The sequence below is a fragment of the Rhinolophus hipposideros genome, assembly GCF_964194185.1.
Source record: "Rhinolophus hipposideros genome assembly, chromosome: X".
NCBI classification, from domain to species: domain Eukaryota; kingdom Metazoa; phylum Chordata; class Mammalia; order Chiroptera; family Rhinolophidae; genus Rhinolophus; species Rhinolophus hipposideros.
In genome coordinates, this window is record NC_138046.1 from 121,631,149 (window position 1) to 122,200,517 (window position 569,369).

The 569,369-nt window shown below is 40.3% G+C and overlaps 3 protein-coding genes and 2 pseudogenes across 13 annotated transcripts; 3 read left to right on the forward strand and 2 right to left on the reverse strand.

The window, feature by feature from the left end:
• Positions 1-847: 847 nt before the first annotated feature.
• On the forward strand, positions 848-332,887 carry MID1 (midline 1). Of its 6 annotated transcripts, none has more exons than XM_081041913.1 (10): positions 848-1,038; positions 227,270-227,985; positions 266,489-266,584; positions 289,654-289,761; positions 299,300-299,448; positions 306,956-307,083; positions 312,090-312,233; positions 322,177-322,338; positions 323,443-323,650; positions 328,874-332,887. In XM_081041913.1, the coding sequence occupies exons 2-10, from the start codon at positions 227,326-227,328 to the stop codon at positions 329,220-329,222; spliced, it is 2,004 nt and encodes a 667-aa protein (XP_080898039.1). In that variant the 5' UTR covers positions 848-1,038; positions 227,270-227,325; the 3' UTR covers positions 329,223-332,887. The 6 variants fall into 6 exon arrangements, with proteins under 6 accessions (XP_080898039.1, XP_080898038.1, XP_080898037.1 ...); XM_081041912.1 differs by lacking the exon at positions 848-1,038 and adding an exon at positions 126,184-126,427; XM_081041911.1 differs by lacking the exon at positions 848-1,038 and adding an exon at positions 127,232-127,397.
• LOC308494270 (developmental pluripotency-associated protein 2-like) lies at positions 41,199-42,063 on the forward strand (annotated as a pseudogene). Its single transcript has one exon. The product of its transcript is annotated as a developmental pluripotency-associated protein 2-like (transcript).
• LOC308494611 (oligosaccharyltransferase complex subunit OSTC-like) lies at positions 203,046-203,545 on the forward strand. The gene has a single exon (XM_081042467.1). It carries the CDS (start codon positions 203,065-203,067, stop codon positions 203,314-203,316), a length of 252 nt encoding a protein of 83 aa, XP_080898593.1. The 5' UTR covers positions 203,046-203,064; the 3' UTR covers positions 203,317-203,545.
• A 60,223-nt stretch (positions 332,888-393,110) lies between the features above and the next one.
• LOC308494641 (activating signal cointegrator 1 complex subunit 1-like) lies at positions 393,111-394,210 on the reverse strand (annotated as a pseudogene). Its single transcript has 2 exons — positions 393,580-394,210; positions 393,111-393,380 (listed from the first exon to the last, which is right to left on the reverse strand). The product of its transcript is annotated as an activating signal cointegrator 1 complex subunit 1-like (transcript).
• A 111,123-nt stretch (positions 394,211-505,333) lies between these two features.
• On the reverse strand, positions 505,334-568,443 carry CLCN4 (chloride voltage-gated channel 4). Of its 4 annotated transcripts, none has more exons than XM_081043752.1 (13): positions 568,271-568,443; positions 566,802-567,083; positions 543,720-543,874; positions 542,400-542,499; positions 538,728-538,915; positions 535,780-535,902; positions 527,271-527,477; positions 527,084-527,164; positions 525,587-526,132; positions 523,804-523,990; positions 521,782-522,180; positions 515,419-515,635; positions 505,334-508,689 (listed from the first exon to the last, which is right to left on the reverse strand). In XM_081043752.1, exons 3-13 carry the CDS (start codon positions 543,861-543,863, stop codon positions 508,599-508,601), a joined length of 2,283 nt encoding a protein of 760 aa, XP_080899878.1. In that variant the 5' UTR covers positions 543,864-543,874; positions 566,802-567,083; positions 568,271-568,443; the 3' UTR covers positions 505,334-508,598. The 4 variants fall into 4 exon arrangements, with proteins under 4 accessions (XP_080899878.1, XP_080899877.1, XP_080899876.1 ...); XM_081043751.1 differs by having other exon boundaries at positions 543,720-543,888; positions 568,271-568,421; XM_081043750.1 differs by lacking the exons at positions 566,802-567,083; positions 568,271-568,443 and adding an exon at positions 543,960-544,102.
• Between the last annotated feature and the right edge of the window lie 926 nt (positions 568,444-569,369).

Consider the following 569,369-nt stretch of genomic DNA (forward strand, 5'->3'; position numbering starts at 1 on the left):
CTGGACAATTGATTTAAGTTACATACTTATGTTTAAAAGCTGTGTTTTGAACCTAGAGTTAGGCCTTCCTCAGAATTCTTTTCAAAATGTGTTTTCTTATCTTCGTAAGTCCAGGAAGTTGTTTTAAAATTTTTACATATAATTATGCAAATTCAGCAGTCTTAGATTTCTTTCCTGAAACCATCAAATAACACTTCACTATATGGGCTCAGGAGGGTTGTTACAGGGAATAAATAGATGCCATTATGTGTCATTTTTCCCATCAAAGAATGCAGTAGCAATTACTACATTATAAAGGGAGTAGACTCAAAATGATCACATTGCATTATCTACTAAAGGCCTGGGAAAGTTGAATAACTATCACTTACTATGCTCAAATAAAGCATTTGAGCCTTTATTGATAGAGGTTTGTTCACATTCTCTTCCTGTCACATGTTCTATTCACTTCTTTGAAAATAATTTCAAGATAAGTTAAACCCTGGTTTTAAAAACATAAAAGATAAATGATAATATCCCATACTTTGGTTTTTCTCCTTACAATGCCTCCAGATAATGTAAGGTTGGTCACAGCTCATGATATAAAATACTAGCTGTTGACTCACAGTTACACTAGAAGGGCCAATTTTACAGACTGCCAGGATAAAGATGATTTTAATTAAATCGCACAAATCCCTTTGTACTGCAACCAAACCCTACACTGGCTGACTGACTCTGAGCCAGTCTGGCTTGTGTAGAGTTAACCAGGTTACAGGATTCCTAGTTAAGTTCTTTCACCAGGAATGCAATTCATGTTTACCTATATAAGGAAACCTGTTCGGCTGACCTGAGTTTGGCGGATTTTTGCGCTGACTGGGAGGCGTGTAAGCACACAGCCTGAGAGGGGGAGTGATTCGGAGCTGGACAGAGCAAGCTTCCTGAACGCTCCAGCCATCCAGCTGATCCCAGGCAGCCTGCTTGGAGGACCTACAGGTTTGCCTCTTCCAGATCCAGATCACAGCTGAGGAACAAAACCCCGTCCTGGGAAAAATGGGGAAGCCGGTGAGTCTTACCGATCTTTTTCTGCTTGCTTCTGCTAAGTGGCAGCCTCACCGCTCACACCCAGGAGGCAGAGGGAGAGGCTTAGCTCAGCCTCTCACCCCACTGCTCCTTCCTGAGCAAACACAATGCTTTGCAGATACTTCCAGACAACTTTCCTGCCTGTTTTGTACACCCACAGTCCACAGAGGCAAGGATTTTAGCACTTTACACATTCCAGAGGGTGTTTTTATTAGCGAAGAGTTTCTAGACCATCACTATGAGCAAACTTTCTCATGTTTGTTGCACTCTAAAACCCTGGAAATGAGCCTTGGGGTGCTTTGCGAGAAGGCTGAGTCCCCCAGGAAGTAATAGTAAATCTAAGAGGGGTTCTTACAACCACAGGCAGTGTGATATTCTGCAGAAGTGCAATTTGTCACGAAAAAAGGCAGTCTGAAGGTATCATTTTTCATTCATGCAGCAGCAAAATCTTTGCATCCTGCACATGGAATAAAGGACAACTTCTGAGACACTGAGGAAAGAAAGAAGCCAAGCTGGGCTCTTTGTTCTAGACAATGTAAAGACGCTCGGGCTTGCATTTTGACAAGTCGCGCATGTCTATTTATACATAAGGCGAGAACGATGAATAAAGGCTGTATGTCAAAGGCGCTGCGGTCGATTGAGTTAAAGTTTGGCTATATCCTATATGTATACAAAGATCTCAATCTGAATGTAATTAAACATGGACATGTGCAAGGGTTTCACAGACGTGCAGGGGCGTTTTTGTTCTACTTGGGACAATTGAGAAAGAAGGCAAAACTATCCCAACTGAGTTTTGGGGCACAGGTAAAACTTTTAAAGAAAGTCGATTTTTTTCTATATATATAGCAGAGCTGTCAAAAGTGATTTGGAATCAGGTACATTTTTATTTTTTTCATTTTAATTTTTTCATGCCAAGGTGGTTTCTTCATTGAGTTAGCTTGGATAAATATTTTGAAAATTTATCTGCTCATCTGTCCCAGAAAGATTGTCATTTTCTGTCCAACACAGGGACTTTGTCCTAGGAGTTTAGGAAGCAGCATTGTGCTACTGACTGCAGCCAGTGGCATGAGCACCCGATTTTGAATTTCGCATATTAAGAAATTAATTTCTTAAGTTAATTTCAAGAAAAGTACTGAGTGCAAACAAGCAGATTTGAGAGAATGGCCCCTTTTTTAAAAAAAATTGCAAGTCATAGTCCAATCCCTAGTGAGGCTACTGATTGAATAGAGGGAACGGCAAGTGCTTATTCATAAAAACAAAAGCTACGGCCAGTTTTATTCAGGGCCCTTGACTTGAAAAACCTTAACTCTTCATAGTGACACAGTTTAAATGAAACCTGCTCACCTCTATGAGATTGAAACCTAGAAAAACAGTGTGTGTGATACAGTAGATGTTTTAGGAAATAAAATTCTTCATAGCACAAGCAGCAGAACTGCAGAGACTATTGCAAATGTTTTAAAGCTTGTTAGCTCCTAGGTGCTGCTCAGAAAAACAGGAGTCTTGATATTGTGTTGCTTTCAGTGGGAATCAGTAACCCAGGAGACACAAAACACTATTTTAAAATATACGGTTAATAACAGATGTTTCTACCGGGTTGTCTCACCCTGCCGATGAGATGGCCTCAAGCCAAATCAACCAGCACGTCCGCCGTTTTTCCTGTGAGTTGATATGTACACAGTTATTATATACTAATTACATCAACAGCCAAGGGACTATATAACCAGAAAGATAGATAAGTCTCCTGGGGTGAGGAAGGCTGGGGCTAAGCAGAGGGTTTTTGAATCTCATGTTTAGAGTTCTCCTTGCCAGGGGCATATGAATTATTGTACATGACTGGGAGTCCCAGCTCCAGAATCCACTTATCCTCGGTTCCTCATCGGCTCATTTGGGGGCAATAATGGTGATTATTGTATTTAACACTATGGCGTTCATAGCATTCCAGGAGGATTTCTTCTTGATGATTAAAGTTATTTCAGGGTCCGAGCTAATCTGCAATGAAAGATACTTAGGACATGGTGGTGTTGCATTAAAGCCTTTTGAGTCATTGGTGCTGTGTGCTCCAGTGGAGGGTTAACCATTCTGCAGCTGCTTAGACCTGTGAGATGGTGAAAGAGTGTCCTGGTTAAAGGAGATTGGAAAGTACGGGGGTCGGGGGGGGAGGCAGGGGAGAACAACAAAGAAACACCAGTCTTCTCGGAGCCTTAATATGTTCATCTGCTAATATGTGTTGTGAGTCCCCGCCAAAGTGTAGCATGTGAAGAATGGTTTGCTGCAAACTCACCTGACAAGCCAGTCATCCTGAGGAAAATTCTTTAAGACAAAGCCTCCCAATGGGTGGGCCACAGAGCACTGGTAGATGATAAGTGGGTTACAGACATACCCAGAGGGTGAGTCCTCTTGGCATCTGGGCCATCAGACTCTGCTTGGGCTGGGGATATCCCCCAGAAGGTGATCTCTGGACCACACAGCTCCCTCAGTTTGCCCCACTATACCGTATAGATAGGATCAAGTTCTCTATCTGTCAGGATGTGTGAAAGGTAACACTGTGACCATTCAGGCCCAGAGTGTAGAGCGTGCAAGTCAAAATTCTGCTATGCTGGGTTCACTGTGAAGAAAAATATACTAATATCTATTGTCTTCCATGCTATGGTGGGATGTCAAGGCCCTCTATATGTCATCCAGTTTTCCCTTTTTATTTAAAGAGGGGTGTGTGTTGTCCTGTTCTTAAAGATCTGAAAAGCTAATAGTGAAGGGTTTTTTTTATGAGATCCTTTCTAATATTTAGTTATTGTTTATACTTCCCTTTCTCAAACTACTGTCAGGGTGTGTTTGTGTGGGATCCTCCCAGCACCAGTGTGGCCTCGTCCAGAGGCAATGACATAAAAAGAACCTGCTTTCCCAAGTTATTTATTAAGTGTAAATTCTTTCCTTGGACACTGTACCAAATTTGTATACAGCATTCCTGTTCCTGGTGAACTTTCTCTGGCTTTCTCTGCCTACCATTTGACATCAATTACCTTTTCAAAAACATTTTGTATTATTAATTCCTGTTACGTTCATTCAGCAAATATTTATTGAGTGCCTTTTGAAGTCCTATGCTAAGTACTCTGGAGGAAAAGCGGGTATATAGGAGACAGATGAATTTAAACCAAATAGTCGTGCAACCGATAGCATTTCTGCAAAAAGAAATCTCATTACCTGAATGTGTGCAGCATATGAAGCACAATGTCATACAAACTTTTTCGACTACTCACTTTTTGGCTGGTCATTCTGAGGGACATTCTTTAAATCAGAGCTTCCCCACTGATGGGCGCAAAACAGGTAACACACAGGTAATGATGTTCGTGCTTTCAGTGACCAGAGGGTTTCCATGTCAGAACATGTCAGGTAGAGGCCAATGAACTCGATATGCTTAGAGAAGAAAGACTCCACCTTGCTCCCTGCAGATTATCTATAATGACAGAGGTCTGGATGATGCCTCTTTATATTTCGTTAATGCAATTTTCAAGTCCACACTTTCTTGGGTTGTCAGGAGTTCGTAGGGCACCACATGAAGAAGAGATATTTCCAGAGTAGCGGGTAACTCGAGAGCTTTTATACTCACTTTTAATCACTGGAAATTATTAAGGTACAAGTTTCAGTGACAATTCTTATGAAGCAGACAAGCAAAGCTGCTGTCACTTCTAAGGTTATATATGTAAGGCTTAGAATTAGGGACGGTGAATTAGTAACTGGTGTGCACCAGTAGGATTTTCCAAGTGTCTAGGGCATTGGCAAAACCAATTTAAACTATATTTATATTTGAAGAAAGGTTAGCTGGCGAGGTCACAGGACTAGAACTTCTAGTTAAATGTAAAAGTACATTTCCATTTTTTAATTAATTGCTTGCAATCACATATGAGGGAATCGTCTGCGGGTGAATCTTTCAAAGAAATTGAGTTACTTTATACAATATTAGCAAAGGTTGAGCCAACTTTATTTTTTATTTAAAAGGAAAATATAAATGGATAGCAGTGCTTTATGGGATATGGTATTTTCAGATATGCTTGGTACTTAATAGCTGTATCTGAATAAAGAATGGCTCTAAACTATAGGTACTCATATGCTCACACTCACTCGTGAGTTGCTCTTCACTTGTCTAAACTTGAGACAGAAATGAAATTAAGCAGAACCTCCTCAATTTGACAGTTTGAGTTTTAACACGTGACAGAATTGGAATTTTGGCCAAAGAGCTTGGGCCAGGAAATGCTGCATTATTTATAGGTATTGTTCTGCAAAAGAGGCCTTGGTTAGTTAAACCCAAATTATTTTCCCCCCTGAGTATCTAATTGTGCAGTTATTTAGATCTGTACTGACACACTCATCATGTATTGCCTTGGGGAACAAAACAGTATATAAACTACTAGAGAACGGATAACAAGTTTACTCGAACTGATATACTTGGCTTAAAGTTAAGAAACAAAAGAATAGCAGTATTTCCCAAGTTTCTTCCAAAGCAGTGGACAGCGGGTTTAGCTGAGTCATCTTAAACTTCTCTGGTATTCAATTTCCTCATCTATCAATAGAGACATAATTACACAATTCATGGAACAGTTATGAGTACAGAAGATGATGATGTCTGTGAAACCACCTAGCACAATGCTGGGCATGAAGTCAATTAATAAGTATTAGCTGGATCTGAAATGGGTATGAACGGATTAGACATCTTGAACAAACAAGGGATGAAGGAGTAATAAACACACACTGGTGGCCCGTATGAAATTTTGCCCACTCGGTGACTTAAAATGTGCTTTTCAATGAAGTATGATATACTTTCTGATGTCTTTTATCAGGTCCTCTTTGCTTATTTTTGTTACCTGTTTGTCCCCTATGGGGCTTTGTGTTTGAGACCCTTGTTCTAAATGTTCCTTCCTTCTGTAACAATCTATGTTATCTCAAAATTCCATTTCCCCCTTTTAAGGTATTTTCCCAAAACAAATATATTTTGTAAACAAAACAAGAAATACTCACTTTGTACTTATTAATTTAACAACTTGAAAGCTTTCCCAACAGCAACAGTGGGAGGGACTGGGCTGGTTACCGCATTTATTGATAAAAGCCACTTGTTTTATTCACAAGTGGAACATCTTTCTGGCTTCAGTTCACAGCAGTTGTTTTCCAGGATTCTTAAGGATAGACCTCTCTAAGGACGTTATGCCCCCAAGGTTACCCTCAAATCTCACTCTCTTTCTCCCACTCCCCACCTACCACATTGTACCCCAGTGGAATGTAACATTTAATCTGATGTGGTTTCTATGATGCGGAGAGAATATGTGCCACGGGCTGATGTGCCCTGATAAGAAAGAATTCTCTCCTGGCAAAGGAAAGTGGGAAGCATGTGGTGTTGGTGTGATGAAGGAGCAGGGCACCTGTCTTAGCTTGGGCTGCTGTAACGAAATGCCATAGACTGAGTGGCTTAAATACAAGACACTCATTTCTCACAGTTCTGGAAGCCAGGAAGTCCAAGATCAAGGTATGGACAGATTCAGTATCTGATGAGGGCTCTCTGCCCACCTTACAGTTAGCCACCTTCTCACTGTGTCCTCACATGGTAGAGAGAGAGCAATCTTTCTCTTCCTCTTTTTATAAAGGCACTAATCCCATCATGGTGGCCACACCCTCATGACCTCATCTAACCCTAATCACCTCCCAAAGGCCCCACCTCCAAATACCTTCACACTGAGGGTTACGGCTTTAACATATGAAATCGGGGGATGGGGAACACAGTTCAGTCCATAGCAAAGACTTTATTGAAATGTAGATAATAGATAAAGTGACTATTTCTGACTCCCTCTCATTGAACTTGATATATTCATTGTTAGGTACAACACTAAGGAAGAAAAACAATACTTCCAGTTAGACTATGATGCAATGTTTTCTTAGCATTTATGTATTTTATACAACATTTATTGAAAGAATTCTTTTAGGCTTCTTGAGGCCAATTTTTAAAAAATCATTTATTCCTCCTGTGCATACATCAAATGGAAAATAGAGGTAAGATAAACTTTTTGAGATTAGAGTTGCCGTGTGTGTGTGTGTGTGTGTGTGTGTGTGTGTGTGTGTGCTTTCCCACACCATGCCATCATGGTTTGTGCCAAATTACAGCATTTCTTTTAAAAGAGCTTCTATCCTGTCTCTGAGTTTCTACCAAAAGGTAATAACCAGAACGATATTCCGTTTTGAAATGGCCCTATCTGGGAATGCAATTGTCCATTTGTACCCCCAGGAATATCCGCCAACTTATGGCACTTTTCAGTGAGGTAATTCTTGAACCCTTCTAACATGTGTCCGCAAATGCTTTAAGAACCACACACGTGGTTGGGTTCCATAGATCTCCTGGGTATCTCTCCAGACAACTTTCTCCCTGTGCTGCCTGAGCCCTGAGAGGATCTCTCCCTAGCCTGAGGGAAACCCTCATTCCTTTCCATTTCTTTGACAGGCTTTGCCAGTGCTTGTGACTTTTTCCTAGTGGGTAGGGCTTGTTTCAAATAATGCCTAGAACTGAACAGAAGTGAATATATACTTCTATGACTGAAAAGGGTGGGTGGGAAATGACAGTTATATCATGACTGCAGCCTGAGATGTCCCGTGAGAACTCAGGAAATAAGAGTGTATCGCCCCCATACCACAGGATGCCTAAAATCTCAGCACTAGAGAATGATTTCATTGTCTTTGAAAGCATGAAGAGTATCCTAGTAGAAGCTATGGCTCTAGAGAGAGCAACATCTGCAGTAGCCATATTGACTGCTTTGGCATGGATTTCTTTCCAATTAAGACTATGTGAGGGAGCAAGATCCGTGAAGATGGGACAAGCAATTGGATGGGGATGAGGATACGGGAATGGAAAGATGGCAGAAAGAGAGAAAACCAAAAAGGAGAAGCTCATCATTCATTCAACAATATTTATCAAATTCCTGCTCTGAACCAGACATCACCCTACATGCCAAAGCTGAAGTGGAGCCTGCACTCAAGTACTTAATCGTCTAGTTTAGGAGGCAAACATTGATGAAATATCCTGCAAACAAGGTTGAAGGTGAGCCTAGCATGAAAACTATACAGTATAGCTCGATGTTGCCATGAGGTTGTACTGGGAGGATTTAGCTAATAGGGAGGGAAGTCGGAGAAAGCTTCTCTAAGAAAGGGATGCTTAAACTGAAAGCTAGTAGGAAAGAGTGTGTTTGGAGTGGTAGGAAATGGCCAGACTGTATCAGGGAGTTGTCAGCAAGGGGTGACATTGTCTTTTGGAAAGGCCACACTGAGAGAGCAACCTGGAGAATAGATCAGAGGGGCGTTGGAGTGAATGTGAGTGAACCAGACAGGAGCCTGGGAGAGGGTTCCAGGGAAAGATGGTGTCTCCTTGTACTGATATCATGGTGGTAGAGATGAAGAGACGTGGGTGAATTTCAGTTATATTTCAGAGGTGAAATAGACAAGAGTGGGACATAAGCAGTGGTGAGGGACCAGGAAGTGTCAAAGCAATCTCCCAGGAATTTGGTTCACCTAACTGGAGGGATAATGATGCCGTTAATGATGTAGGGAACAATGAAACTTGACCTGGTTTGGGGGCAGGGAGAGGAATTCTTTGTAGCCTGATGGAGTGGAGAATGCACGAGCTTTGTGGCTGAAAGACTTGGTGTGAGTTCAAGTCTTAGCTCATTCATTTACTAGCTGTGTGATGCTAAGTTTCTGAGTCTCAGTTTTCCCATCTTTAAACAGGAGACCATAAACATCCACCTCACAGGGTTTTTTGGACAATCAAAATAACACAAGTTACTATTATCACTCCACAAATTCACCAGTAGTGAAGCCTAGGAAAAGAATAGCTATTTTCAATAACTTCCTGGGGGGTGGGGTGGTACGTAGGAGTCTTGACAGCTGCTATCTCAACACTCTGTAAGTTTACCTAAGTGGAGTTTTCTCCTTGTTGATGATGTGCAGGGCAGCTATTAACTTCAGTTGTCTGGTGAATTCCTTCTATTTCATTCCAACCACCTCTCCTCCTCTTCCCCAACCTGGATTAAGGAATCCCAATAATGAATAAGCTACATTGCTTTCCTCAGCTGAGATCCCTTATCACTTGTAAGAGGACTATAGGATTTAGGAAAATGTAACCTGAGAGTTTGCACTAACAGATGAGTACACTTGATTAACTTCACACTCCCTGTAGGCTTTGGGTGAAGGTTTTACCATTCTGTTTTTCTAGCATTGATTTAGCAAGAGCATTTTATATGATGCATGATTCCACTGCCCTTGAGTGACCTCAGCAAATTCCTTTCTGGCTTCCAAATATTCTCTCACTAAAGGGAGACATTTGGCAGTGAAAGCTGCAGCCACAGGGTTAGGAAAACCTTGGAATAAGCAGGTGAAGAAAAGGAGGGACTTAAACCCTATGGAATCCCGGTATTAGCTTCCCTCTCTGCAGGTGTTCTGGCATGGTAGGATCCAGGTCACTACCAAAATTCTCCTGTTGCCTTGTTCCATTTCTTTCCCTTTGTTCTTGACACACACTATTAAGTCTATTTTAGAGCCGTATTTATCTCTCACTGAATTATCAAGAAGATTAAGTTTCCCATCAAAACCCCATTCAGTTATTTTTCCACACAAGAAACACTTCTCATATAGGAAAACATGTGGGAGAGAGTGGGAGGCATTCCATTTTGTCATGTCACTTGTGTAATGTTTGGGTGAACTTTCAGATAACTAGACTGTACTTGGTTCTCCATCTGGATATTTGAGATTTTACTGTATACACCCAGACTGAGATTTGGGTATATGGGAGGAGTGGAGAAGGAAGCAGGAATGGAAGCTGTTATCTGAAAAAGAAGTCTAGGCAGTTTTTTAAGAGCTTCCGCTTTCCACTACCTTCCCCGATCTTCATAATCTTTTTCTCTACATGGACTATTTTGGTGTAAATGCATTTCAAGACATAAGGGCATTTTAAAAAAGCAATTCTAAATCTGAATTGTATCTCCCAGGGAAGCTGCGACTTCACTTCATAAAGACCCATTTGGCTTTAGTTTTGCTAAGTTCAAAGTAGGAGCATTCCATAGAAACTTGCAGTTAGCATGTACAATACCGAGTTTCCCCGAAAATAAGACCTAGCCAGACCATCAGCTCTAAAGCGTCTTTTGGAGCAAAAATTAATATAAGACCCGGTCTTATTTTACTATAAGACCTGGTATAATATATAATATAATATAACATAAAATATAATGTAATATGATGTAATACCTGGTCTTATTTTGTTATAATATAAGACCAGATATAATATAATATAATATAATATAATATAATATAATATAATATAATATAATATAATATAATATAAAATACCTGGTCTTATTTTACTATAAGACTGGGTCTTTATAACATAATATAATACCCGGTCTTATATTAATTTTTGCTCCAAAAGACGCATTAGAGCTGATGGTCTGGCTAGGTCTTATTTTCAGGGAAACTCGGTGGTAGTTGCCCCAAGTCTGGATGTTTTAGGACTCACAGTGCAAGAGAAGGAAGCCAAAGCTAGACAGTGTCATACTAGAGAAAGAGGTCACTTTGCCCATGAATGTGGTTACCTGCCAATAAATCATTTGTCGATAGTTCACAGATAATGAAGGAACCTGGTAGAATGATCCAGAGTGAAGGTCGCAGCAAAGAGAAAATACATCAAACATTACAATGAATGAAAAATGATGCGAACTTCTCTTTCCAGGCTGCCAAATAAAGCTCTTGCAAAGATAAAGATGTGAGCTTCACACACCATCAGGCATTCTGGTTTGTTTATCCTGCTCGGAAAGACTGAAATTAGGAAGGCCTCTGCCAACAGATTGTAGGTCATAAATTAGTTAGCAAAATATGTCCTGTGTTATCTCTGATACAGCCTATTTTATATATACTTGTCCATTTGATTTACTTGTTTCTATGCTTACTCAAGGCTGTATTTTGGTAGCATAAGTCAGTATATGAGTTTTAGATTATACAAAAGTTTATTTATAAATGACCTGCCTTCTGTGGGGAAAATAACCATGGTGTGTATGTGTGTGTGTGTCTTATATATAATTTATTGCTGTTGATCAGGAATTTCAAAGTTAACTTTATCTCAATATATAATACTAGTGATTCCAGTGAAACATGTATATTGTCATATGACAAAACATATTTATTTTTATCATAAAATTAATTTTCATTGCTGCTTCCTAGACCTTTTCAGGGCTTATAGATCTGGTAAAATATTTCCATGTATAAGTATTAGTACACCCAGTTCTTGTTTCTCTACTAGCGTCACTATCGATGAGAAAGCAACACAGTATGTATCTATGTACATGTCTATGTATATTACATATATACAAATGTATGTGTCCATTTGAAATTTTCTCTGTATTTCAGAGGGTAAGCTATTACTGATGTTTTTTCAAGTTCAAATGAAAGATATAAGAAAAGATAATGTCACAATATCTTAAGACCAAGTATAGTGATTCAGAAGAAAAGTGGAAGTCCAAATAGGTCAGGGAGAAAGCAGAAGAAAAAAGGAGAAAAGGGGGGAAAGAGAGAAGTAGGAAATGTTAGAGGAGGGGAGATCCCAAAGCAACAAAAATCTGCTCTCCCATCCCCAGCCAAGCCCACATTCCACATATAAACAAAAGCCCATCAGACAAACAGGTGGAGAAATAAGGGATCAAGAAAAGAAGGGGCAAGCCACATATTGCTAGAAAATACTATATACATATATATATATATATATATATATATATATATATATATATATATATATATATATATGGATATATATATGGAGAGTGAGAGAGAGAGAGAGAGAGAGAGAGAGAGAGAGAGAGAAGAAAGGGTGAGAACGAAACCGGGGAAATACTTGCAAAGTTAAAGCAAACGAGCAAAAATGGAAATACAGAAGAAAGAACTGAGGAGGTAACATTAAAAAATTAAAAAGTATGAAATGAGACCAAAATCGTCACTGTGACTGAGTTGGTGGATGGCTGAGAAGACATTGCTCTCTACGTGTCTTGACCAAAGGAGGATTAGACAGCACAGAAATGAAGGTGGGCAAGTGGAAGACCGCAATAAGGGAGTAAGAGTAAGGCGAAGGAGCCACTGTTAGCCCACCTGAGAAGACAGCCAACCAAGTAGTAGGTCCCAGAGAATGACTGTGTAATAATGTCCTGGTGGGCTTCGTCCCAACAAAACTGACCCCTGCAGGTGGCAGAGCCTGTCTAATCTGTAATTAGTTCTCTTCTGCGATACTAGTGTGAATGCTATTTGCTTTGTAAATGTCCCTACTCCAAAAGGCTTGTGTAGCAGGAATGGTGGGCTTCTACACTGTGAGGCGCCCCAGAGGAGGTTGGCTATTTCTGATTTAATAAATGATTATTCTAGGGCAGTGACCGATAGCTCGGTGGCCTAAAGAGTTAATCCTCCAAATGCCTTCCATACTCCCAGGAGTGATTTATTTGGCCAGCAGTACCTGCCTTAATATTTACTAAACGCTTAGACTTTCTGAAGAGGAGAAGGGCAGGAAGAGGTGGTCGTATATGGATCCATTTCCACTGTCAAGCTTTACTCAAGTACGCAGTGCTTGACTCTGTAATTGCCAGGCTTGGAGCCTCCCTGCAAAATTCCAAATCCAGTTTCTTGTGGGTTTGGACTTGCTCATTTATTTTTACTGTGATTTTGCTCATAATAACTTATGTTTGTAATTCAGCAACCCGAGGAATTGTTTTTATGGCAAGTTAGAATCTTACAGTCAATCACACGTTTCAAGGCCCATTTCAGGAAACAAGTTTGACACAGCATGTTAACAGTGAATTATTAATTCTTACTGCAGCAGGCATTGAGGCTGAGAGTGGTCGGGGAATGCTCACCACTTGTTGACGCAAAGTTACGCAGCTGCATTTAAAACTCCAGTGAGCAGTTCTGAAGATGGCAAACTTTACTTTGATACAGTGCCATAGCACCTCCATTAGTGCCTTGGTTAGAATGCAAACATCTGCTTGCTTTTATTGCCCATGTGTTATTTAAAATGGTCTGTTTCTTTATGACGTAAATCACTGGAATCAACTGACTATATTTAAAGACTCTTTTAGTGTTTCCCTGAAATGATCACTCTTCCCCAATGTTTAATAGATAATTGGCCCATTAGGTACACAAAAATTATAAAGATCATATCTTTTTTGTGACCTTTTTCAAGGGTGACATTATGACTAAAGTACCCTGGCCTCCCGCAGAATTTGTTGTCTTTCGTGGCTCAACGTTAGCACATTAAGTCAAAAGAGACCTCATATTTCCAGTTCCTAAATATGGGACAGTTGACCTGCTGGTTTTTGCTCACTGACCATAGCTTTGTGGATTTGCCTAGTTTGCCCTGCAAGGGTTCGCTATGCCCTTCCCAGCATATTTATATAACCCTGGCAAGTGCAATCTATTTCTCCTCCATGCAGATAAGCTCAGAGCAGCAAGGATCATCACTTTAATTCCAATGCGTTGGCTGTATTCCAGAGCCCCTCAGTGGGCAATTTTATCTTACTTTTATGGCTGTAAAGTGTTTGAGGCCAATGGGACTGCTCAAGAAAATGAGAGCCATGAAACAAAGGCTCTACCTATGGGAAAAACAAAAACCATCAGTTATGATCCCAGATATGAGAAAAGATTGGCAAAAGGTATAATGAATAGTAAAATGGTTTGTCTTAACCCACTGATTAGAAAGGCTTGGGAAGACATACCTATACGTACTGCATCCTTTGACTTGTAGAATGTTATAAAATAGACCATCTGGAAGAGTACTCTCATGGTATTCCATAAAATATGGCTCTTACTCAGATCCTAGGATTGCATGGAGGCAGGAAGCTTCCATGGAATTGCCAAGGGAAGAATATTGGAAGATGATAATTTGAGGATTATGAGAGTTCCTGAAATTTGCCAAAGAATTGAGACAAAGATTAATTGGGAACTCATAGAGACGAGACAGAACAAATGTGGAAATGTTAGGTTATAATAATTTCTTTCCACATAACATCTATTTGTTTCTTACTCTCTCTGGGTTCCAAATATTGAATTTATGAAGATGGAAGGAAGGAAATGAGTGTGTACCAAAAGAAAGCAATTAGGGATGGGGAAAAGCACACCGACTACCTCATGACTGGGAAGAGAAAAAGAATGGGATGGAGAAATTTGAGGCCGTTGCATGGAGTAAATGTAACAACCGCAATGTAATGTTTAAGAAAAAGAATATAACATTCTATAAGTCACAAATGGAGGGATGTGAGTAAAGGAGATAATTACAGTTCAAATTAACTTCATTTAGTTAGTTCAGAAGACTAGATGAGTGGTCTTGGAACTAACTTTTGCAGTATTTCTAAGTCTCTCTCTCTGTCTCTCTGTCTCTCTCTCTCTCTCTCTGTCTGTCTCTCTCTCTCTCTCTCTCTCTCTCTCTCTCTCTCACACACACACACACACACACACACACGCACATACACACACCCACAAACACACAGATGCTTACGTGATGCAAATTATTTCCCCATAAATAAACCAAAATAAAACTAATATATATGTGTTGCTTCCCATCCCACCTAAGGAAAGAAAGATGTAGAAAAGAACTCAACTTTGTTTTCGCAACCCTCAGTTTTCCACAGCCATCACGAGCTATTTAATGCCCTGTGAGAAGGTGCAGAATGGCATAGACGTTAGGAGAACAAACTTTCGAGCCATGCAGACCTGAATTATCATTCCTGCCATGCTACTTGCTATCTGCACTTCCTGCTCTTAACTCTTAACTCCCTGACCTTGTTTCTTTTACCACCTGCCTGCCTGGGTCATTGGCTAAAAGTAGATTAGAAGATGTATGTGCAGTATTCTGTAAAGAGTAAGTGCTCAATAAGTGCTGGCTGCTATCATCCCTACTAAGTTCCTTGAGAGTGATGGCCCAATATTTGATAACTACGTGAGCTATGGAACTGTTCCTCTGAAGGACAAATAATACAAAACACACTGCCTCTGGGGAGAGGATACCCACTAAAAAGCTTTTGAATGTGTTGGTTAATATTGCTTTTACTCCAAATCACTCAGAATTGTTTAGACTTCCTTCAGAGGTCTGTGGACTTAGACAAGACTTAGGATCTCTTTGTTAATATAGCTAATGAAAAGGATTGATAGCATGTCGAGACAGTGACCTGCCAGAGTTGAAGGTGGACATTCATTCTCTATCACCCTGTCCATTCAGTTCACAATGGACTGCTTTATACCTTTAAAGAATCTTTCTGAGACTCGATCGGCCTAAAGCTTCGCATGTAAAACATTACTCAAATAAATTTGAACTAATGGTACTAAAATACTCAGTGATTGCAAGCAACCGTTGTAACGTATGTTGGCTCAAAACTAGCTTTTAAGAATTTTGCCTGGAGACAAATTCTCTGTGAAATGCTTGAACAAATTAAATACAAAGTTGAAATTTGTTTGGAAGATGATGTTTTACCCAGACTGGTTTTGTATTTCCTTTTGGATCAGAAACACATTAGTCCTTTTAAAAATATACATGTCCTGAAGACACATTTCAAGAGGGCAGAAACCCTAATCAACAACAAAATTCTATTTTTATAAATATGCAAAAATGGCAGTGATATTGAATGAAAGAAATTAATATCCATCACCATTTCCTTTTCCTGTCACTATCAAGGAAATTGTTCTTTTGATGGAAAAGAAAACCACGTTGAAGCCATCCTGAGATTAGTAATAATTGTTAGAGTTTTCCAAAGTTCTTCATTGCTGAAGTCTACTTACGATAAACATTTAATTTTACTTTTCCTCTTAGATTCTGAGGCACAGATGAAGGATGTATTTGCTTGTTTTCCTGAAAGGTAGATGACAAAATTGTATCCCTCTGCAGTGTTTTATAACAAAGACCTCTGAGGAAAACATTTAGGGTTTCCTGGCCTTTCAAATGAGCTGTATGAAAATTCAAGTGCACAGATTTTCCTTGCTAAGTTACCTTAGAGCCTTAAGTAAAGACATTGTGTTTTTCCTTCACACACATCGGATCCTTCAAAAGGGCTTATGTTATAACACCTTTCTATGGAAGGGTCGATTACTCTCAGTCTTACAGAATAACCAAGGCAGAAACTCCCAAAAGCTCAACATCAAAGGGCTTGAGACAGCCCTACCTTAATGCCAGAATTTGGATCATCTGGTAAGACTGTAATTTGGTTTCTTAACTAGAAAAATCATGGTAGAAACAGAAGCTGGGCCTGCCAGCTCACCTGGCTAGGTATTCATTGCCTCCTTTCTCCTTTATTGCTCCATGAGGGCCCCTTTTGAAAGATGGTACCTCTGTCACAGTTACCTTTGTTTACCCACAGCCTCCCCAAACATGCTCTCAAGTTTCATTCTGTAGGTAATATTTGTTAAACACCATTCAGAATAGCACATATTAAATTAGTTTTTCCCACATGCACACAGAAATAATGTCCATAGTGAAATTATTTGGAGTCTATGCAGTAGCACCAAAGATGTAGTTTTGTTGGTTGTTATTGTCCAGTTAACAATTTTTACAAACCTATTGTGTTCTGGGAAATCTGCTGGATACTTAAGGATAGTCAGAATATTTTCGAGAATTCAGCATCTTGTACAACCTTTAAGTGCACGGTTTAGTAGAAGACGAAGCAACTGTAATATAAAATACAAGCCATTCATTTGTTCAAGCACCATTTATTAGGCACCTATTTATTAGCCTATGGAGACACATGTCTCCTGCCCTCAAGGAAATTACAGTTTGATAAAGAATTTTAAATAGGTGCTAAGTAGAAGCACAAACTCACCATTTTCATTAGAAACATAACTTAAATATAGCAAGTGTGAAGAAAGCTATGATCTGTTGAATGTCAGAAATAACAACTCTGGCTTATGCTTATATCAATATTGACCTCATAAAGACTGTGTAATTGACAGAAAAGAACTGAAACTGTTTTGTTGGATTTTTTTAAACTTATTTGCAAGCTATGACTTACACTTCCATTGTCTACCTGAAATAGTTCTGAAGTGGTTGAAGACATTGCTTAAGATTTAGTGAGCTTCAGAGTCTCCAGACAAGAGCTAGTAAAGAAACAGATTGCTGGGCCCACCTGCAAAAACTCTGATTCTCCCGGTCTTGGGGTAGGGCCTGAGAGTCTGCGTTTCTAACAAGTTTGCAGGTGATGCTGAGGCAGTTTGCTGATCCTATGACCCTATTTTGAGTGGAACCGGTTGAAGATATGGACACACTGTTGCAATGCCTCTGAGATTCTGAGGAGTGAAAGATGGTAGGAACCCCGAACTTCTGGTCTTTGCCAGTAGAGTGGGAAAAAAATTGTCCATTCTAACATAGACATGAAATAGATTCTTCTTTGGACTATTCAGGACCTCAGAACTTGTCTGGTAAGTCTTTAGATTTGAGGAATTGTAACTTATCAAAACTAGTTCAACTCTCTGGTCGGTATAGTCAACTTGTTAACCATGTGGCTGCATCAGCCCCAGGGGCCTGATGAAAAGGATTTGTTCGCTGTAGTCACAGAGCTTTAGAGTTTCTTGTTCCCATATATACCCGAGAGAATTATTAGACATGGTTTGCATGTTCACACTTTGCTGTCCCTGATCAGTTGCCTGTACCATAAGGCAGTTTCCAGTTTTGAGTGGAGACACCGTACAAGACCCCATGGAGGGAGGCTGTGGCAAGGACAGATAGTTGGATGTGAGCTCACAACGTCCCTAAGAGTCAAGTCAATCATATCCTCTCTTCTGTGATGAGAAACACCCTGCCTTTGCCTGCTTCCAGCTGTAATTTTACTAGTGCAGTGTGATAGGATAAGAGCATTAAATGGCGAGGCAGACGAAGTGATTTCTTGTCCTGGCACAGCCCACACTGACCCCTCTGTAACTTGTGATCCTTCGGAGTCAGTTTAGGTCTTTAGTTTGGAGTTCTTGGGTCTATAAAATGAGAATGCGTGATATTTTACTTTTACTTTTACCAGTACAAGTAAAACTAGGAAATCTCTATAAGCTCTGTAGATTATATCAGTGTCTATATTCTGCTTGTGATATTCTACTACAGTTTTATAAACTGTAACCATAAAGGGAAATTAGGCAAGGGTATAAGGGGTTTCTGCGTGTTATTTCTTATAACTGCATGTGAATCTACAATTATCACCACAGACATTTCGATTAAAAAGGTTTTTTAAGTAATACAGAACTTGGTGTTTTATGAGCCACCCCAGTAACCAAAAATTGGTGTTTATATGATTTCAAATGTCATTATGCTCAGTAGTTTTCCCTCATTGTTTATTAGTGCATCTTCTCTTCTACTTTTATAAACTTTCTATAAGTAAATTATCAAACATATATGAAAAAATAAAATAAAGTAATATCCTCTACAGCAGCGATTGGCAAACTGGCCCACGGGCCAAATCCAGGTCACCACCTGATTTTGCACAGCCCGGGAGCTAAGGATGACGTTTACATTTTTTAATTTGAAAAAAAATCAAAAGAGTAATAGTTTGTGACAAGTGAAAACGATATGAAATTCAAACTTGTCTCCATAAATAGTTTTATTGGCACATAGCCACACTCATTCATTTATGTATTGTCCATGGCAGCTTTCGGGCTACAACAGTATGGTTGAGAAGTAGTGACAGACTGCCTGACTCATAAAGCCCAAAACATTCACTATCAGACCGTCTACAGAGAAAGTTTGTCCACCTCTGCACTAGAGGGATAATTGCCCAGGATTTACTAATCTGTGAAGGCTTCCCATTATCACTTGGGTTTCCTAAGGTAACTCTGACAAGAGACATGTGGTTTCCAGGCATTCTCTGAGAAAAAATAAAGAAAACAATGCTAACAGTTCACAACATAAACTCCATAGGAAAATGTCCTAAATGTCCTGCCTGAGTCAATAATGTGTAGTCTTGGGTTAATTTGTTTGTATGCTCTGCCCTTCTGGAAAAAACATCACAACTTGAGAAATTCAGCCCATAGGATAACAGACATCTGTTTAGGGAGAGAGAGCGCTCAGGGTTTCTTGTGGAGAACAGCAAAGAATGTTGTCTCAGAGCAAGACAGACATAGGTTCAAATTCAAATCACCATTCAGTCATTTACCAGCCATGTTACCCATCTTTCTGGACTCTCTTTACTCTTCTTTAAAACAGAGATAATGACACCCAGTCTCAGGGGTTTTAAGGAGATTCAGTGAACTCATGTTAAATGCCTGGCATGTAGTGGGACTCAGCAAATGCTAGTCCAGGATGGGAGGCCACTAGTTGCTCTGTTTTGTGTCTGGGCTCTCCATGCCTCACATCCCTCAGTCTAACCCCAGAATCTACAAAGAAGCATCAGAATCCTTTTTAAAAGATCACTCTGGCTCCATTTTTGCATTGTTCTCCATAGGTGTCTATGGAGTACCTTTTTTCAAAACTAGACCATCTCCCTGTTGCCCAGACCTCTCCACTGAGAGGCCCAAGTGTAGGCTCTGACACAATGGAATATGAATCAAATCTATTTTTCAATTATAGTATGAAATATGTCCTCAGTGCTGGGGGAAACCTGCAGATTGATGTTATCCCAGTAGGCTCAGCACTAGTCTCCAAGAATAGGCCAATTCAAGTTTTAAAATATTTCTAGGCCTTCAGGTTATAAAGACAACCTTCTCACTGAAATTGTATGCTCTGAAGGGAAACATGCATGGGAACGGGCTTGTCAGGTCATCATAAGCGATCGTTCAGTTCACAGTGCCCTGGCTTGCAATCAGTTGTCCGCATTGCTTCACAGCGGGCCGTGGCTGTGCTTTCCACAGAACTTCTAGGGGAAGTTGGGCTAGTGACTAGGCAACTACTGTTCCGTACCACACACACTCTGGAAAGGACATAAAATCCAGTCTCACTCTGGGCCAGGCAGAGCAGGACTGGGCTGACCCTAATGCTGATGGAAACATGCATCTCTGATCATTACTTTGATCCTTCATAGAGATGCTCAGAGAGGAGTTTCTAAGAGTGCTGATGTTTACCCAGCTTCCATTCTGGGGGAATATTGGCATGACTGAACGAGAGGGCAAAGGGTTAAAAAAGCTGATAAATTGTGTTTTTTTTTTATTAAGTCAAATGAGTATTTTTGGAGTTTGTCAACTTTTTTGCTTCAGAGCTATGGCTTAAATTACTTAGTTTCTGTATGTCATCTCCCTTCCCTATGTGTCTTAAGATATGGCAACCTAACAGCCAGCACAATGCAACTACATGTATGCAGTGAGCCGATATACACTTCTTCTGTGTGGCCACTCAAGTTTAGTTGCTTAGAGATAAATGTGAATTGTCTATCCCAACTGTAGCCTGCCTCCCAGTCTCATTACTCTCTAAAAACTGTCCCCAAATAATGTCACCGATGACCTCCTCTTGGCTGAATGCACTCAGTACTTTAGCCCTCACTGTACTTCAGTTCTCTGTGGTATTTTATATTGCTTTGTGCTGGAGTTTCTTATGCATTGCCTCCCAGATCTTTAAATTTCAGAGACCAATATGATTTTTTAATGGCAGGAGACTGATATGAGTGGCCAACTTTAAATTTTGCCATGAATGATATAAAAAAAAACTTTCTTACACGCAAAATATGAAAAATGTACATTTACTATAAAAAACATAAGTAGGATATACACTTAGAAGAGCAGTCGTTTACATTAAATAAATTTAGCTTTATGGAAAAAAATTATTAAATTGTCCACATTTTCTTCATTTTACTACTCATTTGAATCTTCATTAATTCCCAATTTGATTACTTAAAAAATAATATTTTCAGAATTAACTGCAATAACATTTTTATTTAACAAAAAGGAGCAGTTATTTGACTATTTCTGATTTATTTCATATAATAAGATCTATTATGGTTGATAACGTGAGGAGCTTGAATGCCATGACAGAAACACATTTGGACAATTCGAGTTCTAGATATCAAGATTTATGATCTCTGTAGTTGAGAAGAGTAACTTGTTCACGAATTTAAAGTATGTTAACGGCAGAAACATCTGGTATCCACTCCACCATGTAAAGAGCTTAGAAACCATCACTTCTGCCCTCTCAACAAGAAAAAGGCTGAACAAACTAAAAATCAATGACTTTTCTTAGCTCCATCAGAGAATTTGAGTTCATAGGACAAACTTCCATCCCCAAAACTGGAAAGACAGGCAAACACGGAGAATACAGATGAGTTTACCTGAAGCAGAAGGCACTGGACCCAGTAACTGGTAGTAACACTTAAACCATAACTTCAGTAAATTGCTGGTGGCTGTGTATGGACTAGCTTGAGAGTTGAAAACTACTGGGGACTCAATCTAAGTGGGGACGCCACACTTTTGTGAGTTTCATCTCTAGGATCCTCACCAAATTCTCATGGTGAAAATCAGAAAAAAATCCCCTGGTGCTTGGGCAAAGGAAGGAGGACAGGTAACCATTCTAAAACACAAAAGTAGCCATTTTGAAATAAGCCCATTGAGAAAAGTAACTATTTTGAAACAAACCCAGAGCATTCCTTTTTTTTTCTTTAATCTGTAGGTCTTTACAGCAAGGGAAAAGAATTTACCACAGCCTTATCTGGCTTGAGAGGAGGGGAATTACCTAATTCTGGCCCCTTCTAGCCTTCCTATCTTACCTAAGGGGAAAAATAAAAGCTGAGATACACTTGTGAAGGTTACAGTCCAGGGACAGAAGCACAGTAAAAAATTAGGAATTAATCATAGGATTATAGAACGTTTCCCTTCACCCCCACACACTCCACATTAATAGGGCTCCTGCATAGTGACAGTAGATTCTAGTAAAATAACTGCAATTCTCAGACTCTATTTAAGAAGGAGTTTCTAGGGAAACACAAAGACAACAGCAGGGGAAACAAAACAAAACAAGGATACTTGAGGAAATTGAAGCTTCTAACACCTACAGCTACAACAAACAAAGCCTAAATCCTAGGTAGATCAACATAAAACCTATCTCATTTCCTATTTCTCAATACATCATGTCCAACTATTGACAAAAAAAAAAAATTGCCAAGCATTCTAAAGAGCAAGAAAAACCACAATCTGAAGAGACAAAGCAAGAATCAGAACCAGACTCAGATATAACAGAAATTTTGGAATTATCAGACCAAGAATTTAAAATAACTGATTCATATGCTAATAGTTCTAATGGAAAAAAATGGACAACGTGAAAGAACAAATGGGTAACATAAGCAGAAAAATAGAAACTCAGAAAGAATCAAAGGAAATGCAGGAAATCAAAAATACCATAACAGAAATGAAGAATGCCTTTGATGGGTTCATTAGTAGACTATACATGGCCAAGGAAAGAATCAGTGAACTGAAAAATATGCCAATAGATACTTCCCCAAGTTGAAATGCAAACTGAACAAAAAGAATGAAAAAAAAAAAAGGAAACATAATATCCAAGGACTGTGAGACAATTACAGAAGGTATAACATACACATAATGGGAATACCTGAAGAAGAAAAAAGAGAAAGGAGCAGAAAAAATAATTGAGGTAATAATGGCTGAAATTTTCCCAAATTAATTACAGAAACCACAAATCCAGGAAATTCATAGAACACAAAGCAGGATGAATACCAAAATTCTATACCTAGCCATATCATACTCAAACTGCAGAAAACCAAAAACAAGGAGAAAATCTTTAAAACATAGTAACAGCTACTTATTATGTGCCAAGCATAACATAAACATCTTAATTACATCATGGCATTTAATTTACATGGAAACCTCCATCTCAAGGACTTCATACTTATCCCCATTTACAGATTATAAAACTGAGGGTCAGGGAGATATAGGCCACTTGGTTAGTGAGTGAATTGGCCAGAATTCAAACTCAGGGCTACTTAACCCCTAAGGCTGTGTTCTAAGTACTAAGAAATAGTGCTGATAGGGCATAATTTAGTATAATGAGTAAGTGTCAACCTCAGAACAGAAAGTTATAAATTTCTGCATTTTGTTAATAAAGTTAAGAGCTGTGGTTTCCCATTAGTATAGAAATCATCAAACATAAATTGTCACTTCTAATATTTATACAAAGGAACTGATACTGAACATAAAGGCCAATCTGTAAAATTCCAAAGCAGCTTCAATTAATTTTTAAAGCCAAGGGAAATAACATAATTTCTCATATTCTAGAAGTAATTGGGCCAAAAATTTGAATTTGAGTTTTGACTAACCATTTATTAAAAAACAAAAACCCTGTAAAAGATGGAAACTTTTTAATCCAAAGGACTGTTCCCTGACAATGAAGCTAAGTCCAACAGAGCTAGCCTAAGCAGCCAGGATACCAAAATGATTCCCAGGGGGATAACTCAGCCATCCCTTCATTTTAAACCTCAATTGAGGTTGGAATCCTCTCCGACTCCAGCCTGGTTAAATCAAGTGATTTCTAAAACTCCTGTTACTTACTATGTATTTGTTCTTTGTTCACTTATATTAATTTATTATATCTATGCAGTATTAGTTCACTGTTTTTCTGCCTAGTGGTTTTTATTTTTTCTGTTTTTGTATTTTTTGACACAGAAGTTAAGCAAAGGGATTAGGCCCAAGGGGCAGGCAGTATGTTCACTGTATTGTTTTTGGCCCATTTTCTGGGTATGATATAGTGGAGGAGTTGAGCTGTCTTTCTGGGTGTGATATAGTGGAGGAGTTGAGCTGGCTTTCACTTTGAAACTAGCATTGTTGTCTTTTGTGGGTTGCCAACTGGTGGCTACATGTGGCAAGTCACTTGGTTTTATTTGGCCTTTCTGTGAGGCCCTTGTATTAGAGATCTGTCGCTGCCTAACAAATTATCCCAGACTTAGATGCTTAAAACAACACACAGTTGTTATGTCACACGTTTGGTGGGTCAGGAATCCAGGCACAGCTGAGCCGGGTCCTCTGCTCAGGGCCTCACGAGTCTGTGATCAAGGTGTCCTCTGAAGCTGGGGTCTCATGTGGAGGCTCGACTGGGGAAGAAGATGATTCCAAGCTCACTTGTGTGGTCGTTGGCAGGATCCAGTTCATTGAGGACTATTGGACTGAGGCGTCCATTTCCTTTTGGCTGTTGGCCAGAGGCCACCCTCAGTTCCTTGCCATGGAGGCCTTTCCAACACACCAGCCTGCTTCATTAAAGCCAACTAGGAAGGGAGTCTGCTGGCAAGATGGAGATCACAATCTTTTTGACCAATCAGAAAGGTCCTTCCTCTCAACATTGCCATATTCTCTTAGTTAGAAGCAAGTTACTTAAGGGGAAGTAAAAGATGAAATCATAAATACAAGAAGGTAGAGACCATCAGAGACCACCATAGAGGTGCCTGCCACAACGTTTATGGTATTTTAAAGGACAGCATGATTAGGTCTACGATTTTGACTGGTTGAACAAAGATTTCTAGAGCCAGAAATGAGTTTAAATCCCAGCTCAGCCACTTCCAATAAGTCTGGACTTTGGTAGAGGTTCTTGACTTCTTTAGGTCTCAATTTCTCCTTTGGGAAATATAGGGATAAAGGCACTGGCTTTGCCTATCAATTGTGAGGATGTAGGAAAAGTGCCTGCTGGTCTCCCACATGGTGGGTGTAGGTGTCCACTGCATTGCAATATCCTTCACCACCTTCATGGCTGTAATTGAGACTTCAATCAGTCTGTTTGTTATCGCAACCCCACCCTGAAGCTTCTGAAAGTTCCAGAAGGATATTGAGTTGTAATGATTTTTGGAATACTCACTAGAACCACATATTAATTAACTCAGTCGTGAATGCTTTTTGGTAATGATGGTTTCCAGTCATAATATTTTTATAAAATAGCCCAAGACATTCAATTCTGACCTTACACTATCCTAAGATTTTTTGTTCTGCTACCGTCATGCCATGACCTATATGCACAGTTAGAAATCTAAGCTTCCTACAAACTCTACAGTATTTATTTTCCCTCACTGAATGCTAGTCACTAACGGATCATCTTGCCCAAATTCAATACAATTCTCTTTTTAAAAGAACTTGAAGGCCCGTGATGTGATTAGAAAGTGTTTATGTCTGCTTGTCAATTATTCCTCACTAATATTTGCTTGAGGGAAGAAAAGGAGAACAGGGAAAAATAAAATTCACATTAAAGAGTTATCTGCAGAAACCAAGGTAGAGATGGCTACATCACAGTAATGTTAGTAATGGTGGCCTGGCAGGTGACAGAAGTTTGCAGAGGGTTGTCCCGGAATTGAATGTTGATCTGATGACCTAAACTCAGTGCTGCTTGCTAATATTAGACATCTAAGAACGTTGTTCCTAGTACTGGTAAGAACTAAATGTAACATGAATTCACTTTATGAAGAAAAATTCCAATGAGATTCAACAAGAAGAAAAAAATTGACCCACAAATATCATCATGTGACAAAAAACAAAAGACAATCAAGGACACATCTTTTTTTATTTCAATATGTGGTGTATCTTCTCTTTGGTCCCATGGTATTCACACTTAGACCCAGAAACACAAAAACAGATGGCTGCTAGCTAATAAATGGCAATTAAATGCCAGGTGCTTACAAAATACAGTCTCTAAAATTCCCACAATGACCATAAGTGCTTTTTTTTATTCTTTCCTTCCTCCCTTTTTCTTCTTTTCCTTCCTTCTGTTTCTTCCCTTCCCTCTGTTCTCCCCAGCTGGACTCTCCTTAGAAATACGAATGAGGATCCTTATAAGCTTATAGTGATTAAAGACGCCCCTCACCACTTAGCTGACTAGTGACTTCAAAGTCTAATGTTTCTTCTTCACCTTTCTGACTTGCCCTGGAAATCTAAGGGAACATAAATCATAAGTAGAAACAAAGTGGAGTGAGGAATCAAAGTGGTAAATTGCTGTGGTAAAGCTGGGTGGATGCTTAAATCAATGATATTTAAAGAATTCTGATGAGAACTTTCAGAGGATATAAACCAAAATAGGAGGGAAGACAGGAAGGGAACATCAGCATGTGCCAGGCACAGTTGCCAGACCCCTGGGCGATCCAAAATAATGAGCAATGTATCTGCTTTTTTCGAGTCCTGTGGACAAGACAGACGAGTCTGGACGTGTTTTAATGCAAGGTGAGGGAACACATTGTGGGGAGGGAGCTGCAGAGAAGAATCGCTCTAAACAGAGAGGACCAGGAGTTGTACAGATCACAACCACAGCTTGTAAGGCCCCATCAGCAAAGCCCACTGCTAATGCAACACCCTGCCATGCCGGCTGGAGTCTTCTAAACATCGCTAACAATAGAACAAGTACTGTTTCAGGACACAGTACTCCTGTTTGCAGCTCGGTTATGATACTTGAAGGCACTTTCAAAGGTTAGCCCCATGCTCAAGGCCTGCTCTCTGTCCACATAAAGAGCTGGCAGCATAAGGAACAAGTAATTGGCAGAGGCTGGAGAAGAAAGCAGGACTGACTGGACGGCACTGGTGAGATTTTTAAGGAGTAGCAAAGCATCAAGCATGGATTTTTGTGTATTGTTTGTGTCATCGAGGGAGTAACATACAGGAATGATACTTAGTAACAAGTACTAATATTGTCTGGTAAGGCCCTTAATGCTTTAGTGTCCTATCAGCCATACATCTGATTTGGCATCAGGGTGTAGAAAAACCTCTCCAACAATTCCTGGGTCTCGTTTCAGTGGTTGCATTCAGCATGTCCTTCAATGGGAACTGACAGCTCTCTGCCTCAGGGCAATGACGTAGTCTTCTAGGTCGAGTGGGAAAAACATTCACTATGTGCTCGGACTGAGCTGACTTCAAGGCCTGCCTCGGTCCTTGCTGGCTATGTGACTTCAGCAAATTACTTCACCTCTCAGTAAAAAGACAGAAATTGCACCTACTTCATAAGGTGAATAGAGGACTGAATAAAATAATGCAAATAGTAGTGGTCATTGCTGAGTTTCTATTCTGGTGGGGATGGTCAATTTGGCCCTTTCCATAAAGGGGGCCGATGTGACCATTGGAGCCTGTGAATAGGTCGCTCGACTCCCACAGCTTGCTCTGTGAGCACTTAGATTAGCTGAAGAGTGCTCTGATTCATCAGGCCTACTCTAAACAGGACTCCGATTGTCCTCATACTTTTTAAATAGTTAGCCTTGAAATAGTATTTCACACCTGAAAATAAGAGAGAACATGGTGAATGCCTGACCTGCCAAGACATTCACTGTATAGGTGTTTAAAATGATTAACTTACATTAGGTCACCTTAAAATTAGCGACCAAATTTTTGCAAAGAGGTTATACTGATACAAGTATCTTCATTGAACAGGGCCATGAGAGGAAAAACATCATGCTTTATTCAAATAGTATTCAAATCATTAATTTCTTTGACTTATAACTACAAGATGCTCATTTTTCATGATCAGTTATTGTAGAAATTACGTAAAGGGTATTTGGAAGCATTTAGACTCTTTCTCCTAAACTGAATCCATCATTGTCAGTATATCCTCCCCCCCCCACCCTGCCACCACCAAACAGCTGTTGAATTAGTTGATGGGAGACCTCCAGAAAGAAAGGGTGTTTAAATCATCGTTAATAAAAGCTCAAAAGTTTTCTAATCAAGAGTTAGACTGGGGGCTCAGCCTTTCTACATACCTCACCCTCCACATTTGTGGTGAGCCACGCTGTTCTTAGAGAAGAATGCTGGGTACACGCCCGCCCTCTCCGACGAGCCACATTCTTTCTAGCTGATCACCCTAGATATGGCCTAGTTTTGGTTTTGTTAGTAAGGAAGGCAAGGTATTAAATAGATCACGAGATGCGAGGTACTCACAGAGGGCTTAAAGCAAAACCACAAGGTAGATTGACATGCACTATGTCAAATATTTTTCTCTTCAGCCCAAAGATAAATGTGGGGCTTACACAAGGCAAGTCATTAACTCATCAGAAAGGAAAAATACAATTTAAAAAAATGATACTAATTGACTTATCATCCTTCTGTAAGCAGAAATAATACCATTTTAAAAAATTATACCATTCATCCCAAATATGCATCTGGTGCTAAATCAATAAGCATAGAACATTATAAAAGAAAATCATAAAAGTGACAAAATCACACGGTACTGTGGCTATGCTGTAGGACTGTTGCACTGATCAGCTTCCTGTATAATGTGAAGTACCCATGTCTGATTGTAGCCAGCTTTTCAAATGTACTTTTCAGTTAGAACAAATTATTCCTGGGCAAAGAATAAAATTTGCGAAAACCCTGAAGAAAAGCTCTTTCAAAATCTGTGTCAGCTTTACACTAGACGGCTGATGAAGGTTTATGTTAGATTTCTTGCTTATTCTTCCTTCCCACCTTGTGCCTCTTGGTGAACAAACTCACAGCCTCATTCCTCCATGGGAAAACCAGTGTGTAGAGATTTGTTTGATAGTCTTTACCGAGTAAAGGCAGATAAGAAGTTTTATGGGTAGCGAGATTTAGAGTTGGAGGATTTACTCTTGGATTATAACCAAGAGAAGGGAATGAGGCAGTTGGAACACATTTTCTTTAGGTTGTCTTTATAGATTGTTTGTGATTAATGGCCTTTTCAGAATTGTAAAATCTTGTAAGGCCGATACCAGGGCTCGTTCTGCTTTTTCTGTTGTTAATCTAAATACATCGTCATTAAGAGAGGTTAGTTATTTTAGCAAACGGCAGAGACAAACGACTTGTTTTTTCATTGGTTTCAAACTAAACCCAGCTCTCTTCTTTCCCTTTAAAGAGCTCTTCGTACAAATATTATGATCTTTAAATGTCTCGTTTGAAATCATTTTTAAGATCCTTCCAGCAACTGCACATATTGCTGAGTCTCAGAGGCATTTACAGGTCCTGGTTGTTTTTAAAAAGTGTAATCTTGGCATCCCATTCTTGATGAAGGCATCAAACCCTGCATTGAATTTCAGGGAGTCTTCCTCCAAAAGCAGTCCTGGCCTTGTGGCATTTCAGAAAGATGCTGATGAACACCAACTTGAATAGAGCAACTCCTGATACCGGGGTAGCATGTGCACATTCTGGATGGACATGTTCAGAGCATCCAAGAAATAAAATGTGTCAGCATATGTTAAACGAGGAAAACAATTAGAGAGTATTAGCTGATCTTTCTTCTTCTAGTTTTTTTTTTGTTTGTTTGTTTGTTTTTTTTTATGTAGTGTCTTGAACAGTGGTTTTCAACCTTTGGATGATTTTGCCTTCCAGGAAACACTTGGTGATGTCTGCAGGGATTTTTGGTTATCATAGCTGAGGGGTGGGTCCTACTGTCATCTCGTGGGTGGAGGCCAGGGATGCTGCTCAACATCCTACAGTGCATGGGATGGCCCCCCACAAAAAAATGATCTGATCTAAGATGTCATTAGTGCCGAGGCCAAGAAGCCTTGCTTTACAATCGTCACTGAGTCCATGGAAAGTACTAATTGTGAGGAGATGGATGGGTGGGCATGTTTTCATTGGCTCAGTATGTGTGTGAATTAAGAAAAGGTCAAAGGCTTGACATTTTTCACCTTCCAGTCTCTTAATGGATCAACTGTTATTTCAAAGATTAAGAAAGAAAGAAAAAAAAACCCGAGGTAAGTGCTGGATTTATAATGAAGTCATGTTCCTTCTTGTTTCTTGATCTGCTTCCAAAGTAAAAAGAAAGGAAATCACCCACAGACTGAAGTTTATACTTATTTTATGCTTGGCTTAATTAAACAGAAAAGAAATGGCAGTCACCATTTGGGGAAAAGTGGTATCCATGTCTTAATTGTAGAGTTCCCCAAAATGTGTTGCGCTCTGGGTAGTGAGTTGGTTACTTGGAGGTGCTGGTGCAAAGTGTCGTTTTAGTCTGTGATTTATAGGGTGTGTCACCTGCAGTCACTCAGTTCAAGTTCCTTAGCTGTGTGCCTGCTGACCGGTTTCTATGCGACGGTTGATCTTGTGTTGGGAGCAGCTGGTTTCTCTTAAATACCTGTGTCTATGTTTGCTGCCTATCTATGACAATGTGTTCACACCAATATAATTATGACTGCATTAGCACTTGCCCTGTAAACCACATGATTCAGGGCTTTATGAGTAGGTAATAAAAACTCTCTCCAGGCAGAAACTTGTCTCAGACATGGAACTTAGGGGGTGGGGGCAGCTGTGAATGGTCAGTGTGTGTTAGGACCTTCTGAATTCTGTGGTCATTAGAGCCCCCATGTACTGGTTAGCCCTTTGCAAAGCCAAGACTATGTGCTGTGGGATTTAGACCTTTAATCATTTAGCTAAACTTAGGACCTTTGCCAAGTTTCATCTACATTCATTAATTCTTTCAACAAATATTTGAGTGCCTATAATGGGCGGGGGCAGTTGATCCTTCAGTGAACAGCACAGAGTTCATCTTCTCATATTCCCATAGAGAAGAAGGAGGGAGGAAGAAAGGAGGGAAGGAAGGAGGGAGGGACAAAAGGAAGGAGGGAGGGAGGGAGAGAGGGAAGGAAGGAGGGAGGGAAGGACGGATGAAGAAAGGAGGAAAGAAAGATGGAAGGAAGGAGGACGGAAGACAGAAAGGAGAGAAGGAAGGAGGGAAGAGAAAATATCAGATGGTAAGAGCTTTGCAGAAGATTAAAATAGAGTGAATTATTGCTACCTTAAATCAGTAGCCAAGGACAGTCTCTGTGGGAGGTGACTTGAATAGGGACTCAGCCATGTGAAGGGCATTCCAGGCAGGGGGACCGGCTAGGATAAGCCTCCAAGGTTTGATGTGAAGGCAGGCCCACCGGCTGCTGCAAGATGGGCAAAGGCAAGATGCAGCATGGTGACAGCCAACAGCCCGGGTATCTAGGCCCTTCTAAATCCGCGTGAGGGACTTGGCTTTTGTTAAGGGCAGAGGGTGTGTGAGCTGATTGAAGTTCCCAATAGATCCCTCTGGCAGTTGTAGGCAGACATTGCAGGGAGACCAGTTGAGAGATTGTGGCTGAAATCTAGCTGGTGACATTGTGAACTTGAGGGCAGAGCCTGATGTGCACACCCTTCAGGGAAGGAGTACATCTGAGGAACGTTCAGGCAGGGGGTGCACGGACAACCACCTCCTGCTAGAGACACCATCCACATGAGATCTGTGAGCTCAGGAGGGATGGGGGAAAGAGCATGGCTTCTGATAATCAACTTTTGCTCATCTGTGAGATGGGATTTATCACGCATAATCTGCAGAACTGTGAGAAGGGTCAGCAAAGCATAAAAAACTCCCAGGCTAGGGCCGGCCCGGTGGCTAAGGCGTTTGGAGCTCCATGCTCCTAACTCCGAAGGCAGCCGGTTCGATTCCCACATGGGCCAGTGGGCTCTCAACCACAAGGTTGCCAGTTCAATTCCTCCAGGGATGGTGGGCTCCGCCTCCTGCAACTAAGATTGAACACAGCACCTTGAGCTGAGCTGCTGAGCTCCCGAATGGCTCAGTTGGTTGGAGCGCGTCCTCTCAACCACAAGGTTGCCAGTTCGACTCCCCACTCAAGGGATGGTGGGCTGCGCCCCCTACAACTAGCAACGGCAATTGGACCTGGAGCTGAGCTGCGCCCTCCACAACTAAGACTGAAAGGACAACAACTTGAAGCTGAACAGCACCCTCCACAACTAAGAGTGAAAGGACAACTTGACTTGGAAAAAAGGCCTGGAAGTGCACACTGTTCCCCAATAAAGTCCTGTTCCCCTTCCCCAATAAAATCTTTAAAAAAAAGAAAAACTCCCAGCCTAGTACCCAGCGATAATCATCTTATGTCTGGGCAAATCTGTTGTTAACTCATATAAACAGATCAAGTATCCATGGCCATTTTCCAGGAATGTGTAAAGGGAAAGTGTTACCTTTTAATTGTTCTCAAGACATGATAGAGCCCCTTTTGTGTTCGAATTGATGTACATTAAACTATCCCAGTTGCTTAAATTACTTTTTCAGATTTTTAATTTTTTTTTTTTGCTACTCTTCAGTTTCCACATCTTAGTTCCTGTTTTTCTTTTGCTTTCTTACCTTTGTAGGACTTTTAATATATATTGCCTCCAAGTGCCTTCCAGAAAGATGGAAGCATTATATGAGAATGTCCTAGTCCCTTTTTAAAAGTTGAGATATAATTCGTATACCATAAACTTCACCCTTTTAAAGTATACAATTCAGTGGCTTTTAGTACATTCGCAGTTGTACAACCATCACCACTATCTAATTCAGAACTTTTCATCACCCCCAAAAGAAACCGTGTACCCATTAGCAGTCACTCCCCATTTCCTCCTCCCCAGCCCCTGGCAACCACTAATCTGCTTTCTGTCTCTATGGATTTGCCTATTCTGGACATTTCATATAAGTGGAATGATACAATATGTGGCCTTTTGTGTCTGGTTTCCTTCACTCAGCCTAATGTTTTCAAGGCTCATCCATGTTATAGTTAGCGCCTATTTCTGAGCTATATATTTATATTTTTCAAAATCAGATTTTCTTTTTTGCATAATAGTTGGTAGGAAATTCTACCAATAAGTTTTATTTTGTCACTAGGTAGAGTATGTGTTCAATTAGTCAGAGTTCATTGATTTATCATCATTACCTTAGTATTATCTTACAATGAGAATATTCTTCCCTTGGACTGCAGTGTTTCCATCAATTATTTTATTTTTCCCACTTGTCTTAGAGCTCTTTTCTTTGATCTCAGTTCATTTTTTTTTTCCTTCTCTATATCTGGTACAGGGCTGGCAAACTATATAGCCCACCTGGCTTGCCATCTATTTTTGTAAACAAAGTTTGATTGGAACATGGCTGTGCCCATCATTTACATATTGTCTATGGCTGCTTTCATGTTATGACGACAATGTTGAGTTGTTGCAAGAGAGTCCATATGGCTCACAAAGTCTGAAATATTTACTAGCTGCCCTTTATAGCAAAAGCTTGCTGACCTCAGTCTAACGTCTGACTGAGGACAGGACCTCAGTGTTTATTTGGTTCTAATCAGAATGATTTGTAACTCATCGTGACCTCTTTGGGCTGGGGCAACTCATCGACAAAATCATGAAGGTGATAAAAGCATTTGTTGAAATTACTGTTTTCCTCTACACAGGAAGGTAAAAAAAAATATTATTTCAATGAAAAAAAGATGTTAGAATATTTCTTAATATTTCAAGACAGAAAGAATGTTGTTGGACATAACTGTTACCTTGAGGGTTATAAATGTCATATTATAATCACACACACTCATACATACCACCCAGTGGCATACACATGTGTATCAGGCTTGACAGCAGGTGAATTACTTAAACCTTCCCGAACTCTGAAAATGCACTTTTCCTAGGAACTCTAGCTGGAAGCTTCCACTATTGCATTATGATCAGGACCCACATGTCTGCATTCTTAAAGTAAAACCCAGGCAATTTTCATGTCCCTGCTTCTTTGCCTGCCAATGCCAACTGGACCCTTTTATCTTGGCTGAGACATTCCCCCCAAAGCAACCTATTTGGCTTGGATGTTGCTTCTTTCCTTTCCTCTCTGAATTTGAGAGACAACAAAGAATTTACAGTCATATTAGCCCTTGTGTTTTCCGAACAAAATTGAAACACACTCTTAATTTTTTTTTTAAACTTTCAGATGCCTTCTTTGTAAACCTTCCCCCTTTGGTAGCAATCTTTCTCTTGTCCCCGTTGTGCACCTGAATTAAGTCTCTCAGACGCCCCATTATCTTTACATATCTGTCTTCCCCACTGGCCTATGAGCCTTTGAGAAAAGCAACTGTTTCCTTTTCTCCTCTCAATGCCTAATGAAGAATGTGGCATTGCCAGGTGCTGAACAAATGTCAGCTGAATGCATGCAGGCATGCACTTAAAGCTTCAAGCATTTTCTTTCACATGTGTCATTTTGGTAATCCATAAATTCTTTATATTAATATTGTCTTTTAAGAATTATCTACTTCGTTAAAATTCAGATATCTATCTTCAACAATGACATTGTCTGCTCTTTTAATCTATCCATTCAACTGTCATTGACAAAACAGCCATGATCCCTGTGGAACATACATAATTGTGCTGGGTCGGGTGACAGATATTACACAAAGAATTCAAATATAAACACACATATGTACATCTATAAAATATGATAAGAGCTCAAGAGAAAAATGCTTGAGGGCTGTGGGGGAATCTATATGAGGAATAACACAAAGAATCTATACTGATTTAGATTGAGGAGCATGAATGTCAAGGTGCTGGCCAGAAACAAAATTCATTTTACATGATTCAAATGGAAATTTGTTAATGAAGGGGTTACTTCCAGAGGTGGGGGAGGGTTAAGGGAACGCAGGAGAAATGCCAACTTCACTGGGAAGTAGCATCAGCTGGATGGACAAGGCAACAGAATGTGATACCAGGACTTAATGAGACTTGGAGTTCTGGTGCTGGTAGGAGGAAGTCTCTCCCAGAATGGCACCCAAATAGGAGAGGGAGTAGAAATACCTGGACATCCACCTCCTCTAGCCCTTAGATCTCTTACTGATACTTTAATTTGGCCAAATCCAGCTGGGAGCCAACTTTAGTCACACAGACACACAGGGGTTAGAGGCACAAGGCAGGGTGGAGAAGGGTAGAAAATGGATAAGGAAGTGGGAGACAAAAGGAAATAAGAAGTTAGGGAAAACCTTTTCTAAGACACGATATTTAAGTCATGATATGAAACATAAGGATTTAGTGGTGAAGATAGATTTCTAATTGGAGGAAACAGAATGTGTGAAGCCTCTGAGTTGGGGAAAGAACTTACGGATCATTGTGGCTAAAGCAGAGTGAAACAAGGTGAGGTATGAGGTGGGCACCTTATAGGTGTTGAAGCAATGTTGAATGTTATCCCCAGTGGGGATTTGTTAAGAGGGCTGAAAAGGGAACCACCTGATCCTGGTTTGCAGTAGTCTGAGAGAGAGAGGTAACGGGAGCTTGGCCAAGGGTAGGGTGGAAGAATGGGAATTCATTTCCCTAAAAATGAAGAATCCTCCACCCTTCCTAATTATGTATTATTAGCCCACTTTTAGAAAAATTATATTGTCTTAAACTCACAGAAGATGAAAGTAGGATTAGACCATTTTTTAAGAGTAGATTACTTAAATTTTTAATCCATTCATTATGACGGAATTGTAAATTCCTCTAGTGTAGTCACTATAAATTTTGTCATTTAAAATCTGGAAAGAGTGATATGCCTTAGCAAAGGATTTCTAAACCTTGGTACTATTAGCATTGTGGGCCAGACAGTTCTTTGCTGTGGAGGCTGTCCTGTGCATTGTAGGATGTTTGGCAGCATCTCAGACCTCTAATCACTACATGCTATCCCCCGTACGTTGTGATAACCAACATGTCTCTAGATATCATTGAACATCCCCTGGGTGGCACAATCACTCCTGCTTGAGAACCACTTCAGCTCAACATATACTCTGGTTTGCTCTTGTCTTCTACACAGGGTTATTATTTTGCACCTATTTCTTCAGGGACTTGGGGTTCCCTGAAAACAAGGATGATGCTGCATTCTCCTCCCTGACTCCATTTTCTATTCACACAATCAGCAACATATTTAGAGATCAATACATGTTTGTGAAACAAGTGAATGAACAATGAATTGGACCTTATTTGTGACACAAATGTGAGCATGGGATTGAGATTCAAAGAGAACAAGACAAACAAATGAGAAACAAAAACTCATAGACACAGACAATAATTTAGTGGTTACCAGAGGGTAAAGGGGGTAGGGGGAGGGAGACGACGGTGAGGGGGATCAAATATATGGTGATGGAAGGAGAACTGACTCTGGGTGGTGAACACACAATGGGATTTATAGATGATGTAATACAGAATTGTACACCTTAAATCTATGTAATTTCACTAACAATTGTCACCTCAATAAATTTAAAAAAAAATTTTCTCTGAGCTACACCTTCTTGATTTGAGGGAATGTGGTGGCTGACACCTGAGCTTTGGAATCAGAATTTGTGTCAAATTCTGGCCCTGTCACTTACTACCTGGATGATATCAGCCAAATTGTTTAGCACACCAGAGTTTCAGTTTCCTCATCTGTAAAGTGATGATGGTGAAATCTGGCTGACTATTAAATTCATAAATGTGATAATGAATGTATAGTGTAATTTTTGAATTATAAAGCACTATATTCTAATTAATGAGAATTAATCAGAGGTCCTTAGGGAGCCCTGTTTAATGTTTTATTATATCTTCCTTAAAAAAATGTTTTAACTAGCTTTCATTTGCACTACATTTTAGGAAAAAATCCTGTAGGGAAAAAAAAATATTCCTTTTGCTTTTCTTTAAATAAAATGCTTTTTTGTTTTCCTAAAATAATTCTTTCTTTTGGTTACACAAGTAAAACATGGAAACATTCTATTATAAAAAATTCAAACTAGAAAAATCCATAAGGTAGATTTCTGAAAAATATATTTACCCCCACCACTATTACTTATTCACTCAAAGAAAACCAGTTTTAACAGTTTGGTGTACACATTCATTTTCTATGTTTTCATATTTATTTACTTCATTTTTTACATAACTAGGATTACATATTTTGTACTGTGACATCTTTTTTTTCAGTTATTCATATGTCTTAAAAATATTTTTTGCGATTATGTTCTAATAAATGGTGGACTCTTGAGGTAAATATATTGTGTTGTCTTGGACTACCAGCCTATTGTTCATCTAAATTAAGTACCCACAGTAAATTAGAAAGTATTGCCTAGAAACCTGCATCTTACCAAGCTTCTCAGAACAGATTGAGAAGAACATCAAATGTATCATGTGTGGACACTTGGAGCTTGTTGAATTGTGTGCTTTTCCGTCATAGCACAATCAGACAACCTAAAATTTTTGAAAATACAACTTGTAAGGGGAATTGGCATTGATGGCAGTGGGTAAGTTCCCATAATGAAAGGCACACAGAAAACTGTCGATTGTATTTGACATTCAGGTTTTCAAATCTAATATGAATGCTGCCATTGCCCATTGTTGGAAAGTAACATACGTTTCCCATTCATTTTGTATGAAGTATAAGTTCTTTGGAGGGCTGTATTTGTGAGTCAGTGTGGGTATGTAATCCCTATAAAAGTCGAACGAGCTTTATTACATTGATGGCAGAATATACTTAATTATTAACCACCTTAATGTTTGCTTTGGTGTGGTTAATTTCATGTATTTTAATTTTATAGCTTTGAAAAAATAAGATCAAATATAGGACTCTGAAAGCAGAATGAATTGTGTTTTCTTCTCACCTCTTCTGTAAAAATAAGCATTATTTTTCTCATTTGTAACAAAATATTGATCCATTTGGAAATCTAATATCTTTTTTGAAATTGATGGGAAACTGCTTTTATATCATCAAGAATGTATTTGTCCAATAGGAGTGCCATTATTTTAAAAAGCTACAAGTCTGTTTTTAATCTCAAATTTAGTTAAGGAACACTTCTGATGGAGGTAGAGGATTGCCAAAGGAAAATGCTTTCCTGCTGCTAAAGAAATGATGAGGCAGGCACTCTGTTTATTTTTATAACAATGTATTTTGATCCTGTGACAAATGTTTCACCGCGGCTTTAACATTTTTCCTATTCTAAACTAAATTGTGTATGTTAACATTTTGATCTGTCCTGACTTCTAAGAACACTAGGATGCATTGTTGGTGTTGAAGACTTTTCTTTCTGGTTTCACGTAGGTTTAATTTAATTACATGGTTGATGAATGTATCCCATTTGCAAAGTATCGGGTAGGTACTGTCGTGGGATAAAAGATGATTAAACCAACAGCTCTCCATCTGAGAGAGGGTGAACCCATCCCTAAATGACTTGGGCACAAAGCAGAGAGTAGTAAGAAAAGGCACTGTAAAGGAAAACAAAGAGGGAAGTTAATTTAAAGAAAATCCTGGAGGTCTTCTTGGAAGACGTGAAAATATTCAAAGATGGGTGAAATTTAATAGATTGCTATGAGAGTGCTCAGGTTGGGAAACAAATATTCCTTCATGGACTGAAAAGCTTAAAACACAGCACAGAGATGACACTGTGACTGTCTGTTTAAGAATATAGTATAGGGAACAGACCAGTGCGGTTGAATATGGCAGCCAGTAGCCACATACAACAATTTAGATTTAAATTAAACTAAATAAAGTTAAAAATTATCCATTATACTAGCCACATTTCAAGTGCTTAATAGCCACCAGGGGCTTCAGGGGGTTGAAAGAGGGTGGAAAAATTGTTAATCAGTGTATCTCAAACTTCAGTGAGCATTTGCAGGGCTTGCTAAAACATGCATTGTTGGGACCCACCCCCAAAGATTCTGAATCAGTAGGTCTGGGATGGGACCTGAAATTCTGCTTTTCTAACAAGCGCTGAAGTGATATGGATGCCGCCAGCCTGGGAACCACATTTCGTGTAGCACTGTTTAGTGCTCCTCAAATGATCAGTTTTAGATTTCCATATACTTTCAACAGTAGAAATGAATTGCCAGAAAGAGTATGGCCAGATGGGAGGGTTTTGGGGGGATGGGTGGAAAAGGTGAAGGGATTAAGAAATACGTAGTTACAAAATAGGCACAGGGATGTAAATTGCAGCATAAGGAATATAGTCAATATTGTATTAATAATAACTATGTATAGTGTCAGGTGGGGACTAGATTTATCAGGGTGATCACTTTGTAAGGTATATAACTGTCTGATCGCCATGTTGTACACCTGAAACTAATATAATATTGTAATTGAAAAATTTTAAAAATTAAAAAACCAAAAAAATAAATGATTGTTTTAGACTTAGCAAATTGAAAACTACATGAGTAGATTTAACAGATGTCTAATCACATTTCAGTGAAAATAATCAAAACACATATAGGAAAGAATGTCTAGAGAGGTTTCTAAATGATTACTCTCTACTTCCCTTTGTATCTCCATGGTGAAGCACACCAAGGATTCATGGACCACACTGGTCCGCGTACCTTACTATCGTAGTTTGAATATTGGCTTGAGGATTCTATACTTCGTGCTGTTTGTAATAGCGATTCCTCGTGGCTTTTGGGCAAGGAAATGCTATAATCCAAATGGTAGGAAGAGAAATATGGTGGCAATGGAAAGTAGTATTGGAGAAAGGACACTGCCAAATCTGGGGAGACCAATTCCAAGGCCGTGACTAACTCCAGGCAGAAGAAACTAAGGGCAAGGGCAGCAGACAGGAAATGTAGATGACAAACCATCGAGGTCATACCATCAACAGGATTGTGCAGCTAATTAGATGTGGGGTGGGAGGAAGAGGAGAGATGGAACGATGACTTTGAGGTTTCGATGCCAAGAAACTGGAAGGGCGGCAATGGCAGTCACCAAAATAGGAAACATAAGAGGAACCTGAGTCATTTTACGCCGAGGAGCGGATACAAACCCTTTTTATTATTCCTCAAATCAGATTTAAGCCTCAGTCATCTGTGTGGCTTTTCTTTAGGCTATTAGTGGACTATTGCTTCAGAGGTGTACTTTGAAAGTCATTATTACACACATCAGAAAAGCATCCTGTTGGGTGAGTGACTCATATGAAGATTATTTGCATGTGAAATGGACATTTAAAATGTCACAGATAGATAATATTCCAGTGATCCAAAACACCTTATAAAAAGTACTGCACACCTTGCAGAATTAGGAGTGGTCCAGAGTTCTTGAAACAACTTGAGGGCTTTATACAATAACTTAATCTCTTGATATTTAGAAAAATGTGTTGTTTTATATATACAAAAATCACACCTGCAAGAACAGTGGATTACACTGATCAAACTTATACTGGAATGTATTACTAATTAGCCAAAAGATCGGCCTGAGTACCATTGACTTACATGTGGAGGTCTAGTGATGGAAGTCATTAGACAAGTACCTATTTTAAACTCACAAAAACCTCACAAAAAATGGTGAAGTTACCTTTGAATTAAACAAGAGTTACAGACTCTTTGGGGACTTCAGTAACAACAAACTGATATCGTATACTGCACTAGAAAGGCTCTGGGAAATCTCCGGAGGTCACTAAGCGGAATTTGATGGTTTTCTTTCTTGTTCAATGTCCGTAACACATCTATCAGCTTGAAACCTACAAACAGCAGTGTGACCAGCTTGAGGGTATTATTTTCAAGGGTCCTGCACATCACAGGATATACACTAGGGGTATCACTGTCCTAGGTGTTTGGGGCAAATTTCCATGATGCCAGGCAAGGAGATTTTATTTTCAAACATAACTCTTACTCCTTATTCATTTCAAACAGTGGAAAATGCATTATTTCCTGTATCACTGAAAGCTCTTATGTTCACACACTAAAGGAGATTTGATGTTTTTAAAAAGTTGTTTTGATTAACTCAAGCCAAAACATGGGGTGTTTTTTTTTTCCTTTCTTTTTTCTCTGACTTATCTAGGCCATTTTCAATACTCTAGCCTCAGCTTTAACTGTAAACACTCAACCTGTGTAAAGGAACTCAGGAGTTCATTTTCATTTCCTTCATCCGTGTTCTTTGAGGATGGTTGAATTCATTGCTTCTCTCCTCCCAAACTGTATTTAAAAATATGCTCCTGGCTGAAATGAATGTTTCAACAATTAGTTTAGTTTAACTCCCAAAGCAAATTAAAAGATTTATCTCTATTTAGGACCAAGTGCCTGGATTAAGTTTTTTACTTCTTCCTGATGCTCCCTGCAATTTATACAAATACAATCCCTACTTCCAATTCTCTACCCCTCCATATCCCTCCCACCATCAGAGCCCTGGTGTTGTATAGTAATATAATGACATAAATTGTGAAAGCCACAGGATTGAGAAGATATCTAATTTTCTCAGGTAATGGACACTGAAAGGCTACTGGGAGCTAGGCTCATGTTATGTGTTCACACTAAACACATGAATAAAGGCGGGCTCTCTCAAAATTGTTACTCTTCAAATTGAAACTTCCAGAGAATCCAGCCTTTATCCACCATTCCCCCTTCTTTCTTACACTTGAATATCTTTACCCCTCAGCCTACAACATGCTCAGTGAACCCAACTTCAAAAATTGGTATACAGAGGTTAAAAGGAGTAAACTGCAGGTATTCTTAACTGTGCTGGCTTTGCTGTTCTCTGAGTGTTCCTGGGAATGGCAAATTCAAATTTTGATAGCAGTGAAAAGGACTACTTTAAGGTTGAATTAGAGGAAGAAAGTGTGATTCTCACATTGGTTCCAGTTAGTGAGGAACCTAATGAAGAACATCAAATGGAACCAAGCATTTCTTCAATCTCAGAAGACAACCTGATGATTCCTAGGCTAGATAATGAAGTTTATCTTCCTCAAACGAGTGAACAGTTCAAAGCTTGTCCAAAACCAATGCTCCCCTTGCCGACCATTTTGCCTTCAATTAATAAAGTGCGTTGGGACACTTTGCGGAACTGGTGCCAACAATTTGAGTACTGATGGCAAGAAAATAGACGTTTATCTGAGGCTCAAGGAACATGCGTACTCTGAAGAAAAACAAAACATTCCTGAAATACTACAGGAGTCAAGTTCAAAGAAATGCAAGATGGTGACCAAGAAAGCAAGGAGTAAGAAAAGTTGTAAGATGAGTGAGAGAGAGCAAATGACCAATAGCGTTGAAGTGATAACTTCAGCTCAGGAAGCCATGTTGGCAGCATGGGCAAGACTTGCTGCAAGAGCCGTTCAACCTAAGGCTATGAATTCATGTCCCATTCCTACTTCTGCTGAGAACTTTCTGCTGCAAACCTCTGGTGTCAGGTGGTGTGTGGTCCATGGCAGACCTCTCTTGGCAGACAGAGAGGGTTGGGTTCGCCTGCAGTTCTATGCAGGTCAGGCGTGGGTGCCTGACCCTCCTAAGAAGATGATCTCTCTCTTCCTATTACCGGCCTGCACTTTCCCATACCCAGACCTAGAAGATAATATGTTATGCCCTGATTGTGTTAAGAAGAATAAGAGGATGATGGAAAGATTAACTACAATGAAGAAGTAGAAGCAACCTGGTTTGAACACAACCACATCATTCCTTTTGGACTGGCCATGTCTTAATAAAAAATAAACGGTGGATAGATAGCTCACAGATACATTGATTTGTATCCCAATGATTGCTATGCTCTGTCCTGGCCATCCTCTGTTGCCTGATGCCTTGAGTACAGATGTGAATGTTTGGATTCTGTACTTGAGGTCTGCCAAAAAGTGACTGCCACTGTTGCTTCGGGTATTTAGCTATAACATATAGAATATAAGTTGGTTTTCTTTTAATTAATAGATTTTTTAAGCAGTTTTAGATTTTCAGAAAAAATTGAGCAGGAACTAGAGTTCCAGATTTCTGTTCCCCCCATTTTCCCTACTGTCAATATCCTGCACTGGAGAGGTACATTTATTGAACCTACATTGATACATCATTATCACCGAAAGCCCATAGTTTACATTAGGGTCCATTCTTTATGTTTTACATTCTATGGGTTTTGAGAAATGTATAATGACATATCCACCATTATAGTGTCATACAAAATAGCTTCACTGCCCTAAAAGTTATGTGCTCCACCTATTTAACCCCTGACACATTTTCTGTATTCATAGCTTTGCCTTTTCCAGAATGTCATACAGTTGGAATCATACAGTTGCCTTTTCAGATTGACTTCTTTCAGAGCAATGTAAATTTAGGATTCCTTCATATCTTTTGATGGCTCGACAGCCCACTTCTTTTTTTGTTTTTGTTTTAAATTAAAGTTTATTGGGGTGACAATGGTTAGCAACATTACATAGGTTTCAAGTGTACAATTCTGTATTACATCATCTATATATCACATTGTGTGTTCACCAGAGTCAGTTCTCTTTCCATCACCATATATTTGATCCCTTAGCCCACTTTTCTTTTTTTTTTTTTTTGTCAGTGAATACTCAATTTGTCTGGATGTACCATAATTTGTTTATCCATTCACATATTGAAGGCCATCTTGGTTGCTTCCAAGTTTTGGCAATTATGAATAAAGCTGCCATAAACAAATAAAAAAAATTGGTATACAAACAAGTACTCAAATACTTCTCCCTCAGAACCCATCCAGTTCTTTCCCTGTTGCTCACCCAACTTTCATTAGAAGCTCCTAGAAATCATGCATGATCATTGTCTCTACTTCCCCATCTCCTGTTCACTCTTCTACTTGATCTGGCTTCCCTCCCACAGCTGTACTTTTGCCAACAACACTAAAGACCTGCCATATTGTCAAGTCCGATGCCCTCTTCTCTAAGCTCTTCCCACTTGGCCTCAAAATAGACTTTAACTTTACTGACAAGTCCATTTTTAGCTGTCTCACCTAGGCTTTTATGACACAGATCTCGTTTGTTTGTCCCTTTCCCCTTGTGAAATCCTTTGAGGTTGCTCTTTTCCAGGGTGTGACCCCCAGCCACTTTCTGCTTCTTGCACCTAGTGACAACCCCTTTCACTACCTTGGCATCACCATGACCTGTATCCTGCAGACTCCCGATTCAACGTGTGTTACTCCAGCTTTGGTCTGAATTCCAAGTGGGTGCATCCCAGACGCTCAAACTCAACACACCTGACATTGAAGTCTTCATTTCCATGTTTGTCCCCTGTATTGGTTTCCTGTTGATGCAATAACACATTACCACAAATGTAGTGGCTTAAACCAATGCAGAAAATCCAAAATAGTTCAGCATTACTGTTTCTCTTCTGGGAGCTTTAGAGGACAATCTGTTTCCTTGCCTTTTCCACCTTCTCTAAAGCCAACAGTGAATCGTCTTTAAACCACCCCCCTCTCTGCCTCTGACCCTCCTACCTCTCTTAAAAGACCTTTGTGATTACACTGGGTCTTCCTGAATAATCTCCAGAATCCAGAATATTCTCCCTACCTCAAGATTCTTAACTTAATCATATCTGCAAAAACACTTTTGCCATATAAGGTAACATAGTCACAGTTTCTAGGGATTAGGCCATGGATATCTTTGGGGGCCATTATCCTGCCAACCGTATCCCCAAACCATTCCTCTCTCTGTCTTTTATCTTGGCGAATGCTTCTCCAGTCACTCACCCGGTGAAAGGGGGAGCTTCCCAGCCATCTTCCCTTCTCTCTTTCTCTCTTACATTGGAAGTTTCCCAGGTCTTCCATGTTCTGTATCTGAACCTCCTCGTAAATATGCAATCTTTTCATCTTAATCATCCCTGTCTCAATTTAGAACCTCTACTTTTCCACCCTAGACTCATAAAATACCATCTAAATTTGCTTTCCTGCCTCCTGTCCTGTTCTTTTATTTGATCGAATCTCAGATCCTGGTTGCAAATTCCAGACCTCACTATTCCCAATCCCATTACCATGCATGTTTGTGATTTTGTGGCTGCATTTATATGTTCCCATCTGCCCCAAATGGCTTTTTCCTTTTGCTATCTGATAGACTTTTGATCATGCTCCAAGAGCCAGCTCAGTCCTCAGCACTGTGATCCTTCCTCACACGCTCACACAGAGGAAGTCATTAGAGGTATGCTATCACAGCACCTCATGTTTATAAATGCAGTGGCGTGTATCACCTTTTAATGTAGTTCTCTGTTTCTATGGCTATTGTTCTGGCTATGTGGTAAGATTCATAAAGTCAAGACTAGGTGTTACATAATTTCTCGCATCAGATTCCATCTCAGTGGAACCTTCTCTCACTCCCCAAGTAGACTTTCAGCAACTTTCTCTGTAATCCCATGGCTCCTTGTATGCACATCTCTTTGCCCTAGAAATAACTTCATTGCATGGCCTTTGGCTATTACTTATGTATTTATTTCCTAGAAATTCTGGGAAAATAGACTCATGTACCTTTCCATCTATATGCCCCCACACATGGCAGCACAGTGAATAGCACTTAGTAGCTGCTTAATATGTATTTACTGAGTAAATCATTGAAAATAAGTGAATAAAAGGGAATGCCTATTGCCACCTTCTCCACCTGGGAAAACCTAACTCATTTAACTGTTTATTTCCTAGTTCTCTTGTCTCCCAGGCTGGACAATATGCTGAAAAGTAGGGACTGTGTCTAGTTTATTGTAACCTAACCACAAAAATAGGATCTAGAACATTCTAGGTGCTCAGTAATTGTGTGGGACTGAATTGGATGTTCTTTTATCATCACGGCTGCAAGAACTTAATTCAAATAATGTGAAATAAAAATTTAATTCAGGTGAGAAGCCTGAAATTGGATATTCTGGGTGTCGTGAATACTGGAATAGACATTAAGCATTGTAAGCTGTCTAGAATCTGTAACCAACTTGTTTGGTATGGCCTGAAGTTAATCACTTCAACTTTTAAAATTTTGTTTCCTCATTTTGAAAACTTGCCTTCCCCCACCTCATAATATTATCAAGACCAGACAGGATAGTAGAAAGTCATCTGGGGAAAAAAAGGCACAAACTGCTATATGAGTGCAATTTATTGTTATGATTCTGCTTTGAAAAAATAATGGTGCTTTCCTTTGTCTTGTGGGTTAAGGCTCCTGGAAATCCTTCTTCATGCTGATAGAGAAGGAATAGAGGGCAAGCCATAATGCCTTTATATAATCTGGACAGTTTCTGTAGGAATTTAATCTTTTCTCTCCATCTGGCCCTTCTAACTCATGACTAAGTATTCAAAAGAGAATAGGCTCCTTCCATTATTTACCTGTCAGGAGCTGTTTGTGTAGGAACCTGAGGTTTAAGAACTTTTGAAGCTATCATTGATTAAAGTAGCAGAAAAAATACCTTTCTCTTTGGGGAGATCACCTGGTTTTGAATCAACCTTAATGTACAGACTGGCATGTTTGGGTCTCATTACCCACAACAGGGAATTTAGGGCATTTCAGGGAGGCCAAGGCTAGCTTGCAGAGTCCCACGTAATACAATTCATTGACAGGTAGAAAGAAATTTACAAGGTCTCTGTCTGATGCAGGGACTTCATTAATGCCTGCATTATTCTATTTTGAAATAGTACTGTGCTTCCATCATGAGGCTTCTCAATGTGATATCTAAAAACAAATAATTCTTTCATGATTGCATTAATGAACATTGGACTTGACCAGTATGTAAAAATGCATGGATACTCCCTGCCTCCTTGCCTCCCTTCCCCTCTCCTCTCCCAGGCTAGAGAGCCATTAAAGCACATCTGAATTGTGTGGTCTTTGGTATCCAATGTGGAGAAATATCTAATGTGAGGTTCCTTGGCCCACAATTTCCCTTTTCCTTTTTTCTTGCCAATCTTCCTTGCTCTTCCCTTCCCATCCAAACAGCGCTTCTTGCAGCTCAGTTAATTATAGATAATCTCTTCTCATACACATGCTCTATAATCCCCATTCTCCATCCTACCTCACTCCCAACACCTGCCTGGTGACTTTGGTAAAAACTTCTTTGGTGTTTTCTCCCTCTCCCTCTCCCTCTCCCTCTCCCTCTCCCTCTCCCTCTCCCTCTCCCTCTCTTTCTCCCTCTTTGTCTCCTTTCTTCCCTCCCTCCCTTCCCTCACTCTCATTCTCCTCATCCCCATCCTCTGGCCTACTGCCCAATACCATTTAGAACCTCCAAAAAACCCATCGTGATTTGCTTCTTGCTAAAAAAGAAAGCATTCTAGAGCTAGAAGACGGTTTCAAGATCATCCATGCCAAACAGAAGAGGAGTTAAAAGTAATCATAGTTTAGCTAGGAAAATAAATGTCGTTGAGTTTTGAAGTGGACTTAGATGTAATAAAGAGCCAAAGATGCCAATCTCTAAAGCCCTTGAAAATGCTTAGACACCCCCTTTAGAATTTGACGAAAGCTTTTAACCACCTCCATACTCCCTTCTGGTCAAAGCAGCTTTTCCTGGAGTATCAGAATTCAAGTTTAATGAATTTTGAAAAGTAGTCCTAATACATTTTCTTTTGTTTTTCACAATATTGTTTTTTGTCATTTGCTCACAGAAAATCTAAAGGCTTATTTTACTGTTACTTGTAAACTTCTCTGGAGGCACTTTTAAAACAGTGATTCTGAAATTCTTGAACAAGTTTAGTTCAACTAGAATTTACATTTAAGCTTCCAAGATGGCTCTTCCCAAGGACCAATGCTCATTTCCATGTGTGAGTTCCAACATGTACGTTAATAATTACTCTCGGAGTTCTACGTCTTTATTATTATTTGTGTTTCATGGAACATGTACTCTCTCCTCCAAACAACCAACTTAAACATCACTTATGGACCCACGTGAGTTGGGCCTGCTTATATACTGCATCGACTCTCAGCTCTTCAACTAATTTTTCAACGGTTAGTAGACATTTCTTTTACTTTTATGCCTTCATGACCTCTGTGATCCCAAATGAGGCATTTTAAATCAGATGTGCAGATACCTGAAATAAACAGGACAGATGTGAAAAAGAAAGATAAAAAAGGGAATACACACAGACAAGTTTTAATGCAACGTTACTGGCTTTAGAGGAAGAGTTAAACCCCAGTGTAGCCATTTATTAGCTCTGCGTCTTAGACAATTTTACTTAACTTCCGTGGGCTTCAGTTTCCTTACCCATAAAAATGGGGTGGAAAATAAGTAATAGCTTTTTTTTAAAAAAAGTATTCTTTTTTTAAAATTTCTTAGTAATTGATATCATCACCTACTAAACCACCAAAAATAATGGTGAAAATGTGCATTATTGCCCTCCCCTCACCTGAATAAAGAAACACCCTCTATGGCTGTCCTGTACTTTATCATGGCCATTAGCCACATGTGGCTTTTTTAATTTAAATGATCAAAAATTAAATAACATAGAAAGAATTCAGTTCTCCAATTACAACAGCCACATGTCAAGTGCTCAGTAGCCACACATAGCTCATGGCTATAGGATGGGACAGTGCAGATAGAGAACATTTTGATCATCACAGAAAGTTCTACTGGACAGCAAAGTACTGGAGTGTTACTATTGGCTCCCAGTGTTAAGGTGGATCTGCAGTGACACATTAAGGGACACTATTTCTATTCTTATTGAATTCTTTAAGAAAGTGTATATTTTTACAAAATATCTTTTGTTATCGCTTAAAATAGTCATACGAACTTTCTCGTTATAGAATACTATGTTGATGGGTTTCCACTTATTGAGCTATCCTAACATTTCTGAAATAAATCCTTCTGGTTTGGGATCATTTTTCTTTCAAAGCATTGCTAGATTCTATTTATTACTTTATTTCAATGTTTCATTTTTAAGTTCACGAGTGACATTGGTCACTAAAACTTTTTCTTAAGTTTGTCAGGTTTCAGAATTGAGACCATAATTACCTCCAAGTAAGTTCTTGCTAACTTGGGGAGTACTACTCAAGAGACTTCAGAAGACTTTGCCAGCAAATCCAATAATTTCTTGGCGTCCTTTAGAATTCTGTGTTCGGGATGGGGAGGGCTGCTTAAAATTTTTGATTTCTTCTCTTATTCATTAAATAAGAGATTTTCTCCTCTTTGTTGTTGAGGTTTTCTTCTCTTTATTGTTTGTTTCCTTGTTTTGAGTTATGGTGAGTTCTCAGAATGCTGGGTACACACATCACTGAAATACAACCAAATCCCCAACAAAATATAAATAATTTTAACTTTGTTTCTGTTATTTTAGATAGCTGCCTAAAACTTGGAGTTAATTATGTGAATATCACTGTAACTAAGATATTTATGACATTCATGTTAATGAAGATATACTTTGTTTTAATTAGACACATTCAAGAAGATTAATGATTTTATCAGATTGTTTTCATCTCAACTTTTAATTAACTTGGCATGGTTTGTTGATTAATTTTTTTACAAAAATGCCATTTGTGAGTGCATTTTTCTTGCATTTCAATAATTTGACGTCAAATTAGTGAAGGCAGGAAACATGAAAATATTAATTTTAAAGGGTGAGTAAATGGAATCTTTGAAGGTCTTAGAGGTATGTGCCCTGGGACAGGAGGATTACATTCAGCAAGTATGTATCACTCCTCATCGAGGGATTTGTTATGTAGCCTGCCATGTGCCAAATGGAGCAAAGGACTATGGGGAATGTAGAAGCCACTTCCTTGATTTTTCAAGAGGTTTCCAATAAAGCTGAGCAGACTTAACTACACAGAATACAACATAAACATAATGTGTAAAACAAGGTGAAATGTAACCAGGGGGGAAAAAAATCACATTTAAGTTCAAAAAATATCATCTGCATTACAGCAGAATCAGAGATTTGGATTCACATCAGTTCTAGTGAAAAATACTTGGCAGTATCAGTTGACTAAAAGCTCTACTATGAGACAGAATATGACGTGGGGACCAAACAATGTACTCTGAGGCTGCATTAATAGAATCTTAGTGTCTAAAATGGAAAAGTCATTACAGCTGCTGTTCTCTGCACTGGTCAGATCATAGTGATTAAGTGAGGAGAGGCAGGAAATAGCCAGACTTAAAACACACACACACTAAAGTGCACGTGTGCATGTGCATACACACACACACACACACACACACACACACACACACACACACACACACTCCCTCTCAGTCATTTCACCAAAAGCTAATACGTACATTTCCTGACTTATTAAAAAATGGCATTAGAGCATTCTAAAGAGTATCAAAACAGCTTTACTGAATCTATTCCACCTTAGTATCTGATGATGGGTTACTGTACATTTTCTACATAACCAATTTAATAATTAATAAAGCATTTAAATACATTCAGAGATGTATGATTTCATTATCAGTAATCAAAATATCGGAATTGTTTTTTAGTTTAAATTAAAGAATTTTTAATGTACTTTGGTTTTGTAGTCATCTTTCAGCATGTTTAGGAGTTTTAACCAGTTTATTTTTGTAATCCTTTATGCCCAATTACATACAGAGGGTGCCAAAAAAATGTATACACATTTTGAGAAAGGAAAAAAACTGTATGAAAATTGTAGTACTCGATATATACCTATAACAAAAGATGAATACAAGTCACGTGTATACATTTTTTTGGCACCCCTGGTATTTATAATTAATGTATTTTAAAATTGAGCTACCATTCACTCAACCTGTCAGATGTCCCTTCTGGGCTTCTAGACTCCCTTTCCACTCCTTGATATGATTTTCTCTCTCATATCAAATATTTCAATGAATCTCAACTATTTGAAAAATAGTTTAATGAAGATTATGTCATCAAACCACATAATGAATTGTTTTGGTAACGTAGGATTTTTGCTTTTGATTTTAAATAATTTGAATTAAATTTAAACTTAATTATTCATTTTAGATGCTGATCTTTCTGATCTGTTTTTTAATTTGTATTTAAAATTTCACTTGTATCTATTTCAATTTGAATTTAATTTCTATTTAATTTGTTTTGAATTGCTAGATATAGTAGGAAAAGGCTGATAGTTCATTAAAAATTAGATAAATTGTTTAAAGTAGAAAAAACAGGGAGTGTCATTTGAAAGCATCCAGACTGAAATCAGAAGTAGCTGAAACGGTCCCGTTACATATAAAATGCCAATTTTTTAGATGAAAAATGGTTTTTCATGTGGCAAGTTTACATTGACTTATCTTTTGCCAGACTTTTAGCATTTTTAGGATTCTTCTGCTACCCTTAGTTTACTTAACTTTCAGAAAACATATACCAGTCACTAAAATCCAACATTCCATTTAAAACCATTAAAATCATTAAACCTACAATAGGTAAATTTGGTGTATTTGCTTCTTGGAAAATCAGCTTTTGTCGATTTGGCCTCCCTGTGCGAAAGCTATGTAGAAATCCTAATTTAAGTTTATGAAGTGTAAAAAGAATCTTAAGGGAGATAATGTTAAAACATTTTCTAAAATCTTAAGAACAGATAAAAAAGAAATGTCAATTATGATAAAATGAAGACTTTACACTAACTGTGCAGATTAATTTTCTCTCATAAGGAACACGAATATGAGGCACATAATTGATGAAAGCATTCTTTCTCCTGAGTTTTAAAACTAATTAATTGCCTACATAAACACTGGCCTTGGAAGAGTTTAGTCAGAAACTCATTCAGATTTTTGAATAAGTGGTCTTCCAATGAATAGGGAATCTTTTGCATACCTTCTTCATATGTTAAAATTAAGCCCCTGGTATATAGCACACCAGACTCACCTTCCTCATTATGTCACCTGAGATTTGCCCAGTTTGGTCCAAAGTGGAAATGATCACTATCATTTCCCAGAACAAAGGGCTCAAGGACATGAGATCCCCCTGAAAGCACAGAGTGAGCAAGCAAGTGAGAGAATCCATTGTGCAAAGCAGATCCTCAAAGGCTAATTAAACTTGGAGAGAAAAACTAAAAATAGGCTAGAATGCTTCATGAATGGGATCGGTCTTAAGACCTTTCCTCATTGCCCAAAATTCACTGTTTTTAGTGTGTTTACCCTGGTAATTCATTAGCAAGAGCAATTTGCACAGTTTCCAACCTGAGGGGAAAGATGCGGGTGGAACCTGGCTGACACGTTGCCATAGTGATGACATTTGAGCTTCTTTGCAGTGGTGAATTTGATTAGTCAGTTCAGGGTTTTCCCTCATTTCACTTTGTCGTTACACAGGAAAAGAAACTCCTAAAAAGATTGTTTCATGTGTATTTGTATTTGATTAAAATATAAATATTTTTCATGCCAGCTCATCTGTGGAAATGGTAAGACAGTCAAAAGCCCAGATGTATCATCTCAGCTAGGAGTATACACAAAAATCGGTTTGCCCTGATGCCATAATGAATCGAAACATGAAGCCAGTGGGTAGAAACAAGCAGCATGCTTCATGCTAGAATAGCTGTAACTCAATTATCTTTGCCTCCTTCTGTCCAAGCCTTGTGGAGCTTCACTGAAAGATTCAAAGTCTCCATATATTTGTGTGGATTGGTTGGCGAGCTTGTCGTTAATCTCCTTATTGAAAAGAACAGGAGTGGAAAAAGAAAATGAGGGAGTTAATCGCAATCTTTGTTTGCTTAGAAATGGATTTGTTGATGGCCAAGCCAAATCCAACGTAGTTTTGGTTCTTGTGTGCTTCTTTGAAAGAAAGAAAGAAAAAGGAAAAAAAATGGGCCCCAGTGGAAATGGGAACGCTTTCTCTTAGAAGGAAGCCTTGTCATCTCTGTTTCAGAGAGCGTGTGACAGGAGTCCCAGGGCACAGAGGAAAGAGTGGGGAGGGAGGGAGCTTCTCTGTTTTCTTCTATCAATTTAGCTTTGTTTGGTGGCTCTGATTAGAAAACACCTATTCGCAAACAGCCAGCAGATGGTGCTATTTGGTTTCGTGCTAAATGAAGAGCCTCCTGGTTTGGTTTGGTTTAAAAGAAGTAGCATAAAGAGGGTTTAGCATTTATTTTCAGCTTACTAGCCTTTCATAGCCCTTTCTAAATACCAGTTCTAGTTGTTATAAAGTGTCTTCATAGGTCATTTGGTTACATTTTCTAAATTCGGGGAATAAAGGAAAATAGAATATGCCTCTCTTAATATCTGCGTGTCATGATGTGTTGGCACAGTGTTGGTATCATTTTCACCTTTTTAAAAATGATAGAAAATTAGAGAAAAGAGTAGCTGCCAGCCTTCACTTTCACCTCCTGCACACAAACGCACACTCTCACACACATGTCACCATTGGACAGTTCTCAGAAGTGTGTCTTGTCCACATCCTTTGTTTCATAACCCCTCTTTGCTCATCTGCTCATTCATTGAGGTTTGTGGCCATTGCTATAGAAAAATTGGTACATAATGCAGAACGAACCTGAGCAGATTAACAAAGGGGGAAGAAGTTCTGAGTAACCGTGTTGGTAACGTCCCTTAAAGTTGGTATCTTGGATGGAGATTTGGCCCTGCTCCCTGCTCCCTGGCCATTTCATCCCTAGGAGGGAGTGAAGAGGAGGGTAAGGCCGGTGATGTCAAAGGGTCCTCGCAGAACTCACAGACTGTATATTCTATTTAATGGTAATTAAGCTCCCAGAAGGGACTATAGTCAGCATCATTGTCTTATCAGACCAGCGCCACAAAATCCTCTGTGGTTTCCTGGAGGCAAATGGGGCACAGAGAGCTCCCTCCAGAAATCCTACAGCTTTGGAACCTGGAAAGTGATGGTGCCTTTCTGATACATCCCCTTTGTTCAATGGGAACTTATTTCTTGATTGATAAAAGACTAGTTTGGCTGTTATTAATGATTTTCTAAAGTCTAAGGCTGCCATTTGCTTTTGCTTTTGCTTTCTTTCCTTCTTTCTCTTGATGCAGAAAGGGCTATTTACAGTTATGTGGGCTTTAAATTGATATTAAATTACTGAAGTTATAAAAAAATTCCTCAAGCTTTTCAGTTCAACTTACAAATCTTATTTTTCTGCTTATAATTCTGGTAACATTTTGTATATAATAAGAGAGTTTTGATTAATGTTGAATCAATTTCTGTTGAGCAATCTAAACTCAAACAATTGTTGTCATTTCTAAACTTAATTAGCTAAAATTCTTTATACATTTTAATCTACATTTATAAAGTTAATATATTCCATTTTCTGTTTAACTATTCAAGTATCTAACTGAGCAAACGTACAACTCTAAGCGGCAGAATATTTTTTAAAAACTTAAACAACTTTTACAAATCTAATACATGCATTCATTTATTCGAAAAAAGTATATTTAAGTTCATTACCATTTAAGCTTTAACTATTTCAACTTATTATCATTAACATTTTTTAAAATTAGGCTTTTGCCATTTAAACTTTTTAATACTTAAGTTTATTAAATATTTAAAATATCCATACTTATTTAGAGAATTGAAGGTTCACCTGTCTAATGTTATTTACCAAACAACACATTTTATTATACTTTTCAACTTACAATCACCAGTCTAAAATCAATTTCATGTTTAAAAGTGAAATCAAAAGGGTAATACATTTAATCATTTGACAAATACTAAGTGATGATGCCCTTTTCTAATATGCCAAAATCTCTTAAATATTAAAAATGTTTTCAATCTCATAACCAGATTGGCACTGCAATTACTGAATGTATTCCTACATTTAAAACAAAAGAATTAACCCCATGAAATTCACTTATTAACTCAATTGAGTTTCCACCATGGGTTGACTGAGGGTGCTAACATGGTGGCTTAAGGGTTAAAGATTTGTCCAGGACGTAGACATGAAGGCTGCTGACATCCCGGGTGCATGCCCTGAGTGTCAAGGGACATTTCGCTTTTTTTTTTTTTTTTTTTTTTAGAATCACTGTGTGAACATATGACCCTAAATCCATTTCTTTACTCAATTCTTTAATCTGATTTCAGTTCAAAGAAGTCGGTTTATTTGTATTGTCTTTCTGGCAAAATTCTTAAAATATTTAAATTCAAGTTGTTGCCGGACTGAACCAAAATAGGGTCAGCTTGCCAGGCACCCCTTTCAGCAAAGCCAATCCACTGTCACCCGATTACAGCAAAGCAAAAAAGGATTTATTGTAAAATGCTAAACAGTGAAGAACAGGCAATTTGGGCTGCAAAAAACAGAACTCCCTGTCCGCTTATTGGCTTTAAAGGATGAACTTGGGGGTAAGGGTCTTCAATGAGTGATCAGCTCCTGGGTATCTTCCGATTGGTTGGAGCTAAAGTTACAAAGCGATAGTTTAGGATTTCTGATCATCATCCCTGCCGCGCCGTACCACATAGTCTGGGGGTTTACATGACTGTGGTTGACGAGAGTCACCAGTTTTCTGTCTTGTGAGGGTGTGGTTCCTGTAAAACAACTCAAGGTAACCGTGAATATGTTATCTGTGATTCTGATTCTAGAGGGGGAATTAGTGGCCCAAAATCCTGATTTATGCCTGAGAAAGTTGACTTAGGTAAATGTAAAGAAAAGGGACTCAAGTTGGGTCTGGTTTCTTGCATGTGAAAAACTTGGGGGTGCTTTGCCGAGAAGGGATTTTGGCTCAACTTCATTCTCGTCTGGCTTTAAAGATAATTTGAAGTCATTCCATCATATCCTAAATAAATCTCAATCCTTTGGTGTTATTCCTTCATGGAAGGGTCCCACATTCCCACATCAGCTGGAACCTCGGACCTGCTGCCCCTATAGATAGGCCAGTTTGCTATAGACCACCCCCTCGCCTACCTCAAACACCCTCCAAGGCCAGACAGGGTTTCTCAGCCTAGCACTATTTTTGGAACCAGATAATTGTCTGTTGGGAGCTGCCCTCCTACACATCCTCTAGCCCCTCGATGCCAGTAATATCCTCCACCTGCCAGTTGTGACAACCAAAAATGTCTGTACCCATTAGTGGATGGATGTTCTCTGGTGAGCAAAATCCCCCTACACACACACACACACACACACTGAGAACTACTAGCTGGGATGACTAATTGTCCAACAAGCACAGAGACACAACAATAGGACCATTTGTGGCATGTTTGTGCAGTTCTTTTTCTTATATCCCACCAATGTCCTCACATCTGCTCCCTGCCTGTCTTCCCTTGGGTGTTTGAGTGTATGCTCTGTGCTCAGACCATCAAGCAAGACGTTCTGTTGCTGGGAATTGAGCACCATTTTTTGGTTTTGGATCTTTTTATTGTATTTGTCTTTCAGCCTCCATAACATTAGATAATACGCTTCCTAGATAAAAGGGTTTTGTGTCAGCCTTTAGCTTTGTATTAACAATTGTTATACAAATTCTGCTATTAAAAACATCCGTTTATTTTCATATGGCATCAGGAAGTGAGCTTTTAAAAACACTGACATTTCTCTACATGCTCATTTTCCAAACCAGTTTGGAAAAGGATTCCAGTTTCACATGAATTTCCTGACTCTATCTTTTTTTTGCATTAACAGTGATAAACTGCAATTTTTCTTTAAAGCCCAAATTGGCAACATTTTTGGTTACAGTGTTTTGGAACCAAAAATAATCAAAATTTGGGCAGTAAAAGAAAATACAAACTCTTAAAAGCTGGGGATCCAGACAGGCTCCGAGATGAAAGGGAATCCTCTGGCCTGACCTCTTACATGCTACATGATAAATCATTCCTTCTCGAAGACGAGAGGCTCCTGCATGTCACTTCACGGGAGGACTGCACTGCTCAGTCTAGCTTTATCTCTGAATGCCACCCTTTGAAATTAAGGACATACTAAATTACTGGACAAAATAAACGACATTGCGGAAACCCATCTTGGTAAATGAAACATTGTTAACGATGGAAACCTAGGGAAAATTCATCTTTAGTTGGTTCACTCTGCAGCAGGCTTGATGCTATCATGGAGGTCTTCCCGAACCATTTAGCAACATTTGCATACCAAACTTAGCTTGCACGTGAACGCTTTCTTAGCTTGTCAGGGCAGCTGCGTTAGTGTGAACTCCATAGATGTGCGTGCCTTTCCCTAACATGCTTCTGATGGGTTAAGCATGTTAGTTAGCCAGTCTTCATAAGGGTTTGTGTGAGATCCTCTTAACATAAGGAGGGGCTAAATAACAATGGTGTGTGTTAAGAGTACACATTAATAATGAGCGTTCAAAAGCCAAAGAGATTCCACATGGAAGTCTTTGGGAAGAATATGTATTTCCATTGATATTCCTGTTGGCTCCTATTTGGAAAAACAAATAGTGTACTGTCCAATAGGGTCACCATCAAAACAGGATTAAGTAGTATGCAAATAGATAGAAATACTATTATGTTGGTGCTACATAGACCCAATGTTGGTATGTGTAGAAATAACAGAACACCATCATTAGATGGAAACGGAATTAAATCATCTCGCCAGAAGGATTTGTACTAAAAATTTCTGTCCTGCAAATGTTGGGAAACTTTGGACCATGAGTAAAACCCAGCCTTATAATTGTGCTACATAGAACCTTTAAAAAGTCTAATATTTAAAAGGAAGCCCAAGAGATATTTACATATAGTATGGATGTTATATTAAAGAACATATTTGAACTTGAGTGTGGCTAATTTTGCCTTAATATAATCATGACTTCTATAGTTTAGTTTTCATAGTAGCTGTCTGCGAACTATGGCCCACCTGTATTTGTATGCAAAGATTTATTAGAACTGAGCCATAATTATTTGTTTACCCATGGTCTGTGGTTGCTTTTGTGCTACGAAGGCAGAATTGAATGGTTGCCACAGAGACCGTGTGGCCCACAAAGCTGAAAACATGTACTATCTGGCCCTTTTCAGAAAAGGTTTGCTCACTCCTGGAAAACTCATTTGACAGTCCTTCCCAAACTAAGATTACTTCTGTAGCTACCACGGAAAGGAAGGCAAGCACTTTGTTGTTGTCACTGTTTTATACACAGTGGGTTGTGGGTTTAATTAGAAAACATACCACTTATATCCAATACTTAAAATTTGAGAGAGTTTATGGAAGACAGGGGAGAGAAAAGAGCATTCACTTTGTAAGGAAGACATGTAATGATCTGCTATGCTTGATTTTCTTTCAGAAGAACTTGATGTTTGTAAATTTGTCTATAACATGAAACTTGTGTCCAGAGCAATACAAATAGCTCAGTGGGATTTAACACTTTTAGTCCCTTTTGGGCACTGGGCAAAAAAAGTGGCAGACTGTATACTTGAATTTTTCAAAAGACCTAAGGCAAGGAAAAGAGAGGAGTTATGTAAGTGAAACCAGAAGAAAATGAGCAAAAAAACATTTTTAAAGAAGAAGAAAATCAGGGAATACAAATAGTGACTCAATAGACTTTCTCTTGCACATTGTACTAAATAAAAACAATAGCTAACATTTATTGTTCCACCTTATGCTGGGTAAATTCCATACTTTATCCATTGATTTCTACTCTTCAAGGTAAGTGTGATAATGATTGTTTTACAGAGACACAAACTGAGGCTCTGAAAGATGGGGGAGCTTTCCTTCTGTTTGAACATACCACCATCTGACTCAACAGCCAATGTGTATCTTTTAAGATTATGTGAGTAATGTCATTGTATTGTTATATCAATTTAAAAATAAAATAATCAAATGAGCTACTACTAATCAGTGTTGTAAACCAAACCTGCCGGGTAGTAATTTAATGATTTGTCAGTTAGTTAATGCTGTATAACAAACCACCCCACATGTAGTGACTGAAAACAATTATCATTTATTATGTCTCCCAAGTCTGCTGATCAGCTAAGTGTCGGCTTAGCTGGTCCTGGCTTGGGGAGAGCTCTGCTGCAAGTGCCTGCCATCCTTCTCTTGGGACCAGCAGGCAAACCCAGGCATACCATTCTCATTGAAATAGAGAGCAAGTGGAAACACTCAAGACCTTTTGAATCCTGGGCTTAATACTGGCAAATGATCACTTCTGCCTCATTCCCTGGGCCAAAACAAGTCATGGCCAAGTCAAGTGGCAGTGAAGTATACTCTGCCCATAGTTTACTATGGCAAAGGGCAGGGGTACAGGGAGAGAGGAAGGGTTGGTGCCAATCCTTCATTCACATATTAATTAAAATTAAAAGTACTTTCTTACAAATGTTGTAAGTTTGGATTATCTGAATGCCAGGCCAAGAATTGTGCTTATTTTCCATTGTAATTGCCCTGTAAACAAAGAGGCTATGGTTCTCCACCAAGAGCTTAGGAGAGCAACATCTGAGGTCCACATGGAGGATCCTGGACACACAACCTCAGAGTTCCTTGGACCCTTTTCTATTTTATACTAACTCTGCCCCAAAAGTAGCCAGCATGTAAGATAGAGTACAGGCAGGCAGACTTTGTCTTATTGTGCTTTGCTTTATTGCACTTCACAGATGTTGCGTTCTTTACAAATTGAAGGCAAGACCCACCAAAAAGATTATGACCTGCTTTATTGCAGTGGTCTGGAACGGGACCTGCAGTATCTCTGAGGTCTGCCTGTACTTGGTTAGAGAACAAGACTCTGTTGGTGCCTAGTGGAATACCTTATTATTGATGAAATAAATAAGTCTGTACCCACTAAGGAAAGCAACATCTTCTCCACCTATAGAACATTCAAAAATGTTTGTGTGTGTGTGTGTGTGTGTGTGTGTGTTTGTGTGTGAAATGAAGGGACTGAACATGGGTTCCACCTAATTAGACTCATAACAATTTATTTGAAAGTATTAGTCTACATTTTGGTAAAAGGACTCATTTCTTTATTGTCAGTTGTTCTGAATAAGAAATAATGGTTGATATCAGCTGTGTGATAAGATAACTTCCTGCCATTCTCGGGTACTTATCCAGTCATTAATAGAAAATAAAAGTGATAGTGAAGCTTAGACAATTAGTTTCAAGGCAAAAGGTGTTGCTTGGTGTGAATATTCTATGGATTCTCTTCCTGCTGGAAGAGCAGGCCGGACAATTATGGGCTTTTCCCAATGATTAACAGAAGCTTAGGGCAATGCAGATTTTTAAAGATGAATGCAGCTCTCTACCTGTCTTTGAACTGGGACATTGGTCTTCTGCCTTTGGATTCAGACTGGAACTGGACTCACACCATCAGCTTTCCTGGTTCTCAAGCTTTCAGACTCAGACAAGAAGTACATCATTAGTTCTCCTGGGTTTCCAGCTTGCTGACTGCAGATCTTGGGACTTCTCAGCCTCCATAATCATGCTAGTCAATTCCTTATAATAAAATCCAGCTCTCGCTCTCTCTGTCTCTCTCTCTCCCTCTATAGATATATAGATATCTATATAGGGGATAGATATAGATATACATAAATAGGTACAGATATGGGGAAAAAAGATGAATGCAGTTTTCTTTTTTGACAAGATAAAGACAACTTCATATTAACACACCCTCAGCAAATAATACAGCCACAAAAGCACATATCATTTGTGAGATGTTTATGGGGACAATTTAAAAAGGTAATGTAATCTTTTTCATTTTCTTTGCTATGTGAAGCCTAGCCAAGAAAATAAAATTCATTTTACAGTTTGGAATGAAGAATGTAAGTGATATTACATTCTTCTCATACCTTTAGGGAGAGGGGAACTTAAGAAAGTAAGCCAGCAGAAGAATAAAAAGAGAAGGACGAGCGGTATTTAGAGTAACTCTTGTGGAAATGGTGTGATTGTGGATTTATCAAAGACAGTATGCGCTTTTATTTCCCCCAGAACGAAAGCCTGCATTCGCCCTTGACTATGCAGGCCTCACGTCATTAGCGTGCACTGAGCACTGATCTGTCAGAGGTGTGGCTGGTGGTTGACTCGGTGCAAAGCGTTCAACTCCAAAAACAGATTGGTTTAGAAAAGTATTTCCCAGAGGGTTTACGAGGACTGCACCCAAGGCTGTGTGTACTCGAAGCGAGCAGGGGCCCTAGGGAGCACATTCGGAGGGGCCCATGTCCTCGGCAGTCAACTGACAAACCCAACCCAGAATCCCGTTGGGCCTCCTCTTGTCTGATATATCTAGCAGCTGAATTCACTTGCTTAGACTAATTTTGGTATCTTCCTTAAGTTGCATGTTACCCCCACACGGACATTTCTTATGCTAGAGAACTGAGTGCCAAGTTGGCCCTGAAGAGAGGAGTTGAAAATGGAGACTTGTTCAAATGAAATAGGTACAGAGAATCGCGTGTCAAGTGGCAACACAGTGACATCAACGACAGAGGTGACGAAGGAAAAACCAAGGCAGACGGGAGGAGTGGAAAGCTCGGTTGGGGCACTCTCTCCAGAGACAGCATAGGTACTCCCAGGGGAGCAGGTAAAGCAGAGGAGAGCAGGTGGCTTAGCAGAGGGGAGAGAAAGTGGCAATTCCCTTGCCAGTGGGCACAGATCACCAGAAACCTTTCTTATCTCACATCACCTTGGAAGTCAGATCGGGTGTGTCTGTATTCGCAGCCCCTTCATGCTACAGGAGAAGGTTCTGAAAACCTTTAGCACCACTTGCTCCACATCCTAGAGGCACCACATGCAAGTTGAACCTCCCCCGTCTCCTTCCAATATTCACGGTGCAAAATGAAGCAACAGCACTTGGGAGATGTTTTGGGGGTTCCCTGTGTGGGCACATCTAGTCAGCTATCTCCAAGGTAGATCACTAGAGAAATGGCATGGTTTCAGCCACCTCATCAGTGCACAATTATGATAATGTACACATATGTTGTCAGCTTCCCTTGAAAATGGAGGATTTTCTATCTGGGAGCTTCTGACAAAGAAATGAGTGTTTTACAGGATAAAAGATGCAAAATGGGAAAGGTTACGTGTGGGGAACATCTGTGATCATTTGCCTGCCAGTACAAAATGAATTAACTGTGTACAGATTTTAAATCATTCGCTTCATCTGCTTGTTATATAGATATTTGTGATTTGCATTCTTCAAATTTTTGCAGCTTTTCTTAAAGCTTGAGAAGCAAAATGTTAAATCTATTTGAGTTACATTTGGGGAAGAGTGACATAGTAAAAAATACTGTTAAAGATTGTTTTGAAGAAGACATGGAGCCATTTGGAGACCTGACAAAACTCTGTCAATGACCTACAGAGTCAGATGAGGGCTAATAAAAGAGAGCAAATAAGCCAATTTGGGGCAAAGAAGCTTTGTATCTTGTCTTGGTAGATAAACTGGTCCTTAATGCAAAATATAAAGTAAATTATGAGAGCAGTTGATGTACATTAATATGGTTTACAACCATGACCAGGATTAATAAATACAATTTTGAGTTGCCCTCAAATCTGTATTTAAATTATTTTAATTTCTTGTACATATAAAATTAGTCCAAGTAGAAAACCTGCCTTATAAATAACTGCATTGTTATGAACAGCAAGCTTGAGCAGAGCATTTTTTCCTCATTTTGATAGAGTTCCATTTTCTGCTGAAAAGTAAAATCCAGTAATAAGAGCAGCCAGCTTAAACTATTAATACTTTTCTTTGAAAAGGAAGAGTTCGTATGTAAAGTTTCAATAATTAAAAAGTTCTCTTCTAATGAGGTAGTTTCAAAAATACTGAATTTAACCCAAAAATGCCTGATTAAAATTCCGCACACTTTTAGGAACTGCAAGCATAAATCTCAACAATTACGGTAATTACTCATTTAGTTTTTATTACCGAGACAACTTTTTTTTTAGGTTCCATCCCATTGATCTTGCATACGGAGATCATTTAAACCCCTCTTTGGAAAATCTTTCTAATGGATGCTTGTCAATATTTTCCTGATGGCAATGCTAGAAACCTCAGTCTTTGTCACCACTTTCATCTGCAAGCAATAGACGCACACACCCTGTTTTATGTGGTCCAATAAAAAAAGCATCATTTTCATCCATCAATTCAGTAATCCAATTTCAACCAACCTCAGTTGTGCTAGTGCAGTGTGGTAGACCCAAGTGTGATCTGTGCAGGCAGCTTCAGCAGCACCCAGACACTTGTTAGAAATGCAAGTTCTGGGGCCCCACACAGTCTTACTGAGTCGGAACCACTGGAAGTGGAACCCAGCAATCTGACCTAACAAGTCCTCCAGTGGATGCTGCTCCTTAACCAGTCTGAGGACCATCACGCTAGGATGTCTGGGTACATGCAGGAGGCAAAGAAAATGTCATGAGTGGGACCAAATGCTCTGCTTATTCATGACAGCGAGGTGATCTTTCAGTCTGAGGACTTCAGGGAGGAAATGGTTTTCAAACAGGGTAAAAGCAACTCCAATTCCTGAGGACAACATAGAGATAATCTGACAGTGCGATTTGAGTCAGTCACCTGGGAAGTTGCTACTGTCCTTTACAAGTGAATTGGGCCCCAGGTCATTTTTACTTGATCTGAAAATCCTTATCTGCTACCCAAGCTTTCAGCCCACAACAGGAAGGCTTACTTTTACATTTAATGAATTTCTCTTTTATGCACAGTGTGTGGGTTTTATTCCTGGACGATGATACATTGCCACAACTTCGCACTGCATTGTTTTCACATTCTTTCTTTCTCTGTCTATGTATTTGAGTGTGTGTATACCTCCCCCTTCTGATATATGCATAAATGACTGGACACATAGCCTTGACCCAAGCTTGTGTGTGTGATTTCACATGGTAGGAATGTCCGGGACCTCGGGCTCCTTGTCTGCAAAGGAAGGGAGTTGGACTGGGGAATCCCAAAGGCCCTCGCTAGGAGTCTGCAGATCCTATGTGTTTTCACTTGTCTTTCTTTGTTCACCGTATGATTTAGCATTTTAATTAGATACAATCAATCTTAATACTCTATTCAAAACGTTCCTCCTAAAATTAAAAGCTCCTTATGAAATTTCTCTACTTTTGCTCCAAACACCCAGTGTCCTGATTTTTAATTTCATTGCTTACTTGTAAATGATTCCATTACACTCATCAAATAATCTGAGAAATTTGTTTGAAAACACTTGCATAAATAAATAGTGTGGGGTTTTTTCCTTTCAAAGGAGCCTAATTGATATGGACTACAGAAACCTTCTGTGTGCTAGATGCTTTTCATTTTGCTTCTCCGTATGACTGTATGTCTGCATATGTGCATACAGAGAAACTGGGTTATCTCCTTGATATTGCGTTCATTTTTTAAGGTGGTATCATGTCTCCAAGAAAATTAGTGACAGATTCACATCATAGAGTAGAACTCCGTTTATTAGATTTTTTTTTTTTTTTTACAAAGTTCACCTTCTTTTTCTGCTTCCTCGTAGTAAGTTTTGGGTGTGTGGGTGTGCAAGCATGGGAAAGCATTTAGCAGCAGAGAATAGAAACAAGCCATTTCCCCTTTTATCAGCTGTTTCCCCACCCCAATTTTGTCCTTGAAGTTCTGTATGTCAGTGGGCCATTTCTGCTATTCTGAGATTTCTCGAATTTTGTTTCTCTGAAAACCATAATGTGCTCACAAGCACTCCTAGGTGTCCACTGGTAAATTGCTGACATTCTTTCCCCCTGAACTCGGCTCGCTCACTCCATATTTATTAGTTCATCTGAAATTCCACAGCTGCCACCTGAGCTTTCATGCTGTCGATAAGGACCCCTGGCTTGGGGGTTGGTGAGATTCTGGTTTAGCCAGGCTACAGTCTGCCTTTTACCAAGTGCCTTTGCTAAGAAACAGATAAATCTGTTCTTTTTCTCGTGCTCCCTGTGAGATGACAGGTAACTCCCCTTGCTCTATGAAAGCATCATTTGACATTTAGTTTGTTGGTTTTTAAAATTCATTTTTCCATGATCGTTGCCAGGTTAGTTACTATCTCCCATCAGCAAGTCTTGAAAAAAAATCTGTACACTGGACAATGGAAATGATTCAATATTCTTTGTTGTTCTTTTTTTTTCTTCTGCTTTTCATTACTGTTTCAGGGAGGGAAGTAGAATTTTGTTTTGTACAATTTTCTCTATGAATCACTTTTACTGCTCTGTGGCCTAATGGAGGACATATTTGAATTCATGTTGCTTTTTGCTTATTTTCCCAAAGCATCTCTGTTTAAATCATCAATCTACAAACAAACTTCAACCACAGTCTACCTTATAACCTAGCTGAATAGGATTTACATTAGCAATTCATGCTTATCCCCTTCCATAAATGTCATGTTAGGATGGCTTTTTCAAACTTTTCCTATAAATCCCCTGGCATTGCACTTTTGATATGAGAAACAGCCTGGTTAAAAAAAAAAATCATGTATCTTAGAATCAACCTTATAAAAATACAGAGGGTGCCCAAAAATGTATACACATTTTAAGAAAGGAAAACTGTATTGAAATTGTAATACTCGATATATACGTACCAATAACAAAAGATGAATACAAGTCATGTGTACACATTTTTTTGGCACCTCCGGTATATTTTTAGGATAATGTAGAACTCAACATTTTCATGTTTGGGGCCCACTTCTTTGAATTGGGATAGCTAGAAAGCAATAAAAATAAGAATTATGTTTGATGTATTCTGCAACTGAATAATTACTGGTTTTGAATAATGAGACTTTTCATTTGCGATGATGTGAACTTTCCGAGGGCAACGTGCCCTGGATGTGAGACTGATCGTGGAGATTACAGGGTCAATGGCAAGTGGCGGTCTGGTCCCTCAGGTCGGCCTAATCACATCTGCTCCATCGCACAGTGTAGCTCACTCGGGAAATGAGTACAGATAGAGCGGGAGGGAGATTTTATTCATCTCAGCCCCTCTCTGTTTGGGAATTATTTGTTTAAAAAGATAAAATTCCGTTTCAGGGGTCTTATGAGATAAAATTCAAATAGAAAATGTGTCTTTATTGCTTCAACAGTTTAGTGTTGAGGTTATTTAGAAAAGCATTTTTAAAATATTTTTTGGCTACAAAATGTCACCAAGTTCATTTTTCAGTGAGAAATGCTGAAACTTGAACTCATTACTCCTGAAGGCATTCTGTAGATTTCATCTGTAATGGTGGCTCATGTTGCAGCAGCAGGCCAGCAGATGACAACAAAATTATCTTGTCTCTTCTTCTCCAATAAGACAGTTCAGTGTAAATAGATGTCAGAAAACTTACCTGATACAAAAGTGTCTTCAGTTCAATATCTCTCCTTAGGAATTTAGCACTCAGGCAAATATTTCAATTGCCCTCAAAATATTTTTTTTTAAAAACCAAATTGCTTGTTTCTTTCAAACTTTTGACAATTTCTGAAAAAGATAGATGTATCTTTCAAACATTCTCCATCAACTTACTCATGTTAAGCTAAAACTGTACCATTTGTACAGCTTTTGGGGGAGATTTGCAACAGGTCTGAAAAGGATTTGAATTTCTTACTTGGGCTTTTGACAATTCCTATGAAGAATATATTGTCCAGGTTATGTGATTTAGTAGCCTAAAACTTCAAAGGGCTTTGCTTAGTCAAATTACTTAAATAGCCTCTTTAAGTGTTTTTATATTTGTAGTTCTCAAAAGGAGATTAAGAAAAAATTTTCAACATTGTTTTCAGCATCCAGTTTTCTAGCCATCAGTTGATACATCCATATTTTCTAAATGTGGATATCTTTTGGCCACAACATAAAAATATTTTTACTTTTTAAGAATTTCCCCCAAATTCATTTTTAAATTCCAGGCAAAGAAACATGTTTCAGACCTAAAGATTTTTAGAATTTTTTGATCAGGGTTTTGTTTTTCCAAAATTGCATTTTTATCCTCTGAGACTTTAAACACCTTTCATTTAAAAGTTTGATTTTTTTTTAAGTGTGTCCTGGATATGTCTAATGAATAGTCCTTGAAAACAGTCACCTTATTTATAAATTCAATTCTCTTTTCATTCATACGAGAAACTTTATCCTTCCTCAGGGCATGTATTTAATAACCATTAATGAAATCTGAAATTATATATGAGCACTGAGACATGAATTTGCTACTCATTTTTTTTTTTACAGTGGAAATTTCATAAGCATTTTGGCATGGGAACACAGCAGACATTTAAGGCAGATGGAATAATACAGTTGGCCACAATGGCTCCGAAGGAATCATAACAGTTTATAATCAATAATTTGCTTGCTAGGGAAGACAGTCTTTTCAGCCAAACCAGCATGTATACTATTCACCCTCCCAGTTAACCAGCTACCGCCACCATTCTGCAATCTTGTGATTCCCACAGACATTACCTGTGGAGGCTGGGGGGCTCAGCGCTCATTTGTTCTGTCTTTTAAGATTTCTGTTTCCACCCTCCCCTCCCCACCACATGTCCTTTTCCCATTTCCCCTTAAAACCGCAAAAACGATTTGAGCAAACAGGGGCAACAGAGGCCAGATTCAGCCAGCATCTGCAAGAAGGGGCAGGACTTACACAGCAGAAGGATCCCTCCCTCCCAACTGGGCTAGGTCAGAGACTGCCAGATGAAAGGGTACTTGGGGGGGGCAGGTAGAGGCAGGGCCTTTGGAAGTTCGGGTATGTTTTGATTGGACGTGTTAAAGATCTTGCAGAATTTTCTTTTGAAAACAAAACGGAGAAAACTGTAGTGGACGCTAGACTCTGAAAAGTGAGGCTAGTAAGAAAAAGGCAGAAAAGCATTTAATGAGCTATGCTACAAAACAATGTCCCCACTTGGGTGTCAGTTTCCCTGTAGAGGATGGACAAATCTGGGTGCCCATGAGGCCAAGGAGGAAGGCATCTATGCAGCTGGCCTCCGTCTCTTCTTACAGGTTTCTAGGTAAAGGGACTATTTGGGGAGCAGATTGACAGTGCTGTCTACTAGGTAGATAGCCCTGCATTTTCTCATTTGATCCTCTTAACAGCTCTGTGGCACAGTGATTATGATTATGTGATTAGGATTATTCCATTTGCAAGGTGCCAATCTGAGGCACAGGGACTCTGGATAACTTGCCCAGGGTCTCATAGTTTGTAAGGCTGTAAAGTAGGATTTAAAGTAGGCAGACTGGCCAGAGTTCACGTGCTTGGTCCCTGCACTACACTCCTTATAGTGGCATTGGGGCGGGGGTGTGGGAAGAAGACTGTTTCCAAACTTTACTGCTAGGGAAAGCAAAGCCCTTTGCAAAAGACAGAGAGGGCAAATGCTGACAGCTGATCAGCCATGGGGCCTGAAATTCCCTTTTTATGTGAGGCAATAAAGACCCTTGTCTTAAGTGAGAAAATTGTCTGAGAGAAACCGTGTCCCCTGCATTGACATTTTATACTTTTCCACTGAAGTGACAACATCACAAGCAAGCATGGCTGTGATACTGAGGGCAGGACCCTACGACCAGCCCACATTCTGCATCATTGGCATTTCCCCTCAGCAAATGTGTGTTCACAAATACCCTTCTAAATAAAGACTCACACTTCATCAGCTGTCTTGGATAACTCCAGTCAGTCCAAGAGCAAATGTAGGTCTATAATTTCAAGTCTTCGTGGTCAACAAGTCTGAAGATGGCCATGGTTGGCAGACTGTTCCTGGGTTACTCAGCAACCAGATCCTGATGTTGTTGGCAGCTAAGAACCAGTGGTAGGTAGTAGCTAGTAGGGACCCAGAGTGATCTATACTACCCAGCTCCAGGAGAATCATACAGGTGCTTGCTAAAATGGAGATTCTTGGGTCCATCCTCAGATCAGTGAAATCTGAATCTCTGGGTGTGATCTGGAAATGCGTATTTGTAAATAGTGAGTTCGATGCCCAATCTGCTTTGTGAACCAATGAGTAGAATATTGCTTCAGAAGAGACCTTGGCAAAATAAAGCCAGTTTCTCTTCAATCATCTCTTTAGTAATCTTGGTTTGGCCATCCTTGTTCCTAACAACTCTGCTCTTTTCTCTTCAAAGTCAGCGCAAACTGTAATGTGCCCACAAATCATCCTATTAAAATGCAGGCTTTGACTCAGCAGGTCTGAGGCGGGGCCCGAGATTCTACATTTCTGCCAAGCTCTCAGGAGCTGCCACTGCTGCTGGCATGGAACACACTTTAAGTAGCGAGGTCCTGGTCTACTCTGCAGGCTTATTTCTTTCTAGTGATGACATCTCTGCTCAGGCCCTCTGTGCCTTCCTCTTTCACATAATGTCTGCAATTGATGAGTGTCCTATGGAGACAAAGCTCTTTCAGGTTTAGTCAAATATTGCGGAAGGTCCCCTGTGATGGATATTTCAGAAAAGTTGAAAGAGGTTGGCAAAATAGTGGACTATTAGCAGAGGCATTTCTGGCTCTGAAGAAATACAAAATGCTCCACCTTACATAGTGCAGCTACTGTGTTTCCCTGAAAATATGACCTAGCTGGACCATCAGCTCTAATGTGTCTTTTGGAGCAAAAATTAATATAAGACCCCATATTATGTTATATTATATTATATCAGTATATTATATTATATTAGACCCAGTCTTTTATTATAGTAAAATAAGACCAGGCCTTATATTAATTTTTGCTCCAAAAGATGCTTTAGTGCTGATGGTCTGGTTAGGTCTTATTTTCGGGAAAACATGGTATGAGCAAGGATAGCCCTAGAACCTTCCAGAAATAATGAGCTCTGCAAAAATGAAACATCTGCATGATCCAAGAGCTCACTGCAGAGAAGCAGTAGAAAGAAGGGACCTTTGCAATAGTAGCAGCAAAAACTGGCTGAGCTTATGACAACACCCGACTATGTCTCTCACTACCCCCTACGGTACTGACATGCCCTGTCACAGGTTTCTCTAGAACATGTAATTAATGAGGCTGAAAGTACTGGGCGTCAGACCTCTGCTTAGCTTATAACCCACTATCTATCTACTGCACTCTTGATGAAGCCATTCTTTGGGGTGACATCACGTACATGCTGTACAACTACCAACACGTGTATAGATAACCTCGAAATTGATTTTACATCTCCCGGAACACTACTTTTTTTTCCATTCCTTCACTTTATTATAATGATTATAGTTCCCAATAGCTTTCAGGGATGGGTTAATTCATAACAATAAATTACTCAAGTGATAACTATCCAACATTATAGTCAACTCCCAAAAATTATGAGCAGAGTTGTCTCAATGTAAAGGCATCAATAACCTATAAATATACATTTATTTATAACTCAGGCATCCTTCTGGGTTGTTCAGGATAGTATATAAATCGTGAGTGCTAGAATATCAACTTACACGATCTTGACTCGCTTGTTGTTTAATTTCAGATTTCGCAAAGTGCACCTAATAAATCAAAGGTGAGTTTTCACATGTAATTGTTTTCTGTCTCGTGGGGGAGTGCTATAAATTGAACCTGGACCTGTGTCTTAGCATCAGGCAGTTATATGGGTGGAGGCCAAAGAATAGTAGGACCATTTGAAGGGAGGCCCTGTGGGCAACAAGCAGGGGAGAGGCCAGCCGGGTGGAAGAAACTGGAGCCAGTTGTCAAAGGAATTAATTAGTCCCGGGGACAGCAAGACTTCATACGTTCCTGATAACTTGGGTCACAGAATCTCGTCTCCAGCTCAGTAAATGGATCCCAGAAGCTTAAAGAACTGACATACCTAAGAAAATATTTCCTCATTCTCCCCTGTAAGATCAAGCCTAATGTTTGCAGCTTTGAGTTTTGAAGGAGCTTAGATATTATGTGAGGAATTTTTAGAAGGTATTTTCATATTTTAAAGGCATAAACATGGCTTCTCATAAAATAACTCACAGATTTAGGGTTCAAAGGAGGGACTACTTAATGGGTCATTTTCAAATACACACAACAGGAAAGTTAATGAGGTAGAAAGACTTCCATGAAGAAATGCGTTTAAGTCCTAGTGAAAAATTTTAAAAACATATGCACGAGTTCATTTTATTTTCTTATTAGCCATATCCCTTGCCTTAATGAGGAAAATTTATACATCAGTTAAATGACGTCAGGAGGTTGCGATTTTTAAATAGTTGCTCTCCCTTGAAATTCACCAATATTTGAGTTTTAAAATGGGCTGTGAATGTTTTTGAATCCTCTGACTTGCACATTTCTAAAAAAGACTCATTCCAGCTACCACTGCATTAACTGTCACTGTCCTCAACTATTACAATGGCTGTCCCTTCCTCTAGTCTCCCTCCATCACATCCTCCTTTCACCCTGTCCCCAGGTTGACCCCACTAGCACCCAGATTGAGCACCTAACTTTCAAGCTCCAAAGCCTCGAATGGCTCCCGTCCATCTACTTAGTCAGATACCAATGGCATTGACAGTGCTACCACAGCTCTCTCCCCAAGCCCTTTCTTCCCTCTTTCCATCACCTCTTGTCCTCTCCATAACAACTCCCATTATTTGTATTTAGTAATTTATGACTTGTCTGTAAAGTGATGGAAAAATTATTACCTTTGTAGCTGATACCAGAATTCTTCTTAGAGAAGTATTTTTAATAAGCCACATTAAGATGGACGGTGAAATCTAAAATGCCTGTTCAAGCAACAAAAATCAATTTCTAAACCACTGGGTATGAGCCAAGTGGAGAAATAGGTTTTGCCCCTAAATGGAGGGAAGATAATTGTTCTGCCTCTTACAAAAAGAATAATTTGGATTCTCAAAGAACTCTGTAATGGAAGAGAGAACGTGTGGCTAGAAAGATGGTAGAAGTCTGTGCAATTTGACAAACCACAACCTTCAGAAAAGATTCCTAAACTCAGGAATGTGCATCTAGGTGTGTGAGTGATTTTGTTTGGATGGAAACTGAAGGGGCAGAATTTCATGCAAAAACCAAAGAGGCAATGATCAAGTGTGCAGGATCAAGGACGCTGAACAGCCTGGAAATGTTAACCCATCAGGAATTCCCAGAAATCTTGGCTTTGGATTTGCAGAAGCTCAAAAGTGGGCTGTGCGCATGGCCATAGGGTATCAATCAATCATAGTGAGATCTCAAGGGACACAATGGTCCTCAGCTACAACTAGATCATTTCGGGGGGAGAAAAACTATTAAGGCTGCTATATACTTTGTGTTCTAGCTACCAATATATCTGGTGTCCTAGCCACAGACCTCATTGGCTCTTTGGCTCTTCCCAAGCATACCTTGCACTGTCTTGCCACCCTGATTCCGTGAGTATAATTCTCTCTGCTCAGGAGCCCCTCCTGGCTCCTCTGTGCCTAGAGAACATCAAAGTTCAGATCAAATATCATCTCTTTTGTTTCTCCTTCCCTGGCCTCCTTCCACACACAAATCATTGCTTCTCCCTATGGGAGTTCACTGCTGTTAGTCCATGTCTCTGGGTGTGTTTCAGCGGACAGACTGTGAACTCCATAAGAACATCATTTGTGTTTTATTTCTCTGACCTCAGTGTAAACACACAGAAGTACATTAATTGATGGACTAAAGCTTTGATTCAACTTTCTTCTGTAGAAATGGCCTTTGTCACACCAGATCCTCTCGTGCTCTTTAGGAAAATATGAATAAGTCTTCCATACATCTCAAGCTCTCCAGAGTGTATACTTGTCCAAAGATGGGATCTTCTCAGTAATGCTGTAAACACATAGGGTAAGCTTAATTTCCACCCCCACCCCAAAGTGATGCTTGGACTTAAACTAACAAGTGGTGGAATCAGGACCAGGACCTCGTCTTTGTAATGCTTCTGTCCAGCCCTTTTCATTTTGCCATTTATATTTCACTTAGTGAAAAACAGGAATTCTTTGCCACTAGGAATAAGTCCATATGGAGGCTAGAACAACTGGACAATTGCAGCAACTTGCTTCCATGAGTCAGGTGGTACAACGGGGGTGATCTCTGTCAGCCATGCCACTGGACAACTGATCAACACTCTGCAGTCACATCGTGTCCCCTTTCCTCCATCCTGAACAGGCCACTCACCAAAGAGGGTGAGAAGCAGCTGTTCCAATGAACTTCTTCACTCAAGCATGAGTGAGGAGGTATGATTCTTCCCCACTCGAGAGTAATAATAGAAACATTTATTAAATACTCTGCATCAGGCACTGGGCTAAAGGCGTTACATGCATTTTCTCATCTAATTGTTGCCTACATCTTTAGAAGGTGGAAACCAGGGTGGTCTCAGGGAACTCGGGAACTGGAGATAGGTATTCAGATGATCTAGGAGCTTCTTTCTCTGATCCCTGCAAGTCTCTGCTTGCCAGTGTCATTCTCCTCCTCAGTAGACCAGCTTTAGCCACGTGACAGAAATGGGATTGCCAGTACTCTTGCCAGCTTCACCACTGGAAAGAAAGGGTTTGCCAGGGACAAATGTGAACCTGTACCCTGATCTAGTGTTTAAAATCCCAATGGCAGGATTTTGGTCAGCCTGGTTTGAGTCATTGCTCATCCTTGGACCAATTACTGTAGCTGAGGTGGGGATGGTTTGGGGGGTGTTAGTATTCGTCTTTGTTACCCCCACTAGATCCTATGTTGGCTGGGAATTTCCCCAAAATAAGACAGGGGGGTCTGTTAGTAGAAGAAAAGAGGGAAGTGGTGGTGGGCTAAAAACAAGCCTACGTGGAAGTTATATTACTAATATCATGTCCCTGTTAAACGCAATGAGAACTCCGAGGCTTAAGGGGTTTATGTAACTTTCCCAAGGTCACCAGGCGGAAGGACCAGAATTTCAACCCAGGTTAGCCAGACCCCAGAGGCTACACTCTGAACTTCTGGGCTGTGTTGATCATGCCAGTTGCATAATATGTCTGTTTTATGGCTGTTTGGGGATAGTTAGCTCAGGGCTAAAGTCCCTTTCTCCTTTTGATGGGGCTGATCAAGTCAGAAGCCTGGGTTGGCTCATGGGGTCCTGATAAATGAGCTCACAGGACCCAGGTCTTTCAAAGAAGAGCTATGGGCTACCAGGTGAGCATGTAGCAGAGTGTGAATCCATCCTGACCCCACCTACCTTCATTACTAGTAGAAAATAACAGAGCATACCTTTTCCCACAAGCCACCATCTCAGTATGAGGAGGCCCTCAGGCTTTCATTTCCCTTCCCAGATCTTCTTACATTTTCCCTAAAAAGACTGCCTTCCTTTTCATTTTCCCCACAGCAATGGCCCCTGCTGGGCTGAGAGGCAGAGCTATCATGGCTGATGTTATCACAGCTCACACCCGCTCTGGCCATTATTAAGTAGCAGCCTGTGTTCAGTTGCATGTTTCTTAGCAACCACCATACATCACGTCCTCTCCTTTCATTTGCGTTTTCCTTCTCTAACCTAGGGGGCAAATTTAGTAAGAAATGAACCCCTGCCTTCTCAGATTTCTAAGCCATGGAAACCAGAAAATTGACAATGATTGCATTTTCAGTCTCACAAAATGATGACCAATTTCATGGGCTGGAGGGGTTGGGGGGAGCAGGGTCCTTTTCTTGCATATTGGCAATGGCTTTGCAAAGCATGTGTGATTTAAAGCATGTGTAAACTCATCTTTAGGGAAATTGATTTAAACTGAGATTCTTCATAAGATTAAACATGTCTACTGCGTTGTAACTCGCTGAAGTGCTGGACATGCATTTTAAGCCTAAACATTTCAAAACATGAAGACTGCTTTCTTACAAGTTTCTATCAGTAAGAGCCAGTTTCTGCAGCCTATTCCTTTTTGTATGCTATGCACTCAGTATGGTTCTGTTTGGGAGGGAGCCTCCCAGGACAGATGCTTCATTTCTTATAGCCAGCCAACTGCTTGTTCCTACTCCGTGTACATGTGAATAAAGAACTCCACAAACCCCGCCCTAAACACAGTTGTGAGGATCCTGGAGCATGGAACAAAGGCTAGAATTCTTTCTCTCACAAAGCTTGGAATCTTGGCTTTCATTGTATTAATCTGGTTTTGTTTGTTTACTTTTAGTTTGCATTTTTAATGCTCCTGTTTCATATTTATCTTTGGCTTATGTGTTCTTCACCCATCATTACCACATCTCCGTCACTTAATCTCATTTTTTGGTTGTTGTTTTCAGATGTAGCCATTCAGGTCATTCATACCTACACACATTTGGGAAGCCGTGAAATAGTTTATCAGATGGTGTTCCCCACACAGATCATAAAAACGATCACCAGCCCTAGACTCAGCCGCTGTAACGCATCATGTTCCTTCTAAGCCACAGTGGTATTCTTCTGTCTAGACACAGTCTGTTCTCTAGAACACATGACTGTAATTGAATATGTCAGTTTGCAAGGAAGACTTGCTTCTAATAAGCTTTTAATTCCAAGTAACAAAATTTAGAAAAATGCAAAGCCAGTATATTGTTTAAAGGAAGCCTTTTGGAATGGATGTTTTGGCTTGGCTCTACTAAACTGTTGTATAACCTTTCCCCTGAACATAATCTGAAAGGACCAGAAAAGTCAAGTTCACCTCATTTGTTTGAATGCCCCCAATAGGCTTATCTGTAGACCAAATATTCAAACACACTCCGTTTTAGTTCATTTGATAGGTTGGAGTTAATGCATTAGTCATAGAGATTGCCAAAATCAACCAATTGTTCCAATGACTGGAGATTTGAAATGCCACAGGGCCACTTATGTTAGGGTGGGGACATGAAAATCTCATAGACTTGTGAAGAAAATGAGTCTAATTTTTCTACTGAGAATAATTTGTAATTATTTGAAGAAATCAAGAAGTCAGGGATAAAGTATCTTGCCCTCTGGCTGTTTAAACCACGAGCAATTTGTCTTTCATCATTTAAAGTGTTTTTAAGGTACTAACAAAGAAAAGTCCTAATAAAGTATTCTAGAAAATTGTCTTTCTTTGCTATTTGAGAAAAGTAGATGTAGTTCAGTTGGTTGTTAGAAGAACTAAATTTTACCTTCCACAGTAAGTACATAGTGCCTTCGGCAGGACAAAGGTGATTTTTCTTAGTGTAGTATATTTTCACGAATACCCTTCCGTTGGTCCTTTCCTTCTCAAGCTCCCTTTATTCCATCTTCCCACTTTCTGGCCACAATCTTGAATGTCATGTAAAATCATTACTTTAGCATTAATCTTTCATTGCTATTAAAATGCAGTTCTGGAAAGCGGGAGATAAAATATGGTAATCTCGCATCAGAGTTTACAACTTTTCATGCCAGAGTTTCAGACTGTCACCTGAGATGAGGAGTTCATAACGGATACAAAAGGGAGGGAGAAAATGAAGACACTGGCCCACAGAAAGAGACTGGGTGATGGAGGATCTGTGGTAGTAACATGAATCAAAAAGAGGAAAAGGGAACTAAGTTAGAAGATTGAGGCCTCAATATCAAATTCATTTTACTTCAAGATGTTTCCTAAGTTTGCTTATTCCTATTGATTTGTGTTGCCAAGAGCTTTATAGAAACATAACATGGTTTTTATTCCCTTGAATATAGCTAGTTTTAGCCACTTGTTCCTCCAGATAGTCACTCAATAGTAACCTTGAGAATCATTTATTCACAAACTCATTTTCCTAGAAACATGAAGCATCTAAATGAAATGTCACATATTATTTTTCTTCTTAAATCCCCTTTCTTCTTGAGACATGGTTTTACATGATTCATTTCACAAGTTTTTCATTTAGTAGAATGTCTCCTCCCTACCCCTAGCAGTGGAATCAATCTTCTATTCACTTTTATGTTTTTTATTAAATTTATTGGGGTGATATCTGTTAATAAAATGATATAGGTTTCAAGTGTACAATTCTATAAGACATTATCTGTATATTACATTGTGTGTTCACCACCCAAAGTCAGTTCTCCTTTCATCACCATATATTTGACTCCCTTTACCTTTTTCTACCTCCCCCCACACCCTTTTTCTCTCTGGTAACTACTATACTGTTGTCTGTATCAAAGTTTATGTTTGTTTATCTTGTTTTTTTGTTGCTTTCAGTTTTATATCCTACATATATCCTACATATGTGAAATCATATGGTTCTTGTCTTTTTCCATCTGACTTATTTCGCTTAGCTATTCTTAGCTTATTTCGCTTAGGTATTCTCAAGATTTATGCATGTTGTTGCAAATGGCAGTATTTCATCTTTTCTTATGACTGAGTAGTATTCCGTTGTATATATGTACCACATCTTCTTTATCCAATCATCTATCAAAGGACATTTCAGTTGTTTCCATGCCTTTGCCACCGTGAATAATACTGCCATGAACATAGGCGTACATACATCTTTACAAATAATATTTTATGGTGTTCCTATGTAAGCTCAGAAAATTGTCTCTATCCCTCAGTGGATAGGCTTGGAACAACTACCTTTCTCTCGATTGTTAATAGCTGTAAAAGGAACCAAGACTGTTTTCAAAGACTGAAATCTTTCTTTCAACTTAAGAAGAAAAGAATGCCTTGGGAAAACAATAAGAAAAGAAACATGTCCTGTCCTCCCTTTTTAGCACTTACATTCATTCAGGGTTCAGCCGAGAGCCCAGCTTTGATCTACACAATCCCTAGCATGTAAGTTTCTCACCCTCTCAAAACATTTTCAGAATTCCTCTCAGTGTTGGAATTGGTAGTCTGAATTTACTTCCAAAGTCTATAGTTCCTCCCTAAATCAAATGGTGGTATCATGAAATGCTTCATCTTCTAATATCCTATCAGCAAAACCCTAGCTTTAAAAGTCCAAGGTTATCTTCTGGAGTTTAGAAATTTAGAGGCATTCAAGCAAACATGATGTTGATGAAGCCCAGATAGTCCGTCGTAGAGTCACAGTGAACATTTTGCCTTTCTCGTGTATCTCCTCCAAGCTGAGCCTCATCAGTTATTAATAACTTCCACATCTCACCCTTGATTTCGGGTCGTTTTGCCCAGATCTCAGAAATGGTTAGGAAATATTTCTATGACTTTCATTGACTAAGCTTTGAGGTAAGTCACTTTCTGGTGAAGTTCTTAATCGCTTCTTTCAAAATGCCTGATTGTCTTAGAGCAAACCCACAAAACAAGAGTCCACAAACAAAATCCTAGACTGATTGCAACACTGAAGGAAAGAGTTATAATCCACACCTTGAAACAATAATACTAAAAATAATAAGTGTAGGTAGGGGCCTTTTCTATGCTAATAACTTTACATATATGGATTTATTTAATCCTCACAACAACTCGATGAAGAAAATATTATTATTAAACCCATTCTCGAGTTAGGAAAACTAAGGCTGAGAAAGGAAAGAAACCTTCCCACGGACATATGGTTAGTAAATGATGGAACAGGAATTTGATTCCAGGAGTCAGTAATTAATCACTGTACTATATTTCTTTCCCCTTTACATTTATCTCTATAAGTTCTCTGGACACAAATAAAGGTCAGTTTACTTTGTATCGATCATATGGCATTGGGGAAGGCACATCTGGTGGAGTGAGAAAAGCATGGAACTTGAAAATTAGAAGCCCTGATACCGGTCCCTGGCCGGGCCTTCACTTCTGGAGTTACTGTTTCCTTGTCTCTAAAATGCCATCAATAATTCCTACCTCATAGCAATGAGGTTCCCATTGAACAGGTAGCCAACCCCAAGTCCTGTGTAAAGTGTGAAGTGCCATGTAAACATAAGGTAATATCTATTCATGTACTGGATTTTCTCCATTTATCTTTCCCCCATATGCCTTATAGTATCCCAGTTCTCAATAATAAGAAAGAAAAAAAAAGTGATGGTGGTGCAATTCTAAAATATCTTTAACTTATGTGCCAAAGGCACAGAAAATTTATTTTCAAGCATGTAAGCATTTGTATAAACATTTTCTAGAGCTATACATCTTAGTGGGTTGTAGTTTGGAGCCCTCTCTGACAGGAGGTCAATGCCCACACGTTGGACATGAAAGTATTCAAAACAGACACAGCCTATCCTCTAAGGCAGGGGTGTCCAAACTTTTTTCAACACTTTTTACCAAGGGCCATATGTGGTAAAATACACTAACAGCCGGGCCACTCACTGTGAGATGAAGTATGTATTGCTTCACCTGGTTTATTTTAAGTAAACTGAATACATTTTTGGAATTTGCTGCGGGCCAATTAACAATGGATTGCGGACCTCAGTTGGCCCGCAGGCCCCAGTTTGGACACCCCTGCTCTAAGGTCTCGCCTCTGACTGGTTCTTTCCTGAGGTTTGGAATCCTGTGGCTATCTGTTCACCTAAGGGAGTCTACATTTTAGGCAGAGGGGACAGCACATGCCTCATTCAATTTCAATGGGTTTTCTGTTTCTCCATGGTCAGAATACTCTGCCCCTCTTATTTTTCTACTCTTCATTTTAGATGCTCACTCTTCCGCCTCTCCGTGTCCATAACTTCATCCTTCTATGTGTAGCCTCCACGTTCCACTCACCCCACTGGCACTTCACCCAGATGTGCTTGAATCATTCCCAAGTCCATATAGTGCCCTGGTATTCTCTGAGAATATTTGATGGGAATTATAATATTTTAGCTTAATCATTTTGTGCCGTTCCCAAGTTTCCTATGCTAATTCCTAATTCCTTCTGAAGGCAGATAGGAAGGATTTCACAAAATGATGAGGCTTTATGATAGAGTTTTCATTGGATCAGAGAGAAGGCTCTTAACTCTATACTTGGGCCCATTTTTTTTAAATCAATACCAGAAAAATCATAGTTAGATGGACGCTTAGAGGCTATTTATTGTCACTTCCCATCCACCGCTACTACAGGAAGGCAATAATATAGCTCCTGTTGGACATTTTCAAGGACAGGGACTCTGTGCCACCCAAACACAGAAATAGGATGTCTAATTGTGTGATTCCATCTCCTCAACTGCCTCTCCCCAATCTTACTTCTGTTCCCTGGATCTTCACTCAATTTATCCAATCAATTGACACCCTTCCCAACACGTATCAGGTTTTCTGCTATTTGGAGAAGCATGTACACCGCTTTTTTGCCTGACAAAATATTGCTTGAATCAAAATAGATTCTAGAATTAATAGCAAAATAAAACAGGGCAAAACACACACAAAAAAAAAAAAAGAAAGAAAAAGAAAAAAAAAAACCTGATGTGTGGGATAAAAGTTTAGGAAGTTTTTTTGCATTTAGCAAAAAAAGTGCTATACTGTGAAGGTGTATCCTAATATTTGTCATTAACCAATAGATATACTTGTAAAAAGGGAGGATGGGACAGTGGAATTAGTCAGTGAAAATAAGTTAAGAAAATAACTTAGGGGAAAAAATACAGACCTGAAAGTAGAATTTCCAGATCAAATACAGGAAGCCTAATTCAATTTGTATTTCAGACAAAAAAACAAATAACTTTCTAGTGTCAGTGTGTCCCAAATATTGCATTAGTCTCTTTCTCTGACACTCTATATCTCTGCTCTTCTTTGCCACTTTACCCCCCTTTCTAGAATGTCCTGTCGTTCCCTCTCTCTGCATGGGATATACTTATCCTAAAAAGCGTATTATTTCTACTAAAGTATTACTCATGATTTACCCGAAATTAATATAAAAAAAATGTATGTTTATATCCACTGACTTCCTGGAGAAAGAAGTTTCCAGACAAATGTTCTGAGACCAGAGCCATTGTCATTTGCTTTTCGGGTCTGAGTTCTACTCCTTCCTGGGCAGGGCCTCCCTCTATTTAGCAACAGGAGATGGTATGACTGGTAAAATCTGCCCTTGACCTTGTGGAAGGCAGTAAGAACTGCTGTGGGTGTTTCTACTTAAAGGTTACAAATTTTGCTTCACACTCCAGCCCTCTCTGGCTTTACTGGAGCTTTTCCTGTTATGTGTATGCTCTTCTTCTGAGCCTAAATGGAGGAAGGAAAAGATAATGCCCCATGTAACTCACCAAGGCAGCAAGAAGGCTGCAGCAGTGAAATCGACATTTGCTCTGAGATCAGGCCTGCCTAGTGATTCCAGAGGCAACCTGAGCTCCTTGAACTTGGCCCTCTGAGATTCACATTTCAGGAGAGAAGCAGCCCCGGGGGCAAATCACAGGGCTGTCTAACCGCACAGCTGGGCTATACTGATACTGCTCCCAGCTGTTGCCCTGGCCAGTGGCTTCCATAGACTGCACAGCCTCCCTCTTGCTCCTTTTCTGTCCCTCCATTTGTCTCTGCCACTCTGCATCTCTCCTCCCCTTTTGCTTTCTATCGCCTTCTCTTTTAAGAGCGTCCTTGTCCCTCCGTCCTTCCCTCGGTTTTATTTCTGCTCTCTCTTTAGTCTCTGCCAGTCTGTCTGTCTCTGTCCCTTTCTACCTTTGCTCTCTTGCACCCCTCCGGTCCCATCTGTTTGTCAAGATTTTCCCTCCTTTTTTCTTCTCCAGCACTCACTTTCCTCCCTCCGCTCTGACCCACCCCTGCACTCCATTATTCCCTTCCTCCTCCTTTCTTCTTTCCCGTCCTGACCCTCTTCTTTGTCCCTTCCTCCCACCCTTGCCCACTTTTTTCCTTTCTCCATCTTTCCCATCTGTCTCGTGCATTCCCATCAGTGTCACAACAGAAGTGGCATTTCTGAGACTGTGGCAAGGACCTCCTATGATGTTTGTCCTTCCAGGGCCTTTGCTGAAACAAAGTACAGTCTTTTCTGGTGGCTTTTGAACATTGATAGGTTCTCATTAACAAGGGACCTTGTGTGTGTGTGTATGTATGTGTGTTGCATTTGCTCATTTCTGCAGAAACCAGTTTTGCAAGAATTATGACAAAATCCATCAAATCACTCTTATCCTTGGAGCTTATGTTTGTTCCTAAGCATATTTTTGAAAGGATCAAAATAAAGTTTTCATAAGCTCTTTTCAACTTCTTTGCTGAGAATGAAAAGCAACATTCTAAGACTCTTTATTTCCCAAATCTGGAGAGGAAATGCAGAGACTATTTTGAAATAAGAACGTGCATATGTATTTGTGTAAGAATACACACAAAAAAAAATAAAAAAAAAAGAATACACACACACATACAGTATAAATACAATAACTCTATACATGTACTTCCTCAAAAATACATACATATGTACAAACTATATCTGAGTATGAACCTATAATGTGCACATAAATGTTCAAATCCTCTAAAGCCTGTGGTTGTATATAAATGCCTGATTATATAAAGAGACTGTTATCATAAACCATGGTTAGGATGAAAGAATGAGGAATTTGGGGTTTCTGATTTTACTTAAAGACAGTATGCCACTTCTTGCTTTATATTTAAATTAGGTTTGAGCACTTTCATATAAAAAAAGATGTCATAAGTAGCTCTCACCACTATGTGTAAAAGGAAATGAACCCTAGCTCAAAGAATCCTTTGGTGGCACGGAAAGGAGGGCCACCCTGGCAAATGCAAAACTCCGAATTCATAAGTTTGACATTCTCAGTCTACATGCAACGTGTCTTCTGCTTTCTGCCACATATCCAGGGCAACACTCTGCCTCCACCGTCAAACCCCCGCACTGTGAATAGCCATATCTTTGGTTATCTTTTGATGGGGCGTGGGGGGAGGAGTTGGAGTCTTGAACAAAAAAAAAAAAACCTGTCTGGCGAACGTTATGGGCAAAATGTTTCTGTGCTCTTTTCAAAGAAAGTAATAGAGCCATTTTGAAGTGTTATTTTAAAAACAACTCCTCCCCCTGATTTCAAACTCCGTGTGAGAACAGTAATTAAAGACAACAATTTTAGATTAAGGATATCATAGCTAACCCTTGACAACTGATTTTAATTAATTTACAATATTTACTCTGTGTTAGAAGTTAGAAAAATAGTTGAAGCTCACATACCCTGGCAGCGTACCTCAAATCTCCTAGATGAGCATATAGAATTATATGCAGGCATTCCTTGTGTTTAAAGGCAGAGGGGTTTGAAGAAGGAGAAATTTAAACAGAACTTCACCTGTACATCAAATTCAACAAACATTCCCTAACCTTGTTCCTAGAGAGCAGATGATGGGTTTTCTTTTAGTGTAGGAAAAAGGTATACAGCTCAAACATCGAGAACTATGAGGCTGGAAACTCGGTTGTAACTAGCACTACTATTTTAGTGTGTAGTGCTTGTGTTTCAGAATCCCTACCATTCCTCATGGACTCTTGGTGGAGAAAAGAGAGGAACAGATACCAACCGGAAGTGGCCTTGGTTAGCAGTTGACCCCTGAGCTTGCTATGTTGGATTTCAAACAAGCAGGCAATGACTGACAAACCACTGCTACAGGAAAGATGTAGCCATAGCTGCCTCTGAGTTCAGGCGAGCAAAGGGTCTGGGAATCACCAAAACTTGTTCATTTGAGATAAAACTGACATGAGGTGAAATGCACAAATTAGAAGGGCACAACTTAATGAGTTTTCATCAACCTACTCGTATAGCCCATGTAAGCACGACTCCAACCACGAGAACGGTGTTACCAACCCACAGGCACGTTCTCATCTTCACCACCATATAAATGAAATCATGCCTTGTGTCTGGCTTCTTTCATTTGGCATAATGTTTTGAGATTCATCTATGTTGTTGCCTGCATCAATTTGTTGTTCCTTTTTATGACCAAGTAGTAGTCTGTTGCACGAACCTACTACAATTTGTTTATCTATTCAGCTTTTGATGGTCCTTTGGGTTATATACAGTTTGGAGCTGTTATGAATAAAGCTTCTCTGAACATTTATGTGTAAGTCTTTGTGAGGACATGTTTTTTCATTTCCCTTAGTTTAATACCTAACAGCAGAATTGCTGGGAACAGCATAGGTTTATGTTTAAATGTACTGGCAACTGCAAGATTATTTTCCAAAGTGCTTGTACCATTTTACACTCTCACCAGACATGTATGAAGATTCGGGTGGTTGCTTCACATCCTCACCAGCATTTGGTGCTGTCAGTCTTTTTAATCTTTACTATTCCAGTGAGTATGAAATGGTATCTCGTGGTTTTAATTTACATTTTCCTGATGACGAATGATGATGTTGAACATTTTTTTCTGGGCTCATTGGTAATTCATATATTTTTTCATTGTGAAGTTTCTCTTTATATGTGTCACCCATTTTGGGGGCTTGGTTGTCTTTTTATAATTGAATTGTAGGAATACTTTATATATTCTAAATACAGTTGCTATGTCAGATACATGTGTATATTTATATATACAGACACATACATACATATGTATAATATTTATCCTAGTCTATACCTTGCCTTTTCACTTCTTTAATGTCTCTTAATGAGCAGAACTTTTTTAATTTAGATGAGACAATTTTCACTGTTTTCTTTTATGTTTATTATTTTTGGGATCCCCTCTAAAAAATATTTTCCTACCCTACGATTTTGTGAGATGTTTGCCTCTGGTTTTTTTCTAGTAGCTTTACAGTGTTAGTTTTCAAGTATAGGTCTATGATCCATCTCAATTTAATAACTGTGTGTAACGTGAGGTAGAAGTCAAAGTTCATTTTCTCCCCATGTGATTTTTCAATTATTCCAGCGCCATTTGTTGAAAAGACTATTCCTTTCCCCCATTTAATTACATTGGCCCCTTTGTTGAAAATCAACTGACCACGTATATGTGAATATATTTCTGGACTTTATTTTATTTCACTGGTTACAGTCTGTCCTTAAGACAAAAACAAACTGTCCTAACTACTGTAGTTTTATAGTTAGTTTTTAAATAAAGTAGGGTGGGTTCTCCAACTTTGTTATTTTTTTCAAAATTGTTTAGCCATTCCAATGCCTTAGCATTTTCATATAAATGTTGGAATCAACTTGTCTGTTTCTACAAAACAGCCTTTTGTAGAAAGAGGCTTTTCATAGGAATTGTGTTGAATCTATAGATCTATTAGAGGAGAATTGACATCTTAAAAATATTGAATCTCCCAAACAGTGATTATGGTATATCTCCCAATTATTTCTATCTTTTTAAATTTCTCTCAGTAATATTTTATAGTTTCAATCTCGGTTTCATATATCCTCAAATCAATTCCCCAGTACTTTATCCTGCTTTAATTATATAAATATATAATTGATTTTTAAATTCATCTTGCACTCTATGACATTGTTCAAGTAATTATTAGTTTAAACAATTGTTTTATAGATTCCTCAGAATTTTTCATCAAAACAATCGCAATTTTTGAAAAAAAGCAGGTTTACTTCCTTTTAAATTTGTATCTCCTTTATTTACTTTTCTTGGTTTACTGCACTGGCTATAATAGCCAGTACAACACTGAATATCAGTGGTTACAGCAGATATTCTTGCCTGTTCCTGATCTTGAGAGAAAGTGTTCGTTATTTCATAATAAAGTACGATGTGAACTGTAGGTTTTCTGTAGAGGCTTTTCATTAGGTTGATAAAGTTCCCTTCGATTCCTAATTTATAGAGTTTTACATCAGTGAATGGATATTGAATTTTTAAAAATCCTTTTCTGCTTTTATTAAAAAGGAGACATACAGTTTGTCTCCTTTTTGCTACCAATGTGGTGAATTATATTGGTTGATTGATTTTGAATGTTAAACTAACCTTATGTTCCGGGTTATGATGTATTATATGCTTTTTACATGTTGTTGGGCTTGATTTGCTAATATTTAAAAACTTTCATGTTTTTATGAGGGGTATCAATTTGTGATTTTCTTTTCTTATACTATATTTTCTTTGCCATATTTTGTTATCTCATTTATGCTTGCTTCATAAAATGAGTTGGGAAATATTTCTTTCCCTTCTATTTTCTGAGTTTGTGTAAAATTAGCAGTATTTCTTCTTTAAATATATGATAGCATTCACTAGTAAAATCCTCTGGGTCTGGTGTTTTTTTGGGGGGAATAATTTTCATTTCAATTCAATTTCTTAAATAGTTATGAGACCTAATAAGATTTTCTATTTTATCCTGTATTAGTTTTGGTAACTTGTGTTTTTCTACAAATTTGTCCCTTCCAATTAAGTTGTCAAAATCATTGGCATAAATTATTTATAATATTACCTTATTTCTTTGATGCCTGCAGAATATGTTATGTTCCTGATATAGGCAATTCATGTTTTCTCTCTTTTTCCTTGATCAGTGTTGCCCAGCAGTTTGTCAATTTTATTAATAAGTTCAAAGAATCAACTTTTGGCTTTGTTAAATAGCTATTATTCATTGGCTTTCTATTTCATTGTTTACTATTTTTATCTTTATTTTTCATTCCTTCTATTACTTTGGGTTTAATTTGTTCTTTTTCTAGCTACCTAAGTTGTAAATTTAGATGATTGAGTTTAAACTTTTCTTCTTTTATAAACATTTAACTCTACAAATTTCCCTCTAAGCAGTGTTTTAGCTGTGTCTCACAGTTTTTATATATTGAGTTTTCTTTTTCATTCAGTTCAAATTATTTTTTTTAACTTCCCTTGAGATTTCTTCTTTTGCTCATGAATTGTTTAGCAGCATATTTACTTTTCAAATATTTTGGGTTATTTTAAAGACCTTATTTTTTGTCTAAATGTTTGATCTGTTACTTAAAAGGAGGTATAAAAAAATCTACAACTATGAGCATAGATTCATGTTTTCTTCTTCAGTTCTGGGAGTTTTTCTTCATTTCACTTGAAGCTCTGTTATTAAGTACATGCACATTTATTGTTGGTATGTCCTCCTGATGATTCGCCCTTTTGTCATTATGAAATGTTCCTATTTGTCTCTGGCAATATTTATTGACTATCTCATCTGACATTAATATAGCCCTGCCAGTTTTTTAATGCTGAGTATTTGCATGACATCTGTTTTTCTATCTTCTTACATTTAACCTATTTGTATTTTTATACTTTAAGTCCATCTCTTCTAGACAGCATGTAATTAGATCTTTTTTTTTCCTCAAATCCAGTCTGATATTCTCTCTGCCTTTTAATTGCCATGCTTAGTCCCTTTATATTTAATGTAATTATTGGCATTGTTTATATCAGGTCTACTACCCAGCTGTTTGTTTCCTACTTGTCCCCTCTGCTTTGCATGCTTTCTTAGGCCTTTATTAACTTCTTTTGAGACTAACAGAATACTTACTAATAACTACAAATATTCTTTTCATCTCAAATATTTTCAAGATTTAAATTTAATATTCTTACTGCACATCTGGATACTTGAGACATCACATAAGTTAAAATTATGCTAATTGTATATAGATAACATAAATTTCAACATTATAGGACAGTCATGGTAATAGAATAATTATTCAGTTTTTGGTCACACTTAAATTATCTATATTCCAGTAAGATGTGATTTATTCTCTCAGGTATCTGACCTAAAAGGTTGGCTAGTAGGAAACACTTCCAGTCTCCTTGATTTGAGTCTCATATACTTTGATTTCATGCTTTCTGAGTAATCACTGTTAAAATTATATCTCAATTTTTATTCGTATACACTTACATTTCCTCATATTCTTTCTGCCATATATAAAGCATGTAATTTAAATATTCAAAAATCAAGCAAGGGACAGGCCCGGTGGCTCAGGTGGTTAGAGCTCCATGCTCCTAACTCCAAAGGCTGCCGGTTCGATTCCCACATGGGCCAGTGGGCTCTCAACCACAAGGTTGCCAGTTCAACTCCTCGTGTCCCACAAGGGATGGTGGGCTGCGTCACCCTGCTACTAGAAAACTGCAACTGGACCTGTAGCTGAGCTGCGCCCTCCACAACTAAGACTAAAAGGACAACAACTTGAAGCTGAATGGCATCCTCCACAACTAAGATTGAAAGGACAACAACTTGACTTGGGAAAAAGGCCTGGAAGTGCACACTGTTCCCCAATAAAGTCCTATTCCCCTTCTCCAATAACATCTTAAAAAAAAAAAACATCAAGCAAGATTTGCATTCAAATATGCCCTCTACCCTCATAACAAATATATACTAAGTTAATTGTATTACATTTTGTTCAACAAAAGTATGTTTTTAAAAATCTTTAGAAACATCTAGGGTTTCTAAAGTGCCATTTCTAAAAATAAAAGAATTCCTACTATACAATCTATTTTGATTATTTTAAAGAATTCATGTCCAAGTTATACAACATTTAGAGTAAGTTGGTTTTTTTTTTTAAGATTTTATTGGGGGAAGGGGAACAGGACTTTATTGGGGAACAGTGTGTACTTCCAGGACTTTTTTCCAAGTCAAGTTGTTGTCGTTTCAATCTTAGTTGTGGAAGGTGCCATTCAGGTGCCGTGTTCAATCTTAGTTGCAGGGGGCGGAGCCCACCATCCCTTGCGGGACTCGAGGAATTGAACTGGCAACCTTGTGGTTGAGAGCCCACCAGCCCATGTGGGAATCGAACCTGCAGCCTTCGGAGTTAGGAGCACGGAGCTCTAACCGCCTGAGCCACTGGGCCCGCCCAAGAGTAAATTGCTTTTTGAAATTAACAGCTGGAAACGGACATTTGAGTGATTTAAGAAAAAGTCCATTATTTTATTAATAATCACAGGTACCTTTTCACAAGCAGGTTTGGGATAACATCTGAATGAGGCATCATTATTATAGCTCCATTTGCAAAATTAAGAAGTTAAACACTTAATTTTTTTTTTAAACACTTAATTTTTAAGTGAATATTTTTTTTCCTGTTCAGAAAGTCACATGATGACATATACTAGAATGGACACGATAATTGCTTTAAGGTTTTTTTCAGTTTGTTTTCCCTTTGTACTTATGACTTAAGGAAGGATTAGTATTCAGTAGCCAAGATTTAAGAATGTACTGTTGATCCACCCAGGTGGATGTGGTTTGGGAATTTCATTTGGTCAGCCTCTGGTTTAGCTTGACAAAGAGAGAGGAAGGTGATAGCATGACTAGCGCTTGTTATTGTTGGAAATGTGACCCTGTAGTTTTGAACGGTTCCCAGTTTGTCTGCAGAAGCAAGCCCCTATGACACAGGAGAGCAGTCAGAGGGACAGTGAGTGAACATGGATGACAGAAGTGTCTGTGCCACTCATTCATTAGGGACTCACAAAGGGGCATAGAAATTCTGGGCTTTTGTAGGGATTGAGAGCTTCATATCAAGTGTCTGTCAGGTAATTTAATTACATGGGCATGGTAGGAATGACACAGTGGTTACATTAATAAACTGAAGCATTAAAGAATAATAGCCCAGTTATTGCTGAATTATGGGAAACACGCTGCCTATTCATTCCTGGTGATGTTAGAAGGGGAAAGGAGGGGGCTTCCTACTTTGCACTCGCAATGCATAAAGAAACAGTTTCTTGCCTTTCTAGACCTGTGGAAAACCTGGTACAGTGAAGGTCCAAAGTTGCGCCCAATAGCATAAATCTTACTTTGTTTAAGATACTTAAAATATCATAAGCTAAGTCTGTTTTTATGGTGCTAAATAAAATTGACTTGACCCAGACTAGTAATGAACACGTGCTGCACAAACATCTCCAAATAGGCTTTCCAACAGATCTCAGTCCTGATAATTCCCGGTCGTTGTCCTGGGCCTCTTGTTAATAGAACCCATTTATACAATCATAGGCTACTAGGTTGGTAGCTTAAAAGAATTAGCCTATTATTTAATAGAAACTAAAGTAATACTTCATCTTCACTCATCCCTTCTGGCAGACTGGAAGAAAATGCCTTTTCCCCTCCTGTAGGAGCAAGGAAAAAGGCACACACATTTTATTTCATATCATTTTTCAAGAAGGGTTTATTGAACTGTGCCAACACTGTTGCAAGAACTGTGATGTGGAAAGGGGGAAGAGATAAATAAGATGTGACCCTTGATTTCAGATTCTAATAGAAGAAGTCATAGCTTAGCAGCTGGTCTACTCCCGTTAAACCCATGAAGATTTCTCTGCATAAACTCTCATACTCATCAACTTGTGACCTGAATTTTTTGCTGGGTTAAAAAAGTATGTTGATGATTTTTTTTAAAGATTTTATTGGGGAAGGGGAATAGGACTTTATTGGGGAACAGTGTGTACTTCCAGGACTTTTTTCCAAGTCAAGTTGTTGTCCTTTCAATCTTAGTTGTGGAGGGCACCATTCAGCTTTAAGTTGTTGTCCTTTCAGTCTTAGTTGTGGAGGGCACAGCTCAGCTCCAGGTCCAGTTGCCGTTGCTAGTTGCAGGGGGCACAGCCCACCATCCCTTGAGGGAGTCGAACCGGCAACCTTGTAGTTGAGAGGACGTGCTCCAACCAACTGAGCCATCCGGGAGCTCAGCGGCAGCTCAGCTCAAGGTGCCAGTGTTCAATCTTAGTTTCAGGGGGCACTGCCCACCATCCCTTGCGGGACTCGAGGAATCGAACTGGCAACCTTGTGGTTGAGAACCCACTGGCCCATGTGGGAATCGAACCGGCAGCCTTCGGAGTTCGGAACATGGAGCTCTAACGGCCTGAACCACCGGGCCGGCCCCATGTTGATGATTTTTAAAGATCCATTCCAACACTAAGATTTTTTGAGCCTATAAATTCTGAAAAACGTATGTCAAGGACAAAATAAACATTTCACTTGCACAAAAACCAGTTACAATATATGGAGAATGATTCAAAGAATCACTATTTAATAAGACAAATTATATTTTCTGTTTTTGGGTTTTCCAAAAATCTTTGGGAATTCAAATTGGAGAAAGTCAAATAATAGAATAGCAGATGGGTTATTTTCTTCAACTAAACTGCAGTGGTCCGATTTCATGGGCAACGTACAAAGTTTTGAAGTATCCCTAGTAACACATTAGCAAACAACCCATTTCCCAGGGGAGGCAGACACTGTTTACTCCCACAGAAGTCACCTCAGCAATGATTCCTTAGATCAGTGTTTCTCAAGTTGAACATGTGATAGACTCACATGGAAGGCTTGGCAAAACACAGATTACCGGGACCCAACCTCAGAGTTCTGATTCAGTAGGACTGAGATGGAGCCTGAGAATCTGCATTTCCATCCATCTATCCCTCCTCCATGCTGACGCTGCTGGTCAGGGAAAACAGTAGGAGAACCACTGCTTTAGATGGAATGACAGTGCTCTGAGGTCTGGAAAGAAGTTGCAAAATCCTCTCTACTTTAATAGAAGTAAGACAACTTTTCATTTAATATGGATCAACGCAAGGCTCTGATAAGCTAGTCCTTCATAATTAAAAGGCAGAGTTTAAAAATAATGATGTAATAGACAAAGCATGCATCTTCATTCTGCCACATAACAGAGACATAAGTGGAGATTTGAATGCAGACTTAGTTCTTTGCTTCGGTGCTTCTGAGCATTCCATCGGGATCAAGAGAGCAGTTTTGTAACGTTTGCTAACCGTATCCCTTCCCAGTCCCACTTGGTCATGTGCTACAGGCAGAGAAGAGGAATCCAAGCATTGCCCATCAGTTCCTGTGTAGCCACACGCTTCAGAAAGAGTTTAGTCAGCAGTTCCTGGCTCTCTGGCCCACACTAACCACAATTTGGCCACCAAAAATGTGGGTCAGCGAGTTGCCAGAATGCCGCAGTACAGTGGTTATAAAGACCAAAACGCTCAAGTGGGAAACATATGATGGTGCCACAGTTCTTAGGATGGGAAATGAGGGCAAAGGTAGCCTCTGCTGTTCTTGGACTTGGTTCTGTTCCGCTACTCCTTTCTGAAGCCAACTGCTGCTTACACAATTTTATTTTTCTCTCATAAATTCTGCCAGACGGTGGTTTCATTCAACAAGGCTTGGCTGCTGAATTTTAGTCAAATGTATCTTTATTATTCTGTTCTTTTCTCAGAGAAAGAAACGCTCAACTCAACTTTATATTACAGATTGATACCTAAAATCCCCAACCTTCGATTTTAGCCTGAGTCATAAAATCTATAGTGTTAGAAATGCCTCCTTCTGTTTTGATGTTGTCACAAAGTACAAGGGAATAATTCGATTTAAATGTTTCCTGTTTTCCCTTATGGGGAATTCGATTATTAGCTTCTTAAAATAATAAGAGATTTCTATTAATTGCATTATATATGGAGCATGCCAAAATTATCATTTTGTAAGAAATGACAAATACTACTTAGTTGATATTCAGAGAGTATCTGCTTTCTGGTTCTGGTTTAAATATCTAGTGAGCAATCAGGTTTAGATAAGGCAAGGCTAAAAGAAAAATCTCAGAACATGTAATTTATTGTATACCTTGCTTACATAGCTTTATCCCCAATCAGAGGCTTAAAAGCACATAGTGGATTTTTTTTAAAACATCTCCCTTATTCCATTAAGAATTAAGGAAGTTAAGTTCTAGAAATATAGAACATATTAAGAGTAACTGTGAGACAGTGAAGGAAAGGAGAAATATTTCCATAATCTGCCAAGGTCATTCATTGGCTGTATTACTTCCTTTTGTGCAATGTGTTCATCTTTTTCTAAGACTATTAACCCTAAGCATGGCATGTGGTTATGTCCATTAATGTACAAAGATTTTAAAGATTCACTAATATTTTAATATTGAATATCTAACATGCCAATACAAAATATTTTTTAAGAAATTGGTTACATGCAGCTTTATCCCTATTGAGTAGAATGCATTTCTAATTTTTACATCGGATCTCAGAGAATACCCTTGTGTTCTCTTCACTTTCCTCAAAACCAACTCTCTCTTAAGCAGTGTGTTTGCTGAAAAGGCAGTTGTGGAAGTTGAGAAAGATGCAATCTGGCCCTCCCGGTACAATGAATTATAACTTTGGTGCCTGATTTTATTCCTTGAGCTTCTTTAGGGCTCTGAAGTACACACAATTAGATTTCTAGATAGGGGTTTGGCACCCTCAGTGTCATAGTGACATTATGCCTGGGAGGAAAAAGAGTGCTGCTTTTGTTGTAGTGAGATGGTATGATCGACCCACCCTGCAGGGACATGTGAGCTGAATCCCTTACACAATGCTACAGACTTTGAGTTCGCAGCCATTGTCTCAGAACCATGAGGTTCTAACCTAAGGGAACAACCCCCTTAGAAAATGAAGCTCCCCACTGGTTTCATCTGACATCTCCAAAGAAGCTTGCTGAGAGGCACACAAATTGAATTCATCCTCTGATTTTTAACAATTAAAACCATTTTCTCTATGGAAGATCACACTCTAAGGAGCCCTGGAATCCTATGATTAAAACTCCAAAGTCAACTAAGGTGACTAAGAAAAGGTAAAACCACAAAGTGGACCAGATGGCAAAAAGGAAAAGTTCCTCTAATCTATTTTCTTTCTTTTTTTTTTCTATCTTCCTGCAAAAAAATAGGTACTAAAGAATCTGTTTGAAAGTCCTAGCTCAAATGACACCCCATTCCTGAGGCATTTCAGATTTTCCCAGCTGGAAATGATCTCGCCATCATCCGATGAACTATAGAGTGCCCAGACCTCTTTTATTGAATTATTATATTCGGCTACATGTCCTCATTGTCCTTTACATGTCTCATCTCCGTTCTTAGACTATAAGCTCCTTCAACATGAGCATGATATTTTAGACATGTCTATGTTCCCTAGGAAGGCCAGCATCCTACTCTGACAGCGCTCAGACCTCCACGCTAAATAAGCATGTTTACCAGACAGGCCACATAATTTACAAAGCCCAGTGCAAAATGAGAATGTGGGGCCCTTTGTTTAAAAATCATTAAGAATTTCCATTTCAGAACTGAGATAAGAAGTAAAAAAATTACACCTACAATGAAATGCCACTGTTTTCCCGAAGCTTATCAAATGACTTTTTAAAAAACAATTTTTGGCCTTACTATATATTTCTAAGAAGCCTGGTAATGCCAATGTGGTGGATGCTTTTTGTGACAAATTCCTTTTATGATTTTTAATAGCGAAATCGCAGATGGTGGCTCGGGGCAGGACCTCACAGCATCCTTCCTTCTTCAATGAGGCTTTTTAATGTAAGTGTGAGAGAGGAGATCTCTACAAAACAAAAATGGGACAGCAAAGTCTGCCCTGGAAGAATTCAGCTGCTAGAAATGTGGTCTTGTCCAGATAGTGAGAAAATAATTGTCTCCAGGTTTGATGAAGGGTTTATAGCGCTAACATTTTAGGATGAAATACAGCTGGTTTCAAATTCCACTGTCAACTCAGAATCAAGCTAATTTCATGTGGTTTGGGGTTTTGCAACTACTTTTTTGCAGTGAACGTCTCAGAACTTTTTGTTCCAAAAACACCCCCACCAAAACAAAACAGAAAAATTTTTACTTCAGCCCCGGTAAACTTACTGGGCAACATTACTGATTCTCTCCAGCAGAGGGCACCATTACACCTCCATCCATTCTTGAGGTCCCCATAACTTCAGCAAACCCCTCAAAGAGGTTCTTCAGATCCTCAACCTGGACACACAATCTCTCTGATAAGGAGGAAATTAAACTAGCAAGGAAAAACTAGTTTTACTTTCCAGAGGCAGCAGCTTCTGCAGTTCTAACAGGGGCTCTCAGTGTCAAAGGTTGCTACGGGGTTTCTCTTCAGAAAACTTAATTCTAAGACTCGATTTGGGCTGGATTTCTGACTGCCAGGCCTCCCTTTGTTCACGTACATTTTCAGAGCTAGATATCCAGTCGTCTCAGAAATTCCTTTTATGCTTGAATAAATAAATAATACAAACTGGCATGATAAGATAAATTTCAGTTTTCCTCTTGAGGGCTGATACTCATTAACGCTGCAACTTAAACGACAGGAGGTTTCTCAACCTGGGAAGGTATTTTTGTTACTTTCATGGCCGATTTGGTGGGGAGAACAATTGGATTAATTCCTGTTTGTCTTAGATTTTTGTTTTACTCCATTGGAATGGTCATTTGTGTCCTCGGGGACTATTTAAAGATTTATCATCTCCCATTGATTAGTAGTAAATAAGTGGTCAGCATCATGTAATACATAATGTAAAAGGATTGAGACTCCAAATTCACATTTGTTTATATAATTTGCCATGCATTTATAATAACAACATGTACTTCAGTGAGTTAAATCAGTGGGGTGGATCTTTTTACATGGCAAAAGAAAATATTAGGACTGAAAGGAACTTTCAAGAAATTTACGTTGTGTCTATCTCTGAACAAGGAGCATCATCTATGATGTGATTTTTATGCAGCAAGATGCTTACTTTAAAAGTTATACTTGGCATAGGATAACATCAAAATGTTTTTTCTAACCATACATTTACTCAGACATGTAAGCAGAGAGCCAAATAATTGTGTGGGTGGCGATTTGAAACATATTTCTGTGCATAATCCCCAAAATAGCCAGCCTGTGCCCTACAGAAGAAAGTATTGTTTTGAGTGCAAAACTATTGATTTGGCCTTAATTTTCAGAAAGACATATTTTTAGATTTAATCTCCTTTGCCCAAGAAAACAATTGTTGTTTTAGCTAGTACCATTTGTTAAGGAAGTTTTTTGCCCCCATAATCCTTATATTCCAAGTTAAACTTTTGATGAGGGGAATTTGATCCTGTGTTTCAGGCACAGAGTGACCATGGAAAATATTTGTTGATTGATTGATGTTGCTGAAACATTAGCAAAGAATGCTATATCTTTAGATCTAATAAGCCAGAAACTCACAAAATTATACTTTATGTGAATTTGTCTCTGAGTTTGAAACACACAAAACTTTTACATCTGTTATTACTCAGCCCTGTGGATACGGTATTGGATTAATTACTCTTTAATTCACAGTGTAGAAAGCTGTCCTTTAGTTCTCATTACAGAGAAGTCTATCTATTCACAAGCACACATATGTATGGAAAATGTCCTATTTAACACAAAAAAAAAACCCTCTTAGCACCTAACTTCATTTTTGAGAAAAGACCAACTTTCTAATGCATGCCAATTAGATTATTTCTTTAAAAATTGCAATATGTACAATATACAAAAGAGAATATTATGTCTTGATTAGAATGAAAGAACAATAAACACTTGTTTGAAATCATCATATTTTGATGATAGAATTTTATTTTATTTAAACAAAGCTTGGCATTCTACCTATTATCACTAATTGCTTTAGTAGTTATTTTTTTTTTCCCTTTTGTCTGATGATATTGTTCCCTTATGTTAACATCTTGGCAGGCTCCTTGGATGTAAAATCTTTTCAAGCTCTACCAGACATGGCTTCATTTTCATTCTCTTTGCATTATGTTTGGATTATTATAAACGAGGCTATTGGCATGTTACATGTGATTTGCTTTTATCCATGGCTATCTGGAAGCATGAGCTACGGTTAAATAAGCAATACCACTAATACAATTGAAAGACAAACCATGTTAGAACGTTCCAGATTTGATTAACAAAAACAGATAGCTGTGCTAGATCTCCACAAGATCAGCAACTATCAAAGGTGAATCTGTGGTACCTCTTTTAAAAGAGGAATTCCTGATTTGGATATGAAGGCCCTATGAGCTGTGTAGATTTGCAGGCTCCACAGCCACCTCACTTACGGCTCCCTTGGAACTGAGTGTCTTCCGTGCCCTCTCCCCTTCAATAACTCAGCTTCGCTTTAAGCTTCTTTCAGACCCAGGCATGCTTCTTCTCGGGGACTGAGCTGCTAATGCGCAGATGAATGTTTCTGGTTGTTGGAGCTGAGGACTGGCACAAAAGGAGGCTTTCCTCTCACCCTTTCATTGTATTTTCATTTTCATTTAAGAGTAGTTTTTTCAAAATGCAAGGAGAAAGCACTTTTTTTTCTCTTTTTATTTAAGTATAGTTGGTATATAATCTTATGTTGGTTAAATTAGTTTCAGGTGTATAATGTAGTGATTCGACATTTTTAACCTCACAATGTAATCACCCCACTATTTCTAGTAACCATCTGTCAACGTGCAAACTTATCACAATATTATTTACTATATTCCCCTTCCTCTTTTCACCCATACCCCCACCCCTCCCTTCTGGGATTCATCCCTTTAGTCTCTGCTTCTAAGAGTCTGTTTTTGTTTTGTTTTGTTTTTTAGATTCCACATGTAAGTGAAAACATGGTATGTGTCTTTCTCTGTGTGACCTATTTCACTTAGCATAAAACCCTCTAGGTCCATCCATGTTGTTTCAAATAGTAAGATTTCATTCTTTTTATTGCTGCATAATATTCCATCATATATTTATACACCACTTATTTATACATTCATCTATTGATGGATACCTAGGTTGCTTTCGTATCTCAGCTATAGTAAATACTGCTGCAATGAACATAGTGGTATATGTATCTTTTCAAATTAGTGTTTTCATTTTCTTTGGATAAATACCCAGAAGTGAAATTGCTGGGTTGTATGGTATAACCATTTTTAGGTTTCTGAGGAAACTAGACTGTTTTCCATAGTGGCTGCACCAATCTGCAATTCCACCAACAGTGCACAAGGGTTCCCTTTTTTCCACATCCTCGCCAACACTTGTTATTTGTTAACTTTTTGTTAATACCTATTCTGACTTTTGTGTGGTGGTATCTCATTGTGGTTTTGATTTGTATTTCCCTGATGGTTAGTGACGTTGAGCAGTTTTTCATATGTGTGTTGGCCCTTTGTATGTCTCCTTTGGGAAATGTCTTTTCATGTCCCCTGCCCATTTTTTGATCAGATCTTTTATTTTTTGTTACTGAGTTGTACGAGTTTCTTTTTTTTTTTTTAGTTTTATTTATTTATTTATTGTTTTTTTTTAATTTATTGGGGTGACAATTGTTAGTAAAATTACATAGATTCAGGTGTACAATTCTGTATTACATCATCTATAAATCCCATTGTGTGTTCACCACCCAGAGTCAGTTCTCCTTCCATCATCATATATTTGATCCCCCTTACCCTCATCTCCCTCCCCCCATCCCCCTTATCCTCTGATAACCACTAAACTATTGTCTGTGTCTATGAGTTTTTGTTTCTCATTTATTTGTCTTGTTCTTTTGTTGTTTTTGGTTTATATACCACATATCAGTGAAATCATAGGGTTCTCTGCTTTTTCTGTCTGATTTATTTCACTTAGCATTATACTCTCAAGATCCATCCATGTTGTCACAAATGTTCCTATATCGTCGTTTCTTACCACCGACTAGTATTCCATTGTGTATATATACCATAACTTCTTTATCCATTCATCTATCGAAGGACATTTTGGTTGTTTCCATGTCTTGGCCACTGTAAACAAAGCTGCAATGAACATTGGAGCAGACGTGTCTTTATGCATAAATGTTTTCAGATTCTTTGGGTAGATACCCAGGAGAGGGATTGCTGGGTCATATGGTAATTCTATTCGTAATTTTTTGAGGAATCTCCATACTATTTTCCACATTGGCTGTATCAACGTACATTCCCACCCACAGTATATGAGCCAAACCAGATTTTATATTTTTAATTTAAGTTGTTGAGGATAAGGGAATCTCTTGGTTTGTTCTTGAATAACACAGACACAGAGCTTCCTTAAGAAATTCTCTCTGTTTCTCTGTCTCTCTGCAATTTTTAGCTAAAGCGATGGTTTTGAACTTAAGAATATTGTCAGCATCACCTGGAAGACGTGTGAAGCCAGGTTCTGGTTCATTTAGCTATGGGGTGGGGCCTGAGAATGGGCATTTCTAACAAGTTCCCAGGTGATGCTGACGCTGCTGGTCCAAGGACCCCACTTTGAGAACCACTGAGCTACAGTCTCATCATAGAGGGGTCTCTTGGCTCGTTCAAGTCCTTGCAGAAGACTCTGGCTGGTTTGAATAAATTACTATCAGCAGGAATCCTCCTTAACCCCTCATCTGACGATTAGAATCAGTTTACAAAGGAAAGCAGCCAAACCTTTCATGACTTTTTCTAGAACCCAAAGATGTATCCAGTGGTGCCTTAAAGAGAAAAGGCACATTTCTCATTGATCCCCTTCGTAGTTTCTTTCCTCAGCTACTATCTTTACGAAGAACTTGAATGTAACTGAGGCACTGCCCCTCTATAGAAGTGCTCTGATATGAAAATGAAGACTTCTACCTATAACCTACGCTCGAGTTGGATCTTGTTCAAATCTCATGTCATAGCTGGTAATGCTTGAAATAAGTATTTAAATATCAACTTTGAATCTAACAATCTGAACTTGAAGTAAATTAAATCAGGGTTTCTCCACTTTGGCACTATTGACATTTAGGGCCAGTAATTCTTTGGTGTGGGACATTGTCCTGGGTATTGTCGTATGTTTAGCAGGATCCCTGTCTCTACTGACTAGATGACACTAGAACTTCACCCCAGTTGGACAACCAAAAATGTTCCAAACATTGTCAAATGTCTCCTGTAGCTCTGTAGGACAAAGTCACCACTGGTTAAGAACCACTACATTAAATCATTCACAAGGTCACTGAACTGTAGAAAGGAATTTCAAAGTACATTCATAAGAGCATACTTCCATTACTCGAACTTCACTTTCAACATTTGGCGGGTACAACCTTCATACACTGCCTATTGCATCTCTTTTTTTTGAAGATTTTATTGGGGAAGGGGAACAGGACTTTATTGGGGAACAGTGTGTACTTCCAGGACTTTTTTCCAAGTCAACTTGTTGTCCTTTCAATCTTAGTTGTGGAGGGTGCTGTTCAGCTTCAAGTTGTTGTCCTTTTAGTCTTAGGAGTGGAGGGCGCAGCTCAGCTCCAGGTCCAGTTGCCATTGCTAGTTGCAGGGGGCACATCCCACCATCCCTTGAAGGACTCGAGGAGTTGAACTGGCAACCTTGTGGTTGAGAGGACACACTCCCACCAACTAAACCATCTGGGAGCTCAGTGGCAGCTCAGCTCAAGGTGCCAGTGTTCAATCTTAGTTGTAGGGGTCGCTGCCCACCATCCCTTGCGGGACTCAAGGAATTGAACTGGCAACCTTGTGGTTGAGAGCCCACTGACCCATGTGGGAATCGAACTGGCAGCCTTCGGAGTTAGGAGCACGGAGCTCCAACCGCCTGAGCCACAGGGCCGGTCCTGCCTATTGCATCTTGACCCTTTGCCTCATCAACTTGATGATCCTAACATTTGCTCCTTCTCTTTCTGTCCAAGAGGGGAAATACATGAAAAGAGAAGAAAACCACAATTTAAATACAGTATAATTTTACTTTGGACCACTTGAAAGAGGAGACATGGCCAGAATTCCTAAACTCCTAATATTATATATGGAATCAACATGGTTGGGAGTGTTTTAATCATGTTTCACGTCATGTACACCTTGATGTGTTCTATTAATTTATAATTATTGAAGTAGTTTGTTTGACTTTAGTAGTCACTGTAAAAGCCCAAACATTACAGGGACTTGAAAGAGGTACATTAACGGTTGTCAGACTTGTCAGATTATTCTGGGGCTAGGGTAAGCTCTGAAGTTCCTCTCACTAATTTAAAAGCTACTTAGGGGCTTTCTACTTACCACAATACAGAAAACTATCACTAATTAACTGTCACTTTCCTTGACAAGAAGACTTGTTCATCCTGGCTTCTTAGAGTATCATGAAAATGGCTCATTAATAGTCTGACATAAGGGAGGAAGTGGCACTGAAGAAGGTTGCTCTGAATAACCCATGCACTCTTGTCTCTCCACGGCTTTGGACATTGGGCTTGGGGAGGGGTGGAGATGTGGGGAGGAGGTACCATAGTACCATCACTGAAGAGGAGAAAAGAGGAAGAGCTACTTAAAATGAGTTCAGCACTCAGCCTGAAGACGGGACATGGCTGGTTTCTGTCTCCCACAGTTATGATGACAGTATTTCCAAAGCGAAATCAAGGAGCACGGTCTGAGACAAGACTTTGTGTTACTTCCAGATGTGAAAAACATCTGAGAAAAGGAGATTAGAAGTCGACATGTTAGAATTTTTCATGATATTTACCTGGATTATGTAAGAGGACAAAAGAAGCGTATATACAAAATCATTACTCTCCCATTCATGCTGGCTAATGTGATCAGAGACTGTGTCCAATGCCTGAGTGTGGTAGGCGATCGATCACTGTTTGTCAGAGGGAGGAATGAGAGAAAAAAGAAAGAAGGATGTTGGGAAATATGCTCTGGTCCCCTCCGAAGTAGTGAATGGCCTGGCTGGAAACTCTTGAAACTAATAACTCTCATATGGTCGGTGGGATTGAAAATAAACACAAGTTTTAAGGAAAGCATTTCATCATCTGTATTAAAACCTCCACAAAAAAGTTATATACCAATCAATCCTACATCTAGGAATTTATCCTAAGGAAGTAATTGGACAAATCTGCTCATGTGAGTATATGATTATATTGATAATAACAATATTAGAGCCAAATCTGTATTAGTGCCTTAGATTGTTTGTAAACAATCTAAAGGACCAACAAAAATGAATTGGTTGAAATAATGGATGGTATAGACACACAGTGGAATATTACATAGGAGTTAGAATATGAAAAGGGCAGATTGTACAGTGGAATATATAGAATAATACCACATAACATATTTATAATATGGTGTAGTAAAGTATGATATATTTACATGGGAAAAACTCTGGAAGTTCACATAATAAATTGCTACCAGTGGCTGACTTCGGAAGGTGGTCTAGCTCATAACTTGTTTTGATTTCCTTCCCTGGATTTTCGAATAGTTCAACAATGGCAATGAATTATTTGAGTAATTTTAAAAGAAGAAAAAGTATGTTTAAAATAATTCAATGAGTGCCCACCTCATCCATTTATCCTGATCACTAACTGGTTAATATAGTAACAGCCTGTTCTCATGAGTTATTCTAAGGGACTCATGCAGTTGTTAGATATGTCATTTTACGATACATGGGTCTGGGTTGCAAAGACGTAATTGTTACCCATTATGTTTTGCCCATTACTTATTAACTTATGTAACTTATTAATTACATGATTATGTAATTTATGTAACTTATTAATACAATACAAATAATCTTATCACTCTAGAAAGAGGAAAAGGTTGGCTGCTTCTTATTTTAGTGTAATTTCTGGGCAAAATAATGTCAGTGGACACATAAAATTAGTTATGCACGTCTGTAAAGACACCACTAATGGATGCTTCATTCTTGCAAAGAACAGAGCAGAAAATACTACTGTAGCTCCAGTAGCTAGTACCGAAACCCTTTACTGGCATATGGTTGTGGCTGCCTCTTGACCACACCATCAGTGAACCCCACCTGAATTTCCTGCCCTAGGAATTCTCTCATTGCCAGCAATGAGCTCCCACACCTGTAATAACAATTGACCACAAACGTCGGACCGCCAGGTAGCTTCTTTCCCCAGAGGACTCCAGACACATAATCTTCCCCAATGGTTAGACCCATAAATTTAGGGCCGTTAAATTGAGCTGTCTCATTTAGAAGTGAATAATAACTTTTAGGAAAGGAAGAATCTGCTGTCTTCCTCTCTCCCCACCTCCCACACACACTCCCTCCCCCAACCTTCTCCAGACTTTCTGACTTTCTCACTTCCTTTCCTGAAGTTTGTCTTTTGAATCAAAATTGTCATTGTAGTTAAAGATGAGTATACTAAGTTAGAACAAAATAAGAAAGTTTTACCTGGCTCTTATAACCTGTCACAAGAGGATTACAGCTTCCAAAATGTTATACCATCCAAAAAAAGTACACAATTCAGAAGAAAGGACCCAGTGATAGTTAATAAATAGCATGTGAATTCTGTGCCATGTAAGCGAATCCACTTGTATAAATTTGGACTTGAGTTTAAATTTCAGTGGGTGACAACTATGATGGTGGTCAGAATTTGCTAAGTGCCTCTGGCTGCCTTCACTCAAATCATTTTCCTCCACTTTCAGAAACTTGTCAAGTCACCAAATTCTTTCTTAGATAAATGAGCCAGAAAGGGCAAAACTCGCCTAACCCGCCTGAAGCCTGCTATTCTGTCTCTCCCAGGTATTAAAAGAGTCAGAACTCTACAGTATCAAGAACACAGTTCATTGCACACATGATACTTCTAACAGTGAAAAGGGAAAGTACCATCAGCCAACAATTTCATTTTCTTGTGTGAAGCCAATGACTGAGCTACCTGTTTGGTTATTGCTATCGTTGTAAATTGGCACAATCTAGTAACTGGTGGACATTGTCAGTTTTTAGGTCAAAAACTTCTTGAGTACTCACATCTAAGAGTGTTGGAGGTCAAAACAGTTGAGGTTTCAAATTACCTCAAAATAATACCCTTTGAATTATTTTACTCCATTGTTTCCCATCTGATTTATTGTAGGATTTCTCAGCAGGACATATCATACTTTACACAAGGGATGTATTCCTAGAAAGGTACGCCTTAAGATTAACCTTAGAAAATTACCATTTTGCCAGTCAAAATTGGTCGGATATCTTCAGTTTCATAGTAGTCAACCTAAATATGTGCAAATAATTTTATGAAACCAAAATGGTTTTCACCAGCTCCAGGGGAAAGCGACTGGTTAAATATATTTTGCAGTAAATGTCGGGGTAAAGTATGGGATCCCTTGTAAATGTAATGACAAATTTATCCCTCTGGTTCCATATTCTGTTTACTTAAAGCAGGGGATATCTGTTGTCTGAGTGACAGCTAAATGGAGAAAAGGAAAACCAGTGTTGGCCTTCTGTTCAAAGTGAGGCTTGTAGATCCTCGCTCCCAAAATACGCTCAGGAACGCTTTGAAGAAGTCAATCCATTTAGTTGCACTTTCTTTCTGTTTCTTCCAGGAATTTCTGTTCTCTCTTTAATAGGAGTCAAGTGGACTAAGGAGAAATTGACTGATGTGTGATTTAGCCCAGAGACCCTAGACTTCTCTTCATTTCTCTTTTTCTTTCTGACCTGCTAACCATCCTCCTATGTTAACCAGTTAGTGATCAGGATAAATGGATGAGGTAGACACACATTGAATTATTTTAAACTTTCATCAAGCTTGGAAGGAGCTCATTTGAATCCTGAATTATGCAGGAATGCATCCTGACTACTTAAGAGTAGGAATTATTTTGTTGCCATTCAATTACTTCTTTTTTTTACCTAACTAACTGATTAAAAAAACATGAATGATTTACATATGTCTGAACCGCCAGCGCACATTTCACTCCCCTAAAATAAAATTAGTTTCAGAGAATGTACATTTTAAGTAACTACTAAATGTTAACATCACTATCTTGGCACAGAATGCCCAGATATTTATTTTTATGATTTGAAGAAAAGCTAGAAAAACAAAACCTAAGATATTCATCTATATCAGTAAAATGACCAGATAATTTCTACTCACCATTTTCCAGTTAGCTGATTTGTGATTATATCTCTTTCTTCAATAGTAAGGTCTTGACACCAAAAGATTCATTCACATAGCTCTAGCAACATGGTGCATTTATTTAAACCACACTTGACTAGTGGTATATAAATAATCTCCCCCAAACCATATTGATTTCCCACAGGGAATATTAAATGCTAAATAACTTCACAAATTGGAAGCAGTCCTGTCTCTGCCTCCATTTTTTATATAATCCAAAATGATGACATTGTAGCTAGCTTATTTTTAATAATTCACACATTGAGAGCAAAAGAAAATATTACACCATCGCTGGGGACGTGAACTTGTACTACATAGCACATTCGCCTTTTCTTAGAGAATGGTAACGGATTTACCACATCAGGATGTCTGTCAGGGATTAAGAATGTATTCGTAATGGGGCTATAAATTAGCATAGTGTATTATTCTCCAGATATCAGATACACACACAGCACAAAGTCTTTGGGAAGAATGTAACTTACACATCTTTCATTAGTCCTCACAGACTCTTTGTAAAGTATACAGTATCCTGATTTTATAAACCAGAAAATTAGACAAGGTGTGGCTCTTGGGCAGTTACAATGATTTTGACCATATTGACAAAGTATGGCTATATGTTCAAACAGATGTCCTTTCCTTCAGGGACACAGAGCTGGACGCCATTTCCCAGCCTCCCTTGTAGTTAGCAGTAGTCATGTAATTGAGTTCTTATCAATGAATATCAGAATTCTAGTCGTGGTCTATAAAAACCTCCATTGCAATCTGCACACGCTCTCTTCCCTCTGTCAGTGGTGAAGGTGAGAACTCCAAACACCTGAAAAAATGCAGAGCCATAAGGTTGTCAACACCTGAGTCCCTGAGTCCCTGAGTCCCAGTGTAGAGAGGTGTATCCCAGAAGACCCGAAAAGCCGGATCATCCATTAAAAGTGTTGTGTCATTTTTGGATTGCAACAGTTGACCTGCCTGGACTAATACCACGAGTAACCTGAAATTACTGTAATAAACTTGGCCATGTTGGACCTAGCAACCCTTGATGCTAGCCTCCCCAAATTCATTGCTTTCTTCACCAGCCCAATTATAGAACTGTAATTAGCCCCAGCTGTATTATGAGTCACTATATTTTTATATCCCTTTAATATTTTTGAAGACATAGTAATTTATGGTATACCCTCTTCCAGGTAAGTTGATATAAAATGTATTTCTATAGAGCAAATTGCATTGACTTCCTTTTCCAAACGAAAGATAGTTCCACCCAAAAAGCTTTTGGCAGAATGATGTGAAATCTTTTTATGAGATGGTAGTTACATGTCGGGTTCTACATTATGGCACATGACTGGAGCGGGGGGATGTTGTTCGTTTGTGTTTTAAGGAGAAGCTGAGCGTCTAGAAGAGTCTCAGGGTAAATAGTTCCCTTAATTCCTTAAGCATAACACTCTTATTACTGTTTCACATGAGCAACGGTTCTTATTCAGGGTGATTTCCTCCCCAGAAGATATTTGGCAAAGTCTGGAGACATTTTTTATTGTCACAGCATGTGTGTGTGTGTGTGTGTGTGTGTGTGTGTGTGTATGTGTGTGTGCTGTTGCTATGGGCATCTCACGGGTGTAGGCCAGGGGTGCTGCTCAACATCCTAAAATGCACAGGGCGGCTCCCTCGGTAACAAATGCCAACAGCACAGAAGTTGAGAAACCCTGGGCTAGGTTGTGAGCTCAGTGGGTGAGTGCCATGTGTATTTTACTCATCATTGCATCTTGAGCAATTTGTAAAGTGGCTGAAACATAATACTTAGTAATATTTGTTCAATGAGTAAGTGGACTGAGCCCCTTTCAAGTAGCAAATCAGCGGGCAGGGCCATACTTGGCCAGTGGGTAAAGAGGGATTGGGAGTGAAAGCTTAACTCTACTGCTCAGTAGGAATGTGTTATTGAGCAAGCTACTACACCTTTCTACGTTTCAGTCACCTTATCTATAAATTGGAGGTAATAATACAAGAGGAAAAAAGGAAAGAGTCCCTGCCCTGAGGGAGCTTACATTTATTGGAAATGCAGAAAAGAGAGAGCTAATTCCAATGGTGTGGTAAGAAAAATCCCCCATGCTGTGGCAGAACCTAGTACGCAACAGGCACACTCAAATTGGCCTTTGAAGAGGATAATCAGGGGAAGTTTCCTGAAGAAGCAATCTACAACGTGCAAGAGAGAGGCCTGAAGCTGTGTGGGTGTGATGCATCTAGGTCCGTCTTCCATGGAGGACACGTGCATGATGCATGTGACACAAGCACACCCTGGGATTCCACAAGCACTGGGATGACAGAGCAGTAAATCATCCAAACCAAGCTTGGCCAGGCTCTGGCAAGCGATGGGGAGATGACGGTCATTAATCTATGGTGTTCGTGGTGTTTTGGTTCATTAAAATTTTGAAATTAGTACCAACTTCTTGGAGCTATACTAAAGATTAAATGAGATGAAGAATTTGGATGCTCAGAGCAGGGGCTCAGATGCCCTCAATAAATATGAACTTTTATTATTACTAAGAAAAAAGCAACCAATGTTTCCTGGGCTTTTATCCTGGAGAAGGACTTTTTGTCACCATTTCATGGAAGAGGAAACTGGATTTTAGAAATGTCAAGCAACTTGCCCAACATCACACAGCTATTGAGAGGCACAAACAATGTGGGGATCATAAGACCCCAAAGCCCATGTTCTCTCCATCACAACACACTGGCATATTTACAAAACTGAAACTTCACTATCTTCCATAAAGTCAAAGGGGGTGAAGGTGATTCCTTTTGGCTTTACAAAGCTCCTTTTGTGTGGTATTGACAATGTTCATTGAGCTACGTAGCAATATCCCTCTTTCCAGAGCTTTCATCTAACGTAATATACTCTGATCAGCGCATTCAGAAAGTTACAAAACCATTGGTCCCATATTATTTTGTACCAAGCCTTGAAAATCAAAGTTGTAAATATCAAATATTTACTAGAAAGGAGGAATACCTGTATTTGTTGGTAACTTTATGCCTGCCTGTTTTATCTATTGGATTCTAAGCTTCTTATAACTATGGACTGTATCCTGTTTCTTTGGTGGTAATACCTGACCCAATACTTCTAGGAAGGGTAATATGGATTTCTCAGAGCAAACCCACAGCCCTATTGCCTGGGAAAAATCAAGTTTATTCACTTGGATACAGTTTTCATAGTCATCTCAATTTTTAAGATGAAAAAACTCACCCCACAGTGCTATAAAACTAACATTGACTTCATAGTGACAAAGGGATTTAATAAAGCCTTAAATTTCCTATTAAAGTTTAGCCAACATCCATCCAATGCTTAACAAGACTTAGCAAATCAAATTTTAAAATGTTTTGAGAATCAAAACAAAATAAAATCATAAAGGAAAGAAGACTGTTATAATAATCTTTCTCTTTTTCCTTCCTTTCTTTCATTATTTGAGTATGATATTTTTCAACTCATCTTCTCTTTCAGTAATATTTGCCAGGACAATGGCATTTGGGTTCTCTTGTAACTTTTTTAAAAAAATTATTTTTAAATTACTGTTGACATTCAATATTTTCTATCAGTTTCAAGTGAACAGCATAGTGATTATACATTTACTTGTATATAATTTACCAAGTGAGTACCTCGATTAATTTAGTACACACCTGGCACTATACATAATTATAATGTTGTTGACTATATTCCCTGTGCTGTACTTTACATCCCCGTGACCATTTTGTAACTACCAACTTGTACTTCTTAATCCCTCACCTTTTCCACCCTTCCCCCTAACCACCCGCCCATCTGGCAGCAATCAGTTTGTTCTCTGTATCTATGAATCCATTTCTGTTTTGTTTGTTCATTTATTGTGTTCTTTAAATTCAAGATATAGGTGAGATCATATAGCATTTGTCTTTCTCTGTCTGACTCATTTCACTTAGCATAATACCCTCTAGGTCCATCAATGTTGTCGCAAATGGTAAGATTTAATTCTATTTTATGGCAGAGTAATATTCCAGTGTATAAATGTCCCATACCTTCTTTATCCACTCGTGTATTGATGGGCACTTAGGTTGCTTCCATGTCTTGACTCCTGTAAATAGTACTGCAGTGAACATACTCGTATAAATGCATATATCTTTTTAAATTAGTGTTTTGGCTTTCGTGGGATAAACACTCAGAAGTGTAATTGCTGGTCATAAAGTAGTTCTCTTTTTAATTTTTTAAGGAAACTCCAAACCATTTTCCATAGTGGCTGCACCAATTTGCAATCCCACCAACAGTGCACGAGGGTTCCCTTTTCTCCACATCCTCACCAACATTTGTTGTTTGTTGATTAATTCACGATAGCTATCCAGACAGGTGAGAGGTGATATGTCATTATGGTTTTAACTGTCATTTCTCTGATGATAAGTGATGAGCTTCTTTTCATATGCCTATTGACCATCTGTATGTCTGTTCATGTCCTCTGCCCATTTTTTAATTGGATTGTTTGTTTTTATGGTGTTGAGGTCTATGAGTTGCTTATACATTTTGGATATTAACTCTTTATTGGATGTATCATTGGCAAATATCTTATCCCATTAAGTAGTTTTTTTTTTATTTTGCTGATGGTTTCATTTGCTGTGCAAAAACTTTTTAGTTTGATGTAGTCCCATTGTTTTTTTCCTTTGTATCTCTTGCCAGAGGAGATAGATCAGAAAAAAATATTACTAAGAGCAATGTCAGAGAGTTTGCTGCCTATGTTTTCTTCCAGGAATTTTATGGTTTGGGGTCTTATATTTAAGTCTTTAATCCATTTTGAGTTTATTCTTGTATATGGTGTAAGAAGGTGGTCTAGTTTCTTCTTCTTCTTTTCCTTCTCCTTCTACTTCTCCTTCTCCTTCTCCTTCTCCTTCTCCTTCTCCTTCTCCTTCTCCTTCTCCTTCTCCTTCTCCTTCTTCTTCTTCTTCATGTATCTGTCCAGTTTTCTCAGCACCATTTATTTATTTATTTAAAGTTTGTTGGGGTGACAATTGTTTGTAAAGTTACACAGGTTTCAGGTGTACAACTCAATACATCATCTATATATCACATTGTGTGTTCACCACCCAGAGTCAGTTCTCCTTCAATCACCATATATATGATCCCTTTACCCTCATCTACCACCACCCTCTCCCTTACCCTAAAGAAACAAAAACTCATAGACACAGACAATAGTTTAGTGGTTATCATTTATTCAATAGACTACCTTTACCCTATCGTATATTGTTGCCCCCTTTATCGTAGATTAATTGACCATATAGACGTGGGTTTATTTCTGGGTTCTCTAGTCTGTTCCATTGATCTATGTGGTTTTGTGCCAATACCAAGCTGTTTTTATTACTATAGCCTTGTAGTATACTTTGATATCAGGCAGTGTGATACCTCCATCTTCCTTCTTTCTCAAGATTGCTGTGGCTATCCAGGGTCTTTTGAGGTTCCATCTAAATTTTAGGATTATTCATTCCAGTTCTGTGAAAAAATACCATTGATATTTTGATAAAGATTGCATTGAATCTGTAGATTGCTTTGCGTAGTATGTACATTTTAATGATGTTAATTCTTCCTGTCCATGAGCACAGTATATGCTTCCATTTATTTGTATCTTCTTCCATTTCTTACTTCAATGTCATAATTTTCCAAGTCTTTTACATCCTTTGTTTAATTTATTCCTAGGTATTTTTTGGATGCAATTATAAATGGGATTGTTTTCTTAATTTCTCTTTCTGATAGTTTTGATATAAAATGCAGCTGATTTCTGAATATTAATTTTGTATCCAGCTGCTTTACTGAATTCATTTATCAGTTCTAATAGTTTTTTAGTGGAATCTTTAGGGTTCTCTCTACATAGTATCATATCACCTGCAAATAATGACAGTTTTATTTCTTCCTTTCTAATTTGGATGCCTTTTTTTTTTCTTGTCTGATTGCTATGGCTAGGACTTCTAACACTCTGTTGAATGAAACTGGTGAAAGTACAGATCTTTGTCTTGTTCCTCGTTTTAAGGAAAACACTTTTAGCTTTCAACTGTATGTTATCTGTGGATTTGTCATATATGGCCTTTGTTATGTTTTTGTTATGAGAATTTTTATCATAAATGGGTGCTGGATTTTGTCTTTGCCAAGGTATGAGCTTTTCTTACATGGGTGCTGCATAAGCTGGGAAGATTCTGAAGCATTTTCAGAGTCAGCAGCGAAGCAAAATCTTTGGGGACTTAGATTACCCCCTCTGATTTGTAGGGATTTCCAAGGTGGCACTCTCTCTGTCAGAGTCAGTAGTGTCTTCCCTTCGATGACAGGAGAAATGGTCCCAAAGTGAAGGATAGTAAGTTGTTTGGGGCTCATCTGGACCATGGTAGGAGAAAAGGCTGAGCTAGAAATGTTGCGGAATCCTGATATTTTCTTGTTTTTTTTTATTATGAGCTAAATTGTGCAAAAACAAGTAAATGCTTTAATGGAGGGTATTCTGAAGACAGCAATTACCATTGATTGTTTGCTTCCTTTCTTCCTCCTTTCCTTTCCATTTTGTTCCTTTCCCTTCCGTCTGCTCCCTTTCCCTCCCCTTCCCTTCCCCTCCCTTCCCGCCTCTCCTCTTCCCTTCCTTTCCATTTCTTTTCCTTATTTTCCCTTCCCTTCCCTTTCTTCTCCTTCCTACCCTTTTGTGACATTTATTGAACAGCTACTGTGTGTTAAGCTCTATCCTAGACCCTAAGGATACATATATAAATAAGAACCTTGTTATCCCTATGCTTTCCAGTCTAGAGACATGGACAGCTCCATATGTAATTATAGTCTAATGTGAGTAGTACAACTAGACAGAGACATCCCCAGAAGAGAGAAGCTTCGTGTACTACAAGGAAGAAAGGTAAGGTTGGTGGGAAAGAGGAGATGGAGTTCCAGAGAAGGGAATATCATACCTGAATCTGAAAGGGCAGGTTTTCCCAGAAAGAAGGAGGAAAGTGAGGTCGGGAAGGGTTGGTTATAGCTTTCAAAGAAAAGGGTCAGCCAAGGTTTGAAGGTCAAAGTTAGTGTGGGATATATCATGTGTGTGTGTGTGTTGGGGGTAGGGGACACACACACTGGGGGCAGGTGAGAGTGCACTAGAAGCAACTTGGTGTCATCTCCATATAATGAAAGCAACAGCAAGTGGCTTCGCTTTTCATGCTAGTAGTAATAGATATTTGAAAAGCCGAGTCCTTCCACAAATTATTCAGAGTATTGGATTCTGAAAATAATGTACAGTACGTTTTTCATAAAAAAATGGTACTCTACCTATATCGGTAATGTCTTCACAGAACACTGTCTTCTCGATTTTGCCATATAAAATTAAAAAGTTTACTGTAAAAAAAAAAAAAAAAAAAAAAAAAAAAAAAAGTTTACTGTAATTCGGGAGAAAGATGATGTTACATGGGCCAGAATTACCAAATGAAAACTCAAAGGCAAAGTTAGAGAAACCACCCACTGTAATTTTTTCTTTACTCAGTTTCCCGTTGAAAAGTGGAACGGTAAAGAATGTGTGTCCACAGATTAGGTCCAAATCCATCTAAAGTTTTGATGAATCTGAATGAAGATCTGAGTCCTCTGAGGTTTTGACCTCATGATGCTACTAAACCCAACCAAAGTTTGGCCTGGGTTTCATTTAAGCTAGATGGGCGACCTCGAGTGTGGTTCTCAGCATTTCAAATCCACTTTTTCTTTATTTTTTATAAAACAGCCTCATTGAGATGTAATTTGCATACCGTAAAATGTACTCATTTTAGGTGTGCAATTCCAAAAGTTTAGGAAATTTACAGAGTTGTGCAACCCTCATCACAATCCAGTTTTAGAACATTTCCATCGCCCATAAAGATCCCATTTTTCCACAGACAGTCACTCCCTGTTCCCACCCCCAAACCCTGGCAACTACTAATTTACTTGCTGCTTCTGTAGATTTGCCTTTTGTGGACATCTCCTATCAATAGAATCATACAATATGTGATTCTTTATAGCTGGCTTCTTTCACTTAGTATAATGTTTTCAACATTCATCCATGTTGTTGTATATATCAGTAATTTGTTCCTTTTTTAATTACTGAATAAGATTCTATTGCATGAATAGACCACATTTGATTTATCCACTCACAAGCTGGTAGACATTTAGGTTGTTTCCACTTTTTGGTCTTTTTCACTTTTAGAATGAGGAAACTGTATTGGAAGAGAGGATTGAAAGCACCTTTAAAATTCTTAGGCCACATCTTATTTTATTTTGTGAATTGTCCATCACCTTTATTTTGTGTTGCAAAAAAGATGTATTAAATATTGATTTCGACGGCTAAAGAAACCGACTGTAGTTTTAATACACTTATGATTATCTCCTTATGATTTGCTGTTACTTAGTGAGACCACATATGCTGGTAGCTAAATATCATATTCAATTGTGTGGATATTGCAAACTGTACCATTTTAGCAGGAAATAGTAAACATATTTAAAGGTTAAAAATGCTGACGCTGTGATTTTTGGTTACTTTTCCATCTTTAATCCCAGCGTACTTTGCGTCTGCTCCAGGAATCCTATTATAGTGACTAAGTTTCAAACTAAAATATATCTGTACTCCTAAATTGTGTTGTTCATTGTATTTATCAGCTTGGCTGTCATAATAAAATACCACAGACTAGGTGACTTAAACAACAGAAATGTATTTTCTCACAGTTCTGGAAGCTGGGAAGTCCAAGATCAAGGTGCTAGCTGATTCAGTGTCTGGGAAAGGGTCTCTTCCTGGATTGTAGATTGCTGCCTTCTCTTTGTGTCCTCACATGACCTGTCCTGAGTGCATGCACTAGAGAGAGAGAGAACAAGCTCTCTGGTGTTTCTTCATATAAGGACATTAACCTTATTGGCTCAGGCCCCACCCTTAGGACCTCATTTAACTTTAATTACGTCCACAGAGGTCCCATCTCCAAACACAGTCCCATTGGGGGGTAGGGCTTTAATATATGACTCTGAGGGAGATACAAATATTCAGTGCATAACATTCATTAAATGCAGAAAAGAGTAAATTCTCCAATAGAATTTTTGATAACTATCAATGAACTTTCCTTGTGGTTAAATGAATGTTGGGGAAAAAACACAATGGTATTTATTCAGCTTAGTCATGGATTCTGAAAACGGCGTGTGCTTAAAGGCAAATAAGTAAGATAACTAAAATAAGTCTTGATGTATATACACATATGATTTGAATTATTTAAAAGAATTTATCATATGGATCTTCTTCACTTTCAATAATTAAACTATGCATCAAACTCAATTTGAAGATGTATCCTTCTGAACAGATTCTCCACAATTTTTGGAGACATACTATAATAAACATTCTTTTTGGAAAAACAATTTCAACATAGGACTCTTGACAGCTTCATTTTCAGACCTGTCAGCTAGGATGAAAATTGAGCTTCCCAAAGAGAGTTGGCAAAATAGTTTACTTGCTGTAATTAAAAAAGGGGAAATTTCTGAACCACAGTTGTCTTCCATGTTAATGTGAACAACCAAAGGTTATTTCCAGTGGATTGTTTTTTTATTTCCTCGTTCTTGGCAAGTGAGTACAGTTTTGTGCAGTTGGAAATCAGAAACGTTTTTTCCTCAAGATAGGAATGCTCTTCGTTTTAAACACACAGAGCTGCAACATACACGTTCACTGTATACATTCAGCTCAATAATTTCAATATTGAACCCCAGTTCGATCATTTCAAATTTGAACACTTAGCTTTACACCTTTAATTTAAAAAATAGCATGGCAACCATGTAGTTCTGGCAAACTACATCATGTGGTCAATGTTATTTACTTACACAATTGGAAAATGACTTGATTGCAACCATGTTGAAAATCTTTGCCAAGCTATAAGCTTTTCTTATGTTGGATTTTTTCTTTATGAGACTAGGTAACTTGATTTTGTGATTTCATTTGGTTCTGCTCAATGACACAATCTAGCTTAAGAGACATACTTGACCTATGTTGATACAGAAAAAAAAAAGCAAGGATTTGGATTATAGATCCTTGCAGGTGAACTGCCGTGATAAACAATTGATGGGCGTTGAACTACAATATTAAAGTTAGTATATCACCTTGGTATTGGGCACACAAACAAGTCATCGATAACTTCCAGATGTTTTACTTTTGTACCTGCTTCCGCATGTCCTCTACTCTCCCCTTCTTCTTTAAATGGAACAAGTTTAAATTCTGAGCTCCCCAAAGAAACTTTTCCCAGTGCTCCATTTCTAATGGACCAATCACAGAAAAGCATGACTGTGTATTTGAGAAGAGACAATCAGGGCCACAGGAGAAGCTGGGAAACTGGGGAAGGCCAGCGCCCTATTTTGTCCACCTAAGCATGCTAAAGGAGTGTTTGGCCAGCCTTTGGCCACTGCCTATTGTGTGTATGTCAGTCTTACACGGGCTGCGAAGATGCCTTTTGAATGGCTTCACCATTTTTGCACGTCTCCATGGGTTCTATTTACCAGCCTTGAGATGCAGATGGAATTAAAATCCTAAATCTGTTCTGACTGAGATGTAAAGACTAAGAAGGGGATAACACTTTGGCACTAATGGGATTCACACTTTGTTAGAAAACAGCCTTGTTGCTCTAACCTCTGCTTGCATCCACAGTAGCAGCTGCTCTAGAGTATTTGCTTTTCTTCTTGCCTGTGAGGTTATAGGAATTTCTTCTTCCAGCTTAATGGGCTGCCTGTTCTGAATTTTATGGGTTTTTTTTAACTTATTGGGGTGACAATTGTTAGTGAAATTACATAGATTTCAGGTGTACAATTCTGTATTACATCATCTATAAATCCCATTGTGTGTTCACCACCCAGAGTCAATTCTCCTTCCATCACCATATATTTGATCCCCCTTACCCTCATCTTCCACCCCCCACCCCCTTACCCTCTGGTAACCACTAAATTACTGTCTGTGTCTATGAGTTTTTGTTTCTCATTTATTTGTCTTGTTCTTTTGTTGTTTTTGGTTTATATACCACATATCAGTGAAATCATGGGGTTCTCTGCTTTTTCTGTCTGACTTATTTCACTTAGCATTATACTCTCAAGATCTATCCATGTTGTCACAAATGTTCCTGTGTCGTCTTTTCTTACCGCCAAATAGTATTCTATTGTGTGTTTTTGTTTTATAAAAGGAGTTTCCAGGACTGCATTCTTAATGGTATGTGTTCAGGCTTGCAAGCTACTCTTTAGTTATCTAAAGAAGTGACTTTTTTGTCTTCATCATTTCAAAGAAGTTTGTAGGTGGCATTTAAAAACTAAAGCTAAAGTCTACAAAGTCATTCTTCCCACTGATGTCGGTAAAGAATATTACCACTGCACGTGTAGACTTCACATCATAAGAGTCACACTGAGGCAAATCCAATTCTTTCCCTATGCTATCTCAAAGCTGCCTCCCTCTTTCTTTGCCCTGCTGCTATGTAAGATTTCCCCCCTTAATCTATTATTTGAAATCTCACCTTCCTAAATGTAAAGAACTTAAAATTTTATTTTTATCCCTTTTCTTATACTCATGTTTTCCAGTCCATGAGATATAAAATATTTTAAATATAAGGAAAAGTATAACAGTTTTTGCTACATCATAGGATACATTTACCTTTCATCTGCATGACTGTGAAATTTTATTATAAAGTACCAAGCTAGTCACTTTAGCTAATCTACATACAAGTGTCTATCTAAAAACTGCACGATGTTAAGTGAAAAGATCTAGGCAGTTCTTCAACATATTCAAAGAGTATATTTATGATGAGCTGACTAAGTTATAGACTCTGTGATACCTGGAAACGTATTTTGCCTCCCAGAGGCTGAATGTGGCACCGCCAAGAAGTACAACACAATTCTTCAGGAGGAAGGGACAACCACAGGTAACTGCTCTGGGGAGAGCGCAGTCAAACCTATCGAAAAAACAGGGCTGCAGGAAAGAAATGATGGGTTCAATGTGAGCCTCCATGCATGCATCACAGGTACAAAGCTCCAAGTTGCAGCCTTCAGTGTGCCAGGGAGCTGCTTCTCAAAAGGGCTACTCTTTGTAGGGGGCTAGTGGAAGGGTTATGAGGGATTTGGTTACTTAGTGATGGTTAAAACTGGCAAGGCCAGCTGGTGGAATAAAAGTGTTGGTACAGTTTTTTCTAATAGGAGATAGCCGTCTCACATATTTGCACAACTACAGCAAGACATGTCAATTTGGTCTTTTGTGCATTCACATGAGAGGTCTCTTCCAGGTGCCAACATGAAGTCAGGGAGGGAGGAAAGCTTTTTCCTCCACCCTGTTAGGTTCAGTGACTGGAACCATGCAAAATAAACCAACAAAAGACAGGATTAACAGGAGGAAAGGGTTTATTTAATATGCGTGTAGGGAGCTTCACAGAAATGAAGTGAAAAGCTCAAAGAAACGATCAGACCCAGAGGTTTCTATACTATTTTAACAAAGGGCTGTAAATTGGTGAAATGAGAAGACAATGGAAAATGGTTTCAGGCTTCTAGAGGCAGTACATTGAGAAGGTAAACATCGAGGGGAAACTAATGGAAGATAAGGATTATCTCGGTTAGAGTTGTTTATGCATATTTCAGTCAGTGCCATCTCCAGTGATAAGAGCTGTCTCCTCTTCCTGATATGGGACAGTGCAGGGGGGACACATTCATAAAGGGAAATGTATGTCCTGCCTTCAGGTCATGGGGGACGGTAGAAAGCCTTTTCAGTATCTGCTGTTTCTCAGTTGCGTTCAGCTCAAAATAGTCATCATGCCACAGTGGCGTGTTTGGGGTAGCATCGTCTGATCCCCTTCAATGAGTATATATGATGTAGAAGTCAAAAGTGGGGACACTGCAGATGTGGATCCCCTCACAATAAAATTGCACCCCACGACCCTTTCGGAATCACTTTCACTACAACATTCAGAATAGCACACCCATATAAATTCAGTCTGCCTTACTATGAAATGTGTACTGTCTGCCCAGAATTGCACACTTGTCAAGATATAAGCTGTGCATTTAAATGAGATCTGTTTTCGAAAAACTAAGATGGACCATCGTTTACATTTTATTTCATTCAAGGGTGAACACAGATCGCTGTTATGAGACTATCTTCATTTCTCTGTTTCTTTTGGATGGCTGCAGAGGATGGGGGCAGGACTCACCACTTCAGAAAGTCAGTGTGTGACCAGAACCTTCCCAGTTAATGGTCCCTCCAGACCGCAGCTAAAATTAGCCTGCCTGACAGGGTCATGGCTCAGCGGAAAACGTGTTCTCTCCACCCTTGTCCAATTAGTAAGATTTTATAAACACACATATCAAGGTATGTATCATGGCACTTAGGGGTAAGAAACAACCAGGGGAAACCACAGGAATACTTTGAAGTCTATGTATCTATAAGTACTTTATTTTAAGGAATTACATCCATGGTTCTCAAGAAGAGAGGAAGGCAGTTCTGCCCTCCAGGGGCCATTTGGCAAAGTCTGGAGACATTTTTGGTTGTCACAACTGAGACCTGGGAAGTGCTACTGGCATCTGATGGGTAGACTCCCAAGATGCTGCTCAGCATCCTATGATGGGCAGGACACCCCCACAACAACCCCAAATGGCAATAGTACCAAGATGGAGAAAACCTGCTTTACCTCACAAAGCAACATGTGTCAGGGCAGCACCCCCTGCCTCCCAACCATGGCTCCAAGAACAAACCATCACCACAGGGCACTCGCAGACACCACACCAGATATTTAGGAAGAAACCAGAGCCTTCACTCAATTCATAAGAGTTTCATGTGTTTTTAAACAAACACACTGAATCATCCATCAGTAAAGATATTTGAGCTTTTCTTTCTTTTTTTTAGACTTAAAGTGGATTTTTCAGGGGGGAAAAAAGGCAGTGGTGAGTGCACATGGGCAGCCCTGTATAAATCATCTCTTTCTCCTTATTTTGAAAGCTCCTGCTAAGTGAGAGACAATTCTTACTTCCAAATTCCCCTGCTGCAACCTTTTAAATTTTCTCTCCGTGTTGCTTTTGGTTTTGTTCGGACTCGTAATTTGAGTTTAGGGAATGCCCCCTGGTGGTCTGGGATCCTGTCCTTTGAATGTTGATCCTTGGATGGCTCATTAGAAAGCCATTAAGAGCTGGCAGTGGTGTCCCTTTGTAGAATAAAATCAGAGTTCTCACCCACTGAGAGTATCCCTGTTAATCCATTGTTTCTATTTCTTGGAGGAAATAGATTTTTTTGTAACTAAAAAGCAAAACCACCTGGTAGACTTCTGAAATAAATGGAGTCTCCAATCTCCCAATTCTTTTATAAATGGAATAAGTGGTTTGGGGAAGCTACGAGTGTCCCTGTACCCTGTGCTCCTTGAAATGGAGGGAGACGATAGCAAATGTATAAAAAAGTAAAGGTAGATGAGAATTTCTAGTAATACTTCACAAAAAAGCTGTTTTCAGAAAACTACGTGGATTGATTACCACAAAGATCAGCCTCCTGTTTGTTCCAGACAATGCAATTATTAGCCAGGATGTAGTTAGGTGAAATTGTTGATAGAGACCACTTACATAGTCAGTGTTATTTTTGGATTCAGACAAATCCTAACAACTTTCCAGGCCCTCCCTGGCCAATGGAAATATGATGCAAGGTGCACATGTAATTAAATTTTTTCAGGTAGCAAAATTAAAAATAAAAGAAAAATAGATGAAATCAACTCGAATAATATTTTTATTTAATTCAGTGTATCCAAGTTATTATCATTTCAACATGTAATCAGTATTTTAAAAATTATTGAAATATTTTACATTCTTTTTTCACACTAGGTTTTTGAACTCTGGTGTGTATTCTTACATTTACAGTACATCTCAATCAGACTCACTACATTTCAAGTGGACAATAGCCACATGGTGCTGTGTTGATGAGAAAACATCCAGCGCAAGAGGAGGAAGCCTAAGAAGAGAAAGCTTATAAGAGTTAATTTAAGCCAAACTAACAATAATTGATGGGAAGCAAAGTCTCAACAGATTGAGAAAACGCTCCGCAAAATGGCGGTTTGCAGCTTATTTTATACGTAGAATCAAAGGAGGAGGGTTACATGAAATCCACTGGTGGTAGATTAAGGGGGTGGGAGAAAGCAAAGCGGGGGGGAAATCTCTGGGATTGGATGAAAGTATATTGGAGAGACAGGTACTTCTTTCACATAGGTGGGATGCAGGATTGTCAGTAGTTCACTTTTTACAGCACACAGAGATGGTAATCGGGAGACAAGCATAATAATGAGGGATTCTGTAGTTTCCTGCTCTGGTCCCGAAAAAGGGATTGCTGCCATTCCAAGGGCAGTTATCCTAGGTACAAAAAGACAATAGGCTCACTTAAGGTGAAGATTGACCTTTGTCAAGGAAGCTACAGGCTAAAGATGTGACTTCCAGCCTTGGCCCACTTGAGTTAGGAATTTTTATGTTCATGCCATCCTATGTGGTTGTTTTCAGTCTCCTGAGCTTGTCGGCTTTAACCTGTGGCCCCTTTTCTGTCCACACTGGTGACTATCACATTGGACAGCACACCCTGGCCAAATGGCAATAGTACCAAGATGGAGAAAACCTGCTTTACCTCACAAAGCAACATGTGTCAGGGCAGCACCCCCTGCCTCCCAACCATGGCTCCAAGAACAAACCATCACCACAGGGCACTCGCAGACACCACACCAGATATTTAGGAAGAAACCAGAGCCTTCACTCAATTCATAAGAGTTTCATGTGTTTTTAAACAAACACACTGAATCATACATCAGTAAAGATATTTGAGCTTTTCTTAAGGGGGTGCTTATTTCTCCATCTGCATCTATTTCTTCACTCTCCCTTGTAAAATTCACATTTCAGCCTCGATGAACTTTCAACTCCATCGCCCCAAGTGTTATTCTGTCTCATTTCTTGGTCTTTGTACAAGTCTCTCCACCATCCCTCCCACCCTACCTGGTGAATTCCTATTTATTCTTTACAAAAGTTGGTCATTCTGGGGGGAAAAAACTGTTAGGAAGGAATAATTTTTCCTCCTACACTCTTAGGTTTAATGATTGGGGGCCTACGAATTTAAGCTGACAACAGACGGATTAGTGACGGAACAAAGTTTATTGATATGCGCAATGCACAAACACGTGGGAGTGCTTGGTAATGAGTAGCTCAAAGGGTTGTTTAGAATTTGGAGCTGAAATACCTAACTCAGCAGGGAAATGGATTGAGGAGAAGAGCAGTCTTATGGGAAAAACACATAGGTTTCTTTAGGAAAGTCAGATGGGTTTTTAGGAGAACAAATGGGAGATAAAGAAAAGTTTATGATAATGTTTACTTGTGCAGGTGCGAGTAGTCTTTCTGCTTTTGTGGCCTGGAAACTCTCCCCAAGAGGGCATTTATGGTAGGTTTACTCTTGGTTTCTCTCCTAGCAGTAGAAACCACCCCGAAGAGGCAATTTATGGCAGTCCTGATTTCTCAGAAGTTTCTGCTTTTAGTCAGATAAGGGAAGCACTGGGAAGACTTCTTTCTGTACCTGTTGAATCTCGAATGTCTTCAGCCTAAAATAATCTTTATACCAACTCTGGAGACTACAACCCCAGTGAAGGCAGAAACGGCTCTTTCTTTCCTATACGCTAATGTGAGCTCATCATCCAGGACAGGGAACTAGCACATAATAGATACTTGATAATTATTTGTGGAATGAATCCACCAAATGTAAATACTCTTGGAGAAGAGGAAAACTATCTTTATCTTCTACCTTTCTAAGTTCTCAACTGGGGCCTCTGTAACAAAAAACAACAACATATTAACAAGAGAAAACATACACATGTATTTAATGTAAGTTTTACATGACACAAGAACCTTCATAAAGAAATGAAGACCCAAAGAAGTGGTTAAACCTAAATGTTTTTAATGCTAGGTTTGAGGAAGAGCTACCAATACTAGTTAGCAATAAAAACCAATGGAGTAATGATATATGTTACCACATGATTGGCACTCAAAAACAGTTTATCTAGTGAAAGAAGCCACACACAAAAGACACGTACTGTATGAGCCCATTTATATGAAATGTCCAGAAAAGATCAATCTATGGGCACAGGAAGTAGTTGCCTGGAGCTAAGCTTAGGAATGGGAATAAACTGTAAACAAATGTTCTAAAACTAAATTTTGTGATGCTTGCACACACTTGGTAAATTTACCAAATGTCATTTAAAATGGATGAATTTTATGATATATAAACTCTACCTGAATAAAGTTGTTTAAGATTAAAAAAATAATGACAGCTTTTAAAAAGATATGATGTAAAAATATATACATATCCAACTCAATTAGTTGAATGTTCTACCTTGTTTCCCCGAAAATAAGACCTAGCTGGACCATCAGCTCTAATGCATCTTTTGGAGCAAAAATGAATATAAGACCCAGTATTATCATATATAAAACCTGGTTTATCTACAGGTGTATCAAATCAAGCTGTCATAGATAGTGGTTGTCACTTCGTTTTTTAATTATGTGACTTTTTTCTTAGATTTATGAATATCCACATTTTATCATTCAGCATTGTTACTTAAAGCAATTAACTTACAAACAAACATTTTTTTAGAAAGCTGAAATGCAGCTCCTCTTCTGCAGAGAATGTGGCAGCCTTCCAGAAAGGCTGGGCCTTGGTGTTCCACACTCCTACAGCACATGTGACATCATAGAGTAGTACTTGCTTCTGAGAGATTAAGTTTATGATTGAATGATTGACTCCTTGGATGAATAAAAGTTATGTGTGTGTGCACGTGTACATGCTTCAAGTCAATAATGATCCAAGTCCAGACGAGGACCAGAGTCAAGTAGCTTCCGGAAACAGAGGAATTGTATTTATTCAGGATGTTAATGATTTTGTCATTAAGAGTTGACAGTGGAACTCTTTTTGTTTCTAGAGAATCAGGGCTGAATTTACCCGGGCATTCTTTTAGAGGAGTGACCTTTCAAGGGTCCAAGGAAAAGCTGTAGCATAAAGTATTAGAGATTTCAATTGGGGTCAAGTAAAAGGAAATGACTACTATTGAATACAAACGTGGCAAAATTTATTAAAAGCTAATTACTGTTAAACCAGTTTATGAATTCAGTTAAAACTGTATTCTCTTAGTGTCACACAAATGACTCTCATTCGATCAGGATTGTGTGTTTAATCAGCTTCATCAAATAACCCACATTTGACACTTGACTATTGTTCTCTAACCACAAGAGGAAATTCTACATTCAAATTTGTCCATGTATCGTTTCTAAAATCTTGGCTGAACAGCACTTTCAAAGTATTTGTTATATGAGAAGTTAGCAATTTTGCTTCCAAAAATAAGTTGTATTTTCACACATTTTAAAAAATATGAATGTTCGGGGAAACGTAGCCACGGTTTTTCTTTTCTGATGTCCTCGTCCCCATTTAACTATATCCTACTACTTCAGTGATAAATATGAGAATATTATTCTCACCCATGACTAATTTGAAGAGCAACTGTATTTATTTTAATGGCATATCTTCTTTTTTCTTAAAATGTATTTTATGTTGCTAGTGCTCTTTTTGTTACAAATGAAAGACAAAGTTTTTCTTTTTGTATCCCTTAACTACTTTACATCAATTAGATGCTTATAGGTAGCTAAACAATAAATTCTTCCAATAAGCAAAAAGGAAAAAGTGCTTTGCTGGGGAGCATTCTAATTAGCTCTCAATTATCTAAAAAAAAAAAAAAAATTAGGTCAACCTTTCCGACAATCAACTCAGATTATTGTCCTCTGAGGTTCATTTTGAAATACCTTTTAATTTTCTGTGAACATTCATTATAAGAATATTACAAATTCACTAAAACTGCGATCCTGTGACAGAAATATAACCAATGTTCACATTTTGATGTAGCTTTTCTTAGAATGTTTTCAGTATAGTCACAAACATAACACGTAATTCATTTTTATACAAAGATTTATTCAATAAATGTTGAGTACCTATTATATGTTAGTGTATTTCTACTGGATGGCACCATATTTGCTATTCTGTCAACTCAGCATTCACTATCATTTGAATGTCTTTCGATGTGTCAATACATTCGGATCTATTATGTCATTTTAATGGCTGCATAATTATGCCAAATTGTACTTTGCAAATGGCGACAACCTTTCCATTCACCCACCTCACTTTCTGAACCTTGTCATGCTCTGTAGAAGTGGAGTCTCTGTCCCCTCACCCTGAACCTAAGTGAAGTTTTATGACTGCCTCAATTTACCAGAGGTGATGTGGAGACATGACTTCCAAGAGAGATTGTAAAAGGTAATATGGCTTCTGCCTAGCCCTCTCTTGGGACACTCACCTTTGGAACACAGCCACCATGTTGTGAGGAAGCTGACACCACACAGGAGAGGCTGTGTGTAGGTGTTCCAGCCAACAGCCCTAGCTGAGGTCTCGGGCAACAGTAAGCATCAACTGCCAGCTGTGGGATGAGTGAGTCTTTGGATGACTCCAGCCTTCAGCCTTTAAGCCACAGCAGCTGAACCCTTCTAAAATCACAGATTTATGAGCAAAATGCATGTGGCTTAAGCCACTAAGTTTCCAGGTGGTTTGTTACAGAGCAGCAGATAACAGGAATAGCAATATTCCTTTGAATGACCATATCATAACTTTTGTAGCCTTTTTTATTTTATTTTTGGACATTCCCATTGTTACTAAAGTTTTAATGTTGTTGTTGCTTTACTAATATAAGCATATATATATATATATATATATATATATATATATATATGCAAGTGATGTTTATATTAGCAAATCAACACCATTAAAATATATCTGAACATAATGGTATGTGTAGCATTATTTCCTCAATATTATTCCCAAAAATAGAAGTGCACGTCTAAGGATATGCATATTCTAGGTGATTTTGATGCAAGTTTGGGACAGTTCACTTTAATGTAGTTTAGAGACTCACAGAGATGTATGGTTTAGAAATAGTTAAATTTAAAATACTTTGGTAAAATCAATCACTAGAAATTCATTAACTGAAAATGAAAGATCACTGACTAAGGGAAAAACCATTCCTATTTCTATCAAAAAGAAGTTCTGACAAATTCAAGATAATACATTCAAATATTTAAATTAAGAAGACAAGGTGATTATGCAAATATGAATTTTGAGGGTGAATCTCTTACTTAATCTGATTACATATTTGTCAAATATACTCCCCAGTGGGAACCCTAATACACTTCATCATTTCACATACCATACTTCATAATAAGGTAACCTTTAATTAGATGCATTTAACTGCAAGAACTTAAAGATATCTTCAAGTCTAAACATTTCTAGAGCTTTCTGATGACTAAATGATTCTAGTGCATTCTGAAGATCTCGTCCTGAGTAGGGTTTTACCTGAGTCAATATTGTCAGAGGACCAGATGCAATGGCTTAAATGGTCGTGGAGAACAGATGAGAGCGGAGAGTTACCATGTGTCCGTAGCCGATATAATTATTACCTAAAAATGTTAGGTGGAGAAAAGTTTAAAGGCAATGTTTTCATGTTAAGTGCTACAATTTTTTTTAAGTGTCATGGCTATTCTAATATCAACTATCTTCACTAATTATGTGTGAATGTATGTGTCTGTGTATTACTTGTCACCTTCCCATATAATAATAATAATATCTAAGGTTAGTACAGTAGTTTCAAGTTTACGTGGTGCTTCCATATTTGTTTTCATTGTTTTATTTAATCTTCATAGCAAAGCCAAGGGGTTCTCACTTTGCAGACGGTGAAAACAAGTCTAGAGAAGTTTAAATAATAGGACAGAGACAGCCAGCACTTGAACACAAGTATTCTGAACTTTTTTTTTTTTTTAATTTATTGGGGTGACAATTGTTAGTGAAAAAAGCATTCTGAACTTAAGTTAACATCTTTTAAAGTAGAAACCAGGGACATCTATCCCATCTTCTTAAGACTGTCTCTCGCACTATGCTAAAATTTATTGCGCAGAGTAGGGGTCACCAAACATTTTTTGTAAAGGGGCAGAGAGTAAACATTTTTGACTTTGTTGGCTACGCAGCCCACAACTGTGACTGCAACGTCTCAGCTCTGCCACTGAAGCACGGAAGTAGCCATGGTCAATATGCAATGAATGGGTGTGGCTATGTTCTAATAAAACTTTATTTACAAAATCAGTGGGCCTTTTTGGTCTCAGTCCATAGTTTGCCAGCCCCTGACATGAAAGGATGAATAAACACAGAGGAATCTCATGTCCCTTTCTACCCTTTCAGCCCCATTCATTCCCTCTCACTATAAGAAACTGTTTTTATTGGATTCTTATTTATCCTTCCAGAGTTCCCTTTTTTGCAAATACAGGCACATACATATATAGACTTTTAGTCCTTCTACTGCACTGTCCTTATCTTTCCCAGCCCCATGCCCTCTTCTATACTTTGTTTTGATTACTTGGGCATTTGTCCATATTAGTACACAGAGAACTGGCATTCTTTTCTGCAGCTACATAGTACTTTACTGTGTAGATGTCCTGTAGATTAATGAGTCTACTGCTGGGTATTTGTGTGGTTTCCATTATTTTGCTTGAAGGTGTGACATTTTATGCTTTACTGTTGATTCTGAGGAAGATGCCTAGAAGTGGTATTACTGGATGGAAGGGTAGAAGCATCTGTAAATATTATTTACTGCCAAATCTCCTCCATATTTGTGGTAGTATTTTGTACTCCCACCAGCAACTTATGAGAGTACCTGTTTCCCCAGAGCCTCAACAATGGTGTATGGGGCCAGACCTGTGAATTTAGCATACAAGAAATGGTATCTCAGTGTAGTTTTAATTTGCATTTATTTTACTGCAAGTGACAAAGAACATCTTTCCATACACTTATGGACCAATTATATGTCTTCTCTGTTTCATAACCATTGACTAATTTTGGGGGGTGGGTTTTTCTCTTTCCAAAGGTTAGGCACTCATTAAACATGAAAGAGATGGGCGCTCTGTCCTCATTCATCATTTGTTTTGACTTGGCTTAGGCAGGGTTTTGCCATGTACTTTTTTCTATTTTTATGTAGATAAAGCTATCGATTATAGATAGATAGATAGATAGATGATAGATAGATAGATAGATAGATAGATAGATAGATAGATAGATAGATAGATGATATAGATGACGATAATGGATATGGATGATAGAGATATCATTTCTGGATTTTTTATTCTCCTTGTACTGAACATCTGAGATTTAAATAGGTAAAAAAGATAAGGTGATGATGAGAGTTGTAAAGATATTAGAGTGTTTATTTGCAAGTAAGTTTGTATTTACAGTTCAAATGGATTAACCAAGTGTTATTTTAAATGTTAAGACTAGTGGTGCCTACTGGTACAGAGAATCTCTAAGACATAGAATCAAGCAAAATGACCAAGGTTGATTCAAGAGCTATGTATTACTTGGTAATGAGAAAAGGAAAGTCTTTTACAATCAAGAAAAATGTGATATTAAATGAGTTCCAGTTAAGTCCAAAAGTATACAGATACTTAAATACCTTTGCTGTTCTTACATATAATTTTATTGTAAATTGTGTGTAACAGAATTACATCAGTATCGTGCAGGTGTTTAATAGTGATATTTTAAAAAACTGAAATGTTCCTTTTGAAGGTTACGATTTTGTTGTCAGGTGATAAACTTTTAGAATATTGAGATGTGCATTTTTGTTTGGTCTTGTCTGAATTCTCTACTGAGTACATTCATATCTCGACCTACTTCCCTTACCCCAGCAAAGGAGAGTCAGAAAAATTGAAGTTAAGAAGGACAGAGAAGTTACAGCATTTGTTATGCGCCCCAGGCTCAGTTTTGCTATTGAGATGGCGTTGTCACCAAGCAGAGACAATTTTCTTCCCTGAAAGGAGAGCCTGGATGGAGGCCTGGGGTTGGGGGGTGCAGCCAGAACCATGATGTCACAGATTACATTGTCTCTTGGGCAACTCATCCATCAAACCGTCACCTCTGATTCTATTCAGGGTCACTACAGAAAAGAGGCAGCATGCCCCAGTTTGGGCATTCTGAAGTGTTAGTGTGTAGTGGAGCTGGTGGTGTGAAGCTGATTCATTCTGTTTCAAAGGCCCAGCAGCATCGCCTTAGAAATAATGACTCCAAGGCAAACAGCTCTCATTGCAAAATCTAGAACTGTGCCATCTGCTTGTCTCCTCTTTGATTTATTCATTTTGGGGTTTTAAATGACGCACTCAAAAGGTAAGTCTTCTTTTTAAACCCTCAAGGGGAAAAGGGGGAAATTCCAGATTGATTATAGTATATCTGAAATACACATAAGATATTTGTTTTAAGTTAGAAGGGGATTTCGATTTTTAAGGTGTGAATATTGTTGACATACAAGGGGGTGAACCCTGTCCTCTGAGAAGATGAGGTACACTTTAGAAAGATCATGCCTTCAACTTAGCAATTTACTTTTATTTACTATCTTAAAAACATGATCTTCTAAAAAGGCAGTTTTGTAAAACCAGGAATTTTTCAAGACCTTTGATAGAGCATGTAGATCCATGTTTTTCCGTATCTGATATTCTGCCTTGATGGTTTCGGTTTATTTTCAGTTTGGGGAATACATTCAAAACAAACAGCTGCTGGAAATTGTCAAGGGCTCTTAAAGGGCTAGGTAAAATCGGGCAGCTTCTAGCTGAATGCTCCGTAACTTGTTTGAAATTATTCCGTTCTGGGAGGGAGTATAAAGGGGTATGGAACTCGGCTGAAGTTTTAAGCTGAGCCGCCTTTCCCATCCCTGAGAAATAGACTGGCGTTTGGGAGGTGCAGAAGGAGCAGATGCGCATCTCTGTGCCCTGCCGGGACCATCCTGTCCCGGGCGTGGGACTTTGTGTCCTGACGCTGAGGAGCGCAGAGGGCCGGTTCGAAGCCTCTCTGAGGATTGGCCTCGCAGGAATTAATGCTAGCAACCCCCCCTCCCTCTCCCCTCCTGCTCCCCAGGAGAGGCGCTTCTGCAGAAGTCATTTGGTTTGTCCGCCGGTTTTCCCTGTGAGGGGATTAGAGAATAGGAGTGCTTTGTGAGAAAAAGCCTGGGAGAGGCTGCTGGCGAGAAACCAAACCAAGGGAAGGAAGACTTTAGCTTTCGTGGTCCCCCTCAGTGAAGTGACGCTAAGAAACCCAGAGCAGCTGGGGGCTTATTTTCCTTCGTCTACGGTAGGAGAAACTGGTAAGGCTCATTTTTTTCTACTACTCTGAGATGCGACTGTAATTGCTTTATTAAAGTGCCGCTGTTGGAAGGAAGGGAAATTGGTTAGCGATTCTGGGGACATCCTGCATTGTCCCTGCCTAATGTATGAGAAAGGAGCTGTTTTCTGCACAAAGGGCTGGTAGCCATAGCATAATCTTACTTTTCCTAAACTTGATTAGCATCACTTTGAGCGTCTCACTTAAACAAAACATATGTACAGGCAGAAACTGTACTCCATATAGGAATGCATTCATTTATAGGATGATCATATATTAAAGCATGTGTATCTAAATTTGATTAGTTTGGGGGTACAACTGCATGGGGGTAGGAGAAAATTGGGCCTTTCTGGAAAATTCCAAATTATTTCCTGTGAGAATGTGTTTGCCATTGCATGTTTCACCTGTTTTGTAACTAGGGCTGTGAGGACTAAAGCCACCGCTGATAAACCAAGTTGTCCCGAGATGAAGTGCCAGACAGTGTGAGATAAGGGGAAAGCAGTCCCACCGAAATGAGGGAAATGGAATTTTGCATTACTCATGAAGAACTTTGGATTCTCTATTTGTTACTCAGCGATTGTTCTAATCAGAAAAAAAAAAAACACGAAGAACCTGTCCCAGAGTCAGAAAGAATAGGTGCCACTTCTTCAGCATTTTCAAGGAATCAGCTGGCTCACACAGCCTGATTTGGCAAACGTTACTTCTTACTTCCTATTTTATTCTGTTACTTTTAGAATTGATTTGAATATTTGTATGGTGAGGTATACACACACACACACACACACGCACACACACACACACATATTTATACACACACACAGGGTGCCAAAAAATAAAAAAATGCACATTTTAAGAAAGGAAAAATGTATTCAAATTGTAATACTCAATATATACCGATAACAAAAGATGAATACAGTCATATGTATACATTTTTTGGCACCCCCGGTTCATATATATATATATATATATATATACACATATATATATATATATACATATATATATATGTGTGTGTGTGTGTGTGTATATATATATATATATATATACACACACACATATATACACATATATATACATATAGCCAAACAAATACCCTTTTTATATCCTGGGAAACTTGACCCTGAATAGTTTAGAAATATATTACTACAGTTTGAGGCAAATTATCCCTCAAGCAAATTACTACAGTCCTTGTGAGTTGGAGTCTGTGTGAAGAAGATATAAACGACAGACAACTGTTGTTTCTATGATGGACAGGTCAAGCTTGTCCTCAGAGCTGGGAAGCAAATTCCTACAAACCCTGCTCGCCTTTTCCCCACCCCACAAGAAGGGCTGGTAATCATTGTCCTGGTTGTTGTTTTTCTCTGAGGAAGTTTGAACGCTGCCTAATGTAGCTGACTATGCAGTTTTTTCTTCCTCATTAAAGTAAAACTAAAAGCTTTGCTTTATGCACAGTTCTGATGGTAGCTATTTAGTTTCTAAGCTTAACATATACCAAATAATATACTTATTATTATTCCAATTGAATCTGTGCATCATGAAAACAATGATCAAGTAAAATGATTCAATACCAACTAATTACTTAGGTCTACAACTTTCACTTCATTTGAAATTAGATCCCTAGAGTTTTTCCTACTTAACGCTGCAGTCTTAAAATGATCTGATTATTAGAATATTCAAACATTGAAAATATGTGGCATTTATTTCAGTAATACCAATCAGTTTTGTAAAAAGTACTTAACTATTTAAATTGTTTTTTTGCGTGGATATTAATATGAACACCTGAAAAAAATATATGCTCTTTCTTTAAAATGAGCTAATTGTTTGCCTGCAGTATCCTTTGCGAAAAAAATGAAACCCAATTTTTCAGTTTCCATTCTTCTTCGACTGAAATGCTAATTCAACCCAACAGTTTTATCTTTGCTTTTAGGAATTGTTTACAGAATGCAGGCAGTTAATTTGGGGGTCCTGAATGTGAGATAACAGTTAATCAATTTCTCTATGAACTCTGAGGACGCCTGGGAGGTTTTGATCAATGTTATTTACTGTTCTTTGCTGCATGCTTGTTCCAGTTCCAAAGACTGTTTACCTTCATAATATTTGAGCCCAAGAGCGTCGAGTTTATTACAATTGATTTTCTTTCCAGATTGATCTTTTAAAATACTTTTGCTGGTCATTTTTCACTACCACCTTATGAGATTTTCATTCATCTGGCATGTATTTATTGAGTGCCTGGGTGTCACTAGTGTGGCCCATGTTTGCTGTTAGACATGAAAACTATATTTGGGTGGGGCTCCCTGCAGAGGCAACCAAGGCCAGGAGGGGAAAGACCAGGTTTTACTGTTCGAACAATTGTTTGCATGTTCACAAGGTTCAGTGGAGAATGTGGTTTCAGCAGCCACAAAAAATGCTCATTCTTTTGAATTATTAATATATGAAAAAATGTTACTGACTACTTAGACCTTGGAGTGGAAGTAATCAATAATCCTCTCCCATTGCACAAGACCTGCCGGGTGTTATTCTCTTTGCTGGGCATTTAAATAATTCAAAAGTAAGATTTCTCATGAATTCATCTGGCCATTATACAAGTTGGGAATATATGGACCAAAATAGTTCAGCAAGTTTAATGTTTACAGTTTATAAATTACTATTGCTTTTCATTTTCTGCCTTGATTTATTAGTTGTTTGTTAGATGGTTTTTGTTAAACATTTTTGTCTTGTTAAATGATATATCACAATGATGTACATAATTTATAATAATAGCAATAGGAAAAGGACATCATAGGAAAGAAATGAACGTTCCTTGAATCCACCAGGCGACAGACACGGCCCTGGCCTCTTCACAAACATGGCATCATTTAATCTCCTCAACAACGCTGCAGAATAGGTATTAGAATGCCCGTTTTAAAGATGAGGACACCGAGGCCCAGAGAATTTAAGAATGCAATCATGTCATGTGACTAGGAAGGTAGAAAACCCAGATCTGTCCCCTGCTCTTTTTAGCCACTTCTGTATTGCTCTTTTAATACCCATGTCCTTCTTCCCAGATTCCTATATCAATTGATAATTCCTAACAGTTTATCTTGAGAATCTTCCTTGACAGTTTCCACCTGTTCCCTAACTTCCTTTATGAGCTGACAACCAACAGATATAAGCATGGATTGGACAGGTGCTGAACATGTTTATATGTAAAAACTGCTTTTGAATCGACAAGATAGAAATAACAGATTAAAATTAAAATATAGAATGCAGCACTGTAGTGAATACTACTGTATGATATTATTGGCGAAAAAACATCCAGCTAAGGGAAAGCTTATAAGAGTTTATTTGAGCCAAACTGACAGCAATTGCCAGGAAGCAAAATCTCAGTGAACTGAGAAAATGCTCCGAAAAATGGCGGTTTGCAGCTTATTTTATATAGAGAATCAAAGGAGGAGGGTATATGAAACCCATTGGTGGTAGATTAAGGGGGTGGGAGAAAGCGAAGCGGGGAAATCTCTGGGATTGGATAAAAGTAAATTGGAGAGACAGGTACTTCTTTCACATAGGTGGGTACAGGATAGTTAATAGTTCACTTTTTACAGCACACAGAGATGGTAATCAGGTAACAAGAATAATAATAAGGGATTCTAATTTCCTGTTCTGGTCTGGAAAAAGGGATTACCGACATTCCAAGGTCAGTTATCTTAGATGCAAAAAGATGCAAAAAGACCTCACTTAAGGTAAAGATTGACCTTTGTCAAGGAAGCTACTGGCCAAGGATGTGACTTCCCGCTATGGCCCACCTTACTTAGGAATTTTTATGTTCATGCCATCCTATGTGGTTATTTTCAGTCTCCAGAGCTTGTCAGGTTTAACCTGTGGCCCCTTTTCCATCCACAATATATAGGAAAGTTGTTAAGAGAGTAAATCCTAAGAGTTTGATCACAAGGAGAACATTTTTTTCTTCTTTTTTTAAATATTGTATCTATCTGAGATGATGGATGTTAGCTGAACCTGTTGGATAATCATTTCAAAATATATGTAAATTAAACCATCATGCTATATACCTTAAACTTCTACAGTGATATATGTCAATTATTTCTCAGTAAAACTGGGGTGGTGGTGGGGGGCGAAGAATGCAGCATATTAGATTTGCTTGGTTAGGGGAAATGAGAAGCAAATTTGGTTTGGTTTTTGGCCATGCCTGCCCTGGTTTTCACCATATATTTAGCAGGGGACCCCAGTCTGCAAGCAAGCTGGGATGAAATTTTGTCGTCTTCTATTTGTATAGAGATGTGGGTTTCCATCTCCTCTCAGCCTTACTTCCCGAGAGTAGGGGAGTAGAGAAAAGGATGGGGTACCTGGAAAATGCATGCCCATCCCCTTATAAAGCTATTAATTGAGGGAAAGGAAACAATGGCATGTCATTAATAAAACAGACTTCTAAATGTGTCAGTGCATTAGTCTGGCTCATTCATAGTATAGCCACTGATTGACCTCAACACATTTATTTATTCAGCACTATCTATCCAGTTGCCTTGTGTATTGGTTTTTCTATCACTGCTGGAACAAATTACCACAAATTTCGTGTCTTAAAACAACACAAGTTTAATTTCTTGTAGTCCTCGAGGTCTGGAGCCCGAAATGGGTCTAAAACCAAGGTGTCAGCAAGGCTGCATTCCTTCCAGAGGCTCAAGGGAAAAATCTGTTCCTTGCTTTTCCAGCTTCTAGAGGCTGCCTGCATGCCTTGGCTCATGGCCCCACATTACTTAGATCTCTGCTTTCATCTGACTCTGACACTCCCGCCTCCCTTCTTCTGTTACAAGGACCCTTGTGATGACATAGGACCCACCAGGCTAATCCAAGGAAATCTTTCCATCCCAACATCCTTAATCACACCTGCAAAGTCCCTTTTGCCATGTAACATAGCATATTAACAGGTTTGGAGGATTAGAACATGGACATTTTGCGGGGGGGGGGGGCTTTATTCTGACTACCACACCTTTTTATATATTTCTCATACGTCCATGATATTTATTTAGTCTGTGATCTTGTAGGTAATGGGAAGCCATGAAGGATTTCAAGCGGAGAGGTGAAATCGTCAAGTTTCCATGTTAGAAAGCTTACAGAGTGAACCTTATGGAAATGGAGGCCCAACTAGGACACCAACCAGAATGCAGGAGAGAGAAGTTGAGAACATGACTTGTGATAGTATGTGTAGAAGAGGGGATAGGGAAGAGTTTGAGAGATACTAAAAAGTGCATTGGCAGGACAGCTGAAAGGAAGTTTGTAACTTGTGTAACTCGGGTGGATAGTGGGGAGGTAGAAAGGATGGGGGACACTGAGAAGGTGTGTACTCTGTGCTACTGTGTTTCCCCGAAAATAAGACCTAGCCAGACAATCAGCTCTAATGCTGATTGTTATAAGACCCAGTCTTATATAATACCCGGTCTTATTTCATATTATAGTAAAATAAGACCGGGTCTTATATTAATTTTTGCTCCAAAAGACGCATTAGAGCTGATTGTCCGGCTAGGTCTTATTTTCGGGGAAACACGGTAGGAGCTGGGGATACAGTGGTAGCCAAAGATACTTCTTCGATCATGCAGCTCAAAACCCATCTGTGAAGACCTCGATAATAATAATAGCAGTGACTCATATTTATTGCGTGCTATATTTTATTCCAAGTACACTTCTTGATAATCTTCATACCAACCCTGTTAGGTAGATATTACTATCATTGTCACCCCATTTTTCAGATGAAGAAACTGAGACGAAGAAACTGAGACTTGCCCATGTTTGAGCAATTTGCAAGTATAGGGAAGGAATTTGAAGCCAAACAGTCTGGCTCCAGATCCATGGTCTTCATTCTTACACTCTACTGCCTCACTTAGCAGTTAATTATAATTTAATGGGATTTTTAGTATGAGAACAATCTGTACATTTCCAGGGGAGGGCCACAGGGATAACAATTACTGCTATCAAAATGTACTGTGAATCTTTCTGAGGCAAATTCCTACAGACTCCTGGCCATTGGGAGGATGTGATCCATGATAAAATGAAACATTTTCATGGAGCACTGGACTGGGCATAGGGGCGCAATTAGAGAAAGATCTTATTTCCCTGCTCTCTAAGAATTTATATCCACATGGAGAAAACCATATTGCAGTCATAAAAAATAGATGATCAAGGACGAAATAGTTCCAAGGCCCTCTGGATAAATCTGAAGTGATGACATAGTCCTTTTCTAAAAGGAAGTGGGAAAAAGCAAGGTAATGAGAAGGTCAAGATGATCAGATGCAGGGGTGTTACAAGCATTCCTCCAATGGCTCAATGTGCTATGCACTTTCTACACATTCTCCTATTTGATCCCTACTAAAATGGGATTGAAAGCCTTACAGATGGGGAAATTGAGGCAAAGAGGTTAAGGAACTTAACTGAGGTCACAACATGATGACTGACAGAATCAAATTTGAATCCCAAGGTCTCATTTCTCACTCTGCTACGTGTGTGTTTAAAGGGTGGGGGTTCAAAGTACCAGACAGAACCACCTTTGAATAAAATTCTTATATGCCTCAGGAATCCTAAAATGATGTTTATATTTTTTAAAGTCCTAGTATCTTGATATGGTTGTTTGTCATTATCATTATCATTGACTAGCCTGTTGGGTGGAGCTGCGCTGTGGGTGTGAAGATTTGAGTGTCAGTGTAGGTGATCTCTAAAAATAATCGTCCTTTCCAAGAAAGGTATATGTAAAAATATTTTTTACCTTGTTTAAACTATTCTATAATCTTTGTAGAAGTTATGTAAAATTATAGAACATATGCCTATGGGCTCTTAAATATATATATATATATAATATATTATATTATATACATAATATATATTATATGTATATATATCTTATATATGTTTGTTATTATATATATAATATATATTATATATATATAATAGTTGGATCACCACGAAGATATGAGACATTGCCCCTTAAAATGCTCCTTAATTTATGAAATAGAGTATTGATTTGTTTAACCTTTTCTACTGGATATTTATTTAACAATTATTTGGATCCACTGTGTGTTGGGCACACATTTGACTTCAGTTGTTCCTGGCAATTCTTGTTAGGAAGTTTCCTCTTTACTGTGGAGTAAGACACAGCTAGAGTTGAACTCCTGGCTTCTGCCTTTTAGCCTGGTAAAACTTGCGCACGTGCACCTCAACCTACTTAGCTAAAATGGGTGCTCAGAGCTGCTAGAGAAGGACTCCATGCTATTTCTCCATTTGGAACAGCAAACTAAGAGAGTTTGGTTATATCACCATGGCCAAAGTTAGGTACATTTTGGGATCAATATTCCTATTTATCAAAATAATCTGTGGCTTACTTTAATGAAAGAGGATTTCAAAGCCCATTTGTTGAAAGGATAACTCTCTGCAATTGTATAATTTGCTTCAAAGTGAGAATTCCAAAAAATAATGAAATTTACCCGATAGCTTGCTACCCAATCGCTGAGAGATTTACTTTCAAGATGACATCTGTTGAGGCTTACATGCTGCTTACATACGTGTTGGCAAAACACTTTCTGTAAACCTTACCAATGTTCTAACCCCAGGTTGACTTCTCCCAAAACTCATGACAAGAAAGGGACAGAGCTAGAATTATCATCCCAGAGTATCTGACCCTGGGTTCAATTCTTAGAGTAGGTCACGATTAGTTTTAGTAGTAAATAATACATAATTGCTGACAGGTGCCTTTGGGAATTGGGAAATAGCATTTAAAATAATGTTTTTAGTGATATATTGCCTACAGGAAGATGTCATCATGCAAGCTTAATAGCAGTGCTTAAAGGTAAGAACTCAGTATCATATCGAAAAGGAAAGTTTGTTCAGATATTTTCATCCACCATCAAGGAATCAAACATCTCCTAGTGTGTCTTATATTTATAAGACTAATGAAAAAAGAAGCTAAAATCCACAGTTGAAACCTAAATAAATACAGTTATCAGTATGCCAATAGGATCTGCAAAGGCAAATAGCCTGAGCCCTCAATTAAAAATTATTTTATTCAGTGAATTTCCATTACAAAATTAGGATATCCTTGGGTCACAGTAATACTGTATTATTCTTCCCTGTAGTTCTGCATCACAAAGATAGGTTAATGCTTTATTTTCACTAATTCCAGTTAAGGTGATCAACAAATTTAATTTCCACATACTTGTGTAACTTCAAATACAGAGAAGCTTGAAGCTACTGCAAACACAAGCTTGCTCACTGAGTTTTATTTGATAATATCCATCCTCTTGCCACATAACAGCAAGAACGAGTATTCTCAAACTTCTTATAAGGAAATCATCCATCTTTGTTAACTATGTGAACTTTTCCTCATTAGTAATGCACTATGTGGACCCAAGAAAAGTGTGGGCAATTGGCACATAATTTGAACATAATAGGCTTTTGAGCCTTATATTTTTGGAACAAAACTGTCGTAAATTAAAATAAAAATGATATGCAAATGAGATTTGTTTGGCTAAATGTGGACAGAAGGGCTGTAAAGATATCAGTATTAGAACAACATGAATAATTTATTTTATGATGTAAAACCTAATAAAGATTTAATGATCACCCATATGCCTTTAAAATTATGTGAGAAATGGCAATATGGTGGGCAAATACAGGCAGTATTATAACTCTGTTCACAACACTATTTATAACTTCCTACGTTAGTTCCTTTTCAGAAAGGGTGGGTTACAGAGTGATGCAATTAATGGTTGCAAAGAACTTTCTGTTCCAAAATACCCATGCAGTGAATGCTAGAGCTCAAGCTGCTTTTCTCTAAAACCTTGAAATAAAATCTTGCATCGGAATGGGACTAACCATTTTCTGATTTATAAATGTAATGATTTCAATATCATAAAATAATTTCGCTGAAGAAAAACAATTTTAGGGGCTTTCCTTACAAATATTGTTGGCCTATTGCTTTTATTCCATTTGAATGCGTGCTACGGAATCATTGGGTTAAATCCATTGCGTCTTGGTTATTCTTCATGGATGAGTTCCAGTTCTTTTGGTGATAGAACTAAAAGCTCACAAGATGCTGTGTATCAGCAATGAAACAATTAGTCTTTGAGAAGCTTTGGGGGAAATCGCTCAAGCAGCGAATTAATCATTGTGATTCTGGTCCCCCTTCACAAACACTAGATCTTGGAAAGGATTCCTCACCCATCCCAGTTAGTGGTGCTCTTATTAAAGGTGTAAAATTTCATAAACCTTTGATAACACATGAAGTCTCTTTCTGTGCAATACAACTGGTATTTTTTCCAGACGTGTATTTCCATAATTAAACATCCTAAAATACAAATCCCATTATTATTTGTTATGTCTAGTCAGTAATTAGACCTCAGCTGGTAGGGCAATTTCAGAACAGAGTTTACCAATTTACATACTAATCCAGCAAAGTCTGGTGGGACATGATTAGCATAGATTCAGTCAACATCTTAATTAGCCTGAATCCCAGCATGCACTCTGAGGTGCTTTATGCCACCCCCACCCTATCCTACCCCTGTGGGTCTTGTTTAGCTGACTTTTTTTCTTCAACAAATCCCCGCTCTTCAAAAGATATTTTCCAGGGCTCCTTTTCACAAATGAAATGGTTACATGTCAAAATGGTATGCCAGACAAGACGTCTTGTGTAAAGCCCTAGAAATGTGAGAAATCTGGCCAGGCAAATGATGAATACACAAATCTGAAGTAAAACCGAAGTACCGGAGTGTGTGCTTCTAGAATGTTAGCATATACCCACTCCTTCATTCTACCCTCAATGATGGATGGCAAGGTGTGTTATCCACCCGAAATATATGAGAATATTATCTGATTTCTAAGACACTAGAGCAAGATATTCCTCATTCTCATCCATGATCACGAGCCCATTTCATTACTTATAATGTCAGGAAATTCTTTATACCTAAGCAAAACTCTCCTGTGTTGCATATTTAAGCCTCTTGCCTCTCTGTCCATCCATAGTGGAAATGGAGAACTATGAAAGCTCCTCCTGTAGCTGAGGACCATAATTAAAATATCTTCTTACCCTTCTCTTCTTCAGGTTGAATTTTTCCAGCTCCCTGACTCTTTCCTCTCAGGTCCTTTTCTTCAACTCTTTGATCGTCTTTGCGGCTTTCCTCTGAACTCTTTCCAAGTTCTCCACACCCCTCTTTAATTGCGCAGCTCAGAACTAGTTGGAGTACCTTTAAAATAGTCTGAATGGCCAGATTTCCTCAGGATAGGTATTTAAAACTTTAGTGTATCTCCATATTCAACTTGCTTTTATAATCAGTGCTTGCTATTGTTTAGCCGGCTAGCTTTGTTTATTCCCCTTTCCATTTTTAAAAAATAATTTGGTTTTTCTATTTGTGTGCTGTTTTATGACCTAAAGGAGGTTTCCTCTATTTGCCTTGTAATGTTGCAGTTTATCAAGGGCATTTTGAGTTTCAGTTTCAATTTGCGAAGCTATAAACCACGGGTAACTCCTGCTGAGACTTGAAGTCATTTGCAAACTCAATTTGAGCATTACCAATGAATTATTGCACAAACCAAGGGCATAAGTCCTCAGGGGGAATGTGGATCATCCCAGGAGGATATCGGAACACCTTCAGCCCAAGGATACATCTCTCTTGGTCTCTCTCACCCTCCCTGCTTTTGACCTTCGTCTCATGATATACTCATTCCTTCTTTTACTCTCTTTTTCTGTCTTTTTTCTTTGTACTCATTCCTTCTTCCTCTTCATCTCTTCCATTTTCACTCAACAACTTCCAGCTATCCCTGCTTGATATTGTTCCCCAACCAGAAAATTTGTCTGCTTATCATGGTGGGGAGTGACATAGGAAGAGACCATGGAATAAGAGAAACATCCCACACAATTTTCCTTTGTAGCTTTCTACTGCCTTAGCTGGAATCGGGCAATGTAGAACACAGCTAAGAACGAGTCAAAAGCACCAACTGATGGATATTATAAAAACCAAGGTGAAGAAGAAAAGATGGCCACTTCAGCCCCCTGACAGTGCCAGCCCAGGAAATATTTACATCCCTTTTCTAGTGCATACCTTTCTGGCCACACAAAAAGAGCTAGTGGGAATGTTGCTAGGTTTGTGCATAAAAGAACCAATCGAATTCACGTCTAGACTGTTACTTTATTTGTCAAGGGCCAAGCATGTGTTTTAAATTCCAGAAGGTGCCCCAGCTTGCCTTAAAAGCCAGGGTCTGTATTGATCCCTGTCTGGAAACATCAGCTTCCTCAAGATTACAAAAGGTTGATTCATACATCTTTGGAGATTTGTTTTTTAAGTAGTTGTGTGTCTGTGGTCAAAAAGCAGGTGTGAGGGCTTTTGTGTGCATGTCTTTATAGCCAAAACTATCTCTTCTATTGAAAACTACAAAACTATAAAAACAGTTCAAATATCTGCAACTTCTTCAGAGCAAACACTGACATTGGGAGTTTCTGTTTGACTGGTTGGTAGATTTAGTTTTTGCTTGTGTGTTTGTATGGCCAGTTGAAATTTTGTGTATATGTATTTGCTGTAACCTGAAATTTTAAACTTCCTCGCCAAAAGGTGGTTTACACTCTAGATGTAGAAGTGATCAACACATCCTTAATTTCCTTGTTTCCCATTCTAACTCCTGATCACTTATCTGAAATTATGGTGAGGCAAACACACTCTCCCACCTTTTACCTGGCCAGACCCAAAAATGTGTGAGAGAAAGGACTTTGGAGTTTACTAATTACGATAAATGACAGAAACCATCAGAGTGACTTTGTCAGTTCAGATTAAGAAAAGGAACCATTACTTGGGATGTAAAATGGTGCAGCCACTTTGGAAACAGTGTGGTGGTTCTCAAAAAGTTAAACGTAAAGTTGCCATATGAACCAGCAATTCCACTTCTAGGTATAGACCCAAGAGAAATGAAAACATGTGTCCACACAAAAACTTGTGTATTGATGCTCATAACAGCCTCATTCATAACAGTCAAAAAATGGAAACAACTCAAATGTTCACCAACTGGTAAACGGATAAATAAAATGTAGTATATCCATATGATGGAATATAGTTCAGCAATGAAAAAGAACGAAGTACTGATACATGCTACATTATGCTAAGTAAAATAAACCAATCACACAGGATTACACATTGTATGATTCCATTTGTATAAAATATCTGGATTAAGTAAATTAGTAGAAACAGAAAGTAGATTAGTGCTTGCCAGGGGCGGAGCAGTGTAGGGGAGGGAATAGAGAGTGATTGCTAATGGATACAAGGTTTCTTTTATGGGACATTAGCCTGTTCTCAAATTAGATTGTGCTGATGGTTGCACAACTTTGTGAACATACAAATAAAACATTGACTTGTACACATTAAGTGAGTGAATTGTATGGTATGTGAATTGTATGTCCATGAAGCTATTGAAAAGAAAAGAAAAGGGGTTATGATAGAAAGCCCAGTGTTCCTAGATCATTCATAAAATGCTTGTATTCATTACAATTTAAGAAGAGATAACTAAATTCTGTTATCATTTTAATTAAACATTTTCTCCAAGTGGTACCACTGCAGATATCAATCAAACAAGACCATTTAAGCATGACTGTGGCTTTAGAGAGGATATGTCCCAGAATGCAGTACCTTGAGCAATGATATGGAATCTGGATTTTAATGCCCAACTTCACCATTAACATGCCTTACAAGAATAAGCCGAAGGCTGGACTCTTTGGACGTTAACTGCCCATTTTCTCAATAAGAATAATGGTAGAGACCTCTAGCAAACTCACAGAATTTTATTAAGATAAAATTAGCTGTGTGCTATCACGACCCCTTAAAGAATGCCATGGAAATGCAAAGCCTTATTATATAACCAGCAATATGTATTATAAATATCAACTATATGTGTGTTTAGTATGTTAAGATTTAAGTTGAATTAGGTGATGGCTGTGGTCCTCCTGATCCTGACATTGTATGATTAAACACACAAACACATCCAAATGAACTATGAATGGACATTTGCATTAGATATAATTTTGATTTGTGAAAACCTAAGGAATGTTTTTTATATTCGTTTTTTAAATCTCTGAACTTTGCTAATGAAAAGGAGGAATGCAAAACTATGGTTTTAACTACCAAGTTTTTAAAAAGAGAATGAGGAAGTTAAAGAAAGTGAGAGACCCATGACACAACCAGGTTTGCGGGAATTGTAAATACTGTTTTAATAACAACTGGAAGAGCATCTGAAGCAGTAAAAGCAAATAGACCTCTCATTCATAATTGTTTACAGAATTCTTTTATGAATGAATTGAAAATATGGGGTAAATAGGATTTTCCTTGAGAAAGTTAGCTCATTGTCCAAAACCCCTTTGGTTCCAGACACCCACACAAGTGCGGGTAATAATACATCACATGGTTCTGTAATTGTGATTCTATGAGCTCTACTGAGACAGCACATTCCTCTACAGGGACAAGTTAGAAAAAATACATTTTTATTCTGCATCAAAAATAGATCTTTGCCACAGCTTTTTTGTGTTTCGAAATAGCTTAAGAAACACAAGAGGCTGCAAAACTAGTCCAGAGAGTTCCTGCGTACCCTTCACGCAGCTTCCCCCACTGATTCACGCAGCTTCCCCCACTGATAACACCCTCCATAAGCGCACATAGTATCAAAATCTGGAAATTGACATTGACACAATACTATCCAAAATTTATTTTCATAGTTGTGAAATTTCCCTTAGAAATCAGGCTACAAATTATCACAGCATTTTAGTACTCAAGTGTCACAATTGAAACTATTTTCATTGAATCAAGCTTTTATTATTAAAGGGTGTCATTTGATTCTTCATGTAAATAAATGTTTCCTTAGTGTTATTTTTTTAATTACAAGTATTGAAATCCAGATAATAGTGCATTTTATCTTACATTTGTGTCCAAAAATACTAATAAGCTCCATTTCAAAATATATTACTATTTTTTTTAACTCTGTGTTGCTTTCAAACAACACTTAGATCATTAAATTAGATCTTCATTGTTCCCTCAGAGGTGGCAGGCGTTATTAAAATGTATTCTGCATATTTTGTTTCTGTAATTATGTCTAATCAGTGCGAATCGATGCTGTACTACAATACTTAATTAAAAACACATATTTGAGACATAAGTGGGAAACAAAAGAGAAACTCTCCTACTTTGCTTGTAAGTGACAGAAATTGATAGAAAGTTGAAATATTAGACAAGACCAGCAGCCTGGAAACAAACATATGTTAATAGGTAGAGAATGCAAAATTTCTGTAGAAATATCTTGGCCTTAAAACAAAAGCAAGGGCTTCATTATTGTGTATTCTTTTTCCCCCTGCAGAATGGATCCTGAAAGATGTGGAGATCTGTAAATGTCTCCAAAGACCAGTTCACAGCACCCAGGGAGGGAGGCTTTCTCAAAGAAATGCCTTCCCATGCTGTGTAAATGGCATGTGTCAGCGGGGAAAGACCCCAGTGCAGTCCTGATTGAGCAGGGGCTGCTGTGGGCCCTTTTCTTTGTGCCCTGATCATTTACATGACTCAAACACAACAATGTGCTCCATAGTCAATAAAACAAGACACTTTGCCATAGCAACAGTTTCAGAATGTGGCACAGCTTCGGTGCTGTCCCTGAGACATAGAAGAGTACCATAAAGAAACATTTCTTATGAATATGTTTAGAGATTTCTTTATTCCACTAGTACTTGTGTCAGATTCCACTGGGTTGAGGTTTTATTTACGCAGCCCATCAGCCCTTTGCTCTGTGAGAACAAGCTTTGTATAGAAGTTGGGGACACAACTGAGGGGTCAGAAGGTGGGAATACATACTTGGCTGTGATGGAAATGGAATTCTTGAGTACATTCGCAGAAAACTATTAATGCTATCCAGGAAACCGTGTAAAACTCAGGAATGTAATATACATCCGTAAGTTATTGTTGGTTTCTTTGAAGGTATGTAGTAAATGGCCCTTTTAGTGTTTGCACTGTTCACTTCTTTCACATATCAACATGTGCATATAATACAACGCACTTTAGAAAATCATAAGGAAATGAGCTCCACACTCAATGCTGTTGTCCAAAAGATACAGCACATGTTATCAAAGCTGTAATTAAACTCCACTATTTTCCTCTTCTTTCAAGGTCATTTCCCGGCACGATAAACTTTTCCTGTTAAGGAAGTCCTCCCTCTTTTTTTTTCCCCCTTTAGCAATAGTACTTTTTTTCTACAAGCTTGAATCTACTGCAGTTGTTCTGGTAAAAATGTCACTGAAGAAGGCAAATCAGAGAGGAAAACCAGATTAAGAATTGTAAAGATCAGTGATAACAGTTGGATACATTTTTGCTGTGCAACATACAGTGGGTTTTATCTTTAGGACATAGAGAACTTTATCGTTTGTTGGCCCAGTAAGTCATGACCGTGAGACGTTTGTGCTTCTTCTGAAAGATGTGCCTCATATGGCATATATGCCTTGTCCCTTTTCCTCTTCTCTGTTCCCCTTCGTTGATTTCTGGGAAGTAACCATCCCTTAACATAGGAGCTGCTTATGGTGATAGATGAGATGCTGAATCTGTGCACCTGACTCCACAGTAATCTATAAATTAGTTATGAGCTGCTAATAAAAAATCCTAAATGTCCCTTCTTCTCTGTGGCTTCTCTGGGAGCCACAGACCCCAGGGGTCGCCAAGCAATGAAAGACCAAACTGGACTCACCAGTGAAAACACAATGAATTATTTACACACATCAGCACTTGACATTGATATCATTTGAATCAGGGGATCCTTTGTTTGCTACATAGCTGCATTGATTTGTGCTCCAAAGACTGCAAGTTTGGGCGCACTCTTTTTCCGGCCACAGGGAGATGAACAGACAGAGAATGGGTGATAAAAGGTAAGCTTTGAGTGTCACATTTTATGCACGTGTTAATGTTATAAAGAAAGTAATGTTGGATATTACAGTGATATTTTAAGGAGTTTTGGGATCACCAAGATTGTATGTGGGTGCAGAGTTGCAAGGCATGGGGGAATGGGGAAGCAATCCTAATTCTCTTATCTCAGGCCAGTGAAGGCAAATTCATTTAAGCAGAGCTGGGGAGACATCTGCGGGGGGGTTGAGGGGGTGGAGGGGGAGGAAGGCCTTCCAAGTGAAATTCCACTGGACAAACATTAGCGACACCAGACAGGAGTGGCTCTAATTCATGTCTCTTGTTTACTCGGCCATCCTCTGAAATGATTTCTCTAGCACAGCAGGGCTGGTGATTTTCATTGCAGAAACTTCTGGCTCTATCTCATAGGCATTTGACCCATTCAGTTGTCCATTGTGAGGATAAAGCCTGTCCTCTGGAGTCAGGAAGCCTCTAACATTTAGCCTACTGCAAAGGCAGAGCAGTTTGGATTCTTTTTGTGAGCCTGGGAAGAGGAATAATAATCTTTGTTTCGTAAGTTCTCTGATTTTCAGGGCTTTTTACAGTCGAAGGGCAGCCATTTGAATGCTGTGGATTTGGTGGGCCACTGCTGAACAATGGGGAGATTTCATTAAGCTGAGCCAAGGCTAGTTTGAAGCAGTTCTAATACATTCCCCATTAAGTAGAGAGGGTTGATTCCCTCTCCTTCCTTTCATGCTTGAAGAATCTCAGAGTCCTTGACAAAGTAATGACTGCAATCCTGGCTGCAGGCAAAGAGAGCCCTCTTCAGATGGTCAGCATTGAATCCCAGATGCCGGAGTCACTTTTTTTCCTTAGAAAGTTTGTCATTCTGAACTATTAAGAATTTTTCCACTTTTTGATAGAAGAATATGTCATAGATTTATCCAGAGGTCTTTCCCCAATCAGTTCAGACACATTGATTGCTCATTGTCCCAAAAGATGTAAACATATTCAATATTTAATTCATGTGTACAAGTAAAGACTGATAATTTTCTGGACCACACAGAATCTTTGTACAAGTTTTGGCTCTAATCTCTGCTTTTGTACTAATTCCAAAAAAGTCAATGAAGTCTGAAGGCATTTGGCAATAGAACTAACCAATTTAAACTCTGTGCTTTAGCCTATGACCAAAAAGTCAATGTTCCATAAATATTTGAACATAGTTATTGGAACACCTCTGGCTAGCTTTTTAAGTTATACTTTGCTGTTAGACAAAGAACCATATCAGAGTATCCTTCGCCCATAAAAATCTGCAAAGTAAAGTGTAAAGAGCTTCACCTTAAAAGAAATTAAATTCCAAAAGTTTATTGCCCTATGGATATTGGGCAAAGTGACTGATGCCCATGTTATAGATGAATCCAGTTGTAACCCAAAATTTCCCTTATATTCATCATCTGTTCAGTTATTCTACTATCAGGCAAATCACCTGGGCAAACAGGACCCGGTAGCAACTATTAACCTCCTTACATACTCTTTCCCCCCTAAGTTGTTGCTATCACCTTCATAGCTCCAGTTCCTGTACTTTAAGGCATCCGATAGGTGGGCTGTGGTTTTTGTGTGGATTCTCCTGAATGTAGATCTTGAAACAAAATTTCAAGTGCAAGTCATTTATTTGGAGGTGAGAGACAGGGAAGTGAAAGAAACCAATAAAAACTATTTTATCAAGTAAATTATCACTATGGGCAACTAGAGCTTAATCCTACTGGGGAACTCTGGGAGCCAGTGTAAAACTGCCCCTCTAAGTATCCCATCCAAGTGAGAGGGAGTTAGGGTATTTCCATACTGCTCTGGTCTGTCACCGAAGGAGGCCTGCACAGGCCCAGAGGCGGGAGACTTTAAGTCTCCAGCACTTCTGGCCTGCCAGAGCAAGCAAAAGTGGGCTCCAGCACCACTTTTGGTAAAGCTCTCTGGCAACAAGATGTAGAGGATGCCAGTTGGACGTCAGGCTACTGGGCTCAGAAATGGAATGGCTTAAGGAAATATGAGTAGAGCATTGGCCTGTCTCTTCCATACTGTTGGGAACCAACTTCAATGTCTACCTGCCCCAAAGGCAACACACACATTCCATGTCCTTCAGATGGCCGTGTCGGTATTGTTCCACCAGGAAGAGACATCATTTCCTCATGATTTGTCTTTTTCCCAAAACCACCTTCTTCTGGTACTGTATACACTCTGTCATCTGGATGTGAGAGCTCATAGAGATTTACCTAACTTCCCAGGCCCACCTCTATGTCAGACAGAGGATTCAACCAGAAAAATAAGGGCATGGGAATCTGTGCCTAATGGAACAGAGCATCCAGGAAGGAGGCTGGCTGTCAGCATTTGGCAGGCGGACAGCTCTCGCATTTGCAGGAGGAGGTCTGCACAGACAAGTGCAGAGTGGTGGCAGTAGGTCCGAACCATCAGTAACAGATGGAGAGTCACATTGTCAAGAAGTTGGCATTGAGAAGAGCCAACAGGAAGTGGCAGGTACAGACCCTTAGCAAAGGCCATGGGAAGAGGTCCAACCTGCACGTGTTGAGCATGGAGAGAAGGGACGAGATGGTTCTTTGGCAGTTTGTGAGGACAGAGCATAGGTGGGTAATGGCCACGTAGCGGGTAAAAGGAGAAGCTTGGGATTTAGGGGCATAGTTCAAGTCCCAGAATAAACTAAATTCATAGGGCACCAAGTCAATGATGCAAGCACAGGAAGGCTACCGTTGTAGTCAGTACTTCTTTTGGTTGTAGATGGTAAAACAAAACAAAATAAAAACAAACAAACCTTTTATTTTCAGGGAAAAATCAGAAGTGTGTTTGTGTTGGGTGTGTGTGTGACAGAGGAGTGTGTCAGTTATCTGATGCTACATAACAAGCCATCCTAAAAGTTTGTGGCTTAAAACAACAATCATTAGTTCATGATTCTGTCGATCAGCAATAAGCTGGACTCAGCAGGGTGATTCTTCTGCTGGTCTCACCTGGGGTGATTCATGTGTCTGCAGTCAGCTGGCAGGTCATGTGGAGACTGGTGGGTCTAGGAAACATCAGCTAAGATGCTTCTACATGGTGTGTATGCTCTATGCGCTACATGTCTCTCATCTTCCAGATGGCCAGCCTGGACCATGTCATATGTTAGTGGGAAAGTTCCCAGCAGGAAAAGAGGGCAAGCCTCAGAGCACAAACACTTTAAGTGCCTACTGGCTTTATGTTCACTAATGTCCCATTGGCCAACAAGAGTCATATAGCTACACCGAGATTCAAGGAGTGGATAGAGTCTACTTTTTGATAGAATTTGTAGCCAAATTTTGCAATCTACTGGAAGAGGGAAGCTAAGAACACACAGAATCAGGAATACCACAGTAATAGAACACCTTCTGTGCTTCTCATCTTTTCTGTTCTCTCTCTACCCACTTCAATCTCCTAGGCCAGCTGTCTTGACAACACAGGAGCTCTGGTCACTTTCAGTTTTGGGGCTCACATCCTCACTGCGTCATAACCTGAAAGGAAAGTATCCTCTTGTTTTAGGCCCAGTTAAGACAATTCTGAGAATAAAGGTGATTGGCCTGGCCTGCATGTAGGGGGATGAAGATGGGAGCCTCCACAGATGGATTTCCACAGATGGAAACCATGCAGAACATGCTATCTCATGGTCCTTAGCTTAAGAAAGTCCAGGGTCAAAATTGATTGAATACCTACTATACATCAGGCATATGTAAGAGGGGAAAAAACTTTGGCAAATATTACTTCAATCTTCCTAACAATTTGTGATATGAAATATTATTGTCCCCATTTTGCTGAGGAGGAAGTTCTGGCTCAGAGTGTTAAATACTATGGAACAGATTTTGATCCAATCCAATGGTACTCTAAAAATTTAGGCTTTTCTATGGCATACTGGTGTCATCCCACAAATGCACGTTCCCTGAGTTGAGAGAATCATGTTACCTTAGTAAGAGGTCTTCTCCGACTTCCCATGTAATTATAAAACCCACCAATACTCCCAATGCCCCTTACCATATTCCATTTCCCCACAGGGTTTATCTTCTAAGATATTATGTAATTCACTTGCTTATTGTGTTTTTTTTTGTATATTTTCTTTCTATGCTGCTATGGAAACACATCGGAGACAGAGATTTTGTCAGTTTATTTCACTGATGTGCCCGGAGCAACTAGAACAGTGCCTGGCATATACCCTGTTTCCCCAAAAATAAGACCTAGCCCAGACTATCAGCTCTAAAACCAGACAATGCATCTTTGGGGGCAAAAATTAATATATGCCCCGGTCTTATATCATATTATGTTATCTAAGACCGGGTCTTATAGTAAAATAAGACTGGGTCTTATATTAATTTTTGTTCCAAAACATGCATTAGAGCTACTGGTCTGGCTAGGCCTTATTTTGGGGGAAAGACGGTAGCAAGCACTCAGTAAATATCTGTTGAATGAATGAATGAATGAGTGAGTGAATGAGAGTGAGTCTTCTGTAGCACATGCTTCTATTATTGCCCTTCGACTGTCCACCCCCCCCCAACTCTATTGTGGTATTTTAAGGATTTTACGCATTTTTATGTCTCCAGTGCCCTGTCTACTCTGGCACGTGTAGGAGCTCCATAAATTATTCCTAAATAAGTGACTGACTTACCAGAGAAAGGGAAAAATAGCTAATGCTATTGGAAGGGCAAGTTCTTCTCATAACACTAGTGTTTTCTCTGTTTATTATATAGGATAAGACCAAGTTCTTTTTGGTTGTTGTATTTATATCTATTAATAGATATCATTATAACTATATTAAAGTCTATCTAGATGCCCCAGTTAAAGATTCAGTTGACCCAGCAGAAATTCCATCTTTGCCAGACCTATCTCTGCTGAGAATAATCTTTTTCTCATCTCAAACCCTGTGTATAAAACATGCTCACCATAAATATTTGTTGTCTGAATGACCATAGAAATGATGCATAGATCTATGTAATGCTTCATTAAGGGGTTTAGTTCATTAAAGCTAAAGAACAGTTCTATTAAAATATTGGTAGCATTTTCTGTTATTCAAGTAGAAGGCTTGGCAGGAACAAATTACACAACATGAATTTTTTTGGCAATTTTCTTTTGCATTCCTATAAACAAAACCTTAAAAGGTATGGATGGGGGGTGGCCAGTTCGCTCAGTTGGTTAGAGTGCGGTGCTGTTAATAACAAGGTTGCCGGTTCGATCCCCACATGGGCCACTGTGAGCTGCGCCCTCCACAACTAAATTGAAACAACTACTTGACTTGGACCTGATGGGTCCTGGAAAAACACACTTAAAATAAATTTAAAACAAGTTTTTATTTAAAAAAAAAAGGTATGGCTGGAAAGTATTTTCCAAAAGTGATACTAGATTTTGGCAAAAATATATAAAACTTATCATGGTTTTTTAAGCTCCATCAACCAAATAATTAATTTTATTGTTTTCAAATTTGGAGGGAGTTTCTGATAATTTCATTTTTCATATTCCAATTCTTGGATTTTTCATGAGAAATGCAATGTTTTCCTTTTTTAAAAAAATGTAGGTTTTTATTTCTACCTTTTTGATCACTAATGTATAAGAAAGTTTATGGCAGGCATGGACCTTACCTCCAATAGTTGGGAGCAATTTTCTGAGAAATGTGCTGTGACGATTTTTGTATTGACAATACCTAGTGCCGACCTACTATTTAGAGAGAACTTCGGTTATTGCACTGGAGTTGATTTCTAAGTCAGAAGACAGGAATAAAAGACAAGACATGTGCATTACTAAATTACCTTGCCTAAGTTAATTTAGAGTCTGAACTAGGTAGTACCTGAATTAAGCTTCTATTTTATTCACTAATTTACATGTTTAATGGTAATTTATAAGGCTGGGAAAACAGAAGCCAGGGGGACCTTGTGCCTCCCTCTATAAAGCTTTACTGAGCATCAGCGACATGTCTAACTCTCTTCTGGATGCAGAGGCTACGGAAGTCAATTACACAATTCCCTGCCATCTTTCAGCTTATATACTAATGGAGGAAGACAGGAAATAAACCAATAGGTGTTCCTATCTGTCAGATAGTGAAAGGTGCTATAAAGACAAACAAGGTGGGTACGGGAGTTAGGGTGTTCCAGAAAGAGAGAAGAATGAGGTTGGCCTGTCGTAGAAAGTGTCTAGGAAGGCCTTTTGAAAAGATAATAGTTGAGCAGAGACCTGAAGGAAGTAAAGGTACAAGTCATGCTGTGATCCTGGAGGAGAACCCCAGGCAGCGAGAGCACCAAGTGCAGAGGCCCTGAGATGGAAGCATGCGGTGTCTGTCATGGACCAACAGGAGCTCAGAGCAACTAGAGCAGCGTGAATCAGGGAAGACGGGGAGGAGATGAGGTCGCAGCAGTCATGGCCTTTTAGAGCCCTGTACGTGCTGCATGGACTTTCACTTGGACTCCGTATGAGATGGGAGCCACTGAAGAGTTTTGAACAGAGGTGTTCAAAAGCATCCCACCTTTTAAATTGGCAAGGGCGGGTGTGCAGGGCGAATGCGGTAGAAGTAGGCACATTGGTTAGGAGGCTTCAGCAGGAATGCAATCAAAGGATGGTGGTGGCTTGGACCAGAACAGTAGGACATAATAAGAGGCCATCAGATTCTGGGTGTGTTTTGAAGGTGAGATTCACAGGATTTCCTGATGAATTGGATGTTGGATTTGAGAGAAAGGAAAAAACCATGGGTAACTACAAAGATTTTGGTCTGAACATCTGGCCATGTTTATGGCTGGCTCTTGCATGCCCACTTGCTTTTACGGATGGTCACATGTGTTTAAAGGACCAGAGAAGGGACAGACAGTAGCAAAAGTGTTCTCATTAAACTAATCACAGTTATTCAAATCCAACAACAGGAAATGAAAAGAGTATCAAGGCTTTCATCAATAAACTAAGTGCAAAAAAGTAGCTTGGCAGCCACGGGGAAAAGCAATTAGAAGGAGTAAGTTCAACTGGAGTTAACAGAACTTAATATACTGTTAATTCGCAGTAATACTCGTGTATTTGCCAATTGGAGCTAAGAAAAGTAAGAGTATGAGGGGACATGAAAACAGATCATATGAGAACAAGTTGGCTAATTGGATGAATAGCCCAGAAGTAAATGAACCTAGAGGCACCATGACTGTCTTCAAATATCTATAGGGCTGTTGTGTGAAAGCAGAATTAAATTGAGTCAATATGACTCAAAGTTAAGCTGGGTGTTATAGGTAAAAGTTATTGCAAGAAACACTAGCTCAGTGGATGGATAGCTTTCCATAACAGACACTGCTAGTGCTCTCCAATATCGGGGAGCTCATCTCCATCCTTTGGACGCTGATACACTACACAAGATGTTATCAAACAATCTAGTTAATGTTTAAATTTAAAAAATGTATTACAGTAAAAGACACGTTGCCATGAATCCCCCTCAAAATATGCCCCCTTGCTTTGAACACACTTAACCCATCATTCTTGCCACTTTCTGAAGCAGTTCTGGATGTCCTCTTTCGTGAGTGTCTTTAGTTGCACTGTCGTGGCTGCCTCAATGTCCTGAATTGATTCAAAACATTTACTTTTCATGGTCATTTTGACTTTGGGGAAGAGCCAGAAGTCACACGGTGCCAGATCCGGTGAATAAGCTGGATGAGGACACACTGTAATGTTTTTATTTGACAGAAATTGCCGTATACCAGAAGCGATGTGTGACATGGAGCTTTTTCATATTTACCTGATCAGTATATCTTCTAACTTCTAGAGTTGTCCAACTGTAGAAGGGATTGCAAGGAAGGGAATGAGTTTTCTATCCCTGGATGTGTTCAAGAACACACACTTAGATGTGCAACTCTTGAGGCAAAATCAAGCTAGAGATAAGTGACTTGACCAAATAACTTACAGTGTACTTGAAAATTTTCCACTAAGGTGTCCTTATCAACAGAAAAGCATGACCTTTTACCCTCAAGTGACAGGGTGTATAGTTTCCAGTAAACTTTCTTTGAAGTCTTGTTTTCATAATCTTATCTTAAACATGAATGTAGTTTCTGTATTCTTCTCTACAGCCTATCAGTTTATTTTAATATATATTTTTAAAAGTCAAAAAGTGCAACCATTACTGAAGAGGAGTATTTTTTTTAAGTCTTCCAGTGAGGTGGACCCATTAGGGTTAACTGTTCAAAAATTCATATTGTCAAAGTCAAGCCATATTAAAACCAATAAATTCATATTTAAGCTCTATTTCAAGTGAAATGCAAAATCAAAATTCAAATGAGAGTATGCGTTAGTTTTCATTGAGCAAAAGTTTTAAAATCATTTCCTATGTTAAGTCACTAGCATCCCACATAATGGAATTATAGATTATAATACCAGCTACGGTGGAAAACACTGGAGACTCATTTATCTTTTAGGTAATTTACATAGAAATTATTTTCATGGCACTTTTTGTTACTTAGATAAGTAAAAATTTTAACTTTGTTTTTGTACCTGCTTACAAAAAGAAGTTGCTCTAAACATGATACAACTCATAAAACAAGAACTATGTTGACATAAACAGGCACATTCATTTTACTTGCTCACATCTCGTTCTAATGTGATCCAACTAGAAGGAGAGATGGGTTTCTCCTTCGGCATTTTCCCATAACCCCACATCTTCTTTTAAACCAGCCCTGCAGGATGGAGTAGTAGAAATGCAGAGAGTGTGTTAAAAGCTGCAGAAGATAAGATGTCCAGGCTGTACTAGAGAAAAGGAAAAAGAAAAATGTGTGCACCTAAGGACATCATTTTCTTTACAGGCATTCTCTCTAGTAGATGTCTATGCATGAATAATACCTACTTATGGGCACCTATTTAGTGGGACCAGACTTGTTCACAAGGAGTGGCTGCTTCGCTTCCATGGGGAGAATTTGTCCATGTATTTTCAAAGCTTGATCTGATATTTTTAAAGCCATTTCCCCATATGTATTATAATATAGATTTTTGAACTAGCTTTCTTAATTATTAACTTATCTTTCATTTTTAAATAAAGGCAGGGAATATGAGTGTAGGGAGATCATTGTAAATTTAAGTAAATCTTACTAAATATTTTAATAAAATAAGGCTACTCAAGGTCCACCTAGTGGCCAATTTGAGAACTTGTTCTCATGCCTTGAAATTTAACAGTAATATGACACTAGAAGAGCTGGCTGGAGGATTACATGGGATGGTAATAAGAGCCAGGTCACAAGTGGATTGCATCACTTTTTCCCACAACTCAGAACTCAGTCACATGATCGAAACCCATTCACGTGGGAAACTGGAAAATAATGGTCTTCCTGTGTGTCCAGGAAGAAAAACAAAATATAACAGAATTTGATGGCGATATAGCATTGTCTCTGCCATGCCACCCGTCTTCTCACGTATAATAAAACCGTTAACAATAATTAGTGTGTGCTTACTACTCGTACTCATATGTACTTACCATCTCAATGAGGTAGACATACTTTGGATTCTATTTTGCAGATGAGGAAATTTAAGATTAGATTTGTTAAGGGACTTTTCTCTCCCTGAATCACTAATCTTATCCTCTTATTGGTTTGAAATGAATTGGTTTTCTCACAATATTAAATTTGGCTTGTGGATGAGTTAGTAAACATTTTAAAGTACCATAATTCAGCACTTTATATTGCGTGTTTTAATAGGCTACTTTTGGTGACTTGAACAACACAGATTTCCTTTTCCATTTTTTTAAAAAAAAATCTCATACACTGAGTTCCAGGATGGATTAATTCCTTGGCATAACAGTGTCATCAAGAATCTTCCACCCTGCCATCCTCAGTGCATCAGCTTACACTAGCAAGTGGTTGGAAGCTGGGTGTCTTAGTTGTAGGCATCACCTTCTCACTCCCCCATATCCAAAGGCAAGAAGTGGAATTATTCTTCACACATCCCTTTTTCTCCTTTCAATCAGGTATTAGAACCTTTCCTAGAGGCCTACTAGCCGACTCCCCTTATTATCTCACTGGTGAAAAGTGATTTGCATGCCCACGCCTAAACCAGTCACTGGCAAAACTCATGGGATTACCACGATTAGCTCTGACAATCTCAGTTCACCCTTTGGGGTTGAAGAGAGCACACCTCCCTGCATATATTGCTACCCTAGACCTGACAAACCTTGGGGGAAGGTGCTGTTAGCAAAGATGAAGGGGCAATGGCTGCAGGGCAGTCAACCAAGAGAGTCTGCCAGGCACAGTCTCACCTTTTAAATAAGTATTAGAAATGAGCAATAAAATGAGAAACACTGGAGCACGAGTTTGCGTCAAAGGGCTTTGGAAATTATTTAATTCAACACTCACTGTACAGATGGATAAACTGAGTCTCAGACAGGTTAATTGACTTTTCCAGGTTGTACAGCTTGATAAGGGTAGAAGTAGGACTACAAGTGAATTTTCTGATGGCCAATGTAGTATATACCTATAAATATCATTGCTTAGTAGTCAATTGACTAAGTCAATAGATCACAATATGATGATATATTGTACTTTCTTACTTGGGCTTTAGTTTTCACCCAATGAGTTATGAATGAACTCTTCAAGGGAAAAGAGCATCTTATTGAGCTTTGGGTCTCCCATACCTAGCATAGTGTCCTATATACAAGAATAGTACACTTCGGCCAGTCAGGTGGCTCAGGCGGTTAGAGCTCCGTGCTCCTAACTCCGAAAGCTGCCGGTTCGATTCCCACATGGGCCAGTGGGCTCTCAACCACAAGGTTGCCAGTTCAACTCCTTGAGTCCCGCAAGGGATGGTGGGCTGCACCCCCTGCAACTAGCAAGGGCAACTGGACCTGGAGCTGAGCTGCGCCCTCTACAACTAAGACTGAAAGGACAACAACTTGACTCGGAAAAAAGTCCTGGAGGTACACACTGTTCCCCCATAAAGTCCTGTTCCCCTTCCCCAATGAAAAAAAAGTACACTTCAAGTTTGTACAAGGCTTAATGATTGGTTGCATTTAATTCATACCATAACCATAGAGGTAGGTGAAGAAATGGAAGTAGAGGCTTTCTAGAAGTTATACACAGTCACTGAGGCATTGTAACGATAGCGTAACTACAAAAACAAACGGTAAAATATACAGAGAGAGGCAAAACCTCAGAGAAATCTTTCTTATTGTTTCTGCTTTCGTGTCCATGTATGAAATCTTTGAAAACCAAGCCTATGGCAGTGCAATCTCATATTTTTCTGCCAGCAGAGAAGATAAAAAAAAATCAGAACTAGAATAAAGTCTGTGGCTGGAGATTATTGAGGAATTTTGTTCAAGACTTTTTCATAAAGATGATAGGCACACAGTGATGTGTATAAGATGAAAGGACAATTTAATTTTGACAACTGGAGGAAATCCCTAAAATGAAGAATGAAAAATGTGGCTGAGTAATTGGTGGTAATTCCACTTCTCTTTTACATACATATTAGACCATTCTGGTGCTCAATGATCACGCAGGACCACGCTTGAATTGCAACAACTGTATTTTCTATGGTTACCCTCACAGAGGGATGCAATTGTTCTGATTGTTCACCACGTGCTTTGGACACATGGAATCAGATGCACCCTTATTCCCACAACCGCCCCCCAAATTATACTCTATCTGTTTCTTTTTGGTTCCATGAGTTGTATATGCCTTTTATTCTTCTATTTCCAAGTTATCATTTGTTACCTTTCAGGTTTTTCTTTTAAATGTTAGCACTTTTTTCCACCAACCCTTCTACAGTTTAATTCTCCATTTGACAATCCTCTTAACAGTTTTACAGAGATGATTTTGACCTTTCCCAAACTCATATATTTCATTTTGTGGGAGCAATATTGGGAAAAGACCAAATAGCAAGTAAAAATACAAAGTGATTCCTCTTTTATAGAATGGAAAGCTAAACAAACTAATAAAAATGTCAAAATATAGATGTGGCAGTGGTTAAAATCCTGGGTCAGGAAATAGAAGACCTAGATCTTATTTCCTGGCTCGGCTTCCTCCATCATTTAAATAAATGTAGGAAAATGCTGCCTGTTGTTTTCCTGAACTAAGAGTAAGGATTCCTGTTCTACCTACCTCCTGGGTTGTTGTTTAGATTAAGGCTGTGGGCGAGATGGGACAATACCTATAAACCCTAATTCACCAGGCAAAGGTTAGGTCCTATGTATATTTTATCCAATAATATTATATCAGGATCACAGTGAGAGAAGAAGCCTCAAGTACTCAAGTATTTACCCATTATTAGGTTGGTGCAAAAGGAACTGTGGTTTTTCCAATTTTAAACTTTTAAACCGCAATTACTTTTGCACCAACCTAATAATCCTCCAATTAAGACATTATTTAAATCATGCAAAAAAGACAGCTTCCCTTTCATTACTCTAAGCCTATTCCACATCTTCTTGTTCTGCATGCAAAATGGCCTGTGGGAAAGTATATTAGGGAAATGTTGCTTTCTGAGTCTCCCTCTCAAAAAACTCACAATCTATACTAATGTTTTAAAGGCTCAGAAAACTTGCCATTGATAAAAAAGAAAGTCTGTTCAATTTATTTTCCACACTTAATTGATAAAGAATACTCTCCTCCCTCCGCCCCCCCCCCCACACACACAATTGTTACTGTCTCTTGGTTCTGTTCTAAAAGAAGAGATAATACACTTCTCCCATTCTGGGCAACAATCAAAAATGTGTTTTTCAGAAATTTTTCTTCTGAACTTTAAAACCTCTCCTGTTTTGAGCAGAAATGAAGGTGAAAACGTCCTTCCCTTAACATTAGAGAGTGGAAAGAAAGAAGAGAGCCTTTTCTGGGTCTTTCTCATTAGCCTATTTCTGTTTAAATTACACCCTGTTATATTTCCTTTCCACTTGTATCAGGTCGCCTTGTGATGTAGCCAAATACACCCTGGGACTGTACCAGAACCTTATGCCCGGTGGCCTCTTGAAGTCAAGCAAAAAGCTGGAAGTAATTTTCGTTATCCTGGCCACTCAGCCTCTTCCCAGCCTGTTCTTATTACAAGGACCACTGGGCAGAACTGAACTCTGCCAGCAAGCAATTGCAGAGCCATCAAAATGTAGAGCAGGAAAAGATGGAAATGTCTGATGTAGAGTAGGCGCTTGTCTTAGTCTGGGTCCCCCAGAGCAGATTCTGAAGCACAGCCTCCTGCAGGAAGTCTGTCTGACAAGTGCTCTCAGGAGCAGCATTGTGGGAGGCGGGGTGTGTGTGTGTGTGTGTGTGTGTGTGTGTGTGTGTGTGTGACAGAGACAGTGGGAAAGCCAAGGGCATGAGCAAGTTGGCTCCTCTCACGAGTAACGGAGGTTGGTCTCAGGGAATGTTCTAAGGAGCTTATCCAGTGTGTCTCAGAAATCATCCTTGGCACAAGAGGCTTAGTCTTGGATGGTCCTGTGAGAGGCAACTCTGCACTTCTGGGTTGTGCATCCAGGAGAGCTGAGATATGAGTCCCATGTCCTGTCAGAAAAACCCCAAGGCATGAATAGGGAGGTCCTTGTTACGCCAAGATGCAAGATACCATCAATCACACCCAAGGAAAACTGGTTGAAGGCCATGTCGAAACGGTCACCATGGTGGTGGCTGGAGGAAGAGGTGGCAATGAGAGGACTTGGCATGGTGCCTAAGAGGCATCCAGTATGATGTTCAGTAAGCAGTAGTGGTATCTGAGTGAAGTACAACACCTCACTGCCTCTCTGAGATTTTCAGACCCTGAGAAGTTAAACGGGTTGATTCAGGGCACAAAGCTTGCTGGTGGCAGAAGGAATCGGAGACAGCTCTCCTGACTTCCTATTCGCTGGTGCTTTCAGCCACATTGCACTGCCTCAACTCCATGCTTGGTGTGGTCAAAAAGCATTAGAGCAAAGTGCCATGCAGTTGTACCCACAAAGTTCGGGAAGAAGTTCAAAAGAGATGTCTGGCTTCAATAAGGGTAATAACAACCGAGAAAGTAATGCAAGATAAAACAGGATCAATAATTAAATGAGTGCTACCGTGAGTGTCACTGGAATTAGAAGAAAAGCAAGAGAGGTTTAAAAGGGAATTGCACTTGGAGACCTACTATTTACGCTTGTGATCTGTGTGTCTTACGCTTTCTGAGTTTGGAAGGGAGTCACATTTTTGTGTCATGTTTGGAAATTGTGCCGGTGACTGTCATGGGAACTTCGGGCCCTGTTCTGGAGCCAAGAATAGCTGAGATACAAACTAATTAGGTTACTTGACAAATACTGGAGAGGAACGCATCAAGTCCAGAGAATCCACAGTGGGACCTCATGACCAGACCAAGGTTGGCTCTAGGGTTCTTGCCTCGTCACAGGCACATCGACCACCCCTTGCTTTCGCATTTGGAAAATAATATGATGTACTAGAAATCTCTAAATTTAAATATTTGAGTATTGGAATTTATTGATCTCTAAATTCAAACATTGTATGTTCAATTGTTCCGATACTCAAACATATGAGTAATGACAAAGAAACATGGAGGAAAGGAATAAAAATAGGGTTTGGAGTGGACCTAAGACCCTAGGGCAGGAGAAAACAGGGCGATAACTGAGAGGAAAGAGAAAGGAAATTTCTCTTACTGGAATTTAAGCACCACAAGTCTGGCATTTTTCCCCTTAAGAATTGGTTCTTTTGTTAATCACAGTAGGCAACAGTATTCCTTTGTCAATGCACTTAAAGGGTACCATTTCGATGAGTTAATGTTGTCAAGGTGTGTATTCCAGTGAGTGCCTGCTACGTAACAAACAACAATAGATGACTGCCTATGAGTAATCCTTTTTTTTCTATAGCAGAATTGTGTCCATCCTTTCCTGTTTCCCCTCTGTATTCATTCACCCATATTATTCTTTGCATTTTTTTAAAAAAATAAACTTTCGGTTTCAGAACCTGTTTAGCTGTACAGAAAAGTTGCAAGGATAGTATGGAGAGTTCCCACATACCCATCAGCTAGCTCCCCTAACAATAACATCTTATGTCACGATGGTACATTCATTGGGACTAAGAAATTGACATGGGTACATTGCTATTAATTCCTTGTACTTTTAAATAGATGGCATTAATTAGAAGCCCAGATCATTCTATTGCTGAGATTTGATTGAACTGGGATACTTTGTGAATGAGCAATAAGTGGGCTTTGTAATTTCAACATTGTACACACAGAAATTACCATGGGTCTTTGGACAGGTTGATGTGGTTCTATGAGAATCCCATGGCTTCTAGCGGCCCTGGGAAACTGGTGGTTAATTAATTATTAAACATAAGTAAAGCTGACCTCTATTGAAACCAATTATAAGATGTTCACCATCACTCTATTTGAAACCTTCAAGTGTTTTCTGAAACATAGAATATCTCTTTTTGGACAAAACATTGGAACGTGCTGTGGCAATGGGATGTACTGAGGAACATGATGCTGCAGATGCAGCACTGTTACAAAGGATGTTTGACACGGTGGCATTATAAGGCTCAGGATTTTGAAAGGGGGCCCTTGAAAACATCCCAGGTGAGATGGCTCAATGGGCAACCTACCAGATACAATGTATGGACCTCTGTCCTAAACAGATATTTTCCAGCTGAGAAAGCTATGACAAGAAAATGCCCCCAAATGCTCCTAATGGACAGATCTACACACACACACACACACACACACACACACACACACACACACACACACAGCTTTTTAAAACTTGAAACTATTTAAGTTGCTTAAAATACCCATTGCTTAAAAATTAGGATGAGAAATTCGGGTGTCAGTCACCGCTGGTCCATCATTTATTTGGGATACTTGGAAAGTTTAAGATAATTTTGTGTTTAGCAGTTTAATGAGCCAGCACAAGGAAAACTCTACCTGTTGTCAGCATAAGCCAATTTGTCAGCATCAAATCTCCACGTCATTTGTGACAGTCTTTGAGGCTAATGAAGTAATTTCAATCGCAACCAAATCAGTTCTGGCCTACTGCCTTGAAGTTGTTTAAATACTAACTTCCATTGGCACAAAATCTTAAGAACACCAGTCAAGTGGCCTCTGACTTCTTGAGCTTTTGACATTCAGCCACCAGAGGCTGCTCTGAGACCATTATCCTCCTTTCACTCTGGGTCCAAATCCCGATGGGGAAACCTATAGGACTGATTTGGCTTCCATTGCTTTGAATTGGTCTCTCTCAATGTAGTTCCCTGGTGGTCTGCTGTTGGAATAAATGATTAATTAGAGTAAAGAGGAGGTGCTGAAAAAGGACAGAAACTACACACTAATGCTTTGCCTTCCTCTCTATTTTTAAATTCTTAATCTTGTTCTATTTAAGTAAAAAGAGAATTGGACAAGGCTTTCCTACTGGCATTTGCTAATTTTTCATTGTTTTTTTCTCTGTTACTGTATTTTCAAATAATCTTTTTGAAGATTTTTTCTAAAAACCTTTGTTCCATAATACTTACTTCCACATGGTTTCTATTCTTCCACTTTTCACCAGGATTGTATAGTTGCTTTCATGCTCTTCCCTCTGTATCAGTTTTTAAAGTCGTTGTCCTTCTCCTTTAAGTCTTTCTCTTTACCTATCAAAACAAACCAAAAATGAAATGGAGGAGTATCTGTAGTTAAGTAAGGATTAAAAATGGTTTCGGTGCCTATATGGTAATTTGTATTTAATCTTGGACAACTAAGCTTCATTTAAACTGTTAACTGAAGAATGAAACTAGTAACTTCATGAGAAATTGCTTTGTCTTCTTGAGGAAAGGCATGATTGTGGTAGACAACAATCAGCCATGGAAAACAACTGGGTTTATGTTATTGTTAAATATGTCACTCTCAGTAGCATATTTTCATGAGAATACGTTACCACATAAAGATGTGAAATTTAGAGCCATAGCAAATACCAAATTAATAGTTTTGTGATAGACAAAGTCATCAATGTATAGATGATTGGGAGAATTTCAATGCTGTAACTCTTGAATGCTAGACTTTTGGGGGGGGCGGAACTTCTGTGTCTGAAAAATGTATAATTTAAGTATATGGCTTCCTAAATATGCTTCATTTTCTATAGATTACAGAAAAAAATCAACTGAACTTGAGGGAAATTAATACCTATTTTATTTATTTCTATTTATAGTAAAAGGTGAAAGTTTCAAGGTTTCTTTTGCTCTGAAAAGAAATTCTTAAGAGACCATGAAACACTCCTAAATGTTTGGTGCTATTATAGACTAGAGCAATCATTAGAAGCATTTGAAATGTTTGCTATTTCACCTCCAGTATAATCATAATGGTAGAGATCCTTACCCCAATAAGTTCACAACTAAAGTAGGATACACGGTTGCTTATATTTTCAAGTAGAATAATGGCAGCCATAATACGTAAGTTGGAGCATATTTCACTAAATGCTTTGACAAAGGTGGAGTGTCAATGAAAGTGCTAGATTTATTCTCTGTGGCAGGTTCTGCTTTTCAGCTTGCCCCCACTAACAAGAGAACCAGAAGTCATTTGCCTATGAGTGATATCTTACCAAACCATCATGATTCAATGTGGCATATTTTCTCTCTCGATTTGTATGCTTGACAATCGACTAACTAAATATCACGTTCGAGCTGACCAAAAAAAGAAAAAAGACCCACTGAAGTAACATTAGGTCAGCTTTGTGGGATGCACTAGCAGCCTGTCTGAACAAAGATGAGACTTAGGTGTAGAAAATCATCACATGACCATGGCCCTGGGAGCCCTGCAAATGCATTGCGTGACTCATTATTAAACATGCCGAGAACAGACAAATTCCAGGCAAGTGAAGCATCTACTGATCCAACTGCAGTTAGGTGGGTCGTCTGATATTTGTCTGACTTGCTTTTCCTTAAGGAACTCCTACGCCATTTCCAACCGCTCCTGAACACCACATGTCAAATGCACAGAGAAACTGTATTGAGATAAAATTGTTAGCATTAAGGACAGGCACTTAAATTAGTATAACCCTCAGGCCAGTTATACTTCGCTAAATTGCACAAGCTTTAAAATACCAGCACTCAATTATAAAAAAAAAATGTATCCATAGCAACCCCTTTGTCAAGGGAATAGTTACCTGAAAGAATACACATCTTTTCAAAGAAACAGGGAGAAATAAAACCGTATTAGTTAACTGTGGATAATATTACTTGGGTTTAAATTTAATTAGGGGCATGATTCAGGAGGAGAAGGGGCTTTTAAGAAAGCTTTACAACTTACGTGCTTATTTCCAGTCAAATGTGTTTTCATGCCTTTTTTTAATCACCAAAGGGTTCATACGTATGGGACTTTTATTAAAATACCATGAAATCACTTTGAGTTTCAGATAGTTAAGAATAAATAACAGCCCTCCTCTTCTTCCTGCCCGTAGTGTGCCTACCATTTTCTTAGAAAAATCCTTCCTTTAGCACACACAGTGGGTGATCTCCTGAGGTTTTTGCTGCATACAGATCTTTGGTGGTCATTTCATGTGTATTCGTTGAGGGAATCATGTAAAATTCCACAATCCTTCTCTTGTCAGGTGACCTGACTTAAATCATCCTGTTTCCAAGAGGTTCTCTCTGATGGAGTGGCCTTTCATTTGGTCATGTTATATGACATGGGCTGCAGGGACTCCAGCGTTTGATAACATCTAGTGACAAGTTGAGGTAAGGAAAAGGGGTCTTTAGAACTGAGGAGACTGCCAATTTCAGCTTCTCCCATCTCTTGAGTAAAGGGTGTCAGGAAGGAAAAACTTTTCCTCTACTCTCTTAGGTTTAGTCCCTGGAGTCTGTAAATTAAACTAACAAAAGCCAGATTCACAGGATAAAAGGCACACGTTTTAAAAAATATTACATGCACAAGAGTTCACAGAAAAGGAGTGAAACTTAAGCTGTTACACTCCAGGGCTTATATGCCTCCTTTCACCAGGAAAAAAGAATTTGGGCTCCAAGGGGTAATAAAAGGTGGGGAAGTGACCAGGAGATATATGGAGGAACTAAGAGAAGATAAGGGCTATTTTAGTAAGGTCTGTCTATACAACCTCGTCTTGATGCCGACAATTCATCTTCCACGAAAAGAGTCTCTCTTCTCTTCATGGTACGGGGGGTGGGGCACCTTCCTCAAAGGGAAATTTGTGCCCTGATTTTAGGCAGGTAAGGGGCGGGGCAGAGAACTCTTCCTGCATCCGTCGGTTCTCAATTGCCTTTAGGTCAAAATAATCCTGATGCCAAAGTGACATATTTTGGGGTGGCATATTCTAGTCCACTTGAGGAGGTAAACACCTCCAGCTTGAAGCCAGTAGCAGTCAGAACTGGCTTCATAGGCAAGCATGGAAACATGCAGGCTTAGTCTAATGTACAGCTCAATGGGTGTGGCTGCCTTCCCATACAATTTTACTGATAGACACTGAAATTACAATCTCATACACTTTTCACATGATTCAAAATAGAATTCTTTTGGTTGTTTTCAACCATTTGAATATGTTAAAGATCGAACACACAATAACAGGTGGTGAGCAGGATTTGGCCTGAAGGCCAGAGTTTGCAGATCCCTGGATCTGGGTTCCAAAACAGCAGCAGCAGCCCCACCTGGGAACTTGTCAGATATGCACATTTCCAGGCCCCACCCCAGACCTGCTGAATCAGAAACTCTGGGGTGGGGCCCAGTACTTGTGTTTAAACAAGCCCTCCAGGGGATTCTGATGCATGCTCCAATTTGAGAACCACTGATCTTGACTGACCTATGGTTCTCGATCTTGACTGCTCATTCTAATTCCTCAGGGAAGCTTTAAAAAAAATCTCCCTGGAGAAGAAGGTCCAAGATGGCGGATTAGGTAACGGCTATGCCTGCTGCTTCCCAGGTTCACACCAAAATTACAAATAAATAATAGAACAAGCAACCTCAAGAATCATCTGAAGACTAGCTGAACAGAACTCCTATAACTAAGTATCTAAAGAAGAGGCCACATAGAGACTGACAGTAAAAAAAAAAAAAATTAAAAAAAGAAAATCTCCCTGCCCAGGCCCAGCCCAGATCAATTAAACCAGAGTCTCTTGGGGTGGGCCCCAAACACCAGTGTCCTTAAAATCACCTCCAAGTGATTTCATGGGCAGACAAGACAACTAATGTTTTCATTGTACAAATAAGGAAACGGAAGGTCAGAGACTGTGACTTGCTCAAGATACACAACAAGAAAAAATAGGCATGTGTAGTCCAGTTACACTGTTTTAGATACATGAGTATTCGAATACTATGTTTGGTTGTGGAATGTGTTTGCCAGAAGATTCAGGGGTCCTGTTATCTTTTATTGCTAGCACTGATTAATTAAAAACACATCTGGGAACATGCCCTAAATAAAATAAAAACTACCTCTAGAAACTCATTAGGCCAGATGATGTGACTATAATTGGAAGAAATAAGGTGCAAAGTCTCAGGACAGTCCCATCTGCAAGCACTTTGGGGCTGAGGCAAGACCTCCAAGGGTGGGATGGAGGACAAACGCTGAGAGCCATTGAAAGTCATTGCCTACCCTGGAGCTACTTGCCAGTGTATCTGAGCAATTGTTTCCTGCTCCATATCTGGCACACACGCAAATAAGTCACAGTCATAAATGTCATTAATGACAGTGAGAAACCAACATTTGCGTACTTGTGATGGGTTTTATGACTCTTTAGGACTCCTGTGCCGTGGGCGTTTTTAAAGAGAACTTTAAAGGATGAATGCTTTGTTCCAATTTTCTCAGCAAAGGCTTATCGCTGCATCTGTGCATTCCACGGAAGGAAGAACACAGGCTGTGTACCCAAAGTAGTGCTGGAGAAAGTGAGACACAGATGGAAGCTGAGTCATGTGATGATTACAAGTGGAGGTGTACAAACGTACAACTGACCATTGGACACATTTATTGTTTTAGTAGTTACCTGATCCTAGTACAAGCTACATTTTTTTAGCGTTTTCTGTGTGCAGTGTTTGCATAGTTCTAGGGTAAAGAGCATGCTTTCCGAGGCCAGTCAGCCTCAGGGCATAAAGCAGGATCTGTAGCCTCCTAGCTCTGTGACCTTGGCAAATCACTTTGCCTCTCTGTGCCTCGGTTTTCTCTCCTGGAAAATGGGGATAATAGTACCTATTCTCATAGGAGTAAAGGAGATTAAACATGCGCACAGGTGTCTGGCGTCTAGTGAGCACTCAGTAAATGTTAAATCATATTATTTTGAAGCAAATTGTTGGGTTCAAATCACAACAACTTTGAGGGAGAATCAGCAGATGGGCCATGTTCTCACAGTTACTAAGTGACCGAATTGATATTTGAACTGAGGCTGTTTCTGGAATCGGTGCTCCTAGCTACAGTGCTACATACACTACATTGATCGGGAATCATGAATCAAGTGTTTATGAGCAATGTTTTGTTCCATGTACAGGATAAACGTTTGGCTTAGTCCACAAATTCCTGGACCTTCTTTTTATCTGGATGGTATTATAATGCCTCCAGACTCCTCCTCCCTCAGGAGACTGAAGCAGGGCGGTGGTCCCTCCTGCTAACAGCTCCCCCAGAAGTTGTCCCCATCTCAGTAAATGGTGACTCCATTTTTCCAGCTGTTCCAGCAAAGAACTTGGAAGTCACCCTCGTCTCCTCTCTTTACCTAGACATTCACTCTATTAGCAAATCACATTGGCTCTATCATCACAATATACCCAGAATCTACCCAAGTTTCCCAACCTCCAATGCCACCCCTGTCCCGATCTACTACCATCTCTTACATGGTTGACCTGGTTGACCAAACGCATCTTCTTAGCAACTTTCCTTCCACACAGCAGGCTGCTCTCCACCCAGCAACCACATTGAACTCTAAAAAGTCAATTGGCTGTTGTCACTCCTCGGTTCCAACACCTCTGAGTCTCCCTCATCTCACTCCAAGGAAAACCCAAAGCTCTTCCAGTGATCTACTAGACCCTACTTGATCTGCAAATACTGCCCCCCAACTCACTCACTCACTCACTCACTCACTCACTCACTCACTCACTCACACACACACTCACATTCCTGAGACCTTAGCTTCTACTGCTGTCGCTCTTACTCACAGGCTCTTTGCCCTGGCCCTAGAGCTTCTACAATTACTGTTTCCTCTGCCTGGATAAGTCTGCTCCATCTATCACCATAGCTAAAAGTCTTGCTTCTGTTACCAAACTCTGGTCCATGTGCCCAGTGCTTCAAAAGGCCAAAACTCAAAACGTCAGGGTTTGGAGTAAAGAAAGGTTTATTGATCAAGAAGGCGCCAACAGAGAAGATGGGAGACCTAATGGTGCCTCAAATCCATCTTATTCGCTGGACTAGATGAAGGATTTTTAAGGGGTTGGGGGGAATAGATACGTGTGCGGAAGTGCTAGTGGGGCACGTTTTAACTGGAGGACTTTGGAAGCTGGCCATTCCTGGTAAAGGAGCGTCAATACCAGACCTTCTGAACAACGGATACTTTGCTTCTGAAAGGGTTCCGGTGTTCAGGTTCTGGTTGTGTCCTGGTCTTTGGTTGCATGGGGTTGGGTGGGGGGGGGCGACTTTTGTTCCGGGTACAGCTGGAGATCAAAATTTTCTCTTGCACATGCTTTGGCTGAATGACTTGTGGTTTTGGTCTGTTGTCTCTGAAAAGCAACTCAGTGTCTCTAAACAGGATAGGGCCATTTTGAGCTGGTTCTGTGGTTATACTTCCTCACTTCCTTAGAACTCTGCTGAAATGTCACCCTATAAAAATATAAACTTCCCTACCCCACCCCAACACTCCCTACCCCCTTTACCAGAACCTCTTTCACCATCAAACCCACTCCGTATTTCTTTGTTGATTTGCTTGGCTATCTCCCTCCACTAGTAGACATGAGGGTAGCCCTCGGCCTGTTTGTACCTGTCTGCCTGCCTCTCCAGCAAGTAGAACAATGCCTGGCACATAGTAAGCACTCAGTGAATACTTGTTGAATGAGTGATTGGCCATTCCAGTATGGGAAAGGTATTGCATTTTTCTTAGCACAAGATTAAGGCATGAGAACTCTTTGCCCTCTTTTTCTCAGAGGAGGCACTTGGCTTTACACTGGAGATCTTTGGATGCCCTGAGAGTGATGAAAATCAATTAATAGAGATATACAGGTATCTACCGTGTTTCCTCAAAAATAAGACCTAGCCGGACCATGAGCTCTAATGCGTCTTTTGGAGCAAAAATTAATATAAGACCCGGTCTTATTTTACTACAAGACCGGGTCTTATATAACATAATATAATACCTGGTCTTATTTTACTATAAGACCTGGTCTTATATACTAAGATAAGACCAGGTCTTTATAATATAATATAATAATATAGTAATATAATAATATAATAATATAATAATATAATAATAATATAATATAATATAATATAATATAATATAATATAATATAATATAATATAATATAATATAATAAATACCAGGTCTTATATTAATTTTTGCTCCAAAAGATGCATTAGAGTTGATGGTCTGGCGAGAAACATGGTATATGTTGCTAATGAAATCAATGGCTAAATCATTGATTCACCGGTTAGCCATGAATAAGAAGAAACCTCCACAGGCTGCATTCCTAACTGTGACTCACAGACATGTATTTGATTGGGAAAGCCACTGAGAAATTCTGAATGGGGAAGGAGCATGTCATTCATAGTCCTAGAGAAATGGCCCTAAAATCCATATCCTTCCCTACGCAGCACACAGCTACATCTTTTTCCATCAGGGAGACCCCATCAGTAAGCATGTGTGTGGTTTTTTCCCCACCTACCAATAGGGTTTCCAGGCGGGAATTGCCACCCATTCTCAGGAATTGTTTTTGCTTTTCCGTTCCCGAATTCCAAGAAAAGTTGCTCAGGAAATTGGGAAAATTGGCTCCTTGAACCCTGGTGGTTGGTAGTATCGGCTGTCACTTTGTGGAAACGATTCATCGTGGAGAACAGAAAACAGTTTATATCTTGGGATTCGGGAAGGGGAAAGGGAAAAAAATTCCTGAGAACGGAAGGGAATTCCCGCCTGGAAACCCTACCTACAAATGATCAGATGAACACTGTCGTGCAGGGCGGCCTGCGGGTCGCTCGTCCCGCTCCCCACATAAGAACACAGGACATGGTGAGGCCAAAAAGGAACATCCACAGAGCCATAAGCAGGGGCGTCATATCACTATATTCTCACCGGCCGCTCCACACGCAGCCTGGATGCGGGACTTGTCCCGGGAGGAAACACTTGCTGAGTCCTCCTTGGGAGATGAGGGTGAGGTCAAGGTCGTCCCTCAACCCCAGGACAGCCCTGGCGAATGACTATGGACTATGGGGAATTACCCTCTATCCCTAATTTAATGGACAGCTTGACTGTTTGTTTGGGAACATACCACCATGTATTGGAACTGGCGGATGTTTGCTTTTGTGTCTTGACCGGCCTCCATTGAGAATATGTAAGCACCTTGACTGTGAGCCACTGTTGATCCAGCATAGTACCCCGAGAGGCCCAGAGAGAGAGTGGCAGTGCCCTGAGAAACCCTGGCTGTGCTCAGAGAGCCTGGCTATGTCCAGGATATTGCATTCACCTCCAGGCTCCTTGCACACGGCCCCTCGTGGAAGATGCTTGTCGCGTAGATTGTGAGGCGAGACCCTGTAGGGGTGGAGTGTGGGGACAGAACCCCAAAAAGCAGTTTCCAGGCTCTCGGCCTCACATAGAAAGGTGCTGGCTTGGGTAGTAAAGGGCCATCAACTGTGATCAGATGGCCAGCAGCTGTGGCTAGTTGGCCGTCAGCTGTAACCTGTAAGTCATTGGCCACTAATATAACTGCTGTGGCTACACTAGCAGAAATAATGGGGGTCTAGCAAGAAGATGGTGGCTGGCAAACACGGACTGCTGTTACGACGGCGGGTTGCAGATTATGTAGATCCTGCTTCCTGTGTCTCCAGCCCAGCCGCCAGCGAGAATACATTGGTTTGACTTCCCCTATCTATGGCTCCATGGGTGTTCCTTTTTGGCCTCACCATGTCCTGCGTTCTTATGTGGGGAGCGGGACCAGAGACCCCGCAGGCCGCCCCGCGTGACACCCCGCACGACACATGGCGTAGTCGGCAGGATATGGTGTCGGCCAAAGCCCTCCGAAGGGCAGTGGAGCAGTTTGTGCATATGAAAGCTCAGTCTGAGGAAGACCAGGAGGAGAGTGAAGGAGGAGACTGAATGAGAGTGAAGGAGAGTTGAGGAGAGTCGGTCGGTTGGCAGCAAAGTGGACAGCAGGTGATACGTCGTGTAAACCCAGCCTCCAGTGAGACCATAGTGGTATGACTTCCCTACCTATGGCTCCGTGGGTGTTCCTTTTTGGCCTTACCATGTCCTGCGTTCTTATGTGGGGAGCGGGAGATGAGACCCTGCAGGAGACCCCGCACGACAAACACAGCCCAAATTTGGAGAACTGTTAAAGGTAAATAAAAATCATTAAATTGCTTCAGTTTGTTTTCACATGTAGTGGTAAAGTCCTGACATATTAATATCTTGAAGGTGCCATATGAGATACTTTGGGAGGTAGACTGACAGTTGTTGGGGATTTCAGAACCAAATCAGAACCGAAGTGGTAAATCCCAAGCACTCCTGTATGAGGCCCAGGGGGTAAGGGAGCATTGTGGCGAGTCATGGGCATGCTGCATTTTGATAGCTCTTTCCAAAGGAGAACTTCATCCGTATGATAGTGGCAGCACCACATGCTGGAAAAAGCTTGGGTTTTGGAGTGACAGAGATGGGTTCCAGTTGCTTATATACCATACAAACCATGAATTTGCTGCATCTTCAAGAGGGCCTGAGGCATAACTAGTCCGTGGTCGATAGGGGATTCTTTTCATTTTTAACCTTTCCATTCAGCACAAATACCTCCTGGTGGGTTTTATTATAGCACGTCCCTCTAATGCAGGGATCCACTTTTTAATTCAAGGTTTAACTAAGTTCGACCTCTCAGAGCGTGGTGTATCAGCTGGTTTTGTATTTCTTTAATTGGGTTACATTACTTCACTCACTTAAAGATAAGTATCGCCAATGGGTTGCTTTCTAAAGGTGACCACAACAAAGTGGTCTTTACCCACATAGACACAGTTGAAGAGAAATATCAGTAGGGTTTTTTGATCCAACATAGATAAGGCTACAAATAAGAGTACAGTTACCTTGTTCATTGTATGATGTTATTTAAATCACTCACATTAAAATAAGTTTAAATAGCAGCACTATTTGTAAAATAAAACAGATGGGCAATATGAGCCCTTGTTTTTGTAAATTAATAAATCAAAGGAGAAATAAAATGAAGCCTCACTTGAATGCAGTTTCTCAGACATTTAGAGCTCTTTAATAAATATGGAGAAAGCGAAGGCACTGATCCTAGCACTTGACTTTTTTCCTTGCCACGACTCAATATGTTTATCTTACATCTTGCATCAGAAATGTATAGGAAAGCCTATCTTAGTGTGTGTGAATTTTCATAAGTGGTTCCAAGGAGAGAAAAAGCTCATGATGCCCCATCTAGTTTTAAGGAAATAAAGACAAATACTATTTCCTTGGCTAATAAAAGGGACTTAAAAACACTCCGACTTGTGTGTAGCAAAGGAAAGAGACATGTAAACCATGATTCTGAAGTAGTTATCTTTACCACCGCCTTCAATCCAAGTACAGATATTATGTGTGAAGTGGGAGAGGGTTTTCGCCAGTCAGAAAAGAACTACCACCATTTCAGCAGCCATTCTGTGTGTTTGAGAAGTGCCAATCTAAAGGACAAAGCACTGTCTTTTTATAAGCAGGGAGCGCAAATCCCGTTCAAAGCTTCTTTTGATTAAAATTTCTGTTCACCTTCTGTCCATGTGATTATCAGTAAACCGGCCTGATTTGCTTGTTTCTAACATATAAAAACTGAGATCTGATTCACAAAATTTGATTTTTTTAATCTCTAAGGCTTATTTAAAAATCAGCTTTGGGCATTAGAATATTAAAGGTTTGAGAGACTAATCCTTTCATATATAAGAAACATAAGAGAGATAAAAAAGGAAGGATAAGAAGTAAAATGGTAATAATATGAAGAACAGTAACCAACTATTCATTGCTATACTTAAACCCACAAAAAAAAAGAATTTAAAACAAGAATGATGCCAATTAGAAATAAGAAGAAAATGGGTATTTGGTTAGTCTAACAAATTATTAAGGCATCTGGATTGTACAGTCTTCATTCCTGGAGATCTAGAAATGTTTGTGTAAAACAACGTAGATCAGGGATGTCTATTATCTGTCTTTCTCTCTACACATGGCAAATAAGTCATAAACTCTGAGTAAATTAAATGTGTGATGGGGGAAAGAGGAAATGACAATCAGATCACATGTTCACAACGTGGCAACATTGCACTTGGGGTTCAGAATGGGCCATCAGGCATGTAACTTCTCTAATGCTCTACCCTGACTCTTTGGTCCACTATGGGCCAGATAATCATAAAATACTGCTAGTTTACAGGAAGTGGATTTGAGGAAAATAAATTGATTTAATAACCAGAGAATACCTTTTTGTTTGTTTTTAACTAATTTAAATTTTTATCAAAGTAATACTTGTTCAAAGTACAAATATATTAAAGACTTGCAATGAAAAACAACAATCCCATCCCACTCCATTCTAGGAGTAATGACTTCCAACTTATAAATGTTTCCTCTGGTATGTACTTTCATGTTTCCCATAATATGCTTTTACTGCTCTTTCTTGGCTTATAAATTTTAGGCATTATCTTTAGCATCCTACATATGATCAAAAAGAAATTATCTCACACTATCCCCCTCATCCTCACCTCACATCCTCCCAATATAATTGTGTCAGTTAGGAATTGTGTTCATCTAGTAACACCAATTCCAAAACATTGGCTCAAACAGATTAGCAATTGATTTTTCTCACAGAACATGAAATACAGAGCTCGTTCAGAGCCTCTAACGTGTCATCAAGAATCCAGGGATCCTTCTACCTTTCCTATTTTCCAGTTTTAGTATGTGTTCCATCCTTCTCAAGGTCACAGAATGGCCCCTGTCTCTCAGGCTCAGCAACCATATTAATGGTGAGGAAATCCAGGAAGGGCAAAGGGCAAACTGTGCGTCTCCTTTAAGAGCTTTCCCAAAAGACTTACAAGGCAGCTTCTATTAAAATTCCATAGGCCATAGCAGTTTCATAGGACCGCCCATGCCTGCAAGGGAGGCTGGGAAATGTTCATTAGCTGGGTACATTTCTGCCCCAAATAAATTGAAATTCTGTTGCAAAGAAACAAGGGGAAGATGGATGAATACTGGATTGTCTGCCAGTAGTCTTTGCCACAATATCTATATCAGAGATCCCTGCCGATTTAAGGCATATTCTGTGACTATGCTTCCTTTTTCGTGCATTCTTTTGTTTTTCCTGCAGTTAATACTAGACTCACCTTTTGCTTATATTTATGTGTACCTGTTCATCCTCAAATGTGATCTATCAGTATCATGTTCCCCCCTAGACCTACCTCCAGGAGTCCTCCATTTTCTGCTAGAATTTAGACCAGGGCCTTTCCAAGACTGCTGCATCTATCATCTTGGATTTTCTTTGCTTCTCTTTATGTTGGTTTCTCTGTTTTCTGAGTACAATTGGCTTTTCTGTTTTCGTTTAATTCCATCCTTTTGCTAAAACACATCTTTGAGTGGATTCCGAAGAAAGAGTACATGGGATGCAAAATTTTTGAGTCTGCGTGAAAACAATTGTATTCTACCTTGACACTTGGTGAATAGTATCACTTAGTATAGAATTGTCAGTCAGAAATCATTTTATTTCAAATTTTATAGCTCCTATCTTCCCGTGTTGTAGTTGAGAAGCACATAATAACTCTATTGGCAAAATTTTATTATTGATAAAAAACAGAACCTTCTACCAATGAAGGTTTAAAAATTATTATTATTATTTACAAAATCCAGTAAACATTTATTGATTAATTGACCGTATACACTATGCTTGCTGTTATAAGGGATATACAGTAGTCTCTTGGCTGGGCTATTGTACCCAGTTATTCAGTCAAAGAATCGAATCTAGGTTTCACTGTGAAGGAATGTTGTAGATGTGTTTAACATCTATAATCAATTGACTTTAAGTAAAGGAGATTATCTCTGATAATGTGGGTGGCCCTCATACCATCCCTTTGGGTGTGAGGATTTCAGCATGTGAATTTGGGGGGGACACAACCATTCAGTCCCTAATATGCCCAATATGCCCTGAAAAAATCATGGGCTTAGAGATGTCAGTTGCTTTATCTGAAGTCCATCAGATAGTTTCCTGGCCACATCAGCACTGAAAATGGACTCCAAATTGCATTTGTGACCCACTCTGCTATGCCACATTGATTTCATTAACCAGCTGGAAAAAAACTAACTTCATGAGCACGTGTACTCCAGGAGTAAAAACTTGTTTCTTTTTTGTGACATCCTCTAAGAATGATCGGTGGGATTTTCTCTTTTTTTCTAAGCAGGGACTTGTGTTGTTGTCAAATTAAATTACCTTTGCTAATCACCTCAAATACAGTATTCCTCAAGTTTTCCTATGCTACCATAAGTATAAAATAACTGGGTTTCTGGAATCTCTGAAGGAGAATAAATATACTCTTTGCATAGTCCGCAAAGACTGTGCACGTGCGCCAGGCACCCTCTCCACGTGGCTGAGTAGGCAACTCCAGCTTGGTTTTCATTGATTTTGATGATGTGTGTTGACACATATTTCGATAAACTATAGGGTTACTGATACCATTTTTTTACTTACACAAACACAAATTTCATATGCTTTGACCTAATAGAACACTGAAAGAGGTGTCACAGGTACTGCTAGTTGTCCTCTAAGGTGCCGTACCAGTGTCCACCCGTGTTCACTAGGGCCTGTCTAGGACCACCTGCCCTTAATCTTATGTTAGAACCAAACCTGCACATGACCACACAAGATTATCATGTAGGCTGCTTTTTTAAGGCAGATGTGTCAACACTGCACTATCCCTTCAGCTGACACTTGCAAATGCTGTTAATCACAGTCTGCGGGACAGAACATGCGTGCCTTTGGGGAGCTTGCTTACACTGTTTCCAATAAGTGCATCTAATCTCACTTAATGGACAACCCCTAAAGGGCCATTTATTTCATTCGAAATGTTTAAAAAGTTATTTGTTTATTTGGAAATGAAAGAGTTCGTTTATTTACAGTGTTCACTTTTCTTAGGAGTTTTCTGAGTCATTTCTGGAGATGGCAACAAAAAACAGAGTAATTCTAATTCCAAACACTTAGGTTTGATTCCTGGTACAGCAATTTATAACAGTAAGACCTTGGGTTATCAACTTTGCCTCAATGATCCTGTCTTTTCATTCTTAGCCTGACAACTGTGATGTCTGCTTTTTGGTATTTTGGTGGAGATCAAATGGTGCACATTTGTGAAGTGCCTGGCAAAATGCTTGGCTCATAGGAGGCTCTCATAAGTGGTGTTTGTTCATCACATCCCCATTCGCATCTCTGTCCTTATGCATCATGAGAGAATGATAGCGATAACCATCATCAGTCACTCTATCTCTTAGCGGAGGAAATGAACTTTCACATACCTACCAGAGATTATCATATACGTAAGATGTGTAATACGTACACACAAAAGTGTGTGATGCCTTCATATAAAAACATAAAAAATACACTGCATAAATTATATAAATGTCTACCCACTAGGCTGTACATCTGAAACTAATATAAAGTAATATCGAATGTCAACTGTAACTGAAAAAGAGAAATAAATAATTTTTAAAAATATGCTGTCTCACAAATACGTCCATGAAACTGAGGCTCTGTTTTCGAAGGCTGGTCTCTTCTCTTTTACTCTGACCTGGATATGGCTCAGATGTGGGAGTGTTAGGATGGAAGATAGCATTATGCTTATTGTTTTCGTGAGTACAGAATAGGTATTAAATTATGGTAAGAAGGTAACTTTAATCATTTACTTTTCCAAGAGCTTCTTGCCCTTTTGAATGTGGCAGTAGCAGCAGTCTGATTGGTCTCCATGTCTCTGGGAAGCTGTACATTGCATTTCGTTTTCTTCCCGCATGTTTGTTGCCCACCTATTGCATAGTAGGTCCAATGAGAGTAGTTGGGCTTACTAAGGTGAATAGGACACCATTCTTGCCATTGAGAATTTTGTAGGTCAGTAGGAGAGAGACTCAGGAATATGAGATTACAGTACAGCGTGGCAGGGGAACAGCAGAGGTGTAGTATGGTGTGCTCACGCTGGTACTTACCATCTCCTGATTCAGCGTGGCTCTTTCCAATTCTGTGTTCAGTGTCCTCACTGGGACAGGACAGGGAGCATTTACACTATGGAAATTGGCAGAGGCTACAACAAATCTTGGCTTTTTGTTTTTTCCGAGAACTGGTTGTTAAACATTTACCAGCACACCACTGGGTGTCTGTAAACTGCTTTATGAGCACAGAGGATTGAAGAGATTAATTTGTCCTAGGGCTATCCAGGAACCACAAAAGAGTGGTGACATTTGACCTTGTAGGATGGTGGGGGAGTGGGCCAGAGAAGAAAAATGGGGGAAACTTTGAAAGGGCACAGTAATTACAAGAGGCAATCCCAGCTCATATTTACCTTTGAGGTGATGACAGCAGAAGGCAAAAGCAGTCTTGAGAAGCTTCTATTGATAATGTGATGAATAGATGTGTTTTGGGATTTAACTCCAAGGATATTTAATGCCAGCAGCTCTAGGTAACTCTCTGTGTCCAGCGCTGGAGGCATACCTAAGGAAAGAAAGGGTGCAGTACATCTCAAAATGAACCAAAGTCCTTTGGCAGTGGGAAAAATGCTGATTCTCGGGCTCCTCCTCAAACCTACTGATCAAATTCCCTTGGAATAGGAGCAGGGACTGAGGGACTTGCATTTTTAACAATCTCCCTACAAGTTTCATGGGATGGCTCAGTTGGTTAGAGCGCGAACTCTCAACAACAAGGTTGTGGGTTCAATTCCCTCATGGGATAGTGGGCTGCACCTCCAGCAACTGAAAATTGAAAAACAGCGACTGGACTTGGAGCTGAGCTGCGCCCTTCATAACTAGATTAAAGGACAATGACTTGACTTGGAGCTGATGGGCCCTGGAGAAACACACTCTTCCCCAGTATTCCCCAATAAAAACAACAACAACAACAAAACAATCTCCCTATAAGTTTCATTGCACATTCATGTTTTGAAACCAGAGACCAAGCAAGTCTGGGGCTTGTGCTGCCTGCACCACTCAGCCAATAGACCGACATAGGAGTTGGGTCATAGAATAAGCGTTTATTATCAGAGCACCGACGGTCTGAGAAGGCGGCTGGTTAACACCTCTAAAAAGTGCCTTAACATTCTCAAACCAGCCTGGGATGTTTAAGGGAAAATCTGGGCGTTCCTCCAGAGGCTGCGTGACGGTTCTGGGGGTCCTTCTCTCTGGCCACATGATTCTCTGGTGGAGTCAACAACGCGGGAACAATGATAGGATTAGCCTGGAAAGAATGCTAGACCATCGAGATTGTGATCAACATTAATCATAAGTTTCAGGGTAATTTTCTAAAACAGGGAACTGGGCGGGACGGGGATATTCTGATCTCAAGCAACAGGGGGTTCATTTATTGTTAAGCTATCGGTCAAGGTAGGTCAAGTTAAGGTGAAGCCAGAGACTTGGAGAGGCCTCTACTCTGGGGGTGCCAACCGGGCCCTGTTTCAGTTGGAGAACCAATTTTTCAAATCTGGTACATCAGTGGGGCACGATTTTGACCCCCAGGGGACATTTGATAATTGATTATTATTGATTGTTATGACTGTGGGGGTACTACTGGCATCTAGAGGGCCGAGACCAGGGATGCTGCTAAACACCCCACAATGCACAGCACATCTCCCCGCTCCCCCCCTACAGAATGATCTGACCTCAGATGTCAATAGTGCTGAGGTGGAGAAACCCTAGTCGAGGTCCTAGTTAAGGGCTGTGAAGTAAATAACGGACGAGGACTGAAGTCAGCTTGTGTCACAAGGTGGGGTTTTTTAAAATTTATTGGGGTGACAGTTGTTAGTGAAATTACATAGATTTCAGGTGTACAATTCTGTATTACATCATCTATAAATCCCACTGTGTGCTCACCACCCAGAGTCAGTTCTCCTTCCATCACCATATATTTGATCCCCGTTAACGAGGTGGGCTCTTAGCCTACTAAGATGGGGGCTGCAAAGAGGTGATGGTCCTCCGGTCCAAAATGTGGGACTGCCAGATTTTCATAGACCTGAGCAGAGCTCACATCTATTGAGCCCACGCAGATGACACTCCTGAAGCTGCCGATTCATTATTTGCTAAGTTGCTTTTTTTCCTCTCTCTGTGATGCCAAAATTTAAAAATATTTATTGAATCATTCTCACAAAATTTTGGCCACTTCTTTGTCACGTTGGCTAAGAGTTGAATAAAGTTACTGTTTTTATGGAGTTAAGAAAACAAACTTTGGAAATTATTCTTAAATCTGGGTTTAAGTTTATATGAAACCAGTTAGCTTTCCTCCCATCCTGCTAAGACGATGTTAATAAGTTCTGCAACTCAACCCTGTAGATAAGGTGAACCATAAAGGTAGATACACTTATTTTTTTTAAGTGTCTTCTTGAACATCAGTGTTTATTTTACTAATAATTTTATAATCTAAAATTCTGTCTCAGGGTCTCACTAGACAAAGATTCTTGTTCATTTGCTGCATTTCAACAGGTTTGTGTGCACGCTCCCGTTAAGATTTCTTTTTCTTACATGCGTGGACAGTTCATCTCTATGGAAATGAGGCAGGTGACACTCTCCTCCATTGATTGCTGCTTGTTTCAGTTAAGGTGTTCTGTACAAAAATTTGGTTTCCTCCCCAGTGTCTTTGCAAAAGTAGGACCTCGGTGAAACCTTTTCAAAACAGGGCTGGGTCCTGAGAGTTGCACTTTCCTGGCTAAAATGACTCTGTACCTTCCAAATGCTTTTAGGGAGCTCTTCACCGGCAAGGCCCTAAGGTCCGAAGCTAGTTAAGCTTTGAGCCGACTCAGAGCTGTGAGATAAGAATAGAACTCATCTTTTACTTTTGGAGCTTTGGACAATGTTTCCAGCTGCTTCCAGTCATTTAAATCCTGCTACTAGCTCTCTAATTCTCGCAGAGGCAGCCTCTCTGGCTCCCAGGGTCCACCCCTCCCTCCTGATTGGCCAGGCGCCTCCGGGGGCCCTCACCACCCACCTACGACGTCTCTGAGACCCGATTTGAAATAAGAGCCAGGCGGCCCTCGCTTCCCTATTCCCGACTTTTCATAGGCTGGGGGAGAAAAGCTTGAGAAACTTGACATTGTCTTGGGCAGAGAGCGTGTAGCAACAGATCAAAGAAAAAAGCGGAAGAAAACGTGCTCTTTGCTGCCTGTGGATCTCGCTGAGTTGCTTTTGTCTTGCGGGCTTCTGCTGGGTTTGGTGTTTCCCCTCTGAAGACCGAGGCGTGGGCTTCGAGGCAGCTCACTCCCTGCCGGATGGGTCATGGAATTCTAAACATGAGGCAGGTAGGCTCCAGGGGCTGCACAGTCGGGTGGCGAGGGAGGGCGCTGCTTGAGACCCCTGGGACGTTACTCCGGAGAGCTTGCAGGATTAGCAGATAGATTCCTGGCCGAGTCGGTCCATTTGGTGTAAAGCCGGGGTTGCGTTTTCCAACAAGAACGAAAGAAGCAGATTTTCTGAGGTGCCCCCCACCCCTCCCAGCCCCCTCACCACCCCTTCCCACTTTTTCCTCTACTGGTGATTGGTGATGTCAGGCAGTCATTGTAAAGGGCTTAAAAGCGGTTTGTAGAGTATGTAAATCAACTCCAGTTTGCAGTTGATGGAATGTATTGTGCAGGATCTATCTGGAGCTTTTAGCCTCTGTCCTATGCCTTAGGTTAGAATAAAGACAATTGAATATCCTGAAAAAGAATTACACGCGGCCTCTTATTTCATTTTAGCATCCCATTCTCAGTACTTGGTGTGTTTATGGCTGAGAAGGTGGAAACAGCTCTACGTGAGCACGGACAGTCCTTCCAGGAAAATGCAGATTCGTTTTTCTGTTCTGGCAGTTTTGAAAGCATATTGCTTCTGGACGTGACAAGACAACCCTGAAAGTAGTAAGCTGAGAAAGGGCTCAGGGAGTACTGAAATGAGCCGTTGGAAAGAATTCTAAACCAGCAGCTTCTTCTGTGACTCCGGGGCATGATGATAAAATTCCTTATCAGCCCAGGCACTGGTTTACAGCTTAGCCGTTAAGAAAAGAAAAAGTGGATGTAGGGAGCTTAGAAGAGGGTATAATTTACAACGCAATTAAAGTTATGGAAGAATCTTATGTCAATATTTAAATATCAAGATCAATATTCATATAAGGGAAAGACAAGACTGGAAAAACACACCAGTAGGCTGGCGAGGGCTGAGAATTCCAAGGAGTGATTGTTTTTGCCAGTTCTGATTAAATCTGTGTAGGAAAAGTTAGTATCTTCACTTTTTCTTCTAAGTGGGTTGGGCACCAGCCACCCTGCACTCTTGGGGGAAGTGATTTGCAGATTTGCATAGGAAGCAAATTTTTCATTTAGGGGCCTGGGGCAATGGGTTTAGCAGAGCCCCCACTGAATGGTCAGGAGCACACAGCCTCTGCCTTCTTGCCCCCTCGTTTGCTTGGCAAGCTTCAGTGAGTGCAGAAAAATCAGACGAGCAAGTTCGTGTGTTTTCAATGAATTGCCCTTGTCTTGCTGGCAACTGTGGAGCCGAGGCTCAGTTTTTTTAAGTTCGGCAAACTCACAGTCTGACCCCATTCTTTTTCTGTCGAGCAATCAGATGGCATGGGGGAAAGGAGCGAGCAGCCTAAATGGAAATGATTTAAAAAGAAAACGAGGAACGCAAAACATTTTTGACAAAGGTCCTTGGCTGGAACAAAGAAGTCATTTGATCCTGCGCGGAGCCACCTGTCCTCTCCTTGATGGTGTCTGAGCTCAGTTTTCAGAATCCCTGTTCCCACACAGTTCCTCTGGAGCAGTGGCACTCCCCGTGCCTGGTGCCAAAGGCATGCTGTCCTGAACTTGGCACGATTTTTCCCATGCCTAGCTCAGTGTGGCATTCACGTGAATTGGAATTCAGCCCAGTATTGAATTGTTAAGGGCACACATGTAGTAGCTCCTTAGTTATTGAATGAATGGGCAGCTTTTGAGTCCCACAACTCCGTATGTCTAAGAAAATGTTGGTCGGTTCAGTACTTGAAAAAGAGGGTGGGATGCAGGGGAGGAGAAGGAGAGTGGGACAGCCATTGCTCATCCAAAGAGTCGGGTAGTCCAGCGTTTCAGGAATGTAACACATTGTTCTGCTATGGCAGGAGCATGCATGTAGAGGGGAGCGAGATGGTAGAGTTATTGGCGTGGATTGATCCTAACTTTATTTGAGTTTCTCTAGGGGGAAAACTTGCGTCCAGGCAGGGTGAATCACACCTACCAGCCAATTTGTCATCTCAGCCCTGCAGCCCCTCTGGGTTTTCAGGGTTAACTATCAAACAGGTCCGTGTGTCATCAGCTCAGCAATGAAATCCAATCTCTTTACTGAGGAGTGATCTGTCCCCAGGGCGGGCGGCACAAATGCTGAACAATGAATGGTGTGGCAGCCAAGAGACCCTGCCACTGACTCACCACAGCGGGTAGCCAGAAATTGCCAGCAGAATTAGAAAGCTCCCTGACTGGCTATGAGATTCAGAGGACTTTTGCCTTCTGCCAGGGTGGTGGAAAGAGTGGCACAGAGAGATAGTATTCTTTGAGGGTTCCTGAGGTCATGCTGAGTTAGGCCAAAAGAAAAGTGTAAACCCTATTTGCCTTTATCAGGAAGCAATTTAAAAATGTTGTGCCAAGCTTTCTCTTCGCTGTGATCATAAATGGGAAACTTTCCTGAAACTTCCTTGAGAAGGAATTTGCTATGTTCCCAAGCAAAAGGAAAGGCATGGCCACCTGTTGTAGAAGCCCAGCCAAAAACAACAGGTTTGCCTGTGGCATTCCCACAACTGCAAATATCCTCCCCAAATAGCACGCCACCCATTGTCCCTACATATGAAAAGAACAAATAATTCTTTCTCGAGCTGAAAAAAAAAATCAAGTTCTTCAGACAAAACTGCCTACCAGACATTTTTTTGTGTTTTTAATATCCTGATGACTTTGGAAAACACGCTGAGAGAAGGTGCACACTCTATTTCTGATGGACTAAAACAAATCATTGCAGTTGCCTTATAGAGTGAAGGGAAAAAATGAGGTAGTTAGCCAATGCTTTAAGCAGCTGCTAAATTCTTGCAAGGCTAGGATGGTGGTATTATAAGGGAGCTGTGACTCAGTTTGATCAGCCCATTTTGCATTCTTTAGATTGGAATTAAAATGCCCAAGGACATCTGCTTTAATAATGAATGTCTTTGTATGAATCTTTCCTTTGAGGATTAGAAAGTCCTTTACAAACACGGTCTATTTATTCTCTGCCACATCCCCAGAAGAGAACGAGGTGGCAATCTGATCCTCATTGAACAAATGGTGAGGTGAACGCAGAGAAAGATGAAGTACAAAGATACACAGCAAGTTCGGTGCAAGTCTGAGGATGAATTCTACCTACCTGGAGAGACAGACTACCTGTGCAGGCTCGCCACTCCCGGTGCTAGTCCAGAGATTAAAACACAACTCTCCTCCACGTCTTTTATCTCATTCTGTATCTAGCACACAGTATCCCAAGTGTGCTTTATGGTTTCCTTCATGTGAAAGTCAAGCCTGTAAGAGTTTAAAAGGCATTTCTGTTCTCATTTATCCCAACAGTTAGATCAGGCAGCTTTCAGTGACATCAAATAGAAAGATACTGTAACTAACCGGAATTTTAAATATGTAGCTGAGAATTTTAAATATCAGCAGATGTTTTAAGTTTTTGCACGTGGTTTAAAGGTTCAATATTTTCAACACACGATAGAATTTTCATTTCTTCCCTGCTATCTCTCCTTTTCAAGGAGTGTTATAACCCTAAGACTTGCTGTCAGATTGAAGATCCTCATTGGTTGTTTTGAATTGTTTTTTTCGAGTCGGCCTTTTCTTGCCATTCGTTATAACGTATGTTCGTAGTTTGCTTGGCTGTGGACCATATAGGCTGCAAGCAAATCCTTTAATTGGTAGTTGCATGTTATCCGCAGACATTCCAGCAAGTTTTAAGGCTAAACCTGTATGTAGATGTCTCCTGACTTTTATCCCTTGTGTGGTAAATAGACATCCAAGGTAGCTATGGCAACCTGGGCTGTGCACTGGTGAAAGGTGGGGGCGATTTGGTCACTGGACAAAAAGTAATTTGTTTGATTAGAAAAAGGTGGGGCCAATCATTTTTAAATCCACATGATTTGAGGATCCCAATTCATCCAAATCATTTGGATTTTTCCTCCATAGACAAAAAAATTTAATGGCTAACCATGACCAGAGTATTTTGCAAATATAATTTAAATGCTTTCTAATCAAGTGGTTGCTACTTTCAAAAAGCAACTTATAAAATGAAAGGCAAGTCCAACATGTTATATCAGTATCCCTGTTGTATTTAGTGTGAGTGTTTGTGTTTTCAGATCTTGGTGGGATTTTGAGGACCACGATCTGATTGGACAGTGTGCATTTCAGTTCTCCACCTGCAGAGGTCAGGCTGGAAGTGTTTATGGTGGAAGGCCAGGCGGTGGACTCCGCTGCTGGGAGCCGCAGCCAGGCGAGCAGAGGCATAGAGAATTGCTCTGCTTATTTGGAACAATTAGTTAGCGATCTTTAATCTTGTGACCAGAGCCACAGTGAAAACAAGTTCATTCAAGGAAGAGAATATCAAATACGCTGGGATTAAAGAAAGGGTTACAAAGCCAGGTCCAACAGGAGTCTAATCTCCATTTAGATATGGGGCAGTTTATCAACATGATTCTTTCTGGCTCATTATCAACTCCTTTAATTTCACACGAAACTCATCTCAGGGCTTTAGTTCTGCAAGGGCTTTTTTTGTTTGTTTGTTTGTTTTTGCCTGATTTCATTATTGGCATGTTCTAGAAATTTCTTTAAACGAAAGGACAAAATATTAGGGACCCTTTCAGATCCACCCTTTCAGAGGTTTTTTGTCTTTGGAAGAAAATACTTCATTAACACAGATCAGGATGGTTAATGCCTACAAGAGGTCAGGTGGTGTTAAGAGGCTCAAAAATTGAGGGGACTTTCCTAATAACAACAACAAAAAAACCCTAAGAATTTATCTACTTTGTGCTATAAAAGAGAAGTTCTGGGTAAAAAAAAGGCAAAAAAAAAAAAATGGGAGAGGTGCCAATCATTTGCAGTACAACTGGATTTGAAGGTTTTATATATACTGTTTATGATGCTATAATACAGTGGTTCTCCTTCATTTCTTCTTTGTACTGAGTACTTACAGAATTAATATATTTAGTAGTTCATTCAGAAAAACTCCTTTAAATGATTATTATCATTTAGCCAGGCCACTTTTGGGTTACAAACATGATTTTGATATGGTCCCTCGCCTCAAAGAACTTTTGGTGTGGTATACAGTTTATTGTACCCATAGCACAATGTAAGTTATTCATGGACAAAATGCTTGCTCATTAATAACTATATTTGTATGGATAAGAATCCACTTGACAAATCGATGGTAGCCAAAAATTTACTGAATTTACGAGACTTGAGAAATTATTTGTATTTGTGAAATTTAGTTAATTTTTATCCATATATCCATTTGTAGAAATTTATGAATTCCTAGTTAAGATAATTATTAAATTACTATTCATGAATCATTCCTAATAGTGAAAAATAAGTCATAGGCAGTCCCCAATCTAAGAATGCTTTATGCTCTAAGAGTTTGGTGTTTGAAACCTCAGAACATTTTCCAATGAGAAATGATGCCATGGTTGAGACAATCTCAAAACGCTATTTAAAAAAATAACCAATCTGATTAATGTCAGAGGAAGTTCTTAGTTTTGAGGCCATGCTTCCATGTTATACAGCGTGGAACATAAAAGGAGAAAGCGTTGCCATGCTTTCGGTAGCAGGCCAGTCTTGGCAATATTTGAACTAGGAAAAGTTAGCAATAGTTTTCACCTTTCTTTCTCCATCCTTCTTATATCCTTTGGGTCCCACTGAAGTGTCTCTCCCAGGTCTATCCTAATATACAGAGAATTTAGTTTTCATAATTGCCGATCTTCCCAGCCTTTCCTCCCCCACCTCCAAACCACACTTCTGTTTCCTCTAGACAAGCAGATGTTGGGAGACAAGCAATGTGGATGTGCTAAAGCTCATGACTGTTAGCCCTTTAACCTTCAGGATGAATGTTTAATTGGGGAAATATTAGCAGGCAGTAGAGCCTGGAGCTGCAAAAGTCATGATTGCCCTTTCAGGGCAAGGTTTGTAGGCAAGGTCGTGGCTTTGGCAGACAGGACTTGCTGGTGTGTCTGCCACTGGGGTCAGAGCTCTTCGCTTGCTTTTTTCTCAGCATCCTGTCTGAACTTCTGGATTCACTACGGTCTTTGTGAATGACAGCCAGGGAACCACAGGGGGTCATGTGAGGGGAGGAGTGGCATTTGTGGGTTTGGGTTGTTGTAAGCAGATTCTTTGTAAACTGAGCACTATTTGGATTAGAATATATGGAAAGGAAAGAGCTGGAGCTTCCTCTTAGCCACACAGGTAATTGAAATGGTGTATATATTGCCAGTTAATCATTGGCCTATCTTGGGACCGAGTTACTCAAGAGCAAGAATTACATCTTAATCACCTTTAAATCACCAGGTCCAAGCACAGTGCCTGACACACAATAAGAATCATTAAATATTTTACAGGCAAGTGCTAGATGAATTTTAGCAGGAAAGAGAATGGAAAGTGCTTCTTAAGATCAGAGGGGATATGAGGAAGAATGGGCATTAGAAAGGTAGGGGGAACACAAGGACTAAATAGATTGAAACTTGAGAAAAATTAAAACGTCGTGATTGCTTAGCCATCTACTTCATTTGATTGTGTTCTGGGTGAAGATACAACCCAGAACATGCAGGCAGCTTGGCTTTTACTCCTCATAATGGGGCTACAGAAATGATTAAGAAATAGAATTTGCCCTCCAATAACACAAAGCCTAAAAGCAAAGAGAGAGAGAATCTGCTGTTTACTCTTATTGGACCCAACCTGATGTTTTTTAGGCCTTTGGCGCATGTGTACTTGGTTTATTTTGCCAGGTGAGGGGCATGCCCAAGGTCACTCAGCAACTGAGAGATTGTTTCTAAGAGAAGACTGAAGTCTTCCACTCTACTCCATGCATATGGCAGCCACATTTTCTGCAGTGAAATTCAAGACACATGCTGGACAAAGCATTTTCACTGCTCTGGGTGTGACAGACCATCTGAGATTTATGGTTAAATGATGAAATAAAAATTTCTGAGATATTTAATGGTTTAGGAAGACAACAGAACTAATACATTTTCAAAGGGTCCACGAAGCAGGCTATGTTATCTGTCATATGTCAAGTTGTGTAGTGTGACTTCAGTTGTAAGTATTTTGAGGTCATCTTCCCCAAACAATGAAGAGGAAAGGAGCTGTTTGTGGACAAATCGAATTCATTGAATGCCCTGCTGAATTACCAATAACTAGATGAGTGACCAGACAAAGCATTATGTCAATGGAAGGAATCACCCAATATTAGAAATCTATTCATTTACACAGGATCAAATCTTCCATAGGAGGTGCCTTAAGAATTCAGACAAAGTGTACTAGTGAAAAGTTTAGTGTGTGGGTTGAAATTTTAGCACAGAGGAAGGCTTTACCCTCCACCAGGAGGCAAGGTATGAGCAAGTTTACATCTAGAACTTGAGTCTTCTAGACTAGCCATCTTATTCTCTTTTGACTATACCACATGCCTTCTAGTAAGATGTAATTTGAATGGTTTGGGTCACATGCTAATTTAATGTGCTAACAAATTCCAAGACAATTCTAATGGATTGGTGGTTTATAATGAGTCAAGAATCACGAAAGACTGGTCACCATTGGGAGACAATACTATCCAAAAAATTCAAGTAGTAAGATAGTCAGATATTTGGGTTTTGTGCTTCTTTGTTTATATATATCCTTTGCTCTGACTTTAGATAAGTGTGAAAATGTCAGAGAGTAAAAACTACGTTTACACAGAACAAAGTCTAAGGAGTGAGAGGAGTCCTTTTCTCTACGAATGAAGCAGTAGTGCTTTGTAGAAATAGTGCAGGAAAATGAAAGGGAAGAAATAAAAGGGAGAAAAAAGTGTGAGTGCTTTTAGTCAATATATGGTGAAAGCAGACGAGAAAAACTGGCTCTTCAGTGAGTGACTCAACAAAATTGAGTATTTTTCCATTGATCAATGTTTAATTTAAGGTGGAATTCTAAAGGGATATTGATATTGCTGCCCTTTTTATATGGCTCTGAGTGAAAGAAGGAAAGAGTCGTAATAACTGGCTTTCTGAATAGAGAAAAACTTGATAGTAGGCTACTAAACAATGAATATTTATTGCTTAATGCGTCTCAGCCTGGAGGAGACACTTTCTGAATATTTTTAACATTTCCCCTTTCTAACATTTCAGCTGTCAGAATTGAAATGGTTCACATGTAAACTACATTGTTTTGGTTTAACTAACAAAGAGAGTGATAAGACATGAATTGTTTGTGACAGCCCCACACATTGATAACAGAAGACATTAATGCCTGTAGACACAGCTACATGGTAAAATTCTGGGAGCAAAAATTCTTATTATGTTAGGCCAACATGCTTTGACCTAGTTTTGCTTTTCTGCTTGGAAATTACGTCAGTATTAGTTACATCATGCCCGAGGATGAGCAATTTCACTTTCTTGTTTATTTCAGCATCATTTTATTAAGTTTGTATGTTTAGTTCTGACCTCCAAGAAGCCAAACTCATCCTCGTTGACTTGTATTTCTCATTTCCAGTGAGTCTTCTGCATGATCCAAGAGGATTTTATCTAAGATGCAGTGTTCAGACATTCATTTCTCCTTGATAAGGAGCCTCTGCCCTCTTAAGGCTCCAAGAGGCCAGCCAGTTTTCTGCTGATCAGAATTAGTCTTCCTTTCTTTGTCTTACGGGGAGGGAATAGATTACTGAGCCCAACACTGCCATAGTTGAAAGACAAAAACAAAATGACAAAGAGGTTGATGGGACATTTCCCAGCTTATCATTCTTAACTTTGCCTATTGCATATTTCTGCTTTATTCATCCAGTAGAAACTGGCCCAACATATTTTTCCTATTTAACATTTTTATTGAATAATTTTCAAAATGAATTATTTCCTCAGTTGATTTCAAACATATTTTTTGTCCTGCCATTTAATACTTTATATCACCAGGGAAAAGAACCATTTAATTCTTTCATACATTTATGAATTCAAATCTTCAAAGAGTGTGAGTTCTTCCAGTGATCAACTTACATAAGATTTACAAGTATAATTCGCTACCAAAAGACCTTGAATGGTTTTTGGTGCACATGTTTTAGCATTCCTTATTAACAAATGTAATCAGACAAAAGCCCACAAGAATATGTATTTGTGGTTCCTCTTCAAAAATCGACCATTTGCTCTTGTTTTCTAATTCAATCCTTTTGTTGTTAGCTCTGTTGCAAATCCTCTGTCTGAATGCAGGAAACCTAAGAAGCACTGCTAAACCAACTGAATTTTAACCAGGTAAATTGCTGATGGGCTGTGTGGATCATTTAAAGAAACAGTATGAAAGTAATTGGGATAGGCGCAAGTCCTGTGATCCTAAGGGACTTCAAACGGTGCTTGATACAGTCAGCCCAGAGTGTTGTATTCCATGTCTGATCTTTATGCTAATTTGAATACTAGTATCCTGAAGGAAAACTTCTTTAGAGGATTTTTGGAATCCTTAATTGATATATAAACATTGCCACTCCTAAGCTGCCCAAAATTGTGACATATACTATACGTCTCCTATAGCGATATCCATTTCTAGGTATCAACGGCAGACTCCCAGCAGTTTTTCTGATTATTGTAAGGCAGGTACAAATATAGTTTCCTTATCTTACATAGACTGGCCTTCCATATATACTATGTACACCCTATTTTTGCCCCACTTAAATATATTCTGGAGATCTGTCCATAACAGTACACAGAGCTTCCCCCATCCTCTTTTTTTTTTTTAACAACTGCATAGCATTCCCTGTGACAACGTACCATAATTTACTTGACCCTTTTTCTACTGGTGGTCATATGAGTTGTGTGCAATTTTTGGTCATGAAAACAATGTACATAGAAAAGCCTTGTGCATTCACCTGTTTGTACGGGGCAGGTGTGTCTGTATTACAAATCCCAGAAGTGGGATTTCTGGGTCAAAGGGTGCACACAGTTTCTAATTTTGATGAATAAGTAAAATTGCCTACCCAGGGTGTGAGTGCTTCCCCAGAACCTTCCCAAGAGAGTGCATTGTCCAACTTGTACACTTTTGCCTACTTGATACATAAAAAGAGATATCACTGGAGCTTTACATTTCTCTTATAAGTGATGTTGAGCATCTTTGCATCTTTTCAAGGCCATTTGTATTTCTGGGGTGGTGTCTTTTCACATCCTCCATTTTAGATTCTTCTTTTAGATTCTTCTTGATATTCAATATTAGGCTATCTTTATAATCATTCATGCTGTATCTTGTTGACTGTCCCCAAGTATGTCACAGATAATCCTAAAGGGACTCCTGTAGTAACAGAGCTAATTCTAAAGATTTTATGTGAATGGAAGTGGAGTTGGTTCACAGTAAACATTCATGTGAGAGCCTAGATTTCTAGGCCTATTTATCACTTTCTCCTCCACTCTCTAGCCAGCGAATATCAAGGGGCTGAGTTTTATAAAGCAAAAATAACCTCCAGTGTGTTGAAAGCTTGCTCCTGAGGGTCTAATTCTGGGAGGATGCTTATATTGTCAGTACTCAGTTTGTTGGAATTGTGACCATTCTCCAAGGAAGTAAAGAGGTTCCACTTTAAATCCCCAAGACCCTGGAAAAGACTTTGGGGAAATAGTCTCTAGTTCTCCTCTCAGAAAGCAAATGTCAGGATGCATCATTTATAAGAGCAACTTTAACATTTCTGCACTTTAGGGTGGTTCTGTGTCATCCCTCTTGAAGACTGGGGTTTTATGATCAAGACCAACTAGAGGAGGACCTTTACATGGGTCTGAGGTTTCAAAGTATGTTCTTTCTTTTAACCAAGAAAATCATTTGGTGCTTATACATATACACAACAAGTGTTTATCATTTTATGCGACTGATCCAACTACTTCATCATGTGTTATTACAGATACCTCCCCTGCAAAATAGAAATAACAGTCACAGTGCCAGTATTCCAAGTTTGTTATGGAGATTCAATGAGTTAGCATTTGTCCACCACTTAGAATAGCACCTGATACAAAGTAAGTACTGTGTAAGTGTGTGTTACATAAGTTCTAGGATGGTGGTTATCAAGAATTGTGAAGAGGCTGAGACTTTATCCTATTTGCAGGCCAACAATTTAGCCTGCCACTGTATCCTAGATGTTGGCGGAAGACATGAGACTCCTGGGTCAGAGACAAAGGACCCTATTACACTCACAGCACAGCAAGTAGCATGAGCTTTATGTTCACATTGGTTCTCTTTGCCTCCCAGGTCCCATGGGATAGCATAGGTGGATGCTATGCAGGTAGTAGGTTTGCCTCATAGATGTGGGTCCTAAGCTGAGGGAGCCCAAATCTCTTATAATGGACAGCAAGCATGGCTGCCCATTGCTTTGGAGGGAGACATTATCTCTATCTTCCAAGACTATTCTCTAGACAAAAGTCCTTGAAAAGATAGTCTGGAACAAAGGCCTCTAGTGCTTCTGCTCATAAGATATGCAAAATGCCAGGGATCCACGGAGAATTTTCTCCCAGTAGTAGTCCACTGAAGTGCCTTTCGACCTTTGCTCCTCAGAGTTCCATGGAGGAGAACTGCATGTGGCAGGAGGAGAGCAATTTTGCACAGACACAAGAAGAGGGAAGAGATGAGGGAGCAAGAGCCATCCCCTAGCTCTCTGCCATTTCAACATGAAGCATTCAGATGTTTTATTCTGCTTTTCCAAAATATTAGGCTTCTGATTAAGATTTTATTTGAACAAAGGCATCTTTCTTTAAGGAAAAAAAAGTGAAAATGCCAGGTCTAGCACAATGGTGTTTGACATTATTTTGACAGCAGTAAAAACTACTGTTTAGTTAAGAGAATCACTCTAGTCAGTAGGTTTGAAAGCACAAAATGAGAGACCCTTGGGAGAGCATGCTAATGTGCTACTTCCTAGTTCTGTGACCTTGGGTTGATTCCTTAAGCCTTCCAAGTCTTCTTACCTGGAAAATGGAAATGCTATTACCAAGTCATAGGGTTTATGTAATGACTAAATGAAGAACTATGTATCAAAAACAAAATATAAAGCACTTAACAGAGTATTGGTTACATATCAGGCATTAAGAAATGTTAGGCTACCCTTATGTTTTCTGGAAAAAAACGTAAGGTTTCAGAGAAGCCGGGTTTTATGGACATTTCTACTTGTTAGGCTCTGAATGAACACACCCCTCCCACACACACAGAGGCATGCATATCTGGGTACATGGATGTAATGATATAAAGGCATCTCTTCAGGCAGATACTGTGTGTGTGCGCACACACATCTACAAATGCATGCACATTTGCATGTATATATAAAAATATCCCTGTAAAGTATGAGAAAACTGTAATTCGTTGCTAAAAGCATACCTTTGTAGGACAAATTTTCCTAATATGCTAAAACAGTACCAAATCTCATTGATGGACATGATCACTTATCATTAGTTTTCATATGTTAAGGAAAAAATTATTCTGACACTTGCTAAAACAGTAAGGAAGACTTTATTCAGGACTATTGAGATAGCAACAGGAGAGAGATCTGACTCAACTCCAAATACAGCACAGACAGCCAGGAATTTATAGAGTGATGGAAAATTACTGAAAGGAGACATCCAGGGTGGGGGAGTCTTGCTAAGCAGACTGCACAGGATTCTTACTGAAGGCAGGCCAGGGTTATCAGATATCGAGGGTGGAGGATTCTCTCTAAACTGACTTAACAGGATTACTTTTTTATAAGTATACCAATTTTTCTCTTCCAGTTTTATTGAACTATGATTGACATACTGCACTATATAAGGTTAAGGTGTACAACATAATAATCTGACTTACATATATCATGAAATGATTACCACAGTATGTTAGTTAAAATCTATCATCTACATAGATACACCCCCCCAAAAAAAAATCCTTAAAAATAAAAAAAAATTGTTTTCCCTTGTGGTGAGAACTCTTATGATTAACAACTTTCATACAGGAGGTCTGACAATTAGGTTCGCGAACTCACCCTAGAAAAAGTGCTACCTACCTCATTGCTGAATATCACTACAGTCACCTTCGAAGAACTCCCCTTGGGAAGCTGTGCACTGATGCCAGCGCCTAGTCCACCCTTCAAAGCAATTCTGGAACTCTTTTTCTGGAATGGCCATCAGAGCTGTTGTCGTATTACCCTTGATGTCCTGAATGTCATCAAAATGTCTTCCTTTCAATACTTCCTTTATCTTTGGGTAAAGAAAGAAGTCATTGGGGGCCAGATCAGGTGAGCAGGGAGAGTGTTCCAATACAGTTATTTGTTTACTGGCTAAAAACTCCCTCACAGACAGTGCCGTGTGAGCTGGTGCATTGTTGTGATGCAAGAGCCGTGAATTGTTCGCGAAAAGTTCAGGTTGTCTAACTTTTTCACGCAGCCTTTTCAGCACTTCCAAATAGTAAACTTGATTAACTGTGTGTCCAGTTGGTAAAATTCATAATGAATAATCCCTCTGATATCAGAAAAGGTTAGCAACATCGGTGCAACGTGTTCGCGAACTTAATTGTCAGACCTCGTATGACATGCAGCAGTGTTAACTATAGTCATCATGTTGTACGTTATATCCTTAGTACTCATTTATCTATTGCTAGCACTGTGTTGTGCAGGCCCAGCAAGGACAGAGGCCAAGGTCAAGGCCTAGTCAAGAGGAGGGCTCAGAGGAGCCTGACTAAAATTTGGTTAAGGAAAGAGTCTTTGTTACATAGCATCATCCAAGAAAGCATTTCTTCTTTATCTGTTTTATTCTTTACAACACTTAAGGTTATTTTACAATATTACACACCTTCTTTTTAAAACTATACTCAGAAATGAAATTACACATATGCTTGTGTACATGTATTTATGTCCTTAAAGTAAAAACAAAAATACCAAGCAGAGCAGTAAATACAAAAGATAGAATTGGAAAAGAATATATTTTAGAGGTGCATAGGGCTGCCACTACCAAGAGCTAAGAACAACACTGGCCAACTCTACTGCTGTGAAAGTGGCCATTTGGACACTCTTGTTTCCCAGGGCTGTGTTGGTATGGAAATAGGATTTTAAAAAAGTTTTTATATTTCGAAATAATTATAGATACATAGGAAGCTGCAAAATAATGTACAAAGACGTCCTGTGCACCCTTCACCTGCCCTTGTCCACCATCCTTCACCCCTGGCATCTAGTCATCTGTTCTTCATTTCTATAGCTTCGTCATTTCAAGAATGTTACATAAATGTAATCATACAGTATGTAACCCCTCGAGATTGGCATTTTTGTTTGTTTATTTTTTTGTTGAGGGATATTAGGGAACAATGTGTCTCTCCAGGGCCCGTCAGCTCCAAGTTGTCTTCAATCTAGTTGTGGAGGGTGCAGCTCACTGGCCCATGTGGGAATCGAACTGGCAACCCTGCTATTCAGAACTCGTGCCCTAACCAACTGAGCCATCCGCCGCCCTGGCATTTTTTTTTTTTAAGTCAGTACAGTTCTCTGGAGGTTCATCCAAGTTGCTGCATGTATCAGTAGTTTGATCCTTTTCATTACCAAGTAGTACTATTCGATGGTATGGATGTACCACAGGTAAACCATTCACTCTGTTGGGTTGTTTCCAGTCTGGGGCTGTTGTCATAAAATTGCTATGAACATTTGTGTACAGGATTTTATGTGATTTCCATTTCTCTGGGATAAATGCCCAGGAATTCGATTGCTGGGTCATATGGTAAGCGCATGGTTAGTTTGCAGTACACTACCCAACAGTTCTCCAGAGCGGCTGAACCATTGTACGTTATCACCAGCAATTTCATTGGTGATTCAGTTTCTCTGCATCCTCCCCAGCATTTGATGTTCTCACCATTCTTATTTTAGCCATTCTGGTAGGTGTGTAGTGGTATCTCATTTGTATTGGTTTTTAATAGATGAAGAAATACTTCGTAATTCAATGTAGGTGTGTTCAGTACCTCCCAGGTAAAATTCTCACACCCAAATGAGCCGATTTTGGTGCATGACTGAATTATCAAAATTCCCTGTGATTGCTGGATCTTCACTTGAGCCCTGGCTAAAATATTGATGAACAAAAAAACCCCAATGCTGTACAAAATACATCTTTAAACATTAGATTGGTCTTCAATTTATACTCTAAGAAACACAGAGAATTGATACTTACTGAAGACATGGCAGGCCTATACTTCATGCATCTTCAGTTTGGGGAATGGACACATTTAATATCAGGAGAATTACCAATTGCCAAGACTATTTAAAATTCCTCTCTCTCCACCCTCCTGCTCCCCCAAACGGATTCCCTTCCTTGCCTTTGCATTTCCATAAGTTAAACAGAAGCATGATCTATCTCCATTTCAATATATGTGTAGATAGGTGTATATACACACACACATACAGACATTCACAGGCTTTTTGGACTTTCATTCTAAATGTTCCCCAACACCTAATCCAGATCCTTCCAGGTCAGGGTTTCCCGTCTTTGGCCCAATTGAAATTAGTAGTTAGATAATTCTTTGTGGGGCTGTTCTGTGCGTCAAAAGATGTTCAGCAGCATCCCTCGCCTCTACCCACTAGATGCCAGTAGCTCCCCTTTGTCCCCTGCCCCAAGTTTTGACAACCGAAAATGTTTCCAGACATTGCCAAATATCTACTGGGGGCAAAATGACACCTTTGAACCCTTTGAGAATCATTGGTCTAGGTGATTCGCTAGAAGAGAAGGAAAAGCTCAAGCTTCAAGGTAGCTCACTGGGTCAGAGAAAGAAACTGGACCAGCATCTCCTTACCATGAGGCAGGTTTCGGTGCCCAGCTGGTCACTTCTGATAAATACCACAGTCTCTTTAAATTTGCTTTTGCACATTATAGCTGAAGACTAGTGGTTAATGAAGGAAGATATCAGCCCTTGTTTCTTAAAGATCTTGTACTCAATACTTTAAAGAACAAACACGTAATTAACAAAACTTCATGCAAACATGGTTCTGTTTTACTTTGTGTTGATGGTTTATCACTTATATTTGATATCATGATTATTTCAACAGTTATAAAATTGAGCAGATAATAAAATATCTTTTTTAAATGAAGTATATTTGTATCCACGTAGAGAATTTCATGGAAATATTGGCACAATACTGATCTTCTTTTTCAGTTTGTTTCACTGAATTCTCTAATGGTAGAGGTTTTAAGACATTTAAAGAACTCCGAAACAGGCAAGAGAAAATACAGTTTTTTTAATTTAAATTATACTTATATAGTAAAAATAATTTTATCATATATAATGCTCCATATTTTTTACCTTAAATTATATTTGCAAGGTAAAAATATATTTTATATTTATTTTACCTTAGTATATTACATAAATACATTTTTCTGTTTTAGAATTAAAAGAGGGTAAAAATAATTATTGTTTGAAATACTGTAAAGAGTATATTTGTATTGGTATTAGAATTAAAATATGTATCTAATATTAACATATAAATTATAAATTACCTGAGACAAAAATAAACTATAACCTCATGTATAGAAATGAAATATTCCTACATTACTTATACAATTTAAACTCCATTTTTGTTTTTCACCCTTACCTCCTTTTATTAGTAACAGAATATAAATTGTTACAGTGTGCTAGAAGATTCAGACAATAGTTATCAATAATTCACCGCTATAATGGCCCTTTCTGTAAATTACACCATTGAATTGTATTGTAATACAAATCCCCCAGGAATGCTTAGCAATCCAGAGTGAAGCCTTTCTCAGGAACAGAGATTTATAAACTAACTGCCTGGAGATATCCCTACTTCTAGGTGAGGGGGTGTTCCGAAGTGTTCTTGTTCCTTTCTGTGTGCTTGGGGTCCCAACATACTAAACTCAAGTGACTCTTAAGGACAGCAAATGACTTTTAATAAGAAAATTAACCAAGAAAAAAATTCACTGAAATACAGATTGACTCCCCAGATAATAGAATATATTTGTAAATGTATTCAAAGATACTTGAAAATGCTTGACTATTTATAAAGTATCCAAAGTATCCAAACATTGTAGATTATGTTGAGGGAAGGCTTTGGAGGGAGAAATATTACATCCATACGAGCCCCCAAAGTGATCCTCCTTTGTTTATAGGATTACATAGGGGAATTTTTACTTCTAATGTAAGAATACATGTTACTTCTTAGGTTAAAATCATCCTTGTAGAAAATGATACCAGTTTTCTTTATGTAGTATTCTTCTACAAAATCTCGTATGAAGTTACAGCATTATGACTTCATGCTTCCTTTATGTAACTTCATAAGATCTGTTACAGGAACTCGTGCACACTTCCGTTTCCTACACAGTCCTTATGAGCGGAATAAGAGGTTCATTTGTTTTTGAAGTTAGATAGCAAAGCGTTGCTAGAACCTCAAATAACACACCTCTAACTTCCAACATTGCCCAACAAGCTCTATTTTAAGGTACAGTGTCATGATATAAACCTTATAATGTCACCTTGGTCCCCAACCGTCCTCATCTTTGCCTTTTATATGCAAGGATTGTGTTGTATAAGGTGACTTTTGGGGGTACAATATCTCCTTACAAATTGTTTATTGGCTGAGGTTATAACAGCAGCTGAATATTCACTCAAATCCATAAAACGTCAGTAAAGAAAAAAAGACTCATTTTTTAGCAGTTCTTTTAAACAACGCTGAGTAAGTCCTTGACACCTGTGGGGTGGAGGGTCTGCATTTTCCTCAATGTCTAGCACGCAACTAATTTACGTATCTGCTGAATGTATGGATTACTGAATTAATTAATGAAAAGTTAATTTTTAAAATGTGACATTGGTTATTTGCGATAAAATGTCACTTCCATGTAATAGAATATCATAATTGAAGTTGTAGGGATTTTCAAATACTCTAGCTGGTACTAAACCTTATCGGAGCCTCTCAAGTTAGGACATGATAAGAAAGTAATATTCAATATAAGTCTTAAAAATATGTGTAGCAGAGGCAATTCATGCTTTTTTTTCTGGTCACAAAGCCTTTTAAAAGCATTTCAAGTTGTACATTAATTTTGAAATTTTTAACTTTGAACCAAGAGTAGAAAACGTTAACTTCAAGAAATGAAGTATACTTCTGATTAGTTCCAGCCTAAGGCAATGGAATGCTTTTAGATTTTAAATTACTGTGTTCTTGATAATTAATGTCAAGGTAGAGTCTTCCCTGTGGTTCATGATTTTCTTGTGAAAAAACACATACTGCCTGTGTTTTTAAATTTCAGGTTTTATCATGGAGCTCTTGTCTAATGATTATTTTAAGAATCTATATATAAAGAGTAAGTATTTACTATTCAAATTTATATATGTGAATACATATATTTTCTTTTTAATTCCAAAAATTACTTCTGACCTTTTGCCCAAATATCTTTTTTTTTTTTAAGGATATAATATTCAATATCTGGACAGGTTAAAAATCGCTAACATTAACCTAACTAATGCTTTTCATTTGCTAGATTATTGCATAAATACTTTAAAAATTATGTTACCATTGACATTGAAACATCTTTATCACTTTAAAAAACATACCACTCTTTGGAGTTGAACCCTCGTAGCTACTTTAAACTAAAAATCTCCCCAACTGGATTTCTTAGCACCACCTTTGCCACGGACTACATTACTGGGAGTCAAAGGTCTTTGGTTTATTTCTTTGAACCTTGTCCTCCTTGATTCCTATAATGTCACCAGCACCCCCTTTCCAATGGCCTCAGGAATGCCACTACAGGAAGGGATTTTCACGAGGCCCATTCCGATTTGGGACATCATTCATAGGTACAAAGTTTGTCCTTAGATAAAATCTCTGTATCTCTCTATTGCTTTTACCCATGTTTGGCCCCTCTACACAGCACAGAACATGTGCAGTTACTCTGTTCTCTGACAGCACTTCAAAGACAAAGCTAACAGGGCCTTCTGGGGGCGTTTTTCTAGGTTAAATATGCCCAGATGTGTTTGATTTGGACTCTATCCTTTAGGATCAAGCAATGTTAGTAAGTACAAATGTCCAACAGTTAAATGATCTGTCTGTGGGAGAGACTCACCTGATTGGAGGAAAGAAATACCATTCGGCTTCTAATACCCAGTGATCTTAAAGGCACTATTTTAAACTGTCACTGCCTGGATTGTAGAGACTTTGCCTACCTTACTTCTGGAATGGAAATTCTGAGTCTTTGCTAGTGAGTGAGCAATAACATGATGGCAGGCATCTAGATACTAAGAAAAAAATCATTAATGGACAAGGTTTGAATTTTGTTCCCTTTTCCTGTCTAATACTCCATGGATATTCGCAGGATCTTGCTGGTGTGTATTATAAGACTCAGAATAGTAATCAAATAAAGGAGTCCTAAGATGGAAGACAAGAAAAAAGGGGTCAGATAAGTAGGAAAAGGGAGGGACATGAGGAATCAAGAGCTTTCTTCAGCTATCTGGAAAGCTGAAGGCAACTTAAATTATTTTGAACATCCTAAGAAATTACATCATTTTTACATAAAAGACTGGAACTCTGGAAAATACACACAATGTGCTGGCAATAAGATGTTTAGGGATTGACAGAACAAGCCAGTATCTAATCAAAAGTCAGATTGTGAAGAGCTAGATCTGAAACTCAGACGTCTTGCTCCCCAGCTCACCCAGCTCTTGGCGTACACCAGGTGCTCTGTGAATATGTGTTGAGGAAATGATAGAAGGAGCATACGGTGGCAGAGCAATGTCCAAAATGGCATTGCTCTGACTCATAGGTGTTCCTGTGGACCGTGAGAAAAGTCTGTAGGCTATTTTTATCATTTCAAAAAATTTCAAGGAGATGGACAGTCATTACTTTTAAATGATTCTTTTCATCAGATACTTCTAAACCTGGGGGTTTTGTGAAGTTAAAATTGAGGAGGTTTTAAAAAACATGCTGAGAGAAGCCAGCCATAGAGGGACCCATATTGTATGATATATATGAAATGTCCAGAAAAAGCTAATTTTATAGAAACCAAAAGTAGATCAGTAGTTGCCAGGAACTAGGAGGAAGGGAGAATGGAGAGGGACTGCTAATTGGTGTGGCATTTCTTTTTGGGGTGTTCTAATGTAATATAATATAATACTGGGTCTTATTAATGTTCTGGAATTAGTGGTGATGGTTGCACAACACTGACTTGTACACTTTAAATGGGTGAGTTTCTGATATGTGAATTATATTTCAGTAAAGCTGTTGTTTTAAATGATAAGCAGAGCACCAGCATTTAATGAAAAGGGGGGGATCCTTAATGGTTATTGGGAACCACTTGCTAATTTTATGTAGATTTTAAAATACGCAGCTTCAAATACTCCTGTGCCATCTCTAAGGGGAACAAGCAGAGCACTCATGCAGCCATATTGGTGACGTCCCTCCTTCCTCAGCCCCAGTAATTAGGAAATAGTGTGTAAGTGTAATGAGGGCAGTGCTCAGAGACGTCCAGGCTCTATGGACAACTCTATGCTCTTGGGGGACAAAGTTTCAAGCTGTTGGCACCATCCTCATACCATATAAATCTGGGACAGGGCTCAGCAAACTTCTTCATAAAGGCCACATAGCAAATATTTTGGGCTTTGTGGGCCATCAGTCTCTGTTGAAAGTACTCAACTCAGCCATAAGCAATAGGTAAACAATTGGAGGTGAAATGCTCCAAAAAATGTCCTATTTCTGGACACTGAGATTTGAATTTCATATAATTTTCACGTTGCAAAATATGACTCTTGATTTTTTTTCTCAGCCCTTAAAAATACACAAACCATTTCTAGCTTGCAGACCACACAAAACAGGCCCAGGGCCGTAGTTTGCAGACCCTCGGCTCTAGGCTAATGGCTTAGAAAGGTGCCCAAGTCATCAACAGGTTTGTGTGAAGCATGTTAAAGTCCTTAAGCCAATGTACAACTTAAAGCAATAAATAATGCTACGTTATGTTTAAAGGCCAAACTATTGAGACACTAAATTGTAACACTCAACTTTCTAGCAAATTATGAAAAATCAGCTAATAGGATCTTTTCTAAAGAGTATTTCGAGTATAATAGTGCTACCTTGTATGGTTTTGAGATTTTATTTTTAAGTCAGGGAAGCTATGGATATCTTGAACAGAGACCATTAAGAAGTCTGCCAAGGCTGTGAATTTAAAGCCCTGGGAACTTTTCATTGCCCCTGGCTGCTGAATTTTAACAGCAAAGTTATTCATTAAGTTCACATTTTTTTTAAAAACTACCAACAATGCTTCTTTATACTTTATCTGCATTTGATACACTTGCAGAAAGATGATCTTTAATTTGACTAATGAGTGCATCCATCGTTATTTTAATGACAAGTAATTTACGGAAAGAAAACTCTTCAGCAAGTGTGTTTCTTAAATCTGGAAATAAAAGTCCTCAGTTTTCCAATCCATGAAGGAGCTGTTGGTGTTAATGGCTCCTACAGAATGCAGCCACTAAGACACTGGCAGTACTGCCTGGGTAATGAGCTAGAAATGCAAAAGAAAGAAAACAGTTGGAATATGTTGGCCGTTTATATTATACTCTTTGGGTTTATTTTCTGATTTGAGCACAAGTCAGAAGTTGAGGAACATGGAGATTTGGGGAAGGTCTGGCCTATTCCCTGTAACTCCCAAATATTCCCCTTGGTTCTATCTTAGAACTATTTATTAATAGCTATATATTAATAGCTATTAATTTGAAGAAAAATGAAGCCTATATTCACTAGGATCATAAGAGAATTCAGAGGGAAAAAATGAAACGTTGAGGGGCCGGCCCGGTGGCTCAGGCGGTTAGAGCTCCGTGCTCCTAACTCCGAAGGCTGCCGGTTCGATTCCCACATGGGCCAGTGGGCTCTCAACCACAAGGTTGCCGGTTCAACTCCTCACGTCCCACAAGGGATGGTGGGCTGTGCCCCCTGCAACTAACAACCGCAACTGGACCTGGAGCTGAGCAGTGCCCTCCACAACTAAGATTGAAAGGACAATAACTTGACTTGGAAAAAAATCCTGGAAGTACACACTGTTCCCCAATAAAGTCCTGTTCCCCTTCCCCAATAAAATCTTAAAAAAAAAAAATGAAATGTTGAGCTCACCACAGTTTTCAGCATAAATTTCACTGTTTAACTGATTTTTTGATGCATAAATAAGTCAAGTGTCCACTGAGGCCACAGTTCTCAGCAGACTTTGTAGATCTCCAAGATGAATTAAACATGTACTCTGGCCTCAGGGGGCTTACGGTTTATTCAACTTTACAGAAAAACCAACAGAAATATCCTAACAAATATGGCAACTGCAGAACTTTCTTCCTAATCCTGCAAGCTTTTCTTTATGTTTGTATGTATACATACATAAGGTATGTATAAAGTATATACATAATGTATATAAAGTATAAAAGTATATGCATAGTGTGTATAATGTATATATCGATAATGTATGTATAAAGTAACAGATACTGCATCCTAATGTCAAATGATTATTTCCATATCATACAGTACTCTCATTGTCAAGGCTGAAGTCTGCCTTAAATTTTACTGTGGCTTTGTTCTTGTGATAATGGAAGAGATAAAGAGATTATTTACAAAGCTATGTCCTGAAAAATAGAAAGCATTTTATGCAAACTATCACCTGAATTCTTCTCACAGTAATAATTAAGTGTTTTCATATTCCAGTTTCTGTTATCTAGACCTTTAACATTTTTATTCCTCCGTGCAAATCCATGAATTAAATATTACTAGTACTCTTAGAAATGAGCAAAATGAGGCCTAGAAAGACTTAAACCTTGCAGCAGGTACCAGAGTTGACAAAAGACTTGGAAAACTTCCAGTTAAGCCATATCTGATACCTAATCCCCTTCCTTCTCTTTGCACCTTAGCATATAATTTAGCAATGACTGGTTCTATTTTCCCTGCAGAAAATTGAGGGAAATAAAGGCATGGAAGAGTATTTAGACTTCCACTTACCTTCTAACATAATCCTTTGAGCAGCCCATGATAGGAAAACGAAGGCATGGGGACTTAGAGAGGCAGATGAAACGTTCGAGATGTAGAAAGAAAAGTGCTAAGCAGGTAAAGGACATTTCAAGTGAAATAAATACATCAGATGGATGCATGAGCTGGAGAAGGTGCTAAGCACTAAATAAACCAGGGCGGGAAGATGGAGAGCACCGAGAACTTGATCATGAAGTGAACGTGATGAAACTCCTCCCCAGGGACCAGCAGCGGTCAACAGCTAGGCCATGGGTAGCAGGATTGCTTATAGGTTCTCAAAGGGTTGCGAAGGCCAGTGAGAGGCCCAAGACTGGAAACTTTATTTGCATTAATTGTCACTGACCAGGGTCTAAGACCTAGAGACAAACATCTTGAGAATGCCACTCATTTCTATGACTGGTATGATTGTAGAGAAGGGAAGAGTGTATTCGTTTACTGTTGCTGTGTAACAAATTACCACAAACTTACAGGTTAAAACTATACCCATTTATTAGCACTGTAGGTCATAAGTCTGGGTGGCCTCCTGTGTTCTCTGCTCATGGTCCCAGGAAGCTGAAATCAAGGTGTTGTCTGGGCGAGGCTCTGATCTGGAGGCCCTGGGGAAGAATCTGCTGCCAAGCTCACTGGGCTGGTTGCCAGAATTTATTGTCTTGCATTTTTAGGACTGGAGTCCCCATTTTCTTCATAGCTGGGGTCCACTCTTTCTTCTTAGGGGCCACCCGCATGCCTTGTCATGTGGCTGTCTCCATCCTCAAAGCAGCAAGGGTACATTGAGTCTTTCGCACACATAGGATCTCTCTAAACTTCTCTTCTGCCATCAGGTGGAAAAAGCTCTCAGCTTTTCAGGGCCCATGTGGTAGACCAGGTCCATCTGGATTATCTTTCTCTCCTAATGTCAACTGTGCTACTGTGTTTTCCCGAAAATAAGACCTAGCTGGACCATCAGCTCTAATGTATCTTTTGGAGCAAAGATTAATATAAGACTCTGTATTATTTTACTATAATATAAGGCCCGGCTGTTATAATGTAATATATAATATAATACTGGGTCTTATATATATTAATTTTTGCTCCAAAAGACACATTAGAGCTGATGGTCCGGCGAGGTCTTATTTTCGGGGAAACACGGTGCATACATATAACACAATACAATCAGCGGAGTGATATCTGCCATTCTTAGGTTCTGGAGATTAAGGCAGACATCTTTGGGCCACCATTTTAGAAATTCTGCGTACCATAGAAAATGAGGAAGACTTTCAGCTGCTGCCTTGCTCATTTGAGCTGTATTGCCTATGATAACAACAGCTTTGTGCACAGTTGGTCCATGCCCTCCCAGGGTTAAAGGGTAGATGACAAACTCTATGGTGTTTTCTTCCTCCTGACACTTGCTTCTTCCTGCAAGGAAATCTGTATTTTGGGGCATTCTCTTCTGTCTGTGACCACCTCCTGGGTGGTGGTGGTCACAGAAACACCAACAAACATTGGAGGGCAGATGGCCCATCAGTTTAGGGCAACTTAAGGGTGTTGAGAACAGGCATACTGGAGGCCAAGACAGCACAAGAGGGCAGCACACAGCAAGAGCTGGTCCTTTCACAGGTAGTCTGTTCGCCTGTCTTCAAAGCATCTTCTCACTCAATATGTGCCTCCTAACCCCACATCCCATTGAGTCCTTAGTCAGAATATGGCAGATATAACTAACTTGTGCTGACAATGGGCATATCACTTTTAGGAGAGAAAGATAATCCAGATGGGCCTGGCCTGACCACATGGGCCCTGAACTCGCTAGACATCTGCTTCTTGGAACCTCAGTTTCTCCAACTCAGAAATGGGCTGAAATTCATTCAAGGATGAAACATTTAAAATGGAAAATTCATCTTTTGAATTCCAGCAACATAAAGGCTACTATTTACAAATCTGATGCTGTAGCACAGTATTTTACAACCTATTTGCATTTATCGTTGCCCTGAGGAGTCTTTTAAAACATTTTTTTCGAATCACTCCCTGCCATGGAATATTAATGCTAAAACTATATTATATATTTATTTATGTGTATCTGTGCTTTGTACATAAAAAGAATAAGATTTTTTTGCCACCAAAAACTAATTTTCTCCCCCTTGGGGGCAATATCACTTTCATTGACAGTGCATGTTGTAATGGGAAAATTGAAATTGCTCACATTTTAATATTTATTAAATCTTTAGATTACTTATCTATTTGATTTGGTAAGTGGCAGTAATATTTCAATTGTACTAAAATGTACTTAAGGCCGAGCACTGCCCTTGCCACCACCAACATGGAGACCTTGTACCGAGTGCCGTTTTTGGTGCTTGAATGCCCCAACCTGAAGCTGAAGAAGCCGCCCTGGGTGCACATGCCGTCGGCCATGACGGTGTACGCTCTGGTGGTGGTGTCTTACTTCCTCATCACCGGAGGAATAATTTATGATGTCATTGTTGAACCTCCAAGTGTTGGCTCTATGACGGATGAACATGGGCATCAGAGACCAGTAGCTTTCTTGGCCTACAGGGGTTATCTGATGGGTTAGAGTACCTTTTTGAGAAGAAATTCGTGGATACTGGATATGCTCCTGTTCAGGAAGTTTTAAAGGCTGTACCAATCCTCTGATGTGAAATATAGAAAAGGATGAAAAGCCGCAGAAAAGAAGCATCTAGTGGAAAACATGGGAAGCATATTAAAGCTCGGACTACAATATCTTCTTGGTATTGAAGAGATAAGCTTATCATAGTACTTTTTTCCTGGTGACTTATACTGACGTACCAACAATGTTAAGTAGCACTTTCTTCTCAGTTTTTCATTTCTTAAGGAAAATATACTCCATTTCTACAACTATAATTTTGAATAGAGTGATTATTTTTTACAACCCCTTTAACATTTTTTGGAGATGACATTTCTGATTTTCAGAAATTAATGTAATAGGAAGCTGAGGACTCTGGACAGCTGATCAGCTTTACCTACGGTGCTTTGCCTTTAAACGGTGTGTGACAGTACATTATTTCAGATACGTATGTAAGACTGTTTCCTGAACATTTAGGTGTATGAAAGGAGCAGAAATAAATAATTTTCTAATGAAAAAAAAAAAAAATGTACTTAAGATTAATCCTGAGAAATGAGAAGAGTCTTTGAACCTGGAAAATCACCCAATACATTATATTTAAAGTAACAACTCACAAAACAAGATGTAAAGTATGTTCTCGTTTTTGTGGATAAGACGTACAGAAAAAATGACTAGAAAGATAAATCTACCAAATGCTACTTCTTAGTGGTTAGATTCTTCTAGGTGTTTTGCTTTTGGGGAATGTTAGAAATGAATACATATTACAATTGTGTCAAGAAAAATACTGTTAGAAAAGTTAACCATTCTCTTTTTTGCCTTCAACATTTAGGATTAATGGGCAGCATAAACTCAATCATTCACATGTAGGAAAAGGAGAAGTATTTTGCATGGCCCATTCATGACTTCTTTAGATCTCTAGAGGGCTTCCTGCTCAAAGTTTATTGTTGCATTCTTCTTAATTCTGGTTGAATGCACGTACATTATTTTCTGCAAAGAAATACCACCTACTAAAGAGTGTTTCTTCTCTCCTAGCAAGGTTTTGGTGTCCCCAGAGCACCCTTAGTCCTGTTTACTTTGGATATTTCAGGAGTTACTGTAGGATTTAACTGTGGTGAGTCTTTAAGCCCTCTTTTTAAATTCACAAACTGCCTCTAATCTTAGAAAAATGTCAGGTTACACTTTGGAGAGGTTTGGGAACTTGACATTTTGTAGGCCAGTTGGGGTGTAGGCTGCTTCCATTCTGAGCACCTTGTTCCAATTTACGTCAGAGGGAATTATATACAGGTCAGGGCTGAGAGCAGGTTATAATTAATGGGGTGGACAAGTGGATTTTTAGTGTTTCATAAAATAAAATGGAAATCACATGTGCTTGGAACTGTTGTATGTTTTAAAATATTTACATTTATTCTAGTAAACATTAATTATAACTGATATATTTCTCCTGTGAACTCGCTAACCGGGAGGTCACAAGCCATTGTTCACTGAGTAGAAAGGTTGGATGACAAGCTAGTTATATATAAAAAAAGAGTACTTGGGGAGATATTGGTGAGTGAACTCATGGACGTAATCCAGTCTTAGGTTTTTTTTGCCTAATTTTCTCTCATGTTTAAAGCACCCACTTGCCAATATAATCCAGATGTCAGTTCTTCTAAGGAAGACTGGGGAGAGCTTAGCTTGTGAAATTCCTAAATGGATCCTACTGAAGACTTCAAGACCAATGCAAAAGTCAGAAAATCCCAGATTCTAAACTGGACTCTACCGTGTGCCAGCTGTGTGGCCCTGGGCAGATGCCTTAATTCTGAGCCTCAGTTTTCTCGTCTGCAGAATGGGGAAAATGATACCTACTTTTTAGGGTTTGGGTAGGGATTAGAGACAGTTTATATAAAGTGCCTCATAAGTTGTAGATGCTAAAAAAAAAAAAGTCAATTCTGGGTACATGAAAGAATGGTCCAAAAAAATAGGAAATTCAAAGGAAGCCATATGTAAATTGCATTACATGTTAATCAGTCATTTGGGTGTTAAGTAAATTAATGCATTCTTTATTCTTGGCCTAGAAGTCTCCAACTCCCCCAAATAACTATCATTTCCATTAAGTTAGTAATTCTTTTTATAGATATTTGTTTTGTGCAGTGAAAAATCAATATCAGCACACTGTCTATCAGGGTATAATTGTTAACTAAGTAATGCATCATGAGACCTTTTTGCCCTTTTCTTAGGAAGCTATTTAAGTATTTAATGGAAGGGCAATTTCACATGGAGTCAGCAGGTTGACAACCTATCTATCGTACTTCTTGATTCTGTGTCTACAAATAAGCCAGGAGAGTGTTTGGCGGTTCTAAATGGGATGGGGCCACTTGTCCAGACTCTTGACCCAGGACGTCAAATTGACTCAGTCATCCCGGAAATCATGGGTGACGTGTTGGAGCCGAATCAGCCTCATGTCCCTTACGTCATTTTTAAGTATTCCAGCTTCGAGAGTCTGCAGAACTCTCCAAGGTTTAAATATCTAATGTTCCCTGAGGGGTCGTTAAAAAAAAATGCCTGTGGTTTTAGTGCCATTACCCTTCTTCAGGGCAAGACTTGGTGAAAGGATACTGAGAGAAGACAGTACAAATACAAGGACAAAATGAGCAAGAAGAAAAACCCATCAATCACAGGCAAAGTCTACACTGAGTTGCAGACTGAGGTCTAAAACATCTACTCAGTACCTATATTCTCAATACATTTGTGCCCAAGACATATTAGTTGGTAAAATTAATATATGAATGGGCATATTTATGCCTTACAATAAAGTCCTATTTTTAGGGCATACCCACTGTACCATTTTCAAAATGCCATTGTCCAGAAACAACAACATTGCCATGAAATTTGGCATCCTTGATCTACCTATAAGGAAATCTTTTGTAGGTCTGTAAGTGAGATATGGCTGATCCCTTCAGCTTCATTCAGTCCTTTATGGAAATCCTTATGAAAATCCTACTGCATGTCCAGTAGCTAACAGAGTTCCTGGCAAATAACAGGATCTCAATGAACATTAGATTTTGCCTAATGCTGCTTTGAGGATGAGTGTATGGTAACACTCCTTACCCCAGAGAAAGAGGGGTTTTGTGTGTGTATGTGTGTGAGAGAGAGAGAGAGAGAGAGAGAGAGAGAGAGACAGAGTCTCAGAGAGAGATAGAGAATCTCAGAGAGACAGAGAGAGAGAGCGAGAGCAGAAGCCCCAGTCTTCTTTTCCACATACAGTGCAAGGTATTCGGAATTGGAAATGATCTTAGCTGACATTTTTCTAATCTCCTACCCGATTCAGGAATTCTTTCTACAATAATCTTCACCAAAGGGCAGGAAGCCTGCTGTAAGACTAGAGGTCTCTTTCTGTTGGGCAATAACTTGATTCAATACAGCGTTATTGTTTGGTAGCTCAAGGTGGCACAGTTCTATGAGAAATTGGAACATGGAGCCCAAGTGATGGCTAGACCACCTTGTGGAAGGGAGAACATATGGGGCCAGTTTGGGGTCACCCTTATATGTTCCACCATGAAACCTAAATCCTAGTGCTTTCTCAGTGAGTGTCAATATATACATCAAAGGCATTTACATGGTCTTTAATTTGTGTAAATAAAATTGATTAGAAGTACTATATTAAAATTATTCATTTTTACATTTATTAATCAGGTAGAGAAGAGGAAGTTTTGTCGGTTTTCTGTAGCACACAAACATACAAAAGCCTCAGTCTACCTGAATTTTGCCAAAAGAATAAAACCTCTCTATTAACCAGTTTTCTGCATTATACTTTTCCAAGAGATTTGCGAAATACAAGGAAGAAGGTGATATTATGGATTAATGTAAATATTCATGGTCATACATATCTCTTAAATCTCAACTCAATCTCTTAAGTCTCTATGATGAAAGGGAATAAAAAGATCTTTATAATGATGGTCTCAAGGAACAATAAAATTTAGAATTCCCAAAGAACCTTTAAATTAGATCCAGTATATGGTTTGTATTTATGCAAGTAAACTGGTCTCAAGCATTTTAGGAACATTTAATGAGGATTTAACCAAAAAACAAACCAAAAAAAAAAAAACCAAAACAACAACAACAAAAAGAAAGGTTTTCTATTTGGGGTTCAGTTAACCAGAAAATTAAATTAACCAGAATTCTCCCATTTCCAGAGAATTTCAATTCATTGAAGTTTGACTTTTATTGTAATCCTAGTTCCTGCACAAGTGAATTTCACTTTCTAACTCATTCTTGTAGACTGCATAGCACGATGAACACCTTGACTGAGCAGGGCAGTGGTGGCTTTTTTGTTCTGGATTTTAATTATTGCTATATTTCTATATCTATATGTACATTTATACATATGCGTATAGATAGAGCTCGCTGCCAGAGGTGTTCATGTTTAAAGAAATATGAGTAGTTGATGCTCTCACTATGGTTTGACTTCTACCTTCCTCTTTAAAGCATACCTTTCCCCTTTCAAAGCTGCCATTTAGAATTCAGAAGTATTTTCCTAGAAATAGAACAATGCTTTCTACTCGTTTCTTAAAGTAGTGCACAGAAGGAAATGCATCGTGGTAAAAATCATTTATAAGTGAAATTATGTTTTGCTAAAAATCACCACCAGGAAGTGAAGAGCAAAACTCCTCAAGTAACAGACAGGCCAGATGGTCGGTCTATTTTTTTTTTTTAATGTAGTCGTGAAGTGGGAAATTTTGCTTGATTAAGAAGACACTGATCTTGATTTTCATTGAGCAGTTTTGAGGGCTGTTTTTTTAGTGGATATATATAAAACACACACAGCACACAGTTTTCATTCAGCCAGTTGATCATTTGTACCATTGTAAGAAGACATTCTAATGCGAATGTGAAGTATTAATGATACAGAAGTAAATGGGTTCCCAAGTCTCAGTTATGAAAGAACTTGGAATCTGCCCACTACCCTACAAACCCTCCATCATTACCATCTCCATCATATTGTTGTAGGGTCTGGTGTTTTGTTTTGTTTTCTTTTTATAACCCAGAATGGAAGAAAGGCTGTGTACCACAGTGGCTAACTAGGATTTTATGAGATACAGGGTAGACTCAGGAGAAAATAGAGATTTTGGAGTTCAACACTCCAGGGGGCTAATGTGTATAAAGGACCCGAGTTTAATCCTCGGAGCTGCCAGTCAGCATCACGATGAAGAAGCACCCATGCAAAGAATTGCTTCTGGATGCTGCTAGGAGGGGCAGGAAGGGGGATCAGAGCGCCCCTATTTGGACTATGATATTTTGGCATTTGATGCTTGGGGAAGTTGCCTGGCAGTGGCTTACGCACAACAAAACTCCCTTCTGGGAAGTCACCATGACATCATCTTGCACCCTTTGTCCAGCGCCCTGGCAGTGAGCGATTTCCCAATCTCTGTTCTAAGGATGAAAATGAATAGAGTTGTGAAACGGAATATTTGCATCCGTTTATAAGAGGGAGTCACTTGGAGGAATTTGTAATGGAAAGAATAGACTTAGACAACTGACAGAACTGTTTGGAATCATACCTTGGATCAAGTGTCTTGATTTAAATAAGGACAAGCTCAAGAAGCTTCGTAACAAGGGATAACCCACCAATCTTTACCTTAACATGATAAATCAGACATTAAAAAGGTTTTTCAATGTAATGCTTTCTCATGTAATTGTGATTCTCCAATTAATATTCATGTTTATTATCAAAATAAATGTACCCCACTTTAAGATATCTTAGCTACCTTGAAAGGTCACTGTTCTTAAAGCCAGATATCTTTTTATAAGTGATTTTTTAAGCCCTGGATTGCATCTCAAGTACTGTGTTTTCAATTTCACCTTTACTTACATTAAAAAATCCAGTTCTTATATAATTTGATTCAGTGAAAGGATAAAATATACAAGATGAAATGCACACATACTAGCTTAAAATGCAACATTTTTCTTTAAGGCTCAAGTAATCCTAAACAACAGACAAATAAGACACAAAGAAAAACAACAACAACAAAAATGCTTCGAGTCAAGTCCCTAAGATCATGCCTTTTAATATTAATTTCCAGGCAATGTCTTGATTTCCTGTTTTATAAATTACATTTATAATTTCCCTCAAAGATGCAACAAGGAAACATTTGGATAATGTAAGAAAAATCTTTCTGAGTTTAGCCTGCCCTGAGAATATTTTTTAAAAGACATTAGAAGCCTTGTGGCATTTATGGAATTTGTTTTCATATAGATTACAAATATTTTTGGCAGATGTCAAGCCTCCAAAGAAACATTTTAAATCTTGGTTTTTAGATCAAAAAGTCTTTGGGTTGGGGGTAATTCACTCTCTGAGAATGACTTGCTTTATAACCCCCTCTTGCTCCTGCCACTCCCTCCTCTCCTAAATCTTATCTGTTTTACTAGGAAGTACCTGGCACCCACCATCAGACTTCCCCAAGCTCTTCCCTTGGCTTCTGCTGGAGCTGCAATAGCAACCTTTTATTCTCCCAGAACAATTCCCTCTGTGGTCATCTCCCTCCAGCTCGCCATGTTTCGACTACTACTGCAACTTTTACCTAGCCAGTGAATTTATTTATTTTGAGATACGTTTTGTCATTGTTGTCACTGTCAATAAAACAATAGATCTCTCAGGCAATGAGATCTTCTAGTTTTAATTCCTCTTTGATCCTCCAGGCATGAAGCCCTGGCTGTACCTGTTTCCCCACTTTACTTTTCCTTCCTGAAATTTCTTCTAGAGAGGCAAAAGCAAAACCAATGACTCTTGAAATGTCTCTCTTAATTTCCTTCACACCCTTCCCTGTACCCTTCACTGCATGTCCATGGTTACTTTCAACTTTGGGTTAACATCCTGCCATCAAACACTCAGACATTCAGGGAATTCTAAGTACCATAGTTCCTGTTTTTTTGGTTCACTGTGTGATCGTGGCTTTTCTCTCTCAAGTTTCATTGCTAAAATAAATAAAGAGGTCACTGCTTTCCAATAATTCATCACTCTGTCTTTTCGTGTAGGAAATAGTAAAAGTTGGATTGTAATGTCTTTGAAAAAGAAATCTTTCCTTAAGCATATCTGAAACTAAACATTTAACAACTTGAAAAATTAATCACAACTCTTTGCCTAAATGCTGGAAAGTTTTTATCTTGAAATTAACATGTCTTTGCTTGTTGATTGGCAAGGGAAAAAAACAAAATATCAAGAAAGCCTGCACAGATATGAGTGGAAATATCTTAACTGAAACAGACCTGTATCTACCCCTCTACCTTCTATCATGTCGTCCTTTTTTTTCCTTTCATTTTATGTATGGTTCTTTAAAATTATCGTGGTTCAACCCATTTCCTGGAATATTTTATGTTTCCCTTATTAAAACGTAAGCTCTCCCAGGGCAGGCCTTTCTTTTCTCTCATATTCAGCAGTGCATTCCTAGTGCCGAGCGCAGGGCCTGGCATACCGCAAGGCCTCAAAAGTACAGGCAAGTGAAAGAATAATCAGAGAAATGACTTTCTCTCTGGTTTGACTCCAAAAGTAGTTCTAAAATTAAAAAAATACATGCTTAGTTAATAAAAGCCAAATTAATGTACATGTAAGATTTCTAATGTCATAAAAGTAACAAAACCAGCTTACTCTTCGAAACTCTTAAAATGAGTTTAGGTTAAGAATGAAGAGTTGAAGTTGCAGACCAGATGGATACAGGCTGGGCCTAATGAGGAAGTTATTAAGGGCTTTCTTTATTTGGGCAAATCTACATGTGAGGCCTACCTGCTCTCTGCCAGTTTTCCCAGTTCATCAGGTGGTATTAGAAGATGATGGGGATGAGGCGCAGGGAGCGCTTTTCTTGCGGTTCCTTTTATCTCTGGTCTTCCGTGGCTCAAGGTCATTCAGTGTCCGTTTACTACCTCTACTATAACTGCTAGAAAGCCTCATGGTGCTCTGATTTCTAGTGACCACTGTTGGCCAGATCTCCAGGAGGAGACAGGAGCAGTGTCTGTTGGGAAATAATTCTCCATGGATCTCTCAAGTTTCTGTACCTCTTGTGAGCTGAGGTGCTGATGGCCTTTGTTCCAGATTATCTTTTCAAGGATGTTTGTATAGCAGACAGCCTTAGAAGATCAAGATAGAGTGTCTCCATCCAGGGTAGAAGGCAGGTTGTTTGGTTGTTCATTATAACGTTGTGTCTCTCCCCAGGCCAAATGTCCAGCAGGTTTGCTTGCAATCAGTCCTAATAAAAGAGTCAGGTGTCCTAAGCTGGGGTTGTACAGCTCTGATACAAACCCCCTGCCTGTGCTGCGTGTGTCTGGGATGCTCTGTGGGACTTGAGTGGACAGAGGAACTGATATGAACGTGAAACACATGATACTTGCTGCCCTGACTAAAAGTGTCCTCTGTCTCTAATTCAGGGGTCGCATGTCTTCTGCCAGCGTCCATGAAACTAGTGGGCTAACCGAGTAGCTTTCAAATAGGACAAATCTGAAACCCTTTACTGTTTTTGATTGTCTCGCTAGCCCCCACCCCTGCCAGGGTCCCTTATTTCCTGCAAAATAAAAAATTCTGACAAAGGATTCACATGGGACAGAGAGCAGAGAACTGAAACCTCAAGATCATGGTGGGCGATCCAATGGTCATGAATAAAGTTATGGCAAAGCCTAGGAAATAGATTAGATTGTCTAGGTGAAGATGTTTATTAAAGAGTAATTAATATTAGGAATGCTATTTTATTTATTGGTCAGTTCCTTCACATGAGACACTCCACGAACATTATTGAATAAATAGATTTATATCCTTCCTGTTTCTAAAAGTGGTTTGAACAGGTTTCTAATAAAAAAAAATAGAGATAATTAATACATTCAGAGAAAAGTGAGAAGTGATTCAGAACCAGAGAGGAAGAAGGATATGGGAGCTACAAGTTTGCCAGGCACTTTTAAAACTTTGCCTCACTTAACCCTCAAAGGACCCTTTGAGATTGCTCTCATTGTCACATTTTACAGATAAGGAAACAGTATAAGATATGCAGAGTATCTGTGAGTATAAGATATGTTGAGTAGCTGCCTCCTATCCGCCCTTGCTAGGAAATGGCAGAACCAGGGTTTGAACTCAGGTTTATCTGGTTTCAAGGTACATGTTTCTTTGCACGACATCACACTGATGGTCTCACCCCAAAACTAGACCAAGGACAGGTTGGCCAATTGAGCTCAGAGCTTAACCCCAAGATTTCTGACAGCACATCAAAGAGAAAGCTGGATTAAATGCATTATCTAAAAGAAGAAATCCTCTCAGGCCCATCTCTCATCTCACAATAGAAGAAAAGGATGGGGAAAGAGAAAAAAAGAACAGTAGCAGAACATAGAGAAGAGGAAAAACCCTGCAATTTTACATGCAGTACAAGATAGGATATATTGTTTACTTTTTTGAGTCCTGTTAGCTTAGAGCAGGGGTGTCCAAACTGTGGCCCGCAATCCATTTTTAATTGGCCCGCAGCAAATTCCAAAAATATACTTAGTTTACTTAAATAAACCAGGTGAGGCAATATGTACTTCACCTCGAGTGAGTGGCCCGGCTGTTTGTGTGTTTTACGGCATATGGCCCTTGGTGAAAAACGTTGGAAAGAGTTTGAACACCCCTGGCTTAGAGACTGCAATAATAATAATTATTATTATTCTTATGTGATAAATCCAATAAACTATAGGACGATTTGATTAAATATATTGTCATTCTAGCAGCTTTAGCAGCATTTACATCAGAAGAAGAGTAGAGGATACAAGCATGACTTGACAAAACCAATCTGTTATATTAACGTTAGTTGCAATGATCGTTTCTAACACAGAAGCCATTCCATAGCTTCTCTGGGAGTTCTTGAAGGCTGTATTTGAAGGTTTCATTTAAAAAGTGTAAGTTAGAATATGTTCTGAATGGATAGATGTTTTTTCTTTTTGTAAAAAATTCCGTTTCCTTAGCAATATATACTAAATAAGCTCAGTTATTTAATTTAAAAAACAGTATCTTATTTTAGATGGGGCAAAACATATCTAGCAATTTCAAGAAGTGGATCATGGGTTGGAAAGTGAGTGATTTAATGTGATTTGAAAGCACTTTTAATTTTATGCTACTTTAAACTCTGTGTGTGTGTGTTTTGATGATAACCTAATTTTATTGCCCCTGACTTAAAGATCTCTTGCTACCTGGAAAACTAGTTCATCCATTAGTATTTAAATCTGTTCAAAGTATGTTTGCTCGAATTTCTCCCAAGAAGCACCCGCCTTTGTTCTGTGGGGACGCACAGTTCCGACTCTGTTCTTAATATCCTGTTTTCATTTGTCAGCGCAGTTGTCCTTTTCATTGCCATGTTCCCGTCATTCCCCTTCTCCCGTGTGGTGCTTTGCAATAACAATTCAGAACAAAAGAGTCACTCCTCTTTCTGTTGCCTTCAAAAAAAAAAAAAAAAGACTCCATTCCCTGACTGTAGGGCTTCAGTGATCACGGGAAATCTTTAAAGCATGCTCTTCATAATAGTTAACCAGGAGTTGTGAATAAGGGTTACTTTTCTTTATTTTTTAAGATCACAAAGTAGCTTCAGGGTATTGTGAGCATGAGGTTTTTGTGTGTGACTAACTTTGAAGTCCAGCGAAAAAGTGATTTCCTTTGAGAAAAGGGGCTGTCATATTTGAGAGAGTTTCCCAGTCCAGTTCATACAATAGGAATCAGTTACTATGTAACATTGTCATTATCTCAGTGAGTCATGGGACCAGATTGGTTGTTCCTGTCGTTGAATTTAAGCTTTCCAGTGTTCAGAGAACAATTGTGAAATGCCACATTGGCCAGCATCAGCAACTATTTATTGATTCATTTCTCTCCTGGAGGATAATAAGTGGGAAGGGGAAAGTGTGTGCTTTCTCTGTCTTCTAGAGGGTTTTTTTTTGTTGTTGTTGTTTTTTAAATAAAAGAAGTAAGAAAAAGTTTCCCCAAGAGACAAGTGTTTTTCCAGGTGGAATCTACTTGCTGCAAAAATCCAGCTCAACTGGTCTGTCCTTCAGAGACTAGACCTCTTAGGTCATTTTGCTAATTTCTAGGCAACTCTTTTCAGATAGGAGTAGGCGGGTTTTTGTTTTTTAATACATAAACTATTGACAGGTTTCTATTTTTGGAGGAAAGAAAGTTTCCGAAATGTAGGAGGTCTGTGAAGAGTGAATTCTATCAAGTCCCAAGTAATTTGGCAAAGGTGCTTTTGCTTGTGTGTGTGTGTTCGGGGGGAGGTATGCATACATATGGACACATACATATTTAACTAATTCTATTGCAGACACGTGGGATTTTATATAGACATGGACGTAGTTCTATGAATATGTACAGAAATGCTTATTGAACTGTAAATACACTTGGAAAAGCGTTCAGGGAGGGTGGTTGCACCAGCACCCATGGCTTCCATTTCTGCCACCACCACGCTGTTGGTCCCCTCTCCGGGCAGATCGATTCAGACTTCAAGTTCTCACTCTCTTCCTTCTCTTTGAAGTCTACAATCCCAGCCTTCAGAAGCAAACTCTTGCCTGACACCCAGTACAGGATAGACCTAGAAAACACCAGTCATTTTCAATGTAATGTAAAAGAGGTCCCATTTGCCTTTAAAACTGCATGCTTTATTTCTTCACATAAACTGTAAAAGACATGAAATGTCTAAGACCCTCTGACAGTGGAAAATTTCCTATAAAGGTTGTCAGATTACGCTCTTCAGAAGATTATAAAATGTGTTGTTGTTGATCATTTTCTTTTGTTTTTGAGGGGTGGAGTAAATGTTTGTTTCCTGATGTTTCAACTTGAGATGTTCAGGCTAATTTTCCACTACAATGCCAACATGTCTCAGAAATTTTGACAATTTTAATGTTGTTTTAGCAAAAGCGATGCTTTTCAATGTCTTAATTAAAAGTTTTTTCATGTACTATTAGGTGATGTAAGCATGTCTTTCCCGTGGGCAGTGAGGACTTCTTAGGGAAGTCATCTGTCTATGAAATTGAGCAATCCCTTTGTTTATTGTTAAAAGAGAAATCAAATTGTGATGTGTAGAGACATAAGCCAAGAAAATATATGTTTGCATTTTGATGTCCAAACATGTAAAGCATGCTTTGGTTCACTGCGGGCTGTTGCAATGCCGTAAAAAGTAGGCGTCACGATGTGCAAACTGCCACACGAGGAAGCAGTTCTTTCCTCCTGTCTGCCCTTTATCAAGAGTGTTCTTTAAACACCTTTGGTGGAGTCCAGATGTCTGGTGTATAAATGGACTCATGCAGGTTTGCAGTCAGCATGTTTGTTTTGGTTTGGTTTGGTATTTTTACACTTTCCTGGTGACTTACTTTAGTTACAGTTCTGGTCTTGCATCGTGATAGGCAACATCCTTGAAAGAAGTGCAGTGCACAGGACACGTTGCTTTTTGCTTTTAGGAAGAGAACTTCCCCTTCTTCCTTTAGACAATCAATTTTTACAAGATTACTTTCCATTTTCAATTCACTCTTTCTTTGCTATTCTGGAGACTGAAATTTGGGACACCCAACACAGATTTGCTGTGTGTGTTTATGTATGTATTATATGTATATATTCACATGTGACATGTATATATGATATGCTGTGTGCATAATATATACATGCATGCATGTACGTGTATGTAAAACTTGTTTGTGTATATATACATATGTACATGTTTCATACACACGTATTTTTTCATTTGTTGATCCGGATGGTAGATTGCAATTTAGATCTCTATTTTTGGAAGAAAAGGTGACTCTGCTTTATTGTGTCTGTACAAGAGATCACTCTTCCTGATTTTAACATTTTTAAAAACTTCTTCCAAATATTGTATGTTAATTCAGAAGATAGACACAAAATAGTAAGTATATTATTTTTAAAAAAACAACAGCATCCAGAGCATAATGTGAGCATGTGTTCAGTAGGACACTGCAAGGGCCAAAATGCACGGGAGGTGAGCGCCCATTGCTGACCCCCGGAGCTGGGCAGAAGGGCTCCTGTTGGCAATATGGAAAGCTGGCATCCAGTGCTCAGCTGTAGGACACTGACCCGCTGTTGGTCCCTGTGAGCAATGAGGGTATACACATTCCAGTGCCAAGTTATCAATTTTGGGGGACAAGGCAGTGGGTGTAGACCTGACCTGAGCCGTCTTTTCATCTGATTTCAGTTGAACATTGAGTGGGCGAGGGCACAGGGAAATCACGACGGAGTCCGTGGAAAGGCATTTGGAAAGCAAGAGGGAGTTTTGATTCTTCAACTCAGCAACCCTGGCTGGGTGGATGAGGTGGAGCTGGCCTTCCTGGAATTGTCGCGTCGATTTTCCTGTTGTGTTTCACTGTTGACGCTCTCACAGACACACAGGACCGCTCCAGCACTGCCTGCCACCCACCATCTGGTCTCGGTGGCCTTTCTGTCCTTTCGTGGGTTCCCATCCTCTGCCTACGGCGATGTTTCTTCAAAAAGAACTAGGGTGCAGTCCATTGGTGGGTATTCAAGGTGATCTGTTTGTAAGAATCTGGAGAGATGTAAAAGAACTATTAAGGACAAATGTGCTATTTCCTGTTGTTAACCTGTTTAACAGTCGTTCGGTAGGGGGAAAAATTGCATTTCTGAGATTGTTAAAGGGGTTAAGACAGAGCAGAATGGGTCAATTTTTCCTGGTTAACTCAGGATTGATTTTTTGTATTGCCATTTTTGTCTGTTTGTTTGTCTGCTTGTATAAATGAACTCCAGAAGGTGCATTTAAGCATTCTTTTAAGTAATTGTGGGAGCCTAGGTTTCAATTAAAATAATCAGACAGTGTGACCTAGCTCCCATTTCTCCTTAATTTTTATCATTAAAGCTTTCTTATCCCTAGAGACATCTGCCATGCTTTCAAGTGATTCTTTTCCGGAATGTTCATTCATTATTAATCAGGTTGCATGGTCAAGAGGGTATGTGATTATTTGAAAGAATGTCCTAGAGATCCAATTACTAACAAATGATCGTGTTATAGACAGATTTGGAAGTACAGAAAAGGTTTTGTTAACAGTTTAATTCAATTTGCATGAATTCCATCAGGTAGATGTTTGGTGAAGTTGAACGTCTTCCCTGGTTCTCACTTTAGGTATCAGGTAAAACATTTTAATACTCTTTCGAATAAAGGTGAAATGACAAGTTACTAAAAATATTGGACTAATTAGTTTAAGTTATTTTAAAACTTGTAGCTAGTGTCTCTGTGCTTATCTGCTTGTCACTTTTTTTTCCATCAGTCCCTCTGGTGCCCTAAAATTTGGTTGGCAGAAATTCTTAGTCTAGTGTCACTGATTAAGTGAATGTGTTTGAGTGTACTGATAGTCAGAGGTTAACCACAGTGGTATTTCAGAGGCATTACCTATAGACTGTTTCGGGATCACTTTTTTTTCCACCTGTTCCTACTCGATGTATTATTTGTACTGTTGCTTTAAGAACCGCTTTGCATTTTTAACTGCTCTCTGCCATAATCCACCGATGGAATACAGCCTGTGTTGTGATATCAATTTCCAGTCTCTCAGAATGCCTTTAAAATTCAATTGGATCTCTCTCGCCCCTCTTCCCCTCACTTCATGGCCTTGTTTTATTGTGCGTTTACTGACTCACCTGCTTCTCAAATCAGCCAGGGTATTAATCAGTAAAGTAGCATTTAGGTAGTATGTTTATTTTGTGGATTTTATAACTCAAAGGTAAATACTAAATCATGACTGAATATGCAGACATTGAGTGCTTGTATGATATTATTTAAAATGCTCTATTTGTGGTGAATTAATCTTGGATGTAGCAGCCAGTTTTTAGAGTTTCTGTTAGATAATGTTTTGTGATGAGAGATTATGTTTATCTGAGATGAGTTTAGTCCCCGTCACAAACCCTGCCTCCTACACTGAGGCTAATATCCAGTGTTTCACAGTTCTGAAGTTGTGAGTCCTCTGAAAGTCTGTATTTCTGCTGATGCAAGATAAAAAACATTATTCCACAATCCTTAAAAATGTACTCCACCTATGGTTCTATAATAGGCATAAATTCATAGCAAAAATCCAGATGGCAATAAATCAACTAAACCTTAATTACCCATGTGAAGAGGGGATAGGAAATTGACTTGATTGTGTTTCTGAAATTTAGGACCATAAAGAATTAAATTTATACGCAGCATTTCTGATGCTGTCTCTTTTTCACGACCCTTTTAAGAGTTTCCTTTTCCAAATCATTTTTATGTGGCTTGGTGTAACATTGTACAGTTTTGGCAGTGTGTTTGTCACCTCAGTTATGTTTTGGTAAATTTAACATCAAGCTTAGATCCCATACCTCAGAGGATATTTGGGGGTAAAAAAAATGGAGGAAGTGCCTTGGGAATCATCTGGGCAGTGGCTGAAAGCCACCTGGTATTAACAATTGATCACAGGCCACCCAGTGTTGATATCCAAGTTTATTCCTTGGTCTTGTGACTCATTAATTTCGCTCATAGTGATGGCTTTCAGAACTGTACGAAGTGAGGGACTGAAAGTAAAATTATTGGTGGCTAGAATGCTTGCTCTTTTTCATATACTACAAATGAGAAAAATGATTATTTTTCATAGACTGTGCAGACGTGACAAAGAATACATACAGGGAAACATTGAGAATGTTATATGTAATATGATTAAAATATTAATCCCTCCATTAAGAGAAATTTAGAATAAAAAAGCTCGTGGATGACATGATGACAATTGAATATACCCTTATTCTAGTAGGTGATTGAACTCATAGAACGCATTTGGTCTGGAGACTCCTAATTTTGGGTCACTTATTGAATATATGAGTGAAATTTCCATACTCTTGGGATTTTGAATCAGAAAGCCTGCTCATTGACTTTGGCCGTTTAAACCTTGCAATGCATGCCATCTTCACAGGGGTCCTAGGTGTTTCTTCAAAGTGCAGGTTATCTTCATTGTGTGATAATAGAGGTCAGGACAGAATGCAAGGAATAAAGTTGTGAAATTCTAAAATGAGCTAGCAGGACGGTGGCAAGGGTTGTGACAACATAGGCAGGGGTTTAAATGTTTTCTCTGCAGTGACTTGCCAGGTCAATAGTTTTGCCTCCTACTTCAAAAGAAGAGGCAAAAAAGGTGAACCCAACAGACATGAACCCACTTCACTTCCATCTCCTTGGTCTATAGTAATAGTCCGTAAAGCACCCATCCTCAGTTCCCCGTCTCCCTTCTCAAGCCCAAACCCTACGTCTGAACTCAATTTTAAGTCCTGATGTCCTTTCTCTCTGGAAACTTTCTCCCTCAATCTGTTTCCTCCCAGATCCTGTACCTTGGACAAACGAAAGTCCTTGTCCCTCTGGGAAAGTCCTCCTTCTGGTAAGAGTGTTGTCTCAGGATGATGATACCTGGAGCCCAGAGGGAGCAAGCGGCCATCTGCCAAGGCAACTGGATTAGCCAGATCCATGTAGCAGCCAGTTTTTAGTTTCTGTTAGATAATGTTTTGTGAGGAGAGATTATGTTTATCTGAGATGAGTTTAGTCCCCGTCACAAACCCTGCCTCCTACACTGAGGCTAATATCCAGTGTTTCACAGTTCTGAAGTTGTGAGTCCTCTGAAAGTCTATATTTCTGCTGATCCAAGATAAAAAACATTATTCCACAGTCCTTAAAAATGTACTCCACCTATGGTTCTATAATAGGCATAAACTCATGGCAAAAACTCAGACGGCAATAAATCAACTAAGTTTCCACCCCTGTTGATTGATTTTCCTTAACCCTAAAAAGCATGTGCTTCTTACATCCAGGTTTATCATGGGGAGTTTTCAGGGGAAGGTGGTCTTTTGGCTCAGGCCACCCATTCGTGATTGGCTTCAAATTTAGACCGAATGTTATCTCCATATGACGTTTGTGTTTGTGTGTGTGTGCTCATGCATGCATGCCTGTATCGGTCCCAGAGCTAATCTGACTATATTGAAAGAATGAGATGAATTATATAACTTGAAACCTGGATCCCATTACTGATTACTCTGTTGTATACTAAGAAATAGTATTTTTCAATATATACTTCAGTTATTTTGTGAATAGGATAATTATATTGCTTTGTGTTTTTCAGTTAAAAGCTTTACTTTGCTAACTGCAAGCATTTAAGACACATCACACTATTTAGAGCCATCTTTTAAAACAATTATTTGTTTAATATGAAATTGCCAAATACAACAAGTGGCCAGGGTTCTTTGGGCCTCTAGGAGGTTCTGCTCTCATCTTAGGAAAACAGAAAACGACAACAAGAAAATAAACATGAAACAAACAAGCAAAAATACCTCACAAAGGGAAAAATGATTTGTGCTAGAAAGAAAAGCAAAGGCAGTTGCTGAGAGCAGCAAATGGTCCCATTTCCTGGGTCCGTGGTATAGAAGGTGAGGGGAGTACGGCTGAAGAAGCAGTTTGGGGGAAACTTGGGCAAAGCTTTGAAAACGGAGATCAGGTGCCGGATTCATACTTTGGGCAGCAGGGGGCTGTGCCATGTTTTCCTCCTTTAAGAGAAGTGACAGGAAAAAGCTGTGGTGCCAGAAACTTGTTGCAAAGATAAAACGGAAGGACAGAAGATTGGAGGTAAGATGCCGTGTTTCCCCGAAAATAAGACCTAGCCGGACAATCAGCTCTAATGCGTCTTTTGGAGCAAACATTAATAGGAGACCCGGTCTTATTTTACTATAATATAAGACCAGGTAATATAATATAATATAATATAATATAATATAATATAATATAATATAATATAATATATAATTAATATAATATAAATAATATAAGTAACATAAATAACATAAGTAACGTAATGTAATGTAATGTATTGTAATGTCATGTAATATAATATAATACCGGGTCTTATATTAATGTTTGCTCCAAAAGACGCATTAGAGCTGATTGTCCGGCTAGGACTTATTTTCGGGGAAACACGGTAGCAAATTAGGAGTTGATTTTATTTTGGTTTTTGGTACTAGTTTAGGAATGCAGTAACGAATATCTGGAGCAACACAAGCAGTGGGAACAGAGGGAAGGAAACTAGTCAAAGAACTCCTAAGGCTTGACACTTACACGCATTGGCTAATGATTTGGATCTAGGGGACAGAGAGCGTATAGTTTCTTATGAATGCTGTAGCAAATTACCACACACTCGATGGTGGTAAATAACCCAGAGGTCAGAAGTCTGAGACAGGTCTCACTGGGCTATAATCAAGATATCTGCAGGGCTGCATTCCTTTGTGGAAGTTCTAGGGAAGAATCTGTTTCTTTACCTTTTTCAGCTTCTACAGGCCACCCACATCCCTTGGCCTCCTTCCACCTTCTAAGCCAGCAATGGCCTGACGAGTCTTTTTCAGATCACATCATCTGACACTACTCTTTTGCCTCCCTTTTCCACATCTAATGACCGTTGTGATTATGCCGAGTCCACCTGGATGATCCTGGCTAATCTCTTGGTCTCAAGGTCAGCTGCTTAGCAACCTTAATTCCATCTGCACCCTGAATTTCCCTTTGCCCTATAACCTAACATGCTCACAGGTTCTGGGGATTAGGATGTGGACATCTTTGGGGGCCATTATTCTGCCTCCACCAGAGAGGGAGGAGTAGAAAATATGGCAATTTTCTGACTGGTGGTAATCAGGAGAATGGAAGCGCCAGGAGGAGACACTAGGAGGCTTGTAGAGCAGACGGGTTTGGGACAGAAGCTGATAACTCCCATGAGATGCACACTCTGAGTTGGGGCACTTATAGGAAATGAAACAAAGAATTGTCAGTGCTGAACTGGGATTCTGCACAGAGATGGCCCTGCAAGAGCCACGCCTAGGAGTCATTATCAGAGAGGCAGTACATGAAATGACCCTGGCTTTTTGAAGAAAAGCTGGATCTTCAGAAAACACCTAGACTTTGATTAGCTGGATGGAGAAGTCAACAGTTGGTAGAGAGGAAAACCAGAAAAGCACAACTTTGGTGATACACAGAATGAGAGAGGGACAGAAAGGAGGAAGAGATGTGAAAACGTTTACAATGTTGTTTTCCGTTTTAAAGATATGCTCTCCTCAGAGGTCTTGAATCTGTAAGAAACTTTCTTGAAAAGATGTCTTGCATTCAGTGTGTCCCAGGATGCAGGGCTTAACTGCCACGTGTTACTAAAGACTTTCCTGCTTAAGGATGTGATCACAGTGAGTGCTGGAAGGAATTGGAGGGAACATCTGTGGCCACTCACCGAGGGACATGTATCTAGCAAACAGCCAAGCTACAGATCATTCTAGATCGTCTGGTCACCCCTCCGGCTCTTTCCTTTCACTCACTATTCTGTGCCCTGCTCTAGACTATAAATCTTGGACAAGCATAGGTATTCGCTGTGAATTGTTGCCATTCCCAATGTGTTGCAAGGGGTTCCCATGATTACCCACATCCTTCTCTGAATGAGTCCTATTTGGCCCATTCAGAAAAAAGCTGAGCTATAGGATTTCCTGACAGTGATATGCAAGTGTGATTTCCTTCCATTGTAGAGACAGCTAACAATCTCTCCTCTCCTCTCCTCTCCTCTCCTCTCCTCTCCTCTCCTCTCCTCTCCTCTCCTCTCCTTTCCTCTCCTCTCCTCTCCTCTCCTCTCTCTTGGAAATTAAATTATGGGAGTTCAGAAAAGAAAAGATAACATTCAGTTCAAAACCTATCCCCACCCACCTCTGTTCTTGGTGAACCCCTGTTTATCTTCTAAAACCCACCTTGCACATTGCCTTCTTCAGGAAGCTTCCTCATTCTTTTCTCCCAATCTTTGGCATTTGTCTTTTGTTCTATTGCATAACAATTTGTTCATACTTTCTCTCCCCTGTTGGACCCCACTGGGGCAGGGGCCAGGTGTCACCATTCCTTGTCCCAGGACCAAGCACCTAGAGGGACTTCAGTATATGGTGAAAGAATGAATGGCATTTTCATTTCTTAAAAAAAAGATATTTTAAAGAAAGCTAGGAAATAAACCATGCTAATTTTTAAGGGAGGGAAATGGCATGCATGTTTACTAGTAACATATTGTTGGATAATTTAACAAAAATGGTATCTATACCATGGCAAAATCTGGATGAAAGTAGAAAAATGGGATCCACTGTAGAGGTCAAAACAAAAATCCCCTTCCTTTTTGGCAGACTACAGGCAAAAAGATTCAGAAAATTGCCTGAACTTCACTTTGCATCGAGATATTTTGTCATCACCTAATACATTTAACCAGCATTTACAGCACAGACACTTGCACAGAGCACCATGCCAAGTGCTATGGCAACAAAAGAAAAAGATCCAGTTCGGTGCAGCTGCTATTAAATCTTTCTTACATGAATTGCCCCTAAGCACTCAACTCACATCATTTCCATTGATGTCAGGGTGAAATCCCATTGCAAATCATTTCCCGTTAGCATTTGAAACTTGTACATTCTTGTCGAAGTCTTTCTCTACCATCATTGCCATTGTTGCCCGCATAGCATTTTATTCAGACCTCTCCAAGAGTGATTTTCATTTCTGTTTTGGCTCTGTATGTGTCTCTATCTTCTAATGCATAGGTCAGCAGAATAAGATCTGCAGGCCAAATCCAGCTTGCTACCTGTTTTTGTGAACGCAGTTTCATACGACAGCCACACTCACTCCTTTACGTATTGTGTGGAACTCTTTTTGCATGCTGCAATTGTAGAATTAAGCAGTTGCAACAGAGACTGTGTGGCCTGCACTGCCAAAAATATTTACTATCTTGCCCTTTATAGAGAAAGTCAGCTCACCTCTGTTCTAATATGTTGAGAGATCCTTGAAGGCAGTGGTTGTGTTTTATTCCTTTTGGTTTCAACCCCAACTTCAGCATGTTTATTAATTCAATCAGCGCATGTTTGAGTCCCGCTATGTGCAAGGCACTGTTCCAGGCAGTGGTGGTACAAAGAGCCAAGCAAAGTCTCTCCTCTCATAGAGTTTATATTCTAGTGGTGTGGCAGTGGGGAGAGATGGAGTGGTGATCAAACTAATAGAATATGTCGGTGATAAATGTTATGGAGGAAAAACAAACTGAGATGGAGAAGGATTGCCGCAATGTGTGGGTGCGTGGTTGTGGTGGTAGCAGGGGAACTGGTTTTATGTGGGTTCACAGAGAAGGTGACACTGGAACAGAGAGTCATTCTGGATTCCAAGACCTTGCGAGGGGGAGACAGGACATGCTTGGCATGTTTCAGGAATCATGAGGCCCAGAGCAGAACAAGGGGTAGCGTGGGAGGAAATGAGGTCACTGTCTGAGTCTGTTCTGGGGCTGGTTTTATTCTGGTGGATTTCTCTGTGAGAGAGATGGGAAGCCCCTGGAAAACAGAGCAGAGGAGAGGCAAGCCCTGTCATGTTTAAACAGGATTGCTGAATAGGGGATAGAGGAACTATGGAATGAAGGGCAAGAGACCATTTAGAAAGGCGTTGTGATAATCCAGGTAAGAGATGGTGTTGGCTTGGCCCGTGATCACAGAGGTGGGATGATGAGAATGCCAGATTCTGGGTTCTCGAGCCAGCTCAGTGCCTGGCATTCAGTAAATATCTGTTAAATAAAATGCCAGCATTTCCTTTGGGGTCGTCAATGGAATCACCTCTAGCAATTCTGATTGTGCCACTCTGGGATGGAATCCTGTCACCTATTTAAAAATACTATTATCATAGCTCTCCAGATAGAAAATTGACGTTCATCCCTCTGCTGAGATCTATCAGCAAGTGTTCTCCTTGTTTCACATGAAAACAGAGCAGACTAAAAGGGCTACATTTTTACTTTACACCCTTGTGATAGGAAGAGAGAAGAAATTAGATTTGGAGATAATTCTATTTTTCCATGATTAACCAAAATAATGATTAGTAGGTAAAACCTTTTAATGTCTTCCAAGCCACCTGTAGGATGAGTTGGCTGGGACCAAGCAGGGATGATAAGTTTCTCACAACAGCAGCCCTGTGGTTGGCTTGTATTGCAGGTTGTGGAAAGACGAGCCAGCTTTAATATTTCAAATCTCAGCTGCCCATTTATTCTTTCTTATGTAGTTAATATTAACTGAAGGTTTTTTAAGATACCAGGCTTCTGTGAAGCCAGCAGCTCTTTAATTTTCAATAAGCTCAGCACATACTCTACACTTGTAATGATCAGTTACCATTCGTTTGGTAGCAAGATGAGCTTTAGTCTAATCAAACACCACGTGGTATTTCTGAGGGATGCTATTTCAGAAAGGGTTAGGGTATTCTAGAAATTGAGAATTTTGTAATTAAGTGGAGGTGTGAATACAAAAAGGTTGATTGTTGGAATCACAAAACATAACTGTGGATGTGAAGCCTTCTCACAAATCTGGCTGAGAAACCCCCCGGAGGGTGATTTGAACCTTGCGTCCACTGGGCGAACCGCCCTATTCTCCCACAGTCGGCAGTGGGCTGCGACTAATACACCCGCCACTGTTCCGCAGACCTCTGCTAATGGTCATGAAAGGGAGAAGGTTCAAAGACGCTTGGTTCCCAGGCCTGCTAATGAGCATGAGGCCTCTTCCCCCTTAATGAACCGGAGCTTATGTGGGATTCTGCCCCCTACCCTTTTTGAAGGGAAGGCAGGCAAGAGTTCACAAAAGCAGCAAGACGTCATGGCGAGGGGAGCGTGCAGCTGGGCCACCCGAAGAAGGCCTGGAGGGCAGCAACAAAGCTGGCGGAGGTCATGCCAGGCCAACAGGGCTCTGAGTGTGAGGCTGGACCTCCTGCCAGCCTGGCCTATCGCTGGTGACAGTGACAAGCCCTTGATGGGAGTTTTTCAGCCAGAAGGGCTGCACAGGGTTCCTCAGTGGCCCTTGCAAGCCTCTTCGGAGTAATGCAACCACCTTAAACTGCTTTCCAAACTGTAATCATTACCACTGTTGTAACTTAAATCAAATGAATATTATAGCCACTAAAATCCTTGTTCTAATTGATTAAATCATTGTTAGTCATTGGTACCCAAGCTTACCGCAGCCACTGAAAAAGACCCTTGGATATTTTTCTCTGCTTCCCTCTGCCCACCCACATCCCATCCCATTGCCTGGATTAAACAATAGAATATTCAGATGAGGATAAACGGGATCCAATATGTGGTGATGGAAGGAGAACTGACTCTGGGTGGTGAACACACTGATACATAGATGATGTATTACAGAATTGTACCCCTGAAACCTATGTATCTTTCCTAACCATTGTCATCCCAATAAACTTTAATTAAAACGAAAAAGAATATTCAGAAGAGTAACCATCATCTTTGTGAAAGTCAATGTTTGTTTCTCAGGAATGTATTTTGAAAGCCGACGTCCTATGTTTAAGCATTATTTCCACTGAATTCATGCATTTGATTTCATATACATTCCATGCCCATTTCTACAATAAGTGCCTTTCTACTTCTCTGAAGAAGCCTGGTTTGGTATTGCAGAGTAAAAAGTCCTTAAAACACATATACATAAGGATGTAAGTCCATAAATTCAAAGTTATGAAAGACCCTATAGTTCTTAATGTTTCTACATTTTAATTTTCAACGGAGGGTAAAACTTGGCTGTGACACAATAAGATTATTGTGATTAGATATAAATTATGAAAGTTACAGTTTCAATAACTTGCCAATTTGGAGTAAAACCTTTTAAAGAACAAAATTGTCCCCCTCCCAAACTCCCCCCCTCCCAATTGCTGCTTTCAAGGATTGGAACTTCGGGAAAATGTTAGCTGGCGTGCTGGCTTAGGCTGTTTTCCCCTCTCCTGATTTGCTCAGTGACTAGAAAGAAAATTATTTGCAAGGTACACAGATTTACCCTTCCATGAGCTGTGTTTGGAATTATTCTGAGATGCATTCAAAGCCGACAGTCCCCCATGGCTGAGCCCCACGTGCCTAATCAGATCGTACATTCTCTTTCCAGATAGCTGATCAGCTTCCTTGGAATTTGCTGATGACCCAGGAGAGCTTTGCCTGAAGATGGAAACACTGGAGTCAGAGCTGACCTGCCCTATTTGTCTGGAGCTCTTTGAGGACCCTCTGCTGCTCCCCTGTGCACACAGCCTCTGCTTCAACTGCGCCCACCGTATCCTGGCGTCACACTGCGCCACCAACGAGCCTGTGGAGTCTATCACCGCCTTTCAGTGCCCCACCTGCCGACATGCCATCACGCTCTGCCAGCGAGGTCTAGACGGGCTCAAGCGCAACGTCACCCTGCAGAATATCATCGACAGGTTCCAGAAGGCATCCGTGAGCGGACCCAATTCCCCCAGTGAGACCCGCCGAGAGCGGGCATTTGACGCCAACGCCATGACCTCTGCCGAGAAAGTCCTCTGTCAGTTCTGTGACCAGGATCCAGCTCAGGACGCTGTGAAGACCTGTGTCACTTGCGAAGTGTCCTACTGTGACGAGTGCCTGAAAGCCACTCACCCAAACAAGAAGCCCTTTACAGGCCATCGTCTGATTGAGCCCATTCCGGACTCGCACATCCGGGGCCTGATGTGCCTGGAGCACGAGGATGAGAAGGTGAATATGTACTGTGTGACCGATGACCAGTTAATCTGTGCCTTGTGTAAACTGGTGGGGCGGCACCGAGATCATCAGGTGGCAGCTTTGAGTGAGCGCTATGACAAATTGAAGGTTAGTCCAATCTGCCTTAAGCCAACCCCTTTCTGCCAGCAAATGTCATGGAAATAAAAAGTATTCACTGCTAGCTACATGGCAGGTGAAGTTTTTCTCTTCACCTTTGTTATCTGATTCGTTTTAGCATGTTTTTTTGGCAGCCTATAAATGTTACACAATAAGAGTGTCTTGTAAAAGTTGACTGCTGCTTGTAATTTTAGCGTTGTCAAGGTGAGGGCGAATTTGAAAAATCTGAATCTTTTTCAGTCCTGTTAGGAAAGAGGAGGGGGAGAGGGAGGGAGGAGAAGAGAAGGAAGAAGAAGAAGAAGAAGGAATAGCAGCAGGTAAAATCTGGCTTCGGGCATTTGGGGGGCATTTATTTTCCTCATTCATCAGGAAAAACTTATGTCACTGGTATTGTAGCTATATCTGGTTACTGCACAAACAAAAGAATAGAAGGAGGAATGCCTGTAGCAAATGTGGGATTTTAGAGGACATGTGACCTTTTATTCTTTGTGTAAATGATATCCAGCTCATTGGTGAACTAGAGTGCTCTGACCATCTCAGATTTCATGAAAGAATTCCTTTTCGTGTAGGGTTTTTCTTCAGTAAGGTTACAGGCAAGACTGTTTGAACTTCACTTTTAACATGAAATTATTAACTTAACTCCAGCTTGGGGAATGATAATTAATGTGACTACACGTCAAATTAAAAAATCTCTCTCTAAATATGGATAGAATGCACCAGGGAGGAAATAAGCCAAGTCTCCAGATGTCTGTTCAACTTCAGACGACGGTGGGTCTAATTATTGCAACCTCAGCCAAGAGAGTTTGCTCTGATAGTGAGACACTATGTTCACCAGCTAATTTAAGTTCACCAGGCACCAATTAAAAGGAAAGGAAGTATAAATTAAGAGCTTTGAGTAAATATAGATTGAAGTCTTTCCTCTCAGGAAAAACACACACCGTTTTGTTGAGCAAACAAAAAATGAATCACATGATCAAAAGAGTATTACCACACAGAGCACATCGTCACCTTTCACAAACGGTTCCTATCATTTCTCCTCGAATAGGTGGTTGTGTCGACTGGGACCTCGTAGTTTATTTTGTGACACTAGGATTAACACACCACATCTGTGATTGGGTTTGGCCATTTCTTGATATGCTGAGGGAAGTTGACGTGCTGAAGTGAATCCCCGCTTCCACATGTCACTTGGGGAACAAAAACACCACCTGGGCAGCATGCCTCACTTAAAGTGTCCAATGACGACTGGTGCAAATCCATCTTTAAACATGGAGAGGAAGTTAAGCCCAAGGATTTGGTGATACAGACAAGGGAAGACAGATGGTATGACTGGTTTTCTAGCGCAGTGCACAGCAGTAGCTAAAAACACACCTCAAAAGTCAGTAAGAGCAAAGGCAATGCATGTATGAATTGTGCCTCTGAAACATTCCTCAGAAATTGATGTGGCTGTCAAATTTTAGAAACTAAGATGATCTCTCCCCCGTCCTGTTTTGACTGGCGACAAAATGTTTAGGATGATTGGACATAGGTGTTTTTGTTTTCCCAAATGTAAACATGCCAGATCTTTTTTCCTTTATCAAAAATGTTCCTTTGATTGGATTTATTCTTCCTTTTTTTTTTTTAAAGATTTTATTGGGGAAGGGGAACAGGACTTTATTGGGGAACAGTGTGTTCTTCCAGGACTTTTCCAAGTCAAGTTGTCCTTTCATTCTTAGCTGTGGAGGGCGCAGCTCAGCTCCAGGTCCAGTTGCCGTTGCTAGTTGCAGGGGACGCAACCATCATCCCTTGCAGGATTCGAGGAGTTGAATCAGCAACCTTGTGGTTGAGAGCCCACTGGCCCATGTGGGAATCGAACCGGCAGCCTTCGGAGTTAGGAGCACGGAGCTCTAACCGCCTGAGCCACCGGGCCGGCCCTATTCTTCCTTTTAATGATCGTTTGTTAAAATGCCACAATGATGTTCGATAGTCAGACAACTCCCAAATTTGATATTTAAACCCGGTAGTCAAATTTTTCTCATTACTTGTATATTGTCACGGAGGAGTTATTAATTATCTATATCACATCTTCAAATTTATGAGGCGATACTCTCATGATCTAGCCCTTTTGCTGATGAAAATGAAACTCTTCAATTCTGAGCCCCACACATTTGTCTAATCAAGCCAGTGGGTTAGCGGTCGTTGGTACTGTCACTGGAGGGCCTGACGATTAACGATGTGGTATACCTTATTTTCTGATTACAGAAATATAAGCATATAAACAGCACCCAGCGCACCAAAACACATTTACAGCCACTCAACAAAATATGCTTAGGGAGGATTTATTTACAGCCATTTCACAAAATGTGCTTATGAGCATTTAAACAAATAACATGCCAGCATAGCATGTTTGTTTTAAAACATGCCAATTAGGTTAGAATAGAAAAATCATAAGCATATATGACACTTGAGTGTCTATGGTATTCCAATTATCACAGATTTATAAACATATTTACTTCCTTGTTTTTTAAAAGAAACCTAAAACAATATGAACGTCGCTTTTTGAAGAAAATAATGGCATCACGAAAGGACCAAAACCAAGAAGTGTAGTTTTGGTAATTATTACTTTGGTCTGAAGAAGTCAATGTGTTCTGTAAGTTTATTTTTCTGAGGCTTTAGCGTCTCATACAAAAACAGGTTTGTGATGATGTGGAAATACAAACACAGCATGGAGAAATTTGAGGATGCTTTCATTGACAAGACGATAGATTTGCTTCACTGATTTGGATATGTGAGGACTCAGGTGTCTCCTATTTGAAAATAGTTTTGTCCTTTTGTTAATAAAAGTCCATTATTTGAAGAGGGGAATTCTACAGTGATTATGAAACATACTGATTTCTTGCAACAACACTAAACTTTAGGGTACATTTTTACTCAGGTCTCAGCATACATGTGTTTATACAAGGAATTGGAATACTCTTTTCTACATTACAATTTTTTTCTAGGCATAAAAGAAAAAAAACATAAAAATTCCAACATGTAGAATTCTTACACATAAAACCTTTCGCATCATGTGAAAGAGCATCATGTCAGGAATCTAAGGCTTTCAGAGACTACACATTAGAAAGCACTCATAAAACATTGAAGCAAAGAGAAAATTAAACCAGCATTTCCTGAACTCTATTTTAAGAGAAAAAGAGAAAACTCTTCCTGCCAAATGCATGTCTCTAAATGGAGCATATCATAATGTGGACCTTTCTACATCATTTTAATTGAATTTTGAGAAGCCTCTCAGTCCTCCAAACTTGGATTAAAAGTTTGGTTCGTGAACCACATAACATATAACAGAATTTAATATAATGCATTCCAGAGTTTTCAAGGAATTACGATGCAGTAATTCCTTTTCTTCTGTTCCAACATACAATGTTGGAGCTCTTGTTTCTTTTCTCTAGGTACACCTATAAAAATATACAAACTGAGAAAAATTGACCTTTCTGTGCCCTTCAATTTCAGTATAGCCCCACTTCACGTTAGCTGATGCTAAAGTTCCAAACCCTTGTCTTACTGTTCTGACTCTGAAAATTGGCTGAGGGAGTGTATTTGTATAATGCCTGTTTCAATGGATCATCCCATTGGAATTTTGTAATAGTCAGATAAAGGTTCCGCTTAAAGCTTAGCTTTCCTATGTATGTAGCCCTTCTCATCTGGAGGTGAAGACTTGGGATTTCACTCTTGGGTTTCATTTACAGATTGTAAGGTTCTGTGTTGTTTAAAGTCTTGTACTTTGCAATTGGGAAAGTTGTAAGTGGATACTGAGCTAGACTATTTTAAGTTTTCCTCAGAATTTCTATAAGTTGTTTCTTCTTTGAAAACAGTAATAGGTACAGGGCAGTTTCCAGTGCAAGGGGTGTGTGTGTGTGTGTGTGTGTGTGTGTGTGTGTGTGGTGGCTAGAGGCCAGGGATGCTGCTACACCTTACACCACATAGAATTTTCTGGCCCCAAATGTTAATGTTGCCCAGGTTGAGAGACCCTCATCTAGGAGAAGAATTTACTGTTTATCACTCTATTAATTTGCTAGGTCTGCCATAACAAGGGATGACAAACGAGGTGGCCTAAATGACAGAAATGGATTCTCTCAGCTCTGGGGGCCAGAAGTCCAAAATCAAGGTGTCGGCATAGCTGATTCCTTCTGAGGACTGTAAGGGAAGGCTCTGGCCCAAGCTTCTCTCCTTGTGTTATAGGTGTCTGTCTTCTCCCTGTGTTTCTTCTCAAGACACTCTCCCTGTGTGTTTGTCTGCGTGTCCAGATTTCCCCTTTTTATAAGGGCACCAGTCAAATTAGGTAACAGGCCCAACCTACTCCAGTATCACTACTAATTACGTCTGCCGTGACCCTATTCCTAAAGAAGGATTGGGGATTAGGATTTCAGCATAGGAGTTTTGAAGAACACAATTCAACCTATAACAGTCACTTACTCCAGTGTATACCTAGTTATCTAGTCAATTGAACATATGCCATGTTTCTATTAATGATTTAATCACCTTAAGTTAGGCAGAGACCTTCAGCTCACACAGATCCATCACTCACCTAAGACTCACCACACAGGGTCTTGTAGATAGTTAATCCTCAAGAAATACTTGTCAGCTGCTTCATTGATGATCAACTATTAACCCTACGTGAATTTTGATAAACTAGATCTCAAATATTTGCAGAACAATTCATATTTGTTTCATGTTAATATGTGATGGACAGTTGATAATCCTATTATACCTATTATTTAATTTATCCTCCCATCACCATATCCAGCACATAGGTTTTTTTGAGAGATAACGAAAAAGTAAGTTAATATATGTTTAATAAGTGAAAGCAATATGAACAGACACAGTCTACCTCCTTCATGGAGCTTATAGTCTAGTAGAGAATTCCAATAGGTAAATATTTTCCCTGTTGGTGATGGAGGGAGGCATGCTCTGCCCAAAGTAGGGGCACCAACCCCAGACCTATGAGATGGAGAAAGGCTTCGCGGAAAAAGGACCATTACACTTAGCATTTCCAAGCTTTTTATTAAAAAAACAATGTCGAAACCCCAAATCGATCCTAATTTGCCACTATTGGATGTTGTTATTGCACCAAATTCTTAGTCTGAATATTAGTCATTAAAGGAAAGAAATTCAGAATTTATCCTCTTTTTAGTATTTCAGGATAACCAAATAGCCCTAGTCAATGAGGTAAAGCTCTTCCTTACAGAAAGATTCCAACTAATATAGAAGGATGACAGAATTAGAAAATAACCATTTTGTCATTCCCAATTAAATACTTGATTGAGGTAAGGATTTAAAAGAACCAATGTTGAATTACTAGATATTTATAAATTCCCTGTTTATCAGCCATTCTGTTTTATGTTTATCACATATGACATCCCTCATGTAACCCTATATATTTTTTCAAACTAGTTCACAATAATTCCAGGCCAAATTTTGATCTAAAATGTAGATGTACCTTATGATGTTTCACCACAGTATGCCATTGGGATATGTGGATAAGTCAGTCAGCTGTCTTCTAGAATGTTTTCGTTATTTGGGGTCTCACCAATTCTAACTGGCCTGTTCAAAATGCAATTCTGCTTGTGCTTGTTTCATGGGAGCATTTCTTTAGTCTGCACTATATACATTTTTAAAGTTGCCATATGATGAAAATAGTGTCCAAATATTTGTAAAATATGTTAAGCCTACATCTTAAGTTTCTTAGTTTGGTACAAAATGATTTACGATATACGGAGTAAAAGAAAACATCTCCAGGGGTATGTCTTTAACAGTGAGCCCCAGGCCACAACCCTTCCCTCTACCCATCTCACCTGTCTCTTCCCCCTCATGAGTCCCCTCTCCCATCCTTAATCTGAGGAGAGAAATGTATTCTTGCCTAATGATTTATTAGTATTGGAATCATTTTTGATAAGCTCAGAGAGTTCTGGAAAATGCACAGACAAGTACACAAGGTACCTTTTAGTCATGTGGCTGTGTAAACAAATGTAAGTCTTGGGCATGTTGCTTAAAATTCCTGTGCCTCATTTTACTCATCTGTAAAACAGGGTAATTGCAGTTTAAAAGGTTAAAAATAATTGCAAAAACAGCAATAACTTTTGCACCAACCCAATACTTACTTGCATAAAAACTTGGGAGAACAAAATGAAATGTTTCATGTATACCCTCAGTACTGGGCCTGGCACAGAGGAAGCCTGCAGTATGCGTTAGAATATGACAATGTATGTTAGCAACCTGGGGGTCGAATGGTGTGATGGTTAAGGTATGGACTCTGGAGGAAAACTACTTGCCAGTTATTTTTTAACCACTGCTTGTAATATATGTGTGTGAGACAAGGGCCCATGTTGTTGCTTTCGTGTGTTTTGTAGTTTTGTTTCCGAAGCACCTGGCAAAAGGCAGACATGCAACAATGAATAGACACACTTGTTGATGGGCATGTGCAAAACTGATGGGGTAGAGAAGAGTTTCGAGATTCGGAGGAGGAAGAGATGAGTCTGGTTTTGAGTAGATGAGAAACTGGGCTTCAGGGTGGTAGGATTTAGCTGCCATGACAGATGGGTGGATTATGCATCAAAGAAGGAGAGTGAGGTGTTTCTTAGGAGTGAGGCCAGCAGAGACGTGTTCGCAGGAATCTGCAAGACAGTGGCGGGATTCTAGACAATGCTAGCTACAGCACAGGCTGCTGATGGAGGGGCCAAGAGAGAATGTTGGGAGAAGATCTGGAAAGTCTCTGAATGCCAGGTTAAGGCTTTGGGGCATTTTTACTCTTCTCTGTAGGGCAACACCGAAGTAATTTTGTTTTTGAGAGAGACTGATGTGTGTTTTCTGAAGGTAAGGTCAGATGAGGATATCAGAAGGATTAGGGTTACTGTGTGCACAGAATAAACAGAGGGGGCACAGACATTCACGTGACTTTAGATTTTGTGGTCTCTATTTGGGCAAAGTCATAGTTCAAAACCTACCACGCAGTCAACAGAAACATGCCAGGCTGTGAGATCCACTGTCTTGCCCATGAAAACTAAGAAGACATCGGAGGTGTTATTGCTGATTGGCTCTTGGATCCAGCATTAATGTGATTCTTTTCCTGCTTTCCTAGTACAGCGATACACTGGCAGTGAGGTGTGCTTGTTTCTCCTGGCTTTTTGATTCACTATAAGGAGGGTGCTTGTTCACACCTCTGAATGGCTACTACAAACCTGAGGAACGTTTTCGAGCAAGAAACAGCCTCAGAGCTTACGTTGTTTCCTCCCCATTCTGCAGACAAGGAAATCGAGGGTGAGAGTGGTAAAAGGACTTACCCCCAATCACGTAGTGAGATAACTGAACTAGGACTGGAACACAGTTCCCCTGCTGCCCAATTTGTTCTGTGTCTCTGCAGCTACTTCCTACTGGAGCCAACAATGCCAGCACGGCACCATTGCCTTTCAAGTGATCCAGTCACTTTTGAGTTTTCTTGGGAGGTTTTGAGACTAAATTCAGTGATTTTTATGTGATTTGAAACACATTCCTGGCTTGGCTATAGGCCGCCATCATGGATGTAGGATGGTGCCTTTAGGCTCATCAAAAAAACTACCCTAAGATATCCCCGTGTTGATGTTTTCTACAGGTTAGCCAGCATAGACTGGGTTGTCTGGAAGGGCCAGACCTCATGCCAGGAGCTGAGTTCACATAGATGGACCCAGATGACCTCAGGGACACCACAGAGGAAAGGAGATGCTCATATGGAAACAAATGAATCGTAATTGCAGCTTAAATGGGCTCACTAATTTCCCTCTTAGGGTAATTTTTCCTGAATGTCTTAATATACAGATAACTATTAGATTTCATTTAAATATATTTAAAGTGAGTACACATAAGTGAGGAGCCTCTATTTGTGCATGGCTTTTGAGTTTAAGTTGAAAAGTTTTGAAAAAGCACAATTCGTCTTGACCCGTAAGAAAGTTAAAGCTAGTACAATTTGCTGAAATTACATTAACTAAAATTTTCTTTTTTAAGGCAGTGATTCTCAGTATGTGACATGACCAATTCAGGAAAAATCTGGTAAAAGTGCATTTACAAAATCCACTTCAAACTTATTCACTTTATGTTTTAGACTTTGGGGCACAATACTTAAGGTATTTGCATACCCATGAGGATAACTTTTGCATTTCTCATCAAAAAAAAGAAAATGCTTGTAAAGTATTTAGCATGGTGATTGGCACATAGTAAGCGTTCCGTGAACACAAGGTATTATTATATCTGGGCATTTACTGTTACAATAAAGACTTCATTGGTGTAATCCAATCGTGAATTTCCTGACAGTATCATAAATTACTCAGTGGTTATGAGGTCGATTTGTGTTTCTGGCTGACTTTGAACAACCCTCAGGGGAATTATAATTGGGTGGAAACTTTGATTTGTCCTTCTTTCTAAAACAAGCTAAGTAGTAAAATGAACTTTTAAGATGCAGTGAGTGGTGGAGTGAAAGAAATGGCTTTAAAAACAAATACCATTTTGAAGTTAAAAGGGGACGAGCTAGTCTTTCATGTTCCTGGTTTATCTGATGGAATCAACACCATAGGTGTTGATGGGGGACCTACTACTGTTTCCTAGGAAAGAGAAGCTGACATTCGGCTTTATGCCATGACTGTCACATTCAAAGACATACAGACAGATGAGACAAATACAGGTGACATGATACACAGGCAACCTGGGCCAATCACAAGCTCTGTCGTCCAGCTGTATTTTTTGTTGTAGATCGCCTTTGGTGTGTGATGGAGCAAGCTGGCCTTGGGCTGTGTGTTAGCAGCTGTGTCCCTTCAAATAGGAATAAAGAGGGGTTTCGTATTGGTTAGGGCTGGGGAGGAGGAAAGCTCCATTGTAGTGGCCCTGGAGTGTTTTGTTCTCCATGTGCTTCTGTGTCATTGGGACAGAGTGCATAGGACAGCAGTGTTATCATCTGCCTCCTCCCTTATGTCTCCTTGACTGCTTAGTGGGGAAAAAAACCCCAGAAAAATAATGCTTATTATTTGAATTGGCATAGACTAGGTTCTTATTACTGAAACAATATGGAAAGTATGAAAAGCTTCTATCCCCTTTGTGCCTTTATAAATGATCTTTTCTCCCGTCTGCTTTATCAAATCCTGCTTTTTTAAAAAAAAAGAAAAGAAAAGAAAAGAACCTTTATTTGTTCACCCAAGGAATGTTTGTGTATAGCTAATGACGTAAGCACTGGGTAAACTCTGAGAATGCAGAAATGAATAACAAAGATAAGTCATTGCTTCCATGGTCTAGACATCATTATAACTTGTGATAAGAGTATATCAAAGGGCTATGAAAAGAGTTCCATGAAACTCAATCCATGAGATAGATTTTAATATGAATAATAATAAAAAATTGCTGACTTAGGTGTGGCTACCTGGAAATTGCCTAATTCCAAAAGCTGAAGTGAAAACACATTTCAGTGAAAAGCAATGTTCAGAGAAGACAAACAGTGACATTACGCTGTACATGCCCTTGGACTGGCAGGTTAGGGCAAAATATGAGGGTTCCAATCCATGATCAAATCTGGGCCAGACCCTTTTTTACGAAAGGTCTACTGTTCATGGGCTGGACTGTTAGCCCTCCTCACGTGCTTTCCTCAGAGGTCTCTGTTTCCTTCCTGAACAGGGTTAATAGGTCAGGTAAATATCCAGGCTCAGAAGCAGTTTGTCATTTCCACCCTGAAGGACCCATCTCTGGCAACTGGAGGAAGTGCTATTGTGTTTCCAAGCCAGCTGGTGGGCTTGCTGTATCTGTTATGGAATTTTTACTGACTTAAGGATTAGGCTGACTGACCTGGCCTGGTAGAGAAGTTTATTTCCCCTTCCTTTGACCCTTGACGTGGTTGTCCAGAGCTCAGTTGCTCTTACTTGGTGTCGTCAGATTTAAGGCTGACAGGTGTGAAATGCACAGGCTTTCAGACTCATGCTTAGTATGACCTGTTGCTTCTGGAAGGTGTAGGAGACCTAGGGTACTCGTATAAACCCCACCCAAGGAGCTTGGAGGGAGATGCTTTTCCTGCCCCTGGATTGCTGTCTCAAGCTCTAGATGGTCCCAACAAACAAGAGTCTCACCCATTTGTAGTGTTCAGTTTGTTCAGCAAAATGGTTCCAGTTTCTTTTTTATTCTGGAAATTCATCTGGAAACATATTAGGCAGGGCCATCATGCTGCTGCCATACTTCTAGAAAAAAGTCTCATAGGCCAGGGCTAGGTGGTAGTAGAGGGAGGAGGAGTTATCTTTCAAGATGCTACTTTAAGTTGTTTTGAGATGTGGTTCAAGGGTATTTGTGGATTCAACACCAAGAACTAGCTATTACCAAGAGTAATAACTAGCATTTGTAAATCTCCAGGTTGACAGTTTGCAAAGCACTTTCAAGTATTATTTGATCCTTGGACAACCATGTATCCCCTGCAAAAATATGGGAATGATAATACCTGCTTATTAGGGATCTTGGGAGGATTAAATGAGATAATATATAGGTCCAAGTGTCTAGCCCAGTGTCTAGTGGGTGGGAGAAGCTCAGTAAATGGGAACCTTCTTAACCATGCAGAACATGAGGCCAAGGGAAATTAAATAGCATAACTATGGTTAGAGAAATTGAAATTTGGGAGCTCAGACCCAAAGACCCCATCTTGCCCCTAACTAATCATCACCTATGATTAAGGCAGAAGGAACTATGGCTCAAATATGCCACACTTCAAAAAATTAGTGAGAAGGAAAAAGAGCTTGGGTGATGGAGAGACAAAATACTTTTGTCTTAACTTTTGACACAAGGGCTCCCTGGACTGAGCAAAGAAATTTCCTTTAAAGTGGTGACTGTGATTGAAGATGATTTATTTTCTGTTCAAGTATAAATAAAGAAGTAAAAATACAAAGTTGAGATATGGAAATCCATGTGGAATAATTTTCATTTACTTACAGTAAGGTTGAGTTATTTAATATTCATCAGCTACTCTATACATAAGTGTGTTAAATGAAGTAATGAATGAATGTCTGATGTTCCCTAAATTCATTTCATCACTTGAAATGCGATTATTTATTTGCCCTGGTTAAAAATGTAAATTTAGAGACTTGGTCTATGAGTCTGACATTTCAAATCTCTTAAGAGACCTAAATGAGTTCTTATTCATATTTAGTTATTCTTGGCAAAGCATCGATACAAATAAAAATGGCCCCACTGTTAGTCAATAACTAAGGTTTTTGGTCTGTTTTACATTCTTCTTTCTGGGATTGTTTATCAATCAGAATGGTAGGTTTAAATGAGTTTCTTAGACCTGAATGTCTGAAACATAAATGCAGACAGGAACCACTCAGCTTTCTTGATAAAATGCAGATTCTGTCTGATTCAGCAGGACTGAGATGGGCTTGCCGCCTGATTTCAACTGATGCCCTGGCCTGGCCATTTCAGCGTTGTATGAACTTAGGTTAAGGAAAAAAACAAAACCAGCTTCTCTAAACCTCATTTCCTCATCAGTAAAATGGGGTAATAATTCAGGATCAAACCCTGCTATGCTTGACCCCTGGGAAGCCCTGGACAAAGAATAGTGATTCCTCTCCCCATTCCTGCTTAATTTCCTGAAGATTTCCATCTCTTCTCCCCCACCCCGCCTTTATTCTAAACTGGAAGCCTTTTCTGTAGTTATAAAGACAATAAAATTTCTTCTAAGAAGTCAGACAATCTAAAGTTTATATAAGTAAAAGTGAATAATCTCCCTTCTCAATCCTTCCGTCCCTTCCTCTATTTACTCCAGATTGTTCATTTTACTAACTCTAGGCTCCGCAAGAGCTACTCGAGCTTAGCTTTAAGAAAATTCTCTAAACTCAGACATTCCACATTATCTTTACCACTCCCTTTATAATTATAGCATTCCGTATTATTTTATAAACATTCTTTGGGCACAAGCCTTTCCTCCCCAATCATTTGTTCATTTTTCAAGCCCAGTGACTGTATTTTATAGTTCCTTTGTAGCTGATGACTCATTTTTCAATGAGTAGAGCATTTTAAAAAGCTATAAGGTATTTTATCAGTAGTAAATACTTGCTGAAACAAATTAAACAGCCCTAATAATTTAATCAGATTATAGTCTCTACTATGTCTGTAGAATTTGCCCATCAGATAAAAAGAAAAGCCATAGCCCACCAGCCGTTCTTTGGAATTCTGAATATATAAGCAAGCAAAATATTGCCTTTCAGGTCTGTGCATTCATTTCTGAATCTACAAATTGCTCCCCAATGATTGTAAAGTGACCATTTGATTTTTTAAAACTGGTTCAGGCAGAGGTGATGAAACATTTGCCATTCACAAAGGGCAGGATAAAATAATACTACAGAGGGTGCCGAAAAAATGTATGCACATTTTAAGAAAGGAAAACTGTATTAAAATTGTAATACTCGATATATACCGATAACGAAAGATGAATACAAGTCACGTGTGATTTCTACAATGACAAGAGGTGCTCAGAGTGGTTCCCATCAGCGTCCAGACATTTCTGATTACAGTAAACTACTGCTTGAGCAACGTTGACCAACGTGTCCTGTTGCGTCCTGCACAACACAAGCCGTGGGAAGGCGAGGGAGGCGGCGAGGGTTAAACTATCATAAAGAGACAGAGACTCAAATGTAGTTAAATCACAGAGGACCAAGGGACTCACAGCCTCAAGGGACTGGAGCCCCTAATCGGGTCACCGTGGGTATTTATTGATTTTTCACAATAGAGATCACATGATTAGGGGCAGGGTCTGTGAAACTCTTACACCACACAATAATCCTTCATTCCAAATCCCATAATCGTCCCAAAGCAACCGATGCATACCATCCCCCAAATGACCAAGGTGTGGTGCATACAATCCCTGGGGGAACAAGTCTCACAAGATAAGATTAAGATTATCCCATGAGCCAAACAGGAGGGGCGAGATGCTATTGTTCCTGAGGGTAAAGGACAACAGTTGAGGCATGCATCAGCAGCTTCTCAGAAGGAGGGGCACAGCTACCTCCTAACTTTACATTAGCTCATGGGGGTCCTAGGAGGGTCCCGTCTGGCTTAGGTTGTTTCTCCCGTGAGAAATCTTACCCGTCTTTGACTGCAGACCTGCTTACAAGGACCAAACATGGAGACTTAGAGTAGCGTAAACTCAACCCCAATGAGGGACAGTCCCGCAGGGTCACCTTTCCCTAAGGAAAGATTGGAGGGGACAGACTGCTAGGTTGCTGTGTGACTACAGTGTCCACATGTATACATGTTTTTGGCACCCCTGGTATATACATATATGTATTTATACATATACATATATATACTTTTTATGTATATATTTTGTTACTTGCTGCCTCAGAACAGAGTTTATCTTTAATCCTACTTTGAGGCAAGATGGTAAGAACTCATGAAGACCTTAGGGTCAACTTAGCAGTACACGATTGCCATATTATCACAAGTTGAGGGTGAAGGGGGCTGCTACTGGCATCTCCTGGATCAAGACCAGGGATGCTGCTAACCATCGTAAAGGCACAGGACAGTCCCCAGAGCAGAGAATCATTTTGCCCCAACTGTCAGTGGTGCCAAAGCTGAGACATCCTGAACTGAACCAAAGCATTTTTGCCGGCAACACAAAAGGATGTGCTCAGCTTCACAATCAGTGGCACTTACTTGTTTGTGTGACCTCCAAAACCAGATCTATTTTGAGAGGGAGAAAGCTCAATTCTTGCAGAATCCCCCTCCCGCCGTCTGTGGACGCCCTGAGTGGCAGGCTGGCAGCTGCCCCGCGGCTCTCTGCACTGCAGTCTTCTTCCACCCTAGGCATCCAGCCCGTCCTGAGCGGTCTGGGCCTGCACATGCCATCCTTCAGGCTGTTTCAGCAATATTCAAACCACCAAAGGCTTATTAAATATTCTTTAATCCCTTCCCAAAACATGGTTTAGGTGCAGTTGATACTATCTGCTATCCCCCAGATTTCCTAGTTATTGCAGATCATGTTCAGGACTACCTTCCAGGTGTAGCTGTCTCTAGCAGAGACAGCCTGGGGCTTTCTACCAAGTGGGAAGTCTGCAGAGAACCGGCTGGCAGCTGAGATGTTCACCCAAACAGCTTATATTTGATGTATAATAGTTTTAATTGTGATATATTCAAAGTGAATTATTTCCATAGATCAAAAGTTCCTCATTAAATCTCTTAGTCTATTTTAAAATCTGTCTTCTAAAGGAACCGTTTATATTTATATAGCTCTGCGTCTTTATCTGTGCAAAACTAGATTCTAAACTCCCAATGTCAAAGACTGGGAACGGCATAAATCAAATGTGTCTTCAATGCCGAGGCCGAAGTTGTTTAGGCATAATTTCCAAGTGTTTGTTCCTACAGGCACATACTATATATTTCAAAAGAGGTTCATGTTGTGATAGCCCTGAGCCGGAAGGGCGGTTGTCATCTTCTAGTCCAGTGGTTCTTGCCCTGGCTGCACATAGACCATTTTGAACAGGGGCCCAAATGGAATGTGATCCTCTGGGGCGCGGCTCAGGCCCTGGGATCTTCCCAAAGCTCCCCAAGTGATTCTACGTGCACAATTGGTTGAAAACTTTAATCTTACCCAACTTTTCGATTACAAATGGGGAAACAGGCCCAGATGAATTCATAAAGGCAGGAGTCAGCAAACATTGTAAGAACCAGCTACTAAAAATTGTCAGCTTTGCAGGCCGTATAATTTCTATTAGAACTGTTCAACTCTGCCCTACCATGAAAGCAGTCATAGACATCACGTAAACAAATGAGTGTGATAGGGTGCCAATGAAACTGTATAAAAACAGGTGGCTGGTTGATTTGGCCCATGGGCCATAGTTTGCCAATCCCTGGTTTAGGTCTCAAAACTGGTCAGTGGAAACCCATATGCTAGACCACAAATATACCAACCTTCCATAAATGTTCTCCCACTTGCTCCAGTCTTCCTGCTTGAGGCAGTGTCTATAACAGAACGCACTTTCTGTAGAAGTTCAATAAATACCTTTATGTAAGTTAAGACATGTATCTTTGTGTAGATACTCTTAGTCTGGAGCACAGAAATTTTCATTATTTGTGTTCTTATGGGATGTCGTCATTTGAAGATATTTATCAAATTTAAGATAATAATGTCTCCGTTCTACGAAAGTTATAAGCCAATCAATAATATTTCTGTTCAAGAGATTTTTTCCCACACACCCATCTAACCACTCTCGGTTTTTTCTCTGCGTCCCCAAAACTGACTCTGATTAGTTCATTCACATAGTCTTTTCTTTAGATTCCATATATAAGTGAGATCATATGGTACTTGTCTTTCTCTTTCTGACTTATTTCACTTAACATAATGTTCTCTAGATCCATCCATGTTGCTGCAAATGATAAGATTTCTTTCTTCTTTATGGCTGCGTAATACTCCATTGTATAAATGTACCGGGTTGGGGATAAGGGGAAAGGTGAAGGGATTTGGAAGCAGCTGGTAACCACAAGATGGCCTCAGGGTTTTTCTTTTGAAAATTAATTTGGGGAAGGTATTCTATAATGTTGTAAAGATTTTGTTGGGTATCCGATGGACATGCGTCCTATTTGGGAGACCACCTCAGGGATACTGTGGATACCTGATCATGGCATTGTACATCAGAAGCTAAACATTAATGAATGCCAACTATAATTTTATATATATAATGTGATGGTTCAGTGTGAGGTCGGAGGGATAGTGGATGGGGGGAGGGGGGTTCACAGTATGAGGGATATAAATGATGAACGTCTAAGTATTACCTTGTTTTGTACACCTGAAACTAATAAATAAATTAATTAATAAAAAAAATAAATAAATAAAAAAAAATAAAATAAAAAAAAAAAAAAAAAAAAAAAAAAGAGATTTTTTTCAACTGGAAAATCAGAAAATAAGATGATATGATCAGAATACCAAAGCAAGAAGGGACACAAAACATTCTGCTAAGGAAAATGGGATCTGATTTTCTTTTCAACCAGTGAAAAAATCAGCTGTGAATTTCGAATTTTTTATCATTGTGCTGATGACTTACTTATAAAAGGGATATTTTACTCAGATTTTTAAAAAATAAATCTGAGCAAATTTGAATATTATATCTAATAGCTAGAGACACCTCCTCGGAGTCCTTGGGAATGATCAGAGTGTAAGGCCAAGGTGGTGGAAATGAAGCCATCACAATTAATATGGAGAGCTATACATTTGGCTGTTATTCCCTGTTAGTGTAGCCCTTCCTCCAAAATGCGTTCACAAAAATAGGTTTCTTGGAAGTAGAAAAAGCCATCGAATCGGGTCGTTTTCCTTCGAGATGGACTTATCTATATTTGGTAGTTACCTACGTTTATGTATTGTTCAGAGAAGATGACACTATCTCTTCCATTTTGTGCCTAAACAATACATTTGATAAAACTGCTTCCTATTCTGAAAAAAATCACCATCATATTTACAAGGATGAAATCACTTTCTGTCAGTGATGTCTCCGAATGGGTAAACACAGAGAAGGTGAAACAAAAGCAATTTGTCTACCACAGGAAATGTCCCTTATCCATCTCTGGGATCCCCCTCTTTATGATGCCCTTCCCCCTATGATGCCGTCATTGAACTAGGTTTGAAGGGACATTCTAGAGAAGGACATTATACAAGGACATCACAGATAAAAACATTTTCCAGAGAGACATAGATAATATCAGCACAGAGAAGGACCTTCTAGAGGGGACATGAGAGATTAAAGTAATCCAATACTCCATTTGACCACACAAATAATAGTGATTATAATTTATGAGGATTATCTATACTAATTATAATATGCATAATAGCAATAGGTCATTTTCATCATTTTATGCTTATGTCATGTTATTTTCGCCCTTCTTGCTTATTTCTATGATTTTTATGGTCATTGGCTTACAAGTTTTAGAAGGTACTGGAAATTGGTTGAGATGAATGGTTTCTCTGAGTCTTTGTGCGGTAATTCTCATGGCATTATTAAATTTTCCTTAATCATATTTGGTTAGAGGCGATTTGCAGCCCCACCGACTTTGAGTTTTGTTTCTGTCTCAGATTAAGTTTGCCCTTGAGAAGACTTCTGAACGTCCCTAAACCTGAGTTTCACAATTATAAAACAGGTCTATTAATAACTGCCTCTAATGGCTTATGTGAGGAATACATAGATTGTGTCTCTAAAGGACTGAGTAGAGTGCCTAGTATTCCAGAAACCTTCAATAAACAGCGCTAAATTATCTTTAGTGCTATGATTATTATTCTACCCTTTGACATACCGTAGCCTAGGCTACAAGCTGCAGCTTCGTCACAGATGTGTCTAAGGTTAGGAGAAATGCAAGAGGGAAGGGAACACTGGAGGATGAATTTATCCCTCCTCCCCAAATGTGAGGACAGCTGTATCTAAGTTTGCTTTCTCCACTTTGCTCACTCCACCCTAGTAAAACTTCACTGCTGCCTTAATCTTTGATTCTCGAGGCTCAGGGGAAGAGTCATTTTTCCACTGCTGTTGAGAGTTCTATAGCCCTAAGTGATTTTATGAAATACGGTGTTCCAAAGGAGTGTTCTAGGAGACAAGTGATATGAGTTAATACCAAGCTTTTCTTCTGACGAGGAAGTGTCAGGTGATAAGAGAGCTGCTGAAGGTTGAACTGATCCTTATCCAGGTAAGCTCTGCACTTGAGATTGTCCTTGTGGGATGGACAGTAGGCATAGAAAATGTCGTAAAAATAGGTTTGTTTCATACCATCATTGAAGCAACAGCTGTCAAGAAGACACAGTATGGTCATTAAATGCTACTAAACCCTTGAATGATGATGTATAAATTGCTGAAATTCAAATAATTTTCGTGAAACAAAACCAACACATTTCAGAACATGTTATTTTTCCCCGCAAATTGAAGCAATTATTCTTCATTTTACTCATTGTAAATATTCGTTCATGTGGGAGGTTTTTTTGCTATTACTGCTTAAAGAATAATTATTATCCTAAAACATTTAAAATTTTTTCCTAAGTAATAAATTCCATGCAATAAAAGACAACAAGCAGAGAGTGTAATGCCAGCACATTTCAGGCAAGCCCCAAGCGTTGTGGCAGAATGGAGGCTGTAACGTCAAGGGGCCTGGTTATTTTTCTTGTAAAGTCTTACACTACCATTGCAAGTCTTCGCAGGATATGCTATGGTTTGGGAGTTCCATTTAAAATACATTGTCAATATTCAGTATTTTTTTCTTTTTTTAAATAATTTTTCTATTTTTCAGTTATAGTTGACATGTAATATTATATTAGTTTCAGGTGTGCAGCACAGTGGTTAGACATTTACATAATTTACGAAGTGATCCCCTGGAAAAATCTAGTACCCACCTGGCACTATACACAGTTATAACAATATTACTGATTATCTTCTCTATGCTATATTCTACACCCCATGAGTATTTTGTAATTACCAATTTGTACTTTTTAATCCCTTCCCCCCTTTACACAAACCCCAAGCCCCCTCCCATCTGGCAAGCATCAAAATGTTCTATCTATGAGTTTGTTTCTGTTTTGTTTGTTTATTTTGTTCTTTAGATGCCACGTGTAAGTGAAATCATAGGGTGTTTGTCTTTGTCTGACTTATTTCACTTAGCATAATACCTTCTAGGTCCATCCATGCTGTTGCAAATGGCAAGATTTCATTCTTTTTTATAGCTCAATAATGCTCCACTGCATATATGTACCACATCTTCTTTATCCATTCATCTATTGGTAGACACTTATGTTGCTTCCATATCTTGGCTATTGTAAATAAGGCTTCAGTGAACACTGTTCAGTATTTTTTTAAAAGTTCTGACTAGTATAAAACAAATATGTCATGGGGATGTAATGTACAGCATGGGGAATGTAGTCAATAGTATTGTGATAGCGGGGTATGGTGTCAGATGGTTGCTTGGGCTTACAGTAGTGATCACTTCTTTAGGTCTATAAATGTTGAATAACTATGGTATACTCCTGAAACTAATATAATATTGTATGTTAGTTATATTTTAATAAAACTCTTTTTAAAAAGTCTGGATGTCTAAACTATATGCTTATTCAAATATATTACTTATTTACTCCAGTAGCCAACACTGCCAGATAGAACAAAAGAAAAATAATAAAGAAAAACTAAGTAGGAGAATCATTGAGTACTGTAAAGTGGTAAACAAAAGTTTTTAAAAAGTAGCAAAACAACCCCAGCATTGTTTGGGGGCAGTAAAGTGGCATTATTTAGGATGTGGTTTTTTTTCCTCCTCTTCTTCCTCCTTTTCTCCCCCTCCTCCTTCATCCAGAAATAATTAATCATCATGTCACCACAGGTATGCCTCCCTTTTTGAAGATGTTTATCAGGGGCCTTTGCCTCCCTTTAATTTGTGACCTGAGTAGTGAGATTTTCATCCTTTTGGCAGGTAAAAGGATTAGTAGATGCACTGAGGGAAAATATGAGCCTTTCTATGATTGTAGATTGAGCAAAGGCTGAAGAACAATGTTTTTACCTTCTTATTTCAATCATCTAAGACACAGGCTCCCAAAATTACCTTCGGAGTTTGTCAGCCACTATATGATAGCCTACTTACTATGTGTTGAAAGTCTCATTCATCTGGGCTCACAACACCACATTTTAAAAGAAGGGCTGAAACGTTCTGTAATGTTCTTTACCTTGAGTCTCTCAAACACATTTATAGCCAGATATATTTCCTTGTTAAAATCCTGAAGTCAAGGTGTACATATGTAATGATTGAAAGGACAGCCTGTATTTCACAAATTAGAGTTTATAATTATGTTGCATTTTTACTATGGGACAGCACCATTTTTCACCTGGTCTGAGTTCATCTGTTATCCTTTCCTTACAAATTTGAATCCAAACCTTCATCAAGCTAAGTAGATCTCCCTATAATTGATAGAGATCTAAATAACAATTAACCCATAGTAAAAGTCTGGGAGAAACCGGTGGTATTAAGGGATGATGACAGGAAATACTATATATCTTTCTACTCCTAAGTTGGATTTAGTCCTGTTATTGTTCACAAAATTCTAAATTAGGTCAGTGGCACTGGATTGATTTTATTTCAAGTGAGCTGGACGTTAAAATGGAGCAATATTTCCCTTCTTCTGAAAAGTCTTCTGATAAAGATTTCAATTCATGGTAGAAAAGCATTTTCCAAATTAAGGTCTTTTTTTTATTATTAGTTTCAGGTGCACAAGACAAAGTAATACTTAGACGTTTATCATTTATATCCCTCACACTGTGTGAACCACTCTCCCCCCATCCACTATCCCTCTGACATCGCACCGAGCCATTACATTTCCACTGTCTCTATTCCTAATGCTGTACTCTGCTTCTTGTAAGTATATACATATATATACATATGCATATATATAATTATAGTTGGCATCCATTATTGTTCAACTTCAGGTGTACAGTGCAGTGATCAGGCATCTACATCTTCCCTGAGGTGGTCTCCCAAATGGGACACGTGTCCATCAGATACCCTACAAAATCTTTACAACATTATTGATTATGTTCCCCAAATTAATTCAAATTAAGGTCTTTTAATTAAGTCATGGCATGCAGTCCCAAGCATGTCTCTTCCCAGAAGAGGTTCTTCCACATGGTGCAGTTAGTGTTGACTGAGGTTTCAAATCCTCTATGTCCTAACCAGAGTCACTTAGATGAAGAATCATGCTTATTTGCTTTTCTCCCTTAAGTGCAACCTTGCAAATCCCAATCTTCCCCTTTGAAGCACTGACTCTCTTTGGCATTTCAATTTGTAAAACCAGTGCAACATGTTGTACTCATATCAGGCATTCTCTAGAGATGTTATAAGGGAGCAAACAAAATGAATGAAATTAGGTGTCTTTTTCAAGAATAATGCCATAAGAATCAAGACATAAGTCTACTCCAGAAGTCAGATGGTGTAGGGAGAGAGCAGGCTTTGGAATCAAATGGAACTGGGCTTAGAGGCCATGTTCCAGCATTCACACTAGCTGTGTGAACTTGGGAAAGTGAGCCTGAGTATGTTTCTCCATCAATAAAGACTAGGGTAATAATGCATTTCTTTCAGCATTATTAAGAGGGTAAGAGATAAAATATGCAAAATGCTTGGCACATAGTATATGTTCAATAAATGGTAGCTGCTATAATCATTACTATTATTATACTTGGTAGCTGCTATTATCATTACTACTATTATACTACTTCGAGGCAGCTTTTATGGCTGCTGCCACTACTACTCTACTGCTATTATTATTGTTACTATTATGACTCCTATAGAGTGCAGAGGGCTGTGCGGAAAAAGGAATCACCTCCTCCAGTTCTAAACAAATGAGTTATTACCTCATCCTAGCCCACTTTACTAGCCGGTATAGGAGAATGACCAAGTGCTTTGCAATCAGATAAACTCAAGAGTAACTTACGGAGAATGATAGAACCATAGAGGATATGAGAACATGAGTACATTCCCATTGCTGAGTTTGTGTGGCTGTGAAAGTTATTTTTCCAAGATTGAATATTGTCAAAGATTTCCCATTTCTCTTATGGTCAATATTTCATCCTTCAAAGCTGACAGATACTTTACAGACATCAAAATGGATTCGAAGTATGGACACTTTGTTGTATGGATATTATCGTGAACATTTATATAACAATAAGTGTGTCATATGGGGAAAATTATTATATTTGGTATATGGTAGTTGAACTGAGACTTCCACTTAATGAGCTGGAATTGAATTGCACTAAAAATTTGTCGTTTTCTTTTTATCCCAAAGAAAACTCAAAAGTTATTTATGACTGTGCCTTGCAATGTGACCTAGTTGGAGCATCTTTGAAATGTTTGGAATTTGCAGAAGAATGGAATGGAGTACTTCACTACTGCCACTGCCAATGTCCCTATATATTCCAGTGCCATTCAAACATTTATTGATCCTATTCGGATGGGAAGACCCTAAGATCAGCACAGTAGACCCAGCTGCTGTATTTAGTCTATGATCATTTTTTAAATTTTACTTTTCATTATAAACTTGTATAATAATTGAAGAAAATCTTCAGAGGAGCAAAGGTTCAGGTTCAATCCTTTCATTCTTCAGCTTTTTGTGTACACACTGTTTCTGATGTTAATCACCACATTAATTAATTCTTAAGTTCCCCACCCCAGCCATCGTCATGACTTTTTTATTTCTTACAACTGGTAGACATTGGTAAATAATGAGCTACAACATTTTTAAAGGTCTTGAGTATTTATTCCAACAGCACAAAGTGCCCTATGGAGACATTGCATACACTAGTAGCAATGACCAAATGTTTCTTTTATTTTTATAATTGTTTTGGAAAACCATGTGATTGCCAAAGACAGCATACACATGGTCAATTTGGATTCATCCCAGCCTTTAAAAAAATCTGCAAAACACATTAATGGTTGTAATGTATACAGTTGAGGTTTTTGGTGTTTTGTTTTTTTTTTTTAACATGCCTTCCAGCTGTACATTTGTAGTGTTTAATTTAGGTGAAAAATTCTATGAAGGATTTGATTTATATGATCCAGAAGTTTGTTAACTATTTTAAATGGCCATTGATTTTTGCCAAATTCCATTCTATGTCATAAGAATATTGTCCATACTAGGTTCTATTAGTGGTGATAAAACTCCCCTGATAGATTTGACTCTTGAGCCAAATGGTAAAAATGGCTGCCTGGAAATAAATGAACCACAGTTCTGGGGAGTCTGATTAGGCTTGGAAAAGCTAGTGGAAATACCTAGCTATAGAGGGTCCCAAAAGTCTTTGAAGTAAGGTGTTTCTCCCCTAAAGCCCCCACCCTCCCACTCACCTCCCGAATTTCTGTATCCGACTCTTCATTTGCTCTACCTATGCTCAGAAAGTTCACGCTTCAGATTTTTGTTTTGTGAATTTGAACTCTTTTTCGCAATTTTCCTTTTACATTTCTAGGATACTTCTTGAAACGGACACTAAACTACAATTCTAGGCTTATGTGTTTAGGAGATATTTTGTTATAGTACAAAGTACAAAATATGTAAAACTACTTCAGTGTCCTCATTTTGAAACCCTTATTGTACTTTAGGACAAAAGGGAAGAAAATGTTTGTCAGTTGACAACTTCTTCTCCTTTTTTTAGTCTTGATATATGTAATTGGTTATCAAAAGGAATGGTAGACACATCGCCTGCCTCAGAGTACACAGGAGAATACTTTCTTCAGATTCAAGTTTTAAACTTAGTGATTTCAGATACTGAGAAGTTGTAATAACCAGCTGTGAATTACTGGAAGGAAAACCTCTTACCAGCACCTGAACTCAGTGTTTTCTGTGTATCTATAATCTACAAACAAGGGGATTGCAGACTAATTTCTTTTTTTTTTCTTTGGGATGGGTTTATAACAACTCCCAGAACATTTTTCAGACTAATTTCATCTGCTAATGTGGGACAGCAACTGTCTAGGTAAAGAGTAGATATAGCCTGGGGCCCTTGTTTTCAGCACACATACAGGAAAGAATTAGGGTTTGGGGGTAGAAGAGACAAATAAGCCTATTGCCTTTGGTGTCTTCCATAGAGTATCAGAATGTCAAGTAATTAGATCCTTCCAGAAAGCTCTCAATAGAATCAGAAGTGTCCATTTAAGAGGACTGGAAAAACTTGCAACTCCCAAGCAATACCAGCCGAATTCTGTAATCTGAGAACCTATCTGCATCCCCTAAATTCATTCTCAGGATTTGGGACTAAAGTGCCAAATTATTTCCCCCAAACTCTGTAGGAGCCCTAATTCACCTGCCCTTGAATTCATCTGCCCACTCCCCCACTCATGCATTCACTGATCCGCCCGCCCACTTCTTTAGCAAATATTTGTTGAGACTCTACTATGTAGCAAGCATGGCGTTGGATACTTTAAATCCAACAGGGGGGGGAAAAAGAGAGACAGGGTCTTGTCCTAATGATGCTTTTCCTTAGTGGGGTTCGTGAGTCTTTTCTACCCGAAGTCCTCTAACTAAGAAGAAGCGGGGAGAGTCTCAGTGTGTGTTACTAGACAACATTAGCACTGGCCAACTTAACATTCACCAAATTGACTATCTGGGTGGCGTTCCATTACCCACACCATATATTCAACTTGGATGGAACCATCTACATTGGAATAATAGACCTTCATGACCTGTGACTCCAAGGATGAGATACTGAGTCTCAGATGATGAAGGACAAACTGATTCTCATACTTTCTAACAATGCATCAGACTGTATAATTGAGCTAGTGTGTCTCTGAATCTTTCTGTGGACTGCTGATCATTCTGCAGACAACAGCTAGAACCGTTTGTGTGGAATACTAGCAGCCTGGGAAAGAGACTAAGGTCACAGGCATAACTCTGCACTGATATCATAAGTACTCGGTGCTATGAAGAATTAGGGAATTTCTCAGACCGTGGAAACTTGCAAAGGCGCTCTAAATGGGTCTGCTCTCTAAAGGTCTTCAGGCAGCATGCAGGGATCTGCCTCTCTCTGAGCTTCCATTCCCATCTAGTAAAGTACTTGCATGATGGCGGTAGACAGAGGCTTAATAGCCCTATCATCCGTACTACAGGAGTGTAAGAGAGCCACTTCTGGTGTTGCTGTGTCCGATAACTGCTGGCCCTGATTTCTTCTGTAAAGTCTCAGGGACTAAATAGTCACTCAGATTCATGTAACAGATCTGGATTCCAAAAGGAGCCAGCAATCCCCCTACCTACCATCTTTCAGCTTCTCTCTCACCCCAGGGGCTGGCTATAGCCAGAATCAAACTTTTTCGCATCCCATCCTACAGTGGGCTTGTAAGGGGGTATCTTTCCCAGACCTAGGATTTTATGTAGGATGAGAGTACTCTTTGGGAGAGGGAGACCAAGAGCAGGAGTATCAAATTCTCTAGCAATACCATTCCATCTTGACAAAACAAAACATGCCTTTCTGATTGGTATACCTTCAAGCTGGCCCACATATATATTGTGGCATAATCATATCAGCCTCTCCCAGGGCGTGTTGGGTTACCTTTGTATGAGCACCAAAGATGCCATTTTTTATTAAACCAACATAAAAGTCCCCATAGATATACAGGTGTTTGTTTGTTTTTTAATTTTTGATTGGTTTCTGGGGAAACTGTAGCTGCAAATAGTGTTGATTTTCAAGAAACTGGTTAAATGGCAAAATTCAGGAAACCATTATAATTTAATCATGAAGAGACAGTTAAATATGTGGCTCAGTTTCTTTAGTTATCACTATGTAAACTAGAATAACATTGCAAAGGAAAATCAGAGAAAAGAATAAAAGTCACAGTGCTTAACGTGGTTGAAGCAGTATTGGAGGTCACAGGTAGTGTAAAGTCTCTGATTATTACCAGACAGAGATGAGTTTTATTTTAGGTAGATGGATCATTTCAAGTCATCTGTCTGATCTAGAGCCAGCAGCACAATCTAATGATTTCATTCCTGGATTATTTTTAATATAGAGAATTAGAGATATACGGGAAGCGTTTGCTATTATTTTAATAGTATAGTTTCCTCCTAAATTGCTTTTGTTAAGTAAAATAATGTTGCGTTGGAAGAGAGTGTGTATTTTCTTAGTAATGTTTCACAATTCCTTGTCTTACAATTCAATAAATCATCTTACACCTGTCAGCACCTCTGGTGTAAGATTTATTGCCTGATCCATTGAGTAGTAGATAGCTCCTTGGCTGGAGAGCAATTTCTGAAACTAATTTAATCAAAGTGTTTTTATAATATAGTCAACTCTGGCTTGATGTCTCAAATATGTATTGATGTCTTCAGAAAGGTATGACTTAATCCTATTTAATTTTGAAATAGAATTAAGATTTGGCTTTATGTGATTTCTATTATAGACAGGAAGTCTTTAGTTGCATTACTATTATTCATTTACTCTTTTATTGAGCAAGCATTTATTGGTGCTTCTATTTACACAACTAGCCTTCTGCTAGATTCTTGGATGCTGTGGGAAAATGACAAAAATTCTAGGTTGGTGGAAAGACACAGCCGAGGGCGCAGGAGAAACTGACTTGGCAGTTATTGATCAATAGGAATCCAGTGTCACTGAAGTTGAGTGTTCATTTTGCAGGGCGATGGTAATTGTAGCTGGCTTCTACTAAGGAAATTCTAACCCTACTATAGTTTTTGAGGACTTTGCGTGCCAAATCAGGAGCTTGAACTTGATCCTTTAAGAATGGACAGCTTTTGGGCTTTTGAGAATGTGATGGTATAGTAACACAAGCTTGCTGGGGAGATTACTTTGGTGGCCACCTGTGGACCCAATTGGCTTGGCAAAAATTAAAAGAATGAAAACCAGCAATTTATGGAAGAAGATGGTTAGCATGGTAATCTTGGGAGGAAAAATAGGCTGAAACCAAAGAATCTTTTTGTGAACAACCAACTTTAGAGAGTGATTAATACAAGGCGTGACAGAGAGGTCAGAGCCTTAAGGTTAAGTTGCAGTTCTAACTTGGAGAATGGTAGTATCCTTTGTAAAGACTGGAAAGGGGGAAGAAATTCCAAAGGGGCAGATGGTGCAGTTTAAGAAAGTTGAGTTTAAAATAACAGGGGATCATCCAAGTTAAAAGTTGGTATAGAGGTGGGAATGAGAGACCAAAGTTTAGGTCAGAGTTGAGATCTTAGATTGAAAGTTGAAAGTATCAAGACAGCGGAGAAAGTTGAAGTTCATGTTTGCTGAGGGAATGTGTATGTATATATGAGGTCACTGTTTTGTCATAATTGGAGATGGAAAGAACATGTTCTGGTGAAAAACTCACTTGCAGTCAAAATTATTCAGTACTGAAATCTGCCTTTAATTATAGTAAATGTGTTTGATTAAAAAATGTATTAGCTATGTAAGTGATACTTATTCAAATAAAAGTAACACATTATAGAAAGACAATGGTTAGTGGAAGGCCACTATATGATTTACTATCGTCATTTAATTATTGAGCTGTCTGTGATGTCATGTTAACATTTTGCCTCTCTGAAGTGTCCTATCACAGTAGTCCACCGAAGTCACAGACATTTGAAAATCAAACGACAAAAGTCACACTAAAGAGTCCTGAGAGCAAAGTTTAAGATGTTTGCTTTCAGCTTTATACATTTTGTGTCAGGCCAAACCTTAAAGAGGTGCATTGAGTCCAACCAGTGGGGGTGGGGGTGGGGGTGGACATTATTTTTTCATCATAAACAGATGAGTTTAGGTCTTCTGCTGGCTGACTTCCCTCTCCTACTTTCAACACCACTTAAAAATTTTTTTAAATTGTTTGTATAAATAATTGAAAATACACTAGGGCAACTTCACCAAGACTGATTTTTTTTTTCTGGAACATTCTAAATATATGAGTTCTATCTATGTTTTTATCGGAAAAAACAATTCAGAATAGCCAATGGTGATGGGGGTAAAAAGCATGGTTGATGGAAGTTCACATCCATTCCCAAAGCCATGATATTTGGTCCTAACCTCCCACCTCCCAAATTCTCCAACCCTGCCTTGTTTCCCCTGTGCCTTGGCCAGCATTCACTTCCATTATGCCTCCTGTTCCCCTATGGAGACTGAAGGAACTAGGGAAAGGCCCGAGAATCAGGGTTGATGACAAAGACTGAGTAATAGGATCCAAAGGTGTCCATGAGAAAGGAAAGATGCAAAGAGTAGCACAAGATCAGTTACCCACCCCCTAGTTTGCTTCTCCTCTCTTTAAAAATTTTAAACCACCCCCACACACATCGAAGGATGTTGCAACATTTCAGTAAGTGGTTCCTAAACTTTAGCACTCATGAGAATCCCCTGGAGGGCTTATTAAATCACAGGTTGCTGGGCCCCACCTCTACAATTTCTGATTCAGCCTTTCCAACCAGCTCCCCCGACAGGCTGCTTGCTGCTGCTGGGCCATGTTGTATTTTGAGAACTCTTAATTTCAGTTCTAGACTCTACAGACAGGACAGGATGAGACTTTGGAATTCATCATTGTTACAGCTGGAAAGTCTCCTCCCAGTTCTCTGAATATTGGACAGTTTTTTCTCACTGAGTTAAAAGCAAATGGCTTTAAAAAAATTTTTCTAAGCGACACTATTCTTTGACTTCCTCTTTAGCAAAACGTTGTATATGTAAACTAAAATACATTCCAGAGAAATGAAAATTAGTTCATTTCCAAAATACATTAACCCTTAAATTATCTTTAATCAGGTATACACAAGCCAACTCTGGGAAAATAGCCTAATAATGTTTTATAAAGCACTACAAATTAAATAATTAACTATCCAGAAATTTTTGGGTTTTTTTTGCTAGCAGACAGGTGGTCATCCATCAAAGAAATAGAACACTATGGACAAAGATGGAAGGAATGAAATGTTATGATGGTTTCCATCATTGCAGAGCTTTGCATTTTACATTTTGGACTACAGAGGAGTTTCTTGTCTTCAGGGCACTTGTGTTGCCTGAGTTGACCTTTAAAAGAATCTGGGTAGGGCAGTGAATCTATTATTATTTTGTTATCAGAGTTCCTAAATTTTTTTCCCCTAAATCTTTGATTTACTGTATCAAAAATCTTGTTGAGTTATAAACATCTGTACTATACTTCTGTTACATTTCTGGTAAAATAATTACTGTTAACATCAATAGACCAAATTTGTATGATACTAACTAATACTGTTGCAAAGTGTAAGTTGAGGTGACCATTCAGGAGTTCCTTTTAGACGTTAGGAATACTTGAGTGATTCAACAAAACATTCACCTGTGTTTTCAAGTCAAAAAGCCCTCTGCATTGCTTAACAGTAATAATCAGTGTTTCTTGCTAAAGCACTGTTTTGTAAAGTTCCTGGGATTTCCTCTGATAAATTCACACTTCTAGCTACATCTATATATAATTTTATTCCTGTATTTACTATATATATATATATGTATATATATATATGCATATATATATGCATATATATATGCTACATTACAAAAATATTCCTTTTATTCTGTGTAAATCTTAAAATGTAAAACTAGTAGATTGAATAAATTACTAATTTTTATTCACTATATCACAGATCCAACAACTTAGCAACCTGATTCCTCAATTTTGAGCAATAGTCTCGCATTTGGCTGCACATTAGAATCTCCTGAGGAATTTTAAAGATCCCAATCCCTGGACCTCACCCCAGTCTAAGTAATTCAGACTCTCTGGCCAGGAAGTGGGTGTAGACCAAGTATGGTATTTATACAGTTGTCCAGGTGATTGAAGTGCGCAGGCCCGTGTGGAAACCACTCACCTAGTGGACAGTCATTATCTTCCTTCCATAAACTTGCGTGTTTCTTTCATTTCAACTCAATCAAAATCACCTTGATTGGACAAAGACAACATCAGTCCTACTAAATGGGGTGGAAATGGCTGAGTAAAGGTGGTGAAGTCAGGGACGAAGGATGCAGTGAATTCAAAAAATTTGAGATCCAAACATCTAAAACCCAAAGAAGGTTCTGTCTTTGATGGTTATTCATGCTTTCATATTCTTCTTTGATTCGCTAGGCTGCCCCAAATGGGGAATTCTCTTACATAACATTGATTTTGTAAATTCTTAACAGACCAGACCCACTTTGGATGGAATGGAATTTTAATCTCTTTTTTTTTTAGCCAAAGACTGTAACCTCCCTTGGCTTTAATACTTTTTGCACCACCCAGATGGGGATATGAATTTTCTGAACAATGTGAACCCTTTCTGGGAATGCCACAAATTCAAGAACAAAGCTGACCATGTATTGAATTTTAATAATCATTTTTAGCAGCTGGCCGAGAAAAAGGCATATTCCTCTAAAACCTAAAAATTTGGAGATAAATATTGCTATAGAAACAAAGCAAATCAGGGTTACCTATGCAAAATTATTAGATCAAAGGCTCAGCTATTATAGCTTGAAATGTAGTCAATATATTCACTTTCAGCCAGTATGAAGTATCTGGAGTGTTGAAGTACTGGCTTAGAAAAAGATTTGGTCTTCTCACAGTATTTTAAAAACAAAAATGTATTTCCATCTACTGTAAGCATCCACCATGAGACATTCAGGTCTGGTAAAAATGTTTCCTGGTGTCAGTTAAAACCCTATTTAAGTAGAAAGGCCAGAACATGTTCGTTAATGAGTAGCTGGTAATGTCATCATCTACTTAAGACGGAGGAAAGGGGCTAAGATCAAAATTATTCAATCTCTTAGTGATGGAGGAAGTAAAGCTTGAAGTGACATATACAAACAACGGTTATGACATCCATCAATATCAGGGGATTTTGTAGACATTAATTATCTAGTATTCTAAGCCCCCCTTTGAGGTGTATTTTATGATTAAGAACAAAGGAAAATAGAATTGATGGAAACAGCAATCAATGAGTAATTCCACATTTGGTGTGCACTTACAACCCAATGCTTCCTACTTCCACACAGAATGGAAAGAACTGACTAATTAATCCTCATACTGTGCCTCCTTTACTTACGCTTGACCATGTTCTTGCTAGAGCAACATTGATCCAATTTAAGATCCTTTCTTACTCTTTCCCTGTCTGAATCTTCTGCTTCTCTGAGCAAAACGTAACAGAGGAGTTTATTTAGACTTTGCATGTTACCCATTATTAATGCTGTTTTTTCCTTTTATAAGTTAATTATTGTGGTAGCCATCAAAAAGAGACAAAAAGGGTCTTCTCCTGTAGAATTGTAAGTACCTGAATGATTGAAATTTTAAGCATATTCCTACATTCTCATAGATAGCAAGGGTTGAAGCTATTAAGCAAATTGAATTATATCGAAATTTTAAAATGGTTTGGACCAACAAGGAAAATATTCTGTATTAATTAATAAAAAGTGTTTGGATTATTATTTTAAAGATGCTATTATTTTTTTAAGGGGACAGCAATTTTCTGTCTCTTGCAGCTCAGAAGCAGCAACAGACAACCCATAAATGCATGAAAGTGTATTCCCATAAAACTTTATAGACACAGAAATTTGAATGTCATATACTTTTCATGTGTCACAAAATTTTGTGCTACTTTTGATTTTTTAAAATCATATAGAAATGTAAAAAACATTCCTTGCTGGCTAGCCATACAGAAAACAGGCAGCGGGCAGGATTTGGCCTATGGGCTGTAATCCGCAGACCCCTGGTTTAGGAGATTAAATATTTCCCCAACTTGAAAGCTTTCATTTGAACAGAAATAATATACTTCTATTAGTCTGTTTTCTAAGATTCCCATTATCCTTTCACCATCTAATTCTTGACTGACAAATTGGCTGCCTCTCTTGAGTGAGCCCCATAGATATGCTGTGGTGAGAAGGATTCAAGAACCTGACCAGGGGCAAATGAGTAGAGAAAGGCAGCAGGGGAGTTGTCCAATTAGACCTTCGTGGCTCTTATACCTATGCTATAATCTTGTGAACTGCTTCCTGTGTATTCCATTGATAACAGTTGTAGTCATTTTCTCTGAAACGTTTCTTTCCAGGCACAAATTTTGCAATGGAGATCATTATTTCTAAGTTAGAGGTTTTCAAGTGTTCCTAGTAATTCCGCTTCCTTCACTCAATGTTGATTCTCAAAACTGACAAATGTGTTTATCGGTCAGTTGCTCACGTCTCTGATAATAGGCAGAAATAGGACCGGGGATGAGGAGTGAACAGGAAAAGCCATTCACGTCTCTAATACCTGTAAGTTAGTAGTTGTCATTGGAGCTGCTAAAATTATAACTAAATGAATATAACTACACTATTTACCTTCATTAAAATTTGAATGCTCTTCTAGACCATAAATTATATTTAAAAATTATTCTGTGTGTTATTGACTACCAGATTAAAATAATAAACACTGAACTTCTGATGATAGAACTTATAAATATATGGAGCAGATTCTGTGGAGTTAATATAGAAATATCAAATAAAACCTGACAAGGTAAATACAGTATCGCATGTCAAAATGGCTTAAATTGTAGTCCATGGAACATTAGACTTAAATTTGTATGCAGGTTGGGTTTTATTATGTTTTTTAAGTTCCCTCGGCGACCTGTCTTGCCAGGGCATTTGCAAATGTTAACTATCATAACCAATGAAAAAAGGCATTAAAAAATAAAACCAGCATAAATCACACATTTTTGCGGTCTGTCACGAGTTGAACCTGCAGATAGCCTTAAACTTCTGCAATGTAATTAAAACATCTTAAGAGTTTAGTTACATATAAAGAATTTATGCTTTTATGCAGGTGGCATGTGTTAATACGGGTGTGTTTTCATATTAAGGATTGTGATTAGAGTTTCTTAGAAGAAAATATACGGATTGTGGCACTCAACGTGTTCATATCCTGACCGTGCTGGGGTGGAGGTGTTGGGTGTCAGGGCTATGAACACAGTTCCTGAATGTCTCTGTGAATATTATGGAATGAAACAAGCCAGATCTGTGTTTGCCTTGAAAGGTATCCAGACTTAATATTATACTTTAAAGACATTCTGAAGCATTGACTTCGGAATAAGAGCAAACATTCTTTAAGGCCTGGACAAACCCGAAAGGAATTACTGAAATCTCCTGTTTCAGGCATGCATTTTAATAGTAGTGCTCAATGACAGGTCGTTAACTCCCTGCAACCTGACTCTTAGGTACAGGTCTCCAAAGGCTAAAATTAGGGGTATTTTGGTCTGCTTACTTTGCTATTTGATTGGGTAGTAGCGTATGTAGAAGTACAAAGCTCATGTGTTAAGTTGGATTTACTATTCTCAGCTGGTGTCCATATTCTTGCCTTAAAGGCTCGTGTTGAGATTGGTGTAAAATCAGCTGTCCTCCTCAGCGTTGTTAAATTATCAACTCAAATAAGCCTCACTAAAAACTACATAACTTGAAGGAGGTGGAGTGTGACTCCATGAAAATGCATTAGAAGAGTACACGTTAACAACAAACATTATAGGAAAAATTAATCCTCTTTTCGTCATAGTCTATCGAGGAGCCTCATTTTTTTAAGCAACATGTTTTACAACTTTGTCTTTCACAAATTTGACTTGTACCCAGTCTTTTGCTTAATATTAAGAACCCAAATCTGCCTCCTTTCATCTTTGCCTTTAGAAGGACCATCTTGAATTATTTGTATTCCTCTTTCGTGGCGGTGATGGGAGGGGCGAGGAAAGCAGATGCATTCCAGAGCGGGTGGCCCAGGAAGCTTGGCCTATGAGCCAAATGTCACTTACTGTCTGTTTTTATAAATAATGTTTTATTGCTATATAGCCCTGCCAACTATTTACATATTATCTATGGCTGTTTTCTTATTAGAACAGCAGCAGAATTGAGTACCTGTGATAGAGAGCATATGACAACAAAGCCTAAAATATTTACTACCTGGCCTCTTACAGAAAGTTTGCTGAACCCCATTCTAGACTCTAATGCTGTGCTGTCCAATAATATAGCCACTAGCTGGATATAGCAGCTGAGTGTAGGAAGTGTGGCTGATGGAACTGAGATGTGTTATGTGTAAAACACATACCAGATCCCAAAGACTTAGTGACGAGAGAGAGAGAGAGAGAGAGAGAGAGAGAGAAAGAGAGAGAGACAGAGAGTGAGAGAGAGAGAGAGAGAGAGAGAGAGAGAAAGAATGTAAAATAGCTCATCAGATATATAAGATGCACCTCAATTGTACAAGAAAAATTTTTTTTTAAATTTGACCTGTGTTAGAAATGATTTTAGATTTCAAGACGTGCAATATGATCTATTCACTCTGGAAGACAAATGTCAAATCACATGTATAAAACAAGTCATTAATACCTAGGGTAATCTAAGAATATCAACTTCCCTGCAATCTGAAATTGTCTAACTAATGCAAGCATAAATACATTGAATTGTATTTATCTCAACGTAATTTTAATCTTGATGGAGTTGGTTTCACAATAAAGAGAGTGGCAATAGACAAAAAATAGCTCATCAGATTGTAGATGTTGATCACATGTTGAAATAATAATATTTTGGATATTGAGTCAAGTAAAATATATTGTTAAAATTAGTTTACCTGTTTCTTTTGACTTTTTTTTTTAACATGACTATTATTAGGTCGGTGCAAAAGTAATTGCAGTTTTTGCAATTATTTTTAACCTTTTAAACCGCAATTACTTTTGCACCACCCTAATAGAAAATTTAAAATGTGACTTGCATTTTTGGCTCACGTTATAGTTCTAGTGACAGTTCTGCTTTAGAACCTGGAATTTGAAGGATATGTGACCTCTAGAAAAAGTTAGAAAAGGAACATGGGGGGAGAGAAAACAATCTCTTCATTTCAAAAGCACTGAAATCATCTATTAATTTGGCTATTCCTCATAAGAAGGAATACTTAAAAATAATGCATTAGGATGTTAGTTGAGTTCTCCCAGAAGAAGACCCTGACTCAGAATTCAAATTGGGAGGTGATCTGGGAGGTGTCTGTGAGGGAGGAGAGAAGAGGGACAGGAGGGAAGGAAAGAGGCCATGGACGGTGGGCAGGTTGTTGCTATGGGAACCTGGGCTCCTCCCCGTGGGGCTCTCTGGGAGATTTGATGGAACATGACTCAGAGTGGTCCCATCCAGGCAGGGAGGAATCCGGGCTGTTCATCCAGCAACTGCCAGTAGTCACTGGTTGAGGGCTGCTCTTAGGGCCGTCAGCCTCCCTGTGTTCTCCTCAGCACCCCAGCCTGCCCTGTCTGGGGTCAGATAAAGTTCTGGAGCCGAAAGGAGCAGGTGCTTGCAGCAAAAAGCCATCAGCGAGCTTGAGAATGGGGACTGCCTGAGGCAGTGTCTGGTACTGAGCCCAAACTGAATGTTTTATCCTGCAATTCATGATTTTAACAAACATTTGTACAGTCCCTGGTGTGTATGTTCATTTTCTCCCCTGACCTTAGCAATAGCACAGATAGGTACTTGTAGATTGATCATTATCCACACATTATGGATGGGAAAACTGAACCCAAGACTCATTTGTCCAGAATTCAGCTGGGATGGTAGCTCCAGTGTCCTCACTCCACGTGTGGTCACTCATGCCTGACTCCTTGGATTTTTACAAAGCTCAGTTCCATAAGGAGTTGTAAATATAGTGACGTTTCTGAGGTGAGAACAGGAAACTAAAACTTTTGGGGGAATACTCTGTAAGATTCCTTAGATATCTGTAGGAAAGTAGATACTTATATCCATTTAGTGCTAAGACTCTTATGCCAAAAAATATTATCTCTCATTTGCACAAAGCACAACCAAAATCAAGAGGCTATAGGACCTGCGGACCACCACACAGGATGTTAGTGATACAGTTAAATTCTAGAAAACTCCACAGAAGTCCCTATAGTGGAAGCTTATGGATGCATGGTTCACTGAGGACTGGATTTTGTTACCTTCCCATTACCGGGGCTCTCTTCAAAAGTGTTGTCAGTCCCTTTGGTACCTCTTGGAAAGAGTCTCTCTCCCAGCTTCATTTCCCTTTATTACACTTCTAACTGACTCGGTAATCTTTGCAGACTTCAGTAACACTTGTACTATTTAAATTTGAATAACCCCAAAGGATCTAGATAGGTCAATATGTTTAAACCACAGGCTTTAGTCTACATATTAGTTGATTAAAAACAGATTTTATACATGATGTATACTTAATAAAGGGAGGGGAAAGCAAGCAGATGTTTGTAAAATCTAAATGTGTTAGACTATATTTATTTGGCTCTCTTTTACTGACTAGCTTTAGAAAAGTCATACCTATGACAATTGAACTGTAAACAGTTAGATGATGTATTTCCCTAGAAATTTCCTGCTCCGAGGGGGTCAGCCAAAAAGAAAAGTAAAAGGATTCCGTAAGATTAACATACCAAGAGAAGTTGACAAATATCCCATAAAGTAGTCATATCTAAATCAAGGACACTGAATAATGGCATGCCTCAAAATTACTCTCTACTCTAGTCTTTGACCATAAAGTGATTAGTGGTTGCAATTCATTTAATCTAAAGAGTAGGAAAGCTTTTGGCTTTTGTTGTTGTTCAGAGCTTTGAAAGCAAGCTTTTCTCTGATGCAAACATGAGCTCATTAAGTTGCACCTAAATCACTCTGTCTGGTTCATTCTCCAACTTTTTGTTGTGTCTCATCCTTTAACTGAGAAATAGTCATTTTTCTTTTTAAAAATATTTATATTTGGGACTCTTTGAGTGTTTCAAAGCCAGAATTGAAGACTTCTTATTGGTCTTCCAGTCCGGCTAAAACATGCACAAAACCTCCCTCTGAAATCTGAACACATGAGAATTACAGAAAAAATATTTTAAAGTGGATTTTACAGAATAGTAACCAAGCTTAAACCGAAGTGGAAAGTCTCCAATGAACAGAAATGAAAGAAAATGCAGAATGGTGAGGGGAGGCTGAAGCTGAACCGCTCACAAGAAGTGGAGATGAGGTGGGGCACCGAGGACCTGAGGGCAGAGCCTCAGACTGTGCTATATACCTGGAGGCCAGGGCTCCCGGTGTACACACTGGCCTCAAAGGGTACGTCTCACCTTCTCTGGACTTGGAGTCAGACAACTGTCATGGGAGGAAGGAGTGGCACTAAGTCAAACCAGGATCTGTCCTTCTGTTGCACATGCTCCCTCTGGAGAAACAACCTCAAGCCCTAACAGCAGAGTGAGCACCTCACTGGGCTGGGCTATGTCTATCCCCAAATCCCTACCCAGGGAACAAAGTTCACATCAGATGAGCTGTCAGGCAAAAATGGTAAGACACAAAATAAAATCAGGTCCTTGGGAAACGTTATTTAAACACCAGAAAATATGAATTGCCTTTTCTCAAAAGAGCTTAAGAATAACTGTTTAGTTCTCTTGAAATTATGAAGGAGGGAATTGCATCCTGGGAACAGGAACAGAAAGTAATTCAACAAGAAGATGTGGTAAAGAACCTACTGGAAATGAAAAATGTGGTCATTGAAATTAAAAAAAAATTAGTTGATAGGACAAACACCAGATTAATAAGCATAACTTGTTTAAGAATGACCAGAGATGTCTGCTTCTGACATATTCATTTTAAGTGTGAAATAAAAGTGATTCTTTTCCTGAATATACTTTTCTAAATCTAAAATTTAGGAAAGAAAAAAGAGTAAATATTTTCAGAAATAAATTTCACAGCTTAACGAACTATTATCATCTTTATGAAATTGTTGATTTTCAAAATCCCCCCTCGTACTCTTTCCAATTCCTTTCTCTCAGATGGCATTATAAAGCCTAGACCTATTTTCTTTTCCATGAAATGTACTTTCATTCCACATCTTCATTGTATTTCTGGAATTGTCTATATGTTAAACACAGAAGTGCCCTAATGCTTTGTCCTCTCACACCTCCCTGATCTTGGAATGTGACATTGTTCTAGTCCCTGCCCATGGAATACGCTTCCCTGTGCTCACCTCCACTTCCATTTCATCTTCCCAAGAAATTCCCACTCTCATTCACCAAAAGCTCCCTGTCCATCCTTCCAACCTCGGCGGAAAGGCTGCGTCCTCTTGGAAACCTTCTCGAGGCAGCCCCGACTCTTTCCCTTCTATTGTTTACAGCATCTCTCTCCCCGTTGCATAGCCACCGCCTGTGGACAGGGAGTACATATTTTTATTTCTGTTTCCCCAGTGTCTCTCTCAGAGCCTGACATATAGTGCAAGCTCATTACATACTCGTGTGAATGGGTAAATAAATGAATGAATAGTATAAACGAAGAGCACACAGAATGAGAAACAATGAGAACTCTTAATGAATCTTACCCAGAATAGAAGGTTATTGTGGTTGAAAATAAGATTTGATAGTCGTTGTGGAGAACTTTAAATTTGATGTTTTAAAGGAATAGGGAATAATTCTAGATTCTTAAGCAGGATAGTGATATGAAAAATGTAGCATTTAAGGAAATTTGATCTGGTATCAATAGATTTATAGGCAAAGAATAAAAGCATGTACAGTAACATGTACTATGAGTGAGTAAACGTGTATGATGAGGACTTCTTATAAATGCCTACACATGGGTATAATGTGAGCAATAGCTGGACAATTCATACCTTCCTCCAAGGCTTTAACCTCAGCCTACACACAAGATAGTAAATTCTAAAAATCCAATAGTCATTGATTTGATATAGGAATATGTTCTTTATATTAGTACTATTTCTGATTCAGGTAAAGGCATAGAAATTGAATTACCACCTTTCTCCCTAGTTCATGACCCAGAAGTCATTTACAACTAATTATTCAGTTAAATAAACCTGAGTTAGTGCAAGAAGCAGGAAGAAAAAGAATGAAATGTGAACATTTTTAAAAGGTTCTTTTAAATGTGACTTTTCAAAGTCCAGTTTAAATCTATAAATACTTAAAACTGCATAGATTTCATTGAGGTTTCTGAAAAATGTATCAGTTTTTCCTGAGTCTGAGTAATTCTGTGTATAGTAAAGTATTAAAGTATGCAGAATAATATTTTTCTCTTTTTTTGAACAGCAAAACTTAGAGAGTAACCTCACCAACCTTATCAAGAGGAACACAGAACTGGAGACCCTTTTGGCTAAACTCATTCAAACTTGTCAGCATGTTGAGGTGAGTAGCTCTGTGTGGTATGTTTAATATGAAAATTGCTAGATCACAGGTTTTTATACCCTCAGCCTTTATATTTTTAAAATGGGAATCTTTCTAAAATTAGGTTTTCTGCAGAAGCTAAATATGTAACATGGATGAAATTAGAAGGAACTAGAACCTCAGAGAATCTCCTCCCACTCACTGCTTTGTCCTGCCTCCTGCTCCCACCCCAACCCTCCCTGACACAGCTTTACTTAGCATTGTAGGTTTTAATCACCCTTACAAAGAACAGTCAAAAACAGCACGATTTAAAAGGCACCGTAGTGACTGCCTTAACGATAACCACAAACTTGGACAGTGTAAAGCAATGGACATTGATTCTCTCGTCGTTGTGGAGGCCAGAAGTCTGAAATCAAGGTGTCGGTAGGTACGTGCTTCCTCTGAAGGCTCTCGGAGAGGACCTTTCCATGCCTCTTCCCACCTTCTAGTGGTTTCAGAACATTTTTGGAGTTCCTTGGCTTGTAGCTGCAGCAGTCTTATTTCTGCCTCTCTCCTAACATGGCCGTCTCTGTGTCTTTGTCCAAATATCTTCTTCCTACCAGGACACCAGTCATTGGATTAGGGGTCACCCTACTCCAGACGAACTCACCTTAACTTGATATCTGCAAAGATCCTATTTCCAAATAAGGTCATATTCACAGATACTGGGGATAGGCCTTGGACATATCTTTTTGGGGGACACAATTCAACCCACTACTGGTATATGTTCAATGCCTCTTGGTTGTCAGATATGTCCCCATGAAACTGACAATATGTTGGGATCGAGAGTGTACAGGCAGCAATGACAGCAAGGGCAAGTTGTAGAGCCCAGATCTTTCTAACCCTCTGCTTAGAATGGATTCTCTTTTGGCAATGATTTCTCCAGGGAACATTTTGAGCCTTGTTGATTAAACAACATTGTAAAGAATAGTGAACAAGCATAATGTTTTCATTATTGTAGGGTAAAGTGAATATGTATCACAGGAATAAATGAATGAACAAAATGGAATGATGCAGGTGCTATCTTTTATTTTTATGATGTGATGGCATTGGATGTTCAGGACAATAAGAAAGAATTATTTCTCTTTAGTAAAAACCATTACCTGTGTTTTATGGGGAAATCTTACAAATGCTTTATGGGTTGGGTGATTATTTCATTCAATTTCAGCTAGTGACTTCTTAAAGCATTAGTGTCTGGTTTCCATTATGGCCTGTAGTGATTTCAGAACAACTGTCTTGCTCCTAATGCAATATTAGTATGGCTTGAATTTACAACATGCTAGCCATCCTAACATGTAAAATTACATTCTATAATGTTCGGTAATTCCCAATGATAGATGTGTCATTCAAGACATTTATAAGCAGATTTCATTTTTATTTGAAAAGATTAGGTATTTGGTTGAGATACAGGCTTTTAAAATTGATTGTAGCAGACTTGCAAATAGACACATATATGCCATTAGAATATCGTGATAAGTTTGCACGGTGACGGATGACTACTAGGATTAGTGGGGTGACCACACTGTAAGGTATAAAAATGTCGAATCACTATATTGTACACTTGAAACTAATATAACCAGATAAAATTGTGTACCAACTGAAAAAAGTTATTTTAGACAAGGAGTAAAGGATATTCATTCCTTTCACTTCTGTCGTTTCTGTATAAATCCTTTGGAATGGAAAATATTTGTCGGTGTGTAAATTTGGTATTTGGGAAATTTATTCTAGATAAAAATTACAGAAAATTAATTATAACAAGAAAAATAATAACGATACTAGCTGTATCTATTTTACATGTTCCCTTATTTATAACTATTAATATTCTCAAAGTATAACTTTGAAAAAATTAAGGACCCAATTCTCATCTAATAATTAAATGAGTCTACATTGAAGATTTATTGAACTCATTGTAAAGAAACCAGCAAGATGATAAAGCTGGCATAAAGGAAGAGATCAGAAACTGATACATACAGACATTGGGGGAAGGGGTTCGTAGGGGGAAAAGAATGCTACCGTAGAATAAGAGAGCTAAGTTAGATTCAAAACTGGTTAGTGACCTGAAGGGCAATAAAATCATAACCTTTGGGCAAAATAAGTTGCATATCATCAGAGTTCTCGAAGCTAGCATTTATCTTCGCAGAGACTAAGCCCCAATCAATAGTGACTAGAAAGTCAAACTGTTACATCCCAGCCTGGAGAGTCAGATGACACTTGCTTAGTCTGGCGTGATGGGGTATGCTCTGAAATGACACGAAAGGGGTTCACAGCCTTGTTTTTCCCCAATTTCCAAGTTTTAGATAATTTAGCTTAACACGACTCTGCTTTTCCCGTTCTGGGCACTGTTGATCTATGAGCTGTGTTCACTAAACAGATATTTCTGGGTGAGGGTGTACATTTTTGCCTGTGGTCTGTTACTTTGGTTTGTTAAAGTGTCATGCTAGTTTGTTCATTCCATTAGTGTGTATGGAGCATCCACTGTGTGTGTGTGTGTGTGTGTGTGTGTGTGTGTGTGTGTGTGTGTGTGTTGCTCTGTGCTAGGTGCCAAGGACCCTGCCACAGGGAGCTTATTATCTTGATTAAGACAAAACAGCAACTACGATACATCCAAAATAAAAAATGAATTGCCATCAGGAAGGAGTAGATTATATACTTTGGAATTTCAGAGAAGTGACATTTCTTCCAGCTGGACACTGGGGGTGATGGTGCCCTATCTGAGCCTGCCTTCAAGGGTCGGTAGCTTTTGGGCATATGGAGGGGTGAGAGAGGCACTGCTTACAGGGCAGACCAAGGCATGGAGATAGAAAAATGAAGAATGTGTGTACACAAAGCGAGGAGGTCATTCTGTAGAAACAGAAGGTATGTGAAGGGGGATAAGTAGAAACTGGCCTTGGAGAGATGAGAGCTGGATGGACTTTAATACTGAGAATGGAAAAAAAAACTGTACTAAAATTGTAATACTCAATGGATACCGGTAACAAAAGATGAATACAAGTCACGTGTATACATTTTTTTGGCACCCCTGGTATTGCATCTGAGTTTGAACTTGATTTGGTCTTGACGGTTTAGTGAGGGTTCAAGGAAAACAAAGTCCTGTGTAATTTTCACAGTTACAATTGGCATCCCTAAGTGTTTTCAGGAAACGGTATTTTTGGTTATTGGGAAACTAGTCTGGATGTCTTAGTACAAAATGATCACATGTCCAAGGGAAAACGTCACAGCACTAGTAAACTCAAAAAAGGTAGTGGAATTTGATAAGCATCAATCAGCATGATAGTCTTTTAAATCTGTGCAGTGGAAAAGAATTTCCTGGTTCACATCCTATGTTCCTAGACTGTGTTTCTTCCTTTTCCTCTTCCTGAAGGTACCCTTGTATTCTGGTCTGAGCATTCCTGGGGAAAATAATCCCCAATGCCAGCTGAAGCTAAAAAACTCAAAGCACAGAGGCAACTCTCAATTGTTGTGAATGAAAGCAATGAGTTCCCACGCAATCCTGAGGAAATGTCACATCCTTCTAAGTCCACACCTCCTTCCTGGGATTCACTTCTGCTTTTCTTTAGAATGAAAAGAGTTTCAAGGTCTCCCCCACCCCCATTGTTTTCATAACTTGTTTTTAAAATGAGGGCAAGCAAATGAAATGGCTTTCAGAGGGTAAGTACCAAATCTTTTTAAAACTAGACTACGGAGAGTATAAAGGCAGTTTAGGACTCAGGAGGTAGAGGCATTAAAAGCAATATCCCAAGAAATGTTGGTGCATTTGGTGGCTGGGAATCTAAAACCTCGTGAGTTTTTAGCCACTGGGTTTTGTTTTCTTCAGGAGAAGAAGACAGTAGAAAATTCCCTTGGGATGAGTTTGGAGTCAGTTATACATGAAGTATAGGACAAGCCTCTGAGAGGTGATCAAAATCAGCGTCAGAACTTAGTATTTCTACATCAAATATGGACTATTTCTCTTCATCATCTCATCCTCCTTTTCTTTAAAAAATCAGAGGACCCAGTTTATTAGATAAGCAAATACTTAGAATCACTGATATGAATCAAATTCTTTATACATTCTGAGAATTGAGTTCTTTCACAGGGATTACAACACCTGGACACATAGTAGGTGTTTATTTGGGCAGTTACCAGTGACCAAGTGACTAAATCCACAGTGAGATGGGAAAGAAAAACTACAAAAGGGTGACTGATTGCCATAGCAGTTTGCAGAAAATAAGAGCTCAGCTGACCTCACTGTCCTTGCCCAAGCTCATCCTAGAAGGGTACCCTCTAAGCCAGCATCCCGTCGAAGTCCTGGCATCAGCCCCTTTGGCTTATCTTGCCTTGTTTGTAATCACTTTTTCTAAAAATTCATTTTGTTATTGTTTTTCACACTGTTTTTAAACTATTTCTTTTTCTTTTCTTTTAATGGAAAGTTTGCTCTCACTAGCTTTCTCTGAGTTTTTCAATGCTAGGTGACTTGTGAAGTGACAAACTTCTTGTGGGTAAGTTAAGTGCCATTTAATTCAATTTTTGCTCAGATGTTGGGTTCTGTAAATTATGAGGGAAGTGGGTGATGTGTTATGGTAGCTTGTAAGAAATGGTAAAACTTGATTTAGGAAAACAGATGGGGCCTCTAAAACACATTTTCAGTCATTCACCAAGCCCTAAAGGCATTCAATTGTAAACTTTGAAATAAGGAAAAGATTGCTGGGTTAGAAAGGAAGACATACTTTAATGTTTAAGTTAATTTTGTTATGCAGTGTTATGTCAAAGCATGCTCTCTCTATGGAAACCTTGGCAATTGCTTCATCTGGAGCCACTGGATGGAGACCAGCATCCAAACACCTTCTGAACAGGTGTCTGATCTCGGAAGATGTGTATCTTGCTAGGGGCCAACTTGAATATCCAAAGTCGTAATTCATTGTCACTTGTAGATAAGGGTTAGACTCCCACCCATTTGAGACCTTGTGAGAAAGCTCTCACGGTATAGAGTCAGATTCTGGGTTTCGTTAAAGGACATCAGGCAACCCACAGTCATTCATGGTTCTGAGACTGAATGATGATGAGCCACTGTGCTAAGGGCTGATCTTAGGATTCCCAGGACAAAGGAGGAAAGGAACTCTCGGGCTGCACAGGAATTCATCTTCTCTGGAGAATATTCATGTTTTGACTCCTGCATATCTATAATGACTATATATCCAGTCTACTCCAAGTTTGCTCAAACTGACAACTCATGAAACAAATTTAGTTTTTCTCGGTGGAGATTAAATTGAACTGTTTATGGAAGTCGTCTGTAACACACACTTGAATATCTCCCCTTAGATTTGATGCTCTTGCCTTTAAAAAAAACTGATTCACAAGGGGCATTGGATCCTGTTTCCTTCTTAGGTATGTTCATGATGAATAATGAGACAACATCAGTGGAAAATCTTCCAATATTTTAGAATAAGAGATTAATTTTACGAATGAATGAGCATAAGGCGGCTTAGTAAGTTTGATATAACTTTCGGAATAACATTTTCATGTTTCAGCTTTGAAACATTTTTTTAAACATGATCCAAACCCTTCATTATCTGCTAATCTGTCCAGTTTGGATGGGAGGAACTATTATATTATATTCAGAATCCTCCCTGGAGGCCCGTATTGGAGTATGATTGTATGTACATATCTCTGAAGACCGTTCCTCTGACATATTTGAATTTAGTAATGCAGATTTCCAAGGCTAATCATACTTAGATGGGAAATAATTGGCCTTAATCGGGGGCCCAGTGGATGAGCAGTAGGAATAAAGAGAGAAAACAGGGTTTTACTGATGTATCTTTTAATGTGGTTTCTCCCCATCATAATCTCCCCAGGAATTCTTCATCACATCTCCCTTACACTATTCTACACACAACCTCCTTGCCTAGAAATATTTAGATGCTTGGCTGGAACAGCAGGAATTTTTCTGGCATGATATAAACAATAACAACGGGTTGTAACAAATTTTATAAATGACGATTGTACGTAGTTCTAACTCGGCTTTCACATGGGAGATGGTGGTAGTTGGATAGATCCAGGTGAGAAAAAATCAGAGGTGCAAGAGGAATGATCCCAGGTGAGAAGGTGACTGTCAGGTAGAAGCTTGGATCTCATTATTGCTCTTATGCATGCCATTCAGAGACTAGCATGATCCATCATTTTGTTAGTGAACCAACCTCTTTTGTTTCTTAATACCTAGTTTAAATTATTGTTCTCAATAAATGAATATAAAATTGCTTGTAGTGGTAATAGAGCTGAAATTATCTTTGTTACAGATTCTGAGAGAAAGGGACCACATCATCTTTTACCTTCATTTGGTTGACTTCTCCTTTTTTTAATTCTTTTTATTGGGGAATATTGGGGAACAGTGTTTCTCCAGGGCCCATCAGCTCCAAGTCATTGTCCTTCAGTCTAGTCATGGAGGGCGCAGCTCAGTTCCAAGTCCAGTCACTGTTTTCAATCTTTAGTTGCAGAGGTCGCAGCTCACCATCCCATGTGGGAATTGAACCGGCAACCTTGTTGTTGAGAGCTCACACTAACAAACTGTACCATCCCGCTGCCCCTCTGGAAGCTCAGCAGCAGCTCATTGTCTTCACTCTAGTTGTGGAGGGCGCAGCTCACTGGCCCATGTGGGAATCGAACTGGCAACCCTGTTTAGAGCCCGCGCTCCAACCAACTGAGCCATCGGGCTGCCCCAACTGATTTCTCTTTTTAATTGCTGAATGTTATAGGGAAAACTGAAGAGCTTTGTTCTAATTTTGAAATTCCCCAGCAAAATAATTGAGTCATGCATATAAAATGTTCGTTAACAAGAGCACAATTGTAGCACTGGTTATTTTTGTTTGGAACAGAAAGATGAAATTTTAAATTCAGCTATTTGAAAAGCCCGAGGCTACCACTGAATGTAAAGGGCTTTCAGTGAGCAGCAGCACAAATAAAGATTTTTACAACCATGTGAGGTAACTTCCCAGCCTAGGAATTTATGATAGAGCTTTTACTATGCTTTTAAGTGTTTTCACGAGATATAGCATCAAGTTCATATATATGAGGTGATGAAAACTATCATAGAAGCCTAATTATCTGACTAAGCAAGCTCCTTATTGGGCTATGATCAAGTTCAAGGAAGGCTTCTATCTATTTAAACAAGTTGGGAAGATGGTGCCTCGCCCACCCATCCCTGCAGGTGTTAGGAGATGATTACTGTATCAAGTGATTACAGGTCCACAACAAGGTGCTACTATCAAGGTACTGCTTGTAGTAGGTACTACTATAAGCTCCTACTATCACTTCCTGATTTAATTACCCGAATAGCCTTTTGAGGTAAACGTCATTCAAAAGATCATAGGAATGTGACTAGAAGCCCAACAGAACAGGAATGAGCCAGTAAAGAAATGGATTGAATGCAATCAAGTAGTAAAGCAACTGGAGTGGTTACTGAGCATCAGCTGCCCACACTGGGTGATAGAGTTGAAAGAGATGATTAAAAAGTTAGATTCCTAGGGAAACTCTCATGGCAGGAAACAATCCCATGTGCTGGGGAACTGGAAATCCTGTCCAACCCATCAGAACAGAGCCCAGATCTGTGGTACCAGTCGAACCAATGACCCTTCAGGTCTTGTGGATTATTCTCAGATCTTTGGCCATTAATCCTTGACCTGGTAACCTCTACTTCTTTGAGGTGATCAGTTTGATTCCTTTAGCAAATGAAGTTCTTTTTTTCCTCCTCCCCAAGAAGTTTGAACATTATGTATAAAGATAAAGACCTAAATAATAGCCATAGAGTCAATATTTTGTGTGACAATTTAGGACTAAAACATGTTTGTATTTTAAGGATTTGTAGCATTTGAAGGAATATGACATATTACAGAAATTTGACAGGTTAGCTTTGAGATTCCGGTTGGAAACAAGTAATTTATTTAGATCTGTGATTTTAAGTTGTAAGCATAAAATTGTTTCAAACCAAAATAGTAATGTTCAAGAGAACTTGAGCTTCACTACATTTGTGAATTTAATTTATTAGATTCCTAAGAGCTATAATACTTAAGGACTTGGGAAGGTTTACCTTGTTCGGGTTTTGTTTTTACCGCATTAGGCATTTAAAGTACTTACAAAGTAAATTGAATATGTTACGTTTGTAAATGCAATTTAAAATATAACAAGAATTTGGTGATAAAAATCTGAATAATGATTACCCATGGGGGTGAGAATTGACTGGAAGACGGGCTCAAGGGTACTTTCTGAGATGATGGAAATACTTTATATCTTGGTTAAACTGAAGATTAAGCTGAAAATTAAGCTGTTGGTTATGTGGGTTATCAAAATCTATTGAATTGTCCCTTAAGATTTATGCATTTCCTTGTATGTAAATTTTACCTACATAAAAAAAATCAGTACAGGAATTTAACCAACTAATGGAACTGATTGTTTAATAGAGTTGAGTCTGTTCAACTTGAGTTAATCAAACATTGATTCAAGGACCCCTGAGAGTGATTTTTCTTGGATTTATGAGTAGATTAATGAGATTCATAATTTTAACTTAAAAGCTTAAGGAAAATTACATACTGATTTGTTGATATGCAGTCCTTGGGCAAAAATCCTCATGGTCTTTAACTGCATGTCTATTCCCTCTCCTAGTTGGTTGGACACCTTGAAAAGCAGGACAGTATCTTTCTCTAGTATCTCCTGCATTGAGCACACAGCATATGGCTATTGATGAGGCAGAGAGACCAACTGCCTCTTTCTTTCCTCCCTCTGTCACTAGCACATTTCCTTGGATCAACATGTCAGATAAATTCTCATCCTGAAGGACAGAAAGGACCCCCCCCCCTTGAGAAGACTGTACACAGGATAGTGTTTCTGTGATGGCACATCTCAGCAGCCACAGATCCCTGGAGGCAGTAGCAGATGGGTGATACACACAGGCAGCTCCACCCAGCATGAAGGTGCTGTCACTGGATGAGGGCTAAGAGGATGGGGTTGACAGAGGGAAGTCAGGAGGAGAGAGCTGTCCATTGGGTCACTGCTAAGCCCTCAAGGGAGGTCACAGTGGGTCTTTCTCATCCCCTCATTGTAAACCTATCTTTTTTTGTTTTGATTCTCTGGGATATCCTTTCTATCCCTTCTGCTTTACAAAAGAAAAAATGACCAAATAGCCACTTTGAATCAAGTTGGGAAAACCACTTTTAAATGCTTCCACACGTGTAGGATGGCTAGTCAACCTAGGTCTGAAGATAGCTTATAGGGTGACATTTTCAATAGCAGACTCTCTTGATCCCCAAACACATTCATTCTCTCTCTCTCTCTCTCTCTCTCTCTCTCTCTCTCTCTCTCTCTCTCTCTCTCTCTCTCTCTCTCAAAATCAACAACTTACATCTTAATTCTACAGTCTTTCCTCTTCTCTTCTAGACCAGGTGAGATTCGCTTTTCACTGTCCTTTTGGCAACACCCATCTTGTACAGTGACAGTGATCTCCAACTTCCCTCCCATCCCCTCTCCCACCGCCCTCGTAATTTTCACTAGCGCCACCACCACAATTTTAGGAGAAAACCCTAGGAGAGCAAGTAAACATGGAAAGCTTCAAAGAGAGATGGTGCAGGCCCACTAGGTCAAAGATAAAAAAGGAGTCAATGAGAAGAAGGTGAGGTCAAGGAATGACTACCCCCCTCCAAAGTTAAGCCTCTCAATTCACCTTTTTGCCTTAGCTGGGCTCTATGTGAGATCAGCGATAGCCTGCTCTCTGCAGTTGACCCCAACAGGGCTTTTTGCAAGAGGCGGTAAGATATAACTGGCTCTGATGTTTCTGTCTCCACTCCCAGATGACCAATTCAAGATACATGGCCACTATACCCTGCATATTGTTGTAATTCTCTGCTGTCCTACAGACATGCTGTCTTTTTCCTCTGCTCTGGTGCCTTTCTCACCTTCCTCACCCTTGGGTTTCCCAACTCCCTTCTTGCTTGCTCTGATCTCCAAAAAAAAAAAAAACCAGTCCTACTTCCATATTCGTCAGCAAACCTTCCCCAGCTACTCACACACACCAATTTCCTGCCCCATTTCTGAAACCCTCTGGAACCACACTAATGAAAAAATAATGGGAACCGTATATCTAATTTAAAATTTCCAAGTAACCACATTTTTAAAAAGTAAAACAAATAAGTAAAATGAATTATACTACTACATTTTTTGACCCAATACATTTAGAACATTATAATTTCAACATGTAATCAATACACAAATGACTAATGCATGCATTTCATAAAGCACATCTCAATTCAGATTAGCCACATTTCAAGTGCTCAAAATCCACAAGTGGCTTATTTATTTTATAACTGGAATTTTGTACCTATTATTTCCCTTCACCATTTTCACCCACTCCAACCCCCTCCCCTCTGATGACTATCAATTTGTTCTGTTTCTATGAGTCTGTTTTTCTTTTGTCTTGTTTGTTCATTTGGGGTTTTTTTGTTTGTTTGTTTTTTAGATTCTATATATAAGTGAAATCATATAGTATTTGTCTTTTTCTAACTTATTTCACTTAGCATAATACCCTCTGAGACCATCCATGTTGTCGCAAATGGCAAGATTTCATTCTTTTTTATTGCTGAGCAATATTCCATTGGGTACACACACACACACACATACACACACACACACACACACACACACACCATGGAGATATAATCAATGATAATATAATAACTTTCCACCATGACAAATGGCTACTGGACTTAGTGTAGTGACCACATCATAAGTTATATAAATGTCAAATCGTGATGTTGCACACCTGAAACTAATATAATATTGTATGCTAACTATAATTTAAAAAATTTTTTTAATCCCCAAGTGATTTGTGGCTGCCATATTGGATCACATAGGTCTAGAACTTCTGCAGTCTATGGTTTAGCAGTTAATTATGTGTGCAGTTGGCATGTATGTTTGTTAATTCTTCTCTAGTCAAGTCATTTACTCGAGAGGGTGAAGTCCCGTTTCTACCACAGGCCCTAGTGTGCTGCTTTGCATATTGTGGCACTCAACAAGTCTCTAGGATTGCTTCCAGTTTTGTCACCAGTACACCAGTAACATCCTGTGGGGACAGAGTCCCAGAGAGCAGTTTCCAGGCTCTCGGCCTCACGTGGAAAGGTGCTGGCTCGGGTAGTAGATGGCCATCAGCTGTGATTGGATGGCCATCAGCTGTAACCAGTTAGCCAACTGGCCACTGATATAACTGCTGTGACTGCATTGATTGGTTGGTTGGTTGGTGGGCAGAGAGGTGGACGGTGGATTGTGTATCGTGTGAATCCTACTTCGTGTGTCTCACCTGGTCGCCAGTGAGAACATAGTGGTGTGACTCCCCTACCTATGGCTCCGTGGGGGTTCCTTTTTGGCCTCACCATGTTCTCCGTTCTTATGTGGGGAGCGGGACCAGCGAACCACGCATGACTCCCTGCATGACACATCCTCCTCCTTCATAAAGAAATAAGAGCATCCTCATTTCCTTTCACTTTCATTCCTTAGCTACTAAGACTTTTGCAAAGAGCTCTGGAACCCAGTAGCTTTAGCTACCTGCACTTTGAGTGGAGAAGGAAGTCCAACTTGACGCTGACAAGCAGGGACTGCATCAGAAATTTAGTTTTCTGGCAGAATCATAATAAGCACAGAATTAAGATTTGTGTGGTTTCCAGTTTTATAAATAGGGTTTGCAAGGGGAGAGTGTTGGCTTGTTTCTTTTGGGTGCAAAATGTTTCTTCATTTAGCATGTGCTCCGAAAATAATGATGCCAAACAGATTATATCCTAAAGGAAGTTGCTTTCTTTCTCATGTCTGACATAGCCTCAAGCTAATCTTAAGGAAAGAACGGGTGCCTGGGTAAACAATGCCAACAAATGCCCATGTAAAGAAGACACATACCAGTGGTCACCTGGAGTCAGGCCCGGCTACTTAAACAAAGGATTGCTTTAATTTTTGCAGAATAAAGGATTTTTTTCCTTCTGTTTTCCATGAACTGGTCTTAAAGAATTCCTCTTGTTTGTGGTCTCCAAAAAATTAAAACTATGCCCACGAGGCCAGCCTTTAGAGGTTCTATTAAACAATAAGAAGCCTTTGTTCTTGGTAATAAAATTAAAGCAAGCAGTGTTTCCATTACCTGGCAGGATGCCGGCTCCCTGCCACCCCCTGATCCTGACAGTCGTAAAGAGAGCATTCTGTTTCCCAGGTAGAAAGGTGAGAAGGCAACATCTGTCAGGTTAGTACGGAGAAATATAGTTGACCTTTCAGATAATGGAATAATCCCGAACTCAAGGGTTTTTTTAAATTCAGTTTTCCTGCAGAAACTGTACATATTGAGGCTTAAATCTATAAGGCCATTGTTTTAGAAAGACAATAATAATTTCACAATGAGTTGCAGTGATGGAAAAGCGGTAAGATAAAGAAATGTATATGTTTTAGTCAGACTCCCTAGACTTTATGTGTTTTCTTTTCCAGGCAACTTTGCCTGCCATTGCTCAGATTTAGACCCATTTGTGGTCAGTTGCAAATGAACGTTTGTGGGTAAATTGTGGCCCCATCAGGAGTTACCAAGGTTAGGATAGAAAGCACTGTCAGATGCAAACTCTGTTCAGCCCTGCAATTAGTCCTAAGTCATTGGAGCTATAGAACACACTGGCCGGATGTGACCCCCGTGCCCTCTGACCTCTACTAGAGCCCTTTAAAAATATCCAGATTGTCGTCCTCTCTAAGGTAAGTGCCTGTCTGTACCTGTCAGTGCACTCACCAGTCAGTATGTCCCCTGGCCTGAGAGCTCCCAGCAGCAAGCAGGCTATGACTCTGCCTGGGGGCTTTTTCTGCCCGCCCCAGTTAATTCCAGAGGAGAGTTAATGCCCATCCACCGCCAACAGCCTCCAACCAGCCACTGATGGGAGATATTACAGCTGGAGTGTTCTGCACCATTTACCAAAGTTACTCATTGGGATTTATCTCTAGTTGCCCACAGTGGTCTTGGTAAGGCACGCTTCACTGGCTTCATACCTTTCCTTATCTCACTTCCCCACCCCACTACTAGTGTTTCCTGGCAACCACTTGTACTTCCATCCTAGTCTCATGCCCTGCTTCGAGAACAGAATCCGCAGACCTCCTCTGCAATGGAATGATAGCACAAACCCCCTTCCCCCAGCGTGAGCATGGCTCACATGTTTAACTTCCCTAAGCTCTTCTCTCTTTCACTGTACTTGAATGAATGTGAATATTTAACATTGGGCATCAAAGATAGTTAAAACTCAGTCTACCAGCTTCTGTTGGTATCCTAGAGTGACGGCAACCGGGCAATAGATTTCATACGTGTCACTTGTGGATGCATCAGAAAGACAGAAGAGAGCTTGACATTTTCCAGTTATACTTCCAAGTGCGAGTCTTATCAATCAAGTACATTTCACTCACTGTAAAAAATACCAAAGAGCAGGGATCCAGTCCTCATTTTTCATAACTTTGCAGGGGAGTGAATGGCATCTATATTTGAGTAATTCAAGCCTGCATAGGTGGCCAACTTTGTATTTTTCCAGGACCTCTCTATTCAGGAATCATGGCAAACAACTAAAAAGAGTGTCACTTAATGAGAAATGGTATGTAAGATTGAAAATGACTCATGGAAGGTCATAGGATAAAAGCTTCCTCTTTCCATTAGAAATGACTTCCCTTCCCTGAAACACATCACCTCCCTCCTCTTCTGTAAGTGATTTTTTAACTTCTCACCACAATGTCTAAAGGCAAATTTTTGCCAGATACATTTGTTGAAAATTACTTGATCCAAAGTATCACTTTTCAGAAACTTTATGAAAAAGACTTAATAGAGACAAGTGCCCATGACAGAGACAAGCGCCCATGACAGGTTGATTTTTGTGTGTGTGCCCAACCCAAACGGAAGGGTGTGGAGCATTTGTTTTATAAAGTGTGTAATTAATAAGAGAAAGGAAGGGAGGAGTTTATTGCTTTTAAATGAATTATGAGCAACACCTTCCATTCTGCTGTTGCTTTTTGGAACTGCTTTAAACAGAGTTACCATTAAACACAAAAAGAAAAGTCCGGGGCATTAATGCCAAGAATGTAAGATTGAACTCAGTTGAGTGTACTCTGAGAAAAACATCCCGAGGAGAGCAGCATTTATTACAACTGTCACAGAAGTCAGCAGGACATCACGGGGAAAGTAAAAACCGTACTGCAAGTATATTTTCATTTTCAAACTGAAATCCTATGAATTCAGTAAATACAAATCTTCATGCCTTGAGGGAAGAAAACTAATATTTATCAAGTACCTACTATGTGCCAGATAGTTTACAGATATTTTCATGGGAAGTATGCAAATGAGGAAACATTCTCACAGGAATGCAACACGTTTTTCACACCTGCTGCTTTTTGATTGCAAAGTCCATGATCTTTTCCTCTGTGCTAGAGGTGGGTAAATTATGACCCCAAAGCCAAATCTGACTCACCTGTTTTCGTAAACACAGCTTTATTGGAACACAGCCACACCCATTTAATTACATAATGTCAATGGCTGCTTTCTTATTACAACAGTAGCATGGAGTTGTTACAACAGAGACCATATGGTCCACCAAGCTTCAAAGTTTTAGGTATTAGCAGTGGCGTTCTTGTTGGAGAGTTTTACCGTATTGTTACAGTTGTGTTTCATTTATAACAAGACTTTTATTGCCCAGCTCACCACCGTGTGTTGCCATTTTTAATAGCATCTCGCTTCCTTATCTAACATTCAAACTTCATAATCTTAGCAACCTCAAGAAAAGAGGATTTACCGTGAGGTTCTTGGGAACTGTTTTTTGATCTCATAGCAGAAATATAAGAAAAGCCCGTCTGGATAGTTAATCGATATGTAGACTTGGTCTCCTCTGGGTCAAATCGTTTTTCACCACGTCACTGTGTGATAAAAGGCCGGATTACACATAGCATCTGTCCATACTGTTACTACATTTACTTCTCACCAAAAGCGCTTTAGGAGAGCATTCCGCGTTTTATTTTCCTGAGATGCCGTTCACGAGATTTAAAAAGTTTTAGTCAAAAATGTTCAATACTAAATCAACATAGTAAATATTCAAAAACATTGCTCTGTACTTCGGCTTCTCCTCCACAGACAGGGACCCTGGAAACTTGGCCATTCTTCACTCTCTCATCTACTTGAACTAGGTCCACAAATATCTGACTTTGGTGTGAGGGAGTTTCAGGGTGAAGATTACATATAAACATATTAGATGAATTACAGTATTACGCTCTGCTCTTACTCAATTCTGCTTGGCTCAGTTTTATATACAAACTGAAGTAGTAGAGTCCCTTTCATTGTTCCTTCTGGCAGCTCTGACTTCTGCCTCAGGGTCTGGAATGTTCATCACAGCTGCCTTTGGCAATAAAACCCGTCAGATCCTCATATTTCTCTTCGCACCTGGTCAGCAGTCCAAGGCAGGGCATAGGGCTCCCTTGCATGCAGGTTTTCCCTGCGCCCTCATCTTCCTGACCAAATGTCCAGCTTATCCATAGCTCAGCTGTGTTTCAGTTGCTCCAGCCCCGGGCAAGTTGGAATTAAGTTGTCCAATGTTTTTCTTTTGGAGTGGGATGGGATTGTTGTGGACATTATAACATATAACAATATGAAATAACAGTGTTATTAAAATATAATAACACAAATCCCTTTATATTTGTATGCAGACTGAAAATTATGCATTCTTATTAATAAAGTGCCGTTGAATTTAAACAATAACAACAGCATCAACATAACAACAGACAAAAAAAGAGTTTTTACCTTTCTCAAGGTCGCCTTAATTTGAATCATGGTACAGCTTTGCTTTTCGCCGTGAGGACCAATTTTAGGCAAATTTGTAAAGTACACAACCAAACCCCCATTGTTAGTAATGATTTCAAGGGCTAGCAAGGTTTAGGGTCTTAAACCGAAGGGTTTGCAGTTGGACGGTACAATGTCAAGAGTGCACTAATGGTGGGCCAGTGTGAGGGGCCTCTCCTGGACTGCACAGGTCCAAGGGCACCATTCTCATGGAATTCATAGTGAATGGTGGCCTCTGGAATTGTGTAACGCCAGCACCCCTCTTTCGTCAACACCCTGAAATAAAATTTCCTTTCTCCAACACTTCGGGTTATCTTCTCCTAAGCTCACTTCAGTGTTTTCATCTGTATATGAATAGGAAGTGATCTGTCAAGTCAGTGTATCCTTTTCACAAAAGGAATGAAAAGCTTTTATTCTGAAACTCTAGGGATGGCTACCTCATTTTAACAAAGCATTACGAAATAAGAAAATGAGGATTTCTAAAATGCATATTAATAAGCTCAGTTTCACTGTGAGAACTAGCCAGATATTTTTTCCCCATTGATGATTCCTTCTAAGAGTTCCATAAAACGTTTCTAAAGACGTTAGGGCCACACATGACTCAAGTCTAATGATGTTTATACTCTGCATGGAACATCTCGTTTTGCAGTTGAATACAAGTCAAATGAAAAGAGCAAGATTTTAGAAATACTTAGAAACTGTTTACAGACTGCTAAAGAACATTTCACAGACACATAGTACACTTTTTAGTGTGTGTATGCAATTAAATTCCTTTAATGTTTGTACATATATGACAAGAAGAAAATAATAAATTGTCTGCTTCACCTCACCCCTTCTGTGAAATACTGTAATGCTATTATGCCATAAAACTTAGCAGTGGGACTTTTTCCTGGGCATTGCTAACCAAGCGGTCTGGAGAAAACAGCCAAGCCATTTATGTTATTAACTAATCTGGGGAATGAGTACGTGTAACTGGATTTCTAGGAAAGGCAGATACACTGTACACCAAGTGGCAACTTACACAGGACTGCAACTGATCGTTGGGATCTGAGATGAGTGTCAATGCGGCCCAGTGGCCCTCGATGCTGAATTAGATCTCAGGGTTAGGAGGGCAAGACATGAGTGTTGACCTTCTACACTCACTAAATTATCCAACTTTCTAATCTCTCTTTCATTAGGCTGTAACAGGAAGAGAAAGTTGGTTTGTCAAAAAAAAAAAAAACAGCAAAATGACCCTAGGAATAGGAGAGAGGGTGGGTTAGCTAGCCATTCCCTACTGAGCAAGACTGATCTTCTGTGTCTTACTTATGTAATTTCCCTTCCCGTTCTACACACACACACACACACACACACACACACACACACACACACACACCTCACATAGATTACAATCCCCAATCCTAAAAGCAAGTCATCCTGGTAGATTCTATTTTCTTTATTTCATAAAAGATAAAAGGAGGTTCTGAAGGGTTAAGCGACTTGCCTGAGGCCGCCCCGCTAACAGATGCTGGAACTGGGACTCCAACCCCGTGCCACTGGCCCCAGAGCCAGTGGTGCTTGCACTTATTGTCTCTGTCCTTCGGTTATAGAAGAGCTGAAACAAGAAGGCAGAGTGCGTCCTTGTTTAACCTCAGCTGGGTGCTCCTAGAGTTACCCAGATTTTCCCATGCTCTGAGCACATCTGCAAGTACACGTGGAAAGACCATATTGATTTGGGGGTTACAAATTAATTTCCAAAAGATTTTAGCAGGTCGGCAAATCCGCAAATACAGAATCTGTGAGTGATGAGGATAGACCATAATTTGTGAGGAACTAGAGCCTGTTAAAAGCAGAGTCAGGAGTGCTTGTAAACACCCTTTCCACATCTTTTAGCTGGTTCCTTTTTATCCCTCAAGAAACTTGTCAGAATTTTTGTCTGACCACCAATAAAAGGACCCTCCTCTCAGGCGTGTTCATTAAGAGGGTCCATTGCCCTCTTTCATTTCCTTGATCACTTGTCATGATCTGACATTTTTATTTCTGCCTCGAGTTGTTCAGCCCGTTCCTCTAGGCTTATATGTAAACTGTGTGATCATGAGACCATGGTCTCTCTCAGAGCCCACTGTATGGTCAGTACTTGGAATGCTGTCTGATACACTGTGGGAACCTAGTTGCTCTTTATTCCAATGAACAGATGAGTGGATAGATGAATGAATCGATGGTTGTATCAGCTCTTTCAAAGTGAAGGCTGCAAGTGTTTTTTAAGAGTAGCCGTGACATGGGCTCTGGCACTTGCAGCCTCAATAAGGTGTTAGGGCCTTAAAAAGATGACAATGACTCCCGAAAGAAGAAATAAATTCCAAAAGAATTGAGACGGGATATAAATGTACAAGAATTCATTTAGAGTATTTTGCAAAGAGATGAACTTAGTGCTGAGGACTAGAAGACAATGGTGAGGAGAAAATGAGGCATTTCCAGATGAGAAAGGAAGCTGTACCACCAGATATAGGGAAGAAGCGTGCTCCATGCATGGGTGAAGCCAAAGCAGAGATGAGGGGAACATGGCTGAGTTTCTCCTCATGAAGGGCTGAAGTGATATTTACTCAGGAGTATAATTGAAATGAGAAAACACAGCGAGGAGACTGGAATGGGAAAAGGGCTCAATTTCAAGCTATATTTTGTTCTGCTATGTCAAGGGCCCTGAAGGATAAGGGCCCCATTTCCACTGTCATCCAGAGATGGCATACAGAGTCACCTAGCACTGGCCATCATTCCTAAATATCTCCATCCCACTCTTGCTTTTAGGTTAGAGACCAAGGAGACTGAAGACACACAGGTGGAAGGAAGGGTAGGTCTGTCAGTGTAGGTTTAGGGATTGTTTCTTGCAGCCTTAGATTGGCCCTACTCAAAGCACGTTCCCTCAGCCTTAGTGATTTCAGAATCAAAACACGTTAATCAGAAATGAAAGCTAAAATCATAACCAGGGGCTGCCAGCTTCCAAACTAAACCTGGCATCTAGAAACACCTGAACACACTGCAAGTAACCCATAAACTCTGCCATGTTTGAATTAATAGCCCGTATAAGAAATTAAGTCCAATCAAATCATTAACTTTTTTTAAAGTGACATATAAAACAGCAAAACTGTGGAAAACTTCTTTGTAGTAGAAGAATTTTAGAAATACAGGATAGCATTCAACTTATTTTATTGTACCTTTTGGAATATAAGAATGCTAGAGTTACAAAGATTTGGAAGCTTCATCAAAGTAGAAAAAGAGATTCAACTTTCCTGATTTCAAAGGAGAGTCAATTCTGTATTCTTTGAAAGATCTAAGGAAAATAGTTGGCCTAAAATTAACAGATCATGTTTCCAAATTTCTGGGAATTTATAATTTGGGGCGATGTTGATTGTGGTATGAACGTTCTCAAAACATATTTGGCTCAACAAAGTAGATCTCAGTCCACTTTTTTTTTGGTAAAACAAATATATCCATTGTAAATATTGAGTAGTCAGAATTTGGATTAAATTGAACTCATATTACCATAGCAACTGGGACACTTTTCCTACCATAGAAGAACCCAAATCCCAGTGATTTTGAGAGTGAAATGGATCGCAAACTAAATCAGTCCATGAATGAAACTACTTCTCAATGCAGACAGTACTACCTCAGATTTGTCCATAGCTTCATAATGTAAGATATTCCCTCACATATTATTTCATGTGTTTACCACAATAATCTACATGGCTGAAAGGCCAGTTGTTATTCACCTCATTTTACAAAATAGGAAGCTTAGAAATGTGAGTATTCCTTGACTTCCCTAATACGAGTAGAGCAGCTACTCCACATATGATGACACCTCCTCTAGGATTATTAGTGGGGTCTCGTCAGGTTTAGTCAGAAGCAGAATCACTGTAAGCACAGAATACGTTAGCAACGTCAAAATCTCAGAACCTCACAATATGGTCAATTGATTTTTGACAGAGGTGCTAAGACACGTCAATGGAGGAAAGAATAGTCTTTTCAATAAATGGTGTTTAGACAACTGGATATCCAAAGTAAAAGAATAAAGTTGGACTCCTACTTCACATCACACTGAAATGTAACTCAGAATGGCTCATAGACCTAACTGGAAGAGATAGAACTTCTAGAGGAAAACAGGTATAGCTCTTCATGACCTTGGATGAGGTTTCTTAGCTATGACACCAAAACCATGACTGACAATAGAAAAATAGAGAAATTGGACATTACCAAGATAAAAGCTTTTGTGTTTCAAAGGGCACCAACAAGAAAATGAAAAGACAACCCACAGAATGGGAGAAAATGTGTGCAAATCACACATCTGATAATAATAGACTTGATGAATGTATAAAGAAGTCGTACAATTCAATAATTAGAAGACAAATGACCCAATTACAAAATAAACAAAGGATCTGGATAATCACATCTCCAAATCAGATGTACAAATGGTCATTAAGTACATGAAAAGATGCTCAATGTCTCTAACCATCAGGGAAATGCAAATCAAAACCACAATGAGATAACACTTCATATCCATTAGGACAAATTTTTTTAAAAAGACAATTTCAAGCGTTGACAGGGATGTGGAGAAATTGGAAGCTTAATATACTTGCTGGAATATAAAATGATGCAGCCACTTTGGAAAACAGTTTGGAAGCTCCTCAAAAAGTTAAGCATAGAATTGACATGTGACCCAATAATTCCACTCCTAGACTCAAGAAGAATGAATACATATGTGCACACAAAAGTTTATACATGAATGTTCATAACAATAGTATATAGTAACCAAAAAATTGAAGTAACTCAAAGGTCCATCTACTAAAGAATGGATAAACACAATGTGGTATATCTCTAAAATGGAATGTTATTTGGCATAAAAAGGAATGAAGTACTGACACAGGCTACAACATGGGGGAATCTTGAAAACATTATGCTCAGTGAATAAGCCAAACAAAAAAGACCACATATTGTTTGATTCCATTAATATGAAATGTCCAGAACAGGCAAATCCATAAAGAGACAGAACGTAGGTTAGTGGTTCCCTAAGGCTGAAGGCCGGGGGGTAGTGAGAATGTGGAGTTACTGCAGATGGGTATGGGGTTTCTTTTGGGAATGTTGAATATGTTCTAAAATTAGATCACGATGATGATTGTACAACTCTGAATACACTAAAAAACCACAAAACTACATACTTTATAAATATCCTAATTTTATGATATGTGAAACATACACATATCCAATAAGGCTGTAAAAAAAAGGCAATGCCTCCCCCTCCAAAAAAAAATCCATAGGATATAATTCTGTGTCTACACAGTCCTAGAAAACTAATAAATCTAATACCTGCCTATCGAGTGATTGCAGCATATCATGATAGCTACTTGCTTCATTACATTTTACCTTTTCTCTTCTTGGAAGGTCATTTTACTATCCATTCATTCAAGAAATAGTTTTTGAATGCCTATTTTGTGCCAGATACGGCTCTGGGAGCTTGGGATAGATGCCTCATTTAATACAGCAGCTAAAGGTCCCTGCCCTTATGGAGCTTGCATTCCTATTAAATTCATCTTGCTTGTATGCTCAAGTACAACTTAGTTCTTAGGACTCATGCTAGGATGTACTTTCCAAGTGCAAGGTGCTATTTTCCAGAAATTTCACTTTATCCATCATCATGTGCCCATGATTTCAATATGATCCCATCCTTTTCGTAGCTTGGTTGTAGTCAGTTATTAAATTCAGTTTGAGGTCAAAAGGAAAGATAAGAAATTTCTTGAGAGTAATGGAGTTTCAGGTAAATGTTTCCAGAGATAGTAAAATTTATTTGAGAAGCCTCAAGGGGAACTAGAAATGATGACATAAAAGTAATAATAGTAAGGGAAATTGAGCCCAGTGATTAACTTCCTTGAAATATTAGCTGAGTTCCACATTCTGTACTTGTCCATCAGTGCATTTGTAATGTTTTCTTTTGTTCATGCAACATTTGGCAAATACGTCTGTGTGCTTATCTGACATAGGACATGACCTCGTGGTTTGCTGCAAATGGCCAGTGACCATCATCTTCTCAATAAGATGTCTTGAGTAGTCTCTCTGCTGTGTCTTTTATGATCAGGAATAAAAGTCAAGGAATTCTAGCCTCTGGAAACAGGACATGATTTCTCTGAAAATCCACCAATAGATTTTTATCCTGAACTCCTGACCCTACTTCCAGTTTATCTCATTCAAAGAGAATGAAATTAAGTCCAGTTAAATAAAGTATCCCAAATCAAAAGTGCTTAACGCCTGGGCCATGTCTCCTCCCTGGGATATGCTGGAGTAATCAATGCTACTGTCGTTCCTTGTAATGCTGCAGCTCCTCCTGTGCTGTGTTAAAATCATAAAACTCTTGCAGGCTATCTCCATTTCCCACAGCTGTGATTTCTGGGTCTCTGTTTGTGAATAAGCATTTCGGAATTGTCATGAGGTGGAGGAAATGGTATGCTCGGAGTATTTCCCAAGCCCAGTTGCCAAGAATGAGCTAATTCCCACCCTCCCTTGCATACAATGAGTCTTAAAAACTTCAAATATAAGCCGTTCTATCATAATCTACCTTTCTAGGAGAATGGTGTGCTTTCATTGTAAAACCTTGGTCTTTCAGAAGTATACCAGAAGTAAAATTTTAAATTATGTCATACGATTAATAAAATATTTAACTATCCTTTTCTTTTTTGATGTTTATACTGATTAAATACAAAGTTGATGTCTATATTTAAAACAAAAGTTAAATAAATGTGATATAACCTTGTTACCTTGCCCTTGTAAAATTTATCCAAAACACATTGATAGTAACCTGTCCTCTATAAATGAATATTTGGGTTTTTTTAAAACTTACTTTTTATGTTTAATAGGCCAAAATTGCACTTTCTTTCAAAATATAAAAGCAGGAATTGCAAATCTATTTCAAATGTCAATTTCCAACTAACTGGTAATAGCTATGTGCATGTTGCGTTAAGGATTCTGAAGCTTAGTCTGGCTCAGCAGAAAGACTGCTATCATTGGATAATAATGTTTTCCAGGAATGCAAGACAGGGAGTACACATGTAAGTTCTATATTTTCCATCCCTGCAGAATTGGAAGAAGAGTTAACATCTAAAATGTTACGAGAAACACACTAGTCTACATTAAAAAGAGCATTAAACTGAAAACAAAGGCCAAATGAATGCTTACCGTTTTATCTATCCTGTAGGTAAATGCGTCACGTCAAGAAGCCAAATTGATGGAGGAGTGTGATCTTCTCATTGAGATCATTCAGCAAAGACGGCAAATTATTGGAACCAAGATCAAAGAAGGGAAGGTATGATTCCCAGGGCAGAAGATGTCATATTCTGTACCTGGAGAAAATATCCTACTTCCGTGCACTTCAGTAGCTTAGGAAATATTGAGTACCCCCATTTTCTATATTTTCTATAATCTCCTATTAAGTTTTAAAAATGTAGTTCAAAGCGCCTTGGTTGGCCATTTTTTTCCTCCACCCTTTTCTTTGTATTGTCATGGTCTCCTATGCACACCTGTAACGCAAGGGCTGCTCCATTACCCAACTCCAGGAGGCAGCATGGAGCTTTGGTCTACCATAGCCATGTTTTCCATGTCTCTTCTCTATGAGAAGGTGGGTTCCACAGAGGAAGCGTTCATTACACATTTATTGCTATACCCTAGCAATGAATACAGTATTATCTGTTTTTCTTTAAATTAAAGTTTATTGGGGCGACAATTGTCAGTAAACTTACCTAGATTTGTTACCTAGTTACCTAGAAATTGTACATTTCAGGTGTACAATTCTGTATTACATCATCTATAAATCCCATTGTGTGTTCACCACCCAGAGTCAGTTCTCCTTCCATCACCATATATTTGATCCCCCTTACCCTCATCTACCACCCCTCTCCCCCCCTTACGCTCTGGGAAACCCTAAACTATTGTCTGTGTCTGTGAGTTTTCGTTCTTTCAGTTGTTTGTCTTGTTCTTTTGTTGTTTTTGGTTTATATCCCACATATCAGTGAAATCATATGGTTCTCGACTTTTTCTGTCTGACTGATTTCGCTTAGCATTATAATCTCAAGATCCATCCATGTTGTCACAAATAGTCCTATTTCATCTTTTCTTACCGCCGAATAGTATTCCATTATGTATATATATCACAACTTCTTTATCCATCTATCGAAGGACATTTTGGTTGTTTCCATGTCTCGACCACTGTAAATAAAGCTTCAGTGAACATTGGAGCACATAATATCTTTACAGATAAATGTTTTCAGATATTTTTGGGTAGATACCCAGGAGAGGGATTGCTGGGTCATATGGTAATTCTATTTGTAATTTTTTGAAAACACAGTATTAAATATTTAAATGAATCAGACTTTATATATAGAAATTATGCAGTGATTTCCCATGCCCATGAGGGAATTTAGACATGTATAATTTCATGGTGGCAGAACTCCTAGTTTAATTCTATCATATACCCCTTTGTGGATATGTTAATAGTACTTCTTTTCTAATGTTTGTACATTTAAATTTCCTATGGTTTTACAGTAAACTATATTCAAAAAGCAATTCACAAATTTGTATTATTTATTCTTTATGGCCACTTTCTTATTCAAAATTCATTCAGAAACTTTTGATCACTTTAGAATCCACCACTTTGTTCTATTTTTGAATTAGTTCCATTTATATTGAAATATTTATGATCCATTTTATTTTACCTATTTCTCTGCCACCCTCAAAGCATGATTTTGTAAATATTTTATAAATAGGAACATTCGTTCAAGATGCAACAAATTCATGAATTTCTTTTCTTACCAATCATAACTGTACTTTAATAAAATATGTATAATTAAATCAAATTATCAAAAATTAAGTAGTACAGAGATTACAATAGCTAATGTATGTGCTCTTCTGTTTTCTATAAAATTTTAAAGGTATTTCTAATGTACAATGTTTAAATTACTTTGTGTAATAGATTGAAAAGTATTTATACATGTACATTGTGATAGTAATCAAAAAAGTTCAAATCAAATCAAACAGTTGTTGAAGCTGTTACAGCAAATTAACAAACTAATGTGAATTATTCCCTGGCCGAGGACTGACTCCGAGAAGCTCCGTTTCCCCACATACAAATTGTACAACTTAGAATAGCACTGAGTGTCAGCCTAGAGTCCTTCCAGGATATAATTCCTCTTCCATCATCATGCATCACATGTGTACATTTCTTAATACCTGGCATCGTGCAGGTTCTCGGACACATGACTGCCTGAAATACACCTGCAATTCATTATTAATATGCATATGGAAGGTAATTTGTTGCTTTTACAAGGTCATGTGCAGCTATCAGCTTTCAATACTCATATTAGTTTCTTATTACTGCTGTAACAGATTACCACAAACTTGGTGGCTTGAAACAACACAGATATATTATCTGACCTTCTAGAGGTCAGAAGTCCAAAATTAGTCTCACTGGGCTAAAGCCAAGATTTTGACAGTACTGTTTCTTTCTGGAGGCTTTAGGACAGTATCTCCATATCTTGCCTCTTCCGGCTTTTAGGCGCCACCCACATTCCTTGGCTCATGTTTTCTTCTTCACATCACTCTGAGCTTTGTATCCATCCTTAAATCTTTTTCTCTGACAGACTCTCCTGGTTGTCTTATAAGGACCCTTATAAGTACATTGGGATCGCCCAGATAATCCAGGATAATCTTTCCATCTCAAGATCCTTAACGTAATAACATCTGTAAAGTCCCTTTTGTCATGTAAGGTAATATATATATATATATATATATTTGGTGTTTTGGTTCTTCTTGTTTGTTTGTTTTTTATTAAATGTATTAACATTGGTTAATAACACAAATTTCAGGTGTACAACTTTGTAATACAACATCTGTCTACTTTATTGTGTGCTTACCACCCAAAGCCCAGTCTCCTTCCATCATCTTATATTTGACCCCTTTTACCCTCTTCATCCTTCCCTCCACCCCTTTTCCCTCTGGTAACCACCATTCTGTTGTCTGTGTCTATGAGGTTTTTGTTTGTTTGTTTTGTTTTTTCATTTGTTCCTTTTTTTTTTATTAGTTTCAGGTGCACAAGACAAAGTAATACTTAGACGTTTATCATTTATATCCCTCACACTGTGTGAACCCCTTCCCCCCATCCACTATCCCTCTGACATCATACCGAGCCATTACATTTCCACGGTCTCTATTCCTAATGCTGTACTCCACTTCTTGCAAGTATATACATATATATAGTTGGCAATAATGAATGCCAACTATAATTATATATATATATATAATTATAGTTGGCATTCATTATTGTTCAGCTTCAGGTGTACAGTGCAGTGATCAGGCATCTACACCATCCCTGAGGTGGTCTCCCAAATGGGACACGTGTCCATGGGATACCCTACAAAATCTTTACAACATTATTGATTACATTCCCCAAATTAATTTTCAAAACCCCTTGGCCATCTTGTGGTTACCGACTGTTTTCTAATCCCCTCACCTTCCCCCTTATCCCCACCCCCCCGCCCATCTAGCAACCCTCAGTTTTTCTTCTATGTCTCCAAAACTGTTTCTGATTAGTTCATTCACTTATTCTTTTCTTTAGATTCTGCATATAAGTGAGATCATATGGTATTTGTCTTACTCTGTCTGACTTATTTCACTTAACATAATGTTCTCTAGGTCCATTCATATTGTTGCAAATGGTAAGATTTCTTTCTTCTTTACGGCTGCGTAATACTCCATTGTATAAATGTACCACAGTTTCTTAATCCAGTCATGTACCGATGGGCATTTCGGTTGTTTCCATGTCTTGGCTATTGTGTATATCATTTGTTCCTTTTTGTTTTATATCCCACACATGAATGAAATCATATGGTTCTTGTGCTTTACTGTCTGACTTATTTCACTTAGCATAACACTTTCAAGATCCATCCCTGTTGTTGCAAATGGCAATACTTCATCTTTTCATGGCTGAATAATATTCCATTGTATATATGTACCACATCTTCTTTATCCAGTCATCTGTCAAAGAACACTTAAGTTGTTTCCATGTCTTGGCCACTGTGAATAATGCTGCAGTGAACATAGGAGTACATATATCTTTATAAATAAATGTTTTCAAATTTGAGGGGAAGATACCCTGTTTCCCCAAAAATAAGACCTCTGGACAGTCAGCTCTAATGCATCTTTTGGAGCAAAACAATATAAGATCCAGTATTATATTATATTATTTATATTACGTTATATTAGATTCGATTTGATTCGGTTAGATAAGACCTGGTCTTACAATAAAATAAGACGCAATCTTATATTAATTTTTGCTCCAAAAGACTCATTAGAGTTGATTGTCCATCTAGGTCTTATTTTGGGGGAAACACTGTACCCAGAAGAGGGATCGCTGGGTCATATGGTAGCTCTATTCTTAATTTTTTAAGGAACCTCCATACTGTTTTCCATAATATCTGTATCAATTTACAACCCCACCAGCAGTGTATGAGGGTTCCTTTTTCTCCATAACCTCTCCAATACTTGATAATAGCCATTCTAACAGGTGTGAGGTGATATCTCATTTTGGTTTTGATTAGTATTTCCCTCATAGCTAGTGAAGTTGAGCATCTTTTCATTGGGTCTGTAGACCATCTGTACGTTTTCCCTGGAAAAGTGTCTATTCAGGTCCTCTGCCCATTTTGCAGTCAGATCGATGTTTGCGAGTTGTATGAATGCTGTATATATTTTGGATAGTAGCCCTTTATCTTATGTGTCATTTGCAAATATCTTCCCCCATTCAGTTAGTTGTCTTTTTGTTTTGTTAATGGTTCTTTTGATTTGCAGAAACCTTTTATTTTGATGTAGTTCCATTCAACCCTGAATTCAAGAGGGTGTTTTCCTCTGGAGAGGGACATGAATGAAATTAGGGAGGGGGGGACACACCAGGGCTTCAGTGCTATCAATAGCATCTTATTTCGTTTTGAAAACTCTGATGCTAGTATGGTAAAAATATTGAGATTTGGTAAAGCTGGTACTATGTGCAGGTACAATATCACTTTTAATATTGCCTGTTTGAAATGTATCACTTTTTGAAAGGTGCATGTTTGCTCAGGGACATTCTCTCCGAAGGCAATATTGGAAAGCCAGCGTTACTTGGAAAAATTGAGGGCCCACTTCAGCTTTTTCTTGAGTTACTACTTTGGCACATGACCTAGGACTAGTTGATCCCAGACCCCAGAATTCACCGTGGCTGAGTCCCTGGGTAGGACATGTGGTGGCAGAGATGCATTTTGAAAAAAAGAAGAACAGGGGTGCCCACACCCTGAATCTGAGATGCAGAGCATGGAGGGCAAGTATGGGCTTGGTGCCTAATGAGGATGGCCAGGGTGGTGGCTGGACAGTCTGAGGACACTGAATTCAGAGAAGCGACAGTGGGGCCCTCGGACCAGCACTGGGAAGTAGGGAGCTGGAGGAAGGACTGGTGTACTCGTGGAGACCACAAAGGTGAATTTCATCCACTTCACAAAATTTCACCTACTTTGTCTCTTTCCGTCTCTGGTGCCAATCACTAGGCCATTAGACCCAGTGGGAACAAGCTCACCTCAAATCCTCTCACTGGGAGGTTGCCTTGCAGGCGGCGCTCTTACACGTGAGTACATACTGGTCATTCCTGCTCTCAGAACATTGTGCATTCTTTGAAACAAATAGCTCAGCAGCCTTTATACTTAGATGAACTGCAGAGTCTCCCTGGGAAAGAATTGTCTTATTTCTTCAGTAGTAGGGGATACATTTCATGTCAACACAAGAGAAGCTGATGGCAAACTCCAGATTAAACAAATTATGCATTTTCTGTTCAGACAGATCTAGGTAGAAGGGCCGCATCTAACGAGAAAAAGCGTCCTTCTCTTCACTGCTTTTATGTACTCTAAATCTCCAAAATACATGATAGTTAACTTGAACTAAATGTGCAGGCTTTTCTGTCACCTTACAGAAATGCTGAGTTTAGGCCTCATTGTCCATTCAGATACTTCCGTTAATTGAGGATCAATTGTTTGGACACAGCAATGTTGAAGTGAGAATCTCACATCTATATCCAAGCATTTAAAATGCATTTAAAGAAAAATAAAGGGCTACTTAGAAAAGCATGTGTAACAGCAAATAAAATGATATAAATAGCCCTATGTCCCCACTAAAAGGAGATTTCAACGGACAGAATATTTTCATGATGAGTTATGGAGTGAATTCCAAAAATTACAATGTGGCAATCACATTCCCCAAGGACAAAAGAATAGTGCCCACTCGGAAAAATGTCCCATGCAGCAGTAGTACATATATATGAGTATAAAGACTCTTCTTATGTTTTGGTATCTACTTATTTTTAAAAAATATTTTATTCATCTCATCAGATTTTAAAAATAATACATTAAAAAGTGTTTTCTAATGAAGAAATTAGTATTTTGCTAAATGCTCAGTGTCTGATTCTGAAGTCTTGTACCACGTAGGTTGGTGTTTCACAGAGTGTGGTTCAAATCAGGGCCATCTGATCAGAATCTTTTAAGTCAGGAAACTTCTGTGAAGGGCTGGGCCAGATAATAAATATTTTAGGCTTTGCCATATGGTCTCTGTTGCAACAGCTCACTTCTGCCCAAGGTTGTAGTGAGAAAACAGCCATAGATGATTCATAAACGAATGAACGTGGCTAATGTGCCAATAAAACTTTATTTACACAAACAGGTTGTGTGCCGGATATGGCCCACAGGTCATAGTTTGTGAACACCTAACTTAGAGCAGTGTTTTTCATTTTCTTTTTTTATTGAAACCCACAGTAAGAAATACATATGACATCAAATTCAGCACAGACACACACACACATGAAAGAAGTCTTACAAAACATAACTTGCCCTTTGTACTAGGAATGTACTCTACTAATCTCTTTTCTCCTCTCCTCTCCTGTTTTGTTCTATAAATGTTAGTCCTGAACCATACTAATGATTCATCACCTACAGATCAAAAACCATTCATTGCTTGTTAAAACGCTGATCCCTGCTGCTCTACCAGTTACAGCTCCTTACCTAGGATATTGCAGAGTGACTCCAAACAACTAGTTTCTCTTTTTAAAAGATCCCCAGCTGATTCTTGTGCACACCAGGTTTAAAAGCTCTTCTGGTATAGCGAATGGAATTGTACACTGAACTAAAATTAAATCTATGCCAACAATTATTTTCTGTAAAAATTCCCACATTTTCAAAGGAGGCTCTCAGGCTCTCATTTTGGCTTGCTTCAATTTATGTGTGATTTAGGGCTTTTTTTTTCTTTTCCTCTTATGTCATTTTTAATTTCCAGTATCGTGATAGAAGAAAAGAAAGAAGAAAATGGAGTTCAAGCATTGTGACATTTGTAATCGGTGCGGTCACTAGTGGGCATACTGAAAGGATAAGTGATTGACGTGAAGTTATTGTAAGAGAATATATATATTTTTATTCCTACTCATAGAGTTCTTTTTTTTCTTTTCTTTTTTTTTTTTTAGTTTCAGGTGCACAAGTCAAATACTTAGACGTTTATCATTTCTATCCCTCACACTGTGTGAACCCCCCTCCCCCCATCCACTATCCCTCTGACATCGCACAGAGCCATTACATTTCCACTGTCTCCACTCCCAATGCTGTATTCCGCCTCTTGTAAGTATATACATACATATGTATACATATATATATATAAAATTATAGTTGGCATTCATTATTGTTCAGCTTCAGGTGTACAGTGCAGGGATCAGGCATCTACACCATCCCTGAGGTGGTCTCCCAAATGAGACACGTGTCCTTCGGATACCCTACAAAATCTTTACAACATTATTGATTACGTTCCCCAAATTAATTTTCAAAACCCTGTGGCCATCTTGTGCTTACTGACTGTTTTCTTATCATATCACCTTCCCCCTTATCCCCACCCCCATCCCATCTACCAACCCTCAGTTTTTCCTCTATGTCTCCAAAAGTGTTTCTGATTAGTTCATTCACTTATTCTTTTCTTTAGATTCCGCATATAAGTGAGATCATATGGTACTTGTCTTTCTCTGTCTGACTTATTTCACTTAACATAATGTTCTCTAGGTCCATCCATGTTATTGCAAATGGTAAGATTTCTTCTTTAAGGGAATATTTTGACCGTATTTTTCTTTTGTTAGAATTGTACTAAACATCTTCAATTCTGCCATGTAATTTAAAGCATTATTTATGTGGTGTGATTCACATTCCATTCACTTGGTTTGTTCTAAGGATTCTAAGTCATTTTCCCTTCCTCTGACAAATTCTTATGGATGTGTTTGAATATCTTGAATTGGACTCTACCTTTCTTAGCTTCACCTCTGAATGTAATGATGGCAGATGCTAAATTCTATTTGGTGTAAAATGGTGTTATTTTATTCAACTAATGAACACAGTTATTCTGCTGCTGATGGTCACTGGAATTACAATGAGTTAAGTCTTTTAACAGGCTTAAGATCACATACTGCTTGCCCCGAAGTTTGACACTTCCTTCTCTAACTTTCCTTTCAAGAATTTTTCTCACTCTTGGCTGAAATCTTGTGGCTGCTGCCTGTCGATTCAGCATTCATTTCCTTTGTTTGCTATAGTACGACATAGCTGGAATTGGATGTTCCTTAGAGGCCTCAAGCTCTGACATCTCCTTCCTTCCTTTTCTTCGATTAGAGTTGCATGGGGATGATAATGATGACTTGGAGAAAGAAGGAATTTCTTGGAGTTAGCAGGAATTCTGGAGGGAGCCTGAGCCAGCCTTGTCTGTAAGACAGATTAACTGGCCTCCTCCCTACCCTTTCACCCACGGCTGTTTTCCATTCCAGAATGATCAGAAAGCTGGCCAAGACCTGTCCCAGGCTGTGTGGATGGGGGCACTAGGCGTACGGCAATTCCAATTAGCAGTCTAATTTTATCTTGGCTTCTGGCCAGAGGGCTTCATCTCACAGCACATTTCAAACACCAGAGCAAACGGTCAAGTGGGTTACCATGGACTTATCTTGGCCTGCCCTAGAGGTTATGGTCGATTACATTTGAGGGTCGTTTGTGAGCAAGACAGAATCAGGAATTGGAATGGAGGTTGGAACCAAACATGTGTTTTTATCCCGACTGGGAAATGCTTATCAAAATAGTTCTTAGTTATCAAGTAAGCACAAAGTGCCTGGAAATGACGTTCCCAGTGAGGGGAAATGGCCCAGCTGTGCTTTTTTTGGCTTTCTCTCATCTGCTCAACAGGAAAAATATTAATCAATGGAAAAAATGCTCCCCGTCTGTTAATTTAACACGTGAGTTTTAGATAGTGTGGGAAATAGTAATACCTAATGTTTTTATATCACAATTTTATTACACGGATTGCAAAGAACTCTTTAGAAAATGGGTTTTACTTAAGCCACACATTTGTGCCTATAGAGATGTTTTATTTTCTTGATGGCACAGCTAAAAAACTGAGATAAAGTTCCAGGGTTCCCTACAGACTTACAGTAATTGTGTGTAATCGTCAAGGGAAGAGGTTTGATGACCCCCTGTAACTTACCACTAGGCAACACCTTTTTCCCCCATCAGCAGGGAAGCAATTCGCAATTTAGTGTTTCCTCATAAAACAAATTAGCAACACTTCTCCAAGGAGATAAAGAATACCTAAGACAAGAGTCCCATAACTGGAATTTCCATATTTCGATATCTCTCTATGCCTACTTTTTGAACTTTTATTGAAGGACAACTTACGTGCAACAAAATGCACACATCAGAAGGGTCCAGCCTGATGCATTTTCACTAAGCGAGTCCACCCGTGTAACCATCTCCATGCCTTTGTTCAAGGTGATGAGACTTCGCAAGCTGGCTCAGCAGATTGCAAACTGCAAACAGTGCATTGAGCGGTCAGCATCACTCATCTCCCAAGCAGAACACTCTCTGAAGGAGAATGACCATGCGCGGTTCCTACAGACTGCTAAGAATATCACCGAGAGGTGAGTGCAGGGGCTGCTGGGAAGTTCTCAGCTGCTGTGCTCCTGTGTCTGGGTGTGATTGGTTGTCTTTGCCCTTGCCTTGCTTTTGTTTTCATTTTCAGGGCTGAGTACCAGAGAGAATAGACGCTTTGACTTGCTTTGTTCCAGCTGAAGATGCTTCCCTTTGACTTGTCAGAGCCTTTTCAGAAGCAGCCTGGAGTTCAAGGCCTTTGAAACAAGAGTCCTCCAGTTAGGAAGAATAAAATCAGCCTACTTTTAGGGGAGAAAAGTTTATGATGACACAAAAACAGCATGTATTGTGACTCTCAGCCCTGATCTTATCATACACTTGATAACAAAGAATCAAAAAGAAGGCACAAACATAAAAGGAAATCTTTTCTTCTATCTCAGGCTCATCTACTAAAGAAAAATGGTCCATGTGTTGTTCTCTTTCAGACCTGTTTTTATTTAGTTGAGAAGCTTCACCTTTCTTGGAAAGGTCAAGGCCAACTAACGTGGGAGAGAAAGGACCAAACTGTCAATCTCTTACATCCTTCTTTTAAAATACCCTTTATTCCAGGATAGGGAACAGAAAAATGATGTTATTTGAATGGTCAGCTCAGCAGTAAAACTGGCGGGCTGAGTGTTCCCTTAGTACCCATACTTGATTGGCATACAAATTATTGGTCTTCACTGATACAAACACCGATAGCAATTCAAGTGGAGCCAAAGATAAGCACCTAACACCACCTAAATGGCATCTCCAGTCAATGCCAATGGCCTTGACTTTTTATTCTTCAGAGTCAGCTGCCCCTTATCCAAAGCAATAATAGAAGCTTATCACTAGAAGGCCTCAGACAGCTCATTCGTGCTGGTCTTTCTCCTAGAAACTTTTTCTGGAAAGGACCAAAGAGTAAATATTTTCAACTTTGCCAATTGTAAGGTCTTGCTCACAATTACTCAACTCTGCCATTGTAGCTCTATAACAGCCTATACAGATAATACAGAAACACATGAACATGGCTGTGTTCCAGAAAAACCATTTGCAAAAACAGGCAACAAGCCAGATTTGGCCCGTGGGCCATACTTTGCCAACCCCTGGCCTAAGGAGAAAAAGTACCATCTTAGGACTTGAATTTCGTCAAGGAAGGGAAAGAAAACTAACATTTATTAAGTGCTTGCTTGTATTGGACACTGCTAATTCTCAAAATGTCACATAGAGGTAGGCATTGGTATTTTCATTTTCACTGTTCTTTGAATGAAAGTAGTATAGGTAACCCCCGTATAACATGGTTGTTAGGTTCCTTAAAAATACCGTTATGTGAATCCATGTTATACGAAACAAAGAAGTAGTACAAAAAAGGGGGTTAGGTTCCAAAATTTTTTTAAATGTACTATTATATTTTTATAATCAAGAGAAATATCTTTATTAAAGCAATTTTCACCAAAGTATAACATTATTACGTATTAAATAATGTTTTCTTCGTCATCACTACTAAACACCATTAACCAAGGGTGTGTTTTTTTTGACAAGGTATCTTCATCCTCTGAACTTAATACTCCACGAACAAAATGGATTTAAAATTCTAATACATTTTAAAATTCTGCAGTCAAATCTGATACAACATCCATGCTCGAATGAAAAATGTCAAATGAGATATCTGCCGCTCTTAAAAGCTCTTATTATGCTCCCTGTTGTTCAGGGATTTTTCTAATTCTCCAATCGCATTAGAGTGAAGCCGTGTTCTAGGATGTCGTGTTGTACAAGGATTTCCCCAATTCTCGAACCATATTAGAGCGAAACCGTGTTATAGAAGTGCCATGTTATATGGGGGTTACCTATATACAGTATTTTTACAACTCTGGTCTAGTAGCCAACCAGCTTCATTGTGTTATTTCTTATATTTGAAAAAATTTCCTTCTGCGACTGGTTAGATACTTATCTCTTCCAAAGCACATAGATAAGAGCTGGTTACCATCCCTTTTATATCCTTAAAACGATTTCCCACTGCTCTAAGAGAAGCCATTTTCATTCCTTATGACTCTTAGTTTCCAAGTATTTAATTTTCTTCACTGCTCTCATCTAGACTGTATCCTATTGCTTTATATTCATCTGAAAGTTAAAAACTACAGACAGCACTAATATCCCAGTAAACCCAGGACATTCTACTAGACAACATTTACACTTACATCATGTTTTCCAACTGGGATCCAAGAGTACTTTCCTCCAGCTATAAATCATGAGATGTCCAGATGAAGTGGCTACTATGAGCTGCCTTTTTCATCAACCCTGAAAATTCAATCAAGTATAACATGAAAAAATTCTCACCTCGCAAGGGGAGAGAATGTGGCCCCATAACAGTTAAGATAGAACATTCTGAAAGAAGACCTACATTTGAAGTATAACACAAGCATGTGAATGCCCACATGTGCTCTCCCTCAGATACAGCAGATCATATCTGGTCCCATTCACCCCTGCCTATAACAAGCCCATCTCATCAAGACTGGAAACATGACAGATTTGTCTTTCTAAAAATGAGTTGTATAATATACTATGTTCTCAAGCCTCACTAAATTATAGTTCTCGGTGTGATGGTGGGCACATTTTTATAAAATTACATTAAATAAGCAAAACTAGTCACCAAATCCAGGCATAAGAAAGTTGGCCTACTGCTTATGAGAAGTCTAAATTGCCATCAAGTGTGAATACATAATGCCTATAAAAATTTGCTACAAGTCTCTCTGTTTCTGCATCCCCTCTGTCTCCCTCTCTATTTGTCAGTCCTCTTGGTTGATTCCTGAGCCTTTCTCTTTTTCCAGCAACTGGAATGCAGAAAATGGCACTGAGCTTGGACTAGGAATTGGGAAACCTGGGTCCAAATCCCAGTGCTGCCACTTTTTAACTATGATTCTTTGGATTTATTCGTGAATTATTTTCTAGTTAGAAAATGCGGCTCATGATAGCTACCTCTATCAGTAGTCATGATAACATTGCTGATGAATCCTAAGAATGGGCCTTAAGCATCACAGATATTCCATAATGTTTGTTGGCTTTATGTTTTCCTGTTTCAGTATATCAGTTTGACCCCTCCTTGTATGTCTTTATTCCAGTGGTGGTCTCCATCTACCTGCCTCTGTTCTTCAACACTTAACATTCTTCTCCATAACCATAGGACGTGACCTCATGGTTCTCTGCCTCCTGTTGTGTCTGCCTTGGGCTTTGGCACCTGTACACTTATAAACCATCTTTGTTATTCTATTCAAGGGTGGAAAGCCGAGAACAAACTTTTAATGCTGCAGGCCTTCCTAAAGTGAGACTTGGATGCAATTTTTCTGCATCATTAAATCACCTATAGTAGATATGTTCGCCTACAAGCTGAATCAAACTGCAAAAAGTTTTTAAATTTAATAACATCCAAAAAAGCCCAAAAGGAGAGAGGGACTCAAGCTTTAAGTTGTAGGAGATGCATATACTTCGGAATCAAGTGTTTGGCTCTGTGTTCTTGTTCAGAAGTAATGATGGATAGCGTCAGGGCTGCTCCTTAACTCTTGAGTCTACTTCTGCTCATAAGGTCGCAGCGGGCAGGACCCTCAGCCATCTTGTTTTCATCATTGTAGCCTAGCACATAGCAAACTCTGATATGAATGAATGAGGGAATGAATCTATAAAACAGGGCCAATTATTCTTACCTAACATGGTTATTACAGGGATAAAATGAAATAATGTAGTAAACATATTAGCCCATTTCCCATCTCAAGGAGAACACACAACACATGCTAATTCCATTTCTTCCCACTCACTAAATGGATGCAAATGGATTATATAGCATACAATATTCTCAAGCCACGCTAATATACAGGTCTTTGGTATGATTGTATATGTGTGTTTATAAAATTACGTTAAATAAGCAAAACGCTTCACTAAATTCAAGCATAAGAAAGTTGACCTACTACTTATGAGAAATCTAAAATTAAAATCCCTTTTAGTAGCAAATTATCTGTGTACCAAGAGAATGGTAAAGGAAGATTCCCTCTGAACAGGATCCATTTTTCAGACTCTACAAGGTGACCCCTCTGTCCCTCACCAAAACACGCAATTCAAGGATCCATCAGACTTTCCCAGAATACAAAGCCAAGAACTCCACCAGTCAACTCTGGAAAGACATCGCTTGATTCCAAGAATTAGAGCACAGCTGATGAATGAATGGTTTTTGAGGTGTGCTCTGAAGGGTGGTAATTGGTATTAAAATAACAAGATTCCAGAGCCAAACACATTTAGAAAATCCTGAGCTGACCAAAGTAAACCACGTCGTGTTTCTGTGAGACCTCACCATGTTTCCCCATGGTGATGTGCACTGTGTACTGCCCACCTGAGAGTCCCATTTAAGTGCCATTGTCAGGGGTCAGGCATGGGGGGAGAATATTAGGCAGGAAGGGTTGGCTGTTTGGCAGAAACCCTGTGAGCAGCGCAGCTCTAGACTTAATCCACCTTCTGGAAAACTGACCCCATTTGCTGCTAGCAACTGTCGTGGAGATTAGGGACGTCAAACTAGAAACAGAAAGAGGGAGTAATGTGCAGTCCGCCCTCTTGAGCATCAAGCTGGGACACAATGCCCTTATTTGCCTCAATATGTTAAGAGCTTAATACATACACACACACCAACATGCACACACATGTGCATGAACACACACACACACACACACACACACCCCACAGGTATGAGTGTGAAGGCAAGGAATTGAGAAAGTGTCATAACACTGATGGCCCAGGTGGATTTTGGCAACTTATCTGAAAGGCCAGAAGATGGGTAACAAGGATTTGGGGAATAAAAACATGGCCTAAAATGTTGAATTTGGCCGATCTCCCCTTGCCTGTCACTCCAATTAAAAATTTGAAATTGTAGCCAAAGATAAATATCTTTCCGTCAAAAAACGTGTTGGTGTTAAAAGTTACAGTAATCTCCAAAGAGTCTTGCTGTCAGTCTGCCTCCTAGGCTTAGGCACTTTTGTCCTTTCCATTCCCACTCCAAAGTTCTCGCCATCAAAATGGCAGGCATTTTTAACAGTGTCATTTGACTAAAGCATGTTTTATTTACTTGTTGGTGGACCATTGAATCAGGAGAAACTTGGCAATTCAGTCTATTTTGGATGAGCCAGAACAGTCTTCTGCCACTAAACAGGAAGTGCTAAAGCAAGCTTATCTGTTCAGAACAATCGAGATCGTCTGTGCCGTGTGCATGGCAAAGACATGCAATCGAAAATTAGGCACTTGTTCCAGAGTAACTCATTGCAATTCTCCTACTGGACATCATGGAACAGAATTTATTGGAGTTTCACTTTGAAATTTTTATTTGAGGCATTCATATGGCACTGTACCATTTCTTTTAACTTTTCTGCATTGACGCAAATATTTTAGACTCTTCAGTACATGGCATACTTTAAGGGTTTAGTAAATATTTGTTGAATAATCCTAGGATCTTTCTGAGTTTTAAGGAGTTGTTGTATTTATGGGTCATAAAGAAAGCATTTTTTAAGTACAGTTTCACCATCTGTGAAAAATGCCTAGCAACCATCCCTTAATCCATTGGTTTAAATTAGCAGTTGTTAGTCACGATAATTAGCCCAATTCCTTGGGGTGCAATATTTAGCCAACAGAATCACAACTCTTCTATTCATTGTTTCTTGGGGAAAGGGTCAGGTGGTGAATTGAGATTCTCCACTCTCATTCAAACACTTGAAACTTTTCTTTCCAGACTTTATGCCTCTTTAAATTTTAACCTATAGCTCCTAATATCATTCCAATTATTATACTGTTAATTATCCTCTCTACTTTCTTTTCTATACAGCGCTGAAAATGCGCCAGAAATGGCCATTATAGAAACTTTAAGGATTTTGAGCATTTCACAGGTGTAAGTTTTTTATTGAGGTAAAATTTGCATAACATAAAGTTAACCATTTTAATGTGTACAACTCAGTGGCATTCAGCACACTCACAATTTTGTGCGATTACTACCTCTGTCTAGTTCCAAAAGATTTTCATCACCCTGTACCCATTATGCAGTCACTCTCCATTGCCCCCTCCCCGAGCTCCAGTCTGTTTTTTGTTTCTAGGAATTTGCCTATTCTGGGCAGTTCCTACAAATAGATCATAAAATGTGTGGCCTTTTATGTCTGTCTTCTTTCACATAAGGCATTCAAGGTTCATTCACGTAGCATGTGTCTTCAGTGCTTCATTCCTTTTCATGGATGAATAATATTCCATTGTATAGATATACCCACAAGGGTAATTTTTATAGCCAAGATAGATTGTCTTTATAAAATCAGAAGTTTTAAGAGCCCAAGAAGTGCAAGGGGAGATATATCTCGTGTCATAACCAGGTTTGACATTTTTCTAAATTAAATGGAAGCGTACAGAGCTAGAATTCTCCTCGTTGCTGCCAGCTAGCTTTGTGGCCTTGTATAAATGAGCATCAATGCCCTTAACTAGAAAATAAGTAACTAGATTTAGAGCTAAATCATTTCAAAGTTGTTTCTTTGCTCAAAAAGTCCCAGTGCCCTACATAGTACCGTACACATAGTAGATCCTTGCTAGTGTGTGCTGAACTTAACAAAATACCAAAATCAACAAGATTATGAGTCTAGCGTAGTTTGATATGTTCAGAAGTGGTTTGCATCGTGCCACAATTTTCTTGTTTTTAAGAAAATCACTTGCATTTTTTAATTAGTCAAAATGATCTGCTATCAATAACTGAACTTTACAAATCAATCTGAGAGTCGATAGCAGGAGATTGATCCTTACCAGTACCTTGCTTTATGGTTTATAAATGACAACTCTAACTAGCAACCCTAAATGAAGAGGAGAAACGGTGCATCCATTGGGAGGATTTGTGAGAAAGCTCATGAATATTTTCCATGGCATCTGCTGGGAATATGGTGTAAGAAAATGAATACGAGGAGAATGAGAACGAGCCAGACACAACTCCTTTTTTAATGTTTATTTTAGAGAGAGGTTAGTAATTGATTAAACTAATCCAATATCTGGAAACATTCTTTTTTCATCTTCACTTTGCCTTTTATGCAGTTCGAAGTTTTGGAGACTCCTCTTTGAAGTGGAGCAGGGTTGAGTCTGAAAGGAACAAACAGTTTCCCAGACAGATGTGTGAAGAAACGCCTGGAGCTATGTGCTTCTCGCTTGGGTTAGATGTGATGGAGCCAGGCTGTTAAATACACAGCAACATGAAATATGAATATTCTTTCACCTCCGTGGGGAATTTTTTTCCGATAGTAAAAAGGAAGGGGGAAGCCATTCTGCTGTTTTTTCCAATCCCTTTGCCTTTTCTTTAAGCTTGAATTCATTTGCATCGTGTTGCTGAGTTGTGCTATTCTGACATTCTTTTTTAACTCATGTGTAAAAACAGCACTGATTTTTTTTCATGATACTTGTTTTCTTTGTATTTTTTTCATTCCTATGCAGGTATGGTGAAAGCCATCTTGACATTTCTAAAAAGTTGTTTTGTTTAAATCACAGAGTCTCCATGGCAACTGCTTCATCCCAGGTCCTAATTCCTGAAATCAACCTCAACGACACATTTGATACTTTTGCCTTAGATTTTTCCCGAGAGAAGAAATTGCTAGAATGTCTGGATTATCTTACAGGTATTGTCTTTTGTGTTTCCTTTGCTATTGTGTATATTCAGTTGTACAAATACTTTGCCACGAGATCAATTTGCTAAAATCCAGAGATGTAGGCTTCTGATTTAGGAATGGAGTCTAATATTCCTGAAAATATATTTTGGCACTCTTTTTCTTCAACCAAACTAACAGTCCAAAACTAAATTGGGATCACAGGAAAAAAGAGAATCTGGACCATTAAAAGCATACTTCCACCATTTCCCTCACTCTCAGAATGTGGGTAACACAAATAACAGCTCTGTTGGCTATCAAAGAGATACATAGGGTAGTGTGGCTCTTTTCCATTTCATGTCACCAAAGCATCTGACTCTCACAGTGCCTTGGCAGAGAAAACAATGGCAGCTAACTTGGACACGGGGTGTGTACCCTGCTCCAGCTCTTTGTATTTGTAACCTTGTTTAATCTGCACAACATCAAACTTTGGTAAAGTATTATAATCCTCATTTTGCAAATAATGGAGGTCATCCATCTTACTGGAAGTCAGATAGCTAGGGAGTGGCAGAAGTATAGACCCAAGCTCAGATCTGTACAGCCTCCAAAGACCTCTGCTCTTTCTAGTAAAAGACTGAATTTCATCTTGGCAAAGGTCACCATGGCAAACATTCCCAAAATCACATTTGAATTCCTGGTGCCATGTTTCAATCTTCTGCTTTTTGATAGGCTTTTTTTGGGGGGTGTGGGGGGAGTCCAAGCTTAACAAATAACAACGATAAAAGAAAACCTCAGGCTACTCCTGTTTCTAACCATACTTCCAAATTTTTCTTTGCTGATATCCTCTAAAGTGGGAACTAAAATGATTTGCTGGTAGAATATGGACCGTTTTGGTGACCTTATTTGTGGTAGCCAAAGCCACTGGTGCCTATGGCTTCAGGAAGGCTCCATATATACAGTGAAGCCAGGTGTGCACTGAACTTAGGACATGTAGTCCTCAAGAGACCACAGCCCTAACTGAGCACAGCATCAGCTGCTCAACTCAAGTTCTTTGTGTGTGTGTGTTTGTGGGAAAGTGATTGGGAAAGGTGGAGCAGGAGAGGGAGCATTGTGTAATGTTTGTTTTTACAGTTTGTGGATACGAAAGCAAGGAGTTCTATATTCAAGGAGCATTGTGTACCCAGAAGCTCAGTTTTTTTTTTTTGTTTTTTTTTTGCAAGGACCCAAGATACTGTTTTTAGCCTTTCTGTATTAACTAGAGAGGCAAGTCATCCCACAAACTTATCTTATGTAATTCTTCTTTCAAGCCATACAACTCCTACCATGTTTCCCTGAAAATAAGACCTAGCCGGACCATCAGCTCTAATGCATCTTTTGGAGCAAAAATTAATATAAGACCAAGTCTTATTTTACTATAACACCCGGTCTATAACATAATACAATATAAATATAAGACCGGGTCTTACATTAATTTTTGCACCAAAAGACTCATTAGAGCTGATGGTCCAGCTAGGTCTTATTTTCGGGGGAAACACGATATTAAGGAAGAAAGAAATCGACTCACAAAGCATTTACCATAAAGAACCAAACTTAGTTTCAAATATTTATGAATATACTGCCCTCCCTTTTTAAGCTTTTGACTCTGAAATTTATCTAAATTAACACAATCCACTAGCACTTTCTAGGATGATACAAACATTCTATATCTGTACTCTCCCACCTGGTGGCTGCTAGTCACATACAGCTATGGAAAACTTGAAATGTGGCTAGTGAGTTTTTATTGTTATTTAACTTTAATTAAATGTCATTGAAATTTAAAAAGCCACATGTAGTTCGCGGCTACTGTATTAGACAGTGCAGGTCTAGACTTTCTCCGACTGAACTGTTTTTCATGATGGTATCCTATTAAAAATCTTCTTCCTTATATCATTTGGGAATGAGAATGGTTGCAACAACAGAAAATCCAATTAGCAGTGACTAAACCCTCAAGGAGTATTCATTCATGAATCAGGAGAAAAGAGGCATGTGATCCAGGGGTGGGCAATGGGTCAGCGATGACCTCAGACCCCAGGCGCTTTCTCTTTTTCTACTCTGCCATATTCACTGTGTTGCCTTTTTGGCCACATGATCACAACCTGACTCCTCCACCTCCAAACATTACACTCTAGTTATAGACAAATAGAGAGGGGCAGAGGGGAAAGGATGACAAAAAGCTGTCAGCCAAAGTTTGTCTTTGTTTATCAGGAAAACAAAAGGCTTTCTCCAAAGACCCATCTAGCAATCTTCCACTTGTGGGCCAGTCTTGTGGGCCAGATTCATGTCACAAGGTCAAGCCCAAGGGCAGAAAAGACTGATAAAAATGTTTGACGGGGCACATGGCCGTTCTGTACAAAATTGGTGTCTTGTTGACAAGAATATGTCCTCCCCATTTCCCAATAATTGTTGAATGGTATTTCAATGATGTATGTCCATTCTAATCTCCACGTGAATGCCAAAGTACTGAATAAAGGGGAAATTGTGAAAGTAGTTTGCACTGACTAGTAACGTGTACACCATACATCATCCCGATGGCTGTTTATGCCAAACTATAGACCATATGGGGTACCTGCTATTATGCCTTCTTAGCTGTCAACTTCAAATACAAATTTGACCCATTTCTAGACATAACATCGATCGTGGCCATAACATACGATGCTTGGCTGATACTGCCAAGTCCAAATAGTTTATCAGACATTTGTAAGCAGGAAATGAAGTGTTTGTGGAGTATTAGACCACCAATTTGTGTGTCCTATTTATGATAGAGGCAAGAAAATAACAATTCTGGTACTGATTCCATGAATATTGAAATTGGCAGCATGCTGCTGTTCTCATTTACAGTAAATTGTGTATTGACTTTTCAGGACAAACCCATTGGGTTTATAATCAAAACAGGGTTAGCCTGCCTGGCTGTAAAAACAAGATTTTTCCCCCCTATGACATGTCTCTAAGTGGTATGTCAAGTTAATAACCTGGAGAGATGACATTTCTTCCCTGATTGCAGCTACTGCCATGTGTCTCTCAGCTACTTGCCTAATTTGAACATAAGTTTTCTTTATATTTAATAATATATTGCAATGCAGAAAGAACACAATCTTTCCACAATGATTGATGGAGAATAATTCGATGAACTATTTAGATTATGGGAGAATAAGTATTTCTCCACTGATCTATGCAGGGATGAGCCTACACTAACAGGGACCACACAGAAAATAAACATGTTTTACGCAGCAGCTGGGCCTCCCCCATGGAATGCATCTCCTGATTGGTGTCTCTGATTCATCCACATCCAAGTCAGCACATGACACTAAATCTTGCATGTGGCTACTTTGGGAGACAGATGTATAAATACATATTCCAGAAAAAATGCTCTAAAGGCTCTGTAGAGCACCCCGTATTGTAATGCACACCTTAATGAAGTGCCTGCCACATATTCAATAACCAATAGACAAAGTGGGGCTAATTGACCTTGTACAGCAGACATAAAAGTTACTTGCTTTGTATGATATTTGTCCTGCATATATGTCTTCAGGTGGCAAAGTAAAGAGTACTAAAATAATCAGTTTCAAGTTGACTGTTTTCATAAACTTTCCCCCTCTGTGGGTTTGTTTAGGACTCATGAATCCTAATCAAAGTTTAGAGCAGGAAAGAGCTCTGCAATAGTGTAGGCAAAGGTTGCTACTGACCTGTAGAATGCAGGTATGTTTCTTCTCTTAAAGTTAGGTTCTGGTGTACAGAGTGGAAATGAAGGTCTGGATCGATTCTCTAAACCAGGGGTCTGGAAACTTTGACTTTAAAGGGCCAGATGGTAAATTTTTAGGCTGTGCAGGACATGTGGTCACAACTACTCAAATCTGCTGTTGCACGAAAGCAGTCATAGACAATACATAAATGAATGAGCCTGGCTGTATTCCAATAAAACTTTATTTACAAAAACAGGCAGTGGGCCAGATTTGGCCCATAGCCATAGTTTGCCAACCTCTGATCTAAAATATTATTGCTAGTGCAAAGCAATCACTGCTTTGTCTTTTTCTTCCTCACAAACTCTTCTCATAAAAGCAGTTACTGAAATCAATCCAGTAAAAGTCAACTTAAAATCATTATTTTCGTAGGATTTAGACTTCTCTGCTCCAGAATGTGTTCAAGACATAAAACAGCAACCTTCTCCAGCAATAAAGTTAACCAAATGCCAAGGAATCATGTTTTCCTTGGGGAAGGAAAATGTACTTCTTAGATATGATGGATTGTTAATCACATTCTTAATTTGAAATATTACCTATAAATTCAAATATGAGAAGAAAATAAGGCCACACTAATATTTTTTATGAGGCATCAAAACATCTAATGAAAGAAAATTTTCAAACAGTTATTTGGCTGATTTGTCATGGGATAAAAAAAGCTTCAGTATTTTTCCAATTGGGTACAATTTTAAAAAAAAATATGTGGCATCATGTAGCTCAGAGGCTGGCAAACTTTGGCTCACAGGCCAAATCTAGCCCTCACTTGTTTTCATAAATATGGTTTGACTGGAACCTGGCCATGTCCATTTGAGTACAAATTGTCTCTGGCTGCTTTCATGATGCAAAAGCAGAGTTAAGTCATTGCAACAGAGCCCACAAAGCCCAAAATATTTACCATCTCGCCCTTTACCAAAAAGGTTTGCCATCTCCCCAATGTGGATGAAATTACAAAAGTTTATGTTGTTTATTTTTTGTTTAACATGTTTTCTTTCATGGAAGAGAGAGTACTGTTTGTTTAACCTCCTAAATATGCTTTCAGGATAAATAGAGATAAGTCCATACTGGCAGGCTGAAGTCACACTACCCGTCAAAAATCACAGTGATAACAAGCCAACCAAACGTTGTTTGGATTGGAATCACCACCTCTAGGATAGTAGTCCTCATGGACCTGTTTAGAAAGACCTGCTTTGACTGTCAAACATCTCTGAAATGTATGCCAAAGGTGTCTGCTTCTTCGTTGATGAACATTCTTGATGCCCACAGCTCCCAACCCTCCCACAATTAGAGAAGAGCTCTGCACGGCTTCCTATGACACCATCACTGTTCACTGGACCTCCGATGATGAATTCAGTGTGGTGTCCTACGAGCTCCAGTACACCATATTCACCGGACAAGCCAATGTTGTTAGTGAGTATGGCACCCCTATCGATTTCTCTGTCTGGTTACTGTTTTCATATTGCATGTCTGAATTTAAACATCAGAGAAGACAAGGAAGGAAAGAATGCATAATGTTTATTGGTTTGTCCTTTCTAACCAAGAAGATAATAGTACTCACTTGTACTATACTAGTAAAAATAACTGGCCAAATAATGATGAAAATTAATGATTTCTAGCAAACCAGAGACAAGAATCTTACAAACACTGCTAAGATATAAAAGCAAGAAACAAAAGAATATACCATGATACCTCGGTTTTCTAACGTAATCCGTTCTGGAAGACCGTTCGAGTTCTGAAATGTTCGAAAACAGGCACAGTTTCCCTGTAGAAAGTAATGCAAAATGGATTAATCCATTCCAGACCTTTAAAATCAACCCCTAAAACTGCAAATTTAGCAAGAATTTTACTATCTAATGATACCATAGATCCATAAAATTTATGGTGTTCATAAGCCGAAATGTTCATCAATGGAGACGTTCAAAAACCGAGATACCACTGTATACTGTATGAGTCCATTTATATATTCATAACTTAAAGATAAAAATAAACTATTTCATTTAGAGAGGCATACATAGGTGTGAAAACTATAAGTAAAAGTCAGGATGATGGGTACCTCTGGGATGGCTGGGGAGTGGCACCAATGGGAAGAAGTATATGGTGGTTCGTGAGGTTAACATGTTTTGGGTGGGAGTTACATGGTTTAGTCATCGTGTCATACATTTAATTTTCTGTACTTTTCTGAGTGTTATTTCAATTTTTTTAAAAAAAGGATTAATAAAATGAATAGACAAAGAACACCAAATACATGGTTCCGTTCGGAGATGAGCAGGCCCATCATTTAGAATGTTAATAATTGGCCCCTGTCTGGGAACAATTTCAGACCTTACTTGAAACAGAGGGATCCCTCTCTCACTGGGGCCCATGAGCTATTTGGTATCGGAGACAATTCGATGATCTCAAATAGCAGCAGTAGCTGTCTGGAGAGATGGTAACAGAGAAAGCACTCCTCCCTATCCATAGAGTTAATTAAATTCAGTTGAGTAAATGGCATAGGACCAGATTAAATGGCATTTCAAGGAAGCAAGTTTGAAACTTATTTAGCAAATAAAAATATGTCAAAGTAGAACAGAACAGAATAGCAGTCACTTTTCAACAAAAAAATGTTTTAAGTAAATCCTTATCAACTTAATGCACTTTTATTGTATTAACCTTTTTATCTCTTAACTACACTGTTCTTTCCTAGCACAAGTGAATCTAAGGCATGTGATACTTAAAATAGAAATTTGATTTAGGATTAATTAAAAGAAAGGTGCAGAAAGACCCCACTTCTAAGCAACTAAAGTTTAAATGACCCATACCAACAAATGGTTCCCCCTGCCTTCCTTATATCCCCTTTTCCCAGCTTCCCCTTGCTAAACCCATGCCCTTCTACTACCTAATTGCCCTGCCTTGGAAACTTTTATTAAAATCTCACCATTTTCCAAGAACGTATAATTTTGGAGTGAAAGGAGGAAAAACAATGAAACGTTGAGAACAGCTTTGGTAAGTTGCCTGAGTAGGTAGGAAATATAAAGCAGGGTAGAAATGGTGGGTGCAACAAAAAGGTCTTGAGGGAAGTGATGATTAAAGTAAGTCTTGAAAGAGAGTGGGTAAATATCAGCAAGTTAAAGGGATAGCACCACACAGCTATGTCATCGTAAGCAAACCTATAGAGACAACATGGTAGGGCATATTGGGAGATCTCATCTAATTAATTCTGGCTGGAGAGTTGAGTGAGGAAGGGGAGACAGTGAGAAATGAAGATAGAGAAATACAAACCCATTCTGGTTCAAGAAGGCACATGTTCTTAATCATCAGTCACTTAATCCTAACCCACAGATGAGCTAGACCACAGAGGTCCACCCAGGCCACACCATGTTTGGATTTTACCCTGTGGGCTTGGGAGTCATGCAGAGCAGTAGTGTGACCAGATGTACAATTAGAAGCTGACTCGGGCGGTACTGTGGAGGATGGAGTAGTACAAGACTAGAAGCAGAAACATGAACCAGGAGATTTGTAGTAACTGACAGAGGCAAAGATAGCCAGGACCTGCAAATGGCACTAGAATGGAGAAGGAAAGGAGAAGATAATTCCAGAAAGCCTTCTCTACCTCTGTCCCATATTTCCAGGAAACATCATTACTGTCCTCAGATATTTGAAGTGCTTTAGGGGACAAGTCTGAGAAGCACAGGGATAGCCATGGTTAGGCATCATTTCACCCTCCTTCCAGGATTTTGGATTCTTCTGGTATCATTCCTTACCCCAGTTCTACATGCCCTGCTACAACTCATGAAGAAATAGTAATTCTCTGAAATCTTTCATCTTAGTAAGTAATGCATGAACACTAATGATATATAAACTGTATACAGTGAAAATTGGATGTTTTTAATATACCAGCCACCTAAGGTCCAGAGTTACCCACTGCACCAATTCCATTTCTCATGCACCTTTCCTGACACAGTCTATTTATAGTCAAGGATACACATACACTTACACACACATCTATACATTTCTAAGAACACAAAAGGTAGCATTGCCATACACAGTTCTTTACATTGCCTTTTTTCACAAAATATTGTACTGAGAGACTGTTCTATTTTAGCACAAATAAAGAACTACTTCATTCCTTTTTGAGGCAGCATAGTATCCTATTGTAAAAATGTACCCTAATTTATTTATCTCATCTTCTGTTGATGTGTATTTAGTTTGTTTCCAGTCTTTTGCCCTTATAAACTATGCCTCAGTTAATATACTTGAATGACTCTCATTTCACACATGGGGAATTACATCTATAAATTGATCTCTGGAGATGGAATTGTTAGGACAGAGATTATTTGCACTTTAATTTTGGTTGACGTTGCCAAATTGCCCTTCAGAGAGGTGACATGATTTTTAAATGCATTTTTTTCAGGTGTATGAGCTTATATTTCACAGATCTAGGATACATATACCATAAACTTAACATGAAATTAAAGTCTAGAAAGATTACGCTTCACCACAAACCTGAAATACAAATTATAATAACTAATATCATACTAAATAGTCTCTCTTTCACTTAAAATTCTCAACTGAGAGCAATTTTGCCCCCAGAGAATATTTGATCATGTCTGGGGACATTTTTGGTTCTCAAAACCTAAGGGAGGAGGTGCTACTAGCATCTAGTGGGTAGATACTAGTGATGATGGGAACTATCCCACAGTGCACAGGAACATCCTCCTCACACACACAACAGAGAATTATCTGCCCCAAAATGTCACTAGTGCTGAGGTTGAGAAACTCTGATTTAAAGCAAGGTTAAACAAATAGCATTTACGTGATTACACTCTAAATACTGAGAATATAACTGAGCACACTAACCCACACAGTACTATGCTATATAGCATGGAAGGAAAAATACAACAAAAAGAAGCAAGTATAATTTATTTTTGCTTCACTTAAGGAATTGCTACCTCAGTGTTGTGGGATGGATATTTCTAGCATATTGGATAAACTGAACCAGATTTTATCAAACATTCATTTGCAAAAGATGAAATTCAGAAGATGGTCAGAAATTCCAAGGCAGAGGGAAGGAGAGCATGAAGATCTGAGAAGAGCAGGTAGAATAAATGGAGGGATGGTTCATTGCAAAAAGTGAACTGGGAACAATAAACATTGTGTCAGACTCAAAAAAACAGAGGTTTCTGAAAACACAGAGGATTGAAAGAAGCAACATCAGAAAAAGAAACATTTGGAGTCATTTTATACCTAAAGGAAGCTTCTTAGCCCACATAAGGAATGTTACATTTCTCTGAAATTATTTTTGCTTGATTCAGGAAAAATTTTATCAGTTGCTGTGTAGGAAATTTCCCAAAACTTAGCCGCTTAAAACAATACCCATTTATTATTTCAGTTTCCAAGGGTCAGGATTCTGGGCAGTTTAACTGGGTCCCCTTCTTAGGGTCCATAAGGCTGAAGTTAAGGTATTGGCTGGGCCACATTTTCATTTGGAGGGCCAATTAATGAAGAATCCACTTCCTAGCTCCCTCAGATCGCTGTCAAAATTTATTTCATTATGGTTGTGAAATTCATGGCAGTTTACTCTTCAAGTCTTTCACCTCTAAACCTTCCTTTAAAGGGCTCACTCGATTAGGTCAGGCCCGCCCAGAATAATCTCCCTTTTGATTAACTCAAAGTCAACAGATTAGGGAATTTAGTTATACCTGCATACTCCCTTCACTTTTGCCATATAATGTAATATCGCAGGAAAGATAAAGGTAATGAGACTTTTGCCCTTTGCCATATTCTGTTAGTTAGAGGTCCTGTACACTCAAAGAAAGGGGATTACACAAAGTTATGACCAGTATGGAGTGGGAATCATGGGGGCCACCCAAGCATGTTTCCACCACATATGGTTATCTTTCTCCTGAAATTTCTTGAATCAAATTATCATGGGCATTTGGACAGAACTGGTGGGCCCTGTATCGGTTGGCTTTTGCCAAATAGCCAACAACCACAAAAGCTAAGTAACATAGAACAATAAATATTTATTGCTCGTGCGTGTGGAATCAGCTCGGGGTCTGCTAGGAGGTCCTGCTGGTCTTGGTTAGGCTCCCTCACACATCAGGCTGATAACTGGGGCTACTCAACTGCTACACAGCTCTCTCCTGCGATCAAGCGCAAGCACGTTCTGGTAACCGCAGAGGCGAAGGTGGAAGGGCAGGCCCAGTTGCACACGTGCTTTTTAAGCCCCTGTCTTTGTCATGTTAGCTGACATGCCATTGGCCAAGCAAGTCCATGAGTGAGCCCAGTTAGAATGAGAGAGCCTACAAGGTTACATGGCAAAGGGAGTGGATACAGGCGGGAGTAAGAAAGTGGAGCCAGAACCCTAACTGAATACCAGCTCTTCACCCCACCCCCAAAACTAAAGACAGATATCTATTCTTTGAAACTTAGAGTTTCTCGGCTGGCTAATTGTGACTAACTTGACTTCCATGCTGTCGGCATGGAAAATAATACCAAAACAAGACGCAAAAATGGAATAGATGAGAAAGAGCCATGCCTACAGAAATCTAACTACAGCAACACTGTTGAGCATAAGGAGCTCAGAGCTTTATGACGGCTGATTCCAGAGAAGGTATTTTGTTCTCAAAAAACAAGAAAATAAATGCAAATGGCTTAATGGAGATTATGGACTTGCACGGGTGCCAGAAAGGCCCGTTCTCCCTGGACGGATGGTAAACAGTAAAACTGCAGGTGCTCATCTAACTGGGATGCTCTCATCAGCTTGTTAGTATCGGGATTTGTTCACCTCTTTAATTTCCATTAAACCAATGTAGTCAAGTCCTAATACCTACAGGATCAAATTGCAATAAGGAAAGAATTTAGATGAAAAGGTAACTGAGATGCAAGCATTTTCAAATTATTTTCTTATTAAATATTATCCATATTGGTAGTGACTGAGGGAGACCTGGATTTGAATCCCAACTTTGGACCTCACTACTCTATAATTTTGGGCAAATGATTTAACGTCCTCTGAATCTATTTTCTCATCTGTAAGAAGAGGTAGTGTTTTAACCTCACAGAGTTAAGATGTCAGAAGTAAAGGCTTTAGCTCTGTTTGCCACCGTGGTAGCACATAGATACTGAAAGTTACTATTTTTACAAAAATAAACACAGACTATACTCACCCTGTTGCATTGTTTAAAGGGTGATATTTTTTGTCATATGATAAAGGTCAATTGTGTAATTTGCCAGGATTGTCTACAGGATAGCATTTTACACAGTTTTCATGTGAAAGGCCTTCCTTGAATGGTGTTTGTCCATCTGTCCTATCATTTGGAGGAATAACCTTTGCAGGTCTTATATTGAAGGACAAGATCTAATAGTTTAACTCTACTGCACATTAGAAGAGGAAATGCTCAAAAACTGGCTGTCGCTCCTTATGCCACTAGGAAATCTACTGTATCTAGTTCATGGTTCCTTCACTTGTCACAATAAATTCTAGTTAATTGCCCTCAACTGACTTTAGTGAAAGAGAATTACGTAACATCTATAGAGCTTTTTAATCTTATAAACATGTTCCCAATAATCAAAGTCATACATTCAAATGCAAGATTAATGACATTACTAATTTTTTATTTTTCATTTTTATTAACACTTGTGATTATAGATGTTAATGAATTTCTTATTAACAAATAGATATATATTTAATTTTACAATGTTTTTCATGTTTTTCTTTCTGAAACTACCTTTAACACATCATTTAAAATCTTAAATTGGGGCCTTTTCCCAGCAGCCTATTTTTATTATCAGCAAAAGTCCAAAGATTCATTTTTTCAAGACTTCTCGGCAAAGAAGTTATCTGTATTTCATTTATTTTAGTCATTTTGAAAACATTTATGAAAGTTATTAAACATACACTTTTTTATAAATAAGAAGGAAAAGAATGTTCACTCCTGGCCAATTTGTTAGACAAAGGATGTTAGAAGCTGGTGTACAGCCTCTCTAAAGGGTGTCCATGTTGCATAATGTTTTATACATAATGTTTTACGGCAAGATGACAGTTGTTATGCAAGGCCATGAAATCCCAAATGTAATTAGGATCTTGTAATGAGCAACATTATGTAGGGAAATGCTTCTGACCCATTGTGAACGAGAAAAAAGTGTACAAAATTGAAAAACTCAATTAAGTTTCATTATGGACTAATTATCTTCCAAGTTCCATTGTTGTTTTAATACTTCAAGCTGAACTGGAGAAGGTGAACATTGGACTACCCTCAGAGATGATTGAAAACTAATTTGGAGAAAAGTGAAGTTTCAGTCAGGATAGTTAGTGGGTGTTTCATAAAGAGATGAATAAAACCTGGTCAATAGTCCCGACACAGTGGGATATCGAGGCAGAAAAGTCTGTGCTTGGCGCCATATGCAAGAAGTTAAGTGGTGCTGGCGAAAGACCAACATTAGCAACGCAATAATGATGTACTCCAAGGCACCCCACTTACTCCAGCCCCCAAAAGAAAATGGTTGATGTTGCTTTCTTGGCATTTTTAATCAACTCCTCAATTATTACCCTGGCAACAGTAATAATATAAAGTTAAGCCTAAACAGTAATAGTTGTTAGTATTCATGAAAGTAGATTGTCCTTGTGTAAAGCCATCCAATGAAATTTTACTACTTCATAAACATTTTCTTTTAATATTCAAGGAAAAAATTAGTGACCTCTTCAAAATAATCAGGATAGTCAGGGTCCCGTTTTTGTCTGGAAAATGTTCCTGAAACGTTAAGTCTTTTTTGTTGGGTTAAGACTTTGGATTGGAGGCCAAGTTGTAGTTTGCAGCAATTCCAGACATCTGCTTTATGATGTTGCTGAAAGCATTCCCCCACCACATTAAACCCAGCTTTTGCGTTGTACAGTGATGTAAAGTTTATTGAAACATTTTTACGTTTGCTTTCTTTGACCACAATAGTCATTTTACTGTAACATATGCAATTAAATGGGAACACTGTAAACACTGTGACATTGATCGGATTATCATTGATTCTACTGAATGCTGTTATTGTTTTCATTCCTAGATCTTTGTTGACAAATCTAGGAATATGAGTGGATTATCCTAGGTGATAGAAAAGCTCATTGTTTTTGTTTCATTACTATTGTAATATTATTAAATATCTACAGTGAGTTACAGGATTCTTGAGGCCCAGAGCTCAGAGTTCAAAATAGCCCCTCTTTGGTTGAATCACAATCTACTATTTGGCTGTGGCACTATCCAGAAGTATTGAGTTTATTACAGCCATGCTCAAGGAGAAGGTAAGGTGAGAAATTACCCAAAGTGATATGTAGTACGGAGAGCCCCATGTTACTAAATGATTTGTGGATGTTTTCCTGGGTCTCATAGAAGTGAGAATTTGTAGGAAAACAGAAAGCTAAGAGTTGGGGAGATTGGGGGTAGGGTGGGGGGTGGTTGGTGCCTTAGTTGCTCTGCTCTATCTCCAAACATGAACACACACACACACACAACCTCTTCTGTGAGTCTCACGTTATTTCCTTGCTTTATGCTGGCTTTGTCATCTGGCAGCCCTCCTGGTGAAAATGTTTCCGGGTGGAAATGTAAAGAGGTGACAGAAAATTCACTGAGTCATATATACTTTAAAGACTCATGGAAGTGTGCCTGAAAATATTGTGCATCCAAGATACAAATATTATGAGGTGAATTTTCACAATTGACAAAATACTTTTAAGTTCTTATCAACTGTGAGACTACTACGAACAATGTTTAACTCAAAAGTTGGAGAAAGTCTTTAGTAGGATTCAAAGACAGACTTAACGGGGTGTGAATACCTTGAAATGCTATGCAAATATTTGTGGATTGGTATGGATATGCATATGTGAACTGCTTTCTACAGAAATGTTTTATTAGATTCTCAAAGAGGTGAGAGGAAAGAAAGATTAAGGGACTGCTTGAGAGTGTGGTAAGGTATAAGTTGCCTCAAGATCAAAAGAACTAACCCTTTGACTTGCAAATCCACTGAAAGGGAAGGAGGGGGAAGTGAGTTTAGAGCCCCTCCGGAAGTGGAGGGCCCGGCCTCTACCAAGAACTGGTGAAGGAAATTCACCAGAGTCAGGAAACTTCATGACAGCCCAGTCACCAGGGAGCTGGGGAAAGGTTCTATTAGAGTGGAGATTGATGGGTAATAGAAGAGAGTTGAGCCCAATACCAAAGAGATGTTTTCAGCATCAGCCAGCTGCAAAACAAAACAGGCTTCCTGCATGTTCTTCCAAGCATCATAAATTCTCAGCCTGCTCCCCAACTCACATCCTGCAGAATGCAGCCACAGTAGCAGCCCCACTCTACTCTGAAACCAGCCATACTAGTGATGCAGCTGGTCAAAATCCCTATTGATGCTTTTCTAAGACCCACGCTGGGTCCTGAGCTGCCTGTGGGTGCCACTTCTCCAGGGTTCTCTTTGGAATATGTCTCCTAAATTGGATAACTACAGTCATACTAATACTGGATCACAAACAACACCGATGATCATTTTCTTAGCTCCCCTGTCTGAAGTTGGCTTGGAATTGGCCAGTCTCTGCTGGCCTCACTCCTTCACTTACTGGGCATTGTCTGGGCAGTAGAGCTGTTCCCTGTGTCTCTTATCCTGTTGGGAATGTTCTCCCCATGGCAATGGCAGAGGCACAAGGGGCCAACAGGAGCTCTCAAGACCTTGTAATGCCTACTCTTACACCTGGCACCTTATCATTTGGGCCTCATCCTGTTGGCCAAAGAAAGTCACATGGCCATTCAAAGCCATGTGATAAGGGGAATATATCCCATCTCTTTAGAGGGAGCAACTGCCAAGTCACTTAGACCTGGATCCAGGTTGGGATGAAGTAGAGGCAAAAATGCGATCTACTGTATCTACACTAGTTAAGTCAACTTCTCGTACATAATCAGGTCTCTTCTCACCTTCTGTGAGTCTCAGAATTGATGAGACCCCAAAATTTAATGATTATCATAATGAGAATGGAAGGGAGGGTGTAGGGGGAAGAATCAGTGGTTACTTCGCTTTCTTCTCATCCTCTACAGCACCTAATAACGTATCATGCACATAATCCATGCTTCAGATCCCAGACAGAACCACCTTTGCTGCTCCTATAAAGACTGAACAGAATTTGCAATATATGAATTTTAAGTGGTTTTTCCATGTAGAGCACACATACGAATATATAATAATGAATACAGGTTGACCTCCTACTGGAGGCAGGACACCAAGCACTCAAGTTTATTGGTTGCCTCCCTAAGAAGTGACAAAGCACTCTACTTATGGTTCTAAGCACTTAAAATTATGCCCACATTGCCCATGCTTGCGCCAAAAACTGCACCATGTCTGCTTTGCGTCGTAGGTCTGTGTAACTCGGCCGATAGCTGGATGATCGTACCCAACATCAAACAGAACCACTACACGGTGCATGGTCTGCAGAGCGGTACCAAGTACATCTTCGTCGTCAAGGCCATCAACCAGGCCGGCAGCCGCAGCAGCGAGCCCGGAAAGTTAAAGACAAACAGTGAGTGCTGTGAGCTCAGCACAGCCGTCGTCTCTCATCTGCTCTCCTTTCAGCTGCCTCTGTCCCCCTTTCCTTTCCTGTCCTCTGTCAGATATCACCGACAGCCTCAAAAAAGCAAATACAGAACCAGTGGAGAGTAGTGGATTTTGTATCAGATACCTCTGGGTTCCAAAACTGACTCTACCCCTTAAGGACCGGGAGACCATTAACCTCTCTGCACTTCAGACTTCTCATTTTTAGAATAAATAATCCTGGAGGAGTTCTTGTGAGAATTATAATATATGAAATCTAACACATACTTGGGGCTCTGTAAATGGCAGATAATATTGTTTTCTGTAGCAGATTAGCAAATGAATAACTCTTTCTTCAGTTCTTTATTTTACATCTGCCTAGGTCTGTGGTTCTCAATTGTGGGTGATTCTGCCCCCTGGAGGCCATTTAGCAGTGTCTGGAGACGTTGCGGATCGTCACAACAGAGGTGGATGCTCCTGGCAGCTAGTGGGTGGAGGCCAGGCATGATGGGAAACATCCCACAGTACGCAGGACAGCCCCACAACAAAGAATGATCTGGTTTATACACGCGTCTTGTAACACTGTCGTCTCTCTCTGTCTCTTCCCACATGTGTTTTGTTTTATCCTCTTTTTTCTTTACATCTTTTTGATCTAGAAATATCATGTTCTATAACACGGCATTTCTTTGCATAAGACCTCCCAAGAGAAAGCAAATTGGAGTGTGTCAGTATGGTGCCTTGTTATAAGGGTAGCCAGCCAGTCAGCGGGAACAATTAACTGTCTTTCAGGAGGACTCTCATTTAACCCAAATCCTTTATTTGACTCCTGATATACTTGTTTAAGACACATACTTTTAATCATTATGCTGATTTCTCCTTTCAGTGTTTCTGCTGGTAAAGAAGAAAACGTTTTTGGAGATTAAGTAGGAAAAATATGAATAAACGCATACACTGAAGTCAACTCTGTAGCATATAGCTTTGTGACATGTCATGACTGTGTTTTTAAAATCTGATTCTGAATATATGTTGTTGGTCATGTTAAAATCAACATCCTTTTCCTCTTCCTCTTTGTGTTTTATAAACTTGTTTCCAGGCCAACCATTTAAACTGGACCCCAAATCTGCACATCGAAAGCTAAAGGTGTCCCATGATAACTTGACAGTAGAACGTGATGAGTCATCATCCAAAAAGAGTCACACACCTGAACGCTTCACCAGCCAAGGGAGCTATGGCGTAGCTGGAAACGTGTTCATTGATAGTGGCCGGCATTACTGGGAAGTGGTCATAAGTGGAAGCACATGGTAGGCAATTATATCTATTGTCCCAATTATAGAAAGGCACATCTCATTCTGTACTTTGTCAAAGCATCAACCCATACCAGGGTCCATCTTGAAGAATAATATGCAGAAAAGCTTTATCAGTCAGCTCTTGCTATAGTAATGCTGTGTAACAAACACCACAAAACTCAGTGGCTTCAAACAACAGTCATTTATTATTGCTCACCAAACAAGCCCAATTATGCGAGCACACCTCAAGGCTCTGCTTGCATCGTGTCTACTAACTTCTCATTGGCTAGTCCCATGGCCAAACCCAAAGCCAATGGTGCGGGGAATTATATTCCTCCCACGGAGGTGAAAGGAGGGGGTGAATATTGGCCAAGCAATCATCTAATCTACCATTCAGTAAATAAGAAAAATAACTTGTTTTAAGTCTATCCATTTTTTATTTATGGCAAGAATTGCAGCTAAGATGATAAAAGTCCTGGTCCCTGGGAGAGCTAGTATGCTAACACGACTCTTTCATGCCTTAAAACACAGGGCAACCAACCCCAGCTCTTGGGCCAAACCTGGCGGGCTGCCTGTTTTTGTAAGTGAGGGTTTATGGGACAGAGCGACACCCATTCTTTTCCATCTTGTCTATAGCTGCCTTTGAGCCACACAGCAGAGCTGAGCAGTTAAGACAGAACCCAATGGTCCACAAAGCTGAGATATTAACTCTCTGGCCCTTTAAGAAAAAGTTTGCTGATACTTACTCTAAAATATTACTCGTCATCATTTTAAAAAACTAGTTTCTGTTGCCTGTGTGTTTTGTGATTCTAGACTGGGCCAATTGCTGCAAGTGGCTGAGAGCAAAGGGCTGGGGTGAAGCAGTGCTCATAGACTGGGAATCAGTTCAAAAGATCTGGTAGATCCAGTCCAGTGACTTCAGCCCAGTGAGTTCTCTAAGCCTAAGGACGAAGGTCAGGGTGCAGTCTACATTGGAATCAGTTTATCTTGCCAAGTTAACCTCACAAAGCTGACCTTGCCTATTTCACAGCCACGAACTGCACCCCTTGCTCTGGCCAACTATCTCACAAATACCTGTTTGCTGTTGCTCCAAATGGGAGCTATTTTGTTTTCATTTAACCAGCCCTCATCTAGCCACAACTATGTGCCAGGCACTAGTCTAAGTATTTTACAAATGTCAACTCATTTATTCATCCGAACAACCCTACAAAGGTGGGTGCTAGTATCCCATTTTACAGAGGGGATGGCTGAAGTACACACCCAAGGTCACAAGGTCACAAAGCTGATAGGTACGTAGCGGAGTTAGGAACTCTGCAATCAGGGTTCAAGCTCCTAACCAAGGGTCCAAAGACGTTGTCTGTAAAGGGCCAGAGAGCCAATATTTCTGGTTTTGCAGGCCAGGTGATTTTTGTTGCCAGTGCTCAACTCTACTTATAGGAGGAAAGCCGCTATAGACCATACATACATCCGCGAATGGGTGCGGCTGTGCTCCAACAAAACTTCATTTATAAAAATAAGCAGAGGGCCAGATTTGGCCTGTGGGTTATAGTTTGCTGATCCTTGCTCTTAACCACCATGCTATATTTTCAAAACATTATAATTACTCTTAGGGCTTACAGGGGTGTACTTAATGACAGCTTAATCCTTGCTTAAAAAAAACACACCTCAAAACTGTATAACCTGAAGATGATGAATGTTATAACAGTGTTCCTTTTGACATAAGGATGCTAAAACACCTCTTATTTATTTAAAAAAAAAAATGTTTCAATTCAAATTTATGTTAACTAATACATTGCATCTACATTTCTTTTAGTATTGGTACAAGTCAACTGAAATCTCAGAAGTGAAATTACAAGTTTGGGTATCTAATTTCTCCCAACAGTGGTACCTATATTGGCCAACCAAGTAGGCTTTCTTCTGTTGTGATCCTCACATTTTCTTTGCCAGAATCTTTCCGTGTTCCAAAATCCTGTTGGAGGATGGAGAACAAATGCTTCCACCGTACTTGGCTCTGGGCCATACTGGCATTTACAGTTTTTAGCTACACTGGGGCAAGATAAAAGCCCAAAGGAAAATACAATTAATTTTTGCAGGTGCAAAAGAGCAAACATTTCTACTTAATTAACATGTTATATTAATCTGGGATGGAATCCAGTGTCTAAATAATTACAAGCCCATTAATAATTATTTATGATAAATGATACCTGATCGTTATGATCTCATTCCCATTGATGAATGGTGCGGGAAATTCCACCAGACCAGTTATATAAACACAGATCAACATTACCTTGAAAACACCCTCCAGATGTCAAAACCAACCCATGAGGGGGGAAGTTTTTTAAATTAATTGCCACACTTTGGATTTTTATAAACCTGATTTTGTCAATTTCAGAAAAATTCTCATGTAGAATGTAGCTTAATATTTCCTGGGAGGTGTTACCGAGGAAGGAGTGACCCATATGATCAAATGACTGTGACGCCTTGATTTGCAACAGCTAATGACAACATATATTTTCTCATGAAATATAGTCTTGACTTTAAATTAACATGTATGTTATGATCCATGCAATGGGCATGTTAACATTGCTCAGAGGAACACAATTTTTGTACTCTTTTAATTCTCTGAGACTCACTGCGTAACTTAATGGAACATTACCTTCTGCCTGCACCTTTCAAGTTCAATAGAAACACGTGCATAGTTTTACAGATTAATGATAATATAATGGTATTTTCCCTTGCTTAATAGACTATACACGTAGTTATTTTCTTACTCTCTAATGCTGTTAATGTGCACTTGGTATTTTGTAAAATTGTGTTAACTAAACGTGGGTTCACCCAGAGATTACTGGGCTAGAAGTCAAGGGGAAGGGGGCGAGATCCTGGATTTTGCTCCTAATTTTAACCTTCTCTGTGTTTTCCCATTTGCTAAATGAAGTCAGTCATACCTGCAGCAGCTACTTCATAGGGGCTTCAGTTAAGGTTCAAATGGGAAATAAACGTCAAAGTTCGTTAATAAAAAATAAAAGTGGTGTGCAGCAACAAAAAGGAAACAATACAGACATACAGCTATTTTGTGATGCAAGCGCAGGTTCCCAATTATCTACCAGGGCATGGAGAACATCTATGGGGAAAATACTTAAAATCGCAAAACAAAACCCCTTCCCAAAATGTCTCAGTTAGGGTTCAGCAGAAAACCAGAAGTCACTCTAGGTACTCCAAGGAGGAAGAGAACCAGAGGCTCACTGGAGCCCAGGAAGGGCTGAGAGCACAAGTCAGGGAGGCAACTGCCCCAGTCCATGAAGCCTTGATCAGCTGTGGGTGCTGGAAGGCTACCCACAGCCCAGAGGCAAGTGTGCCCAGGAGGTCACCCAGAAACTTCCACAAACCTCACCATTGCTGTGTGCTGTCTGGAAAAGAGTGTTTCCCCTCCCCATAGAACTTCTGGATCTTGCGTAAGGGCATCACAATGGCAGAACCTGACCCAGACTCCTAATGCAAAGAAGATTCTGGAAAATGCAGCCCCAGATTCTCCCTGTGATGGTAGGCCAGGATTTATCAGAGGGAAGAGGGGAGGCTGAATTGATGGCAGACAGATTGCCACACTGGGCTTAATGGGTTATCAATTCCATTCTCTTTTAATTCAATGATGACATGTTATATTCATTTACTAAAACACAAAACTCTTAAAGTAATTATATTTTAAAACCAACATGTGATTTTTAAAAGAGTCACATTTTATCAAAGACCAATAAAGTGTTTCTCTCTGAATTCAGTAAGGTACCATATGTCAATATCTAATTATACTAGTTTCTGCGATAACATTAAAAGTTGAATCGTTCACTCTTTATTCAGAATGATGGATTTTGCTTATCTAAATAACTGAAACACTATACTACAAATATTATGGAGGCATACCTTAGTGAGGTGAAAAGAGATTAAGAAACTTAGAACACTGTACAAAGAATTCTTAACATTTTTTTGAACAGTGAGAGGACATTGGAATAATGTTAGAATAACCAGGATATCCATCTGCTCAAAGACATGGAGAACTTTTAAAAGTGTAGTAGGAAATATCATCAGAAGGGCTCTTGGCCATGATGAATTACACAAATTCTGGTGAGGGAAGGCATTAGAGGGTGTTGTTTCAGTTTGTGGCCTTTTGAGTCATCCTAGGTTTAAATTCTGATTCTGTTACTTATTAGTCATGTGTCATTGGGCAAGTATAATAAAATAACAGTTACAGAATATTCCATGCCAGGCCTCGTGCCCAGAATTTTACATGTATTCTTTCCTTTACTCCTCAAAGATGGAGGCTGTCGTTATCTCTGTGGTATAGATGAAAAAAACAGGCTGAGGGATGACAAGGAACTTGCCCCATAAATGAAAATTATTCTCCACGTTTGCCTTTTGCAAAGTAGAGAATGACAGACATGGCGTCAGCTAAAAAATTCAAAGGTCAAAAGAAAAAGTCTAAGATGGTGCTGTTCATGTAGCCATGGCCCACAGGTAGCCATTTAAATAATTTAACTTAATTAAAATTCAATAAATATAAAATTCAGTGTCTTATTCTCAGCAGCCACAGTTCAAGTGCCCAGTAGCCACATGTGGCTCGTAGCTACCATATTGAACAGAAAAGAACATCTGGGAAGTTCTACTGGATGGCACTGGTCTAGAGAATTCATTGTGTGGGTCTTCATGAGGGTAAAAAAGGCAGCAAAACACGAAGTTCAAATTCTCTTGTGATGGTCAGAACTGAAAACAGGAATGTGGGTAAATACAATGGCTCCTTTCCGCTCGCTACTCTGTTTCCCTGAAAATAAGCCCCAGTTAAGATTGTCAGCCAGACAGATGCATTTAGTAGGTTATGACGATGTTCCAGAAGAAGATGACATGGACATATTTGAATAAATGTAGATTGTTGTACATGAAAACATAAGACCTCTCCTGAAATTACGCCCTAATGCGTTTTGGGGAGCAAAAATTAATATAAGACCCGGTCTTACTTGGGGGGAAATAACAGTATAAGACCCGGTGTTATTTTGGGGGAAACATGGTGTATGTTTAGAAGGCAAGAAGATGAGGAACACGTGTCAGGGCTCTTGCCAAGCTTTCTCTGAAGGAGAATGAACAAGGACAACAGAGGATCACATTCTCGTGATCCCTGAGGACCAGAGAAAAGATTTCACATACATGTACGACGTGCTCACTGTTTTCGTTGTTGCTGTTTTGTTTCTGCAGGTATGCCATTGGCCTTGCTTACAAATCAGCCCCGAAGCACGAGTGGATTGGGAAGAACTCTGCTTCCTGGGCACTGTGCCGCTGTCACAATAACTGGGTGGTGAGACACAACAGTAAGGAAATCCCCATCGAGCCAGCCCCCCACCTCCGGCGTGTCGGCATCCTGCTGGACTATGATAATGGGTCCATCGCTTTCTACGATGCTTTGAACTCCATGCACCTCTACACCTTCGACATCACATTCTCGCAGCCTGTGTGCCCCACCTTCACCGTGTGGAACAAATGTTTGACCATTATAACTGGTCTTCCCATCCCAGACCATCTGGACTGCACAGAGCAGCTGCCGTGAGCACCTGGCCATGTGGAGCTACCTTCTGGGGAATAGAAAGGGTCGTGGCCACCATTTAGGGGACAGAGAAAGCACAAGCTTCCAGAGTGTGATTAAATCTCGCCAAAAAAAGTGTCCAGAAATCAGCTAAGATAGGACTCAAACGGGCGATTTCCCCGCTCTCCCTTTTACTGTGGTTTGTGTTAAGTACAGATTTTAATAATTTCTTCAATTTTTTTGTATTTACAGGAAAATTTATAGATTATTTATGAAAGAAACATAACCAGGATTACACCTCTTAGGAATTTTTTGGTTTTGCACAATAAGAGGCCCATACAGTTAGCAGCCTTTATTTCTTCACAATCTGTAACGGTGCAAACAGAATATACAACTACTTTAAAAATAAAACAACATCGCTTCTCGGCCTTTTGGCTAAGATCAAGTGTAAAAATAAAACATAGCTTTGAACCTCGTAGGGAAGTAAGTGGGCTTTCTTACTCTGGTTTATTTTGAGGTGTTTTAACTGTGATGTCACAAGCTTTCATTGGATCAACTCAAATGGAGAGCGAAAAAGAATGGAAAGAATTGACTTTGGAGCTTGGAATCTGCCATGGCTAAATCTTTAATTCCCTCTGATGGCTAGTGGGATAATGTTGGAAAGAAAGGTTCTGAAACCTTTGGCCATATTTTACCCTGCTTTTCCCAGGATGAAGGATTCTGGGAGAACATTAAGAATGAGATTGCAATTGAAAATAGTCACTTTGAATCCTACTGGTTATTCCAAAATTCAAGCTGATTTGTGTTTTATCAGAAGTAGGATTCTATTTCCTGATATAAATCTTTCATTCTTCTTTTTAATAGTTTCTTTAGGCTTGTGAAATCTCTTCATTACATTTATAGCCATCCTCTTCCCCCCACCCAAATCATTTTTCTTTTGTCACTGGTGCTGAGGAAATAAACATTTTCTGTCACAAATGACAGCATCACTATGGATTGATTTTGCTCTCCAGGACATCAACACATGGCCCCAACTGTCACTACCATGTCCAAATATAAGACCCGAAAAACACTTAATATTTATGAGTTGGTAATAACAAGGGACGTTGCATTGCATAAAGTACTATTCACTAGTATACATGTCTCAAAAGTTATTAACAGACCGTTATTAAACACATCTTGAAAGATGTAGAAGTCCCTCTGTATATTCTAGAATAGTTTACCATAGAGTTGTAAGACAAAAAAAATAAAAATCAAACTTGCTGTTCTCACGTTGGAACCTGCCAATAGAACCTGCTAATAGAATATCAGATGAGATTCTTGGCATGCTGATCTGACACGTCGGAATGGTCCATGAAGTAAGGCTTTCTCAAGCAGCCCTTGGACCGGGAATCTGGCATGGGTTCTACCTTGACGAAGGGCATGACATCTATAAATCATTTCATTTGCTACAATATTTATCTGGGCTACTAGGTTGGCCATTTTGACTGAATGGACTGGTGGGTTTAGGCATTGTTTTTTAGTGATTTTGTTGTTAACCAGATCGACCAATTGTTCCCCTGAAATCCGTCCATGGACTCGCATCACATTATGTGATTTTGAGTCTAGACTTCATGGGTGGTTTCCCAGTGCTTCTGTCCTCTTCACTGGCAGATGCTTTCCTTTTTCTTAACAGATAGAGTCTATATATTTACTATATTATTTATACCCAGATGAATATTTTGATAGCTACTTAGGACAATTTCACATCTAAAAGATGGACACCTCAATGGGGAAAAAAAAACATTCTCTGGAAACTTAATGGGATTTTTTTTTTTTTACAATATAAAAACAATGTGTATTTGCCTTCCCTGAATAAACTGAAAGGGTTGTCTCAGTAATTTTTACATACTGTTTTTGGTAGCTGGGTAATGGATATTTTAATGCACTTTGTACATTAACAGGTTTTAAATAAGAGTCTAAAACTCAGCTTCTGAGTTTTTTAAAATCATGGTCTCCAGGTACCAATAAATGCTACAGTTTGCCTTATGATGTTGTGTAAAGCATTTACCAGAAGGACAATATTTCTGTGAATATAATGTTTTTCAATATAAAGCAGTTACTACTCAAATTTTCACTGCAAGCTGTTTAGGTTATGTTTTGACTATTTTTATAAGGACGAGAGGGATTATGTTATAATTTTGTGGAAATCTCACTCTTTGCTAACTTAAAAACACTGTGGATAGTAGCAGTTACTATGTCCATGTTGTCATATTTACAAGAAAATATGTATATGGTGAAAGACCACATTGTTTACTTTCATTAATGATGTAGAAAAGATTTCCATGTGGATTTTTTTGAAAGTCTGAAAAATACACACTATATACATTTGCTGCAGTACAATTCTTTGAATGGATTGGGGTCATGGTATTTTGTTTTTGAGGTCCTTACTTTACAGGAAGCATTGCGATTTGGGAGAGAAAGAGATGGCAGTGCCGATTAAAGTAATACAACAAAATTGATGCGGTGCCAACCAACATCACGGTCATGTGAACAGTGCCGTCACCATCTTGAAATTCTTAGTACTTTTTGAACAAAGGGCCTGCATTTTCATTTTGCACTGGGCCTCACAGATTTCACAGTCAGTCCTCATAACAAAACTCAGAAATGTGCTACTTCTCTTCCTGGTGGATACAAATGAAGAAACCTGCATCCAGTGTCCAAAGTGGCTGACCATACAATTCAAGTAGGAAGCTAAATGGATTTAGATGAGAATGGGCCTGGGTGAAGATTTTCTTTACAGCTTTAAAAGAAAATGACTTCAAAAACTGACTTCAAATATTGATGATGGTTTTTGCTGGAGAAGAGGAAAAGACCAGATGACAGGCATTTTTATTATAGTACTGCTATATTGACCCTAAACTTCCTGAGGAACCAAACCAGCGCCCTCCAGTGAACGTGGAATTCCATTTTGGCTCCAGGCACATGCATTGCCTGCAGAGACATGTGTCATATGCTCACTTAGATGTGCTTTTGGTGTTGGGAAGTTGATCATCTATCTGGTCTACCCTTATGTTAAAATGAATACAAAGACGATAATAGGGCTGTGAGGATGTTTTTAAAATAGTGCTCAACAAGGGGGCGATTTGGGATTGTCTGGAGTCACTTTTGGTTGTTTCAACTTGGGAGAGGGTGCTGCCTGCATCTAATGGGTGGAGCCCAGGGACGCTGTTCAACATCCCACAGTGCACAGGACAGCTCCCCACAGCAAAGAATTGTCCGGCCCAAAATATCACTAGTGTCACAGATAAGAAACTCTTGTTCTTTGGGGGTTTTAAAGCAAAACTCTCACAAATATTTTTTACTTTTCCTGTAATTGATTCCATGCCTGACACCAAAAAAAGAAGGGGACACCAAAACCTTCACTGCTATGGCTCCTTCACTTTCAAAAATATTTACAAAAGCGTTATAAAATCTGAAAAACAATCCAAGCCAGTGTAAATGGGAATCCACTGATAAGTGTTATGAAGATCTGGTTGTGATTTGGTGTATTTGTAAATGAAAAGTCAGTTCTCTATGCTGCCCCTTTCACCTAAACGAATTCAGTCCTTGGTACTTGAGTCACACTGCCAAGCCCTCACTCAGCTCAGACTATTCTCTCCATTGCTGTTGCTTTCTGGTTCGAAATAAAATCATTTTTGTGGTTCCTAGTCTCCCTGTCTCCGCCTGTTTCTGTTGCCTTCTCGTCATTTTGTATTTTTGCATTTATGATTTCCACAAATCTTTATCCAGCTTTTGTTCTTTTGCACTACTTTGCGACATAGAATCCGTTTTCCTTGATGCCTGAAATTTTCTCAGCTCCACCATCCTGCCTCTCTCCATTCAACATAGAGTTACTTTACAAGGCTCAAAATAGTACCCAGGGATTTTAAGAACAGAAGCTATACAGGAGTGGATACCTGGAACAAGAATAGCTTGATTTTGAGACTGCTCGACAGGCTGAAGACGAGGAGGACGGGTGATTTGAGCAGAGGAGTGAGGGTTTTACAGGGCCGTCTGGAACAATCCCAGCAATTGGTTCATAAATCTATTCTCCAACCCCAGACCCTGGCTCACAGGACTTGACTTTCATTAGAGACAAGCCTTTTGACCTAAGTCAGTGCTCTGCAGTGTGGTCATGGGTTTGCAGCCTCAGCACCACCTGTGAGCTTGGAAATGCCCGTTCTGCAGCCCTGCCCCAGACCTACTTGTCAGCATGTCGGCAGGCAGAACCGGCAAGTAGAGTTCTAACAAGCCCTCCAGGGGATTCTGATACTAGCAAAAGTTTGTGAAGCGCCGCTCTGGAGGACTTTATCCAGTCTCGTATCCCATATAAAAATACACTCAGCCTGAAATGTGTTTTCAAGGTAATGTGCTTTAGAGGCAGCATGATGTAATGCAGCGTTCCTTAACCTCGCTGAGCATTAAAATCGCCTTTTTGACAAATGCTGATCCCTGGATCCCATCCTGAAAGACTGGGGATGAGGTCTAGAATGTGGCCCAGCACCCTGTACTTGCTTATGAAGTGATTCTAAAGTGCAGCCAAGATTGGCAGCCAATGCTATACTCAGGGCTCAGCACCTTTTCTATAAAGGTCAGGTAGGATCGTAGGCTTTGCAGGCCACACTGTCTCTGGCAACTACTGAAGCCTGCAACTAGAGTGAAAGCAGCCATAGAGGACATGTAAATGAAAGGGTGAGGCTGTGTTTCAATGAAACCTTATTGAGGAAACAAGCATGGCGCTGCATTTGGCTCACACTGTCATTTAGCCACTCCTGCGGTAGCAGATACAGTACTGGGCTGGCAGCCCGAAGCCCACAGGGTAGGCTCTCACTATCCCTTCCCTCCCCTAGGACTCCAGGTGCCCTCACGGCTCAGCCTCAGCGAGCTCTCAAGTCCCTTTAAACTTTGAATGACATCAATCCTGAAATTACAGAACTCATGGAGCATTAGGTACAGAGTCAGGGCCACTCAAGGGTTATTAGAAGATTCTTTCATTCAACAAAGTAGGGTGTGCCAGTTCTAATAATTAGCTTTGCCTCCTTCATAATTTTTGACTTGAATCAGCCCTTCTTCTCACAAGTGACAGGTGTGTAAAATAAATTCCCTTTAATAAGAGTTTTGAAGTACATTTAATTTGAACTTTTGAAACGGAACAGACACTGCTGTAATTAGTCACCTTTCAAAGTCAACTTGAAGGGCATGTCATACACTCCAGAGAGTAGCCGACCTTTTTTAAATTATTATTTCTAAAAATATAGACGTAAAATACATTGAAGAAGGTAGTTCCTTGTGATTATAGTAGGAGCATAAAAAAGGGAGACATGCCAAACCCTATTCCCACGAGTATTGTTCCTACTGTAGGATGCACATTAAAAAAGGTAAAATAAACATGGGGTTGAGGACTTACAGAAAAAGCTTCCTTGTAGTTGTCCTGTCGTAATATGGGTGATTTATGGAAAGCAATTCAGGTCTTCCTTTGGGTCTTTCTCGGCCATGTTCGAAGAGAATTTAAAAAGCATGATTAAAAAGGAAGTATAACAATTGACAAGCAAATATGTCGTAGCCGAAAACCAATTACCAATTAAGGAGAGACACCGAAAGATGATTTCACGAACGCTGGTTCTTTTGCATGGTCTGTTTATTCTCAAAGCTCAATTTCTGATTATGGTCATTCAAAACTGTTCAATTTCAGCAAAGTATTTAAGATAATAAAGCTTGTCTCACGCCTTCCCTACTCTTATTCTCCCTTCAGCTTCTGCCCTCTCTCACCTCCTTTTCTGTCAAACTTCTCAAAGGACTGTTCAGATGTTCTGCTTCTGTTTTCTCACCTCTCGCTATACCTCCCCACACTCCATCAGGCATTCAATGTCTTCACTCTACCAAAACAGTCCTCTCTCACTGATGTCAAAAATGGTGTCCACATCAGGCCATAGTCCCATCGATGTTTGGCCTCATCTTGACATACAGCAGTGTTTGAGATGTTGACCACTTTAGTTCTTTCATCTCTCCTTAGGCAACAACATCCACATAATCTCCTTCTTCACCATTTGATGTAGACGCCTCCCAAATTTAAATCTCTGAGTCTAATTTCTCTACTGAGCTCAGCTCCATATATTGACCTCTTTTGGATCCCTAAAGGACACGTCAAATTCAATATGCCCCAAACTGTACTCATGGTCTCTCCCCAGAACCTTGCCCTATCCTACCAGTGTCATGAATTAGAAAACCAAAAGTTCATGTTTGATGTCTTCCTCACCCTCCATGTCCAATCCATCACCAAGTCCTGTTGATTTTATCTCTTTAACTGATTTACTCCTCTCCACGTCTACACATGGCCTCCAAGTCCAAGCTTTCATATCTCTCACTCCACAGCTGACATAACCTGCTAATGGGTCAGTCTATGATCCACACTGCATCTTGTCTTTCACTCTACCCCCCTGAGCAGCCAAAGTAACATCTAAATTGGATCATGCCACACATATCCCCACATATGTTCCTTCTAACATTCTTGTCTCCACTCCCTGCTCCCATGTATTGACCTTAAAATTTGCAAAGTTTCCCATCTACTTTCCATGTAATTCTTCCACAATGCTTACGGGATTCTCCATGGTCTTGCCCCTGCTTATTTCTCCAGCATCATCTTGGACCTTACTCCCCTTATTCACTACACTCGGCCACACTGACTGTTGCAGCCATGCTCTGGTCTGCCACAGATCTCTACTTGAACCATTCTTCCCTCTCCTTCTTACCACTCCTGTTTCAGATTAATTCTCAACTATCATTTTCTAAAGAGTTTTTCCATGATCTCCCCACCTGAACCGAATTCCCCTAATATCGATTCACAAAGCAATCTGTGCCTCCCTTCACAATGTTTGTCACAGTTGCAATTTAGTGTTTGTTTGTGTAAATTGTGTTTACTGTTTATCTTCCTTTGCCCCCACTAGAGTATAATATTCCTGAAGTCTGAAACCAGGACCGACTTAGCTTAATTAATATTTGTCACATAGTATGTTCTCAATAAATATTGAGAGTAGAATTCTAATTTTTCATTTCTTCTCAATAGCTGGGTTCTCTGACCTCAAACTCACTCTGACATGATCTCCAACATACATTCTGAACTTTCCAGGCAACAGAGCCCTTCATTTGGAAGTTCACCCAATGCCTATCCTGCCTGCTTGCTCAGCTTGATCTTATGTCATCAACGGGGTGTTCCTGCCATGTTTCTTTGTGGGGGCTGATTTCTCTGTTTCCTTCGTTACTTCAGAGTCTGTTCCCCATGGTCCCAGGTCTGTTGCTTGCAGCTCTGTTAAAAGAACGGGTCACACCCACATTTCCCAAAGATACAGTGACTCAAGAAAAACTCCAGACTCATCTATCCGGCACCATATTCAATTTACAGGAAACCCCCTTTAAATAATAAAGACATAGATGTGTTAAAAGTAACAGGATGACAAATGATATAGCATGCAAACACTAATCAAAAGAAAGCTCAAGGGCGGACGGGTGGCTCAGTTGGTTAGAGCGCGAGTGACGGGGCTGCCGGTTCAATTCCCACATGGGCCGACGAGCTGTGCCCTCCTCAGCTAGAATGAAGTCAATGAGCTGCCGCTCAGCTCCGGGGTGGCCAGATGGCTCAGTTGGCTGGAGCGCAGGCTCTCAACCACAAGGTTGCCGGTTCGACTCCTTGACTCCCCCAAGGGATGGTGGGCTGTGCCCCCTGCAACTACTCACAACTGGCAACTGGACCTGGAGTTGAGCTGCGCCCTCCACAACTAAGACTGCGCAATAGGCAGGGAACTCTTTGGCACAGCAGAGGACAACCTGGAGATTACCTGGTGGGCTTAAGCCAAGACTGGTTCTGCTTTCTGTTTTGCTTTGCTTGGTACTTCCTTTTTTTTTCTTTTTTTTTTTTTTTTTCTGCTTGTAGTGATTTGCTTTGTTCTGTCATTATTGCTTTGATATCTTTGCCTATGTTGAGGGGGGATTGTCGGTTGTATTTTATTTGTGAATGTACTTGATTTGTTTTCTTTGTTGTTGTTGTTGTTGTACTTGGTAACTTGATTTGTGCTGAAACTGCCCTACCAGGGCCCAGCTTAAGAGGCACAAGATTCAACATTTTCCAGAAGCCAACTCTGGACCAAACCAGAGTACTACCGAGTTTGACCTACAAGTCACACACCCAGAGGGAATTCTCTGAAGGCACAAGAGCCCATAGAGGCCAAACCTCATTTAAGTGGCCAACCCTCACCCAGCAGAACACCCTGTGGTGAGCAGAGCCAAGTTTCACAACTAGACGGCCTAGGAGTTAAGCCCACCTACTCACAAGCAAAAAGCAATCAAAGTTCTTCTTGAACAGGACGATATACTAAACACACGAGCCTCCTGTGGAGCACATGCAGAGAAGAACGAAGTAGTCCAAGTCAAATATAAAAGACACATACTACATAAGATAACCCAGCAAGAACTAAGAGCCCTAGGGGATCTTCCTAATACATCAAAGCAAACACAGAGAGTCAGTCAGAATGGGGAGACAAAGAAACATGTCCCAAATAAAAGAACAGAAGAAACCTCCACAACTGGAACCAAATGAAGCAGAGGTAACCAACATGTCAGAGACAGAGTTCAGAACACTGGTGATAAGAATGTTTAAGGAGCTTAGAGAAGACATAAAGAAGGATATAGAAATCATAAAGAACAACCAGTTAGAGCTAAAAAAGGATGTAGAAATCTTAACGAACAACCAGCTAGAACTAAAAAACACAATTACCGAAATTAAGAACTCACTTGAAGGAATGACCAGCAGGTTAGATGAAGCAGAGGATCGAATCAGCGACTTAGAAGACAAGTTAGCAGAGATCACTCAAACTGAACAACAGAAAGAAAAAAGAATAAAAAACAATGAAGATGGGTTAAGAGACCTCTGGGATAACATCAAACGCAACAACATGCGCATCATAGGAATACCAGAAGGCGAAGAGAAGAAGCAAGGGATTGAGAACATATTTGAGGTAATAATGTCAGAAAACTTCCCTAACCTGATGAAGGAAACCAACATACAAGCCCAGGAAGTGCAGAGAGTTCCAACCAGGATAAACCCAAACAGGCCCACACCAAGACACATTATAGTTAAAATGGCAAAGCTTAAAGACAAAGAGAGAATCTTGAAAGCAGCAAGAGAAAGGCAGAAGGTTACATACAAGGGAACTCCCATAAGACTATCAAATGACTTTTCTACAGAAACATTGAAGGCAAGGAGGGAGTGGCAGGAGATACTCAAAGTGATGGAACACAAAGGCCTACAACCTAGATTGCTTTATCCAGCAAGGCTATCATTTAAAGTTGATGGAGAGATAAAGAGCTTCCCAGAAAAGAACAAACTGAAAGAATTTATGACAACCAAGCCAGCATTGCAAGAAATACTAAAAGGACTTCTGTAAATAGAAGAAAGATGAAAACAATTTACTACAAATCTAAAAATGGCAATAACTATGTACCTATCAATAATCACTTTAAATGTAAATGGATTAAACGCTCCAATCAAGAGACATAGGGTGGCTGAGTGGATAAGGAAACAAGACCCTTGTATATGCTGTATACAAGAGACTCATTTCAGATCAAAAGACACACACAGGCTGAAAGTGAAGGGTTGGAGTAACATATTTCATGCAAATGGAAGCAAAAAAAAAGCTGGAGTTGCAATACTTATATCTGACAAAATAGACTTTAAAATGAAAAAAATATTAAAAGACAAAGATGGGCACTATATAATAATAAAGGGATCAATCCGACAAGAGGACATAACCCTAGTAAACATCTATGCACCTAACATAGGAGCACCTAAATATATAAAACAGGTACTGATGGACATAAAGACAGAGATCAACAGCAACACTATCATAGTAGGGGACTTCAACACACCTCTGACAACAAGGGACAGGTCCTCCAGACAGAAAATCAATATGGAAACAACAGCCTTAAATGATACTTTGGAGCAGTTGGACTTAATTGATATTTTCAGAGCATTTCACCCCAATGCTGCAGAATACACGTTCTTCTCAAGTGCTCATGGAACATTTTCTAAAATAGATCATATGTTAGGACACAAGACAAGCCTCGATAAATTTAAGAAAATTGAAATCATACCAATTGTCTTCTCTGACCACAGTGCTATGAAATTAGAAATGAACTACAGGGGAAAAAAACCAGGAAGATACACCAATTCATGGAGGCTGAATAACATGTTGCTACATAATGAATGGGTCAAGCAGCAGATCAAAGAAGAAATCAAAAGATATCTTGAGACAAATGAGAATGAGAACACGACGACCCAAAATCTATGGGATGCTGCGAAAGCAGTCCTAAGAGGGAAGTTCATAGCACTGCAGGCCTACCTAAAGAAACAAGAAACATCACTAATTGACAGTTTATCTTCACACTTAAGGGATCTGGAAAAAGAACAGCAAAATAAACCCAAAGGGAGCACAAGGAAGGAGATAATAAGGATCAGAGCAGAAATAAATGAAATAGAAACCAGAAAAACAATACAAAAGATCAATGAATCCAAGAGTTGGTTCTTAGAGAAGATAAACAAAATTGACAAACCTTTAGCCAGACTCATTAAAAAAAGGAGAGAGAGGACCCAAATTAATAAAATCAGAAATGAAAGAGGAGAAGTGACAACAGACACCACAGAAATACAAAAAATTGTAAGAAATTACTATGAGCAACTATATGCCAACAAATTTGACAACCTTGAAGAAATGGACAATTTTCTAGAGGCGCACAACCTTCCAAAGCTAACTCAAGAAGAAACAGAAAGCCTGAACAGTCTGATTACCACCAGGGAAATTGAATCAGTAATCAATAATCTCCCAACAAACAAAAGCCCTGGACCAGATGGCTTTACAGGTGAATTTTTCAAAACGTTCAAAAAAGAATTATCACCTATTCTCCTCAAGCTCTTCCAAAAAATCCAGAAGGAAGGAAGACTCCCAAACACTTTTTACGAAGCCACTATCACCCTGATCCCAAAAGCAGACAAAGACACCACAAAGAAAGAAAACTACAGGCCGATATCTCTAATGAACATAGATGCAAAAATTCTCAACAAATTATTAGCAAACAGAATTCAGCAATACATTAAAAAGATCATACACCATGATCAAGTGGGATTCATCCCTGGTATGCAGGGGTGGTTCAACATCCGCAAATCAATTAATGTGATACACCACATTAACAAAATGAAAAATAAAAATCACATGATCATATCAATAGATGCAGAAAAAGCATTTGATAAAATACAGCAACCTTTTATGATAAAAACCCTTAAGAAAGTGGGAATAGAGGGATCATATCTTAACATAATAAAGGCCATATATGACAAACCCACAGCTAACATCATACTCAATGGGGAAAAGCTAAAACCATTCCCCCTAAGATCAGGAACAAGACAAGGTTGCCCACTCTCTCCACTTCTATTCAACATAGTGCTGGAAGTTCTAGCCACAGCAATCAGACAAGAGAAAGAAATAAAAGGCATCCAAATTGGTAAGGAGGAAGTAAAATTATCACTATATGCAGATGATATGATACTATATATAGAGAACCCTAAAGACTCCACCAAGAAACTATTAGAACTGATAGATGAATTTAGTAAAGTAGCAGGATATAAAATTAATATTCGGAAATCAGTTGCATTTGTATATACCAATGATAAAATAGCAGAAGGAGAAATTAAAAAAACAATTCCATTTACAATTGCTCCAAAGACTATAAAATATCTGGGAATAAATCTAACCAAAGATGTAAAGGATCTGTACTCAGAAAATTATACAACACTGAAGAAAGAAATGAAAGAAGACATAAATAGATGGAAACACATTCCATGTTCATGGATAGGAAGAATTAATATAATTAAAATGTCCATACTGCCTAAGGCAATATACATATTCAACGCAATTCCTATCAAACTGCCAACGATGTTTTTCACAGAAATAGAACATATAATCCTAAAATTTATATGGGACCATAAAAGACCCCGGATAGCCTCAGCAATCTTGAGAAATAAGAACAAAGTGGGAGGTATAACGATACCTGATTTCAAACTATACTACAAGGCTACAGTAATCAAAACAACATGGTACTGGCATAAAAATAGATACATAGATCAATGGAACAGAATAGAGAGTCCAGACATAAATCCATGCCTATATGCCCATCTAATCTACGACAATGGAAGCAAGAATGTACGATGGGGCAAAGATAGTCTGTTCAATAAGTGGTGTTGGGAAACCTGGACGGACACATGCAAGAAAATGAAGCTGGACCACCTCCTTACACCATATACAAAAACAAATTCAAAATGGCTTAAAGACTTAAATGTAAGATCTGAAACCATAAAATATCTAGAAGAAAATATAGGAAGAAACTTCATGGACATTACCCGGAGTAAGATTTTCACTGATATATCCCCTCGCGCGAGCGAAGTAAGAGAAAAAATAAACATGTGGGATTACATCAAACTAAAAAGTTTTTTCACAGCAAAGGAAACCATCAATAAAACAAAAAGGGATCCTACTGTATGGGAAAAGATATTTGCCAATGATATATCTGATAAGGGATTAATATCACAAATCTATAAAAAACTTACTCAACTCAACTCCAAAAAAACAAACAACCCAATTAAAAAATGGGCAGAGGACTTGGGGAGACATTTCTCTAAGAAGGACATACAGAAGGCAAGAAGACATATGAAGAAATGCTCAACCTCACTAACCATCAGAGAAATGCAAATAAAAACCACAATGAGATACCACCTCACTCCAGTCAAAATGGCTATTATCAATAAATCAACAAACAACAAATGCTGGCGCGGATGTGGAGAAAAGGGAACGCTAGTGCACTGTTGGTGGGACTGCAGATTAGTGCAGCCACTATGGAAAACAGTATGGAGGTATCTCAGGAATCTGAAAATGGAACTACCCTATGATCCAGTAATTCCACTCCTAGGCATCTACCCGGAGAAATCCAAAACTCCAATTCAAAAATCTGTATGCACTCCTATGTTTATTGCAGCACTTTACACAATAGCCAAGATATGGAAACAACCAAAATGCCCATCGGTAGATGACTGCATTAAGAAGCTGTGGTACATTTATACAATGGAGTATTACGCAGCCATAAAGAAGAAAGAAATCTTATCATTTGCAGCAACATGGATGGATCTAGAGAACATTATGTTAAGTGAAATAAGTCAGAAAGAGAAAGACAAGTACCATATGATCTCACTTATATATGGAATCTAAAGAAAAGACTATGTGAATGAACTAATCAGAGTCAGTTTTGGGGACGCAGAGAAAAAACCGAGAGTGGTTAGATGGGTGTGTGGGAGGGGGTTGGGGATAAGGGGAAAGGTGAAGGGATTTGGAAGCAGCTGGTAACCACAAGATGGCCTCAGGGTTTTTCTTTTGAAAATTAATTTGGGGAAGGTATTCTATAATGTTGTAAAGATTTTGTTGGGTATCCGATGGACATGCGTCCTATTTGGGAGACCACCTCAGGGATACTGTGGATACCTGATCATGGCATTGTACATCAGAAGCTAAACATTAATGAATGCCAACTATAATTTTATATATATAATGTGATGGTTCAGTGTGAGGTCGGAGGGATAGTGGATGGGGGGAGGGGGGTTCACAGTATGAGGGATATAAATGATGAACGTCTAAGTATTACCTTGTTTTGTACACCTGAAACTAATAAATAAATTAATTAAAAAAAAAAAAAAAAAAAAAAAAAAAGGAGAACAACCTGACTTGGAAAAGTCCTGGAAGTACACACTGTTCCCCAATAAAGTCCTGTTCCCCTTCCCCAGTAAAATCTTTAAAAATAAAAAAAGAAAGCTCGTGTAGCTATATTAACAGCAGACAAAGGAGACTTCCAAATGAGGAACATTTCCTGTGAGTCAATTCACTTAATAAATAAAGCAGAATTCTCTCCTATTCACATTTGCTTTGACCCCCAAAAGAATGAGAGTGAGAGCACAGACAGAGTCAGTTGAGGAAAACAGGGTCTGGAGATGGAAAATTTGGAGCAGGCCTATCCAAATGGAGTTGGCTATGCAGCCTTTTGGTTGGGCCTACTGCTTTTTGGAGTCTGTTGTTGGCACCCAATAAATAAGTTACTGTAGACGATGACAAAGATGAATAGTCTTGATTTAAATCCCCATGTCAAGCCTTGGGGTGAGCCCATCTTGGTAAGGCCGGGTCCATAAGCAGCAAGAGACACAGACAAGAATAAATGTCCAGCCATCAGTGTGGAACAATGAGCCCAATCAAGGCTTCTGACCTTTGGCCCCTGGGGAATTGGTCCGCACAGAGAAAGGAGGGGAGGGTGTCCAAATGGCAGCATCTGTTATCAGTTGCCTCTTGCTCCCTCCCTGCATTCCAGACCTGACATTCAGGACATCCTGAAATGGAGAAGGTTGCTGTTGGGGGTATGTTTGAAACCTTCAAATGATTGACTGGAAGCAGAAGTGCCAGGGCGTGAACCCTCAACCCCAGAGTTCAGGGGGCCAACCAGCCTGCAGAGCCCAAGCCCTTGATCCCGCTAGACAGGCAGTTCTCATTAAGCAATGCCGCTGGATTTGGTGCCAAAAACCGAAGGCTGCCTGCTCCCTCCTGGGCTCGGTTGCTAGGCCCTGAAATACATGTATTTTTAAAATTTCCAGGTCAATCAATCTCTTCTTGGTGGAATTGTTCAAGCAGTGCCAACATCTGCTGAGCAAAGGATGAGAGCACAATTGTCCTCACATGTAACCATGTGGGAAACCTCCCAGGCATGGAGGACAAGCCCAGAGAAACCCCGCAGGCCTCCTGCTCCCTGTGGGGAACCAGGCCAAGGAGACTCTTCTGGAACAACACAGAAGCACCACTCTGGGCTTCTGTCTGAATGACTTCAGAGAGTGACTGCATGCTCTGAGGCAGCCGACTTTCAAAGACAGCTCATTCTTCCTGAGGTTTTTGCCCTTAAAACCAGGAAGTCCCCAGGGACAGCTCTGACTAGAGGAAAATCAACACAACTCGTGACAGCATCCGAGACACAAATGCGAACAATTTTCCTTAATGCTGTTGGACACAGCCGTCAAAAACATCACCAAAGTGGAATGGCCAGGCCCCGTGTTGCAGAAAAATTCCACTGCAGAGATTGAAATCATGACACCTTTACAGCTCTGGAAGGAAATGAGATGACTGAGTGTTAAAATGCCCTAGTGAATTGGGTAAAAACGAGGAAGTTGTTCATTCTTCCTAATTACAGTCTGGGTGTCAAGTTTTCATTTTCAATTTAGGCAGGATATTACAAACTTAGTTTGCGTATGTATTTTGGGTCTAAAGAGATTACTGAGTACAATCTTCTACCCTCATGGACACACAGGTCAAGAAAGCCAGTATCTGTTGAATATATTTTCCATAAATCCTTCTTCCTCCTCACCTCACTTGTTCTGTGGACAAAGTCCTCTGGTGCCTTGTTTTCACCTTTGTTCAGTCTTTTCTCTAGCTGTCCCTTCCTAAAGCAGTTCTCTACCTCAGCACAATGGCCATTTGGGGCTGGATAATTCCTTGGTATGGGGCCTTCCCATGCACTGGAGGATGTTTAGCAGCATTCCTGCTGTCTACCCACCAGATGCTAGTAGTACCGCCTCCCAACTGTGACAACCAAGAACGTCTCCAGACACGACTAAATGTCGCCTGGGGGGGGGGCACAATCACTCCTGTTTGAGAACTGCTGGCCTAGATGAACACTTCAATCATAATATCAATGTTATAGCATCATAATGTTATATCAATGTTCCATCATTGTAACATTCCTTCTGTCCATAGAATCTTCTCCTGGCACCTTCCTACCAATTTTCTATCCCTTCCTGTCTGCTCCCAGGACACTGGGTCACTTGTGGAGTGTTTCTTAATAATGCAGCCATTGTCCAGCTCACGGGGTCAACAATCCGGGCATATACAAGGTGCTATCAGTAAAGTCAGGAGAGAGGGAGACAAGGAAGTGGGAAGAATAAACACCTCCAGCTTCTCCCTAGATCTGGAAGCTACCAATAAGCAAATATCCAAGATATTTGACTCTAGGCATATGTGGAATTCAGATAGAGAAATTTTGGTACACTTGCTGATAATATTATAAAAATGATTATTACCGCAAAAAAAGATTGAGATTACAATGTGTGTTTTTAAAAACACCTAAAAGGGATTTACTTAAGTTCTCAAAATATTTCTTTGCACTGCAAAAAATGGATTATTTCTGGACTTTCTTGCAGCACAGGAAATACTGGTACTTTTACCTTCCAAATTAGGCCTCAAGGTAAGACACCGCCTGCGGTCATGGCCACATTGTTGCTCTGCTGTCAGGAAATTAAACTTCTCTTCCCAAGGCTAACTTGAGGTAATAGAGGTTAGTGTTTGTTTGTTTATTTTGCTAATAGCTGAAAACATACTCTATAAAAAATAGGGGGGAACCTGCTTTTTGAAAGAATACAGTGGCCCCAGATTATAGCTATTGTATCTTCTCTTTCCTTTTTTTTTCTTTCTCCTCTACACAGTTCAGAAGACTCCACCCATTTCTGAGGGACTTTTTTTCCCCATTACAACATAAGCTTCCTGAAGGTAAGGATTGTGCTTATTATTTTTTAATATCTTTGGTGCCTGATACAGTCCCTAGTTTGTTGTATGTCTTCCGTGGATATGTTCTACAAAAAAGAAGAAAGGAAGGAGGAAGGAAGGGAGACAGGAAGAAAGGGAGGGACAGAGAGAGAGAAAGGAGGGAAGAAAGGATAGAGGAAGGGAGGAAAGAAAATGAAAGGGAAAGAAAAGAGGAAGGGAGGGAGGGAGGGAGAATATCAATGTTCAATTTATAGATTACTCAGTTCAAATTTGTTCCAAGAGCTAAACAATTTATACAATTGACAGCCTAACCCCTCTCATTTGTCGTCATATAGCGCGGAGATTAGTAGTGCTTCCGGCATTCAGCAGCTCATGCCGAACAGAGAAGCAATATGCTGGTTTAGGTGATCCAAGAAATGCAGTTGAATGAAAACTGACAGCAAGAGAAAATAAGCAACTATGACAAGTCAGTAGCTGGTCATCTTTTCAAGTTACATACATTCTCATTAACTTAACACTAGAAAAGAGGACAAAGCCTTCTCTGCTTTGGAGCCATAAGGGAGAAACAGAATTAGAATAGAAAACCATCGTAAAAGTCCTCAAATCCATCCCACGACCTTCAAGCAAAGTCAAAAAATTGTTTTCCCTTTCCTACAGATTTTTGAAGGCAACTTCACTTCTTGAAAGGCCCTCTTTATATTGCATCAATTTTTCAACTCTCAAAGTTAGTCTGTTTTCTCCAGTCTAGTAATATATATTTATTGAAGAAAATTTTGGAAAATATCAAAGAACACAAAGTAAAAAAGCAAAGCAAAATAAATGCCCATGGTGTTCCAGGAATCATTTAATCAATGAAATTTTTCATTTCTGAAAAACCCCATTTCTGCTACATATTACTATATGAATCATTCTGCCTTTACATCCTGATTCAAGACCCAATTCTTTATTCGCCATTAATGAGGAGTGTTGTATATTTTTGAAGTGTGTTTAAAAGTCTTATTTTAGGACATGGGCCAAAAGGCAAGGTTCTCCAACTCATTAACCTGCTCCATAAACTTTAAACCACTGTTTCCTACGGGAGAAACACATACCTGGGAATAGAGTTACTATTTTAATTCTTTCCTTCTATTTCAAGACCGGTTTATCCCCATTTCATCTGAATGAAAATTACTTGAGAACGTTTCCTCCCTTGTGCAATAGGGACTTAACAATTTAATTCTGGTTAAGAAATCCGACTGCTTCACTCGGTCAAAGAACCAGAAGCTAAACAAAAATTAAGAACCAAAGGAAATCCGTCATGATGGCATGGAGAGCCTCACGGAGGATGCCGCCAATCAGAGGGAGCTTCAGATGGGTTGAACCTTCTGACCTCGTTAACTCTGAGCAGTTTCCTCGGGCTTCTGCCATAAGAAGAAGGAAGCAGTGTGACCCCTGTGTAATGTTCATCCACAACCATCTCCCAACCATTTCCTTTCCAAAGAGGAAAGGGGATTGTTGTGTTCAATTTGTATGAATTTCATTTGTTTTTCCACTTCAGGATTATGTTCTTTGGCTGGGAATTTGGGAATTCTGCTTCTGCAGGCTTCAGCCTGAAAGCCATCACTTCTCCAACTTCTCCAGGTGGGAGCTGGCATCCAGGCCACTCAAGAAGCCTTCTCGGCTTCCAGGGGGCCTGCAGCCAGGGCTTCCTGCTCTGCTCAGGGAAGCCTGCTCATGGACCTGTAGGGGGGCTGCTTTCCCGGACCTAAGGGCTGGGTCCATGCCCACATTTTAATGACAGGCTGGAGCCAAGTACCTCTGCTGATTGGGAAAGCTATATGCTTGCTTGGGGCATTTGAGTCATAAAAAGCCTTTGCAAGCGTTGTTCCCAGGCTGTTTCCACCTTGGCCTTGGGAGTCTGAGCTAAATAGTCTGCACGCTGTTATCAATGGTCAAAATATGCTGCCAACGTATTAGGGCTCTCCAGTGTGGTCTGGACTCGCGCAGAATCAATAAAAGACATAACCTCTGTCTCGGAGACCTTGTGCCCTGAAAGCCTGGTAAGCATATGTAAATATGAATGCAGACAATCAATCATTGACAAACATCTGAAACAGTAAAACCTTGTTAATCCACTGTTGCTGATCCCAAATAGCATGTAATTCAAAGCAACTGCTGTTCCTGCCCTCCATTGTTCTTTAATGAATATATTAAATAACTCAAAACTGGCGATGGGAGGTTTATTTTTTCAGGTCCCTAGCATTTCCAATTTTTAGGATGTTGTCCTCATTTTATTTTCATGATTAAGTACCCAATATTATTTTTCTATATCTGCCAATCAAGTTCTCCCTAAGTGTTTTCATTGGAGCTACAGTGGTAATAGTGTTTGATCAGAAAGCTAAGTCTCACGTTGTCCGAAGAAATTGTTAACACCAGCTAGAAATCTAAGTGTAGAATAGCGACTCCATTTTTTTAAAGAAGTTTTACCTGATTTTTAAAATGACATGTGTTTATTGCAGACAGTTTTGAAAATAAAGGGTAGCACAAAGGAAAAACACAAATATGCCCATGACACACATGCAGAGAAAACACTGGTTTAATTACCTGAAGGTCATGGAAATGTTGATGCAGAAGAGATGGAGGAGAAATAGATAGATGGATAGATAGATAGATAGATAGATAGATAGATAGATAGATAGATAGATAGGTAGGTAGGTAGGTAGATAGATAGATAGATAGATAGATAGATAGATAGATAGATAGATAGATAGATTCCTTTATTATCTGCTTTTTTCACTTATCAAAAAATTTGACACCTCCTTTATACTAATTTGGATCCAGAGTAGAGAACCCAGCCTCTGTTGCCAACATCATATTGAACTATTTTCCACAAATCAAAACTCATGATAGATAAGACACAGATCCCATTTCAATTCCTGAAGGAAAGAGAAACTCATTACAAGATGGCCTCTCATGCAGGAAGTGAAAATACAGGCTGATCCCCAAGGACAATTTTATATGCTCAATGCTACATTGGGGAGATTGAGTTAAACCAGTGGTTCTCAACTTGGCATTATTGTGTCTCCCAGGGGATATCTGCAGCAACTAGAGACATTTTTAGCTGTCACAGCCCGCAATGGGATGCTACTGGCGTCTAGTGGGTAGAGACCCGGGACGCTGCTAAACACAGGACAGTCCCCCACAAAAAATGACCCAGCCCCAGATGTTCATAGTGGTGGGGTTGAGGAACTCTGAGTTAAACTCATCCCATTTTTATCCACAGAGACTCACAATCCAAGAGGCCACACAAATGCAAAGAGAACAAGAGACCAAACTACCTGCCCTTCCACTGACTTGGCAGGTGGACAAATATTCTAGCAGTGTAACAAAATGTGTAAAAGCACTGGTGTGATGATAAAATGAGTGGAAAATAGTGTAGTGCCTGGCACATTGTAATTGGCTCAGTAAATGGCCACGGCTATTATTGTGGGCTAAACCCAGTAACTTTTGACACTTGGGTCAAACTGAGATGCACACTTGATATATCTGTCCTCTAGCTATGAACAAGTCGATAAAGGGCTCTCAGAAAAAAATGGAAAATTTTCTCTAAGAGTTCATTTGGGTTTTAAACGAGCAATGCATCATGTGGCTGGAAGCCTTCTTTTGATTACCACTGTTCTATAATCATGGTATAATCAAATGGCCTAAGAAATTCTTCAGGCTCTAGATTGCTTCCCCAATGCTAAGCACCTTCTAATGACAAACACTAAATGAATTTGTGGTAAATGTTGTAACGATATTCTGTTGAACAGTTTTCCAGCCAAGTAAATCTTTGGCTTTAGAATTCTAGACGGCTATCATCTGGCTGTCCTTCCCAGCATTAACTAATCACCAGTGAAAAATACAACTGTCATTCACAAATCATATCAAAGATGGGAACAGCTGGAATCAAATTCAAGAGACTGCATCATTTTATCATCTTGACATTAATCATTCTACATGGATAGCCCAGGCAATCTGGAGCAAAGGATAATTTATGTTGCAATATAAACGTTAACCATTTAGGCCTGGGAGACTCTTTCCTACTCCCTCCTCCCAATCCAGAACACCCCTAGAGACTCAAGTCCAAGGATTACATGAAAATGTTTTATGAAACATTATTTATAAAGTAGCCATGAGAGCTGGAAAAAACATCCCAACATACAAGTATACAAAGCTGAGTTATCTGACCATCTGTCTAGGTTAATGGACTGTTTTTCTATGGCCTTGAGCTTAGAATGGTTTTTACATTTTTAAGTGGGAAAAAAAATAATAAAATTTGGTGGCATGTGAACTTTACATGAAATTCAAATTTCAGTGTCTATAAAGAAACCTTTATTGGAACACAGCCACAGCCATTTGCTTACATATTGTCTATGGCTACTCTTATTCTACAATGACAGAGTTAAGTAGTTTCAACAAAGACCGTATGGCTCACAAGTCCCAAAATATTTATCATCTGGCCTCTTACAGAAAACTGTTTGCCCACCCTGATCTAGGGGCCTAGTGACTCAACACTGTCTTTTTTCCATGCAATAATTACAAACTTTACTAAGTACCTGCCTCACCACTGACCCCCATAGGATAGCACTCCAGTATCCTGATGGGAAATTACATCTCCCCTGTGGTGAGTGATCTTGTTGGGAAAACAATTCTCAACTCACACAGCCAATATGTTTGCTACTTCCTATGTCTTCAGGGGAACCTCCCTACAATGAATTCTTTTTTTTTTTTAAGACATTCTTTCTTCTTCTTTCTTCTTCTCCTTCTCCTCCTTTTCCTTCTTTTCCTCCTTCTCCTCCTCCTCTTTCTCCCTCCTCCTCTTTCTTTTTCTTTTAATTTTTATTGGGGAATGTTGGGGAAGAATGTGTTTCTCCAGGGCCTTTGTCATTGTCCTTCAACCTAGTTGTGGAGAGAGCAGCTCAGCTCCAAGTCTAGTCACCATTTTCAATCTTTAGTTGCAGGGGGCGCAGCCCACCATCCCATGTGGGAATCGAACCGGCAACCCTGTTGTTCAGAGTTTGCGCTCTAACCAACTGAGCCGTCTGGCCACCCAAACAAATCCTTCATGTATTCATTTGACAAATATCTATGGAGCAACTCCTATTTTTAGGCACTGTGCTAGGCAGACCAAGTCTTAGCACCAGTGGAGTGTGTATATCTAGGATAGATAATGAACAGCCACACAAATAAATCAACAAGTAACTTCAGGTAATGATAAGTGTTACAAAGACAATAAAAGTGGACATTTGACAAGGAGTGGGAGAGGTTGGCTAACATCAATGAGTAGTCAGCATGGCATCACTGAGGAGGCCATGTGAGATGTGGCCTGCCCATTGACATGGACCTGGAAATATCAAGTGCACAGTTTTTACCTCAAAGGAGGTACATTAAGGCTAAAGACAGAAAATTGGAAGTCGTAAGTCTATAAGGAGACATTGAAATCCCTGAGCATCTAAGGAGAGAAGACAGAGGACTGAAGGAAATGTGATATCCAAGGAAACCAAAGGAAGAAATGATTCAAGAATGGGGAAGTGACTCTGATGAGGAAAACTTCAGAGGCAGGTCTATAAGGGATATGCTAACACTGGCTTGGTGTCACAGGTGGCCCTGAGGGACACTGAAGAAAAGAAATCCCCTCAATGTACAGTCAAGTAGGCCATCTCATTTCCCCCCTTTCCTGGGATGGGAAGACAGAAGACCTGAAATAGTTTCAATACTGAATCATAGGTGGTGGCTAACGGTCTGGTTGGATGGTCTTTTGGTGGAAAAAGCAAGAATAGAGGGATTGGTGGGAAATAATAGATCTTGCCAAATGGGCCTGAAACATTAAAAGTTTCATGTCATATCTGAATGCTAATCTGACCAAACCATTCCAAAGTGTTTCTTTTCCCAGAAGCAGTATGTCAGAAAGTGTAAACGTCCACCAAAAATTCTTAGATCCTCTCCTTAGTATAGAGTTGTCACTAGAAAATGACCACTGAGCCAAAGGCCATTTGCAGTGAGGTGTGATCAGGTGACTGACATTTGGACAGTGGAATGTGAACAGAAGGTTGATGCCTCATTCTCAGGTGTGGCTTATAAATCTTCTACATGGAACTTTTCCATGTACTCTTTCCCTTCCAGCTTGCTAGAATAAAGATGACCCTCAAACCCAGTGTGCCCTCGGAAGTTTTGTGTTAAAGATAGCAGAGTTTCTGTTGCCCTGGGGCTCTGAATGACTGTGTGGAGGCAGGAGGGACATCTTGCCAACCTCTTCACTTGCCCAGTACTATTTCATGATCAAGAAATGAACTTCTATTGCATTAAAGCCAATGTGCATGTTAGCACCTTTTGTTACAGCAGTTAATCTACCCCAACTAAAATAAACCTGAACCCAGATGAGATAACATACACCAGCCACCCCTATCTGGCTAGCAAGTTGCAGGTTACCATCTCATAGAAGTGACTTCCCATCACCTTTGCCATATTTATTGGTTAGAAGCAAGTCACTAGGGCAGCCCATACTCAAAAGGAAAGGAGGCATGATATGAGGAAGTGAGGGCCATTGGGGGCCATATTAGAGATAGCCCACCACACTAAGTAACATAAAGTGTTTCAATAATGGAATATTAATCCCTCTCTCCCTCTTTATGATAAAGTGATTACCTTGAGGTAGAGGAATAAGCAGCGAGCTAGCTTGAACAAGAGGGTTTTTTGTTTGTTTGTTTTCTTGCTTGCTAGTTTGTTTGCTTGTGTTTTTTTTTTAGTGGGGCAGGTACTATAAAAGGACAGGGTCCCAGTAAAAGGATGGGACTGCCACAGTGCACATACTTCTTGTTCAGATAAACAAGATCTTCTTGAGTTGAAACTTGAGATTTGATGTGACCTTTTTAATGCTTCTCCCTTTTCCTTTTCCCCACATTGCCTCATAAATCAAGCAAAATAATGAGATTCCAGGTGGGCCAAGTCATGGTCAACATGTGTCATTAACTTGGGATATATTAGTCTATATATTTTTCATAATTAAACAATTAAATAATTTTCAATAACTTTTAAAAAAAGACTATTCAAATCCTGAGACTCTTCTACTTTGGTACCAAAGCATTTGGCACCGTTACTTTGCCCAGGGTTCCAATGACAACTGACCTCTTTTGGTTCTTTTTTTTTAGTTCTTGGTGCTAAAAAGTGTCTAACAAGGCTAAACTATGGGTGGGAGACGGAAAACTGAAATGAGCTTTCTCTAAATTATTTACAGATGCCCAGAAGCCATTCTGTAACACCGGTATTTGTGAGGACCAACTGAAGCGAATGTAAACAGTGAAGTGCTACACTAACTTAGAAAAGTTCTCTAAATGCAAACTTGCAAGGAAGTCTGATCCATAAAACAGATAAACCCAGAGCCATCAAATTAATATTTGGGTGGGACGTTTGGGTAGGAACTCCACCTGCTATGGCCCTTTTACTTCCCACGAGTGAGCACTAAAGATGTGCTCCAGAGTGGGCTTGAAAACCACTGGGCTACACAAGTGGTAGGTACTCTTTGTTCATCTTTGTGTGCATTTCATCTCCAAGGTAAATTTAATCTGCTTGTTCACTCTGGAGATTCTGGCAGGCCAGTGCTTGTTACGTAAGACCTACAAGCTGCATTTGGAGAGGGCATTTTGGAAGGGGCTAGATGTTTGGGAGGTAAGAGTTTGGCCCCTTCTGAGACCCAGACAAAATGGGAACAGGGATTTCCTTACCCTCGAAGAGGGCTGAGGAGAAGAATAAGGTATAGAAAGAAAGGCTTTAGGGAGACTCTAAATAACACCATTCAGAATCACTTCTGACCCAGCCTTGGAAGCACATGTCTCTAGTTTCTTGAGATCCACTTTCAGAATCTAAAAAAGCAAATTGCATGTGAAAATTTAAGACACTGTGGGACACCCTGTTTGGGTTTTTGCAACGGTGTGTTAGTGTGACCTCTACCAATTCAGATTTTTCTTTCTCTTTGAATTCACACTATTACTTTAAATTTATATACATTTTTAAATTTCTGAAGACTTCATATAATCATTGTATTTTGTTCATGGGCCCCAAACTTAAACCACTTGGACAACAAATTCATGAAATCTTCACATGCAGTGTTTTCTTATTTGTCACACATTTTTGCTGTATTAATGGTGATGACTATAAATTTTGGGTAATGTCAAATTAAGCATTATTCAATACAAGAACTTTCCCAAAGAAAAGAACTTTCATAACTGAGTTTAACTCAAACATTTGCCTGCTATTTTTTCCAGTTAATGATATTGACATTTTACTATATTAGTTCATTAGAGCATGAAACTTCCTGTCTTATTTTTGAAAAGCTATTTTAGTACTTCATATAAAAGTAACTCTATACCACTGGGACATAGTGAATGCAATGAAACGATCAACCACTCAGTGGGGAAAAAAAAAGCATTGCAAACCACTAATCATTATTTTAAATGGAGCACATTTTAGTCCTCTCACCTCATAGAGGCAGGCCATATTTTTTTTTACCACAATAGGTTCCTCACAATATCTCTAAACGCTAGAGTGGTGAAAAGTAGTTTGTTGGTTTTTTTCACTTGTTTTGTTTTATTTGAAAATCTTGCTTCCCCTCTCCATAGGTCGGTAGATGTGTTAATTTTTTAAAAAAGAATATCTACCTAATGGTGGCAGATTCTATTTTTCCAAAGTTGGCCGATTTCCTATCCCACACTTTCTTCTGAAAATGTGTCTCAGGCTAGCCTACTGTCAAAGGGATAAGTCTAGTTTAGAAGCTCATGTAGCCTGTGACTGCAGGGACTTCCAAGCCTGGTTATTTGGGGATGTTCACTCTTGGAACCCAGACACCGCGCTGTGAGGAAGCCCATGCAGCCACAGAAAAAGGCCATATGTGGTATTCCAGAATCAACTGCCAGACGTGTGAGTGAGCCTCCAGATGATTCCAGCCCCAGCTGTTGAGTCACCCCAGATTTTGAGTCTTTCCAGTTGAGGCCCTAGACATTGCAGAGCAGACACAAGACATCTTTCTCTGCCTTATCCAGATTCCAGGCCTACAGAGTTGTAAACATATGAAATGGTTGTTTCATGACACTAAGCTTGGGGTGGTTTGCTATGTAGCAACAGTAACAGAACACTGACTTTCCACTTGGTTGTCAATTTAGTGACATGATGGTGTTGCTCTTCCAGTCCTCAACTATCTACTGAGCAGCCCAGATGTCACAACCACTGTGTGGGTACCAGAGATGTGGAAACATAGGAGAGGTGGCTCCTGCATCCCAGGAGTTTACAGTTTAGCAAAGAGAGACTGCTTGTAAACCAGTTAGAGCAAGGATGGGTTTTAGATGACACGATGAGCTTGCAGGGCCCAGGCAAGGGTTCCAACAGAGCCCTGTCCAGAGCACAGGCCCTCCTCTTTCCGTCTCCAGCCCCACTACAAACCACGAAGGGCCTCAGGCATATGAGAGTAGACACCCCAACCTGAACATCCAAGGGCTATGTGAACATCTCTGCAAACAGCTGCCCCTTTTGATGCTCTCAAGCCTGGAGATGTGCATACCAGCACAGTCTGCTCTCTGTGCGTGGATCCATGAAGGACATTGGGAAAAATCCAGGCAGGCTTGGAAGTGGGCTTGGGCATTTGGGCAGGGAATCCTTAGGTCTCAAGTATAGGGGCATAGTCCAGAAAGGGGCTCCACATCCACTCAGCCCAACGGAATCCTGGACTTGTGTATACAGAGGAGGACCTTTAAAGCATGAGGCTGAGGTGGGTCATCTCGACCTAGGGGAGACATGCGGGGGATACAAAGTGGAAATGTAATTCTAACTTAGCCAATTAGAAAAGACATTGTGGACTAGATGACAGTTGTACTGCCTCTTGAAAGATGCATTTGTCTAGAAGTATGATTGTTGGTATCGATGCACATTTTGGTAATGATATAATTTATTATATGTTAACTGATACACAGAGAACTAGCTGGTTGACTAAATATTTTCCTTTGACATTGGTTTTGGTGCAATGGATGAGTAGCAACTTGAAACACAAATGGTCATCACAAGGAGCCTGCCTGGAATTATAAACCTGAGATCTCTTCTGGGCTCCCACCATCATCTGTACGTGCAATTTTATGAAGACAGCTAACCTCTCTGAATCTGGCAAAAGAGCTCAGGAGCCTTGTATCAGATGTATAAGCAAACAGACTTAAAATTCTTTCGAGGAAGGTATCATATAAATGGACTGAAAAGCCACCAATTGCTCATTGCTCAAAGAGAAATGAGCACCAAAAAACAAAATAAAATAAAACAAAATAAAAGCTTAAGCTTTATTAATTAACAGCCCTTCAAGTTAAGGTGTGGTGTCAGCAAATACCTTCTATAAAGAGGCAAAGGGAAATATTTTGGGCTTTGCCAGCCATACAGTCTCTGTCACAACTACTCAATGCTGCCATTGTAGTACGAAAATAGCCATAGACAATATGTAAACAAATGAGCATAGTGGTGTTCCAACAAAACTTTATTTACAAATATAAGCAGACAGCTGGATTTGGCCTAGAAGTTCTAGTTGGCCAACTCCCACTCTTTCTTAAGGAATAATATCTGGAGTCATTCCATTGTGAAATGAAAAATTTCAGTCATTATATTAAAAATAAAACTAAGCAATATAACTCTATTCTTGGCTAGGAGCTCCAGAAAGTGCTAGAAGTAGTCAGCAATATTCATGGACACCTTTGCCTTTTTTGTGTTCGAGGGTTTGTTTTTAAATAAAACAAAACCTCTGTCATCATTAGACACAGCACAGATCATTGGGATTCTGTGCTCATTGAACTAATCATGTAGGGTAAATATAAAAAAGCAACATAAAAGAGAAACATTTTTCTAAAATTAAAAGGCTATTTTTTTTCTTGAGATTAATTATCTTTCTTTCGAATGTCATTTTTCCTAAAACCATCTCCAAAGTAAGAAATATCGAGACTATGTTTTACATTTTTAAAACATTAAAAATATGTGCAGGACACAAAGATAAAGCCATAGACCTCAAAAAGGTCACAACCTGGGCCGGCCCAGTGGCTCAGGTGGTTAGAGCTCCATGCTCCTAACTCCAAAGGCTGCCAGTTCAATTCCCAGATGGGCCAGTGGGCTCTCAACCACAAGGTTGCCAGTTCAATTCCCCAAGCCTCCGAAAGGGATGGTGGGCTCCGCCCCCTGCAACTAAAATTGAACACGGCACAGTGAGCTGAGCTGTTGGAGCATGTCCACTCAACCACAAGGTTACCTGCAACTAGCAATGGCAACTGGACCTACAGCTGAGCTGCGCACTCCACAACTAAGACTGAAAGGACAACAACTTGAAGCTGAATGGCACCCTCCACAACTAAGATTGAAAGGACAACAACTTGACTTAGAAAAAAGTCCTGGAAATACACACTGTTCCCCAATAAAAGTCCTGTTCCCCTTCCCCAATAAAATCTTTAAAATAAAAAAAGGTCAGAACCTCATAGGAGAGATTAAATAAGACTGGAAACTACCATAAAACAAGACAGAGCGAGGCGGTTTTATGCATATAGAGCAAATGCAGTGCTATCCCTTTCCAAGACAGACCGCCAGCCTCTGCCCTATGCCTACATTGCTTTGTTACCTCCCTGAAAGGGGATATTCCCTCTTCTTTGCAGCTGTACCATGTCCGGGGACCTTACTGAGTCAGGAAAATGCAGTTCTCGGCAGTGAAACCAGGCACTTGCCAGGCGAGCATGTTGTGCTAACATAGCTGGGACAGAGGAGTCGCATTGGGTTATTGGCCCAGCCCTAGAACCTGGGACAAGGAAAGAAAAACCAGTTCCAGATCCCATCACCAGTGGTCTTGAGATTGATGAGACACTCTCAGTACTGATCAGGATGGGTCCAGAAACTGCTCAGGAAATAACATCAAGTGGCAGTGGGGGGGGGACAGGGGGGGCGGGGGAGAGGGGCAAGCTGGAGAGGGAAGGCAGGGCTGACAATGGGTGACAATGACCTGTTATTCTTACCAGTATGAGGCCAAGAGGGTTAGTTGATTCTTGAGATCCCTTGTGAGGCTGCTTGGCACAGATTAGCAGTTAGAATAGAGAATTTTCCTGTTTAGTGCAGCACCTACAATCTCTAAGATCTGAACCAAATTCCCTGAGTATAATTTAAACTATGCAGAGACTAGGAAGCACTCTTTTTTCACACCACTTAAGGTTAAAATGTGCTCTGCCGACAGCATGCTCTCCTCCCTCTAGTCTCATTTACATGGTGCTCTTTTGACTTGCTGTGTGATTTTGAACAGGTTCGTTTCTCTGTGCTTTAGTCTTCCCACCTTACAAAAATGGGGGAAAGCAATGTTTACCCATCTCATAGGGCAGTTGAGACAATTAATGAGCTCATGCCTATAATGTACCGTTGTGAACAGCTATAGTTTGGGCTGCCCAGACTTCACCTACTTGTATTAACTATGTTGTTTATTTTCTGTGTGTTCTGATGATTTGACATCTGGGGCCTTGCTGATCCTGGAGAGACTGAATGTCTGTGGCCGCCCCCCGCCCCCCCCCCCACACACAAAAATTCCTATGTTGAAATCCTAACCCCCAGTGTGATGTATTAGGACGTGAGGCTTTGGGGAGGTGGTAAGGTCCTGAAGGTAGAGCCCCACAGTGGAACCAGTGCCCTTATCATTGAGACCCCAGAGAGCCCTATCGCCTTCTTTCCACCATGTGAGGACACAGCAAGAATCTGCAACCTAGAAGAGGACTCACTAGAACCCAACCCTGCTGGCACTCTGATCTCAGACTTCCAGCCTCCAGAACTGTGGGAAGTAAATTTCAGTTCTTTACAAATCACCAAGTCTAGGGTATTTTGTTATAGCAGCCTGAATTACTGAGACAATTCCCCTGCATCACCCCAGGGCCAGCTACCAGGCAACGAGGGGCAGGCCCTACATCCCTCAGCCCACTGAAATGATTCAAAAACTAGCCGATCCCAAGTGTGTCTACCTTGCCGTATCCCTTCTTTGCTGTGAAAACCACAATAAAGGCTTTGGTCATGCTTTCCCCTTGCCCCTCTGCCTCCTGACCTACTCTGGTCCTTCCCCATGTGGCCCTTTGTGACATATCGTGACTTCTGTCTTTAGAGATCTGTGAGTACAAACCTCTTCCTTCATGACAATAATTTCTGTGTCCATGTGTGTTACCATACCTGATAGAAACAAATCCCAGGTACATTTTAACACACTATCCTTCTCCAGTGCCTATACTCCCAATTCTCTCTGAGGTACTATATTGGTTGTCTATTGCTACATTACAAATCGCCACCAAATTGGCAGCAGAAAACAACTCATACTCATTACGACAGTTTCTTTAGGTCAGGAGTTCAAGCACGGCATAGCTGGGCCCTCTCCTTCAGTCTGTCACCAGTCTAAAACTGAGTGACCCGCCAAAGCTGGGGTATCATGTGAAGGCCGGACTGGAGAAGCATCTGCTTCCAAGTTCACGTGCTTGTGGGCAGGATTTGGCTCCAGGAGGGAAGTTGCACTAAGGACCTCCATTCCTCAATGGCTACTGGCTGGAAGTCACCTTTCAGTTCTTTGCCATATGGGCCTCTCCAACATGGGGCTTGCTTCATCAAAATGTGCAAGCTCAGAAGGCAACAGAGTCTGAGAGCGAGACAGAAGTCACTATCATGTGTAAACTAATCACAGAAATGACATCCCATCAGTTTGCTGTATTCTACTTATTCAAAGTGAGTGACTAGACCCAGCCCTGCTCAAGGGGTTAGGAATCCACAAAGATATAAGTACCAGGAGGCAGGGATCATTGGGAGCCATCTTAAAAACTGCCTACTACAGGGATCATCTTTCCTTCATTCTTGACCCATAAGTTGTGGGTAGGGCTTCCCTGATTCAAGAATGGGGCATGTGATTGGGCCTCAGCCAATCAGAACACCGCATTTCTCAGGCTTTGTGATTACTGATTAGTTCCAGGATAGGCACATCACCCATTCAGTATTAATAAGATACTAAAAAGGCACCTTTCACTCTTTTCCATGGGCTTGAACCTAAGAGGCTACAAAAGTCTAGACCAGCTGCCACCATCTTGCTACCACATGAAGTTAGAGGTGGAACCAATATCAAGTAGATGGAGGCAAGAAATGGAAGGTGAGAAAAGAAGGAGGCAAAAGAGATTGCTGGAAAGCTAAATAATTTAATATGGCTAGAAACATTCATCTCATGTTGACGGGACAAAAGGATGTATCTACAAACATACACCTTTCCATCCTTAGCCCTTTTAAAAAGCTGAGCTGAACACAAAAGTCTCCTTATTTTTCTTAATTTTTTTTTGTTGTTGAGAAAAGCACCGAATCTCCTGTTTAACAAATAAAAAAGCAATGCGCATTACTTGGCAAAGTAGACACAGTGTAAGATATTTTAATTTCTAAAAATAAAGTTACATACAATCCTCTGAGGTGTTCACCAGTTAATATTTAAAACTGAGGATTTAAAAATAATCAGCATCCATGAAAAGCAATCTCTCCCCCCTTTTTTCCTTAATGCTTTTTTTGACCAAAAGTGTTTCGTAGACTGAACTCTCTAATGAGGGAATATTTATGTGACATACCAAAGCAGATGTGAGTCTCATTTTATGAAATCCAAACCCAGATGGTCTTTTCTTTCCATTGTCTTATGTAATTTATATGAAAGCAGAACATGAAAAAAATTCAAATGTAATTTCTTTTCCACCATTTATGCTTAATGGCCCTGTAATCACTTTCATGGCCTCAGTTTCTCTGCCGAGTCTCCAGAGGGTCTGTGGATTAGTTCATGTCACAGAGGTGCTTTCCAGCAATTGGAAATGCCCAGCAAGAGTGGAAATGTCTGTTATCATGAAACATGCATTTCCAATTTAGGTTATTCCACCATGTGTCCTCCGTAGAGAGTCCAAAATACTCTTCTAATTTGAATCAGCCCAGAGGATATAAACTAAAAGAAAGACTCGTAGATGGAAAAAAAAATAAATAAAATAAAAAACTGACCCTGAGCTCAACTTCTTTAAATGAGTTTTCTTGGGGAACATTCTATTTCGTTTGGTCATCTATGGGGAATGGAAAAGGGGATTGAGGGATGAAAGAGAGGAGAACACAAAAGGGCTCCAAGAGGTGTCTAGGAATTTCTTTTCACTTGAGAATTCCTGGAATATGACGGTGAGAGGGTTTAATTTTTCCACTTGGCTTAGTGACAGTTTCTGCCACCTTCCCAGACATTACCTTGACAACCAGTTCATGCTACGTTCTTGAGAATTCGTTAGCAGGCTCAGAACAGAATAATAACACCCATTTAGTTATCCTCTATTTAAAATTGTATTTGTAAATGTTGGCTTCAAACACTCTAAAGGGCATTTGGAGCTCCATGGATTGCATTAAATTGGACTGTGTAATGTAGTATATTTTCCAGCACCTCATAAATTGTACAGTATTCATATATTCACAGTGTGGAGATATCTCGGATTCTCTTTGAAATTAAAAATTATTTTTTTTTCGTTTCTTCTTGAATTCAGTTCCCACATTCCCAAGTCTGTGAGTGATTGCGTGAGCAAGAGAGGGCTGACTTCCCCCACCAAACAGTGACCAGATACCTGGGGAGTTTCGAGGGGGAGGGAGTCACTGATTTGGGGTCCTCAATGACTATAGGTAGGTGCAGGCAGGGAGGTCTGAGCTGCCAAAGAAAATTAATATCAGGGCCCTGGGCATCTGGGGTCTGGAAATTTCCACAAGCCAAGGAGAGCTGGCATCATTTGGATGTTTTTCTGAGCACAAAATTCTCTGCGTTTAACTCAAGGCATTTAGGGCTTTGTATTTTCTTCTTTGTGCCTCTAAAACTAAATGCAAAAAAAAAAAAAGGCTTTTCCACATTTGCAGGCAACAGCTAAGAAACAACAAGAGAGTTAAAAAAAAATTTACACACCATTAAACTTAGAGTCCCTCATAACACTCTGAGCTTTTATGACAGATGCTGAAAATATGTGCCGCCTGAATAGTGCCGAGGGATCGAGCCAGGTCCTTCGTCATTTCACTTGCTTTTAAGTTTATTTTTTCGGGAGATGGACCTTAAAACATCTTGTATTTCCCGTTCACCAAGTCTGTCCTTCCGACAGCACCTTGATTCCCCTGACGGTGTCCTGTCAGCAAATGCAAGTCAATAGGAGCCCATTCTACCCAGCAGGTCCTGTAACTCCATCCAATTCTGAGCGCCAGCAGAGCTGTGTTCATTTTCCCTGCCTCAGAGACATTCCCATTGGACTTGACCGTGAACAGAGTCCCAAGGAAAACTTACGTGGATGAGGATTACAAAATCACAACTGTTGAATACACCCAGTGTGTGATTGCTTTTCCTACAGGCTCGCTGTGGAATGGGTCCAGGTCTCAGGCGGACTGTGAAAGTAAATGAAAAGCACACTATGCAGTGGAGGTCGTTGAGTGGACTCTGACGCTTTGCAAACCTTGATGCATTAGAAGCAAAATCTCCATGTCGTTGGTGAACTGTGGAACCACAGGTCAGAAGTCCCTGCCCAATAGCCATTTCACCAGGCACAACTACTATCTCACTTTTTATATTTACTTAGCTGCCACTGCATGCTGCAGTTTCCACGTGTATGTCCTGATGTCAGCACAGTGACCAGCCCATCGACCAGCCCACCATTAGAAAGTTACCTCTTCTTCTAATTGAAGAAGAAACGAAGACATTTGGTGGTCGGATGATTTATATCTCCTAGGCAGCTTCACATATTTTTAGAGTTATATCAGTGACTAAAACCACACAATAAATACCTCCAGATTCAGAAGACTCTTAATTTTTTTTTAAACACAAACCTTCAAATCTAAAAAATGTTTTGTTCATTTCCATAAAGCACAATTGATTTTAATAACTAAATTACCTTAATGAGTACCACCACTCCCTCTAAATGGAAATGGTTCTGAATTTTAAGATCTTATGAACATAAAAGTATATTATTTGATGATTTTTTTTATGTAAATAATGTCTTGTATATTTCAGCGGCCTACCATTTCCATAGCAAATGCATTTTGGTAGTTAAACCATGTTTTCCCCATTAGAAATTTTGTTTTAAACGAAGCCTTGCCAATAAAAGAAAAGATAAGCATCTAATTGGAGAACCCTGGGAGTTTTAAGTTGGAATTTTTGTCATGCAGCTTATTGCTGTCTTTGGCTGAAAATGTCTGGATATCCACACACAAAAGCACACTGCTCTCTGCTTGTCATGTTTTTAACTTTAATCTCTGCTATAAAAAAATGCATTGTTGGCCCTTGAAAGCTTTCATTGTCAAAAGGAAATATAATAACCTTTCCTATATAGGGGCCAGGTGTCCTGCAGTAACAAGCCTGGTGGTAGAGTGGCGCGTCCTCTCTGCCGACCACGCTGTGGTGATCTTGCCGGGTTGCAGTCAACACGCTAACAACCTTGGGCTCCGGGACAGCTGGGCACACTACACCGTCTCGCACAATGGAGCTGTGCTGTGAGGGGAACTGCTGGGAGACTTGGGAAATACAATAAGCTTGATCTCTCACGTGGGAAAATCTATGGTGTTTAATAGCTTCATAAAGTGGCATGCTTTTGTCTTTGTATATAAAGTGCCCAGTAAATTCTTACATTACCACCATTGTAAAAACGCAGCAACGGAAACGTTGAGCTGTGCTATGTGATCCCCAGTGGCAAAGGTTAGGAAGAACCAAAATTCATAATGACTTCCAAGAAAATACTACTAGAGCGTAATGAAAGGAGGCTTCACAGCCGTGATCTTTGTAGTTCACGTTGCAGAATGTGCTTTCGTGACATACACACCCACCAAAATGGTAACGCTTCACAAGGAAAACGGACAAGAATAAAAAAGATGCGAGGTCACTAGGGAAATGAGGACTGTAATCATTTGCCACAACTGGCTCTGCTGCACAAGTTCAAGAAAACAGACCACATGTGGTTACATACGATTCTATGATAGCGCGGAAGGTTCCGTTCTCCCTTCTGAAAGGACACTGCGTTCTGTGTAACTGCACTTTCCTTGTGTATGTGGAGCCTGTGATTTCAGGTTGAGACAGACACTTGCATTTACCATCATGGTTCACACACAGTGGACTCTTATCTTTTTTTTTCTTTCAGTTTCAAGTGTACAAAACAATGTAATACTTAGACATTTACACCCCTCACAAAGTGATAACCCCCCTCTCCCAATCTCCTACCCCTCTCACATCTATAGCTGTTCCAGTTCCATCGAATCTATTCCCTATGCTGTACTCCACATCCTGTGACTATATATACATATACATAAATATTAAATTATAGTTGAACACTTATCTTGATATGAATCCCTGCTAGTCACTCAGACTTGTATGAAAGTGGTAAGCTGGATTTTCCCTGGGTACAGAGTGTATAGCAATTTCACTGTGTGGTGGGGATAATCAATGAGAAAGTGAGCACAAATTCTCACAAGACTATTGGTGTGACAAAACTACTAGAGCAAACCCCCTGCTATCCACCAATTTGAGCAGTGGGTGGTTATGGTTATTTAACTACCCAGCTTAACATAGGATTAGTCTAAATGCATTAATTTCTGTGGAATAAAAGACTATAACACAAATTTAATATGGAATTAAAAATTCAATAAAGTCCACAAATAGAAAATGCATTTCATTTGATAGTTTAGAACAGAGCTCGACAAACTTGGGCTGTAAAAGACCACATAGTCAATATTTGGGGTGTCACAGGCCATATGATCTCTGGCTCAACTACTCAAATCTGCTGTTGTACAATACAGAAACAAATGACATGGCTGTGTTCCAATAAAACTTCATTTACACAAACGGGAGGTAAGCTGAATTTGGATGTTGGGTCATGGTCTACCAACACTTGTTCTAGAACAGCCCTGCCCAACAGAAATATAATGAAAGCCACATAGGCAATGTTCAATTTTTAGTTGCCACCTTTAGGAAACATTAAAAGGAAACTGATAAAATTAATTTCAATAATATATTTTATTTAACCCAATATATCAAAAATACTATCACAAACATGTAATCAATATAGAAACTATTAATGAGTTATTTTACATTCCTGATTCATGTGAACTCTTTGGAACCCAGTATGTGTTTTACAAATACAGTGCTTTTCAATGCACTGGTCATATTTCAAGGGCTCAGTACCCACAAGGGCGAGTGGCTACTGTTTTGGACAGTGCAAATTGAGAAGCTTTGCCACCACGGTAACCACTTTCCTAACATTAAGATTTTGTCCTCCACTGTGCTAACTGAAGAAGTTAGAATTACATCTGTGAAATGCTGCATGGGGTCCTTCCTCGGAACTAGCAGTTAGGACCCACTGAAGAGAAAGAGCTCCGTGCTATCCGTGCTACGCTCAGAGAACCACCAATTGCTGGCAGCCACCTATGCCTCTGGGGAACGCTCTCAGAGGGCCTGTCAACAGAATGCACACAACAACTCCACCCCGTATGATGTCAAAAAGGTCACTGTGAGGGATACAGATCTATAGACAAGATGCTGCCCCCTCCAGGAAGAGGCAGAGCTCCTAGCCCAGATCCCTTCCCAAAACCAAGGGGGGGCACCCTCTCAAAAACCTCTCACAACTACCTGCAAGAGGGGACCTGAACATTGCCATTCCATGGTGGAATGCTTTCCTAGCTACTAGACCCTCCGTCTTCCCCAGGCTTACTGGAGTGATGAAAGGAGCTCTGAGGAGAGGTGGAATATTCGAGTGAACAAAGGGGGTGGGCAGCTCCTCGATAGGTTTGCTACGTGGACCCCACCCATGCCTGCCAGCCCCAGAGCTGGTGCGGCCAGAGACTCACTGGCATTAGGGTTGCAGGCTTACCCAGAGCAAAGAGCAAAGAGGTGTGCTCGGCCTCCAGACGAATGTCTGTGGAGCCTCAGGCGAGAGACAAAATGTGCTGGATTTTACAAGTACCGCCTGCAGAGATGGCCAGAGCCACAACCCTAACCTTGGGCTGCAAGGAAGGAGAGTTGTGAATAGATTTGGACAGTGTTACCTTCAAATGCACAGGACTGTATGTCTTAGCCAACACAAGACTGCTGAAGTAACTGCAAGTGACAAAAGTCATGAAATTAGATTGAACTGAATATTCGGAGAGTCTGCTGCCCAGGGCAGTAGTTAGCAGTTCTTACCAAGAGTAAAATAATTTCTCTACCCTATGAGTCGAGACTCACCCAATAACATTGTCTCCATTGGTAGGGTTTTCCACTCAATGGGTACAGGAAATTAGAGGTCTGTTATATTTACAAAGGCTTGAGAAACCTAAACTATTATGGAGAAAAATTTCCATATAAACAAAAGCTGTGGCATTACAGATGAGACAATTTCAGACTGAATTACTGTTGAGAAAAAGAAAAGGAACCCTTGACATTAGGAGCTGTCAGGCACCCCCAGCCAGCCTTGGATGCGGTCCTATTGAACATGATGGATCAAGAAAAAAACAAGAGTCCTCTGGAATCACATCTAACACAGATGAAACACGACCATTCTCTAAGTCACAAAATACAAAACTGCCACCTCTCCTGACTAATATACATGTTTGCTACTTCTTTGTCAATTATAGTTTTTTGGCCTTCTTCTAATCATCCCTCCCCCTGGATGAGATGTATTGTGATACCCAATCCCAAAATTACCCCCACTTCCTGCGATCACGTGATCCAGAGCCAAGTCCTGCTTCCTTATACCCTTCCCAAAGTCACATAAGTTTAAATCCTATGATAAGTGTGTCAGGGGTCCCCAAGACCACTCTCAAGTTTGGTGATTCAATTGGACTCACAGGACTCAGCATATAGTCATGCTCATGGCTAAGATTTATTACAGAGAAGGGATACGAAGCAAAATCAAAGATAGAAGGTGCGTAAGTGAAGTCCAGAGGAAACCAGGCACAAGTTTCTGGAGTCCTCTCCCAGTGAAGTCACACAAGATGTGTTTAATTTCTGCAGTATTCAGCTATAGCAACACATGTGAAATGCTGTCACCAGAGAAGCTTGTTAGAGACTCAGTGCCTAATGTTTTTATTGGGGGCTAGTTACACAGGCACCCCTTGCCTACCACGTACCAAAATTCCAGACTTCCAGAAGAAAAGCAGGTGCTCAGCATAAACCACAGTGTGGGCGTAGACACTTTCAGCACAGGGAGCCACTCTTATCAGCCAGGGAATGATGAGGACATGCCCCAAGTCCAGATTCTCAGATGAAAGCCAAGCCACCCTTGCAAACAGGCCTTTGCAGGGATAGCGGTCTCTGGCTTGTTTTGTCAACTGTTTTCTGCATAAATCTTTTCTAGCACCTTCTTACTGACATCCCCCACTAGTCCCCAAACTGTGTGTTCTCCCTCTCTGCGAGTGAGAACCCAACTTGTTCAACTGCAAGCATGTTTGTTCCTAGGGATCTTTGGCTGGAGGCCACTGACACTGTCCAGAGTCAGTGTGCAAGCATCTGAACCAGGGAAACCCTGAAACCAGTCCATTGCTCACCCTAGAAACCCCTTCAGGAGGGGGGACTGCAAATCTGAGCGGTCAGTAGGACCGCAAACAACAGGCATCACAATGCCAAGGCAGTAAAGCAAGATGAGCCCACTGTGTGGCTGTGAACATGCATCACAAGCAGTCATTCAACCTATGTGCACAGATTGAGTACCTACTGTGGACAGGACACTCTACAGAGGCTGAGGTGTGTGGGGGGGGTCCAGACGTTTTCCCTGCAATGAGGGAAATAAGGCATCAGTAGTTAAGAAGATAAAAAAGGACTCAATTGATCACAATATTCAAGATACACAGGCGACAATTCAATTATTGCTCATTGAGTAAAGGGCATAGGGAGCTTGGGAACCAGTGCTGGTTGAGCTGTATGCCTAGCATATATGATCCTCATGTTGTGATCCTCATAGCAACTCCCTGAGGTAGACATTGTGTCCACTTCATCCTCAGTAGCTGGATGTCGGGAACGCGAGTTCACTTGCCCAAGGTTCGATAGTAGGCAGCAGAGCTAGAATTGAATCGCAGGGTTAACTGGCTGAAAATCCCATGCTCTGGGAGTTTTCATTGGCTCTTAGATTATGTGACTCCCATCGCCCCACATCATAGAGGAAGTAGGGTGATGGGAGCAAAGGCACAAAGGGAGAAAAAGCCAGATATTTGTGGAGGAATGTCCCCGGGAAGGGGCTTGGTTTCAAGCAACAGAAACTGAACTCCGAGGATCTTAAAGGGAAGAATTTCTCTGGAAGTTGCAAGTACAGCTGATAGACTCAGTGGGGCAACTGTAGAAATAGACCCAGAAAACCAGGGCGTGGGGGCTGGGGAAGGTGAGGGGCCTGGGAACTGAGAGCGAAGCCTGGTATTTACACCCCATTCATCTCTCATCTCTCAGCACAGACCAGGGTATCTAGGGCTCCCAGGGCAATGGAGTGCAGTCACTGCCCTTGGGGGCATTGGAAACTAACGAGGGAGCAATCCTCATGGAAGAACAATAATAAAAGCTGAAGTCAGGGAACAGTGCCCATAAAAGGCTAATGGAGTAACAAAAAAGGAGCAATTAATCCCACAAGAGGGGCACAGGGGAGCTTTATGAAAGTGTCTATATTGCCTGAGAAATGTTCTATTTCCTCACCTTTTTGTGTCTCAATTCCCAAGCCAGATTGGAAGCAAGTCAAGCATAGGGAGTGTAATTTCTAATCACTTCACAGAAAAGAACCCCAAGCATGGTGTGAGAATGCATGTCGGTGCCCAGGACAGACACCCTTAGTTTGATTTTATAGCCTCTTTCCCTGGGCGAGGGTACAGCTCAGCATCCTGCCCAACACAGTTATGGAAATCAACTGGATTTGACACAAGACATAAAATGTATTTGTCATCGCTAGCTTAGGACATTACGGAAAAATTTAAAGTTTGCTGCTTTGAATCACTGGCATTTCATACATTTTACTTAATTCCCAGATTCATAAAATGAAAAATAACTCTCTTCAAGCTATTTTAATTGACAATAGTTATGTCCTTCAGTAGTTTAACTGAATTTTGTGGAATTGTTTTATCTACACCAAGTAACTAGTAACTTCGGAGTGAAGCCAGGAAGATGATTTAATTAGTCCACTATAATCACTGAAATCACAATGCCCCTATTTTAAATTCTTTAAGTTACCACGAAAAATTCCTTTTGGAAACCAGATCCTTTGTGCTGCCTCGTGGAGTATTACTTTTACTGTTGCAGAAGTTGAAGCTCTTGCAATTAGGTTGGTGAGAAGTGAGATTCTCAACAAGAGAGGTTAACTCCTCCCAAGTAGGAGGGGGTCAGAGTCACTTGAAGGGGTTTACCCAGTAAATATGTCTCCAGGAAATTCTAATTCTCCTGCTACCAGTGGGATCTTTTGCCAGAGTAAATTCCTGTTGCTTTGGGATGTGTGTGGATATTCCCTCAAAGAAAGGTGGGAACCCTTGGTTTTAGGGAAAGAGACCAGCTTGCAACTCAGACCAAGTATCTAGGCATGCCCACCTTGATGGCCTGCACACAGCAAGGTCTAGTTCTTCACCTTCCTTGAAGTAGGATTTCTGATGAATTGTGAAAACACTGTCTCCTCCCACCAGCACTGATGACACATGGGCAAAATGCTGACATTTTTGACAGACAACTTCCACGTAGCCCGTCCCTTCTGTGTTCTGGCAACATCATCCTGGCTCTGCCACCATAAATACAATCTATTTGTTTGAATTTACTTGATAAGAGTAGGAGGAATCCCTAGTATATCAGCAGCTCAGTATATCAGCAGCTCATTTAGAAATAATCTCTTTGGCTTCTTGTTTCAATTTTCTCCATTTTGATTTTTGTTAGCTTTGCTCTCAGAGATTTGCATTTCTTTTCATTTTTTTTCTTTTTTTTTCATTTTTTTTCTTTTTAAATTTAAATTTATTTATTGGGGTGACAATTGTTAATGAAATTACATAATTTCAGGTGTACAATTCTGTATTACATCAACTATAAATCCCATTGTGTGTTCACCACCCAGAGTCAGTTCTCCTTCCATCACCATGTATTTGATCCCCCTTACCCTCATCTCCCTCCCCCCACCCCCCCTTACCCTCTGGTAACCACTAAACTATTGTCTGTGTCTATGAGTTTTTGTTTCTCATTTGTTTGTCTTGTTCTTTTGTTGTTTTTGGTTTATATACCACATATCAGTGAAATCATAGGGTTCTCTGCTTTATCTGTCTGACTTATTTCGCTTAGCATTATACTCTCAAGATCCATCCATGTTGTCACAAATGTTCCTATATCATCTTTCCTTAACGCCGAATAGTATTCCATTGTGTATATATACCACAACTTCTTTATCCATTCATCTATTGAAGGACATTTTGGTTGTTTCCATGTCTTGGCCACCGTAAACAAAGCTGCAATGAACAATGGAGTACACGTGTCTCTATAGAGAAATGCTTTCAAATTTTTGGGGTAGATACCCAGGAGAGCGATTGCTGGGTCATATGGTAATTCTATTCGTAATTTCTTGAGGAACCTTACATTTCTTGATCTCTTAAATACAGACAGGGTGGACACATTCCTGTACTGGAGCCTCTTTGCATCAAATTATTTTATTTTATTTTATTTTATTTTATTTTTTAAGTTTTATTTATTTTAAGTGTTTTTTTCCAGGACCCATCACCTCCAAGTCAAGTAGTTGTTTTAATCTAGTTGTGGAGGGCGCAGCTCACAGTGGCCCATGTGGGGATTGAACTAGCAACCCTGGTGTTACAAGCACTATGCTCTAACCAACTGAGCTAACTGGCTACCCTCTTTGCATCAATTTTTTTTTAATTTATTGGGGTAACAATTGTTAGTAAAATTACATAGATTTCAGGTGTACAATTCTGTATTACATCATCTATAAATCCCATTGTGTGTTCACCACCCAGAGTCAGTTCTCCTTCCATCACCATGTATTTGATCCCCCTTACCCTCATCTCCAACCCCCCGCCCCCTTACCCTCTGGTAACCACTAAACTATTGTCTGTGCTATAAGTTTTTGTTTCTCATTTGTTTTCCTTGTTCTTTTGTTGTTTTTGGTTTATATACCACATATCAGTGAAATCATATGGTTCTCTGCTTTTTCTGTCTGACTTATTTCACTTAGCATCATACTCTCAAGATCCATCCGTGTTGTCACAAATGTTCCTATATCATCTTTTCTTACCACCAAATAGTATTCCATTGTGTATATATACCACAACTTCTTTATCCATTCATCTATCGAAGGACATTTTGGTTGTTTCCATGTCTTGGCCACCTCAAACAAAGCTGCAACAAACATTGGAGCACACGTGTCTTTATGTATAAATTTTTTCAGATTTTTGGGGTAGATACCAAGGAGAAGGATTGCTGGGTCATATAGTAATTCTATTCACAATTTTTTGAGGAACCTCCACACTGCCTTCCATAACGGCTGCACCAGTCTGCATTCCCACCAACAGTGTATGAGGGTTCCTTTTTCTCCACAGCCTCTCCAACACTTGTTACTATTTGTCTTGTTGATGATAGCCATTCTGACTGGGGTGAGGTGATATCTCATTGTGGTTTTTATTTGCATTTCTCTGATGATTAGTGATGTTGAGCATTTTTTCATATGTCTATTTGCCATTTGTATGTCCTCTTTGGAGAAAAGTCTCTTCAGGTCGTCTGCCCATTTTGTAACTGGGTTGTTTGTTTTTTTGTTGTTGAGTTTCATGAGTTCCTTGTATATTTCGGATATTAGCCCCTTATCAGAGGCACTGTTTGCAAAAATCTTCTCCCATTCAGTTGGTTTCCTCTTTATTTTGTCAATGGTTTCTTTTGCTGTGCAGAAGCTTTTAAATTTCATACAGTCCCATTAATTTATTTTAGCTTTTACTTCCATTGCCTTTGGAGTCAAATTCATAAAATGCTCTTTGAACCCAAGGTCCATAACGTTAGTACCTATGTTTTCTTCTATGCAGTTTATTGTGTCAGGTCCTATGCTTAAGTATTTGATCCATTTTGAATTAATTTTGGTACATGGTGACAGATAGCAGTCCAGTTTCATTCTTTTGCACGTAGCTATCCAATTCTCCCAGCACCATTTATTGAAGAGGCTGTCTTTCCTCCATTGTATGTTTTTAGCTTCTTTGTCAAAAATTATCTGTCCATATTTATGTGGTTTTATTTCTGGGTTCTCAATTCTATTCCATTAGTCTGCGTGTCTGTTTTTCTGCCAATACCATGCTGTTTTGATTATTGTAGCCCTGTAGTACAAGCTAAAGTCAGGGAGTATGATACCTGCAGTATTGTCTTTTTTTCTTAAGATTGCTTTGGCTATTCGAGGGTTTTTGTGGTTCCAAACAAATCTGATGGTTTTTTTGTTCTATTTCTTTAAAAAATGCCATTGGGATTTTGATGGGGATTGAATTATATCTGTATATTGTATTGGGTAATATGGCCATTTTAACTATGTTGATTCTTCCAATCCATGAGCACGGAATGTCTTTACATTTCTTTGTGTCTTCTTCAATTTCTTTCAAAAATGTCTTATACTTTTCAGCATATAGGTCTTTCATATCCTTGGTTAAGTTTATTCCTAGGTATTTTATTCTTTTTGCTGCAATTGCAAAAGGAATTGTTTTTTGTATTTCTTTGTCTGAGATTTCATTGTTAGTATATAGGAATGCAATGGACTTTTGTACATTGATTTTGTAGCCGGCAACTTTACTATATTCGTTGATTGTTTCTAATAGCTTTTTGGTGGAGTCTTTAGGGTTTTCTATATATAGCATCATGTCATCGGCAAGAGTGACAATTTAACTTCTTCCTTCCCAATTTGGATGCCTTTTATTTCATTCTCTTGCCTGATTGCTCTGGCAAAGACTTCCAACACTATGTTGAAAAGCAGAGGTGATAGGGGACAGCCCTGTCGTGTTCCTGAACATAGAGCAAAGGGCTTCAGTTTTTCACCATTAGTTATGAGGTTAGTTGAGGGTTTGTCATATGTGGCCTTTATTATGTTATTATGTTCTTTATTATGTTCTATACCTATTTTATTAAGTGTTTTATTAAGTGTTTTATCATAAATGGATGATGTATCTTGTCAAATGCTTTATCTGCATCAATCGATATAATCATATGATTTTTGTCCTTTATTTTGTTTATGTGATGTATCACATTGATGGGTTTGCAGATGTTGAACCATCCTTGTGCCCTGGGGATGAACCCCACTTGGTGGTAATGAATAATCTTTTTAATGCATTGTATTCGATTTGCTAGAATTTTGTTTAGGATTTTTGCACCTGTATTCATCAGAGAATTAGTCTGTAGTTTTCTTTTTTTGTGTTGTCCTTACCAGGTTTTGGTATCAGGGTAATGTTGGCCTCATAAAATGAGTTAGGGAGTACTGTCTCTTCTTCAATTTTTTGGAAGAGTTTGAGCAGAATTGGTATTAGATCCTGTTTGAAGGTTTGGTAGAATTCACTAGTGAAGCCATCTGGTCCCGGACTTTTGCTTTTGGGAAGGTTTTGGATGACTGATTCAATTTCGTTACTGGTGATCGGTCTGTTTAGATTTTCCAGTTTTTCATAGTTCAGCCTAGGAAGGCTATATGTTTCTAAGAACTTGTCCATTTCTTCTAGGTTATTGACTTTGGTGGCATATAGTCCTTCATAGTATTGTTGCATGATCCTTTGTATTTCTGTGGTGTCCGTAATAACTTCCCCTCTTTCATTTCTGATTTTGTTAGTGTCTTCTCTCTTTTTATCTTAGTGAGTCTAGCCAAGGGTTTGTCGATTTTGTTAATCTTTTCAAAGAACCAGCTCTTTGTCACATTAATTTTTTCTATTGTTTTTTTGTTCTGTATTTCATTTAGTTCTGCTCTGATTTTTGTTATTTCCTTTCTTCTGCTGACTTGGGTTTCACTTGTTCTTCTTTGTCTAGTTCTTTAAGGTGTAACGTGAGGTTATTTATTTGGGTTTTATCTTGTTTCTTGAGATAGGTCTGCAGTGATATAAATTTCCCTCTTAAAACTGCTTTCGCTGCATCCCAAAAATTTTGGTAGGATGTATTTTCATTGTCATTTGTTTCTATGTATCTTTTGATCTCTCCTCTAATCTCTTCTTTGACTTAGTCATTCTTTAAAATTTGTTGTTTAATCTCCATGCATTTGTGTTTTTTCCTGCTTTCTTTTTGCAGTTGATATCCAATTTCAAAGCCTTGTGATCACAGAATATGCTTGGTATGATTTCAATCTTCTTAAATTTGCTGAGGCTGATTTTATGTCCCAGTATATGGTTTATCCTTGAGAATGTTCCATGTACACCAGAAAAAAATGTATAGTCTGATGCTTTAGGATGAAGTGCTCTATATATGTCAATTATGTCCATTTCATCTAATGTGTCATTTAGGGCTGCTATTTTGTTATTTATTTTCTGTTTGGATGATCTATCCATAGCTGTCAATGATGTATTTAAGTTCCCTAGTATAATTGTGTTTTGGTCAATCTCTCCCTTTAGTTCTGTTAGTAGTTGCTTGGTATATTTCGGTGCTCCTTGATTGGGGCCATAAATATTGGTGACTGTTATGTCTTCTTGTATAGTCCCCTTTACCATTATGAAGTGTCCATCTTTGTCTCCTGTTATCTTTTCACCTTGAAGTCTGTTTCATCTGATATCAGTATGGCTACACCTGATTTTCTCTGGGTACTATTTGCTTGGAGTGTCAATTTCCACCCTTTCACTTTGAATCTATACTTGTCCTTGTAGCTGAGATGTGTCTCTTGTAGGCAGCATATGGTTGGCTTTAGTTTTTTGATCCAATCTGCTACTCTGTGGCTTTTTATTGGTGAGTTCAGTCCATTTACATTTAGGGTGATTATTGATATGTGAGGATTTCCTGTCATTCTATCTTTATTTTTCTGGTAAGGCTGTGTCTCCATTGTTTCTTTGCCTTTTTGTTGTTGTCTATTATTTCTGTGTGGTGGTATTCTATGATGTTTCCCTCTGTTTCTTCTTTTATTACAGTATATATTTCAGTTCTGTTTAGTGTTTCTTGTAGTGCAGGTTGTGTATTAGAAAATTCCCTCAGCTTCTGTATGTCTGGAAAGTTCTTTATTCCTCCTTCACATCTAAAGGAGATCTTTGCTGGATATATTATTCTTGGCTCATCATTTCTCTCTTTCAATACTTTGAATATTTGGTTCATCATGAGCTCATAGCCTTTCATAGACTCAACTTTCTGGTAAAAACAAATATTTCACACTTACCTTGTTTTTCTCTCCAGCAAGATATAAAATCTGATAGTCACAAAATGCTCTTTTAATGGAAAATAGAATCAGAAGCCCAAATCTGGACATTCAGAGTATATAGTAAGGACTTATAGCAGTTGGCGTTCAGGTCACTTTAGTGAGAGAGCTAAAATGATTTTTCTATTTAAGGTCATGACTTCATATGGTTATTTCCATTATAATGCTAATAGTACCAATAAATCGCTTTTTAAACTTTCATTTGCATCTAAATTTTTAACCCCTATTTTCTGTACAACATAACAACTTAAACTTCTAACTCCTTTCTCAAACTGTAATCATATTCCTTCTCTGTAGAACTCTCCACTGTCTTTTTGACCACTATCTTTTAATCACTCTTTTGACTTGTATGTGTCTATTGGGAATTATAATATCTTCCTCAGTGGGTTGTTTATGGACTCAATGAGATAATTTAAGTGAAACTTTTTTGGTAAATTATCCTTTTTTGATTAGCATACTCATGTACAAAAATAATCAAATAGCTTTTACAAAAGTAAAAATGAGAAGAAGATATATTCTAGCTGAAGTTACATGGTTTTGAATCAACTTACAACTAGGCCTATCTAGGTAATCACTTTTCTCTCTGTTCTCATGTATGTACCAAGCCTTAAACACATAATGAGATATGAAACCTGGACTGTTTAAATATACTTCAATAGCACTTTTTTTTTTTTAAAAAAGCAAGCTCTGTGTCCTTGTGACAAGTAGACAAAATAAACTCCAAAGTCATTTTCAGTTCTATCCATCTATGAATCTAGGGTTGTAGATTTGCATCTTTCTCAAGAGGAAAATATTTCTACACTTGCAAAATATACTTTCATGAGGAGGCCAGAAGGAAAATAAGGAGCAAAAGATAGAAGCCTAGGAAATCAAGGGGACTTCTTAGAAATAAGAGTGGAGAGGCCTCATTTACATGCCCAGATATCAATGAGATGACACATTAAAGCTTTCTTTAGCTTGGATTTTAACTGAGAATATTTTTGACCCCATGTTTTAAAAAGATACGAAATCAATGTAAAACATCACATTAAATTAATGAAAAAATCCACATGATCATCTCTACTGATGTAGAAAAAGCATTTGAAAAAAGTCAACACACTTTCATGATAGAAACACTTTTAAAAAGTAGGACTAGAAAGAAAAAATTTCAACATATTAAAGACCACATATTAAAAAACTCACAGCTAACATCATACTTAATGGTAAAAGACTAAAACTTTTCTTCTAACATCAGAAACAAGACAAGGATGTTCTTTTACCATTTCTATTCAACATAGTACTAGAAGTTCTAGCCAGAATCATTAGGCAAGAAAGAAATAAAAGATATCCAAAATAAAATAAAAAGATGTCCATTGGAAAGGAAGAAAGAATGATTTCTTCACAGATGACACGATCTTATATATAGAAAACCATAAACATTCCCAAAAATTTGTTAGAAGAAATAAATGAATTCAGCAAAGTTGTCCAATATAAAATCAGCATGTAAAAATCAGTCGTGTTTCTATACACTAACAATGAACAATGCAAAAAGGAAATTTTTAAAAATTCCATTTATAATAGCATCAAAAAGAATAAAATACTTAAGAATAAGTGTTCTGGAGTCTGTGGTTTAATTCAGATTCTCAAAGCATTAGGATGCTTAACTTAAAAGTGAAAGACTTTTACACCGATAACTATAAAACACTGCAGAAATAAATTAAAGAAGACACAAATAAACAAAAAGATATCCTGTGTTCATGGACTGAAAGATCCGATATTGTTAAAATGTCCACACTACCCACACTTATCTACAGATTCAATGCAATCCCTATCAAAATCCCACCAATGTCTTTTGCAGGAATAGAAATATCCATCCTAAAATTAATATGGAATCTCAAGGGACCTCAAGTAGCCAAAACAATCTTGAAAAAGAGTAACAAATTTGGAAGTCTTACACTTAATGATTTCAAACCTTATTACAAAGCTACACTAATCAAAAACACTGTGGTACTGGAATAAAGACAGACATATAGATCAATGGAATTGAATTGAAAGCCCAGAAATAAACTCTTGCATACATAGTCAAATGAATTTTGAAAAGAGTGACAAGACCATTCAATGTGGAAAAGACAGTCTTTTCAACAAGTGGTGCTGGGAAAACTGAATATCCATATACAAAGGAATGAAGATGAACCTTTACCTTACATTATATACAAAAATTAACTCAAAATAGATTAAAAAAAAACTTACATAAGAGTTAAAACTATAAAGCTCTTAAAAGAAAACATGGGAGGAAAAGTTTATGACATTAAATTGGCAATGATTTTTTGGATATGACACTAAAAAAAGAAATAAATAGATAAATTGAACTACGTCAAAATTTAAAACTTTCGTACACTGAAGGACACTATCAACAAAGTGAAAAGGCAATCCACAAAATGGGAGAAAATATTTGCAAATCATCTGATAAGGGGTTAATATCCAGAATATATGAACAACTTCTACAACTCAACAACAAAAAAACAATTAAAAATTTGGCAAAGGACTTGAATAGGTACTTCCCCAAAGATATACAAATGGCCAATAAACATGAAAAGATGCTCAACATCACTAATTAAGAAAATGCAAATCAAAATCACAGTGACATACAAGCCATGACAATTAGGTTCACGAACTCATCCTAGAAAAAGTGCTAGATACTTCATTGCTGAATATCACTATGGTCACCTTCAAAGTCCTCCCCTTGGGAAGCTATGCACTGATGCCAGCGCCTGTTTCACCCTTCAAAGCAATTTTGGAACTTTTTCTGAAATGGCCATTAGATGTCCTGAAGGTCATCCAAATGTCTTCCTTTCACTATTTCCTTTATCTTTGGGTAAAGAAAGAAGTCATTGGGGGCCAGATCAGGTGAGTAGGGAGGGTGTTCCAATACAGTTATTTGTTTACTGGCTAAAAACTCCCTCACAGACAGTGCCCTGTGAGCTGGTGCATTGTCGTGATGCAAGAGCCATGAACTGTTGGGGAAAAGTTCAGGTCGTCTAACTTTTTCACACAGCCTTTTCAGTACTTCCAAATAGTAAACATGGTTAACTGTCTGTCCAGCTGGTACAAATTCATAATGAATATCCCTCTGATAAAAAAAAAAACAAAACATTGCTGCAACATGTTCTTGAACTTAATTGTCAGACATCGGACAACTTCTTACCCATTAGGATGGCCGTAATTAAAAAACAAAACAAGTGTTGCCTAGCACACGGAGAAATTGGAACCCTTGCTCACTGCTAGTGGATATGTAAAATGGTGCAGTTGTTGTGGAAAGCAGTATGGCAGTTTCTCAAAAATTAAAACTAGAATTACCATATGTTCCAGCAAGTTCACTTCTAGGTATATATTCAAAAGAATTGAAAACAGGGACTTGAATAGATGTGTGCACGCCCATGTTCACAACCGCACTTTTCATAATAGCTAAAAGGTGGAAGCAACTCAAGTGTCCATCAGCGGATATACAGATAGGCAAAATGTAGTTTATATGCTCGATGGAATATTATTCAGCCTTAAAAAGGAAGGAAATTCTGACACAGGCTCCAACATGGATGAACCTTGAAGACATTATGCTAAGTGAAATAAGACAGTCACAAAAGGACAAATACTGTGCAATTCCACTTATATGCGGTACCTGGAGTGGTCATATTCACAGAGACAGAAAGTAGAATGGTGGCTGTCAGGGGCTGCGGGAGAGGGAAATGAGGAGTTAGTATTTAACGCATACAGAGTTCAGTTTGGGAAGATGAAAAAATGTTCTGGAGACGGATGGTGGTGATAGTTGCACAACAATGTGAATGTACTTAATGCCACTAAACTGTACACTTAAAATGGAAAGTTTTATGTTATGTATGTTCTACCACAATAAAAAAGATAATGGAATTAAAGAATTCTGCCATTTGAGATGCTCTTGAAATATTAACCAATATGTGAAACTACTGTATATAGTGTTCCTATTTCACACACATCTTGACCAAATCCAGAAATATACACATCTTCAAGAGGCCAAAATCATTCTGGGTAAATATGGAGAACCATTTGATCAGGGTTTTTTAAGCTGAGGTTCAGGAAGGCCTTGAAACTCCAGCAATTTGATGCATATATTAAGTGTGCAGATGTGATTTATTTTTTTCTCGACTCTGTGGTTTAATTCAGATTCTCAAAAAGACTAGAACACTATTAACATTTAAGGATGCTTTGCAACCATTGAGACCGTTAGCTTTGACCAAAATGTAGTCACTAAGCTGACAGTAGAGCTGACATGGAGATGAAGAATCAGTCAGGTGAGGAGAAGACGAAAGCAGAGCCAAGACAGGACAAGCTAACATAGCCCCTCCCAGTTCCCACACTGATATTCAGTCCTGTTCTCAAAGTTCTGCAGCATATGGAAATGCAAACACATAACCCTGTCTTCATACTGAACCCATGTGTATGTGATTACGATACATTTGCTGGGAAAAGACTCTCATTCTTTTAGTTTTTATTTCATTTGCCTGATTATAATTTGTTTTATTTAGTTTATTATTTAGTGAGTATGGAGTGGATTTTTTACATCGCTGCTGGATAAAAAGGAAGCATAAAACTCATCATATTCTTGATGTTCATTTTGGGGTCTTTGATAATGTTTTTCAAACTGTCTTCAGATAAGATTGTAAGAAGGTGTTTCAGGTGTACACAGGGAGGGAAGGAGAGGCCAAGCTGAGTCTCCAGACTTCCAACCAGCTTCAAACAAAGTAGTTTTGCTTCTTTGTATCTGTCTTACATGAGAGAGAGAGAGAGAGAGAGAGAGAGAGAGAGAGAGAGAGAGAGAGAGAATTTTTTGAACTTTTCTGAATTATACTCATACAAACTCCATCAAGTATCAAGTTTGTGTCAGTCAGTAGAGACTAAATTGTACTACAGTAACAAACAGCCTCCGAATCTCAGTGCTTCACCCAACAAAAACCTCATTCTTTCTCATGTTATATGTCTGACATAAATTTGTACAGGTTTATTGCACTCACTCAGGGAGCCAGGCTGATGGAAGCTCCATCTGAACAGTCTTCCATAATAAACAAGGTAGGCAAAGGATAAATGGGAAATTATACACTGACTCTTAAAGCATCTCCTCCCACTTTTTTAACCCATGCGAGTCATTTGGCCACACCGAACGAACTTCAGGGGAGTCAGAGAAGTGAAATCTTATGGCACTCCAGGAAAGAGAGGAGAATTAGAATATTTGTGACAGCACAAATAACCTCCATAATATTTGTATTAGTTAAACTACAATAATGTGAGAAATATTTTATAAAAAGATTAATAGTTTACTTAAAGTTTTGTTTGGGATTATATCATCTCAGAAGATGAGGAAAGTCTGTAAAGGAATTTTCCTACAAAATTTTATTTTTTTCTACTTTTGGAAGAAGAAAGGTTAAGAATCATATTTAGGATTCAGGCAATGAGTACATTTGGACATAAAGTGTATTACACACCAGTGATAACTTTGTACCAGTCAGCATAAACTAGTCAGAAGACAACTATAATTTGCTGAATTTATGTCCTTAAGTTAGAGCAGTTGCACCACAGTAAATACACTCATTCTTCCACCCCCCCACCCCTCACTTCTCTGACTGGGCCTGAGGAGAAAGTAAGCCAACGAGAGGACAAAATCGGAAGCTGTGAAAGGGAGGGGCCAGTGAAAAACCACCCCATCCTTTTTGTAATAGACAAGAGTGGGGGTGGGACATGGAGAGCAGACAAAGGTCTGAAGCCAAGGCCACTGGCATTGAGGCATTACATCCACCATAGTCACATGTTTCCCTGAGACACAATTCTCCTTCTCTGCTTTTCTCAGACAGGAAAGATGAGGACAGACCCTCATGAGCCAACCATGGAACACAAGAGGGGATTAATACCACACCAGTGTTAGCCACACCCTAAAGGAAAGAGCAACTCATCCATTAAAGGTACTATCATAGAGTCAAGGTGGGAGGCAACTAATAGGCTTCTTCCCCACACCCACCTTCGTTTCACGTGCTTTGGGTATTGATAGCATAATTTGGTGGAAACATGACATATTGGTTGGCTTGGGGAGTACTAAAATGAGCTGACTTTAAATCACTCAAGCTAGTACAAAAGTATGATGCAAAATAGCCAATATTCATTCATCCATTCATTCAACATATATCCATTGAGTAGGCACTAACACTTAAACATGTGGGCTGAATGGACATATTAACCACTGCTCCTTCCTACAATCCTCATATAAGGCAGCTCCTTACCTATGGCTCCCCCCCCCCGAAATTTATATTATAGCTCACATTTCTACAACTTGAAAATGGTTGACTCACCTTTGTAACAAAGACAGTGAACTAGAATACAGTATTCGTGTACTTCTTCCTCTTCCTGAAATCCCTTTCTTAACTCCCATGACTATACATACATTTACAAAACAAAAGGCAGAAACCCAGGACAACAAAGAAAAGAGAGAAGATAATAGGAACAAAATTTCAGCAGCTGGTGAGCAGATGGATATGGTAATTCATTTAGCAGACCCAAGAAAGTGGGAACCTAAATCAGCAATGGAGAAAGCCAAGGGAAAAACCAGTATTATGGACCCCTGCCCCCGAAGGCTCAGGAAATTGATTGGCTCAGATACTGCAGCAAAAAAAGTGCAAATGTGGAGCTAAGGATAGAAGGATTAGTGGAACCATTATTTCACAGAGCTAGAACAAACAATCCTAAAATGTGTATAGAACCAAAAAAAGACTCTGAGTAGCCAAGAGCAATATTGAGAAAGAATAAAACTGAAGGTATCACGCTCCCTGATATCAAACTATACTACAAAGCCATAGTGATCAAAGCAGTATTGTACTGGCACAAAAACAAGCACAGAGATCAATGGAACAGGATACTGAGTCCAGAAATAAACATACACATACGTGCGCGCACGCACACACACACACACACACACACACATACTTAGCACACAGTTAATTAGTCTATGACAAAGGAGGCAAGAATACACAACAGGGGAAAGGCGGATTCTTCAATAAGTGGTGTTGGGAAAACTGGACAATTACATGCAAAAGAATGAAACTGGATCACTGTATACAAAAATGAGCTCAAAGTGGATTAAAGATTTGAATATAAGACCTGAAATCATAAAAATCCTATAAGAAAAACAGGCAGTAAGCTTTTTGACATCAGTCTTAGCAATATTTGTTTTGGATATGTCTTCTTGGGCAACAAAAGCAAAAATAAACAAATAGAACTACATTAAACTAAAAAGCTTCTGCACAGCAAAGGAAACCATCAACAAAATGAAGAGACAACCAACTGAACAGGAGATATTTGCCAATGATTTATCCAATAAGAGGATAATGTCCAAAATATATAAAGAACTCATACAACAAAATATTAAAAAAAGAATCCAATTAAAAATGGGTAGAGGACTTTATGTATTAGAAGGAAAATTGAGGAAATCTGCCACAAAATTGCCTTAAAAGACAAAGTTAAAGAAAATGGAAAAAGAAAAAATAATGAAGGGGAGGGTACACAAAATGTCCACAAACACAAAATTCAACAAATAGGACTTATAAAGTAGAGAATGAAAACAGGAAGTTGGAAATTATCAAATAAATAATTCAACAAAATTTCCCAGAAGCAAGAGACTTGATTTTCTCATTTGAAAAGGTTCCCCAGTGTATCCAGCACAATGTTTGATGATAGACTCACACCAAGACATCACATAGGAAATAAAAGATGATTAAGCACGAAGAGAAGATGGTCAAAGTATATAGAGACAGGGAGGTAAAAGAAACAATTTTCACACAAAGGATCAGGAATCAGAATGGCATTGAACTTCTTGACAGACATCTGGCATGGAATTCCATAGCCAGATAAAGCTATCAATAAAGGGTAAAGACATTTTTAGCCATGTGATGTCTCAAAAAACTTATGTCCCGGATACCCATTCTCAGAAATCAACCAAGGGATACACTCCAGCACAGAACAGAGTAAAACAGAAAGAAGACAGAGGAAACAAAACATCTGGGGCAAGGAAGGGGCAGAGGGAAACCTTAATATTCTGGGGAAGGGAGACATTAGGGTGGTAGAGAGACAAAGCAGACAGAAACTTTGGGAGAGAATTTCCTAAGATGAAATGGATAGACTTCCTGAGAGGAATGATAGGAAAGATGTAAAATCAAGTTAGCGCTTGAGAATGCATCTGATATGTGCCTAAAAACCTAGCCAGCCAGAGAAATGAAAAGACCATTTGTACCTCCAGAGAGAAGAAACAGTTGGGCCAGCGCAGTTGTCAACAGTATTACCTCGTGAAGGTCATGCAAACTCTGAGTCTTGATCTGAAAAGTTACCAAATGACTATGTTTCCAGGATGGGAGGATAAGAGGTGTGCGTGTATGTGGCAGGGGCAACAAGCTGGTGACATAAACAAGAGCTCAATCCTCAACCTCCAAAATGGGAAGCCAACGGATACCGCAGAAAGTGAACCATTAAGAAGTGGTGACATAAGCGTGTAACCTAGAGGCGTGGAAGATCAACTTGTGGTCAGTTAAGGCTGTTGCCTTGGGAATTAGGCAATAAGAAGTGAGGAAGCGGGAGGGGGTGCTGCTTTTCAAATCAAGCCAGTGAAAGTATACAACTTTTAAAAGTACGTGCACCAAGATTGCCACGGGGATACGAAAGTTAATTTGGGGAATGTAATCAATAATGTTGTAAAGATTTTGTAGGGTATCCGATGGACACTTGTCTCATTAGAGAGACCACCTCAGGGAAGATGTAGATGCCTGATCCCTGCACTGTACACCTGAAGCTGAAGCTGAACAATAATGAATGCCAACTACAAGTTTATATATACACATATACATATATATGTGTGTATATATATGTATATACATATATATGTATATAGTTACAAGAAGCAGAGTACAGCATTAGGAATAGAGACAGTGGAAATGTAATGGCTCAGTGAGATGTCAGAGGGATAGTGGATGGGGGAGTGGGGTTGACACAGTGTGAGGGATATAAATGGTAAATGTCTAACTATTACATTGTTTTGTGCACCTGAAACTAATAAATTTTTTTTAAAAGTACGTGCACGCAAAACTTGCAGAAAAATCATAATTAGACTTCAAGAGGAAGTCTACTGAGTGTGTAGTTTGTGCAGACCCTGTGCTAAACTGGGGAACCCAATAATTAATAACAGGTAGTCCCCAAACTCAAAAAGTATACATCATAGGGGAGGTAGTACATGCAAATAAGCAGCCACAAGTGTGAAGAACCACAAAACAAGGATGGACTGCTTCCTACTAGGGATGGGAGGTCGAAAGTATGGCTGTCGGTGCCAGTGGGGGAGGAACTGGAAGTGGTAAATGAGGTGGATTTTCTCCAGCTAGGATGAAGCTCAAGTGAACAGTATGTGGGGAGGGGGTGGGACATATGCAGAACAGCACTCAGGTTTGGTAATGAGATGGGTGTCCTTGCCTCTCAATATCATGGGGGCTCACCCATCTCAATCTTAATATGGCCAAGTTGGATTGTCACTTAAAAGCGTTCAGTATAGCAATTTAAACTGTTGGTGGGTTTTGGACTGACTTCGTGATTTTTCAAACTGGCCATCAGGAATCCAAAAAAATCAATGCTTCAGGAGAAACAACAAACTTCCCAGTTGTAACCTTGACCCCTGCAGATCAAAGGTGAAGGCTGATAAGGCCCCTGGTGGCTTCACTGTATACACAGAAGATTCCAATCCTCAGGCCCTGTCAATCACAGAATCGACATAAACACCATGTTCACCTAAGCATACTTGGGGCTTTTTTCTTCCTGAAGTGATATATATGTATATATATATATATATATATATATATATATATATATACACACATACATAAAACATATATATGTATATATGTATGTTTTGGTAAATCACTGTTCCTGAAATTATTCATGTCCCTAAAAATCATATTTCATCAAATTTACAGTTGTCTCTTTGACATGACATAGATTATGGATCCCAGGTAAAAGAACTTGCCCAAATTCGGAAAGCTGGTTATTGCTCTCCTCTATGTTAACACTGAAATGAGAGAGAATGGAAAATCGATAGTAACAAAAGTGAAAAACCAACAGCCCTCCTTTCTACATTTTGTCGAAATAAATATGTGCCTATGCCTTCTTATAAAAGTAACGTGAGCATTGGAATAAATCCCCAACAGAATGGTGCCATGTGATACTGAGTGTGCAGTGATGTATTAGGTTGGTGCAAAAGGAATTGCGGTTTAAAAGGTTAAAAAATGGCAAAAACCCCAATTCCTTTTGCACCAACCTAATATTATTAGTCCAGGCACTTTTATATGCATGTGAGTATATTTTTAAAACAAAATTGAATCATTTCATATATTCTGTTCGGAGACCTGTTTTTTTCATAGAGCAAAAATTTTCCCTGTCGGGGCCCGCCCGGGTGGCTCTGGCGGTTAGAGTTCCATGCTTCTAACTCCGAAGGCTGCCGGTTCAATTCCCACATGGGCCAGTGGGCTCTCAACCACAAGGTTGCCAGTTCGATTCCTCGAGTCCCGCAAGGGATGGTGGGCAGCGCCCCCTGAAACTAAGATTGAACACAGCACCTTGAGCTGAGCTGCCTCCCGGATGGCTCAGTTGGTTGGTGCACGTCCTCTCAACCACAAGGTTGCCGGTTCGACTCCTGCAAGGGATGGTGGGCTGTGCCCCCTGCAACTAGAAACAGCAACTGGACCTGGAGCTGAGCTGCGCCCTCCACAACTAAGACTGAAAGGACAACAACTTGAAGCTGAATGGCACCCTCCACAACTAAGATTGAAAAACAACAACTTGACTTGGAAAAAAGTCCTGGAAGTGCACACTGTTCCCCAATAAAGTCCTGTTCCCCTTCCCCAATAAAATCTTTAAAAAAAAAAATTCCCTGTCAATTCACTCCTGATTTCTTGACAAATAAAATATATAAAAGGCAGAATTTTCTTAAGTAATTCAATTAAAAATTTTCCCCTTATTTATCTGATTGCTGAATCTTCCACTCCACAAAAAAGAAAGAAAAGAAAAGAAAAGAAAAGAAAAGAAAAGAAAAGAAAAGAAAAGAAAAGAAAAGAAAAGAAAAGAAAAGAAAAGAAAAGAAAAGAAAAGAAAAGAAAAGAAAAGAAAAGAAAAGAAAAGAAATATGGAGAAATTGTGTAATGGCAAGTTTCTTAGCTGGAAAACAAGCAACTTTACTTGCACCTCTGGGCTCATTTGTTTCTATGTAAAATGAAGGATTGGAAGAAAGTGTCTCTTTGGGAGGGGAAGGGCCCATCTTGGAGTCAAGAGTGTAGATGTTCGGCTCTTCTGATGTTAGACAGGAACGCTGTGCCAGGCACTTAACTTCACTGAGGGCCGCTGTCCTCCTCTGTGTAAAGTGACTGAAATGAACTCGCTTTAACAGACTGTTGCGTGGGAATTTCCCCATCTGGACTTCTGGCTGGGGCCCAGATGTAAACACAATAGGTGATGCTAGAGTATCCATAAAGGCTTTGCCAAGTGGCTCAGAACTGACCCTGTGACCCTCCATCATTACTCACCACCCAAGGGGAGCCCAAGCACTAAGAGAAGGGAGCTGCACACAGAAGGACAGGAGAAGGCCACGAGTTTGCTCTTCTCCCCTTTGGGAGAATGGTCAGGATGCTTTCTCTGTCTCCTGCGACAGTGGAAGCCAGTCTCGCCTCAGGGACCTCTGTTCTTCCCCCGTCCCAGCATTTGGGCCACAGAGACTGGCACCGGACCCTCCTATTTCTGGGCAAGTTTCAAGATGAAAAGTCAGAGGCTGCTCTTGGCACAGCCTACACCTCCAGAGCTCGGTAGGGAAAGAGGCTGTTATCCCGAGGCTGAGAGAGTGAGGCTGCAGGGAGCCGCAAGCAGAGTAATCCACCCAAGGACATGCCTGTCAGAGTGTGGTGGCCCCAAGGTGGCTGTGAGGGAATGCATGATCAGAGGCAAGCTAGAGAGAGAATGGCTGGCATCGGGGATCTAGGAAGAGTCTGAGGTCCTGCAGGAGGAGGTAGCCCACATCCCACATGAGAAAGACCCAGCTTCTACATGACTGCCCAAACAGGCCCGCACACCAGCCTGTGAGAGTATCAGACCGGAAGAAGGTTTCGCTCCCTGAAATTCCTCCCTCCTCTGGCTGGAAGGGAGAGAAGAGGCAGAAGCTTCAGGCAGCTGAAAAATGGAAAGGCTAAAGATGGAAGTGAGGAAAAGAGACCCTGCCCCTTTTCTTCACTAAGGTTTCCAAGCTGAGCAGGCTGCGCGATGGATGGGAAAGCTGAAAATCTTTGAATTGCATTTGCTATCAAAATATCAATGTAGATTGGACCAGACTTCTTAATAGCTGAAAATGAGACACTTGTAATACGCTCAGCAGAAACCAGAAAAACTAGGGCCCGTGCCTGAGATTCGATCTGGTGGGAGAGGGATGGGAAAGGTACATGTAGCCCAGTAGATTTTAGGGGCAGTGATGGGAGGAAAATAGAATCATTCCCTTAGGAAACCCTATGTCATTCAACTCAGTGCTGTTTACCCTGTAAAGTGCCTGTGTATCACCTGGGTCTGGCTAAAGTGCAGATTCTGATTCAGGAGGTCTAGGACCAGGATTATGTATTGCTAAGAAGCTCCTGGTCATGGTGGCATCACTGGCCCATGGAGGTCACTTTGACTAGCAAGAATGTAGACCAAAGGTTGGCAAACTCAAGCCTGTGGGCCAAATGTGGCCCACTGCCTATTTTTGTAAATAAAGTTTTTCTGGAACATAGCCTCCCTTACTTTTTTTTGTATTGTCAGTGGCTGCTTTCATGCCATAATGCAGAGTTAAATAGTCACTGCAGAGACATATAGCCCACAAAGCTGGAAATATTTACAATCTGGCCCTTTACAAACAGCCCCCTCACATCTACTAAAGAGGAAGGAGATTTTTTTTTTTTGCCATAGTTAAATAATGTATTTCTTCTTACAAGAACTATGGGTATCTTGGTGGCTAAACCAAGATGGTGGCCCAATGATAAAGTCCTCTGCCTGTCTACTCTTATAAATACCCTTTCTCCCTAGTTTCCACCCTACCTTGGCCATTTAGGAAACAAAGGCTCCTTTACTGCTGTGTGGAGATTTGGAAGGGTCTTGTATTTCCACTAAGCTCAGTGTGACATACATCAGGCATCGGTGGCTATCATCTCCCACACCCAAGGTCACTCTGGAGCTGCTCATGTTCCAGAAGAAACAGTGCTCTTTATTTCTTAACTTCAGGGTGAAACTCTCTCTTCACAAACACCAGAACCCTAACCTAGCAGACCCTCAGGAGTCTGTCAACACAATGTCTCTTAGAGTTCCCCTTCCCTGGCCCAAAGCTCATAGCAGAGACCTTACAGAAGCTCCTGTTTTGTCTCCCTTGGTCCTTGATTGTTTTGGATACAAGATCCCGTGAAGGTCACACATTCTTCATATCTCCACCTGCCACCAAACAGCTGCATCTCTGGACCAACACTGCCTTCAAATCACCATCCTCTCAACAGGTATTTATGGAGCACCTGTTGTATGCTGGGCACTGTCCTAGGTGATGGGAATTCTTCTGTGAACAAGACAAGTTTCTGGCCCTGCCTTCAGTGACCTTCCAGTCTCTGAATCTCTATACTAGTCTCAGGGTCCACTTGCAGCTGCAATGACCATCTCCAGAAGATCTTTAAGTGGAAGTTCCTTTTACTTACTCCAGCCTTCCTATCAGTTGACCTCTAAATTCACATATGATTTGGGGACACATGACTTTGAGACTACAAAACAATGTGCCAAATTTGGAACGAATTAGAATGCTAACAAAGGTGATTTAGGCCTAGCCAAGAGCTAGCAGGTAGGAATTCCAATATAAATACTAGAGAAAAGCCAAGTCGTTGTCGATAATTGCTTTGAGGTGGCAACTCTCCCAAAATGGAAGGGGTCCCTCCTAGTGAAATGTGACTAGTGCTCTCTGCAGTTGACACCCTGTCATTATTATATCCAACAGACATACCATTTCTGTCCATTGGAAAATTCTCGTTGCTTAACTTGTATAGGGTGAATTGCAAAGATCTACTGAAGGTGTCAACCACGGGCTCCACTGATTTGTAAAGGCTTGTGTTTGATCAAAGCCACATGGGTATAATTTCAATTGGAGTTTTCTAAATGATAGCCCAGTGTCCATATAGCTGGACACGGTATATGGACTACATGATATATACCATATATGTGGTATATGCACCATATGGTATATTGCATACATATCATATATACCACTTCATTTTGAGGATAAGAAGGTGGTCCTTTATAGTCTCTGAAGATTCCAGCCTCAATAAGTAACAGGCTGGAAGGTGTCCATGCCTGTTGGATATTATCGTGCTTCTTTCTCCAGTCTGCCCTTGCTGAAACCCGGGACTCCTGACTGCCCTGAGGTAAACAGAGTTAACAAGCACATCTTCTGGCCATTCTCTTTAAGTTTCCACGTGTTCAGGTCCTCTGCCCCCGTTTAGTTTTCAGTGTCTGAAGGTGCTCCGATTGTGCTCATAATCCTGTTTTATAGTAGCTGGAAATAAAAGACAGAGTCCCAGTGACTTGCTCTAAGACATCAAAGTCGATACTCAATTAGAACGTAGGTCTCCAGGGTGTTTTGTTAAACTCTTCCCTTTATTAAATGTTACACATAATAAATTTCCAAGGCACTGTCATTCCTGGAATGTACAATATACATTACCCAGGGCCCAGCAGAGTTAACTTTGCCACAGTCACCTTAAAACTCATGTTTGTGTTTGCTTCTCTATTGGTGGGTTTTTAGAAGAAACATTGAGTTTTTCACCCATATAGACAGAGAGAACATCATTTCTCCAAAACTGTCTTTGCATGTGCATGCTCCTTTTCCAAGTTTACCGCCTTAGAGGTGATTCTTTTCCAAAGAATTGGTCAGCCCACTGGAAAGAGTAGAACCAATTACCCAAATGCAGAGACCATTTATTTAAATAAGTAAACAGGTTATTTTCCCCAAAAGTCTTTGGGTTTCTACTGGCCATTTTACTTAATAATAAAAGCAGATGAAATTTATTTAGCATGTGCCCTTTGACAAGCAGTGTGTTCAGTACTCTACATGAATTTATTTGTACCTCACAATCACCATTCAGAGATACTATTATTGTCATCATCCACATTTTATAAATAAGAAGCTGAGGTTTTGAGAAGACAAGTAATTGTCCAAGGTGCTAGGGCCAGGATTTGAATCCACAGAGTCAGTCCTCAACCACCTCTGCATCTTTTTTCTCTGGTTACCACCAAATCTGTAAGCTGAAGTTATTTTCGGGGACAGCTCCAATTATCTATTACTGCACAACAAACCACCCAACACTTAGTGGCTTTAAAAATACGTATTATTGTCTCTGTGGTTGTGTGGGTGGACTGGGCTCAGCTGATGGTTCTCGCTCAGAGTCTCATCTCATCTCGGGTGGTGGCGGTCAGATGGAGGTTGGGGCTGGGGTCATCTGGAGGCTTTGTGCTCACACGTGTGGTGCTGGGGATGGTTGGGATTGTTAGACCTGGTCAGTCGTCTCTCTCTCCATGCATCTTCCCCAGATGGCTAGCTTGGGTTTCCTTACAGCATGGGGGGAGGCTTTCGCCAGAGTAAGCCTTCCAAGAGAACTGGGTGAGGCTTCTTATGCACTAGCCTTGGAAATTCCAGGTCAGTTCTACCATATTAAGTAAAAAGGTTCTCTTTTGACTTTGTTTTATGCTATTTTGAGAGAAAAAAAAACTAATTGTCTGCCAATAATTTGGTTTTTGTCTTGTTAATGGAAATAAAATAGACTCCAACTCTGAAACGAGAGATTAGTTTTTTAAGATGACTGATTTTGTTTTTACTGCTCTTTGTATGTGTAGATTTTCATTCTCTCTCTCTTCTTAAACTTCCTACTCTATCCTTGAGCAAACTGAAGACATCTATCCAAAGAGAAGTTCTGAATTTCATTCCATACCCAGAAAAACCAGCACCATCCCTGCTGCCAACAATGTAACAAAACATTTTCAATTGAGTCCTCCACAAAAAGAATGCCACACTAGCTTGGATTTTATTGTGTTGGAATGTTTGTCACTGACGCCTCTGCTTCAGCCTGGCCTCCATCTCAGCACATGAGTTTTAGCCACCTAAAGGCCACTTTATCATTTATTTGAGAGAATTATCCTTCACAAGGAACATTTCAAACAGCAGCAGTGGAAATGTAAGAACCAAGGGACTTTGATTTCTCCAAGTTTGCTTAGAAAGGTAGACGAAGGACTCTTAGCCAAAGTTTAAAATCTTTGGTGACAATTAGAGTAACGTATCCCATTTTTCCTACTCTAGCCACTTTGTGGTGGTAGAGATGGTATCAGACTTTTATCTGCCTTTACCTTTGTTTTTTGTTTCATAAAGCAGGCTTTCTCTAAAGGAGCCCGGAGGATAAATCTGGGAACAAAGATGCTTTTAAATCAAAAACCTTGTCTCTGTGGAAACACCTGTGACTAGAGCCGCTAGGCAGTAACCCATGGTTGCGCTGTGTGTCATTGTGTCAGCAGCCTTCTTTTGTCTCTAGCCCACAATGGTGGAATGGGCGGGGGGTGAGGGGGGAAGGGACCCATCTGGTCTGGGAAAAGCATCTATTGAATAAAATGCATCTGAATGATAAAATATCCTTTTTATAAAAACAAAACTTTCAGAGAGGTGAAGTTGACTGAAAGACGGATGTTGTTTGTTCGCTTGCTTGCTTTAAATTAGACTTCAAAATGTTGTTGACCTATTTGGGAGATAAGACTTGGCCCAACAATAAAAATTACTAACTTCAATGGATGAGTCAGCCATGCCCTCCTTCCAGTTGCTTGGGATTAAGTCCTTAGTGGCTTGATTATCTTGTCAAGAATGCGAGAGCAGATGTTCTCTTTCTGGTTTGTTGTCTTACTGTTGACTAAACAAGAATGACAGTGACTTACAGCAAAACCAAGCTCTCCTGGCTCGCTGCAGGCCTGGGATGATGTCAAACATCCTGCAATGCACAGGACAACCCCACAACAATTAGCTGGTCAAAAATGTTAATAGTGCTAACGTTGCAAAAGTCTTCAATAGGGTGCCCATCTGGTATACCAAACTCCCCCAGGCATCTCCCAAAGGAGGCCACTTCCTGTCTCTGGCCTCTGACCCATGGGAACTCATTCTCAGCTCACCCCATCTCCTCTGACTTTTCCAGCCCCTTCAGCCTGGGCAAGAGGCAGGGCTCTTCACTCCCACTGGAAAGTCATCCTTTGGGTTGTAAAGATCTGGCTTCCAGGCAGTGCCACCAATAAGATTGGTCCCTACTGGGAAATCAAACAATGATTTCTTTTTTGTTGTTGTTGAGATTATTAGAACCACGTGTCTTTAATTCTCTTTCAAAGTACTAATACACAAGACTTTGATGGCTGTAGCAAAATCAGTAGGCATATAAGAAATAATGTGAATCTGAGCTCCAATGGGCTTCAGAGGTACATGTCCAGAGAAGAGCTTTGGAAAGAAAGGTAGACCCTGCAAGAGATGAACAAGCCAAGGGTTACAGGCACTGCTCTCCTTGTGTCCACAAACATCTTGGCTGATAGTTTGATGACTGCAGACAACCATTAAAGACCATAGTGACCATGTGGAAACACCCAGGAAAGTTACCATCCAAATTTCCACATCCCTCCTTGGCAATTAAAATGAAGATATTTTCTCTCAGCACTTTGTCAGGATGTTTAATTTCTCCTGCTTCCCAAGATCCAGCTCAGGAGAAGTCAATTTGTCCACAAGAGGTGTAGTTTCCAAAGATGTCTACTGTTAATCTCTGAGAGATGTGGATTGAATTGAGCTTTAGTATATTTGCCGTCTGTTGTGTAGAGATTGTACCTGCCTTCAGCACTGGGGTCTTTCCTGAATAGAGTATTCATGACTGTAGTGTGGAGTTTCACACTACTCCATTCTTTCACTATTACTCCAGATGCTTGAAAACGTTCCAGCACTCGATCAACTAATTCCTGCAGCCTGTTGGAGCCATCTTTCATATGGACTTTGGCATAAAGAACATCCACCACGCCAGGATCAGCGTTCACATATTCTACCCCTCCTATCTCTACTTCCAGGGCTTTGCCCCCAGAAACGTCACCAATGAATTCCTCTTCCTCTTGATGTCACCTCTTGATGTCTTCCTCTTGATGTCAATTCCTCTTCCTCTTGAATTTCACCAAGGAATTCACCAATGAATTCCTCTTTACTCTCCTGTAGCATCTCACATGTGTGCTGAATCTCTTGCTCACTCAAAAGCACCAACATCCCAATAATTAGGTGAAGCTTTTTGGGATTCTGGAAAATGGCTCTGTCAATTCCATGATCCACGGAGCACCCCTCCAGCACTTCTTCCTGGAACTTCGGGAATTATTTCTGGACTTCACTTCATTGAAGAAAAGGGCAAGGAAGTGTGTGAAGGGCTGCTTTCTTCTAAAAGTGAGCAAAAGAATATCCATCCGAGTTCTAGCTGAAATTACACCACTTCGATGCTGGCCACTGGTGACAATTTCTCCTTCTTGTTCAGGTTTAGGAATACTCATACAAGTTTTGGCCCCCACTTCTAGTTTCTTCCAAGTGTCCTCTCTCTTGCCAACCAAAAGCTTATAGAACAGGCTGGGGGCCTTCACGGTACACTGGAAAGCTTGCTGGGTTGCCCCACCTCAGAGCCATCACAGGACTCTTGTGCACACTGCATGAAGCCTCCCTGGAAGTCCTCATCCTCTTCTTCATGTTGATAAGTCTGTTCTTGAATAAGATTCTTCCTATAAATCCGTTCACAATTCTTAGAAGCTGTGGGAACAGAACTTCCATGATACTTTCTCCAAATAACATTCCAGTGAAATTCTGAAGGGACTAGTACAATGGAATAGATAGATGGAGAAATGGGAGCCTGCCACAGAGGGCATGTAAGGCCAAACAATGCTTTCTTTCCATGGTGCTTCTTGATTCTTTCTCCAACACATGCCTTAGCACGGGAGCAAAGGATAGGAGCACATGTGAGCTATACTTAACCGTCTGATCTAGCTCACAATATCTAGGATAAACGAGCCTTTGGATGCACTATCTCTGGACAGAAAGCCCGTCATGGACACACACAAAGGATGTCCAAACTATTTCTTCACTTTTTCACTGAGTGCTGTTTTAGTTAGAATCACCAGATAACATAGAGTCCCAGTTAAACTGGAATTGCAAGTACACAATAAAGTTTTTTAGTATAAGTATGTCTCATGCAACTGTGAGATCCCAGCAATGTCATAAGGCCGTATTTGAGACATATTTATCTTTAAAAAATGCCTTGTTTATTTGAAATTCTGATTTAATTGGGTATCCTGCTTTTTGTGATTGTCATTTTTTTATTTTTTTTGTGTTTGTTTCTTGGCCAAATCTGGTAACTCTATTTTCTGTGTATCCAGGGCAGTATCAAGTATGAGCCTCTGAGTTCCTTCTCCTTCTGGTGACTTTTTCTCTTCTTTTCCTCTACTTCCCAATTCCTCTTCCTAAGTTAGGTGCAAACTCTCTTCTTGCAGCACTCTAGACCACTCCCCTGAGCGACTCCAACACATCTTTTAATCCCCTTTTCCACCCAAAGTGTGTAAAGCTGAAGAGTGGGTGTGCGGTAGCCATCACAGTCCTCATTCTGAAAAGTCCTACTTTAGGAAAATTAAGTGAATTGAAACTGAACGTAAACATGTTAGTATTTGCATCAAAGCTGGTTTTTTAAAAAAGTTGTGCTTTACAAGAAGTAGGAATTATTACATGATTGAATTCTTCATACAATTTCTTTATATAGAAATTTGCCCTTGGACATTCAACATCTGATTTAACTTACTAATTGAATGATATAATTTTTCAAAAAATATGGACTCAAAGAATGTCGTGGAAATAAGCATGGAAGAAAAGATGGGAAAAAGAAATCTGGGACCAAAAATGTTTGCAGAAAAAAAACAACAAGCAGTACTTGACAGGAATTATTTGTAAGTAGTATAAAATGAATTTAGAGGAATCTACCATGTTTTTTTCCAAAAAAATTAGATCGTTGTGCTCAATAAATGTTTGTTGAACTGAATTTAAGACTTAGTCTTTATCCTCAAGAAGCTCTCAAACATTTAAAAGAAGAAATAAATGTAAGTGGAGAAATTAAAAGTCATATGTGACCTCTGTAATCAAATAATAAAGTCCGTACAAATGAAGAGTAGAAGATAGGATACAAGCAATTATATAAATACCTTATTTATAGTGTCTAGAATTCCAGTGGCTTCTACTGTTTGCTCGGTCTCTATGTTTTGCCCAGAAAGGCTCGTACACTATGCTTTATACACTGATCAACACCCCTAGAATTCACGCAAAGGAGAGTTTCGGAAATAACATAATGCTAAGTGTAGGCAGTATGTTATTTCACAAAATAAACTGGTGAAGGCAGGAACCTGATCTGTCATGTTCATCTCTTTTCCCCTGGTACCTAGAACAACACTTAGGCAAAGACAAATACTTGTTGAATGAATGATTATGTAAGCGTGATCATTATATTATGTAAACTTGCCTTTACTTATACTTCCTATGAAGTGAATGATGACAAAGTATTCCTTGTGTGATAAACAGAGTAGGTGATGGTGTTGAAGGACACGTTGCTGATTCCCCCCACACCTTCAATTATCACCAACTCTACTCCACCCCCAAGGGGCACAATGCCCGAAATTCTCCCATTTGTGATGCCTTTTGTTCAAGGAGAGGCGATGTCTACCAAGATTTATTAAGTGTCTTTCTGCTCTGTGCCAGACACTGCAATAAGCACTAGAAACAAAGTTGCTGTCTTCAAGAAAGAAAAGGCAGAGATAAAATATAGAATTGAATAAGCTGTGCACCCTTATAGCAAACCAAGTTGCTCTAGAAGCCCCTAGAGGAAAGATTTCATAGAGGAGATGATGAATGAGCTGAACCTCGAAGGTCACATACAAGATTACTGGCATAGTCAACACAGACAAATGGCTATAACAAAAGCCCCAAATCTCAGTGGCTTAACACAATAGAAGTTTTTGTGCTGACACAAAGTCCAGGGCAGGTGTCCCCCATCATACAACTGTTTCAGGCAGCTCTTTTTCAATAAGCTCCTTCCATGTGGGGCTTCCACCAACACCTACAGCCTCAGAAACCTCCAGAGCCTTGAACCACTGCTGAGTTGTCTCTAACTGGCCAATCCGGGAAGGGAGGATGAAAGTGGAATATTCTGCAGGACCTTCAAGAATCCAGGCCTGGAAGGAGCAAACAGCACCATTGCCCCCCATCCCTCATGTGTACCTTATCTCATGGCTCACTCAATGCAAGAGTCTTCCTGTGGGCCCTGAAGGAAATGGAAACAACTTCGTGAACGTTGCATTGATGCCTCCACAAGCACCAGAAATGGAAGAGAAAACCAGGCAGAGGAAAGCAGTGAGTCCTCATAAATGCAAATGGGGGAGAAAACAAGAGGGGAGTTTAAAGTGAGAAGCAAAGCTAGAGAGGTCAAGGGTTCTGCCGGAAGGTGCCAAGGAGTTATGCGTGATATATTAGAAAGGAAAGTAACTCTTAAAAATAAAGGTGGAGGAAGAAATGTGTATTACCAGAGAGAGAGGAATGAGCCATGGATGTTTTCCAGAAAGAGAGATGGAGAAGGCTACTCTTGCCCCAATGCCTTCTAGAGTTCAGTTATACGTTTACTTATTAAATCTTCGTAGGATTCTATGAACACAGCACTGATTTATACAAATCTAAGACTGCTTTATATTTTTGACTTTCTCCTTTCTGCAAGTTATAACAACAAGAAGCTTTGAAAGTGGTTAATAAATATACAGGAATGTGGTCCTTCTGGAAAAGCCACGGGAGGGACTGAGTGTACCTAATATTTATGTAAATTTTAACCACATAATGGGCAACTCAAGAAATAACGATGTGACTGCTGGGACCAATCCCTTGAACTGCAAAAACATTTAATCCACAAGGAGCAGCCCCGCTCTGTCAACAGTGTAGGCTCCGCATTTAGATCAGTTTAGGTGGAAACTGAAAATAGCAAACCTAAATATTAACGGACTTAGTGATGTTTGTAAGAAACGAGCAATTTAAAGATGGATGTATAGTGTGAAGAATTGTTAGTCACAGTGAATGCTAAAAATGCCAATATAATAAGAATATGTTAGTGGAACATGAAGGAAATTGACTTTCGAGATGGCATATTTACATGTTTTCTTTTGCTATTGTGCCCTTTTTGTTGCATCCAAGAGTTGGAGAAATGTATATGAAAATATCAAATTCCTCTCCTTACTGGATAATTCTTTGAGAAATGAAAGATTTTGTGAAACAATAAAATGAATGCTGTAATATGCTATACAAGGCTGGAAGGGAAGTGTTCGTTTATTTCCCTCCTTTTATTTTCCCATAATTTTCCTACTTGTTTATTCTTCTGTGTATATAGTGTTTTTTGCATCTGTTCTACTTATGCTCCTAGATTTCAATATTTAAATAGTGTCCCTCTGTTTTCCCCATTCTGTCCAGAACTAAGAATTTATTTGCATCATTATAATGTGCTTCTCAATTTTATTACCATCTTCAACTCTTTGCAAATAGCTTGTAGATCTTCTCCTATGATAAGTTCCATTTAACATTTAAATTCTCATGAGAATCACTTGCATATTCCAAACCACTCCTAATTTATAATTTTATGTTTAGGAGGCACATGTCCCTCAAAGGAGGCACATGTATGATTTTAAGAGCAGAGACTGGTAGATACAAGAGTTCTCAGGGGCCTTGGGCTCCTGGTTTGGGTTTGTGCCTACTCCACAGACAGCTTGATTCCTACAAAAGAGAATGAATAACTGGAAATTGCAAGTAGGAAAGTACTCCTTGGTGTATCACTTTAACAATTAGTCAGTCAGTCCTGCTTGATTTTAAAACAGCAATGTTTGTTTCTACAAATAAACATGATCTAAGAGAAAACCCTAAAAAAACTAATGTATTTTTTAATGGTACATTTATTACCACTCTACTGCTCTCATTACAAATATAAAAGGTCATTAAAATGTAGAAGACTTTTGTCAGATTACTTAGCTCTCAGGACAAAAATAAGCATTTAATAGCTGGTGGAAATTAACAACTTGATCCCTTACCAGGAAACACGTCAGTTCCTCTCTATAATTCCTCTTAAACATCATAACTAGTCAAAATAGATTTACACTTGAGAAGGTCACATATATTCCCCTGGGAAACACTCTCCCACTCAACTACATTTTGATGCATGACTTTACGAAGAACAGTTCATTTCGCAGCACATTCTGACTTCCCTTTCTCAGCTTGGGAACTGAAAGGCATGAACAACAATGGAAGATGTCATTTAAAGCAAAGACAGTTGAATTTGGTTTCATTTAGAGTTAATTGTACATTTTGAGTGATTTGGTTTTGGCAAAATCCAAAGCATATTTTGCAAATCGCTTTTCCCATTAAATGCTAAAACCTTTATTTTTAAAAGGAAATGTAATCCATATGTTTGGAATTTGTTTACACTAAAATTATAAAAATATATACATATATATTTTATTCATGTTCCAGAAGCTTTCTGCACTATTTCGTACCTTTTTCAAAAATCAAGGAGTCGTCTATTGCCAAAAACTAATGAGAGCAAATCCATAAATGTTAAAAATATTGATTTTATGATTCCTTATGGTCTGACCTTAAAAAAAAAATGTGCCTTTGGTTTTCAATCACCCATTGTAGAGAAAAACGCCCTTTCTTTGGAGAAACCTGTATCAAACAGTATTTCTAGAGGATTGAGATCTTGTTGTACAGGAAGGTTTTATTTTGCCTACACTTATCAAACTGCTTGACCAAATTAAATTTTGAAAACAGTTAAATTCAGAAATAAAAAACCCAAAACCAGAAATTGAGAACTGACGGAATGCTTATTTATTGAAAACCATATCCCAAATTGTTAACTTAAACTCATAGGGTTCATTAAACATGAGAAGGTTTCACACAGTCCAAAATCTCCCACCTGAAAATAAGGAAGGCCAAGAGGAGCTAAAGACACCAGATGTTCTTTTATAATATGCTGAATATGAAGATGAGTTTAGCTTTGCTTAGGATCATGAAATTGTCAAAGCAGAGATCAGCCAACTGTCTCTGAAATGGACCCAATAATCAATATCTCAGGCTTTGCAAATCACATGGTTTCTGTCACAACTACTCAATTCTGCCACAGTGGTGCAAAAGCAGTCACAGGCAATACATAAATGAAGGGATGTGGTTGTGTACCAATAGAACTTTATCAATATAAACAGATGGCCAGAGGGATTTGGCCCGTGGCCATAGTTTGCTAAGGACCCTGGCTTAGAGCTACTTAACAAAATATACAACTCTACTGGGTATATATCTAAGTTCCCATTTGAAAAAATTGACTTTGGATGCTGAAAGACAAAAATCAACTTTTCATCTCTTCTCTTACTATTTGCATTCTTGGGACTTTTATTTTGAGACGCAAAGGATTAACTTGTGAAGGGACTGAAATCTTGTCCTTTGTGTTCATAATCATTAAGCAGATGCCTAAAGTTATCAATGTAAATCTAACCCTCCTGAAGTTAGTGTATTTGCAGCCTATTGTGCATTTTTAGACCTTGTATCATGGGCAGCGTATTCTTAGTGAATATGAACAACAGTGAAATGTTTGAGAACTGCTAGCTATTTACTAGCATAATCCTGGTCTAGTTATCCTATCTCCACTATGCTTTTTTTTAATTTAATAAATGCACTATGTTGACTTGTGGTCAATGGTTGCAAACCTGAACCTTGGACCAAAGTCTTATGCTTGTACAGCATAGTGACTGAGAGTACAGGCTGTGGAGCTAGGCCATGCTGAATCGACTATCTGATCTGCCACCTGCTAGCTGTGTGACCTTGGAAAGAGGTCAATGTCAACGATGATGTTTCTCTTCTCTCCTATGGTAATAAACTCGCAATAAAAACCACATTTTCAGCTTGCACTGCAAGTAGCTATAGCTATATGACCAAGATCTGGATAATAAGAACAAAACTTATACAATTTATTAATTGTTTTTCCAAGTTTAATAAGATGTGTTTATATGTGGATTCTTTTTTATCCTGCTTGGGATTCAGTGAGCTTCTGTGTATCGATGTCTTTCATCATTTCTGAAAGTTACTCAGCCTTCATTGCTTCAAAATTACATCTCTCCCAATCGCACTCTCCTCCCCCTCTCTCTCCTCTGTTTCTGAGACTCCAATTAAGCATATATTAAGCTTTGTCACTATCTTCTGTCTCTCTTCTCATCTGAGTTTCATCCTTTGGCTTTCTGTGCTTCATTTTGGACTACTTCTTTGAGGTTATGCTCAACCTGCCTGTTAACCTTGATATTTTCTATTATTGTATTTTTCAGATCTAGAGTTTCTATTTGGCTCTTTGATAAAATTGCTATGTCAATTTTTATATATTCTGGCTCCCTGCCAAATTCCATTTTTATATTCTCCAATATAATCATTCTTGTTGTTTTACAGTCTGAATCTGATCATTCCAATCATTGTAGTCTGCAGGTCTGTTTCTGTTGTCTGTTGTTTTTTTGGTTCTTGCCCATTTGGTCTTGTCTCCTAACATGGCTAGTTAACTTTAGTCAGATGCTTGACATTATATTGGAAATATTCTTCATAGGAATAATTTGAATACTAAGGTGATATTTCCTTGGCTATGTTTATCCCTGTAGGTGCCTGAGGCTAGTGCTTGCAGTTTAGTATCACCTTAATCTAAGTGAGTTCTCAGCCTGTCTAGGTTGTCAGACCAATAATTTCTCAGTATCTTATTAGCTCTTGGATGTTTCTTAGGCTTTAAAAATATTCCATACACCTTTTTTAGTTGTGGGAGGATTGGTTCATATTACTAAAAGTGGAATTCCTGATATTTCCACTCATATAAAGATAGCCATCTTTACTTTGAAGTAATGGCCAATTTCAGACCATGCAAATCAGTACACCACTTGAGAGGAAGGCAGAGAAACCAGATCAAAAGCACCCAGACACTTGGAGGCCTCTTTGAGCACACCAAACATACAAACCTGAACTGCCTATCTTTGGACAATTACATGGAGTAGTAATAATTCGCTGTTGTTTTTTACTTTCATTATACACAGGCTAACAACCCATATCCTAACTGAAAGAACAAGTCACTTAACCTCTATGGTAGATGTTTGTAATCATGGTCACAATTCTTCCCTTGACTTCAAGAAAGCAGTATGCAAGCAGGCTTAAAAAGCTCTTGTATACTTCTTGTCCTATTCATTGCTCACACGCACCCCTGCCTCTAGCATGGGAAAATGCCTCAGCTAGCCTGCAGAAGGGATGTAAAGACATGTAGAAGAGGGTCAGCATGTAATGGAGTCAACCCAGCTGAGGCCATTCTAGATCTACTGCCCAGGTGACCTGCAGCCAACTGTACATGAAAGAGCATGCCCAGCCAAGACCAGCAGAACCACCAGCTGACCCATACGCTCAAAAGCCATATAGACGGTTATGATAAGGCACTGAGTTTTGGGAAGGTTTGTTACACAGCAGTAAGTGTGGCAAGATCTAATGATTACATGGAGATAATCATAACACTTACCTCATAGTTTTATTTTTAGACTTAAATGAGTTTTGTCAAGTATGTCCCTTAGAACACTGACTGGTACACAGCAAGCACTCAAAAAGTATTATCTACTCATATTCTGGCTACTGTTATTACTATTATAACTATTATTGAGACCCACAATTCTTCCAAGTCAGGAAATTCAGTGATTACCGTGTTTCCCCAAAAATAAGACCTCGCTGGACCATCAGCTCTAATGCATCTTTTGGAGCAAAAATTAATATAAGACCTGGTATTATATTATATTACATTAACCCAGTATTATATTATATTATATTATATTATATTATATTATATTATACTATACTATACTATATTATATTACATTACACCTGGTCTTATATTATATTAAAATAAGACTGGGTCTTATATTAATTTTTGCTCCAAAAGACACGTTAGAGCTGATTGTCTGATTAGGTCTTATTTTTGGGAAACAACCATACCAGAAATAACTGACTCCAATGTCTAAATCACCAAAAATTTCTAAGGTATTATTATTCCCTTAGTCCTTCTTCCCTTTTCCCTTCGTATAAATTCTCACCTCTCATATTTAGTACCTCAAAGATCATTTTGCTGTTTCTTCTGAGCATTGCATAGATGAAGCATATGAATGCCTGGGTGAGTTCTTTGGCATTTATCTCAGATTTGGCATAGGGAAGAAATAGTCTGAGTGGCAGATTGCTGAGGCAAGAGTCATTAGGTAAGGGTGTTCATCCTGCTTTCTTCACTGAGGAGTTGTAGAACTTAAGTAAGTCACCTCAGATCTTCAGGTTAAGTTTCTTCACATGAGGACTGAGACATTTGATGGCAGACTAGGTCTTACTTGTCACTGAAACCCTGGAGCTGATACATTATAGATGCTTGGTGAATGTTTGTTGACTTTATTGAATAGAATTGACCCAAACTGAGTGAATTGAATTAAGGAAATTGGCAAAGCCTCCGAAAGTTCCTTTTCAGCTTATTCTTTCAATAATTTACTACATTTTTTTCTTTTAAATCTCCTTTGAAACACCTCTCCATTAGAAATAGATGAAACAAAATCAAGTTGGCTTCCAGTAGAAGTCACTTTCATCCTTCCTTCCCAATGGATGTTACTCTTTGAAGCAAACTCTTTGGAAAAGATGTGAATATTAGCCATTTTCTGTGTATCCATAGACTTTGTTTTCCTGGAGTGACAGGCTAATTTCCTCCCCTTATCTCTTCTTTTTTAACTTTTTTTTTCTTTAAGGAGGGCGCAGTTTACAGTGGCCCACGCAGGGATAGAACCGGCAACCGTGGTGATATCAGCACCACGCTCTAACCAACTGAGCTAACCGGCCACCTCATCCTTCCCTTATCTCTTCTACCTTTACTACTGACTATGCCATGGGAACAAGATGGGCAGGGCTCCAGTATCAGGAGAAAGGATTTACTTTCTCTATTATTATTTTAATGCAATAATAAATTTTTATATTTATGGAGAAATCATGACATTTGAAAACATGAAGGCCCTCAGTTTTCCACCTTAGAACTTCAAACCACAGGAAACAAGCCTACAATTTGAATCTTAAACTGGCCTCCTTCAAAATGTTTCCTTCAATATGCTTGCTTAAGCTTTCCAGTATGTTTCCTATTCATTGCTTTGTCTGAATTAAAAATAAAAAAATAGTTTATTGTAAATATGTCTGTATGTGTGTTACTTTTGCGAATAATATAAAAATTTCTCCTACGGCAAAAACTAAGATATACCATCTTAAGGTTGCCAGGAAGATGTGCATGAGGTTAATGGGAAGACCAAATGGTATAATAACTTAAGATGGCAGCTTTGGTTTTGAGTGGGGAAGAATTCTGTACAAGTCTTTCATTTGTATTTTGCTGATAAGAACATTGGGAAATGCCAGGTCTGAATTGTCTGAACTGTCAAAAAGTCAGGTTGGATTTTATTTAGAAAGTTTTTGATGCTAACCCAATGAGGTTTTGAAATTAACAATAAATATGGCCACAAAGCCAAAATATTTACTATCTGGCCCTTCATAGAAAAAGTTTGCTGAGCTCTAAGATAAGGGAAATGCTACCCTCATTTTTAAGGCTTTGATATGATGTATATATACCCTAAGCTACTTTTCTCCTGGATGTTGGTGAAAGAAACTGGAATTTTCCTTTAATTTGTGACAGCCAAAACTTGATGTGGCAGGTTTTGAGTTAAAATTAGAAATATGTGCTGGTGACCGTTCTTCTTGTTCTCTCTGCCTCTCCCTCATCCTTCCCTCTTTCTTTCCCTCCCTTTGAAAACTGCCAATCTTTGCTCAGTAAACAAAGGGAGAAGAAATGTGCTACACATGTCAGGATGGGTGAGGGAATCAGTGCTCTGCTAGCTACCAGGTGCAGAGGTGGCAGCAGGATCCACTTTTCTTGGAAGTCAGGAATGGGTCCTCATAGCTAGGATCAATGATGAATAGAAACGTGGTGCTGTCCTGCATGACATTTTTATCCACACTTTACCGTGCAATCAAATCACCTGGGACCTAATTAAAAGTAGATTCAGTAGGTCTGGGTTGGAGCCTGAGACTCTGCATTTCTAATGAACTCCCAGGAGATGGCAATATTGCTGGGTCAAGTACCACTCTTTGAATAGCGAAGTGAGCACTGGTTCCCAAACAAGGCCACTCTTTACAATCCCCTGGGCAGTTGTAAAAACTCCTAATGCCTGAGTCTTGCCCTCAGATATTCTGATGAATTTGGTCTGGGTTACGACAGAATCTGGATATGCAGAGTTGCCCAATTGATTCTAACACATGGCAAAGTTTGAGAGAGCATTCTAGAGTTCAGGAGGTGAGGATTGGACTTGGATCAATGATGACCATTTTCAAAAGAGATTATTGGTAAATATGACTAAGGATAATATTAATTCTAAAATCAAATTGGCCATCTACCCATCACCCATCAAATGATTTCTATAAACTGTCCTCCATTATATAACTAATTTGGGCTATCAGGGGAATCCATGTAATTCAAAGCTGGATGCATTTTACAAATAAGTGATCTGATTTCATTACTCTTTTTCCTGGGAACTGTGCCTGGCCAAGCTGTGATCAGCTTCCTGCCTCTCATTGTATCAATAAATACGTCAGCATCAGGCCACTGGGACCTCATCTACAGAGAACAGAAATGTGCAAGACGATCCAACAGTTAATGTTTTAGACTTGTCTCTTCCCATTTCCAAATTACATACTTATTGTATTCAGGCAAAATCAACATGAGGCCAAGTCTGCAGATGTTTGAAAACTTCCAGATGATTCCTTAAGTTGTTCATTTTTTATCCTGATGTAAAGATGCCTACATTCGTGGTCTTTATTGTATATTTTTAAAGTGTTCCAATAAACCTAAGTGTTCCAATCCCATCTTCCATGTCTCCAGACTAGGACCAAAGACACAGAGATGTTTATTCACAAGACTAAATCCGTCCTCTTAGTGCCTAGGTCTCTCGAGTCTACTCCTCACAGATCATTGTCTGCAGAACCTTGTATTCTGTTCCTTCAGGGATTGAAATCCATTTTCAAGATGAGTGCCCCTTGCACCACGCCACCACCACGATTACTTGTATTCTCTCCATTGAAGTCTGTTTTCTCTGGGTAGTTGATCCTGTTGTTCCCAGCTTGTATCACATCAACTCATCTGATACACTCACCCAGTTTTATCTGTGCAGCACAATCTGTCAAATATGGTTAATCTAATTAGTATTCAGTGGTTTTTAGGTATCAGTGGTTCTTAAAGTGGGTCCTTGGAGCAGCAGCACCAAGAAGCTTGATACAAATGCAAATTCTTGGGCCCGAACCCAGACCAACTGATTCAGGCTCTCTGAGGGTGGGCCCAGAAATCTGTGTTTCACAAGCACTCCATGTGGCTCTGATGTGGGTTCAAGTCTGAGAAGTGCTGGAGTAGATTAACGGCAGTTATCCTGTAGCTTTTGCGATTCTGCTCACCAGGTGTATTAAATTAGCTATAAAATATGCCACCACCAAATCTCAGTGGCATGCAACTACAATGAGTTCTTTCTCACTCCTGGCTTGCTCACTGCTCCTGTAGGCTGGCTCCTATTCAGATGGCAGGTGGAGTCCAGGTGTGCTTTATACATCTTATTCTGGGCCTTAGGCTGGAGGAGTGGCAACTACCTGGGCATGTAATTCTTACAGTAGAAGTCAGAAGCTTCCAGAGGGCTGATTTTCTTAGGGCCTAGCCTCAGAACTGAGACATCATCTCTTCTGTCCGAATTCCATTGACCCAAGCTGGTCACATAGCCAAGCCCAGTAGGACAGAGAAATATACTTCCATGCTGGTGACTGTGGGGTTGGGGAGGGGACAAGGGGAGTGAATGTTTGCAGAACAAACAAATCTAATAGGCCACACTGGGACAATGGGTAAACAAACCCAGTGTAGATCTTGCCATCTATTAAATGCAATTAAATGCTATTAGGCTAACAATGGTCATCAAATGAGAACAGCAGATATTTCAAGAGAGTAGCAGTCAGACTATGGAGCGTTTTTGTAATTCTTTCATATTCATGTGATAAACCCTAGACAAAGAATTTCCATCCACATTTCCTTTCTGGTTCCACTTCTAAAGAACAAATGCAGTATGAACTTAAAAAAAAAAATCAAGGGAAATACCTGCTGTAGCACTTTCCCTCATGGTTATTTCCACTTTGAAAAGCTGACCAAATATTTTTCTCTCCTACTGTGTTTTTTGAAAGAAAACTCTCTTAAATTCCCATCGTTGACTCTTTAACCACATTCAACTGGCAAAAGTCAAAAAGACAAATATCTTCCCTGAAGACTCAGTGATGACTGCCACTACTAACAGAATTAATCATGTGCCAGGCTGGAATCCTTACAGGACTGGGGACAACACTGTCATACCCTGGGAGGTTGAGAAGGTGACTTGAAATTCCCTGATGACAGGACTGAGAGTCTTCATTGTTTTAGCTCAGTGGTTGGGACATTGGGCCCAATAAATGTTTGTTGAACTAAAAATGCATAGATTCTGCTCAAGATGTCAAGTATCTGGAAAATTCCAAGTTCAATGTCCTTTTGAAAGGGGAGCAAAAGGAAGCTCACCTGCCATGTGCCAGACACTCAATGATGAATGTGTAGCCATGTAATGGACATGCAAAACAAAGCAGAAGCTCTCCATCCAAGGGGGCAGCGAAGTTTCCCAAACACTTTTTTGTGGATTAGGGTTAGTTGAAGAATTGCTAACAGGGTGAGGTATTCTAACACCTCTATAGAGAACTCACCGTGCAGGCAGGCTGTGTGCATGATCCTGATTTATCTGGAGCTATGGGGAGGACAGGTTTTTAAAACTCCAGCTCTATAAGGAGGAAAGTGGGACTTTGGGGGAACAGTGGGATGTTTTGTTAGAATTCCTGGTCTGGAGTTCCAGCCCTAGCCCTGTTTCTTACATTGTTAGACATTAAGCAAGTTATGTAAATCTCTCAGCTCTGGTTTCCTCATCTGCAGAATGAGGATAATATACCCTGGTGGTTCTGAAGCTCAGCTGGCTTCGTATGTGTAGTGATCCATTGATATGAGAATATTCTTCCTAACACTGGGGAGAACTGGGTGATGGACTCTCTTCCCTCAGAGGGACTGGTTGGAAAGGACATTGTGGCCTATATAAATAGCACTCCTGGGGTTGTATAGTGCGCAACCTCTACAACTGTATGCTGGGCTGCCTCATTTCCCATGTAAGGGCGACATTGCTGAACAGATTTTCAAGGATGGTACAAACACACCAAGAGTCACCACAATAATCACTGAGTGAGTTCTTGATTGAGGTTGGTAGAAAAAATACTGTGTCGCATTTAATAATAATTTTTAAAAACTCTTCAGACAATGTGATATATACCATGTTTCCCTGGAAATAAGATCTAGCTGGACCATCAGCTCTAAAACATCTTTTGGAGCAAAAATTAATGTAAGACCCAGTATTATATTATATTATATTATATTATATTATATTATATTATATTATATTATATTATATTATACCTGGTATTATAGTACATTAAAATAAGACCAGGTCTTATATTCATTTTTGCACCAAAAGATGCATTAGAGCTGATGGTCAGGCTAGGTCTTATTTTGAGGGAAACACGGTAGATGACGTATTACAGAATTATACACTTCAAACCTATGTAACTTTGCTAACCATTGTCATCCCAATAAACTTTAATTAAAAAAACACAAGCAATAAACCAAAAAACTCTTCAGACACTAATAGAATGATTCCCCCAATCACTAAGGTGATTGAAGCAGCAAAGTTGGCATTTTTCTTATGATTTGAAATTTTCTTATAACTTCATAGAAACTATCATTTTCAGGGGATCATTTGGGAGGTAACATGAAAAGTTTGTTCCCTTTCATTCCTTTCCTGTTTGCTCCCAGCATCACTTCTCGGAGAAGGGAGCAAAGGGGAGGCCCATTTCAGAAGGATCGCTTTCCCTCAGTTCCTTACAAACCTGCTATGAGCCAGGCACTCGAAGGTAAATGAGACACCATGTGGAATGAAGCAGAAACACTCAAAAAACCACAGTAATACAGTTGTCCCAAATCTTGCCACATTTCTATTTGTGGTGGACACACACTAAGGTGACCCCCAATAGGTCACTCTCCTGTATGATTCCCTCCTTTCAAGTGTGAGTGGAAGCTGTGATTTGTTTACAACCACAGAATATGGCAAAAGTAATGGGATGTCACTCCCATGATTAGGCTGCTATACGGCAACGGTGACAGGATATCACTCCTATGGTTACATGATAGAAAACTCCATCTTAGCAGACTGACAGGAGATACTTTCCTGCTGGCCTTGAAGAAGCACACAGTCATGCTGTGAATTACTTATGGAAAGGGCCACATGGCAGGGAACTGTTGGCAGCCTCTAGGACCTTAGAGCAGTTGCCAGTCAACAGCCAGGAAGACGCCAGGACCTCAGTCCTACAACCACAAGGAGACAAAGTCTCCAAACAATCTGAGGGATCTTGGAAGCACAATCTTCCCCAGTCAAGCCTCTGGATGAGAATGCACCCTGGCTGGCACCTTGATTCCAGCCTTCTGAAGCCTCTAAGTTTGTGGTAAGTTGTTATGCAGCAATAGAAAACATATATATATAAAATACTATACGGTATACATATAATACTATATTGAATTTTATTGTTATTATAATTAGCCATCACTTCAATTCTCTAATAGATTAGAATCTGTGGTATGTCCTATTCAGAGAGAAAAACCCACTGTGGGCTTTTAACATGGAGTGGAAAAGAGAAGCCAGGCTTTTCCACCCCACAGCTTTTTTCCTATAAAGAACAAACATACTGCTCAGAGTTCTCCTTGGCAAAGTGGGAAATCCCTCGGGTGTCTCTCCCTCACTCACAGCCCATGGCCAGAAGCCCCTTGATTCTCTGGATAACATAAATCCACACAGACTCCTTTATGATTATCTAATTTGATTATTATTGCACTAAAGTTACCCTCAAGCACGCATTCACCTCTCAACTCGCATAGCATTCAAGGAGTTTATAGTTAGAAAATAATCCCCATTCCCAAGTAGGAGAAAGACTGCAGATATGGATTTGAAGAATTGTAACCTTCAGCATGTTTTGTGGCACATGACTTGTTTTTCATCATAGATTTCCAGGTTTCTTGGTTTGCTATTTAACAGCTTACAGAAAATAGAGATGTTCCATATGTTTTTTAAAATTTGGTCCTTTAGAATAAATTGCACATAAGCACAAAAAAATTTTATAGTAGCTCTGATATAAAGTGGTTCTTTTATTCCTAAACTGAAATCACATTTTTATATCACAGATAGCAGTTTCTGTTCCAAATCTCATGAGCTCTTCTTAAACTTTTGCTCTGGCTTGGAAATTCTAAAACAATAGTACAATCAATTCTTTTGACCACATTGAGAGCTGATTTGATTTATAAATATCCCCAAATACCCTATTCTTTCTCTGCTCTACTGTGACATGGTCATGAATTCCTTAAATAAATGGCTGCTGAGTATTATCAACTTACATGAAAGTCTTCTATGAAAAGTCAAGTTGGGTCCTAGTACAAAATAATTCATTTTATTCCATGTTTTATCCTTAATGTGACATGTGAATGTGGAGGATATTTTCAACTCTGATGCTCAACAAACCCACAAAAGTTTCCAACATCTCCCAAGTTCCATGCTAAATTCTCCATAAATTTTACTTTTCTTCCTCTCCAGGATCTTAGAACTTAAACGGTCATAATTTATCACCTCAATCTGTTACATTTTTGTAATATTTAGCTGTTTTCAGAGACTGTTCACATATGAAGAGAAATATGTAAGCCTGTGATGCCAATCCATTACAATGTCACTTTGAATTTTCACTTGGTTCTAGCCTTGGGGTTAGTACCAACTGTGGCAAAGATGGTTCCTTTAATGCCATCTAGAACAGTGGCATCATGACCAAGGAAACAGTCTTCACAGCCTTGCTACTCAAATAGTAGTCCATGGACCAGCAGCATGAGCATAATTGGGAGCTTGTTAGAAATGCAGAGTCCCAGTTCCCTCCCCAGACCTGCTGAATCAGAATCTGCATTTTAACAAGAGCCTCTCCTGTGTAACGATGGAGAAGCTCCATTCTACGGAATACTGTAAGTCCAGGTGGATTGGATGGCCAGGCTTTGTTACTATTCTCCTCTTTTTCCCAGTCTATGTAAAGTAGATGTTGAAATGCTGAGCTTACATTCGTAATAGGCTACCTCCAACAAACTATAGGCTTGAGTGCCTCCTTGAGTTCTAGCTATGGTCTTCATACACCATCCAAGGACATTGGTGCTAACAAGAAACAGCAAGGCCAGAATGAGATCTACGTGGATCAAAGACTGCTGGCAGCAGAGGCTTTCACATCAAAATATATAGCAAGATTGGGTGCAAAGAACAAAGAAAGCCATTGCTGTTAAAATCCAAATGCCCTCTGTTTATTCATTAGAAGCTGTTCTCAAGGTATTAAGAGTAGATGATATTTCAAGGTCCCACATTATGATTTAGGTGCGATGGAAATTTAAGAGCAATGCCGTGATTATATGAGATGTTAACAATTGGGAAGCTGGGTGAAGGATATTGGGAATCTCTGCACTATCTTTGCAACTTTTCTGTAAATTGGAAATTATTGCAAAATAAAAAGCTTATTTTTAAAAAAATACAAAATTTGGCTTGCAATTTAGGAAAATGAGCTACCAAAAAACTTTTTGAATGATATTATTTAAAGCCCTAAAATATGTAAAAAGTGGAAAAAATATTAGAGCAGTGGAAATAAACATACCTCACATATTCACATTTTTTTCACCCTGTGTCATATACCTATTCACTTAGCAAACTCAGTGGGGCACCAGGGGAAGAAAAAAAAACAGAAAAGAACAAAAGAGGAATGAGTAATTATAACTACAATGTCAGAAATTTGATAAATATATGTTAGGAATATGAAATTATTGCAGAATCTCCCTTTGGCAGTTCGTCTCACCCCTTCCTGCATATATCTACAAAAAAACATTTTTTTTAGTGTAAAAAAGTATACACTTAAAAGGAGCTATATCCATCATCCTTTATATGAAGTATTCAAATTTTATTTTATTGGTCAGGATTCTGACTGGCAAACAATGGAGTCCATTCTCTGGTGGGTTTAAGCAGGAAAAGGGTTTATTGAAAGATATTCAGTAGCTCCGGAATCACTGGGAGGGCTGGAGAAACAGATCCAAGGCGCAGCTTCCAGGAAACATGCCAAAACCATGCTTCAGAATAGCCTGATGTTGGGGGAAGACTCCACTGCTGCTTTACTGTTGCCACAACCAAGCCTCTCATGCCAGGACTTCAGCTTGATTACAAATGATAGGGCTTCTAGCCTCCAGCTCTTCTGCATCAGCAACGCAAACTTGCAGTCACTGCCCCCAGCCCTGAAAGGCAGCCAGCTGGAGCGGCATCCCTGCCAGCAAATGGAAGCTCACGACAAGCCTGTCTTCTTCCTAGCTCAGCTCTGAATCCAGGTCTTGGATGGGGTTTTTATTTTAAATGGCAGAGCCCTGGTTACATGCCACATCCTAGCCCTCCAAAAGAGCCTGGGAATGTGAGCTCTGATTCTACATCTGGGAGATAAGATTTAGGGTAACCGATTAATTCCCACTTGGCCAGGATTCTACTGGTTTTAGCAATTGAAGTCCTACATCTTGGGGAACTTCTCAGTCCCAGGCAAACGGGCTCAATCGGTTACTCTACGGAGGTCTCATAACCTGTGCATTTCCCCAAGTATAGAAAGACTTCGAAAAGGATGATGGGTAGCCACAATTATGATGCATATCCCCTACAATAACCAATGCACATTGATGGAAAGATAAATTTGAGGCAATTGTGTCTGTAGTAAAATTGGTCACTAGACTAACTGACCCATATGTGTGATGAACTGACTCATCTCCCTTTTTATTCTCCTTACTCTTCCCCAACTCAAGTATCATCGTTTGTTCCTGTTCACACATAGTCATTTGTATAAAGTGCAAATAATTTTCCTGGTCATCTTGCATTTCTAATGTAGGATTATTTGTACCTGACAATAACTAAACTGGATTTAAAGTGGTTTTTACATTTTAAATATCCCCATACACTGGGCTAGTTTTCAGGGAAGGTACTGAAAACTGTTCAACACTCATTCCATTTGACTTATAGCGTGGCTTTCCATAACACAGAGGGTGGAATGATGAAAACCTTTCCAGACTCCCTTGCAGCTAGGGATTTCAATGAGACCCAGAGTCCTGAGAATGGCTGTCAGTCTATGAATGCTGCAGCCGTTATTTCTCTGCATCACCTTGACCACTTCTGTCCTTGTTTGTTCAGCTCCAACCACACCACTTACTTAAAACTCCAGAGAAGCTAGGGCTTTAGACCTTTGCACTGGCTGCTCCCTCTGCCTGCAATGCTCTTTCCCAATATCCACATGGCTTGCTCCCTCAATCCTTCAAGTCTTTCTCCAATGTACCTTCACTCTGAAGCCATCCCTGAGCCACTTTTCATAAAATTACAACCCATTTCCCCATATTCCCAATAATCGATCTCAGCTTTAATTTTCACCTTAACATCTATTACCATATAACATACTATATATTTTACTTCAGGTTTTTTGTTGTTGTTTATTGCCTCTTTCCCAGCCTAAAATATAATATCTTCCAGGGCAGTATTCTTTTTGTTTTTCTGTTTTATTCACCATTCTATCCCTGCACCTGGAACACTGCAAACACATAATAAGTGTACAATAAATAAGTGTTGAATAGATGAATAAAGGTGTCAAGTTGCTCTGGATTAAGCACAAAATATAAAACTACCTCAATAAAAAGGCCAATATTTTAAATAGAAAAGCCAACGTTTATATGGAAAACTGAATAAGAAAAAATATCCAGAAAATTTCTTACAAAAAATAGAATAATAAAGGGGAAATAGCCCCATGACATATTGAAACACATTATAAAACCACAACACCTTAAACAGGGTTTAGCATGGAAATATAAAAAGATCAAGTCAGAATTGAATGTCCAGAAATAGAGCCAAATACATCCAGGAATTTCAGTATCTGATAAAACTGACATCTCAAATCAATGAAAAAAAAGATAAATTAGTCAATAAATTGGGCACAGTATAACAGATTAAAAATCTGGGGGGGGAAAGAAAAATTAAAAAAAGCTCCATAACTCACCCATATACAAGGATAAACATCAGATAGATAAATAAATTGAAAAGCTTCTGCACAGCAAAAGAAACCATAGACAAAATAAAGAGGCAACCAACCAAATAGAAGATATTTGCAAACAGTGCCTCCGATAAGGGGCTAATACCCAAAATATATAAGGAACTCATACAATTCAACAACAAAAAAACAAAAAAATTTAAAAATGAGCAGAGGACCTGAAGAGACATTTCTCCAAAGAGGACATACAGATGGCCAATAGACATATGAAAAAATGCTCAACATCGCTAATCATCAGAGAAATGCAAATAAAAACCACAATGAGATATCACCTCACCCCAGTCGGAATGGCTATCATCAACAAGACAAATAGTAACAAGTGTTGGAGAGGCTGTGGAGAAAAAGGAACCTCATACACTGTTGGTGGGAATGCAGACTGGTGTAGCCCTTATGGAAGTCAGTGTGGAGGTTCCTCAAAAAATTACGAATAGAATTACCATATGACCCAGCAATCCCTCTCCTGGTTATCTACCCAAAAAATCTGAAAACATTTATCCGTAAAAATATATGTGCTCCGATGTTTATTGCAGCTTTATTCATGGTGGCCAAGACATGGAAACAACCAAAGTGTCCTTTGATAGGTGATTGGATAAAGAAGATGTGGTATATATACACAATGGAATACAACTCTGCCATAAGAAAAGATGAAATACTGCCATTTGCGACAACATGGATGGATCTTGAGATGATTATGGTAAGCGAAATAAGTCAGACAGAAAAAGTCAAGAACCATATGACTTCACTGATACTATGTGGGATATAAAACTGAAAACAGCAAAGGAACAAGACAAACAAATAAAGAAACAAAATCTCATAGACAGACAATAGTTCAGTGGTTACTGGAGGGTAAGGGGGCAGGGGGTGGTAGATGAGGGTAAACACAGTCAAATATATGGTGATGGAAGAACTGACTGGGTGGTGAGCACACAATGTGATATGTGGATGATGTATTACAAAATTGTACACTTGAAACCTATGTAATTTTACTAACCATTTTCATCCCAATAATATTAATTAAAAATAAATACATAAAAATAAAAAATATATACTTTTATATTTTATATATACATAAATATATATACATATATACAAGGTCAGACAATTAATAACTTAATTGTTAGCAAACTCATCCTAGAAAAAGTTCTAATACCTCCTTGCTGAATATCACCACGGTCACCTTCGAAGTCCTCCCCTTGGGAAGCTGTGCACCGACGCCAGCGCCTAGTCCACCCTTCAAAGCAATGTTGGAACTCTTTTTCTGGAATGGCCAACAGAGCTGTCATTGTATTACCCTGCATGTCCTGAAAGTCATCAAATGTCTTCCTTTCAATATTTCCTTTATCTTCAGGTACCACTGCTATGGAGCACAATCTAGCCATTTCTGTCATAATTATTAACACATACACCTTTTGACCCAGAAATTACCTTCAGGAATTTATTTTACAAATACAAGCACATGTGAAGCTTACTCATGACAACATTACTTGTAACAGCAAATATTTGAAAGAACTTATATGCCTACTATTTCGATAAATTATAGTACATCCATACAATTGAATATGATGCATTATTTTCACAAATCAGAACACTGTGATATACTGGTATGACGCAATATCCAAGATATATCTTCAGTGGAAAGCGTAACGTGCACTTATTTGTGTAGTCCTAAAAATATCATTGGAACGATACATAAAACCTTCTGTCAATGTTGGCTGCCTCCAGGTTGGGGAAGTAAATGCCTGAAGAAGGAAGGTAACACGGAGACTTATCATTGTAACCCTTTTGTACTTTTTGCATTTTAAACCGTGTGAATATATTATATATTTTTAAAAGGGTTTGTCAGCCTACGGTTGGCCTCTCAGGGAAGTGCTGAAGACACGGAAGTGCTGAAGAGGGAGTACCGAAGACAAACTGCTTTTTTCTGTTTGGCTCCAGGCTGTTCTCACCCCAAGCTGAGAGGGAGTGTGGAAAAATCTGGAAGCCAGGTTGTCCAAGAAAGACTGGATGAGCTAGGGCTGATTCATCATCCATGCAATCTGCCTTCTGACTTCATCAGGTGACTAATAAGAAATCCACTGGCTCTTTTTTTTCTGCTTTTCCCCCCAAAATTTGGAATGCCACAGATGGTTGTGTTTTGACAGGAATTTAATGCACACGCAAACATACAAAATTCCAGAATCAAAATCTTGATAGCAGTAATTCTCTCTCTTTCTCTTGTTTAGGTCCTGTGTTTTACGTTCCATGCTTCTGACCAACAGCTTGGACTTGAGACATACTGCCAGATAACACTTCTGGACATCTCGCTGGAGGAGCTTCATTTCTTGGTCCAAAGACTTGGGAAGGGAAGGAGATACTTAGGTTTCTGAAGTGAGGACAATCATACAGTGGGCACAACTATGGAATTCAAAATTAGAGCTAGAAAATTCCACATTCCAACTACGAAGTTCAACATTCAAACTGAAATTTCAGTGGAGGGAAAAAAATCCATGTTTCCATCACTCGACTGCACAATTTTGTTTGCCAAAAATGGCAAAAATACAAATGCCACAAGAAAAACTTCACCTTTTTCATTTTGTTTTCACTTCTTTTCTGGCTTACTATGAAATGTTTCAGGTATACAGAAAAGTAGAGAATATTCCAAAGAACATCCATGCACCTACACAAAAACTTGGTCGAAACTTAATCTTTTGCCATATTTGCTTCAGATAACTATTCTAAAAAAAACATAGCTCCAAAGTGTTCTAGATATGTTTCCTAGCTTCAGAGAGCAGCAGGAGAAAATACATTTTGGATCCAACTACTAATTTGGCCAATAAATCTGTAGCAGACCCTGTTGGCACGCCACCCAAATCCCCTCACTCTTACCAGTTTGGTGCATACCAGCCAACTCCCAACGCCAGCACCTGCTTTGTTTTTTGCCTGAGAACATTCTCTGGATGCCAGAGATACTGTAGAATTGCTGTTGGAGCAGCAATAGCAATTGAGACAGCTGGGGAATTTATATCTCCTGGGAGACGCCTCAACCAATGACTGATGGGAGGTGGTCTGTCAATACATGAGCTCCCTTGTTCTTCAGGCGGGTTAACTCTGAGGCACGTGTCTTACCCAGCTTTCTGGAGTGCACAGCAAGATTAAGCCACAGTGGTCCACAGTGATAATCTTCTTGATATCAAGCCCTCCCCTACCAATGCTCGGGAACCACTTCCCAAGTAAACTACTCGCATTCAAACCTTTAGCTCAGAGTCTGTTTCTTCAACTAGCTCTCATGCTTATGTATTCAGATGTTGGTAATCGTCATAGGTTTGGGAAAATTGTCACCAGTATAGAGTTTACCCATAACCACACCACAAAAAAAGGAAAAAAAAAGAGTTTCCATATTATTCAGAGATAGGATACAATACACACTTGGTTCTTGGAGGAGCTTAGATAACAATCCCATCCGTAAAGTGTTAATAGCTGCTACAGCTGGAAGCTTTCCTTTGAAAGCCACACCTTAGTTTCCATTTCTAAACATCTTCGTATGCAAAAGAGCAGTGCTTTGCATATGAAAAATCACCTTATTTGCCTGAGTTTGAAGAAAAGGTCTTTTTAAAGCCTAGGTTTCTTTGTAGCTTTTTGTGGCATTTTCCTCTTGTTTTTCTGTTATTACTTTCCCAAATTGCACGATCAGCAGCAGTTCTATGCATGAACATTTGGCGGCAGTTTTATGTCTTCAAACATTGCACCCTGATCTTTGTTTTGTAGGATATCAAAACATGATTTTTCTAAGCCTTTATCTTTAGAAAATTGCTAATAAAAGAGCATTTGTTACAATGTACTCTGCAGAGATAATGTACAACACTGGGTTTTTCAGCTAGAAATTATGAAGTGAGATAAATAAATCATTTAGTCATGTCACGTCAGAAGGCCAAGGCTACTGCTGTACACTGAAGGTTTGTGTGCCCCCCAAAAAATTCATATGTTGAAATCCTACCCCCAATGTGATGGTATTTGGAGGTGGGGCCTTCAGAAGGCCATGAGGTCATGGGGGTGGAACCCTCGTGAATGGGATCAATGCGCTTATAAAAGAGAACCCGAGTGTTCTCACCTTTCCACAATGTGAGGAGACAGTGAAAGACTACCAGGTGGTAATCTACGTTCAAGGAAGAGGACTGTACCAGACCAAATCTACCAGCACCTTGATCTTAAACTTCCAGCCTCTAGAACACTGAGAAATAAATTTCTGTTGTTTAAGCCCCCAAGCTATGGTATTTCGTTAGGACAGCTCAAGCTGACTAAGACAATCACAGAGCCTGAAACAGTACACTGAGTAGCAGACAACCAAAATTTCAAGTCTCACTTTTCATATTGATGGAAACAGTTTGGGGCTGCAGGCAGAATTGCATATTTCACTGCAGTGCTGGATTAACTGACTTGTGAAGACCTGTCTTCAAATTCAAGAGCTTGTTTTCATGGTTAATGTTCCTTCACTGCATTTATTAAGACACATGCCACGTTGATGGGCACTAGAAAGTTCATACTTAAAAGCTCGCTTTCTAAAGTGGAGTGTGAGTTTTGTACACCTAGCTTTGTAGAACCAGCTCAGAGTCCCAACTTAGATACTTTTTTTTTTTTTTGCTACGTGTGGTAGGAAAATTACTTAACTTCTCTAAATTCAGCATTCTCGTGTGTAAAACAGGGATAATCACAGTACCTATGTCATTGAGGTGTTTGGACAGTAAATGATGTTCCCATCAAATTCTGTACCTTATCCCGTGGCCTCTGGAATGAGGAGGAGACCACTCTAATTTGTAAATCTTACAACCAAAAGCAAAGACATAATACAGTTGAGTTTTCAAAAAAAATTTTTTTCTAACTACCTAACTAACTCACATTATTGTAAAAAAACAAAATTTCAGAATACACAGGACTCCGAAAACTTAAAATGAAACTGGAGGGAAGCACCAATAAGCACTTATCTTTGTATATGTTGCAAGCCCCCGATTTTCACACCAACATTGGAATTTATCAAGTACACTGTTTTATAAGCTACATTGTCACTAAAAGTATCATGAAAAGTGCCCCATACATTAAGTGGTCTTGAAAACGTGTTTGTTTTTATATGACTAGCTGGCATTACATCTAATGAAGGTACATAATGTATTTAGCCAATTTAGCCAATTTCCTAGGCCTTTGGATTTGTCCCTTGCCAATTTTTGATGCATCGACGACATTCTTTGATGATACACCTCTGCTTCCTTCCCCTGAATTCCTAGATGAGCAATCACTCATTCAAACGATAAGAATTGTTTTAAAGCTTCTGATACCTGTGCCAAACCGCCCTCCCTAAAGTTTGTTCTAATTTGCACACTAATTCATGGTGCAAGGGGGTGTTTGAAGACATGAAATATTTTATCACCTGACTAGAGTTACTGCAGATACTGAGAGAAATGAAGCCTCTAGACCTGTTCATACACCCCAGACTTATTTTAAGTTTGGTTTAAATTTGCACTTCAACAAACTTAGAAATTCCATCTGTTGGTTCTCTGGAAGCTAATGGACAAAATGAGAATGATAAGTCGTAAACAACAAGCTCGTCCCTGCACTTATTGTTTAAAATCTGTGGCAACGGCTAGATTCTAGACGGCATGGGCAATTCCGATTTGTCTCTTCATCTTAACAACCTGACCCCCATCTGGTGTGTTTTATGTCCTGGCCTCACTGAAAGAATCCCTCTGCATCATGCCTCAGCTGCACTGCTCTCCAGCCTGGTTATGAGATGTGATCTCAGGTGCAGAATTAATTCCCATAAGGTGTCAATGGATAATGATGTGCTTTCTTTCATTAAATACTTACTAGGTACCTATTATGTGCCAAAGGCCTCTTCTAGGAATAAAGATGTAAAGTCCAGACGCCTTCACAAAGAAGGCAACTTTTAAATTGTTTTAAAAGAAGGGATTTCCAATGTTGAACTCAAAAAATTGTCATAGCACACAGGAAGAAATGCAAATGGCAAAAAAAAGTCCAAAAGCCTGAGTATTTCCGAAAGTGAGAGCATGCTGATCAGCTGCACCAAATCACCTTCTATACAAGCTTACATGACAGCAAGAGAGAGGCCATCTTGGGCCCTCCAGGTTTCTCCCATTCTTCCACACCTTTCAGAAACTTCTGAAAGCACTACTTTCCAACACTACAAAAGCCACATTGGTTTCAGCTGCTAGTTTTTACGTTTCACAGCAACTGACAAGATGGCGTTCCTGCAGTTGTCTGGGCAGTAGAAGCCATTCAGTTTCCTGCAGGATGATGGCTGCCTCCCTGGGCTGCTGTGACTTCTGCTTTCCTGTTACTGCCCCTCCCCAGTGTCCTTTTCTCCTGCTTCTCACTGCCCCTCAGGGTCTCCTCGAGGAGACTTCTGACAATCGAGCCCTTCCTTCCATCCTCATAGGTGGATGCCATAGGTCCACCTATGACATCCCTGTTTCTTTAGTCCCACCCCTTTGCCCTTCTATTCCACCAATCTTTCATGTTATATCTGCTTGCCTGTGTTGAGCCACATTTTTCTCTTCTTTTAACCCATAAAAGTACCTTCAGAAAAATCCAGAAAGAAGCTATGAGTCGCTGTATTTCAGGAAGACCTCAAATAGAGATTAGAAGTGTTGCATATGGAAATCTTATAGGAGCTTCAAAACAACCCCACAGACATGGTATCCTACATACTGCCCTTATTTTTCAGCTGGGGTGCATTTGATGTGAAGATGTTTTTCATTGATTCTGAGACCACACTGGCTTGTAGCCATTTTCAGCTCCAGAGAAGTTAAAAATTATGAGCCCAAGCCTACTGGCTGTTGGCTCTCTCCCTATCCTTCCAGAAACAGCTTCTTGGAGCACTGACTGCTTTAATTCCCATGGAAGAAGGGGACTTGTCAGGTTCATAACTTAATGATTTTTGTCTTCTACAAATTATAAAATGCCTCTGCACTCTGCTCCTTTCTATATTTCTCTTCTCTCTTCCTACCAGCACAGACTTGTATTTCCTACCAAATACGTTGGCTGAAATGATACAGTACATTTATTCACATTGATAATATCAGGAAAAGACAATAACTGCATTGATATGATGCTCGAGCCTACCAGCATGAAAACCACATGAGTTATGCCGGAGCTTACCGACTTCAGCACCACCAACATGTTGAACTGGATAGTTCTGTGTTGTGAGGGGCTGTCCTGTACCTTGAAAGATGTTTAGCAGCATCCTTGGCCACTATCTACTACATGCCACTAGCAACTCCCCGACAGTCATGACAGTAAAAAATGTCTCCAAACTCCCAATAGCCCCTGGAGGACGAAATCATCTTAAGTTGGGAACCATTGGTCTATACTACATGGCACACGAATGTTCCCAAAGTGACATAAGCTTGGAGAAAGCTACATTTTGTTTACTCTCCATGAGCTATCTGGGTGCCAGTCCTCTTGACTACAAAAATCCATAAGGTTCATGAGGCTAGGATAGCTACGGTATCTTATAAATATAAGGCTATTTATAACCACATCAACAAATAGGGGTTTTGAGGCAAACTAAGTGATTATTTGAGAATGACTGATCTCACCATTAGATGGAATGACAGAACAAATTAGAAATATTACACAGAGGTGGACAGCATTGCCTATCTGGGTGTTTGAACTCATGGGACCTATCTAGTTCCAGAGGAAAAAGGAAAGATTCATCAATGAATTGGGCCGGGATAGGCTACAGAGGTTGGCCACAGTGGTCAGGATGCTAGTACCTGGTAAAGACATTCACAAGAGTTGTATTAATGTTGGTGTATCAGGATCCCTTAGACTCCCGTATAGAAATGGATTGGGCGCAGTATGACAGACATGGAGACAGCAGTTAAGAGGCCACCGCAGTAGTTCAGATAAGGGATGATGGTATCCTGGGCTGGAGTGCTCTCCGTGTATGGAATCTCCTAATGGGAGCAGCTAAAGAATCAGAACACAGGGGTGAGTATAAGTTCTAGAATTACTTAGCTCTATAGTCACTTGAGAAAAGACATTTCATCTCTCTAGGCATTGGTTTAGGGCTTTATCAGACTAAGGAGCCAGAGTTAACATTGTCTGAGCGCCTTTCCAATCCTCCTCCCTACCCTCCTCCCTCCCTAAAAAGCTGTGGGTCCAAAAATAGGCTGGTGCAGGTGATTCAAGTACTAATCACTGCTCCCCACACTTACTGTCTCATAGCAGAATGAGAAGAAAAGTGAACATGAACCAACCTCAGTATACACTGGCAAGTCACTCCAGGAATGTGCAGTCAGCAGGAGAAAGCTAACAGAGCACCTTCCTGCCTACTTTGGAGCCCCAAGCAGGTCAATGTTTTTGAGGCCAACGAAGTTGTGAAAGAAGGTCCTGATGCTCTCAAACAGCCAAGTCCAGAGTAGGTGGGCAACCATATTCCCAGACATGTTGACAGCTCATTTATACCAAAACTCAACAAATCATCTCCCTGAATTATCAGCAAAATCTTTCAGCTTCACTCTGACGGGACAACTCTTGAGTCAATCTCTGTGGTTAGGAATTGCCATGATCTGATTGGCTTAAGCATGAGTCACCTAAACCAATGACTGAGGCCAAGGGGTTCAGATTGGTTTAATCCAATCAGAGCCCCACACTGAAGCTTGGCTTGAAGTCAATGCTGCAAACTGCATAGTTCCTACGCAATGGAGTAAGGTAGAATGGAAACTGGGGAGTCCACCACAACGACCCCCTCAGCCCCGTACAGTGTGCATAAATATCTAATAGAGTAAAATAGAAGATTGTCATAAAAGACAGCACAATAAAGTATTCTGAGTATTTAGGGCTGACCCAAAAGGTACACTTTTAATTTGAATCCAGTGTTCTTTCCATGGTCCTAATGGCTCACATGGATGTCTATCTGCAGTGAGTATTCAAGTGGAATGAATCCATGTACTATTAGCTCACAGTACCCCACATTCTGATATCTATAAACACATGATTTATTTCACCTACACAGATGGCGCAGACACCACTGTAATCTTAGCACGGAGCCCAAACAAACACAGAGGGTGAGGCCATGCCGCTCCAGCAGAACCTCACGGGATTACAGTTTTTTTCCCTTATATGCTGATCTCATCCATGTCTCATAGTTTATAACCAGAGGGTGTTCTTATCTTTGAATAAATCACAATGTTCCATTAGGCAAACATCATCTTTGAGACTAATTTATTCTTTTATACTAAGATTGTCTGTCTTATCAGAAAAGGATATTTGAAACCAAAAACATGTCTAAAACCCCCAATTCTCCTACTTATTTAACTATATGACTATATAAGAATAAAACATGTATTAATCTGATTTTTTTTTAGATAACAAATGCAAGAACTGATAACGATTGCTGCAATGGCCTAACATAAACTTTTCCCATGTAAGTCAGTGTTTCCCAACATTGCTTACTCATCACACTTGCTAGAGAACTTTTAAAAATACAGTTCCCTGGGTCCCATCAGGAAATTCTTAATAGATCTGAAGTCAATCAAGGCATTTGCATCCCTTAAATGTCCCTGTGAAAGATGATATTATTATTCACAAAGATTCTCCGTGGCTCCTTGCGGAGAGCCATACTTCACAGACCCATTGTTAAGTCGGCTGTGACCTGCCCTGACCAGTGAAATTGAGCACTGGTGGCAAGAGCCAGCTGGCCATTTGCCAGTCTCTCCCTTTTCTTTCTATCATGATAATCAGCAGTGTACCAGCTAGAGGCTACTCTTTCACCTTCTGTCACCGTGAACACAAAAGGGAGAAGAACCATGGGTGACTCACAATGGATACATATTGTGAGTGAGAACTAAGTGTTTGCTGCAGTAAGCCATAAGATTTGGGGACTATTTGTTACTGCAGCATAGCCGATTCTGTCCAGACTTAGTCATCCCCAGAAGTGATTCTGATACACAACCAGGATTGAGAATTACAGACGTAAATGTACTTGAACATCACATATATACACATGTTTGTATGAGTTGTGTTCATAAGACGAAAGATATGAGTCCCGATGTGGTGATCTTTCTCCAGGCTTGGAGATCCCTGAGTGATAGTTGAAATTTTCATGAATGAACTAGTTATGAAAAACTCTACTCATCACTGGTAAAGAGTCACCTCTCCTCCCCACTAAAAAAAAAAAAAATTATGAAAACACAATGGCTTTCTCTGAGGCTTTCTTCAGTTCTCTTTGTATATGAATTAATTCCTCATGGTTTTGTAAGGAATTTTAAATGAATGGAACCAATTATTCCCTGCATTTTCTCCATCACACCCCTGCAGAAGTGGGCGTTTCTAGACTGTAAATTCTTCTGGAAAGAGGAGATAGGAGAATTCAGCCTCATGTTGTAGAACCAGGCTGAAAATTATATATATGCTAATCTCTTTCAGTTATTTCATAACTATGTTTTCATAAATGAATGTTGCATTAAACTCATTGAAAAACTGAACTGTCCTTGGTGAAATTGAGAACAGACTTGTATCTCTTTAGCAGAACAAAAGCACTTTACCTTTACAATACTTTGGGACATAGACAAACTTATTGATAAAAACTCAGCATGCTTGGAAATGCATGAACTGAGATCCTCTGTGGAGCCATCTCTCTGCCATAGCACTCTGGGCAGGGTGTCAGGTCAACGCACTGGCAGAGGGCAAAGGAAGAAAAGCGGCTGCCAGCAAAAACACAGCTCCGGTCACCCTGCATCACAGTACTGCACCAGCTTCCTTCCTCCATCCTCCCTCCCCACCAGTAACCCTGACTGTTCCATTCCTTCTCTGGCTTTGGGAGAGCTCCTGGTCACACTCCACGTGCAGCCAATAGCTTTGCCAGTTGATGTTTACAGAAGGGCAGGCTGGGGGTGCAGTGGTGGAGGAGCTGGCAGGACAAGTGGGGCCCAAGACATGATTACTTCTGGGCCACAGAGAAGGGTCCCCAGCAGAAGACTTGATTCTAGCAAATCCTTTAAAAGGCGGCAAATGACTAATTGGATCCTAAGTGGACTCAGGTTTTGTAACAAATAATGCTGCAGAGGATTTCTATTGTAAATCAAACAACTTTTATGTTTTCTCAGAGGGCTAGCATTCCCCTCACATGTGTAGGTTTAAACCCCTAAAAGACGGAACCAGAAGCACCTCTTCTTAGAACACAAACAGGAGTGGCCATTTTTCAGCTCGGTGAACATAAAACTACTCACATCCATTCATCTTATGAATTCCAGAACCTTTTGTGCTGTGTGGTCCAAACTATATTTCATGCCAACCTCTTATACCAAATTCTGAATCTTATTCATTATACTGAAAATATGTATAGGAATTCTTTATGGATTTTGTATACCATTCAGCCTGAAAGCAACCCTTACTTGTTCCAATTTCAGCAATTCCCTACCTCTCTCTCACCCTGATCTGGGTTGGATGAATCAACTCTGACATGCTTGAGATAAGATCAAACATAAATTGGCCAATCGGGCCCCTTGCCTGTGCTTCACTAAACACAGCAAAAACTATTCCACCTTTTCAAAGGTCAGAGAGATTCTCTGATCGCAAAGCAGAAAGATCATCATAAATTTATTATTTGATGATTTTATCGAGAAATGCATGTTTCTAGGTTTATTTAAGCACAATTTAAATATTAAAGGGGAAAAGGGAAGTAAGAAAGGGGAAAAAGGGGACATGTATCACTTGTGCAAAAAAAAAAAAAAAAAAAAGCAACTCTTAGAAATTCCAAAAGAAATGTTCAAAATGGCCAGAAATGAATTATTTTATTCACATATGTATGTATCTTTTCTAAAAGAGTATTTGATGCTATATCTCCTTGCTGTTCTCTCTCAGATCAAAATCTGATGGTTTAAGAAAATGTGTGCTCTTAGCCTTAAGATTCCTTCCAGGGACTTTTAAATGGGTTGGACTTTAAATATTAGTGGCAAAGGAAGGAGGTCTTTCTCACTTTTCTCCTCTGGAGCATGTCACAAGGCAGAGAGACTCCTACAGTTGTTTCTGGGTATTTCATATTTCCAAGCACAATGGAGATAAAAAAAAAAAGGAAAGCATCAGTGTCTTTAAGTTTCAAGGAATTACCATTAAATGAAATTTAAACCAATATGAAAGTGCAGCTTAGAAGGACTGGTATTCGTGTTTACCTTTCTTGGACTTAAATGACATGCTAATTAGATCAATTTTATCAGAGTGAGGGTGCCCTTCCATCATTAAACAATAAGAGGTCTGTCACTACTCACAAACTACATTTGTATATGAGCGTACATAGAAATTTCTATCATCAAAGGCTTAACTAGACATGCAGGACTCATAAAGGGAGGAAATATGTGCCATAAATATTAGAGTTTTTAAACTTGAAACAAATTTGAGTTATGAATTTCCAGCTCTGGGGCAGGAACATGAGAGATGGGGTGTCTGAGTGATTTTCCTGCACGACACGCAAAGCATTGTTTTGCGTCATTGTAACCCAGCACCAGGGTAGTGAGCAGAGTCAAAACTGAGGCGTTGTGTTTCTGCAAAGAAATTTAACCATAAGAGACATTGTATGTTAAACACATCATCCTTCAAGCCTTCCTAATATAATACATCAGACAAAATACATCAATTAAAATAATGTAACAAAACACGGAGGAAAGTAGGAAAGAGAAAATTGCTTGTGGTACTTCAAAGGTACCACATGTACCCCGAATTCCCCAGAGGATTTCCTGTATGGCAAAAATGCAACGTGAGCAAACATGCTTTCCAGCTGCACAGTCCAAATGCAGAGACTGGTGAAGAGGGCTCAGGTTCTAGCTCTTCAAATAAAACACCAGGTGTTTACTTCAAGGATTGCCTGGAAGAGACAAGTACAATTGGATGCCTAGAAATGAGGCTGAAGGAGCTTAAACGTGAAGGAAAAAGCATCCGTCCAGAATCAACTTGAGGCCCCAGCACAGAAGGATCCGAGTTTGCCGCAATGTCCAGCTCGGCATGACGAAGGGCCCTCCGGAATGCTGGCTCCACTCCACGCCAAGGGAAAACACAACCCCTCTCACCCTCACCCTGCACCTCCAAAACCAACTCATATGCATACTTCAGAAAAAAAGGAACTCTAAGTCACATTTGATGCTGCTGAAATTTTCTTCCACAGAAGAGACTTTTCTCAGTGTGCTATTAATTTAAAGGGCATCCGGCCAAGCCACTTATGAAGGTGCAGCCTCCAAGGAAAAACGAAGAAAAGGGATTCTACTCTTTTGAACTTTTCTATTAAGGAAATGGTTTCTATTTGCTTGCAAAGTTGGGGATTGGAGTCTTTAAATACACTGCCCTGCCTGTTTTTTGAGCGTATCCAACAGAATGTGCTAAAAAGCATACAAATGTTGGGCCTGATTAAAGTTGTGGGGATGACAAGGTTCTGGAAATAAGAAGTGCAAAAACGGTGACTTTCCACACGCTGGCCATGAACACGGGAGTAATTTCATCACGTGGTGAAAGGCTATGGAGATACAACCAAAACAGCAAGGGGGAGACATGGGTGCTTAGTTTTCCGAGTGGGATAATTAACTTAGGGTTAGGATCACCGCCAATTTGGGCTCATAGGTGGGGTGGAAATGAACTTTTATTGTTTTCACAAGCACATTAATTGACCCAGTCATTGTGAATCCAGTGGCTGCATTATACACCACGATGTTCTAAGAAATTCCCACTTGAGGCTATTGATTGATTCCAAATGAAAAACTGGCTTATCTTGTGACCAGTGAAGATGGTCAGGATCATAATTCAGATCATTCCACCTCCATCAAGGGACGTGACTGTGGATGTGCCAGGGGAAGCTTCAGAGAGCTAAAATAACCATTAGGTCCGAAACTCAAACGTTTAAGAGTTTCCAACATCTTCCTTTCTTCCTTCTGTCTTTTTGTCTCCTTTATGTTTCCATGGGGCTCATTTTCCAAACTTTAGATGATTATTTTGGTGGTTTCTTTATATTTGGAACTTTTTTGTCCACTCAAGCCTGACTGTTCAAATCATTCTCGTGATACTTAGCAGACATCGCCTGAGCTCTTCTCCTCTACTCTCTGCCCTTGAGCACCGTGCATCTCTGACCTCCCAATAGATAACAATGCACTAAAGGATAGGGACGGTACTGTACTCATCTCTGAACTCCAGTGCTGGATACAATGTATGCCGTATATTAGAACCTCAACAACGTTTTTACAACAATTTTTCAAGTAAAAATTTTCAAAGGTTTTTGGCAGGAACAAATAAAGGATGTACCAACATATAATTCAATGTTAGGTGGTACACTTTGGAACCTGCTCTTTTTACAATTTAGTTTCTCTTAGTCAAAAATTCTAAAACATTTTTTAAATATCGTCAACAAACGACCACCTCAGGGATACTGTGGATACCTGATCATGGCATTGTACACCAGAAGCTAAACATTAATGAATGCCAACTATAATTTTATATATATAATGTGATGGTTCAGTGTGAGGTCGGAGGGATAGTGGATGGGGGGAGGGGGGTTCACAGTATGAGGGATATAAATGATGAACGTCTAAGTATTACCTTGTTTTGTACACCTGAAACTAATAAATAAATAAATTAATTAAAAAAAAAATATCGTCAACAAACGATATACAGACAAACAGAAATAGACAAACAGAAATAGATATACAGACAAACAGAAATAGATTCTCTAGTTTCTAGTTGAAGAAACTGTGGTGCCATTAGTTGTTTCTAATCCATAGCAGCATGTTTGATACTTTTCAGCAAACCCCATGGCCTGGGTAGAGACAGGGGAGGCCCAGGCTGGGAATGACTTGAAAACATGTAAATAAAGTCGCCTGAACAACCACTTTATTCACAGGTGACTACTGAAGATGTGTAAAAAGGGGAAGCAAAATATGCAAAACACATGAGCAGGGAAACCCAGATCTGGGCCCCCAAGGGGAACTGAACACAGAGAAGAGCAAAGGATCGTACCACCTGCGTGCCCCAGGGGGTACCGAAGGCCAACGTGGCCCCTCTTCATGTTGCCTGCATGCCCTTTGCCTAGTGATGCTTATTGCTCAGGAAATTCCAAGGCTTTGGGAAGCCATGAGGCAGAGACTGTGGACGAAGACCAAATATATATGAGAGATATAGTTTGGTCATCTCAATGACCAAACATATTTCTTACAAATCGCAATATTGCATATACATAGAACAGTTCCCACCACAAAGCATTCTCCGGACCCAAATGTCAACAGTGCTGAGGTTGCAAAATCTTGGTCTAAAGAATTAGAACTCAGACATGGGTCAGATTTAAATACGATTTTAGAGTGATATGCGAAGTTGGGCAATTAATTACTAGGCAGATATTAGTCAGAGTTCAGGCAGAAAACAGAAGAGCACCTGAAATGCTGAAATTTGAGAAGATCTGAATGAGGGCAACGCATTCGGTGATCTGGCCACACCCCCTTGGATTTCTGCACTATATTTTATGCACACCAGCTCCCAACTCTCTCTACTCAGACATGGCATCTACCTCTCTTTGTCTAAAAACTGCCCTGAGCCTACTGGAATCTGCTTGGCCTGCAGAAAGGAGAGTGGGGAGCATGGGGAATTAACATCACCTTGGGGCATCCCTTCACCATCTCATGGGGGCAGGAATAGATGACCCCCAGGTCCCTTGCCCTGAATGTAACTCCTCTGAGGTGTGGGGGCTCCAGAGCTGGCTCCAGAGCTCCCCTCCATGGGGTTTGGGTGAATCCCACACCCTCGCTGGTCCCCCCAGCCTGGACCGAAGTCCCCTCTGCCTTAGGATGGGTTTTTCCTCAAAATCATCTTCACATACCTTCACCTCGGGGAACCTAACCAAAGACAGAGAGGACTTACAAGAGTGGACTGGGTCTAGAGAAATCTCAAAGGCCAATGCAATAGTCCCAATCCCCCACCCTGACCACCACCCCAACAGAAGTTCTGGAAAAGGGTGATGAGAAAGCAGCTTGATGGACTCTGCAGAGGGCTCTCTGGCTGTAGGGAAATGAGTCAGAACTGAGCTGGAGCAGCCCAGCCACAGGTGACAAACAGGAGGAGCGACAAACCTTTGGGGAACCACACTCTGAAGCCCAAGGGGCTCCCAGCCAAGCCAGCAGCCCCAGGTGGAGAGGAGCGCTGAATACAGGCTCAGCCCCAGCTGTTATGTGCTAGGAAGAATAGTTATACACAGGACAACAGAATTGAACTGTGGAAAGAAACCAGCATCCCCCACTCATCTGGGTGTTTCCAGGGGCAGAGACCATGGCTCTAGCTATGGCAAATGCCCAGTAGATGTACCTTGAATGAACTAATTATCAGGGACTGACTCAGAAGGAGCTGATGCGGCACACGTACTCTAGGGTGGCCCCCATGATCCTCACCTCCTGGTGTTCACATTCTGTATAACCCCCTCTGGTTGAGTGTGGGCAGGACCTGTGACTTACATCTAAGTAATAGAAAGGTTGCATTTAATATGGCAAATGTGACAGGATATACGCGATTACATGTATGTAATTCTGTAATTGTAGGACCCACCATGCTAGAGTCTCCCTCTCTCTTCTTGCTGGCTTTGAAGAGGCAAGCTACCATGTTGAGAGCTGCTGGTGGAGAGGGTCAACTGCCCAGGAGAAATTGGGACCTCGGTCTGACACCCTGCCAGGAACCAAATGCTGTCACACTCCCTGATTTCAAAGTATACTACAAAACTATAGTAATCAAAACAGTATGGTACTGGAACAAAAAACAGAAACATAGATCAATGGAACAGAATAAAAAGCCCAGAAATTAACCCATGCCTATATGGTCAATTAATCTATGAAAAAAGAGGCAGGAATATACAATGGGGAAAAGATAATTTCTTAAATGATGTTAGGAATACTAGATGGGTATACGCAAAAAAATAAAGCTGGACCACTTTCTTATACCAGTCACAAAAATAAACTCAATATAGATTAAAGACTTAAATGTAAGACCTGAAACCATAAAACTCCTAGAAGAACACAAAAGCAGTAATCTCTTTGACATCGCTCTTAGCAATATTTTTCAGGATATGTCTCCTCAGGCAAGGACAATAAAAGCAAAAACAAACAAATGGGACTACATCAAACTAAAAAGCTTTTGCACAGCAAAGGAAACCATTAACAAAACAAAAAGGCAACCCCCTGAATGGGAAAAGGTATTTGCAAATGATATATCCAATAAGGGGTTAATATCCAAAATATATGAAGAACTCATATAACTCAACATCAAAAAAACAAACAATCCAATTGAAAAATGGGCAGAGGACCTGAACAGACATTTCTCCAAAGAGGACATACAGATGGCCAACAGACACATGAAAAGATGAGCAACATTTTTAATCTTTTATATATTTAGCTTTCCAAAACTCTGCTGAAATCCTGGAGAAGAATCATACGAGATGAAGGCCAAGGTTGCTGATTTTACCAGAAGAATTTACTCAGTTAAGAGTCCCACTTTAAAATATGCTTAAAATGACAAGTTTAAAAATGGGACTAACATTGAGAAAATTCCATCTTCTGCTGAGCTGTTTTAGGCTCGACCTTTGGACTCACAACATGTAATCCTTCTGTGCCCAAAGCTAGCATTGGGCAGTTCCCTGACCCCACCCCCCAAAAAAAGAAAAAAATTGGGGTTCTTTAAGATCGGACAGCACTTCAAATTTCCTTAATGGGGGCCATTACACACTTTTAAGACTTGAATAGCCCCCTGCCTCCTGGTTGGCTGTTTAAAAACAAAGGGTTGGCAGAGTTTAGGTGAATTGCTCACATTTGGGGTTTTTATGTATAATTTTTAGACATATGAAAGACAAAATAAGGTGCAAAACCCCTTTCATAAATGGCCCCATCTGCTGCAAGGAAAATATTGTTATCATGTGTGAAAATTCAACTACATGGTTAAGGGGGAAATCAGAGCATAATCTAAAAGTAAAAAAGATCACATGTTTCCTTAAATTCCATCTCTTACTCTGTCTCCTCCAGTTCATTCCGGCATAAGATACACATAGCAGACCTTCAGCTCTGTGCAACTGTGGCACCAAATACAGCATTTGTTTTTAATCATGGAAGACTTGATTTTCATTCATTTAAAGCCAAGGGTAACCACGAACTTATGCGCGAGTTCAGAGTGAGGCTAGAGATGCTCTAGGCCCGCCCTCTAGAGAATCTGATTGGTCTGAGCTTTGGGCTCAGAGTGAATTGCTTTCACCTGCCCAGTGTCTGCTGGTTGACGCTGACTCATGCTGCCAGCGAGCTCTGGGAGGGCGCTGAAGCCAGCTAATGGGGCGCCTGAGCTGTGACATCTTGGAGGCCTCTGCTCACTTGATGTTTCTAGTGCTAAAAGGTCTCTGCCTCACTGTTGGATTAACTCTTTTGACCCTCCCTGAGAGGAGGTGGAACAATGACTTATGGCCAGCAGGATTTGAAAAGACAAACACTGACTTACAAATCGCCAAGTTAAGAGATTTGTCAGAGTTTGCAAATGCAGTCTGAATGTAAGGTAATCTTCAAAATATTATTAATGTTGAAGAGCTGTTTTCCATCTCAATAAAATGCTAAGAGTCAAGAGAGATGTTCTGGACAGGCTTTTATCTTAGGAAAAAGAAAAGCAATGTAGCATGAAAGGATACCACCATTTATCTAATTGCTGGAAACAGGTAGGTATTCATCCCCAGTCTTCCACGCCCCGTGAGACCAAAGTTCTGCTGATTCACCAACTTTTCTTTTTTATTGTGTTTAAGTACCAAGTAAACACAAAAGAATATGTAGGCTATATGTTTTTTAAATCATTATGAAACATATCCCTGTGTTTGCGTTACTGAATTAATTCAAGAAAATGAACATTGTTATTTTGTTCCCTACGTGTCCCACCCCCTTTCCCCAGGTGTCTCAGTTTCAGCATGACTGCTGTTTGGGACTGGATAATTGTTTGCTGTGGGGGCCGTCCTGTGCACTGTAGGATGTTCATCAGTATCCCTGGCTTCTACCCACTAGAATGCCAATAGCACTTCCCAGACAAATGTGGGGACAGAGCCCCAGAAAGCAGTTTCCAGGCTCTCGGCCTCACATAGAAAGGTGCTGGCTCAGGTAGCAAATGGCCATCAACTGTGATTGGATGACCATCAGCTGTGGCTAGTTGGCCGTCAGCTGTAACCAGTGAGCCATTGGCCACTAATATAACTGCCGTGGCTACACACTAGCAGAAAAAAATGGGGGCTAGCAAGAAGATGATGGCTGAGCTAGCAAGAGCGGATTGCAGAGAGGCAGATGCCGCCAGCGAGAATATAGTGGTATGACTCCCCTATCTATGGCTCCCTGGGTATTCCTTTTTGGCCTCACCGTGTCCTGTGTTCTTGTGTGGGGAGTGGGAGCAGAGACCCCGCAGGCCGTCCCGCATGACACAAGAAAACCAAACGTGTCTCCAGATATTTCCAACGGTCCCCTAGGAACCAAAATCACCCATGGTTGAGAAGCACTGTGCTAGAGGTAAATCTTATCCTGAATTTTGTGTTTTTGTTTCTTGCATATAGTTTAATTACTTCAAGTTGCACAAATGTTATTTAGTTTTGCTAACCACTTTTTAAAATTGCTTAATATTTAAGGGTTTTTAAATTATTATAATCTGTTAAGAAAAATATATACAAAACTTACAATTAAGGCAAAAGGATGCATTGAATCTATTGATCAATTGGTAGACAACTGATAACTTTGTAATACTGAGCTTGGTGGCAGTTTAAAATATGTCCAAAAACTCTTTGACATTCCCTTCAACCGATAGAAACTATTTCTTCTCCCCTTGAATGTAGGCTTGACTTGGTGACCTGTTTCCAATAAATAGAAAAAAGCGGAAGTGACAGCATGACTTCTGAGACTCTCTTGTGGACTTCTCACTCAGGGGGGAAGCCAACTGTCAGATTGCCATATGGAAAGCCCCATGTGGTAAGAAACTGATGCCTCCAGCCATGTAAGTGAGCTTGGAAGTGGGTCCTCTAGCCCCAGTCAAGCTCTCAGGTCACCTCATTCCTAGCTGATAGAGTGATTGCAACCTCACAAAAAACCCTGAGCTGCACCACATAACTAAGCTGCTCCTGAACACCTGACCTATAGAAACTGCTCTGACAAAAAGAATAAAACACCGAGGAATAACCTTAACAAAGGATATGAAGGAACTATACACTGAAAACTATAAGACATTATTAAAAGAAATTGCAAACACAAAGAAATGGAAAGATAGTCCATATTCATGGATTGGAAAAATCAACATAGTTAAAATGGCCATATTACCCAAAACAACACACAGATTTAATGCAATCCCCATCAAAATCCCAATGGCATTTTTAAAAAAATAAATAGAACAACAACAAAAAAACAGATTTGTATGGATTTGTATGGACTCACAAAAGACCCCAAATAGCCAAAGCAATCCTGAGAAAAAAGCACAAAGCTAGAGATATCATACTCCCTGACTTCAAATTATACTACAAAGCGACAATAATCAAAACAGCATTGCATTGGCAGAAAAACAGACACACAGACCAATGGAATAGAACTGAGAACCCAGAAATAAACCCCCATGTACAAGGTGTGATAAAAAAATGCCACTGCCAAGTGCCATCCAATGGAAAGGCAGGGATCTTCAATATGGGAAGAGGCACATCGACCCTTAGTAACAGTGTATGACAAGTTACAATTTGTTTGGTGCAGTCAGCTGGGTGTGAGCTATGGTTGAGAGAAGGTGTGTTTTCAAATGTGTTGTAAATCACCCTCCATCATGACAACACTCCATGTCACACATCACTTCTGGTACAACAATTTCTGTCAAATAAAAACATTACGGTGTGTCCTCATCCACCTTATTCACCGGATCTGGCACTGTGTGACTTCTGGCTCTTCCCCAAAGTCAAATTGACCATGAAAGGTAAAAGTTTTGAATCGATTCAGGACATGGAGGTAGCCATGACAGAGCAACTAAAGACACTCTTGAAAGAGGACTTCCAGAACTGCTTCAGAAAGTGGCAAGAACAACAGGATAACTGTGTTTGAAGAGAGAGGGAGTATTTTGAGGGGGATTAATGGCAATGTGTCTTTTACTGTAATAATTTTTATTTAAACATTCACCTTATTTTGTTATCACACCTCGTATATGGGCAAATAATTTTTGACAAAGGAGTCAAAAACATACAATGGAGGAAAGAAATCTTCTTCAATAAATGGTGCTGGGAAAATTGGAAAGCCATGCGCAAAAGAATGAAACTAGACCGCTATCAATCACCATATACCAAAATTAACTCAAAATGGATCAAAGACCTAAACATAAGACCTGAAACAATAAGCTGCATAGAAGAAAGCATAGGTGCTAAACTTATAGACCTTGGGTTCAGAGAGGACATTATGAATTTTACCTCAAAGGCAAGGGAAGTAAAAATAAAAATAAATGAATGGGACTATATCAAACTAAACAGCTTCTGCACCGCAAAAGAAACCATCGACAAAACAAAGAGGCAACCAACTGAATGGGAGAAGATATTTGCAAACAGTGCCTTTGATCAGAGGCTAATATCCAGAAAATATAAAGAACTCGTACAACTCAACAACAACAAAACAATCCTACGAAAAAATGGGTTGAAGACCTGAACAGACACTTCTCCGAAGAAGACATACAAATGGACAATAGATATATAAAAAGATGCTCAACTTCACTAGTTATTAGGGAAATGTGAATCAAAACCACAATAATCTACCACCTCACCCCAGTCAGAATGGCTATCATCAACAAGACAAATAGTAACAAGTGTTGGACAGGCTGTGCAGAAAAAGGAACCCTCATACACTGCTGGTGGGAAATGTAAAGTGGTATAGCCACTACATTTCCTGAAAATATTAAGTTCCTGAAAAAATTAAGAACAGAATTACCATATGACCCAGCAATTCCTCTTCTGGGTACCTACAAAAAAAATCTGAAAACATTTATCCATAAAGACACGTGTGCTCCAATGTTCATTGTAGCTTTGTTTACGGTGGCCAAGACATGGAAACAACCAAAATGTCCTTCGATAGATGAATGGATAAAGAAGTTGTGGTATATATACACCATGGAATACTATTCGGCGGTAAGAAAAGATGATATAGGAACATTTGTGACAACATGGATGGATCTTGAGAGTATTATACTTAGCTAAATAAGTCAGAAAAACTCAAGAACTACATGATTTCACTCATATGTGGGATATACAACTGAAAGGGACAAACGAACAAGGCAAACAAGTAAATAAAAGCTCATAGACACAGGCAGCAGTTTTGTGGTTACCTGGGGGAAAGAGGGGAGGGAGGGAGTTAGAAGAGGGGAAAGGGGGTCAAATATACAGTGACGGAAAGAGACTTGACTGGGTGGTGAACACACAGTGCAATATATAGATGATGTGTTATAGAAATGTATACTTGAAACCTATGTAATTTTACTAACCAATGTCACCCCAATAAATTTAATTAAAAAAATTTGTTGTTTTGAGCCTTTAAGTGTGTGTGTGGGGGTAATTTGTTATGCAGCAAGAAATAACTAATACATGTGCTGATTTCTATGAATATGTGTGACTCTCCATTTTATTAATCTTCTTTAATGACATTCAATAATTCTTTGTAGCTCTGTAGAAATTATTCCGAAATACTTTAAAATTTTGATGCTGTTATAATTTTCACTTCTGTTTTTTTCTCATTTGTCACTGGTGAAATGAAACAATTAATTGCATGTGCTTATTTTGTATTCAGCAATTCCAAACATGTCTCTGCAAATGATCTGGAGTTTTCTTCGTGGATATTTATATTATCTGTGAATAATGAGAGTTTTTCTTTTTCCTGTTCAATTCCTACAATAATTTTGCTAACTAGTATCTCCAATACAATGATGAATAGAACTACTGACAGCAAGAAATTCTTTCTTACATGTGATTTTAAAGGGAATACATTTAATATGTCACCATTATGTGTGAAATTTGCTGTAATTTCTTTGTAAATATTTTTTACAAAACATAAGGGAAGTTTTGTTCTATTTCTCTTTTACCAAGATTTTTTATCATGAATATTGAATTTTGTCAAAAGCCTTTTATGCATCTATTGACATGATTATATATTTCTCCTGCAACCGCTTCATAACATTGATTTTTTTCTCTTATTAAAAAAACATTACATTCCTGAATTAGACATTCATTTCTAAAGCAATTATGTCTCAATACTGGAAACAGAAATGAGGGTTCAAGACTTAACTGTCCCCCCCCAAAGTGATTAACCTATCCAATATGATTGTAACCTTTAGCAAGCAGAGAAATATAACTGATTTTCAGTTTTATATGTACTCATAAAACAATTGTACTTATTATGGATGATCCTGAGCTACTTTAAAAGGGAATTTGCTCCAAGTGTAAGACATTCTAGAAAAGGCAAAACTATGGAGACAGTAAAAAGATCAGTGGTTGCCAGGGGAGAGATGCATGAATAGGTGGAGCACAGAGCATTTTTAGGGCGGGGAAATTAGTCTGTATGAGATTATAAAGGTGAATACATGTCAGTACGGATTTGTCAAAACCACAGAATGAACAACACCAAGGGTGAACTCCAGCATAAACTATGGACTTTGGGTGATGATGGTGTGTCAATATAGATTCATCAGTTGTAACAAATGTACGAGTCTGGTGAGGGATGTGAACAGTGGGGGAGGCTCTGCATGTGTGGGGGCAGGGGGTACATGGGAAATCTCTGTGCTTACCACTCCATTTTGCTGTGAATCAAAACTGCTCTAAAAAACAGTGTATTTTTTAAAGGGGGTGGGACTTGGTGCTTGTTTCATGTTGGAACTGCATATTGGAGTGATTAATGGGCCCTGGGTTTATTTCTATAATTGACACACTGAAACATGCTTGAAACATGTTTTTACAGTTTTTCATTTTGCAAAGGATGGAATCCAGTAGAGGGGAAGGGGGAGGGAAAGAGAGAGATGTAAACAATTTTGAATATTACATTTCCGTGATTTGAAACTTTAATACTACATTATTATTGGAAAATATTCATGTTCTCAAAAGCCTGCTATGGGTAAGGATCGTTTTGCTTCGATTTGTACTGCTTTGTTTTTCAAGAAAATAGAAATAATTATAAATAGCAATGCACTCAATGCCACCAATGAATTAATGTTGCCAGATTTTATGATCTGTGTACTTGAAACTATATCTTGAGTTACATTTATAATGTAAGTCTTTCTGATGTATTGCTGTTACTCACTTTTTCCCTATCCTGCTTCCTGCTCTTAGTGAAAGTGACATGTGTGAACCCACAATTTACTGGATTCTAGTTGTTCATGTGTTGAGTGGGTAAGATATGTAATGCACCATGCATAAATGCTGTGGTTCAGCCCTTCTAGAATGAACTAGAAGACCTCCTCCGAGAGTTAACAAGCTATGCTGCCATCTGAACAAATGTTTCACTCACAGACTCAAGTCAAAGGACAGAGGGGTTCATGCAAAAGGCAGGCCAAAGACTTAACATTAAAAGTAGGGGATAAGGAACTTGATCAGATATCAAGGGTGATCAGATATCAAGCCTGGCAAGGACAGGATGGACACAGAAGGCCAAGGCTGAGGCCTAGTTGAGAAGAGGGCTCAGAGGAGCCTAACTAAAGTTTAATCAAAAAGAGAAACTTTGTCACCCTCTCTATACCAGTCAAGATTTACATCCTCGTGTTCTGGAAAATTCAAGGGCAAACACTGATCTTTCCTAAGACCTCTGGTTAAAACTGAATGATCGCTCTGGTATGGTTCCCATGCTCATTTTTGAACAAACCACCATGTCTAGGGTAACATACTAGAGTAACATACCTTGATCAAGCTCGGTTTATATTTCTTTCCCTGTGAATGTCAAAGAGCCCACATCATAGGAGAGAGAAGCTCTCAAAGGAACCAGAAAAAAGATGGACAAACATGCCAGGCATTCAAAATTTGTGTTTGCCATAGTCTATTACATTCACAGTATACATTTTCTACAAGACTTTGAATTCATAATAACAAATATAAATAGTGATAATAGAAAGTACTTTAGATGTGGTTCACCCATCCAGAACACTTGATAGAATATGCTTTCAATTATTGTATTTATTTTCCTTACCTCCCCGAATGCCCCAATAGAAGCCCATCCCCTCTTTTTGTTTTCCCCAGTCAGGCAACTCCTCCATCTGCATGTGATGGACTACTCTTACCTGTCAACTCTAATCATGAAAGCCCTACCCATCCTCCAAGGCCTCCACAAATGCCATTTCCACCATGTTGCTTTTCTAATTGATATGGTGCATGTGTCATCCCTCATCACTCACAACCATTCTTTGAGATCTGTGTCCCCTGAATTATGGAGTACACCTTAGAGAGCTTCAACATAGTTCCACAACTGAAGCAGGAGTTCAAATAAAATTTGCTTCATGAGCTAATATATTGATTCCCATTTCTTAGTAATGCATTCTGAGTGTATAAACCCTTAGTTCTTGTCTTTTTCCAAAGCTTCACTTTAAACAGAATGATTATTTAGGCGTTCACTTATATGACCATCTGTAGACGTAGTAACAGGACAGTTTAAGGCATTCTTTGTTAGTCCTTTGGAACTCTGTCTTATTACCAAGCAAGCATTCAATTGGAAATCAAAAGACCTAGAACCAGCATTGTCACCTATGAAGTATTGGACCTGGTCAAATTTAGTGCCTCAATCTTATCTGTAACTGGGGGGATACCTGCAAGGTTCTTTATGGCTCAAAAACAATTTTACATTTTCTTATTGTTCCCTATGTACCTGTGGTCCTTTATTGTCTTAGGGACTCTCTCCACACTAATTAGTTTTAATGTTGTAGGTCCCCAAAACTGCCTGATTCTTTCCTGATGTAACAATAAACTTATTTTTATATTGCATTAAATACTCTATGAAGAGCCTTCATGACAATTGCATTTGATTTTCATAACAATGCTTTGTGGTAGATATTATTTTCCCCATTTTAATGATGAGAACACTGAGGTTCAGAGAGGTCCCATAACCAGTAAGTAGAATGTCCAATGTTGGACTCACATTTTTCAATTCCAAGTCCAGTGCTCTTTTCACTACAATGTCAGGAAAGGACCTAAGAGGCCATACTTTTTGTTTTTGTACAAGATGAACAAGAATATAAATTAGTATTTGAATACTCATTATAAGACTAGCCTGATCTTCAGAGAAAGGCAAGTAGGACTCAGTTCTCCTGAACGTGGACCAAGAGCTGGTGTTTGGAAGTAAAAAGAAGATGATGCGTGGACTCTCTTAGCCCACATTTGGTTATATTTTAAATGAAATTAGAGATAATGTGCAAATATGCAAAAGGTCAAACAAAAGTGCTCTTCAAGGAACCTCCAGGCAGGAGGACACTGGTGCACAAACACACAAGCCTGTTTATGATAACCTTGGAATGCTGATCCAAAACCTAAGAGCATTTTCCTTTGAACAAGCACCCTTACTTCCCCTCTCCTCCATCTGGAGCCTCTTCCCCTCCTCCCCAGGCAGCCTCTCTAAACAGAAGCCTTATAATTTCTTTCAGAATGGCTTCCTATGGCGGCACTCCCCCTAGGGATTATCAATTAATTTTCCTGGAGCTTTGAAAGCCACTGGGCCAATTTTTCCTCCCTATTTTTTGAGGCGATTTTATCCTCACCATTGCTATTGATGATCCCTGGGATTTGAGTTGAATAAGACCTAAGACTACAAACCCAGTCCCTGATGTTAATCAGCAGAGCCCCCACTCACCATTGCTGACTGTCACTCAGCTGGTGTGAACTTCAAGTTATTTTTTTCAGATCAATATGTTTAATTTGGGCCAGTGGCCCAAATCAGAGAGAGGGATTTTTTTCTCAGTAGGTTGAAAGGGGAAAGGCAATGGGGGGAGGTTACACCATCTGTGAGGAATAACTGAGGAAATTTAGTAGAAAATTTACACAATGGTAATGACCATTAAGCCATTTCAGCTACACGAATGGAGCCAACTTGAAAACAAAATAAATGAAATGAAAATAAAGAGGGGAGTAATGAAGATGAACTACGTTTCAAGCATCTAATGTTCAGATGCTTCATATTTTCAAAATTCAACTGATTAACTCTCATTTTGATCTTATCTTGCACATGCCTCTAAAAAAATGTGGGAACTTGAATTTGCCAAATATCTACAAATGTGTCAGCTAAATGAAAGCACACAGGATTTGTGTGTGTGGGGGGGGAAATAGGGGGTGCGGGGGGGGGGCTCCTCACATTCACTCCTTGAAAAGAATAGTAGGTACCTCTCTCAAGATTGCAACTAACTAGCTTTTCTGGCCTTGTGCAAGTTACTTATTCTTTCTGATCCTCAGGTGCCTCATACGTAAAATCAGTGTAGTTATACTGGCTTCAGAAAGTTCTGGTAAGTAATAAATCAGATGTGTGTGGAAAACACCCAGTCCAGTTCCAAGCAGAAATGGTGATCAATTATAGATAGCTGTTGTATTTTTATTGCTGTTATTGAAAGTTCCGCATGTCAATATCTAGATGCATGTCAATATCTAGAACCAAGTCTAGTTCTATATGTCAATATTTTAACATCTGTATGTCAATACTTAGCTATCTGCAGGTCAATATCAAGAACAAAGGACCCTCCCACCATTCTTCCATCCAGGCACGTGGACTGAGAAGGATTTCTTAGTTAATAAATTGCAGGTCAAGAAATTAGGAAAACAGGGGCAGCCGGATAACTCAGTTGGTTAGAGCGCAAGCTCTGAACAACAGGGTTGCCGATTCGATTCTCACATGGGCTAGTGAGCTGCACCCTCCACAACCAGACTGAAGAAAAAGAGCTGCCGTGAGCTTCCAGAGCGGTGGCCGGATGGCTCAGTTGGTTAGAGCGCGAGCTCTCAACAACAAGGTTGCTGGTTCAATTCCCACATGGGATGGTGGGCTGCACCCCCTGCAACTAAAAGTTGAAAACAGCAACTGGACTTGGAGCTGAACTGTGCCCGCCACAACTAAATTGAAGGACAACTACTTGGAGCTGATGGGCCCTGTAGAAACACACTGTACCCCAATATTCCCCAATAAAATTTTTAAAGAAAGAAATTAGGAAAACATAGTATATAACAACTTTTTCTGGACTACAAATTACTTGCTTTTCAGCTGGAGAACCAAAGTCCAAACGACATTAAAATAGCTATAAGTTCTGAAGAAAATATATATTTTTGCATCAAATATATGGGCCATTAATGCATATATATATATGGTTTTAACTGTAAATATGTGCATATACCTTACATTTTAATATGCTGCTCTTACATAAAGACTGAATGTGGTAGGCTGAATAATGATCCCAAAGATGTCCACATCCTAATTCCCTGAACCTCCGACTATCTCACCTTACGTGGCAAAAAGAACTTCGCAGATGTGATGAAGTTAAGGATCTTAACATGGAGAGATTATCCTGGATTATTCAAGTGGGCCCAATATAACCATAAGGGTCCTTAGGGGAGGCGGGGAGAGAGGGGGAGAGAGAGAGAGAGAGAGAGAGAGAGAGAGAATACATGGATGGAAGCAGAATTCAGAGAGGAAAGAAGATGCTACACTGCTTGTTTTGAAAATGGAGGAAGGTGCCATGAGCTAAGGAATGAGGGCAGCATCTGGAAGCTGGAAGGGGTAAAGAAACAGATTCTCCCATAGAGCCTCCAGAAGGAATGCAGCCCTGTGGACCTATTTTAGACTTCTGACCTCCACAACGGTAAGATTATAAATCTGTGTTGTATGAAGCCACTAAGTTTGTGGTATTTTGTTATAGCAGCAATAGGAAACTAATACACTGCAGAAACCTGATATGACTCAGCACCTCTCACTGAGAGCCCTAGAAATGTAAGTTGGTAAGTTGCCCTGCCTTGCACTTCTCTTTTTGGACAAGGGTAGAAAGTTTACTACCCATTGTACCTCGATAATTTGGAAGTTGTGCTGATGTACTGGGGAAATATCTAGCAAACACCACCACAGCACTACTCTGTCATTATTTTTCCCATACTGTATGCAGATAAAGGTATCTTGAAATAAAGATTCCATGTCAATATGACCTGGCGTTTTAGATTCCTATTATCATCGGCAAAATCTCTTGTTTGCAATTCAGATGAGCTATTTGATAGAGCAGATTTAGTCATAATTTATAAGAAACACAGAGATAATTGGGGTCAGCAGTTATCTACTGCTCCTGGTCCCCAAAGCAACATGGAAATGCAAAAGAAAGAAAAACAACAACAACAACAAAAATCAAAAATACAGCTACTTTCTTCCTCATGATAGTGGGTTTTTCTGAACCACAAATGTTAAAAGCCATCAGTTCCCTATAACTCCCAGTCACTCACAGTATTTTCCTCTGCTGGGGCTATTTTTCAAGAACTTTCCCGCTCTCCTTTCCCTACAAAGGTCTCCCTCCCTCCCATTTTTCTCTTCATAATTGGTGTTATTTGACAAAAGAATAATCTTCTGGCAAATTAAGGGTTGAGATGAAATCCTGCCTGGTGTTATGGATTACACCTTGCTGATTTCTTTGGTGTAAATGTGATCCTAAAAGAAAATCTCGTAGGCTTTTCTGAAACATTTTCTGGCACTAAAAGTAAACTTATGGATTCCAGGCCCTTCTGTGGCATCTTTGATCTGAGACTGCTCCAGAAAGTGTATTCTCTATGCATTATGCATTTCCTAATTTGCTGTCCCCTGGTCCATTTCCTCAAATCTTCAATCAGTACAAACTTTCTCTGACTCTGTTCATTTCCTCTCTTGTCAGTTCCCCCCTCCCTTCTGTCTTTCCTTTCTCTCCCTCCTTTTTTTTCTCTTTCATGTTCTCCCTTTTTCTGTCTTTCTTCTTTTTCACTTTCTTTATCTTTTTCTCCCTCTCTCTCCCTCTCTGCTTTGAGCCAGGCCATTTGTGTGTGTGTTTTTTTAATTTTATTAAATGTATTGGGGTGACATTGGTTAATAAAATTATATAAGTTTTAAGGGCACATGACCCAGGCCATTTCAAACAGGTTTTCTTAACCCTCAAATGCAGAGGGCTTGTTATAAGACTTTGTTGGAGCAAGTCGATTTTCCAAGGGCACACAGTCTGTCACGAGTACTGGGAGCTTTGTGAAAGCCCTGGAGAATTCTGAACAGACTCTCTCGTTGGCTCGTTGGAATTAGCCATTACCACGTTAATGTTAATGGAGTAGGGAGGCCCACAGATGGTGATTCTGAGGGACTTACACCCCCATTAACTTCATAGATTAGGCTCTAGGTAAGAAAATACCCATGTGCACACAAGAAAATGGATCACTAAATAATGTGGCATCAGATGGCTAGGCTAGTTCTTTTGTCCTCCTATGTTTATAAAGGTCATGTCCTACAAACACAGGGAAATCAGAAATTGCCTTCTGGGCGGTAGGAGAGTGTATGGTTACTGACTGGTGCCTGCCTTCTCAGGGCCTGAGTTGAATTCCTGTTTTTCCACTGACAAACCTTGTGACTTTGAACAAGTTAATTCAACTCTCTGAGCCTTAGTGTCCTCATCTAAAAGAATCTGGATCGTGTTTTACTTGCCTTATAATGTTGTTCGGAGACTTCAATGAGAAAGGGCATGGAAAATGCTTCACACAGTGTCTGCCCCACAATAAAACCTGAGGATTGTTAGCTATTATTAGTTTATCATTGGGGGCTGCTATAACAAAGCACCACAAACTAGGGAGCTTATAAACAACAGAAACTTATTTCTCACAGCTCTGGAGATGGGACATCCAGCGTCAGGGCACCAGATTGCTCAGGTTGGTGAAGGTCTCTTCCAGGTTACAGACAGCCATCTTCTCGCCGTGTCCTCACCTGGTGGAAGGGGCGAGGGAGCTCTCTGGGGTCTCTTTTATAAGAACATTAATCTGGTTCAGGAGGGTTCCACCCCCATGACCTCATCACCTCCCAAAGGCCCCATTTCCTAAACACCATCACATTGGGGGTTACAATTTCAACATAAATTTGAGGGGACACAAACATTCAGACCATAGCAGGAAGGCAGAAGATTTTTTTTAGCTCCTCCATGCTTATATGATCTAATTTTATACCCCTAACAACTCCACCCAGTACTTAATGCTAAGTCAGAAACTGTGAAGAGTCTGGGACTTTATCCTACTTAATCTGACCGGAGGCATGAGGCTTTCTGGATTAGAGAACAGAGAATTTATTACTCAAGGCAAAGACAGCCAGAGCAATATCTTAGCACCAGCTCCCCAAGCCCTAATCCCCATGGGGAGATGGAATGAAGGCCAGATGTTAGGTCCACATACAGGAGTGTTGCAGCCTCTAAGAGGAACCCTGAAATTAGGAGACCTGAATCTTGTATAGCCTGCTGGCACATCTGCCCATCCTCCCATCCAAAAAAGAGAGAAAGATGACTCATGAAGCAAACCTCGCCTATCTGGGGTCAGGGGAGGTCTCTAGCTTCACTACCCTGAAAGTAAGCAAATGGCTCTGAGGTCAGTCCCTAAATCTCTCCGACTTTAGGGAGACGCTAGCTCCAGCTTCTGGGGCCTTTGCTCAGAAAACCTGGACCATATGGAAACATGAAAATGGTCATGGAGAATTGTGTCCCAACTGGTGTCATCCACGTTATACAGACACGACAGTTGTCCAACTTCGGATCAGGAATAGGAGACACTAAGCCTGGGTCATTGTGCCAACTCTGCTTCTGTGATTTGTCCCCACAACCCATAAATAGTATTATTTATTGTCTTTGTAAAAGCCAAGTCTTAAAGTATTTAATTCAGCAGAACCATTTGGGTGTGCTAGGGATAGCAAAATAGGCTATAAATTACTGAAGTCAGTCCGTGGAGATTTTTCCTGCAACATAGCCCTGTCTTTGGGACACACTCTTTCCATCTCCAACACTAAAATTGACCTTTTTTCTGTTCCGTTTCTTCAGGGCATTTTAAAATAACATTAAAAATAAAATTTTACTTTGAGCATTCATGGAACCTTCTAAAACTTTGTATTTCACATGGAACACTGTTAATAAATGATTGAACCCAGCTTGCAAATCCTAATGAAGATTTCAGCAGGTAGATATTTGGTGGAAGGATATGTATCACACAAAACACATCTCCAATTAACAGCCACAAGTGTATTCATGTACCTTGTTTTATTTAATCCATTAAAACACCCAGGGCAGAGGCCCTTCAGAGGAGGAAACAGAGAGTTCAAGGTTAAGTGTGTGTTAGAGGTTAAGTAGAGGTAAGCTGCAAGATGGATCCAAGTCTTCACATTTGAAGGATGCTGGACTTTTGTCAGCTCCTGCACATTCCAAACCAGTGATTCTCAATTATAGTGTGTGTGGTGGTGGGGCGGGGACAAGTCTTTAGGAGGGCCACCATGACAGATTCACCTGGATGGCGGTTCAAACCATGACCCCCTTTAGAGATTTTGCTATACTCCTTGAGTGAAAGCCTTGCTTGGGAGTCTTGCTACTGATAAAATAGTGACCTATCTGAGGGGATGTTCAGAGAAAAAACTCCCTGAGAACTACCAATCTAATTTTATAATTAATCAACATACTATCTAAACAGTTAATAGAAATAATTTCATGTAGTTAATAAAGAGATGGTCCAAAACTTAATACAGAAATTTTTAGTGCATTCTATTCTAGAATCAGCTCAGTGGTTTATGCAGCATGCACACAAATATTCATATTACTATCTTTGCATAAATATTTCTCATTCTTGGTTTCCTTTCATTTAACCAGATATATAATAGTTTCACTTCTGTTTATCTCTTTATAATGACAGCCAAAGGTTACATCTCAGAAGGTGGAAGTTTGACATAAGTGTGGTACTTAAATTCTAATAATAATGAAAAATAACTCATCAGTGAGAACCCTTTTGGAAAAGATCACTCAAGGAGAAAATTGTTCTTGACAGCGTTAAGAGCACTGCTCCGCTCCACCAACAGGCAATCATGAAGTATGGGAGAAAATCAGCATTAGCATCAGATGACATTCTTCCAGATGCCATCAAAATTCTCTCTCATCTTCCACAAAGTACAATACTGCTCCTCACCACCTGTTTCATTTGAATTAGCTGCCAGAGAGAGGAATGGTGTACATTTCACTACTCTGCAATTTCCCAGAAGCCAGACTTTATAATGCAAAATATTTGAATTTTGTATATTTCTTGAAGTAGAAACATCAAAGGAAATGCAAGACAAACAACAGCCCAAGGTTTTACTCCCCTTCTGTTTAGTTTTAAGCGCAGGCAGTCCTTCTTTGCATGGCAGGCAGCGCAGGACTGTGGAAATGGCCATGCAAGCTGAAACTCTGCAAAGGGGTCTTAATCGTCAATGGGGAAATTATGATTGTACTGTGAATTACCGATTTATGTCAAAATATTAAAAACTCTCCTACTGTCAGTTATAAATGTAGAGGGGGAAAAACATAGCAAAACTAATATTTAAGTACGCTGTAATTTAAAACATTAGAAACATTAAAAATCCAAGTGGTTTATTTGTTTGTAAAACACTTAACTTACAATAGAGTATCTTTTCTACACCTTGGAAAATTGTCATACTCCTTTCTAAATTTGGAACTGCTTCTAACGTTTTGTTCTTTCGACCTTAAATACCATAAAATTTCTCTGAGAGTTCCTTCAGTGTGAAGTTTTTTTGCCAGCATCACTTCCTGGGGAATATCTTCATTTGTTCTGTCACAGCCACTCTCATTGGTGTTAACACATTTTTCTTCACTAAGTTTCTCTGGCAGCATATCTACAGCCCCTCAAATGGCAGCAGCACCAATATTTCCACTGCCAGCTTTCTTTTCTTAGCTTCCATTTATGTTTGATGTGAATTTCACTTCCAAATTTATCACGTTTGCTTTCTTTGCTGCACTTTCATTTTTGTTAGCCGAGTCCCTCTTTCAGTTATCCGTTTTGTATAATATCATGTGAGCTTATCACTGAGGGACAAGGAAGCCACACAACTACATGCTTTGCTGTCTGTGTGCGAACTGAATGGCAGATGCACAGATGTATTCATCAACAAAGTTTGAAAGAAGTGAGAACCAATTAGCCAAATGCCCAATATACCAAATGACTGGTTTGTTTAAAGCCAATTAACTAAAGGATCAATTTGAAAAATGATTAATTTGCCAAATGACCAACTGATTGAATTTGCCAAAATTTCTCATTGACTCAAACTTTTCTTTAAGGGATAGTCTTCTTGAATGCATCAACGAAATAAATATTTTATTCTTATTCTTCTTTACTATAGTAAATAAAAATATTGAATCATTATCTCTTAGAACATATTCGGTATATTCATAATGTAAAATCTTCATAATTAATATATTCAATAAATAACTTCATTAGTATGGTTCTCTACAAATATGAACATTAATGGAAAATATATTCATAAAGTCAAAACCAGCCTGAAACCCAGAACTTTTGTCAAGTTCATGTGTCTAGGGAAAATACATTAATTGACTAGACTCAAGAAGAATATTCTTAAAATACGTGTTTGGTAAACTTACAAACTTTGATGAATCAGCCACTAGGCACTGGGTGTTTTGGCCACTGGGACATTAGCTCTCAGTAAGTTGACTCTTGGCCAACTGGTTTTCAGCAAAATGTCTTCCAGCCCACCTCTCTTTCCACCACCAACCCCATCCCTCTTCTCGGCTGGTTTTGGTGTCCCTGCTGCATGTCCCCTGATATCCTGTACTCCTCTATCATGGTAATTATTGTGCTACTTTTAACCTTGCTTAAATGTTTGCCTTCCTTTTTCCACTGCAAGATCCGTCAGGTCAGAGACCACGTCTGCCGTGTTTATCTTTCTGTCCTTAGCACCTAGTACAACATAAGTACCACTTCTATAGGTAATATTATTCACTTCATCCTCCGAGTCAGGCACGTCCTGGTGCTTTGTACGCATCATTTCATTGATCCTTCGTGCAATCCTACGAGGTGGGGAAATTATTGTGACCACTTTATAAATAAAGAAACTGAGGCTGAAGTCATACAGTGAATACATGGTAAAATAGCTTCCAGAATCTGCTGTGTAGCTCCTCAGTATTAGGAGGTCCATAAACATATGTTGAACTAATTAAGCACTTACTAATGTTTATTCATAGAGCAGTTGCTTGGGAAATCATTGTGTGGCAGGAACTTCTGTCTACATTGTCTCCATGGAGCACAGGCAGGGTCCTTACACTGCGAGCGCGGGACCCCCAGAAATCATCACTGAAACCTACTGCGCAACCAGTTCAGCATGAGCATTGCAACCTCTTCATGAACAGGGTGGAGACCTGGAAGCTGCCTCTGAAACTGTTGTCCCCAGAGGCTACACCATGCATGCTAGGTCTGTACAAGAAAGGGAAGGGAAGCGAAGGGAAGGGAAGGGAAGGGAAGGGAAGGGAAGGGAAGGGAAGGGAAGGGAAGGGAAGGGAAGGGAAGGAAGGGACCCCTAAGGAAAGGAAAGGAAAGGAAAGGAAAGGAAAGGAAAGGAAAGGAAAGGAAAGGAAAGGAAAGGAAAGGAAAGGAAAGGAAAGGAAAGGAAAGGAAAGGAAAGGAAAGGAAAGGAAAGGAAAGGAAAGGAAAGGAAAGGAAAGGAAAGGAAAGAAAAGGAAAGAAAAGGAAAGAAAAGGAAAGAAAAGAAAGAAGGAAAAAATGGAAAGAAAAAATGGAAAAGGAAAGATGCCGTGTCAACTGGAATCTTTGGTAATGCAGAAACAGAAAACAGAAACAGAAAACACTTTGCTCACATGTCCACAACTCGTTTTGCCAAAATGAAGAGCAAAAGCCAGCCTTACCTTGCTCCGCTTTCTAAGTTTCCCATGAGTGCATCTGATTAGTGGAACCTAAAGCACACCTGGACGTTGGCTACAAGGCAAACCGGGAGTTGTAGTTCTCAGTGTTCCAATCTAGATAAGGAATAGGATAGATGGTATATGCAAATTTACCTCCTTTACCATCCACAGTGAACTAATTCTGATGTCACAATGCCATGTCCTAGAATAATGCCCTATAAATCTGCACGTTTGATTTCTTTGCACAGGAGATGGGAAGGATTGTCCTTGATTCATTTATACTCTCACCCCTAACCTAATTATTATCTAAAAATACATAATTGGCATTAGGAAGGCCCAAGTTTGGGAAATGGAATAAAGCAGAGTAATCTGGCTGATTCAGATTTTAAACCCACAATCGTAACTTTATCAGTACATGGCCCCATGAGCCAGCCTGCCTACATTACACAGCACGTCATTGACATTGTTTCTTCAGTCAGCCTCAGCCCCCTGCCATCACATAGTCATGAGTTCATTCCCACAGAATGAGCGTTCCTGGTCCAGTCCTCAGAGAGACCTTAGGGAGAAGACATGTGGAGTCCAGGGCAACCAGAACAGAGACAGAGGAGCCCATTTGCACTGAGTTTGCGAACTGCTTCCCGAGAACCACAAATATGTAAACATCTCCAGCAAAAAGGGCTGACAGTAATTCAAATAAAGTTGTTCAATGGGAAAGGGGAAAGGATCACAAAAAGCAATATTTCCTAGAAGATTTGTTCGGGGATTCATGGAATAGAAAGCAATCCTTGGATTAGCACCACAAATGGCAAGAGTGAAGCAGGAAAGGCTCCTGGTGTTTGCCCCTCTCCCCGCGCGCCATCTCCTACTGTGACCCCTAAGACCAGTAGGATCCATACTGATTGCCCCGATCCCAAGAGACCTACTGAGCCTTCTTTCTGTAAACTGGAAGATGTGACATCTGTACGCAAACTTTTCTCTGACGTTGCCATCCTGTGAGCTTTTCAAGTTTAGATGTTTTAAGGTCTAAAATTTGGTGCTACAGGTTCATGTTTATATTAATATTCCCCACTAACTTTTCACTTGTCTGGGACCAAGTGAAGACTTTAATGTACCTTACATAGGGATATATTTCTTTAATATCTTTTTTAAAAAGATTTTATTGGGGAAGGGGAACAGGACTTTTTTTTTTATTGGGGAACAGTGTGTACTTCCAGGCCTTTTTTTCCAAGTCAAGTTGTTGTCCTTTCAATCTTAGTTGTGGAGGGTGCTGTTCAGCTTCAAGTTGCTGTCCTTTCAGTCTTAGTTGTGGAGGGCGCAGCTCAGCTCCAGGTCCAGTTGCCATTGCTAGTTGCAGGGGGCACAGCCCACCATCCCTTGAGGGAGTCAAACCGTCAACCTTCTGGTTGAGAGGACGTGCTCCAACCAACTGAGCCATCCGGGAGCTCAGCAGTAGGTCAGCTCAAGGTGCCGTGTTCAATTTTAGTTGCAGGGGGCGCTGCCCACCATCCCTTGTGGGACTCGAGGAATTGAACTGTCAACCTTATGGTTGCGAGCCCACTGGCCCATGTGGGAATTGAACCGGCAGCCTTCGGAGTTAGGAGCAGGGAGCTCTAACCGCCTGAGCCACTGGGCTGGCCCCTGATATCTTTATTATAAAGGCCAAATGAAACATCCCTGATATTCCTCCTTCTGGTATTTTCATAAAATTTAGAAGGAGGGAAAAGGTGACAATGGAAAGCTACTCTCTAACATAATGATTAGAAAACAAACATTTATTGCATGCCTCCTCCTTTGCAGGCACTGAGCTGTTGTTGTGCATGTACTGACTCATTTAACACATCGACACTCTGAAGAAGCTCTGTTCTCATCCCTGTTTTACACTTCTGGTAGCTGAGACAGGGACAAGTTAAGTGACACACCCAAGGTCACACAGGTAGGGGGGCGTTGGCAACAGGCACTTCCCCTCTGATTCTGATCTCCAGTCTTAATCACTACCCTTTATTCCATCACTCAGTCTTTCTTCAACAAACACGTATGGAGCATCTTCTCAGGTGAGATCCTATGCCAGGAGCTCAGGGGGCAAAACTAAGACCCATCCACTAGGTTTACAATGCATGCCCTCCAGGTGGGGCTGGTGACATCTACACAGGCCATCTGGCCCCAGGTCTCCATTCTTGACTATTCCATATCCTTCCACTAAAGATAACTCATTTGTTTTCATTTCTCTGGTTACTTCAAAGTTGTGCTTTTCCATAGGAATGAGTAATATTTCAAGTTTATTTCTGAAACTTGTTAGTTTTTCTTCCCCTGCTGGGAAATGGTTTCCCAGGAAGACTCCAAGTGTTTCAAAGGCATCATTTATACACAGAGCCTAAGAGTGCACATCAGCTGGTGACTCAGGGTTCCTTTTGCTTTGCTTTTCAAACGATGGAAGGGAGCCAAGAAGGCATTTCAAAATAGCCAAAGTCCAGGGAAATGGAAATTAATTCAAATTAACACAAATATTTACTAGGGTGATTTAAAAATCCTACAAATGTTGAAATATCAGAGAAGGAAAATGAATTATGGTGACAGAGTATAATTGCTAATAGTTTTTGGTTGCATGTGGCAAAAATCAACTTGAGCTGGTTTGGGCAGAAAGGGGACTTATTATTATAAGGCTTCGAGGTGTCTCATAGAACCAAGGAGAGGAATGAAGTTAGGCCTCAGGGAGGAAATGTAAACAAGAACCAGAAAGGAGCCTCCCCCCACAAAAAAAGGCTGAAGGGTGTGTATATGTGTGTGTGTGTGTGTGTGTGTGCAAGCATGTACATACATGCATATGGTTGATTGGCTTTTTCTGCTTCTCTATTCTTGTGGCACAGTATGGCTAACCTAACAGGCCCTCAATTTAAATACTACCATTCCAAGAACACTCAGAGTTCCTATGTCTTTCAGTACTAATTTAAATTCCCAGGAGAGAATTTCATTGGCCTATTGGGTCATGTGTACAATCCTGATCCAATCAATTTCAGCCAGAGTGGGCATAGTCACACGTCACAATCAAGGCTTCCCAGAGGGTCATCCATACATCCAGTCTTCCTACAAATATATATTAAGTGCCTACTAGACCAGATGCTAGGGAAATAGTAGTGATCAAATGGACATCTTTATTCTTGTGGACAGTTCTTAAAGGGAGAGGATAGCTTATGACCTACATAAACTCCCCCAAAAGATTTCTACCACATAGTCTCTAAGTTTTTAAAACTTGTTTTAAATCATGAAAACTTGTTACCTCATAGGATTTCACTAAGGTCCTAAATGTAATCATAATCTTCAGCCTTTATGCATTTACTTTTTTCTTTCAGTAACATTTATTGAGCCTCTTTTGTGTGTTAGATGCTGAAGACACTAGGATATCCTAGTCTTGAAGGGCTTAAGTCCCTTATGAGGGATTTGGACTTGCAAACAAAATTCAGCACCACATTTATTAAGATGAAAGGTCAGACATATATATATGAGAAATATTGGGGAACTAAGGGGTAATGAGGTTCATTCAACCCTGGGGCCAGGAAGGGATGGAAAGGTGATTGTGTGTTGCTCTGCCTTTATAATATGTAATTATTATATGTTACCTACTAATATTTAATTATTCATGGACTTAAACATCACTCTCTTCTTCAACAGAAAAATCTAAGCTTTAGTCTAGACCTTCACGTTCTGAATTAAAGATTCTTCTGAATCACTCTGGGATAAGAGTTGTTATAAGATTTCCCCTATGTTATAATGTCATTTTATCATGTCCTGTTTTGTTGCACCATTTCAAAGATTGATGTTCATTACTTATTCTGGATAATTTCTTTCTACCAAGCTTTTGTTCTACAAGCTCGGTGCAAATGTTCTTTTAATTTTGCTATAAGGCATGAGAAGAAGGAAAACAATCAGATCACTACAGGTTCCATAATCTTTCCTTAGATAACTGGTTCTCAAACTTCAACATAATCAACAACACTCAAAGGGCTTGTTAAAATGCAGATTTCTGGGCTCCATCCCCAGCGTTTCTGATTCAGAGAGTCTGGGTTGAACCTCACGAATGTCTGGGTGATGTTGATGCTGTGGCCAGGGACCACACTTTGAGAAGCACTTGCCTTTGATGTTCTCTAAATGGTCTGTTGAAACATTGGGGGCTTGAAGTTGGCTGGCTATACCATCAGTAATAACAGTCATGTCATAGCACATTCTGCTAAACATATTTTCAGTTAATTCAATGAATTAACTCTCAATGGAACCTACTAAAAATGTATGGCTAGTTGTGTTAACTAGAAATGTCTTGTATGAATATTCAAGAAAATTTTACCAGCCTTGGAGCAGTGCAAAAATCTTACATTCACTTTTCATGCAAGTATAGTATATATTCACTTTTCATCTTTGGGAAAGAAACCACATCTGTTGTTATGCAACTTGCTCTTTAAAATGGCAAATTATTTTTTGGATACTGACAAACTAATTCTAAAGTTTACAGGGAGAAGCAAAAGACCCAGAATAGTCAACACAATATTGAAGGAGAAAGTTGGAGGACTGACACTATCCGACTTCAAGATTTACTATGAAGTGAGAGTCATCAAAATAGTGTGTGGTACTGGCAAAATTATAGACAGATGAATCCATGGAACAGAATAGAGAGCCCAGAAATAGATCCACACAAATATAGTCAACTAATCTTTGACAAAGGAGCAGAGGCCACACAGTAGAGCAAAGTTAGTCTTTTCAACAAATGGTGCTAGAACAACTGAATGTCCACATGCAAAAAGAAATGAATCTAGACACAAACATTATACCACTCACAAAAATTAACTCAAAATGGATCACAGACCTAAATGTGAAGTGCAAAACTGTAAAACTCCTAGAAGATAAAAGGAGAAAAGCTGGATGACCTTGGGAATGGCTATGACTTTTTGGGTACAGCACCAATGGCACGTTCCATAAAAGAAATAATTGACAAGCTGGACTTCTTTAAAATTAAAAATTTCTGCTCTGTGAAAGACAATGTCAAGAGAATGAGCTGACAAGACACAGACTAGGAGAAAATATTTGCAAAAGACACATCTGATAAAGGACTGCTATCCAAAATATACAAAGAACTCTTAAAATGCAACAATAAGTAAACAAACAACCTGATTTTAAAATGGACCAAAGACCTTCAGAGACAGCTCACCAAAGAAGATACAAAGATGGTAAATAAGCATATTAAAAGATGCTCTACATCATATGTCATCAGGGAAATGAAAATTAAAACAATGAGATACCACTACTCGCCTATTAGAAAGGCCCAAATCCAGAACACTGACCACACCAGAAGTGCTGGTGAGGATGTGGAGCCACAGGAACTCTCAGTCATTGCTGGTGGGAATGAAAATGGTGCAGCCACTTTGGAAGACAGTTTGGTGGTTTCTTACAAAACTAAACACACTCTTACCATACGACCCAACAATCGTGCTCCTTGATATTTATCCAAAGGAGTCAAAAACTTACATCCTCACAAAAACCTACATCCTCACAAAAACCTACACATGGATGTTTATATAGCTTTATTCATAATTGCCAACACTTGGAAGCAACCAAGATGTCCTTGGTAAGTAATGAATAAGTAAACTGCTCCATCCAAACAATGAAATATTACTTAGCGCTAAAAAGAAGGGAGCTATCATGCTATGAAAAGACATAGAGGAACTTGAAATACATATTCCTACTCTGTTTCCCCAAAAATAAGACCTCGCCAGACAATCAGCTCTAATGTGTCTTCTGGAGTAAAAATTAATATAAGACCCGGTCTTATTTTACTATAAGACCGGGAATAATATAATATAATGTAATATAATATAATGTAATATAATAAATACCCGGTCTTATTTTACTATAAGACCAGGTCTAATATAATATAATACACGACCAGGTCTTATATTAATTTTTGCTCCAAAAGACGCATTAGAGCTGACTGTCCGGCTGGGTCTTACTTTCAGGGAAACACGGTATATGATATAAGGTGGTAGGAGCAGTAATAAACAGCATCAAAGTGATGGATTTCATGTCAAAATTGGTGTTTTTGAACTTTACGTTCAAACTCGTATCTTTAGCAGCTTTACGATTGGCAGCATAATTTTCTAATTATTTTACATTGTGATAAAATTTACCATCTTAATCATTTTAAAATGTACAGTTCAGTGCATTAAGTACATTCACGTTGTTGTGCAACCGTCTCCACCATCCATCTCCAGAATACTTTCCTCTTGCAAAACTGAAATTTTGTCCCCATTAAAAAACACATGCCTCCCTCCCCCGGCTCCTGGAAATCCTGGAAACCACCATTCTACTTTCTGTCTCTATGAATTTGCCAAAATGTCTTGAAATGTAAAAGTGGATAAATGCAAACCAATTGAGACTTTAAACTAGCATAAAGATATATACCTATAAACCACTTGCAGGGTAATAGAAAAAGTGAGTGAATGAGTATGGGATAAATCCCAAAGCTACTAACACATACTGGTGTAAATTTCCTAATAAGCAATGTTGCTAAGGAATCTTCTCTAACACCCTGTCACCTTCTTCCCACATCGCACATCTCATTTCTCATCAGATCCTAAATGACATTTGTGGCATTCATCCCCTTAGATGTAAGAACTCTAAAGACCAGGTGACAGCAATGGAAAACCAAAATACCATGATGACCTTTTTTTTTTTCTTTTTTCTCCTCGTCTTTGAATCCCTGACGTTACTGAAGAGTCTGAGCAGAATCATGTCATCAGTATCAGGTGAAGAAAAAACCCCTCCAACAGGCCAAAGCTGGGTGATGACGCCGGTCATGTTTGGGAGGTCACAGCACAAGAGTGAGCCAGCGTGCCTCTGGATGCCTGGATACAGAGTTCAAAGGAAACTCTAGCAAATTCTAACTTTAGTAAATCCCCAAGCCAAAGGTAGACTTTTCAGTAAATTAATAATCCCCGAGTGACATTTGATGAGTTCTTTCAAAGACATTTCCCTTCACCTTGCCCTGACCCCTGACCTACATTTCATTCCTTGAAAAATGAATGGAGCCCATTGCAGTGACTTTCCCTTTATGACTTGGCCTCTCTCTCTCAACAGAAACCTTGAGAACACCAGATAATCAATTTACACTTATGCTTTTCTGCAAAAGCTGAATGTTTGGGAACTTTAAGTTGCATATTACTGATTTTAGAGAAGTTTTATTTTTATTTTTTTTTTATTGGAATTTTTTTTTTATTAGTTTCAGGTGTACAAAACAAGGTAATACTTAGACGTTCATCATTTATATCCCTCACACTGTGAACCCCCCTCCCCCCATCCATTATCCCTCCGACCTCACACCCAGCCATCACATTATATATATAAAATTATAGTTGGCATTCATTAATGTTTAGCTTCTGGTTCATTGTGATTTTTTTTTTAATTAATTAATTTATTTATTAGTTTCAGGTGTACAAAACAAGGTAATACTTAGACGTTCATCATTTATATCCCTCATACTGTGAACCCCCCTCCCCCCATCCACTATCCCTCCGACCTCACACTGAACCATCACATTATATATATAAAATTATAGTTGGCATTCATTAATGTTTAGCTTCTGATGTACAATGCCATGATCAGGTATCCACAGTATCCCTGAGGTGGTCTCCCAAATAGGACGCATGTCCATCGGATACCCAACAAAATCTTTACAACATTATAGAATACCTTCCCCAAATTAATTTTCAAAAGAAAAACCCTGAGGCCATCTTGTGGTTACCAGCTGCTTCCAAATCCCTTCACCTTTCCCCTTATCCCCAACCCCCTCCCACACACCCATCTAACCACTCTCGGTTTTTTCTCTGCGTCCCCAAAACTGACTCTGATTAGTTCATTCACATAGTCTTTTCTTTAGATTCCATATATAAGTGAGATCATATGGTACTTGTCTTTCTCTTTCTGACTTATTTCACTTAACATAATGTTCTCTAGATCCATCCATGTTGCTGCAAATGATAAGATTTCTTTCTTCTTTATGGCTGCGTAATACTCCATTGTATAAATGTACCACAGCTTCTTAATGCAGTCATCTACCGATGGGCATTTTGGTTGTTTCCATATCTTGGCTATTGTGTAAAGTGCTGCAATAAACATAGGAGTGCATACAGATTTTTGAATTGGAGTTTTGGATTTCTCCGGGTAGATGCCTAGGAGTGGAATTACTGGATCATAGGGTAGTTCCATTTTCAGATTCCTGAGATACCTCCATACTGTTTTCCATAGTGGCTGCACTAATCTGCAGTCCCACCAACAGTGCACTAGCGTTCCCTTTTAGAGAAGTTTTATTTAACAAAAATCAAAGTAAAGGTTCAGGTGAGAAGCAAAATAATGTTTCATGACTGCATTGTGTATTTACCCAAATAAGCAGTCCTCAAATTATGTTTTGAATGCTGTAGCTTTCTTTCCCTAATAATACAGAAGATTAATATTGTATAAGTCAAAAGTGAAAAATTATAAGTAACTACAAATGCAGACCTTAAAACTTAGTGTAGGGGTTAAGTTGTATGTTGCATTGTAATCAAAGAGGAAATACAAGCTGGCATTAAGGGAAGGAGAGCTGACACTGAGTCCTAACCATGAGCTGGAACTCTGTGAGACCTTATGCTTCGCCTCACTTATCACCACTGCAACAGCTACTATCCACAGTTCTGCAGACGAAACACTTGTTCAAGGTCACATAGTTGATAAGTGGCCAAATCAGAATTCAACTCATGTTATTTTCATTCATTTCTTCATTCAAAATTAGTTATTGGGCCCCGAGGCAGGCCAAATGTGGAGGGTCCATCATTACTTTTCATGGAAGCCCTAATATGCGCCAAGCACTCCCTTATATGAATTATCAAGAGTCCTCTACCAATCCCAACAGGCAGATGATATTACTATCTTTGTATTGACTATGGAAGCTACAGAGGAAAAATAATTTGTCCAAAGTCATATGGCAAGTAAGTGATGAAATTAACTTGAATCTAGGACTGTCTGGATCAAAAAGCAATACTTTTAATTACTGTGTGTTTTTTTATAATTTTTTATTGTGGAATACTGGGGAACAGTGTGTTTTTTCAGGACTCATCAACTCCAAGTCAAATCGTTGTTTTCAATCTACTTGAGAAAGGCGCAGCTCACTGGCCCATGTGGGAATCAAACCGGTGACCTGGGTGTTATGAGCGCTGGGCTCCAACCAGCTGAGCCAACAAGCCGCCCCTTAATTATTGTGTTTTAATTAAACTCTCTGAGCCTCAGTTTCTAGCCTTTCTCTTCTCCTTTCCTCATTAGTTAAGATCTGCGAATGTCCTGGCATTTCTCAACTATCTGCTTCCAGTGAGTTTGTACTGCAGGCTCTGAGTTCTGATGTACAGCTCTATTCACAGCAGCCAAAAGGTGGAAATGACCTCAATGTTCATCAAGTGGTAAATGCATACACAAAATGTGTATCCACACAGTGGACTATCACTCAGCCGTAAAAAAGGAATAAAGTCCTGACATATCCTACGACACGGATGAACCTTGACAACACTATGCTAAGTGAAAGAATCCAGACAGAAAAGACCACATATGGTGTGATTTCGTTTTTAGAAATGTTTAGAATCAGAGACAGAAAGTATGTTAGTGATTGCCAGGGTCTGGTAGTAGGGGGCAATGGAGAGTGACTGATAAAGGGTACGAAGTTTCATTCTGGGGTGACAGAAACATTCTGGAATTAGATAGTGGTGACGGTTGGAAAACCTTTGTAAATATACTAAAAAACACTGAATTGTACACTTTAAAATGGTGAATTTTACACAATGTGAATGATCATCTCAAAAATAATAAATTCATAAATAAAAAAAACCAAGCAAGCTAATTCGAGTACTAACTCCTCAGATTTTTGTGAAAATTATATAAAGCAATTCCAGGGAAGTACTTGGCACAGGGTCTGTCTAGAGCTTTTTAGGCACATAAAAGCCCTCGGCAATGTTAAACCTTAAACGTTGCATGAGAAGGGCAGTGTGGGTTGCCACAGCCCTGCAGTGGGTAGCCTACTCTCTGCCCCTCACTTCAGCCTTCGGGACAGCCCTTTGTCCATCTGTCTGTCTATGGGACCTCGGAACCTCTACCCCACTGCCAGTGCTCCACCATGTCCACCCTCCATACTGCTTCCCCTCCAGCCCAGTGAGAGCAAAGCAGGAGCAGTCCCTGCATGTTCCTTGTTCGGGGACATGGTTCCCTCATTGTGGTCCTATATGCCGCCAACTGGATGTAAGAACTCAAAGCCTGCAGGACAAACTCACCGGATGTGGATAGTTGAGAAATGCCAGGACATGCGCAGTTCTTAACAAATGAGGGAAAAGGTGGAGAAAGGACAGAGCTTTTCTCTTAGAGGGAATATGAATGTGCAAGCTCTATTTGAGGAACAGTGAGGAGGCCAAATGCAGCTAGCTCAACAGATCACCAGGGAAAGAAGAAGGGAAAGACAGCATGGGCGAGACGGTGCGGGGTCTTACCGGTCCTGCTGTGATGCTTGAACTTCATCTAGCAGCCAAACCAATAAGGGAGCAAGAGTTTTAAAAAATGGCCATAGTTTAAACTGTCTTTCCAAGAAATTAGCTGCTTTTTCTGAAACGCGTATGTTTCAGAAAGAAAAACGAGTTTAAAATATTGCTTGTCTCAACATATTCAAATTGAGCAGATGTAAAGGAATACATTAGTTTTTAAGGTCGACGCCCATTACAGACACGGTCAGATGTGATGGAGCACTTACACTCTTTATCAGAAACGCGGGCCTTCCCTAAATACCACTGACTATCACCTCCAATGGCCTGTCAGCCTCATCAGAACCAAATAGAGCCCCAGATTCCTTCTTCCTTTTTGCCAGAGAATCATGAACTGGGAAACACAAAGCCATCTGGTTCCCCTTTGGAATTGCCGTGTATTATAATATACACTCGCATGTGATAAAAGAAAATGTAGGGAACATATGGTGCAAGGGTCCGAAGGCATTTGAATGATTGCACCAAGGGCCACTTTTAGCTCATTTTATACATGGACAGGATAAAAAAAAATTTTTGCAAAGTCATTTGCAACAGTATATTTGTTTGCCCAGCATGATTGCATTCTTAATCCGTTCTTTTGATGTTAAATCAGAAAGTGACAGTAAAGTGGACCGACCATAAATCAACAGGTTCCAACTGGGTCTCTCTGGCATTCTTCTCCACTCAGAATGCCACGTCAACCAGCACATATTGAGGCAATTCTATAAATTGGGTTATCTTGAGAAGGGGAGAAGTCAGCAAGAAGAGAAAGAATGGGAAAAAAGAGCATAGCAAGCTCAAAGAAGCTCTAAATTCCTGATACAGATCAAGATGCCTCAGCGTACATGATTGACTATATCTACAGCTTCGTCTACCCTCATAGACAACTTGGCTCCAGATTTTTCAGGATATCTGTTTCTAGTTCAGTGACACACAATAACAGCTTCGTAGGACCGACTTACCCTGATTACAGAATAATGTATTTTTCCCAACAACATTCCTTGCTTTCCAAAGCAGAATCTTTATTTGTTCTCTCAACCAAGACTCCTAAACATTATCATGTTTTTTCACTTAACAATTAGTTATACAGTGCTTATTACATGGTAGGCATTGCTCCAAGGGCTTGCAAATATATTAACTCTCATAATATAAATATTGTAATACTCAAAACAATCATATGACGTAGGCATAATTATTATTCTTATTTGCAAATGAGAAAACCAGAGCACAGAAGTAGCTTGCCCTATTGCCCTAGGACACAGAACCAGTAGGTGGCAGATCCGAGATTCAAATCTATCTGTTGAATTATTTTATTGGAACTAAAGAAAAGAGACACTTAGCTATCTCAGGTAAAAAGGGGTATCTCATATTGCACATGGACTAATTGGAATTAACTCTGAAACTGAAAGTTTCCAGTCAGCACTAAGGACTAGAACTCTCTGTCTCTCTCTGTCATGGTCCGTATCTCCCAGAATCTCCCCTTTTCTCTGCCTCCATGCCTCCAGCTTGCTTGTGGCCTCTCACAGTTCCTACTCTTTCTCATAAATCCCCTCCCTTTCAGCTACACTCTACAGCATATCTCTCTCTCTCTCTCTCTCTCTCTCTCTCTCTCTCTCTCTCTCTCTCTCTCTCTCTCTCTCTCTTCCCCCCCCCCTTGCAGATTCTCCAGAAAATGGCTGACGGTTCTATCAAGCCCAGCCACATTGTAGTTCCCTGGACAGCCTAGCATTGCCTTCCATTGAGTCAAGCCCGCTCCTGCCATTGGACTAATTACATGAGTGTGATAACGAGTCTCCAGAGAGGGCTCCCAACAGCTGTCCCCACCCCATATGTGCATGCTGTGAAAGATGAGTCCATTTCCCCTCCCCTGAATCTGGGTTGGCCTGTGATTTGCTTTGGCTAATAGTTTGTGGTGGAGGAGACATTTTGGGGCTTCTGAGCCCAGGTCTTAATAATACTGACAGCTTCTGTTTCTTTCCTCCTGGAAACCAGCCACCGTGTTAGGAGTCTGACCACCCTGGTTGGAAAAAAGCCAAAGCCCTTACACCATGTTGCAAGAAAGACCAAACCAGCTTCATGGAGAGAGTGAGAGAGAGAGAGAGAGAGAGAGAGAGAGAGAGAGAGAGACCAACTGACCTAGCAGAGCAACACTGAGGTCCCAAACATATAAGCAAAACTTTCTTGGGTGTTCTGGCCCAGCCCAGCTGTCAGGTGATGCTGACACATATGGAGCAGATGAACCATCCATCTGAGCCTTGCCCAAACTCCTGACCCATCACATTATAACAAATAATAAATCATTGTTTCAAAGCTCTAAGTTTGGGGCTAGTTTGTTATGTAGCAAGAGATCACTGAAACAGCAAGTTAGTTTGTTTTTAATAACATTTTCATAAGGTGAAACAGGGAACAGGTAATAGCTAGATAGCCCAATGGATGTCTAGGAGATGTCTACCTATGGGGTCATGAATGAAGCCAGGGAGAAGCAGCAATCCTGGCTACAACAGGACCTGCCTTTCCCTCCTTACATCATTCTGGCCTCACCCCAACCCTATGAGCCATTTAGTCTTTTGGGGAAAAGAATGTTGGTACGAGTGTTGATGCAACTTCCATGAGGTCGCTTACCTGAGATTTAAACCTGACTTCCACACCCCTGATCTTTTCTCTATATCATACTTCCTCCCTTTCACTGCCAGGACTTTAGTCCCCAAAGCCACATGACCCAGCTCCCTAGCGACTAGAGGTGAACCTGGCTGGACAGATGGGCACAGCTCACTAATCCTTCATGTCTCCTATTGCCAGGCAGCAGCCTTGCCTGGAACTGCTTCACTGGGACCAAAACTAAGACCCACTCTTATGTCCCCTGAAGGCCCAAGTGGGAAACCTCCTTTCGTAGTTGACCTGCTGCCTCTATCCCCAACACCATCTGCAAAATTTCATTGACCCCAACTATGTGCAGGGCCCTATGCTAATAGCCCAAGATACGAAGAGATTAAATCTCCAAAGTTGACATCAAGAAGGTGAGTGGTGGAGGCAGATAAACATGTAAACTACAAGCAGTAGTACACAGCAGCATGCACAAAAGGCCAGAAGAACTGTTTAGAAAAACCAGTTTGGGAACTCAGATGAGACATGGGAGTGGATACGGGGATCCCTCTTGGAGGGCGAAGAATGAACCAGAGTCTAAGGAGCAGAACTTGCTTTTCTCTAGCAAGAAGGGGAGTTTCAGAACTCTAAGGACTGATCTTATAAAGAAAAAATACTATTTAAATTATTTAAAGCCACTCGGGTTGAAAAACAGATTTAGGTTTAGATTAATTTAATTATACAGATAGAATCCCTCCAAATAATTATAAGCTCTCAAAGTTAGGTGCATGAACAGCTCAAAAAAGCAGAACAGTCAGTTAGTTAACTGTGTAAGCAAGAAGACAGCCTGAGAAAATGTGGAAATCAGGATCTGAAACACAGCAAAGGAGTTAAGTATCAGATAGCAAGAGTCCTCGCAATGCAAGGGTGTACTGGACACATCTCCTCATCCCCTCCTTCCCCGTGCCCGCCTTACTTCCTGGGATCACCTCTGCAATAAACAAACTTGCGTCTAACTCCTTATCACAGGTGCTCATCTCAGGGACTAAGACCCAGAGACAGCTGGAAACGAGGGAAAGAAAAGATGAGGTGTCGAGGGAAGATTACACACTTTGGGTGAAAGGCGAGAGGTTGATTGAAGCCAGAAGGGTCTGTATAAAGACAAACCTCCTAGATCCCAGGTTGCCCCATGGCTGACCTTGCCTCAAGAGGATCCTGCCCATTACATGCTGAAGAGCTGAGCGACAGTTGGCTGAAGTCTGAACACTCCAGTTCAGGCATGCTTCAAGAAAATCTTTTTAATAAAGGATGCAAAAAGTAACTACTGATATACCCAACTTGGATGGATTTCCAGGGTATGCTGAGTGAAAAACCCAACCTCAAAGGGTTACACACTGTATGATTCCATTTCTATAACCACCTTGAAGTGACCAAATTATAGTGAGGGAGAAGAGATCAGCAGTTGCCAGGAGTTGGGGCTGGGGGAAGGGTGTGACTATTAAGGTGTAACATGAGGGGTTCTTTGTGGTGATGGAATAATTCTGCATCCTGATTGTGATGGTTACTTGAATGAGCACGTGTGGTCAAATTTCATCGAAACACACACAGAAGAATGCTTTAACGGCATTGTACCGATGTTAATTTGCTGGTCTTCACAACGTGCTATCTTTATGTACAATATTATCATTGGGGGAAGCTGAGTGAAGGAAACACAGGAACTCTGCCATTTTTCCAACTTCTTGCCAATTTTAAACCATTTCAAAGTAAAAAGTTATAAAACTGAAAAACTCTTTTAAAAATGTAATGCCAAAAACGAGAGAGAGAGAGAGAGAGAGAGAGAGAGAGAGAGAGAGAGAGAGAGAGAGAGAGAGAGAGATACAGCCATCTTTCCCTTTCTTCTCCCTCAAACAGCTGTTCGGCCATATTACTGGCATCCAAGGATGGACTAATGAGATAATCCATGTCAAGGGCCTGCCCTGGTCTATTCAGAATAAACATTATCAGTTATTATGATGACTATGATTATTATTGACAAATACAATACAAATTGTTACTCCAGCCACCTAATCAGCCTAAGAATTTAGTGAAGGCATTTATTCTACTAAAGATAAGGGAATTGAAGGATTGAACATTTTCTTTACCCTGATTCCCCTTGGCCCCAACTGCTAAAGAGAATTTCAACTTAGTTGAATGTGAAACGGAAGTTGGGAAATGGAGAGGCTGATATCAGTGACCAGGAAAGCAGCCTTTGATCGAGGCATCATCCAGTGAACTTTATGCAATAATTGTATTGAACCTGATGCTGATGAAAAGAAGATCTGCCTGCCATATGCATGGCTTCCACATAGAAGGCTCTGGGTCTGAAAGGTAGGTACGCACATGCGTGTCTGAGAGTGCCAGGGTAAGCAACTATTTGACTAAAAGCCATGTGATAGGACAGAGAGTTGGGGCCAGGTGGGGAGGAAAAGGCTAGCAGCCACATGACGGGAGAATCAATCACTGGGAGCAGATGTTAGTGACCAAAAGTAGGTTGTTGGAAGGAAAGTAGAACTATCAGAGAGCCTAAGTTTAAATCTCTTCATGCAAGTGATTAAGCAGATCATCAATGGGAAATGTTGAACAATATTTTTTAAATTATTTGTGTCCTAAATGTTAACCTTAAATGTTAAAGTTGTCAAATGTTAACTGAAAACATTCTCATAGGTGTACCTTCCATGGCTAGTTCCCTTGGGCTATTTCTCTTTTGACAGACTGAAGGCTAAAAGTTCACCACAAGTCACGAGAACAGGGCAGAGAGTCCAGGATGGAAACATGAACAGACGGTAGGCATAGTGTTTTTGCCTGGCTTCAAAATGGAAACTTTTCAAGCCAGCTGCCAACAGCACCAGTGGGAACTCACCGTGAACCTACACAGAGAGCCTGCAAAGACAGAAAACAAGACCATGCCAGTAGATACCTAGCCACCACCACCTCCAAAATCAGAATTTAGAGCAGTGTTTCCCCCACTCAGATTAAGCTCTACACCTGCCTTGGTACTTTAAACTCTCTATGCTGAGCCCACTATTGCTAACGAAAGGATCAAGAAAAGAAAAGTAGTAAGCTTGAAGTGACAAAAATATTCCTGGCCGGTCTAGGAACCAGAGGTTGGAACAAACTGATTGTGAGGGTAATTAGTGATCTGTGAAGAGATATGTTAGACAGGGTATTCCATTTTGAGAATGCAACTAAGGTTGCAGTAGAGCTGAGATCCATGTTACGAGTGGGAGGACCAGCCCAATTTTGGACACATAGTAGGCACTTAACGAATATTTGTAGACAGGATGGTTGGATGGGCGGTTAGATAATGGATGGATGGATGTGTAGATTGATAGGTAGATGGATAGATGGGTAGAAAATTAGATGATAGATGGATGGATGGATGATTAGATGATTGATGGGTAGATGGATGGATGAACAGATGGAGGAACATAGGTATGAAATGTAGAAACACTGAGTTTCTAATTCCAGTAGTACTGCAAAATGACACTAGAGATACTCCTTACATTTTTTAAAGATAAAATGCTTTTTGTTTTATTAAAATAAGAAAAAGTAATCTCTTCTTCCAGAAATACATGAGAGAGGACACAGAAGTCCCTGTGTCTGTACTCACAATAGGCTGCACATCACATACCACCAAAGTGTCTTCTCCGCTGGTCATTTGTGAACCAAGTTTGAACCTCCTGTGAGTGGAGATGGCCAGGAGAGGATTCTGGAATTGGGAGTCCAGGCTTCAGGAGAAAGATCTGGGTGTGAAGCAACGTTTTAGAGAAGAGTTGTAGCTGACACCACAGGGGTGACTAGTTGACACTTAGTGGGGTAGTAAAGTGAGAAGAAAACTAAAGGCAGAGCCATGGGAAACACCAATGTTTATAGGATGGTGAGAAAGGTTAGACAAGCAGACCGAGAAGGACGAGAGAAATAGGAGTAAAACGCAAGACAGCAGAGAAACATGGTTCAAGACATAGGGAATAATGCTGAACCAAGAACATTTTTGAGTTTTCTATGGGCTGAGGAAGAGGTGTCATGTGGAAAACAGGAATATCGACAAGAAAAACATTCAACTTATAAAATTAATGATGATTAAAATCTTTATAAAATTAATGTGTTATAGCATCATGGCTTATAAATGATTGAGAGGCTTTACATAACTTTATATGTGGGTGTATAATTTACATATAGACCTTTTTCTGCAGGTGAGAATGATTTTTAAAAACAGGATCAATACCCAGCAGTTCTATTCCTGGGTATTTATCTAGAGAAATCCAAAACACTAATTCAAAAAGATATATGTACCCCTATGTTCATTGCAGCATTATTTAAAGTATATGGAAGTAATCTAAGTGCCCATCAATAGAAGACTGGATAAAGAAGATGTGGTACAAATACACGATGGAATACTACTTGGCCATAAAAAAGAATGAAATTTTACCATTTGTGACAAAATGGATGGACCTAGAGGGTATTATGCTAAGTGAAATAATACAGACTGATAAAGACAAATACCATGTGATCTCGCTTATATGTGGAATCTAAAGAACAAAATAAACCAACAAAACAGAGACAGACTCATAGATACAGAGAACAAACTGATGGTTACCAGATGGGAGGAGGTTTGAGGGACTAGGTGGAAAAGGTGAAGGGATTAAGAACTACAAATTGGTAGTCACAAAATAGTCATGGGGATGTAAAGTACAACATACGGAATATAGTCAATAATATTGTAATAACTATGTACAGTGCCAGGTGGGTTCTAGACTAATCAGGGGGATCACTTCGTAAATTATATAAATGTCTAACCACTATGCTGTATACCTGAAACTAATATAAAATAATATTGAATGTCAACTATAAAAAAATAGTCATGGGGATATAAAGTACAGCATAGGGAATATAGTCGATAATATTGTAATAACTATGTACAGTGTCAGAGGGGTAATAGACTTATTGGGGTTATCGCTTTGTGAGGTATGTAAACGTCTAATCATATCATTTTGTATGCCTAAAACTAATAAAAGAAGAAGAAAAGATAAAGTTTCATTTTCCTATTGCCTTAGAAATAAAAACTTTTCTTAAATTAAAAAAATTTTAAATAATAAAATAAAAAATAAAACAAAACAGGGTCAGTAAACTTTTTCTGTAAAGGGCCAGATGGTAAATACAGAGAGTGCCAAAAAATCTATACACATTTTGAGAAAGGAAAACTGTATTAAAATTGTAATACTCAAATATACTGATAACAAAAGAGGAATACAAGTCACGTTTGACTTCTGCAATGACAAGAGGTGGTCAAAGTGGTTCCCATCAGCGTCCAGACACTTCTGATCACATCGAACTACTGCTTGAGCAACACTGACCAAAGGGTCCACTTGTATACATTTTTTGGGACCCCCAGTCTCAAAAAATGCTTTCAGCTTTGTAGGCCAGGCAGTCTTTGTCACAACTACTCACCTCTGCTGTTGTAATTTGGAAACAGCCATAACCGACATGCAGTTGAATGAGGATGGCTGTGTTTCCATAAAATTTATTTACAAAAACAGGAGGTGAGCTAGATGTGAGGACTCTAATTTGAGGACCCTAATTTCAGGGTTCCTCATCTATAGCAATACCTTTACAGATCTTCTCCCTCTTCACAATCAGTTGCCAAAATGAAGGAAGTGAATAAACCATGTTCAAAAGAACACACCTTTTCACAGGAAGTACAGACTGAGAATCACAGACTCTAGTAAACGTTCATGGGAATTGGGAGGTGTTCGCTTGTGGCAGAGAGAAAGTTCTGCCTATTAGCATAATATGTGCTGAGCCTACAAATTAAAGCACTTAGAATTTTTACTCCAAAAAAAAAAAGAATTTTTACTCCAAGCTCCATCTATATGTAAGTGCCATTGTTTTGTTTCTTTCAACTACTCGAGTCGTAAGACACCTTTAATAGTCTGTGTAAAACTGAAAGAATTCTAATTAGGTATAGACATACATGTTTTAGTTCCTTCCACAAACATAGTGATTTGTATACATAGTGTCAAGAAAGAGGGAAGGTGTTTGAAGTCCTAAAAGGGAAATTCCTCAGCAAATTCTTAAGTGTACTGAATACAAGCATACTTGAATGCAAGATTGCAACCCAGTTAAAAATCTTAGAAATGTTGTATTCCTTTTAGGGAGAAAAAAAGTATTTTATAAGTGTGTGTGTTGGCATACGGCAGTGAGTCATTGGAGTTTTGACTACTCATGCAATCCAACAGTGGATTTCGTTAGTGCTCTGTACAGCCATCTGACTTGCCTTGGCCAATAAAATGTGAGCAGACACGATATGTGTCACTTTCAGGCAGATGATTTAAGAGTTATAGATGGCTTCCTTTTCCTCGGCCACAGTGACCAGAAAATTCCAGATGGTAAATGTTCTTTCAGCCTGGGTCCCCAAATACTCATCTAGCAGGCACTCAATTTTTTTAACTAGATCCTGACCAGTAAAGACGCTGGCCTGATAAAATACCTGATTAAATACCTTCGTCTGAACAGCAGTTCCGCTAAAGCAGGAGTTAGATAGGCCAGAGAGTACAGTAAGTCCTCACTTAACATCACCATAGGTTCTTAGAAACTGCAACTTTAAGCAAAACAATGTATGGTGTATAAGGAAACCAATGTTACCAGAGTCTCAGTGATACCGTGTTTCCCCGAAAATAAGCCCTAGCATGATTTTTCAGGACAACATCCCCTGAACATAAGCCCTAATGCGTCTTTTGGAGCAAATCTTAATATAAGATGCAGTCTTATTTTCGGGGAAACCCGATAGAAACAAGAGCTAAGTTCTTCTTGCATATTCTGGTCAAAAAAAATCACCAAACTTCTAAATAAAGACCCAAAACACTTCTAATATGAAACTGTGAAATAAATGTGAGCTCTAGACACATTTGAGAAAGATGAATGAGAACAAGTCAGATAATGGATTCTGTTTTTTGGGGCACGGGTGTCCGGAGCTTGTCCCGGCAGCTCGGGGTGCCAGGCGGGACCCTCCTGGACAGGACACCCTTCCATCTCAGGGCCACTCACACCCACCCACACTCACTCAGACTGGGACAATGCAGACACGGCAGTGCACCTCACGTGCATGTCCCTGGGACGGCGGAGGACACCGGAGTCCCCAGAGGAAACCCACAGACCTGGGGAGACCTGCAAACCCCACACAGACAGTGGCCCTGACAGGAATCGATTTCTTTTTCTCATAAATATTATAACAAAACGACATTATGTGAGAACCTGCTGTACATATTTTCAGCTTTCCAGGCTTACGATTATCTGTCACAACCGTTCAACTCTACCATTACAGCGGGGAAGCAACCACAGGCAATACATGAATGGCTGTGGCTGTGTGGCAATAAAACTCTAGTTACAGAAACAGGTAGCAGCCAGATTTGACCTGCCAGCTGTGCTTTTCCAAAACCTAATGTAACTCAGTCTTATATTTTCTGTGTATCGCCTCCTGGTCAGGGAAGGGCTCTCAGACAGTCCAAGGAAGGAGGTAATCAGAACGGAGTGCAGAAACCCATTCAAGCTTATGTTTGCCAACTGCTGCAGGACAAGCCTGCCAGAAATAAAGGACCAGAGAAACCATTTGACTCAAGGATTAGCAGAAGTGGAAGGGCAGAAATTGCTATGGAAACATATGGTTTTGGTATAAGGAATTTGTTATACAATTGTGTGTACTTTTGTATTAATTCACAATCCACCATAATAAAAGTGGAAGAAGAGGAGGAGAGGAAAATCTCTACTATTTCATGAAAGCTTTTTGGGAGATGATTTCTGGGAATTAGTATAATTCATGGCTTTGTATTCAGCAAAATCCACATAAAAGAACATTATAGCTGGAATCATGGTGAGTACTTTATCTTGGAATAGCATATGCATTTTGTTTTAATGATTTCTCTAGTCCCTGAGAAACTATAAGGGCTCAGCTGGCCCCTTAATCTATATGACATTTTTATGACACATAAAATATCACCCCAAGGAGGGTCTTTCGTTCTATTGTCAGATTTTATTGGGCTAACATAAGCTAACAAAGCAGAATAAAATTACACAGCTAATATTATATTTAAAACATCGATTTATTACATTTAAGGCCATACCAGGAAAATACACTGGCCTTTGGTGTCAACCAAACAAAATTAATCACACAGATGTTTAATATCTGATTATAATTTCTCCCTAAGAGTTTCTTTATTTGAACCACAGTTAACAAGATTCATCCTTCTAAACATAATGAGAATTTTAACAGCAACTAAAAATCACCTCATGTCCTTTTGTCATTTCTTTGCGATACAGTAGTCCTCCCCTTATCCTTGTCCATAGGGTATTGCTTCCAAGACATCCAGTGGATGCCTGAAACTGTGGATAGTACCAAACCCTATCTACACCATGTTTTTTCCTGGACATACATACCTTTCCACTCAAAGGCAGCACTTTACAGCTTCTCTTTGGCATATGTGAATTGCCAGCATAACTACTCTGGAGCTTTGGGGCTGTTATGAAGTAAAATGAGGGTGATTTGAACACAAGCACTTCGATACCGTGACAGTCATTCTGATAACAGAGACGGCTTCTAAGTGACTAACAGGCAGGGAGTGTCTACAGAGCAAAGACACTGGACAAAGGGATGAGTCACAGCCGGTGGGATGGAGCAGGACAGCACGAGATTTCATCACTATTGTTATTCATAATAAGTATTTGGGAATTATTAGTTCTTTTCCTTTCTCTGGAACCAGTAACTTTTTTTCCAAAAATTCACTGTCCCCTTGATCTAGTTCAGTTAGCAACCAATCAAATTTGGCCAAAGATCCTGGGCTTAGTCCTAGAAGATCACGTGTCCTTGTATGGTCCAACACATGTTAAATCTAGCTAAGCTGTGCAACTAACAGGGGAGCTTTAAAAATACAATTTCCCAGACCCAACCCCAGACCCACTGAGTTGTAAGCCTCAAGGACAGCACTCAGAAATCTACATTTTTAACAAGCCCCCCAGGCAGCTCTTAAGTAAGTGGCCTGGGACCATCCATACAGCTTGCCTTGTTGTCACCCATGTGGCAGGGCTTATAATCAATGTCACGATTCATTTCCTCGCCCACAATCCCTAGGTGCTTCTCACACCCCTATACAATATCCAAACTTCATCTTCCCAGAAGATAAACCCAAGAAATGCAAGAAAACTACAAGACAGACACTAAAAAAATGTTATTGTGAGAGACGTCATCAAAATGCCGGCATGAGGTGATCCTCTGTAAATCTCCCCTGGAATTTACAACTAATCGAACAACAATCGATTAGTTGAATTTACAACTAATCGAGCAACAATCGAACTGAACTCACCAATAAAAAGGACTCCCTGCACAGCAGATATGAAGGACTCCCTGCACAGCAGACAGGCAAGACGAAGAGGCCCACTACTGAATTCACCTAAAGGTGGGCAAATCCCGCAAGCGGGGGAGGCAGGAAGGGAGAAGTGCAGAGCCGGAGCTGAGCGAGCACAGGACGCAGACCTACCTCAGTGCTCCAAGCTCGCTGCATCCCGGAACTACTGCAGCTGTGAGAGAGGGAAGAACTCGGAATGCTAGGGCTCCGCTTATGGCCCACAGGGCTGAGGGGGCAGCATATAACACGACTGAACCCAACGCTCTTGACAGAGACCTCGGAGAAAAGACTGAGGGAAGAAGGCTGAAAATGGTAGCTTAAGCCCTCACTGCCGAGCAGAGAACGGAAGCCTTAGGCACTGAAACTAGCCACCCCCTCCCTACCCTCCCAGAGCTCACCCTGCCCCCAAATGCCTGGTGCTAGAAGCAGAACAGTAACAGTGTCAGATCAAAAGAACATAATATTTGCTGTTCTGAGAACTGTGGACTGCAGACACAGATTCACAGCCCAACTAGTTCCGGCAAAGGGGAGGGAGCTGTGGAAGCGGGACGGTTGTGGTGGTGGTCACTGCCATTGCTCTGGGCCACTTCTCACAACTCACCCCACCCCTGGCCCCACCTATCTGGGTGGATCCCGGCAGAAGTAAACAGAACTGCTGAAACATACGGGCTCTGCATCTGGTGCAGAAAGAGCTTTGGAACTTCAAAACCTCTCCACATACCCACACGGACACTACACCCTGTGACCCAGGCGAACTATTAACAGAGGAGAAGCCCGTCTCCCAGAGAATTCCCCCATTGTGTGAGAAGCTGGAATAGTGCAGAGAAAACATAGCACTACTGTGTAAGAGAGAAAAAAAGGCTGCAGTCGGAGGGAAAATAAAACATGCTACCAACACGTACTGGAAAACAAAAGAAAGACCTCTTCCTATCAACCTGTTGCAGAAGCCACTCCTGTAGATGTCTAGGAAGAGAAATAATAAATCAGTAATTGCCATGAATAACCAAGGCAACAAGACAGCTCAGAAAGAAAGTGAAAACTCTCCAGAAAAGGAACTTAAAGATATGGAAATATGTGACTTAAATGAGAGCAAATTCAAGATTGCAGTTCTGAAAAAACTCAACGAGATGCAAGAAAACACAGAAAGGCAGTTTAATGAACTCAGAAACACAATCAAAGAACAACATGAGCATTTTACGAAAGAGATTGAATTTTAAAAAAGAACCGAAAATAATTTCTGGAGATTAAGAACTCAATAGAAGAAATGAAGAATGAAAAAACAAGCTTAGGTAGTAGAGTTGACCAGATGGAGGAAAGAATCAGTGACATCAAAGATAGAAACCTAGAAATCACACAGATGGAAGAAGGAAGAGACTTGACACTTAAAAGAAATGAAAGAACTCTATAAGAACTTTCTGACCCCATCAGAAAGAGCAATATAAGAATAATGGGCATACCAGAAGGAGAAAAAAGAGAGAAGGGAACAGAGAATATATTCAAACAAATCGTTGATGAGAACTTCCCAAACTCGTGGAAAGAACTGGATCCTCAAATCCAAGACGCAAATAGAACACCTAATTACCTCAATCCCAACGGGCCTTCTCCAAGGCACATTGTATTGAAGCTGTCTAAAATCAACAACAAAGAAAGAATCCTGAAGGCAGCCAGGGAAAAGAAGATGGTAACCTACAAAGGAAAGCCCATTAGATTATCATCAGATTTTTCAGCAGAAACTCTACAAGCCAGGAGGGCGTGGAACCAAATATTCAAACTATTGAAAGAGAAATGATGAGCCAAGAATAATATATCCAGCAAAGATATCCTTTAGATATGAAGGAGGAATAAAGACCTTTCCAGACATACAGAAGCTGAGGGAATTTTCTAATATACAACCTGCACTACAAGAAACACTAAAGGAGGCTATTTGATCACCATCAACAGGGACAATTTGTGGCAACCGAAACATAAAAAGGGGGAGAGTAAAGGCCTGAACCGGAATATGGGAATGGAGACAGTAAGCGTGCTGAAGAAAATGGAATACTCTAAATATCAAACTTTCTTTTACATAAACTTAAGGGTAACCACTCAAAAAAAACCCAGAACTGAAATATATACTATAATAAAAGAAGAAACAGAGGGAAACATCATAGAATACCACCACACAGAAATAATAGACAACAACAAAAGGGCAAAGAAACAATGGAGACACAGCCTTACCAGAAAAATAAAAATAGAATGACAGGAAATACTGACATATCAATAATCACCCTAAATGTAAATGGACTGAACTCACCAATAAAAAGGCACAGAGTAGCAGATTGGATCAAAAAACTAAAGCCAAACATATGCTGTCTCCAAGAGACACATCTCAGCTACAAGGACAAGCATAGACTCAAAGTGAAAGGGTGGAAATTGACACTCCAAGCAAATGGCACCCAGAGAAAATCAGGTATAGCCATACTGATATCAGATGAAACAGACTTCAAGGTGAAAAAGATAACAAGAGACAAAGGTGGACATTTCATAATGGTAAAGGGGACTATACAACAAGAAGACATAACAGTCATCAATATTCATGGCCCCAAACAGGGAGCACCGAAATATACCAAGCAACTACTAAGAGAACTAAAGGGAGAGATTGACCAAAACACAATTATACTAGGGGACTTAAATACATCATTGACAGCTATGGATAGATCATCCAAACAGAAAACAAATAACGAAATAGAAGCCTTAAATGACACATTAGATGAAATGGACATAATTGACATATATAGAGCACTTCATCCTAAAACATCAGACTATACATTCTTTTCGAGTGTACATGGAACATTCTCAAGGATAGACCATATATTGGGACATAAAATCAGCCTCAGCAAATTTAAGAAGATTGAAATCATACCAAGCATATTCTCTGATCACAAGGCTTTGAAATTGGATATCAACTGCAAAAAGAAAGCAGGAAAAAACACAAATACATGGAGATTAAACAACATACTTTTAAAGAACGACCGGGTCAAAGAAGAGATTAGAGGAGAGATCAAAAGATACATAGAAACAAATGACAATGAAAATACATCCTACCAAAATTTTTGGGATGCAGCGAAAGCAGTTTTAAGAGGGAAATTTATATCACTACAGGCCTATCTCAAGAAACAAGAAAAATCCCAAATAAATAACCTCATGTTACACCTTAAAGAACTATAAAAAGAAGAACAAGTGAAACCGAAGGTCAGCAGAAGAAAGAAAATAACAAAAACCAGAGCAGAACTAAATGAAATAGAGAACAAAAAGACAATAGAAAAAATTAATGTGACAAAGAGCTGGTTCTTTGAAAACATTAACAAAATCGACAAACCCTTGGCTAGACTCACTAAGATAAAAAGAGAAGACACTAATTAACAAAATCAGAAATGAAAAAGGGGAAGTTATGACGGACACCACAGAAATACAAAGGATCATCCAACAATCCTATGAAGGACTATATGCCACCAAATTCAATAACCTAGAAGAAATGGACAAGTTCTTAGAAACATATAGCCTTCCAAGGCTGAACCATGAAGAACTGGAAAATCTAAACAGACCAATCATCAGTAACGAAATTGAATCAGTCATCCAAAACCTTCCCAAAAGCAAAAGTCCTGGGTCAGATGGCTTCACTACTGAATTCTACCAAACCTTCAAAGAGGATCTAATACCAATCCTGCTCAAACTCTTCCAAAAAATTGAAGAAGAGACAGTACTCCCTAACTCATTTTATGAGGCCAACATTACCCTGATACCAAAACCTGGTAAGGACAACACAAAAAAAGAAAACTACAGACCAATATCTCTGATGAACACTGATGCAAAAATTCTAAACAAAATTCTAGCAAATCGAATGCAACAATGCATTAAAAACATTATTCATCACAACCAAGTAAGGTTCATCCCCTGGGCACAAGGATGGTTCAACATCCGCAAATCCATCAATGTGATACATCACATAAACAAAATAAAGGACAAAAATCATATGATTCTATCAATTGATGCAGAAAAAGCATTTGACAAGGTACAACATCCATTTATGATTAAAACACTTAATAAAATAGGTATAGAAGAAAAATACCTTAACATAATAAAGGCCATATATGACAAGCCCTCAGCTAATCTCACAATTAATGGTGAAAAACTGAAGCCCTTTGCTCTACGTTCAGGAACATGACAGGGCTGTCCCCTATCACCTCTGCTTTTCAACATAGTGTTGGAAGTCCTTGCCAGAACTATCAGGCAAGAGAAAGAAATAAAAGGCATCCAATTTGGGAATAAAGAAGTTAAATTATCACTCTTTGCAGATGACATGATGCTATATATAGAAAACCCTAAAGACTCCACCAAAAACCTATTAGAAACAATCAACAAATACAGTAAATTGCCGGCTACAAAATCAACTTACAAAAGTCCATTGCATTCCTATATACTAACAATGAAATCTCAAAAAAAGAAAAAAAAAAGAATTCCTTTTGCAATTGCAGCAAAAAGAATAAAATACCTAGGAATAAACTTAACCAAGGATGTGAAGGACCGATATGCTGAAAACTATAAGACATTTTTGAAAGAAATTGAAGAAGACACAAAGAAATGTAAAGACATTCCGTGCTCATGGATTGGAAGAATCAACATAGTTAAAATGGCCATATTACCCAAAGCAATATACAGATTTAATGCAATCCCCATCAAAATCCCAATGGCATTTTTTAAAGAAATAGAACAAAAAATCATCAGATTTGTTTGGAACCACAAAAGACCCCGAATAGCCACAGCAATCTTAAGAGAAAAAAAACAATACTGGAGGTATCACACTCCCTGACTTTAGCTTGTACTACAGGGCTACAATAATCAAAACAGCATGGAATTGGCAGAAAAACAGACACGTAGACCAATGGAACAGAATTGAGAACTCAGAAATAAAACCACATAAATATGGACAGATAATTTTTGACAAAGAAGCTAAAAACATACAGTGGAGGAAAGACAGCCTCTTCCATAAATGGTGCTGGGAGAATTTCATAGACACGTGCAAAAGAATGAAACTGGACTGCTATCTGTCACCATGTACCAAAATTAATTCAAAATGGATCAAACACTTAAGCATAGGACCTGACACAATAAACTGCATAGAAGAAAACATAGATACTAAACTTATGTACCTATGCTCAAAGAGCGTTTTATGAATTTGACTCCAAAAGCAACGAAAGTAAAAGGTAAACTAAACGAATGGGACTATATGAAACTTAAAAGCTTCTGCACAGCAAAAGAAACCATTGACAAAATAAAGAGGCAACCAACTGAATGGGAGAAGATTTTTGCAAACAGTGCCTCCGATAAGGGGCTAATATCCAAAATATACAAGGAACTCAACAACAACAAAAAAAAAAAACAATTGAAAAATAGGCAGAGGACCTGAAGAGACACTTCTCCAAAGAGGATATACAAATGGCAAATAGACATATGAAAAAATGCTCAACATCACTAATCATCAGAGAAATGCAAATGAAAACCACAATGAGATATCACTTCACCCCAGTCAGAATGGCTTTCATCAACAAGACAAATAGTAACAAGTGTTGGAGAGGCTGTGGAGAAAAAGGAACCTTCATCCACTGTTGGTGGGAATGCAGACTGGTGCAGCCGCTATGGAAGGCAGTGCGGAGGTTCCTCAAGAAATTACGAATAGAATTACCATATGACCCAGCAATCCCTCTCCTGGGTATCTACACCGAAAATTGAAAACATTTATCCATAAAGACACGTGTGCTCCAATGTTCATTGCAGCTTTGTTTACGGTGGCCAAGACATGGAAACAACCAAAATGTCCTTCGATAGATGAATGGATAAAGAAGTGGTGGTACATATACACAATGGAATACTATTCGGCGTTAAGGAAAGATGATATAGGAACATTTGTGACAACATGGATGGATCTTGAGAGTATAATGCTAAGTGAAATAAGTCAGACAGAAAAAGCAGAGAACCCTATGATTTCACTGATATGTGGTATATAAACCAAAAAGAACAAGACAAACAAATGAGAAACAAAAACTCATAGACACAGACAATAATTTAGTGGTTACCAGAGGGTAAGGGGGTGGGGGGTGGGTGATGAGGGTAAAGGGGATCAAATATATGGTGATGGAAGGAGAACTGACTCTGGGTGGTGAACACACAATGGGATTTATAGACGATGTAATACAGAATTGTACACCTGAAATCTATGTAAATTTACTAACAATTGTCACCCCAATAAATTTAATTAATAAAAAAAAAGAAGTTGTGGTATATATACACAATGGAATACTATTAGGCGGTAAGAAAAGATGATATAGGAACATTTGTGACAACATGGATGGATCTTGAGAGTATAATGCCTAGCGAAATAAGTCGGACAGAAAAAGCAGAGAACCATATGATTTCACTGATATGTGGTATATAAACCAAAAACAACAAAAGAACAAGGCAAACAAATGAGAAACAAAAACTTATAGCACAGACAATAGTTTAGTGGTTACCAGAGGGTAAGGGGGCGGGGGGGTGGGTGATGAGGGTAAGGGGGATCAAATATATGGTGATGGAAGGAGAACTGACTCTGGGTGGTGAACACACAATGGGATTTATAGATGATGTAATACAGAATTGTACACCTGAAATCTATGTAATTTTACTAACAATTGTCACCCCAAATAAATAAATAAATGAATTTTAAAAGAAAAAGAAAAAAATGTTATTGTAACGATCTGCTTTCAGTGTTATAATCTTCAGACTAATGTCACATTTTCTTGCCATGGGTATTTTGAGATGTAGAGCAGACTTTAAAGTGAATATACAGTTGGAGAAAACTAGGTCAACCAATATAGCTTCCCAAAATGTCACTAATATTAAGAATGGTGGTCACTGACATTACAGCATTCAGAGTTCTATTCACACTCAACTATTCCTCTTCAATGCCAACATTTTCTAGTCATTCCTTCAGAATAAACGCCATCGCTGGGTGGTGATTTTTCAATGAATGTCAGTTTTCACTTTTCTTTTCATAAAGTTGTATTGTCCCAAGCAGACAGACCAGCAATAGAAATACTATTCCCAGTGAAGATCAGACAGGGCGTGTCACTTGAAGCCTGTGTGCACAGCCACCAATAGATGCCAGGCAGCATCTGGGACCAGTGGGAGCCCACCAACACCAGGCCTGGAATCTCAAGGAAAGTGCCTGGCAGTGCTAGCATTTCTTCTTTCCAGGCCAACTTGGTATGCTTGGGGGTCAGGTAAAATGACAAAATGAAGCCACTGTCTTCTTTTCACGTCACTCCCTTTAGGAAGGATTTTCCATTTTTCCCTGAATTATCTTTTACAACAACCCTGAAAAATGATCGTATTGCCCCCTTCTAACTAGTGAGGAAAGTGAGGTTAGCAAAAGTCTAAGTGGCTTGTCCAAGGGCAGAGAACTATGGGTGGAGAGGCCGGTACTCTCCCAGGATGTAAAGCTCTTGGCATAGCTCACTTCCTTCCCTTTGGCCATGTGATGAAATGGTGAAGTTGGCGACCTTGACTTTGCCTTCCTTTTCATGGGCCTGGTTTCAAGAGTTAACCATTCTAAAAATATTTGTACTGAATTGGAGTAGGGTCATTCTTGGAGACCAAAGTGTTTTAAGGGCCCAACTGAATGTTAATGAGAAAGAGGGAGGGAGGGGAAGGAAAGGGGGAGAAAGGAAAAGAGGAGAAGAAAAGAAGAGAATCTGTTGCTGGTGGTGATGGACCAACCTGAGATAACCCTCACGGTAGAGCCACCCACACATCCATCTGAGTGTTCCTGATTTTTAATGACCATCTCCAGCTTAAAGAAATTTGGTCTGATTCCTTCAACCAAGGCCAAGCTTATGTGCTAAGTTCAGAGCCCCTATTTCACTCCCAGCCTGACTCCCAACAGTCAGCAGCATTTCTTCTCGTTAAAATAGTATTTCATGAAGAAAAAATGTATGTATATAAAAACTGAATGCCCATAGACTTTAGTACCTTAAGCAAATAAATAACTTATGACCATTTTGCTCATAAGGAATTAATATGATTGGTTCACACTATTAAAAGTTTTCTCTTTTCATGTTGCTCAATCTTGATAATTTTTGTGTAATCAATCAACGGCCTATTTTCACTGATAGCTAGCATGCTGGAATGCTTTTGCACCTGAGAGAGGCATGTGACATGGGAAGTTCATGTGACATGGGACTGGGAGGAAAAGAACTTGGTCCTGGTTCCAACTCAGCCACAAATTTTTGGTAAGTCACCCATGCTCCTTGGGCCTCCATCATCTCTTCTGTAAAATGGGTTGGCTCCTTAAAGTGTGGTCTTTGAACCAGCAGCATCAGTATCACCTAAAAGTTTGCTGGAAATACGGAATCTCTGGCCCCACCCCAGATCTGCTGATTTAGTATCTGATTTTAACAAGCCCCCCATGATTTGAATGCATGGCCAAGTTGGTGAGGCTGTGGTGTAGATAGTTTCTGTGAGTACAAGGGTACCTCACCTGGGGCGCTCTGCATGGCCTGGTTGGGATTCCTCGTTCAGTGGTTCTCAGCTCTCGTTAAACGTTAGATCATCTGGGGAGTTTTTAAAATTCTGATGCCCAGACCAGTCAGATTCAAATCTCTGGCAGTGCCAGCAGAGTAAGAGAGCTATTTAAATCTCCCCAGGAGATTCCAATATGCAAGCTTGGTTCAAAGCCTTGTCCTAAGTATTTCTCCCCATCCTGGGCACCCTGTAGCTCCTTCTCTTGTGTGTTATTTACTTTACCATGTGTGCTTTTTCTAATCTCTAAGAGTAGAACGAAACTTGATCCCTTCTGTCTGCAGGCAGATAATAGTGGCAGCTGTTGTCAGACACTGAGCCCAGGAATTTGGCACTCATTTTGGGCATCTGGGATTTTGGTTTAGGGGCAGCCAAGCAATAGTTGCCACAAAACCACTAAGAATGGAACCACCACCGGTAACAATGCCTATTTATTAAGCCAACAATGGAATGATCATGCATCCTTGCTTATTTCTATATGTACATACCCTTTCTTGAGCACCCAGAAGAGAAGATCAGCAGAAGTCGGAGGAGAGAGAGAGAGAATCCAACGCAGCTCACAATGGAAGCCATTCTTGTAGCTGCCTGGTGAAAATTGTTGATGAACAGAACCTAGGATAGCCAACAGGACCTCACAGCGTAGTTTTTAGAGTTGCATTTGGCTACGTGCCACACATCTCTCTTCTTCTGAGGTCCTGGGTTAATGGACTCATCATGGATGAGTTATGTGCAGACCACAGTGTGGGAGGCAGAGTAATGGCCCCCAAAGATGTCCACATCCTAATCCCTAAAACCTGGGACAGTGTTACTTAGATGGCCAAGGGGATTTTGCAGATGTGATATAGTTAAGGGTCTTGAGATGGAGAGATTATCCAGGATTATATGGGCCCAGTTTAATCACAAGTGTCCTTACAACAAGAAAGCAGGAGACTCAGAGTCAGACATCGAGATGTGACGTCGGGAGCAGAGTTTGGAGTGATGCCATTGCTGGCTGGAAGGGAGCCAATGAACCAAGGAAGTGAAAAAAGCAAGGAAGGGATTCTCATGTAGAGCTTCCAGAAAGAAGCAGCCCTGCCAACACCTTGCTGTTAGCCCCATTTTGGCCCGGTTTCAGACTTCTGACCTCAAGAACTGTAAGACAATGTATCTACGTTGTTTCATGCCACTAAGTTTGTGGCTATTTGTCATAGCGGCCATAGGAAACTCATACACCAGGAATGACAGCAGCCTCCTGGCATAGTGAAGACTCCCCAGCTCACAGGGGCAAACCCGGTTCCTGGCCCCCCTGACAGAGTCCTGTGTTAGGAACATGTCACTCGTTCGAAAGTGCTATAGGTCACACCCAGAGCATGGCCCACTGGACCTGAGGAGACCCTCACCAAAGGGAAGGGTACTTTCTCCCCGCCCCTGCCCCCAACCACTTCTCCTATTTCTATAACTAACAACCGCCACTGTCAAAAGAGGTCAGGCTTCCCAATTTTTCTGAACATTTAAAATATTTTAAGAAGAATAGAGTAGTGTTTTGCCACAGAACCCTTTATAATACACTTGCATAATCCATGCCACCAGAGAAGCCATTTGTTTTCATCGATTGTTGCAACAATTAGTTCATCTATAAGATCATCTGAATGACCAAATATATACTTTTCTTATAAATCACAATATCGCAACATCCTACAGAGAGAATGGAGAGAAAGACCTTTCCAGTGGTGAATGGCTGTCCCCAGTTCAGCTTTGGGAGAGCCAGGCTGTGATGACCTTTTCTATTTTGAGAAGGTCAGGCAGTCTGTATCAGGCTACCTGCAGCTTATCGTGAATAAATTGTGCCAAACAAGGAATGTATTCCAAGTTCGTGCCTGCTTTGAAGAAGACATCAGCCTCCACAGCTGTTAGTAGAAGGTGTTAACATTTCTTCCATTTTACAGGCAGCATCAGAATTAGCAGAACAGTCATTAGACATGATCAGAGACCAACAGACGCCAACACATGTAATTTGGCAGCTGTATGTACCAGGAACTAGAAGGTGCTATTTCCCATAAGTAAAATAATGGGTCATTAGTCCCTGGCAAGTGAAAACCTATTACTCAGAATTTATGAATTGATAATACCATTTATCACAAGGCTATGATGACTCATTATTTTCCCAGCCAGAAAGAAAGCAAGTTTTTCCTTTCTTGTGGCTTCCATTGAGCATGTTTTTGATTGCAAGGTCAACTGAAGAGGAACTGTTTCCCTTTTTATCTCCTACAGGTGTGTCTCACTTTATGCAATAGAGTCCAGACAAATTATGACTGCATTAAATTTCTGAATATAGAGGACTATTTTAAACCCACAGCGAGAACTAACAACTTGAATGAAATTTGTAGTCAATGACTGCCTACTTCATTGCCAACTCCTTGTTCTTTCACACTGGTCATAATAATGTTTCAGAGACAGCTCCCATTTCTTGCAGGCTACCTCAAACTCTCTTGAAAGACAGAAGAATGAAAGACGGAGTAAGTGTATTCATTCATTAATTTTTGATCTCGTACAGAAATGAAGACTTTAGCACAAGAACATATGACAAGTCACAACCTATTTTTTAGTTTTACAACCTTTTACAATTATATTTTCTACGGCACACACAAGTGAAAAGGGGCAAAGGCTGGCAAAGCCTTCTAATTAACTGGGCATTAAAATTCCCCGCATGTGTTCCACAGAACTAAGACTATCTCCAGAAAGCTTTGGGACCTGGGGCAGGTCATGTAGGATAACTGAGTCCTCTAGTACTGCAATATATTTTCTCAGGCAAAGTTGGGTAAATGAACTTCAAAGCCCCCTCAGATCAGGAGAAAACAGAGCATAAATACCAGGCTCCAAAGAATATAACACTGTGATTAAAATAAAATAAATCATCACAAGATAGGAAAAGTCACAAAGGGCAGTATTCAATTATTTATTTGCAAATGATTACTGTACATCTCCTCACTGTACCAGAGGATCGGATTCAACAAGACACTGCCACATACTCCAAGAAACTCACAAAATAGCAACAAATACGATGGGAAGAAGTCTCTAATTAAATGCTAAAAAGCCTGGAGGGTCATGGAGGATATCACAAGGGTGAGCATCCAAATCTTATTTATAAAATATCCATATCCTTTAAAAAAAACAAATTAGAAGAGTTCACGTGTACATATGTAAATGGATATACACACTTCTGAAGTGGTGAATTACAAAATCCTTGGGTAAATTTGACTTCAGACTTGTTATCCTGCAGCCAAATTTGGTTCTCCTCATATTCCTTTATTATATATTAGCAGCTCTTAAAAATATTATGTATCCTCTTTTCCATTCTGTGTTTACACCCCTTCAAGTTCTAAGCTCTTGTAGAGAAAACCAAGCTAAAGGGAATTATGAAGCTCACAGACATAACATGATATTCATAACATGATAATTAAGTATAGTTTTCACTTTTAAAGTTACCTACCTTTTTAACTGGGACTGGAGATGTTGAACGGGTAGCTTCTTCCAGCTGCATAAGTAGACAATTTCTTTTTTCCTGAAGTAGAATCCTATAGGTAAGAAAATAGTCCATTGGTGGATTTCAAAGATAGCGAGTGTATTCTCCTAACAAGAAATTCAACTCTAAATTCCCCCAAACGGATTTAGGTTTGAATGACTAAATTCTAGAAAACACACATAGGTCATAAATGCCAAGATAACAGAGGCTGCTTTTGACTTGCTTGAAAATGTACCACCAGCAACCTGAACGGTATCTGATACACTGCAGATCAATGCATGGGTGGGTTGGTGGGGAGGGAAGGAAGGAAGGAAGGAAGGGAGAAAGGCAGGGAGGGAGGGAGCCGTGGAGGGAAGAGAAGGAGGAAAGGAGGGAGAAAGATAAGCAAATCCTGAGCATAACACCCTGGGTTTTTTTGTCAAACAAACTAAAGGTTCTAATCAGCTCCTTACAAAGTAGTACCTGGAATTTATAACACAAGCCCATAGCATATTCTTTGGAGTTTTGGGTAAACATTTATTTAATTTAATATTAAAATGGATATAGTTCTCTTTCCATAGCATGGTTTATCTCTTCTCAGCTTTTATTATCTTCACAAAGTCCCAGGTTAAGGAACCCCTCTGGCTATGTTATAAATTGATATATGGATTGAAATCAAGATAACTATACCCAAAGTGTGGACAAAACAGGTAAATAACAGCCCTTGCATATTTTGTCTCCCCTAGGTTTGTTTCTGTCCAGATGTGCTCCATTTCACATCTGCTTTTGCTAACACAAGGCCATCGCTACGGGTGTTTGTGTCACCACACTGTCCGCAGTGAGTGCTAAACCAGTTCTCAAGAAAAGGACACCAAGAGCAATAACAGTGTATCAAATGCTACTTAATTGATCCTTATCCTCAGATGGCCGCAAATGACAAGGAATTTTTTTCTTTCTATTGAATGGCAACTAAATTCCCTTTGGCAACACACAGTGGTATTTCTATGGATATACTGTAACTGTTGAGGTGCGCCAACCTTTCTTCGTTTAGCCACTTCCTTTGACCTTGGCTGAGATATTAGGGGTAAGGCAAGGGCGCCTGCTCATTGCTTCCTCATCCTCTCAAAAGATGAGGTCCCCCCAATGGCCAGAATTAACTCACTCGACACACCGTTAAAGCCTGCCCCCTTACTGAGCCACCATTCTATGCCCAGGCCACATTGATCACCCCCCGAAAGAGCTTGTGGCCTAAGACAGGGAACAGAGAAGTGATTATTTTCATTCAAAAAACTGCCATTAAAGAAATATTTGCCAAGGCTCCAGGTGTGAACATAAGAAAGTGGCCACAGCACGCTGCTGAGCATAATAACCTTTCCCAGACCTCTTTGAAAACCATGTTTCTACCTTCATGACTTACAACACAACAGTGAACAATCCCTAGGGGGCTCCAAATCTAGCCCAGTACCTAAGGAGTGAGCATCAGAAGAGAAGTAACAGGAATACAAAAAACTTCAGCAAATGCACAATTTCCCATAGTGTTCTCCATCCCTGCCCCACCAAGGACATTCCTCAATACTACCTCAGGTCAACTCTGACCCATCTTGTAAATAACTTCATATTTCTGAAGAGTGTGGTGTCTGCCATTCTGCATTGATAAGCTGCATAACTGCTGAGATCCTGAGTCATTTGGAAGAGGAGACCATTTGGGCAGAGAACTTGGGTTTGTATTTGCTTGTTTGTTTTTGTTTACTTGTTTAGTTTGAGTCCTACAAGAGTCTAACCAGAAGGTGTCTCCACCTAGCCTATTCTAATAGTTCAGATAGTTGAGGCTGCAATCTTTATACTTTTTAATATTTTTTTGAATCAGTTCATAGAAAAGGTAGTGTGTATTTTTACAAGAATGTGGAAATAAAGTTTAGTCAACTTAGAATTGCCGATGCTACAGGAATAAAAATCTCAAAGGCTTAGCACAACATAAGTTTACTTCTCACTTACATGGAGTCCAATGCAAGTTAGCCAGAGCTCAACTCCATCTGGTGACTCAAGGATCCAAGCTACCTCCATCTGGTGATGCTGCCATCATAACATGTGAATTCCCAGGTTGCCATGGTTGGGAAAGAGAGAGATGGAAAGGCACCAGCTTTTCACTTCCCTGGCCCATAAGTGACACATGCCATTTCCACACACAGTTCACTCACTAGAAGTTGTCAGGTGGCCCCCACTTCACTTCAAAGGAAGCTAAGAAATATAGGGGAGCACATTGTAAATTTAATGAATACTAGCCATCTTTGCCATATAGGGGAAATAAGATGACTTTCAGAAAGTTAAACAGGTAACCAAGGATGTGAAGGACCTATACAGTGAAAACTACAAGACATTTTTAAAAGAAATTGAAGAAGGCACAAAAAAATGGAAAGACATTCTGTGTTCATGGACTGGGAGAATCAAAATAGTTAAAATGACCATATTACCCAAAGCAATAGACAGATTTAACAACCCCCATCAAAATCCCAATGACATTTTTTAAAGAAATAGAATTTAAAAAATCATCAGATTTGTATGGAATGACAAAAGACCCCAAATACCCAAAGCAACCCAAAGAAAAAAGAATAATACTAGAGATACCACACTCCCTGGCTTCAGCTTTTACTACAGAGCAACAACAATCAAAGCATCATGGTACTAGCAGAAAAACAGATACACAGACCAATGGAATAGAATTGAAAACCCAGAAATAAACCTCATAAATATAGACAGATAATTTTCAACAAAGGAGCCAAAAACATACAATGGAGGGAAGAAAGCCTCTTCAACAAATGGTGTTGGGAAAATTGGAAAGCCACGTGCAAAAGAGTGAAACTAGACTGTTATCTGTCACCATGTACCAAAATTAACTCGAAATGGATCAAAAACTTAAACATAAGACCTGAAACAATAATCTGCATAGAAGAAAGCATGGGTACTAAACTTATAGACCTTGGGTTCAAAGAGGATTTTATGAATTTGACCTCAAAGGCAAGGGAAGTAAAAGCTGAAATAAATGAATGGGACTATATCAAACTAAAAAGCTTTTGCACAGCAAAAGAGACCATTGACAAAATAAAAGAGTCAACCAACCGAATGGGAGGAGGTATCTGCAAACGACGCCTCTGATAAGGGGCTAATATCTACAATATATAAGGAACTCATACAGCTCAACAACAAAAAGACAAACAATCCAATTAAAAATGGGCAGAGGACCTGAAGAGACATTTCTCCAAAGAGGACATACAGATGGCAAATAAACATATGAAAAAATGCTCAACATCACTAATCATCAGAGGAATGCAAATAAAAACCACAATGAGATATCACCTCACCCCAGTCAGAATGGCTATCATCAACAAGACAAATAGTCACAAGTGTTGGAGAGGCTGTGGAGAAAAAGGAACCCTCATACACTGTTGGTGGGAATGCAGACTGGTGCAGCCGTTATGGAAGGCAGTGTGGAGGTTCCTCAAAAAATTAAGAATAGAATTACCATATGACCCAGCAATCCTTCTCCTGGTTATATACCAAAAAAATCTGAAAACTTTTATCCATAAAGATATATGTGCTCCACTATTCATTGCAGCTTTATTTACAGTGGTCAAGACATGGAAACAACCAAAGTGTCCTTCGATTGATAACTGGATAAAGAAGTTGTGGTATGTATACACAGTGGAATACTATTCTGCCATAAGAAAAGATGAAATAGTGCCATTTGTGACAACATGGATGGATCTTGAGATTATTATGCTAAGCGAAATAAGTCAGACAGAAAAAGTCGAGAACCATATGACTTTACTGATACGTGGGATATAAAACTGAAAACAACAAAGGAACAAGACAAACAAATGAAATAAAAAGTCATAGACACAGACAATAGTTTAGTGGTTACCACAGGGTAAGGGGGGGGAGATGGTGGAAGAGGGTAACGAGGTTCTAATATGTGATGATGAAAGGAGAACTGACTCTGGGTGGTGAGCACACAATGTGATATACAGATGATGTATTTATTACAGAATTGTACACTTGAAGCCTATGTAATTTTACTATCCATTGTGACTCCAATAAATTTTAATTTAAAAAAAGTTAAAACAGGCAATATGCACATATCGTTGACACAATTAGGAAGTCAGGTACATGTACGTAAATGAGTGACTGAAGAGTCTGGAAGATATTAGGAACTCCAGGAATACCATGCTGCTGTGGGAAATCATTCTTGGCTAATCTAGGAATTAACAAGCATAGGGGTTTTGGTCACTGGCAGCGTGTTGATTTTTCCTTCACCTGGAAAAGAAGAGATTCCTAAACTGCTGCAAAACTCTTATTTCAACCCCAAATCTAATTTGCACATGCTGCAGAAAGGAAAGGTAATTGCAGATAGAAGTATAAAAGTCCTGAGATACAGCTTCCTGCTCCAAAATTGTGGCTTGCTGTCCTAATGATGTTATGAGAGAGAAGAGGGAGAAAGCCTGTCCTTCAGTGCCTCCAGCAGAAAACACCAAGTATCATCATTTCTGCCCCAGATGAAATAAAGTCACTGGGTCATGCCAGCCAAGCTTGACTGCTGGCATGCCTCTGTTTGTCCAGTCCTCCATCCTAGGATGGGCACCCTCAGCTCCAACATTTGAAAGATAAAGAAAATCTCACCAAGAGAGGACTAAAAATCCCAAAGTGGTTACTATGTGAGTATTATTTGACACTGTTATCAGAAAAAAAAAACTAAGAAAAACTCTCCTGGTGTTTGCCTGTCTCTTCATGTTTTGAAATATCAACCCAAACACTTTCAAAGCCCAACGAGCTAATTTGAACTGTTAAGGAGAAGAAGTCATCCCTGATCTTGGTAAGATTGAGAATTACACCAGCGTCAACGTAGAGAGGCACGTCTTAGAAAGTGACCGTAAACTATTCCAGTATGTTATAGTCTTTCTAAAGAATGGCCATTTATAAAGGTAGGATAATGCTGGTCTACCTGTAGACTAGAAAATGTATATAATAGAAGCAAAATATGGTGGTGTTTACTCAGGAGAGAAGCAGGTCCTAAATCTGACAAGCACAAACATTGTCATTCTTGGAGATAAATACTACTGAGAGAGCTGGGTGATGTATCAGAGTCACCACGGCCTGGATAGAGTACCTTGGGACCATCCACCAGCCTTGATTCTAATTCCTTGTTATCCATCCAGTCTTCTCATTTCTAAGCCAAGTCCCCGGATGTGTAAACACCAGGACAGAAGGCTTCAGGGTGGCTGGCGCCAATACCCCAGCCCTGCACAGAGTTAGAGCTTACATTTGTGTTCCGTGTTACCCCTCAGTCTTTTGGGTGACTGGTTAGCTTGAGTCAGTTCCCAAGAGCCCAATATCTCTGAGGACAGAGAAAATAGGCTTTCCGTTCCTGAAATCCCAGAATGGTGACACCTACGTCGCCTAAACTGTCAGCACACCCCCTCATCTTGTCTCTCTTTTCTCTTTAACTGCACCAGTGAGGACTTCAGCTCTGGATGCACTCACATTCTCTCATGGCCACAAGGACACAGTACAGCTTTTATATAAGTTCAAGTCGTTTGCCTTTGTTATAGTTTATGATTTAACAAGAATGCACACAAAAAGAGCTCAATTCTTTAAACTACAAAGTAGCAATCATATAACCCTGTGCTTGTCAAATTCACCCAGCTACAAACATGATTGTATAGTGTTTGCCTTAAATTTGCCCCAAGAAACCAGGGGGAAAGTTTTAAGACATGGCCAGTGATGCATCCTAAGTTTCCAGGATGAAGGTACCACAGAAAATCATTATTATTTGAATTCATATCAAATCTAGGCTATTAGAGATCAGATTGGTGAAGTAGGCCTTCTATTTTGTTCCCTGGAATGCAGGACAAGAGAAATCACTGCAGGAATGCATTCTGATTCTTGTACACTCAGATAAATAAGGATTTTGTTCATTTTTGTTTGCCTGCCAGTGAAAATAACAGCAATTCCAGCTTAATGTCTTCATACCATGTGACTTGGATCTACGCCTTTTACTTGGCTGACTTCCGATGGCCATTTATAGACCCATAATTTTATGTACCACCTTCTCATAAAATTCACTCCCAGTTTGTAAACTCGAGGCCAACGATGCACAAACCAGGTGTTTGGAGTACCTTGGGACCATCCACCGGCAGAAAACACCAAGTCTCATCATTTCTGCCCCAAGAGAAATAAAGTCAGAGTAGTCTCAGAGAAACGATAACCCTCAAATCTAGGTTAATTACGGGTTTCCTTATTCTTCCTTGGACCTTAGATTTCCAGTTTGGAAAGGCTAAAGCCAACCCCAAACAAAGGAGTTCCCTACCTTTTCCTAACATGCTTGTTGGCAGAAGGCAACTCGCATGGAAGGTAGTCTTAGGTACTCATGTAGTTTGGGCCAAGGTCACTGCCTCTATGAGGAAAAGTGGCCTGCACGTGGGCTTGCCTTAAAGACTGGGGGTTAGCATGCTGTCTCCCTGCTCTCTATATTTATCTCCGTGGCTCTAGGTAGTCCCCGTCTCATAAAAGTACAGTCCAGGCCCTGCAGTTGGTAGGACATCAGAAACTGTAGGCACAGATTTCAAATCCAGGTCTGCCCTTTTACTTCAAGGCCAGGTTCAGCTTGGTGCACGGGCCACCTTTGGAAACGCTTCTGAGAAGAAGCACCAATGGGATGACGATTGGAAGAAGCCTCTTGCTATACCCACTCAAAGTTTGGGATTCTCCCCTCTCTCCCTTCATCTTTCAAGGTCTCTTATTCCCTGAGTGAACATCAGTTTCTTCCTCATCTGCCTGTGTGCCATCTGAGTTCTCCAGGAAGCAGGCACTGAGATGGAGTTAGGAATGCAGAACGTGTATCGGACGTCCTGAGGTGAAAGGAATGGACAAAGTCAGATTGGGCGGCGCAAGCTGCCAGACTTGGATGCTGACCTCACAGTCTGTCTATCAACCTAAGAGGGAACTCCAGAGAAAAGACTGCCCTTAATCAAGTCCTGCATTGGGAAAACGAGAGCCTTTGGAGCATTGCCTTTTCCAGTACTTGGCCAGGAACTGCCCTGTGAAGAGCATGACCTTGGCTCTAAAGCTGAGGCAGTCGGCCAAACACACTCCTTGCAGCTGAGCAGCAAGCTTTTCTTGAAGCTTGACAGAGAATCTGAGCAGCATATCTTCTGTGTGCCATAGCCAGTCAGCTCTTTATTGGGAAAGGCCCCAACCGCGTGTAATTCTAGCATGGCAAGGAGTCGACACCCATTGCTTTCCAGGTCACAGGGACGAGAACATGGCCCCGGGAGGGACCATCAGAATTCGTTTGAACATTGGAGATAGGGTGGTGAGGGTCTCTCTCTTTCTCTGCAGTGATGAACTCTAAGGACCATATAAGCTGGTTGCTTCTTGGGGGCATCTTGTCACCTTGGGGATAAGCCTGAGGATCAGGCAGATGCAAACATAGTCGAGAGATGGAGCAAGAGAGGAGCTAGGGACACGCTGATGGTATGAGCCACTTCAAATCCTCTTGGCCTCTGTTCTCACGCCATCCACTGCGACCAAGATCAGTTCCATGCAGGCTTTGACCAGCCTCTCACTGGGGCAACCTGCCAGTATTTGCCACCCTAGGACTTCTCTGAGCCTACAGTGAGTTCACCTTCTACCCTGACGCTCCTCTCTGGTGGGACAGCGATGGAACCTGCCCAGCACTCACATGTGCAACCCATAAGTGTGGGAGGAATCAACACCCACGGAGCCAGCCTTCATGAATGGGGGACAGAACCAATGAACCAATGTTTCCTCTTTTTGTCTCCGAGAAGGACAATGCTGGGATGTGCTCCATAAGGCCCTCCTGAAGATCCCACGGCATAAAGCTCCAGTTTCCCATCGTGCCAGGCAACTCATTCATGCATCTTTCAGTTAGTTCTTGTGCTTTTCCTTTTCAATGCTGCTCCCAAATAAACTACCAGCACACAAGCCTTTGTCTCAGGGTCTTTTACAAAGTAACCCATTCTATGACAGATAACACTTTTGAACACCTGGCTCCAACTGCTCCTGAAACTACTCCCTTGGACTTCCTAGTTTCTTAAGCCAATAAAATTACAAAGCTTCTTTTTCTTTTTCTTTCTTTGCTGTGCATGCATGTTTAAGCTAGTTTGAGTTGAGTCTTTGTGATTTGCAACCAAACAAGAACTTCCCCCACAACTAAATTCTCCTCTTCTAAGTTGTTTATCACCCCATCACATCACCACCACTTCCCCCTTCCCAGCACCTCTCCGTCCTCCCAGTCAGCTCCAGTAAGAGGAAACGTCATAGATGGCTCCTCCCACTTACAACCATATGCCAAATCTTGCAATCTCTCAGAGGTTTAAATATAAAGTGTGTCTCTTTTAGATAGCATGTTGAATTCAAAGTGCCTCAGGAACCTCCAGCTGCATCCAAACAGGAAGTTAGAGAAGCCAATCTGGAGTTTCAGAGACAGGTCAAGGCCAGGATTGGGGAGACATGGGCAAAACTGACAGTAGGTGAGCTTGCACAGATGAAAAGGCCGAGGCTGGAGCCCTGCGAGCCTGTATTCATGGGTTGGAGGAGGACATTGCTCCTTGTTGCTATGTTACAGAGGCCAGAAGAAATCTCAGCAGCAAAATGTCAGGTGCGTCAGAAGGTAAAGAAGGATCCAGGATCTGCATGAGGGGGCGACAGCAAGCCCTTTGAGCATCTTCAGCAACGTCTCTGAGAGGCAAGCCTCCCGCCCAGATAGTCCCCTTGTCAGCACCAATCAGATCACTAAAGACTATTGACTGCGACAGGAACACAGTTTTCGAGGTCTGAAACCCAATTTCTGCCCTCTTTCCTCGGCTCAAGTCTCTCATTTGTTATTTTTTATTTCCTTTTTTTCCATGAAAAAAACCTCTTGAGTTTCTGGTGGTTGATCACTTCCGTGGCAGGACGGCAGGCCTGAAATTTACTTAGTTCTGAATTTGTGCACAATTAAGGACTCGGTAAAGGTCCCCAGGCTCTGCAGTCGTGCTGAAACTACATCAGGAGGGACTTAAAAGGGGCCAGGGAAAGAGCTGACAGTCCGCAAACCTGATCTAACTTGGCTGAGAGAGGAGGTAAGTAAGTGCTCATCTGGCGGATACAGTATGAGGTTAGCTGAATAAAATGGAAGGTGACAGCTGATTTTTGAGAAGGCATTTTAACGAAGTCTCTACGTGAGGAAAGAATAGTTACTGACAGACAGCAGTTTCTACTGTGATAGCAGAGAGTTTTCTGGGGCTTTGACTAGGAAGGCATTTTGTCTTAACCAACACGTCCATCTTGCAAATGAGAGACGGTTGGGCATGTGGCATGTAGTTCACGATGACATTTGAAACTGGATGTTGGAGTTCTCTGCTCTTTTATTCTTTCCAAACCTACTGCTTCTGATATTTGCCTTTGAGGATTATATAGTAAAAGATAAATTTATTGGTCACAATTCCTAAAACATTACTTTGCCAAAACTAAGCTATGTATCACAAGAATAAATCAAATCTGAGCCCTAGTGCTTGCGATTTTGCAAGATTATGTACTCCAGCAAGATGGTTGGGATGTAGAAGGAGTGGAGAAGCTGAACTTCAAAATGCAAAAGGCAAAAACATTCCAGTCACTTCCCTGATTCTGGATATCTCCTTGGCCCGCACACAGAGGCTTTGCAGCACCCATTTTTCTGAGCCCTGATGTACTATCTACAAAAACCCATGGACTAACTTAGCATAAGGCGTCAGATGGATTTTGCTGCTTTCAACACCATGATTTTGCAAATGATGTGTACAGTTTGTCAAGCCAAAAAGGCCTAATAGAGTATCTGCCTTACGGTGAAAGCAGAGACTGGCCAACCATGGCCCATGGGCCAAATCCAACGCCACCTATGCTTGTATGGCCCACAGACATCACTGGAGCAGACTGATGCTGTGAGCCAGACCAGTCAGGGTATCACCACCCACCCCTCTGCTCCCAGAAGTGGCTGCTGCTCAGAGTCCATACTGGTTGCCAACTACACATTGGGGTTCCTGCTTTTGGCAACTGCTGGGCAGTGAGCAGCCGAGGACCCTCCAACCAGCTGCCTACATTGATGGTTTGGCTCTTCAGGAGGAGAGAAGCATGTGCTGGGACCCGGGGATCACTGAGACAGAGGGTAAAACTGATCAAGGCAGCGTGCCCCCCACCCCTCCATCCCCCACCACAACCCTAGGGCTAGTCACTCTTCCTCTGGGGGGGTCTCCAGATGGTATTGGACACAAAGTTGCCCAGCACCCGAGACCAGCCACCTAGGCAAATGTGGCAGGGTGTGGCAGGACTTCTCTCTTTTGTTATATCAGAACCTACATAGTAGCCTCACTTTTGCCTCTTGGTTTGCAAAGTCAGAAATACTTACTACCTAGCCCTTTACAGAAAAAGTTTGAGATCCTGGTATAAATTTGGATAAAACATTTTCTCCAAGAGATTTATCATGAAGGTGAGGAGGGGATTGAAGAAGGGGAAAGCCTAGAGAGCCTATGTTGGGAAATCAGAAGTTCTTAATATGCATTCAAAAGAGACATAAACTATATATTTATATACTGGAATACACTTCTAAAAGCTGCATTAATTCCCTACCTTTTGTGTCATCTGCACACCAGCCTTGGTTATCCTGGGTATTTGAATGCCACCTACTGGGCATAAATGGGCTCTACGCATTGGAAATGATCATTCACACCCTAGAACGGGGCAGTGACAGCTGGCGTCTGCCTGCATGGCTTGTGCTGGGTCACACTGCACGTGACAGCTGGCTCAAGGACTTTTAGCACACTAAGAGTCATTCCCTGCCACAATCATCCCATTTCTCACTCATGGCTGAGCAGGGATTCTCCACCTATGTGGCAGGGGCTGTCCTGTGTGCTTTAGGGTGGTTCTTAGCATCTCTGGCTTCTACTTATACAGTGAGGTGAATTGCGTCCCTTTCAAAAACTATGTCCAAGTCCTAACGCCCAGTACCTGTGAACATGACCTTATTGGAAAATAGTGTCTTTGCCGATAGATTAAGTGAAGGCTCTCGAGATGAGATCATCCTGGATTTAGCATAGGCCTTAAATCCGATGACAGGTATCCTTATAAGAGAAAGGGAAGGGAAATTGGTGGCCCAGAGACATACAGGAAAAGGCCACCAGAAGGTGGAGGCAGAGACTGGAGTGATCCAACCACAAGCCACAGAACACCAAAGATGGCCAGCAGCCTCCATAAGCTACAAGAGAGGCATGAAACCAATTCCCCTCAGAGTCTTAGAAGGGACCGACTCTGCCGACATCTTTTGGACTTCTGGCCTCCAGAAATGTGAGAGAATAAATCTGTGTTATTTTAAGCCACCCAGCAGCATCAGGGAACGAATACAACCCACTAGATGCCAGTATCTCCCTCCTCCAGTTGTGACAATCCCAAATATCTCCAGATATTGCCAAATGGCCCCTGAGGAGCAAAGTCACCCTTGTTTGACAACCACTGTGCTAGCATTACATCCTCTAAACTCTAAAGGGAAGGAATCTTCCAATCGAACAGGAAGTGACCCCTGAATCGGTAAATGCTAGCCAGCCATTGGGCCAACTGTAGCCAGGCTACAGACATTGACCTGCGAGGCAGACAGAGATGGCAACCGGATAGAGGGAGTTGAAAAGCAGAAATAACCAGTACCTTTCTTTTGAACAACCACTGGACATGAGCAAAAACTTTTTAAAGCCCATTCTGATCACTAAACATTAAGAGAATTGTAATCTTCATTTCTTTGTGAGGAGGGAGGTCAAGTCCAGTGTCCAACAAACACCGAGGGAGGCCCTCCTTCACAAAGTCATGTTTCCAGGAGAAAATACACAGAGGCGCCACTTTGCCTTCTGACTCTTAGACTCTTCCACGACCATTTAAATCGAGATGCTGATTTCAGCTCTATCTCTAGTGAAAATATTAGGCTATTTCCAAAAAAAGGGTGACAAAATCATTGCTGCTTAGTGCGTGGGCTCCAGAATCAGGCTGCCTGGTTTCGGAGTACAGCCCTGCCTCGCTCTAGCTGAGTGAGCTCCTGTGAACCCCCAACCCCCACCGCCCTCCTCTGTACAGTGGGGGAACCATGGCCTACTCAGCTCAGAGTGAGTTTTCAAAAACGTGATGAATGTAAAAAGTACTCAGCCTGGAGTCTAACTGGCAGAATAAGTGTTCAGGAAATATTTGTTGTTATTATCCAGAATTAAGTATTATACCTTCTTGAATTAGCCCACCAATTTGGTGAGGACATAAGTTACTGGTGCTTTGAAGGCATGACCAGAGGCACGGAGCTGCAAAAGCAACATTTTGCCTCAGCCTCTTTGAATCCTCAAGAAAGAAGTCAAGTTGCAAACAGAGTCCTGGGATTTGCCCACAAACCCAGAGTCTCCCTGTGGGACTGTTTGAGCGGTGAAGTTCAGCCATCTTGAATGTCACTTCTCTAAAAATTATGAAGCTCTTTCTATCTATAGCTATATTTGTCTTCCCCTACAGACTTCACTATTAGACGCACCTTTTGGCTATTTTTCTACTATGTAAACAGAATTACTTAGAGTTCTTATATGAGAGAGAGAGAGAGAAGAGAGAGAGAGAGAGAGAGAGAGAGAGAGAGAGAGAGAGAGAGAGAGAGAATCTATTAACCAAATCCAGAAATACTGAAATTTAATCTCATTTCTATTCTCTCTCAACATTGAACACCAAAAGAATTTTCCAATCAGTGGGGCATTTGTCCCTTTGATGTGACATATTCAGTAACATCATGGGCATGGATTTCCTGAGCTGTTAGTCTCTGCGGCACTGAGAGCCTGCCACACTTCTTTGCAGGTTCAGTTTGATCAAAGATACCAGGGCATGGAGAGTCTTCAGACTCCACTTTCACATTCTTTCCTTGGAAGTTCAAGATCTTTCAGTGGAGCGGCCAGTCCTTCTCAGACCAATTACCAATTACCAAGCCAATTACCATTTTCTTTTGACATGGAGTGTTTTGTGTGACGTTTTAATGCAATGGTGGATCAGTCTCTTTTGGGGAAATGCTCTATGTCTCCAGAAAACTCTGCCAGGATTACTTTGTTGATTACTCTAAAAGATCACAAGTAAAGAACAAGTTTTCAGCACTTATTCATTCTTCAAAAATATGTAACAATGACCATCAATATATAAGACACTAGAACTGGCACTAAAGAAAGGCAATGGAGGCATTGCTTCTTGACCTTGAGAAACTCACGGATTTGAGATGAAGAAAACCATTCCCACTTTTCACCTTCAGAATTCCCACTTTAGGAATCAATACTCTATGTAAGCTCTGGGCTGAAGAAGTAAAATGGAACCATAAGTTACCACATCTGCTTCCAGCGACTGTGCTTTGGGACTTAAAATTAAGCTACTATGTAAAATACAGCGAGGCCTGCTCTCGTGAACTCCTAGAATCAAACTTGAAGTCAAAGTGCAGCCCTGAAACCGTCATGAGCTCACATGGTCCCACCCATCTTGGAAACAGCATGTGCTTTGCAGTTATATTCTCTAAGTCCAATAATTGCAAAAACAAAACCCAGCTCAGATGATGTGATTTCACCCAACAACAGCCCTTTCTTGGAGTCTGTAATCACTGTTTATACTTTCCCATGTCAGTCTGCGGGAGTCCCCCTCTCTGCTTTTCTTCTCCCGTTGGCAGCTGGTGCTGTGTACGTTTGGTTGAAACAAACATTCTTTCCCGGGGCATGCACGTCTGTCCCCTCGCTCTGGGCGACCAGTGCACAGCCTTGAATTATGTATGTCTTGGTGCAGTGTTTGATTGGTAGTGGCAATGCTTTGGAGGGGAGGCTGTGAGAGGGGCTGAGGTTGAGGCTGGATTCTTTCACCCCCATACCACACCGAGGTGTCCCCTCCCCTTGACGAGCCTTGACTGATGATGCCTCTCTGTGTTCCATCTCGGGGACAATTTGGAGCTCACATTACAATATGGCTTCTGGGGCCTTTGAAGTTCCAGCTGCAGGGGCGAAAGCACTGTAGTGATTAGGGGGCCAGCCCTCTCTGGGAAGGGGATGGCTGAACAGTTGAATACAAAATGTAATTAAAAAGGAGCACCTGGGCTGAAATCGAAGCAAAGAATGTGACTTTGGTTCCAAGCAGAAGGGGGCTCATTTAATCACTGGAGAATGTTCATCTCTACAAAGTGCTTAATTCAGAAAAACCCAAAACTTTAAAAAACAAAAAAGGAAACAAAACAAAAAACCCTCTGACTTGCCAACACAGCAAAGGAATGCATGAATTCTTGCTAACACCTTCGGAGCTGCCCTTGGTAAAAACGTAAGTTAGCCAAGGCTAACCTCGACCTGCTGGTGAGATCTTGTCTTCTTTTTGCTGTCCTGGTGTCTTTGTACCTGGCCAAACAGCCATGGATTAACTTTTTCCATCCCTTCTCACGCTCATTCTGCCCCTCTCCACCCAGGGCTCACTTCCCAGAGGCAGTGCGTGTTCCAGATGTGTGTTCTTACACATGAGCTGCGTCTGAATCAGCTGTTAAAACTCAGATGCCTAGGCTCTGTCCCCTGACTGTCTGACTCAATAGGTCCAGGGTGGGGCAGAAAATGTACATTTCTAACAAACTGTCAGCTGACCCTGCTGCTGCTGGTCCAGGGGCTGTACTTCGAGAACCTGAGTTTGGCCAACCAGTTCAGCTCAAGAGACTAATCTGGTGAATAAGTTCATGGAAGCCACCAAGAAGAGCTCTTAAAGTCACCCAGAGGAGCCAAGTTTGAGTTCTAGTCAGACCACCATCTAGCTGTGTCAACTTGGACAAGTTCCCAGAGTCAGGGGTCCTCAATCCTGAGGCAACCCTTTATATAGTTGATGCTAGACCCCACCCAAGATGGATCAAATCAGAATGTCAGGGCATGGCCCCAGGGCACGGGTGTGCTGTAAGAGCTCCACAGGTGATTCTCCTGTGCCTTACACTCTCTGAGCCTCAGCTGCTTCTTCTGAACAATGGGTATCATAACTTTTACTTCATAGGACCATGAAGAGGAGTAAACACAAATGAATGTGAAAACCCCCTTGTAAATGACAAAGTGCTAGTCAAATGTTAGGTGTCACTTTCCCTCACAGAAAATACATTTAAAACACATTTAAATTTTAACAGAGGCCACCAATACTTACCTCTGTTAATATCTAAGTCAGAACAGAGATTTCTGGCACAAATTAAGCTGTGAGAGAAATGTGGAAGACAGCAAAGCATTGTAACTTGTTCATCTCATTCCACCAACACACATGTCTTTCCTTGCTTCTGTTTTAAAAGCTCTTCATATTTTCCACCCAGTGTCGGAAAGAAATTTAAATTACTCCTGATGGCTAGCCAGTGGTCTGGTGACTCTAATCTACTGTAAGCCAGGAGTCAGCAAACTTTTTCTGTGAAGGACCAGGCAGTCAATATTTTAGGCTTTGCAGGCTACGCAGCCGCTACTGCAGCTACTGGACTCGGCTGCTGTAGCTTGACACTAGCCACCGACAATTGGGAAACGAATGGGTGTGGCTGTGTGCCAACAAACCTTTTGTTTTTTACAAAACAGGTGGCAGGCTGGATTTGACCCATGTGCTGTAGTTTGCCAACCATGGCTCTAAACTTTCAATAAAGATACAAACTTTCAATAAAGACACAAAAGTGTTCAAAGTTGACTCAAGAAAGCAGCTGGGAGTCTTTCTAATGATATGTAAGAAGCAAAATCCATTTTCTACTCATGCTCACGTGTGTGGACTGCAAGTAGGACATAACTGAGGAAGGGGGACAGGGCCGATCACACAGCCGGCCGAATTGAAGTCATTCACTTCAAAATGCCCCTTTGGGGTGAGATGTATTCCCAAGTAAGATGTCTGCACTCTTCTGGTGCACCATTAGGGCCTCAGAAAGAGGCAAATGTCCCCTTTCTCTACGTTGTTACTTTCTGCTTAAAGACGGGGGACACTCTTCCCCAGCCAGCCACACACGCTAAAGCCTGTCCCCAGGCCTTCGACTCCCCACCCCGTCTTTGCCTAACACCAGGGATCTTCACCCAGCTTTCTGAAAAACTCAGCAAAACTCCCGGACCCTCACACTCCTGCCCCCACCGCAGTGCTCCCCGAACCCTGGTCGATGAGATGGGACTTACCAAGTTAGTTAGCCACAGAATCCTCTCTGTTCGTTGGGCACCTAGCCGCATCCTGCAGAAACGCTGTCTCCTGGAAGCGCTTTGGGAAGAGGATCCCCACCGCCTAAAGACCTAGCAGTTCTCCCAGCTCTTGAATAACTAGTTGAGACTCCTGCCCCATAGAGTAATGGGGCACCTGGCAACATCCTGGAGAAAGTTCCTTGGTGATCGTGTAAACCACCCACAGCCATTCCTGGAAATGCTCTAGCCATTCTGGGGACAGACTGAAGTTTGAGAAACATCAGACAAGGAAATCTGTTCATCAAAAAGGAAGCTAGCTAGCTCCCATTTCCACTTGGATTAGTATCGGCTGGGAACAGGTGGAAGTCCTGAGAGTGAGTGAGTGTGTGTGTGTGAAATGAACATGGAGCCCCGCAGAAGTCAGGAATGTTCTATCGCCAGCAAGCGCCCTCTGTACTCAACCTGTCAGGCAACCGGCAAGACAAGAATATATGTATTTGTTTTCAATTTCTCTGACAGAATCTGTTTGGATTGAGGACGGCTGTTTAATCTTTGAAATATGTGTTCCATAACAAACGCTGGAATACAGAAATTGCTCCCTTCATTCTATGAGCCAAACCCCGAGTAACGGGGTTTGGAAATCCCCACAAGGTGTTCTTTGCTTACTGCTCGTTCGTAAAGAAAAAACCATTTCTTTAATGAAATGCAATGTTGAGGAACTGCCAAAAATAGATGCTCCCTATCTGCCTTCACATATGGTAGCTCCTTTCTAGCCAATTAACTACCAGTGAACTGGGGAAGAGCTGTAACAACAAGCACGTCAGGCTTCGCTGTGTTCGGCCGGACTGCACTGTCCCGGGAGGACATAGAAGTTTCTGGTCCTGTCTCAGCTCCTGAAAGCCCAAGAAGAAGCCTGCCCGACCCAGATAATTTATTTGCAAGGCCATTCCGGTTCGCTCGAGCTAAGCTCCCAGAACTAAATCTTGATGGACAAATCCTGTTCGTTCATTCTCCCCATCGTTTTTAAATACAGCGTGTTGAAGGGAAATATCTAAGTCCCACAAAAGGCTGGTCTTTAATGAGTTTTACTAACGAGAATTATTGTTTCATTAACACCATGCCGGTGAGATTTTTCTCTGTCTGGAAGTGTAGTGGGTATTCGGTTTTACATTGTCTGTAAATAAGCAAGTTATATCCGCTTTTGTGTTTCATGAACTCTTGCTCTATATTTTAAGCTAACCAAGAGTTCAGTATCCACGAGGATTTGTGCTTTTCTACTCTCCAAGCCAATATAAGAAATGGGGTTTCGTACCAAGTGGCTTCTTTTCCAACAATTTTCCATTAATTTGGAGTTGCAGAGGTTTTTTTGACATACCTTAAGAGATCTGAGATTTTGTTTGTTTGTTTTCATTTTTTTGAAAAATGACCGCAGGAAAAGTTGGAAACAAAGGCAATTGGTTAGTCCAATCTATGTTTACTTTTGTGGCCTTATAATTAGACTAAGGTGTAACGTGCCCTTTAAAAACATGAAAATTAATTTCCAATGAAAGCTACGGGGAAGGCTTCATCACCTGAGAAGATGACAATATCTACCACTTGTGTGGTCTATTCCATGCCAAGTGCTTTACAGTGATTATCTCATTTAATTCTCACAGCCATACTACTGGTCAAGAGCAGTAGCTCACTCTATAGAAATGGGGAAACCCAGGCTCAGAGAGGTTCAATCCCTTTGTCACACAGCCAAGAGGCAATGCAGCTATCATTCAAGTGCAGTCGTCTAAATCAGTGTGACTCCCTAAAAACTCCATATTGAAACTCTGTTAGAAAGTTGGTTTTATTTGCTCTTAGGATAGCATTAAACCACAGAAGTTTCCAAGCATGGTTTTAATACCACTTATATGCCAACAGCTTGATTTGTCTCCAACCCTAACGATTCCCCTGAACTCTGGACTTGAGTGTCCAATAGAGATCTCCAAAGTAGCATTTCCAAAATGGAGCTGCTCACCTAATCTAGATCATCTCAGTAAATGACAACTTAGCTGTACTATTTTATATCCACTCCACCAGCAAATTTATTGGGTCTACCTTGGAAATATACCCAGAATTCAAGAACTTCTCTAGGATAAGCCGCCATAACTCACCTATTTGCAAGAGCCTTTTAGCCAGACTCCTTATTCTAGTCTTGTTATAGAATAGCCAAAATGGTTTGTGTACAATGCAAATCAAATCATATCATTCCTCTGAATCCCATGTCTTTACCTGGCCCTACAAGACCCTGAAGCATCTAATTGTGTCTACCCTTCCCCCCAAAAGGAAAAACAAAACCAACTTCAAATACCTTCACTCCGTCCCCAAGGACCACACATCCTGCAGCCATTCACCCCTGAAGGGGCCCCAGTAGGCTAGGCCTATTTCTATCGCAGGGCATTTGCACTTGCTGCTCCTCTCCTGAGGATGGATCCTCCCCAAGCAGTCCCCGGGGCTGGCTCCCTCCCCTCATCAGAGGGACTCCTCTCACTGCCTCTTCTAAGTCAAAGGTGTGTGGACATTCTTTGTGCTATTTTTCAAATTTTTCTGTCAAGTTGAAAATTGCAAAATAGGAAAACCTGGTGGGGAAGAACATAATTCAAACCCTTGTGGTTTCCAAAGTAATAAATAATTTTCTGTTCAAAGAAAGGATAATATGCACTCCTATGTTCTTGCAGCATTATTCACATGGCCAAGACATGGAAACAACTAAAGTGTCCTTCAATAGATGATTGGATAAAGAAGATGTGGTACATAGACACAACGGAATATTACTCAGCCATAAAAAGATGAAACACTGCCATTTGCAACAACATGGATGGACCTTTAGAATATCATACTAAGCAAAATAAGACAGACAGAAAAATCAAGAACTATATGATTTCACTCATATGTGGGATATAAAACTGAAGGCAACAAATGAACAAACAAGACAAAGAAACAAACAAAAACTCATAGATACAGACAACAATATGGCATTTACCAGAGGGAAAAGGGGGTGGGGGCAGGTAAAAGAGGGTAAAGGGGGTCAAATATATGCAGACAGAGACTTGACTTAAGGTGTGAACACACAGTGCCATATACAGATGACGTATTATAGAAATGTACACTTGAAACCTATATTTTATTAACCGCCAATGTCACCCCAATAAATTTAATAAAATTAAAAAATTAAAAAGTACTATTAACAGAAAAAATTGCCTTTGTTACAGATTTTTTTTTAAAAGGATGCAAGAATGAATGTTAGACCACTACCCAAGCTGTCCTCCCCAGGTTCTGGGCGCAGGGCAGACACATAGGTGGTCTGGGGACCGTGATCCTACCCCAACCTTGGAAATGTATAGCCCCAGGCTGAATCTTTATTTGGCCATCACCCATCGGGCTAGGAACAGGGGATTTTAAAGCTGACTGAACTGATGTCACAATCTTGCATGACAATCCTTTTTTTTTTTTTTTTTAAGATTCTATTGGGGAAGGGGAACAGGACTTTATTGGGGAACAGTGTGTACTTCCAGGACTTTTTTCAAGAACAGTTGTTGTCCTTTCAATCTTAGTTGTGGAGGGCGCAGCTCAGCTCCAGGTCCAGTTGCTGTTGTTAGTTGCAGGGGGCACAGCCCACAATCCCTTGTGGGAGTCAAACCGGCAACCTTGTGGTTGAGAGGACGCGCTCCAACTGACTGAGCCATCGGAAGCTCAGCGGCAGCTCAGCTCACGGTGCCGTGTTCAATATGAGTTGCAGAAGACACAACCCACCGTCCCTTGCGGGAGTGGAGGAATCAAACCTGCAACCTTGTGGTTGCGAGCCCACTGGCCCATGTGGGAATCGAACTGGCAGCCTTCAGAGTTAGGAGCACGGCATTCCAACCGCCTGAGCCACTGGGCCGGCCCAACAATCTTAAGAATGGGGCTTTAACATCACCAGATACTTCAGCAGTCACCAGAATCAGGATTCTGAAGGTTCCTTTGGGTAGAAATGCTGTGAAATCAGTATCTCTTCCATTTACAACATGCTTCTTGTGGACTCTGTGCTTGTTTTATTTTTTTAAGTTCAAATATTTCATTTTTTAATAAGGTGCCAATGTTTACACAGAGTGTTACAATAAAAAACACCAAATGCAGATAGATCTCATAAAAGTCGCATGTAGTAGTAGGCTTGTTCCCAGCACACAGTGGACATGAATAAATCGTTATGACCGCACCACTGAAAATGGAGTCTGCTTAGTGTTCCCCAAGTTATTTACACAGGCTCCTCGCTCATGTAAACCATCGCAAAAGTTGGAAACCAAGTCTGATAAAACACTGCCCGCGTGAGATGAAAACGAAGGCATACTATGACAATTAGGCACTTCACCAGTTCTGCTCGGGTGTCTTATCATTTCCAGCCCAGCATCTGCTAATATTACTAAGCAGCATTTGCACATGTCGATCATTTACAGTAACCAGTTCTCACCTAAGTGAAACAAACTGCTCAGTTTTTCACTTTCTGTCACTCATTAGGGCCAAAAATATATCTACCGACCTGTCTTCTCCTTTGTAAGGTCTTTGGGAAGGACTGAATTGAGAAATTTGAGGTTGCCTGGTTCTAAGTAACAGCAAATACTGAATACTGATCTGCTTCTAGCACATTCCCTTTCTCTAACAGCCGTGCGCACACCTGCATTCCCAGGGGACGCACTGAAAAGCAAGAAATCCACACATCATTTTCAGTACACTCTTTATTTAGTGTCTGTCCTTTTACAACACAGTGCCTCAGTAACAGAGAGGGAGAGCAACAAATGGGTTGATGTGCCTCATTAGAGAACTCCTTTTCCATTATGTATTTATGTTTATTTACATAAAAAACTGATTCAGAAAGAATCCAGAAAGTTCTACAAATGTCTAAAGCCTTTGGCTCTGGAAAAGAAAAGAAAAACATTATTCTGGAAAATGTTTATTTCACCTCCACATCCCAGTTCCGTTCATCTCGCTCATCCCATCACCAGGCAAAGTGGATGAAGTTCCCCATTTGGACACAGCAAATACCTTCAGAATCCCTACCCACGTACTTTTACAAGAAAGAGTGACCAAGAGCTCAGCAGCATGTTCCCCATGGAGCTTGGCCAATGGCTGAGTGGACCACAGGGCTGAGTTAAGGCTCCAGGGGAGGAAGGCAATTGGCTCTAGTTGTCCCCATTGCAAACTCCCCCACCCCACCCTTGACCTTAACCTGCCTGTCTGACCCTGGCCTTCAGTTGAGGAGAGTCTGAACCCCACAACAAATTAGAGGTTCAACTTGTGAAGGAAAACAAGATTAGGTTATTTAAGTCAAGTACCACTCCCAACCATTTCCTGTGAATTCACAGACGCTAAGCATTGGGGAGAAAGACACAATTGCCCTTGGTGACCTTGGCCCAGCGTGAACTATCCCCTCATCCTTCCATGGCCTCAGCTGGAGGAGGAAATTCTGTGATGGCATTGACTTTGGCTACTGTTCTCTGTTTCGTGTTCCCTTCTGAAGTTCCTTGTTCAGCTAAAAGGGCATCCTGGATTATCTAAATCCAGGCTATGACTAATACTCTTTTGGGAGGCCATGTGGGAATAAAAGGGGAACTACATGAAGCAATCCTTAAGATTTTTTTCAGGATTTAAAGTACAGGAGAAACCAGCTTCACTTGCATATGTTCCGTGAAAACCCAATTAACAACACTAATATTAGGATCTGTTACTCAGTATTTACGTGCTGCAAATGAGACCACAAATTTCATTCTATCGTAGGTCCAAAGACTGAGTTCTCTACTATTGACCGATATTTCCATGCTAAAGTGGCTATCTGATATTATTTTGGAGGGGACAAATTACGGAAACAAATTTTCCATAGTTTGTCAGCATGATCTGACTTAAACTTTTTTTTTTAACCCAGAGAACATATCAGTCTATTCTCTTACATCAATTAGAAGTTTTCACAGAAACCCTCTTGTAGCTAGATTTATATCCAAAATGAACATTTTTATTAGGATAAGAAATGATGGATTCTGATTGGGAGCTCTCCGTCCAATCTGAGAGAGAAGTGGCATACTCTAAGGTTAGAAGAGAGTGTTCAAAGGGATTCAACAAGAAAGAGGAAAGAAGAAAGGAAGGACAATGACAAGGACACAATGATGGCATCTAATACAGCAGACAACACCCCCCTTCCAAGGACCAATCCCCACTTCCTTATTAAGAGAATCAAAATCTTGTTCGGAGGGTAATACACCATGCCAAGCACAGTCCTTCCCGGACTCACATGCAGCTTGGGGAGCCATGTGACAGAATTCTAGCCAATGGGGGAAAGCGGGCGTCTCTGGGAGAACTTTGCTTTTCGATGTTATCACTGCCCGTTATTTGCCTCTTCCTGCTTAGAGAGCAGACATCATACCTGGCAATTCAGTAACCATTTTGTGACTATGAGACAGGAAGCCAAAGGAGAAAGGATGATGAAAGAAAGACCAAAAAGTGTAGACTCATGATGACATGGAGCTAGCCTTGAGTGCCCAGCCCCAGATTTCTATTCAGCCTATCACTGTTCCTTGGGTTTTCTATGATTTGCAGCCAAATGCATACCTGATACATCAATATCCAATGAAGAGATGGAGAAGGGTGAGGAGGACAATGCAGTGAAAAAGAAAGAACAAAGATGAAAGAGAAAGGGCACACAGGGCAACTCGTATGCAGATGACTGCGGACAGAAAAAAAACACAGCTTAATTCCTTCCCCCAGAAAACACAGAAGTCCTGACTAAAAGAAGAAATGCATCATTAGGTTCAACATAAAGACGCCCAATGCTCAAATTGGCTGTCGAAAATTTAACTCTGTCCTTCTGTGCTCTGATTGCTGGTATGAAAGTGCATGCTTACACATTACAGCTGGGCATTTTGCATCCTACAGAGAAGAGAATGGAACAGATTTAGAATCAATTTAGTATTTCTTTTGCAATCCATTTGGAGGAGTTCCCACTGAGAACTCGTATGCCTCACCCTCTCTGCAGCCATATTTAATAAGACCTGAGAGGAAAAATAAGTAGTAACACTGGGTAAACTATTTTGACTCTTGTATATGCTATTCGGAACTTATGGCAAGCTGGCAGCATAAAGGATATGGCCCATAGAAAGTGTTGGACTGATCAATATTTAAGAATGCACAGGCAACGCCAATAAATAAATGAAGGACAGGCAATAGGGATGTAAATCAATGATTGGGTGAGCATACTCTAACAAGACAGATGAATCCCTTTGTAGGGGAGGAAACACAGTATAGCACTAAGTTCTCCAATAGTTCATCAGGCAGTCCCAAGATGCTGGTCTTGCATAGAGAAGTGATTTCTTCATGCCCATCAGAGCAGGCGAGCCTGATGTTGGTTTAGAAACTGATGGACAAGCAAAATAATAGACTGAGAACATGAGCAAGAAATGGGATGGTCATGAGTGAACCCACCAACATACTTGCAGCTTTCACTATATTCAAATTAATTTGTTTCTTTTCCAAGAAAGTGCGTGCAAATACCTTTAGTCTGATTCAGTAACATAGCAGCAAAACTTCAGGAACCAATAAATAAGGACGCTGACATGCCAATATCCCTTAGGACTCAAAGCTTCACAAACATCAGCCTTGAACAGAAGGGCAAACATTTCTTGATTCAGCATTTGTGTTCTATGTCCTTTTACAAACCACATCGTTTACACCCACCCACATGCCCCCATAGCAGTTAGTAAACTCATTAAGAAACACAGCTTGAAACTCATAAGGGGTTAAAGCTATAAAATGCCTACTCATTGATGTATTCTTTTTTTTAAAGGTTTCATCTTTCTTTCCTTCTTTTCAAACAAAGCTTTTGTTTCTGTTGCCCCCAGCACATGGTAGTTCATTAGGATAATAACATATCATTTGTTTATTTTTTTTTAAAATGACATAGCTGTTGTTTTTCTCAAAATAAGTGCCATCTTGTTTCTAATTAAACATGATGGATTCAGGGTCCTGGTTTGCCATCTGGGCCATATGTCTCAGAACATCCTTTTTTGTGATGATGCCAAGAAGTCTCCTGGAGAAGAAACAAAATAGAGAACAGAGGTCAGCCTTGCAATAACGACTCATGCCTGTTCCTAAACCCCAGTGCCTTTTTCACCTAGGCACACCGAGAGACATTTCCCAGCTTCCCTTGTGGTTGGGTGGGGCCAACTGAGTGAGCGGGTATGTGCGGGTGGAGGCGAGGGATACCCCTCCCAAGTTACCTGCACATTTCCTCACACACTCTCTCCTCATCTGCCAATCAGAGGCAGAGGAGCCAGTGAAGGACTCCAAGATCACAGAGGATTGACTTACGAGCCAACAGATTCAAAGACCTGAGTCCTTGAATGACTGTGTGGTGCAGAGCCCATGCTTGCTACAACCCATACTGGATGTGCCTGGGAGAAAAATAAACCTTATTGGGCCAGGCCACAGAGAATACAAGCTTGTTTATTACAGCAGTAAATCTACGATGACTAACACACGCTGCTAAATTTCAAGACTATAATCAATTTTAAAAAGGCTTATGAAAGCCATCGTCAAAACTTGCCATACCACAGAAATTCCAAGTAGAAGGTATTTTAAGTATAAGAATTTTTAAATACAACGATTCTATTTTATATCGTCTCTGACCATATATGTAAATTACCTCCTCTTCCAAAATTTTATTGCTTTCAACTGACAAAAACAATACCACTTACCAGAGCCCCTTGTATACGACCACTCAGACTGTACATTGCACAACTCCAGGGGACACTGTTCACAAACACTATAATGTAAATAGTGCACCCTGGATTATGTATTACACACTTGCACAACCATTCATGGCAGCCCTTGCCTCACTCTTGATTTTATTAAACATTTAAATGACCACCTGCTGAAACAAATCATGCCCCCTAGGTAAAGGGAAAGGCTTGAAAGAAGGGGATGTACACAACTTCTTTGGCGAAAAGACGTTCCATTGCCAAATTAGTTTGCAAAATGCTGCTTACTGTATCTCCACCATCCTCAAGAAAAGGGAAATAGAGAAGTAAACTATGGCAATCTGACACTGGAATACTGCATAGCTATTAAAATGACAGGTTTCTACTCTCTATCTGTGTAAAATGATGATATACAAAAAAAAATCAAAAGACACAATTGTAATACATTGTCATTTATCTCATTAAAGCCAAATTAGTCAAACTCATCTCTTACTAATAAAAAGTAAATATGAACAGGGAATCGAAGCATTCAGAGCGGTATTCAAGTCAGTTACATATGGTGAAATGGACACTGGTTAGTGAAACTGTCAGATCAGAATTCTGATTTCTTTGTCCCTGACCACACTGGAACTTAAAAACAGTGATCGATTTCTTGTGTTAGTTTCCCCATCTATCACACCGAAGTAGACAGCAGATATACTACCTCTTCCCCTTCATCTCATAGAAACATCTTCAGGAGACAGGAAAACAACAAAAGAGGCCTTAAAAAGCATGCTAAACAAAAAGAATAATGATGACACGGATATCAGAACACTGAAAGGGTCATGATTCTATCATGATAAGCAAAAAATGGGGGAGAATGTAGAAAACAGAATAGAATTAGAAAATCAACATTTTGCAACCCCCAATGTAATAATTAGTTTAGTCAATAATTATCAATGGATTCCAAAACCACTGGAAAACAAAAAATTCACATGGTCTCAAAGTATCCCTCCACAGATTATACAAAGAGAAAAATGTCCCTCTACAACGGAGGGCTCCAGCCATCACCACCTCACCCAAGTGATGGAGCTTATCAGCAACAAAACTGGAAAAGCTGACATTATGACATCATGCACTTTGAAATGTTGCCAAAACCTACTGAAACCAAATCAAACTGTGAGGATGCAATCAAACAAATTCAGAATGGGAGACTACTGGTCTGGACTCTTAAAAAAAAATTGGTCACAAATAACAAACAAACAAAAAAAGGCAGAGAACTGTTCTAAACAAAAGACTAATGAGGCAAAACAACCAAATGCAATATGTGACCTTGAAGGAATTCTAGATTGAAATTTGATACGAACAAGATATTGAGTGATATACTGAGTTATTGTTAATTTTGCGTAATTATGGTTTAGTGGTTATATGAAAAGAACATCCTTACTCTTAAAAAATGTGTGCCTCATTCATAATTGCCAAAACTTGGAAGTAACCAAGACGTTCTTCAGTAGGTAAATGGAGAAACAAACATCCAGACAACAGAATATTGTTTAGCACTAAGAAAAAATGAGCCATCAAGTCACGAAAAGACACGGAGGAACCTGAAATGCATGTTACTAAGTGAGAGAAGCCAGTCTGAGAAGGCTACACGCTGTATGATTCCAACTCTGTGACATTCTGGAAAAGGCAGAACTACGGAGACAGTGAAAAGATCAGAGATTGCCAGGAGTTATTGGGGAGGCGGGAGTACTGGAGATGAACAGGCGGAGTACAGAGGATTCTTAGGGCAGTGACACTACTCTGTGACACCCTAATGGTGGACACATGTCATTATACATTTGTCCAAACCCATAGAACGTACAACGCCAAGAGTGAGTCCTAGTGTAAACTACGGACATTAGTTAATAATGATGTATTGGCATTCCTTCATCAGTGGCAACGAATACAGTGCACCAATGAAGAAGTTAACAATAAGGGAAACTGTGAAGGGACAAGAGAGGGAATATAGAAACTCTGTACTTTCTGCTTAATTTTTCTGTAAACCTAAAAATGTTCTAAAAAAAATAGTCTATCAATTAAAGAAAGCAAAACCCTTGGGATTTCCTGAAGGGAGGGGGGTGGTGGTGAAGAAGGAGAAAGCCAGAAATGGTTCGTTCTAGCTATTTAGTTACTTGCCTTTAACCATGTTCATCTAGTACTCTAAATACATTTCTGAAATTTATCAGAATGCAGTCAAATTGAAGATGCCCCATCAAACAAGATGCCGTTATACTAAACCTGCCAAGTCCTGACTTAGTCTGCTCAGGCTGCCATAACAAAGTAGTATGGACAGGGTGGCTTAACAACAGAAACGTAGGTTCTCACAGTTGTGGAGACCGAAAGGCCAAGATCAAGGTGTTGGCAGGTTTGATTTCTACAGAGGCCTCTCTCCTTGGCTTGCAGACATCTGCCTTCTACTGTAACCTCACATGGCCCTTTTCTCTGCACAAACATCCCTGGTGTCTCTTCGTCTTCTTATAAGGACACCAGTCCCACCAGATTAGAGCCTTACTTTTATGACCTCCTTTAACCTTAATGACCTCCTTAAAGATCCCATCTCCAAATACAGTAACGTTGAAGGTTAGGCTTCAATATATGAACGGGGCGGGCAGGGGGGAATACAATTCAATCCATAACAGCTTTCAATCCCTTTAAAATCAAAAAAGAATAATTATAAGGCGAGCAGCTTATGCTTGTAATACGACACTAAGACAGTGTGAGCGTAAGAGAAATGGAAGCAGGTGTGAGCACTTTGGTCCACAGAGACGGACCACCTAAAGGTGTGTCTGTACGCAATGGGAAGGGGGGTTCCGCTGATGGAGACTGGCAACCAATGGACAATCCCTCAACTTAAAATGCTCTTTTGTTGTCTTTGACATTTATTTTCTACTTGAAAGCCTGGCTTGGGACACTCCCTCTAGAACACCTGGGTAACACCACTTAAATTGGATTATGTCCATGTTCCTTAGTAAAGCTCCTTGGCTTGATTTTTTTAACACTTTTGAGCCTTCTCCAGTTCTCAGTCAAATAAATGCTCAGTAAGATGAGTAAACCAATGTTGCTTTGAAAAAAAACAGTGACTTGTTAGAGTTTGCAAAGTGCTGAGAAGTCAATTATTTCTCACACACGCACCTCTCATATCTATAAAGCCTACTTTTTATTTCCTTATCTTCACCCTGGAGACAGCATCAAAAGATCAGGCATTTGCCTAAAGCAGTCCTGACAATCTCCCCTTCAAGCTCTATAACTATAATGTCTGAAAGTCAAGCTGGTTACAACGGTTCTGGGGAAAGGTAAAATCAGGAGCTGCCTTGCGTTCAGGCATAAATTGTGCCTTGGCCTGAGACAACAATTATCGCAGAAGAAGAGAGCTGCATATCCACCCAAAAAGAGGCCACATCAAATCCAGCAGGTTCATTAGTGGCATGAAATGTCCTATTTGATTTAAATCAAGAGGGTAGCAGTTCAAGTGAATCCGGTGAGTGATAAACAGCCGATCTATGACCATGAATGTAATTCAGATTAGAGCAGCTGGGCCCTTCTGAAAAGGCCACTGAGCAGGGCGTGGGGAAAGCTGACACTGTCTCCCCCGCTTGCTCGCTTATCCTTTCTAGATCCTCCGAAGGGAAAATCCCACACACATTCACCCTTTGCCACAGGAGGCATTCTGAAGGACATAGACTTCTCTGGTTTCTAGTCTGTTTTCACAATTACCTTGGACCCCAGTCCCTGAGAAATCCTGCGGATGATGCAGGTCCATGGGACAAGCTGGGGCTCTCGGCCGCGAGCAGAGAAGGCACATGGCAACAGACTACATCAAAAATGCGTGCTGGCTTAAGACGTGCCTGCCCTGGCCGCAAGCCCAAGGAGATGAAAGGGCCCGCAAACAAGGCCCCCTTGCCAGCACTAACGTATCAGCATCTGTGTTTGTTTAAAATATGTAGAGCGAGAGAGAGAGTGCTATTTTGTTTTCTCGCAGAACATTCGGAGCCAATTTCGGCACCCAGATCTTCACAGGAAAACCTCATGGGGCTCCGTGAGGTGTGAGCGGGCGTTAAGGGCAGAATTTCCTGCCAGAACTGGAAATTCCAGCGATAACTGACATTGGATTATTATTTTAAAGGAAAAGAGAAACTGCTATCCACTTGAGATGACACGGCGATCGCAGTGGTGTTTATGCCAAGTGCTGGAAATTCAAGTACGTAAATGGGCTTCAGCGTTTTGCAAAGTGGGGTCCCCCAACGAGCAGCAGCCCCTGGGAGCTCATTAGAAATATACATCCTCAGGCCCCCACTAGACCTGAGGAATTGGTAACCGCACTGGGGCCCGGCACTCGGGGTTTCACGTAGAGGTTGAATCTCCCGGGATTACAATGCACACTCAGGTTTGAGAACTACTGAATTCCTTTAAAAGTCACCAGCAAAAATGATCTGTAGCCTCAAACATTTATTTGTCCCATACTGATTGCCCTTCCCATGTGCAAGACACCCCCCTCGGTGCAGTCAGAGTTAAGGAGGACACTTGTCCTGTCGGCTAGCAGTTCTCTGGGACAATGTGCAAATCCAAGCCCTTGCGCGGAGTCCTGTGCCACTGTTAGCAGGAGAGTGGGAAGAAAGCAGAATGAAAAAGGACTGTGCTCGTCGGCTATTCACGGGCATCCAGTCCAGGGTCACTCAATTGCAGTGCTAGCAACATTTTGGACTGGATGATTCTTTGTTGCGATGGGGGCCGTCCTGTGCATTGTAGGGTGTCAAGCAGCATCCCTGGTCTCTACCCACTAGATGCCAGCAGCACCCCTTCCCCCAGTGGTGACACCCAAACTCTCTGGGGGGCAAAATCACCCTGATTGAGAAATGCTGGGTTAAACTGGAGTGTGCTGGCTCTGGAGATGTAAACTACATCAGAGAGTGACGCCTCTGGATGCTATAAAAGCCTAAGCTGTATTTAGGATACCAATGTCTCCACAACCCATACCCCTCACCTCCTGCCCCCAGCCTATAAAGGAATAAACTGGGTAGACGATCCTAGGTTCCAAGCTACCCTGACTGAGCCAATATCTTCCAACTCTCGAGATTCTGAGGCCGTGAATTTGGGGTGTGCCTCTGAGCCCAAAGAATGGCTCTTGGGGCACCGCAGCTCTCATGCCATCATGGCCTTTTGACCTTTGCAGTGCTGCTTCCCTGCTTTATGATAACACAAAGCAGAAATAATATTGCTGCAGCAGAGACAATGCCATGGGGCTAGCAAATCACTCAGTTCTCCAACAACATTTGTGTTCAAAGTGGGGAGTTGTTTTGAACAGACTGATACATTAGGGGGCAATCTGAGTAGAATGTGAACTTCACATTTGCTCCAGGTGACTTCCTCCACGAGTACCTGCAGGTGAATGCAGAAAACAGAACCCAGCTGAGCCCAGGGGAATACACAAAATGCTCACAACACCCACGTCCACAAGCCAACCTCAGGGCATCCTCAAGGTGAACTGACATTTTTCTTGTCACATTGATATATTTCTTAACCATCTAATGTGTCTAAAATGGTACTGCCGTTTTTTATTAGCTTCTTGCCTTTTTTTTAATGTGTCTACGGATGAAGTTTTTGAGCATTATGTCCCTAACCCTATTTTTCTCACAAGCCCTAAGGTTTTCACTGTTCATTTTTGCATAGCGCCATGATTTCGAGGAACATACGTCACATTACAGCAGAACAGGCTGTACGTTCTCCCTGAGCCTGGATGGTAGAAAAGCAGCCCCAGCCCTCTCCTTTGGTTCCTCCCTTTTCTGGCTCCACCTGCAGCCTCGGGCCAGACAGAGCCCCACCAGGAAACTTCTCCCATCTTCTCGGGCTGTACTGGCCCCTGCACTAAGTTCCCACAGCTTCGAGTCATTTTTTTTTCAATGTGCTCACCACACTTACTGCCATCCGCTACCACGTGCTGGTCTTCGAGTCCCATAAAGACTGAGACCGTGTCTTACTCATCTTGTTCTCCAAAGTCTGGCCACAGTACACATTCCGTCAACACCTGTCCGGCCACTCACCCACTCCGCGTCACCAGGCACTGTCGGAGCCCCAGTTTCCGGAAGATGTCCACCACCGTCTCCATGGGGGTGTGATCCGTGACAGTGAAAGGGCTGAGATTCAGGACACGCCGCAGCTTCAGAGGTTGAGGGCTGTTGGCCGGCAGCTCAGGGGGCTCCTCCGTGAAGTACATGATGGAATTGCTCACGATGCCCTCTTGCCTCTGTCTGGCGTTCTCTATAATGGGCGAGCAGGACCGTAAGCCATACCAAATCCATTGCTAACAACTCTCCCCACCCCAGACCTTCAGGAACACGTGTCTTCCCTCCACCCGCATCCTAGAATCCCACAGAAAATGGGCTCAGAAGGCAAACTCCACATTCTTAATGAGAAGCTCTCTCTCAAGCTAATGCTGGGCAAGGGTCCCCTTGCTGTGACCCGATCGTTCATTGCCAAAGTCTTGAAAGATGGGCCTGACTGAATGGCTCCTTTGGGGACTCCAGGGCACCCAAAAGGCTCAGGGCCCTCTACCCTTGCCTTCCTAACACTTCTTCACCTCATCATGGGCTGAAGTGGACATGACGAGAAACCTCATTTAGCTGCCCAGTGACCTTAATACATTGGTTTTTTACAAGCTAACTTATAATTGACTCAAATGGCATCATGAATCCTGAAAGGAACAGGAAACTAATAGGACTATCTCAGGCTCATAGCCCAGAAATGCAGCTCAATCCCAAATATGACCCTTGGGACCAAAGAAATACCCCTGGAAAAGCCGCATCCCCCACCCCTTGGATCTGCTCTCTTAAAAATGGGCCATTTTTTGGATTTCTCAAAGAAAGATAGTAAAACTGTTATGGTAACAATTAGCCTATTTCTATCTATAGGCAAGGCCATGTGAAAGAGAGCTAAAGAAAAGTAGGGTAACAGGAACTCATTAGAAATACAGCTTTAGCTGTACTAGAAAGGCAGGCTATTTCAAGTCACACATGAAATAAATCTATCGGTCACAAGATATTTCTCCAAGGCGATTTTCCTTCTGTTGGAATTTTAATCTTTCTTCTGGTTCATGGGAAAAGGTTAGGAAAAATGTATAGCAATGCTTGCCTTAAAATGGATCCTGGTTTCTATAATACATTTCTTGCCTTCTCAAAGACTACTATTCACCTATATTGTTCTTTGAGAAATAAAATTCTAACTGCCTGCTCTAAGGCCATTTATTGCAAGAGAGTACTCTAATGGAAAACTGGCAGCATTCGGGGTCAAGCTGAGTTTGAAAAAGGGTCTCTGTTTAAAGGAGGAACAGAGGGCCCGCTGGGCAAATGCCTGCACATTATTTGGGTCAGGTTAAATCTAGTTACATTAAATGGGCTATGATTCAACCACAAATACCAGATGACACTGATGCACGTTTTCAAATGTAGATGGTACACAATACACACTGCACACTTCTCTCCTAAATCCAGACGCTTCCATCCTGAAGCACTGAGGCAGGAGGCAACAGTCAACACACACCGTGTCTCCCCAAAAATAAGACCGGCTCTTATATTAATTCTTGCTCCGAAAGACGCACTAGGGCATATTTTCAGGGGAGGTCTTATTTTTTCATGTACAACAATCTACATTTATTCACATACAGTCATGTCATCTTCTTCTGGAACATCGTCATAGCCTATTAAATGCGTCCGTCTGGCTGACGATCTTAACTGGGGCTTATTTTCAGGGCAGGTCTTATTTTCGGGGAAACACAGTACTTGCTTGTTCATTGTCATAGACCAATTAAGTCTCTAAAGTCCCATGTAACGGGAATCCCATGTCTTTCAACAATCAGGTTGAAAGTCAGGAATGGATTGAGCCACAAACCTCAATCAAGCACTGATCACATGGATTTTCTGAACTCCTTACAAAATCAAATACAACTTAGTAAACTGTTGACCCTGTTGTTGAAATAAATAACAAGCTTATATTTCCTCTGAAATCTACTCAATTCGGTTAGAAGTCCTGATTCTAACAGCAGCTAACTTAGTGAACTCTTGCTCACGGATGCATTCCCAGTGCCTGGACAATGCTGGTATACACACATACAAAACAATTACTTGCCGAATACATGTGTGAACCAATCGATCAACAAGTCAATGAGTGAGTGACTAGGCCTACCAAATGTCGGTGAACTTGGTTCTGCCTGTCATGTAGAACAGAGCTTATTTCACATCGGAGGCATCAGGAATGAAAGCCCATGAGTTGGTCACTGCCAAACAAGAACTGAAGGCAGCAGCTGGGGTCAGAGCCAGAAGTCTGAGCTGTGCTCCTTGTTCCTCCAAGAATGGCAACTGCTGCTCTCTCCATATTGGCTCTGCTGGGCCACTTTGGAACTCTATCAGAAGACTTATTTTAAATCTTCAAAGTGAGGGGGTAGAGGTGCCATGTACAGGCCAAAAGTTGGTGAATGGAAGAACCACCAGCAAGAAAGCTCTTCACATCCCACTACTGAGGCGAACCATTGACTCCCAATTTGGATAAGAAATCTTCATCAGTCACCAAAATGCCTGCAACAAACTCTAGCACGTAAGTTCACAGAGGGCAGAGACCGGCTATGGTCATCCCTGTGCCCCTACGTGTGTAGGCACGTGGTGGATGCGCAAGCGTGTCCTCCCCCAGGGGACGATCCAGTGCTGCAAGAGAAGAGAATCCTGGACCCCAAGGACACATGGCAGTCTATGTTAGAAAAGAAACAAACAAAAGGCCCAACATTTACATGTAAAAGGCGGAAGGAAGTGCACTAAATATTAACCAGGGCTTCCTACAGTGTTGAGAATGTGGGTGCCTTTTGCTATTTGCCCTTTTCCTTCTGATTTCCCCAATACTCTATGAGCACGTATTACTTTCACCTTAGAAATAAATTTCATTTGTAATTGTTTCAAAGGTCAAGTAGTTAAACTGTTTTTAATATAGGTTTATTGTACATTCTGCCAGAACTAGTATCAGTGGCTGCAGCTTCTGAAAAAGGATGTGCATGTTATGAGCACCTGCTAAGGTCATTCAACCTGACATTCCACTTTCTAGCACCAATACGATCCTCACGCCAGGTGCAGAGAAGGGAATTAAGAAAGCGTTGGTCAAATGAACTTCACAAACTATGATAGGCCAAGAAATTTGAAAAGACTAGAAATAATCACATATCGAGTAAGCTATTACAATGGCTTTAGAGCAGGGGTGTCCAAACTTTTGTCAACGTTTTTCACCAAGGGCCATATGCGGTAAAATACACAAACAGCCGGGCCCCTCACTCAAGGTGAAGTACCGATTGCCTCACCTGGTTTATTTAAGCAAACTAAATATATTTTTGGAATTTGCTGCGGGCCAATTAACAATGGATCGCGGGCCGCAGTTGGCCCGCGGGCCGCAGTCTGGACACCCCTGCTTTAGGGCAATGGTTCCCAATTGGGAGCAATTTTGCTCCCACCCTCAGGGGACATTTGGCAATATCTGGAGACATGTTTGGTTGTCATAACTGGGGGATGTGGTTGCTACTGACATCTAGTGGGTAAAGACCAGGGACGCTGCTAAACATCCCATAGTGCACAGGACGGCCCCTCTCAACAAAGAATGATGTAGCCCCAAATGTCAATGGTATTAAGGTTGAGAAATTCTACTTTAGAGTAATTATGTTTTTAGGGACGTTAATACTCTATCCTCCTCTTCATTTAAAATACTTCCATAAAACACGTAATTAACAAGAAACATTAAAATGGAAAATTGGAAGCAACTATAGTGGTGGTCAGTACAAAGATGATGTGATTTTAAAAGTAACAACTATTTAGAAGAAAAATCAGATTATTTTGACAAGTTATAATTTACCAAGGGATGGAGAAGTCCCCCTGTATGTATGTTTTAATCCCAGAAGAAAGAAGCAGACGACACCTCTCCTCTCCATGGCCTATTCCCTCCCAGGAAGAAAACGCTTCATCCCTAACTAATCCATCCAACGGGTCTGATACGTATCTTCTTATCCAGTCCTGGATGTAGCTCCCTTTCTGCAAGTAAGCCTCTTCCACATGCTGGAGAGTCATCATTAAATCATCCACCAGACAGAAAAACAAGAGTTCCCTTAACTCTTGCTCATAATTCTAACTTTCCATCCCTTTAATCATCTTTGCGGCTTCCCACTGAGTCCTCTCTGAACCCATCCTCACTTAATTGCAGAATTCAAGACTGGAAGAGCCTGAGCCCTGCTGAGCACAGAAAGAGCCTCATATTTGTAAAGAGCACCGAGAGGTAAAGTCCTATTTACCAGGAATTTGAACAAGGGTCACATATGGCCCCGTGTGTGTGTGATAATAAAGAGGGCCTCACTTCCTAGGTGGTGCCAACTAATTGCTAAGAAAGACAACGGCTATATTCACGAAAGGCACATAATTCCACAAATACAGGTCATGAATTTCTCCAGCAGAGTACAGAGGCTCTTCTCTTTCCACAAACCAGGAAAACAGCTTTTCAGATTGCTCAGAGTGAAACACCCCTTGCCTTTCCACAAACCATGTATATAGCAGCTTCCATACCGTTATTGGTCTGATTGAAAGCATATAGGTATTATTTACACCATGTGTTGCCTCTTCAGACATTCCAAGCATAGCTTCTAGGAGAGCGCTCGGTTGGCAAGCTTAAATTTCTTCTCTAACCGGTTGATGACAATTGCTGCTCCCCACTTGATTACAGTAATGGGTTTCAGCAAAATTAGTAAACTGTCTCTTAGCAGGTGTGCCTGGAGCTACACAACAGGTAATGAATTCCGTGACATTTATTATTTTAGTTTTTAAATTTCAACCATTGCTTAAAAGATTTTAGGAATTGAATAAATTTTTTAAAGGCTGCTGATTACATTATTTTAAAACAAATCTAACCCTACTTATACAGCTTTTTAAAACAAATCTCATTTTTTTATAAGGCAATGCTTATGCCTAAAGGCACCTACCTGTTAAGTGACAGGAGCTATAATAAAGAGAAGTATCACTGAGCACTTAAGCACAAATGTGCTATCGTGTCTGAAATACAAAATCAGTTGTTGCTTTGGGGAGGTAAATAAATATGTCTGAGCAACAACCTAAAATTAAAGGATACATCTTATCTAAACTTATTTTTATAAAGCTTTTGATGAAGATACTTTAAAGATATTTTCAAAGCTATTTAACATACAGAGAAACTAGGAATTCAAAGGGAGTGCCTAAGAGATAGTGAACAAAGGCAGGGAGAAGCAAAGGGTTCTCAGGGGAAGGTGCGCTCCCAGTGAAGTAATCTGCGGTCATACCCAGCGAGTCCCACTGGCAAACTTCATAAACACTCTGGAAGATGAGATATGTAGCAAAATCATCGAGTGCACACCTAAGCCACATCACAGGCTCCAGCCAACCATGAGATACTGGGATGGTGTGCAGATTGCAGGGCAGGGATGTGAGCAATATGGCATTCGTGTTTGCCATGTGCCACGGATGCGCTCGGCTGGTCCCTGCCCCACTGCATTGGGAGGACTCCACCAAAGCGATCCCTTCCAGGCTCACTGCTCCCCCTTGCTGGGGCCTCAGAATCCCTCCCCTCCTGTTCCCCTTCCAATGAAGTCATCCCTAGGCTGATGGGGCCCACAGGCTTGCTTCCTGAGCCACCTGTCTTCCGGACACCCTACCTGGGCATCACCCCCTCTCTCCTCTCCCAACTCAACAGCCTGCCCCTCAGCCCAACTGATTTCAGCACACGAGGAGGAAGAGTATCACATGGAACTGCCAGGACTTCTGCTCATTAACCCACACGGGCCTCTAACTGGTGCAACGGGACATAATGTCGTAAAGGCAAGTGAAAGGCTGTGTGGTGCCAAGAGAGGCGTCTGAAGGGAAGAAATCACCATCTCAGGAGTTAGCCTGCCTGAAAGCCTGCCTCTGAGACCAGCTCTGCCCAGGCTCTCTCATCTCTTCCTTCTCAGTTTCACCCAACAATGAATTCCCAAAAAGGCAGTAGCAGCAGCTGCTGCTGCAGCTTTTCTCCTAGCAGGACTGGGGCTCAGGGAGCTGCCTGCAAACATGGCGCTCATCTTCCAGTCAAGAACGCCTCTCCCAAGACACTGTTCCTCACAGTGTGACTTGGGGGCCAACAACATCATTACAGGGAGGCTGGTAGAAATGCAGAGTCTCGGGACCCACCCCAGACCTACTGAATCAGAATCTGCATTTTAACCAGATCCCCAGGTGACACGAATATAAATTAAAGTGTGAGAACCCTGGGCTTAAAGCCCTCTGACCTTTGTAGATTCTCTCTACCCTTTTTTGAGAATTTGGGGGCTACAAAGGCTGCCATTTGCCTCTTAGTAAGACATGAGCTTCCCCCTTTTTACTCACTTATTGCAAGAATCAGTTCCCTCCTCTGCGCAAATCCAATGAGGCGCTCAGAGTCCCTGGAGACCACCACGGGGAAGCCATTGTAGTCGGTCTCCTTGATGAGTGTCTCCACATCCTCGACGGTCATGCTGTCCTGCGTGAGCACAGACAGCGGCGGCTCTCCCCGCCGTGGCCGCATGACATCAGTGGCCAGCGTGCGGTGGGTGAACTCATCCTTTACGTCCAGAAATGGATACCCGTTCAAGTGGATGTGAGCCTCGTAGATGCCTTCTTTCCCAAAGGCATCGGCCACCCACTTGCTGGTCACGGCTGCCGCCATCAGGGGCACGATGTACTCTAGACCACCTGTTAATTCAAACATGATGACCACCAACGACACCGTCATCCTGGTAACTCCACCTACAAACAAAGAGAGGAGTGAAATTCCAAAACTCAACCCCAGACACTCGAGAGGGCATGAATTGTACAAACTGACAAGCTGGATTTAAACTCTCCAGACAGGAGAGTTTCTAAGGAGACAGTGCTACAGGTCACCCATGCCCACACCTCTGGAACTGAGGCCAGGTTCTGTTAACCACAGCCTTGCACCGGGGACCTGTAAGTCACAACTGGGCTGTCTATCCACCTAGGACCACACGCCTTGCTTTTTGATGAGTAGATTCTATGCGGGCTGTGCAGGTTTCTGACTCAGCAAGTGTGGCCCTCTTCCAGAAACCCATAAGCTGGAAAATTGTAGAGATTCTTAGGGGCTATGGACAGGAGAGGGACCCACCCTTGTGTCCCTTAGTATTCAAAGGGAGAATCCATACAACTCCTAATCTGCCAATGAGCTTAAACTGGCATTTCTTGAGCTCAACACTAGCAACACTTGAGGCGGGATCATTCTTTGTGGTGGGGCCGTCCTGTGCGCTGTAGGATGTTGAGCAGCGTCCCTGGCCCTCACCCCCCAGGTATGACAGCCAAAGCTGTCTCCTCCACTGTGTAGTGTTCCTGACAAGCACAACTGCCCCGAGTTAAAAACCACTATTCTAGATGGTACAGCTGCAAGATGGTGGAAAGTCTATCAGTCTGGGTCCCTGAATGACTGAGTGGAGAGAAGCCCTCTGCTAACACACACACACACACACACACACACACACACACACAGCTGACTCTCATTATTCATGGTAGTTCTGTTCTATAAAGTCACCACAAACACTGAATTAGTGAATACTAAATCGTTGCCCTAGGGAAAATATAAGTTTAGGTTCCTGTGAGCCTCTAGTCACATTTTTGTCAACCGATCAACACAAAACCTTATTTTATGTGTTTCTGTTTAAAGATACTTTTCTTAATATATATAGCTGATTCATTGAACTCAGGGCCAACAGCACATACCTCATGCCTGAAGGAAACTTCTCCAACACACGTATTTTCTCCCTAAGGCACATCCCAGTTTTCTTGCACTTAGAAATACCAGACAGCACTTACCTCAACACTACGCTTGGGGGCATTTTAAACAGCAAAATCAGTAACAAAAAGCACAATAGTGCAAAACACGTGGCACTAAATAGACCACAAAAAGGACACTTGTGTACAGTCTGAGCTGAACCGAGAAGGTAGACCTCACCTTGATCAACCTCCGCTGGGGACGTACGTGTGTGTCGGACAACTCCAATTTCCCACTGTTCTGCGCGTTTCTCAGAACGACTGCAAAAGCCCCCTCCTCCCCCCAGTATTGATTTAGGAGTTACAAACAAATTGAAACAAGTAGACAAATTCCCATATGTGGAATTCACGAATACTGAGGATCGACTGCGTATCACGAGCAAGACATAAACCTTGGTGTGGTAAGCCACTGAGATTTCGGTGCTCACTTGTTCCAGCAGCACAACCTCGCCGACCCTGAGAAGCCAAGTGCTGGTGTCTTCCTTCTTGCCAGTCCTCGAAACCTATCAGCCTTTGTGGTCAGTCTGTCTCACCTTTCCTTGCACCCCACCCCTACCTTACCCCACCTCCACCTTACCCCACCTGTGGCCGTACCTAGGCAGGCCGCAGCTCCCACCATTGCGTAAAGTCCTGGGGTGACACAGTCTGCTCCAGGCCTGCACCAGTTCCTGAAGATGATCCAGTCATGGTGATGGTAAGCCAGCTGCTCCACGCCGATCCCCACCATCCTGCCGGCCATTGCTCCCACAGCCATACTAGGGATGAAGAGGCCGGACGGGATCTCCAGGGAGCACAGAGGGGAAAGAAGCATAAGGAAAGGAGTCTAGTTTCCCACTTCCCCACGCCCAGTAAACATGGACCCTCTCAATGAGCTTGCCATTTGGCTTCAGTCTTCCAAAAAGTCACAACACTTCAAAACAGGTCAGCTGGGGAAAGAGGGGATCAATAATTTCACCCACTTAGTCTATCTACTGTGACTTGAAGGGGAAGCCATTTTACACTTTCATTTCCTCTCTTTCCAAAACAGGACTGGTTTGCATGCTACGGATTAAAGAATGATAAGCTCCACTGCAAATAACATTCAAAGTGAGCATCTGTCACTTGAGATACTCGCCACTTTCTCACTCCCATTGAGTGTCATTCAGATTAGCTTTCAAAATTAAATGTCAAGCCACAGCATGAAAATGAAAAAGAAGGGCCTGCAACAGTGCACAGGTAAAATAAAGAAGCTGAAAGCGTCAGTGCAGCTGTCCTGGACTGTCCAAAAAGCTTCTCCTGGGCTCACTGCCCTGACTATACAGTGGCCAAACACATGTTAGAGAGAGATGGGAAGGAGCTCCCTCTTCCTGATAAAGTACATCTTCTGAAAAGTATTCTGAATACTTTCGAGCCAGGTTAGAGGCAGCAAACAAATAGACTATAAATTAAAAGATCTTGATAAGAGCGTGTTTCATATTTCATTGTGTGAAAACACATCTGACTTTATCTAACGATCACACATGTGCTGCAGAACGCACGTGACACTCCATGTTCACGGAGGTTGCACGTAACCGTGATCCTGAGTGGGAGCTGCATTTATGCGCATCAATCTCCATCAATCGCCATCAATCTCAGGATGGACATGGATCTTAAACCAAATTCCAGCTAAGTGTGGATCCTCCAGTGTGATTTCTACAGTCTGGGACATTCCTGAGGAAATTGTTCCTTTCTGATCTGCCCCTTATCCCACAGCCACTTAATCCCCAGTAACTTCAAAGTCCACTTCTCCCAGCAGGCCCTAAAAGACACTGCTAGTGTCTTCCTCAGACACGAAACTAAATCTTTTTGCTAGGCGATGATGGATCAGAGACAGTCAGCTGTTTGATGAAGACCACCCAGCCCTGTTCTCAAGGCAAAAAGTCAGGTTTGTGCCCTGACTTTTTGCCCATCACACACTCAAGTGTAAACTCTATACAGTTTCTTAGACGTCTCAAAAAGGAAACAAATTATAACAATACCACAGAGAAAGCAACAGTAATAGAACATGACGGGGGTTCTGGAGGATTCTCAACGTTCTGCTTTTGGTCCTGGCTGCACAGCATGTGTGTTTTGTGAAAGTTCCCCAAGCTGTTACACATCTCTATATGAATGATGTACTCCGAGCCTTAGTTCCTTCACTTGTAAAATGGGATTATAATCTCTACTTCATAGGCTTGCTGTTTATCAAAAGCATTGTTTCTTGTTGATTAAAAGAATGTCAAGTGCCCGGCACAAGACAACATTCAATAAAGGTCAATTCCCCTTTCCTCCCATCACAATTTTATTTTGGCGAGTAAGGTAGGTGCTATCCCCAGAAGGACACAGATGGCCCCCCACATCTTCCTTCCCCTTCACTTACCTTCATGCCAAAGGTAAATATGGTGATGACGATCTTGAAGATGAGCGCCAGGGCCAGCTGCCACATGGCCGTGTACACCCCAAACCCAGCCGGCCGGTCAGGGATGTCATCCACAGGCCGAGTCATATTGGGGTCATTGATGTAGTCACAGAGCTGGGAGGACTCAAGGGCCCCACAGTCATTGAACAGCTCAGAAATGAGCTCGCTCGTGCTCCGGCGTGTGTAGGGATTGGGGTAGGCAATGATGGCTGTGATGGCGGTCACCACAATGACCTCCAGCACCGGGTACTTGCCCAGCTTGGTGGTTTTGCGCCTCCTGCACCAGGCGATGTTGCAGCGGATGAAGAGGGTTCCCCACAAGCCCCCAAAGACCCCTAGCAGGATGAAGGGGAAGAGTTCGGCCATGTACCAGGGCGTGTGATATTCCACGTAAAAGAGAACGAGGCGGCTGTTCCCAAAGGGATTGATGGACCGCAGCGTGAAAGCCGCCACCAGGGCTGCAAAGAAGGACCTCCACAAGGTCTTCAAGGGAAAGTAGTAACTGACCTGGGACAAACAAGGAGAAAATTAGAGACTGGCCTCAGCCCCACTGATCAGCAGCCACCACTGGCGCTTGGTGTGAAAGTCACACTCAAACCAAAGATGGGTGGTACTCACTTCCTCAATCTCGGTTTAATTATGCTTCAAATGCACCAACCGAGATACTTAAAGGACTCTGTCTAAAAGTAGAATGGTGTATTTGAGCTATTTTTTTAAAGAGAAATGAAAATATTTAATCATAATTCTGTTTATGGCACAGAGACCAGCCTCAAAGCAAATAAACCTCTGAATTTGATTCTATAGACAAATAGACAACAGAATAGATCATGGGTTGGAAAACCCTGGCCCGGCAAATGTATCCATATGGCACAGGAGTTAAGAATGATTTTCTACTTCTTAAATAGTTGGAGGGAAAAAAGAATATTTTGTGACATGTGAAATATTCAAAAGAAGAACACCACTTTGTGACACGTGAAAATTACATAAAATTCAAACTTCAGCGTTCCTACGGAAAGTATTGGAACACAGCCACGCCCAGTCTTGTGAACATTGTCTGTGGCGGCTTTCCCACTACAACGGCAGAGTTGAGTAGTTGCGTCAGAGACCATAAGACCCTCAAAGCCTAGAATATTTACTATCTGGCTCTTTCCAGAAAACTTTTGCCAACCCCTGGAATAGATCCATTTGGGTTGTCAAAAACAAAAATGCTTAACTCAGTTCGTTATGAGAAAGAAAGAGGACTGCAAATCTTCCCCAAAAATCATACTGGCAATTTTTAAAACAATACACGAAAACAGGTATTTCGCGGCGGAAATGTGGCACCTTAGTGACCTGCAGGAATTTTGTTCAGCACTCCTTTAAGTCTAGTCCTCAAAGGGCTGCCTACTGCTGTGCTAACCGTCCACATAGTCCTCAGCCCTTAAAACCCACATTCCCTCGGCCCCACCCCATACTCACCTCTTCTAGGCTGAAAAGCACACCCCCGATAGGAGCACCAAAGGCAACGGAGACACCAGCAGCCGCTGCAGCTGACAGCACCTGCGAGGCAAAGAGTTCTGTGTAAGCCCCAGGCCTTTCAGGAAAACATTTGCAAGTGAGACGTGGAGGGGGCTCCTTCCAGGACACGGAAGCTGAGCCTGCTCACCTCACGCCTCTTGCCTTCATTCTTGCTGTACTTGGAGAAGAGGCTGCTGAAGAAGTTGCCACAGCAACAAGCCACGTGCACCAGCGGCCCCTCTTTCCCAAGGCTCAGGCCCGAGGACACTACCAGCACGAGGGTCACAGTCTTGATTAGCAGGGTCCACTTGCCCAAGTAGCCCCTGATGATAAAGCCGCTCAGAATGGTCTTTATCTGCAACAGGATGGAGAACAAGGTGCTGCGAGCTGCTTCAATGCCACAGCTGGGAAACGAGCTCCTCTCAGAGGCATTTCTCAAGATTCATTAAATCATATGGAAGAGAGGCTACTTTCATTTTTGGCTTAGCTATACTTTTATATTAATAGAATTTATGTTAATGTATAATTTTATATTCTATTAATAGAAACCTAAAACAATTCAATGCATAGGAAATCTTGAGAATTCCTGCAGTAATAAGATCATAATGAGGACTGAATCATTATTGAAGTCTCATTTTATTTATGGCATTTTATCTTGCTCACATTATCCTCTGTTGTGCTGAAAAGAGACAAGCATCTATTGATTTTAACTGTTAACTTTCGACTATTGAAAGATGTCCAAGATAAAGAGACAGAAAGCTGGCTATGTGACAAACCAAATAAAACAAAATGTCAATTGAACTTTGGGTCAAGTCTGCGAACCATGGCCCGTGGGCCAAATCCGGCCCACTGCCTACTTTTTATGACCCACGCACTAGGGATGCTTTCCATATTTTTAAATGTAAGATATACACAATACTATTAGCCTTTTAGGGACAATAGTTGGTCGATTTTGCCTCTTGGTTCACAAAGCCTAAAATATTGATTGTCTGCCCTTTTCCACAAAAGTCTGCCGACCCCTGCTGCAGGCCATGGCTGTATTTGTGTTTACTGTCTAACTCTTTCAACTTTTCAGCATGTTGCAAAATATTCTTAATACGATGTTGCAAAAAGAAGATGCTCAAGATGGTCAACACTCTACTAACGTAATTCTGGGGGATGGGAAGATGTCTGAATACGTGACAACCCCTTCCCTTCCATCAAATGTTGCCCTCTTTCATTGAAAAGGATGCTGATTACAGGTAATCATCTTGCTCCACTTACAGACCTGCCACATTTTGTAAATGCCAAATAATGGCTTTCTTCCTAAAGGTGCACATGAGTTTGCCTAACACTTTCAGAATTCAACTGGGTGCCAATCTCAGTGATAAATTTCATATATTAAAGTCCTCTTCCCCCAAACAGTATTCTTGGGGTATAGAAACATCATCTGTGATTAGACAACTTTTTACCTTCAATCTTTCCCACAAATGGCTGAAATGGAGTGAATGCTTACTGGAGAGCAATTTACAAGCCTATAATCATAGATTAATTAGACATCCAGTGAATCAGCCAATGAAATACACCATCAGTTTCTGTTTTCCCATTGTATGATATGTAATGGGACAATGTTAACTCTTGTCAGTCTCAGAACATTTATGTCACTTTCAAAGTGCCTCCTAGTGGGCACTGCTCAGGTAAGAAATTAGTTTCTCAAATAGCTATTACAGTCCTTCTCAATCTTGGCACTCACTGGGATCACCTAAGAAATTGGAACCCCCAGAGATGTGGTCCGAGGTGTATCCTGAGCCAGGGAATTTGCACAGCCTCCCCGGTGATTCTAAAACGCAGCCCAGGGAGAGAACCACTGCTCCATTCCTGAAAAGAGCAGTATAGCTATTCCTGATTTCTCACTCTTTTTTCTAATTTATTGGGGTGACAATTGTTAGTGAAATTACATAATTTCAGGTGTACAATTCTGTATTACATCATCTATAAATCCCATTGTGTGTTCACCACCCAGAGTCAGTTCTCCTTCCATCACCATATATTTGATCCCCTTACCCTCATCTCCCTCCCCCCACCCCCCTTATCCTCTGGTAACCACTAAATTATTGTCTGTGTCTATGAGTTTTTCTTTCTCATTTGTTTGTCTTGTTCTTTTGTTGTTTTTGGCTTATATACCACATACCAGTGAAATCATAGGGTTCTCTGCTTTTTCTGTCTGACTTATTTCGCTTAGCATTATACTCTCAAGATCCATCCATGTTGTCACAAATGGTCCTATGTCATCTTTTCTTACCACCGAATAGTATTCCATTGTTTATATGTACCACAACTTCTTTATCCATTCATCTATCGAAGGACATTTTGGTTGTTTCCATGTCTTGGCCACCGTAAACAAAGCTGCAATGAACATTGGAGTACACGTGTCTTTATGGATAAATGTTTTCAGATTTTTTGGGTAGATACCCAGGAGAGGGATTGCTGGGTCATATGGTAATTCTATTCGTAATTTCTTGAGGCACCTCCACACTGCCTTCCATAACGGCTGCACCAGTCTGCATTCCCACCAACAGTGGATGAGGGTTCCTTTTTCTCCACAGCCTCTCCAACACTTGTTACTATTGGTATTGTTGATGAAAGCCATTCTGGCTGGGGTGAGGTGATATCTCATTGTGGTTTTCATTTGCATTTCTCTGATGATTAGCGATGTTGAGCATTTTTTCATATGTCTATTTGCCATTTGTATATCCTCTTTGGAGAAATGTCTCTTCAGGTCCTCTGCCCATTTTTCAATTGGGTTGTTTGTTTTTTTGTTGTTGAGTTTCATGAGTTCCTTGTATATTTTGGATATTAGCCCCTTATCGGAGGCACTGTTTGCAAAAATCTTCTCCCATTCAGTCGGTTGCCTCTTTATTTTGTCGATGGTTTTCTTTTGCTGTGCAGAAGCTTTTAAGTTTGATATAGTTCCATTCGTTTATTTTAGCTTTTACTTCCCTTGCCTTTGGAGTCAAATTCATAAAATGCTCTTTGAACCCAAGGTCCATAAGTTTAGTACCTATGTTTTCTTCTATGCAGTTTATTGTGTCAGGTCTTATGCTTAAGTCTTTGATCCATTTTGAATTAATTTTGGTACATGGTGACAGATAGCAGTCCAGTTTCATTCTTTTGCACGTGGCTATCCAATTCTCCCAGCACCATTTATGGAAGAGGCTGTCTTTCCTCCACTGTATGTTTTTAGCTTCTTTGTCATGATTTCTCACTATTTAAGGGACGGTCCTGAAACGCTTCAATGCTTCAGCATTGTCATCTTTGGCAATTTGGGGAGAGTCGTGAAGTGCACTAATCCTCGAAATTTTAAAGGGGTGTAAATGGGCCCTTTTCATGTCAGAATTATTGATAAAGATCTTTCTTAATTCAAGGAGAAAGATAGAGAGCAAGTGAGAGTACGGGCGTGCATTTCCAAAGGACTCCATGAGCTCCTTCCTATAGAATATGAGTAAGGACTCCAGCTATGCAACCAGATGCTATTTCTTGAACTAGCCTTTAACTAATGGCAGACACACTGGCGGTGGTTAAACTGGTCTTTAACAGTGTAGTTGGCCTATTTGAACCTGCGCTCTGAGGATCTCAGATCCCTTTGTTTAAGGGCTGTTTTATTATGCCTGCCACAATCCTGCCTTTTTGTGTTGCCTTGAATAAAATTATCTATAATTTTTTGTCAATTAGTTAATGTAGATTTGGACCCTAGGGCACAGTTTAAGAGTGTAATACCATTCAGAAAATTACAAGCATCTAAATTACCTGAGCCTATGCCAGCCATGACATGTGGCAAATTGAACAATGTAATAGGCATTTTGTAATTCTCTAAAATGATTTTATAAAATTGTCATGATCAAATTAGGGTCTAAAGAAAGCAAATCCATTCCCAGAAGATGCCAAAATCCAATTGCTTGCTTTAATTCGAATTAACAGAGACAGGAACCCAGCAGGGCTTTAATGAGATGTATTGCAGTGGTTTTGTGACTTTGTGGGGTTAACTTTAAAACCTTTCTGGTAAATAAATAGCTGTGAGAGTGCTCATGTTTTATAATGAAACATCAACTCAAAGGAAATCCTAAGAGGCCATGATTTCTTATATAGTCAATAGTGGTTGTCCTACTGAAGCAAAAAGAAGGAGCAAGAGGGGTATCCAAGCCCAGTTCTCCCTAAACTCCCAAGTCCTAGAACAAGTGTTCCCATTTCAATGTGCTTTAGAGAGCTTTTCCTACAAGAGCATTTCCTACACAGAAAAAAGCAGGTTCTCTAAGTTTGCATTTCAAAAACGTTTCCAAAGGAATTTTCATTCTAAGTAATCAAAATGTTTCAGAGGCGAGTGCTAGGGAGGGTGAGCAATTTTTAAAATGTACAAAAACAGTGCAGTGCATTCAAAGTTTGTTCTGACATTGCACGCCGTATCACAGCTGAAAGCAGATCGCCTCAAATGGTGGTAGGTCTAGTTCCCAAATTGCTCAGTTAGTATCTTTGTTAAAATGAAGGAGAATGGCCCTGTAGCTCAATTTGAGTGAAGTCGGTTTACGTAGTTAGTTGGGTTTTGATTGGGAGGAGGTTCTTTGTAGACATGAATTATTTATTCATGTTTACTTTTTCCTCTGCCCTTTTCCTCCAACCACTGGGATAGGCACCGCACCCTTAGCTTTAGCAACTTCAAGCAGCATGATAATAGCAGTGAAAATTTTGCTCCTCCTGAGTCCTAATAACCAAAACTTAATTACAAAACCTCCATTGGGTTCTCGATACTTTACAAGATTGTGAACTCTTTTATAAATAGAGAGATCGATCTGTTACATATCCTATACAGTTAAAAGCATATTAAAAGCTAAAAACATACAATGGAGGAAAGACAGCCTCTTCAATAAATGGTGCTGGCAGAATTGGATAGCTACGTGCAAAAGAATGAAATTGGACTGCTATCTGTCACCATGTACCAAAATTAATTCAAAATGGATCAAAGACTTAAGCATAAGACCTGACACAATAAACTGCATTGAAGAAAACGTAGGTACTAAACTTACGGACCTTGGGTTCAAAGAGCATTTTATGAATTTGACTCCAAAGGCAATGGAAGTAAAAACTAAAATAAACGAATGGGATTATATGAAACTGAAAAGCTTCTGCACAGCAAAAGAAACTATTGACAAAATAATGAGGCAACCAACTGAATGGGAGAAGATTTTTGCAAACAGTGCCTCTGATAAAGGGCTAATATCCAAAATATACAAGGAACTCATGAAACTCAACAACAAAAAAACAAACAACCCAATTGAAAAATGGACAGAGGACCTGAAGAGACATTTCTCCAAAGAGGACATACAAATGGCAAATAGACATGAAAAAATGCTCAAGATCACTAATCATCAGAGAAATGCAAATGAAAACCACAATGAGATATCACCTCACCCCAGTCAGAATGGCTATCATCAACAAGACAAATAGTAACAAGTGTTGGAGAGGCTGTGGAGAAAAAGGAACCCTCATACACTGTTGGTGGGAATGCAGACTGGTGCAGCCGCTATGGAAGGCAGTGTGGAGGTTCCTCAAAAAATTACGAATAGAATTACCATGTGACCCAACAATCCCCCTCCTGGGTATCTACCCCCAAAATCTGAAAACATTTATCCATAAAGACACGTGTGCTCCAATGTTCATTGCAGCTTTGTTTACGGTGGCCAAGACATGGAAACAACCAAAATGTCCTTCGATAGATGAATAGATAAAGAAGTTGTGGTATATATACACAATGGAATACTATTCGGCAGTAAGAAAACATGAAATAGGACCATTTGTGACAACATGGACGGATCTTGAGAATATAATGCTAAGTGAAATAAGTCAGACAGAAAAAGCAGAGAACCCTATGATTTCACTGATATGTGGTATATAAACCAAAAACAACAAAAGAACAAGACAAACAAATGAGAAAGAAAAACTCATAGACACAGACAATAATTTAGTGGTTACCAGAGGGTAAGGGGGTGGGGGGTGGGTGATGAGGGTAAAGGGGATCAAATATATGGTGATGGAAGGAGAACTGACTCTGGGTGGTGAACACACAATGGGATTTATAGATGATGTAATACAGAATTGTACACCTGAAATCTATGTAAATTTACTAACAATTGTCACCCCAATAAATTTAATTAAAAAGTAAAAGCATATTAATAAGACAATAACCCATGTACCCACTACCAAGGTTAAGATAGCAGCGTGGGTACCTTCGGAAGCCGGCTCTCTGCTTCCTCAGTAGAACTTCCCTCCTCCCCCACCCCAATAGTCTCCTTGCCTTTCTTTATGGCCTTGGCACATACAGAGGGTGCCAAAAAAATGTATACACATTTTAAGAAAGGAAAAAAACTGTATTAAAATTACGCTGATGGTAACCACTTTAAGCACCTCTTGTCATTGCAGAAGTCAAACATAACTTGTTATCGGTATATATTGAATATTACAATTTTAATAGATTTTCCTTTCTTAAAATGCGTATTCGTTTTTTTTGGGCACCCTCTGTATCACCCTCTGTGTCACTAAACAGTATGCTGCTGCATTTTGATTGTTCATGGACTCTATGTAAATAGCATCATACTTTATATAGTCTTCCGCAACCGACTTTTTTCACTTAATATTGCTTTTTCAAGTTTCACCCCTATCAGTGTGTTCCCTGCACTTTTTTCACACAGGAAACTTAATGCCAAACTCAGGAGTTTACTCCTTTGAGTTAAGCTCTCACAAAGAAAGATGCCTGCTTCAGACGAACAGCAAGTCCAAGCAGCCCCTCACAGACAGAGCTCATGTCCGAGCTCCCTGACTGTCCGCAAGATCCCAAGCTAAGCTGGCATCTCTGGTTCTGGGGAGGGGGAGACGGGATTGCCCATCACAACTTTCATTGCTGCTTTGAATTTTCCACCAATTCCCTTTGGCCATTTCCTTATTTTGACAAGGCAGCTTGAGTCAAAAAACGCCTACTGTTGGCAGTGGGGTCATAAACTGAGATGCCAGCAATGCTCTGTTCTTTTTAATGTGTATGGTGCCTTCGGTCTTAGACAGCCAATAAAATGCAGTCAGTTCTGCCATAACGCTTGTTTTGAAAACACGAACTGGTTCCAATGTGATTCATGCATCAGGGAAGAACTTGAGCGGAACACAAATTTCGCATCTGTTTATGCACAATTTCATCTGGGAGAAACATGGGGTGAACACAGAAAACTGCACCAGCTGAACCCAGCCAGGCAGAGATACACAAAACGCACACAGGCACATGCCTCAAACATCTACCAGTTCACACGTGCGCTAGAGAGTATGTATATATTTCTTGACCAATCAACTATGTAAAACTGGGCTACTGTTTTCATGAGGCTCCTATCTTTTTTATACGTGTCACTGACAAAGCTTTTGAGTGTTACACCCCTAACCCCACTTTCCCCACAAGCTCTGTGGTTTGTTTGTACGATTTTGCACAGCCCTGTGATTTTTAGGAATGCACGTTGCATTACAGCAGAACTGACTGTATTGAGGAATTAGGGTGGTACCGCAGCTTGTTTTTCGGGGTCCTGCAGCAACATGTTAATATAAACCATCAAAAAGTCAGCGTTAACATATTAAGTCTTTTTTTCCTATCTTTCCTGGAACAAGACATGTCAAGCTTTTCTTCCACAGTCTTTTCATTATTCCAGCCCTTTTCATGACCCTCCTAGACCAGAGGCAGTGTTGGTGGGCACCACATAAGACAGTGCGTGCAGGAAGCAGGGACCAACGTGGGCCCGTCGCCATTACCAGTCACATCTTGAAACTCGCCATCTCTACTGCCTATGGGCATTGCTGAAGCATCAACCTGGAGGAGAATTGAACTGCACTGACCAGAGTGATAATATAAGAACATTAAAAATTATGTCTGGCTAAAATATTCACTCTCTGGGCTTTGTAGGAATTCACTGAATTAGTACCCAGTAGATCATCCTAGGTTTGAAATTTAGTCTCAGACATTCCTCTTGATCGATAAGGTCACCTCCCTCCTACTTTGGTTACATGAAAGTGCTGAAAAATATTTATAAGACTCTAAACTCACAGGGGTCCATTCTCGGGGCAGGCACTGAATGTGGGATGGAGATTTTTAAAGATTGCTACTACTTTGTCACCCGAAGAGCAAATCGTGGCAAGGGAGTTTACTCATCAGTAAACTTTCTGAGCACAAAGCTCCACTATCGTCTATTTCCGCATTACGTCACAGATGTACTTATGAGTCACGAAAGTGCCACATCTATATGAGTGGTTAATGAATTCTGATTCCACAGGCTTTAGGGGTTATGCCTGGTTTCACAGACGAGAATTGAATCATCTAATTTAAGCAATAGAGCACAAATCCTAAATACAGATCTTAAATCCTAGCTGCAACTCCCAGCTTACCAGCTTAGTGACCGTGGGCAAGTTACTTAACCTGTCTGTGCTTCAGTTCCTCAGCTGTCAAATGAAGACTAATAGTAGCTACCTCACAGGTTCATTGTACGGGCTAAATGAGTTCACAGACGTCAAAGGCTTGGAACTGTGCTTGGCACATTAAGTGCTACATACGTATCTGACCTTCTCATTATTGGCACAAAAGAAATTCAGCCCCCACTCACCTCTGGTATACCAGAACCGCAGGCGTAGGGTGCAAATACGCGCACCAGGGAGACAGCCAAAAACGCAAACAGCAAGGCCCACAGGATGTACATTAGGTAATTCAGAATGTAAGCACTGGCACCCTGAAAAACAGACACAAAACAAGAAAGAGCCCATCAGCCTCGGCACACCTGAGCCCGGCCCGCCCCTCCGCTGTGAAGGAAGCGGTGGCCAGATCGGGCAGCTTCTGTCCTGGTCCTGTGTCAACACAAAGGCCAATGTTGGTTTTATCGGCTGTTGCTATTGCTACAGTCAACACCCACAAACACAGCACCGGGGCTTCTCCACAAGCTGTGTACACACAGCTTCTACCGGGTGAAATCTCAGTGGCCATGGAAACCGGGACTGAGACTCGGCTTTAATCACCACTTGTGCCAGAGTTAATGAAAGGTGTGACGCAGACAATTCTGTCTTCGAGCCCCTGGAGGGTTTGCTTTGTCGAGTCTGCGGTGGCTCCGCCCCTCTTTGCTTTCACTAAGGCCACCGCCAGGCCGCAGCAAGCAGCCGCCATGCCACTGAGTAAGTGTGAAAACTGTAGTCTGGAATACTGCTACTCAGGTGTGCTCCCTGGGCCAGCAGCAACAGCTTCACCTGGGCGCTTTAGAAATGCAGAGTCTCAGGCCCTGCCCCAGAGCTGCTCGATCAGACACTCCAGAGGTGAGGCCTGGCAACACGAGCTTCAACAAGCTCTCCAGAAGACTGAGGAGCATGTAACAGTTGAGAGGCACTTGTGGGGGTGGGGGGGGACTTGATCATCTCCTCAGAATAATTCATTGAACTATTTCTTCCAGATTATCTGATGTGTGCAGAATGCTTTCTGACCCAAACACACAGTCTGAGCAATTTGACGCAGAAGACCTGGTCTGCTGGGGAGACACCACATTTCTCCAGGCCTCAGCTTCTTGTCACCATCTGGATTATTCAAGTGAGGGAGAAGGAAAGCAAGGTCACCTACAAGTCAGGCCATGGCCACAGCCACATGTGTGCCTATTAAGTACAAAAACACGTTCCAGGAGACTGCTTTGGCCTTTACAATCACATATATTCACACCCTATGTGGCGAGAAATCAGACTGAGGAATACATTTCACACACTTAAAAATGTACTTTTTTGAGACTAAAAATAACTTCTCACTCTTGCTAACAGTAATTCTTGAATCAAAGTATAAATCTTAGAAACGACTGAAAAGATGGACGGCCATGTTTCCCAAAAAAAAAAAACATATTGCAAATAGGAGAGAAGAAATGAAATATGGCACTCAGCCAATTTTGCCTGCCCACTCCCATCAAGCAGAGAGAATTTATTTTGGAAGTAACGGAGAGCACCGACGATGTATGAGATTTCAAGATCCCTGTCTACTTCTGAGACTTGAAGGAATTAATTTTCAATTCTGCCCAGAGAGAGGTTTAGCAAAATGGCCAAATACATTCCAAATATCTTCAGCTGTGGTAACTCCATAGGGGGATAAAAAAAAAAGTGGGGGCAGGAAGAGATGAAGAAATAGATTACATCTATCTTCTAAGGATAGTTCTAGCTTGAATGGTCTTCACATTACCCTTAATGTGAATCTTGGCAACCTAGCTCCCCCTCACCTGGGTTTCTGATCTGTCAATGACCCACAGTCATTGTGGTAACCACTGAACTGGGTTAGAAGTTAACCCTTTTCCCAAACTAAGATTTTTATACAGATCTGAAGCTCTAAGTGCCCTGAAGGCAAGTGCCCGGGCAGCGGTTCACAACTATACCCCCAGTGGCCTGGGACACTCCCATCCGAGAGACCCACAAACATCCTCTGCAATGTGCTCATAAAATGCACCGGAAAATGACAACTTTAACCACAATGAGAGAGATACCACTTCATACCTGCTAGGATGGCTCGAATCAAAAACACATAACAAGTGCTGATGAGGATGTGGACAAATTGGACCCCTCATATTCTGCTGGTGGGACTGTAAAATGGTGCAGTCACTTTGACAAATAGTCTGGTGGTTCCTCAAAAGGTTAAACACAGAGTTACCATATGACGTAGTCATTCCCCTACTAGGTATATCCCCAAGAAAGTTTTCCACACACAAAAACTTACACACAAATGTTCAAAATAAAACCATTCATAATAGAGCAAAACAGAAGCAACTTATGTTCATCAACTGATGGACAAATAAAAGGTAGTTTATCCATATAATGGAATAGTAGTCGGTCATGAAAAGGAGTGGTGTACCGTTTTATGCTGTAACATGGATGAACCTGAAAAACATGATGCTAAGTGAGAGAGGTCAAACACAAAAGTCCACATATTGTATGAAATGTCCAGGATAGGCAAATCCGTAGAGGCAGAAAGGAGAATAGCTGTTGCCAGGGGCTGGGGGGATGGGGGAGGATGGGGAATGACTGCTAATCGGTACAAGGTTTCTTCTGGGGTGATGACCAAGATCTAAAATTAGATTATGGCAATAGTTTCAAAACTCTGTGACTATTCTAAAAGCAATTAAATCATACACTGTAAATGCATACAAACCATAAGGAATGTGAACTATATGTGACTAAAGCTATTCTTTTCCAAAAAAAGAGAACATCTTTTCTCCTTAATTAGAAGGTAGAAAAACCAACCCTATTTCTTCAGTATGATCAACACACTTCTCTTGGTAAGAAAAATAAAGCCAATCATAAGACTTTTTAAAACATACATATGTATGTTGCACATGAAGCAGTGAGGAAGGGTTTTCCACCTGAAGTTTGAAAATTAGAGCCAGAAAAAGCCAAGTCGCACTAGTATGAGACCACGGACAATTATCACGGCAGGCACTTGAAGGGGAGAGCACGGATATTCACAAAGGACCCCAGGACGGTGCAGAGCCCCTGCGGAATGGCGGGTGTTCCCAACCAGGACCGGCTGTGCCCAGAAACCCACCTCTGACTGATTCACCAGCAACTCCGACCATTTCTGCCACAGGGGACACTTGTCCCTGTCCTCAAAAGTAGTCTCGTTGGAAGTCCAGCAGCACTGCTCGTGGCTGTACCAGAAGGCAGACAGGCAGACCCCCTCTTTCAAGTCGGTCATCCAGTCGACGGCAAGATCGATGACCCCAGCCAAGGTGCCTGCGAGAAACAGCAAGAGTCACTTAGAGGACTCGCCCCGTGATGCAGTGACAACGCACAGCACGGAGCCAGCACAGGAGCATGTCAGCACACATACGGGAAGTTTCTTTCAGTAATCGTGAAGTCCCCTGAGCATTTGTGGTGTGGGCAAGGCAGTGCCCAGCCCAATGAGACAGATACAAAGGCTAATGATATGCGGTCCTCGGGGGCCTTAGTCAGGAAGGAGACACACAGACCTTAACTCATGGCAAACCACGGGGGCCGCGCAGCTTTCAGAATTCATCCTTCCAAACTTCAGAAATAGGGTACACATACCCGATAAGTGATGTAACCCCTCAGGGGCTTCTGGGGCAGGACGCTGGGGTCACACACATTAATATTTCTCAGGGAACCATGACAATTCAGACAAAATGGAGGCATAATGACTATAACAGCCTCATCATTTAAGTAAGGTTTAGCCACCAAATGGGAACCAAACTTGGAAAATCTCACCCATTGGAACCTTCTGGATTTTTGAATTATGGATAAGGGATTGTAGATCTATATAAGTAAACAAGTGCTTTAAAGGCTGATCGAAGTGGGATAAAACAGTGTTCAGTGGGCCCCAAAGGGCTACCTTGGCTCTCTTTCTAGAATAAGCCATTCTTCCAGTCTTTTCTAAAAACTACTAAATTTTTCAAACTTCTACTGAATCCTATTATAGTATCACTCCCCACCTGCATCAATACCAGCAGCATCCACATACCTGCATCCGAGGCTCCTCCCACCTGGCTATACCTGCTACGTCAAAGCTACTCACTGTTCTGAGAAGAATGCCCGAATCCTTAACAGGTCACAGATTCGAACAGCTTGCTCCCCAGATCTCTCCAGCCTTGTCTCTTTCCATCACTAAGCCCCACACCCTGCCCACTCCGTGTTCCCAGAGCCCACCAGACTCTCCTCTCTACACCAGCTCAGGCAACACTGTCCTCTCCTACCACCACCCTGGCAATCTTCTATTTATCTTCCAGATTCTGGCATTTATATCACCTCCTTAAGGAAGCCTTCCCTGATTTCCTAAGTCTCAGCTAGGAGTACTTCCCACACATTCAGCCATCACCATACCTATCACAGGATTGTATACTTTAACTGGATGAATTACATGGTATGTGAGTTATACCACAATAAAGCTGTTACACACACACACACACACACACACACACACACAGTGGCTGAGGGGAATGAGGCTCAGAGAAGGGGAAGTGTACTTTTAGGAAAGGTGGTCAGGAAAAGCAAGTGAAAAATGACATTTGAACAAAGACCTAAAGAAGATGAGGAAGGGGTCCTGCTGATATCCAGGGGTGAGACCCAATGATCACCGCAAATTCCATCACCATCCATACATTCGTAATCACATTATCCTGTACCCAATCTTCCTGGCTGGCTGTTTCTGACAGTGCTGCCAGTCTCAGCTTCGTTCTGCGTCGCAACAGCGACACCCAGTGGTGGTTCCTGATAAATGCTTCGTTAGTGGCTCCTGCTAAATCTTTCGTTCTGTGGAGCAACAGTGACATCTAGTGGTGGCTATAGAGAAATGCTTCGTTAGTAGCGCCTGATAGATCTTTCGTTCCGTGGAGTAACAGTGACATCTAGTGGTAGCTCCTGATAAGTGCCCTGAAGAGGAGACCCTTCTTGGACCTCCCCACCTCGGGAGTCAGCATACAATGTCCAGGGTGCCCCTGAGGAGATGACAGTCCAGGCAGAGGGACACCTGAGTCCTCTCCACCAGCTGGAGAACAGGAAAGTGAATGGGGCACAGTTTGCTGGCTTCCCCTTCAAGGAAATCAGATCAAAAGAACACTTCAACCACCTTCGTTGTATCATTGCATTCTTGCCTTCCTCCTATGTTCATTTGCTGATGGATACAGGGGGACCACCCTTGTCCAGTGGTTCTCACCCAGGCTGCAAAGTGGAATCACAGGTGGAGGGGGGCTGGAAGGAAGTGGAAAGGGTCTTTACTCAGTGCTAAGGCATCATCTCCAAATATACTGTTTAACTGAAGCCTGGGCAGCAGTATTTTTTTTAATTCCCCAGGAGATTCTTCCTGAAAGAACTGACAAAAATCAGATTGATAGTGAAGCCAACTGGTCAATATCAGGTGTGTTACAGATAGCCCAATCAGGCTCTTAGATTAGTCAATATATCTACGCTGCACTGTTTACTCCAAGATGCCAGAACATCTATTCCGGATTTCGTTTAACCCTATCTATTTCTCCTTCCTAGGAGCCAAGAATAATGACACAGTGTATGGTTTTATAAATCCATTCTAAATAAAGACATCAAAATTCACAGCAAATTCCCACCCTGCCCACCTTCGAAAGTCTTCATAGAAACAGTCAAATTGGGAGCAAGACACCGTATGGCCGCAAAATCTAATTCCCTTCCCACACTGCAGCTATTATATACTGGGAATGCCACGGGGAGAGGAAGAATAGAATGGGAGAAATGGACAGCCAGTTGCTGTGACTAGAAGCATTGCCCCGTAAACACTCCCTGGCAACCAAGCCCCTCCTACCACTGTATATGGGATAAATAAAAGAGCACCCGGAAAGCGAAATCCTTTGTAACCACAAAGTTATATCTGCGCCACATGAGTGTTGTCTGAGAGCATTTGCTGTGTCCCACCCGCATTATAGTCATTGTCTGATCAACCCCATACCCAAAACTTTTATGTGACTACAGGTAGGGGATTTTTATTAAGGGAATCTCTTTAGCATGCTCAAATTCTTGACTCTTAGACATTAACGTTCGCCGCCTCCTAAAAGGAAGTAGCTTTCAGGAAACCATTTCCAGGCAGAGTTGGTGCATTTGGTATTAAAAGGACAGCTTTCTCATCCATGTGTGCAACCACTCACTCTGGAAACATCTCCTGCTCGCAAGCAAGGTGCTGGGCTCTTAAAATGAAGGACACAGCGTCCCTGAGGGTGAGAACAACCTATGGGCTGGAGGTACCTCCCCTGGGCCGGCCTCAGCTCCTGCAGCATGTCGTATTACTTTGAGTGTCGGAGGATGTTTGCAATTCACTGCAGGGCCTGCCAGTATTACTGAAGAGCACTCTCCTACAGCATTTTATTCCCAGAGATGAAAATTTCCCCAGACTTTCTTGCCTTCTACATCACCAAGTAGGACAGAATGTAAAATGTGCACTGCCGATCAAATCCAGTATGGCAACAGACCTTTGTACTGTGTGGAAAGGGCCAAGCTGCTTTTCGATTACAGCTCTCCAGGGACCACGCCTTGAGATCTTACCTTGTTGACGACTGATTTTCTGTTAAATGTATGTTCACGTATTTTGCTCTTAGATGGTTCAAGTACGAAATCCCTTGCATAAGGTAAAAGAGAAACACTGCCTTCTCAGAACACCATCCCCAACGGCTGGCGCCCCGGGTTTCGGCATCTCCAGCTTGGTCACACAAGCGTGAGCGGCGCACACCTGCCCACGTACCTGCCAGCAGGCCAATGAGCAACATCACCACCCATCCCGACCAGGCATCCAGCAGGCCCTTGATGAACTCCCATATGGACTCCTTGCTTTTGCTGGTTATCTAGAAACAAAAAGACACCGTCGTTGATCTGGACACGTTTTCTAATTCGGGCTCCCTTCCCCGAAACTCGTTCTCAGGAAATAGGGGTTTTGAGAAAGCAAATGTAACTAAGCAACTGAATTCCCACTTACATTATTCTTTCAGTTACTTACCACAATGAGAAAATGGCCTTTCTAGTTCAAAAATTTCGCTTCATTAAACAACTTACTAAGTGTGATTTGATCTTTGATGATTCAAAAGCCATTTGGAAGGGAGACATCAAGTCAGAGTCACCGTGTTGAATAAGAATTACTATTTTAACTACACTGCGAGGTCTATTCACAAAAGAACCTCTTCATGTCCTTCTTTGGTTTTCAAAGTTAAATGTTCACAGCCCGCACTTGGAATTCACTAGCATGGATCACCCTTACCAGGCAGATGGATGCACTGAAACACATTGCACGAGCACCACTTCGCCTCCCTGTGTTAACAGGGTTCGGCTGCTGTAGCACCTAAGGACCCACATGGACACGGAGGGGCGTGGCTCTGTTCCAATACAACTTGACTAACACAGACAGGTACCGAGCTGGCGGCAGCCCGAGGGCCGTAATTCAACCACCTCTGCTCCGGAGTGAAGGCTGCCCCATCGCCCACGTTCCTCCACGTTGGAGCCCAGAAGCTAGGTCATCTTGACTTCAGCCCCCTCCCCACACCCGTCTCCTCCTCCTTTCCCTGCCAACCTGCGGGAAATGACATGGCCCTCTCGATATCACTCCAGCCTACTCTGAAGCTGCACTCCCTGAGGTCGATCACAGCCGCCACACTGTTGGTTCATGTCTGTGGGGAGTGACCTGGCTGGCAGCCGTCTCCTCGCCACTCTGTCCTCCTTTCACTTGTGACCACTTTTTGCTGGTGCACCTCCCTCATTTCTACCTCCTTCTTCCAAGTGTCTGTAACAGGTGGCCCATCTTCCTCCCACTGCACTACTGCGTCCTGGCATTGCCGAGGGTCCTGACCACCTCCTTACTTCTCCCTCTACAGAGGCAGGCCACCTGGGCCACTCCTAAAGCTCTACGTGACACAGCCTCCCACCCAAAGCACCTGCTATGATCATTATTTGCCCATATCTCTGCGTCTCCTGCTAGTCCTTCTCTTCCTTAGAACCTAGCCCCGTACATGCCACGTGACCCTAAGCCCGAGCTCAGTCACTGTCCGACGTGTCTGTTATGAATGCCACCTACCTTTCTGTGTCTGTCCGTGTCACGTGACTTTTCCCTCAGCCAGTCGATGGTGTGGAAGTCCTCATAGGTCCCCACATCGGGGAACGGTTCATCTAGGAAATCCATCAGGTTTCCAGAACCACTCATCGCTCCTGTATTGACCATGCTAGTTACAACTGGGAGAGAAAACCTGTGGTCAAAAACAGAAGCAGGACATCTGCACAAACCTGGCAGAATAACCCACGTGCACTATTTTCTTACCTAAGAATGATTTCAGCACCAGCATCTCTGCGACGATGAAATCTATACACACATACACAGTCTGTCTTCGCACAGGGTGCTGTTCAAAAATACCATAGACTGGGTGGCTCCTAAGAAACAAATTCATTTCTCACAGTTCTGGAGACTAGGAAGTACAAGATCAAGGCACAGGCAGATCCGGGGTCTGGTGAGGGCCTGCCTCCTGGTTCAGAGAAGGTAGTCTTTCTGCGGTGTCCTCAGGGGGCGGAAGGAATTCGGGAGTTCTCTGGGGTGGAACCTAATTCCTAGCATGATGGTGTTAGGAGGTGGGCCTTTGAAAGGTGATCGGCTCATGAGGATGGAGCCCCCAGGAATGGGATCAGCACCCTTACAAAGAGACATCAGAGAGCCGCTCGCCTCTTCCACCATGTGAGGACACAGCAAGAAGTCTGAGTGAGAAGAGGGTCCTCACCCAGCTATGCCGGCACCCTGACCTTGGACTTCCAGCCTCCAGAACTGGGAGAAATAAACGTCTGTTGTTTATAAGCCCCCCACTCTGTGATATTTTGCTAGAGCAGCCCAAATGAATTAAGACAAGCCAAGAGCCACGCCAGGCTGGCGACACACTGCCCTAGGCAAGCTCTGGGTGCAGGCTTTTAATTTTTCTTAAAATACACTCAGAAGGGCTCCTGCTGCCGCAGTAGCAAAGCTGAGGGTTTCTTCCTTTCCTGCCTAAGATAATTCCACTGCCACTATTCTGGCTCCCCTAGTCCCATGTTATACCACCATCAGAGCCTGATTTACAGATCACATAGGAGCTAATTCGAGATGTAGAAAACGCTTTGCAGCAGGGCCAATGCTCACGACCAGTTAGCAGAAAAAATAACGCACTCTTACAAAGAGGTTGGAATAAGCACTAAATAGAAATTACTTTGGCAAGGAGCATGGAAATGTGAATTATAGGACGAGGACCACAAAAGTGCTGGGTAAAGAGGTGAAGGATAGTTATAAAAATATCTGAGCATAGGTTTCTCTCATTGCTTCATGTATTTTTATATCTGGAGGACTCGCCCATGACCTGATGAAAAGGCATTTTAATCAAATTGAAAAGTCGCTATGGGCAACGTGGGGTAGTCACCTTACAAGCAACAAAGTGGCCATAGTGATTGATTTATTGACCATCTGCACAACTCAGCTGCTTTAACACTTTAAAAGTTTGACGTTTGAGCCATGCCAAGCTGAAAGTTATACCTGTTGATGAGTACCCAGGGAAGAATCATGTTGCATAAGTAAGTAGCAACTAGGAAAAAAAAAAAAAGGAAGAAGTAAAATTCAAAAGCAAAGATTTCATTCTCATTTTTACAAAAGCAAGATAGTAATAGCCTCATATTGTATGTGGTAAAGAAAACCTATGATAGGGAAAATGAGATGACAGGCTGTTGACCCACAATGGGAAGCCCTGGTGAGAAAGACCCAGATAGAAGAATTGCAGAGACGCGGACATTCTATTAAGAGAGTTCATGTTACCTGAAATTTAACCACATCTCTAGTCAAGCACTAACTGCAGGCAATAATGGTTGAAACCAAAGGTCACTCTGGGGAACAATTACATCTTTAAATGTCATGGTCGTAGCAATTAGACACATAATGATAAAAGAAAATAAACATCATCTACTCTGTAGATCTAATCAGGAGTTTCCCTGGAGGCCCAGAAGGAGGTGGTGTTGGTCGCTCCTGAGGAAGGGGTTAAGAAAGACAGGAGGACCAGGAAAAGTATAAGAAGAGAGCATCCAGGTCAGAACAATGGAAAGAGTTCTACCGGGGATCCATTTGGGAGATGTGGATGGATAAGGAATGAGAATCCAGCCAAACATGGGTGCAAAAGAAGTGAACTCCAAGGACTTGCTGGAAATAAACTTAATCTGTAAACTCAATATGGTACACGGAAAAAATTGCATCCCAAATGGATGCAAATGGTCATTTGCACCTTAGAAGGGAGCCCTTGCTCCTCTCACCTGTTTCTATTTCTTCTTTCCAATAAGAGCATTTCTACTCGCAGATGATACCTGTGCTGTGCTCATGGCCTCAAGATCATCGTTTCAGGAAGGACAGCATCCTAGAAACTACAAGGTATTATCAAACAATACGGTGAATGTTGAAATAAAACTTACTACAGTAAGGGACACATTGCCATTCATCCCCCTCAAAATACTCCCCCTCGCTTCGAACACACTTATCCCATCGTCTTGCCACTTTCTGAAGCAGTTCTGGAAGTCCTCTTTCATGAGTGTCTTTAGGTGCGCTGTCGTGGCTGCCTCGATGTCCTGAATCATTTTGACTTTGGGGGATGAGCCAGAAGTCACACGGTGCCAGATCTGGTGTATAAGGTGGGTGAGGACACACCGCAATGCTTTTATTTCACAGAAACTGCTGTACCAGAAGTGATGTGTGACCTGGAGTTGTCATGATGGAGGATTATTTACAGCAACCGTAGCTCACACCCGACTGAGTGCACCAAACAAGTTGAAACTTGTCACACACTGTGAGTAAGGTTCGACACGCTGCTTCCCATTTTGAAGATCCCTGCCTTGCCGTTGGATGGCACTCGGCGGCAGCATTCACTGTATGTTTTGATCACAATGGAAAGGCTCTGTGTGTCACATATCACTTCTGGTATGGCAATTTCTATCAAATAAAAACATTACGGTGTGTCCTCATCCACCTTATTCACTGGATCTGGCACCGTGCGACTTCTGGCTCTTCCCCAAAGTCAAAATGACCATGAAAGGTAAACATTTTAATTGACTCAGGACATCAAGGCAGCCAGGACAGCGCAACTAAAGACACTCACAGAAGAGGACTTCCAGAACTGCTTCAGAAAGTGGCAAGAACGATGGGATATGTGTGTTCGAAGTGAAGGGGAGTATTTTGAGGGGGATTAATGGCAATGTGTCTTTTACTGTAATAATTTTTTTTTTTTAGACATTCACCATGTATTTTGATCACACCTCGTAAATCTGAGATTCCTACTTGGTCTGAATCATCTAAGTCAAGGCTCAGCAGACTGCAGCTTGCAGGCCAAATCTGGCCTGCTACTTGCTCTTGTGAATAGTTGTAGGGGGACATAGCCATGCCCAGTCATTTATATATCATTTATGGCTGCTTTCACATTACAACAGCAGAGTTGAGTACTTATGACAAAAACCATATGGCCCACAAAGCCGAAAGTATTTATTATTTTGCCATTTACAGAAAACGTTTGCTGACCCGAGCTATGCAGTGGATTGATTGCAAAAATGGCTCATATTCTCTACCCTTCCCTGTATCTAGTATATTTTCCATGGGAGTTTGCAGGCTCCTCTTCATTAAGAGGTAGTCTGTTTCTCCACCCCTTGAATCTGGGCTGGCCTTGTGCCATGCAGAAATGACAGGATGCATGTACTGAGTCTAGACCCCAAGAGGTGATGCAGCCTGGTTTTTGTCTTGGACCCCTGCCACTGCCATGAGAAGAAGCCCGGGCTATAATGCTGGAAGATGAGAGACCGCGTGGAGTCAAGCTGGGTCATCTCAGCTAAGGCCGTCCTAGATCATCGAGGCCCCACTAAGCACAGACTCATGAGTGAGCCCAGCCAAGATCAGCCAAGTTTGGCCCAATCGATCACCCAGCCGACCTACGGACTGTGACAAAAATAAATGGCTATTGTTTTGAAACCACTGGGTTTTTTGAAAGGGTTGTTAAGTAGCAGCATCATAACAATGATTAACAGGTACAATTTATTTGCGCTCTGAGGGAGAGGAGATATGAAGACAGGTAAGTTAGCTGTGGCATTGCAGACCCACTCCATGGGAGGAGGACAGGAGCAGCAATAGATGACAAAGCTGCCAACAGAGATGTGATGGAACTGAGTTCCATGCTGGAGGTATAAGGCCTGATGAAATAACATCTCTCCTGCACAACCATATATACCTACAAAGGGACTTTGGAAGATACACGGGACACGTAGGTCCTTTATCCAATCCTTTAAGGTAAGAAAGTATCTGTAGATTTGGTCTCCTGGCATTAAGACCCTAAGAGGCCAAGGTCAAAGTCTTCAACAGCAGATGATAACAACAGACGCTGTCCAGTAAAACTCCCTTTACCCAGAGCCCACGAAGACAAGCATGTGTCAACCGTGACAGTATTAATGATGTAGTTTATGACTTTGATGTTGAAAGCAGCTCCGAGGATTGGCTCACCCTCAGAAAAGGGACCTGACCATTTTAAGGCAAGCTGGACTTTGTATGTAGTTGGGCACTGGCAATAACAAAATGGTTTGTAGAAGATGAAAGAAAGCACAGAATCACCCAGCTCAAGATGAGGGACAGATTCTAAGTATAATCAAGGCTTGACTGAATACAAAGGAACACCCCATCCCAAGCTTATTAATAAGAGTCATCAGTGTGTCTGACCAAAAAAACATCAGGCAGAAACCCAGACCTTTAAGTGTGTCATGTCCTCCACCTTGAACAGCTTTCCTGTCCTCTGTCTGGAAAGCTCCTGCCCACCCTCCAGAATTCAGATCTGTTTCACCCTGTCTGTGGAATGTGCATTCACTTCCCCAGAGGGAGTTGGGGGTTTCCTCCTTGGCAATCCAAAAGCACTAAAACATAAATCTGTGCCTGACATGTAAAAATACCTTTTCCTGAAAACTCCTCCAAGAGTTTACATTATTAGATACTATTCTCTTTCATTCAAATGAAAATGCATCTATTCAAAGTGGAAAGGCCACTAAATGAGAAATTTGCCTGAATCCTGTCTGGCTGTGTGACCTGGCCCTCGCTGACCCTCACCACCCTCCTCTCCAAAACTCAAGTCCTGGGACAGACTATTTTCAGGTGTTTTCTGCCCTGAGAACATGCCACAGAGACTGACACTTAGTACTAGCCCCTTTTACCCTCTCAGGGACAAGCAAACGTTTTTCAATTAATCAAAACGATTTGTCTCTGCCACAGATACTGGTTAAGCCTTGGGACTTTCCAGAAATTTCAAACCTATCTTTACTGCAGGCTGTTTATATCAGTGATTACAAAGCATGACTGATATAAAGTCATTATTTCTTTATAGAAGAAATAGTCTTCAGTGTCAGTGAAATTAAAACTTTGAGATCATCTGTGTGATAATGTCACAACTTCAAAAGCGATCATATCTGCGACCACTATTGCCCTTCACACTTAGAAGTGGGGACCAAAAAGTGTGATCCAGAAGCGATCCCTGAGAGTATCTAAAAAGCCAGCTACAGATAGGCAGTGCAATGGTGTAGCAACCAGCCCCAGCTGACAGTCTGCTGGTCAATGGAAATGCACACCAGTAGCTGCTACAAAGACTCCAACTTCTCTCCCATCAGACCACAGGAAAACAGACCTCAGGGAAACAGGGATTAAGCTGGGCATAATCATAGGGAATGTTCAGGAAGGGAGTTATCTATAATCTTTCAGTGTGTCTTGTTTTTTGTAGAGTTACAGTTTTAATAAACAGAAATAGCAAATCTAACATACCCATTTTTGCTACATTCCAGACACTGCTCTGAGTTACTCAACCAGCCTGGATCTGGGGGACAAGTCTGGATTCCCTGGGGGTAATCCAGGCCTTCCCCGTCAACCTTCTGATTTGTAGACGCACACGGGGGCTGTAGCAGCAATCTTGTTATCTCAAGCTTTTTGGTTTTTAGATATAATTCACATACCATAAAATTCACGTTTCTAAAGTGGGATTTAGAGGAAGGTTGTACAACCATTACCACTACCAGATCAATCTCAGAACATTTCCATCCCCCAAAAGCAACCCATAGTTACTCGCCTTTCCCAGCGCAGACAACTACTCATGTACTTTCTATGTCTATGGACTTCCATCTTTTGGACGTTTCATAGAAACGGAATCACACACTACGCGGCCTTTTGCGTCAGGCTTCTTTGACTCATTACAATGTTTTCAAGGTTCAGCCATGTGGTAGCGTGTGTCAGTACTTTACTCCTTGTTGTACTGGATATTCCATCGTACGGAAGGACCACATTTCGTTCATTCACTCATCAGTTGATGGCCACTTGGGTGGCTTCCACTTTGGGGCTACTATGTATAATACTGCTGTGAACCTTCGTGTACAAGTCTGTGTGGATGTGTTTTCAATTCTCTTGGGTATATACCTAGGAGTGAACTGCTAGGTCACATGGTAGCTCTATGGTTAACCTTTTAAGGAGCTGCCAGACTGAAATCATTTTTCTTAAGTGAGCTTTTATTCAAGTAAACAGCTCTTCATAAAAATGCAAAAATCATAAGTGTATATACCTCCACGAATTTTCGCAAAGGGAATTTGTCCACGTAACCAGCACCCAGGTCAAGGAACAGAACGTAGCCAGCCCCTAGAAGCCCCTTCATGGCCCTTCCTAAAGGTAACCGCTATCCTGACCGTCATACCAGACTAATTTTGCCTGGTTTTGAACTTTTTTTTTCCAAATTTTTATTTATGTAAGTGTGTTTTTCCAGGACCCATCAGCTCCAAGTCAAGTAGTTGTTTCAATGTAGCTGTGGAGGGCGCAGCTCACACTGGCCCATGTGGGGATCGAACCGGCAACCTTGTTGTTAAGAGCACCGTGCTCTAACCAACTGAGTTATCCGGCCGCCCCCTTAAACTTTATATGAATGGATTTTTTTCTTTCCAGCTTCTTTTGTTCTACATTGTTTTGTGAGATCTGTCCGTCTTGTTGAGTGTAATTATCGTCGTTCATTCTCTTTGTAACAGCAAACTTTTTCTATTAAGGGCCAGACAGTAAATATTTGAAGATTTGTGGGCCATGCAGCCTGTGAAGACTACCCACCTCTCCCGTTGTCACATGAAAGCAGCCAGAGAAAATACACAAATTAATGACTGGGGTTATGTGTCAATAAAACTTGATTTACAGACACTGAAATTTGCATTTCATATAATCTGCATTTGTCAGAAAATATTATAATTGTTTCGTGTGTTTTTTTCTTTCAATCATTAAAAAATGTGAAAACTATTCTTAGCTCAAGAGCCATCCCCAAACGGGTGGCGAGCTCGATGTGGCCCACAGGATGATGTACTGTGCCAACTCCTATTGATAGTATCCGATCGTGGGAATGAGCCCCTGTGCACTTAGCCATTCTACTGTGGATGTACATTCGGGTGCTTTGCCACGTGGAGCCATTACATATCATTCTGCATTTCTTACAGCCACCCATAAGATGCTGTTGAAGACCTTCCATCTGCCCCCTCCTGGCTCAACCCAGCAGTGGCCACGTGCCATTAAGAGCCCAATCATTTTACGCCAGTGTTCCTCTCCCAAATCAGACCATGTCATCTTATTTGCCAACTTGCTCTATTAGCTGGTCCCCAGGTGACTTAGGCAGATAGAACGGAAAGTCATAACTCAGATTCTAGATTAAAAGTCTCCAGCCACCATGGGAGTAAGTACTAGCAGATTCCCCCGGCAGCGTGGGCGTGGTAGAAACTACCATCAAAATCTCCTCCTGGCTTCAGGAGCCTTTCCAACAAGCTGTCCTTGTCAACTTTCTCTTTCCTGTCCCCTCACAGTAACTTAACTGACATTCGGGGCTTAGCTAAGTTTCCTGTAAGGGGCCTATTTTCAGCACTTGGCCATTATCACGTAAAAACAGCCCTAGGCAACGCCTAAGTGAAGGCATGTGGCTGTGTGCCCGCAACACTGTATTTACAGAAGCAGTCAGTGGGCTGGGGGCCAGGGTTGCCAGCCCCTGTTTTATACCATAAGCATTTATTAGGCATCTGCAACCTGCCGGGGCCCTGTCCGAGGTACCACAGCTACCAACAGAAGCCAGCAAAGAAAGCATTGTGGTCCACTGGGAGAAGTACAAAGATAAGTAGAGACAGTTGTCCCTCACAGGTCTACGGACGGGAAGGATGAGACCCCAGAAATGCAACTAAAAAAACCTCACTAGCAATGCTTCAACCTGGAAGCTTGGGAAAAGGTAGTTAAACACACACACACACACACACACACACAGACGCACGCACGCATGCACACAATTTTGAGGTTTCTATGCTACCCTACAATCAGAAGTTTCTCCAACTAATTAGCTATCCTAATGTTTCAAGATTCCAGATGCCCTTGGTTCATGAATAAAAATATGATCATCCCGTAGCTCTAACAAACTGTCCAAGGCCAACAGAGCTACAGGTTACCCGTATCACAAGACACCATGAAAGGCACAGGACACAAGCAGAGGATTTGAGAACATCAACTTCAGAGTCAGACCTTGGCAGCTTTAAAAAACAAAAAAAATACCCCCAAAAAAGCTTGATTTCTTAGATTTTCCAGAAACTCCAACAACTAATCACAAGCATCTTTTACAGAGTCCTTTTTCTTGCAATCTACGTGGATTACATAGGCACTGAGCTCAGGGTCTGATGTCTGCTGAGTTACTTGGTGCTAGCCAATCCTCTGAAGGCCCCCAGGCTGGATGACCCTGGTCTCAGAGGGGCTGTCATTGAGCCACATGGCCACCAGAGGGCGCGTTATAAGCAGCACTTCGCCTTCAGCACCCTGAAGTGGCCAAGAAACACATGCAGGGACTGCCTCCTTCCTCCCTTCTCCATCTGCTCCAGCATGTAACTCCCACCTCTATCCAAGAGAAGGCAGGACAACTCCCGCACCTGTCAGTGGCTTCTCTTCTTCTATCCACCCTCTGACTCAAGTGCTTCCCAAAATGTGCTGACAACAGATGAGTCTTAAACATGGTAAATCAGACACATCAGAATACACAGTGTGATTCCATCTAGATGGAACCATATAAATTTCATGTCAGGTCATGACACGGATGTTTCTTTTACAATCCATTAAGCCATACATTTAGGTGTTATGCACTTTTTGGCACTGTTATGTACTGTTTGTTGTACTTCGCAATTTTAAGAAGTGTTTAAAAGTATGGCCTGCCCATCAGTAAATGCAGATTCTTAGGCACAGTTTTCATTGACTGGGCTCTGCAGTCAGGTGTGAGTACATCATGAGCCCATTTTACAGGTGGGCAGACTGCAGCGCCAACCGCCGAGCAGTAACTGGCTATGGCAGTGAGCATGGGACCCATGCAAGGTCACAAAGGCACAACAGGGAAAAAGGAAGTCTCTCTTTCCAGAGGTGACTAACCTGGGGGTGTCTATAGCCGAGGGAAGGAAGCTAGGTGGCAGAGACCAACAATGATAAATAGACCAGTGGTTCCCAAGAGAGGTGATTCTGCCCCCAGGGCACACTGGGCAATGTCTAGAGACATTTGTCACATCTGATAGGGGTGCTGCTGGCATCTAGTGGGGAGAAGCCAGGGATGCCGCTCAACCTCCTGCAGTGCCCAGGATGGCCCCCCCACAAAGGATTATCCAGCCCCCAGTGCCAACAGTGCTGCGTGCAGTGGAGGAACTCTGATTTTGATACAAGACAAACAGAGGGTGCCTACAGGACCAGCTTCCAGTCAAAATCGTGGGCTGAGACTAACAAGCTTCCCTGGTAGACAGCACTTCACATGTATTGTCCCAAATCATCATGCGTGGGTGGAATTAAGTATGTCCTGTGTGACGTCACTTGGAGAGGACTCTGGGAAGCTTGTGCCTGGTCTCCTCCCATGTGCCCCATGTGCTCTGTCCTTCACTGACTTTGCTTCCTAGCCTTTCACTGTAATAAACCAGAGCCATGAAGACAAACTCTATGTCCCATGAGTCCCATGAGTCCTCCTAGTGAACAAGCTGATCCTGGGACCAATGACACAGCGAGCACCGTTTCCTAGAGTTGCCAAAGCGTGGAGTTGAGTTCCAGTCACCCCTGGGGTGAGCGGCACTAATAGCTCTGCCTCTGATGGCTGCCTTCCATTCCCGTGTCACCTCCCCACACCCTTCCCAGGAGTCCCTGCGCCTCCTAGAAAATCTCCTTGCACTGACTGCTCCTCTCAGGGTCCATTTCTGAGAACTCAGAAGAAGGCAGCATCACACGCATTTTCTATTTCTTCATCCAGTGACGACTTGGTCTGTGCAAAACCCATGAGTGATTTTTATGGCCCCGTACAAATGGGCAAAATCATCATGACCTACGGCTAAGCAAAGAGTTGTCATTAGAAATCACACCAAGACCACATCCATAAAAGAAAAAAAATGGGTAAGTCGGACTAATGGACAAACTAAAACTTTCCATCCATGTAAGAATCCGGGAAAAACCCCTGATATACTCCAAGCATTGCAATGGATGAACAGCCCACCAGAAGGGTCCAAGCCTTGCTGAGGCCTCTGGCAATGCCAGGACAACCTGAGCACCCAAATGGCCTGTCACCCGTTCCTCAATGGGACACTGGTGCTGCTCACTGCCTCGCTCGGTGACTCACAAATCAGAGTATGCATGAGCATTACCAGGAGGGCAGGGTCCACGTCCCACCCCAGACTCAGCATCGGCAGGTGTGGGGGGACCCAAGATTGCATTTCTAACAAGCGCCCAGGAAAGCTGGTGCAGCTGGTCTGGGGACTGTACTTTCAGAACCACTGGTCCATTATTACCCTTTGTTGTCCTCCTATTCCCCACTCTGTGTCATTCCTCGCATGCTTCCCATTGTGGTGTCATTACTAATATTCTTACTATCCACCTTACTTATAAACTGCATTTTGTTGGAATACTTATTTATAAGCTGGCTTCCTCCCGTACTTGACTATGAGCTCCTTGAAGGCGGAGACCGGTGTTACCCTTATTTACTATCTGGACCTCTAAGGATGTGCTTGTTGAGCCCTGCTATGTACAGTAATAATAGGTACTAAACTTAAAAAGCTTAGCCAATCACATGTACTGCCTGTGTACTACAAAGAGCATCATTACTACAGCACCCATCTATACATATGAAACTCTGTCAAGCAGTCAGCTAAATGCTTTGGACATCATTATGCAGGCATGCCCAAGAATACGTACGAGACAGATTTCTACCTGTGCACATACTCAGGACAGAAAGAATACGTAAACTGACTGAAGTCACTAGCCATGTAAAACATGAGTGGCTGTGAAACATCATTTTGACCCTTCCTCATTTTACATGTGCTGTGGTCCCATTTTATAATTTGTAGGCCAGCCATGTTTTCTTTTTTTAATAATTGTTTTATTTTTCAATTACAGTTGATATTCAATATTGTACTAGTTTGGGGCGGTACAACATACTAATTAGATATTCATATAACTTATGAAGTGATCCCCCCAATAAGTCTGGTACCCATCTGACACCATACATAGTTATTACATTATTGACTAAATTCCCCACGCTGCACTTTACATCCCTGTGACTATTCTGTAACTACCAATTGTGCTTCTAAATCCCTTCCCCTTTCTGACCCAGTTCTCCCACCCCCCGCCCCCCATCTGGCAACCATCAGTTTGTTCTCTGTATCTATGAGTCTGTTTCTGTTTTGTTGGTTCATCTTGATTTTCCCCTTACTACTTTTCACCCATGAAAAACACTGGGCTGGGGGCTGGCCCGGTGGCTCAGGAGGTTAGAGCTCCCTGCTCCTAACACCGAAGGCTGCCAGTTCGATTCCCACATGGGCCAGTGGGCTCTCAACCACAAGGTTGCCAGTTCAATTCCTCGAGTCCCGCAAGGGATGGTGGGCTGCACCCCCTGCAACTAAGATTGAACACGGCTCCTTGAGCTGAGCTGCCTCCCAGATGGCTCAGTTGGTTGGAGCGCGTCCTCTCAACCACAAGGTTGCCGGTTCGACTCCCGGAAGGGATGGTGGGCTGCACCCCCTGCAACTAGCAACGGCAACTGGACCTGGAGCTGAGTTGCGCCCTCCACAACTAAGATTGAAAGGACAACTTGATTTGGAAAAAAGTCCTGGAAGTACACACTGTTCCCCAATAAAGAAAGTCCTGTTCCCTTTCCCCAATAAAATCTTTAAAAACACGGGGGGGGGGAAACAAAAACGCTGGGCTGACCAACATAAAAACAGGTGTCCTCCTTGGTGCTGCTGGCACACATCCTGGTCACAGAATCACAGAAGTGGTACTGGACACAGAATCGCAGGCCCACGGCAGCAGACCTTAAACCTCCCATAATGGCTAAGAAGCCCACAAGCGGACAGTGCCTTTAGCAACCTGACCAGGCCAACCCTTCTTCACCATTCTTATCCAAGTGGAGGAAGTGAGAGGGAAGTTGGTGTACAATTCCCTTTGAACTCTCTCAAGAAGTTTCTCCGAAATAAATTTGGATTAGCTGACCAGAACATTTACTAGAGGAAATCCTGTCCTACATGAAGATTTAAACTGATATGCTTCAATCCCGCAGATACAAGAAACTCAACAAACCCCAAACACCAAAAAAAAGACCCAAAAAAAAAAACTACACCAATGTATATCATAATGATATTGTTAAAACCAGTGAAAAGAAGGATATCTTAAAAGCAGGAAGAGAAAAAAGATACATATGTCCGGAGAAAATTATTCAACTGAATGCCCGTTAAATACTTTTTCTCTTTTAAAATACCTGTCGTAACATCTCTTACAAAAACGATCTCCCACTGAAAAGATTCAGGTCAAAAGCCTGAGCCCCCCTCCACCCCGACAAAGCAAAAGTACCGGGGTTGGCAAGCGCACTGTGTGCTGGGCGAAGGACATGGGCTCTCTGCTACTTTACAGGTCAGGGCACATGTCAGCAGTGCAGGAGGGAAAGGGGAGATGCTCGCATAGAAAATCACACCCCACATTTGCCAACGCCGGATGCTTGAAGTGACAACCAAACATCCAAACCCCGCTGGCATTTGGGGGCTATTGTACCCAAGTTTCCAGACCAGGCAAATGGACATGGGGATATACATTTTCATGAAATGAAAGCAGCTGCCCATTTACTTAAAATCGATACACTCAAACTCATCATCAATATGCCCTAACTTATAATCAGTACACTTAAACCTTGCATGAAACACCACACCTCCCCACCCCGAGGGAAAGAACACACCATGAACAAATATGGAGCAATCAGTGGAAAGTGGGGCTTCAGAAGGGGCAAGAGGGTGGCGGCCAGCCTGGGGAGCTGACCCTGGGAGACGCCAGCACTAGGCCACCCCTCCCAGAAAACTTTGGGCTCTTACCAGTTGTATTCACTATCCTATGCTGCATAACAAGTTACCCCAGAACCCAGTAGCTGAAAATAAACAGGTCTGATCTTACAGTTTCTGTGGGTCAGGAATTCAGGAGCAGCTGGGTGGGACTTTGTGACTCGAAGTCTCTCAGGAGGTTGTGGTCAAACTGCCTGCCATGGCTGCCGTCACCTGAAGGCTGGATGGGGGCAGGAGGACCCACCTCCAAGTTGGCTCCCAGACATGGCTGGCAATTTGCTGCTGGCTGTTGGTGGGAGGGCTCAGTTCTGCTCCATCCCATGTCTCACAGAACTGCTCGAGTGTCCTCCGGACATGACAGGTGGCTTCCGCCAGAGCACGTAACCCGAGGGAGCCAAGTGGAAGCAGTAGAGTCTCTTGGACCTAGCCTTGGAAGTCATATGCTGTCACTTCCACCGTATCCTATTGGTGGCACAGCTCAGCCTTGAGTGATCGCTTTGAGAGGGGACTACACATGGGCATGAATATCAGGAGGCAGGGTCATCGGGGTCCATCTTGGAAGCTGGCACCCATCAAAGCTTTTCACCTCCCGTTTCCACCTTGCCTGCAACCCCACCAATTGCAAATTCATTTGAGATAATGAGTCGCTTTTTAAAACGCAGATACCTTTAGGATAGTGAGATCCATTCACCCCTTCCAGCTAATCCTGCAGACCCCAAGCTGGGCTCACTAGAGAGGAGAAGACCGAGGCACAGACAGTGAGAGGAGTCCCTGGTGGCCATGTGGCCATCTGGCGAGGGGCCGAGGGCCACAGAACCCACAAAATAGGGAAGCTCAGAAACAAAAGACATGCAGAAAGAGAGGTGAGAAATAAACTTTGTTTCAAAATTTTGCCTAGAGCCAGCAGAGACAGGGGAAGGTCACTTCCTCTTCCTCCTCCTCTTTTCTCCTTGGCCCACCTCCCAGTCCCCAGCACTCTCTGGGCTCCTTCAGCCCCTCTCTGGCTTCCATAGGACTCAGGAGCTGCTGTGGGACTGTGACCCTCCCTCAATGGCATGGTTCCTACGGCCCCAGGGCCACGCAGCTATCTGCCCCATTTTGGAACACAGCGTGCGAGTTGGAAAGGGGATAAGGCCAGCTGCATGTGGCTCTGGGTGACACAATAGACTCAGTGTTGTTACATGCCCACTCCAGAGGCAGGGAGAAGGGGCATGAGGTGACCAAGGGCCAAATATTTCGAATTTCCTCAGAGACTCCTTCTCCCAATAATGATCACACCTTTGCCTCACGCGTGCTAGGCAGCACCTCACATGTGTTCAGTACTTAGGACTCTGGACATTCTTAGAATTAAATATGGTCACCATCAGGCTCACAGTAAGCAAACTGAGGTGAGGAAATGTTAGGTCACAGGTCCAGGGCACACAGACGGTGAGCTGGGAGCCAGACTGGAGCCCAGGCCCCGAGGGTGCTTCTTCCACGACAGCCTCGGTCCTCTCAGGCCCCAAGAGCTACCTGCTTCCATTGAGAGGGTGGTGCTGGCTGCATGTCTCCAAAAGTGGGCGAAAGAGCTTAAATAAAAGCACGCTGGCTTACCTCTGGCCTCCCAGGTGGCCGAAGGCTCCCACTTCCCTGAAAACTCACACTGCCGTGTTAGCTCACTAAGACCACTCTAACAAAGTGCCAGAGACTAGACAGCTCAAATAACAGAAATGATTGCCTTGCAGTTCTGGAGGCCAGAAGTCTGAGAGCAAGGGGACGGCAGGTTGGTTCCTCTGAGGGCGCTGAGGGAGGGTCTGTCCCAGGACTCTCTCTCTAGCTTGCGGATGGCCGTCTTCTCCCTGTGTTTGCATATCGTCTTCTCTCTGTGCCTGTCTATAGAAACTTCCTCTTCATATAAGGACACTAGTCATACCTGGTCAGGACCCACCCTGATGCCCTCATTTGAACTTCATTACCCCTGTAAAGGCCTTATCTCCAAATAAGGTCACATTCTGCAGTCATGGGGGTACCTCAACTATGAATTTTGAGGGATACAATTCAGCCCATAACAGTTGCTAAAGACAATGCTGATGGGAAATACCGCTCTATGTTCCTCTCTCTCCTGGGATCTCTTCAGACCAACCTTCCATTGACCATTTTCCTCCAGAACAATCTATCTTCTGCTTATGTGGCATATGTACACCCCTTCATGGAGAAATAAAACCTAAACATACGAGGTCGGACAATTAAGTTTGCAAACTTGTTTCAATGATGTTGCTAACCTTTTTTGATATCAGAGGGATTATTCATTATGACTTTGTACCAACTGGACAGACAGTTAACCAAGTTTACTATCTGGAAGTGCTGAAAAGGCTGCGTGAAAAAGTTAGACATCCTGAACTTTTCGCCAACAATTCATGGCTCTTGCATCACGACAAGGCACCAGCTCACACGGCACTGTCTGTGAGGGAGTTTTTAGCCAGTCAACAAATAACTGTATTGGAACACCCTCCCTGCTCACCTGATCTGGCCCCCAATGACTTCTTTCTTTACCTGAAGATAAAGGAAATAGTGAAAGGAAGACATTTTTATTACATTCAGGACCTCAAGTGTAATACGACGACAGCCCTGGTGGCCATTCCAGAAAAAGAGTTTCAAAATGACTTTGGAGGGACGGCCAGATGGCTCAGTTGGTTAGAGCGCGAGCTCTCGACAAGGTTGCCAGTTCTGACATGGGATGGTGGCTGTGCCCCCTGCAGCTAAGATTGAAAATGACGACTGGACTTGGAGCTGAGCTGCGCCCTCCACAACTAGATTGAAGGACAATGACTTGGAGCTGATGGGCCCTGGAGAAACACACTGTTCCCCCGTGTTCCCCAACAAAAATTTATCAAAAAAAGAAAAGAAATCCAATAATAATTATATCATGTGCTCTTCAAAAAACAATTGCTTTGGAGGGTGGACTAGGCGATGGCGTGGGTGCATAGCTTCCCAAGGGGAGTCCTTCAAAGGTGACCGTGGTGATATTCAGCAATGAGGCATGGAGCACTTTTTCTAGGATGACTTCATGAACTTAATTGTCAGACCTCATACACACATGACTAGCAACTTTGTAAAGGTAAAATGCAGACAGTCATCAAATACAGCTTTGAGGTGTTCGTCCCAGTGTCCTCAGAGCAAGGCCACAGAGAAGCACAGCCATGGGGTGGCTTCACCATATTTAGCTGAGTTGGCAAGTTGAGGGTTGTAATGTCAGTCAGTTCGCAAGTTTGGGGCAAAAGGGGTGCTGGTGGAAGAAGGCATGACTAAGCTAAGAGGAAAAATAATTTGTCTGTAATCATGGCATTCCTAACTACTAACCACAAAGCCCTCCTAACCAGTGACCACCTCCAAGGGTTATAGTGGAGGGAAAAAGAAGTTTCACATTTAGCCATCTAAAGCCAGAAAGGAAACAGAGAACCAAGAGGCAGCCCAGAGACGACCTGGTAAAAACTGCTGGGCAACCACAAGGGGAGCAGTGTCAGCCACGAGAAATGAGTCAGCAGGTTCCGGCCACCAAGGCAGAGAGCAGACTTCCCGAGGGGATAAGCAGAATGCAGGCTCTGTGTGCGCTTCTCCCTCCAGCCAAACCCCAAAGCTGCCCTGGGCATCCAAGCTGCTGCCGATGGGGGTGTGTCCAGGGTCCGTCCCCAGCTCTCCAGGACTCTCCCGCATGTGACTTCAGTCACCTCTGACAGGGAAGGCTCTGCTCTCGAGCTTTCATTAATTCAGCCAATGGCTGGGCTCCAAGAACTGCACAAAGACCCACATGACAGCAAGCACACATCCCCGAGAGCAAAGCAGAGGGAAATAGGACCAGGAAGAAGGAAATACAACAGTGACGGTAGCCTATGCCCAGCAGAGGCAGGGAGAGCTCAGCTCAGGGGAAGATGGACCGGAAATGGCCCTGGGCCAGCCGACATTGCAACATGGGGACTTAGCCCTCCAGGCCCCGAGAACAGAAAGCTCACAGACCCAGCAACAAAGTGTGGTGGGCTCAAGGGGCAGCAAGAAAGCTAGGTATCAAGAATCATGGTTGCCAAACAATGGCCCAAGGACTCAGGTGACTTTATCCACGACAGGGCAGCCGGAAGGACACCTTTCTAGTATCATATGCGGAAGGCACATGCCAGCTCCACGATGTGTGCGGCCGCCTAGTAGCGCGGTAATTACATGTGCACAGGTCCACCCCACTGCCCCGTGCTCCTTTGATAGGCAAAGCCCAGCCAGGTGCCTAGCACAACACTGCCAAGTAAGTTAGAGGCACAGTCCTGCTCACCTGGTCACCCGTCCCTGCCTCCTCACCAGCCACCCTTTCTCTCATCCACCTCTGAATGACTCCTCTCAGGCAGCCAGAGCCATCTTTTCAAACACAAGTCCCAACGTGTCACTCCTCCACCCAAAAGCACCCAGTGGCCTTCCATCACACCTAGAATAATCCAGGGTTGGTGGCCCTCCTGCCAAGTCCCCACACGGTCTGCTCCTGGCAACCCCTCGGAGCGCCTTTCCCACCACCTGTTCTCTGCGCTGCTCTTCTCTGGACGTACCGCCTGCCTTGCAGCTCTTCAAAGGCACCAGGCCCTGCATTGCGTCGGGGCCTTTGCACTGCCTGTGCCCTCAGCCCTGACCACTCAGCGCCCTCGATGTCCACACGGCTTTCCCTAACTCTCTCTGCGTCCCTGTTCCGCTGCTGGCCCTCAGAGAGGCCTTCCTGACCACCCTGTCTAACCAGCATTCTCAAGCCATCGCTGTCCGTCCTTTCCTTCCGGCTATATTTCACTCGATAGCACAACCTAGAAAATGGACTTACTTTCTCTTTCCTCAACTCCAATGCCAGCCCCATGACAGCATGAGCTTTGTCCATTTGGTTCCAGCATATCCCATTGGCTAGAGTGGTAGGTCTCAACCAGGAGCAACGTTGCCCACCAGGGGACATTTGGGCAATGCCTGGAGTTTGGTTGTCACAACTGGCGGGTAGGGCAGTGGTTACTCCTGGCATTGAGTGGGTGGAGGCCAGGGATGCTGTCCAACAGCCGACAGCGCACAGGACGGACCCCCATCACAGAGAATCATCCGGCCCCAATGTCCATAGTGTCAAGGTTAAGGAAGTCTGGCCAATAACTATCTGCTGCACGAGTGAATAAATAATGAATATTGAGGCTCACGTCTACGCAAATGCCTTTGTAGTTCTTGTGGTATTGATGATCTTTTCCCGGGACACTAATATTTCACTTATCTTTTCATTCAACAACGATTTAGTGAGCACCTACTATGCCATGTGCTCTATGCTGTGTTTGCAGTGGTCAAATAGGGCACACACAGTCTCTGCCCTCAGAGCCCAGAGGGGAAAAAGAACATTCTGTAAGGGCATCCAGGGACCTGGGTGCTTCCCCAGCTCTGTCACTAGCAGTCACGTGACCTTGGGCAGGTCACCTGACTTCTCTGGACATCTCTTCCTCATATGTCAAATATAACAGTTGCTTTGATGTTGAAGCTATTAATAGCTTCCAACATCTAAACACTGTGCATTTAATTAATCACAGAGGATCAGTTCCTCTTTAGCATTTTTACATTTGCATAATACCATTAGCATTGATTACAAAGTGTGAGTAATCCACGTGTCCCTCAGTAGGGGCCGAGTATAAATGACCATGCTGGCCACTCAAGGGAACACACTGTAAAATGATCTCCAAACCCGGGCACCTGGGGCTCAGGTTAAAATTCTCCTGCTGGGCCTCTCCCCAAGACCTCCTCAATCAGAATCCGCCACATGTCCCAGTGTCTACATTTCTTTTCTATCTTTTTTATTGACTCTGTGTATTATGAGTATTTTCAAGTACACAGAACATTATTCAGGAGAGCCCAATGAAGAACACCGATCAGATTCAACAAGTGTTCCTACTTGACCATACTGACCTCATCTCATCCTGTCTCCATTTACCTAAACCATTTAATATAATTATTGATCTAGAGCAATGGTTCTTAAAGTGTAATTGGGGATACCTTGGGGCTCCCCAAAACGCTTTACGGGGTTCTATGCTCTCAAAAATATTTTTATAATAATCCTAAATTATTTTCCTCTTTCCATTTTCCTTCTCTTGTAAGTGTACAGTAGAATTTTCCAGAAGCTACATGACATGTGATATTGTAATAGATTGACTGTAGAAGCAGGCATGAGAATCCATGTGTCTTCTATTCAGCCATTATTGAAATCTCCAAAAATGTTTCTAAAAATATAAGAAGTAACTAATTGCTATCATGACACTTCATTGCTGAACACTTCAGCATGCATCCCCCAAAACTAAGATTCTTCTACATACACACGTGTATCTACTGCTGTGTAGCAAAGTGCCCACAACATGGCAGCGGGAAGCAAACATGTCTGATCTCCCTGTTTTCGTGTCTGGAATCCAGGAGTGCCTTAGCTGGATGCCTACCACACCACAAGATTATCATGTCTTAGAAAAATTACAGTGGTTTCCTCATATCAGCAAGTAGGCAGCCACACAAAATAACCCAGGTGTCCCCAAATGCCTATTGTAGATGTTTGTTTAGGCCAGAAGCCAAGCAACGGCTACATGTTATATTTGGTTATTGTCATGGACTGAATGTGTGCCCCCCAAATTCCTATGTTGAAATCCTAACCCACAATGGGATGGTATTAGGAGGTGGAGCGTTTGGGAGGTGATGAGGTTAGGAGGGTGGAGCTCTCAAGAATGTGACTAATGCCCTGATAAGAGGCAGGAGAGCTAGCTCTCTCTCTCCTCCTGCCATGTGAGGACACAAGAAGGCGGCCATCTGCAACCCAGAAGACAGCTCTGACCAGAACCCGGCCATGCTGTCACCCTGATCGTGGGCTTCCAGCCTCCAGAACAGTGAGGAATAAATGCCTGTCGTTAAGGCACCCAGTCTCTGGAACTGTGTCATAACAGCAGAGCTGACTACAATAGTTAGTCTCTTAAGTCTCATTTGATGGAGAATTCCCCCCTTTTTATTTTCTTTGCTGATATTGACTTGCTACAGTGACACGGCCAGATGGCCCACTGAGGGTGCCAAGTTATTCTGAGGCACACAGGGTGAGAGGGGCTCGCTCAGGGATATAACACAGAGGAGCTGCCTGGCTGGCCTGGAATGTGACCTGTAAAGAAAATCACCGCAAGTGGACGAAGATGGCTACACAGCGGCCCTTTCATACTAAAGACGATCCCTCACTGGGACACCAATTTTTTATGAGTCCAGGAGAGTCAGAGAGAGAGAGCTGATGGCGAGGGAATCTGGAGAGAGGGGCACACTGCAGTTCCAGGCCAGGGGACAAGGACAACTGTCCTGGCTTTTTAAGTCCCAACCTGCAAATATACTAAGCACGCCCTGTACCTTGCAATGCCACTGCCCGCACTGCTTCCTGTCTCTTGGGAATTTTTCAGACTGTAGAACCTCTTACATCCATCTGGTCCCCCAAAAAGCCAAGGGAGCAGAACCAGCAAGTCCAATTGGCCCCATTTTATGGATTCAGCAACTACTCCGAGAGGGGAAGTACTGCAGCCAAAGCTACCCTGCCAAGTGGCAGAGCCAGATTCTGGACACAAGTCTGGCACTGAAGATTAAAGCACATGAGAACATGTGCACATTGGGGTTCTGGGGTAGCTTGCGTTGGTCTCCCCCTACCTGCCATAGACATCCCCGCCATCTTGTCCTCCCACCATCGATGCCAGCACAACACGTTTCCTGCTTACAACACCTCTGCACGGTACCGTTAGTCCCACTTTTACAGGTAAGGAAGGGACATAGTTGTTAGTCCACCCCAGGTTCTGACTTACCCCGTCCAAGACAGCCTCCAGGTCTGCTGCGCACTGAGTCCCAACGAAGTTCAGCACACGGCGACCTAGCGCCTGGCATTTTCCTCTTTCCCTGACACTCTCCCTTCTGCCGAGCTGGCTTCCCGGCTACGACTGCCAAACAGGCCTCCCTTTCTCACAGAAGCTCTTTCTGGAACCCCACAGCATAAAAGAAAGCTTTCACATTGTATTTTTCAATATATACAACCTTATGGAAGGGAATCAAATCTCTGACCAAGGGTTGAGCATCAAACCAACAATAGGGAAATGAATTCTAGAATACTGGAGCCAGAACTTTCAGAGACCATCTAAATCAGTGGTTCTCAACTGGCCAACGGAGACCCTCCCCCCCCCCCCAGGGGACATGTGGCAGTGTCTGGAGACATTTTTGGTTGTCACAACTTTGAGAGAAGGGAAGGTATCTACTGGCGTCTAGTGGACGGAGACCACGGACACTGCCAAACATCCCCCAGTGCCCAGGGCGGCCCCCCACAACAGAATGACCGGCCCCAAATGTCACTAGTGCCAAGGAGGAGAAACCCTGCTGTAAATTCCTTGGTTACTTTTAGTACGAGAAAACTGAGGCCCAAAGACATGAAGCAACTTCTCCAAGGTTACACAGCCCCAAAGCCAGTACTGGCACCAACTACACCCGTCTCTGTCATCTGTCATTGCTCTGCTCTGCTCTGGTTGGGCTGGGGGAGAAGGGAGGGTGGGGACCTGAGGATCTCAACTCCTGAAACAAATGAAGAAAACTGCAGTAAAGAAATTACGGAATTATTACTGCAGCAATACAGCAGGGCATGCGAACATGGAAGGAAATGCCTTCTTCAATTACCAACTAAGTGGCATTACTTTGCAGGTCCTCCAACAGTTGCTGATTCCATAGTTTACTGATTCCACGGCTTCCATAGGGCACCCGTTTTACAGGAAAGAATGGTATTTTCCCCTCCTAAGGGTGCCCACACCTGTCCTAGCCTCAAATTGCTTCTAAACCAAAGAAGGGAATGTAAATATAGGTCTGACCTTACAAGAGTCCATTAAAATCCCACCCAACTGAAAAGTCACCTGACCCCTCTCCATCTGCCGCTGAGTCATCCAGCGCCTTCTTTCAGCAAGCTAATTATTTAGCAAGGGAATTAAAAAGAACACTGGGAATTCTTGGGTTTTGGTGTTCATCTCCACCCCTAACCCCTTTCTAAAGACCATTTTGTTCTTAAGACATGTGTTCTTAACAGAGCTGATTCGGTGTCTTATACTCACATGCTAACTTTAGAGGCTGTATTTTATTTTATTTTATTTTATTTTATACTGTTATTTTAAAAATCTACTTAAAACACCTGGAAGGAAAAAAATACATTTCCGATATCCCCTTTAAATGCTGCAACCTTGCAAAATAATGCAAAACGATTTTAATTGCACATCTAGCTCTTTAAACTGCTAACCAAGAAGTTTCCATTCCATTCAAAGCAAAACAGCTTTTGCTCTAAAAGAAATCAGGCTAAATACTGAGGACAAACCCCCGTCAGGAGAATTAGTAAATGGGCCATTATTTAAGCATAATGACAGCTGGAAACAGTTGATAGTTATATCGGACAAGCCCCTCTTTCCCCTTATAATGGAAGTATTGGTGATCATTCGAGATTTTTTTTCTCCTCCTGAGCAAGAGGCCATGTCTTCCTGTCTGGCCCCTGCCCATTTTCCCGGGGTGGGCATGCCAAGACCGAAGTCACGCGGGCCTGCAACAGCACCTTCCCCCACCCCACCCCACCCCACCCCCCAACCCCGCGCCTGGTGCATGCAGCCACCGCAACAGCCAGAGACCCCACTTTGGGTTTCTGCGGCGCTGCCGGGCTGCAGGCCCGTGGGCCCAGGCTCCGCCTGCAGACACGGCGCATCGTGCCCCTTACCTGCAGTGCCGCATGGCGCAGCCCGGCCGCCCACCTGCACAGCATCTTAGAGCATCCTTTCTTCAGCGCGACGGCTGCGAGCGCGGTGACGTCACAGGAGGCGGGCCCCACGCCGCCACGTGACACCTTCGGGGCCAGCGGGAGGTGGCGGGCGGGGTGACAGGGGTCAGGGGAGACCCTGGAAGTCCCTGGAGGTGAGGAGCGGGTGGCCGGGAGGCCTCGCTCCTGCCTCCCTTCTGGACGGTTTGCTAGCTGTGCGCAGCTGGCCTGGCCCTCCACCAACTATGGGAAACAAACAGCACACGGAGGGAGAAATCCAAATGATTACAGGTTCCATGCATGTACCGGTAATAGGATTTCAAGAGAGCTATGTAGCAATAAAGGGATTAGGAATGAAAGGAAATAATTTAGTATTTTATTTTAAAAGTCTTTACCAAACGAAATGGAAAAAGAAATGTATTTTCTGCAAATCAAATTGACAGTTAAAATATAGAACGCATGGTCATACTTGGCATAGAAGGTCAATGTTTCCAGTAGTATATGAAACATGATATCAAATACTTTCATTTGAAGCATGTTCATTATGAAATATTATACTAATTGCACTGATGGATAATGCTTTTAGTTCCTTTCAATAGCTACATTCCAGTATAACCTGTATTTGCCAAAGAAAAAAATAGTGCCAACACATATTTATACTACTTATTTGAACATTTGATTATTTAAAATAAAGCACTATTGCATGAGTCTGGTTGTACATGTGCTGTGTTTATTTATTTAAATTTTCGGGCAAGGAATGTGATCTCTTCAACATGACAGTTAATTCACAGTAACTCATTATTTCACATTTTCTAATTTTTATCACATTCTGCATTAGTGAGTCATCTTACTATTCCAGAAAATATATATAATGTCAACATTGCCCTTTCACAACGGACAGACACAGCCTTGCCTAGAAAGCCTTAGAAAATTCCAGCTGTGATCATTTTGTAAATTCATAATGGCTTATTTCAAATTTCAGCAGGTGCACATATCAACTTTTCTTGCCAAACCACATAAACGTTTTCGAAATGAGAAAGGACAAAAGCAGGAACTGTTTTTGTTTGTATTCCAGTTTCATATAGATTTGTTTACTTCCACTTGATTTTGAATCACAATTTTAACATTCCCTTCGCTCATGCTCCTGAAAGAGATGTGAAATAGATTGTTTCACAAGCTGGCCAGGCTTACTTACTTGCTATTTATTCCAGCAGCTTTCATGTCCTTCTGTATTTAACCCGGGGAATTTTACTACCATTCGCTCTAGATTAACAAAATTTCTGTTCAGAAGGTCAGTCTCTAATTTGGGGATAAATATGGTTTTGCCTCTCCCCGCCATCGATTATTTTCAACACTAGATTTTTAAAATTAATGAAATGGCCTTGTGATTTTCTAGGTCACTCCTCTCAAGTTTGTGATAAGCCACTTACCTTTTGCTTTCAGATTCCTGAGATACAGAATTAAAATGCTACCGAAATCCCCTGCTCCTGTGGGTTCAGGGTCTGATGCAGACGGAAAGTGACAAGCTCATTTTCCTGTCAGGGGTGAATGTCGATTGAAGCCTCAGGCTCTCAGGTCTCCCCCACCCCACCCCCAGCCAGCCTGCAAGCATCACGTGCTCCGCCCAGCCACACAGCCGGGCTCAGCCTGCTCGGTCACTTCTCGGCTTTGGAGGCCCGCCATGCCAATCTCCTTCGCCTACGCTCGGTGCATTCATATCCAGAGAGAACTGGACGCCCTGCCATCAGAGCCTGGACTGCACAGATTACCATGACTGGAGTTCCAAGAATCAAGGGGTGGGGTCCTAGAAAATGCCCTCCTGCGGTGTGAAGTGACTTGCTCTGTGTTCCGGCTTGGCGGAAATGTCTCAAGTAGAGGCACCTTCCTCATTGTGGGGCGATTTCTTTTTTCCTTTTTTTTTTCTTCTTTTTTTGTTGTTTTGTTTTTCTTTGCCAGTAGATTAGTTTCACCTTCTCTTTGCAAGGTGATTGCTCAAGTGTAAAAAACATTACAATTTTTTTACAACAGACATTTCAAAAAAGGCCTAAAAGTGGGTCGTACAGTTTTCAACAGGATAACTCTTTGAACATCCTCCACTCCCACTCATGAAACTTGTCGTTTTGGTAAAGATTTAAACAAAAACAAAAAACAGATTCCACCTATGAGAATGTAAATTGAACAATCTTTCTGGTGGGCCATTTAGCAATTCCTACCAAAAGCCTTACAAGTATGCATAGTGTTTGAAAAACACGATGGGTCTGACAGCTGTCGGTATTATTTCCTCCAGGAATTCATCCTTAGGGGAAAGGGGGAAGAGCATGCAAAGAATCACCTCGGGGAAAGTTCGCTGCAGTGTTATTTATGATCTCAACGCACCGAAGCAAGTTAAATCTCCCAAAACAGAGTTTGGGTTACATTATAAGACATCTGTCCAATGGAAGACTTAAAATTAATATTCTAGTGGATACCGTTTGACATGGAAATACCTTCACAGTGTATTAAATGGAAAAAAGCAAGCTCCAAAGCATT

Excerpts from the sequence above, each read along its gene's own strand:
- CLCN4 (XM_081043750.1), bottom strand. The coding sequence starts at position 544,086 with ATGAATTTGTTTCTTAGGAGCCACCCAGTCTATGGTATTTTTGAACAG. Across the intron at positions 535,903-538,727 it reads TGCTGGTGAATCAGTCAGAG|GGTGCCAGTGCTTACATTCT; the intron begins GTGGGTTTCTGG and ends TCTGTTTTTCAG. Across the intron at positions 527,165-527,270 it reads ATGAAGGCAAGAGGCGTGAG|GTGCTGTCAGCTGCAGCGGC; the intron begins GTGAGCAGGCTC and ends TTTGCCTCGCAG.
- MID1 (XM_081041913.1), top strand. The coding sequence starts at position 227,326 with ATGGAAACACTGGAGTCAGAGCTGACCTGCCCTATTTGTCTGGAGCTC. Across the intron at positions 307,084-312,089 it reads ATGTCTGGATTATCTTACAG|CTCCCAACCCTCCCACAATT; the intron begins GTATTGTCTTTT and ends TGATGCCCACAG. Across the intron at positions 323,651-328,873 it reads GTCATAAGTGGAAGCACATG|GTATGCCATTGGCCTTGCTT; the intron begins GTAGGCAATTAT and ends TTGTTTCTGCAG.
- LOC308494611 (XM_081042467.1), top strand. The coding sequence starts at position 203,065 with ATGGAGACCTTGTACCGAGTGCCGTTTTTGGTGCTTGAATGCCCCAAC.